Source organism: Hermetia illucens, chromosome 3, assembly GCF_905115235.1.
Source record: "Hermetia illucens chromosome 3, iHerIll2.2.curated.20191125, whole genome shotgun sequence".
In the NCBI taxonomy this organism is placed as follows: domain Eukaryota; kingdom Metazoa; phylum Arthropoda; class Insecta; order Diptera; family Stratiomyidae; genus Hermetia; species Hermetia illucens.
In genome coordinates this window covers 168,238,464-168,815,179 of record NC_051851.1, presented here as the reverse complement: position 1 = coordinate 168,815,179, position 576,716 = coordinate 168,238,464, and the positions used below count along the sequence as shown (strand labels likewise).

General features: G+C 44.9%; 4 protein-coding genes across 9 annotated transcripts; 2 read left to right on the top strand and 2 right to left on the bottom strand.

Annotated features, from left to right (window-relative positions):
- The first annotated feature begins 151,427 nt into the window (after nucleotides 1–151,427).
- On the top strand, nucleotides 151,428–226,013 carry LOC119653080 (limbic system-associated membrane protein). Of its 5 annotated transcripts, none has more exons than XM_038057573.1 (11): nucleotides 151,428–151,464; nucleotides 152,698–153,025; nucleotides 174,332–174,429; nucleotides 175,165–175,372; nucleotides 184,261–184,419; nucleotides 193,099–193,227; nucleotides 193,324–193,461; nucleotides 208,429–208,581; nucleotides 217,848–217,916; nucleotides 218,472–218,558; nucleotides 225,536–226,013. In XM_038057573.1, the coding sequence occupies exons 2-11, from the start codon at nucleotides 152,932–152,934 to the stop codon at nucleotides 225,655–225,657; spliced, it is 1,257 nt and encodes a 418-aa protein (XP_037913501.1). In that variant the 5' UTR covers nucleotides 151,428–151,464; nucleotides 152,698–152,931; the 3' UTR covers nucleotides 225,658–226,013. The 5 variants fall into 5 exon arrangements, with proteins under 5 accessions (XP_037913501.1, XP_037913500.1, XP_037913499.1 ...); XM_038057572.1 differs by lacking the exon at nucleotides 151,428–151,464 and adding an exon at nucleotides 151,563–151,840; XM_038057571.1 differs by lacking the exon at nucleotides 151,428–151,464 and adding an exon at nucleotides 151,563–151,880.
- Nucleotides 226,014–247,545: 21,532 nt separating this feature from the next.
- On the bottom strand, nucleotides 247,546–438,277 carry LOC119653079 (neurotrimin). Of its 2 annotated transcripts, XM_038057567.1 has the most exons (12): nucleotides 437,172–438,277; nucleotides 436,691–437,115; nucleotides 384,598–384,684; nucleotides 350,091–350,188; nucleotides 348,973–349,180; nucleotides 323,217–323,375; nucleotides 315,875–316,003; nucleotides 315,359–315,493; nucleotides 314,870–315,019; nucleotides 282,099–282,188; nucleotides 257,665–257,790; nucleotides 247,546–248,863 (listed from the first exon to the last, which is right to left on the bottom strand). In XM_038057567.1, the coding sequence occupies exons 2-12, from the start codon at nucleotides 436,800–436,802 to the stop codon at nucleotides 248,700–248,702; spliced, it is 1,458 nt and encodes a 485-aa protein (XP_037913495.1). In that variant the 5' UTR covers nucleotides 436,803–437,115; nucleotides 437,172–438,277; the 3' UTR covers nucleotides 247,546–248,699. The 2 variants fall into 2 exon arrangements, with proteins under 2 accessions (XP_037913495.1, XP_037913496.1); XM_038057568.1 differs by lacking the exon at nucleotides 282,099–282,188 and having other exon boundaries at nucleotides 436,691–438,277.
- Nucleotides 438,278–453,133: 14,856 nt separating this feature from the next.
- LOC119651691 lies at nucleotides 453,134–454,948 on the bottom strand. The gene is made up of 3 exons (XM_038055399.1): nucleotides 454,079–454,948; nucleotides 453,745–454,017; nucleotides 453,134–453,679 (listed from the first exon to the last, which is right to left on the bottom strand). The coding sequence occupies exons 1-3, from the start codon at nucleotides 454,743–454,745 to the stop codon at nucleotides 453,612–453,614; spliced, it is 1,008 nt and encodes a 335-aa protein (XP_037911327.1). The 5' UTR covers nucleotides 454,746–454,948; the 3' UTR covers nucleotides 453,134–453,611.
- Nucleotides 454,949–502,654: 47,706 nt separating this feature from the next.
- On the top strand, nucleotides 502,655–503,997 carry LOC119651950. Its single transcript, XM_038055804.1, has 3 exons — nucleotides 502,655–503,495; nucleotides 503,553–503,762; nucleotides 503,827–503,997. The coding sequence occupies exons 1-3, from the start codon at nucleotides 502,904–502,906 to the stop codon at nucleotides 503,919–503,921; spliced, it is 897 nt and encodes a 298-aa protein (XP_037911732.1). The 5' UTR covers nucleotides 502,655–502,903; the 3' UTR covers nucleotides 503,922–503,997.
- Nucleotides 503,998–576,716: the final 72,719 nt, after the last annotated feature.

Here is a 576,716-nt window from a genome sequence, read left to right as displayed (position 1 = left end):
TGATCGTGGAAAAATTGGGAGAGAGGTGTCTTCGATGGTATGTTCATGTAATTCGTCCTAACGAGAATTCGCTTACCAAGGTTGGTCTGAACATCGAAGTCGATGGTAAATGACGAAAAGGCAGGCCGAAACAACGGTGGCTTGATAGAGCTAAATGGCGAAACCGATCACGACGAGCTGACCCCGCTTGTGGACGGGACAAAGGCTGAAGAAAAAGAGTCAATTTTCATCCCCCCCCCGTAACGTTACTAACCACTGATAGATGCGAGGTAGAATTGAAGAATGTTACAAGAGTTTTAAGTCACTATCATCCTAGTAAGGACACCATTTCCTTTGCCATAATTTGCTATTTTGTTTACATTTGATTGAAAGAGTATTCACGCTCCACAAAGTATCTTGAATATACTCGATATTAACTATGCCCACAAAACATTCTCATCTTCTTGAAATTTAATAACGAAAAGGATAGATTCCATCTCAAGTGGCAGTCGGTTTCCCTATCGTTGAATAGCTCCTATTTATAGCCGGAACAGGAAAGTCCTTCAATTCCTACAAACAGAATCATTTCCCAGTACCAGTCAGGGGTATTATCCACTGAAAAAGTAAAGTTCACTTTGTCCCTTTTGGTTTTGCTAGTTACATATTGTATAGAGCCAATTTATTCGATACTTAGATATATCCTTTCGATTCGTTTTCAATGAATCCCTCAATCCCTCTCCTCATGCAGAAGCTCCATTCGTCCTCTATTCATGACTGCAAAATTGATTGACTGTGATTCATTCACTAAGCGGCAATCAAGCAAATTTTTTTAATTGGAGGTCTTGACAATTCGTGAGGACAAAAAGATTAGAGAACGTAAAGGACATAGAGGATAGAGTGAAAGTTTTCGTTGCTTTTACTTTGATTTAGATAGTTTACCCTTTTGAGCCTTTGAATGAATTTATTTATAGAATGTGACACAGTTAAACCAATTACAAGTCTTGGCGGACTTAACTATCATTTAAGAATATTATTCATTCTGTTTCGTTTGGATGTATTAATTTACAACATCTAAAACTTGTGGTCATACCAGGGAAGAAGGTAACATCTTTGTCTCCACCACGACGAGGCGACGTTCATTGTCTTTGGCAGTCGGTGAGCAAATCAGAATCATGGACGGCGATAGGACGAACAACATTGCTGTTTTGGATACATTAAAAAGAAACAAAGCATTACTTGGTGGGGTGGACTGCGCTTTAAGAGACCAAACCTTCCATTCTTCACGTCCTCTTTGCGCGCTCCGCTCCTCCTCCTCCTCTGTATCCTCTGTATACTTTTGATTGCGAAATTCACTGTACACCAGTTTTTCTCCGACTTCAGCATCTCCCCGACGATGTTCTGCGAGCTTATTTTGATTTTCAGGGAGTCTTACAGGCTCCTCCTCTCTGAGGAACATCGTGGACAGTGGAACATAACATGCTCCGGGTCCTCAGATGTGCAACCGCATTCTGGACAAATCAGAAAATCAACCAGTCTCAACTGGTGCAAATACTTCCTGTAACCACCTTGTCCGGACAACAATTGCGTCGGATGGTAGTTAATCTTGCCGTGTCATCGCTGGATCCACTCCCCAATACGGGGAATCAAAGTGTAGGTCCAGTGACCCCTCTGCGGGCAATCCCACCGTCGTTGTCACTTTTCTAGGGACCCTCCCCTTGCCTCCTTTCGGTATTCTACATCCTTTTTGAATTGATTAATTTTCCTTTTCTCGTAAAGGCAGCGTGTCTCACTTGCCAGAATGTCTATCGGGATCATTCTCGAAATAACACACGCTGTTATTATTGTTCTGAAGACGCTGCACATCCTTAGCGCAACTAAGCGGTAAGTCATATTTACCCTTTCTGATTATTCTCACACGCTACTGCTTCCTCCCAAACTGGTGCCACATATAATCGTGCGGAGGAAACCACTCCGGCCACAAACAATCTGCGTCTGTGTCTTGGACCTCCAATGTTAAGCATCATCTATGCTAACGATACGCTCGTATTTGCTGCTTCTTCATTCCACCAGTATTTTGAACGCTTTTTTGCGAGGACCCGCCGCCCAACAGCAGCATCGCATGCTCTCGTTATGCATCCCATCATTTGTTCTACCTTTTCTGTACCTTTGTGGTTTTCCATTAGTATCTCTGTGAATGCATCCTCTTCACGGACCAGCCCTAGTTTTCAATTCCGCGGGAACGCACATCGCCGCATGGCCCATATTCGATCTGGAGGAAAATTGCCTGCAGGTGGCTATGTCTATAATACTCACTAATAAGCCATACCATTCTCCCCGCCAATGTGGTTCTCACATATCGACTGTTGAACCCGACCCTGTCTCACGAAAAGGGGAAACATTTCCCGTATTTGCAAGCACCATTTGTTATTATTGCGATAAGATTCGCTGATTATGACAGCTTCGATTCCATCCTCATAGATGGTCTGCGAGAGAAAGTCTTGCGCTGCCTCGTTGTGTTTGAGGTTCATTTGTATCAACCTTATTTCTTTACTGCATTCAAGGCTCTCCTAAACACCGGGTATATGCTGCTACCTGCAACGTGCCGACAGTCGACGCCCTTTTCCCCTTGCAGAGCATACATTTAGGCTCAGCCTTTCACTTCCTGAACATGTAACCTTCTCTCCCACATTTTCTGCAACTTTTTTACCTGTCTCAGTCACCGGTGTACTTCGCTGTGGCCAAGTTCCAGGCATCTAAACCAGCGCTTGAGGGATACCTGCTCCCTGGGTCGGAAAAACCCCAACCTATTTTTGCTTTACCAGCCACCAGCAGTTGCCGTTTGCGTACCTTCGTATACTTTTCTCAGTACCCTAATTGGCTAATTTCTAAGGCGTCGTGGATATCCTCCTTGGTCGTGATTTCATCAATGTTCTTACATTGTATAACAATCTCCTGCTTTCTGACCCGTACTTATGCTTCTTCTCCTAAAGACTTCTCCACCTTGCTTGAGACTTCTTCAGCTCCCATATCAAATCTCCTTTTTGCGAGCCTCTGATTCGGCTTTCGTTTTCTCGAAGGTCCATCAGCTCTGGATCGGATTTGATCTTCCAAAGGATATCGACATAAGTCATATCGCCTTTTTTGGAGATGATAATTAATTCGGGCCGTAAACCTCAGATAACTCTCCTATTTTTCTTCCTAGTCGGGCAAACGATGATTCGTCCGTATTCTGATCCTGCTTCTCTACTTGGTTTTCCCAGCGGGCACTTTCGTATTTATTAGCCTGCTTGGAGCTTCCCTCATTTCCTTCTTTTATCGACGTTGATTTCGGAGGAGTTCGTAGAATCGTCGAGTTTCTCCTAAATGGATCAAATACTAAGTCCTGCGAGATGTCTCGACCATGTGCATTCACTATCGGCTAATGAATGACCAGTTTTTGGGGCACCTTTCCTTGTTTTTTGAACAGGCGCTCTCAGGAGTGATGTACTCCTCTCAAATGCCTCTTTCCCCAGGCTACTTGTAGTATTCGATACATCGGTGGTCAAGTAATCCACTACCAAAGCACTGCAGTTGAGGAATATCGACAGCGTACCCATTACCTTATCCGCACGAAAGGACGCGCCTGACGGGAGATTTGGCAACTCCGGATTGGTCTGTCTGTTTGTCCGGTGCTCAGAAGACGGGGCGGCAACCCTGTCGGCCAAACCAAAACCAAGTCGCCGAAGAGAACCTCCATAGTGGAGGCACCGGGAGACGTTGTACTCACTTTGGCTTGCCGGCCGTGATGCAGTAGGCGAATGCTCCAAAGGCCTAATCAGAGCGATCAGACCCGAGCCCGCACGGGGACTCATCTGAAGTGACACATTGGTTACGAAACCTCACCAGGAATATACTGGTACCGTGGGAACCGAGATAGCCCCTGGAATCTCATACTTCGGGTGAACTACTGTTGTATGTGAGTACAGCTCGGTTATTGGCGGTTGGCCCCCTAGTGGGAGCTTCATGGGGGTTGTTGGTTAGGCTCAAGCGAGAAGAGAAGTTTGGGCCTCGACGTGGTGTTGCGTTTCAACACGGGTGCCGTACTCCTTAGTTCCGTAGAGATTTGGGTAAGTCTTTTATTTATTTATTTATTTATTTATTTAATGAGGACAATACACAGAAAGCAAATTTCTTATTACATATTGTCCTCAGAGGGAGGAGCAAGTAAATGACATATTTTGCGCTTAAAGCTAGAGAGGGACATAGAGTCAAATGAACCAAGCTGTAGGGCATTGTACGACCGGCAAAACCTCGGGATCGGAGAGTGAAAGTAAATCTCGAGCTCGGCGATGGGCACATCAAAAATGTCCGCATTACGTGTGTCATGAGACGAGGCGATACGGAGAGTAATATCCGAGTTGGCGGAGCAGTCCATCAGACCATTGCAGAGTTTGAAAAGAGTACACATATCAAGGAAAATACGGCGTTGCTGAAGGGAGGGGAGATTGAGGGTGCGGAGTCGTGACGGATAATCAACCCGTGGAAGGTTATTTTGGTAAAAGAGGGTCCGGGTGAATTTGCGTTGTACAGCTTCAAGAGCGCGGCCGTCACGAATGCGGTGGGGGGACCAGACTACAGAGCAGTATTCAAGGATGTTTTTGACAAGGGAATTGAAGAGTGTTAAGGAGGGCTGGATTGAGGTAAAGTCGGACGAGGAACGTAGGATAAGACCAGACATTTTGGAAGCTTTATTGATGATGTCAACGAAGTGGGAATTGAAACGAAGTTTATCGTCGAATATTACACCCAGGTCTTTGAAGGAGGTCAGTAGTGAAAGGGGTTGACCACTGAGAGAATAGGAAAAGGATGATGGGGAGGGTTTCAGGGAATAGCGCATTCAGTGGCATTTGTTGACATTCAGTGTTAGCTTGTTGACCGAACACCAACGGGTTAAATTATCAAGGTTGGATTGTAAGAGAGCACAGTCCAATGGAGAGGAAACAGAGGCAAACAATTTAAGGTCGTCTGCGTAAAGCAAATATGGACAGGTGAGGATGGAGGCGAGGTCATTGATAAAAAACAGGAAGAGTAGCGGGCCAAGTATAGAGCCTTGGGGAACACCAGAGGAAGGAGAGAAAGAACGAGATGAGTGACCATGAAAAGAAACTATGCAGGAACGGTATGAGAGATAGGAGGAAAACCAGGAGATGGCTGAGGGAGGGAACTCTAGCGAAGAAAGTTTAGAGAGGAGAATGTTATGGTCAACGGTGTCAAAGGCTTTGGAGAAATCAGTATAAACAGCATGTACCTCCTGTCGTGAATTCAAGCGTTTAGCAACAAAGTTGGTAAAGACCAGAAGATTTGAAGCCGTTGATCTATGTTTCACGAAACCATGCTGCTCTTTGACAATGAGGTGACCGAAGTGCGCGGTCAACCAGTCGTTGACGTATCTTTCTAGGATTTTGGAGCAAGAGGAGAGAAGGGAAATGGGGCGGTAGTTCACAGCCAGGGGGAAAGGTCTCCACTCTTGAGGATAGGAATGATACGGGCCTCTTTCCAGAGACGGGGAAAGTAGCATTCGTCTAGACTTTTGTTGTAGATTATACACAAGGGGAGGGAAATGTGTTTTCTACAGTTAAGGAGGACGAGATTAGGAAGCCCATCGGGGCCAGGTCCGACATTGGGGTCAAGGTTATCAATGAGGAACTCAAGCAAGGAAGGCGTAAGGAGAGGAATGGCTAGTGATTCGGTGGAATCTGTGGTTATGAAAGGTGTAGAGGGTGAAGGGCTCGAGGGAGAAAACACTGAAGAGAAGTAGGTGCAGAGAAGGTCGCAGGATTGTTGTGGGGAGTATAGCACTGGAATCAGCGAAGCTGATAGAAGAAGGGACAGAATGAGTTGGATTACGAGAGTTGCAAGCGTGAGACCAAAAGAGTTTTAAGTTACCGCGGGCAAGGGCGGCTTCGACGCTCAATAGGTACCTTTTACGCGCCTTTCTGACCATTGACTTCACAGTAGATCGTATAGCTTTAAAGTGAGCAAGGTCGGCGTCATTTTTCGAAGCCCGAAACCTCTTCCTCAGTGTATGTTTCAAGCGCATGTTAATATGAAGTTCCGTTGTGAACCAAGTTGGGTGCGAACGTAGGCAGGGAGGGGAAGAAGGGACATAACAGGAGAACACGATGAATTACTTAATAAATGAACCCAGTTGAAAGACGCTAAAGCTGAGTTCAGACCGTCAAAATTGGCTTTGCGGAAGTTGAACTTAGTGGGTTTACGCTTGGTTTTGGGTTTTGAACGAGGGGGCTCCGCTTCAAATTCAACCGCGGGATGGTGAGCGTCGGTTTTTACATACGGGGATGTGCCAGGAAATAAAGAGGGGTGGCGCTCGGGGAGGTTGGAAAAGAAGAGATCGAGAGTGCGGCCCAAGGAGTTTTTGGTGGTATTGAAATTCAGGGCAGAGCAAGTGTACATAAAGGAAGAAAGTGGGAGGGAAGAATGGGAGAGGTTGTTGGAAGGAATTGGAAGACTAGGATGATTAGGCCAGTTGAGCATGGGGAGGTTGAAATCTCCACAAAGGAAGAAAGAGAGGGAAGGGAATCTGACGGTAAGGAGTTCAGACAAACTGTCAAACAATTCTTCATACAGGTGAGAAGGGCTAGCACAGGGGACATAAACACAAGAAACAATGAACGGGAGGAAGTTGAGCGGGGAGACACGAAGAGCAACACAATCAAAAGGAAAGCCAGAGGAGGAGAAGACGAGTTCAGCGGGGAGTGAATCTTTTATAACAATTAGGACTCCACCGCCAGTGGACTTACGAGAAGCATCCCGGTCCCTGTCACAACGGAAAGTGGAGTACCCTTCGGGGAGCTCGGAGTATAATATGGCATCGTCTAGCGAGGTTTCGGAGATACAGATGGCATGGTGTTGCTGAGCCAGCGCGGATAAATCTACCAGTATGAATGCTAAGCCATGCACTTGGTATAGACTGGTACCGTTGTTGCTTTCCCCAGCGGGGCTCTGATTGTGGTCACAAAATCAATCCGTGTCTTAAGAAGACCGTTGGATTAAGTCTTCACACTGGTGCTCACGTTAAACCCTAAAGGACTTAACTGTTTGTCTGTCCGTCACACGCATTTTTCTCGGAGACGGTTATAGCGATTGATACCAAATTTGGTAGAAAGGAGGGAACTATGAACGCTCAGGAATACAGTGAGTTACATCCTTTTACGTCGAATTTGAATACATACAAAAGGGGGGTGTACGTTTTTTTTCCACTAAATATAGTCATGTGGGGTATCAGATGAAACGTCTCGGTTAGTACTTTCCGAAGCCAATCTTAGTTTTGACGTTTGTTGAAATGCTGAAGGGTGCAGGACTCGAAAGAGATCATTTCTTCAACGAACATATTCTTTTGTGGATCAACCAAAAATTGAGTATTTAAACCCACATTGGGTGCCATTATAAAAATGATAACTTATTGTTGATATCATTTGGAAAAATTTTCTGGTTCGTGCTAATTCATAACAAGTTAATAAACGAAATGTGTTTCCATCATTTCAAAGAAAAATTGCAACCCTTCCCACAATAAAATCCCATCTAAATCGTCTTCCTTCAGCAAAATATGATCACCATTATCTCACCCAAAACAATTTGCGGTATTGTTTCACTTATCCATCCATGAGGATTCCATTCATAAAATGAGCTCCCACTCAAAGCATGTAATAAGCAACCCATTCAATTTGTAGGATTGAAAAATGGCATAATTTTTCAATACATTTCAAAGGAAAATAGAGCGGAAAAAGGATTCACTGATTCGCGTGCACACCGAGCGGCCTCATCGAAATCATATTACATCGCGAAAGGGTTACGCGAAATTATTACAGATGTATGCCTGTAATATTTGTAATAATGTGATCCTCCCACCAGGCGAGCATGCCACCTAGTGAGTGCTGTGCGGCAAGCAAAAGTATGTAAAGGGTTCCGGGTTCCTCTGTTTTGATAAATGAGTCTCTGCAGGATTGAAATATTGTTACCGATTTTCCCTTTTTTGTTTCCAGCGGAGTGGAGAATGGCGTGAAAAAGGTGTTTATGGAGTGCGCTCTGTTAATATGGTCAAAAGAGGTGTCGGGTTTTATGAGGTGAAACTTTCAGTGTTATTCCGTTTTGTTTGCAAAGTGATAAATTGAAATCAGTTAAGAGCGATTCAAGGGAGAAAAGAAGGATAATATGTCATTACTGCAAGATTGAAATATGCACGATGGCACGGCTTTTCGTTATATAGCTACAATTGATCGAATTAAGGCGTTATACTTGTAAATCAACAACGGAGACCCTTCTTCATTCTGCACCGCAGATAACAGGTTCAATATTCGCCGAAATTTTCTTCACGTCACGATAAATATTCGATGATATACGTTGGAAAGGGACCCCTTACAAACGATACATAGGACGAAGAGCCAGCAACTTGAAAACCGCTCTTTAGTTGCCCCAAGAAAAAAATCATCCTTCTCTCTTTCAGCTGTGCCTGACGCCGTACGGAGATATCTGATTTAACTACGGAGCTCTGCCAAACTATCTAATATCTGCTACAGCGATCTCACTCCAAAATTCGGAGATGCAGAAAAGTGCGTATGATAGACAGATGGACAGAGAGTGCAATTAAGAAATTGCCGGTGGCATGCCATGAAAACCCATTCAAAAATGCGCAAAGATAACGAAATCACTGCCAAGAATATACAACACCGGCAGGGAATCCGAAAAGGAGCAGCTTTACCTCCTGCGAAACTAATATGACCAATGAAGCAGAAGCAGAATTCGACGCAACAAAAACTGAAAAGCTCTGCTCCTAACCAAAGGTATAACCAATACCGATGTGAATCCAACCAAAGTGGACAAGTTTACTAGGCTCGATTCGTTGATTCCAGGTGCCGACCATTTGAACTTAGTACAGCAAAGCCCGCAGTGAACTTACCCAACACAGCCAAAGGTATCAAAGACGGAGAGAGTAATTCAAAAACTCCACAGGTGGGATCTAGTTGAGACTCGTCCCTGGAGGGTCCCGTCCTAGCTAAGACAAGAAGCAAAAATGCGAGTCAGAGAAACCGTTAACGGTCCAACCTCAGATCAACAGGCTCACCAAAAAAAAGGAAGATCCCCTGCCAAACATTGGCCGATGTTGGGGCAGGAAGAGCCGATAATCAAAGGGATTTAAGCTCAAATTGCACCTGATCAAATCAAGAAAGTACCCAAAAAACGCAGAGAGAATAATACGAAACAAACAGCTAGGATTCACTGGTAATAACAGCGAAAAAGGACATGTCCTTTTGCAGATGGTCTACCGAAGGTTAAGGCAGACCCTGCAATGAAAGGGCTCAGTGGGAACGCTAGGCGAATTAGCTAAACACAAAAAAAGAACTGCTGTTTCAGTTAGCAGGGAACAGGAATGAACACCACGATCTCCAAAACAATATCGAGGATCGGTGAGAAAACTACTGTCCGTGTAATTTGACCATCCGTTATGACGGAGGTAAAAATTTACCCAGCGCTCAAAAACCAATTGAAATTGGTGGAAATGGATGTGAAGCACATAAGAATAGCATACGACAAAACGTAGACAGCCAGTCTAACTATGTCTGTGGTATGAGCTACGAAACCCCAACCTGCGTGGCAAGTGGGCATCATATGAGTTATGTGCAGGCTACACATAAAAATAGAACTGAAGAAGTGCTTTTAGTGCCCTGAATTTGAACATGCATAGGAAGATGTGGAAGGGGAAGTTACTTAGCGAAGACTTGCACTAACGGCGCTCACTCATCAAGGTATTTGGAAAACAGACGTAAAGGCTAGAGTGTGAGCTTGTTGAAATCAAGCTTTGCACTAAGTTCTGAAGCCGCACCAAGTATGACAATATCAATATTGTAGCATGCAGGACAGACTATCGAGAGACGCCGAAAAGCACAACCCCAAGTTTACCTCCGGAGGCGTCAACACCTAGGTAGTGGAGTGAGAAAATCTGGAGACGAATGACCTATTTCAAAATCACTCTGGCCAATGTCGGAAATATAAAAACGTTTAAGCATGGGGAACTAGGCTTACTTTCGTAAGTGACTTGTTACATGAACATCTTTTGTTTTTGTTCGTACACGGAGGTGGAAAATTTTAGAATGACACATCCGCACCAGCTCCGCCGCACAAGCGCCGCGGTTACATCGAGCGCATGTGGGATTCATACCCACTAAAAATCACCCCGCTCCAGCCCAACCATCACCGAGACCATTACTTCGCTGGGTAGGTTTACCCTCAGGCCCTCGTCCTTCTCCTCCTTTCGGCTCTCCTCCTTCTTTGCTCCTTCAGCAACTACTCCTGTATTTACATGATTCCGGAGCAAACCGTAAGCCACTTCTCCTCGGAACTCAGCATCTCCGAAACTAAGTTCTCCGGGCTCACGCTCCTGCCCAACACTTGGGTTAGGTCCCCACCCTCCATTGCGAATCTTGAACAGTGAAAAATGACATGCTCTGGATCCTCCGGTATGCCACCACATCTAAGACAATTCGGAGAATCATCCAACGTAAAACTGTGCAGATCCTGCCTGTAGAAACCACTGTGTCCCATGAGGGACTGGGCAATGTGGCAGTTGGTCCCCATCTTTCCGTTCAAGTCACACACTAATGTTGGGAATGAGCCTGTGCGTCCACCGACACTTCATAGACTCGTCCCAAATACGTTGCCAGAGATTATAGGACCCCTCCATATGTCTTGCAAGGTACATCACACTCATTTGTTTCGCCAGAATGTTGACAAGGCAGGCATGATGACACCACCAATACTGCTTCATTTGATGTGATTCTAAAAGCACTGGAAATCGTCAAAGCCATCACCTGCTTCCGTCGCTGAGAGTTTGCAAGCGCCTCTGCTCGCACAGGTGACGAGTAAAGCAGGATGGAACGCACCACTCCGGCTAGAAGCAATCTCCAACAATGTTTCGGCTCACCAATATTTAGGAATATTTTTGCAAGTACCGCGGTGGCACTGGCTGCCTTTTGGCATGCATATTCTAAGTGTTTTCTGAAGGTCAATTTGGTGTCAATTATCACCCCCAGGTATTTGATAGCCAACTTTGATACGACCGCATATCCACCGACTTTCACTTTCACAGTGTTATTTTTCCTGCCGTTGATTATTACCGCTTTATTACCGCTTCAGTTTTCGTGTCCTCTAAGCTCAGCCCGGCTCTCTCTAACCAGGACTTTACCGCTTTTACTGTTTCAGTCACGTAGACCTCCACGTCTTCTGGGTGTTTTGCTGTAAAACCACAGTCAGGTCAACAGCAAAGCGGACAATCGTAGTCCCCTCTGGGGCGGGAAGAGCAAGCACCCCGATCCCTGTGGTACCTCGGCTGTGGCAATGTAGGCCCTCATCCGTCCCGTACCAGAGAGTCCCCTCTTAAAGGTAACTTTCCACCAAATTCGCCCAATACCCGGAGACACATATGCCAGCCAACATCCCTATAATTCTGTTCCAGTTGGCCGAGTTGAATGCGTTTTTGACATCCGGCGCTAACACAGCACACCAGCGCACCTTTTGTCAGGTTTACTACTATGTTAATTGTGTCCACTGTAGAGTGGGCACGTCGGGAACCAAACTGGTGTTCCGACAAACCATTGCTGGCTTCGACCATCATCTTCCCCATTGTATCCAGAAGGCAGATAGGACGATACGATACTGGGTTTCCGGGTAGCTTGCCAGCTTTCGGAAGCAACCTCAAATTTTACTTTTACCGTTGAACAGGGAATTCTTTTAGGGACGCCTCGGAGATGCTAGCGAAAAGATCAGGTCTAATCTTCACTCCCAGTTTCAAAGCTCGCTTTGAGATACCATCCAAACGTGGGGCCTTGTTGTCACCGATCCTACGACATATTTTCCGCAACTCCTCCACAGTTACTGGAAGTATTATGCCCTCATTTAGCTGGACAATCATTTGCCTTCCCCTATTTTCGTGTTGAGGGAACAGTAACAATCTGCTTTAGTGAGCGCGGACAGGTCACCTGAGGCGATCTCGTCAGCTTTCCCATTACCACTCTGTAGGCTTCGCCCCAAGAGTTTATGTCACCATGGTCACTCAGCTGGAAATCGCCTTCTGGGCATAATAGCATTGCACGCTACCGTCATCCATCGGGTGATTTGGGTGGCTTTTTGTTCTAGCCATTCAGGGGTATGTTGGGTTAGATCGCCGCGAAAAACGTGTCCTCCTCAAAAGCTTTCACCGTTTAGCCGAGCATTCTGCGCGAACCCTTGTTCGAGCTCGATCCGCCTTTGATTTCCATGCAGATTATCTGATGGTCGCTGTGAGTATAGTCCTCACTGACTTGCCAAGCGACTGTACTGGCTAAAGCGGCGCTCATGAATGTCAGGTCCACTATAGACCCTAGACGCCTTCCCCGAGAAGTGTACGAGGCCCCAACATTCGCCAGTACCACATCTAACTCCGCGAATGCCTCCCCCCAAGAGACCATACATTAAAATCGCCTGGTATTATGGTCAGCCAAAGTCCCCTTGCATCGAAAACCAGAGCAGCAAGCATCTGTTCCCTCCTCCGAGTGCTGCATTATTTTCTCGAAGGTTCCACAAGTTCATAACACAGCTTGGCCCGTTTGGTCTTTGACCCAAATACCACCACCGGCGGTCGATATGGCCCACATCGATGTTTTTCTCGCGGATGGTTTGCGTGAGTAGATCGTGCGTCGAGATTGAGATTGATTTGTATCTGCCAGCCCTTATGTCAGCTTCCTGCCCTAACGGTGAGTTCGGGGTTTGCCTTGACTCTCCTGAAAATGTCAGCATATGACCGTTCAGCTCGTTTGGAAATCGAAATTTCCTTTGGTCTTATCTTTCTCTGATGCTTCCTTCTCTGGGGTTCACTATCTTCCAGGCTTCCGCATCCGGCTTTAAAGGTCCGGTCCCTGTTCTCGACATTACCGCTGTAACAGTTTCGCTGGTAGCTTCAGTCGTAGTTCGCGTCTGCTCCGCCTTTTTGGATGTTGAATCCATTTTTCTTTTCAGGGTTTGCTGGCCTGTTGAGTCGTTCAGCTCTTCGTGAAGCCGCTTCCCCAATTTCTTCCCTTTTGTATTTTGATCAGGCGTTACTAGAGTCGTACAAGGTGACTTTCATTCGACAACTTTCCTTCCTTCCTGCTTAACGGATGCCTCTTTTCATGACCCTTATATTCCAGTGAATGATCCTGCGCTCCTATGAATTCACACAGCTCCATGATCTATTTACCCAAGGCAGTAAAGGCGGCTCCAGATTGGGGGTAGCGATCGGGATGGTTTGTGCTCTAGTGGGAGGGGATCTGCGAAAAATCGACCTTTTGAACGGATCCGTCGATGGAGCCAGTTCCAGCCCCTTCCGTACGCTTGTAACATTAGATGCCAACGTTGCCACTACTGAGGCACTGTAGTCGTTGGACATCGACAGCCAGGATCCAGCTTGCCCATTCCCAAAAACTGCCGGTACTGGGTTTTTGAAGCCCTGCACGGTGACTTTATTCTCCTTCTGTTCCTCCATGTTTGGTTTTATTTCTGGGTGCCCTTCCCACAACCAATTTTTATCGACGGGATCCGCGGACAGGCTTTTTGTTCCCACCTACCTGGCCCAATCAGAAAGCTACATATGTGAGGACCCAGTAAAGCGTCTTGCCTATGTAGGTTTTAATAGCAAAAGAAAGAGAGCAACGGCACAATTTCTGGTCTATTCTGGTAAATTATGTCAATAATCGTGGGAAGAAATTTCCATACTTCCTAAATACGGAGATTAGCTACTTCCCTCTTGGACGCAGTACAGCAAACATGAAGCCGCTAACATACTTGCCAGACCTCGAGAAACTTATAACACCCATTTTTATTGGAGGGGGTTGTTCGAAACCAATAAAATTTTGTCAGAAGAGCAGAAGGGGGAATTTAGTGCAGTATTAGCAGGACAAAGTAGGCAATGACATTTGCCTAGCTATTATGTCGGTTATTCCAGGGCTTTCAACAGCATTTTCCATTTCTGTTAATCGGTATGCTATACGTCCGCGTAACACAGATTATAACTTTGGCCACTGGCAAAGATAACCATGAACCGCCTACGTTGCATTGATGGCCTCCATATCCAAGGTATGACCAGAACAGACTGGTCGCTACCCCTACTCTCGATATGCATTTGGAATATTACCGCGAACGAGGACCAATCTAAGGAACACCGAATGACGAATACAGAACAGTATATCTAAATTCCAAGATGAGGGCAGTAGCGACAGTGTAGGCAACTACTTCTAATTCACATGCCGATCTGACTCCACCTGAAAGGATCAATTATTCGATTCTCTAAATGGGGTAAAATCGGGCAAATTGAAAGCAGAATAATTAACACGTGAATTGTTCCTTTTGCGGTGCTGGGGATCACTTTGCTAAGACCGCGATAGGACGATATTCGTGGATGTTCATTGTAATAATCATTGGCGCAACAATCCATATTGGATCAGGGCCCTGAAGTACGTTAGAGCACTTCATTCAAGACCGGAACGGTACACTACAGTACAGTATAGGAGGCAATGTCGTCAGCATTGGGCTCGCCTGAGATTATTATCCTGATTTGATTCAAGGCCTCATTGACAGCTGAGTCAACTGGTATCCGACGTCAAATCGCGATACAAATCCCACAACCACCAGTGAGATTTGAACCGGGACCTTCCATATGACACCTTTGTGCTCTAACCACTTAGCTTTCCGGACACATATTTTTTTGAGAATTCCACGGACCCCTCGTTTAGGGCTTAGCACCCAAACTTGAAAAAAATATAAGGCGATGACGGCTTTACGGTTTCTTACCAGGGCAGAGCAAACCGTCAGACGCTGCGTCCCCTGGATCGGGAATATACGTATCCTTCAGACTCTTTGAGTTCACAGGGATGGCTTTTGGTCTATGGAATGCGGTGCAAACTTTTCAGAGGTTCATCCACTCCGTCCTGCGAAACCTTAGCTTCTGTTTCGTGTATTTGGAGGATGTTTTGGTCGCCTCTTTTTCAGAGTCGGAGCATTTGGAACATCTCAAGTGCATTTTTCAACGTCTCCAAGAGGCCAGTCTTGTGCTTAACGTTGAAAAGTTCGAATTCCTTCAACAGCAGTTGAAGTTTCTAGGCTACATGATTTCCCTTGAAGGAATCTAACCAGATCCAAACAAGGTTCAGGATATCATAGACTTTCCACAGCCTAAAACGGTCAAGGATGTTAAACTTCTATCGAAGTTTATTGCGCAAAGCCGCTCGACGCGTGATTGCGTGGTCTACAGAGGCCGTCCAGGGATTGGAACTAGCCAAACGAGAGCTGGCGGACGCAACACTCCGGGCATTCCCTCAATCAAATGCATCCTTAGCCGTTTTCGTCGATGTTTCAGACATCGCGGTAGGTGCTGCCCTTCACCAAAAGTGAATCAAATCTGATAGCCGTTGAGCTTCTTTTCTAAGGAATTGAATGCAGCTCAGCAGAACTACAACAGCTACGGTCGTGAGGTATAAGCCACGAATATGGCAATAAAATATTTCCGACGCTACCTAGAAAGCACCGACCGTGGAAAAGTTGCAAGAGAGGCGTCTTCGATGGTATGGTCATGAAACAACGGTGGCTTGATACGCTGAATGGGGATTTAAAAGCCTCAAGATTGCACCCACATCAGGCATTCGATAAAGCCAAATGGCGAAACCGATCACGACGAGTCCACCCCGCTTGTGAACGGGACAAAGGCTGAAGAAAAAGAAAAAGAAGAAGAAGAGTACCTAGAAAGCAGACCGTTCACAGGGTTCATGGACCACAAGCCTCTCACCTTCGCTTTTAAGCAAAAGCCAGACAAAGCGTACCCTCGTCAACTTCGGCACCTTAGTTCCGTAAGCCAGTTTACTGCAGATATCCAGCATGTGTCCAGCAAGGATAATGTAGTTGCAGACGCTTTGCTACGTATTTCGGGCGTTAAAATCCCTGCCACGGTCGATTTCCCGGCAATCACTGAGGCACAGAAGGATGACGCAGTGTTTCGGAGTGTCAGAGACAACTCCAAACACAAATTTCGGGAGTTTCCTTTCTTCGGCTCAATATCAGAAATAGTCAGCGAGACCTCTGAAAGGGACCTAGGCCATATATTCCGGCCGCTTTTTGCAAGGAGGTATTTCATGCAGAAGTGTAAAGTCACCAAGCACGTACAGAAAGAACTACGCTCATTCCCTCGGTCTACAAAGCATTTTCACACGACCTACGTTGACATTAAAGGTTTCTTGCGCGATTCACAGGGCTTCAAGGTGGTCTGAAGTAAGATCTCTGGCTGCCATTTCCGCACAATTCTGCGGCAAAATCCTGGGCTTCAAACGACGAATGCGTACCACCCGCGATCCAATGGGATTCTGGAACGCTCGCATAGGACTCCAAAGGTCGCTATGGTGGCACACGATGACTCTTCGTAGTCGAAAATTCTGCCTTATGTTTTATTTGGCCAACGTACAGCCCATCGTGAGGACTTTGCTGCCAACTCCATCGAGTTAGTATACGGGGAGAATATGAGACTCCCCAGCGACTCTGTGCTCGATATTAGGTCATCAGATCGGATCAGGGATCTTGAGACACCGTGGCCAAATTAAAATCACCCCTGCTATCTCGTCATTCTACGATGAAAGCTAACATCCCCAAGGACTTGGATGTCTGCACACACGGCTTGGTTCGCGTGGATGCTTCCCGGAAGTCCTTTTAACCACCATGTGAGGGCCCTTATGAAGACTTGAACTCTACTACCTACTTCTTTAGGCTTGATGTTGACGACAGCCCAAAGAACGTCTCTGTGTCCCCAGGGCTGAGGTCTTGGAGAAGACGGCGCGGCGAAGACGCCCGTGAGATTTGATCTCCGCCCCTAAAATTGGCAGGCCAGGAGTCGGATTCTATATTTGAAACCCAGTATCAGCTACGGGTAGGGTGGTATGGACGCGCCTAGGATTATTTCTTTTTTACTAACCGCTCATTTGAAGCCAAAGATGCGTAAGGTATTCGAAGTTGAAGTCTATGGTGTTTCTCTTTGACTTTTTCTTGGTCTTTTCAGTACTTATGAAGTTGAAGGAAGGACAGACCTCGAGCTGTTGCTTCAGTTCATCGATCCACCAGTTCACCGTGTCCATTGAATATGTAAGCAGCGAAATGGAATATTGTCAGTTAATTGTGCCTTTCTGCAAACTTTCCTAAAGCACACACCCTAGACCTCTCAGCAGATAGCTTCCAGTAGCCGGCATGTAGGGGTAATGTCAGGGCTTCTCTGCTGACGAAACCTTAAACTGTAACGTTAATGACTAGGCAGAGTCTACTTTAAGCTAATACCAGAGTTTTCTTGCAAAAATATTGCGTCTGCAAGTCCTCATAGGAACAGAGTGCTTTGACGCAAACTTTTAAGGGATCCTGTTGTTTTTAATTAAAGGAAAGTGATTTCTTGAAAGAAGATTTTGTTTCATCGAACTCTACTTTGTCATTTTGGATTTTTACTTGTCCCCCCCCCCCCCTGATGGGGACCACAGTTTCATGGAGTCACCATATTTGGTTTGAATTTTATTTCCTCGTTCCAGACATGTTTGAATGGATTCAAATTTCAGTCAAATAGAGTCCAACTTATGTTTAGGCGGCACCTTTCCTGCTGCGCCTTTGAACTTATTACGTCAGCTCCGGGACTGTTTTCAGTTGCAAATTTGATTGCGTTTAATAAACCAACTTTTCCGAAAGTATCGTTGAAGTACTTATGAAAAGTTCGCTCCCGAGTGTGTTCATGATCCTCGAATAAAATTCTCAATCAAAGAAAATCCTACAAAACTGGCAGCTTACAAGCACATGAAAGAAAAAGCGAAGTCACTTTTCCCTTCAAAGCGATTGGGAGAAAAGTTTTAATACAAACAGCGAATATTTCAACTGAAAGACGCTTATATTCGATTTTTTTCCCTCAATACAGATTTGCAATCTCTGCAGTGTTTCTTTCTTCCTCAAAAGAAATCAGAAAAGGAAAATCACAACTTTACAAGCTGCACATCGAGCAAGGAAGCATTTCTTCCCGCTCCCTTTTTGAACGACCAAATCCCGGCCAAGAAAAGTTGTAAAGGCAAGAAAAAAAGATACTTTCCATGCTCAAGGTGCTTCCGCTGAAAAGGTGAAAATATGAATTGAAAAGTCTATTGGGAAAATGATGTCGGACCGCATTTTTCAATGGCCCCGCGCACAGACATATCTCCCGATGGAAGCAGGAGGAAATCCCCTAAAGTCAAATCTTCTTCAACGAGATGATTTTCAATCAAATTACTTTTAATTTGTTAATGGAGTGTAAAAATGTATAGAATAAGGCGAAGGAATCTGTCTAGGCAATCATGGAAAAGGACTCGAGTGGGAGAAAGCCTATTTTTCGAGGATTCATTTTTATGTAAAAGAGATCTTGCACACTTTGCAGATAGTGAAGCTCTCGGGCATATTCCCAGGCTTTCATTTAAAGGTTTCGATTAAGATTAGCGAATTAGCGAAAAGGATATTTCGATTTAAATAAGATAACTTGCAGAAATTTCAAGGAGGCTACTTACTTAAACACCGAACACTGGCAGGTGGGATGAGGGCCGATAAATGTTTAAACCCAATTCGGGGATCAATCTTACCCACAAGGAGACAACAAACAGAGAATCTGGCCCCATTTTTGCTACTAAGATACCATGGAAAGCACCTTTCAATTATTCAAATTCGATTAAGTCTCCATTTCCAATTAACTCCAGGCTCCTATCTTTTTATTATTCAGTTTTAACTCCATCATTTTTTCATTAATTCACAATTAGCAATCAAGGTTAGCCTTTAATTACCCGCATTCTCTGTCAGCCAAGCTAATTTAAAACCATTCAAAATCGAATTATGGTAGATATCAGCCACCATATTCATCCATGATATCGGTATCTAAAATCCTTGTTATTACCTGGAAAATATCCAATGAATTGCGGGGTTTAATGAGCTTGCAAACACCCTTTCAGTGCATCATTTTGAATACTTCCGATTGGCGAGAAGGGCTTATTTCTGCAAGGATATGGGAACGCATTGATTCGGAGCCTCTTTGGGACGGGAAATTGGAAATTTTGATGAGCAATTTGACGTATGCTTTCAGATTTTGATTTGTCTGCTGTGAATAAAGCGATGATTTTAGTAGCGTAGTTGCCTCAAATTATAATGAGGGGATTATTGCAGAGATACCGTAAGAAAACTTAGGATAAAAGATAGTGGACTGCTAGCTCGATAGATAGATATACAGTCATCCCTTAGGTAATCTTACTAAGGTAGGACTCCAGATTTCATGAGAGCTGATGCGGAGACCTGGATGGCGGTCAAAGGGTTATATAGGTCCCAGGGCGAAACGTGGCTTGGTACCTATGATGGAGCATAAAACCTGGAAAAGACCTGCTGATCTCGACTGCTGAACCAGTACCAACAGCTCTACTACCAAACCGTTGGCTCCCGTAGCTTACATAAATATACAAATGATAACGGACTGCGGATTATTCAATTAGCAGTGTGACACGAAATGGTTGTTGGCAGTACCTGGTTTGCGTGGAAAGCGGTCCACAAACAAACGTGGGCCTCTCCAGATGGGACCACTTTCAACCAAATTGACCACGCGTTGATCGAACGCCGCCATCTCTCAGCATTGATGAATGTTAGAACATAAAGTGTCGAACTATCGACTGAGCATCTCCCTGTCATTAGGGAACTAGCCTGGAACCGTTTGGCATATTACTTCGGGCTAGACATCCCGCTTTCCCGGCTTTGGGAGCCTTCGAGTAAGGTAATCTCTTTACCAACGGGAGGAGAGGAGAGGAAGAAAGTTGTTAGCTTAGAAAATTCCTTTCCACCCGATCCCTCTGCCGGTCGAGTTCAATCTACTTCACAATAAGAAGAACTCGAACATAATGCGAAGCACGTCTCTGTCTGTCAGCGCTCTTCAGCATCTCTCTGACAATGTTGTCTGGAGACAGCTCTTCTGTGTCTGCATGAAGCTGCTGATCAGAGCCGTACGACCATTCGCAAGAGAAAAAGGTGGACGACGCTGTCCACCACTCCGTTGCAGAACACACAATCAGGAGATCGCGCCTTCCCAATCCTGTGCAGGAAAGACTAAAAACCTCCATGCCCGCTTAGAAGTTGGGTAAGCAAGTAATCAATCTCACCGTGCGTTCGTCCATCTCCCCCTTGGCTCATTTTGCCAAAAAATTGCCACTCGGTAAGGACGCGTTGAAGTTCTTCACGGGCAACCACCTCTTTTAAGTTTTTGACTTTATGGCGCTAGATAGGGATAGGAAGGCAACGGGTATCACTCCCGCGATCACCATCACGGCCGGTTCTGAGACAGTGTGATAAGCAGATGCTACTCGTAAAGCTCTCTGACTCTTCACTTGAGCAAGGCGCTTATGATGCAATTCCCTGCCAAGGATATCAGCCCTTACTTCCGCGTCATAGAGCAGAATGCGTTGCTCCCATTGCGAGACAACTCGTAGTAGCTATAGGATCCCCACCATTCACCATTAGTCGACTCAAATCCGAGACACGAGCTGCACCCCTGTCCGCTGCTCCTTCATTTGGTCGAAGAAGCCCATTTTCGAGTTGAGCATTAAATTAAGGTATTTAACCGTTGGTTTTGACTTTATAGTCAGCTCACCAATCGGATGCAGGGTCGGGATTCTCGTTCTGGTCAAGATGACTACTTCGATTTTTTCTAGCGCAAGACTGGAACCATGAGCAGTCATCCATCCGCTTACCCGTCGCATCAATATGCCAAGTCTGCTTTCCGCCTGTTCAACGTCGTTTACATAACCGATTAGGCGCGACTCTTCGGGCATATCGAGTCTCAGCAAACTATCGTAGGAAGCGTTCCAGAGGTCCGGTTCCCCGACGTGATCTCCCTCCTCCTCTAGGTCTCTAGCGTCTCATAGAGCAAGGAGCGGTCTTTCAGATAATCCCTCAATATCCACAAGAGGTAGCTTGGTACGTGAAATGAATTTTCTAATGTCCCTAGCATATCTGTGCATCTCACAGAATTGAAGGCATTGCTGACATCAAACGTTATGAGGAACACTATCTGTCGAGATCGGGGGCTGTGTGCCTCGTCTCGATGAACTGCATCCATGACCTCCATAACAGCATCCACTGCGGATCTCCCTGTTCTGAACCCAAACTGCCTTGAGGATAAGTCCCCGGCAGAGCGGATCGCTTCAGCGAGTCTACTCCTGAGGAGCTTCTCGAGTATTTTTCCGGCCGTGTCAAGCATATACAGCGGTCGGTATGAGACGTGAGCCCCGGGTCTCTGATCAGCGCGAGTTTAGCCACCTTTCAGCAACAAGGAAAAATGTCCTTCTTTAAGCAAGCGTTGAACGTCCTAAGAAGCAAATCTGCCGTTGGCGGAAAACCAGTTTGTAGCCTTTTCCGGGATGCAATCAGGATCTGGCGCCTTCTTGTTTTTCATAGTGAGAACCGCTTCTTCGAACTCCCTCATTGTGAAAAGGGGGCAATCTGGTCGGTATTTAGTATGTAGGGCCTCCGCAAAGCTCCGATTTTGCGGGTAATAAGCTTATAGAAAAGTCTCCACGGGTCCTTAGTCACCTCGTTGACCAGGTTCAGCCGGCCGCGAGCTTTGCTTTTATTTATAGCCCTGCGAAGTTTCCTTTTTACTGATCTATACTGTGCTTTTATAAGGCATGCCATCGTGTTCGGGTGTAAACGTTGTGCCAACGGCGGAGCTTATGACGCTCTCTCCGTTGGTCGGCAATTTCTGCCGTCCACCAATACGTAGAAGGGTTGTCGCGGGTGGGGCCCTCCGCGCATTGAAGCCTCACATGCTGTCGTTATGGGGCTCGCCGGCAAGTAGCATCATCCACTTCGAACGCGATGTACTGGTGGTCACTTGCCGAGAAGTCTTCCAGGACTCGCCACCCGTCCACCGATGGTGCCAGAGATTCCGATGCAAAAGTAATGTGAGGAATCCTTCCTTCACAGCCTGGGCGCCGAAACGTTGGCGTAGATCCCGCGTTTAAAACTTCGAGCTCGCTTGTAGCCGCCATCTCCAAAATCCGTTTCCCTCCGTCCGGTTGAGGTATGTCCCATACAAGGGTCCTAGATCTTTCCAATTTTGCCCTAAAGATTGGACACCGTCCCGAGCTCGCAGTGTGTGCGAGGCTCTTACCAGACGCGCCATGATCCGTGCAGAGAACGCAACTTTCGCTTTAATGGCAGGTCTTCGCTTGGTGACCTACCTGACCGTATCTCCGGCATGCTATTCTCTTGTCCGGTTCCTTGCAAATTGCTGATGTGTGTCCTTAGTCAAGAAACCTGTAGCACTTGGTGGGGACTAGCCGCGTTCGTACCCGGCATACTACCCATCCAATTTTGATTTTACCAGTGGTAAGTAGTTACCTCGCATATTACCCGGGGACTTCCACCACGACGAGTTTTCGGCCTCGAGCATTTACAGAGGTGATACCTATCCGGACATTGGTTACTCTGAACATAGAGAGCATATGGGCTCTAGACTAGAAACAATAGCCTTGTCTGCCAATAACCCGTTGACCGCTTCGCAGAACGTACTCTTCCTAGTTGTTTTTGGACCCAATTCGATGAGGACTCCGCCACTCTTGGTTTTCCGTATGGAAGACACCTCCGCTTCGTTGTCATTGGATTTCATCCTGTAGAGGATTTCACTCCGACAGAGACCCGCGGCGTAGCCAGTTTTTTCCTTTCATCCTTCTTCGCTTTTTTTTTTGGGCCCTGGAAACTACCTTGATAAAGTCTCCTTCAGGCACGTCGTCCTCTTTTCGCTTTTCCCAAAGTTTATTTTAAAGTGGATTTTTTGCGGCCCGTTTGGCGCAAGCAGCATTCTTAGTGGGGAGTGCGGTTGTTTCTGCTTTTCAATGGTCTTCCGCTGGTTGCCACGTTCACCTGCAGTATGCGCCACTTGGCTAGGCTTCCTCTGCTGCGCCCAAATGCACACAGCTGTACTTCCTTCCCTGATATTTTGTCGATTTTTTTTGTTGGTTTTGGTTTCTTCTCCATGGACACCAGCGCATTGGGTGCAAGGCAGCGGGCCGCAATAGTCAAGAACGTGTGTACCCTCGGGGAGCAGTTCTTACCCTGATTACCCTGAGGCGTGGCCCACGCTTAGCTGATCCCGGAATCCACGGAATTCGGGGCAACGTGATCTACTAAGACCGGTTCAATGCACACTACCCGTCCAGGGTCTTAAAGGGGTTGGCTCCTGATACACGTTACAACTACCACCTTGGCAGAGCTAGGCTCATATCGCTCCATCGAGGTCTACAGAGAACTGTCGGCCGCACCGGGGACTACCAGTGATGTGTACCAGTCTTTCGCGGTTCGCTTTTCAGCGAGAGGCTTTCTCAAGGCTACTACCTAAGACGCAGGTATATTTCCAGCTGGGGGGCAGAATTACTTACTCAGACACCTCGGGAACATTACACCCCGTATCGTAAGCGACCCCTTAAAAGTCGCTGAATCTGACAAGACCATTTCGAGATTGGTTGGCGAGAAAGGGTCGTGGATCCATTTGAGCAGGATTTTCCCATTATAGTTAATGGTCGTGATTGGGCCTGGAGTTGAAGTCGTCTCCAAAGACAAGGTATTTAGATTTCAACTGGAGATTGTTCAAGACTTTTAAGTCAGTCCTGATTTTTTGATTGGCATTCTATATAAACGAGTGAATGTCTGCTTTCAGAGAGCTAACAAACACTTGGGCAGTGAGACGTTGGGTGTAAGATACAAGGGACGCGAAGTTCAAAGCTACGATATTTAACTCCATAGGGTAAGGATGAGCTTGATGGCCGCGAATTGCCGCTGTTCGTTTGTGGTGGCTGAAGCAAGAGCTCCAAACAATTCACCGAAGCAGACGGTTGGCTTGGGAGTGACCGTGTTGTTGCAGGTGGAGCCACTTGGGGGGGGGGGGGGGATGTGGGGTAGAGACTTTTTCGTAAGAGACGGCTGGTTTTAGCCAAACTTTAAGGTAGTTATGCTACTGTCTGTTTGGTATGCTGTCCTTCGTTAACTTTACCGGCTTTCTCTACCTCTTTCCGGACCAGCATATTTTTCTATGCGGACAACCGCGGTAGCTGGCGGAATGTCTGACTTTGACGCAGTTGCAGTATTACGGCAACTACGTTGTGGGGCGTGGACATTCGCCACGTGGGTGTTTCTTCGGCCATTTGACGCACCGATGGATGATCATGAGTTACGTGCCCAAAACTCTGGCAGTTGAACCACTGTATTTGTTCCAACGGCCTGATCTCCTCGAGTGTAACCTTCTGGTGAAGTATTTTCTTGAAGGCATCGTTGAGCTCTTGAGAGGGCTCGAAGGTCATGATGAATAATCCTGACTAGGACTTAATTGGCAGCGTTGGATTCTCTTTATGGAGAGCTTTATCCTGTTTGGTCAGGAAGTTTGCCATTGTCCTGATCTTCAATTCCGGATCCTCTGCTTTGAGTTCCGCTAGGATTTCCGTAGCAACGGTTTCTCCATGAAGTCCTTGAATGATGAGAGACTGTGTTCTTAGGGACTGAGGAGTGTTGGTTGTGGCGCTGTGATCCACCCTTGTAGTTCTCAAAGTTGCTTTAATCCCTTTCGACTGAAGAGACCTTAATAATTGGGGGACGTTTAGTAAGTAACGGTATTTTGGGCTTTTTGAGTTTCTGGGCGAGGATTGGGGTGAGATTAATCTGCGGAGTGCTTACAGAAATCTTAACATTTTTGGCACAAACCTTAACTCTTTTCGGCTATCCTCTTGACACGAGGTTATGCTGGCCCTCATCCTCGTTGTCCGATGCTATCGTTTTGTTGTCGATGCCATCTACCATCACTGCCTCGGCGAAAACTGAACTTAATAACAGTTTATCTACTCAGGAATGCAAAACAAATAGATGAGAATCACAAAAGCAAATAACAGAGATCAACTGAAGCTTAGTGTCCTCAAAGTACTTCTGAACTCCCAAAGGACAAATAACAAACATAAATTCATAACGAACTACCATTTTCAACACTTTCCCTTTGCCTCGACAAGCTCTCGGAATCCCCTCATAATTCGCCCTCAAATTACATTCAATTAAAAACAATTACGTGTCAACAATTTACACTATCAACAATCACCCGACTCCCGTCTCGACTTGATGCCGGTTGGTTCAATCTTTCACTTAACACGCTCTTTACCGACAATAAAGGCAACGACATTAATAACAAATGCGCCTATACGTACCACGATAGCGGCTCAAGCTCAAGATCCTTTAAATTATCATCATCTGATTTATGCGGTTAATTAAATTTCCAAAAGCATTTAATTTCTAATTACAACAACTCCAAGAAACATTTCCCATCCCATCCAGACGATAGACTTTGAGTCCTGAATTTTCGTCTGGGTCTGGGTCTTGTGCGTTTCACAATGGGCTGCAAAGGGATTTATGGATGCTATAAGTGAGGGGTGGGAAAAACTTCGCCAAGTTGGAAAAGATGCGATAGTAGAGGGTGAGAGAAGTGAGCTGAAAAGGGGGCTATTGTAAAGTGGAAGTGAAGAGAGTTGGCCAGGAATGTGAAAATAGTTGGTACTCAATCTATTTAAAGAGATTATGGGGCTCATTTCCGGTGGAGGAAAGTGATAGCGGGTTGGAGATGTTGACCAGGTTGAACTTGCTCCTTATCATTTTAAAGCACCGTTGGTCGTTATTTAGTAGAGCAATTACATCACTTGAAACATTCGACAGAGAGTAGTTTATGGCACGATAGTGTCCTTTTTTGGAAGGAATTGGGAGAGGCATTTTAAATAGTGCGTAGTTGGCTCCTCTAGTTCATGCCATCCCAGCATGACAAAGCACTTTAATTTCTATAGATTCTTACGAGTATCGGTGAATATTTCAAGACAATTGAATATTTATGTTTTTGTATCGTGTTTGAAATTTAACCCACATTGGGCGCCAAATTATGAATTCAAGTTAATGTTATCAAACGTTTTTCTAAAACGAAAATAATAATTTGTTAAAGTTCTGGCATCACAATTATCCTGTCAAACATTGAAAAATAGACCAAAGAAGTTAAAATGCATTACCTGCAAAGTTGAAGGTTGAAGGCCCTCAGCCACTAAATATAAACTAGACATGGGTCAGATATAGATTGTGTTCAAAAATATACTTTTTGAAAATGAGGTAGCTCTACTTAATGTAAGAGCTATCCACTGCCACTTCCGTCTACCAATCATAACGCGTGCCAGGCCTGTACGCCGATCAAATTCTTCGTTTGAAATAGTATTAGGTGAGCGTACCACGTTGATATGACCCATATAGGTATTGACAAAGACTTTAGAGTAACACTGGAGGTCACTTTCCATGTGCAACTCCCATGTGGCAACACAGAAAGAACACTAGCACAGAACAGTCCCAACTTGATCTTGGTGTTGAAATGACTGCATTTTCAGATTTTAGACAACACTAGTTCGATACCCCTTTCATCAGAAACCGCGTATCTACAAATTGATCAACGCCGTCCATGCTCTGCTCATTAATGCAGACAGGGAGAGTGTGATGAGCCTGTAGACAAAGAAACTTGGTTTTGTTAATGTTTATATTCAGTCCAACGGCACTTGACTTACTTTCCAAATCCGGGGCCAGAAAGCAAATAGATTTCATCGGTGTAGTCGAGGTGTTTGAGGAAAGATGTTATCGTCCATTGAACTCTCCTAGGTCCTCCCGACAAGGCAGCATGAAAAGCGTCACCGCTAGCGAGAAGAAATAATATCGGTGAAAGGATGTAACGCTGGTGGACTCCGTTTTCGACCTCAAAATCCTTCAAAATCTTACCTCGGTGCAGCATGTGATATTGTGCGCCATTGTATGTCGCTTTAGAAATAACTCTTAGTTTTTCCGGAACTCTCCTCCTATGTAGAGCTCGCCTGATATACGATGAAGAGCAGGCGAGGTGAAGATCTAAACTCCACGCATTGTCCCAAAATGATCCACAAATTGTTGATGTGATGCACAAGGATCTGCGGCGGAAACCAAGCAACTTTCTGTCGATCAGGCTTTTGAGATGTTTTTTGATACGTTCAAGAATCATTTGAACAATTATTTTCGCAACGCCAGAAAGCAGACAGATAGCCTTTTGATTGTCGTATTCAGAGCAAGTGCTCTTTTTGGAATCTGAACGAGCATCCCCTTCTTCCACTCTCTGCGAAAGGTCCTATTTCCAAAGATTGTCATACCAGTAGAAATAACAGGTCCGTAGTAACTGCAGGTGTAGCAATAAACAACTCTGAGGGGAGACGGTCAAGCCCAGTAGCTTTATTTCGTTTGAGTGCATTAATGGCCGAAATAATTTCTCTTCTGCTTGGGGGAACAGTCCGTATCCGCATGCTATGGTGACTAGCCATTTCAGGCGCATGAGGAGAAAGCTCACCGAATGTGATGCGATGACGAACAATTCAAATATTCTTTCCACGCCTTCAGTAGCTCGTCATCCCTTAACGTTGTTTACGGAACCATCGAAGCATTTGTTACCACATGCAAGCTCTTTTCTGAAACCATTGCGCTCTGCAGCACTTTCCATTTTCTTCAAATTCTTCAAATTCCCTTTTGTCTTCTCGGCACTTGGCTTTGTGTCGCAGTTCGAGCGCGCCACGCCAAACGTCACTAGCATGATCCGTTTCTACGATTCCGCAGACAGCCAGATTTCCTGACACCCCTTCGAAACGTGGCCGGCGTCTTGGGTAGTACCAGTGAAAAGAGCAGTTTGGATGGCGGCCAGATGCTTATTAACAGTATCAAGGAGTAGCCAGGGGATATTTGCCGTTCGATCAGCTAGATAGCTCTTCCACAGTCGAGCGTCAGCAGGATCTCACAAGCATTAGTCTCCGTCAGTGCATAGCACTATACAATTGTGATGCTGCTTAACTTGGGCTGTAATCTTGCAGTTTAAATCCTGTCAGAAACGAGCCCCCAGGTTAAGAAAGCACGCCTTGCAGTACACCGGATTCGTGTCTAACGCCACTCGGGTTTTCAGAGTACTTTGGCATCTAATGCCAAAGAGCTCAAAGCTTGGAAGGTCACCACCGAGAGCAACATTACCCCTAAGTAGTCGAGAATCGCCGCTAGACTCGGAACGGAATTTGGAAAGTCCCCGGACTGACACAATTATCGATGCCGTAATAGACGATCATGAAAGACAGCAAACTGCAACAGTCTTTATTTCACTGGTGGAACGCATAAATTAACTCTGTGAGTTCATTAAAGAGAAGCGGAATGTTCACCAAAATATCAGGGCTCTGAAACATGCGGTGAAGGAGAAAAACGCCGAAGCGTCATCTGGCAAAGAACGCGAGAGACGCAGGTGACGCTTCCTCAACATAAGGTAGAGATGAAATAAGTGAATCCCTTAGTGTCTAACAAGCGCCAAATAAAGCTACACTAGAGAAAGTTTCGGGTGGTTCTTCGATTAGGGCCTCAACTATAAAAAAAGTGAATAGCCTACAGCTCGTAAACCCAAAGAATGGACAAAAGTATGCGGCGAAAAGCGATAGTTTTCGCGGTCAGGTTGAAAAGGTGCTAGATCACCAAGCAGACGTAAAAGCTCGAAAGCAACAGAGAGTAATCGAGTTCAAAGACCCAGACGAGGTCACATCACGAGAGGATATCTCTGCTGCGCTAAGGGAACAATTCAACCTTAGCCAAGTAGAAGAAAGTACCATCAAAAGGATGAAGAAGGCGTATGGAGGTACACAGACCGCCATTATTAGCTCGCCGGTGGAATCAGGGATTAAACTGATTATCTCACCCAAGGTAGGAATAGGTTGGGTCGTATGCCGACTTAGGAAGCAATAACCAAGTACCAAGTACCAAGAGATGCTTCAGATGCCTCGATTTCGGTCACTTTGCGGCAGCATATACTAGTCAGCATGACAGGTCGAGAAGATGCAGGAAATATGGAGAAGAGGGCCACCTTACAAAGACTGCATGGGAGACCCACGATGCATGTTGTGCAAAGGGAGAAAGGAGGTTGACGATCGGCACGTTTTAGGTGGTGGCAGGTGCACGGCATATAGGAGAGAAATGAATCGTAAGGCTAAATGAAGTTGATACAAATTAACTTCAACTATTGCAAGGTAGCTTAAGACTTGCGCTCACAAACCATTCGAGAGTCGAATGTGGACGTGGCGGTAATACCGCTGAAATTTCGTTGGTGCTACGTGTGTGAAAGACTCATCGGGAAACACGGCTGGACGGGAAGCCATTCAAGAAACAATGGCATTCTCAGGAGCAGCTTTGTAAGGGGAAAGCCAAGGGCGTCCTACGGCGTCTACAGCAGTTATTCTCCGCCTAGTGCAACATTAGCGCAATATGAGAAGGTGCTAGACAGATTGGTGTTGGATGCTAAGGATCACAGCCCCAAAGTCATTGCCGGCAATTTTAATGCGTGGGCCTTAGACTGGGGAAGTCAAGTAACAAACACCAGGGGCATAATCTTACTTGAAACCTCCGCGGAAGTGGACATAGTACTAGCCAACCTTTCGAGGCAGATGACTAGGCTCAATTGTCGATTTGACCTACTTTAGTACCTTGTTGGTGAGTAGGATGGTATGGCGGGTAAGTGAACACTACACGCACTGTGACCACCGGGCCATCTTTCTCGGCATCAGAAACGGGGGATGTGACAATCGAGTGAGCAATAGAAGCGCAAAAACCAGGATAGCAGGGTGGTCCATTGGAGCTTTTCAGGAAAAGCATTCCTGCCGACTTTAGAAGGAGGCTGCGACTCGAAGGGAACGACGCTGGAAAAAGTGAGGCAGTTATGTCAATGGGTAACTGAGGCATGCGACTCTACAATGCCGCAACGGAAATTTCACCACAGTAGAAAACCAAGCTATTGGTAGAACCAGAAAATCGCGCTGTTGAGAGCATCGTGTCTGCGAGCGAGGAGGCCTTGCCAAAGGATCAGAGGGAAGCCAGAACATCAGCAGTCGGAGAAGGAATACTGCGATCTTCGAAGAATCCGTGGGGCGCTGCTTACAAGGTTGCAATGAACAAGATTCGTAGACAAAAACTCTCTCTCTTGTTCAAAATAATCGCAATTCTTTTCCCACAACAAGAAGAAAGCGGACCTTAATCGGGGAGGAACCACGGAAGATCTGTCGACGAATTGGGGATAATGAGGCTCTGGGATTGGATGGGATTCCGAACAAAGCCCTGCAGTTGGCACCTAAAATCAGGCCCACATGGTTCATAAGTACATTTAAATCGTGCATGTTGAACGGTGGTCAAAGGGTAGTATAGGTCCCGGGGCGAAACGTGGATTGGTACCCACGATGGAGCATAAAACCTGGGAAATGCCTGCTGAACCAACACCAACAGCTCTACTACCAAACCCTATCTCCACCTCCACGTGGTGACCGCTGGGAGCTCTTTCTTGACGAAAAGCTGCAGACGGAGAAGGATGAAGGCGAGTCTCCCGCGCCTAAAAACGGGAGAAATTGTATCAACTGGTCCTCCAGGTTGGGGGTTGGGTAGGGCTGACAACCCTACACGGAAAACAACTTGTTACGAAGCCACAACAGGAGCCTCGGATAGGACGGATTTTAAAACGACGGACCCGGCAACGAAAAAGGAACAACGATTTGCGCATTTTCTCATGGAACGTGCGCTCCCTGCACAGAGATGAAGCTGATAAGCAGCTAGCCGATACCCTGTCCCAATATAGGGCTGATGTAACAGCGTTGCAAGAGATGCGATGGACAGGGACCGGTTTCCTGGAGAAGAGCCACTACACCATATATTATAGCGGTCATCCAGTAAACCATGTGCTCGGAGTAGGTTTCTTAGTCAGCCAAAAAATGAAACCTGCTGTTATCGGCTTTGAAAGCATAAGCGAACGGCTATGCACTCTGCGCTTGCGAGGCAAGTTTAGAAATATAAGCCTCATAAACGTTCACGCCCCTACAGAGGAGACTGCAGAGTCGGAGAAGGATACCTTCTACGAGGCAGTAGAAAGAACCCTCGAAGCCTGTCCCAGATATGATATCAAAATCATACTTGGGGATTTTAACAGCCAAGTAGGGAAGGAGCCCCTATTCAGGCGATACGTTGGCTCCCATAGCTTACACGAAAAAACAAATGATAACGGACTGCGGACTATTCAATTAGCAGGGTCACACGAAATGGTTGTTGGAAGTACCTGGTTTGCGCGGAAAGCGGTCAACAAACATACGTGGGCCTCTCCAGACGGGACCACTTTCAACCAAATTGACCACGTGTTGATCGAACGCCGCCACCTCTCAGCCTTGATGAATGTCAGAACATATAGGGGGGCCAATATAGACTCGGATCACTATCTCGTTGGCATGGTGCTCCGAGTTCGAATAACAATACCACCTAGAGTCCCCTCTGACAATCAGGTGAGAGTGAACACTGAAGCCATCCACAACACAACCCTCCGCGACACCTATAAGAGGGAAATGGATTCCGCAATAACCGCAGTCAACAGAGGACCTGGAGATGAAGCATCAACTAATGATCTTCACAACCACCTGAAGAACGTTATCATGGATACGGCCACAAATATACTTGGCCCCAGCCGCAAAAGGAGTCGGAACGGCTGGTTTGACGACGAATGTAAGCTAGCAACGGAACGGAAGAATGCCGCATACCGAGTAATGTTGCATTCTCAAAGAACGCGGGCACGCGCAGAGACTTATCACGAACTCCGTCGAGCGGAGAAGCGACTTCACAGATGGAAAAAGGAAGCCTGGGAGAACCAACAAGTCTGTAAACTAGAAAAGTACAGGGAGCAACCGCACCAGGCGCGGAAGTTTTACCAACAAGTCAGCAGGATGAAGCCTTATACACCTCGATGCTCATCCTGCCGAGACAAAGAGGGAAATCTGATTTCCGACAGAATGGGCATATTAAAGCGATGGGTTGAGTACTTTGATGAACTACTGAACAACCAGAACATCGGCGAGGTGGAGGTCCCGCCAACTGAAGACGACGGACAAATACTGCTACCACCAAGTTTAGGAGAAACAGTCCGTGCAATTCATCGGCTAAAAAATGATAAGTCGCCAGGAGCCGATGGAATTACAGCCGAATTGGTTAAATATGGAGGCGACCAGTTACACCAAGTGGTTCATCAACTTGTGCTCAAGGTATGGGACAGCGAATCAATGCCTGGCGATTGGCAACGAGGCATAATCTGTCTCATACATAAAAAGGGAGATATCACACAGTGCAGCAATTATAGAGGTATCACGTTGCTGAGTACCATCTATAAGATATTCTCCACTATCTTGCTAGGCCGGATAGCCCCATACGCCCAGAACATCAATGGCCCATACCAAAGAGGCTTCACTCCAGGCAAATCAGCAACAGATCAGATTTTGTCTCTGCGGCAGGCGATGGAAAAACTGTTGGAATATGGACAACAGTTGCATCATCTGTTCATCGACTTTAAAGCCGCCTATGATAGCATAGCCAGGGTAAAACTGTACACGGCCATGAGAGAATTCGGTATCCCAACGAAATTAATAAGACTGACTAGGCTGACCCTGACCAATGTGCGAGGCCAGATAAAAGCAGCAGGATCACTCTCAAGACCATTCGACATCAACAACGGTCTACGACAAGGGGATGCGCTATCATGTGTCCTCTTTAACCTGGCCCTAGAGAAAGTGATCCGTGATGCTGAGGTGAATGCAAGAGGTACGATCCTCTTCAAGTCCACCCAACTACTGGCCTATGCTGACGATATCGACATCATGGGAAGAACCACCCGAGACGTACAAACTGCCTTCATCCAGATCGAGCAGGCGGCGCGAGATCTTGAGCTGCACATCAATGAAGGCAAGACAAAATATATGGTGGCAACGTCAGCACCGAAGACCAATCCACCAACAACATCAAACCGCACTGGTCAAACACAAACACGAACAAGAATAAGGATAGGAGAATACAACTTTGAGACCGTTGACAATTTCTCCTATCTAGGGTCGAAAATCACAACCGATAACAACTACGATGATGAAATCCGCGCACGGTTGTTGTCAGCCAACAGAGCCTATTTCAGCTTACAAAGACTGTTCCGCTCGAAACGTCTCACCATAGGGTCAAAGCTCTTACTGTACAAGACTATGATCTTGCCAGTCCTCATGTATTCCTCGGAAACTTGGGTTCTTAGCAAGAAAAATTGCGAACTCTTGGCCGCGTTCGAGAGAAGAATCCTCCGAAGAATTTTTGGCCCCCTACATGAGGATGGACGATTCCGTAGCCTACACAATGACGAAATCTATGAGCGATACCATGACCGTCCGGTTGTGGATAAAATCCGGCTCAATAGGTTACGGTGGGCGGGTCACTTAATCCGTATGGATGAAGATGATCCCACCCGGAAAGTCTATAAGGGCAATATCTATGGTAGAAAAAGAAGACGAGGCAGACCCTGCCTAAGATGGAGCGATGGCGTGGGCCAGGACGCCAGACAGCTTTTAGGGATATCGAATTGGTGGACCTCGGCGCAAAACCGGGATGTCTGGAGTTCCTTATTAAGGCAGGCCTAGACCGGATACCGGTTGTTGCGCCGTTGATGATGATGATGATGTTGAATGAGTGTTTCCCGCGCAATGGAAAAGGCAGAAGTTGGTTCTGTTAAAGAGGATGTCAGGAATGTCTTTAACTCGACCAACTGGGGTTGGATTAAGGGTACCCTGGTTAAAGTGGGTGCTCTGGTTACTTAGCTAGGATAAACAAGGGTTACCTCTCGGAGAGTCTTCTTTGGTAAGAGACGGACGACGGGGCGAAGGAATATGTTGTGACAGCAGTTGCTCCCAAGGCGCCGTACTGGGGCCCTTGTTGTGGAACCAAGCACGGCGTGGAACTGTATGCCAACGAAACCATTCATGCCATCAAAGCATGGCTCCAAATGATAAAATTGGACCTGAATCTTATTACCAATCGCCGGAAAACCAGCACTGAGAAAATCCGGGTTGGCAATTATGAGGTCGCTTCAAAATCGATCAATAGATACCTGAGGATAATGATCAATGCCTAGTTGAGCTTGAAGGGCACTTGGAATATGCGCGCCAAAACGCAGCAATGGCTAGCTCATCTCTAGCAAAGACGATGCCAAATATTGGAGGGCAAAAATCTAGTCACCGGCTGCTTATCGCAGGGGTTGTAAAATCTATCCTGCTATATGCGGATCCTGCGTGGACGTGCACAGTGGATAACACAGTGAACCAAGAAAGATTAAGTTTGGCACACCGGCCAATCGTGCTGAAGGTGTGCAGTGCATATAGAATGGTATCTGGTAAGGTAGTGTGTGTTATCGCGGGGATGATTTCGTTGAATCTTCTGGCGAATGAGGCACATTGTCTCTATCGGAGAAGGAGGGCGAATCCGGCCGAAGGGACTGCAAACTTCCAGAAGCCCAGTAGGAAGGAGCTGTACAGGGGAGATGGCAGCGATGGTGGGATAATTCCGAAAAAGACCACTGGACCCATACACTGATCCCGTGTATTGAGAGATGGGTCTGGCGCAAGCATGAAGAATTGAACTGCTACCTAACGCAGTTCCTTGCATAATACCGTGGATATAGGAAGTACTTGTACCGCTTCGGATTGGACGAGTCTCAGACTGTCCCGAAAGTGCCACTACACCCGAGGATCCAGAGCATGTTGTGTTCCACTGTCCGAGATTTGCGAATGGAAGAGGGACGTTAAACGATGCCCTCCACCCAGTTATTCGGCCCTATAATTTCGTGGAGGAGATGCTGAGGTCGGCAGCAAATTAGAGTGTTATAAACGCAACAGTAACTGTGATACAGGAAGGGTTGTAGGAACTGGAGTGGGCCCGGAGGGCGCAACGAACGCGTGATTTGGTTGTGCTGGTGTAGATCAGGGTCCTCCTTGCGAAGTAATAGTTCGGGGTAGTCCGCGGGCGGGAATCGGGGGTGTTTTTAGTGGATGGGAATCCCAAACACTGCTGCAACCTGGCGCTGATTTCCGCCTCCACCCATAAGAAAAAGGAAAAAAATGTATACTCGTGTCCTATTTCGGAGTGCATAAATACTTTCATTGAATTAGAGCTCGATTCATGTACAAGCAACATTCAAAATTTTTTCTGCACTCTGCTCGTGTCCAGGATTCGATTATTTATAATTTATTGATATCCATAGGGCGGATATCTATCGCTAGCAATATTTCGCGATGGTTCAACTCTTCCGAATATGACCAAGAAGCATCCAAACCTCCTAAACTATTCTTAACATATTCCAACCATTAGTGTGGACTTCTGTGCTTTTCAGCAGAAAAATTTGGACACTTGCACTTATTTCCTTTAAGAGTTGAATGTTTTTGAATATATACAAATAAATCGTTAAAGCTGCTGATTAATATAACCCCTTTCTAAAGCGGTTAAATCCTTTGAAAAGGAATATTAATTCAGTCCACTTAACCATTTAGACTTTATTAACCAACCGAAGTGGAAGGAGCTAAGTGCAATTTCTATTTGAACATAATTCGCTTTCCAATTGAAAACGCATATCAATGCCCCTCCTATTGTACCATGTCTCAACTGGCTTCATTAATAAAGAGGAAACGATCATATAAAATTAATTAAAAGGAAAAATGACATTGAGGATTGTCCCCTGCTGTCCACGGGAAACTTATCAATTCATTATTTAAAAAGCTTCCAATAAATCAATAACACACGTAAATAGTAAAGCATCGTAATATGAATGCTCATGTTCCCATCAATAATATCCGCATTAACTCTTTCACTGCTTGGCACAATATCAAAACAGGATACATTCAGAAATGTAGATGCAATAGCTTATTATCGTCCTCTACATTCCGGTCCAAGCAAATGTACCCTTTCACTGTCAGCCCCCCACGCCGTACAGCTTCTGCATCGGGCACAGTCCAGTTGAATCCTGTTTCATTCGTTCGATATGGATACGTTTTTTTGCGCTGTCGTGGTTATTTCATCTTCCCATGATTTTTCATAATTTTTCCTTCCTTTCTTTGTGGGGGTACGTGGTGTATGTTTGCTGGCGTTTTATGTGCCTCTGGTTTGAGTTTTTCCGGGTCAATAGGAAATAGACTTGGATTTGCATGCGATATGTGGTTTCGAAAGTTGCTTTTAATACGCTCTCTGTAAGATTTTTTTCGTCCTATTGCTCTGAGGGAAATTCTATATCATAGTATCGGTTGTTAGTGGAAGTTTTCCGTAGTGTCATTAAATCAAACGGATATCCTATTGGATCCTTTGCAAAGTGATTCATTAACTCGCAACATACGCAGTATAAATTTCACCCACATTGGGCGCCAAAATAAATATCTCAGCAACGAGTCGACAGTCTGGATTTCTCAGTGATTTCTTTCACCAGTCCTAGGACTCAAAAGGATCAAGGCCTCCTATGATATATAATCGGCCAAATAAAGGGGTGCGGATATATTTTCTAACAGAAACAATGACGTCATTCCAGACTAGGTACGGTTGACAAAATAATTGCCTTTCATACTCATGCTTTTTCCAGTATTCGGGAAAGGAAGCAAAACCAATTTAGAGGACCCAACTACGCTACCGGACCAGGCAGAGATCAAAGAAAAAGAAGACCTCCAGATATTTTGTAGTTTTTTTTTGTTGAGGATGCTGGGAGTCCTCAGCATTCACTTGATGACGGACTGGACCGGGTGTTTAACCCGAAAAGAGGAGTCCGTGGACCACAAGAGAGGAAGTAAGTCCGTCATCAAGTGAATGCAGGTTGGGGACTTCAAGCATCAAGATTTCTTCTATTTGGAAGAGTTTGGGAATAGTCGTATTCTGTTTTCTTTGCATATCTTGTAGCAACCATTTAAATTTGCACTTAAAAAGGTCTCTTTCCCTCCGGAATGGCTTATTCTGCAATATGGAAGTAAGCGTGTAGAGTCGGGAGGAGAATCAGGGAGTTTTCCAACGAACACTGAAATAAAGTCGGTTGGTTGTTTCTAAGTAATTTGCATATTGCATGAACCCATCCTGTAAAAAGGAGCTCCATTTGTATAAGTCTCATATTCTCCTTTTGTGGAGTATATGGTGTTCACACAGTCACTTTTGCTTATTGTTATTTTTGTGATAAGTTAACCGTGGAACAGCGCAAAGACCAATACAAACCTCCATAGCGACGAGGATTCACACCCGCAACAAAGAGATTGAAAACTCAGCCAACTCTGCCATTCCTATTCATATTACTGACACAAAGAGAAAATAAATGTCTAGGTTACCAGGTCTATGATCGAAAATGGCGATGTCGATCTATTCGAGCCGAACCTTTTACCCAACCGGGTAGGGGCAAAACAAGAAAAAGAAAATAATGAAATAAGTAGGACTTAAAAGGTCTTGGGATATGGTCTTACTATATTTCAAAACGATTGATTAAAAAAAAATGAATATTGATCCAATCAGGAAGAAGGGTAGTATAACAATGACTTTTTTCAGACCATCATGGACATATTTAACCCCTCCCTCCTCCAGATGCTATGGTTGATGACTTCGAGCTATAAGTAAATATCCTTTCGGTTTGTTGGAGTCAAGGTTCCTCTGCCACAGTAGCTTAGTGACAGAAACATTGCCAGTCAATATTGGAGCATATCTCTTTGGGAATTTCCCGTTCAGCCCTATTTTGCCTTAAATTCTGCTCATATATAAACATCCTGTCAAGACGCGGTCTCTTAACTTAGGAGCTAGATTCTGACAGGCTTTTCACTGCAAAAATCCGGTCCGGGTTAAGAAAAATCACAAGTGTGCAATGCTATACATCAACGTGGACTTCAGATACAATGGAGAAGGATGCTTTCTATAAGCAATTATACGCAGTTCAGGGAACACTTCCTAAAGTTGATATTGTGATCGTGATGGGTGGGTTGAATGCCAAGGTGGACTCAGACAACACCTTGCTCTGACTTGTGATAGGGAAACACAGTATTGGTGATCGTAACGGTAATGGTTGGACATTTTTACAACTTTTTCCGCATCGTTCATCATCATCAACGGCGCAACAACCGGTATCCGGTCTAGGCCTGCCTTAATAAGGAACTGCAGACATCCCGGTTTTGCGCCGAGGTCCACCAATTCGATATCCCTAAAAGCTGTCTGGCGTCCTGACCCACGCCATCGCTCCATCTTAGGCAGGGTCTGCCTCGTCTTCTTTTTCTACCATAAATATTGCCCTTATAGACTTTCCGGGCGGGATCATCCTCATCCATACGGATTAAGTGACCCGCCCACCGTAACCTATTGAGCCGGATTTTATCCACAACCGAACGGTCATGGTATCGCTCATAGATTTCGTCATTGTGTAGGCTACGGAATCGTCCATCCTCATGTAGAGGGCCAAAAATTCTTCGGAGGATTCTTCTCTCGAACGCGGCCAAGAGTTCGCAATTTTTCTTACTAGGAACCCAAGTTTCCGAGGAATACATGAGGACTGGCAAGATCATAGTCTTGTACAGTAAGAGCTTTGACCCTATGGTGAGACGTTTCGAGCGGAACAGTCTTTGTAAGCTGAAATAGGCTCTGTTGGCTGACAACAATCGTGCGCGGATTTCATCATCGTAGTTGTTATCGGTTGTCATTTTCGACCCTAGATAGGAGAAATTGTCAACGGTCTCAAAGTTGTATTCTCCTATCCTTATTTTTCTTCGTGTTTGTGTTTGACCAGTGCGATTTGATGTTGTTGGTTGATTCGTCTTCGGTGCTGACGTTGCCACCATATATTTTGTATTGCTTTCATTGATGTGCAGCCCAAGATCTCGCGCCGCCTGCTCGATCTGGATGAAGGCACTTTGTACATATCGGGTCGTTCTTCCCTTGATGTCGATATCATCAGCATAGACCAGTAGTTGGGTGGATTTGAAGAGAATCGTACCTCTTGCATTTACCTCAGCATCACTCATCACTTTCTCGAGGGCCAGGTTAAAGAGGACGCATGATAGCGCATGCTCTTGTCGTAGACTGTTGTTGATGTCGAATGGTCTTGAGAGTGATCCTGCTGCTTTTATCTGGCCTCGCACATTCGTCAGGGTCAGCCTTGTCAGTCTTATTAATTTCGTCGGGATACCGAATTCCCCCATGTGTACAGTTTTACCCTGGTTATGCTATCATAGGCGGCTTTAAAGTCGATGAACAGATGGTGCAACTGTTGTCCATATTCCAACAGTTTTTCCATCGCTTGCCGCAGAGGGAAAATCTGATCTGTTGCTGATTTGCTTGGAGTGAAGCCTCTTTGGTATGGGCCAATGATGTTCTGGGCGTATGGGGCTATCCGGCCTCGTAAGATAGTGGAGAATATCTTATAGATGATACTCAGCAACGTGATACCTCTATAATTGCTGCACTGTGTGATATCTCCCTTTTTATGTATGAGACAGATAATGCCTCGTTGCCAATCGCCAGGCATTGATTCGCTGTCCCATACCTTTAGCACAAGTTGATGAACCACTTGGTGTAACTGGTCGCCTCCATATTTAACCAATTCGGCTGTAATTCCATCGGCTCCTGGCGACTTATGATTTTTTAGCCAATGAATTGCACGGACTGTTTCTCCTAAACTTGGTGCTGGCAGTATTTGTCCGTCGTCTTCGGTTGGCGGGACCTCCAACTCGCCGATGTTCTGGTTGTTTAGTAGCTCATCAAAGAACTCAACCCATCGCTCTAATATGCCCATTCTGTTGGAAATCAGATTTCCCTCTTTGTCTTGGCAGGATGAGCATCGAGGTGTATAAGGCTTCATCCTGCTGACTTGTTGGTACTCTGATACCTGTACTTTTCTAGTTCATAGACTTGTTGGTTCTCCCAGGCTTCCTTTTTCCGTCTGTGAAGTCGCTTCTCCACTCGTCGGAGTTCGTGATAAGTCTCTGCGCGTGTCCGCGTTCTTTGAGAATGCAACATTACTCGGTATGCGGTATTTTTCCGTTCCGTTGCTAGCTTACATTCATCGTCAAACCAGCCGTTCCGACTCCTTTTGCGGCTGGGGTCAAGTATGTTTGTGGCCGTAGCCATGATAACGTTCTTCCGGTGATTGTGAAGATCATTTGTTGATGCTTCATCTCCAGGTCCTCTGTTAACTGCGGTTATTGCGGCATCCATTTCCCTCTTATAGGTGTCGCGGAGGGTTGTGTTGTGGATGGCTTCAGTGTTCACTCTCACCTGATTGTCAGAGGGGACTCTAGGTGGTATTGTTATTCGAACTCGGAGCACCATGCCAACGAGATAGTGATCCGAGTCTATATTGACCCCCCTATATGTTCTGACATTCATCAAGGCTGAGAGGTGGCGGCGTTCGATCAACACGTGGTCAATTTGGTTGAAAGTGGTCCCGTCTGGAGAGGCCCACGTATGTTTGTGGACCGCTTTCCGCGCAAACCAGGTACTTCCAACAACCATTTCGTGTGACTCTGCTAATTGAATAGTCCGCAGTCCGCTATCATTTGTTTTTTCGTGTAAGCTATGGGAGCCAACGTATCGCCTGAATACGGGCTCCTTCCCTACTTGGCTGTTAAAATCCCCAAGTATGATTTTCATATCATATCTGGGACAGGCTTCGAGGGTTCGTTCTACTGCCTCTTAGAAGGTATCCATCTCCGACTCTGCAGTCTCCTCTGTAGGGGCGTGAACGTTTATGAGGCTTATATTTCTAAACTTGCCTCGCAAGCGCAGAGTGCATAGCCGTTCGCTTATGTTTTCAAAGCCGATAACAGCAGGTTTCATTTTTTGGCTGACTAAGAAACCTACTCCGAGCACATGCTTTACTGGATGACCGCTATAATATATGGTGTAGTGGCTCTTCTCCAGGAAACCGGTCCCTGTCCATCGCATCTCTTGCAACGCTGTTACATCAGCCCTATATTGGGACAGGGTATCGGTTAGCTGCTGGTCAGTTTCATCTCTGTACAGGGAGCGCACGTTCCATGAGAAAATACGCAAATTGTTGTTCTTTTGTCGTTGCCGGGTCCGTCGTTTTAAAATCCGTCCTGTCCGAGGCTCCTGTTGTGGCTTCGTAACGAGTTGTTCTCCGTGTAGGGTTGTCAGTCCTACCCAACCCCCAACCTGGAGGACCAGTTGGTACAATTTGTCCCGTTTTTAGGCGCGGGAGACTCGCCTTCATCCTTCTCCGTCTGCAGCTTTTCGTCAAGAAAGAGCTCCCAGCGGTCACCACGTGGAGGTGGAGATAGGGTTTGATAGTAGAGCTGTTGGTGTTGGTTCAGCAGGCATTTCCCAGGTTTTATGCTCCATCGTGGGTACCAATCCACGTTTCGCACTGGGATCTATACTACCCTTTGACCACCGCATCGTTCTTTGTGGCAAATTGTTTAACCACAGAGACAGTCATCACGTTAGTTGGATTTCAAATAATTGACGCCCTATGGGCAATTATATCGACCACTTTGTGATCAGCAGTAGATTTAGGAGTTGTCTTTTGGATGGGCATTACAAGAGAGGCGCTTACTTCTGCCTCGCATAGAATCATCATCTGATGGTCACTTAAGTTCATTTGTGTGTTGCGTCCGCTACTTTTCGTAGAAGTGGATCTCTTGTATGACCCAGCTGTCGCTCGAAAATGGGGGAACTATGTTGCTGATCGGACGGCAGCTTCGGGTTGCCATAAAAAATGCTCTTATCTCAGGTACTTTACAGGTCCTTGGCCACGCCCCGAAAGAGCGTCATAAGATCTCGCTGACTGAATCGTGAAAGCGAATCAATGAATTGGAAGGGTTGAAGGTTCTAAGGGCCGCTGTGAGTGATGGCGGGCGTGCGCTGAAACTCTGATACCGAGCGAAACCCCGAAAAGTTCCGCGCTGATCAGGGAAGCGGAAGATGCTGCAGATCGCAATGATTTGAGGAATGTATACCGCATCACGAAAAGCTTGCATGTAGTCGCAAATCTTTCGATGGTCCTGTGAACGACGTTAACGATCGACTTCTCATCTACGATGAAAACCGCTGAAGAATCCGGTGAAATTCCTCTTCTTCTGGATGAACTAGCTAGTCATCGTAAACTGCGGATACGGACTGTTCCTCCTAACAGAAGAGAAATCATTTCGGTCATCATTGCACTCAAACGGAGTAAAGCCGCTGGGCTCGACTGCCACACTGCACCTGCAATTACTACAGGTCTCCTGCTTCGACCCGTATGGAATTCTTGGCAATTCGAGATCTTTACCAGACAGTGGAAGAAGAGGATGATTGTCAAGATTCCAAAGATAGTGACCCGTTTTTAGTGTGAAAATTAAAGGAATATGTGCGTGATCCCCGCCGTCGCAAAGATGCTGGCTAGAATAATGCAGGGGTACATCAAAGCACATTACGAAAAATTTATTGAGAGAGAGCAGGCTTTCGGATAATTTTGGAACAGTGCATGCAGTTTAGATCTTCGCCGCACCTGCTCTTCATTAATTTCGGGAAAGCTTTCGGCGTGAAAAGGTAGTGTATCTGGAGTGCTCTACGAAGGAGAGTTATTTTGGTGAAACTAATAGCTATTATCAGAGCGACATATGATGGGGCAATTTGTATATTTAGGAAGCGTGGTTTTTACCGTCGGTGGCATCAAACTGGACGTATTATGACCGCTAGATCCGCTCTCGCTGTCTTGTCTAAAATCTGGAAATATAGTTATCTGAATGCGAAGATCAAGTTGAGACTGTTCGTTTTAATGTTCTTTCTGTGTTGCTACATGAGAGTAGCATATGGAAAGTGAACCCCAATGTTATTCAAAAGCTCTTAGCATTCATGAGCATCTGTCTGCGACGTATCATCAGAGTACGCTGGCTGGATACTACCTCAATTAAAGGGACACAGGCATAGGCCCGCACTGTGATCAGAAGGTGAAAGCAGTAGTAGATAGGACACTACAATTGCATTGCAGGCCTCGCCATGCAATAAAGTCCACTCTCGCAAGATGGCCGACGAGTGAGTCGTCCCAAGGGAGTCTAGGGTTGAACAGTAGAGAAAGACTGAAGGCGTCACCAAAAATCGTTGGAGGAGCTGAAGCACATTTCAGATAGCAGCAAATGATGGCGTGTAACTGTGGATGACGGGGGAAACCCTACCATGGGGTATATGATAACCGTGGATATATTATATTTCTTCCTTGGGTAAATTTTTGGCCCATAAAAATCAAACTAATCCATGATTAAAGTAGATTCTTCCAATGTACTTTTAAAAATCTTTCTCCAAATCTGTAAACTTTCCAATCTAGATCGTTACCTTTACAATTAATGTCCTTTCCTTCGTAATAAGACAAAGTCGATACATCATGACTGGCTTCTGAAGAAAATTAATTTGAAAGGACACGACTTTGTGACTTATAAAAGTTCGGGGTTGAAAATTTTTCAGGCTCTTATAAAACAGGTTGAATCAATGCGAATGTTATAATCAAACTCAAGTTTAAGATAGCATCTTCACTTCATTAGACTCAACCACTGGAGGTAGAATCCATTCAACCTTGTTTTATCATCAATCTTGGTCGTGGTTGCAAAAGTTAAATCCTTTTTTCTTGCAAGGTTAGAAGGTCTAAAAGGTTGAGAAATGCTTTTCAGATTTTTGGTGAATATTTTTTTTTGGTGTTAAGTTTTTTCTTTCAGATTGAAAACTGATTAAATATCTTTTAATTTTTTATTAAAGTTATCTATTGGGAGAATAAGATTATTTCAATTATGCAAAAGCTTTGAGCTTTTATAATGTTCAAAGGATCAGTAAAAGTTTTGAATATATTTCCCTTCCTTGGGTTTTATTGAAAATTATCTCCAATCTTTGTTTTGCAGGTTAAAAATCCCCCCAAAAGCATCCAATTTTTATACAACATCTTCCTATGTATGTACGTACTCATATAGTTTGCTAATGAAGAAAAATACATTTTCGGTCTTTATGTGGTGCTTAGTACATATTTTGTAAGGAACTACTTCAACTAAAGTAAATGGCGGTGGTTATGTAGAAAATATTCAACCCTTTTATCGTCACGCAAGGGGTGGGTGTTGAGAATGAATGTCGTATGAAAGGATGCATATGGTTGTATTTTAAAATTTAGTAACGACACTTAAATGGTTGTTCATGTAGTGGAAAAAAGCAACACTAACAAGGGGAAAGCAAGGATGAATTTAATAAAGTTTATCATGCAACGTTTCATTTAGGTATAATATCTTGGGGATTTATGCTTCCTACTTTTTAGAAGCTGGAATTTTTCTTTTTATTCTTTCATTGTTGCATGTCTTATTTTTTGAAGTGTTTAGCTAATGTTAGTGAATTGTCTTGACACTTTTGTGATTACTTTTTATGGTTGCCATAAACCCCTATGTGAGGCATAGTGCATCAATCACACCTACTTGCTTCCGGAGATGCTTTCTGGCGATGTATCTTAACTCCCTCTATGATTTTCCGAGAAGCTTGCACTTCTCCTCCATTGTTCTAGCTCAACCTACTCGTTGACTATCCTGGGATGGTGGATTCCATTGTATGACAAAACCCACCCTGAAATTGTTGCCCTTCCTTAATATGTGACCTAACCATTATCTATGAGGCAATAACTAATGATGAACTCCGTTCGCGTTTGGCCAGATACCCGTGGATACTCTGATCAGAACCATCAAATTGAGACTATTCCGCCCCGATGTTCTCTCTGTGTTTCCAGATGAAACTATCTCTACATCCACATAAAGCTGAGTTTAGTGTAGCACGGAGCCGATAAGCACTCCCACAGCACTACCTGTCTATGATTGAGTACAAGGAAATTATGATGATTCATCTGGTAGTTTCGTATTGCCAGCGGTGAATCTGCGGTATTATTATGGTTGAAGGCCTGTCTGGTAACGATCAGGAAATCTAATAAGTTGGGCTATTTTCTTGACCATCTTTCCGGACGAAGCCATGACTTCTTGTCACCAGGTCTTCGAATATGAAGACTTTTTGTTAAAAGGTTGACTTCCATTAACTCCGCTTGTCTCAAGTCAGTTCACTTCCATCACTCGACCGAGACGGTCGTATCGTCAGTGTTTGAAAGTGATCAGTGGACCTAAACCCGCGACTAGCGTGTGCGACTCTGTCAGTTGTGTAATTTTTGAAAACAGTCGAAGTGTGTAAATGTTTAGCAGACAATTCTAGTGAAAAATCTCGGTTGTGATAACAAGTGATAGGACACGAATGAGTGAGACGGACGCGACCGGGTTCACGAAGGTGACCCGGAAGAAGCGTAGGAAGGCTACGGACAGCCCGACTAGCGAGAACCAGCCGCTAAACTCCGACGACGGAATGGAGACCGCGTCGGAAATTACTGCCTCGAGCGACTGCGAGTCCGACTCGCAGACTAGCTCAAACGGGACGGTCCGAAGTGCCGCATCCGTCACCGAGATCCGCGAGTCGGTCGCTCTGCGCAAGCAGAACAAGCTGCTACTGAAGCAGCTCAAGGAAGCCCGAGCGGAGAACCGGCATCTAGCGACCGTCATCAAGTCGCTGGAGGCCACAATCACCCGAACCTCCGGGACTTCCGGCGCCCCTCCGGCGCCTGCCGCGCCAACAGCGCCTGCCACGCCAACAGCGCCTACCGCGCCAACAGCGCCCTCCGAGGTGATGGACACCACCACCGAGGAACCAACACCGGCACCACTCGCCCTAGCATCCGGGTCAAGCCCGGCAGCATTCCCGACCCTCAGCGAAGCGAGGAAACGGCAGCCCGTCGTAGTTCCGAAGCCGCCAGCGCCAAAGCCGCAACAACAACAACAACCGAGGCCAGCCACTGCAGCCCCCGGAAAAAAGGAGGTAAGTCGAAAGATTCCTCCATTAGTAGTAGTCAAAGACGCGGCTACTTTCCGAAATATAAAAACAAATATATCCCATGCCCTCCCCAACAACTACCTGATAAAGAAATCAGGTAGTTCACACCAGATCCTTACAAAAACACCTGAGGATTACGCTACCGCCAAGAAGGTGCTCGTGGAGAACAACAATAAGTTCTTCACGTACACCCTCCCATCGGATAAGACGACCAGCCTCATCCTACGAGGCCTCGATTCGACGTTCTCCCCTCAGGAGATCGTCGATGAACTGAAAGCTCAGGGAGTATCAAGCACCCTGAGCGCGAAACCCTTTGCCACCACCTGGGCAAAGAACAATAATGTGAACCTCGACTTGTGGTTGGTCACTTTTGATGCAACCTTCAACGAGGAGCAGCTGCGCGAGGTGAAAGCCGTACAGCACATGGTTGTTCGATTCGAACAAATTCAAAATAAACAAGTGCTGCAGTGCAAGAACTTCCAGCGTATCGGGCACGCGGCAACCAACTGCCACCTCACCTACAGGTGTGTCAAGTGTGACCAACTACACGGCCCTGGCGAATGCGCCAAAACAGTGGAGCAGGCACCGAAGTGTGTCAACTGCGGGGGCAACGACCAACCCGCCAACTACCGCAAGTGCCCACGGTTCATCCAGGTGGTGGCAAGGAGGAACGCACAAAAACGTGCCCCTCCCTCCAACCCTCTCCCCTCAACTACCTCCCGCCCCGCTGGTCATCCTATCACGACCCAGCCTTCACCCGTCCGTCCGTGTCCTTCGCCGACGCCGCACGAAGCGGAACCTCTCCCCGGACTCCCAACCACGTAGGCCAACCCACCACCATCTCCAATCCTGACTTCCTTGAGTTCGCCAGGAAATCGCAAGAATTCTTGCAAATGTTCAACTCAATGGTCGGTATCTTGACATCCATTAATGGACGTTAAGATAATTGAGTTGAACATCAACTCAATCATCGGCCGTGCCCGCAGACATGAGTTCGAGCTGTTCCTTGGCGAGCACAAACCCGATATAGTTCTCCTATGTGAAACTAGGTTGAACTATAGATACAATCCTTCCTTTCCCAACTTCAACCTCTTCCGGACTGACCGACCTCAGTCCAATCCTCAAGGCCAGGACACCTGTGGCGGAACGGCCGTCCTCATTTCCGACAAATTCCTTGTCACCCAAATCCACCCACCTCCCAACACCTTCAGATCCATGGAAATCTCTCTGGTCTCCTTCGAATCCCAATCAACCTCGGTCTTCGTTGCCTCTGTGTACTGCCCCAACCAATCCCTCGACACCCAAGACTTTCTCCGCATCAAGTCCTTCTGCGCGTCCCTACACCGCTCTCCCGGTAAATAATTTTCCCTTATCATAGGTGGAGACCTCAACGCCAGACACCCGTCCTGGTTCGATGCACGGTCGAACCACAACGGAGATCCGCTCCACCTGTTCCTCACAACCTCAAATCCAAACATCAACCTAGCCCATTTCAGTCCAGCACTCCCGACCTTCAACAAATCACACTACCATTCCTACCTAGACCTCTTCCTGATCAGCAGTAACCTGACGGTCATTCCCAACCCGAACACCTTCCCCTTCCTCGAAACGGTCCCCGGCATCAGCGATCACGATGCCGTAATCCTAAAAATAAGACTTCCGGACAGAGTCGTTCGGTCCTCCCCACCCTCAGTTCCTGACTTCCAGCGTGCAAACTGGAAACACATCAACCTTGCCCTCAAGTCCAAACTTCAAGCTCTCCTACTCCCATCCAACTGTACAGTTCCTAACGAATCCATAGACCTGACAGTTCGTCAATACACCGAAGCAGTTCGGCAAGTATGCGACGAACTGATCCCTTCCCGTCCCTTAAATTACCGCAACCTAATCACCCTTCCCGATGATATCCTATCCGACATCCAATATAAAAAGACCCTCAGACGGAGATTATTTAGGAATATATACTCTCTGCAATCCTCTCACCTCCTCACAGAAATCCGCGAATTGGACAAGTCCATTCGCGAACGAATCCTCACCCTATACACCCAATATCTCCACAACCGCCAACACTGAGCTAAACCCTGGCACATACAGGGAGCTCATAAAAACCTGCCCGCGTTTGGGCAAATCAGTCCAACAAAACGCGATCCTGCCACAAAACATCCCACCCACAGAAAAAGTCAAAGTCCTCGCTGACCACTTCCTGCAAGCCCACCACTGTACCCTCCACTTCCGCGAACCAAGTTTCGATAACGAGGTAAACGGAAAGATCTCCCAACTCCTAACCAACCCTTCCTACCTCATTCCCCAACCCACACAAAACCCCTTCGACCATGCTCTCGCCGGCCCAAGTCAGCGAGAGAATATCCTCCCTATCCACTTTGTCAGTCCAGACTCGGTCAAGGCGGCCATCGCCTCCTCCAAAAACAAGAAATCAGTCGGGCTTGACAAAATCCCCTCCATCGTCCTTAAGAAATGCGCCCCAAGCATCGCCCCCATTATGTCCTCCATCATCAACCACTGCCTTATCAACGCCCACTTCCCAACAGATTGGAAGAGTGCTCGAATTGTTCCTATCCCCAAGAAAAACCAAAATCCACTAAATCCCGATAGCTACAGGCCTATCTCAATCCTCTCTTCCTCCGCCAAGATTTTCGAGCGGATCATCAAAGTCTCCATCGACGAGCACTGCGACCGTCCCAAACGTTCAGTCGAGCATGCGCTGCTCGTGCTTAAATCGGACGTCCTCCTCGGTCTCAACCGGAACGCTCCGACCATAGCCTGTCTCCTCGACATAAAGAAAGCTTTCGACTCCGTATGGTAATACGGACTCGCATACAAGCTTTCTGAAGTCCTCCAGTTCCATCCGCACCTCTGTAAGCTAATTCTTAGCTTTCTTGATGGGCGGAAATCCCAAGTCCAACTCCGAGAACACCTCTCCTCCCCATATTCTAGCCCGGCTGGCATCCCTCATGGGTCAGTCCTCTCCGCTACCCTCTTTTCCCTGTTTACCGCAGACCTTCCCAAACCAACTCCACACCCAAATCCAATCCGAATCCTTCAATACGCGGATGATCTCATCCTCTACACCTCCACCAGAAGCATCCCTGCCGGTGAAGCCCGCCTGAATTCCTATTTGGACGAGCTCTACCGGTACTTCACCCGCTGGAAACTGTCCCTGAACCCACAAAAATGCGAAACCATCGTATTCCATGGTACCGCTAAGATGACGCCGAAAATGAGGAACGACATTTCAACCCTATCCCTGAAAATCCACAACGACACCATCCCAACCGTCAAGGAAGTCACCTACCTTGGGGTGACAATTAACTCCCGCCTATCCCACGTCCCACATATCACGAAGGCACTGAACCGTGCAACAGGTGCCTTCAAATCCCTCTACCCAATCCTAAAATACACCAGTCCAACTCCTCAGAAAGTCAAGCTGTTTTGTTACAAACAGCTTATCCGTCCCCTCCTCGTTTTCGGCTTCATCTTCTGGTCCAACACTTCCCCTCACCAAATGGAACGAATCCGCCTCAAAGAGCGCAGAATCCTCCGCCACTGTACCAACGTTTACAAGAACGAAGACCGCTCCAAATACATCTCAAACCAGATCCTCTACGACTCCTCTCAAACGCCCCGCATCGACGTTGTCTTAGCCCGTCATACCCTCAAATTCCTGGAAAAATCCATATCCCACCCAAATCCACTCATCTCCCAGGCCATGCAGATCGAGATCGTCGAAGAGAATCTTCTACGAACTCATCTGTTCCCACAAATCTTCATATCTCTCCAAGCCCGTAACCTTCTTTTTGACCCCGGCGGTAGAGTAATCTTCTACAACGGTAGCTACTCCTCATCCCAGTTTACTAAACCTACCCATCCTTAGCGCCACTCCTAGCTTCCTTTCCCAAACCCCTCCCGCATGCCCCCCATCCCAACCCACATCTCAGTTCCTTCCCCGCCCGCCCGCTTTTATAAAAAAATTTAGCTAATGGAGGTTTTTTTCGACTTTTCCTCCAGAATACATATCAGATATTTTTTCCATTTATTCTTTAGTGATAAGTTAGTTTAAGCCATAGATTATACCTTTGATTAAGCTAGGCTGTTAAGGTAGTACTTAAGTTAGGTTCATTTAGCATTGTATTTTTATAGGCTAGAATAAAAATGTTTGTTTTCGAAAAAAAAACTCCGCTTGTCTACGGACTGTAAGTCGAAAAATTCGCTTGGTAGGGGTAATGGCTGACAATACACCATTTCCGCTGCGCTTTTAGCTGTCGGATGTGATGCTGCAGTTTTAATGTCCATTGCGCCGGTCAGGTCGGTGAGTTCTTGAAACAACCTCGATTCAAAGTGTTTTCTTTGATCTATGGTAATCCGAAGTGGTATGCCGAATCTGAAGATTCATGTGTTAAGGAACGCTCTGGCAATTGTGATGGCTTCTTGATCGGAGATTGGTGCAATGTGAGAGGCGGTCTACAATAGTCAAGTAGTAGCGTTACCCCTCACTATAAGGGGGGGATAGACAGTGCAAGCTGTTGAAAATAATTTTCTGGAATGGGTGAGTGATGCAGCATACTATTTTGACCTCTTGGTCTGCCGATTGAGATGCTTTGCGTAATCGATGATTGATTGCAATTCGTTCGCAACAACGTGGTTGCGACTGCATACGAGCTGAATATCGGTGCTAAACTGTTCGATGTAATCTAGATGACGAAATTGACGTGGTAAGCACTCCTGCTCCAACCATATGACAAAAGTCCTTTACCACTGTGTGCATAGCCACTAGTTCCCGGTACTACGCTTCATACAATTAATCCGTTGTTGGAGGACTGCCCTAATCGCACAGTCAGATGCATTGAAGAAAATGACCAAAAGGTGTGTCAGATTTTGGATATGCAAGCAGTGTTACCTGTTGTAGTGTGATTTTGGACGCTTTAAAAGCTGCGGTAGATTCGTTGGTCCAGTTAATTGGTGATGCCTGTACTGCTACTACTTTGGGTATGGTTGCGGGTATGACTGGATCGCTTTGACTTTGATTGGCAAGGGACGTACCTCTTTCTTTGAGACTGGGTACCCTAACAAACTAACCTCGCGCTGACCAAAAAGGAATTCGCTTGGATTTACCACGACTCTATATTGTTTCAACCTTTGGAAAAGAGTTCTTGGGTGGTTGGCGTGCTCTTCACGTAGAGATGAAGCGAACAGTTTTCCGATAGAGCGTCTAGGCGAAATATTGGATGGGCCGAACTGGGTACTTGTCGGCGGAAGTCCGGGCGTTCAGTGCGCGATAATCTTCGCAAGGCCTCCTTTCGTTATTACTTTCAGGCATCATATGCAAGGGCGCAGTATACGGACAGTTTGTTTGACGCGCACGTGCCAATCATAGCTTTTCGCGATGTTCATCCTGTCCGAAGCTAATCGTCTGAGTTTTAGAACAACTAGTGCTCCTAGCGTTGTGGCTATATGATGTTTTCTAGTTCCGCCTGGGTGAGTTATTTTCGGAAGCTCTTATAGAATATCATGATAAGGGGTTCCTCAGGCTATTGCCCTGATGGTCGGAATTTTACACTCTGCTATATTTCCTTGGCAGGTAAGGTGGGTTGTTGAATAGCGAAGACAACCGTGCTGTAGATCTGGAAGGGGTCCGTAATGTGCTAAGAAATCTTCTCCAAATATGAGTTTAGGAACGTCCTATATAATAAATTTCCAAGGGAAATTGACGTTAGTGATTCCTTATGTGGCAATTAGTGTCCCTTTGGCAGCCGAGAGATTAAACTGTGCCTTTTTACACGGTCCTTGAATTTTTTAGTGCGGATAAACGCATATATCTGCACCTGTATCTATCAAGAACCGGATTCTCTTATTTTTGTCAAACATAAACAGGCGACGTAAAAACGATGGAGACCAAGGTGGCAAACAATTGGCGGCTTTGACATTTTCAGCGGTACCAGTTTAATCAAGTTCCAGAATGGATTTCACTTAATATTTGGAGAAATGCTGGCGAAATAAACAACGACTCCGAGAGGCAGAATACATGTCAGGTCGGCTTGGCGGCTACAGCTAGAAACAATTCCGTCCCGCCCGTGTCTCGTGCCAGATGTGCTGGCTTCGGTTCAAATGTTTCACTCGCACATTTGATGTGTTCATTGTGGGGCGCGTGTCGCCATGTCCATCCACCCCCAGTTGAAGCAGCGCGGGTTCTGCGCGATGAACTTGACGAAACAGACATGTGGTGTTGACGGTGTCAAAAGTTGCTCGTAAACGGCTTGAGTCTCGATAGGGAATCCTACCTGGGTCCACTACGGTCGTTGAGTTTGGATGCGTGAGTGCTTCACTTCGGGCTTTGAAGGGATCCTCGTACGGTGGCCCCCGACAATCATCCACTCTGATGAGAACTCGCGAACACGTGTCAGGATCTCTGGGGATGCTAACCATGGTGGTGGTATCGCGTAGGTGCAGGAGGTCGCAGCCTCGAAACCGCGTCTCTAAGCAGGCGCATCACACCAGTGTCAGTAAACTCGATCTGGTGTCGAGTACAGAGTCGACGGGCAGTCGTAAGCTCTTCTTGTACTCCATTCTTGCAGGGCTATTCGCGAATTCCTCTCGCTGGCCTGTTTGGAGGCCGAGTAGGTAGAAAAGCAGGGTCCGTGATCACGACGGATCGTCGTGGGCCATTAAGGCGGCCTTCAGCATCCGTTGCAATCGTTCTAACATCCCATTGGCTTACGGGTGGTATGCAGTTGTCCTATGGCGTTTAAAACCAAGGGGCTTGCCTAAATCCGAGAAAAAAGCAAACTCGAACTGCATTCCCTGGTCTGCTATAATTACAGTTGGTACACAAAAGTGCGGGGACCATTGGCGACAGAGGTATTGCTTCAGCGTGCGACATAAACCTGTCGATCATTGTGAGGGAATACTACAAAGGGCCAATGATGTCGAAATGAATGGTGTGGAAGCGTTTGGTCGACCGAGAAATACGCCTCCTTCTTTCCTTACATGCTTGCTGACCTTGCGGTTTTCACACACGGTGCACTGTGCCAAAATTACGATCCTTTTACTAACCGGTTTGTTGTATGGATGCCTGGGTGCGCGAGGTCGTGGACAGTGTGAAATATCTCCTTGCGAGGAGCAGAATGAATGGCCTTGGTCCCTTTTCCGAGGTCTTGAAGTATGAATATGATGAATCTGTGCTTAGAATCTGTCCTTTGGCTCTGAAGTTCTGCGTCTTGTTTCTGTGCTTCGGCGATTGCCGTAAAACCGACCGTTGTGAGAACTATAACTTTGGGGACACGCGACAAAGCACCTGCAACTACGTGGTTCTTGCCAAATACGTAATGAATTTAAGAGGTAAACTGGCTGATGAAGCTCAGTTGCCGAAACTGGCGAGGGGATACTTTGTTGGGTTTCTGTTTGAGAATGAACGTGAGGTGGTTCCGTGAACACTGAACGGCCTGCTTTCGAAGGAGAAACGGAATAATCCAATGGCCAGGTACACAGCAAGTGATTCAGGATCGTAGGCACTGTAGTTCCATTGAGTTGAGTTAAACTGCTTGCTCAACGGTTTCCAGGTTTGATTCACCCGCTGGCGAAAAGTTGCACTTACCGCTATATATGAGGAATCGATGATCACGGCCAGGGGCGCATCTGATTGAGGAAACACCCCAACTGCTGCATCAACTAGCTGTTGTTTGACAGTTTCAAACACATGGGGCCTCCGTAAACCATGCAATCATGTGAGAGTCTTTCATTTTGGGGACAGGCAAGTAAGCGTTGAAGATCGTTTGAGGGTGAGCGGCTCTGGGCAAGAAACGGCGTTAGAAGTCTAACATGCCCAGAAACTTTCGCAGATCTTTTACAGTTTGGAAAATGGTAGTCTATAAGGTAGTCTGAATTTGGGTGGATTCGACCAGAGGTAATAGAGTGGCCGAGGAATTTTACCTGTTTTTTTCAGAAACTTGCACTTATTAACGTTAGGGGCAAGTTCAGCCTGAAGCAAACGCTGAAGTGGCCGCAAGAAAGTCCAAGTGCTCAGTCTCTGAGGAAGAAGCAAAAAAAATACAGAAGTTTAAGTTTCGTAGAACAAAATGGATGAACTTATGAAAACTTTGCGCTGCATTGCACATGCTGAAAGTTTTCCTAGTGGAAGGGTGTGAATGTTGTACAAATAGCCATTTTCGGAATATCTTCAGGAGCTACAGGGATTTTGTACGTCAAGAAAACGCGGCAGTTTATCAAGTATCAGGCGCGAAATCATAGATCAGTGAAATAGGGTGTCGGTCTGGAATATCCCTGTAATATCCCTAATACCTCCATTTACCGTTTGGTTTAGCGACCACATGGAGTGGAGATGACCAGCAGATGTTAACAGGTCTGAAAATACACTCTTTCATGAGTTCAGAGCAGTCTTTCTTGGCAACAGCAATCTCCTGGGGTGGTAATGGATGCACCTCTGAAAAGGTAGTGTTGATGTGGTGCTGAACATTATGCTTAACCGGCTTAGAGAAACTGCATTTGGTAGTTATGTTGCTGAATTTTTGAAGAAGTGCCCGAATACTTCGGTCAGCAACGTCTTCGGAAATTAATGAGAGAATGTCATTGGACCAGGTTGAAACGTTCCTTGATGATTTCAAAGTGGTTGCGGGGTCTATCAAGGACTTGTTCTGGAAGTTTACCAACAGCCCATATGGGGAAAGGAATTCTGCGCCTAAAGTGGGGGTGCTGATATTCGCCAAAAAGTATTGTGCAATTGCCTGCAGCCACAAGCGCGTTTCGTGGAGGAATTCGGGGCAGCAAGCTTGAGGTTCTGGTTAATTAACACCTCCGCCCCGGGGTCAGTCCAATGTGCGGTTTGCGAACCCGATGCGGTTTGTACATTTGATGCACCCATTATGGGACGCCGGTCGCTACACCAGCATATACCTTGGGGACAAAAATTTTCAGACCTGGGCTGTGAATCCAATCGAGAATGAGAGTGGCTACGTTTACATCTGGACGAATTCACGTTGACACTCCTGTTTGACCGCGCAGTTCGGCAAGTTGACTTGATAATTTGTCGACTAGTTGTGTGAAATTGGTTTCCGCTGCTGATGACGAGGATGCTGTTATATCTGACGTTGCTTTCGCAATACTTGACGGCGAAAACTTTTTTGTTACTGTAACACGGATCCTGCTTCTGATTGTGGTATTCACAATGTGAGAGTTGCGGTGGTCTTCTACGGAGTGATTGCTCTACTTAGCCCTGCTTAGAGCCCTGTTTGGAGGTGATTAGGACCACGATAGGTCGTGGTCTGAGGTCAGTCCTTATCTGGGGTATTAGTGGCTTTTTGGAAACAAAGAAGTCCTAAAATTTGCAGGTTGCTGAGAACAAATTTCCATCCCTTTTGCCTTGAATCCTCTTTGCCTTTTCTGACAAGCAGCAAATACTTTGAGTGTATTCTTGATTATGCTCTTCATTAAGTTTATTTGCATTGAATTTATTTTACATCTATGCCATGTCCGATTTTTTTCGCGGTAGGATTACGAAAGATTTGTGATGAGCAAGACAGATTGATAAATGGAAAACAAATGGAGCTGACATAAAACGCTTCAAAAATAAATTTCAACCCCAGTTTTATAATGAATCTAACTTGAAACCGCCCCATCATTCTCATAAGCACAATTACCATTAAAAAATGATACGTTCTAGTCCAGAACTTTGAACTGTACCTTGAATGGCAAAGCCTGTAATTCCGTGGACAACCTAATTGTAAAAGGATATTCAGAAAATTCATATTTGTTTTGAGCTTTGATAATTTGTTCTTCGTGTACATCGTAACAAAAGTACATAGTACCCGCTGAGAACACCCTTTTCCATGGGCTGGCATATGAGGAAGTTTTACTGACATTCGTGAGTGCATCGACATGGCGTGATTCAACGAAAAAGTAAGGGATTCAGGTGAACGTGATGTGCCGCCATGAAAAAACACTTAATTTCAGACATTTTAGGATATTAGCTTCCTTTCGTTCATTTTTTATGAGAAATGGTTTTAAATTGCTGTTTTGTATTGGAGTATGGAGGGCTTGATTTTCATAATGATAGCACTAGTTGGGCTGAAGTATAGACTCCTCTGTGTCTGCTTTTTTAAGTTGATTAAATATTCTTTTAATGTGATAAGTAACTATGATTTGACTAAGTATTTCCTTCAAGCCATAGAGGTTATAATACCATTTGTTTTATTCTCAAATGGTACAAAAATAAATTATACTGAATCAAACCAAAATGTTTAAAATACGGAATTTAAAGGGGCTCTAAAAGTACTATGTGATGCCCTTTTTCTGGTGCAATTCGTTATTTATGATTTAATTTGGTATCTATGATTATTACTTTGATAGCTAAGCTTTAAAAAAATAAAGAATTGCAAGTTTATATGTACCAATTTCAGATAAACTTATCTTTTTTAAAACGGCGCCCAATGTGGGATACACGCCGTAAACATTCTTCTGGTAAAAATAGATGTTCACTTAAGGGGGTCATCCCGTGTGTCGGATCCGGGGAATCGATTTTTTTGGCATCAACTGTATCTAGATATAGTGTACGATATATGAGGAAAGTGACTTTTTGATATTCGGAGTCGTTGGGAAATTACAGTGTTAAACAGGTAAAATGTCACATGCCAGGTTCATGTCGATCGTCGTAATAAAGCGCGAATTTATCGGTCAAAATGACGTTCGAATGACGTCGCTAAAATCATAAGAGCTGAAAGCAAGGCTTTGCATGTGTTTCTTCAAGAAACCTAAGGTTTATGGACTAAGTATAGCAAGTTAATGGTCAGTTAGGATTTTATGGTTGAAAATCGTATTCTACTTTGCGTTTTTCTCGAAACCGAATGTTGAAAATCTACTGCCACCATAGCCCAAAATCGATGCTGTTAAGAGTGAACTCGGCTAAGCAGGGCTCTGTTATTCGGCGTTGTGTTGGCTTACACGAATTATTCCTTGCTATAGTGTCCCCACCTCCAGGTCGGCACGCAAATTTTGAGCTTGCAATTCTGTGTTTACTAACATGGGACTCAGTACTTCGGCCCGCTCGGAACAGCTTCGACGTTCTTTCACATCGCATGGGGTTTTGTCTCCGTATGATACAAATGGCAAGCGATACTTTTTTCCTTTGCCGCTCATCGAGAGGAAAGGACGCTCTCGCATAGTGATCCCTTTTTTTGGTTTTTGGCTAGGCAACATCATCCGAGTCGCTCAACTTCTCTCCCCGCTGGAGTTTGTAGGTCAAGTTGACAGCTATTCCTTATTGTGAGACGGTGGGTCATCTGCTTTATTAATAAGAACGCTTCCACAGTCAATTCCTGTCCCATATTTCATTTATTCTGGTCATTTCTATTCGTGAACCGCATTCTTTGAGTAACGAGAAAACGCCAGCTAAAAAATATTTTGTAGCATAGCTTAGTTAGCTTCCGAAGAGGCCAGTGTTTCTTGCTATCGTCGAGTCAGAGATTAAGCGAGATTTGACAACAACATCAAATCGCACAGTTCATCGACGGAGACTTCCTAAATTGGAGGAGCTCCTTACATTTCCAGGCTGTTTCCGCATCATTGCCTGTGTGACTCGGGCATTCCTCGGCTACTTTCATCGCCGTTTATAGACGGATTCCTCCATCACGGCGCGGAAAACAGCGAGTCAAAGCTTGCTTAGAAGTATGCCGCGCCTGTTTTTTTTGACGGGAAAATAACCACCAGGACATCCATTTGCGATGGATCGAGTGTTAACAGCACAACTCGCATGCAACGAATGACTGGCTGCCACTCGCCGACCTCCGTGTTACCTACGTTTTTAGGCCAGCAGGGAGAATCTTAAAGTTTTAAGCAACGATTTTAATTCTTAATTGATGATAAGGCTTTGATTTCTCGGGCCGAGAAGTTGCAGCATTTCTTGAATGCATTTCAGGGTCCAGCTGCCCAGCGAATGTGGGGGCTTAACGTGACTGAAACTAATTTCCATGTAGCGTGGAAGAAGCTTGTGCGTCGCTAACCTAACCTAGGCACTCTGATTCGTTGGTGCTCGACTAATGGTTTAGCGCTAAACATCACTCTATGTGCTACCCCCTAAAATCCTCACCCACTTTTTTCTCCTACTCTTTAACGGACGTTCCATATCTTGCTTTAATTCCACTCAAGACCTCGGAGTCACTTTCGAAAATAAGCTCCGCTTTGACACCCATTGACTCGAAGTCACCAATCCAGCAGCAAAATTGTCAGGCTTTATATTTCGCCCCTCCTCTGATTTTGACTCCATCCAACCCTCCTTAGCTCTCTTCAATTCTCTCGTGGGGAATACCCTCGAGTATCCTCGGTTCCTGCCCTTCGAGATTTGAATTGTCCAGTTGGCCAATACGATAATTGACTCGTCCATTGCGTCATACGTAGGCTTGATTTAACCCTTCGCGAAGCCTGGGAAAATTCACAAATAAATATCGACGGATATTCAACGTACAAAGCTCTCGTAACACTCTTAGAGAGACGCATTCTGACACTCGAGCAAACTTGCACTACAATCGAGACTAACTGCACACAAGAGAGACGTGATGGTAATACCATTTCGCGTTCTTCTAAGTGCGTAACCACCAATAACGTGCTCACAGTAGAGCCATCGGATTCACGGATTAATCCTTTATGCGACCTTTGTAAGAGCGATCATTCGTTGCATCGTTGCAATCAGTTTAATGCTAACACTGCTCCTCATCTCTTAGATTTTTGCAAAAAACTATGATTGAATTGTCCTAAGAAAGGCCACTTTTCAGATAAATGCACATCGAACAAACGGTGCCTTACCTGTCAAGCAGCACATGACACCAAGTTTTACCTGGACGGAAATCGCCAGTATTAAGTTCCGAGCAATCACGACTCTTACTCAGGTGAAAATGCAGTGAATGTCATCGGGGGATGCAGGGGTGGCTCGTGGTGATTCGAACAACAGCGTCGCTTCTCATAGTGCTTTCGTCGGGGCTAAGGTGCTATTAGCAACAGCGTGCATGGTACTCGCAAATTCTTCAGCGAAAAATCGTTGGCGATCCTTGCATTAATTGACCCAGGTTCTGAGAGGTACTTCATTACGCAGCGAACCATCCAGCATCTTGGGCTCGGCACACAGAGAATCTCACTTTCAGTAATTGGAGTTGGTGCAACGGAATCGTGAAAATGCAATTCCCTTGCGTATGGCATCCTTCAATCGAGCAAAAACCAGGAATTTACCATGAGATTCTCCACTTTCGTACTCGTTGAACTAATACGTTTCTTGTCGAAAAAAAAAAATGTCATACAACATTTGGCCGAATTCCACAGGTTTGGATCTTGCTGCTACCTTCGAAGGTAGAGTGCATTCTCGGCGCGAGCATATGTTCAAATATCATTTTGAACGGTTTAATCAAAGGTCCCACTCCTGTCGCTCAGCGGTCGGTGTTTCGATGTCTGCTGAGGGGTGCGATATCTCTGCACAAGACTCTCCGTTCGCCGCATTCCACCTTTGTACGGAATCCTCATTCTCGCACCCGCTCACGCAGTTTTGGGAAATCCAAGAGGTTTCAAGTAAATCGTTACTGACTCCTGACGAAGACAAATGCTTAAACCATTTGGCTGACACACCTGCTCGGGACGAGAACGAAAGATCCATCGTTCGTTTGGCCTTTGCTAAGAGACCTAATTTCGTCGGCTCGCGAGACATAGCCGCTAGTTGCCTGTTTCAAGCTTGCAGAATATTACGAAACTTGTATGCAAGAGTACGTGGACTTGCAGCACATGGAGGTCCCCTCTCATCACTTGAATAGGCCAAGCTAGTACAGTCCCCACCACGGGGTTGTGAGCCATGAGAATCCTGTGAAAATACGAGTAGGATTTAACGCATCGTAAAAATTCCGTAACTGTCTGTCGTTCAATGACCAAAATTGTAAGGGGACATCTCAATGGTTCCCACGCATTGGAGATTTATAAATTCGTATTTACGACGCAATGGTTTCACTACTAACGTTGTCAAGATGTTCAGGAAAATACGGGTACAATATGACGACGCCGATTGGCAATGCATCCTGTGGCAATACGGTAGCAGTCGTGAGATTCGGGATTTCAGGTGCATCACGGTAATATACGGGAATGCTCCGTTTTTGGCGCTGGGCGTAATGAAGCCAGTGGCCACTGATGACCGGAATATCCTGACCCGGGTGTCATTCTTTGGCACACACTCTACGTGGACGATCTCTTTGATGGAGAAGATACGATCAAAAACGCACTTCATCGACGAGAGCAACTAGTGGCATTATTGGCATACGCAGGTATGACACTCGGCAAATGAGCAGAGAATGAACGGCAACTTTTGCAAGGGTTGACGCCAACGTCTTTGCTCGAAGTAGATGTCAAACTGGATGAGGTAATATCCGCCCTTGGGCTCAAGTGACCCTCCAAGGTCGACGCTTTATGTTTAAAACCTCAGGTGCGCCTTATAAAATGATAAAGATAGAAAACGATCGTTTTTATCTGAGATCGTTCGTCTATTTGATACATTAGGCAGGCTTGCTCCTGTGATTGTCATAGCCAAGATCATTATGTAGGACTTGTGGATTGGGACTTCGTTTTACCGGAAGCATTTCAAGATCGTTGGACGCAATTTCAAGGCGACCTTGCGGAGATCTCCACCATTCGCATTCCCAGATGGCTCGGCATGTCTGAGGACGAAACTGGCAGCTTAATGGATTTGTCGACGCTATGCAACCGAGCTTACGCTGCCGCTAGCTACGCTGTCGTCCCTGGACATGCATTTACGCTGTTAACAGCAAGAACGAAGGTTGCTCCAAAAAAGGTTCAATCTTTACCTCGATTGGAACTTTGCGCAGTGACGCTTCTCACTCGGTTGGTTTCGTATATCCCCGATGCAGCGCAGTGACCATGGAAAGCGACTCAAGTACTGGAATGGCTCAAAGGCACTTCGTTCAAATGGCATGACATGTGCGATTAGCTGATAACGCTGCAGATTGTGTAACGCGGGGCATTAGCCCGGTTGGCCTCGCTTCCCATGGCCTTTGGTGCCTTTGGTGGCCACCTCAACGCCTGTTGACTTACACGTCGACGAGGACGTGCACGACGAACGCTAAACGCCGTCTATATTCAATTGCATCATATGGATTTTCACTTATTGCTCCCATTGGAGACTTCGCACTGTTGAAAAGCCAACGCATAGAGCCTCATTGAGCAGAGAATTGAGCCTCGCTCATGTCTCGTTTCAGAATCGTTCAACTTTAACATTTGAACGATGAACTTGCGCGGCTCATCACTGGCGAGTCAGTATCAAAAGGCAGCCCATTGGCTAGACTCAGCCCTTTCATTTGTTAGCAAGAACTGGTTGGAGTAGGCGGACCCCTACATTACTAAATGCTTCCATTCAACGAGAAACTCCCGATCATGGTTTCAAGCGGGTGCATTACCATTAGACGTCTCATCGAGGACGCACACCAACTTACATTACATGGGGGCGTTCATATATTTTGCTGCTTTCAGTCAGAAAACGATACTAATTATATATCATATTCCAAAATCCTACACTACAAACAGCTAAAACTTTCAAAACAAACCACGCAAAAACGATAAATTTCAATTCAAATTTGAATATCAACAAACTGTCCTATCTGCCACATATGGAATGGAACTTCCTTACAAGCATCATCAATGCTCTCACCCTCCTTTTCAGGATTTTAATATTCTGCCATAGAATTTTTTAAAAGAAAGAATTTTCCCTATGACTAAGTTAACGGAGCAATTGAAGGTTTTCCGTATGGAAAGTAAGACATTGGTGATACATTTTCATACACTTGCCAAATGATTTCATGTGAACCGCAGATGCCTTTTATCGTCATATGGAGCTTACTTGAGGCACGTCCACAGGAAATTGAATTTAAACGTGGAATGTATGTTGACGCGGAAGTGTTCTCGTCGATGGAAACCACCACCATATGGGAAGTTAGGTGGTTAGAACCAGAAGAAAAATGAAAATTATATGTATTGTTGCTTTAAGAAAGACCCCGTAGGAATTGAAACGGAGCGTACAAATTTTTTCATTAGCTCTCAGTAAGCTAGGTTAGTTTGGTACGTGGAGCCGCACGTCCAAGCACTCAGGCTTTTCGTTAGATGCATTGTACTCTCCCTTGAAATTTCCAACTAGATTGCGGCGTAAACAGACTTTAGTGAGTGTGAGAATATCTTCCAGAGACAGACCAAGCAGTGTGCAGCTAGCAGAAGAAAAGCTTAAGGGGGTCATCCCGTGTGAAGTCCGCTTTTTTTTGCCTTTTTTTGAAAAATTATTTTAAAGGACTGGATAAAGATAGAAACGTGATTTTTTCACCATATGTTTACTGATATCTCTAGTATATGTGATAAATTTTTCAACTTGATTTCGTAGCTAATTTTCGGAATAGGTGTTAATTTATGCGCCCATCTCCAGAAAAGGTGTTTTCCTGCTGCCATGCTGGAGGGCGCTGTGTTCGTCTGAGGGAAAAAAACTAAACAGCATTTTAATGAGGACAATATTCCACGGTCCGCAAACTAGGATAATTAGAAAATATTAAAAGGTAAATTTTTGGTGAGCTTTTAAACTTAATTTTTTGGATTTTGGTGTCTTTTTACGACTTTTTTTATGAATAAAAAAAAACTACCCGTCCGATTGCAATTATCCTAGTTTGCGGACCGTAGAAATATGTACTAAAGAAGCCGTGAAAATTTCACAGAATTTGGTTGGATAGATTTGGAGCTATGGTGGCAGGCGATTTTCAAGATGCAGTTTCGAGAAAAACGCATTTGAAAATTTAAATGTGATTATCAACAGTAAAATTTGAGCTCACCATTAATCTGCTATATTTGTTCCATAGAGAGCACCCTCCGTTTCTTCAAAAAAATCTTGTAAGGCCGATTGTTACTCTCTGGTGTCAATTGTGGCTCTTTTAGCGAGGTCAGTCGATCGTCGTTCGGACCGCGAAATTCGCGCTTTATTACGGCGGTCGGCATAAACCTGACATATGTAACCATTTGCACCAACTGTTCTCGCCTGCTGGACAATTTTGATGCTGAGGATTTTAGTCTGTAGAACATTTATGGAAGAAAGTTTCCCAAATTTCTTGCTTCATTCCTTCTATCGAATTTGCGTGTCGACGAATAGCTAGCCCAGGAAATGTAGTGAGATCCTTATCAGTAAGTTTTCCGGCCCCTTTTCCACCAATGCCTTTGTGATTCTTCTTTGCATTTCTAAGCCGCGTTCCCATTCTTTTCTTGACATGTCCTACGTATTCCTTTTTTACAACTACGTATATTTTATTATTTGCAGAAATGTGCAAAAATACCGGAGAAAACTCCAGCAAACTCCAATATACAATATACAAAACTTGTCGCAATTGGAACATCCATGTTCATGCTTGCTAAAAGTTTCTTTGCTGATGTTGATGCGAAGTCCTTTTTCTTCTCTGATAAGTAGCGATTCCCATGAAATACTCGTTTTTTAGTGCGAGCATGACGTTGAACGTTAAAGCGATCTCCCTTCATACGATCCATTTAAAAAAATCACTGAACACACAAACAGCACAATACTTACAACAAAATATAACTGAGTATAACTTGAAAGCCTTTCAGTGTTCACTCTAGACTGGATTATCCTTTTTATTCCAAACAGCAAATAAGTTTAGACAATTGATTGGTTTTCCATCTTTTTATATTTATACCTGTGTTCGAATTTATAAGGCTCAGGTAAAAAACTAATCGGTAAGAAAAGATTCGATGCTCTTTCTCATCGAGTACTCTAGCCGCGGCTGCAAACTCCTTACCTGTTTAACCCTGTAATTTCTGAAGGACTCGGAATATCGGAAAATCCCTTTGCCCACATATTCTCCACTATATATAGATACAATTCATGCAAAAAAAAAAAATCGATTTCTCCAACCCGACACACGGGATGACCCCCTTAACGAGGTGACTCCGTTTCAAATCTAAGAAGGCCGGGCCTACGTGCTGTTTTGTTATCTTTCTCATACTGGCTAGCGGAGACCACCATCCCATTTTTTTAAGTGTTTTTTTAAAGCGTAGTGTTCTATTGAAAATCTTACCAGGGTCTTAAATTCCCGCTTGTTAAGGGACAACAAAAATGTCACCTGATTTTTCAAAAAGATTTCCAGTCGACGGATAGTTGACTGCCGGTTTCGTCCAGGCAGAGGCAATTCATCAGACTGCCTCACCTCTGCCCTGTCCGGTCCGTCATCAGGTGGATGCGGGCTCAGGACTCTCAGCACTCTCACGAAAAAATTCACTCCGGCCTGGTTTAGGCCTAAACTTAAGACGGACACTTCAATTTATTTCGCACTCATGTCGCGTTTCTGATTATATATAAATGGAGCGATTACCACCTGTCACTACTTTCGGTCACGCTGCTCCCAGGGCAGAGGTGAGGCAGCATCTGACGAGTTGCCTTTGCCCTGGACCAAACCGTCAGTCAACATTTTTGATAAACTTGGGTGCTACATCCAAAAATGAGGAGTTCCTTCCCAAAAGGTCCAGTTCCCCATCAAGTGGATGCGGACTCAGGACTCCTAGCATCCGCAATAAAAATGCGTGAATTGTGTGTGTAGACTCAACAGTGGGTGGTCAGATGCCAAAAGCTGGCTCTGCATGCAGACCCTTAGCGAGCTAGCCTGACAGCCTCCTGATTGGTTCTTAGTATTAACTTATCCTATTTTATTTCCACCCTTGTTGACAAATTGCGCTGACCAATCAGGCTTGGTCAAAGTCTGTAAAATAAATCTTCAACTCATATATTTATATATTTTGCTTCTTTTGGAATCATAATCTCCTAAATGAAAACAATTGAAAGATTTCTTCGTTGTTCGTTCGTTCGTTTGAAAGATTGGTTTGCAAATGTATACTCCAGACATATAAAACCTATAAACAATGCAGGACGTAATTTTTGGAGCTCTAATTGTCCTCACTTTCCTCTCCTATGGTACCACCATTTGTTGTCGGTCCTTGGTTTCCTGAAGTTTTTGTCATCTCTATTTTCCGTCGATTAGCCTCCATTTTCGGAATCCAAGTAGCGATTAGTTTGCGTTGTCCACTGAGCCCTCCTGTTTATTTCAAGGTGGTTGTTTATCTTCCACCTTGTCTTGGAATTATATGCTTCACGACGATAATGTTGCAGTCAGCCAATTAACTTGCTTTAATCTGGCGTCCCTGCTAGAATATCTTGCTAGCTGGTATTATACCTTTACTTAAGCGCTAGTCTGACTCAATGTAATTCTGATAAGTCTTATCACTTTGGCTTTTGCTTGCTCAACTTCAAATTTCGATAGCATTTTGTACAATACCAATTCCCTTTTTTTCGGGCGGGAATGAGTAGTCGAGAGACGGTTTCCGAGCGCATGATCAGTAGGGATATTTGTATATTTGGAACGTTTGAAAAATAAACCAATCAGTTCTTGCCTATTATAGAGAACAGGATGCTTCTGCTGTAAACCCCGACCGGAAACCTTGCCACGGAGAATCATTGAATGTTTACTGGAGCAGCGATACGGAATCAAATTTTGTATAAAGCTTGGCAAGACCGGGAAAAGACTCACGATATGATTAAGAATACGTGATCCTGTTATGGGTAAACTGGCTGCTTTTAAGTGGTATAAGCTCTTCCGAGAGGGTTGAGAAAGAGTGGAAAACGACGACCGCTCCGGACGCTCTTCGACCAGCAAAACTGACGAATTGTCCGCGAGGGTAGTCAGAGAAACAAATGTCAACCGAAAAGCGATCTGCTAGGACCTTCTTAATCATGTGAATGTATGCCTCGACTTTTGGATATGTTCCCCATCCGCAATTTTTTTTTAATCCCGACGATAAACTTGATGCTCAATAGGAAGCATCACGACTCTGCTAAGGTGGTTCAACACGGTTTGATGAATGAACTAAAGACCATTCCGATCCAGACGTTCAGGGTGGCGTAGGAAACTGGAAAACTCGTTGGAAGCAGTGTGTAGATGCGGTAGGGTGTAGGTCTATCTATGACAGAAAGACGTATACCTCCTTAATCATGTCGTCAGTCTTTTTGCCCGTTTTGTCAAGCTTTATACAAAATTTGGATTTCGGATCGTTGCTGCAGTAAACGTTCCATGATTCTTTGTGACAAGGTTTTTCAGTGGGGGTTCACAACACAATCAAGCTTCCCTTTTCAACTGTCAACAACCGGCTACCGATTTTTTCCAGGGTTCCCAATATCCACCACCGGCCTCCCTCCCCTCCCCCCCCCCCCACTGATCGTGTGCTTGCAAACCGTCTCCTGTCCACCCATTCTCGCTTCAAAAAAAGTCAGTCCAACTACTTTCAGAACAGACTATGTATTTCCAACACTTCTTCAGTGTTGACTCCAATGATCAGATCAATTGTTGGCTTTCTATTTTGAAAGCTTCCCAGATACCCTGATTTTTTGGGAAGGGCTCGAGGTTTCTTTCTATTCTTTTTGCCAGCACTTTGTAGCATGTACTTAATAACGATATTCTGCCATATTTTTCGCAGCAGAATTTGTCACCTTTTTTGTAAAAGGGCAATCGACACTTGGGGGACAATATTCTGTCATAGTTTCCTCAAACGAAACAATATTGAGGAACTTATGAAGCTCCTCCATCATTCCCTGCTTTTATTAGTCCCTCAGGTATTCCATCCATCTACATTTGAAGCCCTGCTGTTTCTGAGCCTTTTAACAGCAAACTTGACATTTGTGACATCGAGTGTAAGTGGCGCGGCAGGTGCTTCTACCGTGAGTACAGCTCCGTGAATTGGTCCGCCTCTAGTCACAGAGATTGTCTTGTGCAGCGCAAATTCAACCGCTTCCTCTTCTTTAAGAAAAACTTTTCTCGTGTGGACTGCGTCTCCTGCCTCTCCATTTTATTGCAGAGAATTCCCTCAGGTTCGTAATTTTCCCTGAACCTTTATCTTAAATATATAATGGGTCTCGAAATGGGTCTCGAAATGGATAAAACTCTCGGTCCTGGGACTGAGAGTGTGTAGCTTTAGACCAAAGAAAATCATATACCAATACCAATACCAATATTATGTCCACATGAGTCAATCTTTTCACTTGGTAGGATAATATGTCACCAAAACAACGGACTCAAAAATGGGGGTCGTTTTGACACTTCCGTGACTCGCGCGTAATTGACAATAATTTCAGGTCTGCAATATCAAGCGGGACAAAATCGCAACAAGTTCTGAAAACAGACGTGAAGTTAAAATCACAAAAAAAAAAAAAAAATTCTGACTCCTATTGAGCCAGAAAATGTATAGCTCGAATCTCACAATTAAGGAAAAACATCCCCCCTCAGATCGCCCTCTCAACCGATGTTTTTCCTGCTTCAGTTTCGAACCTTTAATTTTCTGTATTTTCCAATTTTAGTCCCGAGTACATTTCCAGAAGTTCTTGCGATATTCTCCCACTTATCATTTCAATCTTTAATACAACTATAACTGACAATATTAATTTTTAATAAATTGTGAGTAACTGAAGTAACTGAAGTGTCAAGGGACCGCCTCTAAAGATTTCCGAGTCTGGCTGCCACAGGGCCATGCAATTATGTCTCCACGGGACTGTTTAGTGCAGTTGGACTTAGGTATCGATCGGTGCGATCGGCGTCCGCTACTTTTAGTTTAGGTTTTGGGATAGCTCTCCGCTAGTGGTTGACTCTAGTCAACGCTGATTGTTATGTCGGCTATTCCCAACCGCTGCGATCATTATAAGTTCCTATTTTAGAAAAAGGGTCCTGTGCTTGATTCCATAAGAGATTTCGTGTTCTATGCCAGTTAATAGTTAAGACAATGAAAACACTGACCCCCTCAATAGTTAAGGCGATGAAAACATTGACCCTAGGCAACGGGGACAACTTATTTTTAGAGAAATTGGCTGGAAATCATCGGAAAATTCGATAATTTTTTAGCTGAGGAACCATCCGAGAGGACTGTGTAATACCAAACAAATCGGGAGTCCACTTACTATCTTTCGTGTAATATTGAAGAAAAGAAAATAGGGCCTTTGAGGAGGGCTTTAGTGAAGGTCAGCAACTTTTGATTAGGTTCAAAAGTACTCAGAGGGAAGGAGGATAAACTTGCCCGAAGGTACGCATTTCAGTCTATAGGGCTGGGTTTTATACTTCAAAATATTTTTGTTACATTCGTGTTATCTCAAACGGATGTGTCCCTGGGAAACATCAATTGATTATGCCCATCATTTCCTACTTCTGGCTTACGAAGACTTGCACCAGTCAAACATTGCGATGGGCGAGCTGAAAGTTGGCAATCGTTGACAGTTCCAGGTAGTGTGATTCAGCTTTCTCCATTGTGCTACGCTATCTGTTTTAATGGAGACCCACTCATTGGTTAACCTGGGGTAATAGATTCTATTGTTGATGCAGTTAGCAATGCAGTTAGTTGTCGTTAATTTTCCGTTTAAAGTGTGACCTGTTCCATTGCTACTTTCGCCCTCTGGTCAACAAATCTTCCGTTACCTGGCCCATAGGTGAAGCCAGCTCTTGATTCAATATTTTCTCCGGGGGACATGTAGCAGACAGCGAAGACTTGGCGTCTTTGATTAAAAGCCGCGGTCACTGTTGATTTGCTGCTCCCATGTAATCGTACACCTCAACTTGATGTTGATGCAGAAGGATCCACATTTCCGAAAAAATTAGTTCGGTGCCAGGAACAACGCTACTATAATAGACAAATTGATCTTTGACATCGATGTAAAGGAAGAAAGAGTACGAAGACCAGTTAGTGATCTTGTTGGTGTTTATATTTAGACCGACTCTGCTTATCTATCCTTCGGTGAGAGGGCAAACAGATGTCACCATCGTGGTGACAGAATGCAGCCTCATCGGATTCCGTTTTGAACTTCTAGTTCCTCTGAGATTTTACCCCAATACAACACGTGACCTTTTGCGCCATTAGATGTTGATAAATAGCCATTAGCTTTTCCATAATGCCACCCTCTCGCATAGGGCAGTAGCTGCATTTCCGTGTGGAGCTGTCAAAAACCGCAGATCTGAATTCCGCATACTGTACCAAAATGGTACAGAGGGTGATGATTTGGCCAATGCAGAAGGATCCAGAAAGGAACAAACCTGCTCTCTGTCGAAGGCGATTTTAACTGCAATCTTTGAGATGTTGTGACACCCTTGGTAGTAGTTCCTATCTACGCAAAGTACAGTTGGCAAAGCCAGAATATTGTCACAGTATTTAGGACTTTCCTCAATTGACTTAGACCCACGCGACCCATCAAAATGATCATAATGCTTTGAATAGAATAAATCTAGAAAATGTTGCAGAGGATTACATTGAGACTTCCTTCTTTCCTAGAAACACGGCAATAAATTACGATAAATTACGATTACGATAAATTATCGTATAGTGTGAAAGCGAGGGTCGAAATCGACCCCCAAAAGTGTCAAATAGTAAAGTCTCTTGATGGCGCAAAATAATGAAAATCTACCCTGTTTGCACAAAACTTTTGAAAATCTTCAATCCAGGATAGTTTGGAGGATTTATTGGATAGAGAAAATACAGAAAATTGGCTGTCGCGGGAATCAGGACCGGTGCTGATTTGCTGACAAAATCGAAATTTGAAGAATCCTTCGAGGCTATGTAAATATAACTTCTTAAATATCGTTCTTGAATGTGGAAAATAGTGACTAAGTGCACTGCAACCTTTAAATTTATGTAATTTTCAACCCCATCCATGATATCACCACAGTAAAATTTGGATTGGGTATGAACTCTACCCCCATAAAAAGAGAAGTCGCTCCAGAGTGTGGCGATTTTCATGTCAGAACGGAAGGGTTTCATTTGGAATCCCATCCCTGCTGGAGAATGGAGGATGTGAAAGGAAAGGCTATCGAAGCTCGTTGAGAAATCATGGCGGTGATTCGCTTTTAAAATTTATGACGCTTCAAATGGGGGTGTTTTGATATCATTATTGTATTTTTGGATTATTAGTTTGCAAACCTCATCTTCGGTGAGGAGGGCCAAAAAGGATATGTAAAAGAAAAAAAAATATCCCCATTTCTATCCTTGCCAAACCTGTAGCAGTCATTATAGCTTTGTCCATAGGTGAAGGAAACTACGTTGTATATCCCTGGAAATTTGACTTCCCGGCTTAACCGTGGTCGGATCTTCTTGGGATTTCTACCCTACCTTGGCCCGCGACGTCTCAAGTATTCAATCCCTGTAATCTTTTCCTTGCCGCTCCCACTACAACAACTGTTTTCCTTTTGGTATTAAGGTCGGCGTAAGTTTCCTCACCACGACCACCCAAGTTTTCATAATTAAGGGGGGCATAGTTTATAGTTTTCCTTTAAATTTTCGTACTTTACCCTAATTTCGCGCTTGTGTTGGGTGGTGAGATAAATAAATAGTGGGACTGATTTTATATAAATTAGACAAAGCGATGGATGGGAGTCGTGGTTGAAGTTTTCACGAATAGAACGCGACCTGTGCAGAATGAGTAGCTGTTTCGAGGTGTAATCACAGTGACCATTCAACGGAGTCTCAAGCAGCGCTACAGCGTGATGTTCTCCTTCATATTGCCAAGGAAGCCTCCGATATTATTTGGCTGGTGTTTGGAAATGCTACCATCAGTGCTCAAGTGTTTTTGAGAAGAATAGGTTTTCCCAGCTAGAGGACCTCGTCGATGAAGATGAAAGCGTCGGCTGTCAGTGTAAACTTCAAGAATTGCCAAAAATGTAGGTGTCTGATTGGTGAGGAGTTAAGCCTCTTAGACATCGCAGAAAATTTGGTAATGCGAAAAGTGTGCACGCAATTTTGAGTAAGAGAAATTTCAACAAACATTTCGAAATGCTTTAATGGGAACTCAAATTTTCTGTCAAATAATTATTCGAACCGAAATTCGGTGCTTCCATTACGATCTCAATACATTGCACTGAAGTTCGTTTTGACGGGAGCATCTGGCTCGGCGTCGTACCTCAGTTTCCTTCTCGGAGCACTCTCCTATTTTTCCTTAGTCATCGTTTGTCTAAAAATTCTAATTCGGCTGAAAGTCGTCCAACAAGAACTCTTTGACAATGTCGATCCTTTCAATGCTGTCCAAAGCAAAGAACCATTTTCTACTTTTCGCTTTCATTTCTTCATCTCAATAACCTTTCAATCAACAGCACTCCGAACAATCTGAAAATGGCCCACTGTTCATGCAATAATTACAGATACCTATAAAAGATGTCCTACCTACACGCTCCTAGAACCCACATCAAAGTCACAAACTGTGGCAATAAAATGCAGATATGTACACTGCAAAAGGATATAATAAAACTGCATTTCCCTGCAAACATCGAGAACGTCGTCCTCTTATAAAATCATAACCTACTCATCATTTGGAAAGCTTTTAGTGAAATCGATTCGACACTGTTATGAGTTCGCTTTTTCTGCTTCTCTTTCGTTTTGGTTTTTCCACTTTTTTTCCAATATTTCCCTGGTGAAGTTCCTAGTTGGAACGGATAGGAATTTCGGACAGATGATGATGGGGCTAGAAAAAAGTACATAATCCTCATGCTGTGCTATGAATGAGCTGGATCTCGTCGGAGATCTGGAATAGTAAACCGCAGTGTGGTTTTGCCAGAAGTGCAAGGTCTGCCTGGCATATTCTGCTGGTTTTTGGCCCCGCTTCCGACATATGCATATGACCATCTATGTACATATAACCCTGCAAAACCATCAGAATATATTCTATTTTCGGTCGCCTCGCAACCCAACTAACGGCAATATTATTTGGTAAATATTTTACTACCAAATAGATCCTTTTTTTCTGGTGAAGTTTTAAAGCCACTTGACAGTCAGCATCATACACTCATATTAACTGAGAGCAAAGGTATGTCCTCTGTCCTTTACCTAGAAGAGCAGGGAATACGGAAGCCACTGTACAAACATTCCAATGGAGTGATAAAAAGGATTCTTTCAAGTCTACGTTCCTTTTTAAATGTAAACTCGCAAACGATTGTTGCAATCTAACAAATGATGCTGCCACCTCGGCAAATAAGGGCCTTTCATGGAAGGACCTGCTGTGGGCTTTCATTCACCAGCACAGTCAACAGGCGGACGGTCTTCAAACTCAAAACGGAAAGGATGTACACAATAAACATAATTAATTGTATTATTCGTTTTGGCTGGAAATTTGTTAATTAAGGGAAATAGATGGGAATGATAATGCTTGGAGCTGAAGATAAGTGGAATTGGCTATTTGAAAACTCTGAATAGCAATGGTGGACTCTGAATCTGGAGCAGGTGATAAAATGTTCATTAGGAATTATAGAGCGCGTAATAAAGTTCGAATAGAACCGGAATGAATGCTATTGAGTCCTGGAAATTACAAGCGGTGTAATAAATCAGGGGTGCAACCTAAAGTCCTCTCGTTTTTGCTTTGAGGAAACTATCTTTTTATAGGATTAACTATATGCTGTATATGCTCATCCCTTGCAAAGATGATGCCTAACGTGGGAAGGCTGAAGTATAGTCGCAGGCTACTCATCGCGGGAGTGGTAAAGTCGATCCTGCTACACGCGGCCCCTGTCTGGACGGGAGCATTGAACCATGCTGTAAACCGGAGGATAAGTTCAGCATACCGGCCAATTGCGCTAAGGGTGTGCAGCGCATTTAGGAGGACGTCGACGGAGGCAGTGTGTGTCATCGCGGGAATGATCCCTTTAGATCTTCTAGCGAGCGAGGCACACTGGCTTTACGAAAAACGGAAGGCAAATCCAGCCGCAGTGAATGCAGATTTCCGAAAAGCCCTCAGGAGAGAGTTGTATGGCGAGTGGCAACAACAGAGGGATAACTCCGACAAGGGCCGGTGGACCCATACATTAATCCCGTGCATCGAGAAATGGGTCGACCGAAAGCATGGAGAATTGAATTGCCACCTGACACAGTTCCTTACGGGACACGGTGGCTTGCATCGCTTCGAGTTGGACGAGTTTCCCAACTGTCCTGATTGCGGTGCTACACCCGAGGACCCGGAGGACGTTATGTTTCAGTATCCCAGATTTCTGTAGCAGAAAAGGAGGTTGAACAGTATCTTGGGGGCAGACATCGAGCCCTGCAACCTGGTGGAAGAAATGCTGAAGTCGGAGGAAGGCTGGATGCCGGTAAATGAGGCAATAGCCGTGGTGCAGACAAAACTCCTGGAGTTGGATTGAGCTAGGAAGGCGGTGCGACGGAGACGCGACATGGACGAGCCGGTGTATCGAACCAGAGCCTCCCCCGCGAAGTAATACTTCACGGTGGACCCGCGGGGAGAGGCGGAAGAGTGGGAGTGGTTTTAGTGGGTCCCATACACTGCTGCAACCTGGAGCAGCAGCGCCTTTCTAAGATTTCTACCTCCATCCATAAAAAAAAACACTCGACCTTATTATCCGGGTTTGAATCCTTGTTCAATATGAATGTATGTGTTCTGCCTCGTAGACGATTGATGGTTTCGTCCAGGACAAAAGCAACTCATTGTCTCACCTCTGGCCTAGTTTCGGCCGGCTTACGCCTGAATTGAGGGTAAAGAGGAGGCAGCGCCTGATGAGATGCCTCAGCCCTGGAAGAAATCGCAAAGTGCCTATTTTACTAATTGGGTGCTGGTTCAAAATAGCGGTCGGTGGGCCATAAACATTAGGAGAAAATTTCTCAGATGGTTCGGTCCGCCAACAACTAGATGGACTCCCTCCTCTTCCTTTATCCATAGCCAATTCATTTAATTTATATTCAGATGGCTCAAGTTGTTAGAGTGGTATATGCACTATTGTATGGAAGGCCCCAGTTTAAACCTCAAAGGTGGTAAAGGAATTTGTATCGTGACTCGATGTCGGATACTAGACGACTCAGTTCTGAATGAGTCAAACCGCAGGCGATAGTAAACTTGGAATTTGCTGATACTTTAATATTAGTATGCGGAAGAACAGGAGGGTTCCGAAGTATGCTTCGTCGCTCCTTATAATCCAATACGTAAGACACCTCCAATTCAATACTGAATGCTCCCTCTATATCCAGGAAGGGACCTAGAATGTACTACTTGTACTATATTGACCGCTCAATTGTGTCAATTACTCGTGTCGAGAGCCTCTTCTGTGGATTTGCTTTGGACCCGTGCCGTGGCTGCCCTCTCTCCAAGAGTCTAGAATGTATTCCAAAGAGATACAAAGATCTCGAGTAATCTCTTTCTAAGGAAGGATAGGCTCCTATTTTCTTTGGAAAGAAGCTTACTGAGCCCCACAGATTTGCTGGTGCTTTCGACTTTCTGACAATTGTGCAACCGCGTCTTGGCAGTCTTGGCAGCCAACTTGTACTTTCTCAGGCAGTCCTTGTAAGGCTGTCGGTATTTGTGCCAGTAGCAGATTTAAAAAACCTTTCTGGACAGCCTACTGAGTCTGGACAGATTTTCAATCCACCATGGTAGCAATATCTTCTTGCTGTATTTAGTAGAGCACGAGACTTTAAAGGTGACTTCGAATGTCTTTTCCAGAGCCCCCACATTTAACGCCAGTTTGTCTGCCGTGCCAATCATACCAACTTTCGCACCGGAGAGTTTCTTCTTGATAAATTTACCAAACTTCCTCCAGTCGATCCTGCAAAGTCTCTGAAAGGCTTGGAGACCTCTACGGCGAGATCTAGACCGAAAAGTATCCAATTGTGATCTGAGAAAGATCTTTGGTCAGACACTATCTAGTTCTCCATCCTGAGAATTCCATTGTTGGGTAGTAGGGTGATATCAAGGACCCCCGTCCCAAATATCTGGGACTAGGTTGCTGAAAGTTGAATTTGGACACAGAAAAGCGCACGGAGTCTTCCTTCCCAATCAGCGTTCCTTGTGCTGTGGAATAAATTATAATATTTTCTTCGGTACCCATTGACGGTTAGGTTACCTATGATCCAGGGCTTCTATATTAGTGAAACGTCGATATCTTCCTCTATTCTTTGCAATTTTCCCCGCAATATGTGCAGCCTTCTGGTACTGACTCCGCAACGAAATACTGGACTCAATTGTGGAAAACAAAACCTTATTAAAATCGGTTTGCTGTCTGTCTGTCTTTTTTTGTCGTTGGAAGGTGGAATGGTTCCGAAACTAACGTTGGCTCTTGTCATACGGTTATGGGAGACTTTTACCCGTTAAAACCATTCTTCCTTCTTCGTTTACCCCGTCGGATTGCTATTTTAGTATTACATCACGGGACAGGATTGGTTACAAAACTTCGACCCGTATTTCTACTTATCACCTTCTTCTGACGCTCCTCCTTCCTTAGGATATTGTGAGTGGCCTTCATTAGTTTTTGCACCACCCTTTTCTACAGGCTTGGCAATGGCCGAAAAGAAAAGGGGCCACTCCGAGAATCTGTTTGGTTTATGAAGGGGGAGCTCTAGGATTGATGCAGTTCGCCTGGTATCAAACACAGCTGAGGTTGCACTTGACGAGGGTAAATGCGGTGCAGTGATCACACTCGATATGAAGAATTCCGCGAGACGGAGCAAAATACCTAAGTCCCTAATCAACTTAGATGGGCCGAAGTGCCTGGTGTGCATCGTTCCTGACTTCTTAATCGGTAGGCTTTTGTATTGCGAATCAGATGAAGGAATAAAATCATATCAACCGACATGTGTGATCGCACAAGGGTCCGTCCTATGTCCACTTTTGGGGAACATTATGTATAACGGAGTTCTGACGCTTAACATCCCTGCTGGTGTGGCCTCCATTGATTTCGCGGACGGCATTAGAGTGCCGGTTGCTGCATGCCTCCCCGCAGAAGTCGTGCTAGCAAAACATAAGATGGAAGTAGTACTTTTACCAAGCGGAGAAAGTGCGCGTTCATGAAGATTAAATTTGGAACATAAACAATACATTTTTGCGCTCAAGTACTTAGGGGTAATTATTGACACCGGAGCACTGATTGCGAGAACGCTACTAAATGTAAGTGGCCCAAGACCGAGCCTTCGACTCCTTCCTTCGAGGGTGGTCAGTCCGATCCTACTATAGCCCCAATGTTGGCAGTATTATATGTTGAATTCAGTAAGTGTTCTGTTGAAGCGAGAGAAAGAGTTGCTTCTATTTTGATGTTGATTAAGGATTACTAGTAATCAGTGTCGATCTTGAATGGTCAAAAAGAATCCTGGGGTTAATCGACATCCTTCGGAGCCATGTAAGGGGAGTGACGATAATCTAAGCAGTTTGACTTAGATAGGAGAAAGGCTAAATCAGACAAAAGGAACGGTAGATTGCAGTAAAAGGAAGTCGCGAAATAAGCTGCTCGGTTCAAGAGACCATGGGAAGGAAGGTAGCAAAAATTGACCACAAGTGAAATCGGAATCAATGCCTTATTAAGGGGTCAATGAAGTAATGCATTCTTGATAATATTTGCAGTAAATATCTCTTCCGGATTCAATTTCGGTACCTACTAGAAAAAGGAATGATTTTCTCGTATTATATGTCACTTCCAGACCATCTATGTACGAGTAAGAGGCGTTTGTTTCTTTGTTTCCTTTGAATTTTTCAAACTTTAGAGTCCTCTGGTCAGGCTGAGAAGTCAGAACTTATAGCAGAGATGGGTCCGTCATAGTTGCGGGAGGAAGAGTTTGGAAAATCTGCACAGACTTTAAAAAACTGTGTCTCTTACTGCATATATTGCTTTTTCTACATTAAGCCAATCTTCATTACTAAGTCATCTTCAAATTGTGGCCTATAATTTTGAAATAAGCCAACAAAATCGTTAACGTCAAAAGGAAAGCCTATACACAGCCGACTCATCCTCTCCAGAGTTGATTCCTTCATTTTAACTTCCTGACGCTATGGACTCAGTGTATTTCCTATTGTATTCCGAAGTGCTTATACAACACCAAACCTCATTGTTTTTCGCATCATTGCTTCTGTCAACATTGCGGTGCGGATTCAAGTGACACAGGAGACGAGAATACGGGCAAGGGAAGGACATGCATGAGTAGGGTGTAAACGAACTCTTGCACTACTGCATATGCACTTCTTCTTTTGATATTTTCTGCACTTTTTCACTTATTTTGATTCTTATTTGATTATTGTCATTCTCATTGCATCCACTCAAAAGCGTCTCCCAGACCACTTTATCTGGTTTGTCAATCTGCACAAGGATACACTTTGTATGGATGAGGATTTGTCAGGCAAGGATTTCACTTTTGTTCGGCTTCCTACTTGGAGCTAGAAGGTTGAAACAGAGAAAAAAGGGATGTTCGGGTATTGTTTATAAACAGAAAGCTGTCGTCGTTCAAAAGGATACGAGTGGGGTGACTATGGGGTGGGTGACTTTTTAGACGGAATTCAGGACGAGAAGTTCACAACTCATTGGTGTACGATGGGAAGGGAGATTCTGATTTTATGCTTTTAATTTAAATTTTTATGGGGACATTGCGTCGAATTCAGATCCAGAAATTTGTGTTAATGGAAATGTATTCATTAAGATGATTAATTTAAATTAAAGGGCTAACCACAGTCTTATAAGTCAACAATGAAGCCAAAGTGAACTATCTAAGTAAAGGTCATTTATCGCTTTCAAAGCGGCTATTGAAATTCTAGCGACCAAAGCTGATCTTCTTCTGTCTGTCTGTCTTTCTCCGCCGGGGGGAAATCTATAATAGATACGCATCTAAAATCTCGGACCCGCTAAAACCTCCATATTTTCATCGCACTTCCCCCGCGGTGTGGATGCACTGCAATGTGGAGTCACTTAACGGAGATTCGTCAAAGCTCTACACAAGCTTAGCGAAAATCATCCGCCTGAGTGGCTGTCTCTTCCGGAATGTGGAGCGCCTCCCCTTTCGATCAAGGCATCGTTCGCGGGAATCCGACGATTTTTCATTTTTGGCCATTTCGTCCACCCGGGGATCGCGAAAACTTTCGATTTTCTAGGATTTTGGCCAACTTCTTCAGGGCCCGATTTTCCGCGATATCTCTCTCACGTTTGTGGCGCCGCAACGTAAAAATTCTTGCATTTCTGGAATGTGGGCCACCCACACGTCCGCGGGAATCCGACGATTTTGCATTTTGGGTCAGTTTGTCGACCCGGGGGTCGTGGAAATTTTCAATTTTCTTCGATTTCGGCCAGTTTGTCTGGCACCAAATTTTCCGGGATATCTCGCGTTTCCTGCGTCGCAACGTGAAAATTCTTGCATTTCCGGAATGTGGGCCGCCTCCCCTTTCGATCAAGGCATCGTTGTCGGGAATTCGACGATTTTGTATTTTTGGCCATTTTGTTGAACCGGGGGTCGTGGAAATTTTCGATTTTCTAGGATTTTGGCCAGCCCCTCCAGTGCCCAATTTTCCGCGATATCTCGCGCTTGCCGCGTCGCAACGTGAAAATTCTTGCGTTTCCGGAACGTGGGCCGACTCCTCTTTTGATCAAGGCATTGTTCGCGGTAATCCGACGATTTTGCATTTTTGGCGATTTTGTCGACCCGGGGGGCGTGGAAACTTTCGATTTTCTAGGATTTTGGTCAGCCTCTCCAGGGCCCGATTTTCCGCGATATCTCGCGTTTCCCGCTTCGCAACGTAAAAATTCGTGCATTTCCGGAATGTGGGCCGTCTCCCCTTTCGATCAAGGCATTGTTCGCTGGAGTCCGACGATTTAGCATTTTCGGTCATTTTGTCGACTCGGGGGTCGTGGAAATGTTCGATTTTCTAGGAATTTGGCCAGCCTCTCTAGGGCCCGATTTTCCGCAATATCTCACGTTTGTGGCGTCGCAACGTGAAAATTCTTGCATTTCCAGAATGTGGGCCGCCTCCCTTTTCGATCAAGGCGTCGTTCGCGGGAATCCGATGATTTTGCATTTTTAGCCATTTTGACGACCCGGGGGTCGTGGAATTTTTCGTTTTTCTAGGATTTTGGCCAGCCTCTCCAGCGCCCGATTTTCCGCGATGTCTCGCGTTTGCGGCACCGCAACGTAAAAATTCTTGCATTTGCGGAATGTGGGTCGCCTCCCCTTTCGATCAAGGCATCGTTCGCGGGGACCCGGGGCCGTGGAAATTTTCGATTTTCTAGGATTTTGGCCAGCCTCTCCAACGCCTGATTTTCGGCGATATCTTGCGTTTCCGGCATCGTATCTAACAAATTAAAGCGGTCCTGTGGACTGGACACCTGGTGCTTGCTAATATGTCTTTGAACTCGCGATCTTTGATTTCCCTTCATGGAGGATAGTGAGGGTTTTTAGTACTGTCCTTCGCCAAGTCGTTTTCCGTTTCCTATCTTCAACTCAGTTTATATCTATCGGTGGCGCTGTTCCGATCCTTCGCCATATGTCCGAGATCGGGGCAGATAGTGCTTTTCTAGTTGAAGTAACAAGCATAGTTAAGGTTGCTGCATACGTTCGACCGTACGCTATCCCTGATGTCCGTTTCCTGCACGTCCTCCACTTTCAATTAGTGTTTCTGCGCTGCACAAATTTCCTAATTGGTGGTGACCTGGTCAAGATTTTTTCACTCTTTAGTAACCATTGGTTGACTTACGCGTTCAGTCGCTTGCTCGCCGAGTGAAACCTCGATGCTCCTTTGTAGGTCGACGTGATCCTCCTTTTTCTTCGATAGTTCGAACAGCAGACTGTAGTCACTCTGTCTATCTGTCACACGCATTTTTCTCAGAAACGATTGCACTTATTGACCCAAATTTTTGTGGGAAGCTGGGAAATGTGAACACTCTCGCATACAGTGAGTTACATCGTTCTACATAGAATTTAAGGGGGGGAGGGGTTTGCCATTCATGCAAAAGAGAGGGGGGGTGTCAATTTTTTTTTTCACCAAATTTTGTCATGTGGGGTGTCATATGAAAGGTCTCGATTAGTACTTTTCAAAGCTTGTATCAATTTTGAGATTTAATTCAGAAAGGGGATGTCGGGATTCACGGGCCATTCGCTGAATCCAATCAACCCAAGAATCTGAAAATAATCAGGAAGCTAACACTTTTTGGTGCCTAACCTCCCCAATGATCCGCATACTGCAATCTGTTTAAATGAAGTTAATAATAGTAATTGACTGCAGGACCCACTTTAGGTTCATTCTAGAATCAAGAAATTTGCGGTAATATAGGCTATGATTTAGAGCATAATCCTACCAGGTGCGAGTGCTGTCTGTGATTACTCCATATGGTGGTTGTCCTCCTTTCGTCTTCCCTGAATTTCATATTAACACATTTCAATCCACTCAATTCATGGTGGTAAAATACCCCGAATGCCAAATCCACAACCCTTCACTAAACACCCTTCAGGAATGTCTCCGTTACACTTAAATAAACATGAAGTACTACTTAATTTCTGTGAAAGTGAAATCTTTATGATTATGCAGAGACATGCAAATAACGAAAGCCGTCTATGTCTTTTGTATGTCCCGACAAATAAGGGTTAATTATTATTCGCCATTATGGATGCAAGGTATGGACACTAACAGTTTTTGTGTGTTTTGCTCTTGAATTTCCATAAGGCTAACGGAGGACATTTGCAAAGGCTCCTTTTCCCTGGGCAGAACGTTCAGACAAAATATGTCGAGAGCTTTGTATACGTAACAAATGGGCTTGGTTGGCTAATTTAATTTCAGGAGCATAAATAATTTACGGCGCCTGTTTAAATTGTTCTCGGTATTTGGATAATGGCATCGAAGGCAGCGGGGAAAGCGGGAGTTTGAGTTTGAAAAACTGGAAATATTTTATGGGAAATTTGTTGTGGAACTCACGGATGGGACCATCATTTTGGGAGGCGCAACAAGGACAACTATTACATCAGTGAATTTGGTTAAGGGAATCATATCTAATAAAATTTGGGTAACCCTTTAAAACGGCCACCATTTTAACGGTCATTCCAATTAATCAAATTGTGAAAAGTTAATAATTAATTAAAACTTGCAGAACTATCAAATTTTGTTAATTTTCACTACAAAAGTTGACTAACTAAACAGGTCCATTTATTTGACCACTTTGAAGCTCTATTTATTGAATGCTTTTCTGACAAATCAACTCCAGGATAAATGCATCCTTGCTTCCTACTCAGGACATGATTTGCACCTTGTTTATCTCCACTTCAAATTAAAACAAAACTTCTCTTATTATTCCACCCCTCCACCCCCGAGACCATGTTAGTCATTCAAAGTTCGGACTCACATGTCCTGGATTTAAACGGCATTTGTCATATCACTCCTGCACAAAAGGCATCAGAGCTAGGAAGCGAAGCTGATAAAACTTTTCATGGCTGAAAAATGCTTTTGGGAACACGGAAATTTTACTAAATGTGCAATATTTACATAAAAGGTAAAGGCAAAAAGATAGAGGAAAATAGTTATTTGTTGGATATGGAATTTGTACCAAGTGTTAAAATTTGAGAAGAGGGGCGAAGACAGTTTTGGTTTCGTACCAGGGCAGAGGTAACTCATCAGATGCTGCCTCACCTCTGCTCTAGGAGCAGCGTGACAGAAGCGTTTCGCAGGTGTTGTACGGTCTCTTTTATAATTAGTAAAACAAAACAAGGATACGAATTATATTCAGCGCAAATCCGCCTGTAGTTCGGACCAAAGCTTGGCCGGAGCTAGACAATTTCTTTTAGGGATTGAGGAGTTCGTGGACCATAAAGAGTGGGAGCAAGTTGCTCTCCATTTGGTCCGGTCGGCATTAAATGCATGCGGACTTAGGACTCCTCAATCTTTAAAAGAAATGTACAAAATTCTTAATTGCACGATAAAAAGAAAAGGATGGTCATATATTAAAAGGGCACCAAGCTCCCATGTTCTACAGATAGCTAAGTTCACAATCAACAAACCTCGTGGTTCACGGTACCCTTTTGTGGCAGCACATCGGAGGTGCAAACCTAAGCAACAACATGAATTCACCTCCATCGCTGCATTCAATGGTCGCAGAAACAGCTGACGGACTGACATGAGACGGGGGCGAAAAATGTCAGGAATAACAGTTTTTTTGGGTCAACAGAATCGAGTTACGTCCGCCGACCGGAGAGAAGGAAAAAAGAAACTTAATGTTAACGGATTACAGAGGTACTACGGGATGCCATAGAAACAAAAGAAATTGCACTGTACGCGTTTTTGGATATCGACAACACATCGCACACAGAAATACAAAATGTCCTGAGCCGTAAGGGAGTGGGAAACCCCTTGGCATTCTGGCTGGCAAAATGCTAGAAAGCCGGCAAATAGAAGTACTATCAGGTACAAATTCTATTGTAATGAACACTATTCAAGGCTGTCCACAGGGCGGGGTACTTTCGCCGCTGATATGGAGTATGGTAGTGGATGAACTCCTGGAAAAATATGAAGATACTCTATGTGATTTGGATATTTATGGAATATAAAAATCTTTGGAATAAGGTCGTGCATCGCAGAAATAGGACTCAGCAAAAGGTTTAGGCAATTCAGTCCATTTCACGACCGTTGGTAGACAAGGAAACATCACGCTGGTCATTGGGTATCCATTATATGTGAATGGGTAATTTTGAGCCCAATGAGTCAGGGAGGTAATGTCTTTTAAGTAGGACGTCTCCATTTGCCCCCATATATCCACGTCTATTATTCCTTCATCAGTATTAAGGGTGTGTTTCGACGGTGAAAATGGATTGAACTGATAGAAGTGCTAGAAAAGTATGGATAAGTTGTACATTTGTCAGATCAAATGCGGGGTTAGATAATGGAAAATACAGCACTTGGTCCTGACATGATGACAGCAATAGTATTCGGTGAATGCCGTAGTCCACCCACATTCTTCTCAGGATGCAAGCCGCCTTGCTATAAAATATGCCACTATACTCCTCGGCAATCGCTACTACATACCGCCCCCTCGTTTTATGAAATGGCTTCCGCGGGGAACCACGTAAAAACTGGTCCAAGGAACCGATACTGTCTATCGTCACAAAAACTTAAAAATTACTCTCGTCCTTTTGCAAACTACTCAGTCTCTGATAATTATGGATGACCATGGTTGAATCAACTTGTCCCTCACGCAAGGATAGTTTCTCGCCTGTCCATGAAAACAGCTCTAGGTAGTCGCAAGTGGGCTCCTCGTAACTTGGGTCCAAATAGTCAACGATTGTGGGATTACCAAAACGTTGATTGGATTGCTGCAATACCTGGTCCATAAAATCACTAACGAAAGAACGTTTTGTTTTGATCCCGACGAATCTAATGTAATTTGTGAATTCATTTGCTTGAGAGAATAGGTCTCAATGGCGGTCGGCTACGTTCTCGCAAGATTGTACCAGGACCGCGGTAGCTTCACTAATCAAGAATCCAGACTGGACTAAGGGTTGCTAGTGCCTGGTGCAGGAAGGTGGGACTGCGGCTCAACTCAGCCAAAACCACCATAGTACCATTCACTAGGGTCAAGTTTGATCACCTGAGAGCCATAACATTACATGATATGGAGGTAAAACGTGAAACAGAGGGAATTGCGCCCGTCTCAACCCTCCCTCGCACCTCACGTTGGACTTTTTTGCCCTGTTCTGTAGCGGATACTTTGTGTGTACGGCACCCGCTGTCTGCCGTAATGCCAATGAGAGTAGTAGTAACCATCAGCGACGTCGACACCCCCGTCTTTTTCGTAAGCCAGCCAGCATTCGACTTGAAAATCGGCCGGACCAGGAATTTCGGGAGCAGGCTGAGCATATTCAGCACAGATGAGCTAACTAGAGTCTTTCTTTTATTTTACATTTATTTTTCCATTTTAATCATTTTCTTTCCTGCTGCGGTGGGCGGGAGTTTTTGCTTTTATTTTTTTCTGGTCATTCTCTCCCTCCGGTCTCTGCCAGACCGTTTTCCGCGTAGCTGTGGGGATTGTTGCGTCGGCGGACGCGAACTAAGTTGAGCCACAGCCGTTTTTCACTCCGGTGGGACATCGCTTCTCTCCGCCCTCCCGAAATCTCGGAGAAATATTTCGCGCAAGGAGAAATCCGCCGCAAAAAATCCGCGGAAGGCGCGATACCGTCGCTAGCGGCAATCGCAGTTAAAGTTCCTCCTTTTTGCGACACAATCCGGCTGCCTGGTTTCGTCAGTTGCAGGCCCAATTTACACTGGCGGGCATTATGGCGGACGCCACAAGGTTTAACCACGCCCTTATCGGTCTCGACGAGGAGACCATTGGATTCGTCACGGACTTGCTAGAGGAGTGCTCGTAAGTCCGCTTAAAAGAGCAGCTGATTCAGCGCCTTTCAGTGAGTGAGGAACCAAAGCTGAATCACATGTTGAAGGAGCTGACGTTAGGTGACCGTACAGCCAGTTGCTGTGGGGAATGAAGCAGCTAGGTGGGGATAAGGTCAGCTCTGAGCTGCTAAAGTCTCTCTGGCTGCAGTGACTCCCGGAGAACACCGGCGTCATCTTGGTCTGTGCTTACACGGGATCGCTGGAGATGTTGTCCGCTACGGCCAGCAAAGTGCACCAGGTGTACACCCGCCCCATGGTTGCCAAATTTTCACGAGACACAATTCGGGAAATCGATGAGCTGAAATGGATGAAATCGATGCTGAAATGGACGCGGTCACCAAACTCACTGCGGGTGAAGGTCCTTTGCGTTCGGTAGGTAGATCTTGATCGCAATCACGGTCGGGGTCTGCTTCCCGTTCAGTAGTCGGGACCCTCATCAGCTTCGATGGTTTGTTGGTACCATCGGAAATACGGAGCTCAAGCGACTAAATGTACTACCGGATGCACGTTAGGCGCAGTAAAAAACTAGGCTCGCTGGGTGCTTCGGTGACGGCTACCCAAAGCGCAATACCACACCACCTTACAATCTTCGACCCCCTAAGCAGACGTTGCTTTCTAGTCGACACGGGCGCTGAGGTTCTTCCTGTGCTCCGCCCGAACACCCTTGTTCCGCAAAACTTGGGTTTAGCGGCCGCGAACTCATCTCCCATTAGCACCTATCGCAATAGGCAGGAGGTCGTGAGTCTCGGACTCCGCAGAACGTTTTCGTGGCGTTTCATTTGACCGGATATCAGGTTCCCCAATATTAGGCGCAGACTTCCTGTGTCACTATGGGCTGCTGGTTGATTTGCAGAACAGGACATTAATAGACCTCACAAGCTCGTTACAGTAGTAGTAGGAGCAAGCTACCTAGTTTTATTTTTATTTAGAAGAATTACAAGCATCGGAACGATAACTACTCGTTACAGAGGTCAGGGAACATTCCTACCTGCCGAGATGACACTTTCTCGATAAATTTCGAGGACATTGCCGACCATCGCATTCGCACACTCCTCCGAAAGTTTCGCAACATCACCACGGAAAGTAATTTCTTAAAGCCGGTGAAGCTCGATGTGCAGCACCATAGCAATAACACCGATTCTCTAATCTTCTCGAAGGTGCGTCCTCTTTCACTCAAGAAGCTAGCTGTTGCGAGGAGAGAGTTTGAAAATTTGATGAAACAGAGTATCTGCAGACCATCAAACAGTTGTTGGTCCTCTCCGGTTCATATGGTCCTTAAGCCAAACGCCAAATGTAGGCATGGCGGTGATTATAGGCGTCTGAATGCTCAGACAGTTTCTGGCCGATATCGCATACCACTCATCCATGATTACGTGCACTCATTAACGAATTTTTACGTGTTTTTACGACTTTGGATCTAGCTAAGGTGTACCACCAAATCCTTGTAGCTCCTGACGACATTCCGAAGACGGCTATTTGCGCATCTTTCGGACTCTTCGAGTTCACTAAGATGACTTTCGGCTTGTGCAACGCTGCCCAGATATTCCAGGGGTTTATCCACTCTATTTTACGAAACTTAAACTTTTGTTTCATATACATGGATGATGTTCTGGTCACCTCCGCTTCTGAATCTGAGCATCTCCAGTGCATTTTTCAACGTCTCCTTGAGGCCGGATTTGTCTTAAACGTTCAACAATGCAGATTTCTACAAAAGCAGGTGAAATTTCCCGGCCACTTAGTTACCCTTGACAGTATCCAACCAGACCCAGACAAGGTTGTGGGGATTAAGAGCTTCACACTACCAACCACGGTGAAGGATCTGCAAAGATTCTTGAGTATCTTAAATTTCTATCGTCGTTTCTTGGCCAGGACCGCTCATCATCAAGCGATCCTGAACACCTAATTATCTGGGCCCGAAACTAAAGACTCTGACGAGGTTGCGTGGTCTGCTGAGCCCACCTATGCGTTTGAGACAGTCAAACAACAAGTTCTTGAGGCAATACTGCAGGCATTTTCTCTGCCAGATGCCCCCCTAGCTGTGTTCGTCGATGGGTCAGATACAGCTCTGCACCAACGGGTGAATAAAATCTGGCAACTGTTGAGCTTCTTTTCAAAACAGCTCCACCCAGCTCAACGCAACTCTAGCGCCTACGATCGTAAACTACTCGCCGCGTACCTCCCTATAAAATATTTCTGTTTCTCCCTTGCGGGAAAGCTGTGCACTATCTTCACGGACCACAAGCCTCTTACATTTGTGCGTAGACAAGAGCCCGACAAAGCGTTCCCTCGCCAACTTCGGCACTTGAGTTATATCAGCCAATTTACTTCTCATACCCAACATGTGTCTGGTAAAGACAATGTTGTTGCTTTGTCTCCAATTTCGGAGGTCACAGTCCCCGCCTCGGTCGATTATACGGCAATCGCCGAGACACAAAATGACGACGCAGAACTCGAGATTCTGAAGGTAAATTCCAAATATAAATTCAATGGCTCAAACTGTTACTTACTCTGCGAGACCTCAAATAAGGGAGCCAGGCCATTCATATCGGCCGATTTTTGCAGGGTATTCCACACGATTCACGATCTTGCGCACCCAGGCATCAGGACGACGAACCGGTTAGTCACCGAAAAATATTTCTGGCCGCCCACGAATAAGGTTGTAAATTCTTAGGCCAGACAGTGGATCGTGTGTCAGAAGTGCAAGATCAACAAGCACGTTCGAAAAGAAGTAGTTGTGTTCCCTCGGTCAACCAAGCGCTTTCACATTATCCGTCTCGACATCATCAGCCCTTCGCGAGATTCGTATGAATTCAAGTATTCCCTCACAATCATTGATAGATTTACGCGGTGACCTGAAGCAATACCTCTGCCTGACATTACGGCGCAATCATGTGCCGAGACCCTGTGTCGATCATGGATTCCGCGCTTTGGTGTTCTAGCCATCATCATCACGGACCAGGGAAAGCAATTCAAATCTACTCTTTTCGGGGAGTTAGGAAAGCCCCTTGGCTTTAAATGGCATAGGACTATTGCATACAATCCACAGTCCAATGGTATGCTGGAACGTTGGCAGCTGGCCAACCCAGCGAAGATGGTTTACGGGGAGAATTCACACCTCCCGACGATGCTGCTTAGGCATGCGATTTCGAAAATAGCAGCAACTTCACCGTCCAGACACGCAACATTAGAGGTCAATACCCCCAGGGGTCTCGAGACGTGTGACCAGGCCCTGATTAGCGTGGACCCCTCAAGGAAACCGCTGCAACCACCACACAGGGCCCTTTAAAGTTCTGGAGCGGGGAAAGCACTCGTTCAAACTTGACGCCCGACGCGGACCCAAGTGGGTGTCCTTGTCGAGGCTGAAGGCCTTCGACGAGCTAGCAGCCGCTTTGAAAGAGTGCCCGCGAAGCGTTAGGTTCGCCCGGTGACCCCCATTGGCGGGATCACGAGGACAGTTTGCTTCGCGGAACCCGCGCGGTTTTGCCTGGGGGAGGAGTGATGTGTGGGGCACATCAGATGTGCGGATCTAGGCGGTAAATTGGAAAAATGGCCAAACCATCGAATATCTGATGAAATACTTAAAATGCGCAGCGAGCAATCAAAATTCGGAAAAAAATAAAAAAAATTCTTGGTCACTTGCCTGGGGGAGAAAGTGAACTGTGGCAGTTACCTACAGGGAAGTAGCATGTGGGGGTTGTGTTTCTTGTCTTCTGATTGGACCCTTCCAAACATAAGATTATGTATCCTTTTGTGGTGAAGCCACTGATATTTCGTTCGAGTTTCCAAATTCTAAAAGGATCATTATCCTCGATTTAGGCACATGCATCTCCCTTTGTAGACTCAAACTGAGTCGACAATTAATTAAAAGCTTGAAAACAAAGTCCCCATCCCTTTGTCATTTGCCCTAATTTCTAAAAATAATCTGCAACGTTTTTGAAAAAAGAAAAAACCTTCTAAAACACAACAAACCGTACAAGGACATTTCAAAATGGAATGTTAAAAAGCTATGCCATTGTAGCTAACATCCATCCATTGCACATAACTTGGGGAGAAAATATGAAGCTAAATTTACTCGAGCAATTGAGTCCTTTATTCACGCTGCAATTTTCCTTTTAAAGCAATCGCGCAAGGAGGAAAAACATCAGGAGAAAACCACAATAAAAAAAAGTATAAAATCAAAGTGGAACGCGGAGGGATGAAGCATGGATCTTTGTACTCCCTCTATTGTCATTACGGTACCAGGGACTCCATCAAACAACATTGAAAGGGAAATTCAAGGATATACATTCATCCACATGTGAGAGTATGTGTGAAAAGTGTGGATACAACTTTCACAATTCTAGCAAACAACACAGATAGCATCCGAGACGCATCTAAGTACAAAAGATCATGCATAGGCTTGACTTTGTTTCGGATTGCCGTGTCCCAGGATAGGATGAAGGGAGCAAGGATTTCTATTGTTTAAAAAATATTTCCTGGAGTGGAAACCGCATCCATCATTCACCATTGACTGCATGTTCGTCACATCACTCAGATGATGTTGTTGCCTGGATAGAACAATTCTGGGGACAATTTGAAAATGTTGTAGTTTGAATAATGTTAAGCGGTAGGAAAATTCGTCCCTCGGAATCATGAATTCCTATTTATTTCCGAGGGAAACGTGGTTACCACAGCGCAGTTATTGTATTTAATTAGAATGTTTCGGTTGACTTACTTTTGAGATTTATATTTGATTCTGTTTGATAAATTAGGTCGAGTGTCATTCAGGATCGATAGCAGGGAAGGCTGCTTTTCTGGGGTAACTTTTAAAATACGACCCTGGACCATATAAAGGAGTAAAATACACATATCACTGCTGTCTGTATTGGCATCTTTCGTACGCGTCTAAGGAGGGTGGCCCAGTAGATGTTTGGATCCCTCAGTGTCTGATTCCTATTTTAAGTTGTCAAAAAGGTTGCAGTTATTCCTCATTTTGTACTTAAACCGTTTTTAGTGGAAGTTCAGCTTATTTCCTGGCACCATTATTTATCAGTTTAATTGCTTCTCTGAAAAATGAGCTCTTCGATAATTGATACTGGTGGGAAGCTGGGTAAATAGGTAGGTATCAATGACTGCTCCGAAGAGCTCAATTAGCGGGGCGCATCCTCCATTTGAAGTTACAGACTCCTAAGACCATGCTGCTGCATCGAAAATGGGAACAGAATCCGATCAGTTTAGATCTTCAGTCTATAGCATTTTCTAAGGATAATAGCTAGGGATCTCTTCAAGGTCCCGAAAGAATTTATTAATTTGTTCGCAGCCTGGAAGAGCTTAAGGATTTCTCCCACCTCTCGCCACTTTGACAATGCAAATTGTGGAAACGCTGAGTCTAATGGGATAAACCTCTACAGGCCTGTGCCCCGTGAAAATCGTCGCAACCGTGGTGCTTGAATACTGCTATGCCAAACGTTACTATAGGCAGAACAAATCGTTCAAAACTTAGCGCAAGTTGTGGGCCTTCGCCATCTGAAGTCAGCTGCTATTAAGTAGTGCGAGTGACAGTCATCAGCGTGACACCAGCTGTGCTCTTCAAGGGACAGACATGAGTAGAGTCTTGCCGTTCGTTGTCCTTTATATTCGTAAGACAAGGGAACCAGATTTTGACGGTTTCGCCTAATCTGGTCAGGGTGTCTCTTGATATACCCCCGTCCCCACAGTCTGGAGGATCTCAGAATTACTGCGTCATACTTGCTGCTTGGGTCATGCTCTAGCCATCGATTGGAATGTACTGATAAATCCCGGAAGATCGTATCACTCAATTACACGCTTTTGCTGTTCAATATATAAATTACTCCTTTTATTGCGTCCTTCTGCTCACAGATCTGTATAAGTGGTCACCTTCCAGATCAAAATGATTATCATGGTTCTTAGCTATCAATCCTATTTTGGTTGAAGTTTCCTTGATAGTTTCGTCCTAACGTCTCGAATGTTCCCAATAAATTCAGGAATGCAGCTAGGGTGTGTTGCTTATAGTGTAATGACCGGTCAACCACGCTAATTACTTTGTAAAGAGTGTTCTGTAGATTCGGCTCTGAGGTAGGCCATAAGAGTATGTTCAAAATGCATTCTAGGGTTTTCAATACGGAAGAGGTGAGGCTGAATGCTCGAACTCATGGCCGCGTCTGGCTGCTTGCGATTTGAAACCTATGCGTGCGTGTTTTCAGGAAGGGGTATCCATCTGACGAAATACAGGTCTAATAGATTTTTAGAAGCCCCCTAGAACCCTTCCTGGTTGTTTCTGGAGCCCCACTGGCATTATGCTAAAGATTTATATGCGGAGAAGATGTTTATAGCCAAACTGATTTTCCTCATCATCAACGACGCAACAACCGGTATCCGACCTAGGCCTGCCTTAATAAGGAACTCCAGACATCCCGGTTTTGCGCCGAGGTCCACCAATTCGATATGCCTAAAAGCTGTCTGGCGTCCTGACCTACGCCATCGCTCCATCTTAGGCAGGGTCTGCCTCGTCTTCTTTTTCTACCATAGATATTGCCCTTATAGACTTTCCGGGTGGGATTATCCTCATTCATGGAGTGATCACTCAACCGTGCTAATTACCTCAAAAAGAGCGGTTTCTGTGAACTTTTTATTTGGAAAAAGGCGCCCTTTCCATGAAAGTCTTCAGCACGAAAAAGGCGATCCTGAATAGCCGAAAATCCCTTCGCAAATTCATGGCCGCTTTCGCCTGCACGATTCTAGGAGTGCGGTACGTATTATAGCACCAGAAGATCTCAACAAGTCAGGTCAACACTTTTTCTTGCTATTTCTGATGAATGACTTGCATTCTGTGATCTTGGTTCAGAGGTTCATATAGTAAAAAAAACAGGCGATTTTGTCCTAACCCTCCTCCCATCAAGGTTCTGACCCAGAGCGCTCTTCGCTGGCAGGGAATTGCATATGAACTTACAGTCCCAGGGTTTCACTCGAGGATTGCTTCCAGGAACCTTCCGACTTTTTTAGAAAGGACGGGTTCCTATGTTTCTTGGCCAGAATCTTACTGAGTGCCGCAAATTTGCTGGTCCTTTTAGTGTTCTGATAGTTTTCCAACCGAAAGGTGTACCTCTTCTGGCAGTCCTTGCATGGCCGTCGGTTTGTGTGATCGTAGTACATGTTCAGGACTTTGGTGGTCAGCTTCCTGGAATTGGACAGATGTTTGTTCCACCATATTTTCAATATCTTTGTTCAATGTCGTTTTGCTGTATTTGGTAGAACATGAAACTTTAGCCGCGGCTTTGAATATCTTTTTCAGAATTCCGACTTTTGACTCCGATTCATTTGTCGTGCCAATGTTACTTTTGCAAGCAATGGAGATTTTGTCCTCGACAACTTGAAGAAACTTTCTCTAGTCGGGGGGTCTCTGAAAGGGTTAACAGTAAGATTTAGACGAATCTCTGGTCAGACACCCTTCAGTTCTTTATCCTGAAAGTCCTATTACTGACTAGTAGGGTAATATCAAAAGCTTCCAACAAACCGTCATAGTTCTCCGAACTGAGGACATTGAAGACTAATGTAGCTTGTTACATGCCGATCGAGTTTATAAAAAAATCAAAGAGAGGCTCATCCCCATGGTTGATTTCAGGGCTGCCCTAAAGCGTATGCCTCGTATTGGCAACGCAGTCTTACAATAAGTTCGGCTCCCTAGTTTTGGTGATGGATTCAACCAATGCAGTTTTTCTGGTGGAGCTAATCGGTCGTGAGCACTGTAAACCCAAGAGATATATACGTTGTCCATTCCCTACTGCTCCAGTTGGACCACGGTTATATCACTGGAATTCAGGTTCGGATTCAGAAAGGCGTGCAGACACTAGGTCTGCTCTGATTAATGTTCTTGTTCTGTGGGATTAATTATAATAATCACTTTGAAGCTCCTTTATGGTTTGGCCAGCATGGAAAGATACTGATCTTTCGCACAGATGGTCCCAATCTCCGCCATATTCAGTCCTAACACCGATTGAAAGGGGGAAGGGGGAGGAAAATCACTACAGTTTAAAGGGCTTTCTACCATCTCTTGGCATCTCAGAGAACGGGTGTAGGTAATCCCCATCCAGGTTAATGGTACTCTCCATTAGAATGGGAATTGGGTGCTTCGCAGAGGTAGTGACTTGTCTGGGAGATGGGATTGTAACCTTCACTTGAAGTACTCCCTGCTTTTCCTAAAAGGCGAATGAAAGTGACGGAAATTTGTTAGCCAGTAGCAAGATTTCAGACATTTCTCGACTATGGTATCGGCTCCTTGTTCCCACTTCAATAAGGATACAGGCTGGACATCCTAGGGTTATGCAAGGTAAGGTGGTGGGACTCTGGGAAGCATCCGCTTCCTTCTCGCGACATTGTGTTGCTATATTTTGACAAGTCTGCTAGAAGTAAATGGCGCCTGATTAATGCTTATTGGATCATCTAGGTGCCCACTTGTCCTGGGATCCGATTTCAAGCAAAATATTAACTGGGAGTTTCCACTTAGATGAGGAACATCTCAATAATACAGTGTTGCGCACCAATGAAGACATGCAATGCAGAGGAGGGGAACGCTTTCTTTGAGAAACTAAGTATAGTTCAGGAGCGGCTTCATGAAGGAAGCATTGCAATTGCTATGGAAGATCTGCATACAAAGGTGGGCTCTGATGTGATGGGGAATTACGGCCTTGGGAACCTCCAGTTGCTGCAGCTTCCACTGCCTCGCTATATGTGCACAGGGCTTGTCAGTTGAATCTTAATTGACCGTTCATCTAATCAGATTAGCCATCAGCAATAGATTTAGGAGTTTCCTTCTGGATATGGGAAACCGGAGAAGAACTGATATCGGCTTAAACTATTTGATAACCTCCCTTTGCTTGCGTATCACGTTTACATCTTCTCGCAGACGTGAAAGCTTTCACCCCCGAAGCTTAGTGCTTATAGCACCCGACTGGCCTTCAACAATGGGAAAAGCACCTTGTAGCTCGGGCGGCAGACATCTTGAATGATTATCCGGGGAAAATTATGAACACTGGCTCGTTATCAAAAAGGTTCTTCTCTCTGGTGTAAAATAAGTTGCTAGCCACGTCGCGAAGGAGTGTTTTAAAATCTGGCTAAGGTTCGATACACGGAAGCAGATCCTGATACGGTTGCAATCCGGTACCACGGAAAATCTCGAGAACTGAAGCGTATCGAGCTTTGTGAAAAAACGGAATTTATTATTACACTAGTCAGAGAAGGAGAAGCTGCTACTGGTTTTGTGAGCAACGGTAACTGTTGACTCCTCATCCACCACGACGAGCTTAAGTGGTGAAGGGAATATTTCGTCACGGTTTTCAACCGTATAACATTTAGTGATATTCTGCCTCTTCTGGATGAAAAGGTTAGTCTCAATAACATATAGACTTTTCCTCCAAACAAAAGAAAAATCATCTCGGCCATAAATTAACTCAAGCAGGTCAAGATCAGTGGGCTTCAAAGTCTCCCGGTGGACCTGTTCATCATACTACCGCTTGTCTCTGCGATTTTTCCCAGTGAGTAGAATAAGGAGATGATCGTCAAGATTCCGAAGAAGGGTACTCATCCCCCCAAATGCGGCAGTTGGAAGAGTCTTTCCGTTCTTCCTGTCGTCGCGAAAATAATAGCGCTCTGGAAACTCCTGAGTTGACCTCGTCAACGCGAATAATTTTGGAGCAGTACGCAAAGTGGGCACCTTCGTTTCACGTGCGCTTTATCGATTCCAACATGGGTTTCCATAGCGTGAAGAGGAACTGTATCTGGCATTGAAGTATAATTTCTGAGGAATTGAAGTTAAAAGCGGAATTCGATAAGGTTCCATTCTGTCGTCAGTACTATCCTTTCTTGTTATTGATAGCATTCTCCATGCTGCCTCGCCTGGAGGAATTTAATGGACCATGACATCTTTCCTCAAAAACCTCGACTACGTTGATAACATTTATATGCTCCCTCTCCAAGACATGACTCTTAATGAACTGGCTCCAGTTTCTTGGGCAGATCTGGAGAAGGCTAAGGCTCATTCATCGAAGTGGGAACGATGGGCCGCAGGCATGATTGGTGTGATATGTTCATTTTCATTCACGCCAATGAAATCAATCCACGATTCGGTCGTTTGCAGGACTGTACTGAGGAAAAACAGTTTGTTTCCTTAAAAACCGGGGGATCGTTGAAGGTATCAAGCACATCGAAGTCAGAGGGTGGACATCTGTGCAATTAAGGTTACTTATGTCCAAGGTGAGGCGTTTAGAGATACTTCGTAGCGGTTCCATGAAAATTGAACAAGTTTCATGGTCAAAATCAAGAATTCATGCAACCTGACACATGGTTGCCCCAGCGAAATTAGCATCTCTAGTCCGAAATTGTCTGCGGCTGGTTATTAGAATACACTGGCATGATAGTATTTGTCGGCGTGTAGATCAGTTACCAGGGGACGAGTTAATGAGAAGGCAGAAGACGCTGCCTGTTTAGCGATTGTCATAAAACATCCTGAGTGACCCCACCCCATAACTCGTAATTGCTGATGCATAAATTCTACAATTTTTCAAACAAAATTGGCTCTGAGATTATGAGTGTCTGGTATGTTGACACCCATAATCCCAGAGCCTCAAAAGCAACAACCATCCATCTAGATTCTTAAACTTACAGAAACTCAGGTTCCATCGCAGAGCCAGCTGTCTGTCGAACGTAAATTAGATTGACCAATTGCATGACCTTCCTAACTTCGCCTAGAGCTTTAATACCGGCAGTATCATTTTAAAACTTCTGGCAATCCACTCCTAATCTTCAAGGGATCGATATCTTCCTCTTAATTTCATGCTCCGCGCTTGATACTTTAGTCTACATTTGTGTTTGTAGACTTTCTGCGGGAGTTCTAATTTGAGTTTTTTTACGTTTTTCTGCCCATGTTCGGAGCGAATTCATTAGATTTTAACTATCTGAAAACAATAAAGTCTCGGATTATCCGCACGCAAATTTTTCGGAAAATTGATCTCGATTACATACATAGGAAAACCGACGCCTGAAGGACACCTCCTGACTGAATTTAACTCAACGAAAACCATCTGCCGAACCATGAGCTGATCCGCAGTTGTTCATCTGAAATTGCTCAAAAATCATCTTGAATTTCTGACGACTCCAGCAATGATATCGCCTAAATTTTTCTTCTCCACACAAACATTTTGTCCCTGTTGAAAATACCAATTAATCTTTACTCACCTCACACACAGCTCATATGATTGTGGGTTCAGCCAGCTTCCTCAGCCGAACCAGGTCCCGCAATTGTTGCTTTTGGTTGACTCCGACCTTGAATTCGAAATTCAACATCACTGGGACCGTAGCAAAAACTGCCCCGGATTTTCCACAGCGTTAAGCTTCGAAACGTCCCAATACAAAAGCAAATTCAAATTCGCTCTAGCCAGAAACAAACGTTGGATATGCACTTAATAATATGCAGTACAGGCAAGCCTATGGGAATGCAAAAGGTAAACGATTACTTCACAATATTAGGAAATTACTATTTCAAAATACATAAAACTGAATACTTTAAAAAAATTTTTTTTTATACGCCAGTTGTTTCAAAAATAAGGTTACCAACGCTGTTACATAGCCTTGTTCGCAGGTTCCTCCACCACTGATGCCAATAACAATCCATCCGCGATACAGCCTGACATCGCAGTCACCGCGAGGTGTGAAATTCGTGCGCTCATCCGATTTTTGCACGCAAAAAGTTACCATACATAGAAATTCGTTGCACCGGTCACAAAACATCAATCTCACCAAACCAAAGAAGATTAAGCAGAAGTTTCTCAGTGGGTTGGCAGCGGAGTTTTCTGAGGCGGGAATGCAAAAGTGGATTACCCGTCAGTAAAGTTGCGTAGAAACAAATGGCGACTATGTAGAAAAATAGTTTAAAGATCAACGTTTCCAAAAGGGCCTCCGTTTTTTTCAAATGAAAAATTCGTTGTTCCTGAAAAAAATATGGCAACCTTGTTTTTGGGACGACCCTTGTATAAATGAATCTCGGGAAGGGTATTAGGAAATTTTAAGGAGTGTGTTGGAGATGCTAAGGTGTTCTGCAGCGTGATAAAAAGAAGAAATGCTGCATATCAGCAAGTGCATCCCCTCGCTAATTTGTACACGAACAAGGCGAACGAAATGCGGACACTATAGCATTTAGCGCCGGACAGTGAAGGAGGAGTGCGAGCGTCTCGAGAAGTCGTGAAGGAAGTTGAGACGCATTTCTGTTTGAATGGTTAATATAAACCAGAGGTAATTTTTCTGGTGGAACTTCTATCAATCTCTTTTTTACTCTCAAATGAGGTACCATTTGACGCCACCCTGATCAGTTTTGTTTTGATCGAAAAAAAAGATATAAAATCTTTAATCAACTTTCAAATTTCGATACTATTGTTCCAGTGGTTAAAGATTAATTTTATTTCGAGGGCAAGCGGAATTCCAGAGTTCTAACAAAGCGCTCGTACGCTTCGCTCAATTATTTATGAAAGTTCTTGTTTATTTGGTTATCCAAAAACCTACTGTTCCGAATTTATACCAATTGTTCATTCTGGTCAACTCACTGTAAATTATTGATTAAAATGTAACACAAAACTAACTAAACTTTCCGAAACAAAACAGCCAACAAATGTGCGTTGCATTATCCAAACATGTTACATATCCCCAAAAGCACATATGAATTTTATCCAAAATGCATGACAGTTCTTTAGATACTTTCCAATAAGATATTGTTTGCTATTATAAATCACAATATCCGGACATATTTCGACAATGAATTTTAATTTTGCAATTAAATTTTGCGGTGAAAATATATCACGAACGATGTTCGTATTGATTTTAAAATTTACAAATATTGGATAAATTGAGTTGGATATCGCGACGTTCGTATTTGATGGATAATTTATTATTGCGATCCAGTGTATGTGAAAATGTGGTTGAAATTCATATTGAGTCATTTATGTGAATATGATCTTTCGTCCGAATTGAATAATGGGGAAGTGAACAATTTTCCAATGCATAAATTTGTTTGTTTGCTGGAACAACACATTGATTTACTGATGGTGATTGGAGTTGTAAAGTGGTGGGAGGAGAACCTGTTGCTTGAAATCCGAGGAAATTGACGGAAAAGTAAATAAAGATATGATTTTATTGATTTTATTCAGTCTGCCGCTAATTAAATTCTTTACAAGGATAGCGCCCAATGTGGGTTGTTTTCTTTAGGAAATTCACAAGATTTTGCTTTAGATTGAATTCAATGGAGTCAGCCCTTGATTTAGTGGTTAAAGTCGTCGGTCAATTAAAGAAGAAGAATCTAAGCAAAGATGGATGCATCTTAAAGGTCAAGTACAGGCAGATGCAACATTGATGGCTATAAGGGCAGAGAAATGTGTTATTTTAAAAGATCCAACTTCGGTTATCTGTTATGTCTACGTTGGTAAACGTTGCCTTTAGTTGAGTAGAATATTTCCAAAAAATGTTTATTTTGCTAATTTGTCTGCACAATTTCACCCTTCCTAGGATATATTGTGCAACACCCTTAGTATTTTTGCTCTGGATATAGGCACCCAGTTATCAAGTCCTCAACTTTTTTTGGAATTCACTTAATCCGTATGGTTGGTGATGATCCCACCCGGAAAGTCTATAAGGGCAATATCTATGGTAGAAAAAGAAGACGAGGCAGACCCTGCCTAAGATGGAGCGATGGCGTAGGTCAGGACGCCAGACAGCTTTTAGAGATATCGAATTGGTGGGCCTCGGCGCAAAACCGGGATGTCTGGAGTTCCTTATTAAGGCAGGCCTAGACCGGATACCGGTTGTTGCGCCATTGATGATGATGATCTCTCTCTTAGTATAAAGATTTCATCTTATTTATAGAAGGGCTTTTCCATTCGATTTCTTTTCCGCGGGTCCAGTCCGTTTTGGACCTCGGTGTCCTGCAGTGTTTGCCTGCATTTATTTGCAGCCTATTGACCGCGACCTGCAAATTCTCACATCTAATAGTATTTCAACCCCACGTAGACGGCGTCTAACCATTTTCTCCTCGGTTTTCCGACAGGCCTCCTTCCTTTAATTGTTCCATTGAATACCCACAAGGGTGTTTTCGAGCCGTTTACCCTGTAGATAGCCAAATCAATGGATCTTTCTAGTCGACGATCAAATCTAATCGAACTTAAATACTGGTTAATAGTTGGTAGCTTTCCGCCTACATGCTCGAGGGTAAACTGAAAAGCAAAGGGCCATCCTGCCGGCTTGAAGTCTATAAATATTTGGTAGACGCCAATATCTTGCTCGCTTATTTCACTAAAACTGACTCCGTCCTGAATAGTTGATGTATTTTGAATTGCCTTAGGTATTCAGCGTAAAGTCTCTGAGGCTCTTCTTGAAAATTTTAGTGAATGTTTTGTAGGAAGTGCACAGCAGCATTTTGCCTTTGTATTTTTCGCATACTGTTGTCTTTCATGGATAGGACGAATGAAGGATTTGCAGCTATCCTTCGATAGTTTCTCTTCGTTTAATGTTTGTCGGATCAGTATATCAACATACTTGACGACATAATTGCTTCCATCTTTCAGGAGTTCCGGGGGTATGTTTTCAATGTCTGAGGCTTTGTTCACTTTCTAGCTTTTGATAGCAACATTTACCTCTCCCATGGATGGGGGGACAGCCAATCATAAAGCCACTATAGGGGGCTATAAAACTTCGTTGTTTTATCTTTATCTTTCTTGGGGCATGAGCATTGATGAGCCAAAATTCTACTCACCGATTTCAATGTGCACACACTCGCCAACTGAAGAGTTGATGTACGACTAACGCATTTCAAGGAATTTTACTGCATATCTGACTACTAAGATGGCGTCGATGCGTGAAATTTAGGTAGGCATGAAGGATTGGGTATACATTGCGTTCCATTGTAATTTTGGGATACGCTGGTACAGCAGCGGAAGATCTCCCTTTCCTTGAGGTAAAATCCCTTCATCTATCGAGGGGAAACTCTAGTCCAGAAGACGGAGCCGAAAGTGATTATCTCAACAGTTGCTGGAGGGAGCTGTTTATAGCGAAGATATATATAGATAAGATATTTGGAGCCGTTATTTACTCACTTTATTGATGTGGAAAACATTGGATAAATTTGGGTTTATAGTAACTCCCGTGTAGATGGCTGTGTCCTCAGGGGTCCTCTGAGATCAATAATGGGTCACGCAGCTGCGCCGTTTCCTCAGTGGAAGAGGCAGCAAGGCTTGAAACATCTTAAGATGCACCGCGATGAGCACGCCAAAATGAAGGCGAAGTTTTGCAAAGCTAGGACAGCTACTCCAGTACCCTGCGATGTCCATCACGCAGAAAAAAAATCCGGAAAGATCGGTGAAACTGCGCAGATAGAATCGGAAATAAGTCGATTGGGACCGCAGCTGACTCTGCTAGAGCCGAAGAAGAAGCACTTCCTTCTATTGGCAGAGGTGGACGACAGAGGAGCGAAGGTAAGACGAGCGAAAACCAGAGACAACCGCGCTTTCCACTAGGAACACGATTAGCGCCAAATGGATCGCAGACCGGTATTGCAAAGGTGAAGACACATTTGAAGGAGGCTTCATCTAAGCAGCTTCCAGGATTCATGAAAAGGCAAAAAAGGAGAAAGGAAACAACAAGGCACGCCTAAAGTCAGGGCGAGGAAGAATATTGATTAGACTGCCAGTTCTGCTCATTAAATCGACAGAGGACAAGGCATTCAAGGTCTCATCCGGATCTGCTGTAAGATCAAGTCAAAAGACAATGGAGCAGAATTGTCTTCCATACAGGAAACGAACGGTAGCGGAGTCTTTGTTGAATTATTCCCCAAGACTATCAAGAATATGTTATGCGAGGGGATCAAGGGCTACTGGGAGAGAAGAATCTCATCTTTGGTCTAAAGCTTATTTGCTCTTTTCAAATCCCAAATTTTGACTGTCTCACAAGTCCTGATGAATGAGGCCAGCAGGCGTAAGTGATCACTGGAAAACAATGCCCGGATAGGTATCACCTCTGCCTCCAACTCGCTGTGGTGACGTTACCGAGCAATACCCGAAAAACGCCTTAACGGGGAGAAAATTTGGATTGGAAAATTGGATGGATAGTAGGATGTGAATGCGGTTAGCTCGCACCAAGTGTTACAGGTGCTTTTACTATGCACACACGTTTACAGCCTGTCGAGGTCTGACAGGAGAACAGGATGCCGTTGATGTGGCGAGGCAGGTCATAAAACGAAGACTTGTAACAGAAAAGAGAATTGTGATGCGTCTGCTGAGAGCGTTGCTGTCCAGTCGTCAAAGCAGAAGGGCTAGTAAGCGGGTAACATAATCTGCATCCTAGAAATTAACATATATTCGAATGCAATTGTCGCAGGTTTCTAGCGCATTTCCTTCCGATGGTAAAAATTGATACTAGCAGTATCAGCGAACACGAGCGGAACACGGACTTAGCTCCATGGCATATCGATTGATCAAGTACCGCTGCTATCTGGGCTCGGGACAGCATCCAACTTCAAGTTCTTGTCCAAGACGGAGGGGATGGCTTTGACTGAATTCAGTTTTTATGATAACTTATTTTAGTTTATCTAACGCCGAATGAGCCGATGATGGCCTTCCGATGCAGGCTTGATACTGCCAAAGAAGCCATTATGGTGGAGCGGAATCTTGTGGGGGGTGGCTTCAATGCCAGGGGAGTGCCCAATCCACACTCCAGGGAGAAGCGGATTTTGGAAATGGCGACGAGATCCGATCTCGTGGTTTGACACACCGAGTTCACGACAACGTTCCAGCGCCCAGCCAGCGAAGGAAGCATCGCTGACATAACCTTTGCATCGGAGTAACTGGTGCCGTTTGTGACGGGTGGCGAGTTCTGCAAAATCGTCAATGTATCGCGTACGAAGCAATTAACGCTATTTCCCGGCGTGCACCTTTCCGGCGCTTTCTCTGCGTGCTGAATGTTGCGACGTTCCGCACCTAGAGAAAGCACCGGGGTGAATATCGGGAGGTTTATCGAAGCTCTTGAAACCTTTGTAGAGTCGTGTTAAAGTACGCTTCGGGGAGCATTGGCGTTTCAGTTGACACCGTCGTAAATTCAGTGATGAACCTGATAATGACAGAGAGGAACTTTCATATCCTAGAGGGTACCCAGGCTGAAAGGTTTTCTATGAATTCTTGGATGGCGGAAATTGCCAACTTGTGCAAGGAGCATGATAAGCTCCGTCCTTTGGCTCAACGTTGGAATGAAAAGTTAAAAGGAGACTTAGCGATTAACAAAAAAGCAAAGCTCGTTGCAGGCAGGACCTAATTGACGAGGTAAATGGGGATCTGTGGGGACTGTGGTATAAACTTGTCACCTGGCAAATTGGGGCTCTATGAAAACCCTAGATACTAAGTGTCGGCCAGATGAACTGCATTACGCGGGCCCTTTCCCCTGGAAATCCCAAACGAGTAGTTGGTGACAGCATGGAACGCGTCAAAAACTGTCCGCGTTTCGTTATGAAAGAGCTTGAAGAGGTAGTTCCCACCATGCAAATTGAGAAGGCGACACCTCCTCATGTGTATGCTTGACAGAGCTGACAGCTCATCAGGAGTAGACTCACGCGATATGTGCTTTTGGGGACTTATTCCCGAAGCAGTTCAGTTCAGCTGGGAGATACACGTTGCATGCTATTATGGCGGTAGTAGAAGCGATTCATCGAGCTGGGGTTCACAGTTGCCGATCTCGATGGATAGAGCTTCTCGTAACGCTGCATGTCAGAAATGCCCTTAATTCGGCAAGTTCAGCAGATACCTTAGGCACATTAAAAAATTCAATCCTTATGTCGAGCTATCTGTTGCGAATATTGAGGGATTATCTTAGAAACCACTCGTTGCTCTCTAAAATCTTAGAGGGTCAGAGGAGGATGGAGATCACTTCAGGGGTAGGACAGGGAATCATTCTAGGGCCAGACCTCTGGAGCGTTTCCTACGATAGTCTCCTAAGATTCGATATGCTAGAAGCGTCGCGTCTGGTCGGTTATGCGGATGATGCTATGTTACCGGGACGCACTGTTTACTTGGCACAAAATAGACTTGGCGTATTAATGAGGCGTAGTCATCCTAACTAAAGTCCCTACCCTGTTTCTCACGTTGACCGCCGAGTTGATAATCAAGTCAAAATCAAAGATTAAGTACTTTGCGTTAACGAGCTGGAGTCTCGGCTGTAAGTGGAGACCATTTGTCTACCAAGAGACATTTTTTATGAACGCAAAGCAGTTTGTTCTGCTCCACGACGCAGAGGTGTGGGGTGGTTCCCTTGGCAAAGAGGTACATGGTAAGCAAGTTGCGCAAGTACAGACATTTCGAAAAACTGGCTGGGATGGTGATCGCGGGTGTGATCCCCGATGTTCTTCCTTCTCCCACTCCTCCTCCTCTTGCTAAGGAACGTAAAGTCATCTAAATCCGTGGGTACTCGTGGAGAACGGCAACGGGCATTAAATGAGTGGCAATTCTCATGGCAAAATGACCCGCGGCTCATCGGTAAATTCGTTACCAACTTCCTGGAGATACAGAGGAGTTCTCTCCAGACGACGTTATTACGGAGATGCTGAGGAGGAGGATGCATTACTTTGGGGTTCTTCTTGTCGCGAGGAAGATTGAGCTCGACCGGCGGTGGGATCGAATGGCAAAGGGTTCCTTGAACTAACAATTCCCCTCCTCATTCCGCCCACTGATGAAAGGAATTCCCTTCAGCCGGGAGAGCGAGAGGACTAATGTGAAGTAATGTAGCTAGGCTAGTTCTCTGATTACAGGGAGGTGTTAAGTTGGTAGTCTGACGTCAAGCCAATTGTTTGACATCTTTGTGGATTTAGGGGTAACTTTCACTTGGTGGAGTATAGGTACTAGTGTACATTATAAGGTCATCAGCTTATTACAGAATTTTGATAGGGTCGGGTCAACCGGTAGGGTTAGTATGATAATATCTGGTGCCAAAAGCCGAGAGTACGGAGTCATTGCGGTATTTATTAAGGGCGGCTGTGTGCAGAGAAGGGTTATTGTTGAACTTTTAATTGGAATTGACTGTCATTTCCAAGGCAAAAATTAGCTTGCAAATGCTGGTGGAAATGGAAGTTGGTATGTATTTAGATCACGAATAAGTCCGTATTGTCCTTAGGCTGTTGTGGGTGTAATACTCAGGTGCTCTGTGGAGGATGCCGTTTTCAAGGACTAAAACAACGTGCTCAACAGAGTGACCTGGTCGATTGATAAATTGAAAGCCTGGCATAGCGCTGTTCCTATCACAGTATGATATGTGTCAGAGGATTTTGATAGGACGAAGATATGTCTGCAGCTACCTTCGTTCTCATTCGGGCCGGGTATTTCTTGGACCCACTTTCAATCGAGGACTGGGGCGATCAGCAACCAGTTGTTCAATAGGGCTAACGGTCGCAGAACATCTTTTGAGGACAATGGCCGGGATTTTATCAAGTCTGGTTGACTTTTAAAGTTTTGTGTTACTGTCTGCATGTCCATCTGTCTGCCGGTCTGTTTGTCTGTCTCTGACACATCTGATCTGAGAAACGACTAATTCTATTGATACGAAATTTGGTGGAAATGTGGAACCTGTAAACCCCATTGCATACAGTGAGTTACATAGTTCCATGTTAAGCTTAAGGGCGGTCCCTATGCAACAAAAGAGGGGTGTACTTTTTTTTTCAGCGAGTATAGTCGTGTGGGGTATTAAATGAAAGGCCTCAGTTTTCTATATTTGTTTTATACCCTTCCATCATTGTTCTCTATCTCAGTTGCATGAAAGCTTTCAATGAAACAGAATTTGTTTTGTAGAATTGAAAAAGAGATAGCGTAGATCAATTTATCTGGGTCTCAAAATATCTGGATCGTATATGAATGGTTTTTTGACATGTTTATTACTTTTGAAAGGTCTAAAAAATTTTAGACCCTAGTTTCTAGGATTCTCTCTTGCCTTCATACTAGCTAGGAATGCAAAACTTTGTACCGAATACCCATAAAATTTTATTTCCTAAAATCCAACAGGCGTGACGCTTGATTAGATGCACCATTAAACGCTAAATGCACACCATTATCCTGCTCTCATCACATTAGCCTAAGCGAAATTTCATTATATACCTAAGCATCCTTAACGAACCAAGTTATTACAATGTAATCTCAATCTCTTGTATCTGCCTGAATTTCAAAGTGACTGGCTGGGAAGTTAATGCAAATCAGGCTGAAAAGGACACAGGCTAGTTGGAATTCAGCTCAGATTTTCAATGAGAGGCAATATGTCTTGGAAAATGATATATGTTCCTTAAGATTTTCATTTGCATGCTAATTTGTTGACCAGGAGCCAGTCAACGAAATGAATGATATATCCTTCTGGGATATCTTGGTCGCAGTGTTTACACAATCCGATTCAGGATGTTATCGAGATTTGTGCTACGAGTTCCATGCAATTCTAATTGTTATTGATGACTATGGGATGTGTGACTACTTGCCTGAATTAGATATTGTGTTACTATTTATGGAGAGCATGTTTGGCATTGCTAATTATATATTTGGGAACTTGATATAGATTCACATATTCCTTGCAAGTAGCTTGGAGAGGTCTTTAATTTTCTAAGGACTCCTAAACCATTTAATCGCCAAAACGAGTAGCTACAACCAGTGTACATAATCATTTGCTGTTTTACAAGGGGCTGAAATCTTCAAAAGATATTCGTCTGGGAGCGAAAAATTGTAAATCTACTCAATGAAACTGTCACCTCTTATCCTTCTTCCGAGGGTTCATCAGAAGGTATCACACATTTTTCTTTTGCAGTTGGGTAGGTGAATGCGTTTACGCACAGTGTTGGACTCCCCCAACAGTACGATGCAGGACTACAACCTAAACACCTCCTTGCCATCAGAGAACTAGCCCGGAATCGTTTGACAAATTACTTCGGGCTAGCCCTCCTGCTCTCCCGGCTTTGGAGCCTTCAAGTTAGGGAATTCCTTCACCAACGGACGGGGAGGGGAGGAAGGGAGTTGTTAGTTCAAGGAACCCCTTACCATCCGGTCCCTCCGCCGGTCGAGTTCAATCTTCTTCGTAATAAGAAGAGCCCGAACATAATGTGCAACATGACTCAATCTCCCCGTGCTCCCCGGCATCTCTTTGATAATGTTGTCTGAAAAGAGCTCCACTGTGTCTACATAAAGCTCCTGACGAAAGCCGTCCCACCTTTCCCATGAGGAAAAGATGTGTTCAGTGTCATCCGCCACTTCATTGCAGAACACACAGCCAGGAGATCGCATCTTCCCAATCTTGTACTGGTAAGAGTGAAAACCTCCATGCCCGCTTAGAAAATGGGTAAGGTAGTAATCAATCTCACCGTGCGTTCGATTCAGCTACGGGTCTAAATTGTCGATGAACCGCGCAGTCCATCTACCCCTTGGCCAAGATAATTGCCACTGGGTAAGGGTGCGTTGATGTTCTTCACGGGCAACCACCTCTCTTAAGTTCTCACCCTTACGGCGCTAGATACCTTTGCGCTCCTTGACAAGGAGGTCAACGGGGATCACTACCGCAATTACCATCACGGCTGGTTCGGAGACGGTGCTATAAGCAGACGCTACTCGCAAACCTATCTGTCTCTGTACTTGAGCAAGGCGTTTACGATGCACCTTCTTGTTAAGGGCATCATCCCATACCTCCGCGCCATAGAGCAGAACCGACTACGTTGCTGCAGCCCTGTCCGCTGTTGCTTTGATTTACTTGAAGAAGCTCATCTTCGAGTGGAGCATTAAACCAAGGTATTTAACCGCTAGTTTTGAATCTATAGTCAACTCGCCGATCGATATGGGACGCAGGATCGGGTCAATATGACTACTTCGTTTGTTTCCAGCGCAAGGCTGACACCGTGAGCAGTCATCCATCCCCTTACTCGTCGCATCAACATGCCAAGTCTGCTTTATGCCCGTTCAACAGTGCGTCTGGCAACAAGTGCCGCAACGTTGTCTGTCTAACTGACCAGGCGCGACTCTTCGGGCTTATCGAGTTTCAGCAGCTCAGTTCATAGGAAGTGTTCTAGAGGTTCGGCCCTAGGATGGATCCCTGTGCTATTCCTAACGTGATTTTCATCCTCCTTTGGCCCTCTAGCGTCTCATAAGGCAGGGAGCGGTCTTTCAGATAATCCCTCAAAATCAGCAAGAGATAGCTTGGTACGTGAAATGAGTTTTCCATGTGCCTAGCATATCTGTCCATTTACGGAATTGAAGGCATTTCTGCCGTTATGAAGAGCGCTATTCGTCGAAGTTTGGCCACTTTCCAGCGACAAGGAAAAATTCGCTCCTTCAAGCATGCGTTGAACGCCTGAATTTAGGATGGTGTCAGCTGCAACACTACCACCCCCCGTAGTGCCCTCCAGCGCAACCCTGCCTGCTCCAAAAGCTTTGGTGAATTTCCCGCGAGCGAGGGTGAACTCGCGACATTCCACAGGCAGGGGGAGCGTCGCATTGGTGCTCGGCAAGTTGCGTCAACCACTTCGAACGCAATGTACTGGTGATCAAGTCTTCTAGGACTCGTCACCCGTCCACCGATGAGGACAGAGATTCCGACGCAAAAGTCATGGCAGGAATACTTCCTTCACAGTCTGGGCGCCGAAACGTTAGCGTGGATCCTATGTTTAAAACTACGAGCCCGGTTCTCGCCGTCATTTCCAGAATCCGTTTCCCTGTGGAGTCTGACCGGGTTACTATTTCGGTATTGCTCGCTAATTAGCACTAGATCAGCATTTACTTTCGCAGCGACCTATGCTAGCAACCGATGAGTGGTTGCCCTCCGGTGCATGTTAATTTGTAAAATGCGGATCATGCCATTCGCATGCCCTTTCCAATTCCGCCCTAAAGATTGGACATGATCCCGAGCTCGCAGTGTGTGTGACGCTCTCACCAGATGCGCTACGATCCCTGCAGAGAACGAAACTCTAGGTCTTCGCTGGATGACCCACTTGGCCACATTTCCGGCATGCTGTCCTCCTGTCTGGTCCCTTGCAAGCTGCTGACGTGTGTTCATAGTCCAGACACCTGTCCAAACATTTGGTGGGGACTATGCGCATTCGCACCCTGCATACTACCCGTCCAATTTTCATCCTTCTGCTGCTAGGGAGTTTCCTCGTCTATTGCTCGGGGACTTCCACCACCGCGAGCTTTTGGCCTCGAGCATTTACGGAGGTGATACCTATCCGGACATTGGTTACCTCTGGACATTCACGTGTTATCGCCTCCTCCACTTCGACCGTTTCTGTGAGGCAGTGAAGATCCCGGATTTCTAGAGAACACAGACTCTAAGCTGGTAAGAAGAGCCTTCTCCCCCAATAACTTCTTGACCGCTTCGCAGTACGTGCTCTTGCTAGTCGTCTTTGGGCCCATTTCGACGAGTACTCCGCCACTTCTCGTTTTCCATATGGAAGACACCTCTGCTCCGTTGTCTTCGAGTTCCATCCTGTAACGAATTTCACTAAGAACTTCCGCAAATGTCTTGCCTTCCATTGGCTTAGTGAGCAGAGCCGACGATCTAGTTCTTCTTTGTTTCCTCGTCTTTTTTACTCTTGGCGTTTGGTTTGCAGCCTCCTTGTTTTTGGACAGACGTGTCTCTCACGGCGTAGTCAGTTGTTACCTTTTTTCCTTCATCGGCTTCTGTGGATAAGCTGGGGTAGCTAACAAATCAACGAAAGAAGTGAGTCTTTCTTTAACTTTATTATTAATACAGATCTATCGGTGTGTACCAGGGGCGGTTTGGAAGAGGCTCTTGATATCCCCATACTAGCTAACAATGGAATTCTTAGGATGGAAACTGGAGAGTATCTGACCAGAGATCCATCGCCAATCACACATCAAACCTTTCAGAGGCCCCAGGAGAATCGATGGGTAGAATTTTGGTCAATAAGCCCTCCAGTGCACAAAGGCCTTTAAAAGTTGAAAGGCTCTTGGATGGAGCCTTTTGCTGGTTCAGACGGGCTTCCCCTACAGCGAGAAGGACTGTGAGTCAGACCTTACTCGGAAGGTATGCAGTCACCTCAGCTATATGAGACTATCAAATCGATAATTACCGAGGATAAAATCGGCCGGGTTATAAACAGCTTCACTCAGATGGCCAGTCATGGGATAAGTACCACAGTATTGGAGACGCGCACAAGTGGTTTCCATACTCCAAGCGAACAGGTGGGGTTATGAGACCGTGAAGGACTTTACACCAATCAACCTCAACTCTTTCGCGCTGAAGAACCTAGAGCGCATTTTGGTCATCCACTTAAAAATGCTTATGGATAGAACGCCCAGCATGCCTACCTCAATGACAAATCTAGACAAACCGCTCTCTATGAGGTAATTGGCACGGTTGAATGGTCAGTGCAGGGAGAACCTCTGGCTGGTGTATGCCAAGAACTATCGATACTCACTTCGAGCACGATGTATTAGTGATCACTTACCGAGAAGTCTTCGAGAGTTCGCTACCCGTCAACCGCCAAGGCCAGTGGTTTCGACGCAAAAGTTACGTCAGGGATGCTTTCACTGCAGCATGGGCGCCGTAACCTTGACGAGGTTCCCTGTTTTTAGCATCCTCTTCTTTCTGGAGTCTTGGTACGCATGTATGATCCAAGCACCTTGGCATTGATGTCAACCCCTACCGGGATCCGTCCCTCCGCGTCCAAGAGGCCAAATCCAGACAAAACCATCTCCTTCACGTTCCTCCCAGAAAACTGGACATCGGCTTCCCCTGCGGTGTTCAATGCATTTACTGGACCTGCCACGATCTCCGCAAAGAACGCTGTTCTCTTTTTTGTAGCAAGTCTTTGCTTTCTAAAAAACCTGGTCACATCTACTCCATGCTGTTCTTCTGTTAGATCTCCGGCTGCTCTTCCAGACGTGACCCCATGGTCTGAGCATCTGTAACGCTTGATGGGGGCGATTTGTATTCGTACCTAACATACTATCCATTCAATTTTGATGTTCCCTCTATTCGGGAATTTGCTTGGGGTATCGCTTGACTACTTCCACCACAGCGAATTTTTGGCCTGGAATTGGCAGAGGTTATACCTATCCACGTATTCGTCATCCCTGGTTGGTCTCGGGAGTTCGCAGAGACGATAGCAATACGGACATTGGTTTCCTCCGGGCATTTGCGTTTGATGGCCTCTTCTATTTCGTTTTTTTTTCTGTCAAGGGCTCGGATTTCCAGAGAACATGTGGGTTCCAGGCTAGAACCAAAGCTTTCTCTCCCAGAAACTCCTTGACTGCTTCTCAGAACGTACCTTTATATTTTGCCCTCGGGTCTAATTCGACCAGGACTCCACCACCCTTCGTTTTAAGAATGGAAGACACTTCTGCTCTTCTATCTTTGGGCTTGATCTTGTAGCGGATTTTACTGAGAACTTCCGCAAAGGTCTTGCTTTCTGTCGGCCTCATAAGCAGAGCTGGCGGTCTAGTCCTCCTTCGTTTCCTCGCCTTTTCATTTGTTGCTTGGATATGACGCCTTAATTTTAAGCAGAAGTTTTTTTGATGACGCGGCATGTTGTTGCCTCTTGTCCATATTCGCTTTCTGCTTTTGAGCCCTGGAGAGTACCAGAGTGAAATCTCCTTCAGATGACCTTACCACCTGGGCGAGGACTCCCAGGGTGTCCCGGCGTGCACCGACCTCTCGAGGCTTTCTCAAGGCTATACAACCTAGAACACAGGCGTACTGCCATCTAAGGGGTCAGCTCTAATTACTCGAGCACCTTGGGGCGTCGCTCCACGTATCCTGAGCATCCCGCTGAAGATCGCAGATGATCCTTGAGCGTCTAGTTTGTCTGAACTAGTGTTGAGTGAGTGTTCTATTGGCCTCAAGAGTCCGCTAAAGGCTAGCTCACTAAGTCAGTGTAATTGACATTTTCATTGTAGAAGGCACCAGGGTACGTTTCCATGTTGGAAAGTTAAGTAGTAGATCCGTAAGTACAAACTGATAAGCATTGTTTCCTGCGGAGATGACTAGTTTCTGCTTGGCGCTGTCATCAGGCTAATTGAACTTCATGTAGCGCAATTCCTACCCAATCATGCAGTATGCCCGAAACTTGGCGTGCCTACCATAAAATTGCAATTAACACTGACGTCCATTATTCTAAGCCACCAATAACTAGACAAGGTAATAATTGCAAATATGGACTACTTTCACAACCCCTAAGAACTTCAATTACACAATCTTTACTCGAACAGGGGATCCTTGAAAGCACCTCCGGTAGGCCGGTGAAACTTTTGAAAAGTAATTAAAAGCGGGAAGTGGATGGCGGTTTCAGAAAGTACACATGAAGGCATGGTCGGCACTTCCCGAGCAAAGCGAAAGGGAGCAAGAACTGGGTAAGAAGTTAGTCATGGTATCGTGTATTATTACGTCTCGGAATCCTTTGGAATCGTGTGCATATATTCAACATACGGACGGGGAGAAAATCATGGGTTATGGTGATTCCGTGACTGCAATATTTCACTTATTAGTCCTCCGGTTCGAATTGTCTGCCACCGCTATATATGATACCTTCATCAAAGTCTGTTCTGTGGAAAAGGCTTGAGGCCGTAAAATGTTGAGGCCAGGCTGAGTGCTTTGATGGGTCGTCCTCCTTTCAAGCCGCCTTGAATGAGAAGACGATGAAGAAGTAGTTTCCTTTATTACCTGTTACAAGTTTGATTTATTGTTTCATTCAGGATGTGAGCAATTTTCACAAGCAGAGCATGTTGGAAATTTTAATGTTCAGAGCGAAGTGGAGGGGGAAGTGGTCATAGGAAGGGTGGTGGGCTTTAATAAATAAAAATTTTCATTGTTGTTTTGTGAGCATTTTTGGAAAGGTTCCTGCACTTCGTTGTTATTGTGCAGGTTTTCGGCGGTAATAGGCGAGAAATTATCGAAGGATACCATGCAAGTATTCCTAGTGGTCATGGAAGATGAAACATACCTCTCAGGACCAAATGGTCCTTCTAAGTAGGAGGTAGTGGGTTCACAATATCTTTAATGACTTGACATACTAAGAACATCCTTGAAGGTATTTTCGTTTCATTATGAGAACCAAGCCAGGATTATAAGGTCCTGCTCCTGACGTTAAACCAAATGAACCAAAAGCAAAACGCTGCAATCCCTTGCGCTCCCAAAGGACATGGAAATCAGTTTCATGGCCTAAACTTGTTTTGTAACATGCGCTACCCACACCTGACTCGAAAAAATTCCCATGTTGAAAAAAAGATACTGAAGATATCCTTCCGCAAGCATCACCGTGCAAAGTATGGGTGATGTATCTCTTTCACACGTACCAACATTTCAACAACACGAACTAGGCTCACTGAATGACTTCCCGGAAAGGAGGATTGGGAAAACTTGCGCAAGAGAAAATATTCCCACGTGCCGGCAACATCCAACACAACAGTATCCGCAAAAATATGTAGGAACTTCCTTCTACCGAATTTCAGTCACCGCATCATGTAATATGTAGCGTTGTAGGCTTTGCTATTTTCCCATGGCTTTTCCTCATCTTACGTTGGCGGGGCTTTCTTTTTAGCCAAGTGATGGTTGGTGATAGCTTACGCACATTTCTCTTCCGTATTGGAGATTGTATTTTGTAAGGATGTCGGTCATAGGCTTATGGTAGGTTTTCGGGTGACTTTACAGGATAGGGAGGAGGCTGGTCAGGGAGGAGAAAAAATAGGCGGCATAAAGTTGGATCGTATGAGAAGGACGTGATTTTTTGCGAAGTCATGTTGGTTGCTGGTTTTCTTTTCCTGTTGGATTTTTTTCTTGAACTGTTTTCAGAAGTTAATGTAGGTCCTGGGACGAATTATAAAATTCCATTTATTCAAAATAATTTCAAGGACTATCTGGTCCAACACTGAATATGGAAGGACATACTAAAAACAGAGATTACCAAGGAAAATTGCACTAAATCTGCAGAAATTTCCTCCATAAATATATCAATTTTAAACCCTCCCTCCCTCCTTTCTGTAATATAGTTAAACCCTGCTACTTCCATTCTTCCCTGTCCTTCCCACTGACCATCAACAAGATAGTACTCTAAAGGGTGCTAACAAATCCCGCACTGGTCTCCATCGAGATGATTTACAATAGTTGAATCCTCTTGACCATGTCCTGAGATCCTCGAGCAAGATATATTGGGCAATGGTGCTCTTGAGCAAGTACTGAAAAGTCGTTACAAATATCATTGAAGTGCCTTGTGAGGAATAAACAAGGATATATGGTTCGTTTGTATGATCCTATTTGCGTGAACAAATGATGAAAATGCTATAAATGTGTAATATGAGTTAGGGTTGTTTTGATAGTTAAATGAATTGAGTGGAATGTTTGGTGGAACCTTGGACATTTTAAGGATGCAGCAATGAATTATGATGAGTTATGACGTTGTTGGACGAAAATTATGGATTATGTTTCAGGCAATTGGGAAGAATGCTCATTCAAGTATCAGGATTTTCTGCAACCTCAAAAATGTTGGCCGTTGATGTCGATAGTGCACTGAGTATGGCAGTTGCAGGGGTTTCCTTATGGCCTCAAACCTTGGAAAACGTGGGTATGGAAGCTTAGATCTTGGAAAAACAGCGCGGACTTTTCCGGGGTATGTCTCGGAGCTGACGCTGGCTTCCTAGTCTCCAGAAGGCTGCGGAAACTCTCAACGAATGTAGAGGGGCAGGCGTTTGAAGAGCCCGGACGGGAAAATTATTCTCCCTCAACCCTGAGTATCATACCATGCAGCATCTTCGCAGGAGGATGCATGCAAATCCTCCTTAAAAGTGATATGGAGGCCATGCAAGACCAGAGACAGTAGATTAGGCCATGATGTTCTTGGTTCGCATGAGAGAGCTGTTTTTAGCGTACGATGGGTGCGCTCTACCATTCCATTTGATTGTGAATGATAAGGTGTAGCGCGTATCGTTGAGAATCATAGGAGTTTCGTTAGTGAACATGTGAGACTAATCCGCCTATTGATAAGGGCTCAGGCAGCGTTGACTGCTTGCTGGTCGAGAGAGCGATATTGTTTCCGACCATCTGGTGAATTTGCCTACGACTGTGAGCCAGTACTGGAATCCTTGGCAGAAAAGAAGATTAATGAGATCGATATGTAGTTGGTCGAACCGTCTCCTTGGCTGATGAAGGCTAGTCCGGGTCCGCATGAGCGCGTCCATCGCTTCAGATGGCGATGCATACCAGGCCAAACGAATTTTCGGTATACCAGGCGCGTAGTTAACTTGAAAGAGGTGAAAGAGGTTATACAAAGTTTAGAAAGCCGAATATTGTTAAGTCGATGGCAGGTAACCTAACTGTTACCGTAGAGATGTCGCAGGAGATGGAAAACCGTCGACAATGGGCGGCTGGAGGTCAAGGCTCGATGTACTGGGAATATACTGAAGTTTCTGATTTTCGACTTACGCTAAGGCAATGGACTCTGGATCGAGCTCTGCAGATATGGAGATGGTGGTGACGTAGGAGAGCGCATCAACGACCACGTTGTATTCTCCTTTGACAAGAGCCAGCTTGGCATTAAATTGCAGAACAAAGTCCAGTTGGTGCGCTTGCTTGTGCGACACGTTATCCGCATGTTACGATTCTACAAAAACAAGGGGCCTATGATTAGTTTAGATCATGAATGATCTGTCGAGAATCCTTTGATACAGTTTAACCGCAAAATAGATGGGCAAAAGCTCATGGATGTAGGTGCCGTATCGCATCTCAGTGTCCGATAGTTAAATAGAGAAGAATGCTTGTAGCTCCTGTTGGGTAGTCGCGCCAATGGTGAATTCCGATGCGTCAGTACGTAGAGTCAACGGGGCGTCAGAATTGGTGGTAATAGCTGCTTCAGAGATAGTGACTTTGCTTTGGAGGAAGGCGACGTTTGTTTCGGTGGTCCAGGCGATCTAGACTTTTTTTCTTGGGCGGAAGACCTTTGAGCAGTTCCTTGAGTGCTGCCAGAACGCGGGCCGTGTTTGGAATACATCGCCTGTAATAATTCCACAATTCCATGGAACAACGATGCTGGATGTGAGACCGAGACAGATGGAAACTCTCGATGGGCTAGATTTTATGTGGCACTGGCTTGAAATCTTCGGCTGAGACGGAATATCTCAAGTATATTGCCTGCTCTTTCCTGGGGATACATTTTTCAGTATTGATGCGGAGCGAAAGTTGTTGACTTCTTCTTCTTCTTCTATTATTTCTCGGCGGTGTTCTGTGCTGAAGAAGCTTACGATATGTTGCCTCCCTCTTGCTATTTCCTCTTGCCATCGCGGCAAGGGCTGCTCTCATCTTCGGCTGAATGGGAGTAACTGGATGGCTGACGGCGGCGTCACAAGACTACCTCTCAAAGTACCCCAAAACCAAACGGTAATCGAAAAATCCCAACCCGAAGTGTTATGCAATCCATGCTGACGGGTTCTAGGGCTAACCTGCACAGCGAATGGAGTCTCAAAAGTACCAGATGATCTCCCAAAGATGACTCTCCCAGATGACAGTGTACATAAGCTTCTAAGAACTCATTTCCCGGGGTCCTAGTTCACGGGGGAAAGCAACCCCAACAACGGTTAGAAGGGGAAAGAGGTAAACCTTTGGGAGCCTTAAAAATCATATTACGATCTCTTCCAAGGATGGCAAGGAGCAGCATAGTCTGGAGTTCTATACCGGAAGCACGAAGGCGGTTAAACTTGTTTTTGTTTCAAAAGTAGTTAAAAAGGATCCTTTTCACCCTACATCTTTCAGACCAGTTTGCGAATCATCATTTGTACTCAAAACAGTCAAAAAAGTCAACGGCAACTACATTAAAATCAAGACTCTAATGCGGAATCCCCTTGCTGGGCAGGACGGCCAATCAAAACTTCCCTGTATCATTTGACAAATGTATTACGGTATGTCAATGAAACCAAACAAATATTGAGGAGTGTTTGATCGCCCATCGCATTCTGAGGCGCGAGATGCTCTAACCCGCAAAGGAGTCGGAAACCTTGGGGCCTTCTTAATTGACAGGATCTTAGCAGAAATATCAGCAGATACCAATTCTAGTCAAGGTTTCCGATATGGAGGGGCACTGTTACCACTGATGTGGGATATAGTAGCTAATGAACACCTAGGAGAGCTATCAAACACTGAAACACGGGTCCAGTATTGCTAGGATGACATTGCTCTCATTGATAGGGGCAAATATGAGGGTACCCTATGTGATTGAATTTAAAATGAATTGCGAACTATTCGTACTCGGTGGAAGAGGGTGGAGCTGTGCTCCACTAGGAGTCACAAGCTTGATCACTTGAGAGCGACTAGACTACATGGCATGGAAATTAAACGAGAAGGCCTTATATATACTAGACCAAGAATTCTTCTAAAAGATGAATGTCAGGAACATATGTAGACAATTGTTGTTTAGGATCTGCGGGATCCTAAGTCCCCATCCACTTGATGGTGGACCGGACTAAATGAGGAACAATTTACTTCCTCGTTTTTTAGTCCATGGATCCCTAGTATTGGAGCGTAGCACCCCAAGCATTAAGAATTGAAAAAATCAAAAATTTGACTGATGGTTTCGTCCAGGGCAGAGGCAACTCATCAGACGCTGCCTCACCTCTGCCCTGGGAGCATATGTAGACAAGAAAGCTACAACGCCTTTGATGATTTGCAGTTCCATAGGAGAAAAAATGGGAATGCACCCCGAAAATAGTATGCTGGATATTATATATCATTGAGCAGTAATTTTGGTATGTGCAACAGCGGGAGAGTTTCACAACCTTCAAAGGTTGGCTTGTGTATTTATCACTGGGACGATGAGAACATGTCCAGGTAAGGTGGTCAAACTTAAAAGTATTCGGGGCATCAATGAGTCGAAAAGCAGCTGCTGTTATCTCTAACTACTGATGCCAAGCGATAGCATAACAACAAGTTTCATTCATTTCGACGAGAAATTTTGAACACGATGAGGCAACAAGGCAAACTGATGCAGTATGGACGCAACCGATGGCCTAAATCAGCAACTGACTATATTTCCCCCGTTCCCAGCGGGTTTTCAAGCTTTAAAGTTCCCCAGGTTCTCAGCAACGGGTTTGCTTTTCAGGAGTCTTGAGTGTTGTCCACCTTTCTTTTTGAATACTACCTCGGTAGAATTGACTGTCTTTGGAGGTGAACCACTCAGTGAGCCATTTCCGAAAATTTTTGTCGGAGTCGAAGCGCTTCTCAGAAAGTGCGTGACCCAAAGAGGCAAAGAGGTGGTAATCCGATGGGGCCAGGTCTGGTGAGTAAGCCCCATGGTTAAGCGCCTCTCACTTGAGTTTTCCCAACGTGTCGCGAACGACTTTCGACTTATGCGATGGTGCATTGTCATCGAGCAAAATCACCTTCTTCTGATTTCTTGATATTCTGGCCGGTTCTCCTCAATCGCTCGGCTCGTTGTTTGCAGCGAACGGCGATCACAGTTTCATCAGGGTTCAGCAGTTCAAAGTAGATCACATCGGCCTGGTCGCACGACCCACACAGCATGACCTTCCCACCATAATGATTTGGTCGTGCCGTCGATGCTTCACTTGGACTCATCCAAGATTTGTTACGTTTAGGGTCCTCCAAGGAAATCCACTTTTCGTCGCCCGTAGCAATACGATGGAGAAAAGACTTTCTTTTGTAACGTTGAAGCAGCATTTCACACGTCACTTTTCGGTTTTCTATTTGCCTCTCGGTCAGTTCATGCGTCACCCACTTTCCACACTTCTGAATTTTTCTCAATTTTTTTTCAATTCGGGGTCATCAAACGATTTTGAACATAAAAAGCAATGCATGGCGCATATGCTCAAAATTCAATATGTACGCCGACATTTTTGACGCGCAATAAAAATTTGCTGGAGGAACTTTTTGGGGAAACGTCAACGCAGGTTAGACACTCGACAACAATTAAACAAAATGACAGGTATGTGCCTCCAACAGCGATACAAAACATAGAACACCATCTATCGGAAAAGGACCCGAAATTAATTAGGAGTACCCCTGGTATTATCACGTTGAATTCCTTACGGTTTTGTAAATTGTAGTTTCGGAACGCAATGTAAATTGTTTTACATTAAAAGCTCGAAGTGGCGTTCCACAACTGGTGCTCTTAGTGATCGACGTATCAACGAACGTCTCAAATCTAAAATTTACCGCAATGTCGTCCGTCCAGTCGCTCTCTATGGTTCTGAGTGTTGGCCGACTATAAAAGACAATGAACGGCGTCTTGCGGTAATGGAGACGAAGATGCTACGTTGGACTAGGGGCGTCACACGTTTAGATCACATCCGAAATGAGGATATCCGCGATCGTTATGGGGTTGCACCGATCGTGGAAAAGTTGCGAAAGAGGCGTCTTCGATGGTATGGTCATGCAATTCGTGCAAACGAGAATTCACTTGCCAAGATTGGTCTGAACATCGAGGTCGATGGTAAACGACCAAAAGGCAGACCTAAACAACGGTGACTTGATACGCTGGATGGGGATTTGAAAGCCTCGAGATTGCACCCAGATCAGGTATTCGATAGAGCCAAATGACGAAACCGATCACGACGGGCCGACCCTGCTTGTGAAAGGGACAAAGGCTGAAGAAAAAGAAGAAGAAGAGCTCGAAGGAACACGAACCCAATCTTGCCGTAAAACATGTGCAAATTATTGGCAAACGCTGCAATCTGGGTGTGAAAACTAGAGACGGGGTAAGCTACGACGAAATGCTGTTATCAGCTATTTTGACAAAAAATCCCCTTTTGTATCCCTTCCAATATGCAGTAGGTGTCTTGATTTAGCTATATTAAGACCGCAATTTCAGTCCATTTTTAGCAAACTAATTTTTCCATTAACATTGATTTAGGTATAAAATTAAATCGGAAATTATACCTTTCATGTAGCCTTTAAAGGTGAAAGCATATTAAATTAATAAATATCTTAGTGTTTGATGTTGCGTCCATCGTGAATCTATATTTGGGCAGAAGACATATTTTTAATTCCAGACTAGCAAGGAGACCCAAATGATCACCCTTCAAACTTTCACATTAACATACCAAACCTTCCATATTATCATCCATGGAAACTGACGTCTGCCAACGCACATTAATTAAAAACTATCTATCCCCCCGTGGCCTTTCAATATTACCAATCAACTTCGCATTAATTACAACTTACTGGAAAGCTAGACAAAAACTACGGTTTATCGTCCGCAATTCAATTACTTGCCTTATCATCTTATGTCTACGCTACTTAATTTTCGAAAACAGGAGGGTCGTCCGCTCTGGATTGGGAATGCGTAACGGCCTACAAGGAATATGTAATTTATCAATAGCTCTCCCACATTAATGCAGGCATACGAGGCACGAATCCCCCTCCCCACGGTGGGCAACTCGAGGACTACATGCCGTAGATACCAGGGTCCTTGTTCATACTTCATCGCACTAATTAACACATTACATTTTCATTGAGAGCGCTGTCCCTCCTACAACCCTGTATGATAGGCTTACAAGCTGCGAGGATGTAATGTATCTAATTTTCAGCTAATTCAGGATATTAGTTTTAGTTTGTCGGAAAATTTTCGCTCACAATGCAGTACATATGCAAGTCAGATTGCTTTCTTGAGAATCCGTGGGAAAGCTAGACAGTAAGGGTATGACGTGTGCCAGACCCACACGGAGGGAAAGTTTTCTTTTGCTGATATGGTGCTTCGCGGGAAATTTGTTTACATCGCTTGGAATGGAAAATCACCGTCAGGTGATAATTTATTGATGGAATGGTCTCTTTTGACCCATCCATCAGATACTCTGTGTTGTCCTGTAATGGAATTATTCCTGAAAAAGAAAAATTACTTCTGGGGAGGGGACGAACTTTTGATGAATGAGGGTTCATCAAAGATTCTTTTGGGTGGTCTTATATTTGTAAGTTTAATTAGTGGAAATTGTTAGGAACACATAAGAGAAGTAATGAATACTTGGGAAATTTGGTTTTTATTTTTGATTGCTTACTTGCGTACTTTGCTATTAGTTGTTATTATGGAATCATAAGTATAGAATGTGTATGAGAGAGAGGTATGGATATATATAGATATTTTTACGGTTTTGTGTAAAAAAACCTTATTAAAATCGGTTTACTGTCTGTCTTCTTTTTTGAGGAGGTGGAAATCTTCAAAAGACATTCGCTTGGACACGACAGCGTGTAGGATTCTTACCTACTAAAACCACCACCGCCTTTCCCCAAATTGGAGCTGCATAGAGCAGGATTAAACTCACTGCCCTCGCTATAAGCAACCAGGAAGCACGCCGTGGCACTTCTCCGTTCGGCATTATCCTTGCCAGGGCCACACTTGCAGTGAATGCTTTGTCATAAGCATACTGTACGTGCTGCTTATAGCTAAGCTTTCCGTCTATGATCACCCCCAAGTATTTGATAGCAGGCTTTGAAGTGTGATATGATTCCGAATTTGAATGCCAGCAAAATTACTTTTATGGCGCTTTGTGGTGAGGACCGCTTCTGTTTTTTCCTTCGCCAGAGTTAGACCAGAACTCTCTAGCCAACTCTTAATAGCATTGATCGCTCCGCATGAACATAACTCAGCATCTTCGAGGTGTTTTGCGACCAAAACCAGCACTATATTGTCGGCGTAATCCACCACTGTGGCTTCCTCCGGAAGGGGACGATTCAGTACATCGTTGTACATGATCTTCCACAGAAGTGGGCCCAATACGGAGTCCTGTGGGACACCTGCAGGGACAACGTACTCCTGGGGTCCGTCATCAGTGTCATACCAAAGCCTCCGTTCATGTAAATAGCTGTGGACAATAGCTTTAAAATAAGCGGGAATAATAACCTTCGCCAGAGATTGCTGCATTAGGTTTCAATTCGCCGAAATGAATGCATTTCTCACATCCAGGGTCACCACCACTCAATATTTGCTGGTACTGGCCTTTCCGTGGATTGTATCTTCGGGCAAGCCAGTAACCATTTTGGTGGCATTAATAGTTGATCAGGCTTTATGGAACCCATATTGTCGATCTGAGAGGCCTCCCTGGCTCTCAACAACGGGAAGTAATCTATTATAGATTACTCATTCTAGCATGTCTAAAAGACAATTAGGTCTGTAGGAGGTTGATTCACCATCGGACGTGCGCGCTTCCAACAGCTCAGCTAGCATGTCCGGTCTGGATTTTACGGCAAGCTTAAGGGCCCTATTCGGCACGCCATCCAGACCAGAAGCTTTGTTATCTCCTGTCCTAGCGCAGATCTCCAGCAGCTCGTCACTGGTGACTGGCGGTGTTACCGTCACATTCAGAGGTCGCCCTCGTCTCCCTGATGGAATAAACCCTGGATAATTTTTAATAAGTGTGAAGGGGATGTGCGAAGATTAACTCTGAATCGCCCCATCACGATTCTATAGGCGCGGCTTTACGTCCGTTTCCTAAAGCATTCCCTCTTGCTCCGTTGGATGGCGAGGTTGAGGGTTTTGTGGGCTTCCTTATAGGCGCGATAGTTTTGTCCGTGGTTGATTACGCCTATCGGCCTCCGAGTCGCTCTTCTGACTCGGTGACAAGCTGACCGAAGGCTGGCCAGTTCAGTAGTCCTCCCAATGCATCACCACGATTTGACGATTCATTGGGTCACGTGGACCGCTCTTTCCGTAGAGGCGCCTGCTTTATTATGAAGTTCTGCTCATCTAGAGCTTTAGCAGACCAGCCTGACGTCTTTCTCGGTTTTAGGCATGATGGTCTTCTGCCCAGTGGCTCGACCCATAGACACTAGCCGCCATTATCAAGCAAATTTCGCCCTAGCTATCCTCTTCCAAAGGACTGCAGTCCCGCCAGGCACCTTTAAGGAAGCGTATAAGTGCCTCAATTCCTCCAATCGTTGTTATGAAACTTGCTAAGAATTTTCGGACCAACCATATCATAATTTCAAACTTCGTCATCAAAGCTTCCTGATTAAAAAAGCAAAGGACTTTAATCATAGGATCCTCGAAAACAACTAGACGACCACTCTGCGGGCGAGAATTTTCTCGTGACAAACCAGACAAAGCTCTTCACCTATGCCCTCCCTTTTGAGAGAACAATCTTATTGCTGATTTGTCGACTAACCTTATTGCGTAGAGATGATGTGCTCTCCATCAAACCTAACCTTTGTCCCCCTTTTTTGTCGTCGGCAGGTAGAAAGTTTCAAAACTCATCGTTGGCTCCTACCATACGACTTTGTGAGACTTTTACTGACTAAACCCACCTCCTTCGCTTATTCCGTGGGGCTGCCATTTCGGTAAGGTAGGAGGTAGGATTAGTTACGAACTGTCGCCCGTGTCGTTATTTACTACCTTGCTTCGAAGCTTCTCCTCCTTCCATAGATTGTGAATCGCCTTAATTTATTTTTCCACCAAACTCCAAGTTATTACAGAGGTTCCCATGTGGTCCACGATATTCTCGGGTGATAACAGCGCCCGGCGTTAATTTCCACGTCCGCCCTGAGTGCGCTAAATCTCGGGCAAACTTTCGGAATCATCTCGTATGTTGAGCAAAATTGGGAATCATCCCGACCCAAGCGAAAAAGGTGTGCACGGTGCCCTCCAGGTTAGCTTAGTAATTGAGTTAGGTCGTAGCTAACTTCACTGTGGCTTCTTTTGATCTATTTGGAGACGGAATAATCTTGCAGTCCTTTAGTTGAATCATCCCATCTTTGCTGCTACTCCTAAATATCTTCGCTTGGTGCTAGTTGCTATCGATAGGTACAAGGTTCGCCGATTGCATATATTGGGTCATAGAGCCGTCGACAATTTTTCCCCAAATTATCGGTGGAGACAGGTACAGTGATCGGGGGAGGAGAACCGATTGAGAACCGATTCTTGTGCAACCTCGCAAGTTGTTCTATACGTCTTACGTCTTAGGTAACAAAATAGTCTTTCCTGGAGAAATTCCAGATGTTTGGGAGTACCTAGTTTGGTTAAAGGCGCAACTATTTTCCTCTATTTTGCAGTATTGAAGGGATTCTTCACATCGAGAGTAGCTACCGCGTAAAATTTATTGGTCTTGATAGCAATTTTTGTCATCGTATTGATCGCATTGACAGTAGACCTTGCCTTTCGGAATTCGCACTGCCTATCTGAGAGACCATCCTCTCTTTATATGATCGGTACAAGTCTACTGCAGATGCCCATGTCCCAAATATTTTAGCGACCCATTGTGGAACGGTTTTGATGACCACTATCATTATCATCATAAACGGCGCAGCGGTATTCGGTCTAGGCCTGCCTTAGTAAGGAACTTCAGACATCCCGATTTTGCGCCGAGGTCCACCAATACGATATCTTTAAAAGCTGCCTGGCGTCCTGGCCTACGCCATCGTTCCATCTCAGACAGCTCTTCCTTGTCTTTTTTTTCAACCATAGATATTGCCCTTATAGGCTTTTTGAGCTGGATCATCCTCATCCATTGGGATTTAGTGACCCGCCCATTGCAACCTGTTGAGCCGAATTTTAACCACAATCAGCCGATCACGGTATTGTCCATAGGTTGCATCGTTATAGGGGCTGCGGAATCGACCATCCTCATGTAGGGGACCAAAAATTTTTCGGAAGATCCTTCTCTCGATCGTGGCCAAGAGTTCGAAATTTTTTTGCTAATAAACCAAGTTTTCGAGGAATACGTAAGCGTTGGAGAGATTATAGTCTTGCATACCCTATGGTGAGACGTTTCGAACAGAATAGTTTTTGTAAGCTGAAATAGGCTCTGTTGGCTGCCAACAACCGGATTTCATCGTCATAGCTGTTATCGATTGTGATTTTCAACCCCAGATAGGAGGAATTTTCAACGATCTCAAAGTTGTAGTCTCCCATCTTTATTGTTTTCTTTTGGTCAGTGCGATTCGATGTTGTTTGTTCTTCGGATTTTGCTGACGCTGACACCATGTACTTTTATCTGGCCTACATTAATGTGCAGCACAAGATTTTGCACCAACCCAACTTGGGTGAAAGCCGTTTGTACATCTCGGGTCGTTCTTCCTATGACGTCGATATCGTCAGCATAAGCCAGTGTTGGGAAGTACTTAAAAAGGATCGTGTTTCTCGCATTTACCTCAGCATTACGGATCACTTTCTTCAGGGCCAGGTTGAAGATGACACGTGATAGAGCATCTCCTTGTCTTAGACGTTGGTGATGACGACATTGGTCAGGATCTGCCTAGTTAGTCTTATCAACTTCGTAATGATACCGAATTCTTTGATGCCGTGTATAGTTTTATACTGACTATGCTGTCATAGGCGGCTTCAAAGTCAATGGAAAGATAGTGCAACTGGTGGCCATATTCAAACAGCTATGCCATCGCTTGCTGCAGAGAGCAAATCTGATCTGTTGTTGATTTGCCTGGAGTGAAGCCTCTCCACCTGCTTGTCAAGGGCATCAGACCATACTTCCGCGCCATAGAGCAGAACTGATTGTGTTTCTCCCATAAGGAGACGTGTCTTAGTACCTATAGGGCCCCCAACATTCGTCATTAGCCGACTTAAGGCCGAGACTTCAACTGCAGCCATGTTCGCTGCTGCTTCCATTTGGTCGAAGAAGCCCATCTTCGAGTGGAGCATTAAACTAAGGTATTTAACTGCTGGTTTTGACTTTATAGTCAGCTTACCGATCGATATGGGACGCAGGGTTGCGATTCTCCTTCTGGTCAAGACGACTACTTCGTTTTTTTCCAGCGCAAGGCTGAAACCATGAGCAGCTATCCATACGCTTACCCGCCGCATCAATATGCCAAGTCTGCTTTGCGCCTGTTCAACAGTGACTCCGGCAACAAGTGCCGCAACGTCGTCTGCATAAGCGACCAACCGCAAGTCTTCGGGCATATCGAGTCTCAGCAGACTATCATAGGAAGCGTTCCAGAGGTCTGAGCTAGGAAGGATTCCTGTGCTACACCCGACGTGATTTCCATCCTCTTTGGCACTCTAGCGTATCATGGAACATGGAGCGGTCTTTAAGGCAATTCCTTAATATCTCGGCAAGTGAAGTGAGTTTTCTAATGTGCCCAGAATATCTGTCCATCTTACGGAATTGAAAGAATTTCTGTCATCAAGCGTTATGAGGATCACTAGCCGTCTAGATCGGCGGCTGTGTGCCTCGGCTCGATGAAACACATCTACGACATGCATAACAGCATCTACTATGGATCTCCCTGTTTTGAACCCGAACTGCCTTGGGGATAAGTCCCCGGCAGAGCGGATCGTTTCAGTAAGTGTACTCCTGATGAGTTTCTCGAACAATTTCCCCCTTCCAAGCATACACAGGGGTGGGTATGCAAACGGGAGCTCTGGGTCTCCTGTACCCTTGCTGATCAGCCTGATCAGCAAGAAAAGTGCCCCCTTTCAAGCAAGCGTTCAACGCTTCAAGCAGCAATTCTGGCCGTTGGCAGAACACCAGTTTGTAAACTTCCACCAGGATGCCATCAGGACCTGGCATCTTCTTGTTTTTCAAAGTGAGAATCGCTTCTTCGCGCTCTCTCAATTTCTGCCGTCCACTAGTACATAGAAGGCTTGTCGCGTCTGGGGCCTCTCCTGGGCATGAAAGCCTCACACGCCGTCGTTGTCAGGTTCATCACTGAATTTACGACGGTGTCAGCTGTGACATTACCGCCCCCCGGAGCACCCTCCAGCGCGGCCGTGTTGTTCTAAGAGCTTCGTCGAACTTCCCGATGTTCACCCTCGTGACATTCCACTGATAGGAGGAGCATGCTTTGATCGCAACTCAAAGGCTGAAATTGATGGAATCTGGATCATTGGATCGATCGATATACACTCAGAAGTTCCCCATGCCAAAGGGCCAATTTTCAATTCATGGTCCATTATGCGAGAAATTATGTCCATCTACTTAACAACAGATAGGGGTTCATTTAAGGCCTTCAAATCAACCATCTACTTGCTTTCGAAAACTGCTGTAATAGTTCAATCAATGGATGCAGCAAAAGTAATCAACGCACTTCAGAGAAATAGAACTCTGAGATGCAAGCGGGACTGATGCATTGCCTAATAAGCATCGGTTTCAGTAAACCAAAATTTAATCTTGAAGAGAAACAGCATCACAATATTCACCCCTAACGCAGGAAGCAAAATGTGTTGAAACAGACGCGAATTTTCATCACTTACCAGGCCCCAAGGAATAAGTGAAATATTCTCTTTCAAAGAGAGTCTTAAATGCGAGCAACCCTAGTTAAGGATCCATGAACGATAGTAGGAACTCACAGGCTTGCGAAAAATGAAATTTCTTTATTCCACGGAGACACAGCTGGACTTTCGAGTGGTTTATATGAAGTGCTAAGTCAACAGGACACTATGAGGTCAGAATTATGGCTCTCCAGAAATAACTCAATAAAATCCACTTTCGAAATTCGAACTGTTCAGTCAAAGGTGATTATCCACCATTTCGCCGAAATCATAAGTACATGAACGCGGAACTACCCTTTTATGCTGAATGGGTGAATAGAGCATAATAGCAATGCGTGTGGCTTGAGCAAAGCTACTTGAATACCATAAAATGGAAATTTCAGCTCTACAAGGAGATCCCTCAATAACCATTGAAGTGCTGAAAGGAAATTCATATCTATGGAGTGCAAATAGGAATCAATAATTCCAGAGGAAGATTAAGTTCACCTGGAAAACGTAGGCACGAAATTTCAAATTTACCCAATGAAGTGAACCCAATATGATTGTCCTTTATTGTCGAAACGGTGCTACTGGAAACAGGATTCAATGCATCTGGTTGGGAAGGACATAATTCCATATCTTAGAATTCAATTTATGGAAACTTGAGCGATCCATCAAGGGAAAATTAGGGAGTACTGGATTCTAGAGAGAGAGAGTGGGCTATCGAGTAAGGCAGCAAAGAGACTAACGCAAGGGGGCGGTGCCTTTTAGAAGCATTTGACCAGTTAGATGTAGTTCTGGCCAACGAAGGCGATGTAAACACTTATCGGAAAGGGGGAACTGGTTCAATTGTAAATCTGACTTTTGTCAGCCCTGCGCTGGCACGGGACATGTCCTGGCAAGTTAGCGAGGACTTCACGTAAAGCGACCATCGGGCAACCACCTTTGAACTAAGGATCGAGCTACAAGGCAGAATACCCACACCCCGGAAGCCAAAATCAAAAGGTCCACAGGACGGTCTGCAAAAGCGATGGATGAGCAAACATTCATGGAAGTGTGGCTAGACCTGTCTCGCAAAGCAGGCACCTCCATAGATAGAGCTGTCCATGTTACACAAAGCATCTCTAAGGCATGTGACCCGTCGATGACTAGGAGATGCTCATTCTCTACTAGAAGACCCAGTTATTGGTAGAATAGTAAACTTGCTAGCCTTCGATCGATTTGTCACAGAGCCAGACGAACAGCTCAGAGGGCAATAGGTAGGATCGATCGAGGGCAAAAGGAGCATGCCTATAGGCAAGCTCGCAAGAACCTCTAGCTCGCCACCCAGCGAAGTAAGAGGGAATGTTTTAAGGAGCTCTGTTTGGAAGCGGACATAAATCCGTGGGGATCGTTACGATTCAGAGGCCGATCATCTCCACAGATCACGTGCCCTATGCTCTTGTTGAAAATAATCCAGGGGTTATTTCACCAGCAAAAGGGGGGTACTAACACTTTCCAGCGTCCCCTGAATGTGACGCCGATTCCACCAGTCACCAGGGACGAGTTGCTGGAGATCTGCAGTCGAACAGGCGACAGCAAAGCCCCGGGTCTGGACGGCATACCGAATAAGGCCCTCAAACTTGCCGTCAAATGTAGACCGGATACGTTCGCGGAGCTGTTCGAATCGTGCATGTCCGAGGATATCTTTCCAGCACCGTGGAAGCGGCAGAAACTGGTGCTATTGCCTAAGGCCGGCAAACCTCCAGGGGAACCGTCCTCCTATAGACCCATATGTCTTCTAGACACTATAAGGAAAATGTTGGAGCGGGTTATTTATAATAGACTACTCCCAGTCGTCGAGAGCCAAGGGGGCCTTTCAGATAGGCAGTATGGTTTCCGTAAAGCCAGATCAACCATTGATGCCATCAAAATTGTTTGGCTTGGCCGAAAATGCAATTCACGGAAGGGGTTATAATAATAATAATAATCGTTGGCGCAACAATCCATATTGGATCAGGGCCTTGAAGTGTGTTAGAGCATTTCATTCAAGACCGAAACGGTACACCACAGTACACTGTGGGAGGCAATGTGGTCAGCATTGCGCTCGCCCGAGATTATTACCCTGATTTGACTCAGGTACTCATTCACAGCTGAGTCGACTGGTGTCCGACATCCAGTCACGATAACAAATTCCGCTGCCCCCAGCGAGATTTGAACCGCGACTTTCCGCTACGACAGCCCAGCGCTCTAACCACTTGAGCCATCCGGACACACGGAAGGGGTTATACCAGCAAATATTATGTGGTGGTCACCCTGGATGTGAGGAATGCATTCAACTCGACCAATTGGAACCTTATACGAAAGTCTCTGACAACGATTGGTGTTCCCACCTACTTACTACTACTATTATAGATCGCTATTTGCATGAGCGAACATTGTGGTATAATACCGATGATGGACCCAAGGAGTACGTTGTCTCCTCGGGTGTCCCACAGGGTTCTGTACTGGGCCCACTACTGTGGAAGATCATGTATAGGGATGTGCTTAACCTTCCGGTTCCGGAAGAGACCACGGTGGTGGGTTACGCCGATGATATAGCATTGGTCGTGGTCGCAAAGCCTCTCGAGGATACTGAGTCGTACTCAAGCGAAGCAATCAGTGTTGTTAAGGCTTGGTTAGGGAATGCTGGACTGGCACTTGCTGAGGAAAAGACGGAGCTGGTCCTCATCACTAAGCGCCGCAAAAGAAATTACGCCTGCAATAGAACCGAGAATCGTATCATCACTTCCAAGCCTCCTTGAAATCTTTGTTGATTTCAAAGGCGCATTTGATTACCTGAGTTGGTCATCTGTGTTGTCCAAAATTCGTGAGTGTGACTGCCAGGAATTAGCTCTGTGGAAGAGCTACTTCCATGGTAGGAAAGCATTCGTCCAAGGTGTCAGTGAGGTTGTGTGAGTGAATGTTTAGCGCGGCTGCCTGCAGGGATCTATCGCGGGTGTTGGGTGGGCTTTCTTCCGTCGTTGAATGTGTAGCTTATGCGGATGATCTCCTCATTCTTGTTGAGAGGAGCACTCGCCTTGAGCTCGAGCAGCTGGCTGCCGAATACATGCGCATCGTTAACGCGTGGTTCTTTAAAGTCGGTGCCGCGATCTCAACGGATGCAACCGTTGCGATGATGCTAAAAGGCATTCTACGTCGTCCGCCTTGCGTCAAGTTGAACGGAGTGTCTTTGCACAAGCGGCAGAAAGTGACCTACTTGGTAGTCACGATCGCGGAACGCATGTCTTTAGTCACGCACCTGCGCGAGCTCAGGCTGCGTCTTACTAAATTAGTGTGTTTGTTGAGGCGTGTTATGAGGTGTGAGAGGTCTAAGCAGGAGAGCTGCTAGATCCATTTATGTGGGACTCTTCCTTGCGTATTATACATATGGGTCTCCTTTATTGTGTGATTTGGCACCGACGGTGAAGGGCGGGCAGCTGCTCTACGCTTGTCAGCGAGTGGCTTTGTAAGCGAGTCTTCCTGTGTGTCGTACGTCTCAACCGACGCCATGCAGGTCTTGTTGGGTGTTCCCCCTCTTGATCTGGAGGTAGACCTGCACGCCGCCGCCTACAGGATCAGGAGGGGCGTACCTTTGTTGCAAACCGATTTAGTACGTGTTGATCAGGTGGAGGGGTTAGGACCGCTTGCGGTCAAAAGGCTGTTAACTGAGAGTGTAACATCTATGTGGCAGCTTAGATGGGATGAAGGCCGGGTCACGTATGAGTACGTTAGAAACGTGTCTGCCAGAGGAAGTTCCGTTGTGGACTTCGGACTCCAGATGGGCTTCCTCCTGACGGGGCATGGTAGCTTGAATGAGTTACTCTTCAAGCGCAACCTTACCTCCAGTCAAGGCTGTGTTTTATATGGGGTTGACTCGGAGGACTGGTTACATGTTCTCTGTGTCTGTCCAGCGTACCGTGACATCCGCAATCTAGACAACACGGGCGTTCACGTATTGTGCGGTATCTTCGATGTTAGCCAGTGCCTTGCTAGCACTGGGACTCTTAAATGCGCTAATCAATTCGCGCTTGCTGCCTTCCGACGAAGGAGAGAGCTCCTTGACGCTACTTCGCTTGCAGCTGATGTGCGAATGGCCTAGTGGCCGCGGTGGTGAATCACCAGTCTTGTGTGTTTGGTGTTAGTGTTGTCTCGTGATGTCCTTTGTGTTTGTTGTGTGCAGAGCGGTAGTTAGCTGGTGAAAGGTTCCGTTGCGGTTCTCCGCCTCGGCCTGATTCCAGTTAACCCGTTGGGGAGTTCCGTCCCCACGTATGCGAGGAGGGCGATCAGACCCGAGTCTGCAAGGGACTCATCTGAAATGGCTCTGCCATGAAGCCTCACCGGAGGTTATCTGGTACCATGGGAACCGTGATGGCCCACTGAGAGCATATGCTCCAGGAGAATTCCTCCATGATCGCAGTAATCCAGGAGAAACTCCGAAAAGCAGAAGAAGTGAGGAAGGCGCGGTTACGAACCACGCGGGAAAACGGAAGGAGACCTAGCTAAAGTAAGCTAACTCCGCCCCATAATGTAATACCTAAAGGTGGTTCCACAAAATCACAAAGGCTTTCAAAAAAGTAGCTCAACATCCTTCCTTCAATTTCCATCCCAAACACTAGTCACCTCTCCAATTGGAATGCACGTTTCGGTACGTGTGAACCGAAACTCCTAAATTGTAACTAGATAAATTCATGATAGCTATCAAGATGCATTTTCCAATGCTCTAAATCGATGCCGATTCAACTGGGACGAAAAATACAAAATAAAATGGAACCCCCTCCGTAAAATGTAAATCTGACGACCATCACGTACGTACAATAAAGGAAAATCCTTGAATACTGAAATAAAATTGAACAGCAAAAATAATAATAAAGAAAAATTTGTATCTGAGAAAAAGTAAGCCGAAAAGAAAAGCCAAATTGGCGGGACAATGACAAAATTTGAACTCAACTCCCTACATTTCCCAGAAAAGAAGTTTAGGCACTTCCAAGGAAAATTTTATTCCAGATGTTTTCTTCCATTTTCGCCTCCAATGAATGTCCTTTCACCGAGAGTCACTCTAGTCCTGCAATACTCGCCTAGGCTACTCTTCTATTTTCCCATTTCAGTTCGACTCTCCTTGACAACAATAACATCCATTTCTTTTTTATATTTCAGTTATTTGGTAATAAAAAAGGATTTTCCAACCTAAATAGTCCTCCATGAAAAATATCTACCTTATTTCCATAGTAAAAAAAGAAAAGTTACTTGAATGCGAAAAATACCAAGCAAGACACCGAGCAAATTGCCACACGACATTAGGCTACGTGGAGAGGAAAAATGGAAAATATTAACGGAAAATATGAATTGATGATTTCTAAATAGGAACCGTGAAAATTGTGTGCAGGATCTTAGGATTTCTTATGCGACAAAAATTCAGTTGTTACGAGCCGAGGGGAGTTGGTATTAGGGTGGGGGAGTGCGGGAAAATCGTCCTTCTTTGATTATGATTTCATGAATTTTCATTGGTCATTAAGGCGGCAAAACAGATGGCGACGAGGAGCAGACAATAAAGGAAAGGAAATCGAAAGCTGGAGCGCATTCTGAATTTTAACCTGTGAGTTACGTGCCTGGATTATCGCATCGGTTGGGTCATTTCGTCTGCAGTGCAAGGGAATAGATTTCAGGATTTTCATTTCAAATGAAGTAGAATTTATTGAGGGATCAACGGTCCTGCAAGTAATTTCACAAGTCACGAAGGAATATTTTTGAAAATTTGAAAGAGGGGTTTGTATTATCTCTGAAAGGTAAATCCCGAAGGATAATTAATTAACTTTGAAGAATACGAGGATTCACTACTCCAAGATTACAGGATGCATAGGCATATAGACGCAAGGGTTGATTAGTGGTGAAAACGGAACAGAATTAGAAAATCTTTTGAAAAAAGGCCTGATATCTGGCTTACTACCGCGAATTCGAGGGGAGAGGAGCTTATTTCGTGACCACTCGTTTAAAGGACGATATGGGGTGGAGAATGGTATGCAGTTTGAATGGTCGGTGTTGAAATATTTTTGAAAATCTTTAAAGACCCATATTTTGCTTAATGCTTGTAATATCTAGTCGGATTGAGCGATGTTCTGAAGGTCATTCTAATTGGCCGGAATCAATCTAGAGTTGGGAGAGCTATCTTAAGAAAAATTGGCAAAAATTTCCATGAAAATCCGCCTGTAAATATTAAACTTCCAAAGAATTATTTTGTTTAAGGATTGAGGAGTCCTAAGTCCGCATCCATTTGATGTTGGACCGGACCGCTTTAGTTACGCCGCTCCCAGGCCAGAGGTCTGACGATTTGCTTGTGATGATTTGCCTCTGTCCTGGTCTTTGCCCAATAGGGAAGGAGGACCAAAAAAATAGGGAGTAAATTGCTTTCCATTTGGTCCGATTGGACATAAGGGGATGCGGACTTAGGACCCTACAATTCTTAAACTAAATGTATGGGTGGATTCGCCCTCAGTCATGTAGTGTTCTGCGAATTATAAATAAGGATCATGTAACATCTAGGTAAGGCAGCGTCTGACGATTTGCCTCGGCCCTGGGAAGCTGTTTTCGCCTAATACTCCATTGAAGTGTTCCTTCGACAGGTGCTTGCATGCCGCTGTACTAGGTAGCACCGGTATTAGGGGAAGAAGGGGGGGGAGGGGGGTTGGTTGTCCGTTCTTATACACGTCAGTCTACCACGTGCCTTTCAACAAAACTTCATGCGTTCTTAAACCGATGCATGAGCCTGATGGTCATAGGGTAGTATAGGCTTCAGGGCGAAACATGGATTGGTACCCATGTTGTTGCATAAAACCTGGGCAACGCCTGCTGAACCAATACCAACAGCTCTACTATCAAACCCTATCCCCACCTCCAGGTGGTGCCTGCTGGGAGCCCTTTAGCGACAAAAAGCTGCGGACGGAGAAAGATGAAGGCGGTTCCCCCGCGCCTAAAAACGGGACAAATATTACCAACTGATGTTCCAGGTTGGGTGTTGGACAGGGCTGGCAACGCAACACGGAAAACCAACCATACGAAGCGACAGAAGGAGGCTCGGACAGGATGGACAATACAACGACGAACCCGGCAAAGACAACGGAATAAAGCTGCCAAGCAGTTAGCCAATACACTGTCGCAATATAGGGCTGATGTAACGTTTATTCGTAGCACGAAAATGCGCCGCACGCCCCACCGCCCAGCGAAGGACGCAACAAGGGCTGAAATGCCCGACGAGACATCGGGATAGGCAGACGGAGGGAAGGACTCGCAATGTGATGCGGTACCTGCAACGGGGACAGGAGCCCAGACCATACCACGCAGTGCTATAATTGCAGAAAGAGGCACAGTGTAAACTGCCGAAACTAACCCAGTGGTTTCCAATATAAGCCGAGTGGGAGAGCTGTCGACTACTCTGGCGCGAGCTGTAGAGGAAAGGCGTATTAAGAAATGCGAGGCAGTTGCAAAGCGCATGCTGTCTACGACAATCCTCCAGAAAAACGTCAGCGAAAGTGTGAAAAACGGCCTAATGGAACTGGAGGAGCTCCTGGACCTGATTTCATATTATAGGAGGACATAGAGACTAAGAGAAAATCCGCAGGAACCAGAAAGAATCGCGCCTTCCGACGAGAACACTACGAGTACTAAACAGGTCACAGACAGCCCATTACAGAGCAAACTGGGGACACAACGAAAGAAGGAAGGGACATCTAAAGGAGACTTTACTCAGGTATTCTTCAGGGCCCAAAAGGAGAAGACGAAGAAGAACAAGAGACAACAACACGTCGCGCCATCAGAAAAACCTTTGCCTAAAATTAAGGCGGACACGAAAGACGAAGCTCCAAAAGAAAAGGTGGCTAGACGAAGGAGGATTAGATGTACAGCTCAACTTATTAAGCCGACAGAAGGCAAGAATTTTTCGGAAGTCCTCAGTAAAATCCATTACAGGGTTAAACCCGAAGATAACGGAGCAGAAGTGTCTTCCATTCGTAAAACGAAGGGTGGTAGAACCCTAGTCGAACTAGGCCCGAGGACAATAAATAAAGTTGCGTTCTGTAAAGTAGTCAAGGGGCTTCTGGGAAAAAAGCTTTTGTTTCCAACCTGGAAAACACGTGCTCTCTGGAAATCCGAGACCTTGACTGCCTCACGGAAAAGAACGAGATAGAAGAGGTCATCAAACGCGAATGTTCAGAGGAAACCAATGCTCGGATTGCTATCACCTCTGCGAACCCCCGAGGTCAAAAGCTCGCTGTGGTGGAAGTTGCCGATCAATACGCGGGGAAGCATCTGAACAGCGGGAAAATAATAATTGGATGGGTTGTACGATACGATACGAATCCGGGCCGCCCCAAGAAAATGTTACAGATGTTTGGATTATGGGCACACATCTGCAATCTCTCGGGGACCTGACAGAAGGGCAACATTCCGTGAATGCTTTCAGCCAGGCCATAAAGCAAACATCTGGAATGAAGGTGAAAGCTGCGTCCTATGCAGGGACCGTGGCGCGTTTGAAGAGAATGTTGCACACACTGTGAGTTCGGGGCGGTGCCCAGTCTTCAGGGAAGAATTGGAAAGAGCTAGGGCGCGGTCAATATGGTTGATTTAGTACTCATCAGTGAGCAGTACCAAAACAAGGACCCATTTTTATGGCACCCTGATATATAACGTACCGCTGCCATCTGGGTTCGGGGCGGCACCCTCCTTAGCCGAGAGGGCGCCTTTGTCTGGATTCGGTGTTCGGGGATCACGTTTTTTAATGTCTGTCTTACACCGAATGAGACAATGCCGGACTTTCGACGCAGGCTTAATGCTTTGGAGGACGCTATGTTACCCAAAGATGGGTGGATTCTGGTCGAGGGTGATTTCAATGCTAGGGCACTTGAATGGGGTATGCCTCATACAGACTCCAGAGGAGAACGAATTCCCGAAATGGCGGCGAGAATAGAACTGGTCATTCTAAACACCGGATTCACCTCAACCTTCCGGCGCCCAGGCTGTGAGGGAAGCGAGGTGATACTGTCGTTAATTCAGTTATGAACCTGATAATGAAGGCCTACGGAGCTCCCATGCCGCATTCTATGTATTGCTGGACAGTGTAAATTACAGAGATCCGGAAAGAGTATCATAGACTCCGCTGCTTAACATAACGTCTAAGCGACCGGGAGGAGACATGTACCATAGTAACGGAGTACAAATCAGCCAAAAGGAGACTCCGAAGCGTAATAAACAAGAGCAAAGCTCGCTGCTGGTTGGATCTGGTCGACGAGGTGAATGGGGCCCCGTGACAACTCAGTTAAAAATTGTTAACCCGAAAAATCGGGGCTCTGCGGAAACCCTGTTCACTTAAGCCAAGCAGATGGACCGCATTGTACGGGCACTATTCCCTGCGCACCCCGTATAGGATGATGACATCGCGCGGAGAGCGCAGAGGACTGTCCACTTTTCTCTCTAAAAGAGTGAGAACATGCAGTCCTCTCTATGAAAAGCAAGAAGGCGCCAAGACCCGATGATATTCCAGCGGAGGTATACAGACTGGTATTCTAACACCGGCCAGACCTACTGCTCGGCGCATTCAACGCTTCTCGGAAAGAGGGCACTTTCCCTGCTCGTTGGAAGGTGCCGAGGTTTGCGCTGATCAGCAAAGGGAAAGGCGACCCCGAGTTGCCATCTTCCCATCCGCCCACTATGTATACTAGACGCTGCTGGAAAAGTGCTCGAAAAGTTGATCAGAAGTAGACTCGGTGAAGATTTATCTCCCCGGCAGTTTGGTTTTAGAGCAGGGAAATCCACAATTGATACTGTCATGCAAGTCATGGATGCCGTTCGGCAAGCGAGGCACATAGCCGCCGAACTCGCCAGGTGGCGCTCCTCGTAACGCGTGACGTCAGAAACGCCTTTAATCCTGTAAGATGGAAAGACATTCTAGGCACGGTAAACAATACCTTCCACGTGCCGAACTATCTCTTACGGATATTGAGGGACTACCTGAGGAACCACTCCCCGCTCTATGAAACACTAGGGGGTCAGAGGAGGGTGGTGGTCACGTCGGGGGTAGCACAGGGATCCATCCTAGGGACGGATCTCTGGACCTCTCCCCTTTGATAGTCTACTTAAACTCGACATACCCGACGAGTCGCGCCTTTTCGGCTATGTAGATGATGTCGCGGCGCTCGTTGCTACAGACAGTTTCGAATATGCGCAAAGCAGACTCGTCATATTGATGCGACAGGTAAGCGAATGGATGACTACTCAAAGTTTCAACCTTGCATTGGAAAAAACCGAAGTAGTCATCCTGACTAAAAAGAGGATTCCGACCCTGCGTCCCATATTGAATTGCCAATTCCCTTCTTCGACTTTCCTCCCGTTGAAGAAAGGAATTTCCTGATTCCAAGGTTCCGCAAGGCGGGAGAGTTCGGGGACTAGCCTTAAGTAATGTGACAAAAGGTTCCAGGCTAGCTCTCTGACGATGGGGAGGCGTTTGGTTGGTAGTCTGACGACATACCGAACCAGGAGTCCAACACTGTGCGTAAAAGCATTCACCTACCCCACCCAAAAAAAAATAGCCAAAAAATGAAACCTGCTGTTATCGGGTTTGAAAATATAAGCGAAAGGATATGCACTCTGCGCTTGCGAGGAAAATTTAGAAATATAAGCCTCAAAAGCGTTCGCGCCCCTACAGAGGAGACTGCAGAGTTGGTGATGGACACTTTCTACGGGCAGTTGAGTGGACCCTCGAAGCCTGTCCCAAGTATGAAATCAAAATCGTACTTGGAGATTTGAACAGTCAAGTAAGGGCCCAGCCGGTATTCAGGCGATATGTTGGCTCCAATAGTTTAAATAATGGACAGAGTGATAATAGACTGCGGATTGTTCAATTAGCAGTGTCGCACGAAATGATTGTTGGAAGTACCTGGTTTGCGCGAAAAGCGGTCCACAAACATACGTGGTCCTCTCCAGACGGGACCACTTTCCATCAAATTGACCACGTGCTGTTTGTACGCCGCCACCTCTCAGCCTGCAATCCACTGGCTTAAACGGCACAAGTCGTCTGGAGCTGATGGAATTACAGCCGAATTGGTTACTACTACAAGTGGTTCATCAACTGATGCTCAAGGTATGGGACAGCGAATCAATGCCTGACGACTGGCAACGAGGCATTATTCATCCCATACATAAAAAGGGAGATATCACGCAGTGCAGCAATTATAGAGGTTTCATGTTGCTGAGCACCATCTATAAGATACTCTCCGCTATCTTCCTAGGCCGGCCCATACCAAAGAGGCTTCACTCCAGGAATATCAGCAACAGGTCAGATTTTCTCTCTACGGCGAGAGATGGAGAAACTGTTGGAATATGGGCAGCATAGCCAGGGTAAAACTGTACACAACCACGAGAGAATTCGACATCCCGACGAAACTAATAAGATTGACTAGGCTGACCCTGACCAATGTGCGAGGCCAGATAAAAGCAGAAGGATCACTTTCAAGACCGTTCGACATCAACAACAGTCTACAACAAGGGGATGCCTTATCATGTGTCCTCTTTAACCTGGCCTTCGGGAGAGTGATCCGTGATGCTGAGGTAAATACAAGAGGTACGATCCTCTTTAAGTCCACCCAACTACTGGCCTATGCTGAAGATATCGACATAATGGGAAGAACCACCCGAGACGTACAAACTGCCTTCATTCAGATCGAGCAGGCGACGCGAGATCTTGGGCTACACATGGGTAGCGTCAGGACCGAAAACCAACCAACCAACAACGTCAAACCGCACTGGTCAAACGGGAAGAATAAAGATAGGAGACTACAACTTCGAGACCGTTGATAATTTCTCCTATCTAGGGTCGAAAATCACAACTGATAACAGCTGCGATGATGAAATCCGCGCACGGTTTTTGGCGGCCACAGAGCCTATTTCACCTTACAAAAACTGTTCCGCTCGAAACGTCTCACCATAGGGTCAAAGCTCTTACTGTACAAGACAATGATCTTGTCAGTCCTCTTGCATTCCTCGGAGACTTGGGTTCTTAGCAAGAAGAATTGCGAACTCTTGTCCGCGTTCGTGACAAGAATCCTCCGAAGAATTTTTGGCCCCCTACATGAGGATGGACGATTCCGTAGCCTACATAACGACGAAATCTATGAGCGATACCATGACTGTCCGGTTGTGGATAAAATCCGGCTCAATAGGTTGCGGTGGGTGGGTCCCTTAATCCGTATGGATGAGGATGATCCAGCCAGGAAAGTCTTAAGGGCAATATCTATGGAAGAAAAAGAAGACGAAGGAGACCCCGCCTGAGATGGAGCGATGACGTAGGTCAGGATGCCAGACAGCTTTTAGAGATATCGAATGGTTGGACCCCGGCGCAAAACTGGGATGTCTGGAGTTCCTTATTAAGGCAGGCCTAGATCGGATACCAGTTGTTGCGCCATTGATGATGAGGATGATGAAGTCAAGTAAGAAATTAATACTACTGGATAACTAACTTTATTATGGAGTCAAATTTTGATAAGAAAGTTTTCAACGAACGCGATACTACAAGTGATTACTTTTCATAGTGAAACAAAACTAACGTATGCAATCGAAACTAACTCAAAACAAATGATTAAAAACTCACTCTTCAACTGAATCTATTCAAACTATGAAGTAATTAACAATTTTACTGCATGCAATTTCACATTTTACCGCAATCGAGAGAGTAAATATAGGGAAAATTAATATCTCGTCCTGGGGAGAATTTTCCGTGACTGAAAAACATTAGACAGGAATCATTACGAAGCCCCTCTGAATGCTACCTTTGCTCTGAGTCATTCATTTATTCGTCGAATAGAAAAGTTTGCAAGAGATACATTTCGATGCAGTTTTCATGTAAGCTATGCTTTTATGAAATGGGAGGTTTTCCATTAAATTTCTATACGGAACCATTTTTCAATTATATACGACCAGACAGTCTCGGTTTTCATTAGATTGTACAATGGATTGAGCGATGCAAATTTCTGTGTTACGAAAAAAGATACTTTTCATTTGAGAAAACTTCAAGTAAATTGCAAACTACTAGAATTAAATTGAGTTGATATCTCTGAACTAATCGCAGTAAGTTAATAAATAGCAAAACGACACATGACGACCCAGAATGGAACACAAACTTTTCATCTCCTCTGCAATGGAATGTTCCTAACAGGAAATTGTAGGCGGGGAAAATTTCAACTCAGTCGCTCAAAATGCAATTCAACTAACATATCTTGTTCTGTTAATGGAATTCATGTTGATTTCTCCTGAAATAGATATCAGTACTCGTAAATGCCATCAGAAATATGGAAATTAATTTGGTTTAGTCGCAAGTTTACTATTTGCAGTGACCATTCAACTATTCGAGTTACTACTGACTTTTAGGGCAAAATGTAATATTCAATGCTTTGATGACGATTTTTTGTTTTGATAAGGCAGTTGAAAGTAGATAAATCGCAATCTTTTTCATTTTATTCCTCTAAAAATAGATGCTAAATTGGAGTGTATGTAGGTTGCAGTTCCACCTAGAAGTATAATACAAATGTGCGTTTTCCATCAAACTGATAGCAGAAAAAGCTTTTTCAATGACACTCAAATCTGAAGAAAGTTCAGTATATCTTATCAGTTTACTTGTTTTGTCTTATTTTTCATTAGTTCCGCAGTAATGAAGCTTTTTATTTTTTGCGCCCAATGTGGGTCATCTCTCTTGTATTATAGTTTCTACCTTTTTCAGATCTTTTCAAATGGAAACAAAATCATAGCAATTCATTCAACGTCCACCGATAAATTCGTATTTCTGTATGGCTTACCCTGTATGGTTACATGTCCTATAACATGTGTCACTCCACCATACACAAACAGTCATCAATATCTTATCTTCACAAAACTGATCTTACAAAGCTCAAACTAAATAATGTAAACAAAACAAAATCTCATTAAAATCGGTTCGATGTCTGTCTGTCTGTCTTTTTTTTTAAGGAGGTGGATATCTTCAAAAGAACCACCCCCGATTCCACCCCCTACCCCGTGGAACCACCTTTAGGTATTACATGACGGGGCGGAGTTAGCTTACTTTCGCTAGGTCTCCTTCGTCTTCCCGAGGGGTTCGTGCCTTCTTTACTTCTTCTGCTTTTCGCAGTTTCTCCTGGATTACTGCGATCATGGAATTGATCGCATTCCAGCCTTCATGGCAGGCTACCATTCTCAACAACAACAGCTCTGGTGATAGCACTTCATCTAGAGTTTCCTCTAGGTTCCTCCTTTCTTCCACGAACCTAGGACATTGGAAGAATACGTGCGCTGGGTCCTCAGGGACCCCGTCGCAGTTTGGATAATTAAGTGAAGTGAATTTCAACCTCTACAGGTATTGACGGTATCCTCCATGGCCGACGAAAAACTGGGTGAGATTATAATTGATCTCCCCATACTTTCTCTTCAGCCACTTCCCGATGGAAGGAATCAACCTGTAAGTCCAACGACCCTTTTCTGACTGGTCCAATAGATGTTGCCATCTACTTATGGGTCTCTCCCTTTCGGCTTTTTTCACCTGCGATAAGGGAGAAATGGATCTGGTTTTATACGGTCCATCATTTCGGTTGCCAGGATGTCAATCGGCATCATTCCCGAGATGACGAACGCTGCATCGTCTGAGACGGTCCTGAAGGCAGAACATACCCTTAAGACTATTCTTCTGTAAACCATACTCAGCTTATGTGCGTTGCCTAAAACCTGCAACGCTTTTCCCCAAACTGGGACTGCATACAGCATGATATAACTCACCGCCCTGGTTATGAGCAGCCTGCAAGTATGCCGCGGTCCACCTACGTTCGGCATCATCCTTACGTGAGCCATACTTGCGGTGGATGCTCTTTTGCAAGTATGTGCTGCTTAAAATTGAGTTTTCCGTCTATCATCACCCCAAGTATTTAATGGTCGGCTTGGAAGTGATGATACGATTCCCGATTCTAAAGCATGTGTAATTTCTTTTGCGGCGCTTAGTGATGAGTACCACTTCCGTCTTTTCCTCCGCGAGTGCCAGCAACATTGATTAACAACACTAATTGCTTCGCTTGAGTACGACTCAGTATCCTCGAGAGGCTTTGCAACCACGACCAATGCTATCAGCGTAACCCACCACTGTGGTCTCCTCCGGAACTGGAAGGTTAAGTACATCATTATACATGATGTTCCACAGTTGTAGTTCAAGTACAGAGTCCTGTGGGACACCTCTGGAGACAACGTACTTCTTGGGTCTATCATTGGTATAATATCAGAGTGTCCGCTCATGCAAGTAGCTATCGATATATATAGCGGCGAGGTAGGTAGGAACACCAATTGTCCCCAGAGACTTTCGTATAAGGTTCTAATTGGCCGAGTTAAAACCAATTCTCACACCCAGGGTCACCACCACACACAATTTAGTGGTACAAACTCTTCCGTGAATTGCATTTTCGGGCAAGCCAGTAAACATGTTGATAGCATCAATGGTTGATCTGGTTTTATGGAACCCATACTGCCTATTCGAAAGGCCCCCTTGGCTTTGGACGCCTGGGAGTAATCTACTATAAATAACCCGCTCCAACATTTTCCCCATAGTTTCTAGAAAACATATGGGCTTATAGGAGGACGGTTCCCGTGGAGGTTTGCCAGTCTAGACAGCAGCACCAGCTTCTGCTGCTCCATGGAGATGATATCCTCGGACATGCACGTTTCGAACAGCTCCGCGAACATATCCGGTCTACATTTGACGGAAAGTTTGAGGGCCTTATTCGGTATGCCGTCCAGACCCGGGGCTTTGCTATCGCCTATTGGACTTCGGATCTCCAGCAGCTCGTCCCTGGTGACTAGTGGAATTGACGTCACATTCAGGGGACGCTTGAAGGTGCCAGTACCCCATTCTTGCCGTAGAAATAACCCTTGGATTATTTTTAACAAGAGCATATGGCACGTGATCTGTGGAGATGATCTGAATCGTCCTGTCACGATTTTATAGGCGCTTCCCCACGGATTTATGTCCGCTTCCAAACAGAGCTCCTTACTTCGATGGATGACGAGCTTGAGGTTCTTGCGAGCTTCCCTATAGGCATGCTCTTTTTGCCCTTTATCGATCCTACCTATTGCCCTCTGAGCCGTTCGTCTGGCTCTGTGGCAAATCGATCGAAGGCTGGCAAGTTCACTATTCCACCAATAATTGGGTCTTCTAGTGGAGAATACACGTCTCCTAGGCATCGACGCGTCACATACTTTAGAGATGCTTTGTGTAACATGGAGAGCTCTGTCCGTGGAGGTGCCTGCTTTGCTAGGCAAGTCTGCTCACACCTTCATGAATGTTTGCTCATCCATCGCATTTATACACCATTCTGGTGTTCTTTTGGATTTTGGCTTCCAAGGTGCGGGTCCCTTGCCTTGTGATTCCGTCCTTGGTTCAAAGGATATTGCCTTGTGGTCACTGTACCTGGTGTCTTCGCTAACTTGCCAGGACATGTCACGTGCTAACGCAGGGCTGACAAAAGTCAGATCTACAACTGAACCAGTTCCTCCTTTCCGATAAGTGTTTACATCGCCTTCGTTGACCAGAACTACATCTAACTGGGCAAATGCTTCTAATAAGCGTCGCCCCCTTGCATTAGTCTCTTTGCTGCCCCACTCGATAGTCGCATTAAAGTCACCGGCTATCACCTTCGGACCGCGTCCCTTTACATAGTGAACAAGATCGTCTAACAGGTTTTCAACATCAGGAAGTGTGAGGCTCGGTGGAGCGTAACAGCTATATACGAATATACCGCTTATTTTTGCCCACACAAAGCCAGTAGCCGCCTGACCCATGCTATATTGTATCGCTTAAAGACCGCACGCCCATATCGCCGCTCCACCAATCGAATCTGATTTTTGTACGGTTAACTAATGATAGCAATCTCAATCACGAATTCGTAAGTGGTCTGCGCAAGCAAATCTTGTACCACCCTGCAATGGTTGAGGTTTATCTGTATTAACCTAATTTTTTCACTGCGGTTAACTCCTTCCTGAATTCTGGGCATTTACCGCTTCCGCCAATATGTCGGTTATCCCTTCCCTACTTTCTTTCGCACAAAATGCATTTGGGATCTCCATTGCAGTCTATCGCAATATGTCTTTTTCCCTGCACCTTCGACATCGATCGGACCGTTCGATGCCGCTAGTGCATGCCTACGCGAAGTGTCCAAACATTAGGCATTTGAAACACCTTTTTAAAGAGATCTGTTCCCTTTTGGTTTCTTTTGTTTCTTTTTTTGTTCACGACCTTAGTCCAACCACCGTTCTTATTTTCCTTTGGTTTCGCTTCACTAGCCGACATTCCTACTTTGGGCAAGTTAGGCCCTTCTGAACTTTTAGTTCCATTTGTTGGACTCGTCAAGACCCCTTTTTCCCTTTTGGCGCCTGTTGATTCCAGAAAACTTCCCCCTCTTTGTGTCGCACTCGCTTATTGGAGCGCAGGTCGATGACGTTGTGCTTTGGTGTGGCTTGTCCGGATGTCCGGCTTTTCCTTAGGCTTCTTTTTTTCTTCCTGTGGCCTATTATAAAGCACCCTGATGACTCTCACTATATTCTTAATGGCTTGGTGCACGCCGTGATTGTCCTTGATGAACTCGGACAGCTCAAATATTTTAGTCCCAAACTGCATAAAAGAGAGTTATTCTGAGTCAGGACTCTGTTTTCGGTGAGTCCGGGCCAGATTACTCCTTGTACTGACTCCTTCACCTTTTTCAATTGCTGGGCTCCCATGAGCTTTCTCTTTTGCCGGCTTTGGTATTGGAGGAGATCGTGAAATTGCTGAGCTTCTTCTGAATGGATCTATTTGCTGCTGCTGGAGTACCTCTTGATCAGATCCGATGAGTATCTAAATCGCCTTTTTTGGCCAGCTATCTCCTTTTAGCCCATCATTCCTTGCCTTGCGATTGGTGTTCTTGGGAGAGTTGTGCTTCGTTTGAACGCCTCCTTCCCCAAATCTAAAACACTTGTAGTATTAGATGCCACGGTGGCCAAGTTGTCCCGCACCAAGGCACTGCGCTCGAGGGATATCGACGGCCGGCCGCCCCCTTGCTCACTCCCAAAGGCCGCTGGTACTGAGATTCCGAGCCCCTGCACCGTAACTTTACTCCTTCTGAATTCGTCCATGCTGGTTTTATTTTCTGGGTGTCCTTCCCATAGCCATTTTGGTCCGAGCACCAGAGACGAGCAAACACTAGCCTATGCGCAGTCAGAAAAGAAAAGCGCATGAACACATATTTACACATCAATAGGTATGCCCCAATCCGCCAGCTGGGGACGCGCCTGATGGGAGATCTGGCCATTCCTCACAGGTTTGTCTGTCTGTTTGTCTGTCTGTCTGTCACACGCAATTTTCTCAGAAACGGTTATACTGATTGACACAAAATGTAGTGATTGGGTGGGAACTGTGAACCCTCAGATATGCAGAGTGTGATATCCTTCTACGTTGAGATTTAGGGGGGTCCCCATACATGAAAAGGGGGTGTAAACATTTTTATTACCGAATATAGTTGTGTGGGGTATCAAATGAAAGGTCTCGATTACCGCTTTTCGAAGCCGATCTTAGTGTTGAGATTTCTTAGAAAGGCGGCGAGTGGGAGGGGTAACAAGTAATGATTTCTTTTACGGACCCATTCTCAGAAACTACCCCACCGAAAAATCTGTAAAAGTCGAGAGCTGCCTCTATATAGTGCCCAGCCAAACTAACTTGTAACTGTATATGATTATAGATACACCCATAGAGTCTGAGATAAAAAATATGACAAGATAGGGCAAGATACTTTATTGGTAAGATTTCAGATGGATTCAATAATTAGGGCTTATAATGAACTATCAATCGTAGCACACAATTTATCAAAAGAACAATAACTACGCATAAGTGGAGACCTAAAAATTCAGCGTAAATTTTTATAGCTACTTTGCTTGCTTGTTTTTCTTCGCATGATAGGAGCTCCAAAGCTTTATATTCCCATTGAAAACATAATGACAATCTCCATCACCACTTACTAATAAAAACTCTAATTCAACTCGAATATATTTCATTTGGATCAGGACACATATTCATGCTATTAAGATTCACAACACATCCTCTGACAAAAGCGATAACATCACAACATCCATTCAATTTTCTTTATTCAACCATGATAGAATCTGTTTCAGACAAATGATCACGTACTCTGGAAAAGCATAAGAAAATGGCTGGGGTTTATTCAGGATAATCTTTTTCAGATGCTTCTAACTTTTTATGTCCTCATTCGTATGCAATGGTGAGGCAAGAAACAAATGAGCGTGTATGCATAAATATCTGAATTTTATGATCTGATTATTTTAACATGAAAAGCGTGGAGTTTTCAATGTACATAACTGGAATTCAGACTTGAAGTGTAGTGGTTGAAGGCAATATTGGGGATGTGAGCCTAGCTCCCCCAAGGTGGTAGTTGTGGCGCGTATCAGGAGGCAGCCCCTTTGGGAGCCTGGTCGGGTAGTGTGCCTTGAACCGGTATTAGTAGACCACGTTGCCCCGAGCGAGCGCTGATCCGTCCGTCAGTTCCGGGATCAGCTAAACTAAAGTCAGGCCTCAGGGAACTGGGGTAGGAGCTTTTCCCTTGCACACGGTGCGCTGATAAGCAGCTTAAATGGTAAACACAAACAAAATGAACGAGGAGATAGTTGGAATGGAGAGTGAGCTGGCTGCGTTTATACGCAGCACGAAAATGCGACACCACGCCCCAGCTCTCAACGAAGGACGCAGCAAGGGCTGAAATACCCGAAGGGAGATTGGGATGCCCAGACCGAGAGGTCGCAAAGTGATGCGGTACTTGCAAAGAAGATGGGAAGCCAGACAGTACCACGCAGTGCTTTAGTTGCGGAAAGAGGTACAGTGGAAACTGCCGAAACTAATCAAATGGTTTCGAATATAAGTCGAGTAGGAGGGCTGTCGACTACCCTGGTGAAAGCTGAAAAGGAAAGGCTTATTAAGAAATGCACGGCAGCTGTCAAGCGCATGCGATCTGCGACATTCTTCTGGAAAAACTTCAGCAGAAGCAGAAACAACTGTGCCTCCCAATGAGAACATTACGAGCGCCAAATGGAATGCAGACAGCATATTGGAGAGCGAACCGGGGAAAAACGAAAGGAGAGAGGCACATCTGAACAAGATTTAACTCAGGGCAGGGCTCAAAAGAAGAAGGCGAACAAGGACAAGAAACAATAGCAGGGCGCATCATCAGAAAAACCTCTGCTTAAAATTAATGTGGACATGCAAGACGGAGCATCAAAATAAAGAAATGGGGGGAGACGAAGGAGGACTAGACCGCCAGTTCTGCTTACTAAGCCGACGGATGGCAAGACTTTTGCGGAAGTCCTCAGGGAAATCCATTGCAATATTAAACCTGAAGATAGCGGAGCAAAAGTGTCTTTCATTCGTAAAACGAAAGGTGGTGGAGTCCTAGTCGAACTAGGCCCGAGGGCAACAAATAAAGTTACGTTCTGTGAAGCAGACAAGGGGCTTCTGGGGAGAGATTGCTTCGTTTTCTAGCATCAAATCCGTGTGTTCTCTGGAAATCGGAGACCTTGACTGCCTGACAGAAAAAACACGAGGTAGAAAGGCCATCAAACGCGAATATCGGGAGGTAGCCAATGTTAGGATTGGTATCGCCTCTACAAACTCTCGAGGCCAAAAACCTGCTGTGGTGGAAGTTGGCGAGTAACACGCGAGGAAGCTTCTAAACAGTGGGAAAATCAGAATTAGTTGGGTAGTGTGTGGGATACGAATCCGAGCCGCCCCGACCAAATGTCACAGATGTTTGGATTATGGGAACAGAAGGGCAACATGCCGCAAATGCCGTCAGTTAGGTTATAAAGTGAACACTTGCAACAAAAAGGAAAGCTTCGTCCTATGCAGGGACGGTGGCGCGTGTGATAAGAACGTTGTGTACATTGAGGGTTGGGGCGGTCTTCAGAGCAGAGAGAGCTTGGACGCAGTCAACATGATTCACTCCTACAAATCAATATGCACCGGAGTGCAACCCCTCGCGAGTTGCTGCAGACACCAAAGCTGATTTAGTACTCACCAGTGAGCAGCACTGAAACAAGGACCCATTTTCTTGGCAACCTGACATATCAGGTACCGCTGCATATGAGTTCCGGACGACACCCTTCTTAGAGTTCTTGCCCAAAGTCGAGAGGATGGCTTTGCCTGGATTCGGTGTTCAGAGATAATATTATTCAGTGTCTACTTTAAGCTGAATGAGACGATGCCGGACTTTCAACGCAGGCTTGATGCTTTGAAGGACGCTATTTTGGGAATGCCTCACTAAGACTCTAGAGAGAAACGAATTCCCGAAATGGCGGCGAGAAAAGAACTGTTGGTTTTAAACACCGGACCAACACCAACGTTACGACGCCCAGGCTGCGAGTGAAGCATTCCAGATATAAACTTCGCGTCGGAGTCGCTGGTATTGCTGGTGGACGGGTAGTGAATTCTGGAAAACTTCTCGCTAAGTAACGATCAATACATTGCCTTCGAAGTGGTGGACATAAACTATCGTTGTGCGCAATCCCGGCGCTCTTTCTGTGATAGGAACGCTGCAGCTGACACTGTTGTAGATTTAGTTATGAACTTGATAACGACGGCCTGCCCTCCATGCCCAGGAGCGCATCGAAACGTGGCAAACCTTCCATGTATTGGTGGACGGTGGAAATTGCAGAGTTTCGGAAGGAGTGTCACAGGCTGCGATGCTTAACACAACGTCTAAAAGACCGGAAGAAGGCATGTAGCATAATGACAGAGTACAGATCAGCCAAAGGGAGACTCTGCACCCAGTAAACAGGAGCAATGTTTGCTACTGGCAAGAGCTGTTCGACTAGGTAAGCTGGGACTAGTGGGGACTGGGTTACAAATTCGTAATCAGCAAAACGAGGCTCTGTTCTTTTAAGGCTGAGCAGAAGGACCGCATTGTAAGGGCACTATTCCCTGCGCTCTCCACACGAGATGATGAGGTCGCCCCGGAGGGTGTCGAGGACTGTCCACTTTCCTCTACAAAGGAATTTTAACAAGCGGTCCTCTCTATGAAAAGCAATAAAGCGCCGGGAACCGGTGGTATTCCTGCAGTTTGTATACACAAACTGGAATTCCAACATCGGCCAGACCTACTGCTAGGCGCATTCAACGTGGATGCCATTCGACGAGCGAAGGCAATAGCTGCCGAACTCGACGGGTGGTGCTCCTCATAACGCTTGATGTCAGAGACGCCTTTAATTCCGTAGATAGAAAGACATTCTGGGCACACTAGATAATACTTTCTACGTGCCGAATCATCTCCTACGGATATCGAGGGACTATCTGAGCAACCGTTCCCTGCTCTATGAAACGCTAGAGGGTCAAAGGAAGGTGGAGGTCTTGTCGTGGGTAGTACAAGGATCATCTTAAGGCCGGACCTCTGGAACGTTACCTCTGATAGTCTACTTAAACTCAACATGTCAGAAGATTTGTTGCTTGTGAAGAACGGCAACGCACCCCAGATGAGTGACAACTCTCTTGGCAAAATGTTAGACGCGGCAACTTAGGTGCGTGGCTGAATCGAATACATGGTGAGATTGACTATTTCCATACCCAGTTGGTATGCCCACTTAAGGAGGTTTTCAGTCTTATCTGCACAGGATTGGAAAGGAACGATCTCCGGATTGTGTGTTTTGCACTGGAGTTGTAGACGACGTCCATCACACTTTTCTTTCTTGTGGAAGGTATGATGGGATTCGTCAGCGGCTCTATTGAAACACAGAAGATGTCTCTCCAGACAAGGCTGTGGAGACGGTGAGAAACGTTGACAGGTGGCGCGGTGTTGCGTATTATCTTCGAGTTCTTCTCGTTGTAAAGAAGACAGAGCTGGACTAGTGGATGGGCTGGATGGCAGGTCTTCCTTGACCTAACAGTTGTTTACCTCTTTTCCCCTCCGGTAGTGAATGGAATTCCCTGGTTTACAGACTCTCTAAGACGAGAGAGCTCGAAGGCTGGCCCGAAGTAATGTGAAAAATGGTTCCAGGTCAGATCTCTGACGATGGAAAACAAAACCCAACATTTTTCCAACGTTTCATTACAAGACATTTGTGCTTGAAAGGTTAAGTCAGGTAACCATGGTAGACTGCTTCTCAGTAGGTAATCCAATTAATGGTGGTATAATAACATAGCCACTTTATAGGCCCCATGTTTCTGAGCAACGAGAATTTACCTGAGGTTTAGAGAAAGTCCGGTAGCGGCGAACGAGATGAGACATCCAGACAACTGGGGGCCCTCGTTGAATGGTCCTATCAAAGTAGTGGAAAGAAATGTTTCAAACACTTGTGTGTCCATACCAATATAAACCCTTGGGGTGGGTTCTACAAGTGACCAACCCACGGCTTCTAAAAAAGATTGTTGCCTTTATTTTCTCAACACTAAAACAGCAGAAGGCAAATGGTATTTCACATCAACGAGTATGTGATACATCAAGTAAATGTGTCGGAAATGTGTAGTCGACATGACGAAACCAAGGCTCTAGGTTCGGAGAGCATCCCTAATAGAGCTTTGAATTTGGCAGTGAAAACAAGGCCCGACCTTTTGGCCAACACCTTTAAGGCGTGCCTTCTTCTATCTTGTTCGATCAAATGTCTGATCTGGATGTAGTCGCGAGGTATCAGTGTATCGAGTGTATCAAGTCATCGTTGCTTTGGCGGACTTTTTGGTGGCTTACTTTCGACTTCGATGTTCAGACTAATCTCGGCAAGCGAATTCTCGTTAACGCAAATTACATGACCATACTATTGAAGGCGCCTCTCTTGCAATTTTTCCATGATCGGTACAATCTCATATCGATCGTGAATATCTTTATTTCGGATGTGATCAAAGCTTGTCATACCACTAGCCCAATGCGAAATTTTCGTCTCCATTATCGCAAGGCGCTGTTCATTATTTTTTATAGTCGACCAACTCTGAGAGTCATAAAGGTTGACAGAGCGGACGACATTTTGGTAAGTTTTCAACTTGAGGCTTTCGTTGACACTTCGATCATAAAGAACGCCAGTACTGGAATGCCACCTCATCCAAAATCGAGTCCAGTGTGAGCCCAAAAAAAGGAATATTTTCTGCTCAGTAAAAGTAAAAGTTGGTGTTTCTTCTCAAGTTTAATAAGCCATGATCGAGCATCATATCGTTCGATCTGAAAGGGATGAGGAAAATTATGAAGAGAGTCATCTATGATAGGCTGCTACCCATTGTCAAAAGTAGTAATGGCTTGTCCGAGCACCAGCATTATCTCTGACGGGCCCAATCTTTAGTGGATGCATCTCCGCCACCTGGAACCGAGTTAATGGAGTGTTGGCTACGTTCCTGGATGTTTGGTGAACTTGGTCGAGGATCACTTCTCAGAGAAGACTTTCTGGTACGGGACCCATGCAGGCCAAAGAGAATATCTTGACAATGAGAGTGCCACAGGATCGATTCTAGGTCTTCCCAAGGGGAATGTCATGAACAGTGCGGTACTTGGTTTTCCCATTCCAGAAGAGGGTATGATTGTCAACTTGGCTGATGAGCGGGCTATAGTCTTTGTAGCAAAGCACTGAGAGGATGTAGGGATCTATGCGCCACATTGGGAGCAGTAAAGTCCTGACTGAAAGGAGATAAAGTAATGAGAAAATGAAAACGATCTTAATAACAAACCTCGTGGAAAGAAAAACACCGTGAAGGCGGGAGTCGGTGTAGATATGCTCTTTCCGAAGATAGCTATGAAATCCCTGGATGAGATGATTGACGCTAAATAGAGCTTTAGAGAACAACTAGAGTATGCATGTCAAAATGCAACTAGTGTCACCGCGGTACTTCAAAAAGACTATCAGAGATTGTTTCTACCCGCAGTGGTGCGATCCACTCTGCGTTACGGGTCGCCTATATGGACTGATGGCTCTGAGAATTTGTAGCGCTTTTAGAATCATATCCGATGAGGTAGTGGCGGGTATGAGTCCAGTCGACATTTTGTTGAAAGAAATGCATGTACTGTTTCGTGCAAGAGGTACGGAGTGGCCAGACAGAACGCCAGAGTCTTATTATCTCTGGCAATGCAGATGGGACGAGTTTTCAAAGAGTCAAATTCTCAACAACAGGGTGTGCCTTGAGCGGAGGCATGGGGAGACCAACTAGCACACAGTTCCTCACGGAATACAGTGGATGTTAGAGGGTAGTATCTGTGTCGCTTTGGTTTGGGTAGTTCGTCAAGTGATCCTGGATGTGATAGCTAATCGGAAGATGCGGAGCATGTAATGTTTCGCTGTGCAAGGAAGAGAATGACATCGAAGGAATTTGAGCCAAGCACGGGGAAGGAACGGGACCCTGGAAAATAGTGTTGCGAGATAGTAGAATTGGATTGCTGCTTCCTCACATCTACGCATTTTCATAGGTGACTTCTGGGGATACTGCCAAGGAGTGGACGATCTTCATTACTAAGTTTTCACCCACTAAAAGCCGACAAGTGAGACAGGGTTGTAACGAATTCAGGTCATCTTCAAGCAACAAGAAACAGGAGTATCTGAATCATCATCATAGAGCTGTGGGCATCTGTGTTTGAGTATTATACCTGGAATACTGGTATCACTGCTGGAATAAAAACAGAGATTTGTTTGGGTTGCAGGAACCACCAACAACCAATTTTAATCGCATTTATTTTAGCTCCTACGAAAAAAAGATTTAATGTTTGTCATTATTAAATCAGTATCATCATATGATCCTTGGGGGTGGGAACAGCTATTCGCACAACTACTCATGAAAAATGTAGGCTCACCTTTCCTTCTCTCTTGAAATCAGGGCATTGTTTACAACTCAATAGCTCAAGCACGTGTTCAAAGGAATTTTCTGCGCTTGCTCCAAATCCCGAACTGGTCTAACAGGAGAACAATTTTCCCTCCTTCAAAAAGGACACAATCCGATTTCCATCTAAATTTCCCCATCAGATACTTTACAACATTCTATTCCTCTCTAAAAACCCAAACAAAAGCAGACCCCCTAAAAAGCCATGTCAATTGTCAATCCGAGCCCGATGAATGGGGGTCGCAAATAAAAGGAAAAATCCCTACCCTCGTTGTAAATGTATCTGTGTTATGTTTATATTCGGCATTGCTGCACTTTCGTTTGCTCAGCACCAAATTTCAGAAATCTCAGATACTAGATCTATCTATCAGTCGGTTGGCGTTAGTTGTTGCGTTTGGCGGTGACGGCGGTGTTTTTCATAAGATTTTCCGACACCGGAAAATTCAGTTGAGTTTGTGATTACGTGGGTAGTACGCGTATTTTGTGGAGTATGTCCTTTGGATAGTGTGCGTTCGGTTATTGCGATATTGCGGCCGTAATTCATGAATACTTCGTATGTTGGGTGTTTGGAGTTTCTTGGTTTATATGATATGATTATGTGGTGTCGGATGGTTTATAATATTGTGTGATTCATAAATCAACAGATACGTAGATGGTGACAAATTATTGTGTGATTAATTGCCACGATAAAAATAGTAAAGCTGTGAACATTTTAATGTTAGTTGTTTTTAATTGTTTGCGGTGATTGGATTTGGATTGTGCGGTTAATTGCTTTGGTTTCGGTTAAAGTGATTTTGGGTTAGAAGGTTGGAATTTAATTTAAAAATTGGATTAGATTGAGAGCTGGTAGTCTCCTGAACTCCAACCGATTAAATTACATTCCAGAGAAGACAATCTTATCTGGATTTTATGCACCTTTTAAAGATTCGCTTCCTATCTAAAACAAGGGTGGTTTAGGATCTAAATATAAAATGTCTGATTGCTCTGATTTATTAGACGAACTACGAAAATAGATAACTTTGAGCACTGAAGTCTAACTCGGTATCCTAACTGAATTTCATTTGTATGTTTTTAATTAGCATACATTTGCCAGCGTAGCTCCTCCCCTGCACAGATAAGCCTTAACTTGGAATATACAATCGTTTAAAGTTTAACCATGACTTGCCAAAATATAATTATCGTAATTAAACTTTTTCTATCTATTTAAATTGGATAGTAGTGGAAAACTGATCGATGTTGCAAGGGATGCAACAAAATTTTAAGTTTCTGGAAATTATTGCCTATCTTTGGGCTCCTCCAATTTTTCATTGTAATTCCATGGCACCTAAAGATATGCCAGTATTTACCTCTTCTATCATTAGTAGGTTCTCCCTAGATACACCAAAATGCTCAAAATATGCTTGGCCCAAATTTACTCCACTTTTTTTCTATGCTCCTTTTCATTTTCAAAAAGTTTTCTATTATTCGTTTTTGGTAAACCATTGAAACGAAACTAACACTCCATTGTTTCAGTTTTAGAAATAAGACATCATAAACGTAGCAAAAACTAGATGCAAACAAATCTAATATGAATTTTCATGAAAATCATTCGGGGTTGCAATAGTGAAATGTGGAAAAGTATTCATTTCAAAACATTCATTTGAAAACTTTGAAATAATGTTGAAAGTGGGTGGCAATTCATAACAGTGAAATAACTGTTTTATGAATGTATTAAAAAGTTGTACTGAATGTGAGTGAAAAATTAAAATGTTTTATAAATTTAAACCACATTTTATAGATTTTATATTAACGATGATGTTAGTTGGTGAAAATATAGTTTTTACAGCAACGGAAATAATAGGTAAGTTTTTTTTGCGTTTTAAGCTATTTAAATTTGAATAAGTGTGTGATAAAGACCTTCATACCGCCTTAGATAGGATGCGTGACTTGACCATTTCATTGACTGTAATGTACACCCTAACGATGCGAATAATCAAGTCCAATCTTTCGTTTCCAACATTCAAGTCATCCAGCAGTACATGGTTGCACGGTAGGAGCTTAGGACACTTTTGAAAATGTTTCTTCTTTACTCCTTGCTACTGGACTTCAACCATCCATTGGTGTTAGGCATTGACACACTCTCTCCAGTATTTTATACCTTAAAATTCGCTTTCCCGCAATTGATAAAAATGAAATCAAAATTTTTTTGTTTCCTAGTTCTCTAGCATTGAGAGGCTGTGCTAATTGGATCGCTCACGGGATTTCCTCTTTTTCCTGCCCCATCGGATTTCCCATCCTTCCTAGCCACTTCTACAATCCCATTCTGACTTTCGACCAACCTTCAAGTTTCTTGAAATCATAGATCCTATTTAGAAATCCTAGCGTTATATATATTCTAAATCGGAAATGACCATTAAACTGCTTTTATTGTCTCATCACAATGCAATTAGTGTGCCCTTTTCGGAATGCAGTTGAGTGCATTTTGCCTAACGGATCGATGCCGGTAAGGTGGAAATATTTAGGTATCTAATGTTGTGATGATATTACGGTCAATATTGTATCTTGGTTTGGCTTCCGGTAAATTTATGACCTACTGGAATCAAGTTCATGACCTATTAAAATCCGGGCTACAGGTAGTGCGAAACAAAAATGTTTTTTGTTTGGTTCAGACAACAACCTGATCGAGGAGAGATCCATTTCGGACTTCAAAGCAAAGCAAAGAAAGTTGTAAGACCTGAAACGAACGGTGTATCTCGAGAGCAACATTTAAGTGGAGTTTCAATTCAGGCACTACCACCGAATTCGGATCTATTCCATACATCGTTTTTTTGCTGCCGTGATTGGTTATGTTCTGGGCATTATTATTATTCTGTTAAAGGAAGTTGCACCGCGTCCTCAAAGAATTATTGTGGTCCTTTTGCTGGTTATAGCGTATCTATTAACTATAAATAGTATGTTACGCAAGCCTTCAACTGTCAGGAATTTTAATATATTGCCTACTTTCAAGTAGGTGCCTCGACCCACTTTGTAGAAGTGCCGGACACTGTCCAAAAATGTGACGTTTCGACACACTCCGCGCTGAACTGGCAGGCAATGTCCGTAGATATTCCTAGCTTTACCAGTGAGGTTAGTGAGGTTTGAACAGTCTTCTGTGCGCTTGGTTTCCTATCCTTTGATAAGCACTCTGGGCTGCTCCATTCCTGGTAGGTTCACCCAGTATAGTTTCGTCAGCCGTTCCTCTTCATTTTTATTTATTTTTTTAGAGGTGGAAATCTTCAAAAGACTAACCTCGGGATTCACAGTCCCTAAGAGTAAGGGATTTTCACCCACTAAGGCCACCTCTCCTCAAGCTGCGATTGAGATTTCCCCTCCAAGCAGCTTTGTTTGCATATTTAGGGTCCTCCACCCCAGTACTCTAGTTGACTTTGCTGAGGAGCTGCCAGTGTTACCAATTGTTTTTCAGGTTCCTATGCAGATCCTCATTATGAATGAACCAGGGACTGTCTACTATGCTTTTAAGCAATTTTCTTCTGAACATTTGTATGACCTTCAGGTTTGATTCTTTTGCACAGCAGAGCTGGAAGCCGTACGTCTGTCCATATGGGCCTGAAAATCTGCTTATAAATACGCAGCTTGTTGGTCATTTGGGAATTCTTCCTCAATATCCGCTAAATCTGTCTGTATCTGGCATTAGCTCGTCCTTCTTTCCTAGCATGCGTCTTCTCTAGTTGAGCTTAGAATCGAAAGTCATAACTAAATATTTGACCTCACTTGCCGGGGGCACATCTTGCCCGTTTATGATGACTTTAGATAGGTACTCTTTTTCATTTGTAAAGTTAATGCACTTTGATTTGCTTTCGTTTAATTTTATTTTTCATTTCTTTGTCCATTCTACAATGTTGTCAATAGTTATTTGTAACTGTATTTTTGCTTCTGCCGTAGTTTTGCAAGTGTCTGCAAATGTCGCTACTTTGGATTCTACGCAGGAAGACATATCATTGGTATACAGGAGAAACAGTGTTCATTTTTAGTGTCATAACCACGAACCCGTCTCCGGTTCTCTTTCTGGTCAGTTCATATAGCGCTGCATTCCCTTCCAACCCAATATCGCCTGGAACCCAGAGTATCCAGATCTTATGGTGTTAGTTTCTTAAGGCAATCGAATACCAGTTTAGAGTTCACTTGGTTGGACCTAAACACCTCATCGGGGTTTATAGGCAACCCCGCGCTCGGGTCAACGAGGCATTACAGTAGGAATTCCACTGGCACGGCCAATTTCGTCAACGCTGCCGACTTTGGTAAACCTGGGGTATCATTCTGACCATTTATAACTTGAACTAGTTATTAGATCAAATTGGTAGGCTTTCAAATGGAATGGGTAGAAGGGGGACACCCATGTTTTATTATTATTGTAAGGTAGCGTAAAGTAAATGGAAAAATTTTGCCTTTGAACCATTTTTTTATATTTAAGGATTAACATCGCTGGTCCTTTCGTACAGATAAGTGCCGACATATGTTAGTTATTGCCCTGCTAGCTTGAAATTTAAACCCAGAAGAAAATGTTCTTTTACGGCTTGGTTATGCGGGACCAAGCAGAAAGAAGCCAGGGTAGGCAACAGTATTTCCCTTTTGATAAAACTGGGCCACCACATTAGCCAGTCCGTAATCCCATTGTATGTAGTTGAATCGTTTCCTAAAATCAAGCAGGTGGTCCAAAGCGGTTTCAAACGCTGACTTCATTGTTGTCAGCGGATTTTATTATTATTATTGGAACGGGATGATCTTGTGGAAGCATATGTTCCAGGAGAATACCGGGGAATATGTTCTGGGCCCGGTTATTTGCAGTTGGCCCTATAGTGTCAGTTTCAGGGTGGATGTCGTTGTGCCCATATTTGGGGGCTTTGCTTCTCATGGGCGCAAGCGTGGAGTTGCGTTGCACAGTTCGGGCGCGTACCCCTTAGTTGCGAGAGATGTTAGATAGACCTCGCACCCACTGGTATCCAATGCAAGCTTCCACTCTAGATAAACCCGTATCGCTGTGGTTTTCAAATTGATCCGTACCCGAAGAGAACGGTGGGGCTATGCCTAGACAGTAGGTGCTCATGTTAAACCCCCAGGACCTACGTTTCGATTGCCTTTGTTTGATGTCACTTGAAACATCCTTTTCTTTCTCACAGTTTATTTCAAAATTAACTCCAAAAAGCTGTTTTTTCCCTCAACATTTCAATTCAAAGATTTTTTCTCATTTACTATCGCAGCAAACCCTTAAGCGCATTGTTGCAACTGTATAGGTATCACGTTGTTGAGTAGCATCTACAAGATATTCTCCGCTATCTTGCTAGACTATATAGTCCCATCCGCCCAGAACATGGTCGGCCATCCATCAACAGATCAGATTTTTTGTCTGGCAAGCTTTTTAAAAATAGCTCTTTTGATCGACATCATGGTCGCCCTTGATAGCATAGCCAGAGTAAAACTGTACACACTCATGAGAGAATTCGATATCCAGACCAAATTAAGTAGATCAGGAAGTCAAATACCTGCGAACAATGCTTGGTAACTGACTAGGACTGTTACAGGCAGCACTCTCGGAAACGCTACCAACTGTGGGTGGGCTCAGATACGGAGAGTATTGCTCTATCGAGTCATTAGCCCGGTCTTGCTCTATTATGCTTCTGTATGGGCGGAAGCATTAACAACCAAGGAAATCACAAAAAGCTTGTTGCGGTCATTCAAGGTATGCATCCTGAGGCTGATTAGGGGCTTTCAAACGATCTCTGTGGACGCAGAGTTAGTCGTAGATGGTCTGTTGCCGATGAATGTCTTAGCCGAAGAGATGCCACGAATCTGGGCCAGGAGAATGACAACCGAAAACGAAGTGGACATTATCAAGGGAAATCAATTGTCAGACGCTAGACATGAATAGCCTAACGAAAGGCCGATGGAGACAGATGTTTCGCGATTTGGGAGTCCAACATTCCGAGATCCCTTACAAGCTCTCCAAAGTTCCGCGGGTGAGTGGTTGAAGTGGTTATACGGGTTTGCTTTAGTATGTAGGTGAGGATTTTCGGTCAGTGAATCATGCACGGTCCTCCTCCAAGACAACCAAAAGACAAGTCGGGAAACCGGAAGCTGGGCGCTTCAGGTATGAAAGGTTTTGTTTGCTTCTTGAGTGAGTATATTTGAGTGTAGCCCATTTGTATGTAGCCCGTTAAGAATATGCATTTAGCATGTCAGATTTAGTACTTCGGGTTGTAAATTTACACGGTAAAGACAACTTTGAGCTATTGTAACTTTGTTAGTAATAGTATGATTTTGATCAAACTAGGAGATAATATGCTTCATATTATATATTATATATTATATATTTACAACCAAGTTTTACAACTCTGAGGTAAATTTAAGGGGGGTTTTACTCAATTTTTGAGTTATACTCAAGCAAGGCAATCAGGGCTGCATTTGGCAGAGAGCTCTGGTCTGACGCTTGCGGAGAAAAAAAGAGAAGCGAAGTACCGGAAGAGAAATTGCGCCTGTGTTAGAATCGGGAATCATATCATCACTTCCAAGCCGACCATCAAATACTTGGGGGTGGTGATAGACAGGAAGCTCAGTTATAAGGAACACGTACAGTATGTTTGCGATAAATCATCCACTGCTAGTATGGCCCTAGCGATGATGATGCCGAACGTGGGAGGGCCACGGCATACCTCTAGGTAGGTAGGAAGACAGCTCTTAGGGTATGCTCTGGCTTCAGGACTCTCTCAGATGATGCAGCATTCGTCATCTCTAGAATGATGCTGACTGACATCTTGGTAGATGAGATGACGAATATATACCATGCGAAGCCAATCTCTCCTTTATTGCAGACGAAGGACACTGAGATGGAGAGATCCATAAATAGATGGCACGAGTGGCGGGAACGCTCGGGAACGGGTCGGTGGACTCACAGGCTCATTGTTGCCATCAAGGAGTGGTTGGAGAGACGACACGGTGAGATTAATTATAATCTCACCCACTTTCTCACGGGACATGGAGGATACCTCCAATACCTTCACAGGCTTAAATTGGAGACCTCACCCGACTGTTCAAATTGTGATGGAGTCCCAGAGAACCCAGAGCACCACCCAGAGATCGACTGTCTGAGATTTGTGGAAGAAAGGAGGAATCTAGTGGAGATTCTACTAGGGGTGCTGGTACCAGAAAATCTGGTGCTGAAAATGCTAGCACATCAAGAGAATTGGGATGCGGTCAACTCCATGGTCGCATCTATTCAAGAGAAACTGCGAAAGGCAGAGGAAAGGTCAAAAGCGCGGTCACGTGCGCCGCGTGTAGAAGAGATGGGATTAAGCTAGAGTGAGCTGACTCCGCTCCGTGATGTAATACCTTATGGTGGTTCCGCGGGACATTGAGGGAGTCGGGGGTGGTTTTAGTGGGTAAAAATGCGTTGGGAGACCTGTAATTTCTCTGTCCGTCTTCCTGCCTGTTTGTTCGTTTGTCCCATCGTCTGATTATCTATTCGTCAGTACACTTTAGCCGAAGGGTAGGAGGACTTCTCTCCAAATTTTGGCAAGTAGATGTCCTCCAAGCATCAATCCGGAAGAAAAGAGAAGAGCAATGAGCTTCATCCATCTGAAATACACACATATCTCTTAGAGTTGCATAATGCCCACAAACGCATGACTTATTTTTGGTAATTATTTCACTATTTTCTCCCATATCCTTTATCAACTTTCACAACAATAAACAAATGATCCCTCTAATCTACTCACCAGGAATTTTTTCAACCCATTTTCATTTTCACCGTAGTAGCGTCGAGGTGAAATCCGATTTTTTTATGTTCAGTAAATACTTTGCCTGTGCGCTTCCAGATGGGTTGTTGTAAGGGTGGGTAGGGGGTGGGTATGCGAAAAGTGAATGAATTCATTATACGGAAAATTAAAAAATAACAAAATATCCGATATGAGTAGTGAGACTGAAAATGCAGGTCAGATTTTCATAACGTGAAGCGGAGATAAGAGGAGCGAACAAAGCGGGAGGAGATAATTTTGGAAGGAAATACTTGGGAAACCGTTGATGTACTGTTTTGATTTCATTTGGCAAAACAGCAAGTTCGTTAAGTCTCTATAGGTGTGAGATTTCAGATAGAAGATTTTTCAATCCTATTATGCAGTTTCAGGTAGATTACTTATTCCTTTCGAGGCAGCTTCAATGGGGATGAAGGAAATGATAAATTAGATGAGAAATGTTAGGAATGTATGAGCGATTTAGGAAGGGGGACGAAGTTTTTAGGTATGGAATAATTAGTGCTGAAAATTCGTGATTGAAAGAGATATGATGACAGTGGAATAATCATTATTAGCACATTTGACATTTGCCCTAAGTTTTTTGCCGAATTCCTCCTACTGCTGAAACGATTACCCAACAGTAGGTCGACATGGTCCCTACCAGTCCATCCAACTTGGTCTTATTACTGGACAATACATATTAGTTCCGGATACCAGGTCCTTCGTCCTTGCCATCCCCATACAACTCTGGTGAGACGGCAAATGCTGGTGTCAATCGGCTTTTCATATCAAGTTTTGTCCAGCATCTGTGCTTCATGGGGTCCGGTGATAGAGACCTCAGCACCAGAAATTACCCTGTTGACGTCGAAAAGATTCCAACGTGTTCCTCACCCCAACGTGTCCTCCTCCAACGTCCCATCCATGGTATGCACCGCAGCTCCGCAAATTACATTTTTTCGGGTTCTTCCCCGGCGTACCCCACCGGTCTACTACTGCAAGTAGTGTCATTTCCAAAACAATTGTTCGTATCCAGATTGGCTTATTCTATCTCTTCCGATGAAGTTCTCGATTAAATCAGGACTATCTCCTGCGGTACTTTCGTCTGCATTCAGGATTATGTATCTTCATAACTTCGATGCCGTTACGCGCTTTTCTTCTGATCCCAGGAGGGTTTCATCGGGCCTTAGGAGAAAAAGAAAAAGTCAGGAAGAAATTTCTGTCCAGGTCTTGAGTCTTCTTGCGACCAGCATAAACATATTGTTCAATAGCTTAAAACTTTTCTATCAAAATGGGAGAGTCCTACGAACGAAGCCGTTGTGCTTCAGTTTACCCATACGGGCTTACCAGGACAATATCATATCGAACAAATCTTTCTTTTCTCCTCTGCTTCTGAAAGCTGTATTACTCATTGTATTTCTCCCCAGAGCACTAGTCCATTTATTATATATTTCTCCTTTCAAGCTCTCTCACTTGCGCTAGGAATTCCCCGATACCATTCTGTATCCTCCATTGTTTGGGATGACTGTAATCTTCCTTTGTTTGCTCCGCCTTACATTGCTTCCTAATAACCTTTCCATTCTCCTCTTTATATACCATCATGACCATCTTGGTGGTCCCTCAATTCAACCTTACCGGAAATAACTTGCCTGCCTGTTCGCTGTTTTACCCAGCTACCAGAGGCTCCTGTCTAACCTGCTTCTCTGTTAAGTTACTACCGCGCTCCGGTTCTTAAGCCCTTATGGATTCTGATTCGCCATAGAGATCAAAAGTGAAACTCACAGTAAGGAGATGAAATCACTGATAACAACGCTTCAACTCCGTCATAGAACTTTCTGAGACACTCGGAATCCTTCTCTACTCTTCTGCGACCAAGTGCTATTGGGGCGACCTACCCGTCGGCCTTGGCGAGTACGTTCCACTAAATGGCCTGCCAGTATTAGAATTGTTGCGTTTCCTTAATCTGTCGCCTGTCCACTGCCTTTCGATCACATCGCCTACAGGTGACTGCCCTATACGCCGACCGAGTTCTTCACTCGAAACACTATTAGGTCAGCGTAACCCCGATAATACATCGGAAACAAACGGTCATAATGGCTTGGAACTTTTACGTAACGGTGGGGTCACTTACCTCCAGTTCAATGCCACCATTGGTAGAAGCCATACTTCTTTGATATAAACATTGGTCGACGCCTTCGAAGCTTGGCCCATTGATGCGAAAAGGGAGAGTAAGATGAGAAAGAACCTTTTTTTGTTGGTGTTTATCTCCAGTGCAACTCTTTTCAATCGAATCCAAAGCCACTTGGAAAAGGTCCACGACTCGGGACAGATGTCATCAACGTAGTCGAGGAGCTCGATGGAAGATGGCATCGTTCTTTGAACCCCTCCATGTATTTCAGGCGAGGCAGCATGAATAACGACCCCGATAACACCATTTTTTACATCAAATTTCTCTGAGATTTTATCTCGATGACGTACGTGCTATTTTGCGCCGCCGTCCTGGTAACGGCTAATGATTTCTCCGAAGTGCCCTTCCTGCGTAGAGTATGCCAGATACACTCCCTGTTCATGCTATTCAAAGCCTTCTCGAAATCAACGAACAGTAGATGAAGCGAAGATCTGAACTCCACGCATTTTTTCAAGATGATCAGTAGGGTGTTGATGTCGTCAATGCAGAAGGATCCTGAAAGGAAACCAGTTTGCTCTCTGTCGATTAAATTTTCGAAGTGTTCTTTGAGATAATTATAGTATAGTTTGACCATCTCGTAGCTAAGGAGCAAAGAATCTTCATGATAAGCTGGTGCCAATCTACTAGACTTTTATGACTTCTAAAATTTCTAAATTCTCGATAGGAAGGTCGGTCTTCAAGTAGATGCGGACTCAGGACTCCCAGCATCCTCAACAGAAAAATGGGTTCCTTGTTTACAAGGATTTCTCAGAGGCCTTTGACTATGTTAATCACACGATATTTTTATCCAAACTCACCCCGTTTAATATTCTCATAGCCAATGGAAGACAAGACCTTTGCGGGAGTCCTCAGCGAGATCTGTTGTACGGTCGAGCCTAAAAACAGCAGAGCAGAAGCATCTTCCATTCAGAAAGTGGAGGGTCGTGGCGTCCTCATCAAATTAGGTTCGAAAGCAACAAACAAAGGTACGTTCTGTGAAACGACCGAGGAGCTATTGGGAATGAAAGCTCTGGTGTCTAGCCTAAAATCTCTAAAAATCCGAGATCTTGACTGTTTCGCTGAAAAGACCAAATGGAAGGGACCACCAAGCACGAATGTTTGGAGGAGACCAATGCCTGGCTTGGCATGATCTCTGTGAATTCTAGAGGCCAAAAACTCGCTTTGGTTGCCCAGAAAATTCGAATTGGCTGGATAGTATCCAGGATACGAAAATGGGGGGTGGGGGGATTTCGTATCCTGCATACTACTTCAGATGATTAGAATATGGGTGCGAATCTGTAACATACTGGCAATCTCACAGGAGAGCAACATGCCACAAATGCGGCGAGATAAGTCGTAAAGTGAATACCTGCAAGAAAAAGGGAAGTTCAATTCTGAGATTGTGGCGTGTGTGATAAGAGCGTTGCACGTATTGCGTACTCAGAGTGGTATCCAATTTTCAAAGTGAGATCGGAAAGAGCTAGGACGCAGTAAACATGATTCGCATCCCATAGATTAGTTTGAGTTCAACTGCTAATGAGTTGCTCATTAGTGAACAGTACTGGAGCAAGGACCCAGTTTCTTGGCACTCAGACTTATTAGGCACCGCTACCACCTAAATTCGGGACTGCAGTGGTCTGGGGGTTCTTACCACGGGTCGGAGGATGGCTTTGCCTGGATGCGGTGTTTAAGGGTTAATTTAACACCGAACGGGACGATGGTAGACTTTCAATGTAAGCTGCATGCTCTGGAGAGCCCTGTCTTGGGCACTGAGGGGCAGATGCTGGTCCAAGAGGATTTCAGGTCGGTTGAATCGGGCATGCCTCACCCAGACTCCAGGGGAACACTGATTCTCAGAAAAAATGAATTTCAGATAAAAACCCTTTGATTTGAGGATTCCCTTTTCGTCTCCTCTTCTTTGACTCAACAAAAGTCTCCTTAGAAAGGACCATCTTCCAATATGATGGCCTGAAAGTGCCAAGGCAGGGCGGAAACCTTAATGTCCGCTTAGGTAGGAGAAGCATCGATCTACTTTTCCGATCGCGGCACTCGAGCCCGGAGTTTTACGGCTCCAAGCATGGTCAAACCGTTATTTTTTCTTTATTTTCATCTTGGGGATGATTTCTTGAGATAATTCTTTCCTCTTGGTTACCTTCGGGCCTCCAGGATGGTCTTGCGATCATCGCCAATCCACATTTGTCATTACAAATGGCAGCAAGAACAGCGCGCGTAGGTTTGAAAGCCGGATCCACACCAAGGTAACCTTGCGTTAGGAATACAAGCTGATGCCATTGGTGGACGGGTGGCGAGTTCTGGTAGGGTTCTCGGTAAGTGATCATCAATATATCGTATTTGAAGTTGTTGATGCCACCCCTCGGTGTGTAACAGTCCGGCTCGAAGGTGAACTCCGGGAGATTAGTCGAAGCTCCTGGAGCAGATGGATCTATGCTAGAAGGCATTCCTGGGGGTGGTGACACTCTCGCAGATTAAGTTATGAACCTAATGATGCCAGCCTGCGGAACTTCAATGCCCAGGAGAGCATCGAGACGTGGTAAACCTTCCATGTGTTAGTGGATAGCGGAAATTGGAGACCCTCGGGAGGAGTGTGACAAAATCCGCCACTTAAAATAACACCTAATCGACCGCAAGGAGGCATATAGCACAATGACAGAGTACAAATCAATCAAAAAGAAACTTCGCAGCGCGGTGACTAAAAGCAAAATTTCTGCCGGCAGGACCTAGTCGAAGAGGGGAAAGGGGAACGAACGGATTCGGTTATAGACAGCTAATTTGAAACATTGAGGCTAGTGTAGAATCTTGGTACACTTAAGGCCAAGCAGATCGACTGAATGGTATGGGTACTGTTCCCTGCACATTCCCTACGGGTGGACGACAGCAGCATGGAAGGCACCAAGGATTGCCCACTACTCTTTATAAAAGAGCTGCAAGAGGCAATCATTTTTATGAAAAACCAAAAGGAAAGGCAACCAGCTGCTTACCGGCTACCTTGCATGCTTTATACGGGCAGGAAAATGTTCGAAAATCCCATAAGGCGTAGCGATACGTACTGCCGGAAATTTATGGCCAAAACAGAGAAGGGAGATCCACGGTAGATACTGGCATGCAAGTCCTTGATGCGGTTCATTAAGTGGCGGCATTCACCCGCCGAGTTGGACTTTTGTTTTTCCTCGAAGCGTCTAATGTCAGAAATGCCTTTAATTCCCTCAGATGGAAAGCCTGATAATAGTAGGTACACTAGACAATATGTTCCATGTGCTGAGCTACCTTTTACCTGAGAAACTGCTCCTTGCTGGGACGCTATAGGTCAGAGGAGGATGGAGTTAACATCGGAGTAGCGCGGAGATTCGTCCTAGAGCCTGACCTTTGAAAGATTTCTTACGGGAGTCTGCTAAGACTGGACACCCCAGAAGTGTCCCCCCTTGTCGACTATGCAGATGACATAGGGTAGGCAGCTGGATGACTGCTCATGGCTTCAGCCTTACGATTGAAGTACACGAAATAGCCATTCTGACTAAAAAGAGAATCCCAGCCGGATCGATAGTCGAGTGAAAACCAATGCTTAAGTGCCTTATATTGACTCAAGGATGAGCATTTTCGAGTAAATCAAAGGACCAGCGAACTACGTCGCATCTGGAGTTTCATAGGAGTCCTAGATCATGTTAGCGACTTATTTAGATAAGTGGAGTGTAGTCTGTTCTGCTTTACCGGACGAAAGAATCGGCTGATGCTACTTGCAAGGAGGTGTATTGTAAGTGCCTTAAGTAAGTACAGAGATGGGGAGCTTTCTCTGCCTACCGCACAGGCGACGACCACAGGAGTGACTCTCGTTACTATTCTTGCTAAAGAGAGGAAAGCCATATACAAGGAAAAGACTGAAGGGAGGCGGTTGCTCGTGAAGAAGAACAGGGTTCACTAAATGGCTGACACTCTCTTGGCCAAAATTGAAACATCCAGCTTATTAGGGGGGGGGGGGGGGAGAGGTCGAACCTACACAAGATTGGGAAGGAGCGTCCTTCGAACTGTGTATTTAGCCAGGGGTTGTGGGCGACGGCGTTTATATCTTTTTTTCTTGCGGAAGGTGGGATGGAGTTCGTCATCAACTCTATATATAGTTGGGCTAGCGCTTTGCAAATAATATTGTCATGAAGTGCTGACAGGTGGAGTCGTGTTAGACATTAAGTTCAGGTTCTCATTGTTGGAAAGATGGCTGAGCTCGATCGGTAGAGGGATCGGATGGCAGAGGGTCCTTGGAGTAACAGTTCCCTTCCCTCTCCCCTTTGGTGGAAGGAATTGGCGGACTTGAAGGTTCCGCAAAGTAGAAAAGCAAGAGGGCGTGCTTGAAGTAATGTGACAAAGGATTCTAGGCTAGTTCCCTGACGATGAAAAAGTATTTAGGTGGAAGTCCGTAGTATGCCGTTGGGAGACTCCAATAATCGCCTACCCCATCCCAAAAAAATATTCCTCTGTGGTTAATACCAGAGCCCGATCCACATCTTCCTTGTTACTTTTGATGAAAAGCTCCGCTTCTAGAGGCACTGCCTTGATAACAACTGTGTGTGCAGAATGTCTGGCTGCATATTACCTCCTTTGACTTTGATTGTGTGCATACCTTTTCAATTCCGTCCTTCGAAGCATTCTTTAGTTTTACTAGTGGTTCAGCCCTCTTTCCGTAACTGCGACTGTTGTGCCCTCGAAAAAGCTCCGCTTGTACTGATTTTGGAGGTTTCGAAGTGCCTTTCTTGGAGCTGAAACTTTATTTCCACTCGCCGGTTTCTAGGCTTGGGCTCCCAATTCAGTCGACCTTCCTACCAAACGATAGGAGCAGAAGCAGAGATTTATCCACTTTCTACGCTAAGGTGACACGCGGTTCACTCCAAATTTTTCTTCTTCGAATGTCATCGGAAGTAAAATTCCAATCAAAATCCGGCTAAAACAAAGATACACAAATACATTCCCTTTATTTGCCTTCCCGTAGCAATCATTGATTTTACATTAAGTTCTGCTCATAAGGACCCATCTGCCTTGTAGATATTCCAATAATGTCACAATAGACGTCCCATTGGAGACTTCCCGTTTACTTTGCCTTTTCGCCTCCACTATTCAAGTCATCAAAAGCGAAATGAGCTCAAAAGTGGTCGTCCTTTCTTATTGACTGAAGTCACGGCACCATTATCATCACACATGAAACTATACGTACCAAATCGCACCGTCCTCTGGCTTCAATCGCATAGAAATGTCTACCCCAGGTAAATCCTTGCATTATACAATAAATTTTATCGAGGAAGGAGAAAAGAAAGGAAGCATTCAGAATGACCACGGACGCTATAAGCTGATATGAATGAAATATTTAGCCAAGAGTGGGTAGGGGAAGGCCGTTACTGTCGTGGTGAAACTTGCGACAGGAAGGCTTAGTACGGCCCGACAAAAATCCATTCATTGACTTTCATTAATTGAATCCTTTGCCCCACGATTGTTAGGAGTTAACTATCGTCGACCGTTATCTTAATTTGTTGACGAGTTGTTCATTTTGTTCTTTTTCGTGGTAACAATGAAGGAAGTGGCAAGAAGTCGCGCGAGTATATTCGCCAGGCATGGAGACAAAGTGCTATCAGGACTCGTCCATCGAAGCAAGTGGAGGCGTCAATAAAACTAGATGAGATCCATATGGTTGATAGGGGGCCAAATTTGTATTTCTGGGGGTGTACTGCTCATGCCAAGGACGAATATAAATATGTGGAAAATTAATCATAAATATATTGATGGAGAAAAAATAGATGGAATTCATGTCCCCATGGATGTTTAATTGGGGGCTAATATTCTGAATGGAGATCATGATCATTTGAGCAAACTGAGGCGATAGTGGGTGATTGGGACGTCATATGAAATGAGTGATTTTTACGGGTAATGTTGACTTATTTACTGTGTTCTAATGAGTATATAAAACATGATCCGTAAAGAAGGGTAGGTGTTAGTTTATGACGTCTCCAATTGAGACTTGAAGGCTCAAAGACGTTTAACACATGAAGCCAGGCCTGTTCAGTATAGGAGCAAAACCCCATGGACTCATTGGGCCTCGAGTGTAAAGTGCCACTCGGTTCCACGTGTCTTCGCACTACAGCATGCCTTAACTATGGTGTCCAGGGACCCAAGACATCCTTCCATCGAAAGGTCATGGGGCTCTCATTTTCTGCAGAATAAAAAGGTCGGCGACCGTGATTTGCGGATTGTGCGCTGGTAGGATTGAAAATATCTGTGCCCACGGAGCAGCTGGACCTGGAACCTCACCGCGCTTTCGATTGAACTACGGCCCCATGTCTTTTATGAGATAATCGGTCCAACTACCTCTCGAGTCTGTTTCTCCAGATTGCTGCCTTGTGCGGAGAGTACGGACTCTCTTTTCACAAGCGACAACTTCTTTATTTCCCTCGCCTTTCCTGAGGTATATAATCCTCCGCTCAACCCATATTTCGAAACCGTAAAGGAAGACAGACTGAATCGCAATCATCAGCAAGGAACGCCTGCCGGATAACAGACCTCCGATGTTGAACATCAGCCGGCAGATCGCATTCTATCCGCAGCCTTGTTTGCGGTGTTGCGAATCTGATCGAAAGAGCTCATCTTCGTGTCTACCGTGATACCGAGGTTTTTCACCGTTGGCTTCGACAGGACCATGGTTCAACCAATCTAAATAGGGATGACTGCAGGAACCCTCTTCTTGGCCAGGACGGTGACTTCAGCTTTCTTCAGAGTTAAGGAGAATCCATACTAAGGCATCCATCGGATTATTTGCCGCATTACTCTTCCCAGTGTACGCTGAGTTTGCTTAATCATGCCTAGGTAGACTGGAGTTTGAAAACGATTTTCCAGTGCTTCAAGCATGTTTCACCACCTCGCAGAATTGAGACGTTTCCTACAGCAAGGATAATAAGGAGCACTTCCCGCGGACTTAATGACAGCGGATGATATGCTGACGGTCCTTCTGGGTCGCATTCGCCTTTGCTTATCAGTATAAGTCTCGCAACCTACCAGTGGGAGGAAAAAATATCCACTGTCAAAACATGCGTTGAATGCGCCGAGTAGCAAATCCGGCTTGTACTGACATACGAGTTTCAAAACTTCGTTGGGATTACCGTCCGGTCCTGGTGCCTTTTTTGCCTATCAGGGATAGTACCACCTCCTCTAGTTCCTTTGCAGTGAAAGTGGGCATTCCTCATTACTCACTCCTTTATCGACAGCATCAGTTCGGATCGGGTGGACAGGAAAGAGGGTCTACATGATTTCTTCTTTCTTCCCTGCTTCCTTAGAACACGATGACTGATGGGCACCAAGTGTTTTGGACGCCAGTGTGTACCCGAGGACCCATTGCTCTTTGTTTACGTCGTTGATTAGCTCCTGCCATCAGCGTGGCTTCTGCCTATTGATTTTGTGACGAAACTCCTTTTTCACACTCTTATACTCGGCGATTCTAAGCATCACTTCTTCTTGGCCTCTTGCGCGCTGAGCAATCCACCAAAGCGTAAGTCGTCCACCAGTACATGGGTACTTTTCCGGGACGCAGTTTCCTTTTGGGAGCCGATGCATTACAAGCTGCGGTAATGGGGCTCATTTTTGAATGAACTGGCGATTCAGTTGCAGTTTTTTCTATCTGCGCCTGGGTTTTGTGTCTGATTTACCTCCTTTGAAAGAACTTCGACAAATTTTGCAACGTCGATTGCCTCAGACGGCAAAACATTGGGAAGAACTGTTTGTCACTTCGTAGAAAATGTATAGATGGTCACTGGCGTTAAAGTCTCCTTCGACTAGAATTTTCCCTTCCGTGTTCCAATCTCGTCCTCCAAAGCAATAAGTCTATCGCGAAAATCTTGATTGTTAAATCTTGGCATTGTTCCAGGCTCCGGCATTTTTTCCGCAGGCATTTCCGGGGGATGGTAAGTTGTCCCTCTGACATTTTGCCATCCTTGGAGGAAACTCCCACGGCAACAGTCAGAACAGAGGCTGCAGCTTCCGCATACGACCCATTCCCTTCCCCCTACGTGTCTGTATACCCATGAGAGGAATCAGTTTCATTGAGATCTCTCTCGCTGATTTGATCATCTCCTGGCACACCGGTTCTAATCGCATCGGGATGCGTGCATTGCCGCTGACAGAAGGGTCTGGTGCGTCTCACGGGGTGGATCTCACGGGAGTTTCCAATTTATCCCCACCTTCCGCTGAAAATTTCACTTCATTGCGTCCGATTTCTCCGGACATTACCGCACCCAATGGTACAACCACGTCCATGTCCTTATTCCCAAGGTGCTTTATCTCCTTCACAGCGACTTCTTCTGCCTCTAGCTTGGGGTCCTTCCAAATTCACGGTGTCCGGGCCGCTTGGGTCCATTTCCACGTGTCGGCGTTAAACTTCATGAATTTATCCTCCAGTGCCCAAAGCGCATGCCCGGGTTCTGTTCACCCAACATACAGATGATGTCCTCCCTCCCTTTGGGATTTATTTATTAAACGGACAATAAACAGAAAAAAAAAATTCCAGTTACGTATTGCCCTTAGTAGGAGGAAAAAGCAAAGACCGTAGTTTACAGGGGAGGTTAATTTAAAAGAAGAGCGAGCCGGTGAATTGTTACTGCTGCTGTGTCTTCACTAGGGAAAGACAATCACAATTACGGAAGGGGGACCAGATTACGAAACAATACTGAAGGATACTTCCCACCAGAGAGTTAAAAAGTATTATGGAGGGTTGGATCGAGGTGAAATAAGTACTGGAACGCAGCACGAAGCACGGTTGGTGATTTCGAAGTAGTGGTTATCAAAACGCTCAGGTCGAGCATAGAGTGCAGATAGGACAGAGAGCAACCACCAAGAGAGTAGGAGAAAGGGGTGGGAGAGATTTTAAGTGAGTAACACATCGAGTGGCGTTTGCTGACCAAAGTATCGGGACTTACCTGCAGGGAAGCGTAATCCCTTGGGGACGAAACAGTGGAAAGCAGTTTCAGGTCATCGGGGTCTAACAAGTAAGAATAAGTGAGAACAGTGGGGAGGTCGTTAATAAAGAATGAAAATGCAAGAGGTCATAGAATGGATCCCTGTGGTACGCCAATGGAGAGGGAAAAGTACTCGATGTGCAAGCATCAAAGGAAACGCTACAGGATCGGAAGGTAGAAGGAGGAAGAAGGCAAACCACGTAATAAGTGATAGAGGAATGTTAACAGAGGCGAGTTTGGACGAATTAACGAAATCGAAGGTCTTAGAAAAGTTCGTGTAAATAACGCCGAGAGTTTAGGCACTTGGCAACAAAGATGGTGAAGTCGTGAAGATTGGTAGCAGTGGATTGATGTTTTTTGAAGCCATGCTGCTCCCTTGCTATAATGTGGCTGAAGTGGGTGGTCAGCCAGTCATTGACATACCTCTCAAGGATTTTGAAGCAGGATAAGAGGAGCAAAATAGGGCGGTAATTCTCAGCAAGAGTATGATCACCGCCTTTGTGTTTGGAAAAGATAAGGGCTTCTTTCCACAGGCTGAGAAAATGATACTCTTCGATTCTCTTATTGAAAATATTGCAGAGAGGAAGGGAAATGAACTTAGAGTTTCTAATCAGGAAGAGGTTGGAAAGACCATCGGGGCCGGGTCCAACATTGACATCAAGGTTGTCACTGAGGCACTCCACCTAAGATGGAGTAAGGAGGGGAATGGTTGGAGATTTGGAGGAAACTGTACTCAGAAGGGAGAGAGCGGAAAAACTGGGAGAGGGTTTATGTACCGCGGAAAAGTAACTGCAAATATATCACAGGATAGCTGAGGAGAGGCAGCAGAGGAGCCAGAGAATTTGATGAAAGTGGGAGGGGACTGGGAGACATTGCGGGCGTTACGGATGTGGGACCAGAAAGGCTTCAAGTTACCACGCGCCAATTCAACTTCTACGCTGTACAGATAATCCTTCCTAGATTTAACTAAGTTCGCAGAGCGCTGAAATGGTCAAAGTCTGCAGGACTTCCGGTGGATAAAAAATTTTTGCTCGTAGCTTGCTTAAGATGTTTTCTTATGGATTTCAGTGGCGAACCATAATGGGTAGGAGTTCAGGAATTTGGGGGAGGAACTAACTAAGAAGGAGATCAGACAGAATGAAATACAAGGAGAGGAGGGCTTGGTCGCAGGTTAATGGTGAGACAATGGGAGCCCAGTTGATTCACGCCAGAGCTAAGTTCAAATTTTTAAAGTAGCCCTTACGAAAATTGAGCTTAGAGGGGTTGCGCATAGTATGGGAGTTGAAGCGTCACAGTTGTACGTCGAACTTAAGGTCATCAGAAGCAACATAGGGAAGAGCAAGAGAAGATTGAGAAAGGAGCCGTTCAAGCATGTTGAAGAGGACTAGATCGAGAGTGCGATTTAGATGATTTGTGATGAGGCTGAACTGAAGAGCAGCACAGTGTTCATGAAAATGAATAATGGGAGAGATGGATGAGAGGAACTATTTGGAAGTTATGGCGGGCTGAGAAGGTTAGGCTAAAAGAGCAAAGGGAGGTTAAATTCACCACAGATAATGAAGGGAAAGGAGGGGAAATTTATGGTAAGGAATCTTACAAGACTGCCGAAGAATTCGTCGTACAAATGGGAGGGACTGAGGCAAGGACCAGCGTTGGGAGGGAGAACACACGTCAGGTGATATAATTATAGGGGGTAGAAGATGAAGAAAAGATGGGTTCGGCTTGTAGGGTCACTTAACTACAATCATGGCACCTTAACCAGCGAACTTACCTAAAGCTACGTGACCTCTGTCGCAGTTTAAAATCTCTCTCCTATCATCTAACCACGTTTCAGTGATACAGATGAGATGTTGTTGGAAAGCCTGGGCAGAAAGGTTGAAAAACGATAACTTGGTATGTAGGGCTCTCAAATTTTGATGATAGAAACTTAAGATACTCGACAAGTTGTTTGTGCTGGTCGGCGAGGGAGGAGGCGACACGGAAATTCAATTGTAATTTATTCTGCTGGTGAGGCTTAATGAATACTGCTTGCGGCCAAAAGTAGGGTTGTTACTTAGACGGTGGTGCGACTTGCAGCAGAGGGCCACCCGAATGTTTAGGCGAGGAGCTCGGACTGAAGGCGGGTGATGTCTGGTGCACTGCGGCGGAAGGCATTGATAATCCGGTGGACAAATAGCGCGCTGAAGATGGGTTGGCTGTTGCTGGAAGAAGTATGGACCTCCCAAGTACTTCTATTGGCGGGTGAACAGCAACTTCTCCCGATGAAGCACGTTCGACGGGCGAAAAGTTTGGGCTGGACGGTTCGCCGAGAAGGCCGAAAATATCGGAGCCGCATTAAAACAGTGTGAAGTAGTTGGAGTAGGCGGATTACATGCACAGGGGGGGGGAGGGTGGTCTTAGGTATAGAACCCGTGTTTTGCGCAATTTTTGCGGGCATGCTAACTGAAGCTTGTCGCGGGGATGATTCAGTGGCCGGTGATATATTGAGACCAGGTAAAGCGCCGGATAGCGGAAGTAAGCCCAATGATGCACCTGGTGGCTGCAGATTGGAGTTGGCCGTTCCAACTGCATGCTGGGTGGCCACAAATGCTTGCTGGACTGCTGCTGACGTCATTATGTGCTGACGCGGAAGCTGGATCGCATCAGAGAACATAGTGCCAACTGTTACATCGGTAGGAGGTAGGACACATTAGAAGCAAACTTTGCACGAATGTCGAGTAAAGTGGCACATTGCAGTCAACGAATTTTGATCGGGTTGATTCAGGTTCATTATAAATAGCGCAGCGAATATCGTAGATTAACGAAGACGATACCATAGTACTAATGATGAAACGTAAAGATCCGTAGTTGAGGAGGGAGGGAGGGACCACCCACGTTGGGATCTCCCTCGCTAATTTGATTACCTCCCAACCCACCGATACTAATGCCCGCGAGACGCACGGATGTAGATCCTGGTGTGGAGCAGAATAAAGCATGTCTCATAGATGTGTTGGCCTTACAACAGAAGAGTTTGGTTTATCCAGTATGGTTGTCGCCAGGGTTACCAATTTGTCTTCACCTTCCATCGAAGATTCTGCTTCTTTGTGTCCCATTTCTCGACATTACCGCACTTGGGGGTGCAGACACGTCCTCATTTCCAAGGCTGTTTGCCTACTTTCGCACGGTCTTCCGCTTCTGCCGGCTTGAAGCATTCCTAGATTCGCGGTGTCCGGGCTGCTTGGCACCATTTTCACCAAGAGACGTTAAACTAGTAGCGTTCACCTCACCACCGTTTCACTTAGGGTGAAGGAGACGGTTCTGGCAGGTAGGATTCAACCTGTTGTCCCTGATCTTTAGTGGCTGAAGTTTTCTTCTACCGAGCCTTCTTTTTACTTGACAGGTAGATTTGTACGGGAGTACCGCAGAGGGGCCGTATTTTTCTTCCTGACTGGCTGGGCCGCAAACACTAAATGCAAGGTTTCCATTGACTTCGAAAGCGTACCTTCTACTCTACTTGAGACTCCCCTACCTAGAAGGCGATGTCCGAAGAGGTCTAGAAAGTAGTAAGTAGTTTTAGGACTCCCTTTTTTCAGTGATCGGTAGTTCTAGAGTCAGGTTTGAAGGAGGAATAAAAAATGTGGGATAAATTGAGACGTGACATGATGCAGGATCGGATTGATTTTTTCAAACTCCCATACTTCCGAAGAAAAGGTGCAGAGGTGCATGGAGATTCTCCAAAATTCTGGTTTGAATTTCCTACAAATATTTATGCTGGTTTATTGAGCCTTACTCAGTATGTCCTTTCCAATTTTCACTTAAGGGGAAAATAATTTGGCTCATTCGATTATGACCTGGTTGAAGGTATTCAAAGGATAGAGTAGATACGCATTCTAAGAAGAATTCGGCCCTTAGTTTGATGTCAATTACTTTGGGACATCCAAGTCAAGTTTTCGTCCTTTTTCAGCTTCAAATACTGTCTGTGGTAAAAGTCCAGCTATTGACCTATTTGTGGATCCTTTTTCCTATTATCTCTGTCTATCAACCCCGCACCAATTTAGCGTAGTTAAAAGTGTCGTTCTTTCATTCACAATGGATGTATTATGCTGATTTTCGCCGGGAGTATTAACGAAGGATCTTTCCTCGCTTCATGTTTGATTTCCGTTTGATACCCTCGAAACATCTTCTGTTTTCCATGCAATAAAAAGATTTAATCTTCTTCCATCTTTCTCATTTAATTTCAGCCGATCCCAAATTCAGTGCACCGATCCAGAACGTAACAGCGCCCGTGGGACGAGAAGCATTACTAACATGTGTCGTTCAGGATCTGGGCTCCTACAAAGTAAGTGACTGAGTGATTAATGTATTCCGACATTAAATTGAATGTCGTTTATTAGCATTATTATGAACCTGCTCCCCAAGGTAATATCATTTATGTGCTTCCATCTAATAATAACAAGGTAATGAGGTCCCTGGACCAATACCTATTGCCAGGAAGATAGTGCTCCGAGAATAGCATTCATGTTACTTCTCTCAGGCGTCATATTAGATGTTGTGCAAGTTGCCGTCCCGAAAGGACAAGATGTCCCATTCTGTAGTAATTAATCGTATGATACAACAGGATTGTTTGTGGTATATTGGGCGGGGTGCACATTGAAAAAGGAGCGAGCAGGACATGATAAGTTGCTGCAGATGTCATTCAAATAATTTTATATTAAATTATCCCGGGTCAAGGAGGTTGGGGAGTGTTTGTATGGTTTGGAAGGTCCTAGTCTGCCCACGATTGGGATTATCCTTTTTTCGTTATTTTATAGATTTTATAGTTGTCTTTCAAAACCCCGACCTTGAGGAGTGAATTCCGACCCCACGCCCACTGTAATTAAACTTTTGTATAAGCGAGTCCTGACCACAAATAATCCTTCTTTTGTGTTTGAATTGCTGATGAGATTTCTTTGGTTCTAATCTCTCTTCACATTACATTGCTCCCATTATTGTTCATTTCAAAATATTCCCTCCTCCTCCCCGTAATGCCTCCAGTTGCTCTTTACATTCATTTCTATTTTGTGTATAATTACAGGTTGCATGGTTGCGTGTCGATACACAAACCATTCTCACAATACAGAATCACGTCATTACGAAAAATCATCGCGTTGGCATAACATATTCGGAGCACAAAACGTGGCAGCTGAGAATTAAGGACATCAGAGAATCCGATAAAGGCTATTATATGTGTCAAATCAATACGGACCCGATGAAGAGTCAGATGGGCTATTTGGATGTTGTAGGTACTAGTCGAGAGAGAAATCTTTTATTTTCATTTTATTGTTCAGTTGAAGATAGTTCGAAATAGATACGTCCTTGATCCTGTTCTTTATAGGACTTCTTCCTTAATCCTTCTTAATCCTTGTGAAAGTCCTCCCTAAAGCATTTGTTCCAGCTCCTTAGAGCCTTCAAGAGCCTCATTATTTTCTTATGCTAACCAGGTAGGTAGTCTCTCCTTAAATATTCGCAGTTAACTCCCAAAAGGATAAACACCAAATTAACAATTCCGATCAGAAATATTACTCAATGAAACATGAAGCTCCTTCCCCGGCATTTTTCTCACCTCCCCCGAAATTATCCCCTGAGACTTCCGCTACTGAACCCTTGTCAGATTTCCTTGAAATCAAAGATGGTAATTTGGTTGGTAATGTTCCTTCCTAAAGACAGAAAATAGCGACAAGTAGCACTCACTATTGAAAATGATTTCATTTCGATTTCCCAACAACAGGAGAACCATCTTAATGGATTTGGTCACGGAAACCTCACGAAACTATACCCACATTGGTGACTATTGTTGTTATTATCCTTTGTACACATTTGTCTGAAGACTCGTAATAGGAATCGGAACAATAGTGGTTGGTGGTGGGCTGATGGGCCGGTAAAATAGTACTTAGACCTTTTGCAAATGGAATTTATGTGTATATGTCGCGAAAATACAATATGAGTCACAATTTGAAAGTGGCTACTATCGGCACGGATAGTTTGAGGGTGGCCGGGTTTTATGGTAGTGGTTATGGCTTGCAAGGGAGTAAAAAACACATTAACTTTTTTGTCAGTTGTAAAAAATGCCGACTGGAAGTTTGTAATGATTGTCTTGAGATTTTTGTAGCACTTTTTTGATGGCAGATTACGGAATCAGATTACTCGAAAAACTATTAATCTAGTCGAGTACTTTTAGTAGATATTCGGGACCAGGTATAGGTTTGTCTAGACTAAATCATTGTTTGAGAGACCTCGGTAAAAGGCTAAGGTAAACATCCGATTCAGTATCCCATATGGAATGGCTCAATGGATTTAGATTGCTCAAAGTGAACAGGAAAACTTTTTCCGTCCCAGATCGACAACACCCAAATACAGGCCCAACAAAGTACCTGGATACCACCAGCTGGAAGAGGAACTAGGTTCATCCACATGACTTTTATGAGCTAACGCTCCTTTATGGTGTATGGGTAATAAACTGTCTGCATTCGTGAACATATCAGCGGGTTCCAATCGCCAGGAGTCGTCAGCAGTTTCCGCGGGTCGCTTACGATACGGGAAGTGACGTCCCGGTGGTGCCCTAGTAGTTAGTTCTTCCCCACTAGCTGGCAGTATGCCTGCGTCCTAGGTAGTTGTCTTGAGAAAGCCTATCGGTGAAGAGCGAGTCGTGAACTGTTAGACGTTGAGACATACTGGCAGTTGTGATGTGTATCAGGAGGCAGCCTCTTCGGGACCCTGGTCCGGTAGTGCGCATTGAACCGGTATTAGTAGACCGCGTTTCCCCGAGCGAGCGCTGATTCGTCCGTGAATTCCAGGATCAGCTAAGCGTAAGTCAGACCTTAGGGAACTGTGGCTACGTCTCCAAGGGTATACCGGTTCGTGACTATTGCAACCCGCTCCTTGCACACGATGCGCTGGTGAAATTTTCATGGACAATAGTCATATTAAAAGAAAACAAGTCGGGAAATGTGAAGCTGGACGCTTCAGGTATGAAAGGTTTGGTGTATTTCTTTTATAAAGAGATTCGAATGTGCATTTGTCCCATTAGTACCTAGCACGTAATACATATATAATCAATGTGTGACGTGCGGTATTCCTAGCGAAAAGGAAACCTAACACCGTCTCCGTCGCTAGTAGTGCTTTCATCATGCAAATATCAATATTTCGGGAACAACTTGTTCTCTTCTTCAGTCCATATATTAGGTGAAAATATCCACTTTCGCGTGATATTGACATCCAAAGTCTTAACTTTACAAAGAAGCGACAAATTTTGCCAGCCCTAGGCGAATTCTGCTGCTTCCATCCTGTAGGAAATATCCCCTCGGACATGCACGTTTCGAACAACTCGGCGGGTGTGTCCAGTCTGGATATTAAGGCAAGCTTAAGCCCTATTTGGTATTCCGTCCAGGCCCGGAGCTCTTTTGTCACCCATTTTGATGCAGATCTCCAACAGCACGTCTGTGGTTACTACCGGAATTGCCGGCATATCCGGAGTTTCAAGAACAGAGTATGACACGTGATCTGCGGCCTCTGAATCGTCTCACAGAAGCTCTGTAGACGCTTTCCACGGAATTACATTCACCTCAGAGCAAACCTCCTTGAAACATTAACTTTTGCTCAGATGGATCGCCAGCTTGAGATTTTTGTACGCTTCCTTGCATACATTCTCGTTTTGCGGCTGATCGATCCTACCCAGCTAATGCTTTAGCGGACCTGCCTGATGTTTCTCTCTGCTTTGAATACGTTACTTACCTACCGTGTAGCTGTTTCCTTAATTCGAAGATAACCGCCTGGTGTTGACAGCCTGTATAGTCATCGGTAAGGTAACAGGCCATTCAATGCGTCAGTACAGACCCTCCTTTCCGAAAGGTACTTACATTACCTTCGTTGGCCAGAACTATTTCTAACTGGGCGAAAGTCTCTACTAGACTTCGGCTCCTTGCGTTATTCGCTCTACTTCCCCATTTCAGGGCCCACGCATTAAAATCTCCAGCAATCACCTTCGAACTTCGTCTCAAGCTTAAGCTCACATAATGTGAGACTGGGTGGAGCGTAGCAGCTATACACGTACACACCGCTTATTTTTGCCCACACAAAGCCACTGGCCGACTGACTCATGGTGCATTGAATAGTCTGCCTACCACAAGCCCATATCACCGCTCCACCAGTCGAGTCTGTGACTCATACGCCCTCGTGTATGGTTCATTTACGATGGCAACGTCCATCTCAGACTCATAGGTTGTCTGCTCAAATAAATCCTGAGCGATTCTAAAATGATTGATGTTTATTTGAATAAACTTCATTTTTTCATTGCAATCAAAACCTTCCTGAATTCCGGGTATTTACCACTTCTGGCAAAATGTCTGTTATTTTGTCCTTTTTTCTTCGCATAATAGTTATTTGGGGACTCTATTGCGTCCCTTCGCAACATGACCTTTTTCCCACATCTTCTGCATCGATCGGACCGATCTGGTGCGAAGTGTCCAAACATGAGAGGCTTAAAGTACCTCATCCATGAAATTTTCTCTCTCAGGCGGCAGCAACCCATCCGGTTCTAACTATTTCTGCCGCTAATAGCTTCTGTTTGAGTACTACCATAGGCTTTCCTCAGACCCACAATAGAGTCTCCAATCAGTTCTTCCAACTGAATTAGCTCTTTCAACGCGGTGCTGAACAGTCTAAGAGGGACGAACAAAGTCACCCACTTCTGGGTTTCTGGTCATAAGAACATTGAGAGGAACGAGCGGGTTGACGGACTGGCCAGGCAAGGCTCTGCTCTTGGCAGTCCTTCGGCGGGTACAGCATGTTATCTGTGTCCCGCTGAGGACTGTTAACGGTGGAATTTATTCGAACCACTCAACAGTCAGACCATGTCGCCAGACTTACAACACCCTCCAATTTTCATTATCGAAGCTGCGGAGAAGAGGGGAAACCCTCAAGCACTTCCTTTGTCTCTTACGATCTTTAATTCAGCAGGGCGCCTGGCGCAATTACTAGAGTTTTAACTTATGAGATAATTCTACCTTTCTATTCTCTCTATTTATTTATTATTCTGTTAAGGGAAAATCGCCCCACACCCTTAAAGAATTATTGTGCCCCTTTTTCTGGTTATAGTATCCCTATTAATCATAGTATCTGAAGGAAGCCTATAACCGTCAGGAACTTTAGTATATTCCCTGCTTCCACTTTTTCTACTTCGATCTACTTTGCATAGTGCTGGACACTGTTCCAGGACATGTATAGAGGTTTCATCACACTCCACATTCCACAGAAGGGTTCTGGCCCGTGTAAAGGCGTCCCTGTTCCCTTCTTGGCTAGTTCGTCTGCTGCCTGATTGCTTTCCAACCTAGCATGGGCTGGAACCCAGAGTATCCAGACCTTTTTGGACGAGCCGAGCGTATTCTGTCTCTCAAGGCCATACCAGTTTAGAGTTCACCTGGTTGGACCTAAGTGCCTTGATCGCTGCTTGGCCGTCATGAGAATAGCAATGTTTTGCCCCCTGTAGTTCCTTTGGAGATTAAAGGAGACACATCTGTCTATGATGTATATTTCCGCCACGAATATTTTAATGTACCTACCCATTGGCTCCAAGTACATTTTTCTTGTACCAATAACACCGGCACACACTCTGTCTATTGTGAGGGATTCGTCAGTGTACGAAGTAATCAGTTGTTGGTTTAAGCCGTATGCCACGTTTAAGCCCGGTTTGCCTTGTTACTCCAACGTGTTTCAAAATTCTGATCAAAGTATCATGTTATGCCTTTTTATCAGTAATTTGGGATACCGCCTAGAAAGAATATCAACATTTCTTCGGTTAGGCGCTCCCCGCCTCACTGATACTGCCGGCCATCCTGAATATTGCTCTCCTTGCCTGCATCTGTTTGTGCAGATGGTGAGGGTTAATCCCAGAAGGACCTCCAGAGATGCCGTTGGGCATATTCTCATTGCCGCGTTGATACACAGGCAATCCAGTCTTTGGAGTTTGCGTAATCCCCTGGGTTTTTGTGTTGAGTTTGGGCTTTCTGCCCAGATTACCGCTCCATAGGTAAGCATTGGCCTTGCTATTGCAGTATATATCCAAAGTAGTATCTTCGAGCTGTTCCTGTTATGGGCCTACGAATCACCAGAGCCCTCGTTGCTTTATCCTACATTTCCTACATGTATCTTCCAGAGTAATTTTTGGTCTAGCGAAATTCCAAATATTTGACCTGTGTTTCTCGTTTCACCCCCATGTCATGTAACTTTAAGGCTCTCAGGTGATCAAGTTCACGCCTTCTAGTGAATGGTACTATGGTGGTTTTGGCTGGGTTGATCCGCAGTCCCACCTTCCTGCATCAGGCACTAGTAACCCTTAGTCCTGTTTGGATTCTATCACATAGGGTATCTTCATATTTGCCCCTGCAGAGTAAAACAATGTTGACCGCGTAACCCTGGACTTGTACTCCAGTATTTGTTCACACGTCCAGGAGTTCATCCACTACCATACTCCACATAAGTGGCGATAGTGCCCTGGCCTGTGGACAACCTTGAGTAGTGTTGACAATAGAATTTGTACCGGTCGGTACTTCTATTTCCCTGCTTTCTAGCATTTTGTCCATCCAGAAAGCCAGGATATTTCCCACTCCCTTGCGACTCAGGGCATCTTGTGTCTCCGTGTGCGATGTGTTGTCCAATGCTCCTTCGATATCCAAAAACGCACACAGTGCAATTTCTTTTGTTTCTATGGCATCCCGTAGTACATCTGTCAGCTGATAGCATTGGACCATACGGAAAGGCAAACATAATTGCTTATTAAATTACGATGATGACACTAGATTCTAGGGATGCTTTTAATTCGACCAAATGGGACTGGATGAAGGGTATCTTGACTAAACTCAGTGCCTTTGGCTACTTAACTTGGTTGATTGAATGTGAGACGGATAACAGGCCAAAAGAATACTCAAGGTTCTGTATTGGGACCCCTGATATTGAACGTCATTTGCGATGGAAAGCTTGGGTTTGGATGTAAAGGTAATGTTGGTGTGAGTTTTGTTACCCTTAGTATATGTGGAAGTTTGTGTCAAAATGCGAGCAGTTAAACTCCGCCTGGTGTAAGGAAAGTCCGGAGATATTACCAATCGCCCGAAAAACAATACTCACTAAATCTGGGTTGGTAACCAAGAGGTCCTTTCAGAATTGGTCACTAGATATCTGGAGGTGATGATCGATGCCAAGTTGAATTTTACGAAGCACTTAACCTATGCACGAAAAAGGCAGCTAAAACTAGTTCATCTCTAGAAAAGATAATGGTTATTATCCGTGAGTTAAAATATAGTTACAGGCTGTCTATCGCAGGGATGGTAAAATCCATGGCCCCTGTTGGAATACCAAGAGTATGCAGCGCATATAGGACAGCACCGAATGAGACGGTGTGATGAATAATTTCGGCGATTCTTCTGCGCCAGATAAGGAGAGTAAATTCGTCCGAAATAACGATGGATACCTAAAAAGCCACTAGGAAGGAGTGGTATAGCAGATGATAGTAACTAGCTCTTACTGATATTCAGATTTTTCTTATACATATTATGATGTTCCAGCTAGCGTATATTAATCTTCAACATAAGGAAGAGCTTGGTCAGACACTCCGAGCACGTTGCGGAACATATCCATTCTGACTTTGCGGTTAGTTTACTCCTTTTTTTTAAGGTTTTGTATAAAACAAAACCTTATTAAAATCGGTTTACTGTGTATCTGTCTGTCCGTCTGTCTGCCTGTCACATGCATTTTTCTCAGAGACTGTTGCAGCATTTGACACCGAATTTGATGGAAAGGTGGGAATTGTGAACGCTCATGCATATACTGAGTTACATCCTTATTTAAGGGGATGTCCCCATACATGCAAAAGGGGAGTGTACATTTTTTTTTCACCAAATATAGTCATGTGGGGAATCAAATGAAAGGTCTCGTTTAGTACTTTCCGAAGGTATATGTTTTGTCATTTGTTGGAAAGGTGAGGAGTGCGGAGGGTCGAAAGTGATAATTTCTTTAGCGGATCCATTCTCAGAAACTACTTAACTGAAAAATCTGAAAAAAATCAGGAGGCTGCCACTATATGATTCCTAGGCTCCGAAATACCTTCCATACTGATATCTGTTCAAATAAAGTTAATAATAGTATATTACTATAATTTTTCGTGTCATTAGCTGATACTCACATCCAGTTATTCTTTTGGCAGTGGCAAACATGTTGGGTGAAATGTTAGTGAAGATGCAACCTCTAACTCAGTGGGTTGACTGGTGCAATTACTTGACTCTACTACTTCTTCTTTTTTCTCAACAGAATCACAGATACTTCCCTTTCCCTATTCATGCGTTTTGAATTGAGGATTGAGCATTACTTGCGATCAGGTCCCGCATTCCTTATTATCAAGCGAAGAAAAGTGTTTAATTTGTAATTCTGTTTTAATTTGATTAAATTTTTCCAAGTCTACTTATTCCTCTCTATTCATTTATATTTATAAAATTTTTGCTTTATTAATTACAGCAGAGAAAGGTTTAATATCATTGCAAAACCCCTTTGGGATTTTGGCGCCCAATGTGGATGTCAAGCTATAGAAACTTGTTCGATTTTGAATTCCTCAATTTCTTCAGTCTTTGCCCCGTGCACAAGTAGGATCCCTTGTCATGATCGGTTTCGCCATTTTGTTTTATCAAAAGCCTGATCTGAATGCAATCGCGAGGCTTTCTAATCCCTAGCTAGCGTATCAAACGACCATTGTTTTGGTCGGCTTTTCGGTTTGGATATGCAGACCAATCTTGGCGAGTGAATTCTCGTTAGCGCGAATTACGTGACCATATCATCAAAGACGCCTCTCTCGCAATTTTGCCACAGATACTTGAAGCTATTTATTTATCTATTTTTGGATCGTGAAGTCTTTAGTTTTATATTTTCCGGATACAATAGAGAAGGAACTGAAAAAGTTTTTTTGCACCGAACGTTTCATTCAGTATTAGTTCGAAAGTCGAGCTAAGTTATGTCGGTGATACCAGAAATGAAAATTTAACAAATATTTTTTTAAGGGAGTCATTTTAAATTAAACTAGTCCCGAAAACCTCTCATTATACATGCACTGAATAATTCAGCTCAACTAACTTAATTTCCCCAAAAAAAAAAATCCTAAGTGGACATGATTTGATTTACGTTTTCCAAGCCAGATGTGTTAACCTATCTAGTTTTCTCCACTTCTCTACCACATTGCATGCTATTTTATTGGATTTTCCATTAAATATTACTCGAACAGTTTTTTTTAAATGATTTTTATCTGAAAAGTATTTCTCATGAAAAGGATTCTTTTCTGCTTTTATTTTTGTGAGCTCCTCAATTTTACAGAAAGTGTTTACGTGATCATATTACATATCCGTTGGGAATGCTGCTCACCTGGTTTTTACCTCAACTTCATTTACAGTTTCCATAGGAATAAATACGCGAGATGGTAAATGAGTACTCGTTTGATTGGCCTCTCATCCTTTATTTTCTCCTATCAAGTAATGACAGGTTTTTGGTTACGTCTGGCTAATGAATGGGTGCTCATTCATACACTACATGAACCCTATTAAGCTGGCTTCCAGAAGTGTCCGTAGATAGTGGCAGGCCCTGCTCGAATTAACCACGAGTATACCTTGAAATCCTGGACCAATATGCCCTAACTAGTGGTATACATCCCTACTAATCCCGTCCACGCTGTTCCCCAATTTTAAACCCCATTTTTTGCATCAGACTTTAAATATTCTATTCTCAAAAGCGATTGCATGCAGCCACAACGAATCATCCAATATACCAAACGGCAGTCCTTCAACTTCCTCATAACCTCTACTCTCGCCCCACCTTCTCTGCTTCCATTTGAATTCTTAACAACCCTCCCGGTCCCACCCCCCAAACGGGCCCGATCCTTAATCCTTCTTTGACTACTAGGGTAATAGTGTGGTGCAAGAATTTTCAAGTATGTTTTAAAAATTTACAAAAATTTTATTTTCTCTTCCATTTATCCTTGCTCCTGTCCCGGGACCATCCACGAACGGCAACTACATACCCATCCCGACAACGTTTTGTTACTACCGCACGACTTACTTTTGTTGGATTTGCTTGGCAATGGTGGCGGTGGCGTCTGGTTTAGTGCCGCCGGATATCCTGGATTATCCAACAAGTACGGATATGGTGGTTCGAGAGGGCAGTAATGTGACGCTGAAATGTGCTGCAACCGGTTCACCCGAACCGACTATTACCTGGAGACGTGAAGGCGGCGAACTAATAGAGCTTCCAGATGGCGGTAGCAGTGAGTATATATATATTCTGTAATAGTTAAGATATACGATAAGACAAATACATATGCATTTATATTTTCTAATAATATATCCTTCCACTTACTTTTTGTATGGTCGCGGGGACTGATATGTTTGTTAGAAAAAGTTCACAAAGGGTAGTTAGATAGTGACTAGTGAGTATGTCACCAGAAGAATGGGGCAAACAGTTGGGCTACTTGCGCTCTTTAGATACGAATTTTAAGGCGTGCATTGTGTATTCGTATCCCCCGATGCATGAACTTAGATACAATATGGTTACTTTATTTTGAATGAAATTATTGGACAGTAGGCCAGATAGCTTGGGATGTAAAATGCACGTCTACCTCCGGTAAAGATGACACAACGTCCTGTTCTTCTTCGGCACTCCGATATTACCTACATAGTAAGGATATTCCAAAGATTTGGCCGAGACTGGGAAGCATCACAATAGTCATCTTCTAATGGCGAAGTTCGATGCTTATGTCAAGAAAGTTTTTGCCTTCGATTTAATATTTAGTATGTCAGGAGAAGCAGCTGTCATCCGGCGTTACTTAGCGCTCTGGTGCTGGCAGTGAGAGGAAGTGAGCCGAACACCATGGTGGGGGATTTCAATACGTGAGTAGGGACTATTCTGTTGGATATATTCAATCAAGTGGACGTAGTTCTCGCGAATTTTGACACCTCATACAATTTCCGAAAACAAGACCTGGGATCTATATTAAACTTGACAGATTTGAGCATCACATTAGCTAGGATAGTCGTCTGGCTTGCTACTTAGGACCACGTTCAAAATGACTTCCAGGCAATCTGCTTGAAAATTAAGGGGGGGGGTCAAATTTCAAGGAAAACTCTCGCAGAATGCCAGGTGGCCTGTTTTTATAGAGACAATACGTTTCCAACGGCGTTAAATACACAAACATCCCTGAGTGGCGCGGCCACTGAAAAGGTGGCCCGGATTACCCAGTGGGTTATGAAGCATGCGACGTTATTGGTGACTGCTCCCCTGTAGATAACCCAAAAATTTGCAGAGTAATTAGACTACCATGCTACGATCTACTTGCTTTCGGCCAAACACAATTTACCAGGGGCTCAGAGGGAAACCTGAAAGTGCTGATCTAGAGGGAGAGCAATTGCCAGGCAGCCCAAAGAAAGACCTTTCGAGAAAGCAAAAGAAACTGTTCCAAACAACTATACAAGGATGACTAAGCCATTGGTGTTGGACTTCTAGAGTGGTAACGAACATACTATGGAAAAAGGAACACTGGAGATGGCCTTCCGTGGCTTCTTCTCACCGGATTATCAATGCCTCCCGCCGCAGGGCACCAGATATTAGCTGTCTTCATTCCGAGTTTCTCTCCTACGTTCTCGGTTGAACCTCTGCTGCAAGTCGTATCACCAGCTAAGTCTCTTTCGTGCGTGAAACTGACGAAGGATGGCTCCTCCGACCGCGTAATTGCATCCTTCAAAGTAACGTATCCACATGGCTTCGATGCCGTCGCCCAACCCTCCTTTAGGCCGCAAGTAGTATTCATTAAGCCTTACCAACGGAATAAATTACGAACAAATTTTCGTGCCACCCGCCTGCCTCACTCACCAGCATAAACGCCTCGTCAAGTAGCTTAAGTCTTTATTATCAAAATGAGAGAGGCCTACTTACCAAGCTTTCGTGTTTCAATCTTTCTGCCCTGGCCTTCCAGCACCATCTCATCTGTATCACTGAAACGTGGTTGGATTTTAAACTCTGAGCTCCTGAGGGCTTCGATGACTTTCACGCGAAGCTTCAGATAAGTCAGCTGGTGAAGGTGCCTTTATCGTGGTTAACTCCCCCTCAGAGCCGAATCCATCTTTCTTTCATCTTCTACCCCCTATGATTGGATCACCTTACTTGTTTTCCCTTCCAACGCCGGTCTTTTTGATATATGTTGCGAATACTTCCATCGCCCCAGTCCCTCCTATCTGTACGATGAATTCTTCGACAGTCTTTCAGAAGTCCTTACTGTAATTTTTCCTTCTCTTCCCTTCATTGACTTTGGTGACTTCCCTTCCTTTGCTCTCCTGACCTAACATTGCTGCCCACAACTTCCAAATTGTTCCTCTCATCCCTTTATTCACTTTCATGAACACCTGTGCTGCTCTTCAGTTCAACCGCACCACAAGTCATCTAAACAATCTAGCCTTCTCCAACATGCCTGAACGGTTCCTTCCTCAAACGTCTCTTACTCTTCCGTATGTCGCTCCTGATGCCCATCATCTTGCCCTTCACTTCAAGGTACAACTGCAACGCTTCAACTTCCATACTACGCGCAATCCCTCTAAGCTCAACTTTCGTAAGGGTAACTTTGAGGGTTTGAACGTAGCTCCGGCGTCAATTAACTGGGCTTCCATTGCCTCACCATTAACATTCGACCAAGCCGTCCTCTCCTTTATTCCATTCTGTCTGACCTCCTTCTTAGTTACTTTCCTTCCATTATGATTCGCCAGTGAAATCCATAAAAACTTCGTCTGAAACAAGCTGCGAGGAAAAAGTTTTTATCCACCGGAAGCCATACAGACTTTGACCATTTCAGCGCACTGCGAGCTTCAATTAAGTCGCTGATAGTTAAGTCTAAGAAGGGTTATCTGGACAGTGTTGACGTCGAATTGGCGCTTGGCAACTTGAAGCCTTTCTGCTCTCACATCCGTAACGCCCGCAATGCTTCCTGGTTCTCTCCCACTTTCATCAAATTCTCTGACTCCACTGCTGCATCTCGTGAGCTATCCTCTGATTTACTTTGCAGTTACTTCTCCTCGGTGCATAACTCCTCTCCCTTTTTCTTCTCTCCACTTCCTGAGTGCAGCTGCCTCAGAATCTCCTGTCATTCCTCTCCTTACTTCGTCTTTTGTTGACCTTGATGCCAATGTCGGACCCGGATGCGGCCCGGATGGTCTTCCCAACCCCTTCCTGATTAAAACCTCAAAGTTTATTTGCCTCGAAGGGTGTCATTTTCCCTTACTCGCTTGAAACCTCTCCTACCCCTTTCCTTTACTCTCTTGGTGGTTGCTCTCTATCCTATCTTAACTCTGTCCTCGACCTGGGTGTAACCTTCGACTATAAACTCCGTTTTGACAGCCACTACTTCTATATCTCCAACCGTACTTCCAAAACGTCAGGTTCCATACTGAGTTCCTGTACAGATTTCATCTCATTCCAAGAGACTATGGGCTGCCACCTTCGATGCATTGGTCATCCTTAGTGGCCGGAAACGACCAAGAGGAGAGCTAACCCAAAGCATAAAAAGATGACGAAATTGACCCTGAAGGTCCGCCCGCAAACATTGGAACTCCATCGAAGCGCTCCGTTGACACTTAACGTAACGTAATGGATTCCGAAAAATGTTCAAACAAGGGGATTTTCGTGCAAAACCGCGAACCGGAAAGGACACGTGAATTTTTGTGAAATGATGCGTGAGGGATCGAAACGCTCAACGGACAAGGGACACGTGTTGACTGGGCGCTTCGATGGAGCTTCAATGTTTTCAGGGGAACTCTTCCCTCTTGGTCGTTTCCAGCCACTAAGGATTGTCGAATGACCATCGAAATCTTGATTAGTCATTACACTATTCTCCCCCGGACAAAGATTATCCCATTTTTTTTTAGGTTTTTGGATTAGCTCTTAGTCTTCACTAATGGTCCCCAACGTGGGGCCCAACATTTCCTAGGTTCAGGCTCGAAATTTTTTAGGTTTCAAATATTTGAATCAGAGACAGATGGCACATTCCGGCTTAAAACTTTATTTTGCTGTGTCGGATAGAGAAACAATAGTTTCTCAACATTGTCCCCGGCTACGCTCCACATTCCAAGTTCCAAGTTCCTAAGCTTCAATTTTCTTTCCCACCTTGTAGAGTTTCCCTATCCTTTCCTTCCTCCGAAAGTTGAGTCTTTGTGGTGAGTGTGTTGAATTCCGTTTTAAAAGGTAAGACTTAAAAAATGCTCCCTTGCGCAACTTAAAGCCTCAAAACACCAGACAAGACGAAGGTCAGGCCAAGACACTTTACAGGGCCTGGACGCATCTCCATCGACACCTAGGAGGCATCCTTAATGAGGTACATCTCACTAAGGAGGCTGATTAATCGAAAGTGCTTCGCGGACTCGTGGCCGCGCCTGCTCCTTGTTGGTATGAATACCACTCTTGCACGTCTCCAAGAAGATGTATCCCAAAGATAAAGAGCTCTGGTAAATCTCGACAAGTAAACGGCACAATCCTTTCCCGCTGCTTCTGTTGCATGACTGGCATTATGTCATCCGGTCTCAGAGATTTATATGCAAAGAAGCTGTTTATAGCTCAGTCGATCTTATCCCCGGTAATTACCGATTTGATAGTCTCGCACGTGTGGGGTGTCTGCATACCCTCGAAGTAAGGCTCGTACGAGCATTGTTAGTCAATTAGCGGAAAAGTCCGTCTGAACCAGCAGGTCCAAAGTTTAATCAGATGATTCTGTCTAGGAGCCTTCGCTTTTTAAGAAAGGATGTGCTACTATGTTCCTTGGACAGAATCTTACTGAGCCTTTCGGATTTGCTGGTGTTTTCTAGGTCCTCTTCGCGGTCTTGATGGCCGGCTTGAATTTTTTTCAGGCAATTTTTATATGGCTGCCAATATTTATGCCTGCAGCAGATATTGAAGATCTTCCTGATCAGCTTCCTTAGGCTGCACAGATCTTCATTCCATCATGGTTGCCATGTCTTCTTGTTGTATTTAACAGGGTACGAGACTTTAAAGGCGGTATCAAATGCAATTTTCAGAGCCCCAATCTTCAACTCCATTTCGTCTGTCATACCAATCTTACCGATTTGCACACCGGATAGTTTATTCTTGATAACTTGAACAAACTTCCTCCAGTCGATCCTTCTAGGGTGTCTGAAAGGTGTGGAGACCTCGGCGGCGGGATCTAGACTAAAAAGTATCCAACTTTCATCTGAGAAGGACCTCTCGGCAGACACTCTTCAGTTCTTTTCCTTAAAAATCTCATTGTCGGTTAGTAGAGTGATATCAAGGACCTCCTCCCAACAGCCACCGTTCTCCGAGCTGGGAAAATGGAAGGTTGGGGTGCTGCGCTCGATACACACCTATAGATTTGTATTAATAATAAAATCAAAGGATGAGTCACTTCTTTGTTTGATTTCTGAGCTCCCCCAAAGCGTGTGCCTTATATTGGCGTCGCAGCCTGTCAACTGGTTGACCTTTTCTGTTGCTATGGTGGTCGTCAAATGTCGCAGTTTTGCTGACGGAGCTAATCGGTCGTGAGCCATATAAGCCGAGAAAATATACACTTCTCTGTCCCCGCCTGTTCCAGTTTGACTACCTTTAAGACGTTAGAACTCAGGTCCGGAAACAGAAAAGCGTACAGACTCTTCCTCGGGAGGATACATGCTCTAGATTAGCGTGTCCTGCGCTATCGAATAAATTATGTTGTTTGCTTTTGATCCCTTTGATTGTTCGGTTGCCCTCGATCCAAGGCTCCTGTACAAGTGCGATATTGATTTCTTCTAGGAGGAAGACAAACAGATTAGCTGAAGCGCACTTCGAGTGCTGCAGATTTATATGCGTTCTTCTCAGCATGATCTACTCGCATTGGGGGTTCATTAGTCCCCGTCGGTCCGCCGATCCTCATCTCCTCCAGCAGCTCGTTGGCGGTGTGGATTGAATCCAGATCGTCGACCGGATTTACAGAGCGGAACATTTTCATCTTTGCGTTCCTAATCCCGAATTGTACTTTCTAGTCTACCTGTTCCAGTGCCTTCAGGCACTCTCCGTTTATACGGACCAGGAATGGTTGTTGGTTGGGGTTCTTCCTCTTCAGAAACTTCTCGCTATAACTTCTTCAGTAGCTTCTGCAATAACGTGGAACCTACATGCTACCTGAAGGAACTCAAAGCAGGGGATGGATCTTGTGTGTTCGCCTTTGGCGTCCAGGAGATGCTCAATGACCATCTCTGACAGCCTGGCATCAAAGCCACTCTACATCTTCGGCCTTAGTTTGCCGCTAGCGAATTGCTATCTGCCAGCGCCACACTTAAGTGGTTCCAGATCACGTCCCTGAAGGGTTTCGAAGTTCGTTACTCGACAGTCGGCTATTGCTGCTAGCCTTTCCTCAGAAGTAGCTTAGCGTCCGAGCTCTTGCACACTCTGCTCAGTTTGTGTTTTTATTTGACCTCGTCTTGAGAGCGGTGGGTTTTGCCTTCTGCTCGTCTGTCAGACGTTTCCTATTATATTCCTCAACAATCGCCTGGTATTTAATGAGGTCGTTTTCATCCAGCTCATCGACGGTACCGTCCTCCTTTTTTATTGGCAATCTTGCTGAGAATATGCATAGCCTTCTGGTACTGGCTCCAGAGCTCCAGTGAACCTTCGCTTCTTTGCCGGTATTTGGTGACCGACGTTTTTGACGGTCTTTGCTTTTGAGGAGTACTTGCTACGCCCAGCTTGATGGCAGTGAATTCTAAGCTGGAAACAACTAGTCCGCCTGCCGCCTCGTTCCGGGAGTTGCCGCGATGTTACGGCTGGTACCGATTGCACTGCTCTCGATGGCTACTGTCTCCTGGCTGGATGCTTGCAGCTCGCCCTCTAATGCTCCGAGGGCATCACCACCTTTTCTTATCTCGTCGGTTTTTTATTTTTATTTTTGTTAATCGAGTCCATGCTTAGTCGCGCGAGTAGTTCGGGAAGAATATTCAACCTGGCTAGCACGGCCAAGGTATCCAGAGTTTACAGACTACTGGCCAAGCTCCCCATTGGTAACGCAACCTTCGGCGAATGCTATCCCACGTTGGCTAGGGATCCTGTCAAGACCTTCTTCAGTGCAGGGAGAACAATCCCCAAATTTTTGCTCGGCTCATACCTTCTAAAGACGGTTTTCAGCGGCCACCGCGAGAAGCCCTGTCGAGGACTTGCCGAATTATGCAACTTTAACCTGAAGCATAAACAGACCCTTCCTACCTTCCTACCTTGAACGCTAGAAACTCAGCGATTGTTTGTCTCGCAGAAGCAAACTTTTGAAATGTGTAGGTTAATCGGTGTCCTGTTGTTATCCTTTCTAGGCAACTTTAGTTCGGGGACGCTTTTAGTTTGAGGAAGGTTTTTTCAAATTTTTTTAAGGGCATATGCTTTGATAGCCGATAAATTGACTCTTTGGGATTTCCTGGGGGGTTTGGGGCCAACCAGTTATACAAGTTTTTTCTTCGTTTCTAACCCCCTCTAGGGTCGCCTTTTGTGGGGGCTTTAATTACAAGTGAAGGTCATTTTAACCCCTTACCAATTAGCCGGGGTTCAAAAATTACCCTTTAAGGAATTTTACAGCCGTGGGTTCCATTTTCAATAAGTAAACCGTGAACATTCTTTCAACAGATCCTCAACTATCTGTCCTGTCCTACGTTTGGGGCTGTTTATATTCACCCGGTTATTATACTCCCGGATATGCCCTTGCAACTAAGGATCAAATAAACTATCCATGTCCTGACCCTTCATACTATTGCTCGCTTGTGCGATATGCTTCTAATTGAATAAAAAATGAGATAGAGGCAACCTAAATTAGAAAAGCTTCCGCACACCCCGACTTCATGAAAAAACACCCCTTATGGTCACGGATACTGTAACTTCCCGAGGAAATACTCTATTCGATCCTTTTGTACCGATTTGTAGTGCTCGTAAAGGAAATCCATGCATCATCCGTCCACGATTCTCCTCGCGACTATTCACTGAAATTACGGTGGTTTCTGTGCTAGCATTTTTCAGGACCGCCTTAATGTCGAAGTTTATATCCTTTTATATTCCATTAAAACGAAACCATCTTCAATTTCATGCCGTGCAATGTTTTGTAATTGCCGGGTCATGGGAAAATCGTCAGCATGGGTAGTTTTCGTGGGGTATGTTGTTGAGTTGAAACGGGAGAGAGGGAACAATAGATTTGTGCTGAAAGACGAGGGAGTTGGTTACTAAGTTTTTGAGTTTTCAATATTATGTAGTGGAGTGCTTTAAAGGGGTGTCTTTATAAATTTTCTTCAGTGAATGGTTGAAATACTTGCATTAGAAAGCGCCTTCAAGTTCAGCGATATAAATTAATTCTTTCCAGGACTAAATTATCGGGAATAAAATTAAAGATATCCCCATCAGCTCTTGAGCTTCCAAGGAATAACTTCTGAAGTTTTGAAGTGGAAGGACGATCTCCATAAAATTTCATTTCAAGATAAAAAAATTTAGGAACCGGGGGTTCCGGAAAATGACTTTCCTCGACGAGACACTTCATTCTAGTGGCTGAAGAGCCCTCTTGAAATTAGCGTCTTCCATTGCCTACATTTTTCTATCCCGTAGAATTTTATCAGCGATTTTAAAAAAGTATTGAGTCCTTCTAAAGCACCCCCTTAAGGAAGGAGAACCCTATTTTTACCTCACCGAATGCATTTTGAAGAATTATGGATTGGGATATAATTTCAGACTCTCTCCGTCTTCCAACTTGTGCACTATTGAATCATCGTCCTTTATCCACCTTTCGATTAGTGGATTTAACGAGAGTACAAAGTACTGGACTTGATAAAAAATTCAAGCTATTGTAAATCGATTTCATCCAACAAAAGTCTATTGTCCTAGTTCTTGCGTTTTTAGTTCAAGCAAACTTTTTTTTCTTCTCTTTCGTTTCTAGCGGTCAATATTGAAGGATCCAATTTGATAATACCAAGGGTCAAACGGCAGCATATGGGAGCATACTTGTGCATAGCGTCGAATGGTATACCGCCGTCGGTTAGCAAAAGGATAATATTGATAGTGCATTGTAAGATATTCCTTATTGTGTTTTGTGGATTGTGGAGATGGTTCTGATTCGGACAACGTTGAATATATCTATTTTTTTGCATATTGTCTATTGCAGTTCCACCTATGATTACTGTACAGAATCAACTTATTGGAGCTGTGGAAGGACGAGATATTAGCCTTGAGTGCCAATCGGAAGCGTATCCTAGGTCAATTAATTATTGGACTCGAGAGAGGGGTGAAATTGTGCCACAAGGTAAGTTGAATGTATGAAACTATACTTCTACGTCTACGGTATGTTGCCTCCCTTTGTCGAAGTAATATTGGTAAAGTCAGATATATCTAGCACAATAACGGCATGATTTTTTAAAATTCGGTTTACTGTCTGTCTGTCACACATAGTTTTCTTGGAGGCGGTTATAGTGACTGACACCAAATTGACTGTTTGTCCCCATGCAATTTAGAGGAGGATTTGACAATTTTTAAAGGATCAAGACATACCCATTTATTGCTTCCCGTTAAAAGTATAGGTTCCTAGATCCTATATAAATAGTGGTCAAAAGCCCCCCCCCCCCTTTCCTAAGGATTGGAGAAGTATATATTGCAGTAGAGTTACATCGGAGGCAGCGATGTCAGTTCCACGTCTCCTGTTTTTTTCTATCATTATTTTTCGTTAGTGTCCTTCAGTGGTATTGTCATTGCGTTTAATATTATATGACCGATAACTCTATAGTAGCGGGACAAACACGAAGAGAAAAGCAAACTTCCGTTGGGGGAATTAGATTGAGAAGATAACGCTGTATATTGTTGGCCAACGCACTGCAAAAAAACATAACAAGCTAACCCAAAAGACGGTCCTCTGGCTAAATGAATGCAACTTCGCTCTCCTGACCCAGACCTGATAGGAATTTTATGTCCAATTCTACTTCTGAAACCTCCCCTAAATGTCTTCCTTCGTCCCCCTAAAAACTAGGTAAAAACAAGAATTGCTCTTCTTTCTCTATATTTCGAAATTCTTTTGAAGGCACATATATCCTTAGAGCGGTTGTTGTCTAAGCGCCAAACAGCTTTCCTGGGTATTGCATATTCTCTAGTTGAATTTTCCTGGAACTGACTTTGTGGAAGATAATATCCATCCCATATCCGTTGAAGAGCAGGCCAGAGGGGTGTGAAGAAGGGGGATTCCTTTCGGTTCCAGACTTTTTTCTGAGACAGGAATTGCAATGCACAATAGGGCTACTAGGAGGACCTGCATAACTTTCACCCCTTGAGCGGCAATTCCAACGATATAAGCTGGACATTCTTAGCCTCAACGAAGTAAGATGATGGAACTCTGGAGAGCACTTCTCTCCCTTTTGCCACACTAATGGCCATGTCCTTTTATACTCTGGAAAGCCAAGTGGTAGTATGAATCCGAGGTCAGATTAGGCCTGACGGTTACCGCAAGGCGCCCTCTCTCTTCACCTGGGAGCCGGTTTCTTACAGACTTCTAACTACAAGATTCGGTTTCGGGGTTAAGGAGCATCGTAACTGCTACGCACCAGCGGAAACTTCCGATATAATCAAGAAGGATACTCTCTACGAGGAATTGCATGCAGTTCATTGGCGGGCTCATGATGGTGACATTGTGATCGTGATGGGCGAGCTTAATGCCAAAATGGGATTCGACAAAACCCTGGTGGAACATGTGATGAACATGTGATAGGAAACACAGTTAATGAAGGTCGCCTCTTCGTTGGTATCACTTTATGAAAGCACAAACCCTGCCATAAGGTCAGTTGGGTTTCAATTGACCAATGTTGTATGAGCAATCAAATAGATCACTTCACGATACGCAGTAGATTTAGGAGTTGTCTACTGGATGTGCGTAACAAAAGAGGCACTGATATTGGCCTCGAAAGATATCACCATCTGATGGTGGCTTACCTTCGCTTGCGTAGTGTATTCGCCATTTCTTGAAGGGTTGGGCAGTTAAGTTCAACATCGACCGTTTGTATGATCCAGCTGAGAGTTATCTTCTTGATCGGACAGCAGATATACTGAGTAATCCGGATGAGAATATCGATGAGCATTGTGCCGGGTGGTCCTGTGAAGGACGTAAATGGTCGACTTTTCATCCATGATGGCGAACAACTGGAAACGGGTATAAAGAACAATTTAGTATGGTTCTTAGCCATATCACATCCAGTGATGTTGCTGCTCTTGTGGATGAAATAGTTATTCATATGGACTGTTCTTCCAACCAGAAGGAAATGATTTCTACCATCAATGTCAATACAGAGGAAAGCCGTAGAGTTATTTATCGCTGCAGTTACTGTGGATATGTTACTTCCATTCTTATGGAAATATTGAACATCCGAGACCTTCCCCAGAGAGCGGAAAAAGGGTTGATGGTTAAGATTCCAAAATAGGTGATAGTTAAAATAATCATGGAACGCATAAAAGAACGTCTTGAGAGCTTGATCGACGGAGAACAGGGTGGCTTCCGCTCCGAATCTATCTGCATTGACCACATCAACACCCTACGGTTCATTTTGTGCTGAGAGTTTAGATGGTCTTCATTGATATCGACAAAACTCTCGATAGTGTGAACAGGGTGTGTATCTGGAGTGCTCTCTGCTCGTGGGGTATTCCAGAGAAACTAATAGCCATCCTCAGAGCGACATATGATGGCACGAAGGGTATGCATCGAGGTAATCTCGGGGGAATTTGAGATACAAAGCGAAATTCGCCAAGGTTGCATCCTGTGACCGATATTACTTCTTCTTGTTATCGGTTAAGTTCTTCATACCGCCTTCTTCGGAGGACGAAGAAGCAGGAGCAGGAATTCAGTGGACGGTGTCATCTTTCTTCAACAACCTCGACGGCACTGATGGCAGTAAGTTGCTCTCCCACCGTGTCATTGACCTTGCCGAAATGGCTCCGGATTTGAAAAGAGAGGCAAGTAGAGTGGGACTGAAAGTGAACACAAACACATGGAAATCGAAGCCCATGTTACTCAAAGCTCCAAATCTTCGTAAACACCTGTCTGCATGGTATCATATCCTGGCACTCATATGCATTGTGATTGACAGGTGGAAGTAGATAGGTCACAGATTAAAGAGGGGTGACTATTGCATTGCAAGCTACATCCAAGCAGTGGAATCCACCCTCCCAAGAAAGGCGACGAATGGGTTGTCCCGAGAGCACTTGGCATAGGGCAATAGAGAATGGGTGCGGCGGGGGGGGGGATATCGTAAAGGCTTACAGGTCGGTATTAACGGCCCGATTGCTTTTGTCTGTTCTGTAGAATAGACGCATTTGACTTGTCCAGGCGGGTACGAGCATTTCTTCCCGAAATAAATTCGCCTCTGTTTAGACTTTGACAAGAGCACTTGAGATTTTTATGAGGACTGTTAACAGGCTCCTTTTGTCTTTTTGAGCACTTTCTTTTGTTATCCTCTGTGGGTCTCGTTCGGCTCGGTAGTGAACCGAACTAAGATGTTTAAGATCTTAGATAGTTTGCTATTCAAACAGCGGATGGCTCTTTTCTTGAGGAATGCGTATGCATCGCAACGCATTCCATTATATGCGTATTCTAGCGTAACCGATCCTTTATAAAGGGTTGTTTCACCAATTTCTTTCTGCCGACAAGAGGCGCATTCACTATGCGGCTATACTGTTTCTAACTTCGTGGCAGATCCCTCCATTATTCGTTTTGAACAAGTAAACCAACAGTTTTCGGGAAAAGCTGCCTTACTAATGCACTGCTGCCTACCTAACTAAAGAGTACAACACCCGAGTTGTATAGCACATTTCCACGATTGGGGCTACAGCTTGTAATGTGGGCAAAAGTTCAGTCGGGCCGAAAACACATTTCCCAGGAATTTTCGTGGGACGTATGTCCTCGGAGGGCTATCCCGGTTCCCGTGGTACTAGAGGCTTCGTGGTCGGAGGCAGCCAGCAAGTCCATGTGAATACACCGTTTCCCGGTGCTACCAGGTGAAGGTTCTCCTTGGCCACTTGGTGTTGACCCAGCCGATAGGGTTCCTGCCCCGTTTACCTTCTCGCCACCTCTACCAGACCGGATCGGGAAAGCTCTCCTCAACCGAAGTCTGAACACCTGTAGACGGAAGCCATTATACCGAGGTTCAGAGAATTTATAACAAAAAGCATAAGATTTGCTAAGCGATTGTTATCTGGATGTTTTGCGAAGCTACAAGCTCGTTCGAGGCAATCTCGAAAACTAAGTGGATTCTACTGAAAGAGGGTAGTCTTCAAAACTTCATAGAGTAACCTTTACACTGAAAGCAGCGGGATTTCATTTGTTGAAATCTACGTTGCATCCACAATCACAAATTATGTTCCGGTAGGTGTACATCTTTCCCACCCGGAGTCTTATAAAACATTATTTCTCGAGCGAGTTAAATCGACACGCACCCACTGCCATTTCCGCCTTATGATCATCATACCTACTAGCGACTGACATATACGCTGGCCTAGTATTTCTTTCGAGATTGCTTCAGGCAAAAATACCAGAAAATGGTTGAAGAAGGCCTGGAGTTTGCGGGTGGTCACTTCACACTTTGTAACTCCCATATAGCGTCTTCGATGGTATAGTCACGTAATTCGGGTTAACGGGAATTCACTTGCCAAGATTGGTCTGAATATCGAAGTCGATGGTAAGCGACCAAAAGGCCCGCCGAAACAGCGGTGGTTATATATGCTGGATGAGGATTTAAAAGCCTCGCCATTGCATCCAGATCAGGCATTTTATAGAACCAATTGGCGAATGCGATCACGAGTAGCCGACCCCGCTTGTTTGTTTTCAAAGTCGAAGTCCTAAGGCAAATTTTAGGAGGGAGAGAGGGCAACATACGGCGAATAAGAAACAACAGGGAATACTACATATTAAAGCTGAAAAGCTGCAGTGAGCAGGCCATTTAAAGCGCACGGATGACAGAAAAATTGGCAGGTTTACACGAATTCGGACAGCAGAGCATCCTTCAGATCACCAACTCGAGCATGGGTTCCTTGCAGAATTCTTAGGTATTTATAGAGGTCTGTCATGGTCAACAATGCCAGCATGCGCTCGTGATGACCTTTACGGATGGTTTGGATTCGGCATTTGTCTAATTCAAATTCCAACCGAATGTCATGGCGAAACATGCCTACAATTCACAATAGAGCTCTAACGTAGTCATCGGCACCAGCGTACAGGTTGATGTGTGTGTCAGATCGCACTTAACATGTAGACCATACTTTATTGCGAAACTATGCTCTCTACCATCAATCAGAAGCCCTGAAGGAGGATTCAGAGCCACGCAAAACCAAAAAGGACTCAACGAACTCCCTGAGGTACCTTCAAATGAATGCACTGATAAGGTGGTATGCCACCATACCATGACTGTCGCTTGAACCTTTATTAGTTTGGAATCAGTGCGATACAGATGTAGGTCATCGATTAGCTAAGTGTGCGGGACGCTGCCAGAAGGCGATTTCGTTGGCCTCTAGTTGCTTGTCCTACAGCCAGCTAGTGAATAATGGGTTGCTCTTTGCTACCACTTGACCCAATTCGGCAGCTCTTCTGCTGCTCGGACAGAATGTTCAGACGCAATCTCATCATTAATTTTAGATGAGATTCTCGGAGTTGCTTTGGATGGATGGAGCCTGGGAATACTTGGTCTATTGACGGTAAATATTATGTATGCTCTTTCAAATTTGTCCTGAACCTCAGTGGAGACTCCAGCTGGACGGCGAAGAAGTGTGCTTCAGCGAGTACTGGGATTGTTGCTCGCAGCGCGCGTTTTGTTGTTCATGTCGCCGCCTCTGCCCTCCATCGACTCTTTGTCACAAGTTTCCGCGATAACCTCGAGCTGAACATGTTCCCTGATGACGGCTGTCATTGTGTCGCTGCGAGTGATGAAGCGGTATCGGTCTGCGACCCGCTGAACAATCAAGCATGAGTATTGTGAGAAGTGCTGGACAAATCTCTGGTACAACAAAGAGGCGGTAACATGTTGTATTTACCTCCGCCGTTATTTCGTAGTAGGAGCGAATGATAAAAACGTTCATATCCTCAGTCCACTTCATACGCTCCCTTCGCGAACCTGCTGATGTGGCCGCCACAGACGGTGACAAAACAGCTGCAGTAGGTGGATCCACGCTGATACTGCCATTTATAATATGATAGTTATCCAAAATAAGACGCTCTTGTCAAAGGATACTGACAGCCTGGTGACCGCTTGTTCTGAATATTCTTGATGGCTAAAAGTCCAACCCCACGTGCTCAGGAAAGCAAAAGTCAACCCTTGAGAGCTTTGAGTCCTGCTCCACGCATTTAAGGTCTCGATTGACATTCCATTGAAGATGATAATGGATTTAGGATGATACTGAGACTTACTGAAACCACGAAAAACATTAAAGCTTTAACACTCAGACTATAGGAAACGAATTATTCAACTGAAAATCCGATACAAAATGATTGGCGGATACTACCCCCTGGAGACCTCCTGAAAACAAAAAACAATCATGCTCCCAAGTGTGCAATATCCGTTTCGGAAATAAAAGAGTTAATAACTGCATGAATGGTCATATACAGACTTCTAGATTCCTTCCCGGAGGATTTCACCCCCCATTTAACGCTACATCACCCTCGCCCTATTGCAACCCTCTCTCACACTGGCCAGGGTAACTATAAATATTTAATTGGAAAAATTACCATAAGCTTGCCACACATCATTTTTCAATTGAGTCATTTCCACGGAAAACGTAACTTTTCCCTGGTTTCCACTCATCTTTCAGCATCATTGTTTGTCGATGTGTGAGTTCTCTTGTTTTTACTTCTTGTATGAACGCGACGATGATTTGTGAAGATGAATCCTCCATAGCTTTACACATTTTCCAATTTTTTTTTTTTTGTGGATTTTCCGCTTTGCATTCAACCAGTCCAGATACGGTTCACTAGCAGGGGTTGCTTTAAATCATGGTTTGAGAATTTAACACGTTCCCGACCATCAAGTGGCCCAGCGCATAATATTGAGTTGACCACAAGAGCTCGCCGGTAAGGACTTTAAGGGTGGCAAACAATTGTGTGTATGTGCGCGTTTGTTTTATGGATTTCGTATTGTTGGGCTTTCGGTCGTCCGCTTGTATGGTCGGTAAAGTTTGCTGTTACGGCAAGAGCCCTACTACCCTAAATAATACACGGAAAAGATATATGGTGAATGCAATTCGAGGGTGCTTACCTTAGCATATAGAATAGCAGGGGCTGTAGTCCTGATGTAGCAGGTTGGCAAAGGAATGTAGCATCCCTCTATGGTCGGCAGACCGACCGGCTACTGAAGTAGCTACAAAATCCCGTGTGTGAAAGTGTGAGCCCGCACTATTCCACTATTTACTCTGGTTTAGGAAATCTTTTAAAAAATTCACTGCGCCATGCGATGACCGAAAATAATGAATATTTGGAGCCACATGTTGATGTATGGCTCTTTTTGACGTATATTCACCCTCCCATTTTGGTTGTCCGATGATATTTCAACCTGAAGTTTTTTGTTTGATACACTCTGAGAGATTTAGACATGTCGTTAATGTTACAGCGGAATATTTGGGGAAGGGAGTCTATAAATTCTTCTAAAAAAACCCCACTATTTTCATTAGACCTTGGATCATACCTACCCACTTTTGATGGGAACGCATAACCAAGTCGCTCACGGAATATCCCTTTTTGAAACAACTTTCCAGGAGGATGATATCTTCAAAAATCAAATTTCTGCATCGATTTTCCAACAGGTACAGTTGATGTTTTTCCACGGCTTTCTTTGTCCGAATAATGTTTTTGGTACTGAAATCCTTCAAGTAGGATAAATTCCATTGAAATCAGCTTAGCAGTTCGGCGTCGCTCCCTCAATATCTCGATGTTAAATGTGTTTTCCAGATTTTTCACGCTAATCGTCCTTGGATCATCATCAATTTTATGAAAAAAGATAGCACAACAGAAATCTGCTGCGGTTGTCCTTGAATTATGTTGGTCCTGTCATATTATTCTTAAAATGGAGGGCTATTAAAACTTTAGACAAAGTTGCGGTACACCCATGCTGGGAAATTCTACAGCACGCATTGGTTTTCTCGGAAGTCAAGCTTTACACAGGACATAGAGCCTGCTCGTACACGGAGGTCAGAAATCTTAGGAAGACACTTTCGCCCCAGATTCGCCACACAAGCGCCGGAGCTACAGCGTGTTGGATTCGCACCCACTAAAAACTGCACCTGTTCTCTCCAGGCCCTCGGGACAACCATTCAGGTATCACTTCGTGGAGTAGGTTTGCCTTTAGACACTCGTTCTACTCCCCCTTTCGCCTTTCTCCTTGAGCAACTCCTCCTGTATTTGCACGACTGCGGAGCAAACCGTTCTCCTCGGGCCTCAGTTCCCCGGGCTCCCGCTCCTGCCCAATACTTGGATTAGTTTCCTCCTCTCCATTGCGGATTGTGGACAGTGAAATACCACATGCATGGGATCCTCCGATATGCCGTCGTATCTAAGACAATTCGGAGAATCATCCAACCCACAGCGGAGCAGATACTGCCTGTAGCAACCAACATGCCTCGTGAGGAACTGGGTGATGTAGAAGTTGGTCTCCCCATGTTCCCGTTCAAGTCACACCGTAATGTTGGGAATGAACCTCTGCGTCGACCAACCCTTCGTTGACTCGTCCCATGTGCGTTGCTAGATATCATGCAACTCTGACCTTGTCGCATTTTTAAGCTCTATGTGCCTCTCCATAGACTCATTTCTTTCGCCAGAATGTCGGCAGGGATCATGCCTGCCATCACCACTCCTGCCTCATCTGATGTAGTTCTAAAAGCACTACAAACCCTCAAAATCATCAGCCGGTGAACCGAGTTCATCTGTTTCCGTCTCGGAGACTTTGCAAGCGCTTCTGCCCACACAGGTGACTGGTAAAGCAGGATGAAACGCACCACCACAGTTAGAAGTAACCTCAGACAGTGTTTCGGCGACCAATATTTGGCAACAATTTTTGCAATTACTGCGGTGGCACTCGCTGGCTTTTTGCATGCATATTCTGGGTATCCCCTAAAGCACAAAGCTCATCCCCAGGTATTTGATAGCTAGCTTTGATACCACCATATATCCTCCGACTTTCACGTGGTTATTTTTCCTGCGGTTCGTTATTAAGACCGCTCCTGTTTTCAAGTCCGGCTTTTTCTAGCCAGGACTCCCTCTTACTGTTTCCGTCGTGCAGACCTGCACATCTGATTTGTTGTAACAATCACAGCTAGGTCATTAGCAAAGCCGACAGTCCCTTTGGGGCGTCAAGAACAAGCACTTCATTATACATGATATTCTACAACAGGGAACCAAGTACCGATCCCTGTGGTTCCCCCGATGTGATACTGTACTCTTTGAGGCACTCAGAGAGTTCTCTCTGAGAGGTAGTATTCCACTAAATTTGCTAAATACCCGGGGACACCCATGTCAGCTAAGTCTCCTTTAATTCTGTTCCAGTTGGTCTAGGTGAGTGCGCTTTTGACATCCAGCACCAACATGGGACAGCCGCCGCTAGAAATCAGTGCGCCTTTTGCCGAGTTTACTGCATGCTGATTGCGTCTACCGTAGAATGGGCCCCATGTAGAATTCCCAATTGTATTCAACAGACAGATAAGACGATACGATACTGGGTTTCCAGGTGAATAGTCGTTTTTTTAGGCACGCCTCGTAAGTGTTGGCAAAAGTATCGAGAGTAGTCCACACTGTCAGTGGGGAATTGCTGGCCACTTGACTCGTTCAACCATTCGCGATGCCCCTTTCCCGGTCTCTCCTCTCGCGAGTTTTTTGTAGGCGCCAATTGTGTTGCCTGGCTTACGTTCGGGAAGCCCATTCTCATATTTATTCCTTCTTTTTTTGCTCCATTGCACCCCCCTTTCCCCCATCGCACCTGTCGCCACATGGCCATTAAGATTGCCTGATGTTATAGAGAAGTTTCTAAAACGCATCTTTCTCGGTATCAGGTCGGCCTGTCTGTCGAGCGTACGCGGTGAAGAAGTGATTAGTGTGATTAGCTGATAGAAAGGTGAGCTTCACCTGCCAGTCTTCAAATCGTTCTATTTATTTAATGTATCACAGCAACCCTCAGAGGTGATAATAGTAGTTCTTGGAGCTACCAAAATAGAGGAGTCCATAAACATTTCTACCGAGTTCACGTTCTATGTCGCAGCTTTTGGCACGACACCATTGAGTTTCTTGTAGAGTGTAAATATCAATGCATCTTTTCCGAGTTCTCCGAGTTCCCCGGTCTTTCCATTTAGGGTGTCAACATTTAACGTGCAGATACCTATTTGTTTTGCTCAGACTAACTTACTTATGTCCATTCGTCACGAACCCTTGCCCATTTCTCAACAAGATCGGGGCCCGTCCTGCGTGTCGACTGAGGTGGAGGGCCTAGCATTCTTTTTCTAACTACAATGGATGCATTTTCTTGGTCGACCTGTCGCGGGACCTGTCAGCAAGAGAGAGCTACCTGATGCATAGTGGAATAAGTCCAACTATATCTCTTTCCCTGATCTCAGGATTTTCTTTTTATTTTGCTGAGGATAGTACAAAGTACGCTGCCTCAAACCCACTTCCTTTATCCGGGCTTGAATGATGGGAACTATATAGCCATTTCCATCATTGGTTCTGTAATTTCTTGCACATCGTTGGGGGGATGAGCAGAGCAGAGTTGCCTGGGATACCAATTGCGCTGACATGGAGAGGATTTAGTCGGGGTATTTCACGATATACACCTATAAAGGCTCTGGGATTATTTCCCCAGCTCTATTACGACATGAAGGTCCTGGGGCTTTAACGTGAGTACCACTTGTGTAGGTATAATTCCACCCCCCTTTCCGGATATGAATTAATTCAGCGACTACAATGCGAGGCCTATCTAGCACTACTGCCGCAACTAAAGGGCATTCCATGAATTGAGCTCCACAAGGATTTCGAACGGCGACGTGGGCGCAACCACAACTACATCAAATTCACATCCTCCAGGAACTCCGCTGTAGCATGACAGTTTAACTTGAATATAATTCACAATCTTATCATGTTTTCGCGATTATAAAAAGGAGCGTTTTCCATTTGTTGCCATTTTCGGTCACGCTACTCCCAGGTCAGAGGTGAGGCAGCATCTGCCTTTGTTCTGGACGAAACTGTTAGTTTTTGTTCTTGTCAGATGGAAAGTTTTCACCCCCTGTTACTGGACCATAATTCACTCCAGGACCTTTCAAAAACTCGCGAGAGCCAATATGGATCACTACAACCCTGGAGTACTTTTTTAATTACTTGAGGAGCGCAACAACCCTGCCAGTCATCTAGAAAGCAAGGAAATAATCCTCCGTTACACAACTCTCATATAAACGTTGGATATAATATGGCACGACTTTAGCTTCGTCATGATCTCCTCGACCTAACAATACACCCTGTTCCTCCCTTTCAGTATGACAGTCAGGAGACACTGATCACTCGGAACTCGGAAATTACTCGCGCACTATCACGTTACGTTAGCACCGAATCTCCGTTCACCTTAATTCCAGCAATGTTGTGATTTCGTTTCCCTTTACATATCTTTTACACCTTTCCTCAAAGGTCATCGCCATGCTCACCGATGAAACGTCACCAGTCTGCTTCCTTCGTCTGCGTCAATCATTTTTTATAAGACAGTACACCTTGTCTGTAAGCGAGCCCAAGCGGCGGACTTTCCTTCATTTAGTGCGGAGGACACACTTCCGATTTCTCCCTGTGGATGTTTCCATAACACCACTCTCTAATGCACTAACAAAAGCACATTCCCAGAGAAGGGAGAGTCACCTGGTAACCAGTCAGTCGGAGTAGTCAGAAAGAGAATCCCGACCTTGCGTCCCATATCGATTGGTGAGTTGACTATAAAGTCAAAACCATCAGGTAAATACCTTGGTTTAATGTCCCACTCGAAGATGAGGTTCTTCGAGCAAATCACAGCAGCAGCGGACAGGGTTGCAGCTGGAGTCTCTGCCTTGAGTCCGCTAATGTTGGGGACCCTATATCTACTAGGAGACGTTTTCTTAAGAGAGCAATGCAGTGAGTTTTACTCTATGGCACGGAGGTATGGACCGATACCAAGACGGGGAACTTTGCGAGTGGCGTCTGCCTATTGCACTGTCTCAGAACCGGCCGTGATGATGATTGCGGGAGTGATCCCCGCTACCCTCCTTGCTGATCCACAATTTCGATCCGTGGCTGAACCGAACATACGGTGAGATTGATTATTTCCTTACTCAAATTCTAAGGGGACATGGAGGTTTTCACTCTTACCTGTTCTGCAATGAAGTGGCGGATAACGCTGAACTCAGCTTGTTCTCTTGTGAAAGGTGGGACAGCTTTCGTCAACAGCTTTATACATACACAGGGGAACTCTCCAGACAACATTGCCAGAGAGATGCGGAGGAGCGCAGGGAGATGGAGTCATGTTACACATTATATTCGGGCGCTTTTTATTGCGAGATAGATTGAACTTAACCAGCGGAGGAGCAGTATGACAAGGGGTTTTTTGAACTAACAACTCCCTTTCTCCCCTTTCTTCCCGCTGGTGAAAGGATTGCCCTGACTTGAAGGGTCTCAAAGCCGGGAGAGCGGGAGGGCTATTCCGAAATAATGTGTGAAACAGTTCCAGGCTAGTTCTCTGACGACAGGGAGCTATTTGGTTGGTAGTCCGATGACGTACTGTTGCGGGAGTCCAGCATTCGGTGCGCAAACACCTATTCTCCACCAAAAAAAAATCCAGGCATCTATTTAACTAAACAACCGCCTTTGATGGAGCTTTAGGGCGTATATGGTAGAGATTTAACGCGAAATTCAAATAAAATAAGATGCGCTAAATAAACGTTTCAGACAACATCTCCCTTAACCGGCTTATCCAAGCAGGCGATATTCTGTTCCAAGTCATCTATACGTGGGAAACACATGCTTAATCAAAACCAAAGGTCCTTCGATTGAGACACACGTCTCACTCATTATTGAGACTCTCAACACACACATAATTTAGACGCTTTGGCCGACCGCCTAGTAGTGGACAGCTGCATATCCCTAAGTAAGTCCCTGACGCAGCCATTGACTGTCCAGAATTTCTGTAACATCGGAACATGCTATGCTCGATCATGTGTAGTCAGAGATTGTGTATCACGTCAGTTGCTCTAGAGAAGTTCAACAGCAGCAGTGGAGTGACACGGCACTTAGTGACTCAGTTTTAGTGCGATAGTTAAGTCCTGGTGGTTTTAGCTGGGTATGCACCGTGTCGGTGTAACCCCGCAGTTCTCTTGGGATATGGATTTATTTGGAGATCATAATCAGAGCTCCGAGCTTCCAGCTCAGCATTCATATCGGTGAATGCGATAACTATCTAATATAACCTCTGCCGCATCTGAGGGTTACTCCAATCCAAGCTGTCAGGGCAACTTCACGCTTGGGCCCAAAAGGAGCTCTGCTCGCGATGTGGGCGCAACCATAACCACCATGAAATTCCCACAAGGGGGCCAACCGCCAAGAATACATCCCTTATGAATTCTCCCGGGAACATAATCCCACGGAAGGTTATCCCGCTTCCCACGGTACTAGATAACCTCTGGTGAGCCCCCATTGCCGGAGTCACTTTAGATAAATCCTGTTCAAACTCAGGTCTGATCTCCCGAACTAGGCTTCCGAGTATTCTCTTATTGCATCACGGCCAACCACTCAATGTGAATACAGCGTTTCCCGGTGTCACCATGACGAGGCCCTCCTTGGCCACTTGGGGTTGATTCGATCGACAGGGTTGTTTCCTCGTCTGCTTTCTCGATACCTCTGAGCACTAGCTTAAGTACGACATGAGAATTGTAATTTCTCTGGAAGCGGCTTTTGATCGGAAGCAGATGCTTATCCATAAGTAAGATTTTGACCTTAGCAACTGGCGCCGGCTTGAGCCTCCTGTCGGCGAAGCCCTTTGCTTGCAATTTTAAAATACTGATTTCACTGAGAGGGTTGCTTAGCAATAGTGGGTAGCTTTATGCGCTGGTAAACTCCTTTAACTGTTGCTCACTTTTCGGTCGACATGGTTACTGTTAAGATGACCTCTTGAACATAAAGCTCCATCCGCAAAATATGGAGATTTTTCGCTTTCCTTAAAGGCACTAGAATACATTAAGGCACTAAGGGATGAAAAACGTCCCAAATAAAAATAGTTTTACCTGCCTAGGAAAAGGTGTTCTTGACTGTTTAGTTTGCAGCTCCAAGTTGATACACTTAGACTACAACAAACAAATTGTCCCCCACATAAAGAAATGTTGACCCCATCTCCACCCCTTGTTTTCCACTGCTCAATCCGATAACGAAGCAGAAAACAAGGGGATGAACCGTCTATTATCTTTGAGTACTCATCTGTAAAATATTAATATTGTCGATTGTTGAGTGTACGTCGTCCAGTATTCCAACCGCTTAGTCAGGCCGGACGTGTGTCTACTATACGGTTTTTGGGGGGTGCACACATGCATGCCGTATCCAGAGCCCTTCATCATACCATCCCGGTCATTACCGGCTTCATAGATTGGCTGCCAGTATATTAGGCTTCAGCCACTGCAGCTCCATGAATGATAAATTGTGCATTAGTATGGTAACTACCGTATTGTATCCGTTACGATTCGAGTCCTGGAAACTTAAAGAATTCACTTCAAAGCTCAATGGAAGGTACATGCACGTCTGCATTCGCATAGAAAATGTCCTTTTGTTCTGCGAGGTTTTGCTATGCCTTTATTTCCGGTTTAAAGCAAGTTTTGCGGGGCTCAAGCCTTCAATAAGCAAATGAATATTTCAATTTAAATTGGCAATAATCATTGGGATGGATGGGGTTGGTATGCCTACGTGTCCTGGAAGTGTAGAAGACAATGGTAGACGACTCTGGGTTATATTGGACTCATTCGATGTTGTTTTTTTCCGAGCTTAAATTGAAAAAATACTAAAAAAGGACCAGAGAAAATTCTGATTGGAATGCTGATCAAGCTTGCCAATTTATTCAGGACGACAGGACACTAATAGGTATACATCATTTCCACTTATAAAAGTTTAATGCTTAAAGTTATTTGTAGCGCATTTTGCATGGTTTGAATCCGGAAAAGATAGCGAATTTTATGCAATGTTTCCGTTCCTAACACGCTTTTGCCATTTCCTTACTTACAGGTGGACGCTTCACGACCAACACGACCGAGGAGAACGACTATAAAGTGATAATGAAATTGCACATTAGCCCCGTTACTGTTACTGAATTCGGGTCATATCGATGTGTTGCCAAGAACTCGCTGGGAGACACAGATGGAACTATCAAACTCTACCGTAAGTACCCAGCAGAACATATGTGCTCATATACGTTCTACGGCATCCTTGCCTGCAATCTTTTTAGCGTGCTTCCACTATTTCACTATTATAATATTTAACAGCTTTTTCCCGAGGACTTTTTAGTTGGTTCTTTCCTTAACGACATTAAACCCCCTCTGCCGGCATGATAAAGGGGATGGCATCCGGAATGCAAGGCACTATGCTTTAAGGACGATAAAGTATATGATGGTGTCGGATAATGTAGCGTCGGGGCGGCAGAAGACATCCAGGACAATACGATTCTCGTCTTACAATCATGTGCTATGCTAATTAGAGCATCGTCGCTGGAGCTCGATGATGATTATGTTCGTGAAATCTCGGGGAGCATACCAAAATGCTGAACTTGACATGATAATATTGGCTTTTTGTATTCAGTGGGTGTCAGTGGCTCTATGTTACCCCGGGTGGAATCCTGAGCAAGACAGGATGCCAGCGCTGTTTTACAATAGTAAATGCTAACAGGGTATTAGCTCTAGACTGTGGTCGGTTAATTGTAGGGTAGAATAGGAGATTAAGGAGGACTTACTGAGCTTCCTCTGTTCCTCCGTTTATATGTAAATTTCCTTCAAATTCAAGCCTTTGACCAAGTAATGATCCATCATAAAATTTGTTCTTCTAAATCCGAAGATTGCGCTTGTACTAAGTGCTCATTTTTTGACACAAAAATCGGCCCCTTTCTCCTTAAAAACAACCAGGTCCTTATTTTTGGAAACCGAACTCCTCCTGACTCTCCTACACTCCACTATTTTGATCATCTAATTGACATTCTATCCGCCAAGCCTTCTCCTTTTCAGTTCATTTCAGTGCACTGTCTAACAGCCAAAGGAAACACGAAGGATGACTTCTGTTTCACGGGATCTCACGTTCTGGAGATGTTTCGTAATCGTTTCCCGCTCCACGACTCAATGATTCCTGAGGTGCTTACCTTTTTTGTTTCAACAATCACGTCCTTCACTTTTAAACTGAACCCGCTATAAATGCGTGTATATAATTAGTACATTGGGAAGGGTTGGTGAAGAGTCACGAGTGGTATGTGAGTGGTATCAGAGGAGCCTACAATAATTTTATCTCTGAAGTAATTATGCTCTTGGTACCAATTTAAGGACTGTAACTGTAACTGATTGAGCTGATATGGTTGGAAGGAAATTGTGATTGTTTTGGCAAAGCAGAGTTTCTAGGGTGTGCGAGGGTGGAAGGATTTTCATTGAAGTTTGGTGATATTTGATATTGTTGATGGATGTGTAATTATTAGGAGTGGAAAGCATCAATTTGTGATGGAATATAATTCCAACATGTATGCGGTTTGGATGATTGAATAGATTCAAACCTGCAGATACCTCCGGTGAAACTTTCCATATAGACGCAATGTTCATTGTCATATTCACTCCCTAGTAACCGATTAAACAATCTAATCAATAACTCTCTTCTCTTCTTGGAACTACCTGAAAGGGATGAATACAATATGGGGCACTGGTCTGATTTTCGACTATATATCCATTGACATGCTTTATAATTATTATATTTTAGTCACATCCTGCACTGCAGGATATTTGATCCCTGTGCGATTCGACATTCAATATCTGTCACACTCTCGGTACTCAATGAATACAAGTAGGCTTTGCCTTGAATTGACTAATGGTATGAATACAAATCTAAATGAATAGGTTTCCTACCCTTTGATCAATACGTTCGCTATCCAAACATCAGCATCGTCTTGGAAAGGATTTGATCCGGCTGTGACCATCGGTTAAAAAACGATTCATGATTAGTTTTTAGAATGTGATTCGGGAGTCGGATTCCAGTAGGATCCTGACTGACCGATTCCGGTCCAAGTTAAGGATGCAGAACTTATCGATCATGTTGTCCATCATCCATCATCTAGACGGAAGTGATATTTTTTCTATACTTCGCGAAAGTTCAGGGTCCTGACCAATGCTTTGAATGGGGTGCTTTATGATCGGCAACATACTGTTTGAGCAAACAAAACAAAAGAATTCAACAGCACTTTGATCATGACGATCCAACCCTAAGCTCTTCGATGGAGAACCTGAATCTGGACTCAGATTCGCCACTTATTTAAGTGGGAGCCGACCCTATTAGGTCCCAGTCCTTAACGGACGAGCCGAAGCAGACCCTTTCTGTCAGCATTACTGACCCCGGGCTCCAATCGCCGCCACCTGCTGACGCTTAAGTTTTACCTACGGGTAAGCATCTGTCTTCGGGCAGCAAACAACCTCCGGCAAACCGCTTCCGGGCAAATCGATTCCGGGCAAATTGCCTCCAGGCAGACCGCTTTCGGGCAAAATACAACCCCTGGGTTGTGCCGATGTTGAAGGGAAAGAGTCATCTGGGGCATTTGCCAACCAACCCTTCGGCCCAAATGGCTGTAAAGAAGGCTCGACCAGAAACGGTTAAGTCTTCATTTGCAGCCAAGGCTATCAGCGCCAATGGATGGACCCCTTCAGGGTTCGTCATCGACCTTCAACGGGTCGCTTACGATACTGGGTGTGACGTCCCCGAGGTACCCGAGTAAGTAGTTCTGCCCCCTAGCTGGCAGTATACCAGCGTCCTAGGTAATAGCATTGAGAAAGCTTCTCGGTGAAGAGCGAACCGCGAATGACTCGTACACGTCGGGATACACTGGGAGTCTCCGGAACCGTCGACAGCTCTCTATCGACGTCGATGGGGTGATGTGAGCGTAGCTCTGCCAAGGTGGAAGTTGTGACGTGCATCAGGAGCTAGCGCCTTCGTGACTCTGGTCGGGTAGTGCGCATTGAACCGGTGTTAGTTGACCGCGTTGCCCCGAGCGAGCGCTAATTCGTCCGTGAATTCAGGGATCAACTAATCGTAGGTCAGACCTCAGGGAACTTTGTGTAGGGGCTGTATCCCCGAGGGTACACTCGCTCTTGACTATTGCGTAACGGTCCCTTGCACACGATGCGCTGGTTCTAATAAAATGCTTGTTGTTGAAATTGGACCTGGTATTCTCTCTGCAGATCTTTTTAAGTGAAATTGTACCCTACAAACATAAGTTTACTATTAAAAAAATTGCCCGGGCGAACTGCGGGGCACTCAAACAAAGAGGAAGCCTTATCAAGTGGCGCAATTGACTGTGCGGAGATGGCAACTCCAATACCTTGTAGTGCCCTTGTTCCGAAAGAAAGCCCAGTCAAAATCGCTAGTCCTAAGCAGATGAATTCGGATACAAATCGAGTACAAGTGCAGTCGACGATCCCAGCTAGAGCCGTAGAGGAAAGGCTCATCAGGAAATGCGCAGTAGTGGTGGAGCGTATGCGGTCGGCAACGTTCCGCCAGAGGAACGTCAGCAAAGGCGTCAAAAACGGGCTGATGGAACTAGAGGAACTATCGGACGGAACTATCTTCTTCTAGAGGCGAACGTGGAGGGCAGCGGAAAACGATTGGAGAGCAGAAACAGCTACAACCCCGCTGAGAATGCTGCTTGCGTCAAATGGACCACAAATGAAGGGGACTTTATCGAAGTAGTTTCCAGGGTCCAAAAAAAAAAAAGGCGAAGAAGGAACAAAGAAGACAACTGACTACGCCGCCAGAGATAGGTCTGTCCAAAGGCAAAGAGTTTTGAAAACCAAAAGCTAGGAGCAGAAAAGACGGGGAAACGAAGGGCTGGACTAAGCCGAAGGAAGACAAGACATTTGTGGAAGTCCTTAGTAAAATTGGCTACTGGATGAAACCCGAAGACAACGGGGCAGAGTTGCCTTCCATTCGGAAAATGAGGAGTGGCGGAGTCCCAGTCGAACTGGGCCTAAAAACGACTAAGAAGAGTACGTTCTGCGAAGTCAGAGGGCTCCTGTTTTGCGCCTAGAGCTCATGCGCTCTTTAGAAATCCGGATTTTTGACTGTCTCACAGAAAAGGTCGAAGTAGAGGAGGCGATAAAGCGTGAATGTCTAGAGGCAACCAATTCCCGGATTGGTATCACCTCTGTAAATGCTCGAAGCCAAAACTCACCGTGGTGAAAGTCCCCGAGCAATATGCGAGGAAACTCCTTAGCAGTTGTAAAATCAAAATTGGATAGGTAGCATGCAGGGTGCGTATGAAGATAGTCCCCAACAAGTGCTATAGGTGTCTGACTATGAACACACGTCAGCAGCTTGCAAGGGATCGAACAGTATGCGGCCAAGTAGGTCATCAAGCGAAGACCCGCGATGAAGGCTAGAGTTACGCTCTCTGCACGGATTGTTACTCGTCTGATAAGAGTGTCGTTCACTCTGCGGGCTCGGCCCGGTGTCCAATCTTCAGGGCGGAATTGGAAAGTGCTAGTGTGCGATTAGCATAATTTCCAATTTGCAAATTAACATGCACCAAAGTGTAACCGCTCAACAGTAGCTATCACAGCTCGCCGCGGAAGTAAATGCTGATCTAATAATCTAATAAGCGGGCAACACCGAAAGAAGGACCCATCTTTATGGCATCTCGACTTATCGGGCACCGGTGCATCTGGGAGTGTTCTTGATGAAAGGATTCGGTGTTTAGTGTTAACGTTTTTTAACATTTACCTGATGCTGAACGGGACGATGCCGCACTTTCGGCGCCGGATTGATGCTCTGAAGGACGCCGTTTCGAACGCAGCGGGACGAATCCCGATAGGCGGTGATTTTAATGCCACGGCTCTTGAATGAGGTGTGCCTCAGTCAAACGCCAGAGGCATACGGATTCTAGAAATGGCGGCGAGAACCGGGCTCATAGTTTTAAACACTGGATCCATACCAACGTTTCAGCGATCAGGCTGAGTAGAAAGCATTCGTGACTTCGCTTTTGCATCGGAATCTCTGGCACCACTGGCAGAAAATGCCGACATAAGGAGGGAGTGTCATAAACTCTTCTGTTTGGCATAAAGTTTGCACGTCAACGTGGAGTCGTGCGCCGTAAAGGCACAGTAAAGATCAACAAAAAGGAGACTCCGCAGCGTTATAAATAAAAGCGAAGCTCGCGGCTGGCAGAACCTTGTGAACGAGGTGAATGAAGGCCCGTGGGGACTTGGTTATAAGCTTATCACCCAGAAAATCGGGACACTGCGGAGGCCCTGCATACTAGTACCGACCAGATGGGTCGCGTTGTACGGGCATTGTTCTCCAGATATCCTGTATGGGTTGATGTCGATAGTGCGAAAAGCATCGAGGATTGCCCCCTTTTTACAATGAGAAAGCTCGAAGAAGCGGTTCTCACTATGAAAAGCAAGAAGGCGCCATGTGCTGATGGCATCCCGGAGGAAGTTTACAAACTAGTGTTCCGCCAACGACCAGACTTGCTGCTTGAGGCAGGCGTTGAACGCTTCAAGAAAGACGTTTTTCCTTGTCGCTGAAAAGTGGCCAGACTCGCACTGATTAGCAATAGTAAAGGAGACCCAGTACTGCCGTCTGCATACTGACCGCTGTGTATGCGTGACATGGCCGGGGAAGTGCTTCAGAAGCTCACCTGAAATAGACTCGCTGAAGCGATCCACGCTGCCAGGGACTCATCTCCAAGGCAGGTCGGGTTCAGAACAGGGAAATCCACAGTGGTATTATGGAGGTCATAGATGCGGTTCATCGAGTCGAGGCACATAGCCGCCGGTCTCGACAGATAGTGCTCCTCATAACGCTTGATGTCAGAAATGCCTTCAATTCCGTGAGATGGACAGATATGCTTGGCACGTTAGAAAACCCATTTCACGTATCAAGTTATCACTTGTGAATATTGAGGGATTATCGGGAAGACCGCTCCCTATGCAAAGGTCGCTATGAGAAGGTCAGAGGAGGATGGAAATCACGTCGGGAGTAGCACAGGGATCCTAGTGCCAGACCTCTGGAATGCTTCCTACAATAGTCCGTTGAAACTCGATATGCCCGAAGAGTTGCGCCTGGTTAATTAAGCAGGTGACGTTGCAGCACTTGTTGCCGGATGTACTGTCGAACAGGCGCAAAGTAGAGTTGGCATATTGATGCGACGGGTAAATGGTTTCAGCCTTGCGCTGGAAAAAAAACCGAAGTAGTCATCTTAACCAGAAAGGGAATCTTTACCCTGCGTCCTATATCGATTGGCGAGTTGACTATCAAGTCGAAATCAGCAGATAGATACCTTGGTTTAATGCTTGACTTGAATATGAGCTTCTTCCAGCGAATCAAAGCAGCAGCGGACAGGGCTGTAGCTGGATTCGCTGCCTCGAGTCGTCTAATGGCGAACGTTAGGGGCTCTATATCTACTAGGAGACGTCCGCTTATGTGAGCAACGCAGTCAGTTCTGCTCTATGGCACGGAGGTATGGGCTGATGTCCTTGGCAAGGAGTTGCATCGTTTGCTCCTTACTCAAATGCAGAGGTGGGGAGTTTTGCGAGTGGCGTCTGCTTATTGCACTGCCACTGAACCGACCGTGATGGTGATCGTGGGAGTGATCCCGTTGCGGTCCTTGGCAAGGAGCGCAAGGCTATCTATCGCCGGCGGGCGAGAACTTAAGAAAAGTGATTGCCCGTGAAGAACCTCACCGTACCCTTACCTGTCTTGGCCAAATGAGCCAAGGGGCAATCAACAATTTAGACACGTGGCTGAACCGAACGCGCGGTGACGTTAATTATTTCCTTACCCAAATTATAAGTGGGCATGGAGGTTTTCAGTCTTACCTGCACAGGATTGGAAAGGCGCAATCTCCTGATTGTGTGTTCTGCAATGGAGTGGCGCATGACGCTGAACACACCTTTTTCTTTTGCGAGAGATGAGACGGCTTTCGTCAGCAGCTTTATGCAGATGTAGGGTAGCTCTCTCCAGACAACATTGTCAGAGAGATGCTGAAGAGCGCTGGCAGCTGGAATCGTGTTGCGCATTATGTACGGACTTTCCTTAGTGCGAAGAAAGTTGAACTCGACCGGCGGAGGGATCGGATGGTAAGGGGTTCCCTGAACTAACAACTCCCTTCCTCCCCTCCCTCCACAAAATCTTTTATACCTGAAGCGTCCGGTTTCCCGACTTCTGAGGCAGGGTCAGCGAGGATCAAAACTGTGATCCGTCGTGGATTTTTTTTTTTACTTTTCTAGGTTTAACTCGCGTTCTGGTTTATCTCGTTAGGTTATCTTGAATTCCCTTGTTCGTTGAGTTATTTTTAAATACAGTGCGGACCCACGCACTGGTATAGGCATGTGAATTTTCAATAATGAAACGTAAGGCATCGTAGCGTTCAAAAGTCTTCCCTCCCCATTCCCCAGCCTGGCTAGCACAGAGGCATGCAAGCACGCGACGACTGAGCGCTCCGATGGAGTTTCAGTATTTGCGAGCGGACCTTCACAGCAAATTTTGCCAACTTTTCAGGTTTTTCGGCTAAGCCCTTCCCGCTAAGTTGTCTTCGGCGACTCCGGATGGTCGTTTAATCATTCTATATTTTAACTAGTTTCACCACAAAAGGTAATCCTGATCCAGCAACTTTCTCATACTACGAAGATTTTTAAATGCAGTGCGGTTATTCATGGAGAAACACCGTGAGAAGCATCGCCCTCTTAACATTGCATTTCTGAATCTAGAGAAAGCGTTTGACCGTGTGCCACACGAACTCATCTGGAATGCTTTACGACAACACTTAGTGCCAGAAGAACTCGCCTGCTGAGTTCAGTTTGCTTTGCCACGATCCGAAAAGTAAAGTTGGAAGTGTGGCGGGTGTATCATAACCGCTTCGTGTCGCTATTGGTGTTCATCAAGGAAGCATCCTCTCACCACTCCTCTTTGTTCTTGTTATGGACATCGTCACACGGGACATTCAATGTCCAGCCGCCTAAACACTGTTCTATGAAGATGATTCTTTAGCGTCTAATAGCAAAAATGATCTTAAGCGATTTGCCCAGAAAGGAAATGATCGCCTCAGCATGAATCTGAATAAAATTGAGTTTTTGACGACTGATCCCCTTGAAACAGACACGATCACTGTCAGCGGCAATGACCTTCCCAGAACTGAGCAATTTGAGTATCTCGGGTCAACGCTATCAGCCAATGGAGAACTGCGTTATGAAATTGCTTCACGCATTAACGCTACCTGGATGAAGCGGCGTTCCACAACTAGTGTTCTTTGTGATCGACGTATCAACGAACGTCTCAAATCTAAAATTTACTGCAATGTCGTCGGTACTGTCGCACTCTATGGTTCTGAGTGTTGACCGACTATAAAAGACAATGAATGGCATCTTACGGTAATGGAGACGAGGATGTTGCGTTGGACTAGTCGCGTGACATGTTTTGATCACATCAAAGTCGATAGTAAGCGACCAAAAAGCCTGCCAAAACAACGGTGGCTTGATACCCTGGATGGGGATTTAAAAGCCTCGTGACTCTACCCAAATCAGGCATTTGGTAGAACCAAACGACGAAACTAATCACAACGAGCCGATCCCGCTTGTGAACGAGGCAAAGGCCGAAAAAAAAGAGTAATTCAAAATCGAACAAATTTGTATGGCTTGGCACCCACATTGGGCGCCAAAATCTCAAAGGGGTTTTGCAATGATATTAAACTTTTCTCTGCTGTAATTAATGAAGTAAAAATTTTATAAATATAAATAAATAGAGAGGAATAAGTAAACTTGGAAAAATTTAATCAAATTTAAACAGGATTTCAAATTAAACACTTTCCTTCGCTTAATAATAAGGAAGGCAGGACCTGATCGCAAATAATGCTCAATCCTTAGTTAAAAAGGCTTGAATATGGAAAGTTATTGAGTTCTTTCTTTCCTATATCGTGATATTGAATTCCAGCAGCATTTCGGGAACAATGCTTCCAGCCTGTACCTGCAAATTACCGTTCGATTCCATAGTGTCTGATTATAAGCTAATTAGTCCTGGAATGTTCAATGGTCATAATATCCTGCGTCCAATTTAATTTATCTTATTCATCCCTCTCCATGTTAATTAACTAAATATATTTTCCGGTTTGAACAGCTCGTTACCGGGTCATCCTCACAATAACCTCATAATTTAGATTATATCACTTCTCCTGGTCTTCCACTCATTCGAAATTTTCGCTTTCCGATTATCTCTCGACCCAACTCCCTTCACCTATCATTCGTCACATGTCAGATTCTCATAGTGAATTATTCATATTGCATTATTGAAATATGAAATTAGGAAAGACCAGAGCATCCTCTCGTTTGTCCTTTCCTGGCACGGCCTCTACTTCATTCAAGACCACTAGAAACGAGACGGGTTTTAATCCACTTTACTTTCTCTCTATTTTTCAGGAATACCACCGAATGCTATGAATTCATTAGATTTATATGAAGGAGGTGGCGGTGGCGGACGCTATAAAGGTAATCCTTCGAAGTAATATTATCTTTTATTTTCCAGGAGCTCGTCAAAAATGGAAGCGAGAAGAATCAAGCGAAGATTCACAATTTCAGTTACTCATCTGGCTCGATTTCAAAAACTTTGATATTTCGGGAATATGCTTTTCAAGGTTTGGAGTCTTCCATGCAAATCCAGTCCGGAACTCCGGGAGAGAAAAAACTGGCAGACTTTTATGAAAAAGGGAAATGAATTTAATTTCATTAATCCATCTTTTTATTAGTAACGACCTCTTGCACTCACTTCCGAGGATTCATAAAAAGTGTGGAGATAAGGGAGGATTTTTTTGTGTGTGCTTATGTAAATAGAGATACCAAAATCCATCCAGATTACTTAGTCAGATTATGCACACACAGTAATAGATATTTGCAGCTTTAAGTTGTTCATAGCAATTTAATCAATTATGTCTACGTATTTCGCTCTCTTCTAGTTTTAGTTCCTCTGGGGGCTGGGGGCTCTCCATCAGGCCGAGCATGAATGCTATGATACATTAATTCATCTCCTTTTCATTTCTTTTGTAGGTAAAAAGCATCGAAAAGGCTCTGAAATGTACCAATCAAAAAGCCTTGAGGCTGGTGATGACTCAGAAAATCCCGGAAAGCGAAAAGGTAATGAATTAGATAATTTCCCTTCTCTGCGATTTTCATCCCACAATTCTTACTTACCTTTCCGAAAGGATCCCCACCCATCCTAGTCAGCAACATCATAACACCCCAACTTACACATCGTTGATGTAGCATAAAAATTTTGATTACAAGCCAATATCGTTATTGCCTCACTCAAATGCAAGGATGAGTTTTCCTCAAGGAATTCATGAGGGTGACTAGCGTTTTCCGTACATTTTATCGACAAGCCAAGGTTTCCTCTTTTCTTACTTCGAAAGCAAAAATCTGTTTGACGGTTTCTTAGCTTTTATCGTAACTATTTAATGATTTGTAAACAATAATCAGGAAATAGCAATTAGGGTTTTGTGAGGGTCGGAAAATGATTTTTTATCGATTTGCATACTTATCCCTTGGGCGTCTGAATGGTTGTATTTTCGTAGTATAAAGGTTAGACAGGACTAGGTGACTTGAAATCGATATCGAAAGGATTAACTCGTTAATTGTTATACCAAAAACTATCTCAGAACGTCAGCTTAAACTGCCGGGGGTCGAAATTTTCTTGAAGGTGTGTGGCATAAAATCAGAGCTAGAAGGCTATCACCAATGCTAAACTTCCCTGCCATTCATGAAAATTCATAAATAAAAACTGAAAGAGTTAGACCTTCTACATTTATTCATTCAATTTTAATTACCCGCATTCTCCTCCACATTTAGTTACGTCTCTAATTAATTCATTCAACTGGACAAATATGACTTCCAGACCCTTCATATCTCCTGAATTTCTCTCAGTTTTTCATCTTGCATATAAAAATATATTTTCCCGGTAATATAATACCACTGAGGGTGAACATTTCGTCGACTTTCACATAGAAAAAAATGATGTAATGGAAACCAGATGAAGCGAGTGAAAGAAATGAAAGGAAAAAAAAAGTGCTCAATGCACAAATTGATGAGGTCTGAGTTAATATTTGCATTGAGTCTACGTTACATGGGCGTATGTTTCCATGCGATTTTGTAATTAAGCTGTAAATGTTGCGATCAAATCATGAATTATTGCGGATGATGAAAGTGGCTGCTCTTTTCAAACCTTTCACTATGGTAGCCATGGAATGCGTTATGGTTCCCTTTGGTTTTGATGCAGTTCTGCTTGCATGTTTTATGGGGGATGAACCTGTTTTTCAATCGCTGGTCTGACTCATACATACTCGTATCACCTATTCTTTATGGATTTGAAATCATTTTACTCTTCAATGATGTTTGGTTTGTTACAAAAGGATATTCAACACAGTGCCGGTGATTTAACCATAAAATCGCAGCTCTCGGGTTGCGGAGTAGAAAGTTTTCCATGGACATTGGTAAAATATAATAAGCGACAGTAAATGCTACTCAATACTTCGATAGCAATGTGATGCGTCTCGAATTTGGCCACTAATATGCAATAAAGACAAAGCTTTCAAGGAGCCGCCATCACCTAATTGTTGATGCCTAAACGTCGTCAGCGATACGGCGAGTGACGTCACCGAGGTGGCCGACCCCGACCCCCTAGCTAGCATTACCTCTAGGTGAGAGCCAACCGCAATTGACTGGTACACGTCGGGACAGATTGGGAGTCCTCAGACTGTCGACAGCTTCCTGAGAACGTCTGTGGTTCCAGTTGTAACGTATATCAGAAGCCAGCCCCTTCGGGACCCTTGCCGAGTAGTCTGCATTGAATCGGTATTAATAGACCGCGTTGCCCCGAGCGACCGCGTCCGTAAGTTCCGCGATCAGCAAAGCGTAGGTGAGGCCACTGGGAACTCGGGTAGAGACTTTGCCCCCGAGACCTGACTATTGTGCCCCTGCTCCCTTGGACACGATGCGTTGGTCCCCATGGGAATTCAGATAAAAAAGAAGCTCAAAAAATCGACCAAATATCAGAGAAGGAGGACGAGCCGATTGCTTTTAAGTACATCAAAAAGTATGACACCCACCGCAACGTTCTACGAAAAAGGCAACGAGAGCTGACACCGAGGCATCCAAATAAAGAGAACACTTTAGAAAGTGGTGCGGCTGCAGTGTCTCAGTTCCAGGAAAACGCCCGTTTAAATTCGCCACACCTGTGTAGGTGGATTCGGACATGAATCGAGTGATGATCCTCGGATACCCGGTATCCAGCCAATTTCTAAAAATTATACATGTGATTAATATTATTATGTACAATTATTAATTTTATTTATACGGGTATAGGTATGGAGAATATTTTGAAGCCTAGATGACATAATCATCGACACAATACTTCTTTTCAAATATTTTTCTGTTTCTGCGAACGGGTCCTTGCAGAAACTGAACCTATTCGGACTCCCGGAATCCTTCCATTTGCAACCAATGTTAATGGCTTTGAAAAATAAAAGTCGAGACCTTTAATTTAAAATCCCACATGACTACATTCGATGAAAAAAATGTTCCACCCCCTCCCTGTGGAAGGTATCCGAACGCCCCCTTAGACTCAACTATGTTAATTGTTGCGTGCGAGGGGTTAACAAAGTCCCACCTTTTAACCAAATTTCTTATCAATAGGAGTAACCGTTTCTGAGAAAATCTGTGATAAAAACATAGATACACAGGCAGACGGACAGATGGACAGGCAGACAGTGAACCAATTTTAATTAGGTTTTGCTTGACATTAAACCTCAAAAACGGGGTAACTTAACTACTGGACCTCATCTCCATCTACAGGCGAATATGGACAGCGGAAGACGTGTGAAAGGCGGAAACAGTCAAATTTCCTGCTGAGAACTTTAAGCACGAAACGGGACGAAAATAGGCCACTGTAAACCGAACTAGGGGGAAAGAGGAGGACGCGTCTGAAGGAGGCTTTATCCAAGTAGTTTTCTAGGCCCAGAAAAAAATAGCCAAAGAAGGACAAAAGGAAATAACACGCTACGTCGTCGTAGACCCGTCTGCCCAGAGAGAAGAAGCTACGAATAGGAAACCAATTACGGAAAAGGCGAAGAAATTAAGAAGGACTAGACCCTCGGCTGACGAAAGACAAGCCATTTGCAGAAATCCTCCCTGAAGTCAGCTACAAGATGGAACCCAAAAACAATGGAGCATAAGTATCTTCAATACAGAAGGGTGTCATTGAACTTAGCCCAAAGACAATAGCAAGAGTACGTTCCGCGAAGTGGTCAAGGTGCTACTAGGCGAGAAAGCTCTCATTTCTAGTCTAGTCGCCTGAAATTCAAAATCTTGACTGCCACACAGAATTAATCGAAGTGGTGGAGGCAATAAAGTGGTCCCAAGCAAATTAGAGCATGCTAAACGTAAAAACCACCAGAAACTGGATTGAACTCGAAAAGTCTCGAAAAGCACGATAGACTCGTGATCTATTCGTGCTGGTGGACTAGAACCTTGGCGCAGTGGCGAATTTTTTAAATTTTCACCACCTTCGATTTATTTTGAAGCGTGGGTCTGGGCTCTATGAATTTTCAGATTTTTTGGCTTGATGGTTTCCGAGAATGGGTCCGCGAAATTATCACTTCATTACCCCGCAATGCCTACCCACTCTACCTTTGCAACCAATGTCAAAACTAAGGTGTATGTGTGTATGCTTATGTGCATGCCTCCGTATGCCTTCCTCAGTCCCCTTATTGCAGAATCTTGGAAGCCAAGTGGTCCGAACTGCTTTTTTAAGGCGACGCGGATATCCTCCTTGGTCGTGATTTCATCAATGTTGTTACATTGTATAACAATCTCCTGCTTTCTGGCCCGTTCTTGTGCTTCTTCCCCTAAGGACTTCTCCACCTTGCCGAGGAAATTTTCCACCGTTTTGCCCAGAGACTTCATCAGCTTCAACATCAAATCTCCTTTTTGAGAGCGTCTGATTCGGCTGACGCTTTCTCCAAAGTCCATCAGCTCAGGATTGGAGTTGACCTTCCTGAAGCCCCCGGTACTGGGGTTCCGAGTCCCATTGTTGAAGTTCGGAAAAGGAAAGAGAGGCTCCCAAGCACTCCTTTTGCAATGGCCTGACTCTAGCTGGAGCCGGGCTACAGACATTTGGTAAACATTTTTTTAAGGACCTCAAAGAGATCTCTGGTGGTAGAGCGGGGGAAACGGTATCCTTCATAAATGTTGCGGGATGGCTCTGAAAAACTAAGACACCTAGATTCTGCTCCTTTTCTCTCTTCCACAGAAGTTATTTTCTGAGGAGTTTCTGGCGGCAAATCTGCACACCACAGCGTTAACTGGGTCCCTTTGAATGTCCATTTCTATTCACTTACCTGTAAGATTTAATTACGTCAGTTCTGAAAGAAAACAACGAAGATACAGTAAGAAACGGAGTTGCTAACAAGTCGGGAAACCGGAAGCTAGACACTTCAGGTATGAAAGGTTTCGTGTATTTCTTTTATAAAGAGATTTGAGTGTGCATTTGTCCTATTAGCATGTAGCACGTAAAATATGCATATATTATGTGGAAATTTCCACTTTCAAGTGATATTGATATCCATAGTCTAGAATTTGCAGAGAAGCTACAGCTTTGACCTAGTATAACTTTGTTAATAATAGTGCGATTTTCACTAAATTTGCCTGCTGCAAAATTTTCTGATTCTAGGGTGAACTTAAGGGGGGTTTTCCTGTTAATTACTAAACATTATACTAATGTACTATTATTAACTCTATTTGAACAGGTATCGGTATGATCTTTTTCTAGTTTTTCGGTTGGGTAGTTTCTGAAAATGGGTTCGTTAAAAAAATTATCACTTTTAACCTGCCGTACTCCAAACCTTTCCAATAAATGTCAAAACTAAGGCCGGCTTCGAAAAGTACTGACCGTGACCTATAATTTGATACCCCACATGACTTTATTTGATGAAAAAAAATTTACATCCCCCTTTTGCATATATGGGGACCCCCCTTAAATTCCACGTGAAAGGATGTAACTGACTATATGCGTGTTCGTTCACAGTACCCTCCTTTCTACCAAATTTAGTGCCAATCGCTACAACCGTCTCCGAGAAAAATTCGTGTGACGGACAGACAGACCAGCAGACAGACAGACAGACGGAGGAAAAAACAGAAGCGGTCCTCATCACGAAGCGTCGAAAGAGAAACTACGCCTGTATAAGAATCGGGAATCATATCATCACTTCCAAGCCGACCATCAAACACAAGGGAGTGGTGATAGACAGGAAGCTCAATTATAAGCAATACGTGGAGTATGTTTGCGATAGATCGTCCACTGCTAGTATGGCCCTGGCCAGGATGATGCCGAACATGGGAGGGCCACGGCATACCTCTAGGTTGCTTATAGCCAGGGTGATGACCTCAATCATGCTCTATGCGACCCCAGTTTTGAGGGAGGCGTTGCGGATGTCAGTTAACACTAACAAACTGAGTGCAGTCTACAGAAGGACAGCCCTGACGGTATGCTCTGCCTTCAGGACTATCTCAGATGATGCAGCATTCGTCATCTCAGGAATGATGCCGATTGACATCTTGGCAGATGAGATGGCGAGTATATACCATGTGAAGCCAATCTCTCCCTTATTGCAGACGAAGAACGCTGAGAGGGAGAGATCCATAAATAGACGGCAAGAGCGGTGGGAACTCTCGGGAAAGGGTTGGTAGACTCACAAGCTCATTCTTCCCATCAAGGAGTGGTTGGAGAGACGACACGGTGAGATTAATTATAATTTTCACCTAGTTTCTCACGGGGCATGGAGGATATCGCCAATACCTGCACAGGTTTAAATTGGAGACCTCACCCGACTGTTCAAATTGCGATGGAGTCCCAGAGAACCCAGAGCATATATTCTTTCACTGTCCGAGATTTGTGGAAGAAAGGAAACTCTAGGAGAGGTGCTGGTACTAGAAAATCTGGTGGCGAAAATGCTAGCAAAACGAGAGAATTGGGATGCGGCCAATTGCATGATCGCATCTATTCAAGGTAAATTGCGAAAGGCAGAGGAGAGGAGAAAAGCGCGGTCGCGTGCGCCGCCCAGAAGGAAGGTGACTAAGCTGAGCTGTATAATCTCCAGAATATGCCAGTGAAGTCAAGGCAAATGTACTAGCGACACTCGAGCCCTCGCAATGATAGCAATATGATCGGAGTTCCAAGCGTAAGATGGTCATTCCGATCGACAGTCAAGCAAGGGTAATAGCCTTGTACTCAGTGGTGTCATCCTAGGTAGTCTAAGCTACACGCCCAAAGTCAGCTTCCATTGGATTTTCGGCCATATGAACATATGTATATGGGAATAAGCAGGCAGACGGATTGGCTAGGCGGGGTTTTGCTCTTTACATAGGCAGGTGCATATGTAAAGGGTGAAATGTACTCGCATTACGTGACTGCCGCTGATTTCATAAGGCACTACGAAACCTGATCACTAGAGCTCTTGCACCAAACCCGGGCAAAAGCGTGTAGGATTATGGCGTTTTGCCCCGAGTTCTGGACTATAAGGACCATGACGCCAGACTTGATATATCCTGCAAGTCGCATTGTTGAAGCTGGGAAGAGGAGAGCGAGAAACCCTCAGGCACTTCTTTTGGGATGGTCCAGCTCTAACTAGGGCAGGCTAGTGACATTAAGTAAAAAATTCTTTGTGGAGATCTTCAGTTATAGAGCGGAGACACTGATATCCTTCATAAGTGCTACATGCTGGCTCTGAAAATCTGGACGGGCTAGATTCTGTTCATCGCGTCGTCCTCCAGAAGTTTATGCGCCAAAAATGTGCACCACAGCGTTAATTTAGCTCCTGGGAGTTGCCATTTTTATCTGCCAACCTGTAAGATTTAACTATATGCTGTCAGTTCTGGAAGAGAACAATGAACATACGCTAATAATCGAAGTTGCTAAAAAGGACTTCAAGGAGGTGGACATTGCGTAGATTCAGAACCCATTTTCAAAATTCAAAATTCAAATTTCAAAATTTAATTGTTGATTTAATTGACCATCTATTAAAACGTATCAAGATGTTTTTAACATTTTTTTATCATTCTAGATGTAATGCTCGCAGAAAATGATGACAGCTTGTATGATGCATCTTCATCTCGACGGCTTGGATTTAAGGATGTCTACCTTCAAGTGATGGCACTTGTAGCATCGTACTTCATAGTGATTTGACCAAATGCATTATAAATCGATCATCACATAGTAATAAAATTAAGCTAGTTTATATTAGGGTAAAATATTTGTCCTTAGGGAGGATCAAGAAATAATGAAATATTGAAGATTTTTATAAAAGTAATTTAATTAAAGTGGTTTAACTGGCTAAGTTGTCTACAGTTTGCTAATAATTGCATGAAGTGTCGCTTCTTTAAGTCTCCTGCAATATCAAAAAATCAAATAAATTTTGCAAATTAAATTTAATATTTCCATTTGATCTTTTATATTCAATATATTATAACATTATTTACAAATAAATATCTAAATACTAAAATTTGTTATTAGTAAAAATAAGTTTCATGCCACAATTAAAATAGGCAAAAGATAAGATAATTTCAAGGATTTATTATATTTTTTACATACTTTTAAAGAAGAGTCCAAAATACAGCACAGGAAGGACCCCGTCGTTTGGTTGAGATAGCTTTTACTTTATCTAAGATAAATATATAAAATGAATAAAAACAAAACAATATAAAATTAACAAACTCTGTAAATACATATGTAGGCATGCGAGAAACATAAATAATATCATAAATTATGTATCGTAGCCTCAATGCATGATGCATGTCAATGTTTGTATATTTACTAGCGTAAGCTAGGGCTTAGCTTTAGGCTAAATTTACAATAAATTAACTGAGATGATAAAATATTCATAGAATCATGAATCGAATAATTGAGAACTAGTTGGCAAGACGATGAATATAGTTCAGGCGTGTTGAATATAAAGTGCATGTATGACATTAACATGTTGCATATATGGTACATAACGGCAAGCATTCTGATAGGAATTAATCTTCTGTATAAATTGAGGAAGCACTAAATGCAAATTGATGTAATTATGTATGCATTACTATTCAACTTATAAATTAATTGGGAAAGTCCCCTGTATATTACTAATATGATTGAAATTTCCTTTGATATAGGATATTGAATGGTTTCTAATTGAAATTTTAGTTGAAATTATCTTAACAATTGGATTTAGATAGAAAAATAATTTAAATGCTATAAGTGATCATAAGCGTATGTAGTTATTCTGCTAATTGGTTTTTATCGATATTTTTATCTACATATTGATAATTTGCTTTCATTCGGGTGCTTCCTTGGGGTTGGATGGACCCCTCGAAGCAGAATAAAATTTGTAGATTTAAAGCCGAAATTGCATGAAATATATACACTTACAACTAGCAAATAAACAGAAGAGTACAAACAAAAATTAGAATATAAAAAGGTAGCACAAATATGGATTCAAAATAACAATTGTTGCGCGATGTATCCATTCGCATATATACCGATTGGAGCCATAATTCTAATATTTCAAATTAATCAGTTTCAATTTTATCATATTTTATCTTATATTTTTTAGTAATACCCATCGTCCGTGTTAAAGTAATGAACAAACTATAGTAAAGCGTAACGTATTCGTTGCTTTAACATGGTGACAGCAATGTTTACTTCTATTGTACAATAGACGCATAGATTTCGATTGAACTTGTGGAGGGAATATTTGATTTTCCGTTGGATATTGTTCAATTACAAATGAAATATTGCCTCTCAGTAAATCGGTTGGATCTAAATTTACATTTCCCTGCATAAAATGTGGGCAACTGGAAAATTTTAAAGATTGTTCTTTAGAAATTAAACTTTACAAATTCGGCGCCCAATGTGGGTTGCGTTTAGTTATGAATTTTTATACGTAAATGTTATTGCTTCAGAACGTCATCTCATAAAATTCCAATGGGTTTACCAGATAAAAGCTCATATTTAGTGCAGGCATACCTCAACTTATCACATTAATAGGTTCTATGAAAGTTCGTTATAAGTCCAAAATGTGATACATGCTCGTGTGCATGGGGTAAAGAAGAGTAGAATTCTTCGTTAATTGTCGCTTGTTGCTTATGAAGTACCAAAACTAACATTATGCATATAGCACCTATTAAGAACCACTTCAAAACGCATACAAAATGTAAACGTTTTTAAGGTTTTGTGTAAAACAAAACATTATCAAAATCGATTCGTTGTCCGTCTGTCTGTCTGTCACACGCACTTTTCTCCAAAACTGCTAAACGGATCCGAACGAAATTTGGTGGACAGATGGGAATCCCACGCATACAGCGAGTGACATATACATGCTCGTGTGCACAGGTATCGATTAGTACTTTCCGAAACTGACATTAGTTTTGGCGTGAATTGCAACGTGCACGGATAAGGGGTCAAAATCTACGCACTTTAAATGAGACAGGGCCCGAAAAATCCACAAAAATTAGGGTGGTGTGCTTGGGTAAAATCTAGGCCTCAAAAGATGCGCTATTCCGATATCTGCTCAAATAAACTTACTAGTAATATATTACCAAAAAAAAACCCTTAAATTCATCCTAGAACTACTAGAGGACCATATTTCGCATACGCACGCAAAATTTCATGCAAATCTAGCCATTAACGCCATAAGTTATAGCAGTTCAAACTTACCAATTTCGCGCGAATTTCCTGCTTCTAAAGCCATGCAAATAAGATGCTGACGTCATTATTAACGAGAATAATTGACGTTCGCGTGAAATATTAGAGTCACAGTTATGAAGAATCTACTTCTACCTAGCCCTTTTTAAGGTTTTATGCAAAACACTTATGTGAAATTTAAGCCTCCGATATCTGCTTAAATAAACTTACTAATAGTATGTTACCAGCTTTTAGAAATTAACTGGAAAACTCTCCTTAAGCTCCGAGAAGATAGTCTCATGAATACGCACGCCAAGTTTCATGGAAATCCGACTATTAGTATCAAAGTTATAGCAGTTCAAACTTATCAATTTCGTGCGAACTTGCCGCATCCTAAGCCTGAATGGCTAATAAATAATATGCTGATATCATAATTGACGAGAATAATTGACATATAATATATTAAGATTCCATTTATGAAGAATCTACTTCTCCTCAGCCCTTTTATGTATCTGTTATAGGTTAAATTCTTCGCATTTGCTAGTAATATTAAACTCAGAGTGTGAGGCGTATGAGGTTGACTATTATCAATACAGGGCTTTCCATAAAATGGTTTATTTAAGTCGTTTTCTAAAAAATAGAGGGCAATGACGTTTTTAGCTATGTGACACGGAGCTGTCATGCACTCATCGCTTCTCACATCTTCTTCTTTTTCTTCAGCCTTTGTCCTTTCACAAGGACATTTTATCAAATGCCTGATCTGGCTGCAATCGCGAGGCTTTTAAATGCCCATCCAGCGTATCAAGCCACCGTTGTCCCCGGCGACTTTTTGGTCCCTTACCATTGAATTCAATGTTCAGATCAATATTGGTAAGTGAATTCTCGTTTGCGTGAGTTACGTGACCATACCATCGAAGATCCCTTCCTCGGAGTTTCTCCACGATCGGTGCAACCCCATATCGATCGCGGATATATTCATTTCAGATGTAATCAAAACGTGTCACGTCACAAGTCCAATGCAACATCTTCCTCTACATTACAGCAAAACGCCGTTGATTGCCTTTTGTAACCTGCCAACACTCAGAACTATACAGAGCGGCAGACGGACGACATTGCAGTAAATTCTAGATTTGAGACGTTCGTTGATATGTCGATCACAAAGAACACCAGCTCTGGAACGCTGCTTCATCCAGGTTGCGTTAATGCGTCAAGCAAATTGATAACGCTGCTGCTCAAAGAATTCCATAAGTGTTTTTTGCTTTCTCAGCATCACTACAGACTCGTACTTTATTTTCCTTTAGAACAAAGTTGTGGGCTTTGTATTTGCCCGTTAACCTGTTGATATTTTCGGACATATCAACGCCAGGCTTAATGTCTGCAAGTTTGCGGGTCAATTCCGCCTACGGAAAGTCGTCACCATATTACGGATTAGCGTACTGAGACAGTAAATCCGGGAGATTAATGCTTTATATTCTGCATTGATCTTATTCCCGTGTTCGTGAAATTTGCGTTCCAAATCTGCCTAACTTTCAAGTGGAGCATTATCTCATGTGGAAGAGAATTGAACTTAAACTCATCGACTTTTATCAACTTAGATTTCATGCATGTAGCAGTGTCAATAGCGTCAGACGTGAAGTAAATAGCCTAGTCGATTCCTTTGTCCGACAGATTACACGTATTTGTGAGCTTTTTGAAGTTGAGTTTTGGTGCTAACTCAGCTCTGAGTTTATCCCAGTCAGTGCGGGTGAAAGACCTAATTGTGGCCATCACTCTCTTTTTCAGAGAAGAAGGTGAGGACAGCCTAAAATTGACCGCGAAGTGGTCGGACATGTCTGGTAAGGTATCACATGATATAACTTGAAAGCTTTGCTTCATTACCATAGACAGAAGGAAGTAGTCTATTATAGATTGACTACTAGGTCTGAACGGCACTCCGGCAAGACCATTACGAGATTGGTTGGCGAGAAAGGGTCATGGATCCATTTGAGCAGGATTTTCCCATTACATTTAATAGCCGTGTCGCCCCAGTGAGTGTGCCTAGAGTTGAAGTCGCCTCCAAAGACAAAGTAATTAGATTTGAACAGGAGATCGCTCAAGACTTTTAAGTCACGGCCCAGTTCCTTATTTTTTGATTGGCATCTTATGTAAACGGAGATTATGAGAATCCACTTACTATCTCCCGTTTTAATAAAAGCCGCGGCAGCGGAACAAGTTAGCAGGTTGTCTATGACGACCTCCTCGAATTCATAATCCTGTTTGGTTAATAGGGCGGCGCCGGTGTTGTTGTCGTCCCGGATGGTACTACATCCGATGAAGTTCACGTTATGCCTACTTTTAAGATGAGTTTCCGAAAGGCAATAAATGTCTGCTTTCAGAAAGTCGTCCAACACCTGGGCAGTGGCATGTTGGGCGTGAGACACAAGGGACGCGGAGTTAAAAGTAATGATATTTAACTCCATAGACTAAGGATGAGTCTAATGGCAGCGAATTATCGTTGCTCGTTTGTGGTGCTTGAAGCAAGAGCTCCAACCCATTCAGGGAATGCAGCAGATTGGTTTGGGGGCGACGGTATTGTTGGAAGTGAAGGTGTAGGAGTCACCCGGGGCAGCGAGTTTTCGGGGGTTGGGCGTAAGATAAGCCTGGTTTGGTAAAACTTTGCGACAGTTCTGGTACTGCCTGTTTGGTCTGCTGTACTTCTTTAGTTTTGCGGGCTTTGGCAGCCTCTTTTCGAGTCAGCATATCTTTGTATGCCGGTCATCCGTGGTAGTTGGCGGGATGTTCGACTTTGTCGCAGTTGCAGCAATGGGGCAACTCCGTTGTGGGGAGGGGCGGTAGGTTGGCCACTGATCAGATTTATGGTTTCGGGTGTTCTGCTTTGAGCTCCGCAAGGATTCCCGTACTATCGGTTTCCTCGAATAATGAGGAACTGCGTTTTCAGGAATTGAAGAGTACTGGTGGTGGCGCTGAAATCTTGCTCTTTGATAAGAGCGAAGATTTTGCCGTGATCCTCGATCGATTCGGTGAAAATGAGGGTCTTATCCGCCCTCGTATTCTTTAGCGTTGTTTTTATCCCTTTTGCCTTAAGAGACCTTAGCAATAGAGGGACGTTTGGTGAGTATCCGGTAATTAATGGTATTTTATGTTTTTTGGGGTTCTGGGCGGAGGTTGGGGTGATATTGGCCTGGGGAGTGCTTCCAGTAATCTTAGCACTTTTTGCATTAACCGTAGTTTTTCTCGGCTTTCGCCTTGTGACGAAGTTGAACTGGTAATTGTCCTCCGATATTGCTGGCTTCAATGTTGCTGGCTTTCATGTTCCTGGTTTCTACTACTACGGCTTTGGCGAGAGCAGATACACATCCCACGATGTCGTCCACTTCAATCGGTTGTCTGGTTTGCTCCGTTTGTTGTTGCAGGTTTTCCTTTTCCTACCGTTTTTGTCTTTCCGCCCTGAACTCTGCACGCAGTTCAGCAGTCTCCTCCTTTAGCATACTGATGATTTCGAGCAAGTTTGCTCGAGTCTCGTCAGAGGGGCCCCCTTTCTTCGCCCTCTTGGCGGACATCTCCTTGTTTTTCCTTTGCTGCTGCTGCTACCCGCAGTCCTCTTGATTTTCACCTGTGGAGAAAACAAAAAAATAAAGTCAGTCGGCAAAATAAATATTGAGAAAGAAATTTTTGTTCTGCTTGTCCGTCTCAGCTGACTGCCGATCGAAATCGGTTCGAAATGCTCCAGACATTGAAGATGAAGTATCTTTTCTTTACTGCTTGCCTCTGGGATGCCACGTCCAATTGTGACTGCTATCCCGACTGAACTGTGATGTCGGCGCCAGTAATTAGAAGAAATATTTTAACTTGAACATATTATACACATTGCCTCCAATCTCCTTTTATCTAAGCGGACGAACTCCGAAAATGAAAGTGTGTAGAGTTAAAAATATGTTTGCATATAGCAAATCAAAGAAAAGACGTGTTAACTCGAAGCATTCTCCTTAATTTTTCGAGTGTTATAAGACAAAAATGATATAAGTCGAAGTGTTATAAGTCGAGGTATACCTGCATACAATGAGAGAAACATCTCTCTATTGCCGCATTTTCTGAGATGAAAAAAGAAAATATTATCCTTTTTAGTTAATTTTCCCAAAATTCCTTTTCAGTCATATTTTATCAGATGTATATAGACAAAAATATACTTTTTATGCTGCATTTCCTCTTAATTAGAATTAGAAAATACTTTCCAACTCTCATTTCAAGACAGTATTGTAAATTTCCAAAGAGAAATTGTAATTAAACAAAATACTCTGTCAAAGTATTGAAAATAGGAAACAAAAATAACAAAATTAGCTTCAATATTCATACGAGTAATATATTTTATTAAAACCATGATAGAATTACGTTTCTTAGAATAATATAATAAAACTTATAATCAACGCCAGTGCCATGAGCCGCTAGTATTATTACTTAATATCTTTGCATAGTGAAAAATTGAAAAAGAGAAATTTAGCTAACGAAATTGAGAAAGTAAATTATATTGAACATATCATGACGAACAAAGAACAAACAAGCAAAATATCCAAATATATGTACGTAAGATTGTATACATACATATATATAAATTACTGAAGCAAAAATATGCATAAACACTAGAGTGAAAATAATTCATATTGAAATAAATGATTGTAAATTATTGATACAAATTAAATCAGCATTTTATTTGCTTTGGAAAAAAGATACTTAGAATTTTATGTATCTCCATTGCAAGGACGGATGGTTTGAATATGTACTATCTGTACCTGGGAGCTTTCCACATAAGTTTCGTTCAGTTTGGACAGTTACCACTAGGATATGTTAACTGTTATACTGCAGGGATTTAGTTTAGAAGGGAGAACATCCCCATCTTTACAAACAGTTTCTCTTTTGTACTGTACACGAACTTCGGATTCTAAAGCTCGCTTGGATACCATTCCCATCCGTCTATCTTTTTATTCTAAATTTTCCCTCAAAGATCCTTAGCTTAAATACATATTTTGATTTTAAATCTAAAGGATATGTAGCTTTTTCCTTTTATTAGAACTAAAAACTCTCCGAGCTAATTACTCGCTTGAATTATACAACCTTGAATTGGTTCCAGTTTCAATATTTTCTGCTTCTGTATTTTGGTTTCAAATATTATGCTCTGAGCGCTTCCGTATAACAAATGTTACTTCCAAACTATCAGAATGGATTCGTATCTATCAGGTTTAGAAAACGTCGTCACTACTTAGATGCTGACAAAATCGGATCTTTTAAAATTCAACTTTACAATTTTGGCGCCCAATGTGGGCTACCTGTTGCAGGAAATGATGTACACATGTAATTTTCAAGTCATCTAATTCTGTTCTAGATAACTCTGATGATTAGAAACGGTAATAATGCAAATAATTCCTTATGGCGCTTCCTTTATTAAATTCATGAAGCATCACCACTTCGCTGTCAATCTATTCTTCTCAAATAATGATTTGGGTAACCCTTGTACACACTTCTCAGCACCAGTTCCGCCATATTTCAAAATTAAATAAATTTTTAACTCTGATACCACGATGTAATTATGGTGGCACTCTCAGATGTACGCACTGATAAGGTGATATGCCATCCTTCCATGACTGTCGCCAAAAACTTTATTAGCTTCGGATCAATGCAACACAGATGTAGGACATCGATTCTACTATGTAGGCTGCTATCGAAAGCCTTGCCATAATTGATATAACAACTACAGAAGTTTCTTAAACCTCTAGTTGCTTGTCCTACAGCTACCGAGTCGATAAGGAGTTGCTCTTTGCAACCCCTTGGCCTGACTCTGTAGCCCTTCTGCTCCTCAGACAGAATATTGTTGGTCTCGAGGTTGGTAAGCGGTCTTGTGTCTGCGGGGTCCTGCACCGTGTCCTTTTTTGGAACAAGGTAAGTAACTCCCGCAGTGTGGAAGGGTGGACACTTCTTCGGTCGAATAATGACCTGATTTATGCTATGTGCAACCGACTGTGTGCACGGGTATATTTCTTGTACCAGAAATTCTACACCCGATCCAGATCAGTTCCCCTCCAGTTTTTCGAGTTGTTTACGGTTCGTCGAACTTCCTCTTTTATAACATCTGCTAAATTCATGCTAGTCGTAGTGACATAGTGGGAGCCTTCGGCAGTAATCGACTCAGCATGCTCAGCATGGTGAGCGGGTATCCCCTAAAGTCCACTACAATATTCTTTCGCTTCCGTCGCCGAAAACTGCACTGTTTAGACGCTCTGTTGGAATTCGTGGAGTCATCTGAAAGAATTGAGCTGGTTCCTCACATGCGTTGCATTCTGAATATCTCTAATTTAAGTTTATACTTTAATGTGTCCAGAATTTCAACTACGGGTGTCTCAAAGGGGATGGCATAGTTCCTGCGAAGCCTCCGCATTTTATTTCTCACCCATCTCCTGGCATCGCTAGTGTTGACTTGAATCAGCCTAGCAATGTCCTGCCTTAGTGAGTCCCACCAACGTTTCAGACGAATTTTCTCTACTCTTCGGTCACTCGGTCTTCTGGCCGTCAATTTGACAGCTACAATTGCAACACAATGCACAAGTGATTGTAGTTGCAACAGCAACATATCAGCATACAGCCGAGATGCAATCTCATCATTAATTTAAGATAGAATTCTCGGAGTTGCTGGAGATGCATAGAGCATGGGAATACCTGATTCATGCAAAGGATCCATTTCCAAGAATTGTATGGACTCTCTTTGGGATTCGTCCCGAACCTCAGCGGTGATGTCAGATGGACGGTGGAGAAGAATGCTTCCGCGAGTACTAAAACTGTTGCCTGCAATGCGCTGTGTTGTTGATGCCCAAGCCTCTGCGCCCATCGACTCTTCGTGGCCAGTTTCCTTGATGACCTCAAGTCGAACACGCTCTTTGATGATGGCCGGGGATTGCGACGCTGCGAGTAACAAAGTAGTACTGGTCTGCTGGTGATGCATAGAGCCCATATTGGTGCAAAATTTCAGGAATCTGAGATGAATTTAAAGGGAGTTCACAGTAAATTTTCTAAATGTGATTATATACTACAATGACTTTAATTTGAACAGATATCACAAAGGAGAATATTCTTATGCCTAAACACAATGTGCTCGAATCATCATATTTTCTCTCAAATTTTCAATTGAGTAATTTCTGAGAACGGGTCCATTAAGTAATTGATCTTTCTGCATCGGTCCCTACCAAACTTCGTTTCTGAGAAAAATGCGTGTGACAGACAGACAGGCTGACACAGAGACGGACAGACGGACAGTGAATCGATTTTTATAAGGTTTTGCATTCAACGAAACTTAAAAATAGGTATAACTCCCGATGGGTGTTCCAGTGGGTCTTAAATACTGGCCAGATCCTTCTCCTCTTTGCCATTAGCCTTTGGCACATTCACAACCGGGTCGGCTCGTCGTGATCGATAGAATCCTTTTATTTTATCGAAGGTCTGACCTAAATGTAGTCATGAGGCCTTCAAATCGCCATTCAGCGTATTAAGCCACCACTGTTTCGACCGAGTGTGCTGTTCAGATCAATATTAGCAAGTGAATTCTCTTTAGCGTGAATTATATAGCCATACAATGGAAGACACCTCTCTCGAAATTTTTCCACGATCCGTGCAACCTTATATAGATGGCGGATATCCTCATCTCGGATGTAGTCAAGGCGTGTGGCGTGGCTCAGTAGTTAGAACACTAAGCTGTCTCGGCGGAAGGCCGCGGTTCAAATATCGCTGGTGGCAGAGGAATTTCGTCTCATGACTGGACGTCATGCCTGAGCTGCAAAAGAGGACCTGATTCACATGCGCGTAATAATCCCGGGCTAGCACAATACTGACCATATTGCCTCCTACATGATACTGTAATCTTGTAGTTTACCATTATGGTCTTAAATGAAGTGCTCCAACAAACTTCTACGCCCTGATCCAATTGGATTGTCGCACCAACGATTATTATTATTGTTTAGAATTGTGCTGGATACCGGGGGGGGGGGGGGATACCACCACACTACAGATGCATAAGCAGACATCACCATAATGATAGCGCACAGATAGCACACTAATATATGAGATCTCGAGCCAAAGGTTCGCCTACATATTGGTTTTCATTTAGTGAATGCAAACTTAGCGTCTTCAAGCAAATGTGACGCTTAATAAATCTCTCCAGACATTTCAGCGAAAATGATGTTAAGTTGATTGAGGTGAGGCAGTATCTGATGAGTTGCCTCTGGCCTGGACGAAACCGCAAGTCATAAATTTTGCAACTTGGGTACTTGCCCAAGGATAAGCGTTTCGTGGACCAAAACCGCGAAACATGTTGCTTTCCAACTAGCTGACTAAACAACCTATTCCGAGTACTTGGTTTACTGGAAACCGGTCACTGTCCAAAGCATTTCCTGTAACGCTATTACATTAGTCCTATATTGGGACAGGGGAAATTTCTCCGCGGTAATATATGAACTTGGTGAGGTCTCGAAAATTCTCGTGTCACCCGCGATTTTACTTTTAATAATCATCGGCGGATTCAAAGTCAATGACTTCCTGTTATTCGGAGAGTTAAGATCAACAGATTCCATATTTATGTTTTGGGTACCCATAGTGTCGCAATAAACTATTATAGGCTCCTCCACCACAACAAGCTTATCGTGGGAGAGAAGATCTCGATAAGGTTAACTGTTGCCTCTTCCACCTGTGAGCTCGGTTTGCTGTTCGTCTGACCCTCCTTTTACCGTACTTCGATTAATTCTTCTTACGGAGTCTGCGCTTTCTTGATCGTACACTTCTGGACGATCTAATCTTTCGTCACTGCATAATGACATAGTTGCGCACTGCGTCAACAATTTTAACTTGAAATGTTGGATGAAGTCGTATGGTTCGCTTCGTCACAGTGTTGACTGGTGATCCTGAGCTATTCCTGCTCAATGTCTATCAGAACTTGCCTATCAGTGTCTTCTACTCGGACTTTCTACTACGTGTCCTGCTTTTATGAAGTCCGCCATGAATACTTTACAAATTCCCTAAGGTATCACCACTGATCAACAGTTTCTCCGATTGGGTAAAACAGATTGAAGCATTTTGCTGGAAGCTGCACAAAATTTAAATATTAGTTAAGAAATGCATCTGTTTCCTTGGCAGTGGATCCTCCATACTTTCCTTGCATATCTAAAGATACTGGGGTCTGATCTACCCAGGATGCAACAGAGATTCTCTACGGAGTCAGCTACTCAGTAACTTTGTTTAAAGATAACCTACAGCCACTGCCTCTACTCTGAACATTTACGAGCGCAGCTACTTCGGATTTCTGAACTTTTGTGAATAGCTCTCTTTGAACAAAGTTATTGGGTAGCTGACGTAGTGAAACTATGTTGCGACCTGGATGGATCAGGATGCATCCTTATATTTGTAAGCTTTCACAGTCTGCCTTGAGCAAAAAGATAACGAGCCTCATCTAGTATTGCTAGATTTTAGGTGCCGCGAAGGATTAGGTCACATAGGTTCAATAGTCTGGAGGATAGAATCCGTTATTTTAAAAGGTATAGTACTGGCGTTTGGTTTGAAGAGGGTTAGCCTTCCGCATTTGCTATAGTCATCATTTAAACCATGGAACCACTGTAGGTTTGGACTGAAGATAGTCTCGAAACCCTAACCAGGGTCGTGGCAAACACCACAAAGCAATAGATGCTGGATTTCATTTGTCATTTGTCATTAGCCTAAATGCCATTGAATACATGAGGATCAGGAGTACTTATATTTCACCAAATGTACCAAGGATCATATTGAAAGGAACAATACCAGCGAAAAGAATACGGAAAAATGCAATCTTCTCATGAAAAAAAGAACAAAAATAAAATAGCTCCTTCCGTTCCTCTGGTTGGCTCCTTATAATAAGAAAAAGTGTGCTAATCTCGTTTACCTTCTAGTCCTTAAAACTTTTCCATCCCCATTTTCCTAAAAATCAATTGTACCACTTGCTTCACTTAAAATTTATAGCCGCCGAAAGCAAGCTGCCCTGAAAAAACTATGAAAATGTGGCGAAACAAGGATGCCACTTAATAACCGATTCTCGAAAAAGGAATTTTATTCCAGGCAATTTCCTCAAAGTTGTTTTAAAAGCTATGCTCGTCCTTTCTGGACCATTCTCATAGAGACTGCAAGCAAGCAGGTAACTTCCGAAGCCTAGGAGGAGAGCCACTCGTTCAGATTTCATGGGGATTAGTTTTTCTTGAAAGTAGACGTAGACAACCACGGGATGCACTTTTTGAAGTGAACACTGCAAAATGTACGTGCAAGGATTCAACCGAGAGTTTTGCTCTAGGGGAGAAGCAGGGCTGCAGGATGCACTGTTGTTTATGGAAGCAGCCCCGAGAACACACGACGCGATACAATATGTTGCCTTTGGGACTTAGCTTCCTTCCGAGACGATAGAAAGGGCCGTAATCTTTTAATAAGGATTGTGGTTTGATCCTGGATTGGACGGTTGCTACAAAGAAAAAATATCCATCGATAAATGAGCTTATAAAGGTAAAAGGAGTTGGTGGGTTACAAAGAGTAGAAAGTGCATTTATTCAGGGCAAGGATTCTTGGAACCATGTGGCAGCACTAGGCTCAGAAAGGAAGCATCAACCAACATCGGCAGCCTCGGGGCCGAGAGTTTAGTTTAGCAGGATATTGGGCCGAAAAATTCCACAAAAATGGGTAAAGCATGCACGTGTTCATCAATGTTTGGACTCGCCAGGGAAGGGGGTTGTTTGGATCTGAATATTCCATTCTCATAGGTAATATGAATGTGGTAGGTGAAACGACAAGGTGGCCTCACCTACCCCCGGGCTATGTAAATACCGTTTTCAAGCAAATTAATTAAAGTAGTTTTGAACGAGTTGTATAGGTTTCGGAAACTTACAGTTTCCCTTCGAGTGCAGATTTTGTTTAGCCCCCGACTAGGCGATTCTATAACGTTTTTTTTACAACCCTCAGTGCAATGAGGGTGGAGTTGTTGATGGTTTGGTTTGTTTTACGGAGGTATTTTCTGTATTTGGCTTTGTGTATGCGCTGGTAATTGTTTGGAAAAATCTCAAGTTTTTCAAGGATGCAATTGTATGAAACCAGAAGTTGAGGGAAAAGTTGAAGGATAAAGTTTTGGAAAATGAAAGGAATGGCGTTGGGTTGAAGTTGTTTGATGTGGTTTCACGGATAAACTGTTAAAATAAACTAGTTAAGCGGACTTTGTTGGTAGGTTTTTGTTCGATTGGTGATTATTGTTCGTTGCATGGGTGAGTGATAGATTTGATTTTATGATAAACTAAGAACCCATGGCTCCAGGATATTGGCGAGTAAAACTACATGTCTTATAAAAAATCAATTAAAATAGGTAAAACTTCAGCCGCTAAAGGTAATGTGTTCTTTTGCTTGAAAGTTAACTGATGTTTGTTGCGATAAAAAGCTCCTGGAAGTCACTTGGATTAATTCGATTTGATATCCCTTGGGATGAAGTGCATCAAAATTGACCAAGCAAACGGCCGGTGGCTCAAGGTCAACTTTTAAAAAGCCACGTTTCATACAAACTGAATTATCTTATATAAGATATCTAACAACACGGCTAATACTCCCTCTTCTATGTTCCTTTATCACAAGTGGAAAAATGCCTATCAAGTATTGGCCTCACCAGGTTCAGAAAAAATGTACGCTGCCAGTACCACTGAATTGGTCGATCCCACATAGACGCCATCATTGGCGTTTTGCTGAAATGAATTTCAACTCGCGCCACGACTTCACAAGAAACTTGCACTTCTTCTCCACTATCCTGCGTCATGCAATTCTATTGTGACCTATTCGATGCACTTAATGGGAAAGTCTTGGTGGTCAACAATAAATTTGTCGCTCTTCTTTTTCAAGTGACCAAACTATTGCCATTTTCTCCTTCTCAACGGCCGCTTCAACGGGCATCAATGTAATCTCGCCATCTAAGATGCTTTTGCTTGGTTCTACATATCGTGTGTCGGCGACTGCGGCTAACAATGCTGGCGCCATACCTAAATTGCTTCGGACGACTAATCCTCCCCCACCTCCCCTTTGTCTGCATTCATTATTTTATTGCAACTATAAAATATTGCACCAGCCTCAAAGTGCTCCAAGTCAAACTATGTCTAACAATCGATTTCCATCCGAATAACCGAGTCCCCTAATCGGCATCGGCTATCCTACGCAACTCTGATGATCATTCTACTGTCGCTGTATCAGCGCCTCCGCGTTCTCCCTCCAGCGCCTCATTGATGCCTGTCATCGCTGAACCGCGAGTCACACCTGGCGTCACCCCGATCTTATGCCGTTCCAGCGAGCCCTTGTTGAACGTGGCCTCACCAAGGAAACAACTATTCGTAATGAGGCTATTCCACAACTTCCGATGATATTCCGGGATACATCAAAATCAAGGTCCACTCAACTGCGTCACCTCTCTCGCATGTGAAGCTGACGAAGGATAGCTTTGATGCTACCGCCCAATCTTCTATTTGACCGCGAGGGGTCTTCATCAAGCCTTATCAGATGATCCAGGGCAGAGACAAATCGTCAGACGCTGCCTCATCTCTGCCCTGGGAGCAGCGTGATGAATTATATAAAGGAGCACTTTACACCTGCGAGACCCTTCGGTCCCGCCGCTCCCAAGGACCAAAAAAAAAGGGAGTAAGTTGCTCTCCATTTGGTCCGGTCCGGTATTAAGTTGATGCGGTCTTTGGACCCCACAATTCTCAAAAAATATCTGCTTTAGGATTTAAATATCATGTTCTCTGCCCTAGTGAAACCTGGTTAGATGACAGGATTCTATATTCCAAACTCCTCGAAGGTTATTTTGTTCTTCGTTTGGGACAAAGAATGCGCTGTACTTGGCAAGTTAATCCTCGGAGGTGCCCTGATAGCTATTTAGTCCCCTTTCGTCCTCCTCTTACGCCTACGATTCTATCACGGTAGGAGTCATAACACTCAACCTATGCTCCTTTATAATATCTTATGTATTTTTATTTTTTATTGAAAATCCCGCATTCGCCCCCCTTGACTCCTCTGTTAACTATTCACAATTATGTTGTAATTTATTCCGTCGCTACTTTTCCTAAGTCTTCGTTCTTTCTCCTTCCCTCCTACTAATGGATGCATCCTGCTTCGTATCTCCTACCTACCCCTCTCCTGGTAGAGTGCTTCATTGGCAAGCTTGATGCCAATGGCAGCCCTGGTCACGACCGTCTTCCTAATCTCTTTTTGCCTAAATTTGGTCGGTCCATTTCGTTTTCTCCGTTCCATTATTTTCAAAAGCCTCGAAGAGAACCATTTTCCTAGCCAGTGAAAAGTGGATCTCAACTATCATTCCTCATGTTCCAAACTCTTCAAAAGATGTGTTAACGACTGAATGTCCGCCCACCTTGGCCTTCTTATAGTGGAAGAGCAACAAGTTTCAAACGTAAGTCCACTGCCTTCAACCTGTTCGACTTCATCAACCTCACAGCCAAATTTTTAGTTTCACATGGGCGCATTTTGCACGTCAAGGGTAATCACAGCAGAATATTTGCTAGTGCCACCCAGCCCTGCATTCTCAGCTAAGCCAGGGACCAGTTTGATGGCGTCGACGGTTGTTCCCGCATTGTCGGTTTGATAAGTCTCCCAGACTTTCTACAGTCAGGAGCAATCTGTTGTATGATATATTATTCACTCGAATATTTTCCCCATAGCATCCAATTGACATATAGGTCTGTAGGAAGCTGGTTCACCAGGAACCTTACCAGGTTTAGGCAACACTAACCTTTGTTTTTACCATGCCTCGGGAAAGATCCCATCCGCCAAACGTAATTCAATCATCTCTACGAATATGTCTGGCTTCGACTTAACGGCCAGCTTAAGGGCTTTGTTTGGTATGCTGTCGAGAGTGTTGTCCTCCAGCCTACCGCAAATTCTATCCTTCTTTCATCGTTGCTGGGGGTATTACAACCACATCTCAAACCATCTGTAGACTGTACCCCCTTGTGCTCTCCTGATGGAACATACCCTGGCTGATTTTCAATAGGAGATCGGGACATGTAATTTGTGGAGCTACTTGACCTCTGAATCTCCCCATCACAACCTTGTAGGCGCTTCCCCATGGGTCTATATCCGCCTCTGTGCACAGTTCCTTGAAGCGATCCCTCTTGCTTCGCTGTACAGTCAGCTTAAGGTTTATTGGGGCTTTCTTATAAGCTCGCTGTTTCACCTCATGGTCCATCCTAGCCATTGCTCTCTGAGCCGCTCGATTGGTCCGATGACACGACGACCGAAAATTTGACAATTCACTATTCCACCAGCAGTTGGGTCTTTTACTGGAGAAGATATAACGTCTCGGCATCGATAAGTCGCATGCCTTGCGATACACTCCGTGATATAGAGGGCTCTTACCTAGGGTGTACCTAGTATAGTGTCCTGGTCCAACGACACATCTATGAACGTTTGTTCGGCAATTGCTCTCGCAGGCCAACCTGCGCTTCTTCTCATTTTTGGTCGCGCAGATTTCCAACAACTTGACTTGCCCCTGAAATCGAAGACTATTGCTTGGTGATCACTATGGGTGTACTATTCACTGACGTTCCAGGATATATCGCGAGTTAGTGAAGGACTATCATAGGTCAGATCCAATCCACAATTGAATGGGACCCCCCTTTCCGGTAAGTAGTCGTTAGCCGATATGACATCTAATTGTGCGAAAGCCTCAAGAGAACTCGGGACACTTGTTGCTTCCGGCAATACGCCTGCTGTACACAACATCCATTTGGGATCCTTGTTACAATCCCGAGCAATGTGACCTGTTTCACCACAACTTCTGCATTGGTCGCACAAGACACACTTGAAGCAGCTCTTCAATTAAATTTGCTCCCAAAGGCGAGAGACTACCTAACGAATACGGACTTTTTCGACATCCAACAGCTTGGACGCTGCTTTCGTTGGCAGTCTGATGGTAACCGAGTGTGTTCCTCCATACGTCTTTTTAAGACTTACAATGGATGCCTCCTGCAAGTCGTGCAGCTTGAACTCCTCTGCTAAGGCAGTGTAGGATTTCGCCTTAGAAGTAACCTCATCTAGGTCCTTTCACTGTACAGCGATCTCATGCTTTTGAGCACGCACGGCAACGCTTCCCCAAGTAATTTTTGTTTTTTTTTTGCGGTAGGGTAGGGTAAGGCATTCACGCAGTGAGTGTTGGACTCCCGCAATGGTACGTTGTCGTACTACCAACTAAACACCTCCCATCGTCACCTTTACTCTCCTTCCTTAAGGAGCCTTCAAATCAGAGAATTCCTTTCACCAACGGGAGGGGAGAGGAGAAAGGGAACTGTCAGTTCGCGGAACCCCTTGCCATCCGTTTCTTCCACCAGCCGAGCTCTATCTTCTTATCGACGAGACAGACCCGAACGTAACGGGTAACACGGCTCCACCTGTCAGCACTCTTCAAGATCTCCTCAACAATATTATCTGGAGAGAGACCTCTTGTGTTTAAATAGAGATGCTGACAAATCCCATCCCACCTTGCACAAAAAAAGTGTGATGGGCGTCGTCCACAACTCCATGGCAAACTCCGGAGATCGTACCTTTCCAATCTTGTGCAGGTAAAACTAAAGACTTCCATGCCGACTTAAGAACCTGGGCAAGGAAATAGTCAATCTCACTATGCTTCCGATTCAGAATCATGTTGGCCGCGTCCTAGCTCTTTCTAATTCTGCATTCGTATCCTACACACCACCCAACCAATTTTTATTTTCCCGCTGTTTAGAAGCTTCCTCGCGTATTTCACCGTAATTTCCACCACAACGAGTTTTTGGCCTCGGGAGCTCCCAGAGGTGATACCAATTCGGGCATTGGTTACCTTCCGGACATTTGCGTTTGATGACCTCTTCTGCCTCGTTGTGAGGCAGTCAAGGTCTTGGATTTCCAGAGAAGACGTATGTTCTAGGTTGGAATCCAAAGCTTTCTCTCCCAGAAGCCTCACGGCTGCTTCACAGAACGTTACTTTATTTGTTGTCCTCGGACCTAGTTCGACTAGGACTCCACAACCCTTCGTTTTACGAATGAAAGACACTTCTGGTATGCTATGATATTTTCGGGTTTGATCTTGTAAAGGGTTTCTCTGAGGACTTTCGCAAAATGCTTGCCTTCCGTCGTCGGCGGTCTAGTTCTCCTTCGTTTGTCCACCTTTTTTTTTGGTGCTTCGTCCTTCATCGTACGGAAGGCCGCGGTTCAAATCTCACTAGCGGCAGTGGGGTTTATATCGTGATTTGACGTCAGATACTAGTTGATTCAGCTGTCAATGAGTACCTGAGTCAAATCAGAGTAATAATTTCGAACGAGCGCAATGCTGACCACATTGCCTCCTACAGTGTACTGTAGTGTACCGTTAAGGTCTTGAATGAAGTGCCCTAACACACTTCAAGACCCTGATCCAATATGGATTGTTACGCCAACGATTATTATTATTATTTCCCTGATGACGCGGCGTGCTGTTAACTCTTGCCTTCTTCTTTGAGCCCTGGAGAGTACCTGAGTGAAGTCTCCTTCAGATGCCCCTTCCTCCTTTCGTTTTTGCCCCAGTTCGTTCTGCAATGGGCTGTCTGCCATGCGTTTGGTACTCATAGTGTTCTCGTCAGGAGGCGCGGTTGTTTCTACTTCCTGCTTCCTCCATGTCCGCCTATAATATGAAATCCTGTCCAGCTCAGTCATTAGCTCGTTTTTCACCCCTTTGCTGAGGTTTTTTTTTTTGGAGATCGCATGCGCTTCACAACTGCCGTCCATTTCTTAATAAGCCTTTCCTCTTCAATTTGCGCCAGAGTAGGCTTCGGGGGCGACAATGTCCTTCGTCGAGTTTAGGACCGCCTCTTGGCAGGAAAGGGAAAAATGTAGATAGTTTCAATTGTGGAAAATTCGGGCACCGGGCAAGGGAGTGTAGAATGAGATAGGTTGAGCCTTTTTGCGTTCACTGCCGGGAGTACGGACATACCTCAGGACAATGCTCTCGACAGAAATCTCCCGGTCGTCCCAGCAGGGTCAACGTGGCGTAAATTTTGTAGGATTACAGGATGACAAGGGGGCATCATATGTTAGCAAGCAGGGGTTGCCACAGAATTGCGACTTTTGCGCTACGCGGGATCACGACCCTTCGAATTGCTTGCCGCAAGTGCAATCGATCAGGAGGATAGGTGTAAAACTGCGTTCAGTTTCTTGTACCAACACCTGCTGTTTAAGGGGGTACCTTTTGGTATTAAAGTTGCTTCTGCATTTTTCCAGTCCTTGCTGAACTGGGTTTTGTCAGGCTTACAGGGTATAAAATGCTTTGTATATCTGGATGATGTAGTTGTGTTCGCCAAAAACCTGGACGAGTGCAACCAAAAATTGAAGGAGATATTTCAACGATTCCGTGAAGCCAGGCTGAGGCTCCAGCCAGCGAAGTGTCAGTTCCTGCGAAATGAGGTAAAGGGAAAGGGGTACGTTTGCTCAGAAGATGGAATTAGACCCGATCCCAAACTAACAGTGAAAGTCAGGGATTTTGATTTGGCTGGGGAAGCCTTCAGCTTTGCTGTCAGACCTTTTCAGTTCCAGCATGTAATATCCCGTTTGTTTCTTCCGGATCCTGCTTACATTCCCCCCAAGTTTATGAGATCGCCGTCAGCTTTCACTATTCCTAGTATATCTGCATAGAACATAATACCCATGTATGAAATGATGATGGCTTCTCCGTCTTCTTTTTTGGCTTCTTTGGTCTAACCTTAGTCCAACCGTCTTGTGCCTTTTGAGACATCAGCTTCCTTGGTGGTATTAATGTTTTAGGCACTATTTTCCTACCTACCGAGGTGTTAGGCTACTTCTTCAAAGTAGGTGCCTCAATGATTTTTGGGAATCTGCTGATTTCCTGGATGTTCATCTTTCTTTTCCCGAACCCTCTTTTCCCTCTGCCCATCCGCGAGTATAGGGTTTATTGCGTCACTGTTGAAGAAGTAATGTCAGGGCTTTTTTTAAAATCTTTCTTATCTTCCCGGGATTTGTTGTACACTGATAGCCTCGACCATATGCTTGATTGCTTGGTACATGTTGTGTTTATCTTTGATGAATTTTGATAACTCAACAAATTTTGCTCCAAGCAAAATGAAGGATAATTTTTCCAGGTGGCATTAACCAGGCATTAACGGGATTCCCGTGATCCTTTTCTGCCGGGGATATTGGAGGAGATCTCATAATCGTTGAGTTTCCCCTAAATGGATTCGGCTATCGGAAATATCGAGAGGAGTCTCCCCTAGCCGTTTACGCTCGGATGCGGTTGGTGTCACTGCGGCTTTTAACGACCACCTTTGTCCCTTGGGCACATCCTTCTACGCGTTTGCAATGCGTGTTCTAGGGAGCGACGTGCCGGTTTTAAACACCTCCTTGTCTAAACTGCTTGTAGCATTAAATGCCGCGGCAATCAAGCTGTCCACCACCGAGGTGCTGCAGTCGAGGTATATAGACGACCGGGAGCCTGCTTGCCACTCCCAAAAGCCACCGGTACTGGAGTTCCGAGTCCTGCATCGTAAGTATATACACTTTCTCTTCGTCCATTTTGGTTTATTATTTTGGGTGACCTTCCCATGGCCATTTTCATCCACGGGTGGGGTTTTTTCTCCCACCAACCCGACTTGCGCATAAACATGCCTATGCACGCACACCTTCGAATACGTTCAAGAACATATTCGCACGCATCCGCCGAGCATTCCCTTATGCGAATGAAGGGACGCGTCTGATAGAAGATCTGGGAATTTACCGCAGGGTACGCTGTCTGCCTGTTACACGCATTTTTCTCGCAATGGACATCACAAGTTGGTGAACTGAAGGCGGGTCCCCACACATGCAAAAGAGGGGTGTCAATTTTTCTTTCACCAAATACAGTCATGTGGGGTATCAAATGAAAGATCTCGGTTAGTACTTTCCAAAGCAGGTTTTAGCTTTGACATTTGTTGGAAAGTTAGGGAGTGCGGGGAGTCGAAAGTGATCATTTCTTTGAAGGATTCATTCGCAAAAACTACCCAACCGAAAAATCTGAAAAAATCAAGAAGCTGCTACTATAGGTTGCGAAGTACCCTCCATACTGATTTCTGTTCAAATAAAGTTAATAATAGTACATTATTTTAATTTTTAGCAATTGACCGCAAAACCCTCCTTAAGTAGATTCGGGACTCACGACTCATACAGCAATGTAGGCATGATCCTGCGAAGTTTGGTGGAAATCGCGCTGTTACTAACACAGTTATAATGGGTTAAAGTAGTCGTTTTGGTGCAAATTCAATACTTTGAATGACTTAAATTTTACAAAACAATCTTATATGAAATTAAACTCAATCTTTTCAGCGTTTTACCAATTTTTATATTTTAGTAACTCTTTATAACTATATTTATATAATCCATTCAAATTTATCCTTTCATGTATACATAATTCATCATATTTTCAATTTAATTTCTATTAAGTTGGTTTGTCTCGCTCAACGGGCAAACTTACAAAAAGCTCTTTTTCATTAATTTATCTCTAATTTACAATAATTAGTGAAAATATTTTTTTTATATAATTTTAATCCCATTTTTATGTATGTTTTTGTAATATTTTTATTTATATTCTCTCCGTCAGCATCCCCAATCCACATGCACCAGGTAAGTTAGTTACTATTTTTTTATGCCTGAATTCGATAATAACGTTGAATAGTGCCTTTATTCAATATGATGCCATTTTGTATCTTTTTCCTTGATAGATCCATTAACCTAGTTTTAATTATTACAGTTGATTTTAGTGTACATTATTCTTTTATTTTTTAATCTTTATTTTCTAAGCAATGACATGTTAACATCTTCTGGAAAGCTGATTCTATTTTTATCTAATCCTGCAGTCTTCATGCTGTTCCGCTTTTGTGATGCAACAGGGACTCCTACATTCTGGGTTGCAATGTAGTTGCCAAGCTTCTACCCTCTATTCGCTAGCAAAACTTGGGATCCTGGAAGCTTTCATATCTTTTAGTTTACTATATTACAAAAGGATCAGTAATTCCTGCTTGTATAATGTACAATAATTTTTTATATTTTTATGGTTTTTACTATTCTAGTTACATTTATAAGTACAAAGATACACCTGGGTTTGTATCTGCTTCATTCACTTTTATTTTCTCTTTGTTTTTACTCTCAAGATTCAGAAATGTACGTAAATTTAAGTTTGTGTGCGTCGTGCAAAGTTAAGGAATCTATAGCAGTTTCAGTGGTTTGTGACGAAGAAGCTGGAAAACAAAGCAGTCAAACTGGAGATATTTTCTTAAAATAGAAAGAGATCGATGCGTGCAAGCCTTGCTGCTTTTAGCTACTCGGTAGAAAAATTCATTTGTAATACGTATTCTGTTAATCTTTCGTGCTTGCTCAATAATATGAAAAAATGTACAAATGTACATTTATCTTTATTTTCACTTCATAACTAAGAGATTTATATCTTATAACGAATACATGTTTGCTGACGTTGTAGTTCGTCGCTATACTAGGAGTTTCGTGTGTAAAATTAGACCTGATACTAGGAAGGAAGACCAAGCTAGCGCCAAATGACCTGATGCTGATTTGTCGTGATCCGTCAAGTGGTCTGCCTCGTGTTGATGGGGTGAACTGGGTCCATCACTTCTATAGTTGTTGTGGTCAGGATCTAAAATAATAAAATGTTATTCGGAAGCGCATCTTTTATTGTGGTAGAAAAGATAAAAGGTCGCGTACTATTCTGAAGTGACTCTATTGACAATCCAGTAAAAAGAAATTAAAAAATAATATTAGAATGTTCACAGTTGGTCCCCCTTCAAAATACTAACGATTCCTGACAACGCTTAACTTTGGTAAGTCTTGCATTGGACAATCAAGAAAAAAATTGTTTGGGTCTTCAAATTCACACACCCCTTAATGAAATTTGGTAGTGGACTTATAAAATGAACATGTAGCTCCCTCTGAAAACAAATGCAACCTTTTATGCTCCGATTCCCGGTTGTAACATTTTATAAAAAATATGAAACTTTTTTCCGTGGATTTTGGAAACAAGTAGGGAACCACAACCGGACTGCAATCTGCGTACGCTCCCCGACAACGGTAAGGAGGATCCTTAGAATGATCGCTTTCTCCAACTTGAGCGGTAATTCCAAAGTTATAAACTGGACATTCTGTGCCTAAACGGAATGAGATGGTGGGACTTTGGGGAGTATTTATCCCCTTTTGCGGCAATGTGCTTTTGCACTTTGGAAAACCAAGTGAACTCCAGACGGCCACCGCTAGGAACGCTCGATTGACATGGGAGCCGGTTTCTGATACAATTCTAACTGCAGGATTCCGGTTCAGGTTAAGGAGCATCACAATTGTACAATGCCACGCACCAACGGAGACTTCCGATATAGTGGGTAAGGATGCATTCTACGATCAACTATACGCAGTTGAGGGAAGACTTCCTAAAGGTGACATTGTGATCGTAGTGGGTGATTTGAATGCCAATGACGACATATTGCATGGGTATGAGATGGAGAAACACGGTTTTGCCGACCATAACGATAATGGTAGAAGGTTTGGAGATTTTTGCGACTTCCACCGCCTCATAATTGGTGGGACATTGTACGAGCACGCAGCCTGTCATAAGGTCGGTCAAGTTTCAACTGACCGACATCATACGGGCAATTAGATAGACCATTCGCGATCAACGGTAGATTTAGGAGTTGTCTCTTTGACGTGCGTAGCAACAGAGACACTGATATCGGCCTCGGAAGGGATCTGATGGCTGCTTACGTTCGCTTGCGTGTTGCGTCAGGCACATCTTGTAGGGTTGGAGAGCAGCGAGTTCAATATCTACCAATGACACCGATCCAACTCTCGCTGAAAGCTATCTTGCTGATCGGCCAGCAGATATACTGAATAGCGCGCCAGAGAACATTCATGAGCACTGGGCTGCAACATTCCGAAGGGGCGTCATAAGATCTGGCTGGCTGCGGAATCATGGAAGCGGATCGTTGAACGAGAAGAAAAGATATCGGGGACAAAACGCTCTCTGGAATGCAAATTAATTTGCAATTTTACGTCGATGAAGCACGCAATATTAAGTGTCCTCATACCTATACTTGATGAACGGAAGGAGTTTAAGGCTATTTTGACCGCTGCGAGTGATGGCGGGCGTGACGCACTTGGACTTCAATACCGAGCGGAGACCTAAGAAATTCAACGAAGTTTCCACTGTGATAGAAGGAATTTTGCTATTGCGCTGGTCAGTGGAAGATTTGTATACTGCACCACGAAAGAGCTTACTTACATGTGCTCGTGAATATTTTAATGGTCTTGTAAGCCAGGTTAACGGTCGACTTCTCACCCACGATGACGAACAATTGAAGAGGTAGAAAGAACATTTCACCACGGTACTTAACCGCGTCATATCCGGGGAGGTTCTTCTCTTGTGGATGCTAGTTACCGTAGCATTCGGATACGGACTATTCCTTCAAGTACAAGATAAATCATTTTGGCCATCAAACGGAGTAAAGCCAATGGTCGTGATGGTCTCATCTCATCTCTCTCATCTTCCTGGAGGAATTCGATAGACTACCACATTTTCCCGCAAGTATCTCGACTATAATAATGACACTTGTTTGCTTTCTCACCCGGGCATGAACGTTCGTCAAACGGCTATGGATTTGGAAATAAAGCAAGTAGCGTTGAATTGAATATAAACACCACCAAAACCAAGACTCTTTCTGCATTAATGAGCAGAGCATTGAAGGCGTGGATCAATTTGTAAATATGAGAAGCGTGGTTTTTGCCGACGATGGCACCGAACTGGACCTTGCCCGACACATTAGTAGCGCTAGATCCACTTTCGCTGCCTTGTTTAAAATCTTGAAATTTACTTATCTCTCACCAAGATCAAGTTGAGGCTGTTTTGTGCTTTTTCTTTCTATGTTGCTATATGGAGGTAGTACGTTGAAACTCAACTCCATTGTTACTGAAAATTTCCAGGCGCTCGTTAATACCTGTCCCCGTCGTATCATGCGAGCAAGATCATGACGTTACACTCGAAAGAAGAACTTGGTCGGCCTGGCACTCGTACGCGCTATGATCGAAAGGTGAAATTGGCAGTGGATAGGTTACACATTAAGGAGGGGCATCAATTGCGTTCCGAGCTATGCCTTATTTTGGAATCCACAATTCGAAGATGGCTGACAAGTGAGTCGCTCCAAAGGCACTTAACGCAGAATATCAGAGGAGGATTGCGGGTGACTCAGGAAGTCAGGACAGGGGGACAGGTTGAAGTGCGTTTCAGGTAATTGCGAAAGATGGTTCGTAGATGTGGTTGACATGCTATACCCCAACAAGGGGTAAATGGACTAAGGGTTACTAATGCCTGGTGCAGAAAGGCATGGCTGCGTATTAATCCAGCCAAATCCACCATAGTACCATTCTCTATATACCCAATGACATCCCTGGATATCCTTCTAGGATTAACCCCACTCTATCTGCGTATACAGATGCAGGCTAGTGGGACAATCATCAGGGCAGCCAGTATTATCAGTGCGGGTGTAGCTGTCTAAATCGAATGAAGATTGATATTCTTTCTATGCGGTACCCTGAATTATTTATATCAAGGGAGCGGATACCGGGGTCATTGGCTACACACTAGCATATTTCAGGCTGAAATATATGTCACAGACAGATGTGCCTCTTTTAATATCCAAAAGAACTACAAGGGCAGAACATTGCTATTCCGACTGACAGCCAAGCGGCGATCAAGACCCTTGGGCCCAACCAGGTGAACTCTAAACTGGTATCGTAATGCAATTAGAGGCTGAATACGCTCGGCTCGTTCAACAAAGTCTGGATATTCTGGGTTCCAGGCTATTTTGGGTTGGAAGACAATGAGGCAACAGATGAACTGGCCAAGAAGGGAGTAGGGTTGCCTTTACACACGCCAAAACCTTTCTTTGGAATCGGAAACGGGTTCATGGCTATGACATTAACAAATGAAGAGGAACAGGTGAGAAGAAGATTCTAAGCTCCTCGAAAAATGGTGTAGTTAGCTGAAATATATTAATAGAAACGGACAACGATAACGCGTAATTGTTTTTGACGTGCAATAGACATTACGAAAACTGCGCTTCGGTGACTCCAAGGAATTTTCGATAAAAGGGACATCCCGTACGGGAGTTCACTTTCATCAAAGACAGGAAGGTAAAGGAAAGGTAAAATCCATGATTTTAATAAATACAGTGAAAGGAGGCGAAGCGTAAAGGACTCGACTCACTCTCCTGAATTGGCAGTCAAGAGGTAATCAGGCACATGTCGACGGAACTGGTCGGCCTAGATTGTTACTTTTTCGGTTCCGTTGACAGTTTATGTCCTTGTTCTATTATGAAGCTGCATTTCAAGAAGGGGAACTGGCCACAAGACTTTGGTAGCTTGATTTTCTACAATTTCGAGACCATTTAAAACAAGATTAGTAATGAAAAGTGACAGCAAGTTCGGGCAACAGGAGAACTTGTGAGTACTCACGTGCATACTGCCTTATTTGCCAGTTTAAGGGGGTGGTTAAGGTTTTACGGATTACTTATTCAATTACATAAGTTGCTTGAGTCCTTGTTTTTCCGGGAACTACGCTACTGGTTACTCAACCTCATCAATAACTTTTGTCCTTTTCAAGGTGTCGTAGTATTCAATAAGGTATTTTCAATTACGTCCTTGAAGCACAAAGGGACCCTTTAACCTAAATATCGGATGAGCATTAGAACGACCCCGGATGGAGATGGTTCTGAATGGATTAAGACATATATTCTATTCGTGCAAACTGAGGGCTGGACCTCTGGAAAGCTTCCTACGGTAGTTTACGCAGACTCGATATGCCCCAAGAGTCGCGCCTGGTCGATTATGCAGACGACGTTGCGGCACTTGTTGCCGGACGCAATGTTGAACAGATGCAAAGCGGACTTGATATATTGATGCGATGGGTAAGCGGATGGATGGCAATGGGTGGATGGATGGCTAATGGATATGGGGGCCCCATATCTACTAGGAGACGTCTTCTTATGGGAGCAACGCAGTCGGTTCTGATCTACGCCGCGGAAGTATGGGTTGATGCCCTTGGCAATGAGGTGCATGGTTAGCGCCTTTGCTCAAGTGCAGAAACGGGAAGCTTTGCGAGTGGCGTCTGCTTACCGTACTGTCTCAAAACCGGCGGTCACGGTGATCGCGGGAGTGATCCCCGTTGCCCTCCTTGCCTTTGGAGCGTAAAGCTGCCTACCGCCGTAAGGACGAAAACTTATGAGGGGTGGTTGACCGTGAAGAACGTCAATGCATTCGTATCGAATGGTAACTCTCATGGCAAAATAAGCCAAGGGGCAGGCGACAATTTACACCCATGGCTGAACCGAATGCATGGTGAGATCGATTATTTCCTTACACAACGTCTAAGCGGGCATGGAGGTTTTCAGTCTTACCTGCACAGGAATGGGGTGGCGGACGACGCCGGACACACCTTTTTATCTTTTGAAAGGTGGGATGGCTTTCGTCAGCAGCTTTATGCAGACACAGGGGCGCTTTTTCCAGACACCATTGTTAGAGAGATGCTGAAGAGCGCTGGCAGCTAGAATCGTATTGCGCATTATGTTCGGGCTCTTCTTATTGGGAAGAAGATTGAAGTCTGAGTGTAATTACGCGGTATTTCTAGCGATTAATTATTTGAAATAATAGAAGCTTGTTTTCCTATTCGTTAGTGTTGATTTATATTTTGCAAATACCGATCTTTCGGGAACCACTTGTTCCCTTCTCAGTGCTAACAAGTCTTGCTATCGGTATTTGCAAAGTATAAATCAGCACTAGCGAATAGGAAAATCAAGTTTTTATTATTTCAAAAGATTGAAGTCGACCGGCGGAGGCATGAATGGCAAACTAACTAACAACTCCCTTCCTCTCCTCCCCACCCGTCGGTGAAAGGGATTCTCTGACTTGAAGGCTCCCAAAGCCGGGAGAGCGGGAGGGCCCCGGGTATAATTGGGTCACCCAAAAGCTCGGAGTTGGCCGATGACCCTATTCCATGGAAACAGTCAAGATTGAGGAAATCGTGAAGCCAGTTTTTCTGTCCGCCCTATCCGAGCCGATGCTTGGGGCGAGAAAAAGCAGAGCAAGGAATTGAAAGAAGCGGTTTTGTTCATGTAAAAGAAAATCCCGGGGACTTATGAATTGCTGAAGCTTGAATTTGGGCGTAAGTCGAATTTGTCACTCAGTGCGTTCAACACATGTTTGCCTCTCACTGGACAGTTACGAGACTGGTGCTGGTGAGCAGAGGCAGCAGAAGTCCCTAATGGACGTCAGAATACAGCCCTCTCAGTCTCTTGAACGCATCCGGGAAGCTACTAAAGAAATTCATCATGCCAGGACTGGTAGAAGTGCTTCATGCTGGGGGGCCTACCGCCAAAACAATTGATGCGGTCGTGGGCCTCATCACTTCCGACGAGTGCTGCCTTTCATTTCGTTAAATGGAGAAAATTCCTTAAATTCCGCGAGGTTGTCCGACAATGGAAAATTATGTTCACGTTCTTGGCTAATTTTAAAGATATTAAGGAACTACCTAAGGGACCGGGAGCTGCCGTTGGAAACCCCTCAAGGACGGTGGAGAGTGAATGGGCGCAAGCTAAGTGGTCTATCCATCGTCCCAATTTTTGAAATTCTGAATAATTTTGCGACGTTGGGCACCACAAATTCAGTCTAATAACCTTGATCAAAGAGAGAATCCCCACAGTCCTTCCTATACGAATGGGTGAGATCAAGGTCGAGATCTAGTCGACAATGAAACACCTGGACATAATGATCGACTTGGAGTCAAGTTTTGTCTAGTAGGTTCTGAGCATCATGGAAAAGGCTGCAGTTGTAATATTTTGTGATTGACTGACTAATAGTCAACATCGAAGTTTCCGTATGTTGTAGGCGTCGTTTGCTAATGGGTGCGGTTCAGTATACTCCTCTTTGTGATTGGTGAAAGCTGGCGCCCTAGGAAGCAAATGTGCCCTGACGTGGAGAGAGATCGAACTCTCAGCGTATTACAGCAATCTTTAAAGGGCGACCTGGGGTTTAAATGGGCGACACGACTCATCAGCGATCTACGGGCTTTCTTTCTGTGCTAGGCAAGATGAGATTGATTGTTATCTAACTTCATTTTTCAGTAGCCACGGGTATTACTTGCAGAAAATCGGGATTGCTCAACTGTATTTACTGGAAGGGTGATAAATGATGTCTGTCGCACTTTTTACTTAGGAAAAGTTTGTGTGTGTCATTGACAATGCTTCCCTTGCCATAGATCAGGTACTTCCGGATACTTTGGTTGAGGCGATGATGCAAAATTGGGTCATACAATGGCGGGCAATGTACTGCATTACGGCTGTCAATATGGCGGGTAGGGGAGCTAACAAAGTAGTAAAGGCCTCATGAGTCCCGGGTTCAAGAAGCAAACAACCCTAGCACGATGTAATGTATCTAACGATGCCAGGTTAGGGTACTAGGGGCAATTAGGGGATGTTTTAATCGGTAATCTGTTTTGGAACATTCTGTGCACATTTCGTCGTCTTTTCGAAGAAAAATTAGGGTCAAAACATTCTGAGGAACTCAAAGTTCACTGGGGCTGGGAGAGGCTAGATTTTACGCTCTAACCATGATATATGTATTTCTTCTGCGTATTAACCCTTGCTAACTTTAATCGGGAAAACTCAAATATATAATCACTAATAGCACTCCATCCAAAGTTGGTCGTTTTCGAAATGATCCACTTCAAAGTCCCAACGTCTTTTTACGGGAACACGCACTGAAATTGTGTCGCAAAAACAAAATCCATTAAGCCTCGAATAGTTTGGTATAACTGGCCAAAAACGTATAAGGTTCACATATTCTTCGAGTAAAATATCACGTTCAGCTGACGCTGATACTAAACAACCGAAAAACCTAATGACAGCGTTAGGGCATAAAGGACCAACATACAACCGGCCAAAAGTGCCAGCAGCAGGGGCAGACGAGCTTCCCGTGCAAGCCATATACGACAAATTGTGTGAACCGTTGGCATCATTATCGTACTTGAGATCCATTTACACATACTTTACACTCATTTAACACATCCTTTTTTCCCACTCGTCGCTTTGTCGTCTCCGTAAATGGGACGCAAAAAATCGTAAATCTTAGCCCTTTCTATACTCGAGGCAACGAAAAAGACGGAAAAGACATGGATCAAAGTAAGGACACAAGAAAGCAAAAAGTGCTTTAGGCTTCACATTTCTTCATCCTCACACGTCCCAAGAAAACGCATCGCATCATATGTTGACTTTCTTAAGAAATCATTTATCCATACTCAGGATTAAGAGAAGCTTTTCTTTCGTCCCTTTGTCACTTTCGTCCTTGTCGTTCGTTGTCTTTCTGTGTTAACTTCTCTCTGGAAAAATTTCTTTATTGCGAGCCATTCACCATATGAAACATCAAGGAATACGAGCGAGCTACCAGCTACCGGCAGAAGGCGAGAATGGAGGTGATAGAAAAACGAACGACGCTTTTCATCAGGAGCTGAAAAAATAATGAAGGCAATTCACATCGGAAAGGCATACGCTCATATGAGTCCTGTGCTGTTCGATATTCAGGAGAGGAGCGAAAAAGGTCAGAGTGGCTTTGATAGACTACATAGTAAAAGGAGAAGCTCAAGGCGGAGTGCTTAAAAAATGACGCCTCTAGGCTCGAGCGCTGCCAAGTTGTCCCTGGCCTAGAACGGATATGAAAACGCGAAACCTAGTCGAGCGTTGAAAGGAGCTCACTGACAGAATGTTATACCTTGGCCTCCCTTTGAGGAGCTGCAACGTAACATAAACTTCCTATGACAAACTTCCATCGAAATTTCCAGTGACTTATATATTTGTCTTCAGACTCTTTTGTTCCCTCTTAATGTCAGAGAGCACAATTGAAACGGATATCAACAATTCCCAAAGGAGCACTTTCCGCACGCTATCCAGGAACTCGGATTCCGACAATGGAGGGTATGGATGAATTTTCGTGGCAATAAACATAAACAATCTCCCTGAAGGAAGGATATACAGTGAAAGCTCGAGCACTTTTTTTCGAATCAGTCTCCTTTCAAAGGAAAAGAAGGACAAGGCCTTTTAGGAGCGTTAACGCCGTTTTGCTTTCGTTTAAATGAGATAGTTTGCGCGGGAAAAAGGAGTGCTTTCAAAGCTAAGAAATTGTCGTATTGGTTTAGGTTCATAATTCTTCCTTTCATGAGGAAGATGACGAACCTGCGGAGGGTACGTCTGTGGCAATTTCTGTCTATCTGGGCATGGAAGTGATGGGATATTCCTGGAAGAGTGGGTTTATTGACAGCAACAAGTGGAATGTATAATATTTACATTTTGCTACAAAGGGGAGACAATTTAAATTTAGGGAATCTGAAGGTAATAATGATATACATACTCTTGTCCTTGCTCCGGTCCTTATTAGGGTCCTGTGAGTTCCAAAGGTTGGAGGTAGCGCCCACGATAACTTCATTTTTAGAAACTGGTAATAGATCCACCGATGGTTTCTGATGCGGCTTGGTATCTGAAATGATAAGGGGACCTTTGTTGAGTATATTTTTAGATGATTAGATCTTTTGAAAGAAGAGCTTTAAGTTTCCTTTGAGATATTTTTGGTTTTGAAATCTATCCGCGGGTCTAAGGAAATTTTTTTTTTCTTTTTTTGGGGTAGGGTAGGTGAATGCATTTACGCACACAGTGTTGGACTCCCGATTCGGTACGTCGTCGGACTACCAACTAAACACCTCCCCATCGTCAGAGAGCTAGCCTGGAACCGTTTGTCACATTACTTCGGGCCAGCTCCCGAACTCTCCCGCCTTGCGGAGCCTTCAAATCAGGGAATTCCTTTCACCAACGGGAGGGGAGAGGAGGAAGGGAGCTGTCAGTTCAAGGAACCCCCGGCCATCCGGCTCCTCCACCGGTCGAGTTCTATCTTCTAGCAACGAGAAGGGCCCGAACGTAATGGGCAACACGGTTCCAGCTATCAGCAGTCCTCAGCATCTCTTCCACAATGTTGTCTGGAGAGAGATCCCCTGTGTTTAAATAGAGCTGCTGACGAACCTCATCCCACCTTCCACAAGAAAAAAAAGTGTTGTGGGCATCGTCCACAACTCCATTGCAAAACACACAATCCGGAGAACGCGCCTTTCCAATCTTGTGCAGGTAAGACTGAAAATTTCCATGCCCACTTAAAAATTTGGTAAGGAAATAGTCAGTCTCACCATGCTTCCGATTCAGCCACGCACCTAAGTTGACGATGAGCCCGCAGTCCATCTGCCTCTAGTTTCATTTTGCCAAGAGAGCTGCCACTCGTCTAGAGTATGTTGCCGTTCTTCGCGAGCAACCACCTCCCTTGGCTCATCTCCCTTGCGCTTGTATATGGCCTGACGCTCCCTAGCAAGAAGGGCAACGGGGATAACTCCCGCGATCACCATCACGGCCGGTTCAGAGACTGTGCTCCCCGTCTCTGTACTTGCGCGAGTCGTCTACGATATACCTCCTTCTTAAGAGCGCCAGCCCATACCTCTGCGCCGTAGAGCAGGGCAGACTGCGTTGAGCTCATCAGGGGACGTCGCCTACTAGACGTAGGACCCCCAATATTTGACATTAGCCTACTTAACGCCGAAACTCCAGCCGCAGCCTTGTTCGCTGCTGCTTGGATTTGCTCAGAAAAGCTCATCTTTGAGTCAAGAGCCAACCCGAGGTACTTTACCGCTGATTTTGACTCGATTATCGACTCGCCGAACGATATGGGACGCAGGGTCGGAATTCTCTTCTTAGTCAGGATGACTACTTCGGTTTTTTCCTTTGCAAGGTTGAAACCATGAGTAGTCATCCATCCGCTTACCCGTCGCATCAATATGCCGAGTTTGCTTTACGCCTGCTCGACAGTGCGTCCAGCAACAAGCGCAGCGACATCATCTGCGTAGCCGACCAGGCGCGACTCCTCTGGCATGTCGAGTTTAAGCAGACTGTCATAGGTAGCGTTCCAGAGGTCCGGCCCTAGGATGGATCCCTGTGCTACTTCCGATGTGACCTCCATCCACCTTTGACCCTCTAGTGTTTCATAGAGCAGGGGGCGGTTCCTCAGATAGTTCCTCAAAATCCGTAAAAGATAGTTCGGCACGTTGAAGGTATTGTCTAGTGTGCCTAGAATGTCTTTCCATCTTACGGAATTGAAGGCGTTTCTGACGTCAAGCGTTACGAGGAGCACCACCCGTCGAGTTCGGCGGCTATGTGCCTCTGCTCGTCGAACAGCGTCCACGACCTGCATGACAGCATCAATTATCGAACTCCCTGCCCTAAAACCAAACTGCCTGGGAGATAAATCTCCGGCAGCGCGTATCGCTTCAGCGAGTCTACTTCTGATGAGCTTTTCGAGCACTTTCCCAGCAGTATCAAGCATACATAGCGGGCGGTATGAAGACGGCAGTTCGGGATCGCTTTTCCCTTTAGGGATCAGCGCAAGCCTCGCAACTTTCCAACGAGCAGGAAAAATGCCCTCTTTCAGACAAGCGTTGAATGCGCCGAGCAGTAGGTCTGGCCGATGTTGGAATACCAGTTTGTACACCTCTGCTGGAATACCATCGGGTCCTGGCGCCTTCTTGTTTTTCATAGAGAGGACTGCCTGTTCCAACTCTTTTACAGAGAAAAGTGGACAGTCCTCTGCGCTCTCCGCGCCGACGTCACCATCCCATACGGGGTGTGCAGGGAAGAGTGCCCTCACAATGCGGTCCATCTGCTCGGCCTTAAGTGAACAGGGTTAACGCGGAGCCCCGATTTTTCGGGTTACAAGTTTGTAACCGAGTCCCCACGGATCCCCATTCACCTCGTCGTCTAAGGAAAGGACTTTTTCAGGCTATTACTCAAATAGCCTTCAATAATTACAATTCAAAGTTGAATGGTTGTGAAGATGGAGTATTGAATTTATGGATTTTCTAACCTAGGAGTGGTGAGACCTCAGTCGGGTTGATCACGGCCCGCCTAGTTTTGAGGAGCAGCTTACTCCTTTCTGTTAGTTCACCAACCACCTATTTTCTGGCAACTACTCTCTTTTCAAAAATTGCTGGTGATTTCATCATCAGAGCAAAGACAACTCTTCAGTAGCTTCCTCACCTCTGCACTGTGGAGTAGCGTGTAGCGTGACCGAAATTTCTGGGGTTGATTTTGGCACCAACTATAATACACGCCGGTGTTAAAGATAACATTTTGAGCAAGGGGAAAAATTTGCCCCTCGGACACCACTTTGTCGTGGAGGGGGGTCTGTGGTAGTTTACACACTAAGGGCGTTCAAAAACACATGAAGATGGAAGCAATGAATAGTAATAAAAGAAACTTAACGAGGATTTCCTGAGGTGTTCTTCATATCAACACTCTCTTCAGGTTCAACAGAATAGCTGTGCTATTGGTACGAGAGTCTGCTTGAGAGGCGCTCCTCTAAAATTTCGCTCTGTTGCAGTAACTTGCACAGCTCACAAACCATATCAGCCGGAAACTGGAGAAGTTGTTCCTAGACGTAGGATCTCAGCCCACAGCGTAGCAGATCTACCAATTTACCTTCCGTTAAGGAATTTTCCAACCGATTGACTAGCGAACGCACATCTTTACATTAACTATCGAAACCTTTGGATAAACTTTGAGTACAGTCTCGCGTCAGTTCAAGGATATCCCAGTCACCAAGAGAATCCTTAAGCTGTTGGCAAAGAGTCAAGAAATGAGGTCCACTCAATTCTTCTTAGAGACTGGTGGTAGCCCTAGTACCAATCTGCTGCTCCGCCTCTGAAAAGGGTGTATATATAAGTACACAGCAGACCGAAAACACCCCCTGTAGGGTTGAGTTGGTCGAAGCCTCCAGGCGCCAGAAGAACTCGTTGACTGGCAAAGATGTTGGTGGTGGTCAAGAACCAGCTACCAGGATGCTATAATAGCGTAGACACGATCTGCTGAGAACGTATCAAGTGGTCGTGGAGGACTCTGTGCTGGTCATCAAGGTTAAGCGACTCCGGCATGCTGCGCCTGTTAAGGACGCGGTTTCGAAGCTGTGGCTCCCCTTCCCGACACACGACAATGGAGGTCCACACCTCCAGGAACCTCGAGACATGCTCGCAGGTCCTTATTAGGGTCGACGATCCTCGAATGCCGCTGTAACCACCATACAAGGACCCCTTCACAGTTCTGGGGCGAGGTGAGCACTCCTTTAAGCTCGACGTTCGGGGTCGCCCTAAGTAGGTCTACTTGTCAAGATTGAAACCGTTCGATGGGCCGGCGGATGCTTCAGAAAAGCGCTCGTGGGGCGTCAGATTCGCTCGATAACCCTGTTGACGGGATCACGCGGTCGGGTTGCTCCGTTAAATCCGCACGGTTTAAGCTGGGGTCGGAGTGATATGGCGGCACATCGGAGGCAGGAACCATGAGAGCATCACCTCTGCTGGCGCATTGGATGGCCGCAGACACAACTGACGCCCTGACAGGAGGCTGGGACGAGAAAATGTCAGCGGACTGGTACTCTCACTATCGATTTCACGCCGGCGTTTCGTGAAACGTGATTTTCTTCACTTAAAAAAGGTCCGTCGAGTCTTTTTAGAATCAAATCCGTGTTGGTCCAATCCCCGATATCTTAATCCTACTTTCCCTGACTCCAAATATTAAAAAAGCAATACCAGAATAGATATGGTGGAGGCAACACCAAAGAAGCAAAAGGGCCTTACTAAAGAAGTTGAAATCTTAGAAAGGAATTATAGGAAGGGTGGACTAGATGGAGGCAAAGTTGGTGGCGATCAAGGCATTGCTCTGAAGCAACGATCAGATTGTCAATAAATCAATGACAGGAGAAGGAGAAATTGGTCATATTGGGATGCGACTCGGCACATCAGATGCAATCACGGAGAGCACCTGCCAGCAATGGCACTTGGAATAGGAGGATTAACGTCGATTCCGACTATCGACATATACAAGGAAGTGATGCAGACATATCGGTTCTCGGAACACCTGCCAAAATTCCCTCCTATTCTTTACTGCCATCAGCAAGGAAAGGTGGGAAAGTTATGCGAATTTCTTCTGAAAAGGTATAAGTTGCTTCTGTCCATCCAAGCCCAACCTTCATCAACTCAGCGCCCGAAGGAAAAACCCTTTTCGGCACAAACGAAAGGTGGTTGCACATATTGCAATGGGAAACATGCAATATTTGCCAGTGACGAATTCAGGAAGCAATCAATCGAGGAAAGAAATAGATTCATTCAGCATTCCAAGGTATGTCGAAATTGTCCTTCACATAGCGATTCGCGGAAGTGCATGGTGCGGTGCCTGGAGTGAAATAAAGATCATCATAACATTAAACGCCAATACAACCTATCCACCTACAGTTAAGGCTTATGTACTACGATCATTAACGACCTATCTGCCAAATGAGAACCTGGCGAAAATCCACTCAGTTTGGACTTGCTGAATCGAAATATAACGTCAAGGCCGACATCGATCTGGTATTGGGAGCGGAAGTATTTGATGATATAATAGAGCCACGAATAAAGAGAGGAAATCCTTTGATGGCCCAGAAGACGAAGTTAGGCTGGCTACTGTCAGGCAAAGTTCCCATTGGTTGATTGTTCTGAGGATATGTAGAGCTTTCAGAACCACGTCAGAAGAGTCAACAGTGCTGGTGCCAGCCATGATCCCGGCTGACATCCTGGTGAAAGAAATGAATGTGTGACCTCATGCTAGACATGTGGAAAGGTACACAAAACCCACACGGTTTCAGCTGAGGGCGGAGTGATTTGGCGGCATATCGAAGGCGCGAGCCACGAACACATCGCTTTGGTGAATTCGCCTCTATTGACGCGGACACAGTTGCCGGCCTAAAGAGGCTGGGGCAAGTAAATGTCACCGGAATGACACTTTCATTCTTGATTTGACGCCGAACCGGTAGTTCTGCTCACCAATTAGGCTCGATAGGTGCCTCGTCGACGGTCCCTTATAATCTTCGACTCCCTGAGCAGGTGTTGCTTCATCGAGACGGGCGCAGAGGTGTCGGTTCTCCCGGTTCGTCGTCCGAATATTATTATTAATTAATACCAAAGAACCTACGATTGGCTGGGCGAACTTCTCTCTCATCAGCACCTATGGCTATAGGCAGGTAGATGTGAGTCTCGGACTACGCCGAACGTTTTCGAGGGGATTCGGTCTGGCGGACGTTAGAACCCCCATTTTCGGCGCAGACTTACTGTGACACTATGGGCTGTTGGTAGACCTGCAGAACAAAATCATTAATAGACCCTGCAACCTCTTTCCGGATGTCAGGGAAAATTTCCACCTACGCAAACGACACTCTCCCGATTATTTTGGAGGACGTTGTCGATCATTGCATTCGTGAACTCCTCCGAAAATACGGCAACATCACTACTGAAAGTAGTTCTTCCTAGCTGGGTAAGCACGATGTTCAGCACCACATCAACAAAACTGGTTTCGCAAACTTTGGTGGGTCCTCTTTCATTCCAGAAACTTGCTGTTGCAAAGAAAGGGTTCAATGACTTAAGGAACCAAGGTATTCGCAGACCTTCCAATAGTCGTTGGTCATCGCCACATCATCTGGTATTTAAGCCAAACCGCAAATGGAGACCTTGTAGAAATTACAGGCGTCTGAATGCAAAGACAATTCCAGAACGATACCTCATTCCACTCATTAATGATTTCGGGCACTCACTTACAAGCTAGCGTACTTTTACGATTCCTACAGACGCAGGTAAAATTTCTAGGATAAATTGTAATACAACCTGACCCAGACAAGATTGAAGCGATAAAGAACTTTCCCCTGCTAACCACGGTAAAGGATCTGCTAAGGTTCTTGGGCATATCAAACTTCTATCGTAGTTTCTTCTCCAAGGCCGGTCATCATCAAACGATCCTTACGCTTACTTGTCTAGGATCAAAATCAAAGACTCGTGGGAGTTTGCGTGGTCTATTGAGGCCTATCAGGCGTTTGAGACGGTCAAACGACAACCTGTTGATGCAACACTCGACCATACGCACCCCTAGCTGTGTTCATCGATGCCTCAGACAAAGCGGTAGGCACCGGTCTTCACCAACGGGTGAATCAAACTAAGGACCCGTTGAGCTTCTTTTCGAGGCAGTTCAACCCAGCTCAACGCAACTAGAGCGTCTACGATCGTGAGCTGTTCGCCGCGTACCTATCCATCAAATACTTACGTTTCTTCCTTGAGGGGAGGCCCCGTGTTCACGGACCATAGGCCACTCACTCTTGCTTTGAAACAAAAGCCCGACAAAGCGTCCTCCCGCCAACATCAGGACTTACGTTTTATCAGCCAGTTTACTTCTGATGTCCAACACGTGTCTGGAAAAGACTATTTTGTTGCTGACGCTTTACCTCGAATTTTGGTGGTATCAATCCCCGCCACGGTCGATTATATGGAAATTGGCGAGAAGCAGAAAGACGACGCAGAGCTCCAGAGGATGAGAGCAAAACCCAAGTACAAATTCAAGGAGTTTCCTATTTTCAGCTCAAACTCCTACTTACTCTGCGAGACCTCAGACCAGCGACCTGGGCCATTCATTAAGGCCTATTTTCGCAAGGAAGTATTTAATCCAATACACAATTTTGCGCACCCACGCATCTGGAAAACGACCCAGTTTGTTACTACTACTTCTGGCCGTTCATGAACAAGGACGTAAAATTTTGGGCCGAACAGTGCATCACGCAAAGTCAACAAGCACGTAAGAAAGGAAGTAAGCGTACTCCCTCGGGCGACCAAGCGCTTCCATACCATCCACCTTGAAATCATTGCCCCTTTGCAAGAATCCCTTGGATACTAGTATTGCCTCACAATTATCGACAGGTTTATGCGGTGGGCTGAAGCAGCAATCATGTGCCGCGCTCCTCTGTGGAGAGTGAATCCTGCGCCTTGGTGTACCAACTGTAATTATCACGGATCAGGCAATGCAGTTTGAGTCTACTCTTTTCTAGGAGTAAGGGCAAACTCCTTGGTTTCAAACGGGACAGGACTACTGTGTACTATCCACAATTAAGTCCTTGAGAGTTTTACGTGAGCACCTGTCTGGAAGAATTATTCTCACGGTCTTCTTAGGACACGGATTGATTTTGTGACCACAATCAAAGCCCCGCTGAGACAAGCAACAATGGTACCAGTCTATACCAAGTGCGTGGCTTAGCATTCATACTGGTGGATGCAAGATCTACCTAAATTTCCTAAACCGGACTAAGGAGTACGGCACCCGTGTTGAAACGCAATACCACCCCGAGGCCTGAAGGTCTCTTCTCGCTTGAGCACAACCACAACCCCCATGAAACTCCCACGGTTGGGCCAACCGCAAACAACTGAGCTGCACTCACATACAACGGGAGTTCACTCAAAGTATGAGAGTCCAGGGGCTATCCCGGTTCCCATGGTACCAGTATATCCCTGGCAAGGTTTCGTGACCAAATTGCCACTTCAGATGAGTACCCGTGCAACCTCGGGTCTGATTGCCCTGATTCGGCCTTTGGAGCATTCAAAGTGATTACAGCGTCTCCCGGTGCCACCACTATGGAGGTTCTCCTCGGCCACTTGGTTTTGGCTTGGCCGACAAGGTTGGCGCCACGTACTATCCACAGAACAATGGGATGATGAAACGATGGCACTGGACGCTATAGGTTGCCATAGTGGCTCGCGGCGATCCGTTGTGGTCGCAGTCCGGGCCTTTCGTCCTCCTTGGTTTTCGAACGGCCTGCCGAGAGGAGTTCACGACCAGCCCCGCGGAGATGGTATACGGAGAGAACCTGCGCCTCCCCGTCGACCCAATGCTGGATATAAGGGCAGGGTTAAGCGACTATCTAAGAGAAATCGATGACGGCCGGCTTGAGGAGAAACACGAGAGGACCAGCTACCATATTACTTGGGTCCTCGCTAAACAAGGTTGTTGCTACAGATAATATCTGCATCGCTTTTGATTGGATGATTCGTCGAATTTTCGTCGTGACGTAGCGGAGGATCTAGAACCTGTGATATTTCACTACTCGTGGATCACGATGGAGTGAAGGGACCTGAATCGCTGAAGCACTGGGGAGGAAGGTGAGCCTAGGGACGATAGATTGGGAGAACTGAGCTATGGTTTGCTGCGCAATCCTTAAGTTACAGAACGAAATGCTGAAGGAAATAAGGAGGAGAAAAGTAGAACGGAGACGAAGCGAAGGCCTGTAGGCAAACCTACCTCGTCAAGAAGTACGAAATTGGGGGCCTTTTGTGCGGATGCGAATTCTACACGTGCCTGATTAGCTCCGACGTTGGCACGGCTGAGTTGGAGCGGAGGTTTCTTTCTTAGATTTTGACACCTCCGTGTACAAATAAAAATAAAAAAAACAGAAGGTTCAGGATATTGAAATCTGACCCTAGCAACAGGCATCCTTCCACATATGCGGCGAGCAACTTCATAGTCATTTTAAACACTTTCCTAAGTTTTTCTGTTTACCATTCACTGAAATTGAGGGAAATGACTACCCACTTTTCATCGAAAACGATTTTCTTTAGTATTGTGTATACTCCCAGATGACGTGAAAGCAAAGCAACAGTTGTTGAAGTTGAAGAGGATCTAAAAGCACAAAGGATAATGTCTTAAATCTTAATATCGTAGTCTTGTCGACATGGTCCTTCGTAGCTTGAACGTCTTGTTGGTTCACTCGAGGGATGCAAAGCAGGCGCTAGACGATACAGGCCGAGCTTCTAGTATGTGGGCCGAATCCTTTTCATCCTGGAGTCTCCCATGCCGCTGGTATCGCTTACGCTGCATGCTAATATCCGTAAATTTGATTTTTATGTTTCCATATTCGATACGTAACAATCCGTTTCTGAGGGTGTTGTTTTTTGTCGAGGATTCACTTGGGTTCTGTAACAGTGAAGGGTAGCACGGAAGTTGCAGGAAGTGCTCAACATACAGAGAATCTAATAGAACCGTCCCAAGCAAAGGAGTCTTACTTTGATGAACTTCCGGATGCATAAGTCTTCCGCCTTTGCGGAGATAAGTTAATATTTGGGAGATTTTCTTCCTTGCAAGGGTATGATCAAATTTCAGTTGCTCAAACTTCCGCTGAAGCCATACATGTGCTAACTCCATGAAGCGGTTTATCTCGCAATATTCTACTCCCTGGCAGCACAGTAGTTGCTGAGCAACCATCCAATCTGCATTCCATTGACCTAAATTCAGCACACGCCCATGCTCCTCTAATCCAATCCCAAAAATCTCAAATGAATTTTCGCGAAAAATCTTTCTCGTTGTTTGCCGTTTTTATCTGCACTCACAAACCTAATTAATTTGATTGATGTTTTGAACTTGCTCTAATTGCATTTCATTCCGCTAGACACTAAAATGTTTAAGCTCCTTGACATGCATGGAAATTTCTCCCCGGAGGAACTGGCATTCGTGGAAATCGGGTCGATGTTGGCTCTCTCGCGCACCCCGGGGTTTTCTTTTGTGCTGTGCGGAGAATAAATGGTGAAACACGAAATATAAAAGTTGGGGATGAAAATGAACACGCCTAATTGTACTTGCATAAGAATGACGTATTTGTTGGGTACGTGCTCTAATATCCTTCGAGATGGCAGTTTTGCATGCTCCGAATGTTTTTCGAGATGGTTTTCGGTCCCGTCTGAGGGCTCTCCTTCCGCAACTGATTTGTTGAAGATGCAAAGGCATTTGATCATGACGCATTTTGGTACGGAGGAACTAGGATTCCGGCTACCTTTTTTAATTTTTTTTCCAGGCATGTTCGACGTTTATTGGGTACTGGTGAAAGTGCTCAACCATTTGAACTTTCTCCAAAGTGTCACCCCGAGGCAAAGGAGACGTTTTATTTAGTCACGTGGTCTAAGTGTAATAAACACGTTTCGCTTGTGGAAAATGGAGGAAAAGTTGCTGCAATTTGACTTCATAAATTAAGAAATAAATTGAGAGTAAAAAAGGACCCGACGGGAGGGCGGTAATGGCGAATGGAAGAAGACATGACCACATTAGGTTCATGCAGAATTTCCGTGAAGAGCTCGGGAAATTTCGAACTCAGGCAAGTGGCCATGTATGTGGGTGTATATACCCGAGGCCAATGCATTGGGAACCTGAAAACAAAGTGACCCCAGTCCTTTGCTGGCGATAAAAACGGCAAGCAAATTCTTAACATTATTCGCTCCATGTACCGCATTGCTTGCCAACCCCCAAACATCGAGTCAAAGGACAATAATCATGAACGCAGTCAACATTTAAAACATTGTCCAAGGCTACTCCAAAGCACCCATTGCCACTGAGCCATGCATAATTTGCTCAGTAACATGGGAATTTTATGGGCCAACTTTTATTGCTGTTGGATAAGTTAACGGTCAGAGCGAGGACATAAGGACCTCCCTTCTCAGTTGATGAAAAAGTTCATAGACTCTTTGCCCTTATTCATGGAAATTGTTTCCTCATTAGCGACAAAGCAAGGAATTCGTTCGTCAGCACGCGACTGTGGTTGTTCTGCGCCTTATGTTTGAGTCCAAACTTATCCTGTGATGCTACTGGAGTGGACACCGAAACAGGAATGTATGGAGGACATGCTGTTAAAATTCAGACGATATTTCCCGGTTGTGTGTCATTATTATGGTACAGAAGATATTCAAGATGAATGCTGTCGGAGCGGAACGAGGAAAGGGATGATGTGAAAAGTTTTGGAATAAATTTTTCCTGGGGGGATGGAAAGTAAACAAAATCTGAATTTAATAAATTTCGGGAAACTTGAAGATGATAAGGAAATTTTTGTAATTTGTAGCAATCCCAAAAAAATGTTTCTAAACTTGTGAATTTTTCTCTGAACCCTGTTCAAACTTGTGAAATGGTAATCACGTTTTGGAGAGTAAGTCATGCTCCAAATTAAAATAAATAAATAAAGATAAATTAACGTTCAGCACAAATTGATTTAGATCTGTTTACACAAACTTTGGACAACAAGGTAGCGATTGAATTCCATTGGCAAGAGCTCCAGGTTCCGATAGGGCTGTAATTGTTGAAGGTCTGAAAGTTTGAAATGGAACTCAATACATAAATTAGGCAATCATAGAATGAGTTAATTTTCCAAATTGAAATGGGGGATGCTACTCAGGCGAGTAATTGGTTCCGAATTGGAGCAAACCAAGGTGGGGTTGGAATTTTCAGATGTGGGCAAACGCAGATGCTGTTGGTTATACTTTGGACGAATAAATACAAAATAGGAACTACTTACTACTCAGAGTGAAGTTGGGGCGGCAAATATATTTTATAGTTGTCACTATATTCAATGTTTCAGCTATGCTTAAAGGGAAACTATCAGTTTTAAAACCAGCACTAAGCACTTACCTAGAGCGGTAAAAAACAGCGCCAAAAGCTAAGGTTTGTCTACCGTAAACTGAACGGCCACAGAGATGAAAATATGGTCGCCAGCGGTCAATTCTGGATACCAGGCGACCCCCCTCCACACTTCAACCGCCGAGTTTCAACCAAGCTTATCTCGGCAAAAAAGGCTCTATCGAGATTAAGCTCCGGCAAAATAAAAGCAACCATATAAATTCAATAAGAAGAACCAGAAATCAAACTTCGATGGTGACCAATCAACTATTCTCCATGTATCTCATTAGGAAATAATCCCGCCCCTGCCCGATATCCTTGGTCCTCCGTCGTCTGCCCCGTGTTCTCTGTCTGCCCTCTATACTCTCCCCTCTGTCTGTCTGTTCTAGGTCCCCAGTCCTACCTCCTTTTTCCTCTATCCTGGATCCTTTATCCATCCACCATCCTCTATCTGTCCTCTATCCTTTATCCTCTATCCTCTATCCTCTATCCTCTATCCTCTATCCTCTATCCTCTATCCTCTATTCTCTATCGTCTATCGTCTATCGTCTATCCTTTATCCTCTATCCTCTATCCTCTATCCTCTATCCTCTATCCTCTATCCTCTATCCTCTATCCTCTATCGTCTATCGTCTATCGTCTATCCTCTATCCTCTATCCTTTATCCTCTATCCTCTATCCTCTATCCTCTATCCTCTATTCTCTATCCTCTATCCTCTATCCTCCATCCTCTATCCTCTATCCTTTATCCTCTATATTCTATCCTCCAACATGCTGTATCCTCTATTGTAAGGTTAAGATGTTGGGTGGTGCGAACAGTTTAGGAGAAAACTCCTAGCTATAGGGGCTGCATCATCGTAAGGAATGAAACTTGCTGGTTGAAGGGCAATACTGCCCTTTCCTCCACGTTGTGTAGGTAGGCACGCCACAAACTTTGAAAGGATTCCCCGAGCTGTCATCGCTCAACAAGTTGCATGCGGATGGGCCTCCTTATGGCCCTGAAGCTCTGGAACGTGTCAGCATCATAACGAATGCAAGAATGGAACAGATCATGAAGCCCCTGGGGGTTTAACATGAGTAACCGCCGTTTAGACATAATCCCGCGGTTTTCTTCGGACACGTATTGATTTCGAGACTAGAATCTGAGCCTCACTGCGACCGCCCGGCGGTACTGGTTTATATAATACAAGGTGCAGGATCAACGATCATACAAGTGGATGCGATGCCTACCTCTGCTCACTTGTATACAGCAATTCCACGCTTGAGCCTACGAGCAGCTAGCTATACTCAACGAGGCAGCCGCAAATAACCGGGCGGAGAGCACAGCCCCCTGGAAATCTCCTAGAACAGGTCCCTCCTTCGTGGCAAGAGCCACTTCGGATGAGTCGCCACCAGACTCAGGTCTAATTCTCAAGTACATGAGGACGACAATCCCCAACGGATTGACTGGAATCAGCTCAGCATAGAGAACGCTGACTAGAATCATAGGTACTATGTGAATGCAAATGTCGTTTAAATTACGGATGTCACAGTATGCTGAACAGACACAAAGGGCATGGATTCAGTCCTCTGAGTCTTTACCACACAGAATGCTACCCTGCTTGAAGGAAACGTTGCACGAGAAGAGTAACTTATTTAAGCAACAATGCCCCGCCCGTCGTAGACACACTTTTGATGTACTTATCCTATCGTCCTTATCCTCATCGTCTAACAACATAACCCGGCCCTACTCCCCCTTCCCCATCCGATCCTAAGTAAATCGGTTTGTAGTAAAGGCAAACTCCACCTGATCGTGTAGGCCGTGGTATATCGGACTACCTTCAGACCAAAATAAAGGACACCTAACAATACCTGCATGGCGTCGGTTGAAATCGTGCGATGTACACGCTACCAACGGCACTCGCGGACAAACGTAGATCAGTTTCTTGCCCTGTGCAGGCGAATATCTGCAGGCAAATCACTGACACAGCCATTGACTGTCCAGGGTTCTTGTAACATCATGATGCAAATGCTGCGCTGGGCGCGATCGTGCTTTATGGCAGTCGCTTCAGCGCAATTCAACTACAGCAGTGTGGGCGATATGGCGTTCAACGGCGGACGTTGACACTAGCCTTGCGGCATAAATAGGGTACAGCATCGACCATAGCATATGCCCAGGGGGACGTACCCGGAACGCAGTGCACCTCATTACTCCAGGATGAAGTCATGTGGCGACTCTCCAAGCAACGAGAGTATTCGTGAACACCTGTCTGCCTTGAATGATCGGAGTAGGCTGACTTGATACCATTTTAGATGAAGAAACAGGGCTCTGACCCGTACCTGATCACGCACTCAGGAAGGGTGACAATTCCATTCCAAGCTACGCTATGCAGTGGAACCCGCTCTCCCTAGCTGGTTATGTAGGTTAGGGAAGCGTTTCGGAAATTTATGAGGTGCATTCCAGGTAACCGCGAACGACGGCGCATAGGTGTGGTTGACGGGTTATACCCCACATCCTTACTTACCGTAAAACACGACTGAAAGGGATAGATATTCACGGGCTAGCACCTTGAAGCCGTGAGCCTTCTTTATGTTGCAGAAACAGTTGCCATGCGTGCTAATCCTAAAGGTTCGGCCCGTTGCCGATATCAATGGTTTATGATTTGATGACGGTGATTCTGGAAATCGCGGCCGCTCCTTAACAATGGCAATGTTTTCAAGCTTAGTGGCCGGCTCAAACTTCAGCAGAAATTCCATTCTGGGCGTGGTCATCTTAATGTCAACTGAGCTAGGATATTGGTTTTCAAGGGAATCATTGGATTCTAGTAAGCGTGACGAACATAAGCGGGCTGAGTGATTCAACCTAGGCACAACGTGATTCGCTTGCGGACGACCGCTGTTCGGTGGTATGAAAACTATCTTACGGATCAGACAACAGACATCGAGAAGGGCAAGCTGAATAATATTGATAAAAATATATAGATTGGACAAGCATAGAAACAATTCTATTCTCTAGCGCAAGTCAAGTTGATAGCTATGCCTCGAGAAGGCACCATGAGATTGGCTGACTACTGAAACTAAAGCAGATGGATTGGTTTGGGCAATTCAAGGCTCTAATACCAGGGGCGGGAACGCGTATGATGTGCTTGACTTTCAGCGCTCGGAATGCGCAACATAAAGGATCCTGTGATAGGGGGATATAAGATTATGACTCCCTCAATACCGTTTATCGCATCACGAAAAATCTTACTGGTCGTGAGAAACTTTTCCATGGTCCGCTCGTGGGCGTTAAGGACTAATTCTTCCTCCACGATCACAAGCTGCAGCATGATGGAAGAAAAATTTCACAACGGTTGATGTAATGGTCAATTACCGCAACATGCAGATGTCGACTGTTCCTCCAAAAAAGAAGGCAAACAAACCCGGGCATCAGCGCATACAGTCGATGCAAGATCACTAGCTCAACTGTCTCCTCGCGGAACTATTCCTTGCGGCCCTTTAGTCTCTGCAGAACTGCCTGTAATTCTTAGGTAACTGATACCTTTCCCTATGAAGGAAAAAAGGTCGACCGGTGAACGCACTGTCTATTCCGACACGATAAAATTACGCGTGCTTTCCGGGCTCATTGTGATGCAGATTTTCTTGTACTGCAGTTATTGTTGTATTTACCGCACTCCAATCTGCCTCCGACCTCAGCATCTCATCCGCAAGATTATGCGATTCGACAAATACGTTGAAGAAGCCGCTTAACCTTCCTCTTCTATCCACGAATTTCGGACAATTGAACATAAATAGCTCTGGTCCCTCGGATATCGGGACGCATTCATGACGGCTAGGGGAGTTGTCCAATCTAATGCGTTGCAATTACTCCTTATCTACCGTGGCCCGTAAGGTCAGGTCAGGTTGTGATTGAATTATTCATGTTTTTACTAGATCCATCTTTCAATACCTGGCCAGTGCATGGGTCCAGCAGCCTGTAAGGGAATTATCCCACCTTTGCTGAAATCTTCTGTACAACTCCCTCTAAGTACCTTTCCTGAAGTCCGCATTCACATTGGACGAATTCGTCCTACTTCACTGGTAAAGACATTACGCTTCATTCACTAGAAGATCTAGGGGAAATCCCGCAATGACACACAGCTCCTCACCCGATACTGTTTTACATGCGCTGAATATCTTCGGGGCGATTGGCCGGTATGCCCAGCTCATTATTTACCGGTTCACCACGTTGTCCAGTGCTTTTTCCTAGACAGGAGCCGAACATAGCAGGCTGGATTACTTAACAACCATGAAAAGCAGGCGACGTATGAAAGAAACCTTTTCAACATAACACTCGATTTTCCGAATTAAACAAGTAGGGATACCCAGTTCAGCCAATGTGCCATTAATCCAACTGCAGTTGGACGAATTAGAGGCATTTGTGATATTTAGCGTTTCCACCGCCCAGCCTGTTTAGCTAGATCCACGACCCGACAAAACCTACACTGACTTTCTGGTAGACCAACCTTCGGCTCGACGAACGGAAGCAACCTGTTGTATATTATACTCTTCAATATCTTCCGCATAGTATCTAGAAGATAGGTTTGGTGATATGATGAGGGTGTACCAAGTCGTTTTTAAGGCTGTGGTAACTGAACCAACCTTTGCCTCTTCCACTGCTTCCAATGGTGATATGTACTTTGTTCATGTTGTGAGAGAGGATTCGTAATTATTTTGAACAACAGTCGCGGGCACGTCATTACAACCTCGTAGGTGGTGCCCCACGAGTTCGAATTTGCCTCAAGCAGCAGCTTCAACTACGGCCTTCTAAGACAACTTCGAAGATTGTGGTATTCTTTCGCAATTTGCCGATGTTCTGGTTTCCCTCTTTTCCTTTGGTAAAGTTCCCTCGTTTGCAGATACGATGATTTTAACTGCAAGATTTCCTGGTTCCAGCGGTCGTTTGATTTTCCGCTGAAGTAGAAACGCCTTTGTGAGGCCGTGTGCCTTAGTTACACGCTAATTTTGTGACTACCTGTTTCCAGCGTCGTTCTTTTCGAGTCGTGAACTGCTTCTAAAGTAGGGAGGCATGTCCCTTTTCACTTTTGTTCCGCATTCCTTGGTTTCTAATATTCTGGCCTGGTGGTCAACTTGGATGAGTTCACTTACTTGCCAAACCCTCCTGCTCGCCAAGGAGGCACTGACGTGGCTTACATTGATGGTTCAACCTAACCCTCTGCCTCAGAACATGGGCATGCATCCAACGTTGGGTAATAAAGTGTCCAGTTCTGCGAAGGTTTCGAGTAGGATTTGGCTCCTGGTGTTTGCCACTTGACTTGCCCACTCAAAGACCTAACCATTGAAATCGCAGCAATAATTTGAGGCTCCAGTCTCTAGCATCCAACACCAAGCTTTCTAGCATCTCCTCATATTGAATTAATACCGGAGTAGAACGGTCGCAACAGTTGTAAATATGGAGGCTGTAAACTTTTGCCTTTACAAAACCGCCTCCGAGAATGCCATTCTTTCTTGCATGGTTTGCATACCGCAGGCCCATGTCATAGAGTTTCTGGATGCCCCTTCCACCCACGTAGGACTACCATAATTTCGATAAGGTTCCCAGATTACCGCCATGTCTACAGTCTCTGTAGACTAGGATGGTTTGCGAGAGCAGATTTGGAGCTGCCTTATAATGATTGAGGTTGATTTCGTTTACCCCTACGATTCAGCTCCCTCCCTAAATGCCAGACACCTGACACTACTTGCAATCTGCAGAACAGACAGGCTAGATACAGGCAAACGTCTTGGTCAGCATACAAGACTGGCAGTGGCTAGGTCAAACTTATGAAGAGGAAAACTGCATTACTGGCTATGCCATGCAATTGCATCCCCTATTTTAGTGAGACCGCTGATTGGGCGACACTGAATGGTGTAGCAGGAGTTTGTAGATTTCTCAGGGAGACCTGGAAAGGGAATTGGCAACAATTTGTCGGTAAAGGACTTGTATTTATACTTATATTTAATTGCTCCAATAATATTGCCAATAAATTTATGATCATTAGATTTGTTAACTCTTCGAGTACTATCAATATATCAGCCCAAAGTTACGTATTCATATGTTATTTGTTATCTCCCAAATCCTAGCTAAAAGGATAATAGTTCTACTAGCAATGTAGCCGTACCCGTTCTCATATTCTAATGAAGCCATTAATAACAAGAGATATCGTTACCCAGTAATATCGAGCAAAGTGTATTGCTCGAAACTGCAAGAATCCCAGACTGCAAGAAAGCGAAATTATTGCCTTAATACCGACTCATTGAATCCTTTAAGGACAGTCAGCGCATGGACATCCCAGATTTAAAACTGTTAGCATCGCTTGAATCGCCGAAGGATTCCATGACAGCTCTAGTAGCCAATCATTTCAATCACTTCATCCGACTCAATGGAGCTCCTGGACATATATGTAGAACAATAAATATCTGTAGAACAAAAGGATATCAAAACAGGAAGCAATCTCGCTTGAGATAAACCTTTTTGACTAATTATTATTAACTGAAACCATGACCTCTCACCACTTCAACGTCCCTTATAATGTGGTGAAACCTCACGATTGTCAGACATCCAACTGTCTGCCACAAACATGTACGAACCACGGAGAACTGCACTTTCTATCTTAGAGAGTGGGTAAGAATCCTTTGAGGGCAAAAAGCGGTTATTTCACTGATGGGATTCTGCTACCATCGCTTTGTGTGTGAAAGATTTTTGTAGAAGTAACGCTCATTAATATGCACTCATATACATATCTGTCCTCATAGAACCGACTTGATGACTAGCTTCCATCGTTAATTTTTCCAGAGTGCAATTAATTAAGTTATAAAAACCTCGTCTGCGCTGCTCCCTTTTATCGGCATCATTTTGATACATTACGATAATTAATATCTGAATGAGTAGATACGTACTCAACTATACAAATTAAAGTTTCCACTTTTTTCCCAGACTTTATCCGGGGCAAAAACTGTGCAAAGTTGTCATCTATCTTTTGCTCTTTCGAGAGCATTTATCACTTCATTCAAAGGACGCTGTTATACGGCACGAAAAGATGGCAATTCGTAACCACCAGCCCTCGAAAGTTTTCATTGCAGTTTTTATTCTGCTTGGCTGCTCAGAACACTGCATTTTGTATTTTGGTATGTATGCAAGTGTTCGTACAAATGTACGAGAATGAAGGAAGAAAGTGTTATGGTGCACATTGAAGAATTTTTCGTCCTTCTTTTAGGGACTAGAAACTGAGTGAAGGAATTGCGGGATGGAATGCACTTGTTAACAGCAACCGACTTTTAAGGTTTTGTGTAAAAAAAACCTTACTAAAATCGGGTTTCTCTCGGTCTGTCTGTCTGGCTGCCTGTCCGTTTGTATGGATGGAGCTGGTCATCTTAGAAAGACACTCCCGCGCCAGGTTGCAACAGAGTAACGAATTCTGGCACTCTAGAACCACCCTCACTTTTCCTTCTTTTTTCCCCGCGGAACCACCGCAAAGCATTACTTCGCGGGGAAGACTGTGCTTTAAGCGATCAAGCCTTCCATTCTTTCGCCCCTCCCCCTCCTTACGCGCCCTCCTTTTCTAAGTCTGGCCGGAATCCTTTTGATTGCGTGGTTAATTATTCACCAGTTTCCTCTTGACTTCAGCATTTACCTGATGATGTTCTGCAGGCTTATGTTGATTTTCAGAGAGTCTTACAGGCGCCTCATCTCTGAGCAAAGTCGTAGACTGTAGAACATGATATGTTCAGGATCATCAGATGTGTCACCACATTCAAGGTATAAGGGACAATCATCCATCTGAATCGGTGAAGATACTTCTTGTAATCACCATGCCCAGGGAGGAATTGGATCAGGTGGTAGTTAATCCTCCCGTCTTGTCGCTAAATCCACCTTCAATACGGTGAATTTAAGTATGGGTCGAGCGGCTCCTTTGTCAGTCATTCCATTATTGCTACCACTTTTCCAGTGACTTCCATCTTGCCACCTTTCGGAATATTGCATCCTTTTCATGAAGATACATTGTCCTTTTTTCGTACAGGCAGCATGCCAGAATCTCCATCGGGATTATTCTCCTAATAACACACCCTGCCTCGCCTGAGATTGCTCTGAAGGCGCTGCACACCCTCAGACCCGCCAAGTGGTAAGTCGTGGCTTCCCTCCTCCCATTGGTCTCACACGCTAGTATTTCTTCCCAAACTGATACTGCGTATATTATTGTAGAAAAAACCACTCCGGCCAGATGTAATCTGCGGCTCAATCATGGGGCTCCAATGTGACCGCTAACGGTACGCTGATATTTGCCGCTTTTTCACAAGCATATTCCTTGAAACTAATCTTTGCGTTAATCACCACCTCTAAGTATTTGATAACTGGCTTTGAAGTCATGATTTGGCCACTAACACGAATACTAATTATATTCCTTTTCCCATGGTTTGCAATCAAGACCACCGCAAGGTCAAGCAGAACCGGACATGTTTTTATAACGCTAATTGGTTTGTTGACGTACACTTCAATGGCTGGGTCATTTGTGAAATGGATTATCCTGGCCTCTTTTAGCACAGGAAGGACACGGATCTTATTTTACGTCACGATTTACAGGAGAGGACCCAACACTAAGCATTGAATTACTCCTGCTGTGATGCTGTACTGCCCGGTTCTATCATTTGTAGCGTACCAAAAGGTCCTTCCCGAGAGGTAGCTTTCGAGGAGCTTAGCCAAGTAGTTAGGGACACCCGTTTCACTCATTGAACTTTTTATCCACTCCCAGCTGGCTGGACTGAATGCATTTTTAACGTCGAACGTCACCACGTCTATGGCGTCGATTGAGTGGGCTTGTCGAAATTCAAGTTGTGGCTCCAAAAGGCCATCCTTATATTGCATCACAGGGAGAGGTCTACTGAAGATAATCCTATACCATACCATACCATATCGATAAGGCAAATCAGGCGGTATGATGATGGCTGTCTCGGTTGCTTATTGGGCTTCTGTAGCAAAACGAAACAACTCCTTCTATCATGCAGGCTTCAAATACGCGGGGTTTGGCCTTAATGGGAAGTTTAAGGGCTTTATTGGGACCCGCTTCCAAATCGGGTACTCTATTATCACCAATTCTCTGAAAAATCCCTGCAAGTCCCTCCTCAGTTACCGCAGGTATGGTGTAGATGTCCAATACTTGCTTGTGTTTTTTGCGCTCCCCTTTATCCAGGGGGAACAGCGCTATCACTTTATCAACCAGCTGATGCAGGCAGAACAAAGTCAATTACAGTAAAGTTCTTTGAAGCATTCTTGCTTGCTAGTTCGTATAGGCTGCTTAAGCTTATCTTGAAATTTCGCATATACTTGGCATTTCTCATTAAAATCTGATCCTCTAGATTGTTGGCAGATCCCCCTTGTTCGAAAGCATGCAGCCCCCACCCCGCCATTTTTTCATTCTAATACTAGTTTCAACGCCTATTTGCGGGGATTCGTCGCCTCGGCATAGCAGTATAGCATGCGATCATTATGCGTCTCATCATTTGCGCTACCTTTCCTGAAGCCGCACCATAGGGAGTGTGACTCGTGTACCATCTCTATGAATGGAATTTCGTTAAACTTCTTGATGAATCAGCCCTGATTTCCAGTTCCGCGGGGAACCCCCATGGCCCGTGTTCAATCTTGAGGAAAATTGTCTGGTGGCGGCTATCAGAATAGTGATCATTCACTCAAAAACCAGATCAGATCGACTATTGAGCCCGACCCTGTCCCACGAAAGGTGGATCCGGCGCGAAAGCCCTGAGCAGAAGGTATTTCTTAGGGTTTCGACCTCTTGCATCCAAAACCAGCACACTTGTCATTTCCTGGAATTCTGCTATTATCACGCTTGGTAGAATAAAGTAACTATATAGGTAGATGCCAGCTATTTTTGCCCGAATGAATCCAACTTCTATCACTTCTTGGATAGCTCGATTTTTACACGCCCACATTGGCACCATGCGAGTTATTTTTGCAACTCAGGCATCAATCTTATTGTTGCGATAAGGCTCGCTGATTATAATTCTTTCGATTTTCTTTCATAGATGGTCTGTGAGAGTAGGTCCTGCGCTGTGTCGCAGTGGTTGAGGTTCATTTGTGTCCACCTGATTTCTTTATTGTATCTAAGGCTCTCCCAAACATTGGGCATTTGCTGCTGCCTGCAACGTGTCGATAGTCAAAGGTCTTTCTCCCTTGGAAAGCATACATTCAGGGTCAGCCTTGCACTCCCTTAATATATGGTCCTCTCCCCACATTTTCTGCGTCTTTTTGACCTGTTCCAGTCACAGGTGCATTTCGTCATGATGTCGCCTAATTCAAGGCATCTAAAGCATCGCTTGAGGGACACCTGTTCTCTGAGTCGGCGGACAATCCAACCTATTTTTACTTTACCAGGCGCTAGCAGATCGGAAGCTGTTTTCACTGGTAAGCTTAAAGTTGTCGTATGGATGCTTCCATATGCCTTCCTAAATCCTCTAATTGTATAGTCTGTCAAACCGAGTGGTCCGAACTGTTTTTCTAGGGCCTGGCAGATATCATCCTTGGGCGTTATCAATGTCTGTATCACAATCTCCTTTTGCTGCCATTCACTTTCATCTCCCCTAAGGACTTCTCCATTTTGACGAGGAAGTTTTCAGCCGTTTTGCCCGGAGATTTTTCACCTCCAGAATGAAATTTACTTTATGGCAGCGTCTCATTCGGCTGATGCTGTCTTTAAGGTCCATCAGCTCCAAACCCGATTTGACCATCCTGAGGGTATCGGCGTCTGCCCTATGACCTTTTTTCGACACTGTAATTAATTCGAGCTGTAATTTTCTTTTACGTGTCACAGGCTTTCCGCCAACCGGATACCGAGAAAGATATCTTCTGGCAACTTGTCGATGCAAAAACCTGTAACGCGCCTGCTGATGACTATATCATCATACCAGGGGACCTTAACGATCATGTGGGTGAAAGTCATGCTTTCCCGGTTCCTTTTCGGGGCTTTACATCTCTTGGATCGATTGGAACCGCCGCAGTTGTTTTCACCTTCTTGTCTTTTCATGTCGTGCGAGGATTCAAACGAGTCGTCTATTCCCTCCTTTCTCCTCTTTGCCATTGGATTTGCGAGGGTCATCGCTTATGTTACCTGATTGACGCTTGCTTTCTTTGAAGCATTTTTTCATTCTTGTTCATTCATTGTTGTACAATACAAGAATGGCTCTGGCCATGTTTTTGATACCCTGGTATACATTATGTTTTTCTTTTACGGATTCGGACATGACCGTTATTTCCCTCCGAATAACCCGAACGATGATTCGTCTGTATTCCGACACTGTTCCGCTGTATGATTTTCCCATTGTGGACTTCCGTGTTTATTATCCTTCCGATAGCTTCCTTGATTTCCTTCCTTCGCGAACGCTAATTTCGGCGAAGATCGCAGAATTGTCGAGATTCTCCAAAATGGATCAGGCACTGACCAGGTGTATTCACCTGACTGTGAACCGATGAATGACAGTCTGTGGAGCACCTTCTCGTATTTCTTGTGGCAGGTATTTCCTGAGGTGATATATTCCTTTTAAGTGATGTCTGTCTGGATGTCTGCCTACCACACGCATTTTTCTCAGAAACGGTTATACGGCTTGGCACCAAAAGTTAAGGGAAGGTGGGAACTGGAAACACCCACGCATACAGTGAGTCACGCTGTTCTACAGGAATTTAAAGGGGGTCTCCAAGCATGCAAAACCATATGGGATATTGAATAAAAGGTCGGGATTAGTACTTTCGAACTTCAATCACGGATCCATTCTCAGAAACAACTCAAGCGAAAAATTCGAAACAATTTATGAAGCTGCCACTACTCTCTATTCCGATATCTGTTCAAATGAAGTTAATAATAATTGACTTCGAAACCTTTCTTAAACCTATTCTAGAATCATGATCATTTTGCAGGAATGTAGGTAAAAAGCCGAGTTTGGTCGGAATCGCACTATTACTAGCAAAGTTATAATAGGACAAAGTGCGAATTCTAAGACATAGTATATGCACATATATTACACGTAAGGCACAAATCGAACAAATGTTCACTCAAATGTTTTTATAGAAGAAATACACAAAACCTTTCATAACTGAATCGTTCAGCTTCTGGTTCCTTGAGTTGTTTATGTCCTGATTTTGGGAATGTGCTTCAGTAATTGCAAAGGAAGGGAAGAATGCTAGTTTGCATATTTAGATAGTGTAAGAATTATCCTTTGAGCAAAAAACCTATTGTTGTAATCTTAACACTTACCTATTTCGTCAAGGAAGTAGCAAAGTTTTCGCAAATGTTCACCTGATTCAACATATTGCCAAGCAAACCACCAGCAAACTTTTGGCAGTTTTGAACTTATTTTCCTCCACTTGGCGGTATCTTGTGAACACATCGCGGTCGTGTGCTTCCATTTAGTATCTATTCATGCACCCACTACAAACTATATAAAAATATCGATACTCACCTCTATAGTTTCCGCTCCTCTGCACTGATGGAATCGTCACTAAAGGTACCGTGGGTGCTATCGTTGTCATTGGTGTTGTGTGTGGTATATCTACATTACCCCATCCCCCAACGGGCACAGGAAACCCAGGGACAGACGGAACAAAGAAGGCAGCCAGTGAAAGGCCAGCAAAGTGCGCACGTGAAAGCGAAAAATGAGAAAAAAAAGAGAACAGAATGACAGATTATTATTTCTTTACCCTCTGAACTTGATATTAGTTCCTAGTATCTTGTATCTACGAAAAGCAATGGAAAAAAAAGAAGATATAAATAATGGGACGTTATCATGTTCTTAAACACTCCGAACCGCAATAGCTAATGGGTTAAGAGGAGGTTGAAGATATTTCCAAAAGTGCAAAGTGCAATGTCAGATTGAAAATTAAATGATGATGCCACGTTCCTGCACCTGCCTTCCTTATGAAGATGGGAGGGGTGTTAGTGGTGGTTCTTATGAAGTGTTTGCGGGTAGTTAACACCCTCGTGGTATTTTCTTATTGCTCGTGAAAGTTTCTTATGAACTGCTTGCTGGCTGGCGACTGTCTTTAACGGTGGGAGGCAAAATTGAAAAAGTTTCCATCGAAGGAAATTAAGATTACTTACCTTTCAAGAGAAGTTGGGAATTTAGTGGATTTAAGATTTAAAGTAAGCTTACGGTATGTTAAGTCGTACGACATTCACATACACTATGAAATACAATAGACATTTCAAGGTGCGTGCTTGGGGGAGGGTGTGATGGGAAGTTAAAATTTTAGCACTCAGTTTTCTTAGCCGGATGTTTTCTTGAGTTTCTTTTTTACGGTATCTTTTTATTTCAAAGGCATTCACTATCACAGATATTTACAAATGATGTTCAATTTCAGCAAGAAAAATTGTTCATGCCTTGATTTTCTGGTTAATGAGTGAAAGTTGAAAACCAACTGCAAGACGGTTTCTAGGAGCTAAAAATGGGGACATTTTCATATTTCCTTAAATATGGTATTTGCTCAGAGTAGCTGCAATCTTTTTTTCAGAGTAATTTTTCAGTTGTTGGTCTGCGGGGATATATTTTGAAAATGGGCTACTTTAACTTAAAGGGCCAACCTGTACAATAAAAGCATGAAGATACTTATCTTTGGTTTGGCCTTGTTTCACATTAATTGATATTGACTCTTGCTTTCATCAGAAAAGATACATATTTTGTATGATTTCAATTTCTGTTGTAGTGAAAAGTTAAGAAATTTATCTGGAATTTTTGTTGGAATAACGTCAGGGTAAAGAGTAAGTATTTATCAGTGTCAACAGTCTTTAATGTTTTGGCGCCCAATGTGGGATCCAGTGCTATAGTGAATAAAACGATATGAGTTATGCTAACTGGAGGGGCATCCTTTCCCAGCTTTGTTTTATGAACAAAACCGTCTGTCTGTCTGTCGGCCACGCTCAGAAATGACTGATCCTGTCTTAACGAAAATTTAAGGCGAACATGCGGTTTGTGACAATGAGTGGTATGACTTTGTAGGAAGGGTGGAAGGGTGGAAGGGCACACCATTTATGTGATTATCGTAATAAAAGCTTAGATGATCTTTAAGAGCTCTAAATGGAGACCTATCTAAAGCGCTGACCCTAATGGAGGCTTGTCTTTCTTAATTAGAAGTTCAAAATTTTAAAATCATCATAAAATCAATGAATGTCAACAATACCATTTCTGCTCCCATAAACCAAATCTCGAGTTATCCGTTGAAAGCATTGAAGAAGAAGAAGATCTATAAATTCCCGATCTAGGTCCTTTTTTCCAAAATTACCAACCTCTATTGAATATAAACAAACCAATCCAAAAATCTTGCCTGACTGTTTCGTCCAGGGCAGACACAACTCACCAGATGCTGCTTCACCTCTGCCTTGGGAGCAGCGTGACCGAAAGTAGTGATAGGTAGTAATTGCTTCATATATATATAACCGCAAACACGACATGAGTGCGAATTATATTGAAGTCCTAAGCTCACACCTGGACCAGGATGAGTGAATTTTTTTCCTGAGAATGCTACGAGTCCTGAGTCTGCATCCACAGTCAATCATGCTTTTTGATAATATTGGGAGTTTAACCCCAAAAAAGAGGAGTCCGTTGACCATAAGAGAGGAAGTGTGTTGCTTCTCAAGTGGTCCGGTCCGTCATCAAGTGGATGTGAGCTCAGGATGCTCAGCATCCTCGACACAAAAAAAAAGATCTAAACTTAATAAGTTGATTATATCAACCAAGTTCTTTGGCAATTCGGTACAATCCTTGAGAGGTCACAAAGGCTCTAATTTTCCAATAGAAGCAGGCAGTCTTCAATAATTTTGGATACTTTCAGGGCCTAAATTTTATGACGGGTGCCTTTTCAGCATACCGCACTTATAGTTCGCTGTCGAAGATGCTAGTATGCTAAAGTTCCAGATAGATGCTGGAACTACTTAGTACTGCATTTCCGGAAAACTATCGCCGAGCATAGGTAAACTGGTATGTATATGATTGCTGTTGAGGAAACTCCTATAACTTTTATGAACTAGTGGCCATTTTTGGAAGCAATGGAAGAAGAAAGCCAAAATTAAGTCAGTGTTCAGTCAGTTCCAAAAGCCAATAAACAAACGTTGAAAGAAAATATACAAAGAACATTTTTGGGATTCTGTAAATGATCAATCATCATCAATTATCAGCGGCGCAATAACCGGCATCCGGTCGAAACCTACCAGAACAATGAACTGCAGACATACTCGCTTTGTGTCAAGGTCCACCAATTCAATATCTCTAATAGCTATTGGGCGCCCTGGCCTTCCGGATCACTCCATCTCAGCCAGGGTCTGTTTACGGTTTTTTGTCTCGTTTTCTATCATAGATATTGCCTTTTAGACTTTCCGGGCTGGATCATCCTCAACTCATGCAGATTAATAGTCCCATCCAACATAATCTAGGAAGCCCGATTTTATCTAGGAGCGGACGGTAGTGGTGTAGCTCATGAATTTATATAAATCATCCCCATATAGGAGGACAAAAATTTTACGCAGGATTCTTCTCTCGAATGCGGCGTAATATTCGCAATTTTTCCTGTTGAGAATAAGGAGTAAGGAATACATGATGAACGGCAAGATCATTCATTGTCTTGCACAGTAATAGCGTTGACCCTATGGTGAAACGTTTCGAGCGGAAGAGTTTTAGTAAGCTGAAATAGGCTCTGTGGGATGCCAACAACCATGTGCACATTTCATCGTCTTAGCTGTTATCGTCTGTGATTTTGAAACCTAGATAGGAAAAATTATTAACGGTCTTCTTTGTTCTCAATGGACCAGTGCAATTTGATGTTGTTGCTGTTTGTTTGTTGCTAACGTTGACACCATGTACTTTATCTAGCCTGCATTAATTTGCAGCCCAAAATTTTCCACCAACCGATCAAGATGAAGGTAGATTGTGCATCACTAGTTTTTCGTGCCAGACTGAATATCTTTGGCATAGGTTAGTAGTTGGGTGGAATTAGAGAGGATGGTGTCTCTCTCATTAACATCAGCATCGCCCTTTCCAGGGGCAGGTTAAAAGAATTCATGATACGCCATCTTCTTGTTTCAGAAGTTTGTTGATGTTGAATGGTCTCAAGAGTAATTATGGTGCTCTTATCTGGTATTACACATTGGTCAGGGTCAGTCTAGTTGGTCCTATTAATTTAATCGGAGTACCGGATTCTTTCGTGGTCGTGTGCAGTTTTACCCTAACTGTGCTAACATGGGCGGCCTTGAACTCGATGATAGGACAGTGCTCCTGATGGTCTCATTCCAACAGTTGTTTTTTTGTGCGGAAGTCTGCCCGCAGTGACGAAAAGTAACTGACTAATTTTGATATAAAAAAACAATTTTCTCGAAATGTAAATCTCTGCGAGTTTCACCGCCTCATCATCAATGGAACTCTATTCTAGTTCAGAGTCTAGTACAAGGTCAGATAGATTTTGACTGACCGGCGACAAGAAAGTTTAGAAGTCATCTTCAGTAAGGAAATATCAACTGAACTACAAATTGAATACTCATCCCTGGTTTTTCTTGTAAGAAGAATGAGCTTTGTTGCTCCAATACTCATACCCTTAGTGAGTGCATTGCTCCCTCTTGCCCTACACCATATAACATATTGACAAAGATTTGCCCACTTTAGAAGTGGCTCAAATTGTGGCAAGTCTTCTATACAGCAAATTGGGAAATAAGCCAAGTATCCGATTAGAGTTTTTCTCCTTCTTTTTTAGCCACTGTCAAGTTCGCCAGTGGAGTCGGCTCATCTAGATCAGTTTTGCGACATCTCTCTATCATAGGCTTGCTCCCGGTGATGCCGAGAGGCACTTCAATCCAGTGGCAACTAATCGCTTTGTCGGTTTTTGGTTTGCTTCCCATTGACTTTGGTGTTCAGGCCTAACTTAATTATTCAGTTCTCATCACCACGAGTAGCATGACTATTCCATCCAATATCCTTTCCTTTTGACTTCTTTACGACATGTACAGCCCCATATCGGTGCCGGATGTTCTCATTTCGGTTGCGGTCACGGCATGAAATTGCTCTTGTACAATAATAACAAGTCGGGAAACCGGAAACTATACGCTTCAGGTATAAAAGGTTTTGTGCTTTCCTATCTGAGGAGCATAAAACATTTCTGCATTGGTTGTTAGCATTGACTCGAGATATTTAAATCGCTCAGTTCTCTCAGCGGCAGTGACCTACCTAGAACGATTTAAACATGTCGGGTCAATGCTATCAGCCAATGGAGAACTGCGTTATGGAATCACTTCACACATAAGCGCAACTTGGAAAAAGTGGCTTCCATTTACGGTAATGGAGACGAAGATGTTGCTTTGGACTAGTGGCGTGACACGTTTTGATCACATTCAAAATGAGGATATCCGCGATCGATATAAGGTTGCCTTCGATGATATGATAGCGTAATTTGCGCTAACGAGAATTCACTTTCCAAGATTGGTCTGACTATAGAAGTCGATGGTAAGCGACCAAAACGCCGGTGGAAACAACAATGGCTTGATACGCTGGATGGGAATTTAAAAGCCTCGCGATTGCACCCATATCAGGCATTTGATAAAACAAGATGCCGGTTTTGTTTTACACAAAACGCAGGGGAAAACAAAGTTCAGCTTCCAGGACACTCATCTTCATCTGCCAAAACGAACCTCCGCTTCGGAGTTGAAAATGCTACTGTCACCATCTGAAAACTCAAGAAGCAAATTATCTAAAATCTTGAAATTATTACAAAGCAGACGGCGGGGAGGAAGGAGTGTAAACGTAAATACAACCTCATTTATCCAAAATTCTTCATTCAATATTGGGTCCGGCCAAAATACCTCGGTGATGTAGCGGAGATAGGTGTTATCTAAGGTTCCGAACTGTCGAAGAACTGTGGCGGTCACTTTCATTGTACTACTCCCGTACAGCAGGCGAAAGGCAACAACGTGGAAAGCGTCAACTTAATGTTGGTGTTGAGTTATTTGCATTTCCAGATTTTAGACAAAACATCGCAGGCGAATCTAGCGCTATTGTCATCAGCAGAATGAACGCTCCATAGATAGACGAATTGATGAATTCAATGGCGCCCGATAATCTTGGTCTTGTTTGTATCTATGTCGGGCTCTGTTTCCTTTTTGTTGAAATCAACTCACTGTCTGTCTCTTTGTCTGTCAGTTTGCCTGTTTGTTCGTCTGTGACACGGACTTTTTTCAGAAACTGTTACACCAGTTAACCCAAAATTTGGGTGGAAAATGGGAACAGAGAACTAGTACAAATACGGTGAATTATTTTGTCGCATGTCGAACTTAAAGAAGGGTCGGTGCGCAAGATTTTTCACCGAATATAGCCATATCACATGAAAGATCTCAATTAGTACTTTTCGAAACAAATATTTATTTTGACGTTAGTATCAAAGGGTAGGAGCGCGGGGATTTGAAAAGGATCAATTACTTTAAGGACCCGCTCTCAGAAACTATCCAACTGGCAAATATGAAAAAAGGTGGTCTCAAAATTTCCTCGGTTGAGATTTCTAACCAAAAAAAGTTAATAATAATTTATTATTATAATGTGAACATTTATAAGCTAGTCTTAAATGCCCACGTTGGGCGCCGAAGAGGAAAACTACCTCTTAAACAAGATTTCTGTAAGCATTCCTCAACAACACTAGCACTAAGTGCTAAGCTAAGGCTCGGGTGACCCCACCTACTTAAAAAATATTTAGGAGCTCTTGTTTCAGTGATCCGTGGTAGGTTAGTGGAGGAATCCATCGAGAAACCCTTACGACTTCCTACATTTTTAAAGAATGGTCTATTTTTGCATGGTTTGAACCAGAGTGTGGAGAGTGCCAAGAATCTTAGGGAAGCCGTGAGGGATTAAGATGCAATATTTCTAGCTAAAAAATTATGGGAGCGCCTGTGGCTAACAATTCATCTACTTCTCTACGTATTTCCATTTAATATTAGTATAATTAGTGATAGCAATATTATGACAGGTTTGTTGTATGGTGGTATATGTCGATTAGCTAAACCTTGAAGGTTCTAATACAGGCCATAAGCAGAGCTATCAAATATTTTGATATTGGTAAACCGGACGTACCTCGTGATTAGCCATCAATTTTGATAAAAGACCTTACATACAGCACCATGTCCATGTGCCGTCCACATTCGCGCCACAACAGCTCAGCTTAATATTCGATGGTTAAACGTCTTCAACTCCGAAACTCCGCCATGCTATTAACATAGTATGCTGGTCCCAAGCCCAGGTAAAGGAGGAGGGTTTGAGGCAACGTACTCTGTACTATCCTCAGTAAAACAAAAATAAAATGCTGAGATCAGGGAAAGAGATAAATAGAGTATAGTTGGAGTTATTCTACTATGCTAAATCCTACCTGATTTCTCTTGGTGACAGGCCCCGCTACAGGTCGACCAAGAAAATGCATAGAATGTCGTTACAAACATGATGATCGGATTAAGTCACGGGCCTCGGAGAAATGCTAGGGCGTCCACTTCAGTCGACGTGGCAGGACGGGCCCCGGTCCTGTCGAGAAATGGGCAAGGGTTCTTGACGCATGGACGGCGTCAGGACGTAAGCAAGTTAGTCCGCACACAACGAACAAAACAAATACCTGTCTGCACGATAAATGTTGGTACCTTAACTGGAAAGACGAAGGAACTCGCAAGAGCCCTTCGGAAAAAGCGCATTGACATCTGCGCTCTGCAAGAAACCCGATGGTCTGGTGCCAAAAGCTGCGACATTGAACGCGAACGCGGTAAAAATGGCTACAAACTTCTCTATTTTGGTAACCCACACACTCAATATGGTGTTGGCATTGCCATCTCAGAGGGTTTCCGTGATGCCATTAAAGAAGTCGAACGATTTGATGATCGGCTGATGAAGCTCACCATTATATCAGCCGATCGCACTATTCACTTCTTCACCGCGTATGCACCACAGACAGGTCGACCTGATGCCGAGAAAGATGCCTTCTGGAAACTTCTCGATGAAAAGACTTGTCACGTGTCTGCTGACGATTACATAATCATTGCCGGCGACCTTAATGGTCATGTGGGTGAAAAGGCAGACGGTAGCAGGTGCCATGGGGGAAAGGCGTTCGGAGCGCGCAATGAAGGTGGCGAGCGTATAATCGATTTTGCGGACACCCATGACCTAGTACTTATGAATACATGGATCATCAAACGATTGTCTCATCTTCCCACATTTTATAGTGGGAACAATAAAACGCAAATCGACTACATTCTCATAAGACGCTAGCATTTTATCACTGTCAATGATTGCAAAGTCGTTCCCTATGAGACCATCGCACCTCAACATCGGCCGTTGATTGCTGTCCTGCGAATTAAGCCACCGATAAAACGGCGTGAGGAACGCACTGGCCCGCCGCGCATTAAATGGTGGCGATTTGGTGAGAAGAAACAAGAAACGGTCTCACTCATACGATTGCCAACCATTACGAATGTGGAAGAATCATGGAACCAAATGAAAGACACGATCCACAAAGCGGCCTCTGCAACCCTCGGGGTCACCAAGCCGGGTAAGCGGTACATCAACCGAGATACTTGGCTTTGGAATGATGATGTTGAAATGAAGGTCCGTGAAAAGAAACGCCTCTACCACAAATTTCTCGACGATAAAACGCCTGCCAATTGGCAAATTTATAAGAATGCCAACCGGGAAGCAAAGAAAGCGGTCGCTGTCACCCGAGCCAACCATTTCAAAAATCTTTACGATAAACTGGACACTCGGGATGGCGAGAGAGATCTGTATCGACTTGCTAAAAGCCGTGATGAACGCACACAGGATATCGAACACTTCTGTTGTGTTAATGACAAGAACGGTACTTTGCTTACCAACCGTCGAGCCGCAACGGATAGATGGCGAGAATACTTCGAGCAGATTTCAACTAAAGAATTTGCTCATCCTCCACTTCCACAATCATTACCGACATTTGGAGCAGTTCCACAAGTCAACGCAACTGAAGTCGAGGAGGCAATAAAACAAATGAAACGGGACCTGACGACATCGCATCTGAGCTCTGGAAAGCGAAGAGCTGGGACCCAACACCGTGGCTCAGTCAATTCTTTAATCGGGTTATTCAGGAAGGAAGAACACCATCTGAATGGCAAGAAAGTACCACTGTTCCAATATGGAAAAAGAAAGGTAGCCCAGCAGAATGTTCAAATTACCGTCCGATCCGGTTACTTTCCCATACCATCAAGATTTTTGAACGCATTCTTGACAACCGTATTCGGGAAATCGTTGAAATAACCGTGAATCAAGCCGGATTTGTCAAGAACTGCGGAACTACTGACGCAATACACGCTGCGCGGTTACTCATGGAGAAACACCGTGAGAAGCATCGCCCTCTTTACATTGCCTTTCTGGATCTAGAGAAAGCGTTTGACCGTGTACCACACGAACTCATCTGGTATGCTTTACGACAACACTTCGTGCCAGAAGAACTCGTGCGCTGGGTTCAATTGCTCTACCACGATCCGAAAAGTAAAGTTCGAAGTATGGCGGGTGTATCAAAACCGCTTTGTGTCTCTGTTGGTGTTCATCAAGGAAGTGCCCTCTCACCACTCCTCTTTGTCCTTGTTATGGACACCGTCACATGGGATATCCAACGTCCAGCGCCCTACACACTGCTTTATGCAGATGATGTTTTCCTAGCATCTGATAGCAAAAATGATCTCGAGCAACTTGTTCAAAAATGGAATGATCGCCTCATGCAACACGGTCATAGATTGAATTTAAACAAAACTGAATTTTTGACGACCGATCCCCATGAAACAGGCACAATCACTGTCAGCGGCAGTGATCTGCCCAGAACTGAGCGATTTAAATACCTCGGGTCAACGCTATCAGCCAATGGAGAACTGCATTATGAAATTGCTTCACGCATTAACGCAACCTGGATGAAGTGGCGTTCCACAACTGGTGTCCTTTGTGATCGACGTATCAACGAACGTCTCAAATCTAAAATTTACCGCAATGTTGTCCGTCCAGTCGCTCTCTATGGTTCTGAGTGTTGGCTGATCATAAAAGACAATGAACGGGGTCTTGCGGTAATGGAGACGAAGATGCTACGTTGGACTAGTGGCGTCATACGTTTAGATCACATCCGAAATGAGGATATCCGCGATCGTTATGGGGTTGCACCGATCGTGGCGTCTTCGATGGTATGGTCACGCAGTTCGTGCAAACGAGAATTCACTTGCCAAGATTGGTCTGAACATCGAAGTCGATGGTAAAGGACCAAAAGGCAGACCTAAGCAACGGTGGCTTGATACGCTGGATGGGGATTTGAAAGCCTCGAGATTGCACCCAGATCAGGCATTCGATAGAGCGAAATGGCAAAGCCGATCACGACGAGCCGACCCCGCTTGTGAACGGGACAAAGGCTGAAGAAAAAGAAGAAGAAACGTCTTCAACTCCATGGTCTCTGTCATTACAAGCTTTTGATAGGCCCAGGTGGCAACCACGCGATCCTGAATGACATATAGGAATGCTTCCGTCTTAGTAAAGAGCTTATATGTATACCATGCATTACCCTCGACTTCCATTCGCCGATTCGCTTTTAGTTTGACTCTGCTTTCCTCAATGGATTGAAAGATCAATCCTCCCAGTTAAGTAGGGTCAACCCGCAATCTGCCTTACGAACAGCCACATGCAAGGGACTGACCCTCATCTTGCTCCAAAATTAAGCATGCAACAATTCGGCTTGTAGTGACGTTGCGTCCTAAAGTCAACCACGCCCTTGACTCTGTTGTCACTGGGAAGCTTCATTCACTGGATGGTAGAATTTATATGATGCATTCAGAGTTTCGATATAGTGGTCCGTAACCGCTGCCGGACGATTTCCAAATCAGTCTTCGACCGCGATAATATTCTGAATGCATACCCCAGAAAGGAGAACACATTCAGTGTGCTTATTTCGTTTTTCCCCGGAAGATGCAATTCATCATCAACTTCGCGTACCGCTAGCATTCGGATAGGATAGCAACCTTCCTATCACCAACTCAAGCAAGATGCAATCTCAAATTCTTGCCCCTAAGGGTAATTTTCAAAATTTTATTCAGATAATTGAATCAAAGCTTCGTGAATAATAGGTTTCTTACTGGCTTGAGAAAGTTGGTTTCTCATTTGATGTGAGTTGATACCTAGCTTCTTTGACAATCCCGGTTTTTGTGCAAAAAGGCACTTCAACTGGTTAACTGGACCAACAATTTTTCGCCTACTTCAATGGGTTATATTCGAGGATACAACCTCAGTTGCCATAAACTGTGCTTGTAAAATTGGAATAACTACAAAATCCATATTGCACGTTAGCTCTACATTATGCGAAGACTTCAATTACATCCCCTAGCCAATGCGAAATAAAAACGAGAAACCCACAACCATACAACCTAGCCACGATTTTAATACCTATTCCATTTTGAGATTACAGTTCTTCCAAAAGAGAATTCTTTGCTCAGGTACGCGTTATGCATAACAATGAAAATCGAACGGTATGAAAACCTAGTGGGCTAGAAGTGCATACAACCGCAAAAGTGCATGGTTGCATACAGTTACGAAGAAAGTCTGGGAAAAGCTTGCAACCCCCTCCAACCAGGGCTTATACTCGCTCTCCTGCTGAGCACTGAATCAAGCACTGCTTATTCAAGATGAAAAATTGGAAGTAAGGATATCCGGATCACAATTTTTTAACACTTCATGCAGTTGTTCCCCAAGTAACGACAACCCAAAAGATAAAGGAAAACTTCAAGTGCAAATTGGGTATCGTTACATTTATTTTTTCCTTCCCATACGGAGAGAGGAGCTGAAAAAAGCAGAAGGATCCGGAGTGGTATTAAAGGATTTTATCTATGAAAATGTTTTCTGTTTATACAAAGACTTAAAGAGGAATAACTCATAATTTCAGTGTCCCTTGCGTGTTCGCGACAAAGTTGTTGTTACTGTTAAAGATACCATTGAGGACTTTGCTGGAACTACGCTATCCTTAGTCTTGGTAACAATATGACGCTGATGTGCTTCCTTGCATAGTAATAAGTTTAAAAACAGAATTTCGTTTTCTAAATGTTTAGATGGGGATTTTCCGAGAAATGTTAGAAGCGTGCAGAGGAGATAAGAAAGAGTGAATTAAGGGCGGAGAAAGGATAGAGCCAAATAGATGCCATGAGATTAATTCGATCACGTTCTTATTATCGGAGAAAATAGTAATAATGATTGGTCAAAGTTTCGATGGATATTGCACAGAGTCCTTGGTTTTAAGTGATAAGCTTTGAGCTGAAAAGATTTGGATGGATACTTCAAGGCGGGGCAACAGCGTCTAGCAGAACTTTGGACCACGATCACGACGACACATCAAGTGCTTTTGTCCAATGGGAAGTTGACCAGGGAGCAGCGGGAATAATATTCTCAGCAATTCAACAAGGCCGAAGACACCTATATGGAGCTCCTCTCGATTTGTGAGGCTGGTGTCAAGGAGCCCACTAGTCTACCGTGGACAGCAGCAGCCAACAATACAATCAGATTGGAGGGAATAACCATTCCGCAGTTTGATAGAAATTTCGATCGATGAAGAAGGTTCTACGACCTTTTGACGACGATAGTATACAACAGCGAAGGTTTGTCAGCCGTCGAGAAGGCGTAATATTTAAAAAAATTTGTACATAACCAACGATAACTACGAAGCGGCTTGGAAATTATTAGCGGAGCGATTCGACAACAGGAAAGCAATTGCATAGAATCATAAGCACAAGTTCTATCATCTTGCATTTGCCAAGGACGAACGAGATTCAGCTATAAAAACTGAGGCAATTCAACTACTGAATTTCTTGTCAACATGAAAGCGATTGGCATAAACGTCGACAATTGGAATCGTGGTCAGCCAGAAATTGGATATTCCATCGCGAAAGCTATGTGAGGCCTCGCTGGGATCAGGCTCCGAAACTCCGAAATTGGAAACTTTCATGGATTTTCCAATTGGTCGTTTCCGAGCGATTAGGTGCAACAAAATAGACTGGCAAGATAGAAGCACTCATAGCGAATGAAGCAGTCGCGTGTAGTTTTCGCCAAAAGGATCATGTTGGTAGTCAACGGGGCCAGTTTAAGGCATTGAGTATACCCCAAGAAAGGAACAAGGCGCCTGTTACAACTGCATGAGAAAGGGCCACAACGTCACGAATTGCACAAGGAAAACTCGATGTCGCACGTGCAACAAGAAGCATCATACATTGCTGCATAGTGGTAATGGTGATGAGAAGTGGCGGTCAAAGGATAGTATACGTCCCAGGGCGAAATGTGGATTGGTACCCACGGTGGAGCATGAAACCTGGGAAACGCCTGCCGAAACAACATCAACAGCTCTACTACCCAACCTTATCTCCACTTCCACGTGGTGATCGCCGGGAGTTCTTTCTTTATGAAAAACTGCAGAGGGAGATGAAGGCGAGTCTCCTGCGCCTAAAAATGGAACAAAATGTACCAACCCTACACGGAAAAGCGATGTTACGAAGCCACGCAAGGAGCCTCGGATAGACTGGATTTTAGAACAACGAACCCGGTAACGACAACGAATTAACGATTTGCGCATTTTTTCGTGGAAAGTGCGCTCCCTGTACAGACCGAATGCTGCTGAGCAGCTAGCCGATATCCTGTCCCAATATAAGGCTGATGTAACGGCGTTGCAAGAGATGGAATGGACAGGGACCGGTTTCCTGGAGAAAAGCCGTTACACCATAGCGGCCATCCAGTAAACCATGTGTTCGGAGTAAGTTTCTTAGTCAGCCAAAAAATGAAACCTGATGTTATCGGCTTTGAAAATATAAGCGAAAGGATATCAAAATCATACTTGGAGATTTCAACAGTCAAGTAGGGAAGGAACCCGTATTCAGGCGATATGTCGGCTTCCATAGCTTACATACCAATCGTAAAGGACTGCGCATTACCCAGTTAGCAGTATCACACGGAATGGTCGTTGGAAGTACCTGGTTTGCGCGGAAAGCGGTTCACAAACATACGTGGGCCTCTCTCGTGCTGATCGAATGCCACCACCTCTCAGCCTTGATGAATGTCAGAACATATAGGAGGGCCAGTATAGACTCGGACTACTATCTCGTTGGCATGGTGCTCCGAGCTCGAATTACGGCACCACCTATAATCCCCTCTGACAATCAGGTGAGAGTGAATACTGAAGCCTTCCATAACACAGCCCTCCGCGATACCTATAAAAGGGAAATGGATGCCGCAATAACCGCAGTCAACAGAGGTCCTGGGGATGAAGCATCAACAAATGATCTTCATATCCAACTGAGAAACGCTATCATTGATACGGCCACAAAGATACTTGGCCTCATCCGCAAAAGGGGTCGGAACGGCTGGCTTGACGATGAATGTGAGCTAGCTACGGAAAGGAAGAATGCCGCACACCGAGTAATGTTGCATTCTCAAAGAACGCGGGCACGCGCAGAGACTTATCACGAACTCCGCCGAGCGGAGAAGCGACGTCACAGACGAAAAAAAGGAAGCCTGAGAGAACCTGCAGGTGTGTGAACTCGAAAAGTACCATCAAGTCAGCAGGATGAAGCCTTACACACCTCGATACCTTTCCGGCTGAGACAAAGAGAGAAATTTGATTTCTGACAGAACGGTCATATTGGAGCGATGGGTTGAGTACTTTGATGAACTGCTGAATAACCAGGACATCGGCGAATTGGAGATCCCTTCAACTGAAAATGACGGGCAAATACTGCCACCACCAAGTATAGGAGAGACAGTCCGTGAAATTCATCGGCTTAAAAATCTTAAGTCGCCAGGACCCGATGGAATTACAACCGAATTAGTTAAATATGGAGGCGACCAGTTAGACCAAGTGGTCCATCAACTTGTGCTCTAGGTGTGGGATAGCGAATCAATGCCTGGCATTATCTGTCTCATACATAAAAAGGGAGATATCACACAGTGCAGTAATTATAGAAGTATCACGTAGCTGAGTACCATCTATAAGATATTCTCTTCTATCTGGCTAGCCCGGATAGTCCCATACGCCCAGAACATCATTGGCCCATACCAAAGAGGCTTCACTCCAGGCAAATCAGCAACAGATCAGATTTTGTCTCTGCGGCAAGCGATGGAAAAACTGTTGAAATATGGACACTAGTTGCACCATCTATTCATCGACTTTAAAGCCGCCTATGATAGCATAGCCAGGGTAAAACTGTACACGGCCATGAGAGAATTCGGTATCCCGACCAACCGATGTGCGAGACCAGATAAAAGCAGCAGGATCACTCTGAAGACAATTCGACACCAACAATTGTCTACGACAAGGGGATGCCCTATCATGCGTCCTCTTTAACCTGGCCCTCGAGAAAGTGATCCGTGATACTGAAGTAAATGCAAGGGGTATCATCCACTTTAAGTCCATCCAACTACTGGCCTATGCTGACGATATCGACATCATGGGAAGAACCACCCGAGACGTACAAACTGCCTTCATCCACATCGAGCAGGCGGCGCGGGATCTTGGACTGCATATCAATGAAGGCAATATCTACGGTAGAAAAAGAAGACGAGGCAGACTCTGCCTGAGATGGAGCGATGGCGTAGGTCTGGACGCCAGACAGCTTTTAGGGATATCGAATTTGTGGACCTCAGCGCAAAACCGGGGCGTCGGGAGTTCCTTATTAAGGCAAGCCTAGACCGGATACCGGTTGTTACGCTGTTGATAATGATGATGATCAGAATCAGCATATGCCGCCGTTTTATATACTTGAATACAATACTCGGATGGCGACATAACTCATCACCATCATCAACAGCGCAACAGCCGGTATCCGGTATAGGCCTACTTTAATAAGGAACTCCAGACACTCCGGTTTTGCGCCAAGGTTCACCGCCGATATGCCTAAAAGCTGTCTAGTGTCCTGGCCTCGGGGGGGGGGGGGGCTGGCGGATATGGGATCGATGATAGACTTTACTTTTGTTAGCGATACATTATCTAAGGATGTCCAATGGCAGATGAGCGAGGAATATACGGGCAGTGAACATTAGGCTATCATCTTCCAGATGAAGCATAGGATAGGAGCAAAACGAATATGGGTTTGGACATCCAAAAAACTCGACCAGCAAATGTACGAGGAAATACTTCTGCAGGAAGCTATGCCGGTGGAAAATGCAGAAGAAAAGGTGACGCAGGTTCTTGAAAAGATACAAAAAGCGTGTGACGCTTCCATGTCCTGCCGCACTGTACTCAAGAAACGAATGCTCAACTTCTGGTGTAATGCCGAAATCGAAGAACTTCGTAAAGTTTGCCTTAAAGCCAAGAGACACAACCAACGTAGCAGATACCGGCGTGAGTTTGAAGAGTTGCATAACCCATATAAGAAGGCGGGGAAAGAACTGCAAACACTCATCTCTAGAAGTAAAACGAAATATTTCAGAGGTTATGCAAGGAAGCGAACCTCGATCGATGGGGAGGTGCATACAGGGCAATTATGGCGTCAATCAAGGGTTAGTACTCCCTTCCCCCAAGTTTTAGTTCTCGATCGTAGGTGCTGTAGTTCCGTTGAGGGGGTTCAACTGTTTAGAGAAGAAGCTCAATAGCTGCCAGATTTGATTCATCTTTTGGTGAAGAGCAGCACCTACTGCAATGTCAGAGGCATCAACCACAACGGCTGGGGGTGCATCTTGTAGAGGAAATGCCAAGAGTGTAGCATCAGCCAGTTGTTGTCGGGATTTATGAAACGCGCGGAGAGCCTCCTCAGACCGTACGATCTCTCGTGTGTCCTTTGTTTTGGGGCCAGACAAGTACGCGTTAAAAAGGACTTGTGTTGAGCGGCCTTGGGCAGGAAACGACGATAGAAGTTTAGCATGCCCAAGAACCTTTTGTGATTGCTTGCACCTTGTCTGGGTCGGGCTGTATTCCGTCAGGGGAAATGAAGTGGCCAAGAAATCTCACCTGTATCTGGAGAAACTTGCAGTTATCAACGTTTAGGACTAAACCGGCCTCAAGGAGACGTTGAAAAATGCACTCGAGATGGGCTAAGTGTTCAGACTCTGAGGAAGAAGCGACCAAAACATCATCCAAATATACGAAACAGAAGTCGAGGTTTCGAGGGACCGAGTGAATGAACCTTTGAAAGGTTTGCGCCACATTGCACAACCCGAAAGTCATCCGTGTGAACTCGAGACTCCAAAATGTCTGCATATTGTCGTCTTTGGAATGTCTTCTGGAGCTACAGAGATTTGGTAATAGGCCTTGGTTAAATCCAAGGTCGAAATGCGGCAGTTTGCGAGCTGATGCGAAAAGTCATGGATGAGCAGAATAGGATATCGGTCAGGAACAGTCTGTGCGTTTAGCGTTCTATAATCCGCACAGGGGCGACATGAGCCATTTGGCTTAGGGACCATATGGGGTGGGGAAGACCAACAGCTCCGAAGGTCTGCAGATACCCTGTTGCATAAGATGTTCGCATTCCTTCCGTAAGGTTGGTTGTGGAGTCTACGAGGGGCTTGTCCTACAAGTCCACCAGCAACCCATAGTGACACAAGAAGTCTGCGCCTAAAATGAACGGCCGCTATAGTCGGACGCGCGTGCACCTCATGCCCCTTATCGGCCGCAGCTGCCAGCACCCTCAAAGAAGCGGAGACGCACACGAGGATCGCCTGGGTGCTCTCCGGAACTCGCCGCAGCTAGAGCGACTTCAACAGCTCGTCGTCGTTCAATTGGCTGGGAGCTCGATCGCCCAACGTCAAACCTGCCAGCAAATGATCCAGCTTAGCTGACTCACTTACCGACAGGCGCTTGATCTTTGTTTTCAATACCGTGTACGAGACCGATTTTCTATGTTGGCCACCAGGAGGATGGACTCGTCACCCAGGCCCACAATGGCGTAGTTAAATTTAGTTTCGCATTCACATCGCGAATCACTTTCTCCAGGGCTAGGGTTGAGAAGGACGCATGATGTCTTAGGCCGTTGTTGATGTTGAATGGTGATGGAGGATAGTTACAATCTCTTTTGAAGCATCTGATGGTAAACACGTTTCGTTTAAATTTATGCACAAAAAACCAATTTTCAACTGTGTTCGCCCAGTTGGAGCTCGTTATCATTTGCACATTGCAAATATTCACGCTTCAATTCCTCGAAATAATCACCAACAAAAAACAGAAACGAACTAATAAACACCCAATAAATTCCATTGTTAGATGTATCCCATAGAAAATCATAATTTATGAGAGTTTTTCCACTGGCAACTTTTCAATAAATTCCTGGACGAATTCACTTGAATTCGATGCGAGAAATTGTGATTTTTCACCTTTCGTTTTCTTTGTCTATACACGTGAACCTATTCATATATCTCTGGTCTGTATCCGATTTTTTTCTATCCGACTGGGGCACAAGTATAGATACAAAACAACAGAACAATAGTAAAGCATGTATAATATTGAAAATTGCAGTCGTAACAGAAAGGAAATTCACGCTTGCTGCCTCCAATTAGGCGCGATGTTACTTGAAGCATTTGCTAATGCCTTTGTATGCCATCACCAGTGGCAATGTGTGAATATTCTGTTTTATTTTGCTGGGGAACTGTAGGCTTGTATCCTTGGTCAACGTTATAAATATCAGAGATCCAGGCTAGGGGCTTATCTATATGGGAGTGTTGAGTATTGTTCATGGGTAGTCTCACAGTTTGCAGAGAGCCATGTTTGACTTTTCGGCGCCCAACGTGGGTCAGTGAATTTCAAACTGACCCACGTTGGGCGCTGAATTTCAATTGCTGTCCGAATCATTCTACTCCTTTTTTCCATACAGTTATTAGATGTTTTTGAATTTTCCAAAGGATTTTTCACTCCGCAACAACAATTTGAGGAAAATTCCAATCTAACTTTCGCAAAAATACTCGAAACTTTTCCGAAACAACCCCACGGGAACACCTGCCCCAACGGTTCCAACCATGTAAGCAACATGAATACATACATCAAAACATTAGCGTCAGGAAAAAGCTCGACTAAGCGAAAAAAGCGAAATAACGAAATAAAGTCAAAAATGATCGAAATAAGTCATGCGTGAAAATATAATGAACAGAAAACAATATTTAAAGCTTTTTACGTTCGACAGCTTGATAGGTAGTTGCTTTCCCGCTTCGAGTAGGTGGAAAAACTCCCCCTCCCTCCACAGTTCTATAAAACTTTGTAAAACTGGAAAAAATCCTGTAGGAAATCCGGGAGTACACACTGCTGAGACACGTAAGCTACGAATGGTTCGTGCTGTTCGCTACGAACGAACTCTTATAATTCTCCTGGTCCGTGAAAGCAAACTATAAAAGAGTTTTTTGTTCGAATTCGCGCTGAACTCCGTGATATTTGCGAATAACGACGCTTATATAGTTTCGCTCATTTTTTACTCACATGGAATGTTCTAGATGAAAATTTAGAAGTGAAAAAAGGAGATAATTGCTAACGGTGTGATGTGCATCATAACGCGCTCGAAATTTATGACCGCGTGCAAATCCACTCAACGCAAAACTATTATTTGTTGGGATAACACTGAAATTTGTTTGGAAAAGCGCTGGCGGAAAATAATGAATTAGGTCGCAAACATGTCATTTAGAAAAAACTAGGACAAGGATCAGTGAATAATTTAGCGCCTCCCCCCACTTCTCCGAAGGGAAGTTTTGAAAATGTATCCAATTTTTAACCGCGTCCGTTAATTATAAAGTTTGGAGTTTGGCGTAGTAGGAGTAATGCGCGAAAACGCAAATAAACCAAATTTTAATTAATACGAATCCAAGCAAAAAATATTCCTGGGACTGAAAATTGTAATGACTCGTTGGACTAGGCGAGGGTCAAATGACCATTCTGGAGAATGGGGGGCAACTCCTGAAAATCTAAAAATGACCCGCCCAGAAATACTAGAGCTTCTTAACTAAAGTTTCACGTCGCAGTTCGCTCCGAGTTCTCGAAGCGGACACACATCAAGAGCAGAAGCATTTCGAGGACCGTTAAACGACTTCTTCAAGGAAGTATCCCTTCTGGCCAGTGGCGCCAGTAATAATTGGACACGTCCAACAAGATCACTTAAAACAAGCCGGGAAACCGGAAGCTGTGAGGAGCATAACACAGTTCTTCATTGGCTGGCATTGATAGCATTGACTCGAGATATTTAAATCGCTCAGTTCTGTTAGCAGCAGGGACCTGCCCAGAACTGAGCGACTTAAATATCTCGAGTCAATGCTGCAGTGGAGAACTCCCTAATGAAATTGCTTCACGCATAAGCGCATCGTGGATGAAGTGGCAATCCACAGCTGGTGTTCTTTGTGATCGACGCATCAAATTTACCGCAATGTCGTCCGTCCTGGCGCTCTCAATGGTTCTGAGTGTTGGCCGACTATAAAATACAATGAACGGCGCCTCGCGGTAATGAAGGGGAAGATGTTGCGTTGGACTAGTGGCGTGACACGTTTTGATCACATCCGAAATGAGGATACCTGCAATCGATATGGGGTTGTACCGATCGTGGAAAAACTGTGAGAGAGGCGTCGTCGACGGTATGGTCGCGTGACTTCCGCTAACGATAATTCACTTGCCAAGATTGGGCTGAACATCAAAGTCGATGGTGAACGACCAACAGGCCGTCCGAAACAACGGTGGCTTAATACGTTGGATGGGGATTTAAAAGCCTCGCGTCAGCAAAGTCCTCGACGATGACTGTCCGTAGACCAAGTAAGACGAGAGGCAGGACTTGCGACCACGAAGGATCATCTTGTGCCATTATAGCGTCCTTTAATGTACTGTGCCATCTTTCGAGCATCCCGCTGGACTAAAGATAATAATAAGTTTTAGGGAAATCGCCTGTAGTCACAGCGTGAACTTATCGATGATTGTGAGGCAATACCTGAAACTATGTCGAGGTGGATAGTATGGAAGCACCTGATGGACTTGGGGAACACACTTACTTCTTTTTTCACATGTTTCGAATTTTTATACTTCTGGCATGCGATGCACTGTCTGCCTCAAGAAAGTATGTCCTTCTTCATGAATGGCAGGAAATCTTTCGCAGTGACTAATAAGTTCATTGTCCGGATGCCTGGCTGCACCAGATAGTGAACTGCGTCAAATACTTGTTTTTGGAAAGTGGCCGAAATTTAAGGTCTTAGTGCCTTTTTATGCGGTCCGCAGTATAATGTAGAAGCCAAGCCGAAAATGGAGAACCCTCTGAAATTGTATTTGGAGTTACTCTTCAGGTTCTGAAGATCCTTACCAAATTTTTACGTCTCCGCGATTGTCGAGTGGCGGGGATCTTTTCCAGTCCAGTGCTGGATGTCGAAGGTGAACTGACTTATGAAGCTCAGAGGGCTGAGTTGACGAAGAGATGCTCTGTCAGGTTTCTGTTTCAAGGCAAATGTAAGGGACTTGTGGTCCGTGAACACTGTCAACGATCTGTCCTCTAGGGAATAGAAAAAGTATTTTGTTGCAAGGTACGCGGCTAACAATTCACGACCGTAGGTACTGTTGTTCAGCACAATGGCTGCCCGGTCCGCCTTTTATTTATTTATTTATTTAGCAGAAGCAGAAGAGTTAAAAGGACCAAGCTGTACTGCGTTGTAATTTCGGCAAAGCTTAGGAATCGGGGAATCAAAGTCGGCTTCGTGCTCTGCGGATGGCGGCGTTGAAAATGTCTACACTACATGTGTTATAAGATGCAGGACGGCAGGTGATGTCGTTAGCGGCGGAACAGTCCACCAGACCCGAGGAAAGTTTAAAAAATGTGTATAGATCCAGATAGGGTCTACACTGTTGTAGGAAGGGAATGTTCAGAAAGCGGAGGAGGGAGGGGTAGTCCATACGAGGGAAGCTTTTCTTAACGAAGAAGGAACGGGTGAATTTACGTTGCACATTCTCAAGGGCAAGACAATCACAGTTACGGGAGGATGACCAGATCACGGAGGAGTACTCTAGGGTGTTCCTCACGAGAGAATTGAAGAGAGTTAAGGAGAGTTGGATGGAGTTAAAATCAGAGGAGGAGCGAAGTATAAAGCCTGACAATTTTGCTGTTCGATTGATGAGATCGAGACAATGAGTGTCAAACTGGAGCTTATTGTCGAAAGTGACTCCTATTTATTGAGTGGAATTTAAGCAGGATAAGGAATGTCCGTTAAGAGAGCAAGACAAACAAGCGGGTGAGGATTTTAGGGAGTAGCAAATAGAGTGACATTTCTGGCGTTTAGCGCTAAACGCGTTAATAAAAAAAAATTACAAAGGACCCAGAATAGATCCCTGTGGGGCGCTAGAGGCGGGGGAGAAGTCGCAGGAAGTACAGCCGTCAAAAGAAACGCGGCAGGATCGGTTGGATAGGTAAGAGGCAAGCCATAATGCAAGAGGAATGGAAACGTTTATAGACGAGAGTTTGGATAAAAATATCTTGTGATTTACAGTGTCGAAGGCTTTGGTACGCATTTCTTGCCGTAAACTTAGAGATTTGGCGACAAAGTTGATAAAGTCAAACAGGTCGGAGGCAGTGGACCTACGCTTGTTTGGTTGACTCAAATGTATGAATTGCCATTGGGTTGACGCAATCAATCGAGTGTTTTTGGTTTCCGGTCCAGACAGGAGGTTGGTGGTGGGCGGCCCTGGGCAAGAAGCGATGGTAGAAGTTTGGCATGACCAAGAACCTTCTCAGATCTTTAACAGTTTCAGGAAGCGGGAAGCTTGCGATTGCTTGCACCTTGTCCGGGTCCAGTTGGATGTCATCAAGGCTAATATTGTAGCCAAGAAATTTCACCTGCGTTTGGAGGAATTTCCATCTTTTAAGAGTAGAGGACCAGGAAAGCCTCGCGATTGCATCCAGATCAGGCATTTGATAAAGTAACATGGCGAAACTGATCACAACGATCCGACCCCGCTTGCGAGCGGGACAAAGGCTGAAGAAAGCTAAGATGTACAATTCTAATATAAATAAGTAAAGCGCGAATAATAGTAATCACGAAAATTTTAAATATTATTTTATTTATCGTATGTAAGACTGGGGAAAATCAGCTCCCCAAAGCTTCTTCCAAATCTTGCTTCAGTGTAATCATTTCTAGATTATCAGCTTCATGGAAACTAGGTGTCATAGCCACATACTGTTGATTCCAATTCTTTACCGCACCTCCAGGTAACTTTCTCATGGCCTGCATCTAATGTATAACGTGACAAATCACAAAGGTAACATGAAACCCTAGATTTAACTGAGTAGGGTTACAGAAAATAGTAATGGACTCTTCGTACGTCTAAGGTGTACCACACCTAACTGGGATTTCACACGGAGCACATTGGACTCATTTCCCATCTCTTCAAGGAAAACTAGTCCTGTAAATTTTCACTGTCTTTCACAATCGCTTGTACACACGCTAGTATGGAACAGATATTTTTCGCCCCAAAAAACTGAGATAGAAGTTCTGCTACTCCTCTTCGCAGCAAAATCTACCTTTAGTCAGGCTTATAAAAAGTCCACGAAATGAATCATCTACCCCAAAGTCTCAAGCGAGATTTCTGTGATGGGGTGTTCTAATAACGTGACGTGAGAAAATATCTCTTCCAAAGCTAACGGAATAGGAAACTCCACATTTATTAAATCGTCCTTCACTCAGCCTATCTCCGGATGAACTGCGAAAATACGCTCGGGTTGTTTCAATTTTGAAAAAGGCAAGACCGGGCTCCTCTTTTCTCAGCCGCCTTACATACTCCGATAACTCCTCCATAGGCCGAAGTTTAGTCAATTGCAGACGCTTTGCCCAGCTTTCCCCCTCAAAAGTTATTCCCTATCGATCTTATTTGAGCATCGTGACTTCTTGCTGTCCTAATACAGCATTAACCTAATCCTCCACTTAATGTTATTCATGTTTCGTGGTGTTAGGCACCAAGGACGCTACTTTTCCCGGCAGCTACTGCATGGTTTCAACCTGTTTTCCTATCTTTACATCCCGATAGCCCACAGCACTCGTACTTAGAACCACAACAGGAAGGTACTTAACCCAAAACTTCTCTGAACACGATTTTTTCTGTAAGAAATCTATTAGGTCATGGTTTGTCCCCGTGAGCTGCTGCTCATTTTGTAAAGGACCCGCAGCAAGTCTTCTCCTATTATCCTAAATTTGCAGTGGAAAAGAATAGGAAAAACGTGGTTTCGAATGCGCCCTTTTCCACCCCGCGACGTAACAATTTGCGGCGCAAAAATTTTCACAGGCATTAATTCTTGGGGTTTATCATGCCGTCATTCAAGCGTGACGAGATTAGCCGACAGAGCTGATTTATGGACTGCACATTAGCAGCAGCCACTTGCTTATTGGAAGAGTGATAGCATGAGGTCCTACATCTCCAAATTGATAACTCTGGTTCACAGATTGCTTGGAGCAAATGCACACTATGGTCAGCTTTTTATTCTCATACTCGCACTGTGCAGAAGCCCAAGCGACGGCAGGGCTGAAAAGAAGCACGATCCCAAAAATGTCCTACGGCAGTATTTTGCGGCCGCTACAATTTCCCCATAGAGGGTCAGATATTTTATGAGAAATTTATGCCAAGGCATAGCGACAAACTGTGCTTATGCGGGACCAAAGTAACATCATTCACTTGACGATATCCAGTATTTTCAGGACCCAATTCGTAATGTTTTTGTTGCGTATTATCAGCTTTTAAGTAGGCATCGTTTGTTTTAAAAATAAATGGAATATCTTCTTTAAAAATGCAATATCTTCTACCGCACAAACAATTCCTTTTCGCTCCAATTTTTCACCAAAACCTTAACTTTAATAAGACAAATATTTATACTGCCCATTTTGTGGTGAGCAGAAGATTATTCTGGTTGACAGGAGTTGACCCTGAAGTTCGGTCCACAAGTAGTGAAGTTACACTAAAGTGTTTCATCGAACCGCGCTTGATGGCCTCTGGGTTAGCTAGAGCCAGGAAGTAGGGTGGGGAGTCAAATAGCCAGCTGTCATTATGTGCTCAACAAATCTGCCATGCAATTCTCCTTTGCCTGCATCGTGCCGTTATATATGATTGTCTTTGACCTTTTGGTGGGATATACCCAGCATGACTCGCGATTACTTGACATGCTCTTCAACTCTCCCTATGACTTTCCGAGACGCTCGCACCCCCCTCTACTATTTTGCGTGCTATCTTGGAAGAGTGGGTTCCACTGCACCGCCTAGCCTGCAATGTAATTGGCGCCTCTCCTTAATGTGCTGCCTACCCACTGCCACTTCTACTTTCCGATTACATCGTCTAAAAGTGCAAAGCCTGTGCGCCGACCAAGTTCTTCATTTCAGGTTAGCACACTCCGATGCTATGACGCAGATAGGTATTGGCGAAAGCTTCGAGCTTTTGAGTAACAGTGGAGTTCGCTTTCTATATGCGACTCCCATATAGCACCGTAGAAAAAACGCTGGTACAGAACAGTATCAAATTGATCTTGGTGTTGAGATAACTGCATTTGCAGATTTGAGACAAGACAGTGAAAGCAGATCTAGTGCCGGTATTGCATCAGCAGAAACCACGCTCCCTAAATATACAACTTGATCGACGCCTATGATGCTCATAATGCAGGTTGCTAGGTTGCGATCGCACGTCAGACTGAGAATCTTGGTTTTATCAGTCCAACTCTACTTGCCTCTATTGCCAAATCCAGAGCGATTTGGCCAAAGTCCATGATTTGGTGGGAAATCAAACAAATATCATCAGCTTAGTCGAAGTGTTTGAGAAAAGATATCATCCTCCATTCCATACGGACAAGGCAGCATGAAGAACGTCACCGATCACAAGAAGAAATAATATCAGTGACAGGATACAACCCTGGCGGACTCCGCTTTCGACCTTAAAATCTTCCAAGTTTTTGCCTTGTGCCGCACGTGACATTTCGCGCCATCATATGTGACCCCGATAATGACTATTAGCTTCTCCGGAATGCCTCTTCTGCGTAGAGAACTCCAAATATACTCTATGTTCATGATATCGAAAACTTCTCTAAATGATCCGTAGGGTGTTGATTTGGTCAACATAAGAGGATTCGGAGCGGAAACCAGCCTGCTCTCTGTCGACCAAGCTTTCCAGATGTTCTTTGATGCATTCGAGGATAATTTAAGCCATTACCTTTGCATCGGCATGGAGCACGCACATATCCCTCCAATTGTCACACTCAAAACGGGTGCCATCTTTGGACTCTTGACGAAGGTCTCGGATTCCCAAAATGTTCGTGCAAGTGGAAGTAGCAGATCTGCATTAATTGCAGGTGCAATGACAAATGACTCTACGGGGTGACCCTCAAGTTCAGTGTCTCTATTCCCTTTGGGTGCATTGGCGGCTCAAATGGTTTCCTTTGGAGCAACGGTCCATAGCCGCATGCTAGGGTGACTACTTACTTCATCTACAAGAGGAAGAATCTCACCGGATGGGAAAAGATTAACAATCGTGGTGGAGTGTTCTTTCCACCTCTTCAGTTACTCATCATCGTGGATGGCGTCGACTGTTGACGTCCATTGTGGAAAATTCGAAGGATTTGCTTCCCCATGTTAGCTCTTTCGTAATGCGGTACACATTTCTGAACTCATTGCAAACTGCGGCGTCTGCCACTCCCCTAATTAGCTCAAAATCAAGTTCTATCTAGTCACGGTGTACGCTACGCTGAGCTTTTCAGAATTTCGCTGGGTGTCGGATTTCGAACGCGTAACGCTCGCCATCACTCGCAGCTGTTAATAGAGCCTTCAACCCCTTCGATTTCATGGTCAGCCAGATTTTATGACGCCACTTCGGGACGTGGCCAACGACATGTGTAGCACTTGAGAAAAGAATATTTTTGATCGCATCCCAAGGAAATCGACATTTTCAAGCGGGTTAGCCAGTATATCCGCCGTCCGATCAGCAAAATGTTGAACTTAGGGGGGTCGTAGCTCCCAAATTCTGCGAGAAGTGGCTGAGGCAACATGCAAAATAAACGACCTTCAGATGGTGATTGCCTGGTGTGGCCGATATCGGCGCCTCTCTTATTACGCATATTCAGGAGACAACTCCTAAATCTACTGCTAATCGCGAAGTGGTGGATCTGATTTGTTACGGTGTCGATCAGTTGAAACCAACCTGACCTTAAGGCAGGCTCTGTGCTCGCACGATATGCCATCAATGACGTGGCGGTGGAATATTCAGGAATCCACGAGCCTCACACCATCATCGTTACGGTCGCCAAGATTGAGTTTCTCTATTCCCGCATGACCGAGCAAAGTGTTGTCATATTCCATTTTGGCATTCAGATCACCCGTCTCGATTTCAATGTCAGCCTTGAGAAGTCTCCCCTGAACTGCGTATAACTGACCGTAGAAAGCATCCTTCCACACCATATTGGAAGCATCTGTTGGTGTGTAGCATTGTACAATTGTGCTACTTCTTAACTTGGACCGGAATATTGTGGTTAGAAGTCTGTCAGAAACCGGTTCCCAGGGGGGTGAGGGGCGCCTTGCCTTAACCGTCGGCAGCGATCGGACACTGAATTTGCGTTTGCTACCACCTGGCTTTCCAGAGCACATTACCTTAATTGTGGCAAAAGGGAAGGGGATACTTATACTCCCCAGGTTGCCATTATCTTATCTCGCGTAGGCCCAGACTGTCGAGGTTATATCGTTTGAATTCTCGCTCGAGTTGAAAAGAGTGGACATTCTGAAGACTCTTGCTACTGGTGTTAAGGAGCGTGCTCACATTCCAGAAACCAGTCGTTTTTGATAGTCAATGATCTTCGACGTAAAGCCAGTCCTTGTTCGAGGCGTTGTTAACGTTTCGGTTGTGATAAAGCTTCGAAATTTACAGGTTGCCGGGGAACAAATTTCTGTCCCTTTTTGTCGCCTCTTATAATAAACAAGGAATGCTTTGAATGACTCCTAAAAGCCCTACTCACAGGGCAGAAAATAAACGTCAGGGCAAAATCTAGGAATTACGCGAAGGCTACGCATTGTTCCTCGGATTTCGATATTGGTGGGTGCAACCATCAAGTGCCTTGCTTGCTCGAAGCCAAGACCCAAAAGGATCCATAGTGTTGCAGCGGTGACCGACATTAATTCCTACTTCTACTGAGTATGCGTTCGGGAAAAATCGGGTTGCCGGCTCTACTATGGGCTGGGGACCGTCACGTTACAAGTGTCGGCTCCTAAAACTATTGAAGGGGACATGCAGGCCAAGACATCTACAACTGAAACGTAAATGAGGTGCCACATTTCCCAAGTAAATTTGCAGCATTGTAAAGCGGCGACTGCACTTATCAGTCGTCGGATTAATAGCTGCAAGACCTTTATATACCTCATACAAGAACCGTGGGTTGTTGGTGGGGCAGTCAGGGGCCTAAACTTCCAACATGCTGACCTATTGTATGCCAATGAAAGCGATCGACACCGAACCTGCATGGTAGTCTCCAAAGACTTCCAGGCTAACCTGGTTAACGACCTATGTGATGGCGACACCACATCGGCTAAGCTAACCATAAAAAGTCAACAGGGAGGTAAAGAGATACTATGGTGCTCTGCATATTTCCCCTACGACGCAGAAGACGTTCCCAGTGGAACATTCATCAGAGCTATCCAATATGCCAAAAGTAGAGGCATGGGGGTAATAGCAGGATGTGATGTCAACGCTCACCACATATGCTGGGGAAGTTCGAACATCAATGCAAGAGGATCGAGACTACTGGAGTATCTAGTAGGAACCGATTTGCAGATCTTAAATGTGGGTAATGAACCCACTTTCTTCAACGTGGTCAGGCGATAGGTCATCGACATCACAGTGGCATCTCCTGATATCGCGGCTCTGATCGGAGAGTGGAGAGTATCAAACGATATCACACTCTCGGATCACAGACGCATTGATTTCGTTATGGGCATGGATCTACCTCCACCCACTCCATTTCGGAATCCGAGGAAGACAGATTGGGTAATGTATCAAACAGAATTGAGCGCCCGAGTCACGATCCCTGGGAAGCGCATCAAATCCATTGCTGGAATTGAGAAGACAACCCAGATGATCACAACCAGCATGAGAGAAGCTTTCGAAGAAAGCTGTCCACTCAAGATGCCAAAGAAGGGTAAAACACCATGGTGGAACTCGGATTTGGCAAAACAGAGGAGAACGACAAGGATGCTCCTTAATCGTGCTTTGAAGGGTGAATGAAGCACTAGCTGGAATCGATGTAAAGAGGCACAGAAGGCTCTAAAAAAGAACATAAGATCGGCTAAACGATCATCTTGAAGACGCTTTTGCAAAAAGACTAACTCTCTTGAGGCAACCTCAAAGCTGAAGCGGATTCTGGTCAAAGAACGTAGCCAGAAACTGGGTTATTTACGTTTACAGAATGGGAAGTACACAGAAAGCGATGAAGAAACGGCAAATCATTTCCTTGAAGTACACTTCCCAGGCAGCATCCAAAATCTAATCTCGGGGCCAACAGGTGCATACAGCCCTCAACCGAGAGACTGGAATCTGGCATGCAAAGTAGTATCACTGGAGCTAGTGAAATGGGCATGTAACTCGTCCCATAGATACAAGTCTGCAGGTTCGGATGGCATCATCCCTGCGCTAGTAATAGAAGGAACGGATGCCCTGGGTCTACACATTCGGAATATATATCGTGCATGCCTAGCACACGCTTATATTCCAATTAAATGGCGGGATGTAAAGGTGTTGTTCATTCCCAAACCAGGAAAACCCACCTACACAGACGCAAAAAGCTTTCGACCGATCAGCCTAACGTCCTTTCTGCTAAAAGGACTAGAAAGATTAGTAGATCGGTACATAAGGGATACACATATTCCTAAATGGCCACTTCACCATAGGCAGCACGCCTACCAGAAAGGCAAATCCACGGAGACAGCACTCCATGAACTTACGGCAAAAATTGAAAAGACGATGTCCGATAAAGGATATGCCTTAGGCGCATTCATGGACATCGAAGGAGCCTTCAATTATGCCTCATTTGCAGCAATTTGTGATGCGGCAAGACAGCATGGAATCGAACCGCTGCTAATCAGTTGGATCCTTCACATGCTAGAGTGGAGAAAACTCCACATATCGATTGGCCAGAAGTCTATTGAAGCAGGATGTCTCAGGGGCTGCCCACAGGGAGGGGTTCTCTCTCCATTGTTATGGCTCTTGCTGATGGATACCCTGCTGTGGCTCCTGGAGGACAAAAAGTCTTCGCGCAAGCATTTGCGGACGACCTAGCCGTAATAAATACCGGTAAGTTTGCGGACACAGTATGTGACCGCTTGAATGCAACTCTGCATGTAATCTACAGCTGGTGCCTCCGCAATGGACTCACGGTGAACGCAAGGAAGACTGGACTAGTTATGTTCACTAGGAACGTCAGGTGGGGCAGCTATACGGTACCCACCTTAGCAGGGGCGGAAATCCAGCTAGCACAAACAGTCAAGTACTTAGGAGTACATTTCGACTCCAAGTTAACGTGGAAGCATCATATCCAGGAACAATACCAGAAATCCTGCAGATTGCTCTGGTGCTGTAGGAATGCGATAGGTGAGACCTGGGGACTTTCACCTGAACGGATATATTGGATGTATACATCCATAATAAAACCCATTTTGATGTATGCATGCATCGTCTGGCGACCAAGACTGAACTTTGCTAACAGCAGGAAGCTGCTAACGCAGATTCAGAGACTTGGTTGCCTAAGTATTACTGGAGCAATGAGTACTACGCCGACTGCTTGAAGAGACTTGAAGCTATCCTAAATTTACGCCCCATTAACTTCGAGGTGAAACGGAAAGCGGCCAACGACGCATACAGGGTCGATACCATTGGGGCGTGGAAAGGCGGCCAATCAAACGGTCATGCGTCTATCTGGAAATTCCTTGAAAAACATCCGGTAGCCCTGAAGCCGACCGATCATATGGTTTCCAGATTCGTCTTTGAAAAGACATACTCTGTCGTAATCACCGAAAGAGAAGAATGGTCGACAAGTGGCCATGAGTCTTTTCAAATTACAGGCCACCGACGGGTCAGTCACGGAGGATAGATCGGGTGCGACCCCTCGGAAAAATGACGACCATATTCCAGGCGGAGATATATGCCACTTCATTGGCAGCAGAAGAAAATCTGCGACAAAAATGGAGGGGTCGCACCATTCGAATCTGTTCCGACAGTCGGGCGGCATTATCAGCACTTGATGGCAACAACATATCAAGCCAGTTGGTGTGGAGTTGTCATCAGGTGCTGCTGAAACTTGGCCGACTGAACGAAACATTCCTGATGTGGGTGCCGGGGCACTCTAACATCGCCGGTAATGAGGGGGCTGATAGACTGGCTCGCCGAGAGTCTGGATCCACAATGGTGGGGCCAGAACCAGCTCTTGGAATCCGACCATCTACTTACTGTCAAGTCTACTCTGAAGGGTGAAATTGCAAGGATTCACGCAACCGAGTGGAGAAATTTGGGCTCTTGCCGGCAAGCGAAAATCCTTGTGAAAGAGCCTAGGGCCACTAGAGCGGCATTTCTGTTGTCCCTTAAGAAGTGGGACATGAAAACCCTAGTAGGGCTTTTGACGGGACACTGCCCCTTACACTACCATATGGAAAAGATTGGGGTAGTGGTTTCGGCTGTGTGCAGCCAATGTGAGGAGGCGGAGGAGACAGCCCTGCACTTTTTATGCAGCTGCCCGGCATCCTCAGATCTCAGACGAAGACAAGGTTTTCTTCAACGAAGAATCTGCACACTCTCTGCCTCTTGAGAATGTTCTCAGATTCGCTAAAGTCTGCGAACACCGTAAGCGGGAAGCCATTGAATAGGCAACTTACGGGGATAGTACAATGGGCCTAATAATGGCCTCAGTGCTCGGAGCTGCGGCTCCCCCCATTTAACTAAACTAAACTAAGAGTATGCGTTCTTACTCAGTCCATGTAGTCCTGAATCTGGTTGTAGGTAGATTTCACCCAAAATTTGGCCGATGCACCCAGGGTTTGTTTTGAAGGTAGTAGGGCTTGCTTTGTTTAGAACGAACGGAGGGACGAGGGGCGGTCTGCTTGCATAGGGTTGGTAGAACGAGATATTGGGAACGCTGGGACGGCTCTCGGCCGTTGAAGAAAGCAAGTCGCTTGTCATGGAGAATTATAGAACGTGTACTACAGCAGTGATACCCGATCAAATTTTTGTGAAGTTTGGTAAAATGACCATAGACCAACGACATGACTGAGGAGGCCTACAGTCAAGTTGAAACGTATAGATCAGGTGTTTCCGAGCTGCACAAACTGTTCCAAAGGGGTAGAGAAAGAGCAGAAGACGACGAACGCTCCAGATGCCTTTGGGCCAGGAAGAGCGATGAAAATGTATCACGACTGAAAAACTTACCGACCGGATGAGTACTAGAAAGATTGCCAACGACTTGAGCATCACTCAGACCCAAGTTTTTGAAATGTTGACAGAAAACTTAGTCACAAGGAAAGTGTATATGAAGTTGGTTTCACAAGTGTTGTCAGAGGGGTGGAAGGTGAACCGAAAAGCGATTAGCCAGTGTCCTCTTCATCATTTTAATGGAGACCTCGTCTTTTTGAACAATATAGTGACCAATGACTTGATATGGGTGGTTGAATACAACCCGGAGGGCCACCGGCAGAGCCAGAATGATACATCACTTTTTCCCCACGCCCTTTTTACGGTCAATGAGCAAATCTTCGCGATTCTATGCTCATTTCCTTTTCTGATAAATATGGAGTTATCCACCAAACACCTATGCAGTTTTTTACGTAGATGTCCTGACAAAACTGGCTTCCGAAAACCCACTGTTCGTGCCAGCCCAGTCATCGCCAACAATAACGATGAAACAAGCCGGACGACACAGCGTTCCAAGTAATGGAGTATCCTGTCCAGGATGGGGTAACCACGGTGCGTCAGCCTTTGTTCGGGTTAGACTTGGGACCGTCAAACTTTTTTATATTTCTGAGAATAAAACGGAGGTTCAAGGGGTAGTATCATGGCTTGATAAAGGCAGTTCAACAGGCCGTGACGAGGGAGTTAAAAAGCTTTCCGGTCCAAGCGTTCCTAGAAGTTAGAAAATGGAGCCATTCTCTATACATATATTGGCCCCAAAACCTGGTTTTTGGAGCCAAATAGAGAGGGAACAATACTACCCCCTTATATATAATATGCACCCCTAATGACAAAGTAAATAAGCCAACACTTTACTCACGATATAATTTAATTGCTCCATCGGTATCACCCAATGAATTCTTCGCCACGCATTTATATGAACCGAAATCTCCAATTTCTACATTTTTCACTGTTATCCGCATCACGACTTTATATCCTTTCTCGATGGCCTCGGGTACGAATCGGTCACCTGAAACGACAAAACCACACACTCTTGTCAAGTATGCAAATGATTCTATCTTCTACATGAAAACTGAAAGAGTAAATTGCAGATGGCAAACAACGGGTCGGGCAGAGCCAGAAGTAGACTATGAAGGAAAATAGCGCAACTTCCGGATATGGGTGCTGCTTGTGGCAGGTTGCACTCCATGCCAGGACTCGCTGTCTATCTTACTTCTAGTCTGCAACAGCAATAACGGATGATCCGGGGTACTTTTGGCTCTGACCCTTGGGTTAATGTAAAAGGAAGAAGGGAGTCAATTGTAGTAATTCTTCGGAGCTAAATCGGACTCATGCCTTGTCCACTCACCTGGTACGATGATTGTATCATTTTTCATCCAGTAATTAATCGACTTCGGGAACGCTTCTGATTGACATTCCAGTGTAATTGTTTGCCCGATGGCAGCACCAACTAATTGATTCTGAATCCATATCATTGGCGGAACTGCAGAGAAAGAAATCAAGTGGGAGAGACGGAGAAAAACTTAATGGCGAGTCAATCAAGAGTTAGAATCCTGGTATCTATTCAAATGAATTTCCGGTTAATCTAAATTCCACCATTGCCATCACCACAAAACCAGCTATTCTTGGACAGATTCCAACCAGAAGCTTAACGGCCACAATTTAATTACGACTCACTCACGATCAAATGACTCCCGTGGATGAGCTTTTGTCCGTCAAATTGTTAAGCGTCCCCAGGACTAAACTGGCTTTGATGGTTCTGGGTTTGGTTCTTATTATCTAACGTTAAAGTGGAGGAATCTGTAGATTTCATGCAAGTAGTGGTGTTCATATTGTTGGATGTTTTTGAGTGGATAAAACTTACAGTGAACAATTAACATCACACGTTTGCTGACTGTTGGGGGGATACCATTGCTGGCGATGCACAAGTATGCTCCCATGCTAAGACGATTCACTCGGGCGATGGTGAGGTCTGATCCGTTGAAACTGATTACTGTGCACATGCAATGTGTGTTGAAGGACCGGAAAATGCAAAGAGACAAATGAAAAGTTTTATTGAATTAATGGAAAATGTCAAAGTGAAGTGGGGGATGATTTTATTGATGACTTATTTCGGTGATTTTGGTCATGGGTTTCTTAGAGGCTTCTGGTTAGTTCGATTCGAATGAGAGTTTGGCCTTTGTTTAGTTTGTAGCCTTATTAAACCAAAACTAGCTAAGAGCCACTGAAAGAAAACCAAGTGCTAGGGCGGACTCACCGCTAGCTTTAAAATCAAAGTAGGCAGTTCGGTTTGTCGAGGTGCTCCACATAATTCGAGACGTGGTATCAACTGTGTTTTAAGAGGGCGACCCCAGACTTTGATGTGATTAGTCCGGCGAATGGCTTTGCTCCCATTTCCTCTATTCTCGGATACATTACAACAGCGTATACAGCCTCGGAAGCGTCGCAGAATCCATGAATCTGGATTGCGTTGGTGGTCGAACAGTTGAGATGTCGTGGGATCGTTAGATTCTCGAACTTTGGTAAGTGTGCTCGGAATGTGCGCCATTTCACATCTAGCTCGTGTGGAGCGGGATCGTTCCATTCAATTCCCGAAATCCATAGCTGCTTCATGATGATTTTGCCGAACACATGCATGGTTGTAACCAACCGACTGGATCAAATATCTTAGCGACTTCGGAAAGGAGCTGTCTCTTTGTCAATGTCGGTGGAGATTTAAGTTGCGCTTTGAATGAGAATGAGTCTCTGGCTGGAAGCCATCCTCAATCCAAGAGTCCTGATATGATCATCCTCTTGAATGCTAAGCGACATCTTAGCTTCTCGGTCAATGTTGGGTAGGGATGATAGTAGAGCATCATGATTGGCAGCCCATTCCCGCAATTTGAAACCTCCCCTTTGTAGTACGATTATTAGATCTTGTTGTAGGCCTGTAACATTTTCGATAGTGTCTCCTGCCGTGAGTATGTCATCCACGTAAAAGTTGTCGATAATGGTTTGACAAGCCTGAGGGTACCACAGCTTTTCATCCTCAGTTACCGCCGTAATATTTGTAATGCTAGGTATGGGGCGCTAGTCGTTCCATAGGTGACTGTAGTCAGCCTGTCTGATCGAGTCTGAGGGATGACTCCGCCAGATTATGCATTGGAAATCCTGATCTTGAGGATCCACCATTATTTGTCGAAATATCTTCTCAATGTCAGCTGCGATGACGTATCGGTGAGTCCTCCATCTCATGAGTATATTGTTGGGGTTGTTCTGGATGGTTGGTCCTGTCAGCAGGACGTCCGTGAAAGACTTTTCTGATGGTGCTTGTGCTTTTAGTCATGTTCTGCTGTTTGTTCAGGAATTTCAATCACGTGACCCGATCGTTGGTATTCTTCCATGAAGCCGACATGTTGACTTCTTCTCCAGCTGGGAGAACCTTATGTGTGCCAATTTCTGGGAATCACGTAGATCCAATGCCGGTTTAGCATCCTATTTAAATGGAAGCCTCACTCTCTATCTCTCAGATTCTTCGCGTTTGGTCGTTCTTTGGTACCAACTGACAGCTGGTGTCAAATTGGGTTTAGCTGATGTTCGGTCCTCAATGCCGATGAGCGATGTGAAGTCCTTTCCATGGCTTGAGTTGAGAGTGGACCCGAATAACGCCCAAGTAACATACAAGGAGATCCATCTTTGAATCCTGGTGCAACTATTGAATAGATCACGTCTGATATATTAAAGATATCAACGCGTCCAGGTGTTCCACATGATGGATCGGCAGGATTAGCACGGGTAAATGTTGAAGGTACCTTAATTCTGACCGGTGCTGCAGGGCAGATGTTAGTAATATTACCGATGATTACTACTAATACATTAATCATCTCATCTCCGGTTTTGGTCTCCATTTGCAAATTTACTTTTATTTTTACTCAAACCTTCGAAGCTTTTCCAAGACCAAATATCTGCATATCGCAGCGTCTGCGATTCAGACCTAGCAATTGCACCGCTGACTTTGTAATGAGGCTTCGTTGTGACCCGATACCAACCAAGGCTCTAAGTACTGTTGATCCCGATGGTGCGTTCTTCACGGTTACTCTGCCTGTGGCAAGCAACACCGATTGGTAATGTGACCTCTCTCCAGCTAGGAGGGTTGCTGTGGCTGTTCCCACAGGATTATCTTCGATGCCTCCTTTTTTGGGTGTGAGTTGCATTGCATGAATGTTGTTGGGCATTTGGATTTCGATGGACATGTGCTGATGTTATGTCCTTTGTTTAGGCAATTGTAACACAGCCGCTGCTTTCCCACTCTCTCACCAAATTCATCGATTTGAACTTTTCACATTGTCGCAAGTAGTGCAGTCCGCTGCATAAGTCACACTGCGGTGTCTCTTGGACCGTGAGCCTGCTCAGTTTTTGTTCCTTTTTTGGTGTGAAACGACTTGTTAGAAAACCCACAAACGTTTCTAGACTGGATATGTCTGTGGATGCTCCGGTAGACGATTCCCACAGTCGCCTTGTCTCGATGTCTAATTTCTGAGTAGGAGACTATCCCAATGCTTGGTATTGATGCCGATGCTTTCCATATTGACCATCAGTTCCGCTGTGGAGTCCGTAAATTGTTTTATGGTGGAGGCGTGTTCCTCCTTCGCTATCGGCAGACGATGGAACATATGTAACTGGTTCCACGCAATCGCCCTTTTTTTCGAAACGGTTGAGAAGCGCCAGCGATGCTGCTTCGTCATTATTGCTGGTGACGCTGAAATATTGAATTATGCGCGCTGCATCTCAGGTTAGATGGGTCTTCAGGTACTGCATCTTCTCGACCGCATCTAACGCCTGGTTCTTGTCCACCATTGTCGTAAACAAGTGGGAGAGCGTTCGCCATTGCATCGAAAGGGGGCATTGTCAATCGTTCTAGTTGAATCTTGCTCCCTCCAAGTGTTGCAGGTTTACTATTTGCCTGAGTCTGGTATTGGTTGACACCCCTCCTGAAGGTTGCCATGATCCAAGTACAGTTCCCTATGCTGCTCGTATTCACCCAAGAATATAGTTCCTGCAGCCAATGTAGACGTGCCTCGAAATATTCCAAGTTGTGACGCTCTTGACTGTTTTTGGAATAGTTCGGCTTCATCCTTGCCATACTGTTGAAAGTGTCATTTTGCACGGTCGGAATGGCGCTAGCTCAATGAGGCAACTTGACTTTGGCAATTATTGATTAGTTTCAAGACTGTTGATTTATTTAGGTAACAAATGCTTTGGTCTTAATTCTGTACAGCCTTAATCAAATAGTAAGCGCGTTTCATTAATTTGCTCCTGGACAGACAACAGATGCTGAAGAATTTTATGTGATCCAGAGTATCAGAGTAGCATCCACGAGCAGAAAGAAGTGAGTGCATGTGCTAAGCTTTTTATTCACTAAGGTTCTCTGTCGATTTCGGTGGGTCGCCAGTACTGCGCGGACTTCACGCATAACGCTGCGCAGATTGGTAGGGAATTCATGGTGGGCCATTGATTCATTGCTGGGAACGAAGAATTCTCCTGGTAGCGACAGGCCCTCCTGGCAGTTAGTACGAAATCTGAATAGGACGATGGGCAGTGTGTCTGGCCAGGCAGGCCCGTGCACACAACTGCGGCCTTAAGTGTGCGAAGCAAACGTTCGACAATTCCGTTTGGCGAAGGGTGCTAAGCCGACGTTCTTGTCCTAGAGCCTCCGATGAACTTGGTTAGCGACTTGAACAAGGCCGACTCGAATTGAGTACCCTGGTCCGTTGTAATGGTACAAGACGTTTCGTAGCGTGCAGCTCACTTGTTGTAGAAGGCTTTTGCCACGGAGTCTGCAGTCTGGTCAGCCATTGGAATCGCCTCAGTCCACCTAGGGAACCGGTCAATTGCAGTGAAGCAATACCAGAAACCTTGTGAAACAGTCAAGGGGCTTACGGTGTCTAGATGGATGTGTTGAAAACGCTCATCGGGTACCGGAAATGTCTGGAGCGGGTTTGTTTGATGACGAGAGATCTTCAAGTGCTGGTATATAAGCGCGGGCCCAAATATGGACGTCCCTTTTCATTTCAGTCCACACGAACCTTTTCGGTTTTGCACGTGAAACTATCGTTCAGATACGGTGGTAGATGGAAGACGTCGAATATTTTCCTGCGTAATGATGCGGAGCAAAGGGGCGCAAACATCCAAGAGATACATCGCAGACGATCTCTTTATCAGAACCGCAGCGTTTGCATATCAGCTTCAGGGATATGGTGTTGTCATGAAGCAGGTTCCCTGGCTTCGTGTCCAGGGATTGCTCATCTACGCTGATAGAGGCAGGCATTTCGATAGTTTCGATACGGGAGAGTGCATCTGCTACTTCGTTGCTTGAGCCATGAAAAAAAACGAAAGTCCGTTGTAAATTGAGATATGTAGCTGAGGTAGTTGAGTAAGTTTTGTCAGCTGATTGACCTAACGCGTATGTCAGCGGCTTATTGTCTGTTAACACAAAGAACTCGCAACTCTCTAGATAGTGACCGAAGTGACGGACGCTACTTTAAATTGCCAACAGCTCGCGGTCGTACGCACTGTATTTTGCTTCTGGGGCGGAGAGTTTCTTTTTATAAAACGCGAACGGGAGCCACTGTTTATTTTGTCTTGCTCTAGGACTACACCGACTGCGACATCGGAGGCGTCAGTAGTAAGCCTCAAAGGGCCGTTGGCCTGGAAATGCACGAGTAGTATGGCGTCGGCTAGGCTGTTTCTGCATCTTTCGAAGGCATTCCGGGCTTCTGACGTCCACGCGATGAAGGTGTTGTCTCCCTTTTTGGTTCTTGCGCAGTATTTGCTGAGCCGTTGACGAAACGTTAATAAAAGTTAATTGTCCAGAGGAATCGTCGGAGGTCCTCGACGGTGACCGGTTTCTTAAATTTGCAGATTGCATCTACCGGAGACGTAGGTGACGAGGAACTAATTTCGCTAATAATATGTCCGAGATACTCCAGCTCGTTCACACCGAAAACGCATTTGGAAACGTTGATGACGATGCCAAATTTCGTGAGACGTTTGAAAATCAGGCGGAAGTGCTCCATGTGCTTTTGGTTCGACTCGGATGCAACCAATATGTTGTCCATATAGCAAAAGCAACAGTCCACTCCTTGCAAGACCTCGTCCATAAAACGTTGAAAAGTTTGCTAGGCGTCGCGGAGACCGAAGGTCATTGCCGTAAACTAAAACCGCCGTTTAAGGGACATCGCTTTCGGCGACGAGTATTTGATGGGAGGTTTTCAACAAGTTGATTTTGGAAAATACACGTTTGCCAACAAGGTGCATGGTGACATCCTCGATGTGTCCCATCCGGTATTTGTCCGGAGTAGTTACAATGTTTTGGGGACATCACTTTCGGCGACGAGTATTTGATGGAAAGCTTTCAAAAAGTCGATTTTGGAAAACACACGTTTGCCAGCAAAGTTCATGGTGACATCCTCGATGTGTCGGATAAAGTATCTGTCCGGGGTGGTTACAGCGTTGAGGCGGTGGCATGGGCGCCAGGAACCGTCTTTCTTTGGCACGAGGTGTAGGGGGCGTGCCTATGGACTTCTGGAAGGTTTGCTTATCATCAACTGGAACTCCTCTTTCGCAACTTTCAACTTTTCAGGGTTAAGTCTGTGGATGCTGTGTCGTTTGTCGTGAGTAGGGCCAGCTGCGCTTAACGCAGATTCGTAAGCCCTGAGAAATTCTTCAATAACGCTATGTACGGGGAGTTCTTGCTTACAATCGGTATATTCTGGTGGATATGTTGACTGACCTTATCGAATGTGGGGGTGTATGTGGCACGGTTCAAGAGTTTCCGGTTTTTTATGTCGACGGGTAGTCCAAAATGCTTCAGAAAATGGGCGCCTAGGATACGGGGCGATACCTTGGCGATTCAAAACTTGCCAGGGCGAGATCGCGCGCTGATGCGACTTAGTTCTAACTGCAACTCTTCAAACTGCTACGCCAAGGAGTCGAGCTCGGGAACAGGCTACGAGCTAGTGTCGTCCTAAATGCTCGATATAGCGGTCGGCATGAAGATGCTGGCGACGCGATCTGCAGCGATAGCTAACCTTTTCAGGTCATCATCCTCGTTAGCGGCTACGATGGCACGGACGTGGGGTGGGAGGTGCCATAACTACAGCAATTTTACCAGAGACTCCGACACGGATCTCCCGATGGTACCCTGCAACCGCTGTAGAAATTGTGGCGGACGCTGGTCATCCAGCTCCAGATCGAAAAGGAGTTGGCGCGTCCTCTCGTCTTCGATGATGCCAAACACGGAGAGAAGTCTTTGCTTAAGTGCCTGGTATCTATCAGTGTCGGGCGGCGTCTCTAAAATCTTCCCCACGTGGGCCATAATTGGCATATCTAACTCGGCTACAAATCTGTCAAATCGTGGGTCGCTCGTGATACGGTTGTTTCGGAATTGAACCTCATCGCGTAGGAACTTCAGATCAGGCTTGCTTTTCCATAACGGGAGTAGCTTCAGTGTAATTGCATTTAACTTAGCAAGAGCGGCTATGGTGCTTGAGGGAGCGGAGGTCTGACCTTCGTCGGCGTCGTAGGAATTGTTATTTCGCATTCTTAAATGCAAATCGTTATTTTAAGGGGGTCACCAATGGGCTCTCGTGTCCTTAGGTACAGCATACACCAATCCTATTTCTCTTTTCGGAAAGTGCTGACGCATCCAGTACTTGCCAGACCAGAAGAACTTCAAGCAATACACGTCCACTTGCGTGTCTTTTCTGACTGCTTCATCTTTAAACCCATACGTTAAAGTCATTAGCTATTATTTTAAGGCTATGGTCGTTAATATACCTTGCTAGGCTCTCCACCAGTGATTGGAATTTTCTGGTAAGGCTTGGTACTGCATGGTATAAGAGTCTAAATATTCATTGAAAAACCTCCTGAACCGTAAGTGTACATACAGTCATAGACATCTTCCTTAAAATTAAAATTTTAAATGAATCTATACTAAGGAACCGGGAATAGTCGCCGCTCAAAGGGATGAAGACTTCATCCTCCTGTATAAGCCTCCTTATGTAATATTTATGCACTACCTTGCATTTGCACTATACAAAATTTAATCTGGAAATAGAGGCTCACAGGACTTGGGATTAGGGAAACACATTGTCGTTGTCAAGGTAGACCCCCATCGCAAGTCCTGAAATTGTACAAAAATGCCAATAAAAGGAGCCATAACATACCTTCTTGGCCCGATGGTAATGTAATTTGCTCGCTACCTTCTCGTCGCCACGTAATTGTGGGAGGTGGGGATCCGGTCGCGGCACATCGTAACGTTACATTGCTTCCTTCTCGTACCACCATATCAGTGCTTGTTGGATAGTCCAGAATATCGGGAGGAACTGAAAAAAAAAAAGTGGAAGAAAAAGAAGTGATGAAACATAATAGAAACCTGGTATGGTTTTGAGGGCTTTCAATGTAATGTAATGTCCTAAAATCGATGATATTAAAGTATTTATGTAGACTCTGTGTGTTACTGAGAGACAACTTTATTATACAAGTACTTTCGGTAACTTTCAGAGGCTTAAAGTTTGCCCAATTGGCAATGGGGATGCTTTGAACAAAGGACTGAATTCCTGGTCCGAAAGCTGTTAAAAAGTTGAAAAGTGAATATGAAAATTGGAAGTTTGGGCAGACTCTGTCCTGGCTTCTTGCTATGAATTAGCTCGAAATACGTCTTAACTTTAGATAAAAGTGGATTGTCACTGTATTGGAGCATTTTGCACACTATGAGAGCTGATAGCACACATTTTAAATTCGGCGCCCAATGTGGGTCATTTCTCACAACGCTTTAAATTAATTCACAACACACTGCACTGTACCCTGTACTTTCCTCATACTTTCCAGCTAACGGATTCAGATAGCCTCATATACATAGATCTTACGTTTATCTGAATATTTCCATTTCATTACTCACAGCAAACCATTCATTCCACCCCGAATGTTCTGGTTCCAATCGACATGGTCCTAAATTTCACACAAATATCCCGAGAGTACTTACAGTTAGCGATGCAATCACTGTATTTTCATCTAACTACGAAATTCAGCCCTAACATGTACAAGCAAGGATGCTCTTGCTTTGATTACTTTGATTTTATCCTCCTCTTCCACTGTCTAATGGCCGATTTTCGGGTACGTTAAAATCGAATCGTGTCATTGGGAAAACCTGATGGTTGCACTATTAATCCGGACCATTTAACAGCGACACAGATATATATACACGATTTTGTCGTCGCGTTTGTTGGTGATAATGATTGTGAAAAGGACTATCCCGAATTAAATTCAGAGATTCGCAATGATCCTTCTCGGATTTGGTAAGTGTCAATGAACGAATTCTGAAGGAGTCAGCCCCGTATTGCTAGCCTCCGCCAAATTGAATGGTGATGAAGACATCAAAAATTTATTAGCTAAATTTATTGCGCATTTAATCTGAATAAAATATACGAAATCAGATTTGTTCAACATCTGGTATTAATGTATACAAAATTTCAGAGGACAATCAGCTGAATCACTTCGAACTTATCAACTTTCATCTAAAAATCGACCCCGGCTTCGCATCAGAAATATAAATTCCATCTCCGGCTGCTCATTTATTCACCCCTCATTGCCCCTCTAAAGATACTTTAAGTCTAAAAATAGAGCTTTCGGCTGCAGTTGGTTCATTAAATGGCTGCAAACCCTCTAAAAGGACACAATGCCGACTTATCTTCAATGATTTCTCGACTGTTCCGCAGCCTTTTTACGAAAATAACTAGCTTTGCCTGCGCGTGTCTACCTTCTTTTTTGTTCACATAAAAATATGTGAAGAAAGGATAACAACAGACAAATGAAAGGAACCGACATAACTCTCTTATTGCTTTTCATCGTGTCCTTTCCCTGTAATTTCATTCCTATTGTTTGCCATTGATAAGACGTAATAAATTTTTCAGCCCAAAGTAAAAGGAAAATCTTCTTCCTGGGAACAAAAATAATGTGAAGGTAGTGACAACAAATTGTAGAGGTGGGTGGTAATGGAGTCATCTTTGTGACGTAATAACCGCATTTCTACTAGGAAGTGAGAAAAAATGATGATTCCTGGAAAAAGATAATCTTTATCAATGTTTAAAGGGTTCACTTCAGGGAAAAAGTTCGTAATTATTGAGTATTTTCAAAAATTAATTCTGCTTGAAACGTAGGCGATAAAATTGTTTGATTTTGGGAGATTTTTCCGCAATGAAAAAAACGAGAACATTTATAGGTTTTATTTTGTCCTCATTACATGAAAGTCCTGGGGGTTTAGCGTGAGTACCTGCCGTGAAGGAATAATCCCACGTTCCTCTTCGGATACGGATTGATTTTGGAACCACAATCAGAGCCCCGCCATGCAAGTACAGCGGTCCTGGTTTATATTGAGTGCAGGCTCAGCATTTATACCAGTGGATGCGAGGCCTATCTATCACCTTGTGGCGCGGCAGGATCTGCAGCATTCGACCAATTTAGTAATAAATAAAATTAGTTTATTTAAAACACAAAAAGATTAACTTTATCACAATACTTTGATCACTTTCTGAATTAGGGCAATCCAACTGGGATCTTTGTGTTTCATGTGTTCGCCGCCGCGGTTGGGAACAGAAGAGACCGGCTTATTTCCATGCGGTCCTTACTGTCCCAACCAACGGCAATTTTCCACCGCTAATTCTCCACTCCCCGGGTGCGTTCCGAAAATGAGCGAGTGGAGAGTTTCGCGCCATCTACCCGTCCGCATCCGCAACATTCGAAATAAATTTCGAATGCTGCAGATCCTGCCGCGCCACAACCTCTGCCGCAACTAAGGAGTACGGCACCCGAGTTGCACAGCGCAACTCCACGCTCGAGCTCCGAGGAGCTCTGCCCGCGATGTAGGCATAACCACAACCACCATGAAAATCCCACTAGGGGGCCAACTGCAAATAACCGGGCCGGGAGCACATCCTCCAGGAATTCTCCTGGAGCATATGCTCTCAGAGGGCCATCCCGGTTCCCATGGTACCAGATAACCTCCGGTAAACCTCCGTGGCAGAGCCACTTCAGATGAGCCCCTTGCAGACTCGGGTCTGATCGCCCTCCTCGAGTACGATAACCTCCGGTAAACCTCCGTGGCAGATCCACTTCAGATGAGTCTCTTGCAGACTCCGGTCTGATCGCCCTCCTCGAGTACGTGGGGACGAAACTCCCCAACGGGTTAACTGGAATCAGCCCGAGGTGGAGAACCGCAACGGATGTCCTCCTTACACGAGGAATTTTAAGACCCCGCATATAAATGGCGCGGAACCATCATTGTCGTCCATAGACCAGACATACCTAATTATATCACTCGCCACCCTCATCCGTCCACCGTAATTGCCTAAGGCATAAGCACCGAAGATTGTCCACCTGTTTTGACTGAACATGCCTTCAGCTTCCCTTCAGGGGATCATGTGGACGCCTCCAATGTCGAAATACGAAGTCGATTTATAAACGGAAGCAAACGGCTTCTGGCATCTCGGACACCGAGGCACTGGCAAGCAGAAATCGTTAGCATCTTCTTGCGGACAACGAATACCGCCCCGAAGCTGCTCACGCACGCTCCGGAACTTTGAACTCACCTGATTCGGCCAGAACGCCGGAAGATAAGAATAGTAATCAAATTTGCGATTCTTTTAGTACAGTTTGACGACCAGGGCGTTGGGTTTAGTTATTAGGAACCTATATCAATATGTAAAATTTGAGATCACTAATCTGCCTGCTGACCGGCTTAAAGTTCCGCTTAATTGCCCTATAATACACGAGACACTCCTCCACCATATAAAGATCTCCAAATTAGAAGGCCACGCCTACACCAATAAGGAAGAGAGGAAGACGACCCTCGTACTTAGAGGAATCTCTCCTGATTATATTAATCCTGACGACATGGCATCGGAAATCAACTGTACTGCTCAGGTTACGCCGAATCGCGTCTCTCCAATGATACCAATTCAACTCTGTTTCGTGTCACTCTCAATTTCGTGGCAGATGCCACTAAAGTTTTCAAAAAGAAAATCAGTGGATCAGCTGCATGAAACCCAGAAAAGAGGACATCACTTAGTGCATTAGCTGCCAACAATGTGGTTACGCATCCACAAATTGTAGCTACAATAAAGACGTATCAACTGCGCGGTCCACATGCCCCTAAGAAATACCCCCGCTTGACTATTCAAGCCAAGGCCGATAAGAAATCAACGGCTCGCTTCAAATGCGTAAACTTTGATGATCTTGGCCACCCTGCCAATTTCTCCAAATGCCCTCGTATGGTGGAGTCGATTCATCGTAGCGACCTTCATTTTACGTTTCTTCGCTCTTTTCATCCCTGGATAGACACTCTCCAACTCTCTCCAGCTCCTCCCCCTGCCTCCATCCAGCTGAATTACCCGTCCCTCATTGACTCCTTCTTACGCTAAAATCGACCAGTAAGATTCGTAATCCAAGGGTCACCATCGCCTCTACCCTCTTCCATCTCAAGGGGTTTCTCATTAAGCTAGGTCCCTTTTCAAGATGTCATTCTCTTCTCTCTGGACCACAATCTCTGATATCTATCACAACTAACTTCGTCTTCCCCCGAAAGACAAACCCGAGTCGTACTTAAAATTTATCTTCAAATTGATAGGCAGCCAAAATGAAGGTACTCAGCCTCAACACTATCTCGCTCATTTCAAACGACAAACAATTCACCTTTATAAGTTCCTTACCTTCCTAAACGAAACTAAGCTTGGCGAAGCTCCCATTTCAACTACACGTCCCTGGATACATTACATTCCCCAATGACGAGGGCACTTGTACAGTTATCCTAGTCAAATCGGGCCAAAGAGTAAATATCATCCCAATGTATTCACATGCTTCAAATTTCCTTTTAACAGCCATTAGACTACCTATCAGGGCTGACGGCGTTCTTTGAGGTCTAATCGGCTTTCACTACTTCCCCAGTGGCACAGGCTGTCGCCTCTCCTTCGTCCTGCCCGAGCTTTGGGAAATTAAAGACAAATTTGACGCTTTCCTCCTAGGAGGTGACTTCAACTTCAGACAACTTCAGTTACCAACGACAATGGCAAAGTTCTCTTCTATTGGTTCTAGTCAGGCCTATTCCTTAGTCCGGATATCATTAATGTGGGACCCCTACCTTGGTCACCCACCGACGCCATTCGTAACTCAATGCGGTCAACAATGTGTTTATGTGTTTATGGTATTATGCCCTTTTCCCCTAGCCGCCTGGCCGACATTGTTAGAATCGGTCCGTTTGCCCCTTCTTTACCTCCCAATAAAAAGTTGAACTTGCAATCATCCGGTCTAACAATAAAAAATCGGTTCCTGGTGATATCTTCAACTTTATCCTACGAAAGGGTGTGCCAACCATCAGCGTACATCTTAGCATTCACCTTAGCAACCGCTGAATAAGGAGCACTTCACTGTAACGTGGAAACCTCCTGAGAACTATTCGTAACAAAAGTTGTTCTGGTGACCTCAGATTGGAATATTGGAAAAATTTTCGAAACCTAAACAGGCACCACTCCTCTCCTCGAAAACTTCCGAACTCCTGAAGAAGCCATCTTCTATCTCCTTCAATCATCTGGAGAACAGGGAGAGGTGCTTTAGAACTTGAAAAGGCATTCGATTTAGTTTAGAGAGAAGACCGGGTTTTCAAATTAATCCAGACTAACTGCCCCCTTCCCTTATTTAGAGTACTTGTAGGTTTCTTCTCGAATAGAATCGTTACGTGCTCTTCGACTTACTTTTCTCCATCGACTTTCATATAGACTCACGAGGCCCACAAAACTCCGCCCTAGGACCTAAACTTTTTAACACCTTCTTCCATAACAATCCCCTGCCCTCCCTAAATATCCTCTGTTGTTGTACACTCAAAACTGGGTAAAAAGTAACTCTTTCTCGGGATACTAATACCTACGAGAAAGGCCCCTGCAATCTACGAGTATGCCAACTGGCACATTCCCCACTATGAACCCCTTCATCGCTCGGGCTACGTCCCGCAGTGACTTGGTCATCCTCTTCATTGCGCCCCCACAATGGTAGGTACATCAAAGAAAGCACCCGATGTGAAAAATAGGTTTTGAGGTCGTCGAGGAGGAGCAAAAAGAAAGCCAGTTCAACTTCGGCTGTTTGCAGAAAAGGACAAAAAGGAGCAAATGAATTCTAAAGGTGTGAATACTTCCAGTGCCTTATTCTAAAAGGGAGAAAGTTCCTCCAATTATGTCATACAGCATTAACGTCTCGACGATACCGAAACGTACGACGATACTGAAATCGCTAAAGAATAAGGGCTTGAAAATGATACTAAAAGTTCGAGAGGTGGTAGAACACCCCCTTCGGAAGTCTACAAGAGACCAGGACAAATTTTTCTCGTTTATCAAAGAACAAGGGCTTAATGGCTCTACGATCTCCATCGCTGATCCCTCAGGGCATAATTATCCAAGTCCTTGAAAATATTGCGACGCGGAAAGGCAAGGCCCTTCTTATGAATTTTGCGGACAAACCTTAGGTCCTAGTGAGGCTCCTGACGCGATAATGCTTCCTAAGTTCCTGAAGAAAACTAGTGGCTCGACTCTTGCCTTGATAACCTTTAAGTAATGTCAGAAAGGGGGCGGAACAACGATGCACTGTATTGGCAACAGCTCTTCTTCCGCAGATATCAAACAAAGGCAACATGTCAATCGGTGGGATAGTCAATCGAAATTGGATGCCCAGAATGCTAGAGAGTAGCCAAATAGAATACCGACAGATGCAAATTCAATTATCATGGACACTAATCAAGGACGTCCCCTAGGGTGGCGTATTATATCCGCTTATATGCAGTAGAGAAGCTAATAAATACTGGGATACAAGTTCGGGGTTGCGCTGATGGCATTGTTTTAATTTGAGTGGACAAATGTGAGGATACTCTATGTGACAGAATCCAAACTGGATCAAGAATTACTAATACATGATGTAGGAAGGGAGGCTATACATCAATCCAGTCAAGACCACAATAGTACCTTCTTCTTTTTCTTCAGCCTTTGTCCCGTTCACAAGCTGGGTCGGCTCGTCGTGATCGGTTTCGCCATTTGGCTCTATCGAATGCCTGATCTGAGTGCAATCTCGAGGCTTTCAAATCCCCATCCAGCGTATCAAGCCACCGTTGCTTAGGTCTGCCCTTTGGTCGTTTACCATCGACGGCGATGTTCAGACCAATCTTGGCAAGTGAATTCTCATTTGCACGAATACCATCGAAGACGCCTCTCTCGCAACTTTTCCACGATCGGTGCAACCCCATAACGATCGCGGATATCCTCATTTCGGATGTGATCCAAACGTGTGACGCCACTAGTCCAACATAGCATCTTCGTCTCCATTACCGCAAGACGCCGTTCACTGCCTTTTATGGTCGGCCAACACTCAGAACCATAGAGAGCGACTGGACGGACGACATTGCGGTAAATTTTAGATTTGAGACGTTCGTTAAGACCACAATAGTACCATTCACTAGAAAGCCCAAGCTCGAAAACCTGTAAGCCAAACATAGGTCAAATGTTTGGAAATCACACCAGACCAATAATTACTCTGTTGTTGTTTTTGTTGGACATGGACCCTGATTACTTAGAAGGTCATAGCAGGGAAAAAATGACGATACACCACAGAAATAATACGTATGAGGTCGTGATCTGGGCGGACAGAACTGAGCTCCTCACAATAGCCAGGAAGCTACATAAACTTCAAAGACTAGCTTGCGTGTATATCGCTTGCCATCCCTAGAGGTCCATCTACCCTTGACTCGTCTCCATCTGCGTATTCAGATGCAGGTAAGGAGGCCAATCCTCAGAATGTCTGGGAGTATCAGTGAGGATGAGAGTTGCTTCAATCGAGACGGCTTGGTCTAATTATGTTTCAAGTTAAGGGTGCATAATTCAGCAACCATCTTCGGATGGGCCTAGAGTCTGTAGAGCCAGGCTGAAAGTAGGCTCATCCGATTGACGCTGATCTGTTTGCCTGCTGGTCATGTGTTAGGGACAAGTGTACCTGGCAGGGACATGAGCGGAAGTTACAACCGAGGCATCGTCCTCCATGCACTTGGCAAGGTGCTATTAGGACCCCAAACCAAGGTGAACCAGCATACGCCAAGGGCTGCGTGACCAATGAGGCACTTCGCCATTAGCATTCGAACTCATAATACCTTCGACACTTTCATTTTCAAATGAGACCCTTGTCCTGGTAGCTGGGTCAAGTAGCCATACTTCAGACTACTCGTGGATATAGACTCCATTAACAAAAATAAAAAACCGACGAGAGAGAAGTGGTGGGGATGCCAAGCGCGTCATCCTAGGATGAACTACAGTAGCCGTCGAGTACAGTCGGCGCCAGCCGTAACACCGCCGTGCTGAAACTAACCGCAGGGACTTTCCGGAGTAAGACGACAGACGGACTAGCCTGGAATCTACTGTCGTCAAGCTGGGTGTAGCGAGTACCAGACATAGAACTTCTAACACAAAACCGTCGACGGTGGAGAAAAGATGTCAGCTGCGTAAAGGGAGAACAAAGTTGCCCCGAGGACCGAGCAGGGGGGCTGTAAGGGTCAGATAAAAGGTCAAGGACTCTAACTTGCGATTGGCGGTTGGAGAGGAAGCTGAGGACAAGTCGTCAAAGGTAAGGATGAAATTCATAGGATTGAGAAAGTTTGAAAACAAGGCCTTTGCGCTATATGGAATCGAAGGCCTCCTGTATATATAGGAGGCAGGCAGTGGTTGGGATGTTGTTGTTGAGGCTTTTGTAAGGATCAAATTTGAGGATGAGGAGAACATGTGCGGTGCTATGACCTTTTCTGTTCGCAAATTGGAAATTAGGGATTGTATCATGGTCGGAGATGTGGGAGAGTGAAAGGTCATGGATGGCGGCTTCAAAGACTTTGAAGAGGGAGTTGAGCTGGGAAATTGGACGGTAGCTGTTGGGATTGGATGAGGGTTCTTGCTTTTTGCGGATGAGAACGATGTGCGCTTGTTTCCAAAGGGTGGGGAAGGGTGCTGTGATAAAACAGTGATTAAAAAATTGTGAAAGGAGAGGACTTAGGGTTTTAGCGCACTTCTTGAGGGTTATGGTAGGGATTCTATCAGCATCTGTGGATCTTTTATTCTTGCTGGAAAGAATTATGGATTCGACAGATTCTTGGGAAAGGGCTGGCATTGCGGCCCAGAAATGAGGAGCGGGGCTCGGAGGTGGTATTGGCAGATTGGCTTAAACGGGGAAGTTGGTCGTAAATTCTGAAAGGTCTTGAGAGATTCGGTAGATGGGTTTGAAAGGTGTAGCGTGATTTGATGAGCTGCGAGAAAAGCTTTCGCTAATTGGCCGGCATGGTCTTTAGATGAAGTGTTGTGGGGAAGGGCGGTGGTAGTTTTTGATTTGGCGAGGCGGGAGCAGGTGTGGCGGAGTTGTTTGCAGATCTGATTATTGATGGAGATACCTGAGAGTTTGACGGTGTAGTGTTCGGTATACAGGGATTGGATTTCGGATCGGATGGTTCGTGTTAGGTTATCAATGCGGGTTTTAAGGAAATGAAAACGGGGATTGTACCTATTGCGGTGGAGTTGGCGGCGGAGGGTGGTTTTATGTTTGATTAGATCAAGGATATGGGAGGGGAGGGTGATTGTGTTGAAATTGTTGTAGTTTAGGGGACGATAAAGGATGATTTGGTTGGACACCTCTTGGGTAATTTCGGTGATCGGGGATATTCTACTATTTAATAATTCAGGGGAAGGAGAGGGCGGGTGGGAGATGAACGAAAGTTTATCGGCTAATTTGTAATTAACTAGATTCCAATTGGCTCTAAAATAATCGGGAAGGAATTCAGGTTGGATATTTGGGAATTGCTCGCTTGTGAAAAGGTCATGGTAGGAATGGGAATTGGATGTATGGAGTAGGAGTCGTGACTCGAGCGCTCAATTCTATTCTACACGTCGCTCAATCTGTCTTCGGCGGATTCCGAAATGGAGTGGGTAGATGTGGATCCATACCATTCACGAAATCGACGAGAGTGAGATATCGTTTGATGCTTTCCAGTCTCCGACCAGAGCCACGCTGTCAGAGGATGCCACCGCGATATCGATGACCTCTCGCCTGACCATGTTAAGGAAAGTGGGTTCATTACCCAAATTAAGGATCCGCAAACCAGTTCCTCCAGTAGTCTCGATCCTCTTTCATTGATGTTGGAACTTCCCCAGCGTATGTGGTGCGCGTTTTTGACATGGATTGGATTGAATAGCTCTGATAAATGTTTCACTGGGGAGAGAGTGCAGAGCACCATAGTATCTCTTTATCTCCCTGTTGACTTTTTATGGTTAGTTTAGCTGATCTGGTGTCACAAAGGTCATTAACCAAATTTGCCTGGAAGCCTTTTGGGACTATCATATAGGAGCGGTGTCGATCGTTCAATTGGCATACAACTGGTCAGCATGTTGGAAGTCTAGTCCCCTGACTACCCCACCAACAACCCACGGTTCGATCAGAAATCTGAAACGTCTTTAAACAGCAGGGCATAATGGGGGAGTATGGAACTGACCTCATTATCTGGTACATTGACAGAGATCTCAACACAAAGGGAGCTAACACCGGGGTCAATGATTCAAGGAAGACAATATTTGAACCAATGGGTAAGCTCACTAGCATATTTTAGGCGGAAGTATACATCATAGACACATGTGCCTCCTTCAACCTAGAAAGGAAGTATAGAGGGTAAAGGGGTACCCGACAGTCAAGTGGCTATTAAGGAGCTTAGATCCAACCAGGTGAATTCTAGGCTGGTATGGGAATGGCTTAACAGATTGAATATGATCGGCTGTGTCTGAATACTTTGGGTTCCAAGTCACATTGGCTTAGGATGCAATGAGGCAGTAGATGATCTGGGCAGGAAAGAATTAGGGTCTCCGCTACACGGACCAGCACCGTTCTGTGGAGTCCGAAATGGGTTCGTCCCACACATATTCTGGGGCAGTGAGGGACATTTCTGCAACGTAGGTTGGGTCACTTGGGGGAATACTTAATACCAGATGTCAGATGAGTAACAAGGAAGGGATCCATACAAAAGAAGCTCAACTTTGAGATCTCCACCAATGCCAAAGACGATGAAGGATAAAGTATAGGCAAGGTCAATAAACACCAAAAGTGAAGCAGCGTGTAAAAAGAGTAACCCTGCCGAGGTTTATAGGGAGCAGAGTCCCGATCCAGATGAGTTACTCTTCACCCAGCTTGAGGCAAAAATAATTGAGCTGTCCGACTTAATCAAGGACAAGCACAACGTGCATCAAGCCATAAAGAATATGGTTAGAGCTATTAGAGTCCTCTATAATAGATCGCAAATGGTGTCAACATTTCACAACATGTCACAAGCAGCGCAAGCGACGTCTGACCGTACTACCATCGAAATTCGGCAAAATAAACGAGTGCGTGAAAAATAGGGGGATCCGAAGAAAAGAAAAGGCGGACAGGAAAAACTGACTGAAAACCAGCACCAACAGGTCAGAAGGAGGAAAGCATACAGCGAATGTAAAAAACTTGACCAGCGTTGCGAAGCCCAAGGCGAACGAAAACGATGGATAGACTAAAGTTACCAACAAAAAAGCGACACTGTCTGAATTCGAACAAATGCTTGATAATCTTGTTCTCGACGCAAGGGGACGAAGTACAAAGGTGATTGCTGTTGATTTCAATATTTGGGCCCTAGGGTGAGGTAGTAGAGAATCAAATGCTAGGGGGCGTAGTTTATTAGAAGCTTTTACAGAGATGGACATAGTTTTGGCTAACGAAGGTGCTGTGGACGCTCTTCAGAAAGGGGGCTCAGGATCGGTTGTAGACCTGACCTTCGTCAGTCCTGCATTGGCGTGTGGAATGTCCTAGTGCGTCAACGAACGCCACACCTACAGTGATGACCAGGCAATCTTCTTTGAGGCATGTGTCCAGCCACAGGGCAAATAGCCATCATACCCGAAACCGAGAAAGGTCTCAGAGTGGTCTACAAAAGCTGTGGATGAGCAGACCTTCATAGAGGTTTGGTTAGATCAAATTGATAAATCAGGCGCTTCTACGGAAAGAGCCGTCCATTTGGTTCAATGCATTGCCAAAGCATGCGACGCATCCATGCCTAAAAGGTGCTCATTCCCCAGTAGAAGACCAAACTACCGGTGTAATGGTGAACAGCAACGCAAGAGGAAATGCTTTAAGGAGCTCTGCCCATAAGCGAATGTAAATCCGTTGGGGAGTGCTTATAGAATCGTGATGGAACGATTCAGAGGCCGTTCATCTCCGCAAATCATGGGTCCCACCCTCCTGATGAAAATCATCCAGGGGTTATTCTCCTAGCAACAGGAGTGCACCGACACATTCCAACCACCTCTGAATGTGACGGCAATTCCGCCAGTCACCAGAGACGAACTGCTGGAGATCTGCGGTAGAATAAGAGACAATGAAGCGCCGGGCCTGGACAGAGTACCGAATAAGGCCCTTAAGCTTGCCGTGAAATCCAGGCCGGAAATGTTTGCTGAGTTGTTCGAAGGGTGCATGTCCGAGGGAATATTTCCAACGTCATGGAAGCAGTAGAAGTTGGTATTTCTGCCTAAGTTTGGTGAACCTCCAGGTGAACCAATCTCATTCCGACCCATATGTCTTTTGGACACTGTGGGTATAATATTATAGCGGGTAATCTAGAATAGATTACTCCCGGTTGTTGAGAGCCAAGACGGCCTTTCCGATCGCCGTAAAGCTAGATCAACCATTGATGCCATCAAATTGGTTACTGGCTTGGCTTGGCTTGGAGAAGGTAGTACTAGCAAATGTTGCGTGGTGGTAACTCTGGACGAGAAAAATGCATTCAATATGGCTAATCGGAATCTAGTATGTAAATCCCTAGCGAAGGTTGGTATCCCCGCCTAACTCGATAGTTATTTAACTCAAAGGAGGCTCTGGTATGACACCGATGACGGACCCCTGGAGTACGTTGCTTCCGCCAGTGTCCCCCAGGGCTCCGTGTTGGGCTCACTACTGTAGAACATCATGTACAACGATGTACTTAATCTTCCCCTTCCGAAGGAAGCCACAGTGGTGGGTTACGCTGACGACATAGCACTAGTTGTTGTCGCAAAGCATCTCGAAGACGCTGAGTTATACTCAAGCGAGGTAATTAGTGGTGTTAAAAGTTGGCCAAAGAGCTCTGGTCTGACACTTGCGGAGGTAAAAACAGAAGCGGTCCTCATCACTAAGTGCCGGAAGATAAATTACGCTAGTATTAGAATCGCGAATCATATCATCACTTCCAAGCGGACCATCAAATACTTGGGGGTGGTGATACACAGGAAGCTCAGCTATAAGCAACACGTACAGTATGTTTGCGATAAGTCATCCACTGCTAGTATCGCCCTGGCGAGAATGATGCGGAAGGTGGGAGGGACATGGCATCCTCTAGGTTGCTAATAGCCAGGATGGTGACGTCAATCATGCTCTATGCGACTCCAGTTTGCAGGGAGACGTAGCGGATGTCAGTTAACACTAACAAACTGAGTGAAGTCTTTAGGAGGACAGCCCTGAGGGTATGCTTTGCCTTCAGGACTGTCTCAGATGATGCAGCATTCGTCATCTGTGGAATGATGCCGATTGACATCTTGGCAGATGAAATGACGAATATAAAGTAAAGCCAATCTCTCCTTTATCGCAGACGAAGAACGCTGGGAGGGAGAGATCCATAAATGGATGGCAAGAGCGGTGCTCGGGAAAGGGTCGGTGGACTCACAGGCTCATTCCTGCCATCAATGAGTGGTTGGAGAGACTACACGGTGAGATTAATGATAATCTCACTAAGTTTCTCACCGGGCATGGAGGATATCGACAATACCTGCACTGGTTTAAATTGGAGACCTCACCCGACTGTCCAAGTTGCGATAGAATCCCAGAAAACCTGGTACCGAAAATGGTAACATATTAAGAAAATTGGGATGCGGTCAACTCCACGATCGGATCTATCCAAACCAAACTGCGAAAGGCAGAGAAGAGGAGAAAAGCGCGGTCACGTGCGCCGCGCAGAGAAGAAAGGTGACTAAGCTAGAATGAAGAACTCCGCCCCCCCCCCCTCCGTGGGGCAGGGAGGGAGGCGGGGATTGTTTTAGTTGGTAAAAATCCCACACGCTGGTGTGTCCTGAGTAGTGTCTTTTGGGGATTTTCACCTCCTGAAAAAGAAGATGCCGGATGAGTGGCAACGTATCTAAATTCTCTTCGGTTGGTTTATGCTTCTTTCCTTTCGTCCCTGAAATCCAGTGCTGCTGCTTTGTTTTGGTGAGGCTTTGGGGTCATGATATATTGTAGGTCGCCTTTTTAAAGAACGATATATTTATCCGGGATTTGTTCCGTCGACACCTTTAAACTTAAACCAATTTTAAGCTCCCCAAAGTGAATTTAGACAGAGCCAGTTGTCACCAGCCTCCCTCATTTGTCTCATTAAATTCTATCATAATTTTGAGATGTGATTTCCTCTCCAGAAATTTCTACATTTTGCGGTTCCCCTCAAAATTTCAAGCCAAAACCGAAAGCATTCAGCTCAGCTCGAAATCGATGCAAATCAAATTCTAAAACATAATTTTCCTCGACGTATCCCCCACAATGTCGCTTCCTTCATCTGAAATCAACTTAATTATGCTCCGCCACCAGTCAATTTCGAATCTAAGTTGATATCTTTTTGAGCATTTCGTTTACTTTGCCTCCACGTCAACTTGGCTCTCATGAAATCAGTTTGCCGGGCTCCTCTGTGATTTCAAAACAGTCGAGCCGGTATGAATTCGAATCGAAATGATCCCAGATGATCCATAATTCATGCCATCATGTTCGCATTTCCATACAATAAGGAAATATACGGGGGTTGAATTGAGTATTGCCGCCGCTAAGCCTTATACGTTCGTGGAGTGAAGTGTTTCGAATTGGAATTCGTATGAGAGACGGGCAAAGGATAACAACGCTCCTTCATTCTCCTATCAAACGGTCGTTACCTTTTCATGGCGGCTGATATACATAAGTCACAAGTATAAGCAGCACATATAGATCTGGGGCGAAAAATGAAGAGATCTGGCTGCAAAAATTGCGACTTCCAACTAAACTGGCATCTGGTCCTCGTAAAATATTGAGTAGGACAAAATGTTAAAATCGGAAGGAACGGAGACGTCAGGACCTAATAGTTTCTTGCCATCATTGCATATTAAAATATTTCATGGCCCTTGTATCGGTATCTCCACTGAATTTGTATCTGTTCCCTCTACATTCCGGTCGCGTCAGGAGGATAACATTTCCGAGATATGTTTCATTCAGTCCATTCCGTTTTAAGTGTCATGAACATCTCTCCTAATTTACAGCTTGAAATCCCTTCGAGATATTTGCTCGAATAGCAAATGAGCACCACGGAATGGGGCTGAGCATCGCACCGCGAAGAGCGCAGCGCAAATCTAGCTGTCTGCCTCGATTTTAGGTGAAAGACAGCCAGAAATAAGGACGAAAATCCACACAGTGCCACACTTTGCAGTGGTATCTGCTCTTGCATATCTGCATCATTATGCCCAGGATACACAAATACACAGGCGAAGTGCTTCAAAGAATGGATCCCACTTTTCTTTCGAGCTCGTATTTCAGAGCTTCAGGTTCTGCAATAGTCTCCGAGTGCAATTTGCTGTAAATCATAAAGTTGTGTCTTTATCCTGGAAACATATCCTGGAACCGAACAAGGATACGTTATCGCACGAATGGTATATGATTGTGGTATGCGCACAATAAGGTTTGGTTTTGTAATATGATTTTCGCTAATAATCCTCTTATGGAACTGCTGGGCATGGTGCAAATGATTGTGTATTAACGGATAAGAGCTGTATTTTTAAACCCCGCCGGGAAAACGTGCAGGTTCGCCACGTTCAAATCCAGGACATTTGAAATTATTCCCAGATTATGAGTAATGAAGCAACAGATGTAGTTTCCAACAATTGACTGGAATTTTCGAAAGGATACAACAAATTTCTGCCATCAGTGAATTTCCAAAATTGATGAGCTTTGAGCTTCCTGAATAACCCAAAATGTGGTGTATAAAGTTCACTGAAATCTTTAATGCAGGATTCAATTATCGGATGCAGATAAAACGTCCGAACTGTTGAATAACCGATGATCATAAAATCCTGGCAACATATTTTTTAATTAGTGGAAAAATTAAATATCAAACGGATGAAAATTTTTCAGGTTGGAATCCTATAAATAAATAGCGTTGGTGGCCGATGTGTGGTTCATTATTAATATCGCAGATAGTCGTAAAATTCTACCTTTAGGAGACACTAGTAATGAGTAATGCACGTTGCCAACACATTGAAATCACAGGATTGCCCAGACTGGCCTCGTTTGTCGATGACAAAATAAGGAAAAGACTAATACATATTTTCAGCCCCATTTTCCCTCGAAAAAGTCTCCTCTTTTATATCCCTTTATATAGTCCTGTTTTATCAGCCAGCTCCATTTTTATAAGCAACGTAATCCAGGGTATTATTTATATCATATCATGTTATTTAGTATTGGTCGCTCCCTCCAATCCTGAACATAGAGAGAGACCATTAAAGGCCATCTGGAACCAGCTTGGACATGTATGAAGTAACAAAAAGATGTCCTAATCTCAAGAATATCGTCGCTGCTTTAACTTTGGCAGGGTGTAGCGCGACAATCGCTTCTACGCGCCATAGATCGCGGTTACCTCAAATCCTTCAGTTCCTCCCACGATTTCCTGCGACGCTGCTACTCCTTCTACACAGTTTTGTGCCGGGTACCCTGGTCCGGCCCATTTTTTGACTATCTTGAAATTGTGGGTTCCACTGTCTGGCCTAGTAAGCGATGAAATTATCCCCACTTCTTTATGTGTGACCTATCCACTGCCACTTTCGCCTTCCAATCGCGTGAGGGCGGCAGACATGTGCGTCGACCAAGCCCTTTGCTTGAAAGAGTATCATGTCACAGATAAACACAACACCTCATGAAGCTTCGGAACCTTCGAGTGACAGTGAGGATCACCTTCCATGTGTAACTTCTATATAACATACAGGAAGAATATCAGCACAGGACAGTCTCAACTTGATCTTGGTGTAGAGATAATTTCATCTCCAGATTTTAGATAAGGCTGTGAAAATCGATCTAGCCCTATTAATTTGTCAGGCAACACCCATTTCGTTGCCACCGTCGAAGGACCTCATATTCCCCGAGATTTTACCTTGATACAGCACATGGCATTTTTCCCAATCAAATGTCGCTCTGATAATAGCTATTAGTTTCTCCAGAATGACCCTCCTGGGTAAAATACTTCTCAAACACTACCTCTTCACATCTGAATGGAATCAACGGAGAGCGGGTGCAGTGCAGCGTTCTAAAACGATCCATAGGATGTTGATCTGGTCGGCGGAGGAACCGGAGCGAAAACCAGAGTCCTCTCTGTCGATAAAGTTTTCAAGTGTTCTTTGATGCGCTCCCGGATGATTTCAGGTATTATCTTTGCAACGGCAGAAAGTACGCAGATACCCTATGAACTGTCACCCGAATCAGACGCCCTTGTACTAAAGGTTTTATTCTTCCTACACTCTCTGGGAATGGTCTCGGATCCCAGGATTTCCGTACAAATGTAAGCAGCAGATCTGAGGTAACTGCAGGTTACTCTTCTGGGGGACCATCAGGCGCAGCGGCTTTACTTTGTTTGAGGACATTGATGGCCTAAATGATTTCTTTTCTGCCTGGAGAAACAGTCTTTATCCGCATGCTAAGTTGACTGGTAATTTCATCCACAATAGGAGGAACTTCAATGTATGTGATACGGTTAAGAACCATAGTGAAGTTTTTTGCTGAGGATGCTGGGAGTCCTGAGTCCGCAGCTACTTGATGACGTGCCTCCCTGTCTTGTAGTTCACTGACTCCCCTTTTTTGGGTTAAACACTCAAGTTTTCCAAAAAAATTGCCAGATGGTCTCATCCAAGGCAGTTTGGTCACGTTGTTACCAATCACAATGGTATCATTAACAAAAAGGAGAAAAGTAGATGGACTTTGAGCAGCTCATGGATTATTCCGATTAGATCTATGTGGAGACAACGGATGTAGGGGCACAGAGCATTGGAAGAGTTACCGGGAATACTAAATCCAGTTCTTACAATGCCTTCCAATTCTCGGGTCCCCATACATCTGAGAAATAATGGCAAACCATGTAAAACTTTGGCACATCAGTCCCCTCAAAAACAGGTAACAGAGATAACACCTATTGTGAGACCAGTGATTGGCTATGCTGCTTTCTCCAAGCTCTTGATGCCCAAATACCTGGACAACAGCCAATAGCAATGATTGTGTCGTCTCAGTTGAAAAGATGTTTAGGTTTACCTAAGTCTTCACCGCATCACGTGGCTCATACTCTGGCGAGCGAACTCCCATAAGCTCAGAAAGGTGCTATAAGCCTCTAAGGAGCTGATAAGACTCAAAAAATCTCCTCCCTCTTCTTATAGTTTGGTCATACAAAATCTAATGGCTAACAATGATCTATCGGTAACTTATAAGAATTAATTTAAGAATTTAATTCTAAAAAGCGTGCACTCTTCTGGAGAAGTAAGATAGGAGACATCCCATTATCTGGGAAATAATTGATGCAATGCGAATTTCAACTTCGAGGAGACCAAAATACTGTGGTGCCTAATCAGCAGAAATACCATGGTTTCATCCTTTGCAGCTGAGGATGTACTATGGGTAGTGCAAAATAAAATTAAGAAAGACTAGCAAGATGAATACCAGGCAGCGTTGATATTAAAAGGCAAACATTTCGTGGCAATCTTTTCGGAACTGCCCATTAAAATACCAGCTTTCATCTCAACAAATAGTGTAGCAATTGTAAGAACTTTCAATAGACTTTACTCAAATCAAGTCCGCAGCAAACCTTTCCTTTGGAAGATTGACAAAATCCACAGGTGGCTGAGGTGGCAGGGAGGAAGATCGGGCGACAACCCTGTCGGCTGAACCAAAACCAAGTGGCCGAGGAGAACATCCACGTGGTGGCATCGGGAAACGCTGTATCGCATTGGCTTGCCGGCCGTCATGCAGTAGGAGAATGCTACAAGGCGGCGATCAGACGGGGACTCATCTGAAGTGGCTTCGGCCACGAAACCTTACCAGGGGTATACTGGTACCATGGGAACCGGGGTAGCCCCTGGACTCATATACTTCGGGAGAATTCCTGTTGTATATAAGTACAGTTCGGTTGTTTGCGGTTGGCCCCCTAGTGGGAGCTTCATGGGGGCTGTTGGTGATGCTCAAGCGAGAGGAGACCTTCGGGCCTCGGCGTGGTGTTCCGTTTCAACACGGGTGCCGCACTCCTTAGTTCGGTAGAGATTTAGGTAAGTCTTGCATCCACCAGTATGAATATTAAGCCATGTACTTGCATAGACTGGTACCGTTGTTGCTTGTCACAGCAGGGCTCTGATTGTGGTCCCAAAATCAATCCGTGTCTGAAGAGGACCGTAGGATTAAGTTTCACGATAGGTGCCTACGTAAAACACCATGGGCTTCACACTACCAAAAGTTATTTTTTAAATGAAGGAAACCAACTTCAGATTGAGGAAGCGATCATATACGTGGGTTATCTAACCTACAAAGAGTCTGGCAACACAGTGCCCAAAACCTGAGTGATAGCAGGCACGCATAGGCCGAAGGCCTGATCAACCCCATGTACGATCATCATGGGTCGGACCAGAGACCTTAGCTTTCTCTGTTAGCCTGCCGGGACGTGGTGGGATAACTAAAATCAACAACACTTACAGCATAATTGCATTTCCAGATTTTAGACAACCAACGTCAACGGCGTCATAAGGACTACTCAAATCAACGACAGGGAATTTCGGTGCCGTTAACAACAACGTCTTCCGCATTTGGAAGTGTAGCACCAGATACCTCGGCGTAGCCTCAAGCCCAACAGCAACATCCTTTTTTTCTTTGTTGTCATAGTCTCGTCAGATGCCGGATTTTACCTAATACTAGTACTAAGTGCCAAGCATTTAGGCTCGGATGATCCTACCTACATAAATTATAAAAGGACGGTGGTGGTGGCCGGTGGTAGGTTGATGGGAGAATCTGTGGAGAACTCCCAGCAGCATTGAGCGCGTATGCAGAATGGTATATTTTTGCATGGTTTGAACCAAAATGTGTGAGAGTCCCAGGAAATCAAGGGAAGCCGTGAGGGTTTAGGGTAAAATTCCGACAGCTGACAATATTATGGGAACTACAACGACCAACTCCAGACGCCAAATTTCCTTTATTTCCCGGACCAGTGGCTCATAGTTCACCTTCTCCTCCACGTATTTCCGTTTAATGTTGCTATTATGGGGGATGGCAGCATAAATAAAATACGCGGAGCGTATACAGCACACTTAGCAAGTAAGCGATATAATTATTTTCAGATCAATGCGATACAGATATAGGACATTGATTAACCAGGTATGCGGGATGCTTTCGAAAGCCTTGGCTTAATCGATGTAACAACTAAATAAGTTTCTTTGGTCTCCAGTTGCTTGTCCTTCAAATACCGAGTCGATAATGAGCTGCTCTTTGCAACCCCTTGACTCAACTCGCCAGTCCTTCTGCCCCTCAGATAGAATGTTGTTGGTCTCGAGGTACAGAGGGTTGGTAAGCAAGTGATTGGTCTTGTGTACGCGGGGTCTGCAGTGTGTCTTTTTAGGGATAAGGTAGGTAATCCCCGCAGTGAGGAACGGTGCAAAATTCCTCCTGTGGACTTATGACCTGGTTTATGCTGTGAGCCAACCGCTCATGTATACTGGTGGACTTTATGTACCAAAAGTTCTGCATCCTATCTAGACCCCAATCCCCCTCCCCGCCTCCATTTCTTCGAGCTGTTTATGACTCGTCAAACTTCCTCTTGGGTAACATCCGCAAATTTCATGCCAGGCAGAGTGACAAGGCGGGTGGCCGAAAGTCCACCCCAATAAGCTTTCGCCTCTATCACCGAAAACTGTACGTTCTGGTCCTAGATTCCAGATGCGTATCCATGATGGATTTCCTCGAGTAAAAAAAAAGACGGACAGATGGACAGACAGTAAACCGATTTTAATAAGGTTTTGTTTTACACAAAACCTTAAAAAGGAAGAAAGTTGGGCAGACTGTGGCCTCTGGCGCTCCGTTGGTTTTCCTCATCCAGCTGTCAGCATTCGGGTTCTAATGGTTCCGTTCCAGGAATGAGTTCCACTTCGGTCGTGATTAAATTTTTACCTTTTTCGATCATTGAATGGCTCGAAATATTTTTGGTTTTCTCCAAATAAATTCGATTATTTTCCAAATGTCGTTTGATAGCAGCGCAGCAAGCGCCTCTGGAATAACCGCATCCCTCGTAGCCGCAGTAGTGGTTCGGGTGCCACCAGTTTGGCGACGTAACCCAGAGGCCTGGTTCCATGAATTAGAGGCGTAGTTCGTGCTCGCGGCATCACCGCTGACGCCACGCCATTCAATCACGCGCTCATTGGCATGTACGATTGGACTCGTCACCGACGTTCTGGAAGAGAGTTCCTACTCGAAATTTAAGGACACCCTCATCACACGACTGTCGGTAAGTAAGTCAGAAAAGCTGAATCACTTATTGACGGAGCTCAACTTAGCCGATTGCTCCCCGAGCGAACTGCTTCGAGAGATTAAGCAAGGTCGGGGTTGAGCTTCTGAAGTGGCCGCTGTCGTTGTAGCGACTTCCGGTAAGCAGCCAGGACATCTTGGTCAGTGCGGACTCCGGATCTTTAGAGGTGTTAATAAACAATGCTGACAAAATCCGCGAGGTGCATCCGTCCTGAGGTGAGCGAAGTGTCGTGGAAAGCCACGGGCCAAATTGCTGAGCTTCTGCAGACGACTGTAATCCTTCCGGCTACGTCGGAGTTTTGCGTTCGAGAGGTAGATCCCGAACTCATTCGTAGTCCTCTATCTGAAATGGGCGATCAGGTAGTTGCGCGTCAGGGACCTCAATAAGTGCTGAAATTTGCTGGTATCATCGTATCTTTGCCGACAAGCCCGTTCACGTTCACATCTATAAAAAACTGAGCTCGTTTGAGCTCCATTGACCACTACCCAGAACACAGCTCCACGGCGCCTAACAATATATGATCTCTTGATCAAGCGCCATTACCTCAACTTCGCTTAGGTCTTTAAGAAAACTTGCCACCTGCTCTACTGGCAGTCTTTGAACCATTTTTAAAGAAGAAGAAGCCGACCATCGCATTCGTGGGCTTTTTAAAAAATACAGCAACATAACTACCGAAAGTAGTCTCTCGCAGCCAGCTAAGCATGATGTCCAGCATCACATCTGCATCACTAGCTCCCTTATTTTCACAAAGGTGCGTTCATTACCACCTAAGAAGCTCGTTGTTGCTAAGAAAGAATTCAACACACTTTTAAAGCAGGATATTTGCAGATCATCAAATATCAAAGGCGAATGGATACTGTGTGACGATTACATACGCCCAATTCCTCAGACCATTTCTGACCGCTATCCCATACCAATCGCTATAACTCCAGAATATATTCGCAAGCGGCAATATGCACACCTATCGGAATCTTCGAGTTCACACGGATACCTTTCGGTCTGTGCAATGCGGTGCAAACTTTCGAGAAGTTCATCCACTCTTTCATGCGAATCTGTAACCTTTGTTTCGGGCACTTGGATGATGTTTTGGTCGCCTCTTCTTCAAAGTCTGAGCATTTGGAGTATCTCGAATTCATTTGTCAACGCCTCCTTCAAGCTGGTCTTCTACTTAACGCTGAAAAATTCAAATTTCTTCAACAGCAGATAAGTTTTTAGGCCACACGATTTCCCTTGAGGAAATCCAACCGGAAAACGGTCACGGATCGGCGAAGGTTTTTGGGCATGTTGAATTTCTATCATCGTTTCTTGCCCAAGGCCGCACAACATCAAGCGATCCCTAACGTCTACTTGTCGAGACCCAAAACCAAAGACTCGCGCGTGATTGTGTGGTGTACAAAGGCCACCTAGCCATTTCAGCTAACGAAACGAGAGCTGACGGATGCTATACTCCTGGCAATCCCTCGTCGCAGTAGGTGCTGCCCTTCAGGTGAACCAAATCTGGCAGCCGTTAAGCTTCTTTTCCAAGAAATTGAATTCAGTGAACTATAAGCCGTTCATAACTTTGTCGCTTTGGGCTTGACAACATGCGAAAATAGGGGCATCCTCAAATATAATCCGGGCCGAACATAACTTTTTCTGTTCCCCTGCGTTATCCAGATTGTGGAGTAGTTCAATTTCGGGCGTGGAGTTAAGGTTTATTGAAAGCCATAACATTACATGATATGGAGGTGAAACGAGAAACAGAGGTCAAATATTTGGGAATCACGCTAGACCAAAAATTACTCTGGAAGACACATGTCGGAGACACTTGTCGAAAAGCCACGAGGGCTCTGATGACTTGCAGATCCATAGCAGGAAAAAAATTGGGTTGCAGCCCGAAGATACTAATTTGGATATATACTGCAATAGTAAGACCAATGATTACCTATGGAGCGGTAATTTGGGCAGAAAGAACTCAACTCAGCACACAAACCAGGAAATTACATGAGCTCCAAAGGCTGCTTGCGTGTGTATCAGTGGGCAATGAGGACATGCCCAACGGCATCCCTGGAGGTCCTTCTGGGATTAACCCCTCTCCATCTGCACATACAGATGCAGGCAAGGAGATCAATATTCAGGATGGCCGGTAGCATGAGTGAGGCGGAGAGCTGCCTAAATCGAAGGAAGATTGATATCCTTTCTAGGCGGTATCCCGAATTACTGATACCGAAGGACAACATGACAACGAAGTTTCACTTCGATAAGAAGTTTGAAACACGTTGGAGTAACAAGGCAAACTGGGAGAGCGTGGCTGCGACATACGGCTTAAACGAGCAACTGATTACTTGGTACACTGACGGATCCCTCACAGCAGAGGGAGCGGGTGCCGGTATCATTGGTCCAAGGAAACTGTACTTTGAGCCAATGGGCAGGTACACTAGCATATTCCAGGCGGAAATATACGCCATAGACAAATAAGCCTCCTTTAATCTGTAAAGGAACTACAGGGAGCAGAACATAGCTATTCTCACCGATAGTCAAGCAGCGATCAAGGCACTTAAGTCCAACCAGGTGAAATCTAAACTGGTATGGGAATGCCTTGAGAGACTGAATACACTCGGCTCGTCCAACAAGGTCTGGATACTTTGGGTTCCAGGCTATGCTGGCTTGGAAGGCAACGAGGCAGCGGATGAACTAGCCAAGAAGGGGGCAGGCATGCCTTTACATGGGCCAGAACCCTTCTGTGGAATCGGAAACGGTTTGATGGCTATGAATCTAAGAAATGAAGAGAACCGGTTGAGGGAACTATATTGGGCGGGCCTACCAGGGAGCAGTCTAGGGTGCTTATTGGGGGATACGAACCCATGCGTACAAAGGATTGCTTGAACCTCACCAAAAAGAACCTCCGAATCATAGTGGGAATTCTCACTGGTCATTGTCGGCTGAACTATCACCTAGGGAAGCTAGGGGTATCTACGGGCACTGCCTGCAGGTTTTGTGAGGAGGAAGACTAAACTTCTATGCACGTCCTGGGACAGTGTCCGGCACTTGTGCAAAGTAGGTCGATACATCTGGGAGAAGACTTAATACCAGATGCAAAGCTGAAACATCTGGAAGTGGGGAACATACTAAAGTTCCTAACGGTTACAAGCCTGCTTGAGATACTATGATCAATAGGTACACTATAACCAGTAAAAGGGGCACAATAGTTCTTCAAGGACGCGGTGCGACTTTCCCTTAACAGAATAATAATAATAATAAACGTTTATTGTTGGTTTTAGTTCTCTTTTTCAAGACGCAGATCGAATTTTATGTGGGTGCATATCCGTTCTCAAAATGTTGGAGTGAAGTCGTAACTCTGTCTTCGGTGTTGACAAAAGTTAACTCAGGATGGGCTTCCGGAAAATCCCATGTTTCTTTCTGGGGGTTAAATCTATTTTTGGGTGAATGATAGCTCCGGGCAAAGTTAGATGTGGAACCTTCGTATAAAATTATAAATCTAAGTAACTAAAATATTTTGTGTAAGGTCGCCCACTGGAGATGAGAGCAAGCGGCTACCGAAATATTGTATATGCGAAATTTTAATAGAAATCTTTTACTTAAGATTGGAAAATCTTCCATCTATTTATATAACTAGGAGGTCACCATTGGATCACAGTGGAATACGGTGCAATAGTCATGAAAAAATAAACGTTGGACTGCTCGAAAAGATTGTTTAGAAGAGCTCCTTACCCCCACCTGAAGTGCCCGAAGGAAGATATAAAAAGGATCCATCTAGAGTGTTTGGATTAGAAGTTTCGTCCAAGTGTGATTTCGTACCCGGAAGCATTTTATGCATACATTAGACATTCTGGGCTGTTACGTTCTATAATCATAGATACTTTGCCTACTTTCAATAAAATCTCACTCGGGATCGATTTGAAAGGTCGGCATAAATTCAAATCAATTGACTAACAAGATACGACAGTTTTTCTCCCATAAAGAGCCCACTTGTAGAGATCCTTATATATTATTGACACATTTCCTTTAGGACATCAGATTGATTTAATTTTCATGAATCACAAAAAAGGTTCTGCAAAAAAAAGGACGAGAAGACCGAGGTGAGGAGTCAAAATAATATGACAGACATATTAGGGTCCAAGGCTATATATCAAAACTTGTGTGAAATTTTGCTTGATTTCTGCCATGCCAGGATATAGGTGGAAGTCCTGTATATATTCCTGAAATACTCCTCCGATTTCCTCGGTTAGACATTGCTAAATTCACTTCACACGTATACACACATGAATACTTACCGACAACTTGCAAATACACCACTTGACTTTTCATTGGGTCCGTATTTATTTGACACATGTAGTATCCCTTGTCAGATTCTTTAACATCCTTGATTTTCAATATCCAGGCACGTTTCTCGGCGTGAGTAATACTCATTCGATGATTTTTCGTGATTACGTGATTCTGGATCGTTAGTATTGTTTGTGTGTCCACCCGGAGCCACGCAATCTGAAATACAAAATGCGAGAATCATGGATTTTGTGGTTGAAGAATTTGAAGCTGTCTGGAAAGGAAACGAGTGAAAGGAAAATTGGGAAATTGTTGATGAAAGAAGGCAAAGTTAGGGAAGACAGGTTACAGTCATTTTGCAATTCCTGACTGATTTGTTGCGAAAGAATGTAACTCAGTGATGCCCTCATTTTCCTCAGGTTTTCGTGCCCTTTGTTGGCAGTTTCCTTTCTGTGACCTTTGTGAGAATGTGCTTCGTGTTTGGCGTGAGTTCACTTTGATCTAGTTTCCAGCAGGTTCTTTTGTTTCCGATTTCCACATAGAAATTCAATTATGTGAAATGAAAAACGATGTCCTGGATGCAGCCCACGTTGGGCGCCAATTGCTTAAACATGAAGACGTGTCTAAAAACGGACTTAAAACGCAAATAAACGACTGGACTAACAAAAACCGGAATAGAACTAACATTTCTCAAGAAAAATCCTTCACAGCTTTATCCTTACATTGTGCTCCCAGCGCCCATTAGCACTCAACGACCCAAGAAAGAGTAAAATATTAGTCGAAGTTATTGCTGAGCTTCGGTAGCCCCGAGCGAGGCATTCCTTCCACTATCTCCATCCAGCACCGCTGCCAGCGGCATTCTCAGTACAGTTTATCCCATTTGAATTGCTGTAGGTCATGAAATAACAAATTTTCTACCCCATTTCCAGAAGGGGTTATTAGTAGGCGGTAGAACTCAATGCGTTATACATGACTTGGAATTTTGATGAAAGCAAACACATGCACGCTCCCTCACGCTGGTATGGCGACTCGACGGAAACCATCCCTGCCTCCTTATTTTGCTTTCAGGAAAAAGGACTTGGTCCGAGGTGTCTGGGGGTGAAGGGGGATCAAATGAAATTTCGCTTACCTTGTATGTTTGTAGATTGTCGACTACGCATTGTAGAATTGCCTCACGTCCGACAGGAGCTGTAACATTTTGTAAGGGTTCACCGAATTTCGGTAGATCTGTGAAATATATAAAAAATTGGAATTATTTGGTGAATTAATATGGCGTCAAGTTTTTGTGGTTGGTACGAGTGTGTGTGGGGTTTGGGGTGTGTTTAAAAAGTGATTTGAATAAATAGGTAACGTGGCTAGATTAAGGGTGGATTTAATAGGAGTAGTTAGCTGGCGAGCTTAATTGAGAACTTGTAATGGAAATTAATTGAATAAGCTAGTTAATATCTGTAGGGGTCAAACAGTGCACTGCAGGATAGATTGACGCGGAACATTGCTCCCCGAGGCCAACCTATCTCTCTCTGAGGATGAGCTGTCTCTCCTCTGGGTTGGTGCGTGGCTTTTCAGGGGCCAAGCCTGTCGTCTACCAAGACCGTTAGTAAGTGATGATAGCCACGTTCTGTACGAGGTGACCCTACTATTAATTAAACGCTACGGATCTAGACTAGGGAGTCGAAAAACACCTTCCCCAATCTAGGGTGTTATGCGAACCGTGCCCATTGGATAGTTTGCAGTCGGGGGTAACTGACTGTATTCGAACGGATCGTCACTGATAAGTGGTCGCCTCAGTGCGTAAGTTAGACCTTACCGTGCTACAGGGGGCTATGGCATGGCGTACATCCTAACCCCCATACTCGTAGTAATCAAATGAGTACAAACAAAAAAGAAAAGAAAACGAAAACCAACAAAGCGGGGCCCCGTACCACACACCAGACTGGTTAATCAGGCGTAGGCACATCCCCGAATTATTGAAATCCAGGTGATTATATCCAAGAAGGAAGAAGTTGGGACGTCAAGCAGTGGATCCAAGGTTAAAATTGGTATACTACGTGGACAACAACCAACAAACGCCACTGCTCAAAGAACAGGGACTAGCAAAGGCACGTCTGAGAAAAATATATCAGACGTCAGGAAGGAGACAGATCTCAGAGGCACAGGTGAGAAATGGTACCTGCGCTACCTGAAGGAAGGACTGAAGTGAGAAGAGGCCGTTAAGAAAGCTCAGGATAGACCTAAGCTATCTTTACCGGAGCCGAGAAAGCGAGGAGCAGCGGAGATTATCCTGCTTGATGGGAATGCTCCCAAGAAATCGAAACCTGAATCCAAGGGGGAAGAAAATCTGGCCGGTCGGGGGTGAAGGCAGGACTCGGGAACCCCACCATTAGGTATGGTAGAGCGGTCAAAGGTATTCGACTGGCCATAGTGCCAAAAATGTTTGCTGAGCAAATACTCACTCGTGAGGAGCAGTAAACCATCGAAGACCTTGTCGTCAGGCAGATGTGCAAGTGCTGGACTGCGAAACTTGTATTCACCGGGATATGCTTTCGACCAGGTCATACACGCAAGACACTGCAGAGTGGCTTAGGACCATAGTTCCTAAATTACCAGGTTGGGAAGGAACAGAACTGTCAAAATGTGTTGGGGATGATATACCAGGAGCACACATGGTGACAGTTTTTCTCCAAAAGCCGCGGCTATAGAGATGGAAGATCTCACGGCCCTCCTAATCGTTCAGAATGAGGATGTCCGTACGCGATTATGGGGTAGATAACCGATTCCTGGAGGCAATCAAACGTCGTAATTGCCATATCAACTATCGATTTGGCAACATATCGTGCAGGTGCACTGAGAAAAGCCGAGGAAAGACACCTCGGTGGGGCCACCGGGTAAAAAGCATACCGAGGTCCTTGAAGAGGTCTCGAAAGCCATAGAGTTGGAAAGGACTGGATCAACCAAGGAAGTAGACCTGCTGTCCAGTGAAAAGCAGAAGCTGGACAACTAGACCTAGGACTTCTAGGGCTTAGGGTGGACAGCGACGTGCAGAAAGCAGCATGTCGGCAGTGGAGAAGAGCTCCATACAATAACGGAGCCAATGCACCACACTAAGATAGCCCAGATAAACCTTCACCATGCGAAAGCTGCATCTGCGGTAATTGCAAGGGCAAGTTCCAAGGAGAACATTGGAATGGTGTTGGCTCAGGAGCTCTAGGTGTACCGGGACCAGATTCGCGGTCTGCAAGCAGAAGGCATGCAGATTATTTGGAACTCTTCTTGTGAAAAAGCAAGAGCTTGCATAATTGATAAACGTAATTTCAAGTATATATGTCTTTCAGAGTTGGTGATGGAGACCTTGTGGCTTTCCAAGTCTCACTGGGATCCAGGAGGAGCACACGAGAGGGAGTCGTGGCATCGGGCTACTTCCCAAGAGACGAAATCCGGGCTCTACTGGCAAGTCGCTAAACTGGTGAAGTACTGTGGGAAGAGGGCCTTACCACTTCTCCTCGGCTGCCACGTCAACGCTCATCATGAAGTCTGCGGAAGCAGCGACACCAATTGAAGAGGTGAGTACCTTCTTGAATTTATTCTTAGCAACAAGATAGAAATATGTAACTTAGGGAAAACTCCAACATTTGTGACCAATACTAGACTGGAGGTACTAGACATAACTCTAGGAGATACTCTCATGAACGCAATAAAAAGAACAATAAGGAATTCCAGGAGAACGGATCGGGAATCCTTCGCAACGCACTTGAGCAACACCATGGCTCACTTTCGAGGGGGTGGTGACATCAGGAGCGAACTGAAACTAGAAACAGTGGTGAAAAACCTCCACTCAGTTGTCATTGTTGCTTATGAGGCCCGCTGTCTCGGTAGTTAAATCATCAAGGATGTACCATGGTGGAACAGGAACCTAGCCAGAGTGAGAACAGAGGAATGAAAACTCTTCAACCGGGCAAAACAAACCGGAGACTAGCAGTGGTACACAAATACACTGACTGCGTATAACAAAGTGATCAGGAAAGCAAAACGGAACAGCTTCGGGAAATTCTGTGAGCGGATCGAACAGATCACAGAAGCAACCAGGCTTTACAAGGTTGTAGCCAAAGACGGGGCAACATCCTGTCTGTTTGAAGAAGGAAGACGGGCCATTTACCGAGAATGAGGAGGACAGGGTACATCTGATAGAACTCATTTCCCGGGGTCCTACCCCACGGTTGCAGACGACAACATCCTGCCTGACACCCCAATAACGAACAAAAGAAGAAAAAAGGAGAGCTGGAAACTAGCAAAATAGGTATGCTCAGAAGCAAGGCAGTGGGTATGCTCAGAAGATGGTCAGTGGGAACTTTAAGACCACTGAAATCACCCGGAGTAGATGGCATTTTCCGAGCACTAATCCAGAGAGACCTAGGAATTATCTTAGAGTTTCTTTTAGGAGTGGTAAGGGGGAGTATAGCACTGGGATATATACCAAGGGCATGAAGACGCGCAAAAGTGGTCTTTATTCCGAAAGCGGATAAACAGAATCCTTGTGGTCCTCCTGGTGCAGGAAGGTGGGACTGCGGATCAACCTAGCCAAAACAACCATAGTATCATTCACTAGGAGACGTAAGCTTGATCACCTGACAGCCATAAACAGAAACAGAAGTCAAATACTTGGGAATTACGCTAGACCAAAAATTACTCTGGAAGACACATGTTGGAAACACTTGTCGGAAAGCCACGAGGGTTCTGATGACTTGGGTTATAGCGGGAAAAAATGGGGTTGCAGCCCGAAGATACTGCTCTGGATATATACTTCAATAGTAAGACCAATGATTAGCTATGAAACAGTGATTTGAACGGAAAGAACCGAACTCAGTACACAAGCCAGGGAATTACAAAAAAGACTGGCTTGCGAGTGTATCAGTGAGGCAATGAGAACATGCCCAACGGCATCCCTGGAGGTCCTTCTGGAATTAACCCCTCTCCATCTGTACATACAGATGCAGGCAAAGAGGGCAATATTCAAGGTGGCTGGGAGTATGAGTGAGGCGAAGACTTAAACCGAAGGAAGATTGATATTCCTTCTAAGCGGTATCCCGAATTACTGATACCAAGGGATAACATGATAACGAGGTTTCGTTTTGATAAGAAGTTTGAAATACGTTGGAGTAACAAGGCGAACTGGGTGAGCGTGGCTGAGACGTACGGCTTAAACCAGCAACTGGTACATTGACGGATTCCTCACAGCAGATGGAGCGGGAGCCGGTATCATTGGTCCAAGGAGCCAATGGGCAGGTACAATAGCATATTCCAGGCGGAAATATACGCCATAGATAAATGTGCCTCCTTTACTCTCCAATCTCCAGGGGACAGAACATTGCTATTCTCACCGACAGCCAAGAAGCGATGAAGGCACTTAGGTCCAACCAGGTGAACTCTAAACTGGTATGGGAATGCCTTGAGAGACTGAATACGCTCGGCTCGTCCAACAAGGTCTGTATACTCTGGGTTCCAGGCCATGTTGGGTTAGAAGGCAACAAGGCAGCAGACGAACTACCCAGGAAGGGAGGAGGGATGCTTTTAGACGGGCTAGAACCCTTCTGTTGAATCGGAAATGGTTTCATGGCGATGACATTAAGAAATGAAGAGGTTGAAGGAACGATACTGGGCGGGCGTACCAAGAATGGAGCAGTCCAGGGTGGTTATTGGGGAATACGAACCCATACGCACAAAGGATTGCTTAAACCTCACCAAAAAGAACCCCCGAATCATAATGGGAATTCTCACTGGTCACTGTCGGCTAAACTATCACCTAGAAAAGTTAGGGATATCTATGGACACTGCCTGCATGTTTTGTGCGGAGTGTGATGAAACCTCTATAGACGTCCTGGGACAGTATCCGAAGACATCTGGGAGAACACTTGATACCAGATGTAAAGTTGGAAGATCTGGAGGTAGGGAATATTCTGAAGTTCTTAACGGTTATAAACTTGCGTGAGATACTATGATTAATAGGTACTCTACAACCAGCTAAAGGGGCACAATAGTTCTTTAAGGACGTGGTGCGACTTTCCCTTAATATATGTAATTCATGGGCGAGTCATTTAAAGATAGATGTATCTCTAAAATAATTGAACAAGCTTTCCTCTGAAACTTGTAAGATAACATAAATTCAGAAAATTTACTGAATTCATCGGGTCAAAGGGGAAATATGAGCTCCCCGTGCGCCATTTGGTGTTGAATTTAATTTCTGTATCTGTGGCCATTAAATTATCAACTCAATTTTCCGATAGAAACAAGATGTTTTTACAGTTTGATGAGCAATTTTAAGGAAAAACAAATTAAGTAAAATATCTCAATTTTCCAGGCAAATTCATACCCGCTCAAGTGTGCAAACAAATTCGGGAAAGTGGGAGTATTTGTTGAACAACTCTCAAATCCAGTTAATATACCTCAAAAAGTATTTTGTTGTGTATCTTCCTTCGTTTATTCAAAGATATTTCAGGAAAATTGTTTTTTGTTTTTATTTTTCATTTCAAAATTTTTCTATGTTGTAGAAATCTAAAACATCCTTCGAGCACTTTGATCCTTCGTGTGGCATTGTCCAAATATCCACGTGTCCTCTCAAATGTGTGGGTCCTCACCGGATTCTGAAAAATATACAAACAACGGAATTCGCGCGAGCCTACCGAAAACATAACATCACGCGAGCTAGACTGGAAATTCAGAAATAAAAACCGCGCGTATGGAGCCATAAACTCTAGATCCGAAGCCCCCAAGATCGAAAAGGAGAGTCTACTCCCATCAATGTTAACCTTGCCTCTTATGTATGGTGAGGTGCGGCCCTGGAAGTTCCCACCTTGCTTCGGCATCCTCAGGCTATTCTAGACACCGTATAGACGCAGGTTTATATTTTTTTTTAAGATTTTTCGGTTAGGTAGTTTCTGAGAATGGATCCGTTAAAGAAACCATTATTTTCGACCGGTCTCAATCCCCAGCTTTCCAACAAATGTCAAAACAGCAACCGACATCGAAAAGTGCAAAAAGGAAACCTTTCATTTGATAACCAACATGACTAGGGTCAGTGGAAAAAAAATTTACATCCCCCTTTTGCATGTATGAGGATCCCCCCCCCTCCCTTAATCTCTACGTCGAAAAATGTCACTCACTTCATGTCTGAGCGTTCACAGTTCCAACCTTTTCATCAAATTCCGTGTCAATCGGTATAGCCGTTTCTGGTAAAAGTGCGTGTGACAGAGAGCCAGAGAGACCTGTAAGGGGTTGTCAGATCTCCTATCAGGCGCGACCCCAAGTGGTGGATAGGGGCATACTTATTGATGTGTAAAGATGTGCTCATGTACTTTTCTCTTCTGAATGTGCTTGTGTTTGCTTATTTCTGGTGCGTGGACCAATTGACGAATTGAGTAAAATTATGGTGCAGGGGCACGAAAGCCTCCCAGCCATCGATATATTTTGACCCCAGTGCCTCAGTGGTGGATAACTTGGCCACCGTGGCATCTAATGCTACATGTGTTTTAGATTTCGAGAAAGATGTGTTCAGACGAAGCACAACTCTGCCAGGAGCACCAATTGCAAAGGCAACGAATGATAGACTTAAAGGAGACAACTTGCGAAAAAGGCGATTTCAAGACCCATCGGATCTGATCTAAAGAAGAGAAGCTCGTCAAGTTTGCCAGCTCCCCCAATACCAAAGATGGCAAGACAAAAAGCTCATGGAAGCTTAGCAATCGAAAAAGTAAAGTAGTCTGTAAAAGGAGCAATCTGGCTAAGACTCACCGAGAACAGAGCCCTGACCCAGAAGAACTACCTTTAATGTTGCTTGGGGTTGAAATAGCTGAGCTGTCTGAATTCATCAAGGAAAGACAAAACGTGAACCAAGCCATTAAGAACATGTTGAGAGCCATCAGGGTGCTTTACAATAGGTCGCAAGGAGAAGAGAGAAAACCTAAGGAAAAGCTGAACATCCCTGCCCCAGCAGTGACACAGGCGACCCAAGTGACACCAACAAAAGAAAACTATCGTATGGTATGCGCAAATAGTGAGAAATCTGACCCTGACCTAAAAACCTAGCCAGAATTGTCAAAAAAATCTCGAGGACCCAGAAAGCGGACCTCATGTTTGAGCTGAAAAAATCTAGCATGGGAAAAACTGACGGCCCAGTATAAACTCACTTGGGGAGAATATCGCGGTTTGTTCCCAGAAACATGGAGTGTAAGGATCTTGGTGAGGTAACATCCCAAGAAGACATCTGCACTGCGTTGAAGCAAAAATTCAGGTTGGAGGAATTCAGGGATGAATCTATCTTGAGCTTATGAAAAGCTTAAGGCGGTACTCAAACCGCCACAATGCGACTGCCAGTGAAGGCAGCGCAGAAGTTGTTGGCCGTGGGGAAGGTTTGGATAGAATGAGTTATTTGTCGACTAAGAGAACAGATCTCTAAGGACGTGCTTCATGTTTGGACCCTTCGCGAAAGCATGTGCTAGCGGCATCGATCGGTCCGATCGATGTCGAAGGTATGGGGAGACAGGACATATTGCCAAGGCGTTCAATAGTGACCCAAATGCATTTACAGCGAAGGAAACCAGCCACGGGATAACTGATATATCGCCTAAAGTGGCAAATGCCCGAAATTTTGAAAGGCGATAAATGCAGTGAAAAAATTTTGTTGATACAAAAAAGACCTCAATCATTGCAGAGTCGCACACGATTTGCCACTAACGAATCCGCGATGGGGATTGCTGCCATTACTGAACTGTACAGAAACATTGACGGTGGTGACCCATACACCACAGATTCGACTGGTGGAACGGCGACATGAGCGTGCGGTCGTCAACCCATACAATATAGCATGGGTCAAGCGGCTAGTGGCTTTGTATGAGCAAAAGTAAGCGGTATATTCATATATAACTGCTACACCCCACCGAGCCTCACACTCCCTGGGTTTGAAGACCTGTTAGACGATCTTGCTCACAATGGTAGGCAACGAGGTCCGAAGATGATAATCGGTGACTTTAATGCGCGGGCCAACAAGTGGGACAGCAGAAAGGCGGATGAAAGGGGGCGGTGCTTATTAGAAGCATTCGTCCAGTTGACTGTAGTTCTAGCCAACGGAGGTGATGTAAACACTTATCGAAAAGGGGAACTGGTTCAATTGTAGATCTGGCTTTTGTCAGCCTTGCACTGCCACGTGATATGTCTTGGCAAGTTAGCGAGGACTTCATGTACATCGACCACCAAAAACTAAGAACGGAGCCACAGACCAGGAGACCCGAACCCTGGAAGCTGAAATCCAAAAGAGCACCAGGAAGGTCTGCAAAAGCGATGGATGAACAAACGTTCATGGAGTTGTGGTTAGGCCTGCCTTGCAAAGCAGCCACCTCCACGGATAGAGCTCTCTATACCACGCAAAGCAGCAAATCATGTGACGTGTCCATGCCTGGGAGATGCTAATTTCTCCTAGAAGGCCTAACTATTGGTGGACTAAGGAACTTGCCAGCTTCCGATCATTTTGCCAACGAACCAGACGAACGGCTTAGAGAGCAACAGGTAGAATCGATCAAGGACCATAAGACCATGCCTATAGGGAAGGGTGCAAGAACCTCATGCTCGCCGGGGTAGAATATTGAATGAAATACAAGTTGGTTATTTGAAGTTAAAATTACCGGTGTAGAAGACTACCCTATTTTGGGGATTGAAAAGCCGGCTGTTTCGGGATTTAAGGGATAAGGAGAGTTGAAGGACAAATGAGTTTGAAAAAGATTCTCATCAACGTTCTGGATCTGCAAGACTTGGGTGATGATCGGATCGACGAATTGGTTGGGAATATATTTCGAACGGGTCTCTGTTCTCGTAGATATTAGACCCCTGGTCGCGGATTTCCTCTTCTCCCAGACACAGCCTTTCTGTTTGGAAGAGAAGTTATAAGACTGCATGGTCAAGCCAAATCTAAAAAAGGAACGAACGAAACAGTTTAATTTTCTGGACCTTTGAGTAACTGAATTTGAGAATAGGTTGCATGAATTTGCAGATACTGTTTGCGTAGTTTAATACTTCTGATATATGGGGTACGTGGAAAAGCCACGTGTTTGGTGTCACCCTTAGGTAGATAACCTCATTCACCGTCGAAATAGGAGCAATATGGATATTGATGTAAAGGACGGTAGTGTACCACTTCAATTTGCCATCATCTATCTTTTACTGTCAAACATAATTGTCTCTCATTCCTGAAGGTTAAAAAGTAATTTTAGGTGGGGAGCGAACTCATCAGACGCTACCTCACCTCTGCTCTGGGAGCACCGTGACCGAAAGTAACGACAAATGGAGTGTTTAACAAAAAAAGGGGGGTCTGTGGACTACAAAAGAGGAAGTAAGTTGCTTCCCAAGTGGTCCGATCAGTCATCAAGTGGGTGGGGATTTAGGACTCCCAGCATCCCCAACAAAAAATTCACTTCGGCCTGGTTTAGGTCTGAACTTATGATGGATTTCACTTCAATATAATATGGTACTCATTACGTGTTTGCGATTATATATAAATGGAGCGATTACCATCTGTCGTTACTTTCGGTCATGCTGCTCTCAGGGCAGAGGTGAGGCAGCGTCTGATGAGTTGCCTCTGCCCTCGACGAAACTGTCAGTCAACTTTTTTTTCATTTTAGGGTACTGGGGAATTGTTCGATCAAAGGTGCAGTTTGATACCAGTGTTATGTACTATCATTGTGCACCGTGGGGTCTATTACATGAAGTGGAGCAGTACATCTGTTATGCTAGATCTCTAGCTTTTAAAGTTTGTACGGGCAGCGCCCAGTTTCTTCCGGGTTATATCCCTTAGAAGAAAAAAGGAAGAGCGTATATTTGTATTGTTCTTTATTCATTGTTTAAACCTGACTTTGACTAAAAAAAGTGGAGCGATGGCGGCTTTACGGTTTCTTACCAGGGCAGAGGCAAATCGTCAGACGCTGCCTCACCTCTGCCATTTGGTCCGGTCCTGCATCAAGTTGATGCGGACTTAGGACCCCATCATCCCTAAAACGAATATTTCTGACTTTGACTGCCATACTCCTCCTCCGAGTCCTTGACAGCATCTTACTTCAAACGAGTAATTATCTGTTCAGCTCGAGGAGGTCCCGCTAGATCTTCTGCTTGGCTTCTCGACTTGAAACGTTCTTCCGGAGCTGATACAGTATATGCTTCTCCAACTATTGCCGCACCTTTCGGTATAATCTGGGTCTTTTTCCCTTTACCAATGAGGTCTATCCGAGTATCAAGCCCTGTACTTCACTAAGGTGATGACGGTTCATGGACGAGATCCGGCCGTTTCCTATTTGAGAGCTGTGGTTTTTGACCGGATTGACTGACGTTGGTGCTGGTCTCAAAGGGACTGGCCACCGTTCGTCAACGTAATATTGAGCAGATATTATGTCTGTTGCTCTTGTAACAAGAAGGAGTTAATACAATTATAGTTCACCTAGAAGGGTGCCCACCTCCTATTTGTGAATTACTCTAGCAAGCTACCTGAGGTATGTCCTTTGTAGGCTATATAGACCCTTTAGAATGAAGCCAGCATAGATCTAATTCTAGAGACTATGGTCAAAAGCTTGACGCCGCGAGAATTGAGGAAGGTAGAGTCTCAGCCTCCTAATCTCGCTGCTCCGAGTTCGAATCCCAGTGATCATGGGTGTCTGTGTTTGTCTTGTGTTTGTCCAGCTCCTGTGAGCTTATCATTTGCACAGCGGTAAGAGATATTATGCCCTATACTCCACCAAGGAGTGATCAGGAAAGGCTATGGTCGAAGCAGCTTTAAGCCAATTAATGACCTAGGCAGTACGGGAGATCCATTCCTGGCTGCTTTAGGATAGTACTACTTGCATAATTATGTACCAAAGGTCCCTGACCATTTTGTCAGTGAGTTTCCACGTCTGAAGCTCAGGTTATTCAAGGGAAGTAGAAATGAATAAAGCCGCTGTTTCCAGTTCACTTTTTGGAAATCTGGACCTGGAGCTGGAGTGGGCAGGGTGACTCGCTGAGAAGTTTCTTGTCGAGGATTACGGCATCATATTCACTGATGGCGCAGATTGTTTCCAACAAAGTGTAGGGGATAAGATAGCAAGGGTATTGGCAGGAACGTTACCTCTGATAATGAAGTGGTCCAAGTAGGAGTGATAACAACCCTAAGTGAAAGTAGAGAGGACTGCATTATAAAAGAATGCTGGGATGTGCGTTTATTAGCAAATGGTGGAGAAGTCTCCTATTGTGGTTCGACGAAGCCTGGAACGAACATGGATGCGTAGTATTGAGGTCTGTGTCTATTGTTAGGTACCAAGCATTGTCAAGTGTTCTTGGTTAGGATGAACAAGAGGAGTAGGTCTCTTAAAAATTACGGCTACCAAGGGAGTTGTCGGGATTAGAGACATTGAAAGCAAAGACCAAGGCTAGAAACAAAAGTGGCTTTGGATGATTTGAAGCTATTTGGGCGGAAAATATTGAATGACGAGGATAGCTGTACGGTCACCCATGGAACGAAGACTGGATTTCCAACGGTCAGCGGGGAAAACTAGGCTTCTACTAGTAGTTCAGCCAGGTTTCGTGCAGAAGCATTTCGTGGGGCTTCCGTTTGTTAACAAATAACTCTAAGCTGATGCCTTCGAGCTCTATCAATGATGGAATCGATATCCAACTCGATGATTGACATTAAACATTTGCAGATATTCGTGCGGTTTTTTAATAAATTCGAGGGAATCAGAATTGGATATGTAAATGGGGTCTGCTGGGTGGGACAGAAAGGAGAGTATGGTGTAGTGCCGTTCCGCACAAAGACTGTATACGAGTATACGAAGGAATCCGAAAAATTTTCATTGATAATAGAACGGCGTGAGTAGTTTGGCTAAGAGTGAGATGGAGGGGCGTTGCTCATTGTGAACGTTTCTCCGAGTCACCATCGTAACGAAATTTGGCAATTCCAGAAAGTTGAGGCGTGGTCGTTGCCCCATAATTGACGGAATTTTGCATCTGGTCTATTATGTTAGAGCATTCGCTCGGACTGTGAAGTTTGTCAGACTTGACGAAGTGGAAGGTCAAGAAGCCGTTTGTTGCCGCACGACTCACGATCTTGCTGCATTAAAATACCAATTTGATTTCAATTCACTCCAAGCGGACAATGGTGCGCTCATGGCGTTGGACCCTCCTTGAGCTTCCCGTTCCTCAGCGAGTTCTTAAAGCGCAAGAATTGAGGATAGAGAACTCTATGAATAAGATTTTTCCCGTTTTTCCGTTTAGGAGGGCAAACGTGAAGAACCTCTTGTTATTTTCTACCAGGATTTCCTTTAGAGTAGAATGGCGTTCGGCGAATTTTGTTATAATTTGGCAAAAACTGCCTAATTTTTTTATAAGGTAATTGTCAGGAAGGGCAAGGAGTTTTGTTTGTGAGAGATGATTAACAGATTCCTTTGCAGTAGGTGGCAGTATTCTTCGGCTTACGTCTTTGCTTATAACCTATAGCAGTTGTGTTGCTTTATTGCCTTGAAAATTGGCATCTTCAATTGACTTTTGATTGGTTTTGATAAGGTTGGTACACTTTCAATGTAGGATGCCTCATACTGGAGCCTTTATACAGAGTCATAATCATCAACGGCGCAACAACCGGTATCCGATCTAGACCTGCCTTAAAAAGGAGCTCCAGACATTCCGGTTTTGCGCCGAGATCCACCAATTCTATATGCCTAAAAGCTGTCTGGCGTCCTGACCTACGCTATTACTCCATCTTAGGCAGGGTCTGCCTCGTCTTCTTTTTCTACATAGACTTTGCCCTTATTGCCTTTCCGGGTTGGATCATCGTCATCCATACGGATTAAGTAACCTGCCTACAGTAACCTATTGAGGCGGATTTTATCCACAACCAGACGGTTATGGTATCGCTCATAGATTTCGTCGTTATGTTGATTACGGAATCGTCCATCCTCATGTAGGGGGCCAAACACTCTTCGGAGGATTCTTCTCTCGAACGCGGCCAAGATTTCGCAATTCTTCTTGCTAAGAACCTAAGTTTCCGAGGAATACATGAGGACTGGCAAGATCAACCCTACGATGAGACGTTTCGAGCGAAACAGTCTTCGCAAGCTGAAATAGGCTCTGTTGGGTGACAATAACCGGGCGCGGATTTCATCATCGTAGCTGTTATCGGTTGCGATTTTCGACCCTAGATAGGAAAAGTTGTCAACGGTCTCAAAGTTGTGTTCTCCTATCCTTATTCTTCTTCGTGTTTGACCAGTGCGGTTTGATGTTGTTGGTTGATTCGTCTTCGGTGCTGACGTTGCCACCATATATTTTGTCTTGCCTTCATTGATGTGCAGCCCAAGATCTCGCGCCAATCGCCGCCTGCTCGATCTTGATCAAGGTAGTTTGTACGTCTCGGGTGGTTCTTCCCATGATGTCGATATCGTCAGCATAGGCCAGTAGTTGAGTGGACTTAAAGAGGATCGTACCTCTTGCATTCACCTCAGCATCACGCATCACTTTCTCGAGGGCCAGGTTAAAGAGGACGCATGATAGGGCATCCCCTTGTCGTAGACTGTTGTTGATGTCGAATGATCTTGAGAGTGATCCTGCTGCTTTTATCTGGCCGCGCACATTGGTCAAGGTCAGCCTAGTCAGCCTTATTAATTTTGTCAGAATACCGAATTCACTCAAGGCCGTGTACAGTTTTACCCTGGCTATGCTATCATAGGCGGCTTTAAAGTCGATAAAGGCTCGTTGGTATGGGCCAACGATGTTCTGAGCATATAGGGCTATCCGGCCCAGCAAGATAGCGGAGAATATCTTATAGATGGTACTCAGCAACGTGATACCTCTATAATTGCTGCACTGTGTGATATCTCCCTTTTACGAGTATTCATGTCTAATGACTTTGACAGGCATATATCCGCCTCCAAGCCCTCGGCAGCAGCTTGGACCGAACTTTCGGGATGATCATGTATTCGGCCGGTATTCCACCTCTTTCAGTATCTGTCCGAGACTACAAAGTGTACCAGCCGCTGTAACCCGCCAAATAAATCAGACTTGCCGGTAGTTCTGCCCACTGGTACCCGAAATGCAATACCACGCCACTTCGCAATCTACGACCCATTGAGCCGACGCAACTACCTGGTCGATACAGGCGCTGAAGTCTCGGTTCTTCTCATATAATGGCATAACAATTTACTATCACAATCATTGGAACTCGCAGCAACAAACTTTTCGTTGATTCGTACGCATGGCTTGTAGGTAAGTAGGACTTCGAGGAACGGTTTCTTGCCGCTTCATTATCGCCGACACCAGTATACCCGTCTTAGGTGCGGATAGTTTGCTAGTTCACCCAGCACTCTCTCCATTGTTTTTGAAAATGTTGCCGGTGCACGTATTCACGTACTTCTTCAAAAATATCGCAACATCACTATTAAGCGTAGTCTCTCTGAGCCCGTTAAGCATGATGTTCAGGACCACATCAACACTACTGGCTCCCACTTTCCCAAACCCGATGTCGAATGTAGTCCTTGTGGGGACTACAGATGTTTGAATTTTCGGACCATTACAGACCGCTATCCCATATCACTCATCCACAACTTTGCGCTCTCTATTGCAAACTGCCGTTTTTTCTCAACCTTGGACCTAGTCCAGGCATACCACCAAATCCCTGTAGCTCCAGAAGATATTCTGAAAGCGGGAATATGTCCATTTTTCGCATTCTTCGAGTTCATTGCGGTGCAATGCGGGGCAAACCTTTCAAAGATTCATCCACTCTGTGCTACAAAACTTCAACTTCTGTTTCGTATATTTGGATGATGTTCTGGTTGCTTCTTCATCTGAGTCAGAGCATTTAAAGACCTCGAGTGCATTTTTCAATGTCTCCTTCAGGCCGGTCTAGTCCTTAACGTTTGGAAATGCAAATTTTTACAATCGCGGGAGAGATTCCATGGCCATCTGGTTACCCCTGAAAGTATCCGACCGGACCCAGTCAAGGCGCAAGCTATTCGAGTTTCCCGCTTCCGAAAACCGTTAAGGATCTCAGAAGGGTTTTGGGCATGTTATACTTTTATCGTCGTCCTTAATGCCTTCTTGTCTGGGTCGAAAAGACTCCCGTCTGATTTTGTGGTTTCCAGATGCTATGCAGGCATTTGAGACCACCAAGCAACAGCTGGTGGATGCTACACTTCCGGCATTCCCTCTGTAAGATGCACGCCCAACGGTTGCCATCGATACCTCAGAAATTGTCGTAAGTGCCGCACTTCTCCAAAAAGTGAATCAAATCTGGCTGCTTCTCCTCCAAACAGCTGAATCCCGCTCAACGGAACTACAGCACTTATGATCGTGAGTTGCTTTCCGCGTACCTCGCAATTAAATACATTATTTACGATCCATAAGCCACTTGCTTGTGCTTTGAAACAAAAGCCCAATAAAGCGTGCCCTCGCCTATTTCGGCACTTGAGTTTTACTATCCAATTCACTTCCGACATTCAATGCGTGTCTAGAAAAGATAACGTCGTTGCAGCTGTCAAGATTCTTGCCCCCGTCGATTTTCCGGCAATCGCCGAGGCGCAAAAGGACGACGCAGTTCTTAGAGCTTAAGGACTGACTCCAAATATACATTCAAGGAGTTTTCTATCTTCGGCCCAACAGACAGTATATATTGCGAGCCCTCAAACAAGGAACTAAGACCGTATATTTTAGCCAATTTTCGAAAGAAAATATTTCACGTCGTTCACGATCTAGCGCACCCAGGCATTCGAACAATGGAACCTAGTGCATCGCATACCAGAAATGCAAAAAAAACAAAGCATGTGAGGAAAGAGGGAAGAGTGCTCCCTCGGTCCACCAAGCGTTTCCAAACAATCCGCCTCGATATCATTGGCCCTTTGTGAGACCTGCACGGTATTGCCTCACAATCATCGATGGGTTCACGCGGTGGCCTGAGCCAACACCTCTGAAAGACATTAAATCACAATCTTGTGCAGAGGTCCTCTGTCGAGTATGAATTCTTTGGTGTGCCGGTAATTATGATCACCGGCCCATGAATGTGGTTAGAGTCCTCCCTTTTCTCAGGGTTGGGCAAACTTCTTGGCCTTTAAAGGCCACCGGACAATCGCTTATCACCCGCAGTCCAATGGGATGCTCCAAAGGTGACACAGGACGCTGAAGGCCGCTGTATTCGCCCAAGACGACCCTTCTTGGTCGCAGGTCCTGCCTTGGCCTCTGAACAACCAATCGAGAAGAGTTTGCAAGTCCCGCGGAGCTGGTATACGGAAATAATCTGAGACTGCCCAGCTACCCTGTTCTCGACATCAAGTCGGGACAATTCCGGTAGGTTGAGGGGTGAACGTTGCTCCATAACTGACGGACTTTGGTATCTGGTCCAGTATATTGGAAAATTCGCCTGGAATTGAGGATAGAAATCTCTGTTTATAAAACTCTTTCCGTTTTTTCCGTATAGAAGGGTAAACGTGAAGAACCTATTGTTATTTTCCACCAGGGTTTCCTTTAGTGGAGGAAAGCGTTCGGCGAATTTTGCTACAATTTGGCAAAAACTGCCTAATTTTTTTATAAGCTTATTGTCAGGGAGGGCAAGGCGTTTTATTTGTAGGGGGTGATTAACAAATTCTACTACAATAAGTGGAAGTATTTTTCGAGTTACGTCTTTGCTTATAATTGATGGCAGTTGTGTTGCTTTAGGCCGCATTTTTGCCAATTTTCTAAGCTTCAATTGACTTTTGATTGGTGTAGATGAGGTTGGTATTAACACTTTCAATGTAGGCGGCGGTTAACTGGTCTCATTGCACAGAGTACGTGGTCCCTAATTTCTGATTATTGCTTTTGTTGGAGTCAATTTCCTTAAAAGTCTGCTGAATCGACCCTTCTAGAGAGACAATATTCGCTGAAGCCCCCGGATTGGGCCTACCTGCGCTTTTCTCTCAAAGGTTTCCTCAGAGTTTCGTAGTCAGTCGGAATCGTTGTCTGTGGATACAACTGTCTTGGACCCTTATTCATGCTCAACTAGTTCGGTTGGGGGGAGTGGGGTGTGATAGGGCGGTTTTTAGCAGTTATTACATTTAACGTGGCCTCTGCTGAGGGCCAACTCATGCTACCTGGTATTGTCTTATTCTTTGCTGTTTTATTTTTAAGTTCTTTAAGTCTTTTTAATTTTTTGACCTCAATATTGAGACCTGGGTTGATTCGTGGCTAGAGTGACGAGCTTCACACTTTTATAGCCCGTCACCACCCTAGAAGGAAAATTGGCGTCTAGTCATCTCTGTAACTACCAGGCTGTGGAGGTGGAGTCTGACAAGCAATGACTCTCTCAGATTTTCACCTGTAGCCCTAATGGAAAATAGGGAAGCGTAGTGACAGACAAATAGACAGTAAACCGGTTTGCGATTTAGTGATCGGAAGAGCTTAAAAAAGATTGCGTAAATGACGCTTCTGCAGTACGTATTGGCTAAGCAAATGAGCAAACAAATTCAAGGCTACTTCAGGCTTAAAAATAGAGAAGTTTATGTTGTTCTTCGTCTATTATACATAGAACCCTATTGTTCTGTGAACTTCCCTCCACGTATTACCTTGGTAAAATGAATAGTATCGGAGCGAAATTCCTGTACCTGGTGAACCTGCATGAGGTTGCTTGGTCCCTGATGATAAAGCATTCCACGTCATTGTTCATGCCGCCTTGAAACTAATAATAAACTTTCAAAGCAGTAGTTCTACGTTGTATGATCATGCATCCGTACTTTGATAAAGAATGTACACGCTACCAAAGGTACCCCGTCAACAGGATTTACCTAGCCTTGTAAAATTTAATACAATACATTTCCACCCGTCCACGCTGCCTCTCAAGTGCACCCTTCCCTCGCAACGCTTAGCAGCCATTACCCATTTACATTCATATCTACGAAACTATTTATCCAATAATTTCTCACAATGTTTGAAAACTTCTACTTCCTTCCTGCTTTCTCCCCAATTAAACTTTATCGGAATGGTTAATTAAAATATTTCTTGAGTAGAGCAGAAGCTGCAAGTTGGCACGGGGGTATGCGCAAACTACCAGGAAAAAATCCTGAAATAAGCAGTTGGTTTCTATCGCACCCTCCGTCCGCTCGCAGACCACCTAGCCTCCTTCGTTTCTCCCAAGCAACACTATCCGGCCAGGAGTGCTATTTTTTCCTGGAAGCCATACTATGCAAACCGTACAACCGGCATAGAAACAGAGAGAGGAAAGCACAACTTATATAGTTTTTAGATGAATTTATTTTTAATGAAACTTAATTTAATTTCCTCTCAAAATAATTTGAACATTTTGTACAAAACGAGTTGAGAAAGTACGACGAGAAGTGAAAAAGATGGAGTTGAAAGTAAGCCGGGTGCTATCTCCAGACAGTGAGGGGGCTGCTGTTAATACAGCCCTGCTGTGAATATAGTGTTAAAGATTAAGTTGTTTGACAAAGCAACCGGGAAGTAGGTTCCGCGAGACGGAACGATTTCCAGGAGCAGTGAAATTGTTTTCCGGGAATTAAGAAGTTTTCATCAGGAAATGAGTCGAAAAGTTGAGCGGCTGGACTGGATATAGTTATTCCGGATTTGGCTTGAGTTGAAAATTTATTCTAGTAACTGAGTTCAATAAGTGACGGACTGGGCTACTTTTTTACAAATTATGTTACCAGCATTACTGGGGAAGCTGACCACTTTTGCCGTAATACAGCACCAGTTCCACACCATGTATCAAGGGAGTACCCTCTTGATAAATAAAATAAAAACCGAAGATCATCTACCAGTGACAGTAGCAGCCCTAACCTAGAATTTCCATACCAGGGCCCTTGATGTCCTTATTCGCGGGCTAAGGAGAGCTCTCACTCGGATGCTCATCATCCAAAAACCCCAAACTTTGCCCGAAGCTTGCATATCATGACTCGATTTTCAAAATCTAAACCTCAGAAATGCGCTCCGTCCCACCAGCCGAACTTCAAAAATACGGTATCTGCGCCTATTAGCCTAGTCTTCCACCCACGGTGAAACTACTCTGGAAAGCAAATACCAATGGGCAACAGGCAAGCTACTCTCTCTGGATAAGTTAAAATGTATAAGATACATAAGAACTCCCATCAAGTTTGCCTTACGATAACCCTCCACCGATACCTAACCATATTATCTGATCTTCTTCCTTGTTACGTCGCCTCCTCTCCAAAGTGCTTATGCTCCTATGCTGTCTGGTTCACCACTGAAGTTCACAAAAACTTCGTCTAAAACATACTGCGAGGAAGAAGTTCCTGTCTTCTAGAACCTATGCTGACATAATTTTTTTTCAAATCTCTGCGATCCTCGGTCAAATCCTTAATACGTAAGTCCAGAAACGAATATTTGTCCAATGTTGAAGACTCACTAGAATGCGGAAAACTCAAACAATTCTGGTCCCACATTCGCAACTTGTGCTATCCAGCCCAGCTATCTCCTCCGGCCATTAAATTATCTGGCTCCTCAGCTAACTCCCTCCAAGTATATTGTGATTTAATCTGCCGCTTCTCTTTCTCAGTCCATGTTTCCCTACCTTACTCCGAATCCCTCCCGCTAGTGGATGTAGCCTGCCCCGCCTCGCCTACCATTCCCCTTTTTACGCATCTCCTTGTCGACTACTCCATTGGCAAACTTGATGCCAATGTCGATCCTGGCCACGATGGTCTTCCAAACTTTTTTTTGTTCAAAAATGGTAAATCCATCTCTCTTTCCCTATTCCTTATTTTCAACAAAAGCCTCGAAGAGAATCATTTTCCCGGCTTGTGGAAAGAGGATCTCACCATCTCCATTCATAAAAGTGGCGATCGTACGCTTGTTGAGAATTACCGTCCCATTTTCCTCCTCTCCTCCTGTTCTAAAATCTGGGAAAGATATGTCAGCGACTGGTTCTCTGCCCACTTTGGCCACTACATAGTGAAAGAGCAACACGACTTTGGTAACCGTAGATCCACTGCCTCCAACCTGCTTGACTTTACCAACTTTGTCGTCAAACGTTTAAATTCACGGCAAGGAGTGCACACCATTTACATTGATTTCGCGAAAGTCTTCGACACTGTAAATCATAAGATACTTCTATCCAAAATCCCACCTCTAAACGTTTTATGGTTCGCTTTTTACCTTTCCAACCGATCCTGCCCCGTCTCTTTTAATGCTGCACCTCCCGCTCTTGCTACTCCTCCTCTGACGTCCCACAGGGATCGGTTCTGGGCCCCTTGTTAGGGTTATTTTTTATCAACCATCTTCCCCCACTCCTTACTTGTCCCTGTTTGCTCTATGCATACGACCTTAAGCTGCTTTCCACTATATCGTCGCATATGGACTGTGTTTTCCTTCAATCTAACCTAGACACTCTGGTTCGTTGGTGCTCGACTAATGGTTTAGAGCCAAACGTCAGAAAATGTCACTCTATGTGCTACTCCCTAAAATCCTCATCCACTTCTTTCTCCTACTCTCTTAACGGACATTCATTATTCTGCTTTAATTCCACTCAAGCCCTCGGAGTAACTTTCGACAATAAGCTCCGCTTTGACACCCATCCAACCCTCCTTAGCTCTCTTCAATTTCCTCGTGAGGTCGAGTACTGCTTCGTGATCTGGTCACTTTCCCGTAACTGTCATTGTCTTGCCCTTGAAAATGTTTCTTTAAGAAAAGCTTCCATTGTACTACCCCTGCCACCTCCGCTTTCTGGACCTCGGCTTCCTTGAAGAGCGTAGATCATATCTGGATTTATGCACTTTTTTGAACTTACCTCGGGTCTTATGGACTGCTTCGCCGCAGTCCTGCGGTTTATGACACACGTAGCGCATACATTTTCAACGAGCCCTTGGCAGAGCTCGAAATCCACTTCCATTCCCTGATTCATAGGCTTTGCCGAAGTTACAACGCACAACAGATTGGTCCTCTTAACTTCTCTTCTTTAAATGCTTTTAGGCATAGGATAAGATTATTGCTTTCCCTCCTGAGGACAATAAGTAATTGAAGTTTACTCTGTTTTTTGTCCGTCCCGAACCCCCAGTCTCCATGGAAATAGATAGAAACCTTCAGACCCGAAATTGACTATCAAAATAGACCTTTTCATCCCCAGCCGAACAAGCGTCCTAAAAACAACCCCACCCAATACCCCAAGAAATTGCAAAGACTTTTCAACCTACAAACCTCGGATGAAAATGGTAAGTGCCACGACGATCATCCTGTCGGAGAAGATTGCTCCTATAACGAGCAGTCAGTCGAATCTGAATATGAAGCCGACCCCGAAGCTTTGGATGGCAGTATTGATGTAAATTTTATGATGGACGCCTATCCAGCGTAAAATCCTCATAGGGACTGGAGTAAACAAAAACCTTATCTCGACAAGGATATCAAAGGGAGCAAAACCTATAGCAACACCCTTCCAGAACCACTCCGCTGTTGGAAATATTCCAACAAAACTGAAAATCAGAGGTTCTTTCTTTAAAAATTTAGGGAACCATACGATCCTGGATTACTATGTGCTCCCCGGACTCACCTAGTTGGAAGGAATTGTAGGCGACGACACTGTAAAAAGGTAGTTATTTAAGTAGCGAACTTAATGGCTGAGTTCCCAGAAATCTTTGGCCCTCTAAACGACAGCCAAATAATCCAAATCAACGTCAGAGCCGAAATAAGGACATCCACCTCTGACCCAATATACACTAAATCGTATCCGTATCCAATCAATCTTCGAGCAGAAGTCGAAGGTTAAATCGGGAAAATGTTTCGGGATGGCGCTATCCGACCCTCAAAAATCCCCTCTGGGTAGTACCCAAGAGAGCCAAGCCATCCGGCAAAAAACAGTACCGAATAGGCGCGGATTATAAAGGGTAAATGCAGTAACTATATCCGATACTTCTCCTTTATTAGATATAACTAGCTTAGGTGATTCCAAATACTGTACCACCATTGATCTCACATCTGGATTCCACCAGATTCGGATGAAGGAGAGCGATATCCCTAAAACTGCATTTTCGACAGGGACTGGGAAGTACAAATTTATCAGACCTCCCTTTGGCCCCAAGAATGCGCCTGCTATATTCCAGCGGATAATCGACGACTTGCTTAGGCCACTTATCGACGACATAATAATCCTTGGCAAAACAAAGGATGACCACTTAAAAAATTTACGAACTATATTCAGACAGCTGAAAAAAGTTAACTTTAAGGTGAACATGGAAAAATCGAAATTCCTTAGGACCCAGGTTTACTTCCAAAGATACATAATTTTTCAAGACGGAACACTTCCCGACCTCAACAAAATAGCTGCTATCAAAAGTATCAAGTAGCCGGACGATCTGAAGGATCTGAAAGCCTTTCTTGGTTTGACGTCTTATTACTGAAGGTTTGTGAGGGACTTTGCCAAGATGTCGTAACCCTTAACTCAATTAACCAGCGGAGATAATGCCCAAAGTAAAAGCCAAACAGTCTAAAAAAGGGAAGATAAAAATGGGGGAACTCGAGGCAAAAGCCTTCAATAATCTAAAGAAACACCTTATGTCCACCGAAATTGTAGCATTCCTAGACTTCAACTGATGGGTCCAGTTATGCAATTGGATCCGATTTATCGCAAGGCGAGATGACCAAGGATAGACCAATCACATATATATCCAGATCTCTAGACAAGACTGAGGAACACTAGATTACAAGGGAAAAAGAGCTACTGACCATCGTTTGGGCTCTGGATAGGCTAGGTAGGCAAGTATCAATGGCCGCTCCGAGGAGCTCAATTAGCGCTGTGGTGCGCCATTTTGATGCCATAAACTCCTAAAACCATGACTGCTGTTATGGGACCAGGGGAGGCAGAGTCTAGCCGGCTCGGATCTTCAGAGCTAGCCCGTAGCATTCATGAAGGAAGCAGCTCTCCCACACTGCAACTAGAAATCTCTCTGAGGTCCCCAAATATTGGTTCACCCACTGTCCGTAGCCTGACTCTAGTTAGAGCTGGGGAATCGCAGAGAAAGTGTATCATGGTTTCCCTTCCTTCTCCGCAGCTTCGGCGATGCGAATTGTAGGGTATGCTGAGCATGGCGACATGGTCCACTCTGAGCCAGTGATCCGTGCAGACGTCCGTTATCGTAAAAGCATTTGCACTCGTCTGGCATAGGAGCTCTCGTGACCTTGAGCGTGCCGCCCAGACGGTTCAGCATGTCTGTGGTTTGCCCCACCAGCCAGGAAGATGTCGTCAGTAAGTACAAGGTCTTGATGGCCGCTTGGCTGTCGGTCAGAATGGCTATGTTACGCCTGGGGCTCGAATCTCGTTCCAGCCATCGACAGACTTCTAGTATCATCACTACTTCCGCCCGGGATACACTGGCGAAACCTGCGAGACCATACGACTTGGATACACTGTGTTTACTCGAGAAAACCCCCGCGCCGACTCCTCCTCTGGATAAATTGAGGCCTTACCTGTGCGGAGCGAGGACCTCCTCATGAACTACCAATTTCTTACATTTGTCTTAGGAAACAAAAATCAAAAGGCAAAGTTGAAAAGGTGTAAATCACGAATAGAGGTGTTCAGTTATGAGCTTGTCTATCAGCCTGGCAAAACCAATCTCGTGGCCAACGCGCTATCCAGATTACCCTTGGAAGTTAATGCGTTGGCAAATGAGTCAGGAACGGCTCATAACGCAGGCGAGGACAATAGTGATTTAATCTCTTGCACCGAGGCTTCCCTCAACGTATTTGAAAGGCAATTGATATTTTCTGAAGACAAGACCGTGACAGGTCATGAGCAACCGCACCCTAATTATCACAAAAAATAGACAAGGAAATTAAAACAGGGACGAAGACGGCGGTTTCGTACCAGGGCAGAGACAACTAATCAGACATTGGCTCAGCTCTGCCCTGGGTGCAGCGTAACGGAAGCGGACTACAGATGTTATACGCTCCCTTCTATAATTCACAAAACACGAAAAGGGTGCGAATTATATTCAACATAAATCCACCCACAGTTCGTCCCTCTTTTAATTTTTGAACCTTGGGTGTTCGCATATACCGCCCCCCTTCCCTAGGTGATCTATTTATTATAATAGATAAGATTCGCTTGGAAGTGATTGCGGGAAACCCGAATGTAACCGATTGGGATAATATCCTTACAAATCAAAATGAGATGGTTTGTAACAACAACGAACAATTCAAGATCAATGAACCTCGCTTAATTATCAAAGAAGGTGATTGACAGCTATAACAGGTATAATCAGGGACATAACATTACCTTGTCAACTCGCTAAACAGGGGATCCTCAAATCCAACCTACTGGATAGTTCGGAGACTAGAGACATTATCCCTCGAGTCGATACTCTTATGAGAACGAGATCCAGGCAATCGAGTACGCCAAACCTATAATCCTTGCAAAGAGTCACACCTCCTGTACGTCGTCTGCATGCTCACTACTGAGAATATAATCTTTAGTAACGTCCTAGTCCGCTCCGCAGTCCATAATAACAACAGAATCCTTTTAAATTTTTCAAATTTTTAACCCAGCAAGTAGGGTACGGGATAAGAAGAAATTGTGGGTTGAGGCAACACATCAGAGGCGCGAACCCGAACGGCCGTAGAAACAGCTGACGGTCTGACAGGAGACCGAGACGAGAGATATGAGGATGACAAAAAGGGAAGAAGGCTCTCGAGGGGACAATCGGAGGGTAAGGCCTAAATACACGTAAAAATAGAAAACGGGTTGTTTTAATTTGCATAATTGAGGAAAACTAATCCCAAATATTGGTGAACCCGAAGTGATATGAACACGCAACTTCTCTGGCTGCAATGCCTCCCGGAGAGCACCCGCGTCATCATGGCCTGTGCGGACTCGGGGTCGCTGGAAGCGTTGTCCAACACAGCAGGCAAAGTACACTAGGTGTACATGCACCCCGTGGTCGCGGAAGTTTCTAGAGACACTACTCGGGAAGTTAACGAGCTCAAGGCCATGGTGGCGGCACTGGCCGTCGCGATCACAAAGCTCGCGGCGACGGTTGGTACTTTGTGTTCGGGAGGTAGATTTCGATTGCAATCAAGGTCGAGGTCTGCTTCCTGAAATGGGCGTTCGGGTAGTCGCATGTCAGGAGCTCCATCGGCCTCGACGTTTTGCTGGCACCATCGAAAAAGCGGAGCTTCAACAACTAAATGTATCACCGCATGCTCAAAAAACTAGGCTTGGTGGGTGCCTCGGCGATGGCTACCCGAAGTGCAGTACCACGTCACCTTACAATCTTCGACCCCCTAAGTAAACGTTGCTTCTTGGTCGACACGGGCGCTGAGGTGTCGGTTCTCCCTGTACTTCGTCCGAACACTTTAATCCCCCAAAACCTACGACTGGCGGCCGCGAACTCTTTTCCTGTGCACACCTATGGCTATAGGCAGGTGTACCTAAGTCTCGGACTCCGCCGAACGTTTTCGTGCCGATTCGTTCTGGCGGACCTTATTATCCCGATATTAGGCGTAGACTCCTTGTGTTACTAAGGGATGCTGATGGACTTAGAGAACATGGATTTCATAAGCGCCGCAACCTCAATATAGACGCCAGGGAAGATTTCTATCTGCCAAGATGACACTCTCTCGATAATTTTTGAGGACGTTGCCGACCACCGCATTCGCGCACTCCTCAGAACGTATCCCAACATTGCTACGAAAAGTATTTCCTCCGAGCCAGTTAAGCACAATATGCAGCACTACATCAACACTGACGGCTCTCCAGTAGTCTCAAAATCGCGTCCACTTCCACCCCAGAGGCTTGCGGTTGGGAAGGAAGAGTTTGAAGACTGGATGGAACAGGGTATCTGCAGACCATCCAGTAGCTGTTGATCCTCTCCACTTCATTTGGTCCATAAGCCAAATAGCGAATGGCGACAATGTGGAGAGTATAGGCGTCTGAATGCTCAGACAGTTCCACACCAATATCCCTCTCCACTCATCCATGAATTGGCGCAATCGCTCGCAAACTGCCGTGTTTTTACGCCCTTCGATCTAGCCAAGGCGTACCACCAAATCCCTGTCGCTCCCGAAGATATTCCGCAAAACAGCTATCTGCATACCTTTCGGACTCTTCGAGTCCACCAGGAAGACTTTTGACTTGTGCAACGCTGCACAAACTTTACAGAGGTTCATCCACTCTGTCTTGCGAAACTTCAATGTTTGGTTCGTCTACATGGATGATGTTTTGGTAGCTTCCACTTCAGAATCTGAGCATTTGGAACATCTCGAATGCATTTTTCAACATTTCCTTGTGACCACACTTGTCTTAAAGGTTAAAAAGTGCACATTCCTCCAGAGGCAGGTAAAATTTATCGGCCACTTGATAAGCACTGACGGTATCTAACTTGAACCAGACAAGGTTGAGGCGATAAAGAACTTTCCCCTACAAACCACGGTAAAGGATCTGCGAATGTTCTTGGGCAACTTTTATCGTCGGTTTTTGCTCAAGGCAGTCATCATCAAGCGATCCTGAACGCCCGTTTGTCTGGGTCCAAAACAAAAGACTTCTGCAAGGTTGGTTTACTGAGGCATTTGAGACAGTCAAACAGCAGTTTGCTGGTGCAACACTTGTGGCACTTTCTCAACCAGATGCACCCCTAGTTGTGCTCGTCGATGCCTCAGATACTGTGGTAGACGCCGCTCGTCACCCACGGGTGAATTCCTTTTCTTCCTTGAGGGTAGGCCATTCACCGTGTCCAAGGTCCACAAGCTTCTTACTTTCGCGCTTAGACAAAGGTCTGACAAAGCATCCCCTCGTCAGCTTCGACATTTGAATTATGTCAGGCAGTTTACTTTTGATATCTAACACGTGTCTGGAATAGACAATGTTGTTGCAGACGTTTTGTCTCGAATCTTGGGGGTTACAATCTCCGCCGCGGTCGATTATACGGCAATCACCGAAGCACAAAAAGACGACCCCGAGCTTCAATGAGTTCTCTATTTTCGGTTCAAAGTTTTATTTTCTCTGCGAAACCTCAGATAAGGAACCCGGGTCAATGATTTCGGCCGATTTTCGCGGGGAAGTATCCCTCGCGATTCACGATCCTACGCACCCACGCGTTGCGACAACTAACCGGTTAGTCGTTGATAAATATTTCCGCCCGTCCATGAACAAGGACGTAAACTCTTGGGCCAGACAGTGCATCGCGTGCGAGAAGTGCAAGGTCAAAAAGCACGTGCAAAAGTCAACCAAGCGTTTCCACACCATCCATCTCGACATCATCGTTCCTTTACGAGATTCGCACGGATTCAAGTATTTGCCTGACAATCACCCCTTGCCTCATCCTCGCCCTTCGCACAGCTCAGCGGGAGGAGTTCACGGCAAGCCCCGCAGAGATGGTGTACAAGGAGAATCTGCGCCTCCCTGACGACTCTGTACTGGACATTAAAGCAGGATTAAATGACTCGAAAATGCTACGTCTGCTCAGGGACGTGGATGTACCCAACTCCACGGTCTAGACAAGCGACATCGGAGGTTAACACCCCCAGGGATCTTGAGACGTGTAGACAGGTCCTCATTAGAGTGGACGCCCCTCGGAAGCCGCTGCAACCACCATACGAGGGCCCCTTTAGAGTGCTGGAATGAGACGAGCATTCGTTAAAGCTTGAAGTCCTAGGTGGGCTCAAATAGGTCTCCTTATCGAGGCTCGGTGATCCACACTGGCGGGAACACGCGGGCGGAATGTTACGCTGAACTCGCCAGGTTTTGGCTGCGGGCAGAGTGATGTGGCAGCAAATCGGAGGCGCGGACCTGGGCGCCATTGTGGATTCGTCTACACCGATGCATTCAATGGCCGTAGAGAACGGCTGACGGTCTGACATAAGACTCGGGAACAAATGTCAATAATGACATTTTGTCAACTGTCTCACGCAACTCAAGTCTTATCCGCCAGCCAGTGAAGGCCAAGTTGAGTTTTATCTCGTCAAATTCCAATCAGTATTTTTGTATTAGAATTCGTTATAGAGAGCTGTGATAAAATTGTGATAATTTATGGATTGGTTAGTTTCTGGTTCAAGTGAGAATTCGACTACCCTTTCGACCCATTCCTTCTCATTTCAAGGAATAGAATATTTCACTTCTAGTTCCACCCGCCAAACATTTGTGTCAAAAACTTTCAAGTAATTCTCAACAATGAATTTACTTTTATGGGCCCTTCATAGATTGCTCAAGTGAAGCTTGACAGCAAGGCACGAACCGCTTGCCTCCTGGGGAAGATAATATGCTGTAGCTCCTGTTCACATGCTTGCCGGAATGATAATCTGCTCCGGATTCTGCAAACAGGTGCCATGCCTGTACCCTAAAATAAGAACAGCAAAGAAAAAGCAAATCACTTTTGAAAGGAACATAGGAAGGAGTTTCCTATATCGCATCCCGTCCATGTTGGTGTATTTTTAAATTTTTTATTCGACAAACGGAACACGTCTCATGCAAAATGCAAACGTTACATTGTATTTGCTCTGAACAAGGCAAAAGGTAGTCAGACAGAATATGACCAGGTGAGAAAAAGTACGGAAAGGGTAATCTCAAGCCAGGAAGAAACAATCTAGCCTTGAGCCAGGGATGGAAGTAACAACCATCGAACGCGTCAAAACAGCTCCGGAAAAAGGGCAACTAACAACTCTGCCGAACCGGAGACTGGTACACCTGCAGTTGTGAGATATTTTGTAATCAATTTAAATATGAAGGTGTACACCAGGTGCAACTCTCTCCAACAGGACTACAAAAAACAGGAAAGAACAAGGCAACAGCGGGGATAAGACTACACAGCAACATTCTGGAGAAAATACTGTGAAAGTTCAAGAAATGTGGGAACAACGCCATCAGGATATTTCATTCATTCATACCTACATACGTCCAATTCCACTTTGTTCTATTCGGTTCACCTTTACTGCGGAACATGTTCGAAAGTTAGTGGGAGATAGTTCGGTATTAAGCTGGCAGTGGAGCAACATATGCAAGGGAGGGGCTTGGGGATTTCTGCTGTAGAGGTGACGGTTAAAAATAGAAAACTCAAGTGTTTCAAACATTTACGTCCGTTGTAAACTTTGATGCTGGATAGGATTAGTTATTTTGACTGGATAGTGGCCAGGATGCATGCGGAATATAAAATAGTTGGAGCTTTTCTATATTTCACCGAGTTTTCCAGGTGCATTTTATTTGAAATTGGGGTGGATCTGTTATTTTGTCATATTTAGATGTTTCGTTTAAATCTAAAATATGAAGGAGCGGTTCCTGTCGAATGAAGTGACTTTATTTTAGTCTTGCATCCGTTACTATAGCACCAAATTGAATTTTGCTCTCTTCGTGGTTTCTGCTGTTAGAGAAGGGGAACCAATTAAGTTTCACACAGACAAGCTCAGTTCAATTTCATTAGGACTACAATTGGACGTGAAATCAGTAACATATCCAGATTACTTTATTTTTAAAAATTGTCACTTTCATGGCTTATGACAGTGAATTCCCAACCTTCACAAATGACGTCAACAGGGGCTCAAATTCGTAGGTTCGTCGGCACACATAATCTCCTACTTGACGGTGATATTGACCGGAAACAAACGGGTTCTTACTCTAGATTGTAGCTGGAACCTCGGTAAACTTAAAATATTAGATGTCGTATACTATCCCAACCCCCGCCCCCCAACCTTGGATCTAATGACAAGATGCGAGCTCGGAAAAAATTAGCAGACTGGCTTGTACCAACGACAAATGAGGACTTTGTGAACAATGTCGGGGGTGTGTCATTCTAATCCTGAGAGAACCCTTGACTTTAGCCTTTCAGTCGATACCTTCACCAGAAATTAATGCAAACGTGTAGACTAGGGTTGACAGTCTTGTTGCGGAGTGATACCAGGCACCCAGAGGTAGCGCGACAGTTGAGCTGTGAGTGCCCTAATTGGATCATCGACTCCTCACCTGCTTTGTTCACTTGTCTTATAACAACCTAGAACGCGCTCCTCGCACAACTCAACCCCAGACGCGTCCTATGTCCATCCGTTAAACTCGCAATTGAATGCCAGAAATCATGATGCCTGCCTTCCAGAAAACCAGGCAGAAAATTGGACTAAGTCAGCAGTCAACAATGACGACAAGGCAACGATCGCAAGTGCTCCAAGCGTTCTTAGTTTAAGCACAGTTATAGTTTGAATTTAATTTCTTTTCCGTTATTTCATCATTATAGAAGTAAAATATTTCGGGCCGCAGGAGTCGGCACTACCTTTTGGTTTTTTCCCCGTTTGTGGTCTGGGGTTTTCTTTGCATTCGCTCTATTTCGAGGAAAAACTGTTGATTGATATGACCCACTTACTAGGCGCAATTATTTGGTAGACATAGACTCGGTAGTCTCGGTCCTCCCAGTCTCCAGACGCAACAAGATTTTTCTTCGGCAGCTGGAATTAGCGTCAGTAAACTCCACGCCCATTGCACTGTACGGCTACAGACACAGACGTGAGTCTTGGCTCGCGTCAGACCTTTTCGTGGCGCTTTATTTTGGCCGATATCATCATCATCAACGGCGCAACAACTGGTGTCCGGTCTAGGCCTGCCTTAATAAGGTTTTGCGCTGAGGTCCACCAATTCGATAGCCCTAAAAGCTGTCTGGCGTCCTGACCTACGCCGTCGCTCCAGCTCAGGCAGGGCCTGCCTCGTCTTCTTTTATTACCATAGATATTGCTCTTATAGACTTTCCGGGTGGGATCATCTTCATCCATACGGATTAAGTGACCCGCCCACCGTAACCTATTCAGCCAGATTTTATCCACAACCTGACGGTCATGGTATCGCTCATAGATTTCGTCGTTATGAAGGTGACGGAATCATCCATCCTTATGTAGGAGGCCAAAAATTCTTCAGAGGATTCTTCTCTCGAACGCGGCCAAGAGTTAACAATTTTTCTTGCAATGAACCCAAGTCTGTGTTCGGATAGCTGAGTGGTTAGAGCACAAGGCTGTAAGCTGACATAGGCTCTGTTGACTGACAACAACCGTGCACGGATTTCATCATTGTAACTGTTATCGGTTGTGATTTCCGACCCTAGATAGGAGAATTTATCAACGGTCTCAAAGTTACAGTCTAATCTATTTAATTGCTCAAACCAATATCGTGAAGGCGAATCTTCTGACCGTGCAATGTAACAGCCGCTACTACACCAAAATACAAAGGTAATTGTAATTGGTGCAGCGACGTATGAGCATACATCATAGATTTGAAATTGAATTCTCGAAGGTGCTGGAAATGTATAGTGCCTAGGAATACCTAGTCTATGCAAAGGATTTATGTTTGAAATGCTTTTCTGAATTCATCCCGAAACTCAGCGGGGACTTCAGCTCGACGGATCGAACTCAATAATATATAATAATTTTAATACCTCCAAAAACTTCTTGGCTCTTACTCTCGCTCTCTTCCTTTTTAACCAACTTTCTCAATTTCTTTGCTTGAATTCGATAGAGGGCTCCCCCACTCAAAGGCCAAAACTAAGCATAGTTCAACTCGCAACGCAACTCTGCCTTACCGTCAATCCAGTGGGATCACATTTTATCATGTGATCAAGCTTTTTATAATATCCTGTTGTATCTCCTTTCCTGTTAGTATCCTTTTCCGTCTACTTGTCTTTGTGCTTACTCAACTTGGTTCATCACGTAGATCTTTAATAACATCCGCCAGAAATGCTGTTTTCCGTAACCCAACCTAATCTTTCCTTTCTTCCATCCACTTTGCTTATTCCACTGCCAACTCCCCAGAACAAACCAGTGGTTTTCAATGTTCTTACTTCTCTTCTGTGTTAACTTCCTCAACCAGTGTGCCCTCTACACCTCTTCTTGAAACATCTCTCGCCTTTCCTCTCCTCATATCTTCTTTAATTGAGTTCCTCGTTAGCTATCTCGACAGCAGTGGCCGTCCTGAACCCAGTAGGCTTCCTAATTTCTTCCTTGTTAATTTTAATAATAATAAATGTCCCTTCTTCTGTGAATTATCTGTAACAAAAATTTAACAGAATGTTCTGCTCCTAATCTTTGGAAAGAGGCCCTTATCATCCCTATCCTCAAGAGCGGGGTTTCTTGATAAGCTATGAACTGCTGTCCCGTCTCCCTTTCTTTCCTCTTGTTCCACAATCCTAGACAAAAACGGTTACCTCGTAGTGAAAGAACAGCATGGTTTCATGAAGCATCGATCTACAGCTTCAAACCTTTTGGTCCTTACCAACTCAACCCCCTTGTCAGAAACATCCTCGAATATTGCTGTATAATCTGGTCTCTCTTTCGCAACCGTGAATGTCGCGGGCTTGAAGCTGTGCAAAGTAAATTCATCCGGACCCTTTTTTCAAAAAGAGCCTTCCCCGGCTGGACTATCCCTCACGACTTCTTATCACCAGTTTCACAATGACCTCCAACTGAAGATTTCCCTCGTGATGGCCGGGATTTTTTTGCTGCGAATAATGAAGTGGTGTTGTACTAGACAAGTCTCGGGTACAACAGCGGCCACTAAAATGATGTACCTGCTCCCACCGTTATTTCATAGTAGGAATGGAAGATGAAAAAGTTCAAATACTTATTCCACTTCATCCATTGCCTACGCGGACCTACGATAATGGCTTGCTCTTTGCAACCACTTGACTTAACACAGCTGCCCTTCTGTTTTCATTCTCCCCACTGCAATTATTAAGGGCACACCGAAAATGTCAGCGTTACGCGTGTTGTATGACCTTAAAGACGAGCGAGCGGATGAATTTGCACTCAATCACAATTTCGGAAGGGGACCAAATCACGGAACTATACTCAAGGATACTCTTCAAGAGGGAGTTAGAAAGAATTATGGAGGGTTGGACCGAGATAAGATCAGTACAGAAACCTGACATTTTGGAAGCACGGCTGATGATATCAAAGTAGTGGCTGTCAAGATTGAGTTTATCGTCGAAGTTTATGCCCAAGTCGAGGATAGAGTTCATATGGGATAGAAAGCAACCCCCAAGAGAATAGAAGAAAAGGGTGGGAAAAGTTTTTAGCGAGTAACAAATCGAGTGGCATTTGCTAACATTAAGAGCCAAATTATTAGCTGTGCACCAATGGACCAAAGTATCCGAATTTACCTGCACGGAAGCGCATTCCTTTGGGGACGAAACAGAGGAAGACAACTTGAGGTCATCGCCGTATAAAAAGCAAGGGCAAGTGAGGATAGAGGGGATGTCGTTAATAAAGAATAAAAATAAAAGAAGTCCTAGAATGGATCCTTATGGTACACCAGAAGAGGGGGGAAAAGGACAAGAAGTGCAACCATCAAAGGAAACGCTACAGTATCTGAAGGAGAGGTAGCCATGTAGTAAGTGATGGAGGAATGTTGAGAGAGGCGAGTTTAGATAGTAGTATCTCGTTGTTAACGGAATCGAAGGCCTTAGAAAAGTCCGTGCAAATGAAATGAAAATGAATCAGGAAGAGCTTGGGAAGACCCCCGCGACCGGTTCCGACATTGGCATTAAGGTTGTCAATGAGGTGGAGTATCTCATTCAAAACCTTAATGTCAATGTCGGAACCAAAGAGGAAGTAAGGAGGCAACTTGTACTGATGGAGCGGGTAAGTTGTTCCTGAAATATATATTTACGTTTAAAACCAGAAGTTGTAGCTTGGCGGAAGCTACCCCTTGTTTATCAATTTTAGGCTGGACTACAGGTAACAGACGAAAATCTAATTTCTTAAAAAGTTCGTGCCAGATGGAGGAACCAGGAGCTAGCTCGTGCCGAGCCAAAGCAGTACAACTCAGCTACGACAGATATGATGAGTTAGTTAGGAAGAATATGAATAGGAGTCGAAGCAAGCTTCACTGCAGGCAGTTGAAAAAACCCGAACGAAGTGAGAACAAAGAATATTGAAATCAGAATACAAAATTATAATTTGTCCACTTAGATAGCTAGAGTAATAAGAGCAAAGCTGTTACGTCACCTTGTCTCCCTCCTTAGCATTGTCTTAAACCCGAGTACTGATAATTCCAAGGTTAGAATATTCTGTATGGGGAGTAGGTATTTAAATTTTTGACTTCTACCTTAAGCTATAGTTTAAGGCCATTCCCGCAAAGCCGTAGCAAGAGGCATGAACCTTCCTCTTGGCATTCAGGATTAAACGATGTGCAGCTTCCAATTTCTTTTGTTTCTCTCATTGTAGGTTGATGCATAAACAACCACCTATAAAAAGGGGTTTCACACGTGTAACCCTCGTGCATACGAAAAAAAAGATAGCAATCAACTTTTTAGAATCTTTGACGAAGTTCATGGTTTTTTCGAAGAAAAGTAACCAATTTACGAGTATAAACGGAATGGAGTTCTGTTAATCGTCGGTTCCTAATGAAATAAAGTCTTAATAAGTACTCATTCCTAATTCCACCTTTTCGTGGCGTACATGAGCGTATAATGCATTGACATGACACTTTTTTGTAAGGCAATGTTTCAGCAAAAAATTTTTAGATTGGGTCCCTCCTTATAATACAACCCACATTGGGCGCCACTTTTAAATTGTTGAAAATACTATCTTAAATCCACCTAATTATAAGTTAAAGGTTGGTCGAATTTAATTATCGAATAAAATAAGGCTCTACAACCCCCTAAATGCATAAAAATATCTTAAATGATGATATTTACCTTTTTCTGGAATCGAATTCGTTGATGTGTCTTCTCGAATATCTTCCAAATGTTCAACGTCTGGATTGCTGTGACTATCGCCATCGTCTGTAACAAGATAATATTTTATTCGTAACATGAATATTCAATGTACTCCTATGCAAATTTATCTAGGAAAATGTAAAATGCTATTGCATCTAAAAGCACACACGGATTGCAATCTCTATTGATTTATCCAAAAATGGGACCGTCTTCTCCTTACAACCAACATGTGCTCCTTTCTCATTCAAGATAACGAGCGTAATGCAGACAGGCTTTCTGTTGGCATTCCTGGTATCCAGTTCCTCACTTTCAATCATAGTTGAAGCAGATCAAGTGGAAAACCAACCCACCTTAAAATATATGTACGAAACTGTGATGTGTTTGTCTTACGCTCAAATTGCTGTTGAAAATGAATTTTCTCCTTCAATGTTCAACATTTTTCATTTCAATTTTCGATGTTTCTGTCTTATGTGTGGCTTTCCTAAAGCTTAGCATGAAAATTTAAAAGTAATCCTGACGAGAATATCCTGCCAGTGAGAAGTATCTGAAAATGCTTGTATTGTTTGCGATTCGCACAATGTGTGGTACCCAAGCCGTCGAGGCCACGTCTGGTCCTGGCTTTATAGACATAAGCGTATTCTGGTTTCAAAAGTATAAAATTGTTATTCCCGAAATTGGGAGCCAAAAGTCTGTATCTTTCGGAGGAGATTTAAATATTTATTTTCCAGGTAAAGTTTGGCAAAAAGAGAAATATTTTGAGAATATCCGTCTGCGAAAACATGCTCAAGTGGGATTACAAAATTTTATATTGAGATTATCTCGAAAATTTGGATTTCTATTCACATCCGTAATATATCCTAGATTTAGATTTGTTAAAAATATCTACAATTACTATTCAGATCATCAATCTTCGAGCGAACAAAAGAGCACTTCAAGTGATAATATCGTCTGGAACCCGCCTCAATGGGCAGACTCAATACAATAGTCTGTTGTTCTCAAGAAAAATGAAATGCCACCGGAATTTGTACAATTAAAGCGAACTTTTACCTTTGATTCCTTTGTTTGGCATACAATAACCAACTGATATAATTTATCGGGTGTAACTACTGCTAGGTAGTTTAGAAGTAATAAAAAATCTGTTGCATGAAGGAGATGGTGCACGAGGCTCACAAAAATGCGACCGCGTATTAAGCAAAACTAGAACTATTTTCAAGCCCTGAATATTTATCTAAATCGACGTTGATTAAGTGCTCAGTTCCATATTGGCTACCCTGTAATCATCCGCGATTCTTGATGATTATTAGGTGATTGGCCAAACTTGAATATAGTCATAATTCAAGGTCTATCAATAATTGATCATCCAAAAATAAGGACGGACATAATGTATGTCTCCCCTTACTCTCCCCCTCCTCTCCTCCTTTGGAAATTACACAGGACTATTTGTCACCAACTGATGTTTTCGACTCTAAGAACTATGAATTGTTGAAAAACTGAAAAAAAAGATACATTTTTCTCTAGAATATTGGCATTATGGCTTAATAAAGTTACAGTTAAAATTATGGTCTAATACCAAGGCAATAAAAGGGGGAGAACAAGAAACAATTTTCGGGTGACACCATTTCATCATCATCATCATCATCAACGGCGCACAAACGGTATCCGGTCTTGGCCTGCCTTAATAAGGAACTCCAGACATACCGGTTTTGCGCCGAGTTCCACCAAGTCCATATCCCCAAAAGCTCCTGTCCTGACCCACGCCATAGTCCCATCTTCGTCCCATAGATATTGCCCTTATAAACTTTCCGGGTGGGATCATCCTCATCCACACGGATTAAGTGACCCGCCCACCGTAACCTATTGAGCCAGATTTTATCCACAACCTGACGGTCATGATATCGCTCATAGATTGTGTAGGCTACGGAACCATTTCATTGGGAAAATTTGTGCCCTCTGTCCTCCAGGATTCCATCGTAGTTTGGAAAATCAGTTGGGATCCAATTTAACCGTATACATGGCTCGTGAGAAACTTGGTAAGATTATAACTGATCTCACTATGCTTTTGAGGCGCAGCAGGGTTAACAACATTCACAATTTATTTGGAATGTTATTAATTCGATTGACAGTTCCCACCGCCGCTGTCTCTTTCTCTGTCGAACGGGGCATTTGTCGGTGCGGTATGCCATAGTCAAAGTAGGACCTTTCAGAATTCGGTCTTCGACAAAAATCGCGTCGTAAACTTAGCTGTTGTGATGTCGATGGACAACAAAGACGCGGCAGGCCCATCGGACCCTCTGGTGACCGTCGTCGCTATGCGCGTCCCTCTATTTTGGCGACGGAATCCGAAGATGTGGTTCGTCCATCTGGAGGCGCAATTCCAGATGTCCGGGATCACGGGGGACGCGACAAGGTTTAATTACGCGATTGTGAGCCTGGATGAGGAGTCAGCAGCCAGACTTACGCTCCCGTGTAAATTCACGCCTACTTCATAAAATTGATTCCGCGGGGGTTCCTGGCGACGGGCACCCAGAACGCAGTGCCACGTCGCCTAACAGTTTGACCCTCTCAGCAGGCGCAGTTATCTTATAGATACTGGTGCGGAGGTTTCGATTCTTCCCGTACCCCGGCATCATCGGTTATTCCCTCAATCTTTGAAACTTGCGGCGGCAAATTCCTTGCGTATTAACACCTACGGGTACAGGCAAGTGGACGTGAGTCTTTGCTTGCGTAGGATGTTCCTGTGGCGATTCATCCTGGCGGAAGTCAGCTTCCCCATTTTAGGCGCAGCCTTCTTCTGTCATTATGGGTTGCTGATGGACTTGCAAAACAGGTCCCTTATAAATTCCACAACCAACCTTAATTCGTCAGGCCAAATCTCATCTCTTCCCAACAACAATCTTTCCGTACTTTTAGAGGACATTACTGACTCTCGTGTTCGGAGACTTCTCCGAAAGTTCAGCCAGATTACAACCGAATGTAGTCTCTCTAAACCAGTGAAGCACACTGTGCAGCACCACATTAACACTACTGGTTCCCCTATCTTTTCAAAGGTGCGTTCCCTTACAACTGCAGAAGCTGGCTATTGCACGTAGAGAATTCGAACATCTTATACAACAGGGTATCTGCAGACCTTCGGACAGCTGTTGGTCTTCCCCACTCCATATGTTCACTAAGCCAAACGGCGAATGGCGTCCCTGTGGAGATTACAGAAGGCTTAACGCACAGACTGTTCCAGACCGATATCCAATTCCACTCATCCACAACTTTGAGCATCATCTCACAAACACCCGCATCTTTTCGGCCTTGTTCCAGAAGACATTCCGAAGACGGCAATATGCACACCCTTTGGTCTCTTCGAGGTCACCTGCAATGAGGCCCAACATTTTCAAAGGTTCATTCACTCGGTCCTGCGAAACCTCGACTTCCGTTTCATATATTTGGATGATGTTTTGGTCGCATCTTTCTCAGAGTCTGAGCACTTAGCCCATCTCGTGTGCATTTTTCAACGTCACCTTGAGGTCGGTTTAGTTCTAAACGTTGATAAATGCAAGTTTCTCCAGACACAGGTGAGATTCCTTGGCCACTTCAATTTCCCTGACGGAATACAGTCCGATCCAGACAAGGTGCAAGCAAGCTTCCCGCGTCCGAAAACTGTGAAGGATTTGCGGAGGTTCTTGGGCATGCTAAACTTCTATCGTCGTTTCCTACCCAAGGCCGCCCAGCAACAGTCCGTTTTGAACGCGTACTTGTCTGGCCCCTGAACAAAGGACATACGAGAGATTGTGTGGTCTGAAGAGGCTGTCCGCGCGTTTGATAAATCCCGACAACAACTGGCTGATGCTACACTCTTGGCATTTCTTCGACAAGATGCACCCCTAGCTGTTGTTGTTGATGCCTCTGACATTGCAGTTGGTGCTGCCCTTCACCAAAAGGTGAATCAGGTCTAGCAGCCGTTGAGCTTCTTCCCCAGACCCCGCTCAACGGAACTACAGCACTTACAATCGAGAACTGCTCGCCGCGTATTTGAGCATTAAGCACTTCTGCTTCTCCCTAGAAAGCAGGCCGTTCACAGTGTTCACGGAACATAAGCCACTCACATACGCTTTGAAACAGAAGTCCAACAAAGTGTCCCTTCGTCAGTTGCAACACCTGAGCTTTATAAGCCAGTTCACGTCTGACATACAGCATGTGTTCGGCAAGGACAACATAATTGCTGACGCTTTGTCACGTGTCTCCGAGGTTAACATCCCAACCTCACTCGATTTCTCGGCTATCGCCAAGGCGCAGGAAGATGACGCAGTACTTCAGAGCCTCAAATCCAACCGCAAATACAAATTTCGGGAGATGCCCATCTTCGGCTCGAACCTCTCTCTCTGCTGCGAATACATGGAAAAGGGACCGTGGCCATACATTCCGGGTACCTTTCGCAAGGAAGTGTTCCACGCACAGATTCGGGATTGCTGCGCCTGCTGAAAGACAATCTCCATCGCATTAAAGCCACACTTCCCACCCGACACTCGTCCGCACCTACCTGGGCGCCCAAGAAACTGGACACGTGACGCGCGTCCGCTGTCCGGAAGCCGCTGCAGCCTCCATACGAAGGCCCATACCGTGTTCTCAAGCGGGGAGATCATTTCTTCCAGCTCGAGATCGGAGGACAGAAAAAAGCTGTCTTCTTACCCTGGCTGAAGCCCGTTTGCGACCCAAATCAACGTTGCGTTCGCTTCGCCGAATGATGGGGAACGCAGTTTCGAGTTCAGTCGCTGAAGCCCCTAGGTTTCATCTGGGGGCGGGGTGATGTGGCGAAGCAGGGTTAACAACATTTATTTCGAATGCTGTTAATTCGATTGACAGTTGCCACTGCCGGTGTTCTCACTTCTGACATTGTTATTTCAAGGAAGCAGTTGTAAATATTGTAAATAAAAATAAAATGTTTTAATTTAATAAACCTTTCACTAGCCACTCCTTGATGTGTGTTGAATGACTTTTCTTAGAGTGGTCTTATCGCTGTTATAGGTCTTATCCTTACGGCTCTTTTCTCTTCCCATAGGGGAGAGATGGACTATGTATTCGCCATCTTACCTGCCATGATGTTCGCCAGCACTATTCCAAAGAAGGCAAGTGCTGCGTCATCTGAGACGGCTAATCACACATTTAGAGCTGTTCTTCCGAAGACCGCACTCATTTATGTGCATTATACAAAACATACAGCGCTTTTCCCTCAAGGTAGGACAGCATCCAAGTATGCCACAGTCCCTCTACATTCGGAATCTTTCTTCCTAGAACCATATTCGTGGTGAATGTTTTTTCGCAACTACACTCTATGTCCTGCTTAGAGTTAAGATTCGCATTTATCATCACTCTCAAGTATTTAATGGTTGGTTTGGAATCAATGATATTACTCCCAATTCGCTTCCGTTTTCTGCTCCACCAATACCTGCCCAACCTTACCCAAGCCTTAACTGTTGGATTTAAGTACAACTCAGCATCTTCGAAATATAATGTCGTCGACGCAAACCACCACCGAGGCCGGCTCCGGAACCGGAAGATTCTGCACATCATATAATGTTCGATAGCAGTAGGCCCAGTACGGAGCCTTGTGGGACACCCGCGGAGCCAATGTACTCTTGAGGTCCATCATCGGTGCCAATGGAGAACAAAAACCACATAAATGAGGAGACAGTGGGAATAGGAACGCTCCTCCAGAAAATGTCAGCAAAGTGGTGAAAAACTGGTTGATTGACCTAGAAGAGCTTCTGGATCGAATTTCGTACTGCAGGCGGACATGGAGAGTAACAGAAGATACATGAAAAGCAAAAGCGACTGCGTCCCCTCCCTACAGGTAGAAAGGGCATCTGAAGGAAACTTCACTTAGGTACTCTTCAGTGCTCCACAAAAGGCGACGAAAAGACACGAAGGTTGGAGCACCAATAAAAAAGATGAGGAGACGGAGTAGTACTAGCCTACCAGCTTTGTCTGTTAAGCCTACGAAGAGTAATATCTCTGCGGAAGTCCTCAGTGAAATCCATTATAAGATCAAGCCCGAAGAATCTGTTCCGACAGTCGGGCGGCATTATCGGCACTAAATGGCAACAACATATCAAGCAAGTTGGTGTGGAGTTATCGTCAGGTGCTGCTGAAACTTGGCCGACTGAACAAAACATTCCTGATGTGGGTGCCGGGGCACTCTAAGATCGCCGGCAATGAGGAGGCTGACAGACTAGCTCGCCGAGGGTCTGGATCCACAATGGTGGGGCCAGAACCAGCTCTTGGAATCCGACCATCTACTGTCTACTCTGAAGGGTGAAATTGCAAGGATTCACGCAACCTAGGGCCACTAGAGCGGCATTTTTGTTGCCTATTAAGAAGTCGGACATGAAAACCCTAGTAGGGCTTTTGACGGGACACTGCCCCTTAAACTACCATATGGAAAAGATTGGGGTAGTGGTTTCGGCTGTGTGCAGCCTATGTGAGGAGGAGGAGGAGACGACCCTGCACTTTTTATCCAGCTGCCAGGCATCCTCAGATCTCAGACGAAGGCACCTTGGCAAGGTTTTCTTCAATGAAGAATCTGCACACTCTCTGCCTCTGGAGAATGTTCTCAGATTCGCTAAAGCCTGCGAATACCGTAGGCGGGAAGCCATTGAATAGGCAACTACGGGGATAGTACAATGGGCCTAATAATGGCCTGAGTGCTCGGAGCTGCGGCTCCCCCCAGTTAACTAAACTAACTAACTAAGCCCGAAGATAACGGAGCGGAAGTGTCTTCCTTTCAGAAAACGAAGGGTGATGGAGTCTTAGTCAAATTAGGCCCGAGAGAAAGGTACATTCTATGAATTAGGCAAGAGGCTACTGTAAGAAAAAGCTATGGTTTCTAGCCAACTCATATGCTCTCTTCAATTCCGAAATCCTGACTTGACTCAGAGAAAAGAACGATGTAAAAGAGGCCATCAAGTGCAACTTTTGAATCAATTCCCAGATGTGTATCACCTCTGCGAACTCCCTAGGCCTCCCTAGCTCCCTGTGGTGGAAGCTGCAAGACAATACATGAGGAAGCTGGAAGTGGGAGAATCCGAATTGGTTGTGTAAAGTATAGGATACCAATCCGAGTTGCGACCTGCCGGGGAGGTAACATGCCGCCAATTCAGCCAGGTTGGCCATAAAACGAATAGTTGCGTTCTATGGCCGGATCGTGGGGAGTCTGATGAGATCATTACAAACACAGTTTTCAGAACAGAACTGGAAAGAGTTAGGACCCAGTTAGCATGACCCTCATTCAATCAGTTAATAAGCACCGGGGTGCAACCGTTCTCGAATTGTTAATGCAGTTCGCTGCGGAGAATAAAACTGTTCTAGTGCCCATTAGTAAACAGTATCGAAACAAGAACCCAGTTTCTTTACACCCGACATATTAGGTATCGCTACAATCTGAGTTCGGGGCCGCGCTCACCTGAGGATCCTTGCTCAAGGTCGAGAGAACAGCTTTGCCTGGATTTGATGTTTAGAGGAAACATTTTCCATTATGTATCTAACACCCAACGAGACGATTCCGGACGCAGGCTAGATGCTCTGGAAGATATTATTGTGGGCCAAGAGAGTAGATTCTGGTTGAGGATGACTTCAGTGTAGGGGTATATCTAGTTGGGGATGACTTGAATACCAAGGCTCTTGAATGGGGCGTGCTTAACCCACACTCTAGAAGGAAAGCAATTTTCGAAATGGCGGCAGGAACAGGACACGCAGTTTTCAATACCGATCCGTGCTAAGACTGCGAGGGAAGTATTCCTGACGTAACCTTCCTGTCGGAATCACTCATGCCACTAGCGGACAGGCAGAGCATTCTGAAAGACTTCTCGGCAAGCGCGATGGTAAACACCGGGAGATTTTTTGAAACTCTTGGAACTCGTGGAAGTGGTGGCGCTGCAGCTGACACTATCATAAATTCAGTTATAAACCTGATAACGACACCCTGCGGAGCTTCCATGCCTAGAAGGACATCGGGACGTGGCAGGCCATGTATGTGTTGGTGGACGCCGGAAATAAGAGATCTCCGGAAGGAATGCAGAAACACCGCGGGTTAATCCAGCGCTTAAATGGTAGGGTTTATGCACCACAATGGTGCAGCGCGATAAATTAAAGCAAAGTTCGCGCCTTGCATAACGTACTTAATGAGGTAAATGAGGACTCGTAGGGACTTGGCTATAAACTTCTCACCCGGAAAGTCGAGGCTCTGCAGAAACCCTGCATGAGAAGTACCAACCAGATGGACGGCATTGCGGGACGTTATTCCCGATACGATACGAAGTCCATTCTGCTCTATTGTGGGGAAGTATGGGCTGATGCTCTTGACAAAGAGGTGCATCGTAAGTGCTTACTTAAGGCCAGAGATGGGGAGCTTTGTGAGTGGCGTCTGTCTGTCGCTCTGCCTCAAACCCGGCCGTGATGATGACCAAGGGAGTGATCCCCGTTTTTCATCTTGCTACGGAACAGCCACGAGGGCGTAGATTTAAGGCAGGTAGTTGCCCTTGAAGAAGGTCAACGTACACTTATCGAGTGGAAACTCTCTTAGCAAAGTAAGCCAAGAGGCAAATGGACTGCGCGACTCATCAACAATTTAGACCCGTGGCTGAACCGACACCACGGTGAGATTGACTACTTCCTTGCACAAGTTTTAAGTGGAAATGGAGGTTTTTAATTTTACCTGCACAAGATTGGGAAGGCAAGATCCCCTAATTATGTGTTCTTCAATGGAGTGTCAGACAACGCCGACACATTTTTTTCTATTATGAAAGGCGTGACTTACCGCTTTCAGAAGCTTTATGTAGACTCAGGGGAGCTCTCTCCAGACAAAATTGTCAGAGCTATGGCAGCTGGGGTTGTGTTGCCCTTTATGTTCGGCTTGTCTTGTTGCGAAGAAGATTGAGCTCGACCGGTGGAGGTACTGACCCTGAACTAACAACTCACTTCTTCCTCTCCTCCCCCGTTGGGAGAGCGGGAGGGCTAGCCCCCTCTCAATTCTAATGTAAGAGTAATTTCTCTTCCGGGGCTTGTTGGTGAGGGCCGCTTTCGCCGATCCACCATCTGTGTCATAGCTGAGCCTCCGTTCTCGAAAGTAAGTATCCATAATGGCAGTGAGATAGGTGGAAACACTAATCGACGCTAGGAGTTTTCTGTACGATTCCAATTGGCCGAATTGAATGGAGTTTGTCACATCCAAGGCTATTACCATGCAATATTTGCTGGTGTTACCCTTTCTTGAATTGCATTTTCGGCCGGTTGATCTGGCTTTACGGAGCCCATACTTCCGATCTGAAAGGCGTCTTCATATGACTCAGAGAAATCTATTATAGATTAGCCGATCTCACATCTTTCCCATGGTGTCTAGAAGACATATGAGTCTATGGAAGGATGGCTGACATGAAGGTTTGCTAGTCTTAGGAAACAGTACAAACTTCTGCTGCTTCGATGCTGTAGAGAATATTCCCTGGGATATCCGCGCTTCCAACAACTCAACACACATGCCATATTTTTGCTCACACAAAGTCACTGGTGTATTATATAATCTGCCGACTTCAGGCCTATATCGCCGCTCCACCAGTCTAGCCCCTGACCAATTCGCCATAATGACTGTTTCTATATGGTTTACTTACAACGGCAACATCCATCTCAGATTCTTAGGTCTTAGGTCTTCTCAAGTAAATACTGACCGACCATGAGGTGAATGAGGTTTATTTGGATAAACGGCTTGAAAATCATGCGGCTTGCAGGTAGTTGGAAAGTGCTTCCCACTGATGGCCGGGTACATTGCGGTCTATTCCGGCATAACTGGCAGGCTGAACTGAATGTGGGTGGCGAGTTTTACGTTGCGATCGTCGGTGATACGTTCAGGACCTACCTTCCGGGCTGCCTTCGCTGAGACGTTTGCGGCATTATTCATCAATCATCGCATCCTTGTGGCCGAACTACGGCCAAGCAGATTGAGTTACGTTTATTTTGGTCGGGACTCCGTAAAGACGTGCTCAGTTGGGTTAAACTGTACGTACCTTGCTAGCTAGCAAGGCAGAGCTTGCCAATTTTGCAGCCCCAGATCGCCGCTTCAGTTATATCCACGTGGATTTGATCAAGCTGCCGCTGCCACAAGGTTGCCACAGGACTTGCCGGCCACCCTTTAAGGCCTGCGCAAGAGTGGTCCTTCGTACTTTGGTGCAAATTCGGGGAGAGTTTGTCTCCACGCCAGATCAACCTGCGAAAGGCATTGTTTTCGTAGCCGACCCTGGAGGACTTTTCAAAGCGGTACGTTCTGATTCAAGTCAATATCGTACCCTGGGGACCGCTTTATCGAATTGTCCCACGTCTCACCGATCGCACCTTCGTCATGGGCGGGGTTATTAAGACGCTCTCAACGAATCAATTGATACCGGCGTATTCCGCTACCACTGTCGTCCCTATTTTGAACTTCGCCAGCAAGATCAGTCGCATCAGGTGCCCATTCGCCACCCTCGACTTCGGTTTTGAGTCGAAGGAGTCAGCTAGCCATGTCAGCCCAGCCATTGACGACAACCACTCTTTAGCGCTCAGTTCAGAAATCATACCTCTAGAACCGATTCGACAAGGGGAGGGGTCGTTGATTTCTTACGATACGTTTATGTAGATCCTTCTAAACACAGGATGCAGTTGGTGCCCCATGGAATTATTAGTTTAGCCTATCATATATTAGTAGGAGTGCGACGGCGACAGTATGATCGTAAAGAGGCAAGAGGGCGATTGGATGAGCGTTAGCCTCTTGACCTTGTTGTGCCGGGTTCCAATCCTGAATGTTTATATTCATTTTTGAACGCTTTCGAGATATGGTTAGCAAAGACGTTTGATTTTTTTGGGAGGGGAGGCTGGCAGTTTTGGCTAGTAGCGAGGATATTTACCTGAGCTCCCTGTCTGTATTTTAATTTAGCTCGAAGTGGCAGGGGCGGTAGTGGAGGTGGTTAGTATACAAGGCGAATATCCTTTCACGGATTGAGGTGTCGAGATCATGGATCTCGTTATTAAAGAAGAAATACCGCGGAGAATACCTATTTCTAGATAGTTTCCGCGGTAGGCTTTTTTTGCGGTGGAGGGATATCGTCCGTGAATGAAAGAAGGTTAGAGAAGTTGAGGGAGCGTGTCACATACCATCCGAATTACATAAGTATATTGATAAACTGCACTGCCAATGGTATCGTTAGAAACTCTCTGATTCAGAGAGAGTTGAACTTAGAAGTGCCTGGTTTTAAGGGATTGGTAATATGAGCCGCCAGTCGGTCTTCCTGACGTTCGAAGCTGTTAGCGGTGATTGGCGAATGGCCCGATTGGGGAGTTAGATGTCGAGGATGATAACATCGTGGTTATTGATGCCAGGTAGTGTTTGAAGGAAACCAACGGTGTTACGATCGGGATTTACGCTGATATTTCTGCTTATCAGGAAGTGGTCGAAGCATGAGTCGCAGTTCCTTACACTCTATGCAGGGAGTACTGCATTAAAATGGCAGATATTACGAGGAGGCGCTTATGTGATTAATCAGCATTGCAGTTTTCTATCGTTATTATTAATGTAGAAGGTGCTCCTAGCATTTAAGTCGCCCCCTAAAAACAGAGCCAACAATTTGCCAGTTGGTCGGGGTTGGTGTATCATAAAAGGATTTAATAGTGGATAGGTCGCTGAGATCAACGAATTATTTGGGTCAGTAGAGGTGAACCGCGTATAGAAAGTTGAAGGTGGTTTCGATCGAGGCGATGGTAACCTCGAGGGATTTAAGAGCATTGTCAGAAAGAAAGAGTTGTGTGTCAAGGAATGTCAGTGTTTCGGCGGCTCCGGCAAGGTATGAGGGGGTTGAGCTGGGATGATGACTGTACGAATTAGGTTGCGATCTGGAATGGTGGCTTTGTATCAATAGAGCAACCTGGTTTCACACAGGAGGACTATTTGCGGATAACATTCGCTTAGGAACAATTTGAGCTCCTGCTTTCGAGCCCGACCGACCATAGATTCAATGATCCTAGCATCCACGGTTTGATCGTATAAGGTTGATCATCAGGTTGAACACCATTATGAACTACCAGGATTGCTCAGCAAAAGTTTGGAGATTCCTAATGTTTCGCCGACAGGCAAGGAAGGCCGACTGAAGGAAGGCGTTGAAATCACATGCGTTCCAGTTGGTGGTGAGGAGAAAGGGGCCCTTTTTTGAGCGTTCTTCGTCGCCACTACCTTGTCAAAGTTAAGGAATTTGTGGTAGCTGACGGGCTGATCGCTTGCCCCACAGTTTAGGAACTGGGGACTTTCGCTGGACGACTTGGAACAATCACATGGCCCATATTGGCTTAGGTTAAAGTGTAGTATCTATTGTAACTCCCTCCCTGTCTCTCTAGTGTAACTCCCCCTCGGACACCACCTTGTCGTGGTGGGGGAGCCTGTAGTAGTTTACTACTACACTAAGGGTGTCCAAAAATATGAATATGGAAACGATGGATATAAACTCTCCAAGTGGTAAGAAGTCACAGACTTCGAATCCACCCGCGACCATGAGCAATCATGTCGCGGCCGAGGCGCGGATTTTGGAGGCCTCACCACATTCATATTTGCCTATAGAGCAATCTGTAGAAGGCATGCTTTCCGACTCAGTGGAAAGTTTGCATTTAGTGCTTACGGCGAAGTTAGCCAGAAAGGAAAGTACGGAAACTCTCAAATTGGGAGAAACTGGAAATCCAACTACGGCCGGCCCGTCCGCGGTACTACAGCCCAAATCTACCCGCAAGCGGAAGAGAAAGGCCCGGCAGAAGGGAACTTCGGTCACTAAGGAGGGGGGACTACAGGCTGAATCCTGCCTGTCAGAACCTTCTCCGCCATCCTTACTGGGAAGAGCGGAAGAACGGGAAGCTGGTGACGTGGACGCTACTGGTTCAACGCCAGTATGTGGAAATGGATCCAAGCGGTCCGAACACCGTGAACCTGGAAAGGCCCTAAGCCGACGGCAGAAGAGAGCACTGCGAAGGAAGATGAAGCACCTTGGGAATGAGGACATGGACGTGGCTGTACCACTAGGCGCGGTAACGCCCAGAGAAATCGGACGCAAGGAAGCGGAATCTCCGGCGGAATGTGGGGATAAACTGGAAACCCCGGTAAGACCCACACTGGACGCACCAGACTCTTCAGTCAGCGGTAATGCGCGCAAGAAGCGTAAGACCAACACATTTGCTGTGGCCGACGCTTTATTGTGCTCCGCACCAGGGCTTACATCCATGCGTCTCGCGGGGATTAGGACCGGTGTGCCGGGAGGTGATCAAATCAGCGAGAGAGATCTCAATGAAGCTGGTCCCTCCCACAGGACTACGAACACGAAGGCGGGAGGGAAGAAGACGTATGCGCAAGCTGCGGCCTCTGTTCTGACTGCTGCCGTGGGAGTTTCCTCCAAGGATGACAAAATGTTAGAGGGACAATTTACCATCCTCCAGGAATGCCTGTGGAAGAAAATGATGGAGCCTGGAACGAAGCCACGATTTAACGATGAAGGTTTTCGTGATGGGCTTCTACATTTGGAGTGCGCTGACGAGGCTGTCTTAAAGTGGCTCCAGCAGGTAATCCCAACTTTGAGTTCCGGCGGTCGGCCCAAGTTCACTATTGTGAACACTGAGCTACGCGGGACAGAACATGTCGGATGTTGACTACCGGGCCTTCGAAGGAAGGCAGAGGACATCATCCGCTTGCTGGGTGAACAGAACCCGGGCATGGACTTTGGGCACTGGAGGGTAAAGTTCATGAATGCCAGGAAGGACCAATCTACAAACGTGGAGGGCTTCAACTTGGTATTCGAACTGGACCAACAGAGTCTGAATGTGCTCAGGGGAAGTCACCATATGGTGCTCCACTTTTTCCTATATAGACTGAAATTCAGTCATATCAGGAAACTGTAGGGCATCATCTCCATTTTGAGAGCGAAGAACAATGATGGTCTTCGACTCACACAACATAGAGCAAATTGCAGCATCTTTGGTGCGCTCTCCCACAATGGAGACGTGCGCGGAGGATAGCGCATACAGGGGCGGAACCCCCGTATGGGGGCTTGCACTGGGGAAGGGACTACAGAGTGAATCCTATCTGCTAGTAACTTCTCCTACACTTTCCAAGGAACAGGCGGAAGGAAGGGAAGCCAGAGACGTGAACGAAACTGACTTGATGCCAGTTCGAGTGATCGAATCTATGCAACCCGGACACCGCAAATCAAGTAAGGTGCTAAGTAGAAAACAGACGAATGCTCTGCGGGATGAGGTGAGATCTTTCGTGGATGAGAACATGGGAATTGCGGTACTCCCAAGTACGGCTTTTCTCAGAGAAATCAATCACGAGGGGATCGAGTCTCTGGCGGTACGATGTGGGGGAAACCCCGTCATACGCGAACTGCCGCATGCGCTTCGAACTGTTTTTCATAAGACAATAGACTAAGTTTATGTCGAAAAACATAAAGATTGGTCAAATCAACCTACAGCATGCCAAAGCTCCCTCCTACCTGTTGGCAGCGAGAATGACAAAGCTACAGGATTTCCCCTATATCTTTCTGGTGCAAGAACCGTGGGTTCGATTTAACAGAATCTGTGGCATTGGATCAATAAAGGGGGCTAGGATCTTCTACGACGAAAGATCCATAAGACCGAGAGCTTGCGTCCTGATGTCAAGACGGTTAGAGGCAACTATGCTGAGACAATATTGTTCCCAGGACTTAGCTACGGTCATCATACAATACCAGATAAATGGCGAGAGGAAAAACATCATAGTTGCCTCCGCTTATTTACCCTATGATTCTTTGTATCCTCCACCGACGCAAGAACTTAGGGATCTGGTGGCGTATGCAGAATCAAGTGGTCTCGAACTCTTAATAGTTTGGGGCAGTAGCAAATGCAATCCAAGAGGAGAGAAGCTATTTGATTTCATCACTTCAGCTGGTCTTATGACTGCAAACGTAGGGTGCGCCCCTACGTTCGTGGGACCCAGAAGAAGCGAAGTAATTGACCTAACAATCTGTACCCCAAAATTGTTAGAGTTGATTACACACTGGCGAGTGCTAGACGAGGTCTCACTGTCAGATCACCGATATCTAGTATTCAATCTGACTATTGCGGGCGAACAGTCTGCAGTACAAAGACGGAACCCTAGGAAAACGGATTGGGCAAAGTTCAATGAACTTCTTGGCAATAAAGTACAGTTCCCTAGGCGACTAAGGACTCCTTTGGTGCTGGAAGATGAATTGAAAACTCTGAACTACACACTTTTAGAGTGTTATGAAGAGGCTTGTCCTATTTCCCGAGGCCAAAGCGGTAAAACAGTTTCTTGGTGGAACCGAGAACTGCAAAAACTCAGGAAATCAACCAGGCGACTTCTAAATCGTGCTTGCAAAAGTAACAAGAACGAAGACTGGTTAAATTTCAGGAACTCACAACGTGAATATAAGAGGCTCGTGAGGTGCTCGAAACGAGACTCCTTTAGAGCGTACTGTGAGGAACTGGAAGGCGAAAGGGAGACTTCAAGGCTGTGCAGAGTCCTCAAAAGGGATGAGTCGGCCAAGTTAGATTCTCTTAGAAAACCCGACGGTACTTTCACCAGCTCCAGACTGGACTCAGTACAGACCCTCCTGGAAGTACACCACCCGGGGGAACGGGTGAGAGAAGTGGTAGGGGGAGAGTTGACGGTTCTTGCAACCCCTTCAACACGCAAGTGTTGCAAGAGGAACTGGAACACTGCGAAAGCGGTTGTTACCCTTGAAAAGGTGAGAGCTGCGATACTGTCCTTTGAACATTTCAAAGCACCTGCCATGGATGGCATCTATCCGGCAATGCTAAAGGAGGGTATGGAGCATTTAGAGCGACCTCTAAGAAATATCTTTCGAGAATGTCTTGCTCTGGGCTACGTGCCTTATTCTTGGCAACAGGTTAAGGTAGTTTTCATTCCGAAACCTGGGAAAGATGACTATTCTAATCCAAAGAACTTCAGACAGATCAGCTTGACTTCATTCTTGCTGAAAGGTTTGGAGAGACTGGTGGAGCGTCACATTCGTGGAAACGCACTTAGGTCACCCCCACTTAGTGAAAACCAACATGCTTACCAACGTGGAAAGTCCTGTGAGTCTGCTCTTCATTCTTTGGTCACAAAGATAGGGGATGCAACTTTGAATGGTGAGTACGCGATGGGGGTTTTCGTGGACATTGAAGGGGCTTTTGACTGTGCGCCTTTTCAAAAACTTTGTGATGCCGCCAGAGCGCATGGTGTTGATGATGCTTTAATTAAGTGGATCCATGCTATGCTAACGCAAAGATTGCTGTGCGCTGAGGTAGGGGTCGATCGCTACCTGACTACGGAAGCAACGAAGGGCTGCCCCCAAGGAGGTGTGCTTTCGCCACTTCTGTGGAGTATGCTGGTCGACTCACTGCTATGCGAACTGCAAAACTTGCCAATACACGCTCAAGCTTATGCTGATGACGTGGCTGTACTTGCTGTTGATCGGGATCTTGGAACGGTGTGTAGGAATATACAGCGTGCCGTTGATTTGATAGACAGCTGGTGCCTTAGACATGGTTTGTCAGTTAATCCACATGAAACCACAATGGTTTTATTCACAAAAAGGAGAAAACTGGATGGACTTTGCCTCTCTGAGATGAGGGGTACTACCCTTCAACTCTCCGAAGGAGTGAAATACCTGGGGGTTACTCTAGATAAAAAACTTCTTTGGAACAAACATGTAGAGGTAAAGATGAAACGAGCTCTCACAGCTTATGGGCTGTGCAGACGGACCTTTGCCTCGACATGGGGACTCAGGCCTCATGTGGTAATGTGGATATACGTTGCCATCATTAGGCCGATGTTCGTATATGCATCCGTAGTGTGGTGGGTTAAGGTGAGACAAAAAGGTTTTCACCGTAAACTAGCTGCACTGCAAAGAACTGTTTGTCTGGGTATCACTGGTGCCATGAGCACGACATCCGGCGCAGCTCTGAATGTACTACTCAATTTGCAGCCACTGGATATATTTATTCAAAGATCTATGGGAAAACAACGGATGTGGGGTGCACAGAGCATTGGAACAGTTACTGGCAGGACTGAATCCAGTTCTTACAATGCCTTCCGATTCTCGTGTCCCCATACATCTGTTTGGTTGAAGATATGTAGTTACCCTGAAGCGTAGAGAGGACTGGGAAGACCCAGAGGCGGGATATACGGAAGTCTTCTGCACCGATGGCTCAAAAACAGAAGAAGGTTCTGGAGCCGGAGTCTACCTCTCGAATAAAAACGAGAAGTGGGCTTTTCCTTTGGGACAATATGCAACGGTTTTTCAAGCCGAAGTTTATGCGATCCTAAGGGTGGCAAACTGGGTGATTGGCGAGCGGTTGAAGGGCAGGTGCATCGCAATCTGCAGTCAAGCTTCACTGAGGGCATTGAGCAGTCCTTTGATCACCTCGAAAATCATTCAGGAATGCAGAAACCGTTTGAACTCTATGTCTAGATTCAATACGGTGGAACTACTCTGGGTACCTGGTCACTGTGGCATAGAGGGAAATGAAATCTCGGACGCTTTAGCGAAAGAGGGGTCAATCTCTCCTATGCCGGGACCAGAGCCAGCAATTGGGGTATCAGTAGTATTGGCTAAATCTGTTTTCAAAAACTAGGAACAAGTTTCCCATAATGACAGGTGGCAGAGCCTAAATGCTGCTCGACACACCAAACTTTTCCTGCCAGAACCCAACATACGTACCGCAAAGTTTATCCTGTCGAAAAGCAGGAGGACTTGCAGGTGTATTGTGGGCATTCTGACAGGCCATAATTCACTAGCTGGGCATATGTTCAGAATAGGAATTACCGAAGATGATACGTGTCCCTCCTGTAATGAGGAAGCGGAATCCATGGAGCATTTCCTATGTGAATGCCCCGCCTATGGACGCATCAGGCATCAGATCTTTGGTGCCGATGTCCTCCAATTGCGACGGGTAGCATCACATCCACTAACGGAAATCCTACGATACGTTAACGAATCCGGAATATTCCGTTAGACGGGGGACGCGAGTATAATGGGCCAACACGGCCTGAGTGCTCAGAAGCTGTAGCTTCTCCCCCACCATACACACACACACACACACATCTATTGTAATTTTCTTAATGATGTGACCTTGCAAATACTGTGCATTTTTAGATAATATAAGACAACGTGAATAGAGCTCAAGCTCAATGGTTTGTAGAACAGTCCAAGGAGTCTGAGAAAAATGTAAGGATACTCCTCTCCGTACTTGAACATTGTGACTGAATTATTGAGACCTGACTTTTTCCTCGCATAATTATTGCATTTATCTTTAAAAATTCAAGAATTTTATTTGGTTTGTGCAAAAACAATCTTGAAATTATTTCTTTTATTGATTCTAATAAATTCGCCATTTCAACGACCCTTCGAGCTAATCACAAGAGCTCCTCATATTTCCCGATAAAATTAGATAGCAAACCATGGATACTTGAATCAGTCAATCGGTTCGCTTTCCCCTTAATTTCATTTTGGAAATTTATCAAAACAACATTTTTGCAAATTACCCTGAAAACACCCCAACATCATATTTACAGAGCTTCTATTAAAAACATGGCCTTTTGCTGTTTTTGAGCGTGCTGTTGTTATTTTTTTTTTTCTAAAAATTTTCCGGTAATTTTCCTGTTCAATGCTTGTGAAAAAATTATGAAAACAATAATAATGCGGGAAACATGAGCCTGGCACGGTTCATTTGTGTTTACCTGGAAGGAGCCGTATCGAATATCAGAAGTCAAATAATTAAAATCAGAACTTCTCTGTATCCAGGCTGACTTTTCTTTTGCTGGAAAGCAGGGGAGTGCGTTCGTATGCAAATTTGAAGAACGCTGACAGATAGATGAGACCCGAGTACATGTGTGACGAGGGGAAAAATCTTTTGGGATATCTCTATGGTGATCTCGACATTCGGCGGATATCGATTGGCTGAATGTTTCCTTATTTTCCAATTATTTTCTTTTTTTCACCTGGCTTATCCCCTCAGAAATAATAAGGGCGTGAAAACATTGAATTTATCAGGATGAAATTTTGACGAATTTTCCCACCTGCTCACAAACTGCATGGGAACAATACTTCAGTATGTTTTCCTTTTCTTTTTCGGTTGATAAGAAAGTGAATTTCCATAATTGTTTCAAATATTACAAAAAAAATTTTTGGGGGTCGAAAAATAAAATCCTCGAACAACATGTCGTATCTACAAATTGATTTTCATTAAAACTAGTGAACCGAAATTTGAATGTCGTATCTTGGGCCTGTGAAAACTAAAGTAACACCTCATTACCAAGGACCAATGGTCATAAATCAGATATGTTAATCTAAAATTCCTGATCCCGTCCTTGAAAAATACAGATGCCTATTTGCATATTTACGAACCGTTTTTCATTAAATTTTTGAAGAGAATTTAGGGGTATCTTATTTTAACTTGATAATTGTACAGAATCTCGGGGAATCCCATGATGAACTTCTTAATCTTAATTTGGTTTCAAACTCCTACGAGCACCTAATCCAACTTGGGTGCCTTTGAGTTGCATAGGAGGAGATATTTTAATAAATAATGAGAAAAAAATGATCGAATTGCACTCCTAAATGTAATCCGAGATAGCTTAGATATTTTTGCAACATAATAACTCGAAAATATCAATCTCCACGAGCGATTTTCTCCTGCGAGATTCAAAGCTATTATTGTTGAAGGACGTTTGAAGGAGGAAGTACCTTTCATCGTCATCAGCTCTGGGAAAGCATAGAAGGAAAGTCACCTTTAACTCAGTAGATATTAGGTGACTAACAAACCGCATAACAACGGGGAAATTGTCCTTACTAAAACCCTAGAAAGAGCATAGCGACACAACTAGGTCCACGATATGTTCCCGTCGATTTCGGATAATAAATTTCAATTGTACTTGAAAAGTTATCGTCAAATGTAGACTCTTCTTTAATAGTTCCATTTTCCGGCCTTGGTGTCGAAGTCAGCTCCGACGTCTGCAGAAGGTTCCTTGCTTTTTCGTAGTGCGTGAACTCCCTAATGAGATTCTCCAGTCAATACAGGATATTCGAAGTGTTTCCCGAAGTGCTCTCAACAGAGCCATAAATGGTGCATTCGAAGCCATCAGTCCGGATAATAAGGATAAAATAAGGATGTACCTTGGGGAAAGAGTAAACAAGCGAAAATGGGAACAGAAGTTCGAAAACTCTTCAATCAGGCGAAACAAACCAGGAGACTGGCAGAGACACAGAAATGCACTGACGACGAATAGTAACGCGATCAAGGTACCAGAACGCGACAGCTTCAGAGAATTCTATAAAGGATTCGGAAAAAAAAATTTCCGGGATATACACGGTTAAAGCCAAATACATGGTTGTACCTTCTATCTGTCTGACGAAGGAAAGTGGGGCTTTCACTGACAATGAGGAGGACGGCGAAAGACAACCATTATTATTATTTATTACCCGAGTTATCACAATCTCGGCAGATGCCGGATTTTACCTAATACTAGCACTAAGTGCCAAGCATTTAGGCTCGGACGATCCTACCTACTTAAAAACTAAAGGGGCACTGGTGGTGGTGGCCGGTGGTAGGTCAGTGGGAGAATCCGTCGAGTACTCCCCGCAACATCGAGCACGTATGCAGAATGGTGTACTTCTGCATGGTTTGAACCAGACTGTGCAAAAGTCCCAGGACATCAAGGGAAGCCGTCAGGGATTTAGGTACAATACCTGTAGCTGACAATATTATGGGAACTACGACCACCCGCTCGAGACGCCAAATTTCTTTGATTTCACGAGCCAATGGCTCACAGTTCACCTTCTTCTCCACGTATTTCCGTTCAATGTTGCTATTATGGGGGATAGCAACATCAATAATATACGCGGAGCGACCCGTCTTGTCAACTAGCAGTACGTCAGGCTTATTGTGTGCGGTATGGCGATCAGTCAGAACTTGCCGGTCCCAATACATGCTGTAAGCAGAACTATCAAGTACTGCTTGCGGCTCATATCGGTAAACCGGACATGTTCCCATGATCAGCCCATGCTTATATGCAAGGTTTTGATGGATAATCTTACATACAGCATTATGCCTGGTGATGTATTGCACCGGTGCCATAACAGTACAGCCAGAAATGAGATGGTCCAACGTCTCTAACGCCGAACCACACATTCTGCACTGGTCGTTCTCCACCCGTTCTTTCATGATGAGCTTTTTATAAGCTCGGGTGGCGACCACGCCATCCTGAATGGCACACATAAACCCCTCCGTCTCAGCAAAGAGCTCCCCAGCACACAGCCATCTGTTTGACAGATGCAAATCGACAAATGGCTGCCAAAGACAATTCACATGTTTACCGTGCATTGCCTTCGACTTCCATTCATCGATCCGCTCTTGGTCCGACTTCACCCCACTCAGAGGATTGAAAGATCGATCCTTCAAGTTAAGTGGAGTCAGTCCACAGTCTGCCTTACAGACAGCCGCATGCAAGGGACTCGCCTGCTCTTTGCTGTAAAAATAAGTGCGCAGCGAGTCGACTTGGCGATGTTGTGCCGCCACGTCAACCACGCCTCTACCTCCGATGTCACGAGGCAGGTTCATCCGCTCCACGGCAGACTTTGGGTGATGCATTCGGAATTTGGACATAGTTGTCCGTATCCGCCGCTGGACGTTTTCCAGATCGGTCTTCGTCCACGGCAATATTCCGAATGCATAAGCCAGTGAAGGGATGGCGAATACATTCAACGCGCTTATTTTATTCTTCCCCGAGAGATGCGATTTCAGCACCAGCTTTACACGTCGCAGGAATTCGGACAGCAGAGCTTCTTTCAGATCACCAACTCGAGCATGGGTTCCTTGCAGAATTCCTAGGTACTTGTAGAAGTCTGTCTCGGTCATAGCTTCGATGTGGAGGTCACCAATGCTATGTCCGGCATGTGGCTCGTGATGACCTTTGCGGATGGCCTGGATTCGACATTTGTCTAATCCAAACTCCATCCGGATATCACGGCTGAACATGTCTATTATTCGCAACAGACTGCTAAGATGGTCGTCAATACCAGCATACAGCTTGATGTCATCTAAGTACATCAAGTGTGTCAGTTCGCACTTAGTACGTAGGCCATACTTTATTGCAAAACCATGCCCTCTAGCATCATTCAGTAGCCATGAAAGGGGGTTCAGTGCCATACAAAACCAAAGGGGACTCAATGAATCCCCCTGGAAGATGCCCCTCCGTATACGGATGGATTATTATTATTCTGCTAAGGGAAAGCAGCACCGCGTCCTTGAAGAACTATTGTGTCCCTTTTACTGGTTATAGTGTACCTATTGATCATAGTATCTCAAGCAGGCCTCTAACCGTTAGGAACTTTAGTATGTTCCCCACTTCCAGATCTTTCAGCTTTGCATCTGGTATTAAGTGTTCCCCCAGATGTCTCGACCTACTTTGTACAAGTGCCGAGCACTGTCTCAGGATGTGTATATAGGTTTCGTCATACTCCTCACAAAACGTACAGGCAGTGTCCGTAGATATTCCTAGCTTCCCTAGGTGATAGTTTAGCCGACAATGACCAATGAGAATTCCCACTATGATTTGGAGGTTCTTTTTGGTGAGGTTTAAGCAATCCTTTGTGCGCATGGGTTCGTATCCCCCAATAAGCACCCTGGACTGCCCAATCCCTGGTAGGCCCACCCAGTAGAGTTCCCTCAACCGTTTCTCTTCATTTCTTAGATTCATAGCCATGAAACCGTTTCCGATTCCACAGAAGGGCTCTGGCCCGTGTAAAGACGTCCCTGTTCCCTTCTTGGCTGGTCTCTCAAGGTATTCCCATACCAGTTTAGAGTTCACCTGGTTGGACCTAAGTGCCTTGATCGCTGCTTGACTATCGGTGAAAATAGCTATGTTCTGCCCCCTGTAGTTCCTTTGCAGATTAAAGGAGGCACATTTGTCTATGGCGTATATTTCCGCCTGGAATATGCTAGTGTACCTGCCCATTGGCTCAAAGTACATTTTCCTTGGACCAATAACACCGGCACCCGCTCCCTCTGCTGTGAGAGATCCGTAAAAAGACAACCGAACCAGCAAAAAAGGTATGCTCAGAAGCTAGAGTGGGAGTTATTAAATCATTAAAATGAACCGGAGGTGATGGCGTTCTCCCAGCATTGCTTCAGAGAGGCCTAAGGGTCATCTTAAGATATCTTCTAATGGTGGTAGGAGGCAGTCTGGCGTTGAGATATACACCAAGACTTGAAAGTGGTCTTCGCTGCGAAAGCGGGTAAAAAGGATTCTTCACTCTTCATCCCCATTTTTTCAGACATAATATCGGCTGTACTCAAAACGGTGGAGAAAGTCATGTCAGCACGCATACTGTCGGATCTCTCAATTACTATTTGCATTTTTGCACATTGAAGAAGCATTCCTAGATGACGATAGACGATTTCGTAGCCTACACAATGACGAAATCGATGAGCGATACCATGACGGCCCGGTTGTGGATAAAATTCGGCTGAATAGGTTACGGTGGGCGGGTCACTTAATCCGTATGGATGAGGATGATCCCACCCGGAAAGTCTATAAGGGCAATATCTATGGTAGAAAAAGAAGACCAGGCAGACCCTGCCTAAGATGGAGCGATGGCGTAGGTCAGGACGCCGGACAGCTTTTAGGAATATCGAGTTGGTAGACCTCGGCGCAAAACCGGGATGTCTGGAGTTCCTTACTAAAGTAGGCCTAGACCGGATACCGGTTATTGCGCCGTTCATGATGATGATGATGATGAACAAGCATTCAACAAGGTATCGCATCCAAAAATATGAAATTCCCTGATCCATAAGGGACTGGAGTACAATATGCCTTCTGGATGGGGAGGATGTTAAGGAGTAGGTAACTAGAAGTGCTGACAAGACCAAACTCTTTCGAAGATATTCAAGTAGAAGTGTCTTAGATACGGAAAACGAAAGTCGGCGGAGTCTCCGTTAAACTAGGCCCGAAGACAGCTAACAGGAGTCTGTTTTTCGAAGTGGTCAAGAGGCTTTTGATAAAGAAAGCTATTGTTTCTAATAAAGGCCCTATGTACTTTCCAGAAATCAGAGATTTTACTACCTAACAAGGTCAAAGTTGAGGAGTAATACCGGAACAGAGAAGGTTCGGGACGGCACCCAACTTTGAGACCTTCCCCAAGGCCAAGCTATGGATATGTCTGAATTCGTTGTTTACGGATAACATTTCTTAACGTTTACCTAACACCGATTGAAACAATGCTTTGCTTTTGCCACAGGCCTCATTCTCTGGAGTATGCGGTCTTAGACACGGAGGTGTGGATCTTGATAGGGGCGATTTTGAAGCTAGGGTGATTGATTGGGGCATCCCTTACTCAGAAACGGATCATGGAGTGTCGGCAAAAACCAGGCTCGTAGTTTCAAATACAGGATCCGTGCCAAATTTGAGGCGTCCAGGCTTCACGATGTAACCTTTGCGTAGGAATCACTGGTAGGCCAAGTCATGGTTATGTCTCTCGTTTTTTACCTAGCACCGAACGAGACAATGCTTGACTTTTGCTATAGGCCTCATACTCTGGAAGACGCCGTGTTGGGCACGGAAGAGCGAATCTTGATAGGGTGTGATTTTGAAGCACTGGGTAAAGCATGCCCCAATCAAGGCATGACCTCATAGGATAACCGATCTTGGAAATGGCGGCGGCGTCCAGCTTGTATTTACGACATAACCTTTACGTCATCGGTAAAGTTGGTGGACGGATGGCGGGTTGTGGAAGACTTCTCGGAAAATGATCACCAATATACTGCGTTCGAGTTGGTTGATGCTATTTGTTGGCGTGCACCAGCCCGTTGTTTCCCCTGCCCGTAGAACGTTGCGAGGGTGAAAATCAGGAGATTCATCGAAACTCTTGAAACAGGCTGAGTCGTGCTGGAAGGTACTACGGAGGGTGGTGGCGTTACATTAGGCGCTATCGTAAATTCAGTGATGAATCTGATAACGGCGAGCTGTAAAGCTTCCACACCTCAGTCAAAATAAGCTTTGTATGTACCGCAGGATGGTGGAAATCGCCAACCTTCGAAAGGAATGTCAAAAATTCCGACATTCTGGACAACGTTTGAACGCTTATGGGGGGACATGAACGGCGTCTAGCGGTAATGGAGACCAGTGGGCTAACATGTCATGATCACATACGAAATGAGGATATTCGCGATCGATATGAAATTCTGCCTATAATAGAAAAATTACAAGAGATATATCCTCGATGCTATGGTCACTTTGTTTGCGCTAACGAGAATTCACTTGCCAAGATTGCTCTGAACATCGAAGTCATTGAGAAACGACCAAAGGGCCAACCAAAGTACAGGTAGCTTGCTACGGTGGATATTGATCTGCCACCGCAACGTTAATGGTGGGATTTCTGCAGCTTCCACCGCCTCGTCATTGATGAGCCATTGTCCGAGCACAGAGCTTGTCATAAGGTCAGTTGGGTTTCAACTGAACGCCGCCGTTCGAGCAACCAGATAAGGAGTAGATTTGGAAACTGTTGGCTAGATTTGCGTAACAAGAGAGGCGCTGACATGGGCCACGAAAGGGATCACTAACTGATGGTAGCTTACGTTCGCCTGCGTATTTCCTCCGCCACTTCTGACAATCTTCTCGAATCTAAGTTCAACATCGACAGAGGAGGAACTCTCTTGCTGACCCGACACCAGATATGCTGAGTAACGCGGCCGAGAATATTGACGAGCTTTGGGCCGTTCGACAAGTCCTGAAGGGGCGTCATAAGATCTGGTTGACTGCAGAATCGTGGATGCAGATCAACGAACGAAAGGGCTGTGAGTGATGGCAAACGCCGATACCCCATGATTTCAGGAATGTATACCGCATCACCGAGGAACTTTCATGTGGCCATAAATCTTTCTATAGTCCTCTGAAGAGCGTCAAGGGTCGACATCTCATTCACGATGATGAACAACTGAAGAGGTGGAATGAACACTTCACTATGGTTGTTAGCCGGATTCCTCCTCTTGTGAATGTATTGGCCAGTCACCATAACGTGCGGACAGTCTCCCCGCAGAGTTGTTTATTGCTGCACCTGCAGTTACTGCAGATCTGCTACTTCCTTCGTACGGAAATCTTTAAGATCGTTTTGAGTATGACAACTGAAGGAGTATCTGGTTGCACCCTGCTGTCGTAAATGTAATAGCTAAAATAATCCTGGAATGCGTCGCCGTTTTATCGATCCAGCTTCGAAAGTTTATAAACTGTATTTTGATAAAGCCGGCATCGTTGGTTTATACTTGAGCTTAGAAGCATTCAAATTTACCCTTTATTTCTGGGTTTTCTACGTTCTTACACTTTCATCCAATTTGTTCACCATAAAAATAATAATATTCAGCAAAACCAGCAAAAACAGAGAATAGGAACTCTGGAATTAATCATTTTATTTTACTTTGCTCCTCTCGTCTTGTTCTCACAATCAAACGAATGACCATCCGATATCACAGCTGAGCTCTGCAAAGCGAAGAGCTTCGTGATTGCTTCAATCGAGTTAAGGAGGAGGATAGAACACCATGCGACTGGCAATAAAGCACAAATATTCCATAGCAAAGGGGGGGCGGGGGAGGAAGGCGCTCCAGCAGAATGTCAATTACATTTTCCTAACTTCTCATAACAAAATTGATCTCGGAAAACTAGTCTCTCGACCACATCTATAACTGAGCCAACTTAACTCTTCGGACAAATTTTGCTGAGGTTCGATGTGCATCTCCATGCAATAATTTGCATCAATGCAGTTGTGAATCTTCCAATTTTTTCGATGCCCTTAATGTCCGTTATCTTCATGTCAAAGTTCCCACTTCCCTCCTGTTGGTGAAAGGGATTCCCTGACTTGAAGGCTCCCAAAGCCGGGAGAGTGGGAGAGTTAGCCCGAAGTAATATGTCAAACGGGTCCAGGCTCGCTCTCTGATGACAGGGAGGTGTTTAGTTGGTAGTTCGTCCGCGCTAATGAGTAACTGTGAGCATATCTAGAGGTTCCTGGGATTGTCGACCTAAGGCGTCATGTGTGTCTGCAGTCTCAAAACTGTGTCCCTGAGCAGACAAAGCATGCAAGAGTCACTTAATCCTGTTGAGTTATCCAGCACAGGATCGGCGGGAGCCGCAGATTCTCCCCATGTACCATCTTCGCGGGGCTTTCCATGAACTCTCCTCGATGGGTTGTGCGAAGGAGAACGAGGACGAAAGGCAAGGACTGCTACAACGATAGATCGTCGTGAGCGTTAAAGCGGCCATCAGCGTGTCAGCATTCTAGCATCCCATTGGAATGCCAATTGTATGTAGTGGTCCTGTGGCTTTTGAAACTCAGAAGCTTGCCTAGCTCCGAGAAAAGAGTAGACTCAAACTGCATTGCCTGGTCCGTTATGAGTGCGCCTGGTACAACAACGTGGGGAATCCATTCTCGACAGAGGGCCTCGGCACTTGATTGAACGTAATGTCAGTCAGAGGTATTGCCTCAGACTACCGCACAAACCTGCTAATGAGGCAATCTCGTGTGTTTCTCGTAAAAGGCCAATGATCCAAGGTGGTGTAGAAGTGCTTTGTCGACCGAGGGAAGGGCATACTTCCTTTTTTACATGCTTGTTGGTGCTACACTTCTGGCATTTTCTCGGCCAGATGTAGGGGGCGGAGAAATTTCACTTGCTTTTGTTGGAATTTGCATTTTTCAACGTCGAGGACAAGCCCGCTTGAAAGCTACCCTGTGGACGAAGCAGAAGTTTAAATTTCGCCGGACAGAGTGAATGAATCTCGGAAATGCGGTTGGCAATGTCCTCGAAAACAACGGAATGAGTGTCGTCTGGGCAGATGAAAATTTTTCCTGATGACTTTAAAGAGGTTGCGGGGTCTATCAAGGCTCTATCGTCCAGGTCCACCAACATGGGGGTGCTAATGTCCGTCAAAACAAATCACCACGAATACATTCCGCGCAATCCGAGACTTACGTCCACCTGCCTATAGCCGTAAGTGCAAATGAGAGGGGAGTTCACGGCAGCCAATCGATCGTTTTGCGGTATTAAGGTGTTTCAGCGGGGTACGGGAAGAACCGACACCTCTGCTCCATGCCGACTAGAAAATAAACTCTATTCAAAAAGTCAAACATTGTAATGCGACGTGGTACTTCGCTTCGAGTAGCCGCCGCCTAGGCACCCAATCCATCTAGTTTTTTGTTGTACTAAAATAGCATTCGATGGTTCGTTTAGTAGCTAGCTATCTCCCGAACGCAAAGTAGCTACAGTCGCCGTCAGTTTGGAGGCCGCGTCCACAAGTGTATTCGGCATTGACCTAAGATCCTTAACCCCCGGAGTGTGTCCTAAATACTTCTGCGATCACGGGGCGCGTACACCTCCTGGAGCTCGTCGCCCGCGATGGACAACACCTTCAGCGACTCCGATTCAACGCAGGTCAAGATAGCGCGGGTGCTCTCCGGGAGCCACTACAAACTTAGCATTTTCAAAAGCTCTGATCCCAACTGCCACATTTCTCGAAACAGCTGGTTGAGGGTGCTGTCGCCCAGCATCAGCTCGATCAGCAAGTGATTCAGCGTCGCTTCCTCATTTACTGACAGCCGGCGTATAAACTACTCTTTTAGGCGGTCATAGGGGCAGTCTGCCAACACGTCAATGAATAACCCGATAGCCCCTTCGTCGAGACCAATAAGTGCTTGATTAAAACGCGTGGCAGCCGTTGTGATGCATGCGATCGCAAATTGCGCTTGCAATTGGTAGAACCACGCCATTGGATTGCGTCGCCAAAAGGGGAGTAACCTGACTGTGACCGCCGCTACAGAGGGATCGCACCTTCCGCAGTTTTCCGCAGAAACTGAAAAAAATGCAATCACCACCATCTATCAATCCGTTTTTAAACCATGATTTTTCGGATTTAAGGTAGCTTTAGTAAAGTCTGTGATGACCTAGCTGTAGGTCCAGCAATGAGTCTATACGTGCTAAGAGAGGAACCTTCCAATGCTAAGTCGATTATGGTATTTTGTGCATTTTATGTGATATAATTAGCAGAAAGCGTATCGATATATCACGTGATTAATTATTTCTCAGATTGAAGTATTCCGAGCAAAAGGGCGCTCCAATGTCGGTCTACATCAGTATTTTTATTATTTCTTGACATTTATTAACTTTCTCCGCTGAGAATTGAGTTGAGAAGGCAGGGAGATGCTAGTATATCTTTAAAGCCGAATGAAGCAGAACTTAAAGCTGGTAAAGCCCTAAGGAATTCGGTCGGAAAATCCTCGCAACGAATGTAGACCCAAATTTGAAGGGTATCTTGCCAGACAGTCATTTAAGGCTTGAGGCCTAGAAAATAAATAAAGTATTTATGAATCGTTGATTTCATTATAGACATGTCAATCAGGTGCAGCAAGTGTGGAATATGAGCGAATGTTAAATGAGCTGGCGTTAGACCCAAGTATATGATCCCCTATTGTCATCGCGGGAGACTTCAACGCATGGTGTACCAAGTGGGAAGCACCGTTTCTAACAAAAGGGGGCTCAAATTGCTGGAAGTTTTTTCTTCACTTGACATTGTTCTTGCTAATATCGGAACTGCCTATACCTTCCTGAAAGGGATGACAGGTGCTGGCATAAGGTGGCCAGGTAGTACCAAAAAATATTGTGCCATCATCACTCTTGACGTGAGGAATGCTTTCAACTGAACGCAATGCAGACAGCATATAATAAGATCCTTAAACCAGCTGAATGTTCTCTCGTATATTCAGCTAACCATTAGGGAATATTTCGTGGATAGTAAGCTCCTCTACGACATCGACGTAGGCCCACTTGAATATTTGATAACCGTCGGAGTGCCTCAAGGATCAGTGCTTTGCTCACTACTCTGGAATGTGTTCCGTATCAAACTTCCGTGATAAACTACCCTTATCGGCTATGCAGACGAAATGGCAATTATTGTAGTGGAAAACATCTGGAGGATATTATCGGGGCATGTGAGACATCGGTTAGGCTGATCAAGGATTGTTTTATCACATTGAACAGATTCAGCGGAACATAAATTAGAGGGTGTACTGGTCAGCAGCCAGAAACTGAAAGAAACTCTACGCTTTCGTGTGGGGTAGCATGTGATAGAGTTCAAGCCTTTCAACAAATACCTCGGCGTTATGTTGGGTCATCGATTGGTTTTCAAAGAAGCACTTGAAAGTTGTAGTTGCGGTATCCGGCATGATGCCCAATATTGAAGTACCCAGACCACCGAGGCAACCAAAGTGTGTTCATCCATTTTATTGTATGTAGCACCCGTTTTGACAAAAGCCCTTAATGTGCAGGTATATTGGAGAAAATTATCTTCAGTATATTGTCTGAGTTCGTTAAGAGCCGCTAGCGGATTCCGAAAAGACGAAGCAGTTTTCATAGTCGCGGGAATGTTGCCTATTGATATTTTGACTGAAGAGATCCGAACACTATACAATTGGAAAGCATGTACAGACCATAATGCCGAAGATTGACAACAAAAAGAGAGAGTGCGCACAATTAGGATATGGCAGGAACGTTGGAATAATTCTCATAAGGGGAGGTGGACGTACAGACTGATTCCAAATATCCAACGTTGGATTATGGGCAGCCATGAAGATGTCTACTATCACTCGACCCAATTTCTAACTGGACATGGTGAATACCCTAGGTATTTACATCGTTTTGGTCATGACGATTCTACTTTCTGTCTTGAGTATATAAACGAATACGAGGACCTGGAGCACATACTCTTCGTTTGTCCGAGATTTGCAAATGAGAAGGAATAGCTTCAACTTCCCTTAACAGGAAGCTTACAAGTGGAAACGATCAGTCCGCAAAGGCTCGAATCCCAAGAAGTGTGGAATGCAATTAGTGGCGCCATAAGCTGTATTCAGGAGGAGCTTCGAAAGTTAGAGCGCTTACGAAAAAGCAATAGGGACCTAAAAATGCTCACCGTAGGACTAAGCCCATAGGGCTTTAACCCGCGATGTAATGTATCTAGATAGTTCCGTAGGGCATAATGAGTGAGAAGAGGTGGTTCTAGTGGCTTAAAGTTCCACACTGGGATTTTTTATGCTTTCCTCCCCCCCCCTCCCAGGGTTCGTTAGCGACCTTTAACGGGACGCTAACGATACGGGGTGTGACGTCCTCGAGGTGCCCGAGTAAGTAGTTCTGACCCTCTAGTTGGCAGTATACCTGCGTCCTAGGTAGTAGCGTCGCGAAAGCTTCTCGGTGAAGAGCGAACCGTGAATGACCGGTACATGTCGGGACACACTGGGAGTCTCCCGAGCCGTCGGCAACTCTATGTCGACGTCGACGGGGTGATGTGTGCGTAACTCTGCCAAGGTAGTAGTTGTGACGTGTATGAGGCCCCTTAGGGGCCCTGGTCGGTTAGTTTGCATTGAACCGGTGTTAGTAGACCGCGTCGCCCCGAGCGAGCGCTGATCCGTCCTTGAATTCCGGGATCAGCTAAGCGTAGGTCAGGCCTCAGGGGTTAGGGGCTATGTCCCGGAGAATACTCCCGTTCCTGACTATTACGGCCCGCTCCCTTGCACACGATGTGCTGATTAGTTTTTCAAGGAGAATACACATCAATTAGTAAAAAAATTTACGAAACAACAGGAAAGTAGGAAGAGCTGAGTGCGTTTGGGCGCAGCACAAAAATGCGTCATTCATACCCGATACGTCATACATACCCGATTTGCCACTTGGGCGCCCAAATAAAGAGGAAGCCTCATCAAGTGGCGCCACTGACCGTGCGGAGATGGTAATTCCAATACCTTGTAGTACCCCTGTTCCGAAAGAAAGCTCAGTCAGAATCGCTAGTCCTGAGCAGATGGATTTGGACACAAACCCAGTGCAAGTGCGAACGTGGAGAGCAGCGGAAGATGATTGGAGAGCAGAAACAGCCGCACTGTCCGCTGAGATCGCTACTTGCGTCAAAGGAACTGCAGACAGCCACTGCAAAGCAAACTGACAAAAAGTGGAAAGAGAACGACGAGCCTGAAGGAGACTTTCCCGAAGTAGTTTCCAGACCCCAAAAAAGAAGACGAAGAAAGAAAAAAGGAAACAAGTGACTAAACCGCTAGAGACACGTCTGTTCAAAGACAAGGAGGCTGCCAACCAAAAACCAGGAGCAGAAAATACGAGGAAACGAAAAAGGACTAAATCGTCGGTTCTGCTCATTAAGCCGAAGGAAGGCAAGACATTTGGGGAAATCGTAAATGAAGTTCGCTACAGGATGAAACCAGGAGACAGTGAAGTAGAGGTGTCTTCCATACGGAAAACGTGGAGTGGCCGAGTTCTCGTCAAACTGGGCCTAAAGACGACTAATAAGAGTACGTTCTGCGAAGCGGTCAGGGGGTTATTGGGGGAGAAGACCCTTGTTTCAAGACTAGAGCCTATGTGATCTCTAGAAATCCGGGATCATGACTGCCGAAACGGAGGAGGCGATATAGCGTGAATGTCTAGAGGTAGCCAACGCCCGGGTAGGTATCACCTCTGTAAATGCTCAGGCGAAAAGCTCGCCGTGGTGGAGGTCCCTGAGCAATATGCAAGGGGTGGGGGGGGTTTTGGTGAGCGGGAGAATCAATATTAGATGGGTAGTATGCAGGGTGCAAATGCGGATAGTCCCCACCAAGTGCTACAAGTGTCTGGACTATAGACACACGTCAGCAATTTGCAAGGGACCGGACAGGAGAACAGCATGCCGGAGATGCAGCTAAGTGGATCATCGAGCGAAGACCTGCAATGAAAATGGGAGTTGCACACACTGAAGGCTAAATGCTGATCTAGTGCTAATTCGCGAGCAATACCGAAACAAGGAGCCGTCTTAATGGAATCTCGACTTATCGGGCACTGCTGCCATCTAGGTTCGGAACGACGTTCGACTTTCAAGGGAACGGGTTTGTTTGGATCCGGTGTCTAGGGATATCGTTTATTGGGGGTTATCTGACATTGAACTAGACGATGCCGGACTTTCGGCGCCGGCATGATGCTCTGGAGGATGCCATTTCGAGCACGGAGGAGCGAATCCTGGTAGGTGATTTTTATGCCAGGGCTCTTGAATGGGGCATACCTCAACCAGACTCCAGAGGCAAACGGATTATGGAAATGGCGGATTCATGTCAATGTTCCTTCGCCCAGGCTATGAAGGAAGCTTTCCTGACATCACTTTTACGTTGGAATATTTGGCATCATCAGTGGACGGGTGGCGAGTCCTAAAAGGCTTCTCGGTAAGTGATCACCAGTACATCGCGTTCGAAATGGTTGACGCTACTTGCCGGTGAGCACCAACGCGACTTACGGAGGGAGTGTCATAAGCTCCAACACTCTTTGCGTAAATGCATTCACCTACCCTACTCCCAAAAAAAAAAAAACAGACAGACAGGCACATTGACTCAGTTCTAATAAGGTTTCGCCCCACATTGGGCGCCATTTATAGAAAGTTTAGTTAGCGCAAGTTCTACCAACCCACCCTTCATTAACTATATTTCTGGAGGTGTGCTTCAATGTAGGTAGTTGTGCATGATTAATTCCTTTCACTTTTTCGGTTATGTCTTACACCGTTACTCCAATACTTGTTAATAATCAACGTTAGGACGACCTCTTTCTGCAAGGTTTGGTGAAAAATATCAATCTGCAGTTAAAAACAAAAATGACGAAAATGTGTATAACAAAACTATCTGATTGCACTAGTTCCTAAAAGATATTATTCCTAAGGGTGAAAGCTCTATATTTGTGCATAACTACAGAGCAAATCTACTTCCACGCCCTTTCCAATCTTCTTCAACTCCTAGGCTACATTTGCACGCTCCACCTCGTTTGTAACTCAAAGGCGTGTACGAATGTTGCTTTGGTGTCATACACAAAATCAAAAGCTTTAGCCAAGTAATTCAATTTATGCGTTTCAAATCTGGAACCTCATCCTTAACAATTTCAGGTGCAAACTACCTCAACCATGTGATACTGTTTGGATAGTTAATGGGATTGATTCCATTAAATGTTCTTCGTCAGCATAATTAAACTCTGCATTCAACACATTCAGATGCTCATTCTGATTTGCATTTCAACTGCTTAATATGTGGTTTCAAATGCACTCATTCCTGACTCTTGTTTCGTGTTAATACGGAGAAATTTCTGGGTGGGAACATTCCCCATAAAGGCGCACAATAACATCCGAAAATTTGCATTTTGTCTGCCGGAGCTAACTAAATGTTAAGCCCGGGGATAGCCCGAAACCAGCAAAACGTAGGCATGCCAACGAGTAGCCTAATAACATTCAGAACATTTGTCAATGAGGTCATATAAATGTAATAATATTTCAATTCAGTTCATTTCGTAACCATTTCAGCGCACAACCCTTCCCGAAAAAGTCCGGTGGTAATTCTCCCCTAATATGACTTGCCTACAATTATCTGCAATTGAGTGCACGCGGCGATTTTAATGCTTTGGGCTCCTGTGCCTCCACAAACCGAAATAATTATGCAAAACTCTCGGCGGTAATGCGTCCAACGTGTGCGGGGAAATCTATTTGGCGTATATAATTAAATATCTGAAATTAACATTATGGAAGTTTGCAATTCGATTTATTTCAGAGTTCCCTTCCGTGCATAATGAATGCAGGCCAATCAGATAAAACATCGTTCATGGACTTGTTGAATGGTAGAGACAGGAATTATGCCTTCAGGTGAACGGATCGGGAATGCATTTTGCAAAATAATTAGTTTTAGCATATTCGATGGGATGATTTCAATATCAATTGGTAATTATCGGAAACTGTTGATAGTTGAGAATGGAACCGGGGGTGATAGTCTTTTGGAACTGAAAATTCAAATGTAACATGTGTCCTCCGCCATCCCTTTGAAGGTTTCGGGTAAACCGCTTTGAGACCCGAAGATGCAAATTCTTCTTGTTTTTGATTAGCCTTTACCCTTTTAGATAGTGAAGCCAGCCCACCTAATTCGGATCCACCTACTTGCTGGCCATACCTATGATCCAAATGGAGCCAGAAGGCTCTTTAGGTACCATTAAACAATCGATGTTGCGGCCTACCTGCCGCAGCGTGTGCTCACTTCTCCCTTACGGGGAGGAGCAGAAGAAAGGGAAACTAGTGAGGTGGACCCTATTGGTTTAACGCCCGTATATGGAAATGGACGCAAGCGGCCCATACACCGTGAACCTGGAAAGGCCCCCAACCCGCGATAGAAAAAGGCACGACGAAAGAAATTGAAGCACCTTTTGAATGAGAACATTCACGCGTCCCACGGGGATTAGGACGAGCGGGCCGGGAGGTGATCAAATCAGCAAGAGAGATTTCAATGAAGCTGGTCCCTACCATAGAAATAGAGACCCGAAGATGGGAAAGAGGAAGACGTATGCGCAAGCTGCAGCCTCTGTTCTAGTTCCTGCCGTCGGAGCTTCCTCCAAGGATGACAAAATGTTTGCGGAAAAATTTACCATCCACCTGTGAAAAAAAATACTGGAGCCTGGAACGAAGCCAAGATTTAACAATCAAAGTTTATCACGATGGCTTCTTCATCTGATGTGTGCTGATGAGGCTGCCATAAAGTGACTTCAGCAGGTAATCCCGGCTTTGAGTTCAGGCCGGCCCGAATTGTCATGTGTCATGGATGTTTCCATCCATTATGAGCGACATAATGGAATGAGCGTTGCAAAAGATGTGCCTGTGGGGCACAAAATACCGACTCGACATAAACCCAACCAAAACGGAACTGATGCTATTCACCACTAAGATGAAGCTACCTGAATTCCATCTACTATGACTGGTTCTGTCCTCCAATGAGTCCTGGGTCCTGGGTGTAATCCTAGATCAAAAGCTAAGTTGGAGATTGAACATAGAACTGAGGGTTGCGAAGGCCTGTATAGCCATCTAGGCCAGAAAGAGGACCTTTGCAAAGAAATGGTGTCTCCGGCCGAGGATGGTTCTCTGGATTTACAGCGCTGTGGATCCAAACGTACGGTTCTATTATATGGTGACAATCTTTTAGCCAAAAGGTCCTTCTCCACGGACTATGCCATACCTAAACTGAACTTCACGAGAAACTTTCCAACCAGAGCAGATTTGAATATCGGCGGCATGTTGCAAGGCTACGATACGGTATTCTTCACCGATGGATCAAAGATGGTCTGTGGAGTCGGTGCATGGGTTTCTAAATTACACACAATGTATTCGAGTCGAATGGTCTTCCAGATTCCGCTAGTGAATTCTAAGCGGAAGTATTGCCGATACTTGAAACCTGCCGATGGCTGGGGCATGTTCCGAGCCCCAAGCAGGACTGATGGAAGGCACTTAGCCTTTGCCAGAAACAAACTATCGTTTATGGCTAAAAACAGCCAAATTTATTAAATTTGATTCTTTTCTTAACCAGTCGTCACACCTACAAACGCATAAGTCCCTGCCCGAATAGACTGGACACGTGTTAAAAGTCTAACAGGGCTGTTTTAGGGTTATGAGTGATTAGTCGACTTTTGAGTCGAGTAAGCCACAGCCGAAGAGATGGCCTCGTTTGGATTCGTTGTGCAGAAGTGCCTTTTTTAGCGTTTATCTCACATTAAATGTATCTATCTCCGTTTTTGAGAGTAGGATCGGTCTCTTGCATGGTGGAATGCCAAACACGAAAGGGAGACTTTTAGAAGGAGAAGACTTTAAGGTCAGAACCCCCAAATGGAGCATGATTCAGCCAGATCCTCGGGACATATAAATTTTGGAAAAGGTCGTCAGGATGGGTTTTATTGCCCTAAATATTAGTTACACTTCGCAATTCCGACACCTTGATACGGGAATACTATCCCTAAGGTGACTTTTGCTACGGGGTTCTTAGTATCAACGCTATAACGCTGGAGGGTACTGGTAAATTTCACGTGCAGTGATTACCAGTACATTCCTTCTAAGTGATCAATGACTCTTCGCAATGCTCTGATGTCCGATAAATATTAGTCAGGTGGAACATTGCAAAGGCCGGCGTTGACAAATTTGTCGAAACTCTCTCAGAAGGGGCGAACAAGCCACAGGAGCTGGAGACAGATAAAAAAAACTGTGACTAAATCGTTAGTCAAGAATGAGTCGTATCACCGCAGCTTGCGATGCATCGGCGCCCAAAAGGGGACTTCGTCACGGAAACTAACCAGTACGTTAGTGAACAACTGAAGGCATAACTTTACGAAAGAAATGCCTAAGATTTTGATAGGTTGCACAGTGTACAAGAAGTCAGGATCGGGTAAACCTCAGAACCATAGAGTACAAGAGAATGCCATGAAATCAAAAGGCGAAAAGCGCGCTGCTGGCAGGAGCTAGTTAGTAACACTAACAGTGATTCATGCAGCGGCGGGTATAAGATAGTGACAAAAAGCTCCTTGCTCATTGATCATCATCATCATCATCAACGGCGCAACAACCGGTATCCGGTCTAGGCCTGCCTTAATAAGGAACTCCAGACATCCCGGTTTTGCGCCGAGGTCCACCAATTCGATATCCCTAAAAGCTGTCTGGCGTCCTGACCTACGCCATCGCTCCATCTTAGGCAGGGTCTGACTCGTCTTCTTTTTCTACCATAGATATTGCCCTTATAGACTTTCCGGGCGGGATCATCTTCATCCATACGGATTAAGTGACCCGCCCACCGTAACCTATTGAGCCGGATTTTATCCACAACCGAACGGTCATGGTATCGCTCATAGATTTCGTTATTGTGTAGGCTACGGAATCGTCCATCCTCATGTAGGGGGCCAAAAATTCTTCGGAGGATTCTTCTCTCGAACGCGGCTAAGAGTTCGCAATTTTTCTTGCTAAGAACCCAAATCTCCGAGGAATACATGAGGACTGGCAAGATCATTGTCTTGTACAGTAGGAGCTTTGACCCTATGGTGAGACGTTTCGAGGGGAACAGTCTTTGTAAACTGAAATAGGCTCTGTTGGCTGACAACAACCGTGCGCGGATTTCATCATCGTAGTTGTTATCGGTTGTGATTTTCGACCCTAGATAGGAGAAATTGTCAACGGTCTCAAAGTTGCATTCTCCTATCCTTATTCTTCTTCGTGTTTGACCAGTGCGGTTTGATGTTGTTGGTTGATTCGTCTTCGGTGCTGACGTTGCCACCATATATTTTGTCTTGCCTTCATTGATGTGCAGCCCAAGATCTCGCGCCGCCTGCTCGATCTGGATGAAGGCAGTTTTACGTCTCGGGTGGTTCTCCCATGATGTCGATATCGTCAGGATAGGCCAGTAGTGATCATTGATCACCCTGTCCAATAAAACAGCGAAGATGGAACAAATCGTGCTAGTACTTTTCCTTGTCCGCCCTATCCGACCTGGCGTTGTCAATGAGAAGGCTATCCCTGCACAATGCCTAAATTATAATTTAGTAGAACTGGAAGGGGCGGTCTTGTCCAGAAAGGGCAAAGACGCACGAGAGTCGAATGGTATTCGTAAGTGCTAAGACTTATGGTATATTCAAGTATAAGCGGGCCTTGATACCCAGTGTGTTCAACACTTATTTGACTATGAGTCTTTTTCCTTTCTGCTAGGAGGTTGTAAGGGTGGTGTTGAAAAGCAAAGCAAAAGAAGGAAAAACTAGGTGAAAAGCTCATCACGTTAAAACCGTCTAACCTAATAGGTGCTGCAAGAGATTTCCCAACAAAACGATATGGTTTTAGACGCCACAATTGACGCGGATGAGGAAGTGGCCCAATCCGTTCAATTCGAGCAAATGGTGCGCCATGCTCAAAGCATCTTTCTACCGATTTTGAGGGACTATTCGAAGGAACTGGTCAACGAAATATAGGTAGGAAAGCATATAATTTGGGTTACGTCGGGGATGGTTTACAGATCTGTCCTGGGTCCGGACTTTCGGAACTCATTATAGCCTGCTAAGAATCGAGATGCCTGATGAATCACATCCGGTCGCATACACAGGTTATGGCGAGTTAAAAGTTGGACGCCTGAAGACGAATTCTCTCTAATTGTGGTGGAAACCGAAGTGGCCTTCCTAGTCAAGGAGAGGGTTCCCACTGTGCTCTACAATCACGTCGGTGAAATCATGGTCTTGTCGCACCATTCGCAGTTATTTTTGCAATCGGATGGTATTATCAGCACTAAAGAACAATGACATATCAAGTCAGTTGCTGTAGAGTTGCCACCAATTGTTGCCGAAGCTTAGCCGACTGAATGAAAAATTCCTGGTAATGTGGAAGCTCATAGACTGGCTCACCCGAGGTTTGGACCCTCAATTGGGGGAGAGAGAGAGGCAGTTTCTGGCATCCAGTCATCCACTTTCAACTTTACTCTGAAAGAGGAAAATACAGTCATTCACGCAGCTGGAGGAATCCTGCCGACGGGCAAAAATCGTTGCGAAGGAACCCGGGACCACTTGAGCGGCATTTTTGTTGGCCCTTAAGATATAGAAATTGAGAACCCTAGTAGGGCTTTTTAATGGAAGTTGTGATCTTAATCATAAGCAGCCGATGGGAGCAGCAGAATGAGGCCACCCCGTATTTTACATGGGTCTACCCGACCTACTCAGATATCAGCCGTAATTTTTTTAGGAAGCTGTAAGCGTACGCGTAGTCTTTGGTTGAATTATGGGTAAAGCACTGTGAATGTTAGAGGAAAATGGTCCTCTGACACGTGATATCGATAAACACTCATCCTCCCACTCTCTATTGGAATGTTCCTGAATTGCCTTTAGAACATCTACAGGGGAGGGTTCGAGCAAACTTCTAGGATAGAGCCTTACGGGCTTCTACAAGGGCGAGTTCATGCGCTTGACACCATAGAACTTTTGAAGTTTTAAAAAGAGGTTCAGACATTTTTCTCACCAGGTGATGCAATGGCGTAGTTTGTTCGAGTAATTTACAAATATGGAGAGAATCTGTAATGATACCAACCACCTCCTTACCCATCCTGAAAGCCACCCTGATGCCCTGAAGCACGGGAAAAAGTTCAGCCGCTAAAACATCCAAGGAAAAACGTAAGACTCGTGTCCCATTCGGACCAACTACTGCCCAGGCACACCCACCACGCATGAACGCAGCATCAGACGCCAGGGTCAGAAAACTCATTGATTTGAGGCCGTTCACCGCCCTGCCACACGCAGCCGCTACCTGAGCTCTGCCAAAGGTGGTCCCCAAATCATACGACAGGATAACCTGAATATTGCTAGAGGTTGCGAGAATAACATTGGGAATTATAATGTCAAACAAGCTTATAGATCGAGGAGAGACCCTTTTCAGTATCCGGGTTCTAAACCACCAAATGATCGAAGAGGCGGTTCGTTGGCCAAAGCAAAAATCTGGTGCAATGGGGTGGTTCTGATCAGCCCCAGGGATCTTCTCAGGATGCAAGCAGAAATTGAGTTGAGCTCGTTAGAAGGAGTTCAAGTGGTCTCTGACCGAACATATCCTTGTAATCCCTCTACCTGATAAGGTGGTTAATTTGACATGAGCAAGGGTAAGATTATTCATTTTAATGAGCAGGTGTGTAACCTGGCTTCTCTTGGAGGATGTATATTGGGCTTTGGTTATGTTGATTGGTAGACCCAATCTTCACAAAGAGACGAAGGGCTATATTTTAAGGGATATTTTAAAAATCACTTGCTTTGTCATTCAACGCGCTGAACTGTCCAGTCTTAATTTTCTTGAGGCTATGCAGGGCAAGAACAAATGATTGGTTGTCGCTTTTGTACAAAGTTGAGACATTATTGGGATTTTTATAGTTTATGAACTGAAACAAAATTAAAATTGATTAATCAATTGATGTCATAACATCTCCCAACTTATGTTTTCGTCATATTTCAATTATTAATAAAAGTACATAAGCCCACAAGCAAGGGATTTCCTGAATTTTTCATTTTTGATTACGTCCATAGGCCTGCACTCCCCCTCATCGTAAACGTTTTAATATCACATTGTTTTCATTATCGTTAATGATTCGTAATAAATTCCATTTATACAAACACCACCTTAAATCGTTACGTTTGCAATATCATCTAGTTAAACAAGCATTTATTTGTATATTTCCGAGAAAATTGCGATTAATTAAAAAATAAATATGAAATGCATTTGCAATCACAAAGAAAATTCGGAAAATGGATATCGCAATATTGATCTTCATTATGCTGTTATTTTGTGTCGAATTCATTCCACTTGAATTTGTAGGTTATCTGCTGTCAGGAAATATCGTTTTTAATCTGTGTGCATACAAAACAACCCCCTGTTATAAGCAAAACTGATAAAGTTAATTTTCCTTTGTGTAAATCAACCCTTCATCATCATAATTGAAACGAACCCCGAATGCAACCATTAACTATTTAATAATTACAGGAAAATCGCGAAAAGTACGACATTGCCATAGGTTTACTGTCAAGATACAGTAGAAAGTCTAAAATTTGAGATTCAGTTCCAGATTGAATTGAATTGGATTAAACATACAAAAATTATCAATAAAAATCTTTGAAATAATGTTGAGTCACAATTGTCATATTTCTAGATATTCGCTCTCTATGGTTCTGAGTGTTAGCCAACTATAAAAGACAATGACCGGCGGCTTGCGATAATTAAGACGAAGATGACGAAGTGACCAAGCACTCAACACTTTCTATACCATTTTATCTGATCTTCTTCCTTGCTACGTTCCCTCCTCTCCTAAGTGCTTACGCTCTCACCCCGTCTGGTTCACCACTGAAATTCACAAAAAACTACGTCAAAAACAGACTGCGAGAAAGAAGTTCCTGTCTTCTAGAAACGTTGCTGACTTAGTTTTTTTCAAATCCCTTCGTTCCTCGGTCAAATCTTTAATACGTAAGTCCAGACACGAATATTTGTCCAGCGTGGAAGACTCACTAAAGCGCGGAAATCTGAAACCTTTCTGGTCCCACATTCGCAATTCCCGCTGCCCTGCCCAGTTATCCCCTCCATCCATTAAATTCTCTGGCTTCTCAGCTAACTCCCCCCAATTATCTTGTGACTTACTCTGCCGCTACTTTTCGTCAGTCTATGTTCCTCCCCCTTCCTCCGAATCCCTCCCGATAGTAGATGTAGCCTGCCCCGCATCACCGACCATTCCCTTCTTACCCCTATCCTTGTCGACTACCCCATTGGCAAACTTGCTGACAATGTCGGTCCTGGCTACGATAGTCTTCCAAACATCTTTTTGCTCCAAACTTGTAAGTCCATCTCCCTTCCCCTATCTCTTATTTTCAACAAAAGCCTTGAAGAGAATCAATTTCCCAGCTTGTGGAAAGAGGCTGTCATTATCCCCATTTACAAAAGTGGTGATCGTTCGCTTGCCGAGAATTACCGTCCCATTTCCCTCCTCTCCTCCTGTTCCAAAATCTGGGAAAGATATATCAGCGACTGGTTGTCCGCCCACTTTGGCCAACAAATAGTGAAAGAACAACACGGCTTCGTTAAACGTAGGTCCACTGCCTCCAACCTGCTTGACTTTACCAACTTTGTCGCCAAATGTCTAAATTCACGGCAAGAAGTGCATACCATTTACACTGACTTCGCGAAAGCCTTCGGCACTGTAAATCACAAGATACTTCTATCTTAACTCTCGTCCGTAAACGTTCCCGTACCACTTGTTTTATGGCTTGCCTCTTACCTTTCCAACCGATCCTGCCGCGTCTCTTTTGACGGCTGTACTTCCCGCTCCTTCTCGCCCTCTTCTGGCGTCCCACAGGGGTCTATTCTGGGTCCTTTGCTATTTTTATTTTTTATAAACGACCTTCCTCCCCTCCTTACTTGTCCCTGTTTGCTCTATGCAGACGACCTTAAGCTGTTTTCCGCTATATCGTCGCCTATGGACTGTGTTTCCCTTCAGAATAACCTGGACACTCTGGTTCGTTGGTGCTCGACTAATGGTTTAGCGCTAAACGTCAGAAAGTGTCACTCTATGTGCTACTCCCTAAAATCCTCACCCACTTCTTTCTCCTACTCACTTGACGGACATTCCTTATCCTGCTTAAATTCCACTCAAGACCTCGGAGTCACTTTCGACAATAAGCTCCGCTTTGACACCCATTGCCTCGATATCATCAATCGAGCAGCAAAATTTTCAGGCTTTATTCTTCGCTCCTCCTCTGATTTTCACTCCATCCAACCCTCCTTAGCTCTCTTCAATTCCCTCGTAAGGAATACCCTCGAGTATTGCTCCGTGATCTGGTCACCCACCCGTAACTGTGATTGTCTTGCCCTTGAAAATGTGCAACGTAAATTCACCGGTTCCCTCCTCTTTAAGAAAAGCTTCCCTCGTGTGGATTACTCCTCCCGTCTCCGCTTTCTAAACCTTCGCTTCCTACAACAGCGTAGATCCTATCTGGATCTATGCGTAGATATTTTCAACGTGCCCTTCGCGGAGCTCCAAGTCTATTTTCATTCTCCGATTCCCAGGCTTTGCCGAAATTATAATGCAAATCAGCTTGGTCTTTTTAACTTTCCTACTTTAAGTAGTTTTAAAAGTAGGATAAGTTTTTTGTTTTCTCCTCCTCCTCCTGAGGACAATAATTAATAGCAATTCTCTCTGTTTGTTGTCCGTTAATTAATTAAATAAATAAAACAATTCGTGCTAACTAGAGTTCACTTGCCAAGATTGGTCTGAACATCGAAGTCGATTGTAAATGACCGTGGCTTCATACGCTGGACGGGAAAAGCCTGGAGATTGCATCCAGAGCAGGCATTCGATAGAGCCAAGTGGCGAAACCGATCACGACAAGCCGACCCCGCTTGTGAACGGGACAAAACCTGAAGAAAAACAAGAAGAAGAAGCTGAGAAGTAGGAGACAACCTTCGATAAATACTTGAGCGTGACAGTTGTGAGTTATACACATTGTCTCCAAAAGAAGCTGTCAAATTGGCTTTTAAAAATGTCCTGAATATTGGATTAATAACGTGAGAATCTTGGACTGTTTACTGGAGCAGGCTCCAGATATTTCAATCTTAGCACTACAAGCACCGAGTCTAGCTCGGATGTTCAGCTTCAATCCAATATATGGTTGCCAAGAACTCAAATATTGGCATTGTTGCCTAAATCCTCAAGGAAACGAAAGATGGAATGTTCCACTCGAAAAAGAAAGGGGAATACAGGCTCAATCTTTCTTGTCAAAAGCTTATCTTCTGTCTCTATTTGGAAAAGCGGAAGAAAGAGAAGCGAACGGCAGAGGAAGGCACTATGAAAGAAGAGAAAGCTCCTGGGGAATGAGGTTTGACCAAATTTGACAATATCCAGGAGAAGTCAGACATAAAGGATCGGAACTCTCGGCGGAAGGTGGGAAGAAGTTGATAAACCCGATGAGTCTCCCCTTGGACGCAGTAGTCTATTCGGGTAGCGATGATTCTTCCTCACATATAAGACCTCATTTTTATCTGAAAACATAAAGGTTAGGCAAATTAATGTGCAGCGTTCCGAAGCTTTTTTCTTTCTACTGGCAGCAAGGCTGGACAAGTTACAAGGCTGCCCTTATATTTTCCTACCACAGTATCAATGAGTTATCTGTTATCTGTAGATTGAATTAGTAAAGGGGGCAGGCGCTTCTACGATGAGAAATCCTCAAGGCTGAGACCAGTGTCCTGAAATAAAATTTATTAGAAACAACCATATTGGGAAAATTGTGTGCCCAGGACCAAGCTGCGGTAATCTTAAAATACCAGGATAATAATAGGATAGAAAGCGTCACAATTGCCTCTTTATAACTTTATGATTCTCTGTATCCTGTACTGATATAAGGCCAAAAGGACCTGGTAGCGTATGCAGAGTGAAGTGCCCTGAGCTCCAAAGAGGTTGTTATGGAATGCTTAACATATTGGTTTACGAAGTGGCACATGAAATGCCAGAGGAGAGGAGCTATTTGATTTCATCACTTCAGCATTTCTGTCCACCATTGGGACAAACCCACGTTGGCAGACATAAGACCATCACTTCAGCTGGTCTTATGTCTGCAAACGTGGGTGTGTCCCAATGGTGGACAAAAATGCTAGAGTTGATTAGAAACTGGCGCCCACGTGATCTGTGTCTATCTGGTGCAATGGCTGTGAAAGTTCTACATCCATGACGTGGAGGTGGAGGAAAGCGGTATGCTCAAGAGATTTGCCGAGATACGCATGACAGAGAGCTATCGATCTCAAGACGAGCTCGAGCAATATCACAAGCAGAACAGAGTGGGTAACAGCTCAGACAGTGAGCAATATCCGAAGAAAAGTACGCAGCAACGAACTGCGAAAACCTTCAGCGACGTGGCCAGGAGTCACTTACGTATGGCGCCAAACTAGCGCCGGCAGTCTGGACCAGTGTTCTAGCCAGGCTATTGGAGATGGTCATTGAGTATCTCCTGAATGTCAAAAGCGAACACACGGGATCCATCCCTTGCTTTAATTCCTGTCAGGTGGTCCGTGAATCCTACGTTATAGCTCGCGAGGACCAATTTTTCAGGGACTTCTCCGGTTCGTACGCCGCTCAGATTAGCGACGCCTGAGAGGGAGTAAAGTTCAACGCCGTCCCCTACGACGAGATTCTCAGGAGAGCGGTCACTTGCAACCAGTTGCCGAAGATCCGCATGGATAAGTACAAGCTCGTTCAATCTGTGCGCCTTCAAAACCCCAGGAGTCCCATGGATGAATGGGTAGTTATCAAGGAGGAGGAAAACTAGGCAAACAGTCAACCTTTTCTGCTCCTGCTGTGTAAACGGAGAGTTTCTGGCGGCACTGGAAAAGATAGACTATAAGGTACGGTTCAGAGTCAGGAACACAAAGATAAAAGTGTACTGCTTTTCAAAACCAGCCTACGAACTATATCCAATCGACGCCTCAAACGAGCTGTTGTAGGAGATGAAGATCGACGGCCCGACGGGGACTGACGAACCCGCCACGCAAGCAGATCATGCTGAGGGCAACGCAGATAAATATGCAGCACTCAAAATGGGCCTAGACTAATCTGCTTGTCTTCCTCCTAGAAGAAGGTATCGACATCGCGCTAATAGAGGAGCCCTGGGTCGAAGGCGATCAAACCATCAAAGGGCTCCAAAGCAAATATTTTAATTTATTCCACAGCACAGGAGACGCTAATCAGGACAGACCTAGAGCATGTATTTTTATGAGGAAGAGTCTCTACGCTTTTCTGTATCCAGACCTGAGTTTCGGTGACCTAGTCGTGGAGCAGGCAGGGGCAGAGAATGTGTATATTTCCCGGCTTACATGGCTCACGACCGATCAGCTCCGCAGAAGAACTACAACATCTGACGAACACCATAGAACGAAGAAAGCCAACCTGTTGATAAGCTGCGACGCCAATGCAAGGCATACCCTTTGTGGCAGCTCGAAAATCAGCGAGAGAGGTGAGTCATTCTTTGATTTTACTATTACTTTAAACCTATCGGTGTGTAACAGGGGCAGTACACAAACCTTCCATTTCCTCAGCTCGGCGGAACTATGACTGGTGGGAGGAGGTCCTTGATATCAAGCTAATAACCAACAACGGTATTATTACGGTGGAGGACTGGAGAGTGTCTGACCAGAGATCCTCCTCAGATCACAGTTGGATGCTTGTCAGTCTCTCTCGCCGCAGAGGTCTCCAAACTCTTCAGAGACCCCACGAGGATCGATTGGAGAAAGTTTGGTCAAGTAATTAAGAACAAACTCTCCGGTGCGCAAATTGGTAAGTTTGGCACGACAGGCGAACTGGAGTCAAATGTCAGGGTTCTGGGAAAGGCAATCGATACCGCCTTTAAAGTCCCGTGCTCTAGTAAGTACAGCAAAAAGACACTGCCACCGTGGTGGTGGAATAAACATCTCCCCAGCCTCGGGAAGCTGACCAGAGAAATCTTCAACATCTGCTACAGGCATGAATATTGGCAGCCATATAAGAACTGCCTGGAAAAGTAAAAGGCGGCCGCCTCCTGGTGGTCTTAATGGCCGAGTGATTCCGCGAGGCTCAGTAAGATTCTGTTCAAGGAACATGAAAGCCCATCCTTCCTTAAAATGTCTGAAGACTCCTGGATGGAATCTTCTAGTGAAACTTTAGGGCTGCTGGTTCAAACGCACTTTCCCACCAGCCAGGAGAACTGTGAATCAGAGCCTTGGAGGAGAAGAGGGTTTGCGGCCACCCCAGCTATACGAGACTACCAAATTTGTAATTACCGAGGATAAGAGCGGCTGGGCTTCTGTGCATATAAATCTTTTGAAGCAGCAGGAAACGGTTGTGCCGTGGCTTGTTGAGATTTACTGTCTCTTTAGGATGCGTCCTACAGTCCTGGAGACGCGCACGAGTGGTTTTCATCCCGAAAGCGGGGAGCCGCGGTAATGAGTCCGCGAAGGACTTTCGACCAATCAGCCTAACCTCTTTCGTGCTGAATACCCTAAAACGCGTCCTAGACATTCACTTAAGGACGATTGTGGAGAGAACGCCTTTCTCTCAGCATGCCTGCCTCAGAGGGAAGTCCACAGAAACCGCCCTGCACAAGGTAATTGGCACGGTTGCGCAGTCATTGCAGTACGAGCAGTATACACTAGCTGCCTTCTTGCATATAGAGGGAGCCTTTTACAATGTTATTACCAACGCCATCAAAGAAGCCTTGACCAGTATTGGATTGAAGGGATATCTTACACATTGGATTATATCCATGCTAAGTACTAGGACAATTCATCTCGGAGGCAACCACTTGATCAGAGCTGTGAACAGAGGCACGTCCCAGGGTCGCGCCATCTCTCCAGTGCTCTGGTTAATAGTAATGGACACGAACATTGGACAGCAGCGGGGTGAAGGTGGTGGCGTATGCCGACGACTTGGTGATATTAGTGTCAGGGATGTTTCCGTTCATTATGAGCGTCATCATGCAAGGAGCGTTGTGAAAGGTGTGTCTGTGGGTCGCAAGATGTGGACTCAGCATAAACCTAACCAAAACGCAACTGATGCTATTCACCACCAAGACAAGGATATCTGAATTCCATCTACCACAGCTGAATGAACAAAGATGGGTTCTTTCCTCTAATGTAAAGTATTATATATGGGTGTAATCCTGGATCTTAAACTAAATTAGAGATTGAACATAGAATTGAGGGTTAAGAAGGCCTTCTATGCCTATAAGGGAACCTTCGGAAAGAAATGGGGTCTCCGGTCAAGTATGGTTCTCTAGATGTACATCGCTGTAGTGCGTCAGATCCTAACGTACGGCTCTATTGTATGGTAGCAGGCTTTGAGCAAAAAATACAATAGGATAAAGCTCAATAGGTTTCAAAGAACCGTGTGTGCAGGTGCTCCAGGGGCTTTACAGTCCTGCTTGCAGGTGCTCTCAATGTACTCCTGCATCTCCTCCCCTAGACCTCTACATTAAATACGATGCAGCATGCAGCGCCGTCAGACTTTGTGAGTCCAGCGAACTCCTACGGCCCCAGCAACATCCTAGACGAAGTACCTCAGGAAATCTGGGCGTTCCCTACGGACTATGCCACACGCAAGCTGAACTTCATGAGAAACTTTCCGTGGACTTTCCAACCAAGGCAAAGTGGAAGACCGGTGGCGTGTTGCAAAGTTATGACTCAGTGTTCTTTACGGATGGATCAAAGATTGCCTGTGAAGTTGACGCGGGGATTTTCTCGAATACACACAGTGTATCTGAGTCGTATGGTCTCCCAGATTTCGCCAGTATATTCCAAGCGGGAGTACTGGCGATATTGGAAATCGGTCGATGGATAGAGCAAGGTCCAAGCCCCAAGCGTATCATGGCATTCTAACCAATGCCTTGTACTCAGCGACAACATCCTCCCGGCTGGTGGGTCTGGGCGGCACCCTCAGAATCACTCTCCTCTGGGTTCCCGGCATAGGAACATAGAAGGGAATGAGCGGGCTGACGAATTGACCAGGCGAAGCTCTACTCTTGGCAGCCCTTCGGGAAATAATGTCGGTGTTTCGCTGGCGGCTGTCAGAGGCGGAGTCTACTTGCACTGCTTAGCAGTCGCCGACCGTTGATTGCGAAAACTTATGAGTTGCGTTAAGTCAAGGAAAATTGGCCCGGTTATAACATAGTCTGATCACAGGGGCTCATGTGCCAGGCGCGTGCAAATGTATCCAAGATTACGGCAGTCTACACGAGGCCCTGGCCCATAGGGACCATGCCGCCAGGCCCCACATACCCTACAATTCGCATTGCCAAATTAGCGGAGAACGAAGGGAATACCTCGTGCACTTTCTCTGCGATTGCCCAACCATTCTTTGAAGACCTCAGAGAGATTTGTAGCTGCAGGGTAGTAAAGCTGCTTTCTTTCATGAATGCTACGGACTGGTTCTGGAGGTCCGTGCCGGTTGGACTCTGCCTCCCTGCTCTCATAACAGCAGTCACGATCTTAGGAGTTTGTGGCATCAAAATGGCGCACCACGCACACGCTAATTGGGCTCCTCGGAGCGGCCACTGATACTACCTACCTACCCAATGGTGAGCTAAAAATTCTAATGGATAATCCGGCTAGTGAGAATAACAACTATTGAGAACAAGGGCTAGGTAAAAATCCAAAATGAGCTGATACAAACCTTTCTTATAGTGTCGGGATTTAAGCAAGAGGATGGTCTCGCCCCACCCCTTCTAACTTGATGCTCAAATACGTCGTCATCAAGGTGACTTCAGTTGATACTACTGATCGAATCCGCGCAACTGGCGGCGTACACAGACGACACGGATATTTTCGCTTTCGTGTGAACGAAGTATTCGATCAGTTCGAGCCAGCAGCAGGTAAAGTACTGCTCAGAATCAATGAATCAAAAATGAAATATATGAGCCGAACTTGAAAGGCGGTTGCTGCTATGCTGAACAATGTAATGGGCAAGCATAATTTTGAACAGCTGTATCAACTCGTCCACCTAATCTTGGAGGGCAAAAACGAAAAACACGAAATCTAAAGGTGGATTTCTACAGGCCATAAATCATTTTTTGCCGGTCTTCTCATAATGAGATCGGGAGGAGGCATGCCTTACACAGACTCCAGAGGGAAACGAATTTTGGAAATGGCGGCGAAAACAGGACTGGTAATTCTAAACACCGGATCCACCCCAACGTTCTGGCGCCCGGGCTGTCAGAGAAGCATTCCAGACGTAACCTTCTCATCGGCATCGCTGGTGGACTGGTCGCGAGTTCTGAAAAACTACTCCGCAAGCAACCATCAACACATCGCCTTCGAAGTGGTGGATACTCCTGTCTTCTGATGAGTTCAACACCTCTGTCTTGCTCTACGGGGCAGAGGTATCAGCTGACGCTCTTGGCAAGAAGGTATATCGTAAGCATCTCGCGCAAGTACAGAGACGAGGAGCTTTGCGGGTGGTGCCTGCGTGCCGCACTCTCTCTGAAACGGCGGGGATGATGATCGCGGGAATGATCCCCGTTGCCCTTCTTGTTAAGTAGCATCATGCGATATACAAGAGACGATCCAAAGGAGGTGGTTTCTCGTGAAGAATAGCAACGCACTCTAGACGAGTGGCAACTCTCTTGGCAAAATGAAACTAGATGCAGATGGACTGCGCAGCTCATCGGTAACTTAAGTGCATGGTTGAATCGGAAGCATGGTGAGACTGACTATTTCCTTACACAGTTCTTTAGTGGGCATGGGGGTTTTCAGTCTTACCTGCACAAGATTGGAAAGGCACGATCTCCAGGTTGTGTGCTTTGCAATGGAGTTGTGGACGACGTCTATCGCACTTTTTTGCTTGTGCAAGGTGGAATGTGATTCGCCAGCAGCTTTATTTAAACACAGGGGATCTCTCTCCAGACAACACCGTTCAACACTGCCGAGGAGATGCTGAGGAGTATTGATAGTTGGAGCCACGTTGCCCATTACGTTCAGGTCCTTCTCATTGCTAAGAAGATAGAGTTCGATGGGTGGAGGAGCCGGATGGCAGCGGGTTCCATGAACTGACAAATCCCTTCCTCCTCTCCCCTCCCTTTGGTGAAAGGACACTCTGATTTGAAGGGTCCGCAAGGCGGGAGAGTTCGGGACGAGCCCGAAGTAATGTGAGAAATGGTTCCAGGCTAGCTCTTTGACGATGGGGAAGGGTTCCAGCACTTTGCGCGTAAATGCATTCACCTACCGTACCTCCCAATAAAAAATAACCCACATTGGGCGCCCAATAAACAAAGTTTTCAAACTAGCATAAATTGGCTGTTATCTAATTTTGAGTGAAACAAAACAAGAATTCATTCAATATGTAATCCTCGTATGATGTTTTATGAGTAAATGCAATTGATTTGCAATCTATTTTCTATTCTCCATCTCTCTTGAACGCGTAATTTTGATCCGCTTAAATGGTTCCATTGAAAAAAATCCCGCATTGCAAGCAACCTTGCTCTTTTGTGCGACATATCCCTATTAGCATTTGATAGTTATGTTACCTATGACAAAACTGAGTGATTTTAATTATTCAGAAATTAAATGCCTAATGGTCGCCGGAGCACAAAGCAGAGGATCAAAGGCCATCACCAGACCTACATATATCCTGGCGAACTATTTGTTCGACATATAAGCCCAGGAAGAGACAACATGAATTTTTAATACTCTCTGACTTATAAAGTTGTCCTCAGTTAGTCCTCGAACTTCACTTATTGACTTTGTGACAGAGTTTCATGAAAAGACCATTCTAGAGTTTCTTTGGTGTATTATATCGTAAAAAGCGGATTCAGGACGCAGGGAGAAAACAAGTTAGTTTCATCCGATTAAATATGTTTTGTTTCAGTTCCCAGGGAAAGTTGTCAAGAAGAATGGATAAGTTGTGAGAAAAGTTTTGAAAGTTAGCGAGGATGTTCTCAATATTCTTGAATATTTTTTGAGGTTGCCTGGCAATCGACCGTAAGTGAGAGTTGAGTCAATGTTATATAAAATAATTATGGAGTTCTTAAGTGTCCTTGTTTTTTGTTAGCATATGAAAATCGGTCTCAAAATTGATGTCTCTGGTATAATAACTTGGAAAGAATATCAATCAAAACTTACAATTGTCGTGGATATCAATCTCCTCACTATTATCATCCGACACAGCAGTTAGAAACTTCATCATGAGCACAATCACACTAATCCATCCCTTTCGATATTTTCTACCACACATGCTTCTCGTATATTCAAATGTGCACTGCACTGCTTCTGCTGCGACTCCTCGTAGAATCGTCTCCACGAACGATGGGCGGTCGAGGGTGGTGGCAGCGAGGGTGCGTTAGCCACAACCAAACGTACCCGGATTTCCAATTACAGCTTGATGAAACTATAATTAAACAAGATGTTGCTTCCGTTTCATTGCTCTCCCCCGTCGTTTGCCTACACGTCCGCAACTGTGACAGGACAATAGCTTTGATCGGCAGCAGTAGCTATTCCAAAAGGCTTCCTTTCCAAAGCTCAGCTCCGGTCGTTTCCGCAAGTCAGAGCTAGTTAACAGCAGCAGAAGTTCCAATTACCAGTCAAAGCCCTCCGATATGGTTACCTTTATCAATTTGATCCGACTGTATCCTTCGAACAACCGCTAAAAGCGAACCTCCTTAATTGGTAGCACCGGTCCACAAAAATGCCAATTTAATAAAAAAGAACGCGACAAATCCCTACACTGACGAGTCCCAGTCTCCAAAACAAACCATAAAAATGAAAATGAGGCAAAATTAAAACACAATTGGGGGAGCGAAAGGAGCAGGGCAGAAGGGATGTGAAACTAAAATCAGTAAATTCCAGGCAATAAACCACACTAGAATATCGTCCTTCACGTCGCTGTTGTTGCCATCGAAAACGAGGCCATCCTTGGAAACAGAACGGCGACAAGGTGGCAGTGGGCAATCTATTGCTAATCAAATGAGGTGTTACACGGTGAGTGACGTTCGAATTCTTGTCGTTTACCGAGCGATGGTCCCTGAGAAAGGATTCTCGTTTCTGTTTATTTCGCTTCTATTTTCCAGGCATCGTTTCGTTCTTGTCCTTTATCCATCTACAGTTGTTTTGCACTTTATACGACTTTATAGGTAGTTCACACGCGATCAAAGGCTTTTGTTTTAATTCCTAATTTTATGAACTATCGCCCAAACCGAACCCATGGACAGCCAACCCTTCAGATCAGCACAACCGTGGATTGGTCTCACCACATTACAGAATGTCCCCTTTAATCAGGAAACGCATTGATTTCTAAACACACCGGCAATTCACGATTGTTTCGTGTCACACAATGTGAAATCATCGCCACAGGACGAAATTAGATAGAATTAGTTGCGGAAGAGCCTGACGGCCTATAACCAACTGAATATAAAGCACCGATCTCAAATCTCCATCCTGTTATCCATTTTGTCACCCACTATTCGGACACCAAATACACTGCTATCTTGATTAGACCGGACGCGGTACGTCCCACCTATCGAGTGGTCAGGTGAGCGCCAATTAATTATCCTTTGAACTATATCAAGTCTAAGATGTCAACCGTGATAGCCCCGGTCGGAATATATACCGAACTTTTGATCGACTCTCCGCGTAGGCCTTAGAATTTTTTTTTTCAGTTTTAGGCTTCGCAAAAAGTAGGACTTTCAGCGGCTGTAGCTAGATTCGAACTAAACTAATTTGCTTAAGGACATGCTGATTATACGAAACACGATGGGAAAAAATGTTTGCTGTCTGGTTTAGAGTTAGTCTTGTTTTCTTGACTACTTTCTCTCTGTTGCTCTTCAGGCTGCCTGAAAGGATTCTTGGCCAAGGAAGCTTTTCAGACGAGCTCTTTTTCGTCCTGAAATCTCTCTTTAGTTGGTGCTCGCCTTGAACAGCGCCCGGTGGTTGAAGGAAAGCAAAGAGTCCTTTGCGAAGGAATAGTCATGCGCAAGGACGAATTCCAGGAGAAATCCGGTTAACGCCATATGAACATGCTGCATAATGTTCAATCGGAATACAATACGGCAGTTTGCCAAGGAACTTTACCATATACACATGTCTTTTAAATTGAATTTTCTTGGGGGTCGTAAGCGGAGGAAAATATTTTATTGTTGATGCGGTGCCAAACGTTACAAAGGACTTATCATTTGGCGGAAAATTTTCAATTGTTTAAAGTATTAAGAGTGATTTTGTGTGGATGGCACTGGAGTACATACAGTGATACCAAGAAGTTACTAGGACGGGTTTTTTTTATTGCTAGTGAACTGACAAGTGCTTTGTTAGAAACATATGCGAGCTCCGCGATAGACAATTTTGAGTCCTTTACTTTGGAACCATTTCAACAATAATTGAAAGTTTCCGGGACCGAGGTAGAGTGGGGATGAGGTACGCGTCAATTCACTGCCAAGTGTCAAAAATAATAGCTTCCAGCCCCTTGGGTTCTTTGATCTTCAATTTGTCCTCAAAAAAATTCCAAGCCCTCTCACAACCCTTAACCTTTCTTCCAAGAACCCCCGCAATTAGTTCCGCAGGAGTATTATCAACACTGCTCATAAAAAAGCACATATTTCCCAAAGTCAACGGAATTCTGCAAATTCCCGTCCAGCAATGTAAACCTAATAACTAAAGCCCACCCCTTCGAGACCACGGGTCATTAAAACCGAGCTTATGAACTCAACGCCCGACACTCAAGTCCTTCCTAACATCCTGCCACTAACATTTCTTTCAGTATTTCAATTCTGCAGGTCCTTTCATCGGAAGTGATTTAGGATTTTTTATGGCCTGTATTGCGGTAAGCCCCGACGCAGTTCAACGACAAGATTCCCAATACCCCCCGCCACTATCACCACCGTCCACGACGTCTTGAAGGAAAATTAACGGTGCACAAAATGCGCCATTAAACGAGGCAATTTACTGATGAATGTGACCGAGTGTAAATTATGTGAGAAGTGACTTCAGCCGCGTCTATTGAAGAAGGCTCCCGGAATCCTTCATACCCAACCGAGAGCCACCGTCGGCCCACTCAAGGGGGATTCCCCGACAACTTTAGTATTTGGACAAACAGTAATAACGCTGGTTGGCACTTATTTTTCAGTTTATTGCCTGCAGATCAGGAAGGGAAGGACGTAGACTGGATAAATTGACGATTTTGTGGTCATCCTGGGAGAATTATGTGAATTTAAAAGATTAGCTCTCCGTCGTACGAGTGTATTGCTTTATACAGAATCCAGTGGACCGGGCATAGTTATTACAACTGCTAAGCAGCTGAGAGCGGATTTCAGATTTTTCGTATACTTAATGGAACTATAAAGATTTCAACGAGCGAAAAGGGTTGTAAATTATAGCTTCCGGAGTCTACTTGGAACTCTCCAGGAAAAGAATAAGGAACGTAATGGGTAGTCAGTTGAGGGGCTTTAAAATTAAATGGTTTTTTTTCGTGGTGGCGATAGTGGAAAGTGGGAACGAACGGAAATAATAATGACTTAATTTCTATGGATGTGGCATATTCATCATGGGGGCTGAAGAATATCATTACAGTTTTGCAGATGCAATAAAGGATCCCCTCCTAGATTTTAAGATATATATTTTGGCTGTGGAAAGGTTCAGGATTTAATGGGTGTAATGAATTGCTTTTCAGTTGTTCAGCGTAAGTAACATGGAAATAAAATGCCACGCCAGCTGAAACTTATATTACTGCTGGGCAAATTGGTCCTTTTTTAGTACCAAGTGCTAGGATTGAAGCGCAAGAACTACCTTTCATATTTGAAACAGCAGAGGCCATATAGATATATTAATACCCTTCTTCCGACACAAAAGTTTCGTCAAGAATCTTTTGGAAAACTTGGTTTGGTACATCATTTAATTGGGGTCTGAATTTCGGACGGACAAGGAGCCTCATCTCTTAAATTGGATACTTAGAAAGCAAACTTCCCAAAGTGAATTTTTCGGCCCGATATTGTTATATGCAACCCTCAAGTACACTAATCGGGAAGAACGATCTGCCGGCCGTGTTAGAATGGGGGAATCAGAGTACTAAGACCCCGCCTGAGGGTGATCCTGTCGATGAACCCCGCAGTTTATCGGAGAGAAATTAGGGTCACCATCTTGTAAACTGAGGCTTCAACTGGTTGCTGGCTTACCTTATGTTTCCTTCTAAGCTAAGCTCAAAAGCCTGCTTTGTAGCGCCAGGTTTGCTGCCAAACATTTGTTGGTTAAGAGGTTTTGCAAAAAGTGACTGGCGGACTGTCCAGGACAGTAGCAACTCATCAGACGGTGCATCACTTCTGCCGTGGGAGCAGCGTGATCGGATGTGGTTCAGAAAGAGGGGAACATGGTCCAAAAATGTAGAAGAGAGCCTCTCCCCAATCGATCCGGTTCGACATTAACTGCATACGGAGTTAGGACTACCTCAATCCTCAAACAAAAACAAGGCTTTACAATTTTTCGTTAAGGAAATGAAGGATCCAAAACTCACATCCTGTTGATGTCGGACAGGACCAAAAGAAGGGTAACTGTCTACCACTTTTTCTTTTTGATCCATGGGATTGGTTATTCCCTATAAAGGAACTAGTTCCGGCCAAGCTTTGCCTGGACTATGGTGGGTTTACGTCCCTAATAACTTACACTCATTTTGTTTTCTATGAATGTATTCTAGAGGAGCAGTTCGTACTCGCGGGCATCACTACTGACGCCTCGCGATTTAATCATGCACTCGTCAGCTTGGGCGAGGAGTCGATTTGGCTCGTCGTCGACGTGCTTGAAGAGGGTTCTTCGTCATCAACGGCGGTCTAGGAACTTCAGACACCCCAAGGTCCACCAATTCAATATCCCTAAAAGCTGTTTGGCGTCCTGACCTATGCCGTCGCTCCATCTCAGGCAGGGTCTTCTTTTGGAGAGTGTTCTTAAGCAAAGCTAAAGGCCATTCCCATCAAACGACTGTCGGCAAGTGAGTAAGCAAAACTGAATTACTTGCTGACGCAGCTCACTTTGGATGACCGTTCCTCGAGACAACTGCTGCGTGAGACGACGCAGTTGGACGGGGACAAGGTGGGGGTGGAGCCTTTGAAGCCGCTGTGGTTGCAAAGCACCCAAGCCGTCGTGCCCTGTGCGAGTGTTATGAAGTGTTAGCACACACCGTTGGGAAAATCCACAAGAAGGATGCACGCCCTGTGGTCAGTGAAGTGTAGCCGGAGGCCACGGACGGATTTTCCGAGCTTCAGCAGATGGTGACCACCCCGCGGCTACCGTCTCTTGTTTTTAATAGTGTGGAAATCTTAAAAAAAGATGCTGCGCCAGATTGCAGCAGTGTATGGGACTCTCACCCACTAAAACCAATCCCACTTCTTCGCCCATATCCTTGCGACACCACCGTGAAGAGTTACTTCGCGAGGGGGCTCTGGTTTACACCAGCACTGTTAAGTCACGCGTTCGTTGCGCTTTTCGGGCTCATTCCAGCTCCTTCAGTTTTTGCTGTATCGCAGTTATAGTTGCATTTATCGCACTCTAGTTTGCTGCGGACCGCAGCATCTTCCCTCTTTCAATCGCGAATTTTGAACAGTGGAGGAGCCCTCGGGTGTAGCATCGCATTCGAGACAGTCTGGGGACGCATCCAATCCGAAGCAATGCAAGTACTTCCTATATTCACGTGTCCCATAAGGAACTGCGCGAAATAATAATCCAATTCTGCATGTTTGCGTTCGACCCACTTCTCAATACATGGAATCAATGTCTGGGTCCAGCTGCCTTTTTCTAGTGGCCTTTCGGAAGCCCGCAGTCACTTCGGCCGAAATCGCCCTACTTCTTGATAGTGACAGTGATCCAAAGGAATCATCCCCGCGATGACACACACTGCCTCACCAGATACCGTCCTATATGCACTGCACACCCTCAGCACGATTAACCCTTATGCCGCACTTACCCTTCCCTGGTTCGCTGTGTTAACCATCGTGCATGCCCACACAGGAGCTGCGAATAGCAGGATGGATTTCACCACCCCTGCGATAAGCAGCCGGCGACTAGATTTTAGCCCTCCAGTATTAGGCATCATCCTTGCTAGAGAATGATTGATTTTGAAACGACCTAGTGATTACCAGCCCAGATTTTGACAGTGTTGTTTTTCCTGCGATTGGTAATAAGGACCGCCTCCGTCGCTTGCATACAGTTCCACGTCCTGGTGGTGTTTCACAACTACTGCTACCACTGCCATGTCGTCTGCAAAAAAAATCAATGTTGCTACCTTTGGTAAGCGAAGGCCGAGCACTCCATCATACATTATGTTCCACAGCAGGGATCCCAGTACGGAGCCTGAGGGAACACCTGATATTACAATATATTCCTTCGGCCCGTTGTCCGTCTCGTACCAAAGAAGTCTCTCCGAAAGGGAACTCTTGATTATCCAAGCTAAGTAACCAGGGACACCCAGTTTAGCCAGGGTGCCCTTAATCCAACCCCAGTTTGATGAGTTAAAAGCATTCCTAATATCCAGCGCCACAACCGCGCAGCACTTACCAGCGGCCTTCCGGGCCAGGTTTACGTTCGTTCTAATGGTATCGATTAAAGACCGTGCTCTGCGAAACCCGTCCTGCCGCTCCTATAGACCATCTGCTAGCGCGACAAATGAAAGAAGCCTGTTGTATATCACGCTTTCCAACATCTTCCCCATAGTGTCTAAAAGACTTTTGGGGCGTCGGTAACCGCACCAATTTCTGCCCCTTCCACTGCGTAGGAAGCACTCCTTCTACCATGCACGATTCGAATGTACTTGTGAAACATACTGGCCTAATTTTTACAGCCAACTTCACGGCTTTGTTCGGAACCAGATCCAACCTCAAAGCCTTATTATCCCCAATTCACTCACAGATCTCCCGTAACTCCTCCTCGGTAACCCCTAGTATTGTGAAGACGTCCTGTTGCACCGTTGGTTGAGGTCCACTTTCTTCCTGTTGTGGGAAAAGAATTGCGATTATTTTGAACAAGAGTCGCGGACACGTCACTTGGGATGATTTGTGTCCACGAATATTGTTCATTACAACCTTGTAAGCAGCGCCCCACTGGTTCGTATTTGCCTCAAGGCACAACTGCTTGTAACGATTCCAATTACTTTTCCGAGTAGCCTTCTTAGGGCTGCTTCGAAGAACGCGGTATTCCTTCTCCGACTGCGGATGTTCTGGCTTCCCTCTGGTCCTTAGGCAAAGCATCGCTCGCAGACACGATGCCCTCAACAGTACGATTTCTTGGTTCCACCAGTAGTTTCGTTTTCTAATGCGGTGAAACTTTCGCCGCGGCGGTTGACATAACCTGCTCACTTTTTCCAGCGCCTTGGGGACGTAATCTCCCTCTAAAGAAATGTCTCTTCCTCGAAAACTCCGATGAGCCATCCATTCTGGTTTTTCCGCTTCTGTTGCTTACTCAACTGTTGCCCCCTCCGTTCCTGATGCCGACAAAAATGGACTGGTGGGCACTGTGGGTGTATTGTTCACTCACCCGCCATCCCTCGCTCTAACGAGGTACTAAGGTAGGTCAGGTCGACAACCAAGCCTAGCCCTCTGCCTCAGAATGTGGGCACGCATCCAACGTTGACTAATACGATGTCAAGCTCCGCGAGGGTTTCAAGCAAGATTTGTCCCCTGGTGTTTGTTACTCGACTTCCCCAATCTAAGGCCCATGTGTTGAAATTGCCACCGATGACTTTGAGATGGTCGTCCCTAGCATCCAACACCCAGCTGTCTAGCATCTCGTCATATTGCGCTAATGTTGCTCTTGGAAGAGCATAACAACTCTAGATATCGACGCCGTTGACTTTCGCCCTTACAAAGTCGGTTCCTCAGTATAGCATTGCTTCCTAGAAAGCTTGCCGTGCACATGCCAATATCGCCGTCTCTAAGCTGGCGGCGACGGTGGGAGCTTTGTTTTCGGGAGGTAGTTCTCGATCGCCGCATCTTCACTGACAAACCAAGGAAGTTTACTAGCCCGAGCACGTTCACAGTGTAAAAAAAAACTGAATTCGTTGGGAGCTCCAGCGGCGGCTACCCAAGGCGCAGTTAAACGCCGCCTAACCAACTACGAACTCTTGAGCTATCGGCACAGGCGCAGATGTGTAAAAATTCTTGCATTTTCGGAATGTGGGCCGCCTCCCCTTTCGATCAAAGCATCGTTAGCGGGAATCCGATGATTTAGCATTTTTGGCAATTTCGTCGACCCGGGGGTCGTGGAAATTTTCGATTTTCTACGATTTTGGCAAACCTCTCCAGCGCCCGATTTTCCGCGATATCTCACCTTTCCGACGTCGCAACGTAAAAATTTTTGCATTTCCGGAATGTGGGCCGTCTCCCCTTTCAATCAAGGCATCGCTCGCGGGGATCCGACACGACGATCCAGCCCAGAAACCCTATATGGGCAATACCTATGGTAGAAAAAGAAGACGAGGTAGATCCTGCCTAAGATGGAGCGATGGCATAGATCAGGACGCCAGGCAAATTTTAGGGATATCGAATTGGTGGACCTCAGCGCAAAACCGGGATGTCTGGAGTCCTTTATTAAGGCAGGCCTAGACCGGATACCGGTTATTACGCCGTTGATGATGATGAATGTTTACTTTAAAAACGTCTTTCAACCTCCTTTTGAACTTTATGAACCTCGGGTAGTGGAACATACTGTCGTTCAGAATTCTCGGGACTAGTGGCTCCTTCGAATCAATCGGCAGAGGCGTCCAATCGGAGATAATTGGTAGTTTTGCTGGCTGGATGGGTGAGTGGGTCTGCACCCTGAGTGTTCGACTCTCCAAACGGTAACCTGTCAGGCTACCAATTAAACACCTTCAAGTCAGGCAGAGAAAGGGCCTGAAAACCTTTGACACGTTACTTTGAAATAGTTCTCTAGCGCCGCCTCTGTCCCCTTGTAGAAAACCTTCAAGTCAGGGAATTCCTTTTATCAAACATGAGAAGCGGTTTAACTGAGCGAGAATGGGTCCGAAGTGTATGGGTGCTAATCCACCCTCGACAAATGCAAACACAGTTGAAATTATTTGGAAAGAAGTGCATTTCTCAATCAAGATAATCGAATTTTACCTCTTTCGAAAGACCACAAATAAACAAAATTGTCAGGAGTTTGAAATTTTCAATTAAAACTTTTTATTCTGCTGTAATTGCATCGACGTCCTTATTAGATAATTTTCAATATTTGATGGCACTTTAATAGTCTTCGCGCTTTCCTATAGTTTTCATTCGGCCCAATCTTAAATGGCGTCGATTCCGAAACTTAGTTTGCAAGGCTCACGCCGTTTCGCTGTCTTGCGTTTGCGTTCCAACTGACCGAACCTTTCGCAATGATTGCCTGTATTGTTTGTCATGTGCGGAATCTTCCATGTCGCTGCTAGTCCACATGTACCAAGTCATTATCGCTATGGTAAACACCGAAAACCAAGTAAAATTCTCTGGTGGCAGTGCCCTCTTCGAAAATCCTTTTGGCTTGACACTTTTGAAAAGGGCAATCAGGAAATTATACCAGGACTTCAAAGGACTAATGCCCAAGGTGCAATGTGGACTGCTACACGGGGGTCCCAGAGCATGATTTGTTATAGAAATACCAGAGGGTATCATTATGTCCTTAAAATAAAATTTACGTCGTTTGACTTTTGCTGAGAAGAAAAACTTAATATCGCGAAAATACTTCTGATTTGGACGAAATAAAAACTAGACTGACACATCATTTTGACTATGTGTCAATAAATGTCTGAGGTGATGCCAATTTTGAGTTGCTTTGAAATAAGGGTCCCTTCAATAAAAAAGAATACAATGTCCTAGGGGGAGGTCTGGATTAGAATACCCCTTCCGAGAACAGGTGAAGTTCTTTCCGCTGAAGTCCCTGATGCGCTTAAGAACCTCTTCAAGAAAGTAAAGAGCTGAGAGCTCTGTTGATCATTGTAAGTGAAGGCGAACTCAGCGCGCTTAAGCTGTCAAATATACTGCAGACCAAGCAGTATCGATAAACTCCCCACGTATTCGTTAGCGAATCGAAGCGCTTCACTACCAGCAGGGCACTGGTTTACATTAAAGATAACTTTCACTATATGTCTTCTCAGATCCCTCTTCCTGATTTGTCACATCCTGGAGACAAGTTTAGTCCTACGCGCCTTGCTTTCGATTAGGTGGATCTCGGCGATGATGGATCTGTCATTTTAAAAACGCATCATTCGACTTGTCCACTACCTTAGTAGGAAGCTCGCGATAGTTTTCTCCGTAAAAGGTTAAGCACCGAATTTTTCTAGCCACGCATTAGCCATACGTATGTACTCCATACCCGCCTTCTCCAGCACAGTTTAGGAAGTCTTTGGGTAGGCAACGCACTCAGCCACGGAGCTTAACCCATCGGAAATTTTTCTCAGATTCCTCATAAATGGCTCTGTAAGGAGTAGCTGCAGACAACATTCATCCAAAGCTGATTTTTGACCTCTACTCAAAAGGGAGCTCTTTCATAGTTTTTCACAGTCCGGAAACAGTCGCTGCATCATTTCGTCAGCCACGTTACGTCGAAATGTTCAATTTTCTTGTATGTCGGGTAGCTTCTTCGACGGCTCATTTTCAGCACTTTCTCCTCCTAGTAAAAATTTTTTCTCGAAGCTAGGCCGCCTCTTCTTTCGATCAAGGTGTCGCCTACGATAATTTGAAAATTTTGCATTGCTGGCCATTTTGTAGACCCGGGGGTTCTGAAAATTTTCAATTTTCTTGGATTCAACTTCCTCATTTTACACACATTACCGGCATCGTAGCGTAAAAATTTTCCCATTTTCGAAATCTGGGCTGGTTTCCTGTTGACGGAAGTATCGCCCACGACAATCAAAAGACTTTGCATTTTTGGCCATTTTTTCGCCCCGGAGGGTCGTGGAATTTTTCAATTTTCTTAGATTTCAGCCAGCCTTTCAGATGGTTCAATTTCCACGATTTCCCCCATTCCAAGTAACTTAGCTTAGAAATTCCTGCATTTCTAGAATCTAGGCTGCCTGCCCTGCCGAACGCTGAGGGTCTTTGTCGAGTCCTAAAGAAAGATATATGGCTCTGTTTGACCGATAATCACTGCTATCCTATCAGGGTTTTGTCCAGAATCCTAATAACCCTGCTTTCCCCTGAGTGCAGTAAATAACCCTCTCATCTAAGCAATTGACTTGAGGTAGTCATACCATCCCAGCCAGGCGATTTCCGAAGCCTGAACCTCGCTGTGCTTTCGTCGATCTCGTAACTCTGAAAAGGAGAAGCTTTTTCTACTTTTTCAGCACAACCGCCAGGAGACCGCAAAAACCATAGAGTACAAAAAACTATTCATCATCATTAACGGCGCAATAACCGGTAACCGGTCTAGGCCTGCCTTAATATGGAACTCCAGACATCCCGGTTTTGCGCCGAGGTCCACCAATTCGATATCTCTAAATGGTGTGCACTGTTATGGCCCGGTTGCTGCACAAACATGGAGGTGGGTAAATAAAAGTAAGAAGCTGAAAGGTCCATTGATGGCTGAGAGCGGGGAGAAGAGGAAGTACCACCTCTTCACGATTTTGGATCAAATTCCTACGGTGAAATTGCACCTCTTGTTGATGACGTGGCAAGCCACCGTAGCATGCGGAAACAGATATGAACTAATCTTTGTGTTTGACACACTTAGACAGTGTAGAGCCGTACGAATTTACGGTTTCCTAAAAAACTTTTCCTGGCAGCTCCTATAGACTTTCCAAAGTTGCTACTTCTACTCATTCTTAAACTCCGGGAATGAGATCTTTCCCAGTGATTGGAGGTGGAGATGGTTTCAATATTCTGAAGAAGTGTACCTCTTGAGGGCAATGACTGGAATGTTATTTGTGCCCTTCCCACTATTGCAAAGGTGTTAGCTAAAATCATCCTGAACCGCACCAAGGGCCACCGGGAAAGCTAGAGTGGAGCATTCCGGAGATACTAATTGTTAAAACCAGATCTCAGTGAAGTTTGAAGTCGAAAACGGCGTACGCCAGGGTTGCATTTTGTCACTGACCATTACCAGTGACGGTCTTCATACTGCCTTGGCTGAAGGTGGACTTTGACGAACCATAGTATCTTTCCTAATACATTTTGACTACGCTGATGAAGCCCTCACTTTGTCTGACCACGCATTAACAAAACCCATGCACTGTGCACCCAATTGCTCAGACTCAAGTCTTGTGTTCCCCTTAACAAGAATGGGGTCATCTGCGTAGACGACGCATTCAGCCACCGAGCTAAGCCTGCCCAGCAGTTCATCTATTATCAGGTTCTATATAAATGACTTTACAATGAATAGCTGCAGATAACCACGTCAAGATTCACCAAAAAAAAACACGTTAACTGGTACTTTGGGCGAATGCCCTTTTCTCAAGGAAGTAGCTCTTGCCCAGTTTTATGTAGTTCGGAAATCACACTGTCTGTCTAACATCAAAAAAAATATTTTCATCAACAGTTGCCCCTCCATAGCCTTTTAGGACCTTTCCGTACGCTGAAAATGGAAACATGGTTCTGTACAACCGAGAATTACTCCTATCCCTCTACGGTTACTTTCCAAAAACCCTGGTAGTCTTACTGAACGCAGAAAATAGCCTTGTCGTAGACAACATCTTCTTGACTTGAGGAAGCATGGCCCATCGGATAGTTTTGCGCATCTCGTCAAGTCATACATCCCAGCCAGGTGACTTCAGAAACCTGAAGCCCTCCGCGCTTACCTTTATCTCACAACGCTGCGCAAGAAGAGTTTTTTCCGGACTTTCAGCGCAACTGCCAAGAGACTCCCGAAACCATTGGGCAAAAGCACTACCACGTCATGTCATCATGTGCTCTCCGCTCACGTTAATGTCAAAAATATCGTAATTTCGTTGCCCATACATATCTGGAAGACCGTTCAGAATACTTACCGACGAATAATTCCAGTTTTCTCGTTTTGGGCCCTCAAAGAAGTCCTTGTAAAACAAAGAAATCAATAGCACTCCGACGACGCTTTGAAATCGCTTCTTCAAACAACGTCGTCCACGAGGCTAGAAACTACGTCGATAAGTAAACTTCTGACGGATTCGGAAAGCACTCCTGCCCCAATTGCCATTATGGGAGCTCTGGAATGATCATGGAACAGTTACACCATATTGTCAGCAGTAAATTTAAGAGCTAGCTTCTGAATGCGCATATCAAAAGAGGTACTGGGTATAGTCTGGAAAGGGATCTTCACCTGATGGTCGCCCACCTTTGCTTGAGTGTCCCAACTGAATACCCTCACAGAGGAACCATGCGTCAATCCCCCAAACTCGATATGAACAGACCTTCTTGGCGATCCGGCTGTCATCTAACAGTGGGAAAACTTCCCTCCTGTTTGGATAATAGATACTCAGTAAACTCGCTATATTTTGGTGTCGAGGACATTACCGGACCCAGCTGACTGCAGAAATATTGAATCGGATCAATGAACTAAAAGTTCCGCTAATGCCTATCGGTAAGAGGAGAACTTCACCGCGGCTCCGAACCATATAACATTTAGTGAAGTTCCACTTCTTGAGGATAATGTGGCAAGTCATCATAGCGTGGGGATGCGGAATGCTTTTCCTAACTGAAGCGCTTCGCCTGCGGAACTTTCACCAGCAGCTTTTACTGATTATTCATAGTCCCTACTTTCGCCAATTCGTAAACCTAGGGAATGAGATCTGCGAACTGAAATCATGAATCATGGTGTATCTGTGAGGCTTGATCAGGGCATTTCAGTGAAAGCAACTCCTACTATTAGAGGGATATATGATGGTGCAAAAACCAGGGTTTTATTTTGTCACCAATGGTGCCCTTTATTGCTATTGATGACGTCCTTCATTCTTCCATGCCTAGATGATCTGGTGTAATTCAAGGAACCATGGCATCTTTCATCATACGCCTAGACTGCGATTATGACGTCTGCTTCAGCCCTCAAAAATTCTTGATCCTTGGATTTATGGTCGGACTGAAGGTTAACACAAATAAAACCAAAGTTTTCAGTTTAACTGGTTATCTCATTTTCCATAGAAAAAAAAGACAGAATATCAAAGGCGTCGAACAGTCGATACGTTTAGTCAGGGTTGCTTTCCCGAACGATGGCGCGACAATTCTATTCCAGATTATGTCATGCAGTGGAAACCACCAGTAGGTTGCCTAGGACTATGTAGCTTAAGATCGGTGGCGGATTTAAGCTTTTCAGAAAATCATGAAGGAAATTGCAGTAAGTAGTAAGTGGGATACTCTCCCAATAGGTTCTGTGTGTTAGAGTGAGATAGCACGATAGAGCATTTAAGCTTTTATGATGTTACCAGGAACCTGCAACGACAGCGGTATACTATATTAAAAACTAAGGCATGATATTGACGAACCTGTAGATAACTTCTAGCACCGACCTTCCCACTCGTTAACACCTTCCATTGGCACTCTGGCTTACTTCTGAATGTCTTCGCTTGAGTGACCGTGTGATATGATGCTGTCATGCAAGTCGTGGACGCCGTTCGACGAGCAGAGGCACATAGCCGCCGAACTCGACGGGTGGTGCTCCTCGTAACGCTTGACGTCAGAAACGCCTTCAATTCCGTAAGATGGAAAGACATTCTAGGCACACTAGACAATACCTTCAACGTGCAACGTGGACTATCTGAGGAACCGCTCCCTGCTCTATGAAACACTAGAGGGTCAAAGGTGGACGGAGGTCACGTCGGGGGTAGCACAGGGATCCATCCTAGAGCCGGACCTCTGGAACGCTACCTATGACAGTCTGCTTAAACTCGACATGCCAGAAGAGACGCGCCTGGTCGGCTACGCAGATGATGCCGCAGCGCTTGTTGCTGGGCGCACTGTCGAATAGGCGCAAAGCAGACTCGGCATATTGATGCGACGGGTAAGCGGACCGTGCGTCCCATATCGTTCGGCGAGTCGGTAGTCGAGTCGAAATCAGCGGTAAAGTACCTCGGGTTGACTTTTGACTCAAAGATGAGCTTTTCTGAGCAAATCCAAGCAGCAGCGAGCAAGGCTGCGGCTGGAGTTTCGGCATTAAGTAGGCTAATGGCAAACATTGGGGGTCCTACGTATAGTAGGCGACGTCTCCTGATGAGCTCAACGCAGTCTGTCCTGCTCTACGGCGCAGAGGTATGGGCTGGCGCTCTTAACAAGGAGGTATATCGTAAACGCCTCGCGCAAGTACAGAGACGGGGAGCTTTACGGGTGGCGTTTGCGTACCGCACTGTCTCTGAACCGGCCGTGATGGTGATCGTGGGAGTTATCCCCGTTGCCCTCTTGCTAGGGAGCGTCAGGCCATATACAAGCGCAACGGAGATGAGCCAAGGGAGGTGGTTGCTCGCGAAGAAGGGCAACACACTCTAGACGAGTGGCAGCTCTCTTGGCAAAATGAAACTGGAGGCAGATGGACTGCGCGGCTTATCGGCAACTTAGGTGCGTGGCTGAATCGGAAGCATGGTGAGACTGACTATTTCCTTACCCAATTTTTAAGTGGGCATGGAAGTTTTCAGTCTTACCTGCACAAGATTGGAAAGGCGCGTTTTCCGGATTATGTGTTTTGCAATGGAGTTGTGGAAGATGCCCACCACACTTTTTTTTCTTGTGGAAGGTGGGATGGGGTTCGTCAGCAGTTCTATTTAAACACAGGGGATCTTTCTCCAGACAACATTGTGGAAGAGATGCTGAGGACTGCTGACAGGTGGAACCGTGTTGCCCATTACGTTCGGACCCTTCTCGTTGCTAAGAAGATAGAACTCGACCGGTGGAGGAGCCGGATGGCAGGAGGCTCCTTGAACTGACAGTTCCCTTCCTCCTCTCCCCTCCCGTTGGTGAAAGGAATTCCCTGATTTGAAGGCTCCGCAAAGCGGGAGAGTTCGGGGACTAGCCCGAAGTAATGTGACAAACGGTTCCAGGCTAGCTCTCTGACGATGGGGAGGTGTTTAGTTGGTAGTCCGACGACGTACCGAATCGGGAGTCCAACACTGTGTACGTAAATGCATTCACCTACCCTACCCCAAAAAAAAAAAAAAACAAGCGTGTTCCATTGGCTATGGACTGGGAATTCCAACCCTTAAACGTCTGCTTCCGGATAAGGGTTTCTATTTTTCAGAAATGGACTGGGTGAAATGCCCTGTCAACATTCTTGACTACGCCGGATTGCTATTGCTTGGTCTACTGGCTCCTGCCTTCATTCCCCGAGGTTTCTTGCTCTTCGGGTTGGGGTTCGGCTTTTTTAACAATACTGTCCCCTTGTGGGCCGATTATTGTTCTCTCTCTCTCTCCTTTGTTTCCGCTGTTGAAGGCCATCGTTTATCTGGAGTCTTTTTGAGAGCTGTTCCAGGTTCTAGGTCTTCCTCTAGATGGGGTAGTTAATATTTGATACACGAGTGTGCACGTGATATGGGGTCTGAATTGGGATTGTATTCCGTTGAGCTTGGGGGTCACCATGTCAACGCTGCCAGTTTCCCATTAGGGCGAGAGAGCTTCTTGAAAATGGTACATTAATATCACATTTAGCTCACTTTCAAACACATTTATTTACATCTAAATTTGTTACTTGGAGGAGGAAATATACTGGATTGGATAATTGTTAGTTAGAATTTTTAACACTAATTAAAAAATAGGTACAGGGAATGGTAAAATAAATTACAATTATTCTTGGGAAACTCTTGTTCAACTCTGCCACTAGTTACAAGTGCGATGGCACTTTTTCCATAGCAATACTGTATCTCCTAAACAAAAAATAAGGTGGTACCTTTTGGGGCCCTTGTAACCGCCGTAGTTTATGCTACCCGTCAATAAAGGGATACTGGTCAGTTTCTCAATGTATGCCAGCATCCTTTCCGAAAAAAATTGAGTGAGCTTGGTACTATCTTCAACTTTATGTTTGCCCTCATAGGGGCTAAATTTGACCATAACACTAATTCAGTGAAAACTAACTGCTACGTATGACTCTAAAATAAATTCTCTCCACGGTCTTCAGAGAGAGAGAGAGAGAACCTCAGCATTCTACAGGTCATCTACCCTCTGGTTTTTTTATCCAAGTTGAAAGACACCCGAGGGCTTCTTTTTGTGGCGATAGGTGTCTCTAAATAAAAAAACAAAGGATTCTTTTAAAAACTAAGTCCATCCTTCCAAACTACCTTGATTTACCTTTCTTCGTCTTTAGTTGTTTCAACACCGAACGATGCCTGGAGTTTGGAGTTTGAAGCACCGAGTTTCGTCCCGATGATAGCTCAAACTTTTGGGAAGAGGTTGTCGTTCTCTTTTCAGAGAGAGGCTCGTCAATATTTGTGCTAATGACTTGTTCCTTCATTGCCTCGTTGATTACTGTATCGACGAAAGACTTCCCTTCAGCTAGTTTCAGGTGTGACTGCTGTTTGTCCACGGTAGGTAATACAACATCGTCCACTTTCACGTGCCCCACTGTAACATGAAACGGAAAAGATTTAGGTTCGAAATACCAACTGATTTTCTCACTCCGCACCATTGCTCCATGGGAACATCAGATAATGTTGCCTTATCGTGTGAAACATCCCGCAGCGTGGGCACACCTGAACGGATTCTGGTAGAGGATCCTGCAAAATTTCCATCTCCGGCGGAGGAGTCTGTGAACTAAGCTGTTCCTCTGAAGTTTCCAATTGGGAAGAACATCGATTTTCTGTGGAAGAGCCACTAGTAATCGGTTCTTCTGATGTTTCACAAGGGTCTGGCCTTTCTAAGTTAGGGGTTGAAAATTGTTCCTTATCTTCCCTTTCAAGTTCTTTTTGGTCGTCCCAGGCAACTTTCTTTCCAGTATTAGTAAAAACATCGCTTGTATTCACGGCAATGTCTCTAGTCTCCTTGGGTTTACTTTTATTTTCAGCAAATTTATCCTGCTCCCCACCACTTCCAGTCGGGGATTTTGTCACACATTTCTCCGAAGAGGGCTCTTTGCTGGATAACCAAAACCACGCCGCAACAGAGCACGAATAAAGTCCTAAATATGATTTGTTTTTATTCATACTGAACTTGAAACTTGGAGTCCACAAAAACAGTTGCTGCAGTTCATCCAATATGGCGTTTAGTCGCCCAAAATAGCTGACTTCCTTGCAGACACAACCCCACTGATACGGTATGATACCGTTCTGAACCAACGTTCCCAGGATTCCCATTTAAAAATTTCGTCATACAATTTTTATTCCTATCACGAAGATGGGGTGCTTTTCGAAATAATAAAGTTAGAGATAATCTCATAGAGATAAAACACAGAATTTAAGTTGCTTTTTCAAAATCATTGTAATTTAGAAATAAAAATAATTTATCACAGAATACTAGTAAGAAATATATATGACTTAGTTCGCCAAATTTGACATGAAATCGCTGAGTCGTAAATGATGACTTGATTTGTGGGTTGCTAAAGTTGGGCCCAAAATACAAACGCTTCTGGTCTATTTAATTTGGTTTAGTATCGAGAACCGCAGCTCCCAGCGGTCAGGCTCTTATTGGGTCCGTTGGCCAGACCACCTATTCAGTGGTATCCCCGCTCGCAGCGTTCGCAAGATTCTCTGAGTCTGAGAATATTCTCCAGAGGCATAGAGTCCTTAAATCCTTCGCTAAAGAACACCTTACCGAGGCTATCTTCGGCTGATATCTGAAGAGGCCAGATAGCCCCATGTAAAGACCAGGCTCGTCTCGTCCCGCTCCTTACATTAACTGCATATAATCGAGACCACAACTTTCAATTTTTTCCAGTTGGTAATTTAACGAGCAGCATTAAAAGGACAACTAAGGTCTCGTACATCTTAAGGGACAATGAACATGTCGCTCTAGTGCCCTCGGGTTCTTTCACAAGGATTTTGGCCTGCCGGCGGAAGTTTAGAACTCTCCATTCAGCTGGGAGAATCTTTGCATTTTGACCTTTCAAAGTAGAGTTGAAAGTAGATGCCAAAAATTGCCTCTGGCTCCAACATTGAGCTTCCAGATCTCTGATGATCCCGTCTGGAATGTTTCGTTCCGTGGTTAGCAAATGATGATAACTCCATTCAAACCAGCTGGATTTGTGGTTCATATTTAGTGCTGATAATACCGCCCGATTGCTAGAACAACTCCGAATGATGAAACCCCGCCATTTTCAGCCCACAACCATACATGGGTCTTTGCAGGCGGGACCACTTTCAATCAAATTGACGATGTGTTGCCCTTACCTCGCAGGCTTGATAAACGTCAGTACATATGGGGGTGAAGCGTCGTCAAATTATCCTCAGAACCACCTGACGAACATTTTCATGTGTACGGTCACAAAGGTACTTAGCCCCAGTTGCAAAAAGGAGTCAGAACGGCTGATTCGGTGATGAATGTAAACTTGCAACGGAACGGAAGAATGCTGCATATCGGACAATGCTGAACTCTCAAAGGGCATAGGCTTGCGCAGGGACCTATCGCGAATTTCATCGAGCGAAGAATCAACTTCATAGATAGAAAAAGGAAGCTTCGGAGAACCAATTAGTCAGTGTCAGTGTCAGGCTCGAAACAAGTCAAGAGGATGAAGCCTTATACACGGCGTTGCTCATTCTGTTGAGACAAAGAAGGAAATTTGATGTTCGACTGTATGGGCATATTTCACCGCCATTTTCGACAAGACGGGGATTTCATCGACTTGAATATAGAGGATAGTGGCAACCGCCTCCTTGATTGGAAAGTCCACTGCAATGTCCCCAATAATTAGAGAGAATTCATATTCCATCATCTAACTTCTGGCTCGCCTCATTGCGGTTCTCAGTGTGCACTGAACTTCTTAGATCGTGCGTGTGGCAACCGGTGCCACAATACCATCCACGTATCCGACCAGATGGGATTCATCAGGCATCTCGAGTCTTAGCAGACTTTAGTTAGTTCCAAAGGCTCAGACACAAGACTGTTCTGTGAACCGCCCCGATGTGACTCTCATTCTATGCTTTCCTTCCTAAATTTCGTTGGACAGGACTAGTCCCTCAATATCAACAAAATGATGCCTGGAGCATGGCGCACCATTTCCCCGAATTCAACCGCTTGGATCACTTCTATAACCGCATAAATTGTGGATAACGTCACTTTAAAACCGTATTAGTTCGGTAAGAAATCTTCTGCAGCACCTATTAGGTTAGCCAGTTTTGGCTTGACAAGCTTCCCAAGAAATTTCTCCGCTGTATCCATCATACCAAGGTGACAGTATGATGACGATGCCTTGGAATCACTCTTGCTCTGCTTATCAGCATGACTCTTGCTATCTTCAAGCAGAAAGGAAAGATACCTGCAGTCGAACAAGTGTTGAACACAGTGGCCACCATTCCCGCGTATACTTGGATATAAGTCTCTTCGTTACGAATACCATCCGGCTCTAGTGCTATTGTGCTCTTTATGGACAAGACCGCCTCTTCCAGTTCTACTAAAGGATAAAATAGGCATTGCGCAGGGATCGTCTTCTCATCGACAACGCCAGCTCAGATATGATAGACAAGAAAAAGTACTTGGATAGTTCCACTGCTTCTTCACTGTTTTATTGGACAGGGTGATCGATGAAGAACGAGTTTTTATCCCCATCGAATACCCGAGGCCCCCTCAATAATTGTTAGCGTCACTAACTAGCATCTGCCAGCAGCGCGCTATTCGCCTCTTAATTTCGTGGCACTCTCTCGTATTCTATGGATCTGCGGTTTACTCTATCTTGGCCTCTTACACACTGTGCAATCCACCGAATGCTGAGGCAGTTCTTTCGTAACTTTGTATCTTCAGTTGTTCACTAGCGTATGGTTAGTTCCCGTGGCGAAGTCCTCTTTTGGGCACCGATGTATCACAAGCTGCGGAGTTAAAATTCATTCTTGACTTCACACACGATTTAGTCAGAGGTTTTTTTATCCACTTCCGGGTCCTGTAAGAGTTTCGGCCCTCTTGAGACAGTTTCGGCAAATTTTTCAACGCCTGCTTCTGCAATGTTCCACCTGATTGGTATACGTCGGACGTCAGGACATTGCAAAGAGCCATTGATTGATTACTTAGAAGGAAGTGAATTGGTAATCACTCCGCATGAAATCTACCAGTACCCTCCAGTGTTACACCGTTGATACTAGGAACTCCGTCGCAAAAGTCACTTAGGGATAGTATTCCCGCATCAGGATGTCAGAATAGCGGAATGTAACTAATATTTAGGGCAATAAGACTCATCCCGGTGACCATCTCCAAAATTGTTGTGTCCCAAGGATCTGGTTGGATTATGTTCCATTTGAGCACTCGGACCTTAAAGTCTCCCTTTTGTGTTTCGAATCCTGTCCTCCAAGGGACCGAGCCTATTCTGAAAAATGGACATAGGTTCGTCTGGTATAAGAAAAATCCTAAAAAAGGTACCTCCGCACAACGGGTTATTTCCTCGGTTGTGGCCTCTCATCATGGTGGCAATCTTCTATCTTGGTACTGCTCGCTGAGAAGCAACAAGTCAGCCCTTCTATTACTATCCAGCCCATCAAAATGTGAGCAATTGAACTTCCAGAATGTGGATTATGTTATTTGTCATTTTAGTCTTTGAAAGTTTTCCCTAAAGCCCAGGGCACTCTCGGAACTAGAAACATGAGCCACGCCATATTTCGCTGCCCGCTCGGAGCTTAAGGAATTGCAGCCAAACTGGTTAAATATGGAGGCAAAAACCTACATCCAGCAGTACATCAACTGATGCTGAAGGTGTTGGACAGCGAATCAATGCCTAACAACTGACAACGAGGCATTATCAGTCTCATACATAAAAAGGGGGATATCACGCAGTACAGCGATCACAGAGCTACCGCGTTGTTGAGTCCCACCCATAAGATGCTATCTTGTTAGGCTAAATGCCCAGGACATAATCCACCCTTGCCAATGGGACTTCACTCCAAGCAAATCAGCACAAATCAGATCTTATCTTTGCCGCAAACAATTGAAAACTGCTGGCATATGACTATTAGTTGCATCAATCTTTCACGGACTTCAAGGCCCCCTATTGTAGCATAGTCAGAGTAAAACTGTACACATGTTTGATAAGGCTGACTAGGTTGACCTTGACCAATGTGTGAGTCGGATAAAAGCAGCAGCACTCTCGAGAACACCCACCATCATCAACGGTATAAGGCAAGGGGATGCACTATCGAGCATCCTTTTTAACCTAGGCACCATTCTCTTCAAGATCGTCCAACTACTGGCTGACGATATTGGCAATAAGAGAAAAATCACCTGAGATGTACAGTCTACCTTCATCCAGATGGAGTATTCGGCTACCAGCGCGATCTTGATGAAGTACGTAGATAAGAGAATATAAGTTTGAGATAGTTGTTGCCAATCCCAAACCTCCAAGGAATACATAAAGTTCCTTGGAGATTTGGGTTCATAGCAAGAAAATTAAGGAACTCTTCACCGTGTTCATGAGAAGAATTCTCCAAATTCACCACATGTGGATGGACGTCCGCATAACGACAAAATTTATGGGTGATACCACGACTGTCTGATTGTAGGTAAAATCCTTTGTAGGTTGCGGTATGCAGGTCACCTAATCCGCATCAGTGAGAATGATCCATAATGCCAATATCCATGGTAAAGAAGGAGCACGTGGCAGACCCTTCCTTAAATCGAACGCTGACGACCTGGTCCTTTTGTATCTAGAAAGGCAGCTTGAATATACTGACTGTACTGCAGTGGCCGCTCAACCGAGCCAAATACCTCATAGAAAGCGATTTCTGCAGATTTGCGTTTGAGGTACGCCTACCGTAACGCATACGCGACCTAAAAAATGCGTTCTCTCCGTAATACTCCTTACGTGGATGTCCAGGACGTGTTCTAGGGTCTTCAATACGAAAGAGGATTGATAGCCGCGCCTGCCCGCTTCGGTATGAAAACCACTCATGCGCATCTCTAACACTGCAGTATGCATGCCATAGACATACAGCACCGGTAAATCTCCATAAGCCAGGGCAATAACCTTTCCTGCTGCGTCGTTAGCATGACTGGTAGTGTGCTGTCAGGGTGCGGAGATTCCTATGCAGGAAAGCTGCTTATAGCCCAGTTGATTTTATCCTCAGTAATCACCGTCTTGCACGACTGGGGCGGCATATCCTCCAAGCAAGACTCTGCCTCCCAGTCTTCTTCTCTAGCGGGGAAGTGCGCCTGCACCAGTAGCTCCAACATTTCACCAGAAGATTTTGTACGGGACCCTTCCGACTTTTTGAGAATAAACACAGGATCTTACTGAGCCTCGCAGATTCATCAGTGCTTCCAATGTGCCGACAATGGGTCAACCAGGACCGCCTCTTGTAGTATTGATGCCCGACCTGTACTTCCTCAAGCGATCCTTGTATGGCTGCCAATATTGATGCCTGCAGCATATATTGAAGATCTCCCTGGTCAGCTTCCTGAGGCTGAACAGATCTTCATTCCACCACAGTGGCAGTGTCTTCTTGCTGTAGCAGAGCACGACACTTTCAAGCCGTATCGAATGCCTTCTTCAGAGCCCAGACCTTTGACTCCAGTTCGTCTGTCGTGCCAATCTTACCAATTTGCGTAACGGAAAGTTTGTTCGTGATAACTTGACTAAACTTCCTCCAGTCGATCCTCCTGAGGCCTCTGAAAGATTTTGAGACCTCTCCTGCGAAAACTAGACTGAAAAGAATCGAACTATGATCTGAGAAGTATCTCTACCCAGACACTCTAGTTCAATGTTAATATCTTCTTCCAGAAGAAAGACAAGCGGATTAGCCGAGGCACACTTCGAATGCTGCAGATTTATCTACGCCACCCTCAGCGTGATCTGCTTGCGTGGAGATTTCGCCAGTCCCCATCAGAACGTCGATCCTCATATCCTCCATCAACTCACTGGCGGCGTTGACTGGATTCACGTCGTCGTCCGATTTTGCGGGGCAGAACACTTTCACCTTTGCGCTTCTGACTACGAACCGCACTGTGTAGTCTACTTTTCCTAGTGGCTTAGGCACCCTCCGTTTATACAGTGCAAGCAAAGTTGGTTCTTCGACGGGGGTTTCTCCTCTTTATTAACTACCCAGTCGTCCTTGGGAATCCTGAGGTTTTGAAAGAGCAGGGAAGATCTAAGCGGGTCTTCGTAGGCCAGATGCGAGCGACCGGACTCCTGAGAACCTCGTCGCAGGGGATGACTTTGAGTTTTACGCCTGACCAGTCGTCGCTCAAAGTGGATGAATCCCATGCGTTCGTCTTTGGCAACCAGGAGATCCTTAATGACCATCTTCGACAGTCTGGCCTCAACGCTGGCGCTCCGGCGCTTGTTTGCCGCTTGTGGAATTGCCATCCGTCAGCGCCACACGTAAGTGACTCATGTTGCAGAAAGGTTCCGCAGTTCGTGACTCGTCGGCTGGCTGTTGCTACTCACCTGTTGGCAGAGGTGGCTTAGCGTCCGAGCACTTGTGCACTCCGCTCCGCTTCTGATTTTGTTTGACCTCGTCTTGAGATTGATTGCGTTTGAAAGCGGTGGGCCTCGTCTGCGAGGCGTTTTCGGTTATATTCTTCAACAATCGTCTTATATTTAACGAGGTTCTTCTCATCTTGGCGAATACTAGCTCTCCAGTAGAACTCCAGTGGTCTTCCGCCTCTTAGCTGGTTTCCGGTGACCGATATTCTTGTCAGTCCTAGCTTTTGAGGGGGCTCCGACGTCGGTAGTTTCGGGTTAGGAGTATTACGGCCGGATAGCCCCATACGCTCAGAACATCATTGGCCCATACCAAAGAGGGTTCACTCCAGGCAAATCAGCAACAGATCAGATTTTCTCTCTGCGGCAAGCGATGGAAAAGCTGTTGGAATATGGACAACAGTTGCACCATCTATTCATTGACTTTAAGGCCGCCTATGATAGCATAGCCAGGGTAAAACTGTACACGGCCATGAGGGAATTCGGTATCCCGACGAAATTAATAAGACTGGCTAGGCTGACCCTGACCAATGTGCGAGGCCAGATAAAAGCAGTAGGATCACTCTCAAGACCATTCGACATTAACAACGGTCTACGACAAGGGGATGCGCTATCATGCGTCCTCTTTAACCTGGCCCTCGAGAAAGTGATCCGTGATGCCGAGGTAAATGCAAGAGGTACGATCCTCTTCAAGTCCACCCAACTACTGGCCTATGCTGACGATATCAACATCATGGGAAGAACGACCCGAGATGTACAAACTGCCTTCATCCAGATCGAGCAGGCGGTGATTGGCGCGAGATCTTGGGCTGCACATCAATGAAGGCAAAACAAAATATATGGTGGCAACGTCAGCACCGAAGACGAATCAACCAACAACATCAAACCGCGCTGGTCAAACACAAACACGAAGAAGAATAAGGATAGGAGAATACAACTTTGAGACCGTTGACAATTTCTCCTATCTAGGGTCGAAAATGACAACCGATAACAGCGATGATGATGAAATCCACGCACGGTTGTTGTCAGCCAACAGAGCCTATTTCAGTTTATAAAAACTGTTCCGCTCGAAACGTCTCACCATAGGGTCAAAGCTCTTACTGTACAAGACTATGATCTTGCCAGTCCTCATGTATTCCTCGGAAACTTGGGTTCTTAGCAAGAAAAATGGCGAACTCTTGGCCGCGTTCGAGAGAAGAATCGTCCGAAGAATTTTTGGCCCCCTACATGAGGATGGACGATTCCGTAGCCTACACAATGACGAAATCTATGAGCGATACCATGACCGTCCGGTTGTGGATAAAATCCGGCTCAATAGGTTACGGTGGGCGGGTCACTTAATCCGTATGGATTAGGATGATCCCACCCGGAAAGTCTATAAGGGCAATATCTATGGTAGAAAAAGAAGACGTGGCAGACCCTGCCTAAGATGGAGCGATGGCGTAGGTCAAGAGGTCAAACAGCTTTTAGGGATATCGAATTGGTTGACCTCGGCGCAAAACCGGGATGTCTGGAGTTCCTTATTAAGGCAGGCCTAGACCGGATACCGGTTGTTGCGCCGTTGATGATGATGATGATGAGTATTACGGCTGATCTTCGCTACACTAAAAGCTGGAAACTGCTAGTTCGTCTGTCGCCTTGCACCGGTAGGTCTCTGCGGTTGGTTTTCGTAAAGCGGTACTACAACTGGCACCCACTTTACGGCCCTCGTTGGCTATAGTCTTCTGGCTGGATGCCAGGTAGTCCTGGCATTATCACCTCTTCTTTTATCGTCGGTTTTTTTTTTTAATTAAGTTCATGCCTTGGTACGACGAGTAGTCCGCGAAGAATATCTTATTTGAAAATTGAGGAGACTGAGGTATTCAAACTTTGCATACTAAGGACCAAACCTCCCATTGAACACGCAGTTTTCGGCTTATGCTCTTCCACCTTGGCTTGCAGTTTTGTTAGCACCTTCTCGAGAGCTGGAAGGACGATCCTTGAGCTGTTGATTCGGTTCATCACTCCGCCAGATCCATTTGCTCCAAACAACATGACCAGCAGGCAAACAGATCATTGTCAATTGGATAAGCTTACTCTCAGCCCTGCTCTCCACAGCCTTGGTCTATCCAAAGACGGTTTGCAGCGGCCGCCGTGGGGGCTCGTTAGAGGACTTGCCGAATTATGCAATCTTAACCTGAAGCATAATAAAACCAGGCCGCCATGTTGCATACCGGAATCTAGCCCCTCAATTGAGGGCTGCATGCACCTGTCTACCATGTGATGAAATCTTGGATATTGCCTAGGAAGTGCGCTTCATCGCTTTCTGTGCTGTGTAAATGTAGGTTATCCAGCTGTGGGTTATATTCTTTGACAAGGATTCGCGTGAACTTTAAGGTTGCCTCAAGAGAGTTAGTCTCTGATGATCAGCAGACATTACGCTCTTCTTTACTGCTTTTTGAGCCTCTTTATATCGATTCGGACTTTGGAGCTATGTTATGACGGACACTTATCGTCCTTCTCTGTTTTGACAGATCCGAATTTCACCATGATATTCTACCCTTCTTCGGCGTATTGAGTAAACTGTCCTCCTCGAAAGCTTCTCTCAAGCTAGTTGCGATTATCTGGGCTGGATATGATGGACATCCGAGAGATCGTAACTCAGGTGCTCTATTTTCTACGTCGACCAAGCTGTCTTTTCGCGAATTCTATAATAGAGTGGTTGTCTATGCGCCTGTTATCCAAGAGCGTGATATCGTTTGATTCTCTCCACTCCCTGACAAGTGTCGCAATGCTAGGGGATGCCGTCGTTATGTCGATGACCTTTTACATAAAAGTGGGTTCATTTCCTATCCTCCCGAGTTCCTGGCAGATTCTGTATTAATCTCGATCTACTCGCGTTGATGCTGGAATTTCCCCAGAGAATATATCAGTCTCTCTGTCAAAAGACATGGATTACAAACTTGTAGGTAGTAATTTATATTTTCAATAGCGTGTACATATCTATGTGTGAACCCATAAAAACTTTTTCTGTATCATAGCTTCACGTGAGGACACATCATAACCAAAATATAATTGGAGTCAACTCCATATCAAATGGGTCTTCCCTGCAACATGACCTTTTCCACTGCAGACTTTTCCTTATGAATTTTTCAAAATAACATCGTCCTGACAGAACTCTGAAAAATAACCTACAAAACTCCGTAGATTTTTCATTAAAACTAATCCCCAGCTCACAGCTCTGTCGCCTTCTTGCCCTTCCAACACTTTTACGACCTGTTTGGCAACATGGTACACCAAAACCAGCGCAGTCCGCATATTTCTTCAAATTTTTCATCACACTAATAAATATCACATCATAAATTCCCTTATTATCCAACTATTTTATCTCTCCCCCTCATGCCACGTCCTTGCCGTCACCCATCGTATAGCGTGCAACATTCGTACGTCCAGTCTGAGTCCACTAAATTCCGTTGCGACGCAAACATATAAACTTGACTAAAGACTGTCCACCACGGTCATGCCATGCCGTGAAGCGTATCCTGGAAAATCTATCGTTCTCCTCGGGACAGGATGTTATCAAATCGTCTCGTGACATTTGGCCATCATCGAAAAAGGATATCATAAATATGTCATAACGGCTATGATAAATGTGTGAAGTCTTGTTAGAAGTGCCAGGGATCGAAAGGAGAGGATTAGAAAACGGACGATGGGAAGCGGAGTGTATTGCTGGAAGGACCTCGTTGTGTGCATTGAGGGTAATATATAAATTCTTGTGATTACAACTAGTTTGCTACGGTTTCTGTGTGAACATTGAATTGTGATGGCTATTAAAGGGGAGAGTGGAGTCCGAATGGGATGTTCTTTCAAGACCTGGGAGGCATTTTCATCATCCAAAAAGCCTCCGTGGATCCTGATCTGATTTTAGTGGTATGACAGTGTTTGGATGCTGCCAAAACTGGATGTTCAAACTATCACTCAAGATGACCTTTTCCTGAAAAAGCTCTTTCGGATCTTAGTGCTTGCAAACCCTGTTGAAGTTCCAGGTAGTGGTTTACCAGGAAGTTCTGGAGGCAGAAAAGGAACTCGTTGAAAATAAGATTCCAGTGCAGCACCAAGTATGTTTATACAAGTTTTTATGGCATGGCTTAGAGAAAGAGTATTCCCCGTGCAATGGAAGCTACAAAAGCTAATACTCATTCCGCAGTCAGGTAAACTATTGGGTGACCTCTCCTCATCGATATATCCTGTCAATACCAATGGCAAACTATTCGAATGACTGACATACAATAGGCTGCACCGACTTGCAGAAAGGGAAGGATACCTTTCTGATGAGCAATTCGAATATCGTAATGCGAGATCAACCGTCGACGCAGTCAGGATGGTTACTGACCTGGCAGATGTTGCAATAGAAGAAGGTAAATGATATGCAGTGGTAACATGAAAAAATCAGCGTGGCACTGGTCAAACTACTCCTGGGGAGAAAATTGTATTGCCACTCCGTCGATAGATTAAAAATATTCCCGACAACTTTCGATATCCTGCAGGGTTCAGTCCTGGGTCCCTTGTTAACACTATGCCTTTCGAACAGCGATGCAACCATTCGCTTCAGGGATGATGACAGGATTGAAAATTTAAGTTGACGAATCCTTCTTTTACTCCCAACCAGCGCTTAAATACTTGAGAGTAATAATTGACAGAAGGCTTAGCTTCAAGAAACATCCTAAAACGTCTTCTATCACTGCAACAATCTCGAAAATACTGCCGATCATTAGTCGGCCAAGACAAAGCCGACCTCTTCTTCTCTCAAGGGTAGTCCGTTCTGTGCTATTCTACGCAGCTCGAGAATGGGCAATTGTGCTGAAAAATAAATTAGACCGGAGAAAACTGTGAATGGCGCATCGGCTGTGTACAAACAACATCAAAAGAAGCAGCATGTGTACTAGCGGGAATACTCCCCATAGTCATCCTAGCAAATGAAGGCCAGCGTCTTTACGGAGAATCGGCGGCAGCTGGCACGGCGGAACTTTGTCGCTGAACGGCGAAGGAGGTGGCAAGAGTCTCAAACTGGTCGTTGGTCAAACTAAAGGTGAAGATAGATTGGACGAAACCACAGATAGTTAAATCTCGAGCTGCAAAAATTGAGTAGACCTGGAGGCTATCGCGCATACCTATATCGATTTGGGCACGACGCACTCGCCCTACTTCCCAAGATGCGTTAATATGGCTGAAAAAGTGGAATATGTTGTATTTGATTGCCCCACGTTTACTGAGCATCGGGTAATAATCGGAGGGTTGGAAACAAGTGGGAAGGATGAATTCCAAAGAAAAGGAAAAAGAGAGAGAACCAAAACGCGTTATAGTTAAGAACTAATCCAGCCCGCGACGCTATGCATTAAATCAGTCCCGAGGGGAGAATGGATGAAGAAGAAGAATAAGAGCCTCACATTTGATAACTCCATTTCAGAAGTCAGCAGTATTCCCCGTGCAATGGAAGTAGGTTTTGAACTTTCCACCTTTTAACTATAAAAAAAGACCGACAGACAGACAGATGGACAGACGGACAGATCGATAGACGGACAAATGGACAGACAGACAGACGGATAGTTGGACAGATGGAGAGATGGAGAGACAGACAGACGGCGATCCCAGAGGACCCAGCGCTCGTATTCTTCCAGTGTCCTAAGTTCGTGGAAGAAAGGAGGAACTTAGAGGAAACTCTAGCTCAAGTGCTATCATCGGAAAATTTTGTCCGGAGAATGGTAGCCTGTCAGGAAGAGTGGAATGCGATCAATTCCAAGATCGCTGTAATCGAGGATAAACTGCGAAAAGCAGAAGAAGTGAGGAAGGCGCAGTTACGAGGTCAATGAACGCCAAATGTGAAGGACATTTCAAAGTAGTAATCCGATTAGGACTCATGAAGGACAGAGCCCTGATCCAGAAGAATCACCCTTGGCGCAAAAGTAGTTGAGCTATCTGAGTTCATCAAGGACAAGTACAACGTGCACACGCATGTATCGTAGCAGAAGGAACGATATTCCAAAGACAAGTCAAAATCTGCTGTCCCAACGGTGTCACAGGCAACCCAAGTGACACTTAATCGCACTGCAATGAACCTGCCACCAAACAAGAGACTGCGGCAAAAAGATGTGGATCCTCTAGGAAATTACCAGGCATCTAAGAGAAAAAGGACCATACAAATAGTTCCGAAAAACGGAACTGAAAGTACCGGAGATACTGAAAAGGTCAAAGTTCACACCGATCTAAAAAAAACTAGGTGGAAATGTCAGCAAGATTCGAAGGACCCAGAAGGATGACCTCATATTTAAACTGAAAAAATACAGCTTGGGAAAAACTGATAACTTCCTAACCGAAGTTAAGAACTCACTTGAAGAGGATGTCGCAGTACGGGTCCAAAACGTGACATCCAAAGTAGAATTTGCACTGCCTTGATCTAACAGTTAAGTTGGAGGAACTTGCAGTGGAGTCCATTGTGAGTTGGGAATATTCAAACGGGAAGATTGCGATTAGCAGTGAACGCAGTGCAAAAGTTATTGGCGGCCGAGAACTCTACAGAAACCTTCATGGCGGCGTATGGGTTAAAATTCGAGTGGTGAAGCGGCGATATCGGCATGCATGCGACAAGGCATACAATATACTGGGATTCAGACAGCCAGCGGCTTTGTGTGGGCAAAAATAAACGGTGTATATGCATACAGCTGTTACGCCCCGCCAAGTCTGACACTGTTCAAATTCGAGGAAATGCTTGACAGTCTTGTTCTCGATATAAGGTAGTCCAGGAGTGATTCCCGGTGACTTCAATGCTTGGTCCCGTGAATGGGATAGCAGAGCGACAAATGCAAGAGGCCGCAGTCTATTAGATATAATTTTGGCCAGCAAAGGTTATGTAAACACCTTTTAGAGAAGAGGGTCTGCCTCAATCGTAGAACTAACTTTTGTCAGCTCTGCACTGGCATGTGGTATGGCCTGGTGTGCCAGCAAGAACTACGCGCATAGCGATCACCAGGCAGAATTTGGGCTATGTGTGGAGTCACCGGGCAGAAGACCATCATGCCCGAAACCGAGAAAGTTGTCAAGCTGGTTTGCAAAAGCTTTCGATGAGCAGACCTTCATAGAGGTGTGACTTGACCAACCTAATAAAGCAGGCGCCTCTACGGAGCGGCCCATGTGGCCCAATGCTTCTCCAAAGCGTATGCCGAGGAGGTGCTCGCCAGTAGAAGATCAAACTACTGGTGGAATCTGAACTGGCCAGCTTTCGATCAACCTGTCACCGAGCCAGAAGAGCGGCTCAGATGGGGGTGGGCAGAATCGACCAAGGGCAAAACGAGTGCCCCTTTATGGAAGCACGCAAAACCCTTAAGCTCGCCATCCAACGGAGAAAGAGGGAATGTTTAAGGAGCTCTGCTCGGAAGCGGACGTAAACCCGTGGGCCTATAAAATCGTGATGGGGCGATTCAATGGCCGTTCATCTCCGAACATCACGTGCCCTTCACTCTTGTTAAAAATTATCCAGGGTTTATTCCCCCAGCAAGAGGAGGGCATTGACAGCTAGCTTCCAGCGACCTCCGAATGTGTTACCAGTGACGAGCTGCTTGAGATCTATACAAGTATAGGAGATAACAAAGCTCCGGGTCTGTATGGCGTGCCGAATAGGGCCCTTAAGCAAGCCGTGAAGTCCAGACCAGTCACGTATACTGAGATTTTCGAACCGTGCTTTTCCGAGGGGATATTTCTAGCATCATGGAAGCAACAGAAGTACTATTGTCTAAGGCTGGTAAACTTCCAGGTGAGCCAACCTTCTACAGACCTATTTTCGAAGGTAATCTTTTGATGAAGGTTGTACTCCACCTTGAAAACTTTACTTAGCTCTTCGGAGGACTCAAAGTGGGCTATAAAAAGACCAGATTGAGATTTGAGAGGGAGTGTGGGATTCACCCTGTGGAGGGCCTTAACTTGTTTGGTCACAAAATTTGCAACCGAGCGAACTTTCAGAAGTGAGTATTCTGAAGTGATTTCGGAAATAATTTCTTCAGGGTTCGTTTGCCTATGAAGGCCGCGGATGATGAAGGGGTTCTGGTAGTGGCACTAAGATCTTGGTCTTTAACAAACGGAAAAATTGTTAAAATGGTCAACTGTAAACTCGGCAAAAGTGAGGGTTCTATCACCTCTCGTGTTTCTTAAGGTCGCCTTTAGGCCTTTGCCCTTTAGGAATTTCAGTAGCTATGCTATATATGCCGTAATTGCAGGAATTTCCTCCTTTCTGAGCTTTAAGGCTCTAGCGGAGAAGGCACTGGCACTTGACAGTTCGGGAGGACTTACACTTTTAGCACCCACCTCTTGCTTTTTGCGCTTTTTCCGCCTACAAACGAAGTTGAAAGGGTCTTCTTGTTACTCCTCTTCGATGACCTCAAGGCAAATTTTATCTCCTTCGGGTCCTTTCTTTGGCTCAGTTACGGGCTCCTCCCGCGTTGGACCAAATGACGAAGTCGCTGCTAGATGTGGGTCGCACCGGTGGGTTGGTCAGGGCGAAAAAGAGTCACCACCTTAGGTTGCAGGGATTTCACTGTGTACCTAAGTTTGCTGCCCTTTTTCGTCAGCAACTTCATTCTCATTTTACCGCAGCACATCATCGTACTTAAACATTTATTGCTGTTTTTCGAAGTCACTGTCATCGGATGGCATGGCTAACGCCATCCTCGGAAACGTCGTGAATACGCTGGGCGTCCTTGGTGGTTCTGCGGCGCTTAGGGCTGCTTTTATCCGTGCCCATTACCTGGAACTACTAAAATCTATTTTAAAAAAAACTTTTCTTAGTTTATAAAAGAAAAGTTAACTTCATTTTGAAAACTGCCTCAAACTGGGTTGACGAATCACAACGTCCGGAGACAATATAGATTAATGCTCCTAAAAGCTGACAGTTGATGGGGCGGTGAAGAGTAGGCACGGGTGCATGTTGGTGGCAGTCCACTATCCTTGAGCTTAAAAAAAGTATCTGCTGTCAACGGCAGTCAAATACAGAGTGACGGCAGTCTACATGGTGGAAGTTAAAGGAGAGCAGGTGATACATTCCCTGAGAGGCTAAAGTCAGCATTCTTCCTGGTAGATCATAATGATTCAACTTCCACCGTTTCAATCGTCCTCATCTATCGTAAGTCCGAGCAGCCTGCTGGATTATCCCAAGACCGTGTGTTGTTGCCAGATCCTCTTTCCAGTCCGTCGTCAGATCAGGCCCTGGTCCTGCTTTTAGCTACTGCTCGAGGCCAGCCGCTCTGTTCGAGTCATCTAATTCGCAGGCTGGTGATGTGCACTGGCGAATGAGGCAGTATGTAATGTTTACGACAGCAGTCAACGTGAAATATTTTCGTTCCACTGAGGTTCCTGTTATAATCCAGCTCATCTGCACTCAGGGACCATCGTCTATTAGCAGGTTATGTGGTAGTTCGTCCCCCATCATGGTGCTGGTGGCTATCCTCAGAGTGTATCTTCCAGCTTGCCGTTGGAGTCGTGACCGCCATCCTCATCATGATAGCTCTAGTAAACACAGACGTGGTCGAGCTCGCAGCCTGCGAAACCTTCTTGCCGAGTTGGGATGATCGGACGGTAATCTTGAATGGATTTGCACGCGTCTGGCACAGGAGCTCACGTGGTCGGGTTATGTTATAAGCGGGCCAAATTCTCTTTCACTTGACATAGCTTATAGGACTAGATGGCGAAGGCCCACGGCTGCTAGGTAGTGCGAGTAGACTTCGCCCCTGACAGCCGCCAGCGAAACACCGACTATATTCACTGAAGGGCTGCCGAGAACAGAGCAGAGCCAATCCGTCAGCCCGCTCATTTCCCCCCTTTATGTTCCTATTCCCGTGAACCCAGGAGAAGGTGACCTTGAGCGTGCCGCCCAGATGCTTCAGCACATCTCTGCACTGCCCCACCAGCCTGGAAGATGTCATCAGGGCCTTGATGGACATCAAAGTGGCTATGTTGCGCTTGGGGCTCGAATCTCACTCTAGCCATTGACAGACTTCCAGCATCGCCAGTACTTCCGTTTGGAATACACTGCCGAAACCTGGCAGACCATGCGACTTGGATACACTGTGAGTATTGGAGAGAACCGCCGCACTAACATCGGTAAAGAGTACTGAATCATAACCTTGCAACACGCCGCCGGTCTTCCATTTTGCCCTGGTTGGAAAGGTCAGCTTGCGTGTGGTATATTCCGTGGGGATTCCCCAGATTTCCCGAAATACTTCATCTAGGATGTTGCTGTGGCCGTAGGACTTCGCTGCCCAGCATCCAGATTCACGTAGCCTGACGGCACTGCACGCTGCAACGTATTTAATGTGGAGGTCTTGGGGGAGGAGATGCAAGAGTACGTTGAGAGCATCTGCCGGGGAGGACTGCAGAACCCCAATACCACCTTGACACGCGGTTCTTTGAATCCTATTAATCTTCATCCTGGTATTTTTTGCACACAGCCTGCCACCATACAATAGAGCAGTGCGTTAGAATCGCACGCACTACAGCCTATTTGCCTTGGAGCCCTTTGATGGTTCGGTCGCCTCCGACCTAGGGCTCCTGTATTGGTTCGATGTCGATGTCTTCCTTTAGGGGGAAGACAAGCAGATTGGTCGATGCGCGCTTTGAGTGCTGCAGATTTATCTGCGTTACCCCCAGCATGATTTGCATGCGAGGGGGGTTAGTCAGTCCCCGTCGGACCACCGATCGTCATCTCCTCTAACAGCTCGTTGGTGGCGTAGATTGGATGTAGGTCGTTGTCCGGTTTTTCAGAGCGGAACATTTTTACCTTTGCGTTCCTCACTCTGAACCGCACTTTATAATCGACCTTTTCCAGTGCCTCCAGGCACTCTTCGTTTATACAGAGTAGAAAGGTTGGCAGTTTGTCTAGGGTTCCTCCTCCTTGATAACTACTCAGTCGTCCATAGGAATCCTGTGGTTTTGAATGCGCAGGAATTGGACGAGCTTGTCCTTATCTATGCGGATCTTCGGCAACTAGATGCGCGCAACCGGTCTCCTGGGAATCTCGTCGTAAGGGATGACATTGAGCTTTACGTCCTCCCAGGCAATCTTAGCGACGCACGAACCGAAAACATCCTTAGAGAATTTTTCATCGCAAGCTATAACGTGGAATCAACGATCCACCTGAGAGCAATCAAAGCAGGGAATGGATCCCATGTCTTTACCTTCGGTTTAGAGGAGATGCTCAAAGACAATCTCCGACAGCCTGGCTTCAACACTGGTCGACACCTCCGGCGCTAGTTTGCCGCTAACAGAATTACCATCCGCCAGCGTCATACGTTCGGGTGGAGTTCGTGGCCCGTCGGCTGACTGTAGCTGCGCACTTTTCTTCGGATGTTGCTTGCCCACTTTGCCCCGCTTCTGATCTTGCTCGATCTCGTCTTGAGATTGATTGTGTTTCAGACCGATGGGCTTTGCCTTCTGCTCGTCTGCCAGGCGTTTGCTATTGTATTCCTCAACATTCGCCTAGAATTTAGTGAGGTCTTTTTCATGCCGCTCGTTGACAGTACCGGCCTCCTTATTCTTAGCAATCTTGCTGAGAATACGCATGGCCTTCTGGTTCTGGAGCAGGACAGCAGTGAATCTTCGGTTGTTAGTCGGTTTCCGACGAGCGACGTTCTTGTCAGTTTTCACTTTCGAGGGATCACCGATGACGAGGGTTTCGGGTTAGTAGTACTATGTCTGGTACTCGCTACACCCAGTTTGATGACATTGGATTCCAGGCTGGAAGCCACTAGTCCGCCTGCCGCCTCATTCCGGGAGGTCCCTGCGATTGGTTTCAACACAGCGGTGCTGCGACTGGTATCGAGTGTACTGCCCTCGACAGCTACTGTCTCCTGACTGGATGCCAGCAGCTCGCCCTCCAATGATGCGCCTGGCATCACCCCCTCTTCTTCTATCGTTGTTTATTGTATTTTAACAATTGAGTTCATGTTTTGGTCCCACGAGTAGTCCGGGAAGAATTTCCACCTTGGGTGGCCTAGTCACCAGGGTAAGGGTCTTATTTGAAACTGACGGTGCCCAAGGTGTTCAGAGTACACATACATATTCCCTAAGAAAAAGGATGAAAATTCGACAAGTGGGACGAATTGATTGGAATGGAAAAATATCTGTGAATGGGTCACGGATTCAAGGATGACTCTTCAAACGAAACTTTAATTTCCAGCCACGCATGTTTATTTGCCTCTCGAGAATCCATTTAAAAGCAAGTCATCCCAAGGACTCCCTCTATGCCGTATGTAATCCTAATAGTCCGTACTAGAGCTCAGAACACAACTAATAGGCAAAGATCATAGCAACACTTTATGGTCGTTTCGTGTTACTTCAATTTCCTGATGTGATAAATTCACACGAAAGAAATGAAATATCATGTGAAATTTAGACGTTTGTGACATATGCGAAAATGCCCATCACAGCCACCAACCTCATGCGAAGGTCGCCCCGGCTGTGTATGCCGGGGTTGTGAAATTATCATCGTAATATGGTTGTCAGAAGTGTAATTTGTTTGCGTCAGAGGACGAGGGCAGTTCATATATTCGCCCGTTGTACTAACTGCCTCTAACCGAGAGCTCCGAATTCAGGATATGAATTGAGTCCTTAAGCCGCAAATAATGATTAGGCGAAAGGATATTTGAGGGGGCTTGGATGTCTAGGAGGATATGCGAAAGGGTTGATTTTTTTTCGGTTAATGGGATGTCTGTTTGCTTAAGTTTTGGGGCTCGGAATGATGGATCTAATTTAAATGGAAATTATGTCCAACAAAACTATTTAAGCTTCAATGTCCTTCCTCCCTTTCGAATTATTTGTTGAGATAAAAAGCGAACAGTATGGACTAGTCAATTATGCACAGGATATTTACATTTTTACAGGAAGGGTTCAAAACTGTTTTGAAAAAATTGAATTTGAAGACAGCAAGGATTTTCTGACTCCATTAGGAAATGGAGTTTAAAGCGGTTATGAAAATAATTCCATCTTCGATTCTTATCTTGCACTTTTCCATTCAATTCGCTACATCCACAGCGGGAAACTTTACTCTAACACAACATCAAATAAACTTTTGCTAAATGAAAAGTGTTTTTCCGTGTTCAGTTCGAAATCCACATATGGAATCCTTTCCTGCAAACACAAATAAACAAAATATAATAACTTGAATAAATACAAAAATTTTTCACTTGTACCAAAGAGAAAATACTTGGACTCGGCAAGCACAAATCCCCATATGAAAGGAGGAATTGGAAAAATAAAGATTTAGCTTCCCTTAAGACAGCAGGAAAAACAAAAACCTGGAAAAAGTATGACGGAGACAAGCAGCAACTGTATTTTGCTCACCTGTTGAGTTTCTTTTTTCGTCACCAGAAGTTTTCACCTTTGTATTGCTTGCCTGGCGGCTTTTTGTTTCGTCCGGGATTTCATGAATGTGGGATGCAGCTTGAAAGGATATTGCCGGCTTTTTGCTGAGGTGAAATGGAAAAGTTTACTTGGAAAGATGTATTACACAAAAAGGGTCAGCGATGTGTGTGTTTGATATGCTCCTAGCTTTTAGCGAAGTATTTCGCTTTTCGTTCAATAGATTGTTCCTTAGGGTATGACGTATTCAAATACGGGTTACTCCTTCGAAAGGAATTCTTTTGAAAATACTTCAGGTTTGATATACATATCCTTCAGTTGAATGTTATTCTCAGCGCTATCACTAAGGAAACTGATGCCAGACTTAACTTTCTTTATCTTCGCCAAAGGGGTTAGACATGGACTATCGTACTGATGTCGTAGAAAGGAATGTAGATGATGATAGTCCAGTGGAAAGATTATCTAGAGATCGAAGCGTGGTTGTCCCTCAGCAAACAGAATATGTTTTCAATAGCAACCGTTACGAACTTTAGTATGTTCCCTACTTCCAGATCTTTCAACTTTGCATCCGGTATTAAGTGTTCTCCCAGATGCCTCCACCTACTTTGCACAAGTGCCGCACACTGTCCCAGGACGTGCATAGAGGTTTCGTCCTCCTCCTCACAGAACCTGCAGGCAGTGTCCGTAGATATCCCTAGCTTCCCTAGGTGATAGTTCAGCCGACAATGACCAGAGAGAATTCGGAGGTTTTTTTTGGTTAGGTTTTTTTTTTGCCCGATGGAAGGTGGAAAGCTTCAAAAGCTACTGCAGGCTCCTGCCACACGGTTATGTGCGACTCTTACCCACTAAAACCCCCTCCTTCTCCTTCCACTCTCCCCGCGGGACTCCCATTTGGTATTACGTCGCGGGGCTGGATCAGAATTTATTCTGCGCTCATGTCAACATTCGTGTTCCTCTCGCGTTCATTCTTTCGGATGACTTCTTCCTGCTTAAGCCTCTTTCCGATGGCTGCAATTACTTTTTCGACTTCGGTCCATATCCCCTTTGCTTCCACCATAAGTTCCATTATATTTTCGAGTGTAAAGTGCTTCCCGTTGTAACTTCTAATGTAACCCTTTGGGCTTCGAATCTGGGACAATGAAAAAAGGCGTGTTCTGCGTCCTCTTCAATATTTGGGCACTTTGGGCAATATGGCGAATCATCTAACGCAAATCGCGACAGATATGCTCGATAGCCTCCGTGTCCGCTCAAGAATTAAGTTAGGTCGAAACCTACTTTGCCGTGGGGTCCCTCGATCTATTTCCGGATATTCCATATGATTTTGTGAGTCCAACGGCCTTTTTCTGACTCGCCCCACTTCTCTTGCCATTCCGCGTCAGTTTCAACTAGTGCGAACTGTCGCCGACGGGCAGGAGATTCTCCGATGAGGTACGTTCGATCGTAAAGTCGTTATATTTCTTTCGCCAGAATCTCAATCGGGATCATTCCTGCTATCACGCAAGCTGCTTCATTAGAAATTATTCTGTAAGCGCAACATGTTCGGAGTACACTTATGCGATACACAGCTCCAATCTTTTTCTTATTTATTATATTTTCCAGTGCATCTGCCCATACTGAGGCTGCATACAGTAGGATCGAACTGACCACCCTTGAAATAAGGAGTCGACGGCTCGGCCTTGGGCCACCTATATTTGGTAGCATTCTCGCAACCAGCGCTCCGATGTTATATGCCTTGGTTGCTGCACCCTCCATATGCAATCTGAAATTCAACCTCTGGCCAACCATTACACCTAAGTACTTAAGTGCAGGCTTGGAATAAATTGTTTGCGTTCCAACTTTGATCTTTATGGAAATGCACTTTCTTCGCTTGGTAATAAGTACTACTTCCGTCTTATGCTCTGCGAGCTGTAGACCAGCATTCTCTAACCAAGATTTAATCTCATAGACTGCTTCGTTTGCATAGAGCTCGGCTTCCTCGAGAAGGCGTGCAACAACCGTCACACCAATATCGTCCGCAAAACCAATGGAGGCCACACCAGTAGGAAGGTCTAGGGTCAGTACCCCGTTATACATGATAATCCACAAGAGTGGCCCTAGGACAGACCCTTGTGGAACTCCGCATGTCGTTTGGTAGGATTTCATTCCTTCATCTGATTCGCAGCACAGAGTCCTATCGATTAGGAAGTCGGCAACAATACGCACCAGGTACTTCGCCACGCCTAAGTTAATTAGGGACTCAAGTATCTTGCTCCATCTAGCGGAATTGAAGGCATCCTTCACATCAAGTGTAATCACTGCACAACATTTGCCCTCGTCAAGTGCGGTCTTAGCTGTGTTAGCTACTAGGACAAGTGCATCCGTTGTAGACCTCCCCTTTTGAAAACCGAACTGATTTTCGGAGAGACCGCCATCCTTTTCGGCAGTTCGAATCTGTTATAGATTACTCGTTTGAATAGTTTGTCAGTATTATTTAGAAGGCATATCGGGCTGCAGGACGAAGCTTCACCCAAAGGTTTGTTTGGTTTGGGGACTAGAATTAATTTCTGCTTCTTCCATTGTATAGGAAATACTCCTTCTTTAAGGCATGTGGTGAACGCCTCGGCAAACATATTCGGAGCTATTTTTACTGGTGCCTTCAGAGCTTTATTGGGGATGCTATCCAAGCCAGGTGCTTTAATTCCAACAATTTTATCCGCAGCTTCGAGGACCTCCTTTTCGCTTACCATGGGAACTTCGGCGGTGTCTATCTCGACAGTGGGAAGGTCAGCGGTACTCACATTCTGTGGGAAAAGATTCGTTACTATTTCATCAAGCAGAGTAGGGGAAGAGATCGGTGGGGAGCGTTTGCCTTTAACTTTCGATATTACGGCTTTATAGGCGCCACCCCAGGGATTCGTGTCAGCTTCATTACACAGTCGCTTAAAGTATTCGCTTTTACTTTTCGTGATGGCCACATGTAGTTGCTTCCACGCGTTTTTAAGGTTTTGTTTGTAAAACAAAACCTTATTAAAATCGGTTTACTGTCTGTCTGTCTGTCCGTCTGTCTGTCTGTCTGTCTGGCTGTCCGTCACGCGCATTTTTTTCGGAGACGGTTATAGCGATTGACACCAAATTTGATAGAAAGGTGGGAACTGAGAACGCTCACGCATATAGTGAGTTACATCCTATTACGACGAATTTAAGGGGGGGGTCCCCATGCATGCAAAAGGGGGGTGTACATTTTTTTTTCATCAAATATAGTCATGTGGAGTATCAAATTAAAGGTCTCGGTTAGTACTTTTCGAAGCCGGTATTAGTTTTGACTTTTGCTGAAAAGGTGGGGAGTGCGGGAGGTTGAAAGTGGTCATTTTTTTAACGAACCCATTCTCAGAAACTACCCAACCAAAAAATCTGGAAAAAACTAGGGGGCTGCCACTATATGGTGTCTAGGCTCCTAAATAGCCTCCATATGGATACCTGTTCAAATAAAGTTCATAATAGTATATTACTATAATTTTTAGTAATTGACAGGAAAACCCCTCTTAAGTTCACCCTAGAATCACAAAATTGCAGTAATGTAGGCTACAGTATAGGTCATGATCCTTGGTGAAAATCGCACTATTACTAACAAAGTTATACTAGGTCAAATCTGCGCTCCTCTGCAAATTCAAGACTATGAATGTCAACATCACTTGAAAGTGGCTATTTTCACATAATATATGCATATTTTACGTGCTACATGCTAATGGGACAAATGCACACCCAAATCTCTTTATAAAAGAAATACACAAAACCTTTCATACCTGAAGCGTCTAGCTTCCGGTTTCCCGACTTGTTATATTCTTCATGTAATTTTTCGTATCCAGATCGGTTTCTATTTCGCTGACTGCGCCTTCTGGCCTTGAGGCAGGCCTTGCGGCATTCTCCGATTTCAGAATTCCACCAAAAGTTCGGAACTCGCTTCTGTGATACAACATACCTTGGCATGGATGCGTCACATGCTCGTCGCAACTTCTCGCCAATTTGCAAAGCTTTATTTTCTGCGCTTCCTTCAAGCGCTGTATTTTGTTGCAGAACCTCTCCGAAAATCTCCTCGTCAAACCTATTAGCTGCCCACCTTTCAGCTCTCGTCCGAGACCGTTTCATTCATCAAAAATGATGGCCTGGTGGTCGCTATGTGTATATTCGTCACTGACATACCACGGCAGATCCTTAGCTAAAACATCGCTAACATCGCTAAGTGACATCTATCACGGATTGGTTAGGTTTAAGCAATCCTTTGTGCGTATGGGTTCGTATCCCCCAAAAAGCACCCTGGACTTCTCCATCCCTGGTAGGCCCGCCCAGTATAGTTCCCTCAACCGTTCCTCTTCATTTCTTAGATTCACAGCCATGAAACCGTTTCTGATTCCACAGAAGGGTTCTGGCCCGTGTAAAGGCGTCCCTGCTCGATTCTGGGCTAGTTCGTCCGCTGCTTCGTTGCCTTCCAACCCAGCGTGGCCTGGATCCCAAAGTATCCACACCTTGTTGGACGAGCCGAGTGTATTCAGTCTCTCAAGGCATTCCCATACCAGTTTAGAGTTCACCTGGTTGGACCTAAGTGCTTTGATCGCTGCCCCCTATAGTTCCTTTGCAGATTAAACTAGGCACATTTGTCTATGGCGTATACTTCTGCAATATACGCCTGCAATATGCTAGGGTATCTGCCCATTGGCTAAAAGTACATTTTCCTTGGACCAATGACACCGGCACCCGTTCCCTCTGCTGTGAGGGATCCGTCAGTGTACCAAGTAATCAGTTGCTGGTTTAAGCGGTATGTCGCAGCCACGCTCTCCCAGTTTGCCTTGTTACTCCAACGTGTTTCAAACTTCTTATCGAAGTGAAACCTCGTTGTCATGTTATCCCTTGGTATCAGTTATTCGGGGTAGCGCCTAGAAAAAATATCAATCTTCCTTCGGTTTAGGCAGCTCTTTGCCTCACTGATACTCCCGGCCATCCTGAATATTGCCCTCCTTGCCTGCATCTGTATGTGCAGATGGAGAGGGGTTAATCCCAGAAGGACCTTCAGGGATGCCGTTGGGCATGTCCTCATTGCCCTACTGATACACACGCAAGCCAGCCTCTGGAGCTTATGTAATTCCCTGACTTGTGTGCTGAGTTGGGTTCTTTCTGCCCTGATCACCGTTCCATAGGTAATCATTGGCCTTACTATTGCAGTAAATATCCATAGTAGTATCTTCGGGCTACAACCCCATTTTTTTTCTGCTATGGATCTGCAAGTCATCAGAACCCTCGTGGCTTTCCGACAAGTGTTTCCGACATGTCTCTTCCAGAGTAATTTTTGGTCTAGCGTAATTCCTAAATATTTGGCCTCTGTTTCTCGTTTCACCTCCATATCATGTAATCTTATGGCTTTCAGGTGATCAAACTAACGCCTTCTAGTGAACGGTACTATGGTGGTTTTGACTGCTTTGATCCGCAGTCCCACCTTCCTGCATCAGGCACAACTAACTCTTAGTGCTGTTTGGATTCTATCACATAGGGTAACTTCATATTTGCCCCTACAGATTAAAACAATGTTGTCCGCGTAACCCTGGACTTGTTTTCCTATATTTGTTAACACGTCCAGGAGTTCATCCACTACCATACTCCACATCAAAGGCGATAGTACCCCCCCTATGGACAGCCTTGTGTGATGCTCATGATAATAGAATTTGTACCTGTCGGTACCTCTATTTGCCTGCTTTCTAGCATTTTGCTCATCCAGAAAGCCAGGATGCTTCCCATCCCCTTGCGGCTCAGGGCATCTTGTATCTCTGTGTGCGATGTGTTGTCGAATGCTCCTTCGATATCGAAAGACGACGTAGTGCTATTTCTTTTATTACTATGGCACCCCGTGGTATATCCGGCAGGTGATACATAGCAGTTTCCGTTGACCGCCCTGCGCGGTAAGCGTGTTGACAAGGATGTAGGGGATTACGCTTTAGAACGTTAGTGCTAATTTGATTGTCTCTGACCTTCTCCAGCGTTTTGAATACGACTGATGTTGGGCAAATTGGTCTGAAAGATTTAGGGTGAAAAGGATCCTTTCTACCCGCTTTCAGAATAAAGACCACTTTTGCCCATCTCCATGCCCTTGGTATGTATCTCAGTGTTATTCTCCCCCTTACCACCCTCAGAAGAGACTCTAAGATAATTCCTAGGCCTCTCTGGATAAGTGCTGGGAAAATGCCATCTACTCCGGGAGATTTCAGTGCATAAAGTATAATGCTGATCTATATACCTCCTTGGAGCCATGTCACTCCATTCACATACAAAGGTTTATCAATTCTTTAGCAACCATAAATCTCGCATGCACTATTTCCTCTTATCAAGTATCATCCTAGATGATTTAAATGGATTCTTCTCTCTCTGCAGAAAGATAAAGTAGAGAGATAATTAGAGATCGTGAAGACACGAATGTTGCCCGGCGTTACCCTTACCACCTCCTTCAGAAGCTTCAATTGCAAGTTGCCCGTGTCGTGGTTGAATCTGTTCCCTTCTGGTTCGGCTAAAATCCCTAAGCTGTCTTGCGCGTAATGTCCCTGAATACGTCACTCAAAACGAGTGAAAGGGGGTACCCCATTCCTTTGTAGAACTTCCCTCTGAATTTCAGGTAGCTCTTCGACATGCATACTCCCGGAAGTTTCATGAGCACCCCTGTTTCTCTTTTCCACGCATCCTTTCCTCCCATAATAAACCTGCCCTCAAAGGCCTACGGATAGCACGAAGACAAAGAAAGGTCTTGAAAGAACTAGGAGGAAAACCTCTATTTCACTTAAAAGCGGACAAAGGAAACGCGGTCGTAATAGTGGAGAAGATGGACTACAACACGGCTATGTTCGAAAAACGTCAGATGGGAGGACACTTTGAACTCAGGGAAGATCCTTTGCTGGATTCCATTAAACAGTTAGAAAAGCTTTTAAAGGAATGTCGCCACATTGTTGAAAACCCAGCCAAACTTCGGAAGCCCAATCCCGTATTGCGAAGAATAAAGGGTCTACCAAAGATCCACGAACCTGGCAACGAACTCCGGAAAATTATAATAGTCACAAAGTCGCCCACACAAAATATCGCCAAGTGCCTATTGAATAGATTTAATGAACTGGCACGACTATCCACTGAAAAAGCCACCAGGAATAGAGAGGACCTCATCAGAAAACTAAAAGAAGTGGAATTTACGACACCGGACGAACGACTAGTGTCATTTGACGTGAAGAGACCTTGTTTCCAAGCATCCCAGTGAAGGAGGCGCTTTTCCATCTGGAGGCTTCTGAGTAAAAATCCCACATCCTTGGCATGGAGAGGAGAAACAGGGATGCTCATGAAACTTGCGGCGTATGCATATCGGAGAACTATCTGATATTCAGAGGGAAGTTCTACAAAGGAACCTGAGGGGCGGCAACGGGGAACACCGTTTTACCCTTTTCGAGGGACGTATTAATGGACGGGATTGAGAATGATCTACATTCCAAATACCTGCTCCCAAAGATCTGGTCAAGGTATGTAGATGACATTTTCACCATTGCCCATAAAGACAAAGTGGAGGAAATACTGGAGGTCCTTAATAAGATACATCTTGATACATCATGCTAAGTCTGCTTTGCACCTGTTCAACTGTGCGTCCGTCAACAAGTGCGGGAACATGGTGTGTATAACCTACTAGGCACGACTCGTCTGGTATATCGAACCACAGTAGACTATCGTAGGAAGCATTCCAAAGGTCCGGCCCAAGGAGGGGTCTCTGTGCTACTCCCCACGTGGCTTCTATCTTCCTCAGGCCGTCTGGCGTCTCATAGAGTAGGGGGCGGTCTTTCAGATAATCCCTCAATATTCGCAAGAAGTAGCTTGGCACGTGGGATGAATTTTCTAACGTGCCTAGCATAACTGTCCATCTTACGGAGAGAAAGGCATTTCTGACATTGAGCATTACGAGAAGCCCTACGCCGACGAGATCGGCGGTTCTGTACCTCGGCTCGATGAAACGCATCCACGACTTTCATAACCGCACCCTCTGTGGATCTCCCTGTTCTGAACAAGAATTGCCTCGGGGATAAGTCCCAGGCAGGGTAGATCGCTTCAGCGAGTCTACTCCTGATGGGCTTTATCGCCCGTGTCAAGCATACACAGCCGTCGGTATGCAGATGGCAGTTCAAACTCTCCTTTTTTCTTGCTGATCAGCGTGAGTTTTGCTACTTTCTAGAGACAAGACAATATGCCCTCTTTCAAGCAAGCGTTGAACGCCCCAAGTAGCAAGTCTGGTCATTGGCGGAACATCAGTTTGTAAACTTCTGCCGGGATATCATCAGGACCTGGCGCCCTCCTGTTTTTCATGTTGCGAACCGCTTCTCGGAGGTGCTTTTTTGTGAAAATGGAGCAATTCTCGACGCTTTTTGCACCATTGACATCAACTCGTGCGGGTTGTCTGCAGAACAATGCCCGTACAATGCGATTCATCTGGTTAGTACTTAATATGCAGAGCTTTTGTAAAGCCCCGATATTCCGGGTGGCAAGTTTATAGCCAAGTCCCCACGGGCCCTAATTCATTTCGTTGATCAGGTTACGCCAGCCGGGAGCTTTGCTTTTATTAATCGCACTGCCAAGTTTCCTTTTTGTTAATCTATACTCTGCCTTTATGGCATATGTCTCCTCGTTGGAGTGTAAACGTTATGCCAAACAATGGAGGTCACTCTGTAGGTCAGCAATTTCTGCCGTCTACCAGTACATAGAAGGCTTATCACGACTGGGGCAACTCCGGGGTCTGCCGTTATCAAGTTCATCACTGAGTTTACGACAGTGTCAACTGCAACGCTACCACTCCCCGAAGCGGGCTCCAGCGTAGCTCCAACTATTCTAAGAGCTTCGAAGAACTTCCCGATTTTTTGCTGCACGCCCGTAAGTAGCGGGAACCACTTCAAATGCGATGTACTGGTGATGCCAGACATCCCGACACAAAAGTGATGTCAGGGATGCTTCCTTCCTGGGCCCCGAAAAGTTGGCTTAGATCCCGTGTTTAAAACTACGAGCCCGGTTCTTGCCGCCATTTCCGAAAATTGTTTCGCTCTGGAGTCTGACTGAGCATGCTCCATTCAAGGGTCCAGCGAATCCAGACAAACCCATTCCCTCGGCCTTTGGCAAGAACACGAAGTCGAACATCGTCCCCAACCCAGATGGTAGCGGTACCCATTAAGTCGAGATGCCATGGAACCGAGTTGCTGTTCCGGTATTGCCTGTTGGCTAGCACCGGATTAGCTTTTGTTTTTTAAGTTTAATTTTTATAATGCGGATCATGTTATTCGCGCCCCAGCCCTTTCTAGTTCCGCCCTAAAGCTTGGACGCCGTCTCAAACTCGCAGTGTGTGCGATGGTCTCACCAGTCGAGACGCGATCTCTGCAGAGAACGCAACTTTCGCTTTCATTGCAGATCTTTGCTGCTGTTCACCTGTCAGGTCCCTTGCAAATTCTAGACGTGTGTCCATAATTTAGCCACCTATAGCACTTGATGGGGATAATCTGCGTTCGTACCCTGTATACAATCCATCCAATTTTGATTTTCCCGCTGCTGAGGAGTTTCCGCACATATTGCTTGGGGACTTCCACCACAACGAGCTTTTGGCCTCACGCATTTACAGAGGTGATACCTATCTGGGCATCGGTTACCTCTGAACGTTCACACTCTTTGACCTCATGCGCTTCCACCTTTTCTGCGAGGCATTATATGTCGCTCTGATAATTAATATTAGTTTCTCTGGAATGCTCGTCTTGTGTAAAACATTTTCACCTTTTTTGTCGAGCAGGGGCAACTTCGCGTACAATTCCAAGATAATTCGTAAGTGCTGATGCGGTCAATGCAAAAGGATCTGGAACGGAAACCAGCCTGTCCTGTGTAGATCAAGTTATTATCTGTGCGACGGCAGGCAGTATACAGAGACTCCTCTAATTATGACACTCAAAACAGGTGCCTTTCTCTGGAACCTTAACGATCATCCCCTTCTTCCACGTTCTGGGAAAAGTTCCGGATTCCCAAAATTTTCGTACGAGTGGAAGCAGGAGATCTGCAGTAACTGTAGGTTCAGCGACAAATAACTCTTGTACTTCGCAGAACCAATGAAAGATTTGCGATTTGTCACATGCATAGTATGATGAACTTTGATGATTTGGCGCAGTATCGGAAATTTAGGACGCCACTACCACAATCGCTCGCAGTAGTCGAAAGAGTCTTCCAACGCTTCCGTTCATTTATCTGCTTCCACCATTCCAAACGACGAACTGTGTAATACCCGAGGATAGAGCATTTTTGATGATGGTCCAGTACTCATCGATATTCTCAGCTGGGTTACTCAGTGTATCTGCCATCCGACTAACAAGATAGCTCTTTCACTGTCGAACGATAATGGGATGATACAAATGGTGGATGTTGAAATCTCCCCAATCGTACAGAAAGTGGTGGATGCGACATGCAAGCGAACATAAACAACTACCAGATGGTAGCCCCTTTCGAGGCCACAGTCACTGTTATTACGCATATCCTGGAGACAACCCCTAGCTGATCATAAACAGGTCAATCTGATTGTTCTTGCGGTGTTGGTCGATTGAAACTCAAGTGACCTTATGGCATACTCTACATTCGAACAATGTGTCACTAATGGCGAAACAGTGCAAACTGCAAAAATCTACAAACCTCCCACCATTATCGCTACGGTCGGCAATTAATTGTCCGAGCAATGTGTTGTCCGAACCTACCTTGGCATTATGATCGCATATCACGATCGCAATATCACCTTTGGGAAGCTTCTCCTAAACTGCGTGTCACGCTCGTAGAAAATGTTCTTTTCCACTATATCGGACGTCTAGGAGTGTGAAGTGGATATCACTGAACAATTATGATGGTCCTTAACCTGGACCGGGATCTTGCAGCCAGAAACCGATTACCAGGTCAAGAGAGTGCGTCTTATATACATTGACCGTCAGAAACAATCCAATAACGGACTGGCGTCTACTACCACTTGGATTTTCAGAATTCAAAAGTACATTGCCTTAAGTCTTGCAGCGGAGAGAGAGTGTAATTCTCCCCAGAGTCCCACCACCTTACTTCTCATTCTCACTCGGGTTGAAGAAGGCGAGCATCCTGAGGACACTCGTTACCGTTATGGAGGAACGTGCGGACATTCCAGGAACCCACCATAGTTAGACAGTTTTACCTTATCATGATTTATACGCATTTCATGCTTACGGATACATTAAACTGAGCAACCAACAGCAGCAACTGCAGATGGGTATGTGGTGCATATAATATCACAAGAGTGATATCATCTTAAATTGTAATATCACATTACCATTACCCGACGTGATCCACACATTACCAAACACTAAAACATCATCTAACATCACCGTATTACTTAATATCCCCGCATTGCTGGACATCACTTCATTACCTAACATCGCCGCATTATTGAAGCGATAGGTAATGTTTTGTAATCTGATATTACATTATAAAATACCACCTAGCATTATCGCTCCTTTAGTACTCGTTTTGTCGAGTGACGAGTAGAAGCATCAGTATTGCTGAGTGAGCATATTCGATGTTGATGATATAACATCATATGTACGGTTAGGGTAAGGAAAGATAATGTTTTGGATATTACTTTGCAATATCACTTTTCTCTTGACATAGCCTGTTAAGCTGATGTTTCACACACACCTAATGGCCATGACTTTCGGATACACTCCTCCCATAACGCCGGCCAAGTAGCTTTGGTGTCTGGCTTATCCCAGCACTGCAAATTATCTAAAGATACATCCGTAATAAGTAAAGTGAAATCCACGACTTTTAGTTTAACCTTTCGCCGTGCGTTATCTGAGATCACTTCACTTCAACAGGCAACTGTTGACGAGTATCCATACCGAACCTTCGAACCATTTTCCTTTCAATTTGATTGTGGTTGCATTCTACGTATACCTAACTGTCAGGAAAGATGGTAGCTAAATGCTCTGAATGATGTTCAAGTTATTGTCCTTAAATCCTCTTAAATGCTATGTTTGCCATTAGCCAAGTTGAAGCTCCTTTCTCGAAAAGATTTGGTCCACCTATGGCATAATTATATTGTTGAATGGATGATATTTGATTTCACGATGTTCAATTAATTAAGGTATTCATCTTGCAGGCTTTAAAAGAGGTACTGCCTCCTTTAACAAAGTACATGCACCCTAAATAGTTGGCGTCTTAAGTGGAGATTTATTCAAGAGGCCATAATTGTCGGACTATCAAATTCGAAAACATAATAATAGAACGAGCTTCGATTTCAGGAACTATGTTCATAAGACAACCTATCTTATTGCATCTACCTCCAAAGTTCAAACTAAAATTTCACCAAGTTCATCAGTTCAATCGATTTTCTCCAGACAAACAATACGACGCTCCTGTTTATGCAGCAATTTCATTCAAGGAGCTTCTTACATCGCCTCTGCCGGTCATATCTGCTTTCCAACTTTCTAATCCTTTCACTCAAAGTTAGGATTGCAAGTTTACCACAATATCCTATGTTCTTGTGGAAAGTTGAATAGGGAAAGAATCCTGTTTAGGTTGCAGAACGCACCATAGGATTTAATGATGGAGCCGGTAAGGATGCATCATGTTATTAAATGAGGATGCAGTGCGGAGATAGGATGAAATTCTTTTGATCCTGTTTAGTATGTTTGCCATGAAAAGTAACATTAATGATGGGTAAACTTTGTGATTACAAATTATATTTAATCCACTTAGAAAATTTGATGTTCCTTGAAGTCAGGATGAAAAATGTGAAGGAGATTTTGGGTCGGATTTTATTTTCCTGCTGGGGATCATTTGTGATCCTTGGGCGAGCTAGACAGATTATTTTTTCTTATTTGAAAATTGGAAGAATTTATGGAAGAAGAAGAAGAATTTTCAAAATCACGGTTCTTTCTGGGGCATTTATTATTTAGTATCTCTTATCTTATGTGCACTTCAAATGAGGGCCAATTTTTAAATTCAAGATCCAATACTTGATTTTTAACACATCAACATACATAGGCACAACTCCCTTCACTGGATAAATTGCAGCTTATAACTACGTATCTTTTTTTTTGGGTAGGGTAAGTAAATGCATTTACGCACACAGTGTTGGACTCCCGGTTCGGTACGTAGTCGGACTATCAACTAAACTCATCGTTAGAGAGCTAGGCTGAAACCTTTTGTCACATTACATCAGGCTAGTCCCCGAACTCTCCCGCCTGGCAGAGCCGTCAAATCAGGGAATTCCCTTCACCAACGGAAAAGGAGAGGAGGAACGGAACTGTCAGTTCAAGGAGCCCACTGCCATCCGACTCCTTCACTGGTCGAGCTCTGCCTTCTTAGCAGCAAGAAGGACCGGAACTTAATGGGCAACACGGCTCCATTTATCAGTACTCCTCAGTATCTCTTCGACAATGTTGTCTGCAGGGAGATCCCCTGTGTTTAAATAGGGCTGCTGATGAATCCCATCCCACCTTCAAAAAGAAAAAAAATGACATGGCTGTCGTCCACAACTCCATTTCAAAATACATAATTCAGAGATCGTGCCTTTCCGATCTTGTGCAAGTAAGACTGAAAGCCTTTATGCCCACTTAAAAATTTCGTAAGGAAATAGTCAGTCTCACTATGCTTCCGATTCAGCCACGCACCTAAGTTGCCGATGAGCCGCGGAGTCCATCTGCCTCTAGTTTCACTTTGCCAAGAGAGCTGTCGCTCGTCTAGAGTGCGTTGCCGTTCTTAACGAGCAACAACCTCCCTTGGTTCATCTCCCTTGCGCTTGTATATGGCCTGGCGCTTAGTACCAAAAAGGGCAACGGAGATCACTCCCGGAATCACCATCATAGTCGGTTCAGAGACTGAGGACTTCCGGAAAAGTCTTGCCTTTCGTCGGCTTAATATTCAGAGCTGGCAGTCTAGTCCTCCTTCGTCTGTCCTCCTTCGTTTTTCTGATGGGGCGACGTGTTGTTGTCTCTTGTTTTCTTCCCCTTCTTCTTTTGAGCCCTGGAGAGAACCTAAATGAAGTCTCCCTCAGATGTCCCTTCCTCTTTTCGTTTTTTCCCCAGTTCGGTCTGCAATGGGCTGTCTGCGATTCGTTTGGTACTCGTAGTGTTATCGTAGGGAAGCGCGGTTGTTTCTGCTTCCCGCGGATTTTCTTCTTCTCTCCATGTCCGTCTATAATATGAAATCCTGTCCAGGAGCTCCTCCAGTTCCATTAGCCCCCTTGTCGACGTTTTTCTGGAGGAACGTTGCAGATCGCATGCGCTTCATAACTGCCGCGCATTTCTTAATAAGCCTTTCCTCTTCAACTTACGCCAGAGTAGTCGATAGCTCTCCCACTCGGTTCATATTCGAAACCATTTGGTTAGTTTCGGCAGTTTCCACTGTGCCTCTTTCCGCAATTGTAGCCCTGCGTTTTACCGTCTGGGTTAACGTCTCGTGTCGCATTACTTTGCGAGTCCTTATCTCCGTCTGCGCGCCCCGATGTTACGTCAGGTATTTCAGCCCTTGTTGCATCCTTCGCTGGGCGCTGGGACGAGCGGCGCATTTTCGTGCTGCGAATAAACGCAGCCAGCTCACCCTCCACTTCCACCATCTCCTCGTTTGATTCGTTTTTGTTCTCCATTTAAGTTGTTTACCAGCGCATCGTGTGCAAGGGTGCGGGTCGCAATAGTCAGGAACGGGTATACCCTCAGGGACAAAGCCCCTACCCCAGTTGTCTGAGGCCTACGATTAACTGATCCCGGAACTCACGGACGGATCAACGCTCGCTCGGGACAACGTGATTTTCTAATATCGGTTCAATGCACACTACCTGACCAGAGTCCCGAAGGGGCTGGCTCCTGATACACGCCACAACTTCCACCTTGCCGGAGTTAAGCGCACATCACCCCATCGACGTCGACAAGGAGTTGTCAACGGGTCCGGGGATTCCCAGTGTGTCCCGGCGTGTATCAGTCATTAGCAATTCGCTCTTCACCGAGAAACTTTCTAGAGGCTACTACCTAGGACGCAGGTGTTATGCCAACTAGGGGGTCAGAACTACTTGCTCGGGGACGTACTCCCCGTATCATAAGTGACTCGTTAAGAATCGTTGACGATCCCTGAGGGAACTACTACGTATCTTAGGTTACTTTTTTTGGTCAATATTTTTTTTTTCTCCTTACAAGTTTGAAAACTGCAGTCCTGATCATTTCGGCGGAGTCCCATGCCATAGAAAACGTTCACTTGCAAATTCTATCAATTTTTTTTTAGAATTTCGATTTCCGTGAGTATCTAATCATGAAATACTTTTAGAATTTCTTCTTCACTTAGGTATGAGAGACGAGATGGATAAAACGGACTTGGGCTTGTTGTTCAAGTCAAATGAAAAAAAGCCTCCATGGAACGGAAGTCGCTTCGGGTATGGTGACCAGTTTCCTCCACGACAAAAAGGCGCAATCAGCCAAGGTCGCGGAGCTGTCAGCCTACGCACCCGAGTGCCGCGATTGATAGGGAAGATCCATGACAAATACCATTCTCAATCCGTGGTCCTATTGCTCCAGATGTACAATACGGCGCGGTGTTTAAGGTTCGCTCCCTGCTTTGTCATCCCCAGGTCACTAAAATTGGAGGATGCCCCTTAAATTAATATGAGCTTTGCGAAGATAGAAAGATCTAGGGTAAGAGGGGGAATCCTTAATGAGAAGAAAAGACATTGGTGACAAAAAAGCAAATCAGACGGCCTTCGCTTTGGCTTCCAATTTCTTTGACGGTAATTTATACTTTTTTCATTCATTCATTGGGGAGGATCTTATATTCCCAACCCTAATGGAGGTTTAACGTGAGTATCTCCCGCGTGATAATAATTTTGAACACGAATTGACCTGGCGACCACAATCAGAGCTCTGTCGTGATTAGCACCGCGCTTTGGGTTTATATTAGTGCAACCTTAATACTCATACCTGCGGATGCGAGGCCTATTTAACAACTCCTTCTTGAGCCACTATAAAACTCCCACAAAGATAAAGTACGATTGTTAGCCGATCTGGAAACTACATCCTCCAGAAATATCCCTGGAGTATGTGCTCACAGAGAGCGATCCTGGTTCCAATTGTACCAGATTATCACCGGAATTCAAACGAGTCTCTTGCAAACTGGGGTTTCAGTGCCCTCATCGAGCATTTGAGGATGGAACTCCCAAACGGTTTTATTGGAATGAATCCGGCCCCGGACAACTGCAAAGGAACCTTTCCATCTGTCTATTACATATAATACAACATACAATAACTCTCTGTAAAAGCAATAAATTAGACATTACAAGACTGCACCAACACAAAACACATGGACTTGGTGGCTATCCATCACGCTAACTTCTCCATCCGAGCTATATATTCCAGCCAGTGACACCCATGCGTATTTCAGCGAATCGGTGCAAGTGGTAGCACGACCTGAATAAGAGTGTGGTTACTAATATTGAATCCATCCAATAATCTTCATAAAGACGCGGAACTACCTAATCTAGGTACACGATATACTGCTCCAGATCATGTGCGGATGGATGGTATGAGCACATACACAACCCCTTCCCAGGGACCTCATGATTGTGACTCCAACGACAGCGACCATTTTGGCGACCTCCAGCATCCAATACTGGAAGTCTCCCCTCCATGATGTATTATTGGCTGGTTCAACACCAACCCGTATTTGGCGACTGCTTATTTTCGCCTCCTTTCTGAATCTCTCGAATGATATGCCGCTGGGGAAATGGTTCTCGTGTATCTGCTGCATTTGCCTGCGGGAATACAGTAGTGTACATCATATACGATGGCACGAGCTTGCAATTCGGGTTACCCACAACATTTCTGCCCTCCTTAATTGCACATTGCCACTTACGCAAACTTCTTGGGAGAAGATTCCTTTTTGCGGCTTTTCAACGCAACCCACCATGTTTCGTTTGACTTTGGAACCGCAGGTAAATCGATCTTTGGTAGCCATTATCTCCTCTGCTTTATCCTTAAACGGGGACACCTTCCCGCGATCCTGGTGAGTACACTGCTGTACACTTTTCATCCTCTCCACGCTTACCTGATAAACTCTGCCCTTCGAAACACCATCCTGATCTGGAAAGTAAATGGAGCTGGAAAGTAAATGTAAAACTTAGCTTTTCTCCGCCTTCCTCCTGTGGTCCCGAATTGGTTCCCCTCTTGCCAGACGTTGAGTCACTATCAGGACTGTGTTCCCCAACTCTACGGCTCTTCCTTCTTACTTCCCTTATCTTAGCAGCGTTCAAGACTGATACAATCACCCTTTTTAGGTCGATTGTCTCGACTTCATCACTGAGCGCCTTCATCATACTATCGCTTGATGATTCTCCACGCGAACCTGTCGACTCCTTATCAGTCCGTCTTGAGATTGTACTCTGCGGTAATCGTCAGTAGCGTACCATCATCGGATTTACACCTGCTTCCATTAGTAAAGTGTCGAAAAAGGAAAGGAGTACTCTTCAGTCTCCCGCTACACTTAGGGCCACAATGTTCAACCAATATTGCCAATTCCTCTTCAGCTTAGTGAGCTTTCCTGGTGCTCAGAGAACCTTAAATTGGACACTTTAACATTAAACCTCCGTAGCACATATTCTCTCACTCTTGGAGGTTTGAAAATGAAGAAAAAACTTAAAGGAAATTCTTGGTGGATTGGTGGGGTTGGAAAGTCTTGTGGGGAGAAGGCCCGCATTCCAGGAGAGGTAGAGTATGGTCAACTTCATGATATAACCCGCTACATGTTAGCTTTCATGTACAAAAAATTTTCGGCCAAATTTGAATCATTCTAGAGCAGAATGAAAACCAGTATCCTTGGCGCTAGATCATTTCGAGTTTTCTTAACTTTAGGTGACCTCAAACGCAGCCTCCAAAAATGTAAAAAAAGCAAAAAGGAAATGAAAGTAACAACTTTATGATTAGACCTTCTACTAATATTGCCTATGCGTCCTGATTTTCCTTTACAGGGTTCAGTCTGACCTATTTTTATTAAAAATTATCTCTAGGTCATGTCCCCGGAGGCTTTCAGATTTTATTTGAAAAAGAAAATCAAAGTAAAATTTCACAGATTTCATCCTCTTCAAAAGAAAGCAAAAATAATTATCTGGAACATCTCCCATCATTCTCAGGCTACCATCCCCCGTCAGTTCGTTGTTTCCATTCTATTTACAAAAAAAAAAAAGTCATACCAAGCGGAATGAACGAAATTTAATCCGAAAATCCTTCAACTCGAAAATCCACTTGTAACAGAGTTCTGTGCGCTGCTTTGAAAAGTATCTCATCTTTCGCAAGCGTCTTTGCTTTCATTGCGTTCACATAGCACTTAAAGGTTTTCTCATAAACCTCTCAAAATGAATGCTTTATCGTTACCCTCTCCTCCTTAATTTCTTTCACACCTAGAAAATCCTCTTGACTCGTGCTTTTTATTATTATACGCTCGTCCTGATGTATCTTTTGCTTGAGATATTTTCCACCTAGAACTTTTCATGCATTCCTCAATTTTCCCATAACATACACTCAAACACACAAGAATTCGAGAGTCCTGTCTCCACGTACCTGCACTTTTGGTGAAATTCCTGCAGCAATCTCACCGAGTGCTAATTTGAAAATAAGCCTTCACGCTAATTAGCAAAACATGTCCTTACTTATGTCGTCGCTTGCCGTTCGGTTGGTGTTGCTGGTGGTGCTTTGTTTTGTTTTGGGCGACGAGGATTTAATCCTAGGACGAATTGCTTTGGGGCTTCTGGAATGCTTCTCGCTCAGTTGGTGGTGGAGACCAGCCACGTGAGTGGAATATTACAGATTCCGTAGTGAAAGGAAGAGAAATGAGGTAGTCTGGCTCCTTCCGTTCAATATGCGTCGTCCTGCCTGTATAGACTGCAGGCTTACTAAGAATATTGCAAAAGACCTTGTTCTCCCATCCAAGGAGCAAGCAGCTTTCGTACTTCCATGATACTTTAATGAGGGAATTCCCTCAATTTTAAGTCCCTTTAATAGGACCATGATCTAACTGTCCCAACTTTCCAAAGCACAACCATCAATCTAGGATTAAAAACGAAGAAATCCTTGTTAAGCGCAGTGGAACACCGAGCAAATATCAGGTGCCACCAAAAATGAGTTTTAATTAAAGGCGCGATTTATGTGATACCAGGAAATATGTCAACCAAAGAACATTATTCTCGAGTTCGTACGAGCGCTGTCCTGATTCTCACATCACCTCAGAGTCTCTGCCCCACGATATGTAGGTGATATGAACTTTAAATTAAAGCCAGAGAAGAGGAAATTCACAAAAACTGGAAAGCGCCATGTTCTTTCGTTCACACTTTGCAACAAGGACACGTTCATCCCGTGATACGCGTAATTCCTGAACATCGTTAAGCCAGAGAGGAGCAAGCGCGCTCATTGTTGGACGACAAGATAACAAGTGTCCTTTTGCTCCGTTTTAACTCAAATGAAAATTTTAAATTTCCGTAATTCCAGTTGGTTGTTTCTTGTCTTTTATTTTGATACAACACCTTCCGCCGTTTCATGTCCTTTTGTTTCGAAACGATAGTGATGACAATCAGAAACGCACGTCAGAATCGGGATAACCTGAGAGAATGTCGAAAGGATCTTTGAATGTACGCTTCATGGATTTCTTAGAGGCTTTTGTCGTTATTTAATGTTGTGTAATTTAGAAGGAAATAAGAGATCCTTTAAAGTCCTTTTTGGGTTAATTTGAAGGAACATTGACATCACAAAACATAACTAGGTAAAGGCGTGACTAATTAATGGAAATGTGAATAGTAACATTTCATAAAAGCTGTCAAACAATTCATCAGGGGTCGACAGATAGGTTTTACTGGCCTAGTGGGAGTTGTGCTTCTAAATTGTGAATGACACCACCACTCCCAAACCAAAGGACTATAATTATTTAAGGGTTCATGATACAAAATAATATGATTTCTGATTCATCTTTGCAACTTGAACCACCAGAGCAGACTAAATAGTTGACAGCCTACTGCCTACCCTTGCCGAAGTAACCTATAAGCCTCCTTATCCACTATGAACGACTGGTTCAACAACCAAACATTTTATGGCCATCTGACAGCCATTCTTCTCTTCCGGTGACTATGACAGAGCGTATAATGTCCTAGATTAATCCAGAAAACACAGGATCTGCATGCGTCAGAACGACCTTATTTTCGCCCAGAGATTTTTATGTGGATGCACCAATGTCCCCCCAAACTGAAAGTTTTCGAAACCCTCAACTCAATCCTTCGGACAACAATGCGGAACTCCTCCAACTTAGCATAAAGGGACCAACCAAGGGGGCCGACTACTTCTCTGACAACTTGTGTGTGATTCGTCCTATCAGCGCCTATCAATTGAATGGCAGCATCCAAGTTTTACACCTTTAACAGTCTGCACACGTAACGTCCCACCCTTATTGAGGGGGTTTGAGCCACTCGTTTGCCTTTTCGGTATACAACTGCTGACTTGAAATAAGGCTGCATGCCTCGCGATGATGAAGTCCAATAACAGTTAAGAGAAGGTTTTTTTTAAACAATTCGCTTCGCACAGTATCACAGGCTGATGTTTTAAAAAAGGATCCATCCATCAACTTCAATAACAGCGGCAGCAGATGAGCTCCTTAGCGAGGACTATTTATAGAACTCACCCTTTGCTTTCATCTTGATCACAGGCGCCGTCAATACCGCTAGCAAATGAATAAAATTTCACTCCGGAATCTCAGCTCATGTAAAACGCTCAGCTCAGGACACATCTAAACACCTTTGTTGCCAGTCTATGTCCTCTGTATGGTTACTGGCCATAACCCGCCCCTGTGTGAAACTGGGCAAGATTATAATCAACCTCTCCGTACCCTCAATCCAATCACTCTTTAATGGCAGAGATAAGCCTGTGTGATCCCAACGCTCTTGTCATCTATTTACAGACTTCTCCCTTTCGACGTTCTTCGTCTGCGACAAGGGCGAGATAGACTTCGCATTGTATATTTTTGCCATCCAATCTGACAAGGTGTCAATCGCCGCCATTGCTGAGATGAAGAAAGTTACATCATCTCAAACAGTCCTAAAGGCAGAGCACTTCCTTAGAGGTATCGTCCTATAAACTGCACTCATTCTTTGAGCAACTGCAATACCTTACCCTAAACAAGGGCTGCATACAGTAAGATCGAACTCATCATCCTTGCTATAACCAACCTAGAAGTATACTGTGGCCATCTTACCTTCGCCGTTACAAACATACTGCATGTGTTGCAGATAACCAAGCTTCACGTCTCTCATTACTCCAAAGCCCGCCATTAACGACGATTTTTTTTGGGCGGGTGGGACAGGTGAATGCATTTAATCACAGAGTGATGGAGTCCCCCAAGGAAACGTGGTCAGACTGCCCACTAAACACCTCCCCATCCTCAGAGAGCTAGCCTGCAACCGTTTACAAAATTACTTAGGGCTAGTTCCCGAACTCTCTCACCTTGCAGAGCTTTCAAGTCAGGAAATTCCTTTCACAAACGGGAGGAGACAGGAGAAAGGGAACTGTCAGTTCAACGAAGCCCCTGCCATCCACTGGTCGAGTTCTTCTTTGCAACGAGAAAGACCCAAACGTAATGCGCAACACGCCTCCACCTGTTAACGCTCCTCAGCGTCTCTTGATCTCCTGTGTTTAAATAGAGCCGCTGACGAATCCCATCCCACCTTCCGCAAGAAAAAAGGTTGTCCTGGGCAACTCCATTGTAAAACACACAATCAAGGGATCGTGCCATTCCAATCTTGTGCAGGTAAGACTGAAAACCTCCATGCCCACTTAAGAACTTTGTAAGGAAATAGTCAATCTCACCATGCTTCTGATTCAGTCACGAGTTGCCACTCATCTAGGGTGCGTTGCTGTTCTCCCCGGGCAAACATCTCGCTTGGCTCTGCTCCCTTACGCTTGTTTAAGGCTTGGCGCTCTCTGGCAAGAAGGGCGACGAGAATCAGTGCCGCGATCACCATCACGGCCGGTTCAGAGACAGTTCGGTACGCAGATGCAACCCGCAAAATTCCCCGTCTCCGTACTTGCACGAGACGCTCATGACATACCCCTTTACCAAGAGCGTCAGCCCATACCTCTGCGCCGTAGAGTAGAACAGACAGCGTTGAACTCATCAGGGGACGTCGCCTGCTAGTCGTAGGACCTCAATATTTACCATTGTCTTACGTAACGCCGAAATTCTAGCTGCAGCCTTGTTCGCTCATCTTTGAGTCAAGGGTCAGTCCAAGGTACTGAACTGTCAATTTTGATTATCCACTCGTCGAACGATGTGGCTCACAGGATCGGAATTCTCTATTTAATCAGGATGACTACTTCGGTTTTTTCCAGTACGAGGTTAAAACCATGAGGAGTCATCCATCTGCTTATCCGTTGGATCAATGTGCCAAGTCTGCTTTCCGGCTGTTCAACAGTGCGTCCAGCAACAAACACTGTGACATCATCTGCATAACCGACCAGGCGCAACTCTTCTGGCATGTTGACTTTAAGTTGACTATCATAGGTAGCGTTCCAGAGGTCCAACTCCAGGATGGATCCCTGTGCCACCCCCGACTTGACCTCCATCCTCCTCTGACCATCTAGCGTTTCATAGAGTAGGGAGCGGTTCCTCAGATACTCACTCAATATCCGTTCGAGATAGTTTGTATTGTCTAATGTGACTAGAATGTCTTTCGCTCATACAGGATTCAATGCATTTCCGACAGCAAGCATCACGAGGAGCATCACCCATCGAGTTCGACGGTTAAATGCCTCCGCTCGACGAACGGCATCCACAATTTGCATGAGAATATCAATTGTGGATCTCTCTGCTCTAAAACCGAACTGTCATGGAGATAAGTCTCCGGCAGTGCGTATCGCTTCAGCGAGTCTAATTCTGGTGAACTTTTTGAGCACAGTAGTGACAAGCATAAAAAGTGGGCGGTATGAAGACGCAATTCAGGGTCGCATTTCCCTTTACTGATCGGCCCAAGCCCCGTCACCTTCCAACGAGAAGGGGAAACACCCTTTTTCGGGCAGTAGGTCTGGCCGATGTTGTTTGTATACCTCTACTGGAATACCATCGAATCCTGACACCTTCTTGCTTTTTATAGAGAGAACTGCCTGTTCCAATTTTTTTCATAAAGGAAAGTGGGCAGCCCTCGGTGCTCTCCGTGCCGATGTCATCATCTCGCACGGGGTGTGCGGGGAGTAGCGCCTGTAACATTTGTTCTATCTGCTGGGCATGAAGTGAACAGGGTTTCCGCAGAGCCCCGATTTTTTGGGTTACCAGTTTGTAACCGAGTTTCCACAGGTCCCTATTAATCACGTCGACCAGATCCTGCCGGCAGCGAACTTTGCTCCTGTTTATTGCGCCGCAGAGTCTCCTTTTGGCTTATCTGTACTCTACGATTATGGTACATACCTCCTCCTAGTCTCTCAGACAACCGGCGGAGTCTATGACACGTATTTCGGGGCTCTGCAATTTTCAACTTACACCAATACATAGAAGGTTTGCCACTTCTCGATGTCCTCCTGTGCATGGAAGCTCCGTATAACCTTCCAGCGCGCCCCCATCGGTTCCAAGAGTTTTGACAAACTTGCCGATATTCACCTTCGCATCGTTCCATGCACTGAGAGAACGCCGGGGTGGCGCACACCGAGAGTTTGTATCCACCACTTGGAAGGCAATATATTCATGATCGCTTGCCGAGAAGTCTTTCAGAACTCGCCACTCGTCCACCAGCGACACCAGTGACTCCAACGCGAAGGTTACGTCTGGAATGCTTCCCTCGCAACCTGGGCGGATGCCGTCCCGAACCCATATCCCAGCGGTACCTCATATGTCAGGGTGCCATGAAGCTGGGTCCTTGTTTCGTTAACGCTCACTGATGAGCACTAAATCAGCTTCGGTCTCCGCAGCGAACAGCTTTCCTTTTAATTGCAGGTGATTGGTTTATGGTCTGCTTGACCTCATTTGCGGCATGTTTCCATTCTGTCAGGTCCCCGTCAGGTTGCAGACGTGTGCTCATAATCCAAACCTTTGTAACATTTGGTTGAGGCGGCCCGGATTCGTATCCTACACACTGCCCAACCAATTTTTGCTTTTCACGTTGTTTAGAAGCTCCCTCGCGTATTGCTCGGCAACTTCCAGCACAGCGAACACTTTCTTTCCCAGAAGCCCCTTTACTGCTTCACAAAACGTAACATAATTTGCTGTCCTCGGGCCTAATTCCGCTAGGACTCCACCACCCGTCGTTTATCGAATGGAAGGCATTTCTGCTCAGCTATCTTCGAGCTCGATCTTATAACGAATTTCAGTGAGAACTTCTCCAAAAGTTTTGCCTGCCGTCGGCTTAATAAACAGAGCTGTCGATCTAGTCCTCTTTCAACTCCGCACCTTTTTTTTGGTGCTCCATTCTTCTTGTCCGCCTTAATTTTAAGCACAGATTTTTCTGATGGGGGCGCGTTGTTGTCTGTTGTCCTTCATCTCATCCTTGTTTTGAGCCCTGGAGAGTTCCTGAGTAAAGTTTCCTTCAGATGCCCCTTCCTCCATTCGTTTTACCCCAAGTTCGCTCTGCAACGGGCTGTCTGCGATCTGTTTGACACTCAGAGCGTTCTTATCGGGAGTGCAGAGAAAGCCAACCAACCAACAACATCAAACCGCACTGGTCAAACGGGAGGAATAAAGATAGGAGACTAAAACTTTGAGAACGTTGATAATTTCTCCTATCTAGGGTCGAAAATCACAACCGATAACAACTACGAAGATGAAATCCGCGCACGGTTGTTGTCAGCCAACAGAGCCTACTTCAGCTTACCAAAACTGTTCCGCTCGAAACGTCTCACCATAGGATCAAAGCTCTTACTCTATAAGACAATGATCTTACCAGTCCCCATATATTCCTCGGAGACTTGGGTTCTTAGCAAGAAAAATTGCGAACTCTTAGCCGCGTTCGAGAGAAGAATCCTGCGAAAAATGTTTGGACCCCTACATGAGGATGGACGATTCCGTAGCCTACATAACGACGAAATCTATGAGCGATACCATGACCGTCTGTTTGTGGATAAAATCCGGCTCAATAGGTTACGGTGGGCGGGTCATTTAATCCGTATGAATGAGGATGATCCAGCCAGGAAAGTCTATAAGGCAATATCTATGGTAGAAAAAGAAGACGAGGCAGACTTAGCCTAAGATGGAGCGATGGCGTAGGTCAGCACACCAGACAGCTTTTAGGGATATCGAATTGGTGGACCTCGGCGCAAAACCGGGATGTCTGGAGTTCCTTATTAAGGCAGGCCTAAACCAGATACCGGTTGTTGCGCCGTTCATGATGACTTCAGCGAAAGTCTTGCCTTTCAACGGCTTAATAAGCAGAGCTAGCCGGCTAGTCCTTCTTCGTCTCCTCACCTTTTCTTTTGAGCTCCATTCTTCGTGTCCGCCTTTTAAGCTCAGGCTTGTCTGATGACGCTTGTCTTATTCCTCTTCGCCTTTTTCCTTTTTGTCCCTGGAGAATACCTGAGTAAACTCTCCTTCAGATGTCCTTCCTCGTTTCGTTTTTTCTCAGTTCGATTGGGCTGTCTGCGATCCGTTTGGTGCTCGCAGTGTCCTCATCGAGAGCCGCAGTTGTTTCTCTTTTCCGCGGATCGTCTATTTCTCTCCATTCCCGCCTATAATACCCCTTGTTGTTTTCACCCCTTTACTGACGTTTTTCTGGAGGAACGTCGCAGATCGCAATCGCTTCACAACGCGCATTTCTCAATAAGCCTTTCCTCTTCAGCTTTCACCAGAGTAGTCGACAGCGCTCGTACTCGGCTTAAATTCGAAATCATCTGGTTAGTTTCAGTAGTTTCCACGATGCCTCTTTCGGCAACTATAGCACTGTGTGATATTGTCTGGGTCTCTGTCTCCGTTGCAGGCACTTATCACTTCGCGAGCCTTTTTCTCTGTTTGCGCAGCTTCTTCGAGAACCGAAAAGTTAAGAACATCGTCAAACGTGATGTTCCACAACAGTGGGCCTAGTACAGATGTCTGTAGGACACCCGCAGAGTTTACGTACTTCTGGAGTGCGTCATCAGTGTCATACTGGATATACCTCAGTCCTTGCAAATAGCTGTCGACAATAATAGTGGCGGTCACAAAACTCGCTGCAGCATTTGCCTCACAGCAGCTAGAACGCAAAAAGGTCAATAAAGGATGGTTCACGTGGAGGTTTATCAGCTTTAGGCAACAGTATCAACTTCTGTTGCTTCCATACTGTAGGAATTATCTCCTCCAAAAACTCAGTCAACATGGCCAGTCTGGATTTCAAAGCAAGTTTAAGGGCCTAATTCGACATTGCATCGAGAGTCGAGGCTCAACTGTCGCCTCTTCTATCGCAAATCACCGGTAGCTTTTCTTTGGTGATTGTTGGTGTGCCGCGTATATAAACATGGCTTTCATTAAACTTCTGCTATCAACCGAACCTGGCAATTCCCAAACTGGAACCGCCGTCACTTTCAGAGGTCGCTGAAAGTTCTCATTGCCCCTGTCTTGCTGGATGAATACTCCTTAGTTGATTTTCAATAAAAGGGTTGGGCATGTGATCTGCAGAGATGAACGACTTCTGAACCATCCAATGACGATTCTATAGACCCATGAGTTTACGTCCGCCGTCAAGCAAAGTTCTTTAAAGCATTCCTTCTTACTTCGCTGAATGGCCAGGTTGAGGGTTTTGCGGTCGTCTCTATGGTGAGAGGCTGATCGAAGCCTAGGCAGTTCCATTATTCCACCAGTAACTGTGTCTTCTAGTGGGGAATGAGCATCTCATAGAAATGGAAGCGATACATGCTTTGGCAACGCACTCTATCAAATTAAGAGTTCTTTCTATAGGGGTGCTTGCTTTATTAGGTTGGTCTTACCACACTTCTATAAAGATCTGCTCATCGAAAGAGTTTGTAGACCAACTTGACATTTTTCTCGGTTTCTGCCTTCTCTGCGCTGTGCCTCTCCCCATTTTTCAAAGACGATTGCCTGGTGGTCACCATGGGTGTACTCTTTGCTGATGCACCAAGACATACCATCTGCCAGTGCAGGAGCCAGGACTACATCCAACTGCACAAAAGCTTCTAATAGACTGCGCCCTCTTGCATTTGCTTTTTTAGTACCTCAGCCAAGCGTTGAAGTCACCGGCAATTAACTTTGGAGCCTTTCTTTGAATTCAGATAATGTCAGTGGAGCGTAACAGCTGTAAACATATACACCAACTATTTTCGCCCACCCAAAGCTACTGATGTTGTTTGATTCATAGTAGATTGTACGGCTTGTCCACCGTGCGCCGATGTCGCCGCATATTTCCCCTATGACGCAGAAGAAGTTCCCAGTAGAACATTAATCAAAGCTTCCCAAAATGCCAAAAGGAAAGGCACCACATATGGGGAAGTGTGAGGAAGTTTCAACATCAAGACTATTAGGGTGTCTGTTAGGGAACATCTGCCAATGATCACAACTAGCATGAAGGAAGCTTTCGAAGAGCAGCATGGAGACACTTTTGGGAAGAGATTTGCCTTCTTGAGGTAACCTCAACGGTGAAGCGAATCCTTGTCAAAGAACGTAGCCAGAAGCTGAATTATCTATGTTTATTGTTCGGGAGTATACGGAAAGCGATGAAGAAGCGGGTAAACATGTGCTAGAAGTGCACTTTCCAGGAGGCATCCGAAATCTTATCTCAGGGTTGACAGAGATAGAGATGCATGGTTGACCCTTTACATATTCGGAATATATATCGTATATGCCTAGGGCGTGCTTATATTCCAATTAATTGGCTTGATGTGAAGGTAATATGTATTCCCAAACAAGTGAAATCCACCTACACGGACGGAAAAGTTTCCGACCTGTCAGTCTGACGTCCTTTCTACCAAAAGGATTGGACATGGAAGAGCGATACATTTCTAGTAAGTATAGTCAACACGCCTACCAGGAAGGCAAATCCACGGAGAGAGTACTTCATGCGCATACTGATGCTTCTATTGAGCCAGGGTGTCATAGGGGCTGCCCACAGGGAGGGATCTTCTCTCCTCTTTTATGGCTCCTGGTAATGCTCACCTTCCATTAAGCGTTCCATATTCACTTGAAATCGTAGCATTCCTTATAGTTTTCCTGGAATTTCATAAATTATAATAAGGGATAACCCCTTACTTTCAAATGCTACAATATTCCTTAAATTCGGATCGACCAGGTAGGCTCCATTGCTTGGCCTTCAATCGAAATACGTGTCATCAATTTTTTGCTGTCTTTTTTCGCCTTTTATTTTTTTAAAAAAATTAGTACAAGTGAAGGAAATTTTAACTGTACGAATTTCACGCAGAATGCTTAGCAGGATTTCAGCAAATCGCCAGGAAAATAGTCACTTCTATCTGAAGTAAATTTTGTTAGATATATCGATATAAAAGGGTCCTTGTCACTATGGGCTTCTTCGAACAATTGGCCAATATGGGAATAATCCCATGCCATTGGGGTCGGGCCCCTGATGTTCAACCACATACTCGAAGCATCTTGGTAGCACTGAACTATAAATCCTTTGAAGAGTATCTGAAAAACATGAAAGATCAACCTATAAATCTTCTGGGGATGTTTTCTCTCGCCTTATTAATTTGGTTCATTATGACCAACAACGGAAATCAATGTGCCGATGATTCAACCAGGACTCCTGAAGAAGAAGATGAACAAGAAAGATCTTCTCAAGAAGAAAAATCTTCCGCGGCTATGAAACCTGATGTAGATAACCCACCTAAAACTGGATTAACGGACGACGAGGAAATAGAGGAGGGACAGTCAGAGGATGAAGAAAATAAAATGTCTACGCCACCTCCAGAAGAGAAGAACATGCAAGAAATCGAAGAAGAGTTTGAAGATTCTTCACATAAAAGGCCCAAAATTAATGGTAAGACAAAACCACCAACCAAAGATGACAGTTTCCAGAAAATTCAAAAGAGGGTGACAGATATCCACGGATTAAGGAGGGTGTCTAATGATGACATTAAATCGTCGAAACTAGGTGAGTTTTCTTTTTCTTTTGGAAAATATTTCATACGAAATGGTCTAAAATTTTCAGCATTGCAAAAAAGGGTGAACACAACAGTTGGAGACTGTGAACCTGGAGAGAAAACTCCCAGCAGAGTTGATCCAGGAGCGCGCTTAAAGAATTTTGAAACTGAGGTTTCGGCAATCGCTGCAAGTCCCCCAAGTGCCCGGCGAGGGATATTCAAAAATCGCTTCGTTACTCGGCGTGATTTAAGGGACAAATTCTATGAAAAGGTTGAAGGTAATAAAGAAGAATATCTTTTCACTGGCTAAGTGTATCTATGACACATGTATCTATACTTAAGGTGAAATGAACCCTGAGGAGAAGTATATTACAATGACGTCTTTGGGACCACGGCAAATTATAATCTCTGCCAAGAAGAACGGCAGGCCCCCTTAATGTTGGTAAAAATTATGCTACAGTTTTGTAAACTAATGTTGCTGTTTTCTGGCAATGGTTTTGTCTTTGGCGCTATCAAAATAATTTTTAGAATATGAAGAAATTTTTAAATATTTTCGAGGTTTTTAGATTTTGGATGCAAATTTGTTGAGACCGTTTGAGTTAGCTAAGTTAAGAGAATGCATCAATTTATAACATTGACAGTGGACCGCAGAGAGGAAATCCGGTCCTTGGGTGAAAATGATTCAGAAAAACTGGGCCCCGGTTAAAAATTGTCCAGCCCTCACTATCATGTCTTTTTCTTCAAGTGATTGGTGACACCTACTCATTGCAGCAATTGGGTCTGACAGAGATGACATTTGGATGCGAGCTTTTGTTGTATAAACGGCAGATTCAAGGATCTAGACTCAGTATAATGCCGCCATGAGTGAGGAGAGTTGACAACAGATGCTCCGAGAAGTTCTGCCAGTTCACACCAAAAATGGACTGCGTTGAAAACTGGGGGAGGGATCGTCAGTTTTTATCCCTAATGACACGGATCGCTCCAGTGCAAAGAACCGTCTCATCCAAAGCCTATCCATATCTTTCTTTTTGAGGTGAGACCCCTGGAATCGTAGTAGTTGGAAAGAACGTTTACACGCTGATTCGGGAAATGTGGAACGAAGAAAAGGACAAGTGGATGGTTGGTACTACCCATAAAAAGGATAATAAACTGGTATACCAAAAATACAGATGCATCTCGCTGCTATACGCTTTTTACATTTTTGGGAGATACCAGGTAAGGTCGTGCTTAAGGGCACTCTGTAGGTGGTGTCGATGCATCTGATACTGTCGTAAATTCGGTTTTGAATCTGATAACGATTTCATGTGGAGCTTACATGCCCAGGAGTGGGTCGGGAGGTGACAAGCTTTCTATGTGTTGGTGACGGCGTAGAGATCCAGCTGTCACGAACTCCGCCAAGTATCCAACATTTAGACGGCCGGGAGGAGGCATGTACCAAAATGGTAGAGTAGGAAACACCACAGCGTTACACATTGGTTATCTGAAAAACTGAAGCTGTATGGAAACCCTGTTCCACCAGATGGGCCTCATTGTAGGGGCACTAATCCCTGCGCATCTCATACGGGTTGATGACACCAGCGTAGAAAGCACATTTGGCATTTGGCCCTCTCGATAGAATGTGGCAAGATTTGCGATGATCAGTAAAGGAAAAGGCGACCCTGACGTGCCATCTTCATACCGACCACTTTGTATGCTTAACACTGCCGTGAAAGTGCTCGAAAAGCTCAAAAGCATAGACTCGATTAAGCAATACGTTCTGCTGGAGATTTATCTGTTCCAGTTCGGTAATCCTCAGTGGATGCTATCACAGAAGTCATGGATGCGATTCATCAAGCCAAGGCACACAGCTGTCAGGTTCGACGAGTGGTGCTCTTCGTAGCGCATGATATCAGAAGTGCCTTTAATTTCGTAAAATAGAAAGACATTCCAGGCATACCAGACAATACTTTCCACGTGCCGAGCTATGTCTTACGAATGTTGAGCGATTATCTACTCTCTGCTAGATGAGATGCTAGAGGGTTAAAATGGTATGGAGGTGACCTCGGGGTAGCACAGGGATCCATCCTAGAGCCTGGCCTATGGAACACTTCCTACGATAGTCTGCTTGTACTCGGCATTCCAGAAGAGTAGCGCCCGGTTGGCTATGTAGCCGATGTTGAGGAAGTTGTTGCCTGACACACTGTTGAACAGGCACAAAGCTGACTTGGTATCTTGATGTGAAAGTCACGCGGATGGATGGTTGTCCATGGTTCAAGTGATCAATTCGAAACAGATATCCTGACTAAAAACAGAATCCCGACAATGCTTTCCATATCGATGGGCGATTCGATAATCGATTCAAAACTAACGGTTAAGTAAATCAAAGCAGCAGCATACAGGGCTGCGGCTGGAGTCTCGGTCTTAAGTCGGCTAATGGCAGACATTGCAGGTCATACGTCTAGGAAGCGGCGTCTTCTGATAAGTAGAACGCTGTCTGTTCTGCCTTACGGCGGAAAGGCATGGGCGCCTATTGGAAGTACAGGGACCGGAAGTTTTTCAGGTGGCGTCTGCATACCGCTCTGTCTGCCATCGAATTGGCCGTGATGGCAACCGGAGGCAAGGACAAGGGAGAAGAGCCAAGAAGATAGTTGCTCGTGAAGAACGGCCACCTACACGAAATGAATGGCAACTTCTTTCGCAAAATTGGGCATGGCTGAAACGGAAGTACGGTGAGACTGATTATTTGCTTACCCAGTTCTTAAGTAGGTATGGAGGTTTTCAATCTTACCTGCACAAGATTGGAAAGGCACGATCTCCTGATTGTGTCTTGTAATGTAGACGACGCCCATCAGGTATTCGTTTGCAATTCTATTTAAACACAGGGGATCAGGAGACGCTGAGGAATGCTGACAGGCGGAGCCGAGTCATGCATTACCTTCACGTTCTTCTCGTTGCAAACGAGATTGAGCCCGAGCGGTAGAGAGCGCGATGGCAAGGAGTTCCTTAAACTTACAATTCCCTTACTCTTCTCCCCTCCCGTCAGTGAAAGGAACTCCCTGATTTGAATTCTCCCTAACGGGCTGCAGAATCAGGGGCTATTCCGAAGCAATGTAGCAAACGGTTCTATGGTAGTTCTCCAACGATAAGGGGAATTTAATGGGCAGTCCGACTGGGTACCGTTGCGGAGTCCAATACTCTTTGTGTAAACGCATTCGAGGTAGTTGGACGCAAGTGTTGAAGAAAGCCAAGCGCTAAAAGCATCTGTAGCACTGCCATTAAGAAAAAGTAGATGAGCCGAATCTTATTGGATTCGATTCGGTGTCTGACTACTTATCTTTTGTCCATCTGTCTGACTGTTTGTTTTCTTTTGTTATAGAGGTGGAAAGCATTGAAAGTCACTTAACCCACTAAAATCACATCTCCTCACCAGCTATACCCCGCGGAACTATTATATCTAGAGACATTACATCGTGGGGCCGGTTAAAGCTCTGCCAGCTTACTCCTGTGGTGAGAATTGTTGACTCCCTGTCGCGTTTTCGTAAGCTCTTGCTAACCCATTACCGTCGTCCAAAATACGCACTTCCACTTTTGTCGGTGGCCCATACACTGTTATCTTTTCCCCTTTATGGTATACTAATAATCCTCACGTCCACATCAAGCTCTTGGAGATTTATCTGAATAAATGCCCCGTTGGATGGCGAGCTTGAGGCTTTTGCGGGCTTCCTTATAAGCGCGCTCTTTTTGCCCTTGGCCAATTCTGTCTACTGCCCTCTAAGTGGCTATTCTGGCTCGGTGACCGGAAGATCGAAGGCTGGCCAGTTCAATATTCTACCAATAGTTTGGTCTTCTACTGGGAATGAGCATGGACGCATTACACGTTTTGGCGATGCCCTGGGCCAAATGGGGCGCCCTTTCCGTAGAGGCGGGCGCTTTATTAGGTTTGTCTAGCAACACCTCTTTCTGAAAGGTGTTTTCATAATCTTCGTTAGCCAGAACTATATCCAAATGTGCAAAAGCGTCTAATAGACTGCGGCTCTTTGCATTTGCCTCTCTATTACCCCATTCACGGGCCCAAGCATTGAAGTCACAGCAATCATCATTGGACTACGACCCGTTGCGTCGATAACAAGACTGTCAAGCATTTCCTCGAATTCGGCCAGTGTTAGACTTGGTGGGGCGTAACAGCCGTACACAAATACCCCGTTTATTTTCGCTCACACAAAGCCGCTGGCTATCTGAGCCCATGCCTCCATGCCTGACGAATGTGCATATCGCCGCTCCACCAGTCGAATCTGTAACCCATATGTCACCGTGAAGGTTTCTATAGGGTTCGTTAATGATGGCAATTTCCACCTTGGATTCGTATGTGGTCGGCTTGAGTAAATTCTAAGCGACCCTACAATGATTGAGGTTTATTTGAATAAACCTAATTTTTTTATTGAATTCAGCGTCTTCCTAAATTCCGGGCATTTGGCACTTTCGACAATATTCTGGTAATCCCGTCCCTCATTTCCTTCGCACAATAAGCATTTGGGGTGTCCATCTTTGCAATATGGCCTTTCTTCCCACACCTTCTGCATCGATCGGACCGATCAATGCCGCTGATGCATGCCTTCACTGAATGACCAAACGCGAGGCATTTGAAGCACCTTATTCAAGAAATCTGCTCTCTCAGATGGTAGAGAACCCATCCAATTCGAACTTTCTGGGCCGCCAACAACTTTCGCGGTGTGTCCACTGGTAATCGCAATGTGGCCGTTTGAGTATTGCCATATGCTTTCCACAAACTCATAATGGACTTCTCGGCAATCCCTCCAACGTGAACTGTTCCATCAAGGCAGTGCAAATTTCTCCTTTGGATGTCGCTTCATCGAAATCCTTGCACTGTGGGTAGAGCCCGTGTTTTTGGGTCCGTACTGTGACATTCTCCCCAAGTAAGTTCTTAACTTGAGTTCGAAAGTCATCAGTTTTTCCCAAGGTGGATTATTTCAGTTCAAACATGAGGTCACCCTTCTGGGTCCTTCGAATCTTGATGACATTTCTGCCTAGATCTTTTAGGGCGCGGTCAGCTTTGACCTAGGGCAAATTTCCCTTGCTGGAGATCACAGTTGCTTCTGGGCGAATACGCACTTTTGTCTTTTCCTCCGCCTTTTTATTAACTACCTTGGTCCACCCACCCGTTACATTCCCGTTGGATTTTGTCGATCCGATTACCGGAGCTTGCACTTGGGAGACCTGCTTTCTCTCTTCGGTGCTTTTAGTTTCATTTTTCGGAACAATATTGCATGGTTTTTTTTGCTCGTAGGCGCCTGCTGATTTCCCAGAGGATTTACATCTTTTTCCCGCACTCTCTTGTTTGCTGGCTCGTTTATTCCAATACGATTAGGTGTCATTTGGTCGCTGTGACACTTTTGGGGCAGTAAATTTCGGGTTGTCCTTGGAATTTCGTTCCGCCTGCTGCGATTTTTTGTAGAGCACTCTAATTGCTCTCACCATATTTTTTATAGCTTGATGCACGTTGTGCTTGTCCTTGATGAACTCGGAGAGCTCAACTGTTTTTACACTAAGCTGTGTGAAGAATAATTCCTCTGGATCAGGGTTCTGTCCCCCATGGGTCCTAATCGAGTTACTAATTTTTAATAGTCGTTCATATCTACCATTCACTGACCTTCCCTCCGTTTTATCTTTTATGATGTTTGGTATTGGCGGAGATCTCAAAGTTGACGAACTTCTCTTGAATGGGTCCTTTTCCTTGTCCTGGAGTACCTCCTGTTGTTGCTCCTCTTGAATATGTGCGGTTGGTGTTGTTGCCGTTTTTGTCATCCAGCGATCTGCTTTCAACTCATCTTTCTCCGATTTTGTTGCTGGTGTGCTGCAGAGTAGAGTATGTGGAGTGGTACTTCGCTTGAACGCCTTTTTTTCCATTCTAAAACGCTGTCCACCACCGAGGCACTGCGGTGACACCATTTCGTGTTGAGTTTGAAGAGGGGCTCCCCATACATGCGAAAGAGTGGGGAGGTATACAGTTTTTTTATCCCCGAATATAGACATGTGGGATATCGAATGAAAGGGCTCGATTAGTACTTTTCGAAAATGAACTCATTTCTGATATTGTGTGAAAGGTAGGGAAGATAGGGATCAAAATGTGGACCCCAAAAAGTGAAACAGAGCTCGTCCTAAGAACCTACCTACTTGAAAAATCTGAAAAAAGTCACAGTAGTGTATTTATACAAAATCTCGGCTTCAATCGGCGATATCTGTTCAAAAACTATTAACCTTATCCAGACGACTGGTTTAGATTTGAAAGATGATAATTCTTTGTTCTTTTCTATTCAGTTGGAAGGTCTAAAAGCCGCCATAGAAAAGGTCACTTTAATTCAAAAATAGCTTTTCTATTCGGACTGAAATATTTTCCAGCTGTGTGACAAGTATCTCATTCCTGCGTAAATCAAAGATTCAGTTGTTTTTTATTTTATAAAGGAAATTACCGAAAATAATAGTAAAATATATTTTCGGCGCCCAACGTGGGTGACTTGAAAAGCTGTTTTTAGCGTTCAATACAAACACAAACGTTTGTTCAAAACTCATTTTTACGAATATACTCAACGAGTATGTCTGCACAGTAGCTTCCAAATATTCGCATTCAAAAAGTTTTTATAATTTTTTTCCTAAACAAATCGTTCCAATTCGCTCCATTCAAACTTTTTTAAACTCAATCATCAAGTGCTCTGCAAAAATATCCAAAGCACCGCATTAACCTCAAAGGCCCTTTTTTCCAAAAATTTTTGCCATTCACCAACCTATACTGAAATCTGAGCACGACGTTAACTAAAGAAAGGTTCAACCTCTCTTCAAACAAAAGTGAGCGCACCAAACATTTCCTTTCCATTGTTGGAGTTCCGTAGAGAATATACAAAACTTTCGTTTCCTTTCAGTCCAGCCCCGATTTCGGGAAAATCCTCTCTATTGCAATGAGATTGACGGAGTTTTCTTCCTGAAAAGGTTTTTAGTGTGTGCGACCAACCAGTGCTTACACCGGGAATCGGATTAGTTGCATCAGCAACAAAAGTAATGGCGAGGATTGACTGGTTGAAACGAGCCGTGTGGATGTATGGAAGCCGCTTTCCGCCTCACGGTGCACGTATATTTGATAGAAACGTCGAATGTTCGGGCAAAGGCCCTTTGCTGATTAAATAAATGGCTGAGTCGATTCGAACCGCCCTTTTTCAACCCACCCTGGAGTCTCTGTACTCGTACATCCTTGGATACAGCTGCCCCTGCCCTACATGTTCTGCACGAGCCAAATCTGCTGGGCTGCAAAAACAGGGAGAAAGCGTATGCTCGGGTGTGTATGTGCCTTAATTGAGTGCAGTTATTCAGATCCTGAAGAGAAAGTTAGTTTCCACTTTCATGTAAATTTCCATTTTGGAGGACTGTTTGCCGGGAAAAGTTGTTGCTGAAAATTATCGCTTTGTGTTTGTGTATTATGACTGAATGAATTGAGTGCCTCCTGATTTATCCGCCCTCATTCTGTTAAGTAGAATGTACACGTTCATTACAGGTAAATGAATGTAAAACAAATATAAACAAATAAAACGGCTCGAGGACTGAACTTTCCAAATGACTGACTTCCACAACACCGAGTAAGGATATTTTCATTTTTTCCCCGACAGATTTTAATTGCAATCCACGAGTAGTTTCGAGTTATCCACCAATTGTTGGATAATTGATTACACAAGTGATTTTTGTCATTGAATTTTATCGAATCATTTCATTTGCTTAAAAATTGTTTTTCTGATAATTTGAAATTGCATTTGAATTCCATTTTTGTTTTGGTAAGAAACTTTCATATCCACAATGATATAAAAGGTTTTATGTTTAGTTCTCCCAAAGAGGAAGGATATTTACACTTTTGAGCCATACAGCGTTTAGCTGACAAAAAAGCAGGAGCGACTGGTTTCATAATGTAAGTAAACTACCAAGGAATACTACTCCATACCGAGCAAGACAGCAATCGTAGAGAACTCTTTGGCGCTCAGATTTATCACGAACTTCGCCTATATCAGAATTCACTTCACAGACCAAAAATGGAAGCCCTCAAGAAGCAAAAGGTCTGTAAACTCGAGGATTTCACAGAGCAATCGCACCAGGCACGGAAGTTTTACCAACAAGCCAGAAGCAGAGGACATATGCACGTCGAGGCCTATCCTGAAAATACAAAGACATAACACCAGCGAGTTGGAAGTCCCCACAACTGAAGATGACGGACAAATGCTGCTACTACCAAGCAAGAAAGAAGAAACGCTTCGCTTGCTTTGAAAATACTAATTGAGACCTTTCATTTGACACCCTACATGGCTATATTCTGTGAAAAAATGTTGCACCAATTTTGTACGTCTGTGGGACCCCCCCCCCCCCCCTCCATCTACTTAAGTTCAACGTGTAGCAATGTAATTCACCAAATGTGTGGGTATATTCACCACCTTCTTTCACCTTCAATCGTCTTTGAGGTTTTTCATTTTCCCCCACCTTCAGTAGTTTCTGAGAAAGGTGCGTGTGACAGACAAATAGACGGACAAATAGACTGACAGACAGTGAATCGATTTTAATACGGTTTTGTGTTCAAGAAAACCTTAAAAACTGTTCTGCTTGTAACGTCCCAACATACCCAACATCCCTCCCACAAAGGTCTTTCTGTACAAGACAATGACCTTGCCAGTCCTCAAGTATTCCTCGGAAGCCTGTGTTCTCATCAAGAAAAATTGCGATTTTTCATCCCCGTAAGAGAGGAGAATCCTCCGAAGAATCTTCGGCCCCCCTATAAGGGCATGAAAAATTCTGCGGCCTATGAAACAATGAAATCTATGAGCGGTGGAACAACAATTTGTTTTTGCATAAAATCGAAAGGATGCGGGAGACCTTGTCTCAAGTGAGGCAATGGGTTAAGGTCAAGGAACCAGACAGCTGTTAGTTATTTCCTTATAAAATTTTTCCAAATATTTTCTAATTTTGATTGAAGACGCGAAACCTAGAGCTAAGTAATATCGAGTGAAAGAAACTACCTTTCCACTTATGGATTCTATTTGCTTTTTAATGGAAACACCTTCCCCATCCCATTTTCCTCTCCTTACCTGAGAGCAATGAGAAGACGAACTACAAAGTGTAGATCAGAGTCAGGAATGCAAAGGGGAAATTGTTCACCCCTGTGAAATTGGATGACAACCTGGACCCCTTGGACTCCACTAATGAGCTTTTTGAGGTTAAGAGGATTGACTGGTGATACCCCTATGCAAGCATGCAAAAGTAGTGCAAATAAATCTTCAAAACTCGAGTTGTGCCTCTGCCAATCTGTTGGTATTCCTTCGAGAGAAAGATATCGACGTTGCATTTGTCGAAGAACTCTAGATCGGGGGAGGCCCAATCATCAAAGGGTTCCAAAGTAAATATTACTATTTATTTCGCAGCACAGGCGGATGGATTGGGATAGACCTAAGCCCTGATTCCTTACCAGAAAACCCAACTCTTCTTTCTATACCCGCGTCTGAGCTTCACCGTCTTAACCGTGATCAAACTAGAGCAAGTGGGAGTCGAGAACGTGAGTATCCTCTCGACCTGCATGGCTGACGCACTCCACCAGAAGAACAACAACAACTGAAGCACATTATCGCAGCAAGAAGGACCACGCAGTTGGTAGATTGCTGTGCCAATGCAAGTTACATGGTTCATGTCAGTTCGAAAACCAAGAGGTGAGTCTCATTTCCATCTTACTATTAACATAAACCTATCGTTGTGAAACAAGGTCAGTATACCAGCCTTCAATTTTTCCAGTTCGGAAAACTATGATGATTGGGAAGTTCTTGAAGTCATCTCACTTGCCGACAGCGGAAGTTTCAGAGCTGATAGTGTCGTATCAGAGACCCCGGGATGGAATCCTCTGCTGATGGTCGTGTGGTGGTGGGACCCTGGAACTGCTAATGCATACGTACTTCGGAGAAGAGGGGAAGGGGACTGTGAGCTAAAACCTTCCTTGAAGGTTAAAAACGCTCGTGATTTTCATACCGAAAAGCGACCATAAGTTCGCAAATGATTTCCAGCCAAACAGTATCCCCTCTTCCATGTTGAAGACCCTAGATCGCATCCTGGACTTCAGGATGATTTTGGAATGGTCTCCCTTTTACTCCTTCTTGAGCGTCGTGTACTTGATTTTTATACCAAAAGCGCGCAGGTATGGCCAGAGAAGTGTCCGAATAGGTGAGTGGTTAGAGCGCGAGGCTGTCGTACGGAAGGTCGCGGTTCAAATCTCACTGGTGGCAGTGGAATTTGTATCGTGATTTGACGTCGGACACCAGTCGACTCAGCTGTGAATGAGTACCTGAGTCAAATCAGGGTAATAATCTCGGGCGAGCGCAATGCTGACCACAATGCCTCCTAGTGTACCGTTACGGTCTTGAATGAAGTGCTCTAACACACTTCAAGGCCCTGATCCAACATGGATTGTTGCGCCAACGATTATTATTATTATTATGGCCAGAAGGCGGCAAGACTTTAGGGCGCGTTCCAGTAATATACTTAATTCTTAATAAGGTAATTACACTACCAACAACATATCCTAGCTATGTTTCTGGATATCAAGGGAACATTCGACAACGTATCTCGGTTATTAACGAGGCTCTAACCGGAATAAGGTTCGAGGTATATCTTGCGCACTGAACAGTATCCAGCAGGAACAATACAGTCTAATCTGAGAGGAAGCGACTTGACCAGAACTGTGAGTAGAGGGAGGCTCCAACCTGACACCAGCTATTCAGTGCTCCGGTTGGTATTGATGGATGGAATTCTTCTGCGGATATTGGTCAGGAGTGGAACGGAAGCGGTGCCGTATGTCGACGTTTTGATGATATTGGTGTCAGAGGTTATTAGTGAAATCATGGAGGGAGCGTTGGAGAAGGGGTGGGGCTGCAAGATGCGGACTCTGCATAAATCCAACCAAAATGGAATTCAAATTGTTTACCTCCAAATCCAGAGTAGTATAATTTCACCTTCCACGGCTAAATGGACAAAAGTTTCCTTTTTCTTCCAGTTATTTGGGTATAGTTCTACATCCTAAGGTAAATTGGATACAGAACGTAAAAGTGAGAGTTAAGAAGGCCTACGCTTATATAGCCTTCTTCGCCTTTAATTCGGCTGAGGAGGGTTCTCTGACTCTAGCCCAATAGGAAGCAAAGAGCCACTGGTGTAGGTGCTGCTGAGGGCCTGCAATCCTTCTGCTGGGCAGAAGTAAGCGGCAGCGTGCAGTTCTGTCATACTGTGTAAGTTTAGATGTTGGTCAGCGAAACTCTAACTTTACCTAAACGAAGTACCTCTTGGACATTGAGCATTCGCAACGCATTACGCTAGCCGAACTTCAAGAGGAATTCTGTTGTGGGCTTACCGACCAGGTAAGGTGTTGCAAGGTTATGACTGAGCTTGTGACCGGGACAAAGGCTGAAGAGAAAAAAATATGGTCTACAGAGTTGGTACGGGAGTTTTCTAGGATAAACACAGTGTATCCGAGTTCTGGGGTTCATAAGGGCATTCGAAGCAGATGTATTGGCGATACTGAAAACTTGGCAATGACCAGGCAAGATCCGAGATCCAAGGGCAGCAGTGGCTGGTGGGGAGCAAAAGGACGCTTTCAACACAATCGAGATAGTGAATGGTAGAAGCCATGCTCATTTTCCGCTAATGAGAATATAGTCGGTAATCCTTGATACCACAGCCAAGCACTTCAGTTTCTTAGATGGCCACGATATCGTTGTGGCATTCTAATACTTATTGAAGTGGCTTCTTCTGTTTTTGTCATCGAATTCATTGAGTTTTTCCGGACTTTTCCACCTAAAACACATCATCTGATTTCAAAACAGGAGTTTTAGGAGTAATCTTTGACAAGCCGCTTAACCTTCTACCTGAAGGACCAGAACTCTATTGAGATTAATTTCAAAAAGGGAGATGAAATGCTTCTTTTTCGCAGCCGTCTAAACTTAGATGTCTGAACTCAGTATTGGAAACGATCTTCACTAAATTAATTGACCTACTTCTTACTAAATTTATTTATTTACTTAAGTAGGACAATATACAGAAAACCAATTCCTTGTTACATATCGTCCTCAGAAGGAGGAGCAAGTCAATGGCTTACCTTTCGCTAAAGCTAGGGAAGGAGACAGAGTCAAACGAGCCAAACTGTAGCCGAAGGGAACTTCAAAAAGGTCCACACTAGGTTTATTATGAGAGGCGGTGCGGAAAATTGGCAGAACAGTCCATCAGGCAATTAAAGAGTTTGAGAAGGGTACACATATCAAGGAGGATGCGGTGTTGCTGCAAGGAAAGGAAATTGAGGGTGCGAAGCCGTGACAGAGTCAGCCCATGGAAGGTTCTTTTTGAAAAAAAGGGGCTCGGTGAATTTACGTTCTTCAATTTCAAGAGCGCGACAGTCACAGATGCGGAAGGAGGACGAGACTACACGGTAATATTCAAGGATGTTTCTGACAAGGGAGACGAAATAATAAAATAATTTAAGGTCGTCTGCGTCTGATAGTAGAGGCGAGGTTATTGATAAAAAACAGGAAGAGTAGGGGGCCAAGTATAGAACCTTGGAGAACTCCAGAGGAAAGAGAGATGAATCGAATTGTGTAACCATGAAAAGAAGCTCTGCAAGAACGGCATGAGGGGAAGGAGGAAAGCCAAGAGATGATTGAGGGAGGAAAGTTGACTAGAGAAAGTTTGGGGGGGGGGATATTATGGTTAACCGTATCAAAGGCTTTGGAGAAATCAATAGAAATAGCATGTACCTCCTGTCGTAAATTAAAGCATTTAGCAACATCAAAAAAGACCACAAGGTTTGAAGCCGTAGATGTATGTTTCACGAAACCATGCTCTTTTTTAGCAAAGAGGTGACCAAAGTACATGGTTAGCCAGCCTTTGAGGTATCTCCCGAGGATTTTGGAGTAAAATGAGAGTAGAGAGATGGAGCGGTAGCTCACAGCAAGATAAGGCTCTCTGCTTTTGAGCATAGGAATGATAAGGTCCCTTTTCCAGAAATGGGGAAGTATCCTTCTAGACTTTTGTTGTAGATTATACACAGAGGAGAAGAAATGTGTTTTCAGCAGTTAAAAAGTAAGATGCTAGGAAACTCAACGGAGCCAGGTCCGACATTGGGGTCAAGATTACCAATGAGGAACTCAATCAAGGAAGACGTAAGTAGAGGGATGGTCAGAGATTCGGAGCATCCTGCGTATAGAAAAGGCGTAGAGGGTGGAGTAGTCGAGAGGGAAAACATGGAAGAGAAGTAGGAGCAGAGAATGTCGCAGGATTGTTGTGGGGAGTTGGCAGTGGAATCAGCAAAACTGATAGAAGATAACATTACGAGAATAGGGATTGTGAGACCAAAAGGGTTTCAAATTACCGCAGGCAACGGCGGCTTCGACGCTCAACAAGTACCTTTTATACGCCTTTTTAGATATCGACTTAACATGGAGCGCATAGCCTTAAGGTGAGCAAGGTCAGCGTCATTCTTAGAATCCCGAAACTTTTTCCACAGTGGATGCTTTAAACGAGTGTTATTAAGGATCTCCGTTGTGAATCAAGTTGGGTACGAACGCAGATAAGCAGGGGTTGGCGGGACGTAACAGGAGAGACGATCGGATAGGATATTGTAAAAGGTGCTAAGAGTTTGATCACACGTTGAGTTGCTTAATATGTAAATCCACTTGATAGACGCTAAAGCTGAGTTGAGACCGTCAAAGTGGGCTTTGTGGAAGTTGAACAAGTAGATTTATACACAGTTTTGGAGTTTGAACGAGGGAGCTCCGCTTCAAATTCAAGTGGGGGGTGGTGAGCGTCAGTTTTGACATACGGGAATGTGCAAGGAAATAAAGGGAGGTTGGAAAGAAAGAGATAGAGGGTGTGGCCCAAAGTAGTTTTTGGTGCTATTAAAATTCAGTGCGGAGCAAGTATTCATAAAGGAAGAAAGTAGAAGAAAAGAATGGGAGACGTTGTTGGAAGGAATTGGAAGGCCAGGATGATTAGGCCAGTGGAGCATGGGGTGGCTAAAATTTCCGCAAAAGTAGAAAGAGAGGGAAAGGAATCTGAAAGTAAAGAGTTCAACCAAACTGTCAAAAAGTATTCTTCATACATATGAGAAGGGCAAGCACAGGGGGCATATATACAAGAAGCAATGAATAGGGGGGAGTTGGGCGGGGAGACATAAAGAGCAACACTGTCAAAAGGAAAGCCAGAGTAGGAGTAGACGAGTTCGGCGAGGAGTGTATTTTTTATTACAATTAGGACCCCACCGCCGGTACACTTATGAGATGCATGCAGTAGAAAATGGGGTACCCTTCGGGTAGCCGGTTCCGAGAAGGGTTGCTGATCGGTCGGTGTTGCTGTCTTTTGACAGTCTGCCACACGACAGAGGAGAAAGTAAACCAAATTTGCTCCAGTACGCTCGCCTGGAGATAAATAGTTGTTTAAGTTGGGACGCGACCTTTATCCCCTCTCCTCAGAATTCCGCAGCCCTACTAGCTTTCTTTACTTTCAGAATTAGTTAAATGTAACTTCCACTGTGCCCGTCAGAGCGACCATCACTTCTCATATTATGGAAACTGGAAGGCAGAGTCACGATCATTGGATTAAGGATAGCATCATTTTCTTTTCCTTGAAAATTCATCCAAAAGCGCCAGTTAATCTTCCACAATTTTCAATCCCATTTTATTTTTAAACCTCGGATTTTCCAATTATAACCTAAACGAGTCACTTACGTTGAATGGAAATAAATTTCCTCTAATTTATGCTTGCCTGTATTCCATTTTACACTTGTCTAAAAACGCCTACCCGAAAAACTGAAACACTTGTGCCGACATTTCCCGTCCCCACTTTCCCGACCACCATTCAAATTAGCACGTTATCTCAGCGTGCTCTCTACTACCCTCAATTTTTTCATCCGCTTTCTCTGAAAAGCAAGCGGTAATGAAGTGTAATTTCCACGAGACTCACAAACTTTTCAAATGTTTTCCACTCACTTTGCTTTTCTTTCGACTTACAAATTTTCATCAAGTCAAAATACCAGAAAAATAATTACATCCTTTTTCAAAAAGTGCATCCTGCAATTAGTAATAGAATACCGATTGCAGCTTTGGTGGCTTGTGTGATGTTTGAAAGACCGAGTGGTTGTAGGAAGCCCCGGGGAGCAAGGGGGGAGGATGTGGATTGTGCCGGTGTGTCTTAATGAAGGGAACAAGCTGGAAAGGTGTTAAAATTAAATTCATTTGGATGAAGAAATTTAAGGGAAATCTGTAATTGCACATTTAGGATTTGTTTGATCTGGCTGTAAACAGGAAGGGCTCTTTGAAATTGCAGGAAATGGTTGGTGATGTTTGAAAGGAAATTATACAATTAAATTGGTGTCAGGAAATTGAGCTGGAGCCGCTCCCGGTAAACTACATCGTCAAATATGAGATAGCGTTTTCAAAATCGATTCGTCGTCCATCATTCTACTCATCTACCTGTTTGTGTTTTACAAAAAAGCAGGTTCTAAACTCCCCTCTCCAACAGGGATACATGATCGCTTTTTAAATTCTTGTCAATTCTGAGAAATGAGCCCCCTTCGTTTTGTTTACCAATAAATGCATTAATATTTGCTCTCTTGAAGATTGTGCATGGGCGGGTGTTTTTACATCACTGGCTCGTGGGCTAGAATGGCTGACAGAAGCAGTCCTAAAACACGAAGTCAGTACAAAAGGTCAGAGAAGAAAGAATGTTGTGAAGTTGGCCCCGCCATAGATAAGTTTTGTCAGTGAGAAAACAAATAAGTTGTAATTAAAGTGGCGAAGAATGGATGAGCCAGAAGAGTTACTGGTCGACCTAAGTTATTATAGAACCTACCGTGCAAGATAGTCCATAGGAGGCAGTAGCTGCACCCAGAATATGGATCCACATAAAAGAAGCTCCTTGGCTTTAAGGTAACCTTCAATTTTAACGGAACGCAAGATGAGCGTTAATAAAACCCTTGAATAAAATCCTTAGTATGGCTCCCTCGACGATTACCCACCGTGTCGTGATGAAGGAGTTCAGTATGGAGCGTCCTCCGGGAAACCAGAGGTGACAACTGAAGCTAAGCAATAGTCAAAACACTAAACTTAGGTGTGACTACCGTGCCGAAGACTGAATGGTCACAAGAGTTAAGATTGACTGCGAACGGTGAACTCTGAGTATCAGGTCACCCCCAGTTTCAACTAGTATTGTCTCTCCAAATCGCCTACGGGCAAACCGCCTTCTGGCAAACCATTTCCGGGTAAACACAACCCCTGAGCTGTGCCAGTGTTGAAGGAAAAGGATCGTAGGGGCATCTAGGGCTAAGGGGAAACTAAAGCGGCAGTGGTTTTCTGACGATCAAAACTCTTCGACTCAAAGGCTATAAAGAGGGCTGGGCCAGCAACGACCCAGTGCTCATTAGCAGCCAAGGCTACCGAAGCCGATTGATGGGTCTTGCATGACGATACCAATATTTCTGGTTACAATACAGAAAAGCGCTCCTCCTAGCTGTATGGACTGCATCTTCGCAAAGGATTATACTATACTTTGAGTCTTCAAATACTGTAAAATGTGATGGATAAACTTTGCCGACAAAAGTATGAATGAGGGGCTCAGATAGTACTGCTCCTTCTTCAATGATGTGTGGGAGGATGCACGACTGAACCTGAAGAGGATTTCTGAGCAATCGTTTAAAAACTGCTTTCTCTAGCATTCATAAGAGGAGCTTAATTGTATTGAGGTCCTGGAACAACCTGGAGTCCGGAATAACCTCGACACTTCGACCTGGATGCTCTTAGGCAGCAAAGCAGGAGGAAGAGCCGATAGGCCGGGAACTTTCTTTACTATCAGCGTCCCTCAACCAGTTAAGAAGTTTCGGGAACAAACGGGCTGCTGGCTATACTACGGACTTGTGACGGTCACATTAAAAGTGTCGGCCCCTAAAATTATCAAAGGGGACGTGCAGCCTATCTGAATTGTAGTTGAGGTACCATATTTCTCAGATTGCAAACCGTCGACTACGCTTATCAGTCGTTGGATCAATAGCTAGAAGACATGTATACACCTCATACAAGAACCATGAGTTTTTGATTGAGAAATTAGGAGCTTAAACTTCCGACATGCTGACTTCTTGAATGTCAGTGCTAGTGATCCACCCCGCTTCTGCATAGTGGTTTCAAAAGACTTCCAAGCTATCCGGGTTAACGCCCTATGTGGTGGCGACATCACAACGATCAAACTGACCATAACAAGCGAACAGGGAGATAAGGAGATTCTATGGTGCTCTCCTTATTTCCCTCATGACGAAGTGCCCTGTGGAACATTCATCAGAGCTAGCCAATATGCCAAAAGTAAAGGCGCAAGAATAATAGCAGGATGTGATATTAACACCCACCATCTATGCTAGGGAAGTTCCAACATCAACACGAGAGGATCGAGACTACTGGAGTACCTGATAAGAACCGTGTTTCAGATCCCGATTAGGCTCATGAACGCACTTCCTTCAACATGGTCAGGCGAGAGGTCATAAAGAACACCGTTGTATTCCCTGGCATTGAGGCTCTTATTGGAGAATGGAGAGCATCAAAAGATATCGGCATAACAAGACAGATTGGGTGACGTACAAAACAAAACTGAACGCTCCAGTTACGATCCCTGGGAGATACATCAGATCCATTGCTGCAAGAAAACAACTCAGATCATCACAACTAGCATGAGAGTGGCTTTTAAAAAGAGCTCATGATACCAAAGAAGGATAAAACACTGGGGTGGAACTCAGATTTTACGAAACAGAGGAGAACAAGCGTGCTCCTCAACCGAGCTCTAAAATCTGATTCAGCCGGCTCAGGGACTCAAATAGCTCTAAAGAAGAGCGTAATGTCGGCCAAATGATCACCATGGAGACGCTTCTGCGAAGATACCAACTCTCTTGAGGAAACGTCAAAGCTGAAGCCGATCCTTGTCAAAGAACGTAGCCAGTAGTTGAGTTATCTACGTTTAGAGAGTGAAAAAACACAGAAAGCGATGAAAAAGTCCAAAAAATTTCCTTGAAGTGCATATCGCAGGTAGCATCTAAAGTCTCATCTCGGGGCCGACAGATACATACCACCTACATGGACACAAAAAGCTGGAAAGGCTAGTAGATCAGTTCATTAGGGATACATATATCCCTAGGTGGCCACTTCACTGTAGGTAACCTGCCTACCTGATAAAAGGCAAATCCGCAGAGCCGGCACTCTTTGAACTTACAACAAAAATTTAGAAGGCGATGTCCGATAAGTAATACGCTAGAGGAGCATTCATGGATATCGGAAGTACCTTCAATTATGCCTCATTCGCGGGAATTTGTAACGTTGCAAGATAGCATGGAATCTATCCGCTGCTTATCAGTTGTTTTCTCCACATGCTGGACTGGCAGTATGCAGACCATATCCTGGTCGGCCAAAAGTTTATTGAAGCAGGGTGTTTTGGGGGTTGCCCGCAGGGACGGGTTCTCCCTCCTTTGCTATGCCCCCCGGAGGACACAAAATTCTTGGCACAAGCATTTGTGGACAATCTAGCCTGATAATAATTATCAGCAAGTTTTGACCGCTTGATATAACACTGCAGTTAAGCAGAGTTGGTGCCTCCATAATGGACTCACGGTGAACGTCAGGAAGAGTAGAAGAAAGCCTCTGACGTAGATTCAGCTCGGTCGGCCAAAAATTACTGAAGCAATGAGACATTAGACGCAGCGATACTGGAAGTGTTAGTTTGGTGCCGCATGACTAACCCACTGGCAGCTCCTGTAATGCAGAATTTGGTTATTCATAATCAGCTCAAAACAAACCAACGTGCGTTTATCGCCTTTATAGGGGCGAAATTGTCGATCTCGAAAGAGGTGTCAAATATAATCAGCTACAGGTTCATTTTACGGTCCTCTTGCTTTGATCTCGTGATGACGAAGGGCTTAATAGATAGCACGCTGGGGATGTCTTGGGCTTTGGGTTCCTCAGAGATCTCCTGTGCAAAGTAAGGGTGGGTCGGGCCACCAATTTTTTCGGGATTGTTTTCTCTTATAGGAGCGTATAAGTGAAGAACTTCACCTGATTCTTCACGAGAAGATCCTTGGCTGCGTAGTAGTACTTTTTGTTTTTAAGAAGGATCCCTGATTTTTCAACCAAGAAATCCTTGGTGAACGCGTTGAAGATCATGGATTGGGCCAATCTGAAATTTTCTGCTGGTTCTACGACCACGTTTGGAGGAATTTCTCACTTTCCTGCTTCTTCTGATGTGCCTGCTGCTACTTGGATGTCATTGTCACACAGGCGTGGCACAGGCGTGTTACCTACTTTTAACGGTACCTACTTACTTTTGCATTGGTGTGTTTGTAGTGTTTGGTGTGCCAGTAGCTGCTGACTCTGCTGCGGTTGGTAACTAGTTTGCGACAACGGTGTGATGATGGCTGCCTTCGGAAGTGGTCCGCGGAGAGTATTCCGGATCATGGCCTCCAGGGAGGTTATCGTTGCTTGCAGTCCCCAGACCAGCTGTTTCAGGGACTAATTCGTATCTAGAGTCTCCTTTAGCTTGCGGATGAGGATTGCATTCTGCTTTTATAATTCAGTGATCTGTTCAATTCCGTCGTCGTTCTTTTTTGCAGGTTGATTTTTCACGGCGTCGTCGGATTCGCGGTTTTCATTGGGCTCATTGTGCGTTGTAACCATTGATTCAGTCGAGGCGTGTTCGCATTCTGACTCCGTCTCCTGTGCAGCCGGTCTACGGTTGTTCTTCCGGCGTTCTGTTATTTTTCATTAACAGGAATTTTCCCTCCATTGGAGCCAATGGCACTTTTCTCTCTGACTGCCGGTCTACAATCGGCCGGAGGCCTGGTCATATTCTGCAATTGATCCATGGGTACCTCTTCTTCTGCGCGTTCAAATTATCCTAATGGTTATATTGGCGGCTGGTTCAAACTTCTCCACCAGACGTGGGTACGTTGTCGGCAACCGATTGTCAGGAGGTCCACTAAGATGAAGGCTGAACTGAGTGCGAAGCTCATGCTTAACTAGCAGCAATGATGGTGGTGATGCCGTCGAAGTGGACTGATTGAATATCTGATCATCCTCATCCATATGGATTAAGAGACCCGCTGACTTCAATCTATTGAGCGGATTTTATCCACAACCAAACGGCCATTGTATCGCTCATAGATTCCGTTGTTATCGTCCATCCTCATGTAGGGGACCAAAAATTCTTCGGAGGATTCTTCTATCGAACGCGACCACGAGTTCGCAATTTTTTCTTGCTAAGAAGCCAAGTCTTCCAGAACTGGCAAGATCATTGTGTTGTACAGTAAGAGCTTTGATCCTACAGTGAGACGTTTTGAACGGAATAGTTTTCATAAGCTCAAATAGGCTCTGTTGGTAGCCAACAGAGCTGGCCCATAACACATGTGATTAACGTATTGTTCTGTCGGGGTGGCGATGACGGTTAGATGGTTTTTTGTGAGTGTCACCCCATCCCATTTGGCTCGGCATAAACAGCTGTGCAAAGTCATATTCCCGGAGTAATTTGCTCACAACCGCATGGGGGCTCACAAATACATTACATTACAATACCAGACCTCATGCGCGGAATTTATCTCCCCAGTTACCGCCGCAGACGAAGATACGCAATGACTTTTCTCCACTATAAAATTTCGAACAATGCGCTTGGAATTGAATCACCTGTGTACAGTCTTCTTGGGTGGCACTTTCTTGGAGCACAAAGCTAATACCGTACGAGCAAACAGACTGATTACTTGGCAATCAGCAGTGGAGTTGGGATTTATTTCCTGGATTTGCTTAACAAGAGAGAGCTGAACTTGACCTTTAAAGAGATCACCATCTGATGGTAACTTGCATGTTGTGTCTGCTACTTACAGAGATAATAATAATAATGATAAGCAATAATAATAAGCAAGGGAGAGCATCAAAAGTGTCGTTCAGTTTGAATATCTAGAAAGAGAGGTGTCAGCCGATAGTGGCACCAAACTGAATATTGCCGCGACAAGCTGCAGTAATGTGTGGGATTCTCACTCGCCAAAACCACCCCCAGTTTCTCCTTCTTCCTTCACCGCGGAACCGCCTCAAAGTATCACTTCGCGGGGTCGACTGCGCTTTGAGCGACTAAACCTTCCGTTCTTCGCGTCGTCCTTACGCGCTCCGCTTTTCCAAGTGGCTCCTGTATACCTTTGATTGTGGAGTTCACCGTGCACCAGTTTCCCTGCGACTTCGAACAAAGAACATGCCGGGCACTGTGGTCGGAAGACGGAAGTGCAAGTGGATAGGTCACACATTAAAGAGAAGTGACAATTGCGTCGCGGACTATGCCGTGCAGTGGAATACACTTTCTCAAAACGGCTGACAGGTGGGTCGTTTCAAGAGGGCTTAGCGTAGTCAAGTGGAGAAAGGAATCGGGCGATGATTCTCATCTGAGTCATACTGTTTTAGTGGTGTATTCAGTAATTGCAGGATGAAATTGATTACAATACAACCTGGCACCCTTTTTTGACAGGGATTGTGGTGGCAGTCCCAAGGACGTAGTCTACATTTTGCTTCGAGAGGAGAAGTTGACACGATTCTCCGAAGATCAGCATAAACCCGCAAAACATTATTGGCTCTTTTTTGTTGAGGAGTCATTGAGTCGCCATGAGTTCGCATACACCTGATGACGGACCGGACCACTTGGAAAGCAGCTTACTTCCTTTCTTGTGGTCCACGGAGTCCTCTTTTTGGGGTAAATACCCAAGTTTTTAAAAAAAAAGTTGACTGATCCTGGTAGCTTCCCATATTAATGCTAGCATGTTCATCTTTCCATCCCAGAAAAGGTGACCAAAATGTCTGATGATATTTATGTTTCCGGGGTTTATTCAGAATATTACTTCAAGCAATGCAGTCTTCCTATAGGAGCGACTATGAGGTTCGGCTAGCAGAAGGCAGCTCTTCCTTCTATAATAGTTTCAAATTTTCATTAGAATCGGTTCAATTTGGAGAATTGAATCGAAATGGCAATGTTGAATAACGTTTAGCATCGCATGGCATTAACAATAGTACACAAAGCTGAGAGTGGAAATGTGTTCAATATGAATATTCTGAGATGATTATTGCCGCCCAAGTGATTCCGTATTTCGCCATTATATGGTCTAGTTAATAACGAGAATAATATCATTTACGCTGTATGCACAATTCATGCTCAAGTTGCCCAATAACTAGATAAAGTGTTCAAGATTATTCAAACTACGGCAAGTGCATGTATTCACAGAAGACCCAGTGGATGCCATCTTCCCAACGAAGGGGCCAGATATTAAGTCCCTTCTATATGCCAACAAAAAGCATTGTATAGTGGGTATGCGAAAGTGCTCCATCAGGCAACCACTGAGCGGGATCTCCTCCTCTCCCAATCTTCCCTTTTCGAGCCATGCACACTCTCTGCCAGACCATTCTGAATTCATTCAAATATCTCATATAGTCACAGTCCCTTTGATCCATTCCAGACATTTTCGGGGGCGTTAGGCCATCTGCCAACAAACAATTTCAAGAGACATACAATCACAGTGCACGCGGTCCTGACAAGCAGCCAGGACGATTCTATGACAAGATTTATTGAGCGCAACTTTTCCGCATCGAAGAATTCCAACAAGGAGAATCGCAGAATCCTATTCGCGATTTCCTGCCAAAAGTCCTTTTGAAAAATTGACTGTCGGCTGTCGACCCAACTTGTGTTACCCGTTTTACAGTTGAAATCTGGTCGGGGTTTAAGTCAGCCAACGTTCAGACAGGACGAGTAAATCGAATCAAGTGGAATTAAATGGAGTTGAGGGTTGTTAGGTCTTTGATTGTGGGTTGCAATTCATTTTCAGTATACGAAAGGATCTCCTTGGACTCGAGAGGGTAATAGAAGGTCTAAGAAAGGTGCGCTTTGTCAGGAACAGGAAAACCTCATTCGAGAGAATGACCTTTGTATAAATTTCATTGTGACAGTCCAGGCTGGCATTCAATCAAATTTTTTTTTGGTATTGAATAAGGAGTAGACTCGCTTGTATATCACACATCCTTCGTGAACAGGCGTTGGGTATTACAATACAAACATTGTGGTCCCCTTTGTATCTGTGAATATTACTCTGTTATTACCGGGAATTCGAATTTTGCTCTTCACATTTCCTTGAATTTTAGAGAGAATTACGCACCTCAAGCGTACGAAATGGACCCTGCATAAAATACCCTCCAATCACCTCCATTACACACTGGCAAATCGATATATTCGTAATGCAAATTAATTCTGAAAATTTTGATCATATTCTAACCCAACACTTGTCAACTGAACCAATTTTCACTGGCTATTCTCCATTCATTTCAAAGTTACCATCTAACGTTTACCCCACACACACGCTGCAATCAGCCAAGCTGAAATTCCGCCCCCTCATCCAGGAATTTCCATGCATTAAAGCTCTCAGGGAGGGTGCATTGCATTCAATCGGTCGAAATGAGTTGAATCAAAGCAACAACTACCAATGCAGAAAATCATGAAAATTGGTGAAATCAGCTCCTTCTCAGCCAGGCCATCGTTAGCCAAAGAATGGCCTCGCTTTCGGAAAATTGCAGGGACGTAAAATCAACTTCAACACATCAGCACTTCTATCACCATCAGCTTGTCTGGAGGAAGGAATGCATTTGAGCGCGGGGGGGGGGGGGTGCTAGGAAGCAGGCACCAATATTAAACAACATAAGACGAGCTGGATGCTAGTTTTTGTCCGTTAGTTCACCCACAACTTTCAAGTCCTGGTGGGGCTTCTCTTATCTGAATGGTAGGGAAATCAGGCAAGTAACGAAGCGAAAACTTGCGACTCTTTTATGTAACAAAAACTATGAAAATTAGAGGAAATTTTCCGAAAGTTTTCAATGGTGATACAATTCACAATCAGTTTAAATTCTGTATAAACTTTTAGTCCAGATCAGCACAACAGTTCTATGGACTGGGCGTTAAAAGGGAGGGGTGGATTTGGGATTCATTGCTGTTGCTTAAAGGGAAAGTTCGAAATCATATGTGCATAAGTAAATGTTCAGCAGTTCAGCCTAAGATTGAAGGCGGTTGGAAAAGGAGCTGTGAAAAAATTCAACTATGCTCTGGACCCTAGTAGGGCCTTAAATAAACCTAATTTCAATAATTTCGACTACACAAAACTGTCATGTATCACTCCGCAAGGGGTCAAGCAGGAGACTACTGGATGGACTAATGCAGAACACAGCCCTCTGATAGCCAACCTGTCTTTCGATGCCTTCGTCGATATATGGCTCCCCAGGTCAAGACTCCCTTCTTCCAAGACCGTAAGTAGGTGATGATAGCCACACGCCCAACGAGATGCCCCTACTATTAACAAAACGCCATAGGTCTAGGCTGAGGGGTCAAAAAACACCTCCCCCAATCCAAGTGTTATGGGAACCGTGTGAGTAGGGCAGTTTGCAGTTGAAGGTAAGTGACTGTATTCGAACCGAGCCTCACTGGTACCAGGTTGTCTTAGTGAGTAAGCCTGACCTTACCCTGCTACGAAGGGCTGCGGTACGCTGGAATATCTAACCCCCATACTCGTGGGAATCATATGAGTATGCCTACAAGTAAACCAAAGAATAACAACAAACAAGCGGGACCCCGTACAGCACACAAAATGCTCCATCAGGCTGAGGCACATCTCCGCAGCATTGAGTGCCGGGTGACTGCACCCAAGAAGGGAGAAGTTGGGGTGACGAGCAGTGCAGCCTAGGTCAAAATTTGCCTACTTTTTAGGGGTGGGCAATACTTTCAAATCAGCAAATCAAATCAGAGAATTCCTTTCACCAACAGGAGGGAAGAGGAGAACGAAAACTGTTAGTTGAAGACCCCCTGCCATCCAACCCGTCCACCGATCGAGGTCGTGGCGAATACGCCACGAGAACAACCCGAACGTAATGCGCAACACGGCTCTACCTGTCAACGTTTCTCAGCAACACTTCCACAATATTTCTTGGAGAGAGATCCCCGATGTTTAAATAAAGCTAATGACGAGCTTCATCCCACCTTTCACAAGAAAACAAAAGTGTGATGGTCGTTGTCCATGACTTCATTGCAAAAGAGACAATCTGGAGATCGTGCCTTTCCAATCCTGTGCAGATAACTCTGGAAACGTGCATGCCTATTTAGGAGCTGGGTAAGGAAATAGTAAGTCATACCATGCTTCCGAATTAGCCATGCACCTAAGCTGTCAATGAGCCATGCAGTTTCTCTGCCCCTCATCTCATTTTGCCAAGGCAGTTGCCACTCATCAAGTGGACGTTGCTGTTCTCTACGAGGAACGTCCCTTGCACTTGTATATGGCTTTACGCTCCTTAGCAAGAACACGGATCACTCCCGGTTCAGACGCAATGCGGTACGCAGACGCCACCCATAAAGCTCTTCGCCCCTCTACTTGCGCGATATGTTTACGAAATACCTCCTTGCCAAGAGCGCCAGCCCATACTTCTGCGCCCTAGTCCAGGACAGACGGCATTGAACTCATCAGGAGACGTCGCCGGTTAGACTTAGACCCCCCAGCTGCAACCTTGATCGCTGATGCTTTGGTTTTCTCGGAAAAGCTCATCGTTGAGTCAAGAGACAGTGCGAGGTACTTGACCGTTAATTTTGACTCGATTATTGACTCGCCGGTTGATATGGGACTCAGTATCAGTATCAACCATGAGTAGTCATCCATCCGCTTACCCTTTTGCACCAAAAAATGCCAAGTCTGCTTTACGCCTATTCAACAGTACGTCCAGCAATAAGCGCATAATCGTCCAAGGGCGACTTTTCGGGCATGTCGAGTCTAGGCAAACTATCGTGGGGGTCGTTCCAGAGATTTGTCCTTAGAATGAATCCCTGTGCTACCCCGATGTGAACTCCATTCTCCTCTGACCCTCTTGCGTCTTTGTCTACTGCTAAGATCTCCACTAATAAAAATCTCTGCTCAAAAGTAGGGACCAGTGACAACTCGTCTGAGGTCAGCATGTCGGAAGTCAAGAAGGGGATACGCCCCAGTAGCGCGGATGGTAAAGCTATGTGAAGCCCTTAAACCAGAAGAGGGCCCTAAGAAGGTTCAGAATAGATCGAACCCTTCAGCGTAAGAGCCAAGAAAACAGGAATTAGAATAGATCAGCTCGTGATAGGGGAATGTGGCCAAGATACCCAAATATAAACCCAATAGAGTGGAAATTTCGGGAGATCAGGGGTGAAGGTAGAAGACAGAAAATTCGTCGCCCTATGCTAATGCGGAGAAGAGCATGTGACTGGCCATACTGCCGAAAGTATTTCTGGAATAAATACACACTTGTGAGGAACAGGAAGGAATTGGGGATCTCATCGTTGTGGAGAAACATGTCTGAGGGGTGAAATAAGAGGTTCGTCTTCACCGGTATACCCTTTTGACCAGGTCTTATATTGGTAAGGACACTGCGGACTGACTTAGGACTATAATCGCTAAGCTGCTAGGATAAAAGGGAACGGTACTGTCGGCATGTGCTGGGGGCTATATACCAGGGGTACACATGGTGACGGTCTACTTTCGCAAAGCCGCAGCGATTAAGTCGGGGGAGATTCTGCGCTTCCTTTTCGCTCCAAACAAGGATGCACAATTATGGCGAGATTTAGGAACAAGGCAGGAAGCAAAAGCAAATCCCTCATGATCGGAGTAGATGACAGACCCTTGGAAGCAATTAATCATCGTAACTGCCTCATCAATTACAGATTTGAGAGCATACCTATACACGTGCATAAGGAACCCTCAGCTGCTACAAGAAATAAGGTAGCTACTTTGCGTTCAGAAGATAGACCTCGATCACAGTCATGGTCGAAGTCCGGTTCCCGAATTCAAAACAAAAATCTAAGTTTCCTGGGTGCCTCGGCGGCGGCCACCGGAGGTGTAGTACCACGTCGTCTTATAATTTTTAACCCTCTAACCAGACGTTGCCTGCTTATCGACACGGGCGCTGAAGTGTCAGTTCTCTTCGTACACCGTCAAAACACGCTCATACCTTACACTCGAACTTACGGTGGCTTCTGTTTCGTGTACAGGGATGATGCGAATCTGAGCATTTTCTATCTCGAGTACATTTTTCAACGTCTCCTTGAGGCCGATTTTGTCTAACCGTTAAAAAGTGAAAATTCCTACAAAAGCAGGTGAAATTTCTCGCGGGTAAGATCACCCCTGACGGAATTCGACCAGGCCTAGACAAGGTAGCAGCGATTAAAAACGTTGCCCTACCAACTACGGCGAAGGAGCTGCGGCAGTTCTTGGGGGTGCTAAACTCTACGGCCGTTTCCTGGCCAAAGTCGCTCACCAATAAGGGGTCCTTAACGCTTATTTGTCTGAACGCAAAAAAAACTCTTGCCAGGCCGCATGGTCTTCAGAGGTAACTTGGGCGTTTGAAATCATTAAGCAACAGTTTGTTGATGTTACACCTCTGGCATTTCATCGCATCCAACCGTGTTCGTTGATGCCAGCAGTAGGCGATGCTCTTCACCAACGGGTAAACCAAACCTGACAGTTCAATGGAATTACAGTACCCATGATCGTGAGTTACTCTCCGCGTACTTATCTATAAAATACTTCCGTTTCTCCCTTGAGGACAGACCGTTCACTGTGATCATGGGCTAAGGGGCTTGTTCGACATTTAAACAAAAGCCGGACAAAGCGTGTCCTCACCAACTTAAACTGAGCTTTATCAACCAGCTTACTTCCAATGTTCAACACGGAATCTCGAAGGTTCCAGTCCCCGCCGAGGGTCCATTATACGGCAATCGCCAAGGCGCGGAAGGACGACACAAAGCTTCAGAATCTGAAGACATACTCCAAATACAAGTTCAAGGAGTTTTCTATCTTCGGAACGAACTATTACTCTGCGAGCTGTCGAAAAGAGTCCTGTTCCATTTATTCCGGCTGAATTTCGCATGGAAGTATTCCACACAGTACACTATCTTGCGCATCCAGGTGTCAGAGCGACGAACCGGTTAGTCACGGAAAAATACTTCTGGCTGTTCATGAGCAAGAACGCAAACCCTTTAGCCAGACAGTGCGTTGCGTGCCAGAGGTGTCAAGTGAACAAACACTTAAAAAAGGAAGTATGTGCATTCCCTCGGCCGACCAAGGGCTTTCCTACTATCGACCTCGACGTCATTGGCCATTTGCGAGACTCGGACGGTTGCAAGTTTTGCCTCACAATCATCGAAAGGTTTACGCTGATAGTGGTGATAGTTACCAATATCTCTGACTAAGATTACTGCTCCTGACTTCCCCTTTCTGACATACGACGCCGGAGGTCGACACCACTAGGAACCTCGAGACATGCTCGTGTATCCTTATTAGGGTGGATGCTTCTCGGAAACCGCTACAAGCATTATATGAGCAGCCTAAAGTCCTGGAGCGTCGGGAACTTCCTTACAAGCCATATATCCGGGACGGGCCCAAATGGGCGTCGCTGTCGAGACTGAAATTATTCGCTGAAGCAGGGGATGCTTCCACAAAGCATTTGCAAAGCTTCAGATTCGCCCAGTATCACTATTGGCCGAATCGCGTCCCAGGTTCCTCCGCTGAACCCGTACGGTTTCAGTTGAGGGCTGAGTGATGTCTCGGACGTCTCGGAAATGTAAACCATCGGCCGTATTGTCAGCAGTGCATTGCATTGATCGCACCCACCGCCGATGCACTGGACTATCGCTAACACACAGCGAGCATTTACAGAAGTGATAATTATCCGGCCATTGGTTACCTCTGGATATTCACGCTTTTTGACCTATCCTACTTTGACCTTTTCTTTGAGGCAGTCAAGATCCGCGATTTCTAGATAGCACATAGGCTCTGGACTAGAAACGATGAACGTCGGGCCTATTTCGACGAGTACTTCGGTACCCTTCGTTTTCAGTAGGGAAGACACTTCTGCTCCGTTGTCTTCGGGTTTCGTCCTGTATCGGATTTCAATAAGGACTTCCGCCAATGTTTTGCCTCCTTGTCTTTAGATAGATGGGTCTCTGGCGGGAAAGCCTGTTGTTTCCTTTTACTCTTCTTTGCCTTCCTTCTTTTGGCCTTGGAAACTATTTGGATAAAGTCTACTTCAGCTCGTCTTCCTCTTTTCGTCTTTTCTCCAGTTTGCTTTGCGGTGGGCTATCTGCGATCCGTTTGAATCTTGAAGCGTTCTCAGGACGAAGTGCGGTTGTTTCTACTTTCCACGCGTCTTCTGTTGCTCTCCATGTTCGCCTCCAGTTCCATTAGCCCGCTTCTGACGTCTTTGCCGACGCTCTTCTGCTGGAACGTTGCCAACCACACATACGTTTTCTAATGAGCCTTTCCTCTTTGGTTTTAGCTTCGACGGTCGACTGTACTTCCACTCGATTAATGTCCAAATCGATCTGCTCAGAACTAGCGATTCTGACTGGGTTTATTCGGAATAGGCACAATTCAGGGAACTGGTGTTCCCGCACCGTCATCCACTTGGTAATACATCCTCTTTATTTAGACGTCCCGGTGCCACAAAGGGTATTTCAACCCTCGCTTCTTTTTTCGCTTCGGTGAGCGACGCATTTTTGTGCTGCGCTCAAACGCAGTTAGCTCTTCTTCCTTCTCTGTTATTTCCTTGATTCTTTTTGTGTTGTGGTTAACCTCCATGGGAATTTTATCAGCGCATCGTGTGCAAAGGAGCGGGCCACAATGGTCAGGTATGGGTGTACCACACACAGCTCTTACCCCAGTTCCCTGAGGGCTGACCCTACGCTTAGCTGATCTCGGAACTGACGGACGGATCAGCGCTCACTCGGGTCATCGCGGTCTGCTAACACCGGTTCAATGCACACTGCCCGACCAAGGCCCTAAAGGATCTATCTCCTGATATACGTCAGAACTACCATCTCGACAGGGAGCTGTCGATAGCTCTGGAGGCTCGTAATGTGTCCTGACGTGTGTAGGTCATTCGTGGTTCGCTCTGCACGGAGAGGCTTTCTCTACCTAGGACGCAGGTAACTTTTTTTTTTTTGAGGAGGTGGAAATCTTCAAAAGACACTGGTCTGGACAAACCAGCGTGTGGGATTTTTACCCACTAAAACCACCCCCGACTCCCTCCCTGCCCCGCGGAACCACCATAAGGTATTAAATCACGGGGCGGAGTCAGCTCACTCTAGCTTAATCCCATTTCTTCTATACGCGGCGCACGTGACCGCGCTTTTCTCCTTTCCTCTGCCTTTCGCAATTTATCTTGAATAGATGCGATCATGGAGTTGACCGCATCCCAATTCTCTTGATGTGCTAGCATTTTCGATACTAGATTTTCTGGTGCCAGCACCTCTCCTAAAGTCTCTTCTAGATTCCTCCTTTCTTCCACAAACCTCGGACAGTGGAAGAATACATGTTCTGGGTCCTCTGGGACTCCCTCACAATTTGGACAGTCGGATGAGGTCTCCAATTTAAACCTGTGGAGGTATTGGAGATATCCTCCATGTCCCGTGAGAAACTGAGTGAGATTATAATTAATCTCACCGTGTCGTCTCTCCAACCACTCCTTGATGGCAGGAATGAGCCTGTGAGTCCACCGATCCTTTCCCGAGCGTTCCCACCGCTCTTGCCATCTATTTATGGATCTCTCCCTCTCAGTGTTCTTCGTCTGCGATAAGGGAGAGATTGGAGTATATATTCGCCATCTCATCTGCCAAGATGTCAATCGGCAACATTCCAGAGATGATGAATGCTGCATCATCTGAGACAGTCCTGAAGGCAGAACATACCCTCAGAGCTGTCCGCCTGTAGATTGCATTCAGTTTGCTAGTGTCAACTCGCATCCGCAATGCCTCGCTCCAAACTGGGGTCGCATAGAGCATGATTGTGGTCATCACTCTGGCTATAAGCAACCTAGGGGTATACCGTGGCCCTCCCACGTTCGGCATCATTCTCGCCAGGGCCATACTGGCAGTGGATGATTTATCACAAACATACTGTAAGTGTTGCTTATAGCTGAGCTTCCTGTCTATCACCACGCCCAAGTATTTGATGGTCGGTTTGGAAGTGACGATATGATTCCCGATTGTAACACAGGCGTAATTTCTCTTCCGGCGCTTCGTGATAAGGACCGCTTCTGTTTTTCCTCCGCAAGCGTCAAACCAGAGCTCTCCAACCAGCATTTGACAGCACTGATTGCCTCGCTTGAGTATAACTCAGCATCTTCAAGATGATTCGCGACAACAACCAGTGCTATGTCGTCAGCGTAACCCACCAATGTGGCTTCCTCCAGAAGGGGAAGATTAAGTACATCGTTGTACGTGATGTTCCACAGTAGTGGGCCTAATACGAAGCCTTGTGGGACACCCGCGGAAACAACGTACTCCTGCGGTCCGTCATCAGTGTCATACCAAAGCCTCCTTTCAGTTAAGTAACTATCGACGATAGCAGCGAGATAGGCGGGAATACCAACCTTCGCTAGGAATTTGCGTATTAGATTCCAGTTGGCCGAATTGAATACATTTTTCACATCCAGGGTTACTACCACGCAATATTTGCTGGTACTACCCTTTCCGTGAATTGCATCTTCGGCCAACCCAGTAACCAATTTGATGGCTTTTCGGAACCCATACTGCCGATCTGAAAGGCCGCCTTGGCTCTCAACAACTGGGAGTAATCTATTATAGATTACCCGCTCTAACATTTTCCCCACCGTGTCCAAAAGGCATATGGGTCGGTATGACGATGGTTCACCTGGAGGTTTACCAGGCTTAGGCAGAAGTACCAACTTCTGTCGCTTCCAAGCCGCCGGAAATATTCCTTCGGACATGCACGCTGCGAACAACTCAGCGAACATGTCCGGCCTGGATTTCACGGCAAGCTTAAGGGCCTTATTCGGTACTCCGTCCAGACCCGGCGCTTTATTGTCTCCTATTCTGCCGCAGATCTCCAGCAGTTCGTCTCTGGTGACCGGAGGAATTGCCGTCACATTCAGAGGTGGTTGGAATATGTCGGTGCTCTCCTCTTGCTGGGAGAATAACCCCTGGCTATAAGCACTCCCCCACGGGTTTATGTCCGCTTCTGAGCAGAGCTCCTTAAAGCATTTCGTCTTGCTTCGCTGGATGGCGAGCTTGAGGGTTTTGCGGGCTGCCTTATAGGCGCACTCTTTCTGCCCCTGATCGACTCTACCTACCGCCCTCTGAGCCGCTTTTCTGGCTCGGTGGCAGGCTGATCGAAGGCCTGTCAGTTCATCATTCCACCAGCAGTTTGGTCTTCTACTGGGGAATGAGCACCTCCTAGGCATAGACGCGTCACATGCTTTGGCGATGCATTGAGCCAGATGGACGGCTCTTTCCATAGAGGCGCCCGCTTTATCAGGTTGATTTAACCACACCTGTATGAAGGTCTGCTCATCCAAAGATTTTGCAAACCAGCCTGAAACCTTTTTCGGTTTCGGGCACGATAGTTCTTTGCCCTGTGGCTCGACACATGTCTCAAAGAAGATTGCCTGGTGATCGCTGTGGGTGTAGCGTTCGCTGACGTACCAGGACATACCACGCGCCAGCGCGGTGGTGATAAAAGTCAGGTCTACAACCGAGCCTGACCCCCCTTTCTGAAAGGTGTTTACAGCACCCTCGTTAGCCAAAACCATGTCCATCTACGCAAAAGATTCTAATGGACTGCGCCCCTTAGCATTTGATTCCTTGCTACCCCACTCTAGGGCCCAAGCATTGAAATCACCAGCAATCACCTTTGGACTTCGTCCCCTTGCGTCGAGAACAAGATTATCAAGCATTTGCTCGAATTCAGGCAGTGTCAAACTTGGACGCAGGTATACTGCCAGTGGTCAGAACTCGGGCTCCTCGGGGACGTCACTCCCTGTATCCTAAAGGTCGCTGACGAACCGTAGGTATCAGAAGCAGCAGCACCTCAAATCCATAGCTGGCGTCACAACACGGCCAGTTGAATCATCGTAATTTCTTTGCGCTCAATCACTGGTAGGGGAGTGTTGTGACGGTGCTAATTGCTTGGAGATACTTATCTGCTGCAAAAAGATCGGGGAAGCTCCCTTTTCTACTCCTTGAACATCAGGGCCAGCTCCAATTTCTCAACTCAACTTAATGGTTTCCGGGCTGTATACCTTAACTAAGATCAATTTGCCTTCGACCCTCTCACAAGATATTGAACCCTACCCTCATTAAAGTCAAAGTTCACCTTTATTAAATTGGAAGCATGGCCCATATTTCAGCTATTGATTAACTAAATACAACAATTTACTCCATATTAAAGGCTTCAACAAATAGACTCAAACTAGCTCCTTATTAATGTCTCAACATTTATGGTAATAGCCTTCGATTCCGGACTCTCAATTAAGTGTTTAGCCACACTCATCCAATAACGACGATGAATATCAGATTCAAATTGAGCTCGAAAATCTTACAACTGTGAAGACCATCCCCCTCCCCCAGAAATCTATATTCTGTGCGTAGTCCTTGCGAGGCTTTAATTCAAACGAAAACCTCAAGGATGAGTATCATATTGTCAGTCAACTGGCACAATATAGTTGAGTAGACCATTAAGGGCCATGGAATAGGCAATAACGTTGCGGATTGAACGATGCCATTTTCGCCTAGTTAACAATGTCTATACGTATCTGATGCTAGCAGCTTGTTAAATTTCCATAAAGATGTTTGTTTGGAAGACGTCGGGTGATGTTTGATTAAGGCGCTCTGCAAGTGAGTCTTCCGGGGAGGGTGGTGCTTTGGGTCCTTGGGAGAAAGGTAGGGCCGGACGTCTTGTTGGTTGTAGGTGAAGTTTTGGAGCCTTGAATTTTCTGATTGCAGATTGATAGTATATCAGATAATTATCTTTCGTCTACATGTATGCAATATTGTGTTGAACTCCTTCACAATCCGTCGACTTTGCTAAGAACCCCCGCAGGATATTGGAACATCGCTCCTTATACAAACAAATCCTTCGTCTTCGTTGGAAGTCTCGTGCTCTATATTCTGCCTTCATAGCAACAGTTAAGGCTAATATCTATTCGCACCTGCCGAACGCTTCGTCCTGAATGCAAGCTAAATAAAAGATTTAATTAAAACATTAATCGTGAGTGGAAATATTAGAAAGAGCCACAAATTCCCCAGAACCGAGCACACCTTTGCAATCCACTTGAACCGTCCGTCGTATATATCAAACGTAATTTCGTAGATCAGGTTGCTCCGCTAGCAGTATCAGATAGCACCTGATTCCGTCTATATCCTTGTTTTCGATCCCTCTAACCTACACCTGCATAAATACTTGGCAAAGTTAACTAGCAAACGAGCTCCTGGCAGCAGTAAAGCATCGCATAAATTGAGTTTTAATTAAACCTCATTTTACTGCAGCACCTGATTCCACGCGATTTTGTCACGACACTCGCGTGTATCTACACCGAATCAACGGAATTCCGACCCTCGCGATGTGAGCCCATCCCTCTCTGTTCAGGACCACCCTTGGTTTCCTCTAAACAAAGCTCAATTTTGATTCAGCTCATCGCTTCAAATCGGGGCCCGGCATCTCGCAGCGAGTCCTCCGCCATCCGCTCCATATATCCTTCTGCCGAAATATGTATCCTTAAAGGTAAAGGTAAGGATACTGCTAATTGCTGTCAAAGTGTGTTGCCAAATTAACAAGCTCTAATTATTTTAAATTAGGAGACTTTTAGCCCAGGTGGAAGATAAATGGAGTGTGCGGCATAACTAAATCATAGCTGCGGCAGGCTGATACCGTTGCGGTGGGGGTTGTGGCCGATATGAGTTAATGGTGTGTTTATTTCGGATCAGATATCATAAAGTGGTTGCGGTGGGGGTAGTGGCAGGCAGTTTCACCAAATCTCTTCAATGTACTGTTTTTGTTGGTGATAACCGGCCGGGGATGAAACTGGATGGGGTTTTATGATGGGGAGTTCAAATTATTAGCCCCGAACAGGGTAGCTGTTGCTTTGCCTGCCTTTCAATTTGGCATTGAAAAATGAGAGGAGCCTGGCAGGAGGAGCAGCTGTGCTTATGGTTTTTCGTTCGCTTTCTGACTGGACAATGATTAATGGGAATTTTTTAGTTTGCGAAATTTTCCATGAAATGAACAAATTTTTGAAGATACACCAACGAGTAATTGATATTGATGTTTATTTGAAGGCAATTCCTTGGGGAATTTCCAGACAAGATAAATGTTTTTGTCATAAATATCCAATCTATGAGAATGGGCGAATATTAATTTTTAATGATTTTGAAAAGATCAAAAGGGATTGTAATTAGTGTTAAAGGAAGGCGGGTTTCGAGGGTGGTGTATGGCCCTGAAAGGGGTGAGTTATCAAAAAGCAAACTATACTTTATTGCAACTGCAATGGGGATAGAAGGAGGAGGAGGAGAGGGGGGGGGGGTTGCACTCTGATGGAAACTTCCCCGGGACGCCGTTTTCAGGGATCTACTACGACAATCAGCATTTTGGCCTCCAACCGTGAGGAAAGTGTACAGTGTTTATTTCCCACTATTTAGAGGTAACTGAACTGACGCCTCCTTATAATTACGCGTCATTGTAATTTATACGTATTTAAGCCCTGGAGCTACTACTTTACTACCAAATAAATTCTTCGAGTAGCTACGACCCCCAACTTTCCTTTTTCCGGACTAATCATTCTGGGCAGGCATTCAACTTTTTAATTTAAGGATTGCAGACGATTTCGTCGCAAGGACAAAGGTAACTCTTCAAACGGTGGGTCATCTCTTACAACGTCTGTGGGTCCCGGACCTAGAGGGTAGGAATCAGTAGTTCCTCGAAATTAGTGCGGTCTGCCATCAAGTACTATATATGTTGGACTCAGAACCAACTCAAACCCTCAAAAAAAACTATTTGCCGGGGTTTAGGCCAGCTAGGGCTAGAACTAATGGTATTTCAGTCGATATGGTTCACATCCACATCATGCTCATGAATTACTATAACTGGAGCAAATAACAGCCGTTGCCGCTTTCAGTTTTGTTGACCTGCAGGAAAACACTGCCTCATCTGGCAGTGTTTGAAGACTTGACTCTGCCCTTACAATTTTTTAATTAAAAATTTGGCACTTGTACAGAACGAGGGTTTCGGTACTTGAAATTAGTCATCGAGTAGATGAGGGCTCAGGTCTAATGCACATCCTAAAACGAGAGTTTTTGGTTGGGCTTAGACTAGGTAGACCCTAATTGACGTTCTTCAATCGTTATAATCCTAACAACAACACCAATATCACCAAGGTAAAGATGAGGCAGTTTCTGATGATTGGCCCCGTCCTGGCACCAAAACCGCCAGGTCGTCCAAAAGTCGGCAGTCCGTGCCTCACCACCCAGTATGATGTGTCGTGTTACGAGCATTTCTAATCAAATTGAACGAATTCTTTAAATGTGTTCATTTTTCCTCCTAGGACTTCCAGGTAAGGGCGCAGAGCCCATAACTTACGGAAGTAAATTTTCGAATAGTGTTTGTAAAGTGGATTCTTCCATACAAGTCGTGAAAAATAACCAAAATACTAACTAGAAAAATGACAGGATTAACAGAATCCCACCTCGGGAAAATGTTAAAAACTCAGCTGCCAGAATGAGTTCACCCTCAACGGAGAGCCCATTCAAGATAGCGACCAGTAAAAAGCGCCGTGGTATTCCCCCACCCGAAGTACTCGAGTCCGAGAGCGAATCGAAGTCAGTGGTCGTAACGGTCAATGAGTTGCCACGGCACTGCGGCGAAATTCTAGATGAACCCACTGCAGTTGGTAAGGAGCAAAAGCCGCGCCTTATGAGGAAACTCGATGAGGCGCTCTCCCGAAAGGCCCTCATCCGAGGGTTTTAAGCGACCATCATCTCTCTTGATGCGGTTATCAAAGGAAAATTTAAGGGTCCCAATCCACAAACGATGTCAGCAACTTGGCAACATCAGCCAGAAATGGTGGAGAAAGGACGCTGTGCAGAAACTTTTGCAAAAGCAACAGCACCAAATCAAGCAGCATAAAATCGTGCTTAACCAACTACAACCCAAGCTAGGATGATCAAGCAGGCAACGAGAACCCCGCAGCAACACAACGGCCGACGACTAGAAGCAAGAAATTAGATCGAAAAATTCCACTACTTGTTGTAATGAAACTTCTGAATGATTTTAAACTGATCTTGATAATTACTTAATTGAAAAGTCAGCAATTCTCAACATATCATTACCAAAATCCCCGAAGACTACTCGATGGCCTGGTGGAGAACAATAATAAGCTCTTTACCTACACCGTTCCCTCCGAAAAGACAACCAGTCTTATCCTCCGAAGCTTTGATTCCACTTTTCCAGATAAAAAATCGCTGAAGAACCGAAGGTGAGCAGTGAGAGTCCAGCATTAAACCCTTCATCACACCATTGGCAAAAACGATGAATATCCAGTTGGACGTCTGGCTGGTCATATTTGACTGAATGTTCTCCGAACAACATATCAAAATGGTTAAAGCCATTGAGCATACCATAGTTCTCTTCGAACAAATTAAGAACAAAAATCAATAACTGTCACCGTGCGGGTCATGCTGCATCCAACTACCCCTCCGTTAATTGTGACCAGGTTCACGGTCCGTGCGAATGTTGCAAAATATCGGAGCAGCCGCTAAAGGGTGTTAATTGCGGGAGCAACGACCACCCTGCAAACTACTGAAGTTGTCCAAGCGTGGTTAGGGTCATGGCATCTCCCACTCCCCACCCCATCTCGTCTCCCACCCATTCAAACCACTCCAACGTCGAGCCATCCTATTACCAACCCGGCTTTCATATGTCAGTCTCCGTCCTTGGTAGACACCGTACGAAGTGGCATCGCAGCGCCAACCCAGTCTCACCCAGTAGGTCCCATTAATGTACTCAATCCCGATTTCCTTGAATTTGCCAGGAAATTGCCTGCAGATGTTCAATTCGATGGTTGGTATTCTGACTTCCATCCAGCCCGCAGACAGAAGTTCAAGCTATCACTTGGCGAACATAAGCCCCACATAGTAATCCTATGCGAAACCAGATTGAACTATAGGGACAAACCCAGCTTTTCCAACGTCAACCTGTTCCGTAATGAGCAGCCACAATCCAATCCTCGCTCCATCGACGATGGTACAGCCATCCTTATCGCTGAGAAGTTCCTATCTTATCAATACTTCCCACCCACCAACAGCTTCAAATCACTCGAAGTTACTCTCATTTCTGTCCGTCCACTGTTCGGACCAGTCCCTCGATACAAACAATTTCCAGCGGATTTAATCCTTTTCGTTTCCCAACCAAGATCACAAGGTAAAGCCTGGTACCTTATAATAGATCGAACCTTAGCCCAGTCTTTCCCACCTTCCATAAAGGTTACTATTATTCATATCTGGATCGAACTGGAAGCTCATTAACCGGATCCTTAAGTCTAAACTTTATGCACTACTGCTCCCATCTAACAGCATAATATCTAACGACACCGTCGGCCAAACAGGTTGTCAGTACTCTGAAGTAATTCAGCGAGTATGCAATGATTCCAACTCGTCTCCCCAACTACCGCAACTTATCTCTCTCCCCAATGATATCCTCAACGATATCAAATTCAAAAAGGCCCGTCGTCGGAGACTGTTTAGAAAATGATATTCTCCGCAGTTCTCTTACCTCAGTGGAGAAATCCACAACCTTGACGGGTCAATCCGCGAACGAATTTTAACCTAATATATCGACTACCTCCACAAACGCCTCTCCAACATCGAATTGAACCCTGGCACATTCAGGGAAATCAGTAAAACTTATCCTTGCCTGGACAAAACAGCCCAACTAACCCCTATCCTACCCCAAACGATCCCCTTACCTGAAAAGGCTAACATCTAGCAAAGCGTTTCCCGCATGCACGCCATTGCAGATTGCACATCCAGACCAGGTTTTCGAAACGGAAATCTTCGAGCTCTCTTATTGTGAAAAGATTGCAATCCCCAACGCTTTCCGTGCTATTGACATCAACCCGTACAGGATGTCAGGGGAACAATTTCCATACAATGTGGCCCATCTGGTGGATACTTAGTATGCAGGGCCTCCGCAGAGTCCCAATCTTACGGGAGATGAGTTTATAGCCACGTCTTCACGGGTCCACATTCACCTCGTTGACAAGGTTCTGCCAGTCGCGAACTTTGCTTTTAATTTTAGCGGTGTGGAGTCCCCTTTTCGCTGATCTATACTGTGCCTTTATAGCGCCATGCGCGCGTTGGCGTGCAAACATTGTGCCAAACGGCGGAGTTTATGATACTTCCTCCGTAGGTCGGCAATTTCTGCCATCCACCAGTACATAGAAGGCCTGTCGCGGCTGTGGCCCATCCGGGACATAGAAGCCTCACACGCCGTCATTATCAGGTTCATCATTGAATTTACGACAGGGTCAGCTGCCACGCTACCACCCCCAGAGTGTCCTCCAGCGCGGCCCTGCCTGCTCCAAGAGCCTCGACGAACTTCCCGATGTTTACCGTCACGACATTCCACAGGTAGGGTGAGCGTCGCGTTGGTGCTCGCCGGCAAGTAGCGTGAACCACTTCGAACGCGATGTACTGGTGATCACTTGCCGATAAATCTTCAAGGGCTCGCCAGCCGTCCACCGATGATGCGAGAAATTCGGACGCAAAAGTGATGTCAAGAATGCTTCCTTCACAGCCTGGGTGCTGAAACGTTGGCGTGGATCGGAACTTGAGCCTGGTTCTTGCCGCCATTTCCAGAATCCGTTTCCCTCTGAAGTCTGACTGGTATTAAAAACACCAACTACCAGGATTCGCACCTCGGTGTTCGAAACGATGTCCTCCCGAGCATCAAGCTGGCGTTAGAATCCGTCATCGTCTCTTTCGGCCTTCGTCGAGAACACAAAATCGTACGCCGTCCCGAACCTAGATGGCAGCGGTGGTCGATAAGTCGAAATGCTATTAGGCCGGGTCCCTGTTTGGGTATTGCTCGCTAATTAGCACTAGATCAGCATTTACCTCCGCAGCGAACTGTGCTAGCAACTGGTGAGCGGTTGCACTCCGGTTCATGTCAATTTGTAAAATGCGAATTATCCCATTCGCACCCTAGCTCTTTCCAATTACGCCTTAAAGTTTTTTAAGGGGATGAGGATCTTCAAAAAACACTGGTCTGGACTCGAAACGAGTGTGTGTCTTTTACCCACTAGATCCGTCTCCGACCCCGCCTCCTGCTCCGTGGAACCACCATTAGGTATTACATCACCCATTTCTTCGGTGCGCGGGATTCGCAAACTCGCCTTAATGACTTCTTGTGCTTTTCGCAGATTATCCTGTACTGTTGCAATCATGGAGCTGATCGCATCCCATCTCCTGGCATGCTACAATACTCCGGACAAAATTTTCCGGTGATAGCATTTCATCTGCAGTTTCCTTTAGGTTTGTGACTTCTTGCATAAACCTCGGGCATTGGAAGAGTAATAAGTTGGCTACATCTCAATGCTTTCTCTCCAGGAACTCTTCGATAGCAGGAATTTCCCAGTGTATCCAATGATCCTTTTTTGTTTGATCGAATAGCTGTTACCATCTACTTATAGATTTTTCCATCTAATTTCACCTGTGATAATGGAGAGGTGTACTTGACGTTATATATGTTTGCTATCTCGTCTGCCAAGATCTCAATCGGCATCATTCGAAAGATTAAGTACAGTCCAGCATCAGACCCTGTGTGATACATCCGAGGACAGCGTATTTCTTCCAAGTTGCTATCGGCAATAGCAGCAAGAAACGGCTCCAATTGGCCGAGTTGAATGCATTCTTCACGTCCAGAGTCACTAACACAATATTTGCAATAACTACCCTTTCCTTGAACTGCAGTTCGGCTAAGCCGGTAACTAATTTGAAAACCTCAATGGTTGATCTTGCTGTACAAAACCCGTCCTACTGATTTAAAAGGCCTCCTTGACAGTCAACAATCAGAAGCAACCTATTACAGGTAATCTCCTCTAACATTTTGCCCACAGTGCCTAGAATGCATATATAGATCTATGAGAGGATGACCCACCTGAATGTTTGGCAGCCCTAGGCAGTAATGCTAACTTTTGCAAAGAACTGTACACCCAGATGTTTGGGATTCCGAACCACTGGAATCACCACCGACTCCCTCCTTGGTTCGTGGGGCTACCATTAGGTATCACGTCACTTCCTTTCTTCTTTGCGTCGAGTTCGTAAAAGCATCTTCCAGACTTCTTGCACTTTTCGCAGTTTACTCCTTGTCATTGCAATCATGGGGCAGATCGCATCCCAACCCTACTGGCTTTCCACCATACTCCGGTGATAGCACTGCACCTGCAGGTTCCCCTAGGTTTCTCCTTTCTTCCACAAACGTCAGGTACTGGAAGAATATGTTCGCTGAGTCCTTCGGGATCTCATTTGGAAAATCAGGTGAAGGGTACGATATAAACATGTCCAGCTAATAACAATATCCTTAATGGCCCGATAAATACTGGACAAGACTATGAATGGTCTCTCTTTCTCTCTGGCCACTCATTGATAGCAGTGGTTTGCCTATGTCTAATGACCCTTTTCTGAGTGGTCACAATCTACTTAGAGACCACTCCCTTGAGATTTTTTTCACCTGTAGGAAGGAGGGGATGGACTTGAATTTTTGCTTAAGGATTGAGGAGTCCTAAGTCTGCATCCACTTGATGTCGGACCGGACCAAATGAAGAGTAGCTTACTTCCACTCTTTATGGTGTACGGACTCACATTTTAGGTCTAACACCCAAAGTTAATCAAAAGATGGACGAAGACGGCTACGGTTTCGTACATAGCCGTCTGGTGGACGCGGCCTTAGGACTCCTCAATCCCTAACCAAAAATGTTCTAGCTCCGGCCAAACTTTGGTCCGATTCATACCCTTGTCGTGTTTTGCGAATTATAAAAGGGAGAGTATAACACTTGCCAGCCACTTCGGTCACTCTGCTTCTGCGGAAATCCTTAGTCAACATCCAACAGCACCTTTCCTCGTCCTATACTTGCCCCGCCGGCATTACCCAGGATTCAGTCCTTTCTGCAACCCTTTTCTCCTTGTTCACCGCAGACATTCCCAAACCAACTCGTCACCCGTACCCTGTCCGAATGTTTCAATACACGGATGACCTAATCCTTTATATCCTCGTCTGAGCTTTACCATTATATCACCCGTTGGAAACTCTCCTTAAACCCCAGCAAATGCGAGACTATTGTCTTCTATCGTAACATGAGAATAATGCCGAAAATATGGAGAGACATTAGATTTTTGTCACTGACAATCCACGACGATCCCATCCCTACGGTAAAAGACGTCACTTACCTTGGAGTGACAATTAATTCCCACCTCTCCCACGTCCCTCATATAACGAAGGCACTAGGCCGTGCAACAAAATGCAATATCCCTACTTCAAAAAGGATTAAGCTGTTTTGTTATCCGTCCTCATTTTTGGCTTCATTTTCTGGTCTGATTGCTCCCCATCTCAAATGGAACGACTCCGCCTTAAAAAGCTCAAGATCTTCCGCCACTGCGCCAACATTTTAGAAAATGAAGATCGCTTCAAGTACATTTCCAACCTGATCCTCTACGTGTCCCGCCAAACCCAACGTATCGATGCTTTCCTTGTGCGTCATGCCCTCAACTTGCTGGTCAAGTGTCAATCCCATCCCAATCCTCTTGTCTCCGAAGCCATGCAGATCGACATCGTGGAAGATAACCTTCTTCGGACTCATCTGTTTCCCCAGATCCTCCTATCCTTCCAACAATCGCATCCATCCTTCCAGTCCGTCCAGAATCGTCTTTTTGACCCCCAAGGTAGAGTGGTCTTCTACACAGGCCATTTCTCTGACTTTTTTTTAAACCTACTCATCGTTAGCGCCCCTGCTAGCTTTTCACTCCCAACCCCCCTACATCCTACCCCATTCCTTTTTCGCTCCCCGTCCCACCTTGTTTTTAAATATGGTCAACGAAAGGAGGTTTTTTCGACTTTTCCTCCAAAATGGTTATGATAAGTTAGGTTAGGCTTCATTATATCATCATCATCATCATCAACGGCGCAACAACCGGTATCCGGTCTAGGCTTGCCTTAATAAGGAACTCCAGACATCCCGGTTTTGCGCCAAGGTCCACCAATTCGATATCTCCAAAAGCTGTCTGGCTTCCTGACCTACACCATCGCTCTATCTTAGGCAGGGTCGACCTCGTCTTCTTTTTCTACCATAGATATTGCCCTTATAGACTTTCCATGCTATCATAGGCGGCTTTAAAATCGATGAATAGATGGTGAAACTGGCGTCCATATTCCAACAGTTTTTCCATCGCTTGCCGCACAGAGAAAATCTTACCTGTTGCTGATTTGCCTGGAGTCAAGCCTCTTTGGTATGGGCCAATGATGTTCTGGGCGCATGGGGCTATCCAGCCTAGCAAGATAGTGGAGAATAGCGGAGAATATCTTATAGATTGTACTCAGCAACGTGATACCTCTATAATTGCTGCACTGTGTGATATCTCCCTTTTTATGTATGAGACAGAGAATGCCTCGTTGCCAATCGTCAGGCATTGATTCGCTCTCCCATACCTTGAGCACAAGTTTATGAACCCCTTGGTATAACTGGCCTGGTCGGTCCCTGGCGACTTATGACTTATGAGCCGACGAATTTCATGGACTGTTTCTCCTCCCTATTCGTCCGTTGTCTTTAGTTGGGGGGACCTCCAACTCGCCGATGTTCTGGTTGCTCAGTAGCTTATCAAAGTACTTAACCCATCGCTGCAATATGCCCATTCTGTCGGAAATCAGATTTCCCTCTTTGTCTCGGCAGGATGAACATCGAGGTATATAAGGCTTCATCCTGCTGACTTGTTGGTAAAGCTTCCGCGCCTGGTGCGGTTGCTCCCTGTACTTTTATAGTTCACAGACTTGATGGTTCTCCCAGACTTCCTTTTTCCGTCTGTGAAGTCGCTTCTCCGCTCGACGGAGTTCGTGATAAGTCTTTGTGCGTGCCCGCGTTCTTTGAGAATGCAACATTACTCGGTATGCGGCATTCTTCCGTTCCATTGCTAGCTTACATTCATCGTCAAACCAGCCGTTCCGACTCCTTTTGCGGTTGGGGCCAAGTATGTTTGCGGCCGTATCCATGATAACGCTCTTCAAGTGATTGTGAAGATCATTTGTTGATGCTTCATCTCCAGGTCCTCTGTTGACTGCAGTTATCGCGGCATCCATTTCCCTCTTGTATGTGTCGCGGAGGGTTGTGTTGTGGATGGCTTCAGTGTTCACTCTCACCTGATTGTCAGAAGGGATTCTAGGTGGTATTGTTATTCGAGCTCGGAGCACCATGCCAACGAGATAGTGATCCGGGTCTATATTGGGCCCCTATATGTTCTGCCATTCATCAGGGCTGAGAGGTGGCGGCGTTCGACCAGCACACGGTCGATTTGGTTGAAAGTGGTCCCGTCTGGAGAGGCCCACGTATGTTTCCGCGCAAACCAGGTACTTCCAACAAGCATTTCGTTCGATACTGCTAACTGAATAAGCTTTTCGTTAAGAAAGACCTCCCAGCGGTCACCACGTGGAGGTGGAGATAGGCCTTGGTAGTAGTGCTGTTGGTTCAGTAGGCGTTTCCCAGGTTTTATGCTCCATCGTGGGTACCAATCCACGTTTCTTCTTGGGAACTATACTACCCTTTCCTACCTTTTAATCGCAAATCAGTTGTGAGAACCGTCACGGGACTTACCTCCAAGAAAATCTATAATTGTGAAGAAGAGGCCTCGAGTACCGTGGTTATTTATCGAGGGCAAATCCTCGCAAACATTATTCTACAAGCTTACGATGAAAATAGAAAAGGTGATATCCGGAAACTATGACTCGCAATGATTTATAGTATGACGCGGTAGCATGTAATCAATCCGCTATTAGTCAGTTTCATTCTTTCACTTTAGAGTGAAGCAAGTCCACAATATGGTCGGATGATCTAGCTGCAGTAACTATTATTATGTTTTGTTTATTTGCTATGTTGGTCCGTTTCTTTCTCTTTTCGAACATCGATGTCTAGTTTCATTGGAAGTTTCCAGCATTGCCATGAATGATTTCACTGCAACTCTGGGGGAGGATAGGGTGTCGATATTCTGACCTGCCCGCGGAGTGCCTCGCTACTAGCGTACTCTGGAACCGGAAAGAGTTCCCGCTGTTCCAGCCGAATCGTAACTTTTCGTCCTGATTAACCTTAGTCCTGGTTAACCTTAGGGAGGCTGTAGTACATGCCTCCGTTGCTGAGGTCGTTGTTTGGAGATAGCTGTGTAGATTTCGATTTGCTATTTAGATTACAACATTATCGTCAAGTTTGCTAATGCGGCGCGTGACCCTTTTAGGGCAACTCTACAGCTAATCCACAGTTGGTGTCTCTATAACGGGGACGGGGAATGCTAGGAAGACTCAACTAGTTAAGTTCACTAGGAACGCTAGGTAGGACAACCACACGCTAACCATTTTATTGAGGATGGAAATCAAACTGGTGCAAGAGCGTGCAGACTCCAAGCTAACGTGGAAATGTCACATCCAACAACGAATTTGAGATTGATATTATTAGCGAGTGAAACATACATGGTCAGGTGGCACTGATGCCTGCTGATTATATGGTTTTCTGATTTGTTTTGAAGAAGACATACTGGCTCCAAAAATAGCCATGAGCCCTTTGAAATTGCAGATATGATAACCGGTTAGTCACGGTCATGCTCGAAGACAAAAGGACTCACGGATCGTGGTAGTAACACCCATTATTTTTTTTTTTAAAGATTCGAGAGGCCTAAGTCCGCATCGACATGATGTCGGACTTGATGCAACTTGCTCCCACACTTGATGGTCCACGGAATCCTCTTTTTAGGTTTACCGTCACCAATTTGCAAAATTACAAGAGGGACGAAGACAGCTACGGTTTCTTACTAGGGCAGAGTCAACTCTTCAGACGCTGCCTCACCATGGGAGGGGGAGCAAGTTACTCTCCATTTGGTCCGGTCAAGCTGCTCCCAGGGCAGAGGAAGCACCTGAAGAGTTGCATGTGCCCTAGTAAGAAACCGTAGCCGTCTTCATCCCTGTTTTAACCCATTAATTAGGTGGCGATTTCATCAGAAGAAGAATATCTGGCACACAAATTGCAGGGTCAAATCATTCGAATCTGTTTTGACAGTCAATCAGCTCCATCAATCCTAAACAGCAATATCTTAACAAGTCGTTGATGTGGGTCTACCATCAGTTGATGCAGGTCTCATGGTACCCGAACCTCGCTGTCAATGGGAAGGCTGACAGTTTGGCTTACCAAAGATTTGACCACAAAATACAACATTTGGTGTTATGTCTACCACTGTCAAGTGTACTTTGAAGGGTGAAGTTGCAAAGGTTCTCTCTGCGATAGGCATACAGGTTCGGAAGCTTAGCAATCAGCAGAGGGATTTTGTTCGAGTTTTCTTTTCAAACGAAATCATCCCACATTGGGCGCTAAAAACTTAAACTTAATTTTTATGGAAATCTATGTTATTAGCGCAGCAAACGGACTTAAGAAAGGGATTACATATATTTTCAAATAATTTTGAATATCATTTAAATACGAAAACACAAAAGTTATCAGTAATATAGACAAACTTCCTGTTTACAGCTTTGTAGACCCTAGTTCATACAGAAAGCCTCGTCCTTCTTCCTGCATTTTTTTCCGTTTCACTTTCAGAGAAACTATGGACTGTTCATGCTGAACAAAACTGAAAATCTAGGCAAATATCCAGGAAACAGTATTGATTCAACTCCAAAGCACAAGGGGTCGACCAATAGAGGGATAATCCCTTATTATATTTGAAAATCCTGCAAAACTACTAAATATCAATGAACTTGGTCAACAAAAGCCTCAGGCACAAACATCAACTTGACAGTCTCATTTTATGTCATGAATTTCATCTTAACTCTCCTTTATATGAAACGACCACTCAAAAACAGTGAGAAAGACTAATTTTCCTACTCTTTCACCGTCTCGAGGGCTTTCTTTGCCAGATTTTAGACAAAGATCCGCCTTACGAAAAAGTAAATGCATTCCTTCAGTAGCGCTTGAGTACACTTCAAAATTATTAAGAAGTTTGATAATATCTCTTGGGATATCTTCTGTTACACGATTATTTCAAACTATTCCTTGGCCCAATCCAGGTCCTTTCTCTCCTGCTCGGTGACGGCTCTTTACAATAGCCACACTGTCGTGATAATCCTGCTGGACGAAAATGCTGCCTTGACTCTCATAAATAATTCGTCTTCCGACAACGAATCTAATATCCTTCCTGTGGTGTTGTAAGTGGAAAGTTATGGAAGTTATGCGTGAAAAAAAGTGGGAGAGTCAAGGATGTTGGTGTGGAGTGCTAGGGTTTTGTAACTTTGTGTACTGGTTATTTCGGATAAGGAACCTATTGGTAGGCAGTGAAGAAATGCAGCTCAAGGACGCCGCACAGTAAAGTGGGATTTCCGATAAACGTGAACAAACGCGGAAACCAACCTTATGCATTTGGGAAAAGGGCTCAGACCAGGGGGCTCAGAATGCTAGAAGAAATATTTTACCGTGTTTGGTAGTAACTTTGAAAGGCAGCAGGTAAAGCATGTTCAAAGTCAATACAGCAAAAATTTTGAAAGGAAGAAATTCACCCAGGACAAATGATGCCATCCTTAATTATAGAAGGCCGAAGCTGTCGAGGGAATCAGAACTGTTCAAAGCCGATCTGATCTAGACGCCTGCATCTTTGACTAGGGAAACGCGACTCTAGGAGGACTACACTCTAAAACTGAATGAAGAAGGCCTAGGTGAGAACAGCACATAGAACACAAATACGGTAAGGACCAATTCCTCCAAATGAGGAAAATCATGCATCGACAACTTAAATACAATAGGTCTAATTGTAAAACAGTCTGTGGAATGGAGTTTGTCTCAGTACACTACAATTGTTGACTTCTAAGGCAAGTAAGCCACGCTAAACTACAAAGCAATGTCTTTCTAAGTGAACCTCCAACCCTGGAACTAAAAGTAGTGTTGACTTATCTATATAAGACAAACCTAAGTAAATCCTTCTGAATAAATATGAAAGGTCTGCGACAAACAGTACCCGACGCTACGCTTGCAGTGTTGGAGTGTTGAATACCTTCTTTTGACTTTTGGAAAAATGGTTATTGCAGTTATTGGCATCTTTGTGAACACGGTTTGTGTGTATCCAACCAACGCATGGATTGGGTACCATTGGTACTTGGGAAGGCCAATCTGAAAACCCTTGGACAGTACTTTATTTTTGATACCTGCGGATTGTATGATTAGTTTTTAAGAAGACATAGTAAGTCATAACGCCTAAAAAAGAAGAATGGGCTTCAGACAGCAGGAGATCTTTAGAATTGATGATATAACAGCCTTTAACTGCGGATAGTTGTAGAAGGTGGATCGGGGTCTGGAGACTTTTCGGAAAATTCATTTATGGAACTGACTTCACGGAAAAATAACGTTCTAGGCGGAAATTCAAGCGACTTTATTGGCAGTAAACGGACATCTGTGGAAAAACTAACAAGTTTCCACCATTTGAATCAGGTGCGATAGTCAGTTATCAGAACTAAGGAGAAACATCATATCATATGAATTCCCATTAAGTTTTATGTTAATTGTTGGTGATAAAAACGTTCGCACAATAACCCACCGGTGGTCCAGTTTTGCTGCAGGGGCAAGGAGTATTATGAAGGCCGAAGTTACAAGGATTTCTAATGCCAATTGGGAGGTCCTGGCGAGCAGAGGTTATGCCGATTGCTGCCCACACACGAGGACATGGAAACTAAGTTTGATCCTTTTGCTACAATTCTTAACTAAGCGGGTACTCGACTTGTGAACTTTAGAAAAGCCAGTAGGGAAGAGCAAAGTTTGGAAAAACAAATTTCCATCTCCGATTCTTAATTCTACCAACATAAAAAAGGGCCATTATTTTCACCTCCGACCCCACCTGTTTTGTTTGTTTTAGTCTATGGAATTTAAGGGTCATCTACTGGCTTGACGCTTGCTTGGTTTTTGGGTCATACCCATAATACAAACTCTCATCACCTGTCAATAGTTTGGACAGAAGGTTTGGATTATTTTGAATCTCTGTTTTCAACTCCTGGTCCAAAATTAATCGATTGGTTTTTCCTTCTATCTTGGATGAGAAACCCTGGGACAAATTTATCAGCAACACGTTTCATTTTCGAATTCTTAATCAAGATACACTGGCACTAACTCACACTTCACTTATCTGTTGTTCTGCTGAAGATCTGTGTTCTCAGTTCGGCTGCTCTTGGGTCCTCTTTTGTTGCACTTAACGTGAGAATAATAGAGGCCTAAAGTTGTTTGTAGATAATATCGAGCGCAAGAAGAAGTGAAAAACTGGCAGCTACACATACTAAAACGCACAAATGCCGTTGCATTGAGCAAAGTAAACCACCAAAAGGCGGGCTGAAACAACAGTGGCTTGATATGCTGGATGGGGATTTAAAAGCCTCGAGATTGCACCCAGATCAAGGCTAAAGAAAAAGAAGAATAAGAGAGAATCTTTTTGGAGGAGCTAATGCTTCAATTAGAAATAAAACAGGAAGAATAATGCTCTTGACAAGGTTAATCGCGCCCATTCTTCTGGGGGAGTTTGAGAGTTTAACTTCGCTCTTTTGAAGTTAAAGCTGTACCGCGGCCACTATCAATTTATGGAGAGGAAGTAAATAGACCTAACATTGACTCGCATGTACAACAAATCTTGCCTCAGTAGGTAGTAGGTCGACTCTTCTGGAGCAGTTATGGTTTATATTGCAGTCATCAAGTTGATCCGCACCCAGAGGTACACATACATGGAGGCAACTCATATTAACCCATTTTATCTACTCGTAAGGGGGTCAATGGGCAGAGTAGGTGCGGGATCAAAAATAGGGGTTGATGCCGAATAAAAAACCTGGTAAACGCCTGCGGAACAAACATGAGCAGCTTTACTATCAAATCCTATCTCCGCCTTCAGGTGGTAATCGCTTGAAGTTCCTTACAAAAAGACTGCATTCGGAAAAAGATGAACGCGAGTCTCCTGCATCTAAAGAGGGGACAAATTGAACAAACTGGTCATTCAAGAAACTGCAGAACGAACGATGGGCCCGACAAAGCAAATGGACAAACAATTTGCACATTTTCCCATGGAACGTATACACTCTGCGAAGATGGAAAGCCGCTCAGCAGTTAGCTGACATGCTGTCGCAATACAGGGCTAAAGTCACCACGTTGCCATAAACGTGGTGGATGGGACAGGTTTCCTTGTCAGTCAAAAAGAAAACACCTGCTGTAATCAACTTTTAAACCGGAAATAAATGACAATCCACTCTGCACTTCCGAGACAGTTTCGTAACACAAACCTCACTGACATTCGTACTTCTACAGGGAAGAATACATTCTACGAGGTCGTAGAATGAAACTTTGCATCTTGCTTTTCCTTTTAGAGATTCCAGCAGCTGTTAGGAACGGGGTCTGTATTCAGCTGATACTTTGCCTGCGTGTCGCGGGAGATGGTTGTCGAAAGAATGTCATTTGCACGGATACAAATCCATAAATAAAAGTGGGTTCTCGAAAATGGGTTCACGTTCACCAACTGGTAACAATGGTGCCTCTTAGCATTGATGAATGTCGGAATATAGGCCAATGCTCACTACTTCATTGGTATACTCCAAGTTTGAATAACAATACCACCTCAAATCTCTTTTAATACATCATAACCATCAAATTTACTGGATATAAAGCAATGATCTTCAGAATCATTTGAAGAATATTGTCATTGGAATCGCTACAAACATATATCCGGTCTAGGTCTGCCTTAATAAGAAACTGCAGACATTCCGGTTTTGCGCCAAGGTCCATCAATTCGATATTCCCAAAAGTTATCTGGCGTCCTGGCCTACTCCATTACTCCATCTCAAGCAGGGTCTTCCTCGTCTTCTTTCTTTACCATAGATATTGCGCTTATAAACTTTCCGGGCTGGATCATCCTTATCCATACGGATTAAGTGGCCCACCCACCGTAACTTATTGAGCCGGATTTTATCCACAACTTGGTATCGCTCATAGATTTCGTCGTTATGTATGCTACGGAATCGTCCATCCCCGTATAAGGGGCCAAAAATTCTTCGGAGGATTCTTCTATTTCTTGGTAGGAATCCAGGTCTCCGGGGAATACATGAGGACTTCCAAGACCATTGCCTCGTACAGTAAGAGCTTTGACCCTATTGTGCGAAGTTTCTATAGGAACAGAATTTGTTTTAGGTGGAAAAAGTGGGAACCGATGTGTCCCCGAATACAGCTCAGCGGAATGCTCTGTCCAAATTTTTTATTTTCATACCTTGCAAACAGATGGACACACTGCATCAATTTTCTTTAACGGGCAAGGGCTAGATGGATTTTCTGAATTGAATTCAGTTTCAAAGTGCGAGATTCTTTCTAAAAAAACTACTATCATCCTCGCTTTCGCCAAGAACAACTACAGAGTTGTTCAGGCCTACATGCTTGGCCCTTTAAATTTTGGATTCGATATTTTGCAGTCACTTTGTTTTTCATAGTGCGTTGCCTGTAATTTTTTTGAACACCTCCGTCATCTATCTATTCTTACCTTTGAGATCAGCTTCATCCTCTCAAAATCCTGTTCTGAGACAGGACGAAGTGTGAAATTCATTTTGTAGAAATGGGTTTTTTGCTGTTTTTTCCAGTGGCCGCTTTCGCGTTTGTTGTTTTCTTCTCCTGCACTGCTCTCCTTTTTTTCCACTTTACCACTGTCTTTGTAATGAATTTGGACCCTAGAACTTAAAGTCTTGGAGGGCATCAAAAGATAAATCTGGAAAAATCATCCAAATATCTACTCCATCCCTGGATTATTTCAAACATTAGCCCTCAGTTTCAGTCAATTACTAGAAAACAAATTTCTGAAATCTTGGGTATATACCTTGGGTTAGGGCTGATTAGAAACGAGTTAAGAATCGTGGTTTTTAAAAATCTATTCAGGAATAGTGTCTTAAATATCCCCACGAGTAGGCAATCATTATAAACGGTAGTCACCTTTAATAATTCGGCCGATAGGGGATGAAATTCAAGACTGTGAGTTCGTGCCCCACATTGGGCGCCACTTTTAAAAAGTTGCATTTTTGGTTCAAACCTTTCTCTTTTTTGGCTGATTAGCACTTTTAGGGATGAGGATGGCAAACGATGGCCTTTTTAATATATAGACCTCTTTATGGACAGGGATTGGACATCTCCTCTTTCGTTTAATTTTCAGACTTCACCATAATAACAACATCAATTTCGATGCCATCAAATTCAAACCTGCGACATTTTTGTTTGATCGCGAAACGAAGTTCACCTCCCCTAGTTACTGGAAAACGTTCTGCCACTGCAGTAAAGGCTTTTCGTATTCTTCTAAACATTTCTGAAACGTGCGGAACTACTGTCAAACTTCCTAGATATCAGGAACAGTTGCTGATGTGTGAGATATTCCAGCTTTACTTGCTTTGGAACCTTCGTATCTATGTTCATAGCTTGAGCTACCCCTTTCAAATGGTGTCATTTTTTATTACCAAGGGCTCACGTAACTTCAGCTATAATCTTTCCGGCATTATGGAATTTATACAAAACCCTATGCGAAGCAAACAGAAAACTATTCCACTACCGCCGAAGTAAAACCTCCACTGTGACCAACCCTTGGCACCTTAATATTCAGAGTGAGAATGAAAGATAGCAAAAAAATTATTTGCTTACTTCCATTCACCCACACATATATGATCCTATCATGCTTTTCCTACTACGTGTCCAGGAAGGGTAGCCAGTTAGCCAGGGTAAAACACGACGAAAGACCGAGGCCGAAAAGTATTACATTCTCCCGTCAACTCCAGCTTCGTGTGGTGTGTCTTTTTTTCCAGGCACAGCCACAGGGTAATTTCTGACCGTGGTAAATTGTGTTAGATATAAATTCTTAAGAAATATCTTGGTTGTACGAAATAAGACATCGGAAGCTAAATGGTGTGTGAAAGCAGAAGATGAGTTCATTTGAGTGTTATCTATTTATTTGTGCTAAAGTTTAAGGGTTTTTTCCGTGCACAAATGAGAAAAGGAAAGCCGGATGAGTTAGGACTTGCTGGGGAAGGGAAGGATTGGGAAATATTCAGTACTATCGGCTGCAACAGCTTCGCTTCTAGTTGGAGATATCGCGGTCCCTGAGGGAGTTCAATCCACCCCCGAATTTTGTCTGGATATATTACAGTCAGAACGATAGTAGCGACAACGAAAACCGAACAACGACATTGGAATGGGACTGGCATTTAAATTCATAGAGAAGGACTATCGTCCTCCTTGGCGCAACGAGATAAATGGAATTATTGGATTCCAACCGGAGAAGGGTTGAATTGTAAGAACGTCTTAATGTAACAGACGGCACAACCAGATGAGATTAGTACTGTGCATTCCAAATAGACTAGGTGAAGTTTAAAGTTATGCTACCGGAAATAATTCTGCTGGAGAATTTGAGTTTTATTAACACTTTATGGGGAATCTAGTGGATTAGCACTATCAGGGTTGAGGACCAGGTGGAGGACTGAAATTTAATGAAAATTAAAATCGATCTGAAGAAGGTCTTTAGTCGATGCATCCAGCATTCAAATTACTTTCCAGACCGGAAAAATTATTGACAGTTCGCAAGTGTTTTAATACCAGGAAAGTGGATTTATAGTCCTGCGGGGGATAATGCACGTCTAGACATCTTATTCCCCTGGACTATTCCGTCCCTTTGAAGACGCACTGAGAATTGCTATGCCCGCAGCAGCCATAAACTACAAACTAGGAGAATAGTGTTTTTCCATCATTTAGTCCGTGCAACGTAGTCTTGGACTTCCTTTTTCGTCCTGCGTAATTTTCATGACGCGTGTAAAAAAAGTTACGATCGTAATCGTGGAAAACTGCCATCACCACCAATTTCCATTTCAGTAGTCACGTTCGCTTGAGTATAAAATCGTAAGTGGATTCTTCCATAAAAGCTTTTACCGCGTTGTGTCATCGAGTTTCTAGGAATAAGTGAGTAGTGAAGAGCAACAGGGATCATAGGGACAACATGAGCAGAGGGTGAAGCGAAGTGCCTGAAATTTGAACACTATAAGGAAGTTGATGCTAAAACGTTACTACATAAGGATCCTTGTGGAGTGTGTGCTTTTTGCATGTTGTCGCACATATGATGACACCACTCCGTATATATTAAATGCAATGTGAATTTCTTGTTATACATTTACGTTGTGCGGAATCTTCCCTCTCTGATGGATTGTGTATCGTAAAATTGTGATTCTGCAATAAGGTTACGGTTGCAGTCGTATATTTGCATGTGGAAGGAAATGGCAAGACGAAATGAAATGGTATATGCTGAAAGTGGGTAACTTGGGGACCATTTCACATGGAAATCGACCATTAGCGAGAATGTAAAGGAAAGGATTTCAGGGGCTGACATATTTTCTGCTATGAAGTAATAGCTCCGAGTCTGGCAATATTCGGAACAGTAACTAGCGAGCAGCTGGTATGAATAAATAGAGCCCCTTGAAGCAAATGTGGAGTTATTAGTGAAACTTTACACTTTACTACCTAATACCAGTATATGGACCAACTTGAGGGTTGCTTCTTTTGGAAATTATGGATCTACATCTAGTGGGGGATGGACTGCACCAATTGAAGAGAACTTTGGACAAAATGCACCAGTTGTCCGTCTTCAAATATTTTTGACAATCTCAGAATTGTTGAATGAAACCCTTCCACACTATTCCTATTCTGACCAGGTTCCATGAACTCTGCAACGGCGGACAAGCACAAAGACCAATACAAAAACCCCAAGCAAAGATAGGATTTGAAGCAACCCCATTTGAATCGAGCGACTAACCATCAAAGCTCAAAGAACGCACAATACTGACTGCAGAACATAAACCTAGCAAGTAATTACCTAGAAAGCCGGGTTGTCCCCTTTTGTTTGAGGGTAGAAAAATACCAATATCCAAAGATACAGGAGCAACAGTAAGGAACACATAATTGGGCTATAAATCAGGAGAGTCAAGACAATGTTTCAACTCCAGCGCAGCCTGTTGCGAGCCGTGGTTGTGAAAAAGGAAGGAGAGATAGCCGCAGCCTAAATGGCTGAGTTACACCTAGGAGACTCGGGTGAGTAGGGTGTCAAGAATTACGTAGCCAGACCTGCAACATAGTTGTGTAAACTCTGGCATGTTTCGAATCACCTGAAGCAGCTATTACTGAGGCCACTTCTGGATAGAGTTCTGCTATGGGCCGACAATGTCAGGAAACCTGGAAAATTTTCCTCGGAGTTGAGGGATAAATGACGACGACCAAGCAAACGTCTAACAGACTATTCTTTCGGACCCTAGAATGTAGGCTTCCTGAGGAAACCAGCGGGGGGGTTAAGGTCTTCCTTCAACAGATGGAGATTTACAAATTGAGTATGATTGCAGTCCAGGAAACAAATTGACTGGTACCGAAAGACGCGCCATGAATTCGTACACAATTTTGAGAAGGAGCATTTATAGTGAGCAAACAGTTCAAGCCGCACGTCATCAACGAAAGGTTGCATGTGATTCCCATCAGGACAGGTTTTTCCAATCTCTGGGTCATCAACGTGCATACCCCGACTGAAGTCAAGGAAGATGCAGTGAAAGACGAGTTTTATGCACGTCTGGATACTCTGGCTCATTCCCACCAAATAATGTCAAAATACTGTTGCGGGATTTTAATGTGAAAATCGGAAACGAAAGCTGGCATCGGGGAACTACTGGGGGACTCAGCCTCAATGAGGAATGTTTTCATAATGGTCAACGATTAATTGAGCGCATTCACAAACAGACCTCGAAATTACCAGACGCATATACCGTCAACTAAATTGCCCATGTCCTCCTTGATAAAAGATGGACGTCAGATGTATTGGATGTACGACCCTATCGAGGAACAAACTGCAAGCTTTAGACCATCACTTGGTAAAGGCAACATATTGGTGCAGGATCCCCTCAGTGCAGCAATCGGGAATCAGCCCTACCAAAACCTTTGCGGCTGATAAACTCCTGAGCGATACTACGGCACAGGCATCTAGAGCCGCCCTGGAGGAAAAACTATCACCTACGCTGCACGAAAGCAGCAACAAAGATGTATACTGGCTCTGTGGAGGACTTAAAACCGGGAAAGTCGTGGGATAAGTTCCCCGGCGAGCGAAAATTGCCTGGTTTGACGATGAGTGCAGAAAATATGCTACTGAAATCAAACAAAGCCCCGGGCGCGGAGGAGATTCCAGTGGAGCTGTTAAAATCCGATGCTATTGCTGCGAATCTGGGAGGACAAGGAGATCCCAGATGACTGGGGTAAGAGCATCATCTGCCCAATACACAAAGGGGGAGAAAGAACGCATTGTCAAAACTATGGTGGTATTTCACTACTCTGTTCGGCCTAGAAATTACTGACGAAAATCCTGCAGAATAGAAGGGTTTGAAGCAGGGTGATGGACTGGTGCTGACGCACCTCAACCTAGCACTCGAATACGCTATCCAACCAATAGATACCAACACCAGCGGGAAGCTACTCATTAGGTAAACACAATTGCTGGGGGACGCGGCCCAGATTCCGGAAATGCAAGAGTTTTCACTGCGATGCCAGAAACGTGAGATATCGCGAAAAATCGGCCGCGTGAGAGGTTGCCCGAAACCCCCCGGCCAAATGGCCAAACATGCAAAATCGTCGGATTGCCACGAAGGATGCATTGATCGAAAGGGGACGCGGCCCAGATTCCGGAAATGCAAGAGACGGTGCGATGCCAGAAACGCGAGATATCGTGGAAAATCGCCATCGCAGAGGCTGGCCGAAACCCTTGAAAATCGAAAATTTCCACGACCCCGAGTCGACAAAGTGGCCAAAAATACAAGATCGCCCGATTCCCGCGAACGATGCATTGATCGCAAGGGGTCGCGGCCGTCTGAAAGGCTGGCCGAAACCCTTGATAATTGAAAATTTCCACGACCCCCGGGTCGACAAAATGGTCAAAAATACAAAATCATCGGATTCTCGCGAACGATGCATTGATCGAAAGAGGACACGGCCCATATTCCGGAAATGCAAGGGTTTTCACGCTGCCATGCCAGAAACCCTAGTGGCCAGCAAATCCTTCTGGTCATTCATTAAGAAGCACATATTGGGCCAGAGAGTGTACCAGAAGCCAAAGATGTAAGGTCACTGGGCTGGTACTAGGCATGCTAAGAAGGAATTAATTGGATTTCCTAAGTCTACAATGCTCTTTCACACCATACATCACGACATTATATTGAGAGATTCGCACCGTTACAAGATCAAGATGCCTAAAGATCATTGAGCAGTTTACACGGCGGCTTGAGGCAATACCCCTGAAAGATATTGCAGCAAAGTAACATGCGCTTTTTTGAAGTGGTATGCGGCTCGTCAAATGCCTTCATCCTCGACAAAGCCTTCCTCGGACGTCACGCTGGAACGAGTGCTCTCGCCTCGTTCCAGCATTCTAAAAGGCCCCTCGTATGTTCGCGGCCTCCGAGGAGCTTCCACCCTAATGAATAACTACGTAGACGTCTCAGGATCCCTGGGGGTGTTGACATCCGCTCTCGCGTGTCGGAAAGGTGAGTTGGCCGCTTAACCCAGCCCTAATGTCCAGCACAGGTTCCGCAAAAAGCAGATTCTGTCCGTACACCATTTCTCTGGAACTGGCCGTGAACTCCTTTTGGTCGGCTGTACGGAGGCCGAAGAGGACGAAATCCAAGGACAATGACTACGACTAATCGTCGCGATCCATTAAGGCGGCCTTCAGTGTCCGGTGCCATCGCTCCACCATACCATTGGACTGTGGATGGTATTCAGTTGTCCTTTGCCATTTGAAACCAAAAAGTTTTGCATTCCTGGATCCGTGATTATAACGGCTGGAACACGAAAGTGCGGAATCCACTCTCAACAGGGGGCCTCGGCACATGATTGTGGTATAGTGTCAGGCGGAGGTATTGCTTCAGACCACCGCGTAAACCTGTCGATGATTATGAGACAATACTTGAGTCTCGCAAAGGGCCGATGATGTCGAGATGGATGTGGAAGCGCTTGGTTGACCGAGGGAATACACCTATTTACTTTCGAACTGTCTGGCCCAAAAGTTTACATCTTTGTTCATGGGCGGCTAGAAGTATCTTTCCGTGACTAACCGGTTTGTCGTCCTGATACCTGGGTGCTTAAGCGTGTATTGCGTGAAATACTTACTTGTGAAAATCGGCCGGAATGAATGGGCTGGGTCCCTTATCTGAGGTTTTGCAGAGTAAATAAAGGTTGGAGCCGAAAATAGGAAACTCCTAGAATTTATATTTGGAGTGCGCCTTCAGACTCTGAAGCTCTGCGTCGTCTTTTTGTATCTCGGCGATTGCCGTATAATCGACCGCGATGGGGACTGTGGCCTCCGAGATTCGAGACAAACCTTCTAGTCTTTTCCAGACACGTGTTGGATATCAGAAGTAAATGGGTGATATACCTCAACTGCCGAAGTTGGCGAGGGGATGCTTTTTTCAGGCTTTTGTCTAAGCGCGAAAGTAGGGGGATTGTGGTCCATGAGCACGGTGAGCGGCCTGGCCTCAAGGGGGAAACGGAAGTATCGTAGGTTCTGTAGTTGCGTTGAGCCAGGTTGAGCTGTTTTGAAAAGAAGGTCAATGGTTTCCAGATTTGGTTCACTTGTTGGTGAAGAGCGGCGCCTATCGCTGTATTTGAAGCATCGACGAACACAGCTAGGGATGCATCTGGCTGAGGAAATGCCAGCAGTGTTGCATCAACAAACTGTTGATTGACCGACTCAAACAGATGCACGGTCTCAGCAGACCGCGGAATCTCGCGGGAGTCTTTAGTTTTCATTTGCATTTTTCAAAGTTGAGTGCAAGCCCAGCCTGAAGGAGACATTAAAAAATGCACTCGAGGTATTTTAAGTGATCAGATTCTGAACAGGAAGTAGCAAAAATATCATCCAAAACTTCATGTTTCGTAAGACAGAGTGGATGGACCTCTGGAAAGTCTGCACAGCGTTGCACAAGCCGAAAGTTATCCTGGTGAACTCGACGAATCCAAAAGGTGTGCAGGTAGCCGTCTTCGGAACATTTTCGGGAGGGACAGGGATTTGGTGGTGCGCCTTGGTCCTTGGCCAAGGTCCAAAAACATGGCAGTTCGTTAGCATGTGCGGAAAGTCATGGATGAGAGGAATGAGATATTGGTCTGGAACTGTCTGAGCATTCAGACGCCTATAATTTCCACATGGTCGCCATTCACCTTTTGTCTTAGGGACCAAATGAAGTGGAGAGGACGACCAGCTATTGGATGGTCTGCAGATACCCTGTTTTGTTAAGTTTTCAAACTCTTTCTTTGCAACAGGGGTGAAAGTGGACGCACTTTTGAGAAGATTGGAGAGCCGGTAGTGTTGATGTCGTTGACGTGTTCTTCAAGTCCAGCAGTAGCCCATAGTGACACAGGAAGTCTAGGCCTAATAAGGGAGGTACCCGAGGACAAAACGCCACCAAAATGTTCGGCGCAGTCCACGTCACCTGCCTACAGCCATAGGTGGGGATGGGAGAATAGTTCGAGGCCGCCAGTCATCGATTTTGAAGAATTAGGGTGTTCGGACGGGGTACAGGGAGAACCGACACCTTAGCGCCCGTGTCGACCAGGAAGAAAAGCCTGCTTAGGTCATAGTTTTATGTTGCGCTAAACGTGCATCCGGTGGTACATCTAATCGCGTAGGTTCCGTATTTCCAACAAACCGTCGAGGCCGATGAGGGTCTACCCGAACGCTCCTTTCGGGAACCGATGGGGCGCCATACACACACGCCTTCTCCCACTCTTCTCCTCAGGTAATTCTCAAGACCAGCGTCTAATATCACACAAATACCCTTTCAAGTATGCAAGGGCGCGTACATCCAGCCATCAGCCTAGAACATCAAATGCCACGATATCTGCTTAATTGTTAGGTTATCTATTTTATGTCTACGTGGAGAGCCCACGCAATTGGGACAATTTATGTCTGCAAAGTTCACAATCTACAAGCCTTGCATAGTCATTCAAATTAAAGGACCTGCTTGCCCTTTCTTCTGTCTCTGCTTAGTCTATTTTCCAGTCTCAGACTGAAGTAATGCCATTCTATTAGAAATTTGAGTCCTGTACGTTGAACGTCCTTCTATAACCAAATCAAGATGCAAAATCATAGATGCATATCTTAAAAAATCATACCAAGAGAAATTTGAAAGCATTTTGAAAGCTCAAATTCAAAGGAAAATGCCATGAGTTTTCTTATGATACCTATCAGCATACGTACAGCTCATGTCCTTCGCTTTCATCCTCAAAACGAAGATCACCCCATAATGAAATTTGAATATAACTAGGTCATAGTATTCCTGGAAATTCTATGGGAATATCTCCATCTTAAGATGCAAGACTTGTTGCTCCTGAAATTATATAAAATATTTTTTCAGCTGACTGATTGCCAATTATAATCTCTGAGGCATCGCTCCCTTTGCAAAACATGAAAAAATCAAATCAAATCGGGGCAAGTAGACACAGTTAAGAAAATTATCATCTGCAGGACGAAAGGGTTCCAGCCAGACGCAAGAACAGCCAGCAAAAGCCCAGACTGAGGATGCGAGAATAAGAAAATTTACGCAGAAATTTTAATTAAACGGATGAGAGTTCAGTCGGCGGATCGGAAAATCAACCGGTGGCAGGGGGTTGTGATGAAATATTACCGAATTAGGGCGAGATTGAAATAAATGTTAAATGGAATGATTACTTCATCGCAGGAGCTGAATTTTAAAGGGCTGTTTTCCACTTCAAACCGATTCAAAAATTGATACAAATTCAAAACTTCAGATCCTAAGAAATTTGTCCGAAATAATGTTTGTGTGCGAGGGGAAGGGGATGGAATTATTGCGAAAATTTCTTGAAAATGTTATTCCAGATGAAAACCAAATATTGCTTCTTGTTAGGTAGACCAAGCACACGAATGGAGGCCGTTTTCGTTTAAAAGCTTTCGAGCTGAAGGAAAACCATTCTTCGCAAATTTCCTTCTTAGAAGGTGACCATGCTGTACTTTTGAAGGTTCGGAGAGTTCTGAAGATTTGTAGAAATTTTCTCAGTCAATTTATTTTGAGGCCAATAATTGGTGAATTAAACAAAAGTGACTTTTAATAATGAATTTGGATAGCCTTACCTGAGCAAGCATTTTCCCAACGTCCAGACCCCCACCCTCTCTGCCATTTAGAAGGTCTAATTCTACTCCACCCGAATGATCACGAATTAAGCTCCTTTTTGCGAAATTCTCAATAATAACGGAGATATCCTCCGCAGCCAGCCCCAAGCCCGGTTGTGAAAGGAGGAGGGATGGATAGCTTCAATCTGGATGGCTATATGCCACCATAGCTGTGGTGTTGTGGACGATGCCCACCACACTTTTTTTTCTTGTGGAAGGTGGGGTGGGGTTCGTCAGCAGCTCTATTTAAACACAGGGGATCTCTCTCCAGACAACATTGTGGAAGAGATGCTGAGGACTGCTGACAGCTGGATCCGTGTTGCCCATTACGTTCGGGCCCTTCTCGTTGCTAAGAAGATAGAACTTGACCGGTGGAGGAGCCGGATGGCAGGGGGTTCCTTGAACTGACAGTTCCCTTTCTCCTCTCCCCTCCCGTTGGTGAAAGGAATTCCCTGATTTGAAGGCTCCGCAAGGCGGGAGAGTTCGGTGGCTGGCCCGAAGTAATGTGACAAACGGTTCCAGGCTAGCTCTCTGACGATGGGGAGGTGTTTAGTTGGTAGTCCGACGACGTACCGAATCGGGAGTCGCACACTGTGTGCGTAAATGCATTCACCTACCCTACCCCAAAAAAAAAAAAAAATATGCCACCACAGCGTCTCAGGTGGTAGGTAATGAAACTGCAGGAACTTTGCAGTCTTGCAGATTACTCACTGAGGAAGCTATCCCCACGCTTGGCAATTAGGTATAAAATGCAAATCCATATATGAGAAGAAGAAGAAATGTAACGTCCGATACGGACAACCGGCGGGAGTCGTCTGACTTGATGCCTTGGTCGGGCTCCCGTAGTGGACAGCACTTAACCGCTAGTCGTAGGCCGGTTCAACGTCTAGGTGCCAAGGCGACCAGGAGCATTGCTCTGCCTGCTGCAGCTTCTTCGCCACAACCTGCGGCGACCACTTCAGCAGGTTTGCGTAGACAGCGGATGAAGTGGACTGAAGAAATCAACCTCTTCATCATCCGCTCCCACTACGAAATAACCGGGGGGGGGGGAGGGGGCAAACAAAATCTTACCGCCCCCTGTTGCACCAGAGATTCGTCGAGCGTTTCAATTCGCGCACGTGACTGTGCAGCGAGTCGCAGACCAGTAGCGACACAATCCCCTCCACCATCAGGGAGCGTGTTCGACTTGAGGTCATCGGGGAAACTGGCGACCGAGAGTCGATGGGAGCAGAGGCGGCGGCATCAATAACACCGCGCCGCACTGCAGGCAACAGTTTCAGTACTCGCCGAAGCACTCTTCTCCATCGTCCAGCTGAGGTTTCCGCTGAAGTTCGGGACGAATTCTAAAGAGCGTGTATAGAATTCTCAATCAATGATGAGATTGCATCTCGGCTGTGTGCTGATATGTCGCTGATGCAACTACAATCACTTGTGTATTGTGGTGCAGTTGCAGCTATCACATTGCAGAGTCAGAAGACTCACTTTCATGTTATTGGTTTGAGTGACCAGAGAGATCCACCCTAGAAAATTTGTCTAGAGCTAAAGCAAAACATTGCTAGACTAATTCAAATCAGTGCTGGCAATGCCAGCAGGCGGGTGAGAAATAAAGTGTAGAGGGTTTACTGGAACTATGCCATCCCCAGTGAGACACCCGTAGTTGAAATTCTGGACACACTAAAACAGAAACTTTCTGTCATATGCAGTCGGTTACGACGGTATGGCGAAAGTCATTCCAGACGTGTCCAGAATACAACATACGCGACGAACCAGCGTAGCTTTTTCAGATCTCTCAACGAATCCCAAACGAGCGTCCAGACAGTACAGTTTTCGGTGACGGAAGCGAAAGAGTATTGGGGTGGCCTTTGGGGGTTACCCGTCCAGCATGCTGAGTGGATCACCGCCGAAGGCAACCGTCATGTCAATACGCCTGGCATGAATTTTGCGGATGTTACCGAAGACGAAGTTCGACGAGCCATAAAACCCAGGTCTGAATCGGATGCATAATTTCTGGTTTACGAAATTTACCAGTGTACACAGTCGGTTGGCACGCAGGATAAATGAGGTCATGAGTCGGCCGGAGAAATTTCCACTCTTCCTCACTGCAGGGATTATCTACTTTATCCCTAAGAAGGACACGGTGCTGGACCCCGCAGACACAAGACCGATTACTTGCTTACCAACCCTCTACAAATTCATAACGTCGATCATTAGTGGAAGGGCCAATGCGCACCTCGATACCAACAACATTCTGTCCGAGGAGCAGAAGGGCTGCCGAGTTGGGTCAAGCAACTCATTATCGACTCGATAGTTGTAGGACAAGCAACTAGAAGCCAAAGAAACCTCTTCAGTTGCTATATCGATTATGCCAAGGCTTTTGATAGCGTTCCGTATACATGGCTAATCGATATCTTACATCCGTATCGCATCAATCCCAAACTAATAACGTTTTTGGCGACAGTCATGGAAGGGTGGCATACTACCTTGTCAGTGCGTACATCTGAGGGTGCTAATACCTCAGACCCCTTCCTTATGCGGAGGGGCATCTTCCAGGGGGGTTCGTTGAGTCCCCTTTGGCTTTGCATGGCACTGAACCCCTTTTCATGGCTACTGAATGATGCTAGAGGGCATGATTTTGTAATAAAATATAACCTAAGTGCTAAGTGTGGACTGACACACTTGATGTACTTAGATGACATCAAGCTGTATGCTGGTACTGACCACCATCTTAGAAGTCTGTTGCGAATAGTAGAAATGTTCAGCCGTGATATTCGGATGGAGATCCGCAAAGGTCATCACGAGCCGCATGTCGGACGTAGCATTGGTGACCTCCACATCGAAGCTATGATCGAGACAGACTTCTACAAGTACCTAGCAATTCTGCAAGGAACCCATGCTCGAGTTGGTGATCTGGAGGATGCTCTGCTGTCCGAATTCCTGCGACGTGTAAAGCTGGTGCTGAAATCGCATCTATCGGGGAAGAATAAAATAAGCGCATTGAATATATTCCCTATCCCTTCACTGGCTTATGCATTCGGAGTATTGCCGAGGACGAAGACCAATCTGGAAAACGTCCAGCGAACAGCGACGAATACGGACAACTATGTCCAAATTCCGAATGCATGATTCAAAGTCTGCCGTGGAGCGGATGAACCTGTCTCGTGACATCATAGGTAGGGAGTGGCTGACGTGGTGGGACAACATCATCCCCAAGTCGACTCGCTGGGCGCTTATTTTTACAGCAAAGAGCAGACGAGTCCCTTGCATGCGGCTGTCTGTAAGGCAGACTGGGGATTGACTCCACTTAACTTGAAGGATCGATCTTTCAATCCTCTGAATGCGGTGAAGTCGGACCAAGAGTGGATCGATGAAAGGAAGTCGAAGGCAATGCACGATAAACACGTGAATTGTCTTTGGCAGCCATTTGTCGATTTGCGTCTGTCGAACAGATGGCTGTGTGCTAGGAAGCTCTTTGCTGAGACGGAGGGGCTCATGTGAGCCGTTCAGGACGGCGTGGTCGCCACCCGATGTTGCTATCTCCATAATAGCAACATCGAACGGAAATACGTGAAGAAGAAGATGAACTATGAGCCATTGGCTCGAAAATCAAAGAAATTTGACGTCAAGAGCAGGTGATTGTAGTCCCCATAATATGGCCAGCTACAAGTGTTGTACCTAAATCCCTGACGGCTTCCCTTGATGTCCTAGGGCTTTCGCACAGGTTGGCTCAAACCATGCAGAAGTACTCAATTCAGCATACCTGTTCACTGTTGCGGGGACTTCCCGACGGATTCTCCCATTAACATACCTCCGTCCACCACCATCAGCAGCGCCCCTTTGCTTTCTAAGTAGGTGGGATCGTCCTTGCTTGGCACTTAGTGCTAGTATTTGGTAAAACCCGGCATCTGCCGAGATTGTGATAAGTAGGGAGATATAAGGGTTTAAATTTTCTGCAAAGATTCGCCCAAATATCAACTAAATTCCAGGCACACAGACCCCCCTTATATACCATTTGGAAGCTCAATCCCCGCAGCCTACATAACATTTTGGAGCTCAGACCCTCCCCCGATAGTAGTGATTACGAATTGAGTTCCTTTTTGCGAAATTCTCAATATTAAGGAGATATAAGCGTTTAAAGTTTTTGCCAAGATTCCTCCAGAAATCAGCAAAATTCCTGGCAACCGGACTCCCAGCCTATATACAATTTGGAAGCTCAGAACCTCCCCTAATAGCAGTGACCACGAATTAACCTCCTTTTTCCGAAATTCTCAATATTTTCTCCTTTTTTTTGGGAGTAGGATGGGTGAATGCTTTTACGCACAGAGTGTTGGACGCCCGGAACAGCACGCTGGCGGACTAACAACTAAACACCTCCCTGTCATCAGGGAACTAGCCTGGAACAGTTTGACACATTACCGCCCTCCCAACTTTGGGAGCCTTCAAGTCAGGGAATTCCTTTCACCAACAAGAGGGGAGAGGAGGGGAGGAAAGGAGTTGTTGTTAGTTCAGGAAACCCCTTATCGTCCGATCCCTCCATCGGTCGAATTCAATCTTCTTCGCACTAAGAAGAGCCCGAACACAATGCACAATACGATTCCACCTGCCAGCGCTCTTCAGCATCTCTCTGACAATGTTGTCTGGAGAGAGCTCCCCTGTGTCTACATAAAGCTGCTAACGAAAGCCGTCCCACCTCGCGCAAGAGAAAAAGGTATGTTTAGCATCGTCTGCCACTCCATTGCAGCATACACAATCAGGAGATCGCGCCTTCCCAATTCTGTACAGTTAAGGAAGTAATCAATTCCATCGTGCATTCTGTTCAACCACGAGTCTAATTTGTCGATAAGGCGCGCAGTCCATCTGCTCCTTGGCTCATTTTGCCAAGAAAGTTACCATTGGGTAAGGGTACATTGACGTTTACGGCGGTAGACAGCTTTACGCTCCTTGGTAGGGAAAGAAGCGGAGATTACTCCCGCGATCACAATCGCAGCCGGTTCGGAGACGGTGCGATAAGCAGACGCCACTCGCAAAGCTCCCCGTCTCTGCACTTGAGCGAATCATTTAGGATGCTTGTCAAGGGCATCAGCCCATACCTCCGCAGCATAGGGAAGAACCGACTGTGCTGCTCCCATAAGTAGACGTCTCCTAGTTGATATAGGGCCCCCGACATTCGCCATTAGCCGACTCAAGGTCACGACTCCAGCTGCAGCTATGTCCGCTGCTGCTTTGATTTGCTCGAAGAACCTCATCTTCGAGTGGAGCATTAAACCAAGGCATTTAACCGCTGGTTTTGACTCTATAGTCAACTCACCGATCGATATGGGACGCGGGGTCGGGATTCTCCTTCTGGTCAGGATGACTACTTCGCTTTTTTCAAGCGCAAGGCTGAAACCGTGAGCAGTCATCCATCCGCATACCCGTCGCGTCAATATGCCAAGTCTGCTTTGCGTCTGTTCAACAGTCCGTCTGGCAACAAGTGCCGCACGACTCTTCGGGCATATCAAGTCTCAGGAGACTATCGTAGGAAGCATTCCAGAGGTCTCGCCCTATGATGGATCCCTGTGTTACTTCCAGCGTGATTTCCATCCTCCTTTGGCCCTCTAGCGTCCTATAGAGCAGAGAGCGGTCCTTCAGATAACCGCTCAATATTCGCAAGAGATAGCTCGGGACGTGAAAGATTTTTCTAGTGTGCCTAGCATATCTGCCCATCTTACGGAATTGAAGGCATTTCTGACATCAAGTGTTATGAGGAGCACTATCCGCCAAGATCGCGGCTGCGTGCCTCGGCTCGATGAACCGCATCTACGACCTCCATAACAGCATCCACTGTAGATCTCCCTGTTCTGAACCCGAACTGCCTTGTGGATAAGTCCCCGGCAGCATGGATCGCTTCAACTAGTCTAAGCCTGATGAGCTTCTCGAGCACTTTTCCGGCCGTGTCAAGCATAACCAGCGGTCGGTATGCAGACGGGAGCTCTGGGCCTCCTTTATCCTTACTGATCAACGCGAGTCTGGCCACTTTCCAGCGACAAGGAAAAATACTCTTCTCCAAGCAAGCGTTGAACACTTCAAGAATCAATACTGACCGTTGGCGGCACACCAGTTTGTAAACTTCTGCCGGGATGCCATCAGTGCCTGGCGCCTTCCGATTTTTCATAGTGAGAACTGCTTCTTCGAGTTGTCCAATTGTGAAAAGAGAGCAATCCTCGACGCTTTCCGCGCTATTTACATCAACCCGTACAAGATGTCTGGGGAATAATAATCGTGCGATGCGGTCCATCTGGTCGGTGCTCAGTATGCCTCCGCAGAGCCCCGATTTTCCGGGTGACAAGCTTATAGCCACGTCCCCATGGGTCCCCATTTACCTCGTTAACAAGGTTCTGCAGCCGCGAGGTTTGCTTTTATTTATAGCGCTGCGAGTCTCCTTTTTGCTGATCTATATTGTGCCTTTATGGCAACGTTGGCGTGCAAACCTTGTGCCAAACGGCGGAGCATATGACACTTCCTCCGTAGTTCGGCAATTTCTGGCGTCCACCAGTACATAGAAGGCTTGTCGCGCCTGGGGCCCCTCCGGGGCATGGAACCCTCATACGCCGCCGTTATCAAGTTCATCACTGAATTTACGACGGTGTCAGCTGCGACACTACCACCCCCTGGAGTGCCCCTCAGCGCGGTCCTGCCTGCTCCAAGAGCTACGACGAACTTCCCGATGTTCACCCTCGCAACATTCACTTCACTTTGAACGCGATGTACTGGTGATCACTTGTCGAGAAGTCTTCTAGGACTCGCCACCTGTTCACCGATGATGCTAGAGATTCCGACGCAAAAGTGATGTCAGGAATGCTTCCTTCATAACCTGGGCGCCGAAATGTTGGCGTGGATCCGGTGTTTAAAACTATGAGCCCGGTTTTCGCTGCCATTTCCAGAATCCGTTTCCCTCTGGAATCTGACTGAGGCATGCCTCATTCAAGAGCCCTGGCATTAAAATCACCGCCAACCAGGATTCGTCCCTAAGTGCTCGAAACGGCGTCCTCCAGAGAATCAAGCCTGGGCCGAAAGTCCATCATCGTCTCATTCGGCGTCAGGTAAACGCTAAAAAACCTTATCCCTTAACACCGGATCCAGACAAACCCGTTCTCCCAGCCTTCGGCAAGAACACGAAGTCGAACGTCGTCCCGAACCCAGATGGCAGCGGTGCCCAATAAGTCGAGATGCCGGTATTGCTTGTTAATCAGCACTAGATCAGCATTTACTTCCGCAGCGAACTGTGTTAGCAACTGGTTAGTGGTTGTACTTCGGTGCATGTTAATTTGTAAAATGCGGATCATGCCGTTCGCACCCTAGCACTCTTCAATTCCGCCCTGAAGATCGGACACCGTCCCAAGCCTGCAGTGTGTGCGACGCTCTTACCAGAAGCGCCACGATCCCTGCAAAGAACGCAACTCTCGTTTTTCTTGCATTTTTTCGCTTGATGACCCACTTGGCCGCATCTCCGACATACTGTCCTGCTGTCCGAACCCTTGCAAACTGCTGACGTGTGTCCATAGTCCTGACATCTGTAGCACTTGGTGGGGACTATCCGCATTCGCACCCTGCATACTACCCATCCGATTTTGATTCTCCCGCTGCTAAGGAGTTTTCTCGCATATTGTTCGGGGACTTCCATCACGGCGAGTTAGTGGCCTCGAGCATTTACAGGGGTGATACCGGTCATTGGTAACCTCTGGACATTCACGATTTAGCGCCTCCTCTACTTCGATCTTCACTGTGAGGCAGTCAAGATCCCGGATTTCTACAGAGCACATGAGCTCTTGGCTGGAAACAAGAGCCTTCTGCTCCAATAGCCCCTTGACCGCTTCGCAGAACGTGCTCCTGTTAGTCGTCTTTGGGCCCAGTTCGACGAGAACTCCGCCACTCCTCGTTTTCCGTATCTAAGACACCTCTGTTCCGTTGTTTTTCGGTTTCATCCTGTAGAGCATTTCACTAAGGACTTCACCAAATGTCTTGCCTTCCGTCGGCTTAATGAGCATCTTCGCTTCCTCGTCTTTTCTGCTCCTGGCTATTGGTTGACAGCCTCCTTGTTTTGGACAGACGTGTCTCTGGCGGCGGAGTCAGTTGTTTCTTTTTTTCTTTCTTCGCCTTCCCTTTTTTTTGGGCCCTGGAAACTACTTCGATAAAGTCTCCTTTTGGCACGTCGTCCTCTTTCCGCTTTTCCCCAGTTCGCTTTGCAGTGGGCTATCTGCGGTCCGTTTGACGGAAGCAGCGTTCTCAGCGGGAAGTGCACCTGTTTCTGCTCTCCACGTTCACCTATGGAAGGAGATGCGGTCCATTAGTTCCTACAGTTCCATCAGCCCGTCAATGCTGATGTTCCTCTGGAGAAACGTTGCCGACCGCATACGCTTCACCGCTGATGCGCATTTTCTGATGAGCCTTTCCTCTTCGGCTCTAGCGAGGACGGTCGACTGCACTTCCACTCGGTTTGTGTCCGAATCCATCTACTCAGGACTAGCGATTCTGACTGAGCTTACTCCCGGAATAGGGGCACTGCAAGGTATTGGAGTTACCATCTCCGCACGGTCAGTCGCGCCACTTGATAAGGCTTCCTCTATATTTGGGCTGCCCGGTGTCACATCGGGTTTGCCAGCCCTTGCTGCCTCTCTCGCTGATCCCTGGGGTGAACGACGCATTTTTGTGCTCCGCCCAAACGCAGTCAGCTCTTCCTCCTTTCCTGCTATTTCGCCGATTTTTTCTATGTATATTCTCCATGATAAAGTAACCAGCGCATCGTGTGCAAAGGAGCGGGCCGCAATAGTCAGGAGCGGGTGTACCCTGGGGGATGCAGCCCCTACCCCAGTTCCCTGAGGTCTGACCTACGCTTAACTAATCCCGGAATTCACGGACGGATCAGCGCTCGCTCGGGGCAACACGGTCTGCTAATATCGGTTCAATGCACACTTCCCAACCTGGGTCCCGAAGGGGCTAGCTACTGATACACGTCACAACTACCACCTTGGCAGGTATACTGCTAGCTAGGGGATCAGAACTACTTACTCGGGCACCGTGGGGACGTCACACTCCGGATCGTAAGCAACCAGTTAAAAGTCGCTAACGACCTCTGAGGGCCAGTTTTGCCAAGATTCCTCCAAAAATCAGCAAAATTCCTGGCATCCAGACCCCCCAACGTTTATACCGTTGTGAAGCTCAGACCCTTCCCCGATAGTAGTGATCACGAATAAAGCTCCTTTTTGCGAAATTCTCAATATTAACGGAGATACGCTTCAATGTTTAAATATTTGCCTCAAAACTCTGGTTGCGGCCCATTTTTGGAGGGAAGTCACCCCTTTCCTCGCTTCGTATTTTAACAACATGGATTAGTGCTATCATAATTTATGTAACCCTGGATGAATTCGCTATCATTCTGCATTCCGGACTCTATTTGATACCATCTCTTATTTCCGGGAAGTCTACTAAAATCCGGAGCAGAACTAGCACTTTACCTTACCTTAAACAAAAATATCCAGCCTGTAACTCTGCAAATATTGATACGGCAAACATCCCTTTGGAAACCTACCCTTATTCCTGTTTGAAGATTGAAATTTGAGATCAAATTTTTTGTACTTGAAAGTAATGAATATTTATCTATTCCTTAGTTCTAGGGGCTTCCAGAATATCTTTCTTCGGGTAGTACGGTCTTTTGGTCAGAGTATTTACCTGGAGGGAGTTTGAAGGACAATTGGTAAATAATAGTGAAATCCTTCTCTTTCTCCAATTACAACACATAATCCCGAATCTATTTGGGCTGAAAAATATTAAGGAGCTGCAGAATCACACCAAACCAATTTAGACCGCCTGCAAATTATTACGTGGTGTTCAATTCTGGAACAGATTCTTCAAAAGGATACGTACAAAATGCCATATTTGTGTATATCCTAGAGATGAAATTTGATCGACTTTCTTCAGAATTCCTTTGATTTTCTCAGTCGGAGCCAAGAAATTATATCCCAAATATTTTCTGATACTCAAAAGTTGCTTTAAAAATCCCTATTGACTTTCTCCTGGCTTCTGACCGGAAGCTGGAAACAAGGAGCAAAGTGCTTCACTGGTACACACGGGTCAAGATTACAGAATAAAAAAATGTTGAAAAAGGCGAGAGGAAGGTCATGCCGACGCGGCGTAAGCTTTGAAAAGGAAATTCCCTTCATTCCATGGCCTCGCATATTCCCAGAAATCCAAGATTGGGAAGTGAAACTAATTAAGGATGACACGATCCTTTTCGTTTCATGGCACGTTAACGTCTTTTCACGACACGAAGATTTATTATATTTAAAAGAAAATTTATTTTGTTAGCACCGTCTATTGAGGGTGTAAAAAACGAGGCTAAAAGGCCAGGCAGGATAGCTTGCTAGGCTACAGATAGTTGCGGACATCTGAAGGAAATATTAATCCCAAAGGAGAATCGAGCGGAAAGAATCTTTTCCAGGGCATTCTTATCTCAGTGAATTTAAAATATTTTAAAACGCATTGAGGGGATTTATTGATGTTACTTGTTGAGTTCAAAATTATGATTGAATACTTTCGGAATTCTTTCGGGGTCGAAACTTTTCTCAGGTCTCCACAGGATCTGTGTTCGGAAAAGTACGACGTCGTCGAACTAGGAACATCTCCATTTAAATTCTCGAAAACTTTCAAAATTGCATAATACTCGACCCAATTTGCTCGACACCATCCTTGTGTCCTTTCTTCCTTCAAGGATTTCCTTGCATATTGATAACTTACAAAGCGCTTTATCGTTGCAGCAAAGAAAAACTTTAGGAAAAACTTCACGCTCTGTACTCAATGCAGAATGAACAAAACTGAATAATGCAATTCATCTCTTCGACTGGCATTAACTATTTACCAAGGGAATGGTAACAGTAGTGGCATTATTTGGGGACCCTTTCCGCGTTTTAGCCTGCAGCTTACCCGAAATTGAATGGTACTGTCTGGCACCGGTGCTATTCAAGTACTTTGCACGTTAGAACTTCGAGGATTCGAAACAGGTCAGCTCTGTATCACCCTAGTTTCTTGCTGGTGTGAAGCTAAGACAAGGACGACGTGGAAAAGGACTTATCTTATCGGGTGAGAGAAACTTTTGAAGATATTGTTATTCGATTTTATATTAGGGAACCGGGTATAGTCGATGATATAGAAATGAAGTCATTAGAAGTCTATCTGGACATAAAAAACGAGGAAGGTGATGGTCGGGTGAGCAACAAAAGTGGGAAAACCAGGATAGTTGGGTGGTCTACCGGAGCTTTCGAGAAAGAAACTTTCCTGGCGGCATTAGAAGGTGGTCATGACCCAACGGGAACGGCGCTGGAAAAGTGAGCCAGCTTTATCAGCGGGTAACTAAGGCATCTCAACAGTGCCGCGATCGCAGTTCCATAATAGTAGGAAGCCAAACTGGCAGCAAGAAATCGCACTGTTAAGAGCCAAAGGACAAGGAGGAAGCCAGAACATCGGCAGTTGAAGAAAGTACACTGCGATCTTCGAAGTAGCATTAAGAAGACTAAGCACTCTTGTTTAAAATAATCGCAATCCTTTCCCACCAACAGGAAGAAAGTGGACCCCAACCAAAGATTCAACAGGATGCCTTCACAATCCCCGAGGTGACCGAGGAGAAATTTTGAGAAATTTGTGGACGAATCGGGAATAATAAGGCCCCGGGATTGAATGCGATTCCGAACAAAGCTCTGAAGTTGGCTATTAGAATCAAGCCCACATGGTTCATAAGCACATTTGAGTCGTGGATGGTGAAAGTAGTGTTTCCCACCCAGTGGAAAAGC

Bases quoted from the DNA above. Each gene is read 5' to 3' on its own strand.
- LOC119651691 (XM_038055399.1), bottom strand. From the start codon at position 454,745: ATGGGAATCCTGGGAACGTTGGTTCAGAACGGTATCATACCGTATCAG. The intron at 454,018-454,078 runs GTGCGGAGTGAG...TTCATGTTACAG, and splicing joins GATGTTCCCATGGAGCAATG to TGGGGCACGTGAAAGTGGAC. The intron at 453,680-453,744 runs GTAAATCAAGGT...TTTTTTATTTAG, and splicing joins ACAACTAAAGACGAAGAAAG to AGACACCTATCGCCACAAAA.
- LOC119653080 (XM_038057573.1), top strand. From the start codon at position 152,932: ATGTTTTATAAATTTAAACCACATTTTATAGATTTTATATTAACGATG. The intron at 208,582-217,847 runs GTAAGTACCCAG...TCTATTTTTCAG, and splicing joins TGGAACTATCAAACTCTACC to GAATACCACCGAATGCTATG. The intron at 218,559-225,535 runs GTAATGAATTAG...TTATCATTCTAG, and splicing joins AAATCCCGGAAAGCGAAAAG to ATGTAATGCTCGCAGAAAAT.
- LOC119651950 (XM_038055804.1), top strand. From the start codon at position 502,904: ATGGGCTTCTTCGAACAATTGGCCAATATGGGAATAATCCCATGCCAT. The intron at 503,496-503,552 runs GTGAGTTTTCTT...TAAAATTTTCAG, and splicing joins CATTAAATCGTCGAAACTAG to CATTGCAAAAAAGGGTGAAC. The intron at 503,763-503,826 runs GTAATAAAGAAG...TCTATACTTAAG, and splicing joins ATTCTATGAAAAGGTTGAAG to GTGAAATGAACCCTGAGGAG.
- LOC119653079 (XM_038057567.1), bottom strand. From the start codon at position 436,802: ATGTGTGGTAGAAAATATCGAAAGGGATGGATTAGTGTGATTGTGCTC. The intron at 384,685-436,690 runs GTAAGTTTTGAT...ATCTTGTTACAG, and splicing joins GATTGATATCCACGACAATT to ACGATGGCGATAGTCACAGC. The intron at 350,189-384,597 runs GTAAATATCATC...TATATTTCACAG, and splicing joins GAATTCGATTCCAGAAAAAG to ATCTACCGAAATTCGGTGAA.